The 576,716-nt window shown below is 43.3% G+C and overlaps 1 long non-coding RNA gene across 1 annotated transcript; it reads right to left on the reverse strand.

Annotated features, from left to right (window-relative positions):
• Positions 1-184,707: 184,707 nt before the first annotated feature.
• On the reverse strand, positions 184,708-420,302 carry LOC309797384. The gene is made up of 3 exons (XR_016039666.1): positions 420,267-420,302; positions 212,117-212,244; positions 184,708-184,803 (listed from the first exon to the last, which is right to left on the reverse strand). It is a non-coding gene; the product is annotated as an uncharacterized lncRNA (long non-coding RNA).
• Between the last annotated feature and the right edge of the window lie 156,414 nt (positions 420,303-576,716).

Raw genomic sequence — 576,716 nt, forward strand, 5'->3', positions numbered from 1 at the left:
CCTTTGAATTTTTTGGTCGATATGTGACCCCAGGATTTGTTTTCAGGGCAGGGGTCATTTACAGGCCTGCAATGATTTTGAATATCAACTGACCATTAGCGCTGGGATTAAAGCTGCTGTTGTGTGAAACGGCCACAAGGTGGCAGCAGTTCTCCCTTACCAAATCTGATTACTAGGGCAACAGAGCCTCAATGGAAGTGGTGTTCTAGATTGGAATTTAGAATGGCATGTGCCAAGAGAAAGCCCCTCAAGTTTGTCTCACTACTTCTTGTTCGTGTTTTTAATTTAATTTTTTATTTTTTATTACAGCAAGTTTGATTACAATGTTTGGCTTGTTGTAGGTGTGGAAGATGTGGTTCTTTTACACATATACAGATGTCTGTTCTTCCTGGGATCCTTTTCCCATGTACGTTATGACAGAATGTTGAGTAGTCCTCTCTTGGTATTCCGTAGGTCTTTGGTGATTATATATGTCACCTGTGTTTGTATATGTCTGTTAACCCCGATATGGTAATGAAACCAATCCTCACACCTTTCCACTGGTGAACCATAAGTTTGTTGAATGAATCTGTGATTGCCCTTCTCCGTGGAAATATCTGCCCTGGTATCCATTTTTAGGTAACACCTATAAGTGATATGATATGATATGTGTCTTTCACTTTCTGACTTACTACAAGTCACGTGATTACTTCTAGACTCATCTACGGTGCTGCAAATGGCATTGTGTCCTTTGTTTCCTTGGCTTCTATTCTGCCTTAGCGAGGCCCATTTTCAACAATGTGATTCCCTGAGGGTTGTGGATTAGCTGACCTGGGCAGCCTTACCCTGCCGGCCCGCCCTCCCCAGGTGTGCCTCGTTGAGGTCAATATAAACAGCGTTCCAGACAGCAATAGCCCCTGAAGCTGTGCCTGACTCCATATTCTCTGCCCCGTCAGCAGTCTCGGGGCTGTGCTGGTGGGAGGGAGTGATGGGCCACAGCTTTGTGGGTGGCCCGGTGTGAGTGGGGCTCTGCTGGCCTTTCTGCAGGAGTTGCCAGGCTGCCGCCTGTAAAGAAGAGGATGTGTCACCCATACCTTCCGCTGGAATTTCTCTCCGGACAGAGGTGAGGAAGGAAAAAAGCAGTGGGGGCCGGGACAGGAGGGGTATCTCAGGCAGGGCAATGGAAAGCTTCCGGAAGAGCGCCCGGGGCCAGGACCACCCTGGCTGGCCTGCAGGCACCAAGTTGGCCTGCGTGCTGTCGCTGGTGTGGCTCCACGGCCCTTCCTCTAGGCTTTCAAGCCCTTGTACATATTCAGGTGTTTTACCTGGGAAGGGTGGGAACAGTTCAGCAGCAGCTGGCCTGGGGCTCAGCTCACGTTTACTCACAGATGCCTCGGCACGGTCCCCCAGCTTTGCAATGAGGACGCTCCTTGCGTGGGGGGTGGGTTGCTGGCTGTATGGGAGATGGTTCCCCACCTCTGACCAATTTCAGAATTGTTTACCGCTGGAGCAAGTGCCCTGATAGGGTTTTCCTCTGTATAACTCGTGGGTTCAGGTTTTTTTTTTTCTTTTATGGTTCAAGTTAGATTTTATTCCTCTTTTATGTATTTATAGATATAAGCATGGAAATAATTCATTCCTATAAATACATCTGTGTGACGGGAAGAACTTTTTTCTGTTTTATTTTTAAATTTTATTTTTTAAAATTTTGAAATTTAATTCTATTTATGTTTTATACAGCAGGTTATTATTAGTTATGTATTTTATGCCTATACATGTATACAGGTCAATCCCAATCTCCCAACTCATCCCACCACCACCACCCCATGGCTTCCCACACTTGGTGTCCATACGTTTGTTCTCTACCTCTGTGTCTCTATTTCTTCCCTGCAAACCAGTTCATCTGTACCATTTTTTAGGTTCCACATATATGCATTAATATACAATATTTGTTTTCCTCTTTCTGACTTGCTTCATTCTGTATGACAGTCTCTAGATCCATCGATGTCTCTACAAATGACCCAGTTGCATTCGTTTTTATGGCCGAGTAATATTCCATTTTATATATGTACCACATCTTTATCCATTCATCTGTCTGTGGGCATTTAGGTTGCTTCCATTACCTGGCTATTGTAAATAGTGCTGCAATGAACATTGTGGTGGATGTGCCTTTTTGATTTCTGGTTTTCTCTGGGTATATGCCCAGAAGTGGGATTGCTGGATCAGATGGTAATTCTATTTCTAGTTTTTTTAAGGAAACTCCATACTGTTCTCCATAGTGACTGTATCAATTTACATTCCCACCAATAGTGGAAGAGGGCTCCTTTTGTCCACACCCTCCCCAGAATTTGTTGTTTGTAGATTTTCTGATGATGCCGATTCTAACAGGTGTGAGGTGATACCTCATTGGAGTTTTGATTTGCATTTCTCTAATAATTAGTGCTGTTGAGCAGCTTTTCATGTGCGTCTTGGCCATCTCTGTGTCTTCTTTGAAGAAACGTCTCTTTAGATCTTCTGCCCATTTTTGTATTGGGTTGTTTGTTTTTTTTTAATATTAAGCTGCATGAGCTGTTTATATATATTGGAGATTAAACCTCTGTCCATTGATTCGTTTGCAACGATTTTCGCCCATTCTGAGGGATGCCTTTTTCCATTCCCGTTTTTTTAACAGAAAAGGAAAGAAAGGAAAAGAAGCAGAACACTAATGTGCGTAAAATATGCCTTTTGAAACGGTCGTTTTGAAATATGGACGTCCTTTGAATTTTTTGGTCGATATGTGACCCCAGGATTTGTTTTCAGGGCAGGTGTCATTTACAGGCCTGCAATGATTTTGAATATCAACTGACCATTAGCGCTGGGATTAAAGCTGCTGTTGTGTGAAACGGCCACAAGGTGGCAGCAGTTCTCCCTTACCAAATCTGATTACTAGGGCAACAGAGCCTCAATGGAAGTGGTGTTCTAGATTGGAATTTAGAATGGCATGTGCCAGGAGAAAGCCCCTCAAGTTTGTCTCACTACTTCTTGTTCGTGTTTTTAATTTAATTTTTTATTTTTTATTACAGCAAGTTTGATTACAATGTTTGGCTTGTTGTAGGTGTGGAAGATGTGGTTCTTTTACACATATACAGATGTCTGTTCTTCCTGGGATCCTTTTCCCATGTACGTTATGACAGAATGTTGAGTAGTCCTCTCTTGGTATTCCGTAGGTCTTTGGTGATTATATATGTCACCTGTGTTTGTATATGTCTGTTAACCCCGATATGGTAATGAAACCAATCCTCACACCTTTCCACTGGTGAACCATAAGTTTGTTGAATGAATCTGTGATTGCCCTTCTCCGTGGAAATATCTGCCCTGGTATCCATTTTTAGGTAACACCTATAAGTGATATGATATGATAGGTGTCTTTCACTTTCTGACTTACTACAAGTCACGTGATTACTTCTAGACTCATCTACGGTGCTGCAGATGGCATTGTGTCCTTTGTTTCCTTGGCTTCTATTCTGCCTTAGCGAGGCCCATTTTCAACAATGTGATTCCCTGAGGGTTGTGGATTAGCTGACCTGGGCAGCCTTACCCTGCGGGCCCGCCCTCCCCAGGTGTGCCTCGTTGAGGTCAATATAAACAGCGTTCCAGGCAGCAATAGCCCCTGAAGCTGTGCCTGACTCCATATTCTCTGCCCCGTCAGCAGTCTCGGGGCTGTGCTGGTGGGAGGGAGTGATGGGCCACAGCTTTGTGGGTGGCCCGGTGTGAGTGGGGCTCTGCTGGCCTTTCTGCAGGAGTTGCCAGGCTGCCGCCTGTAAAGAAGAGGATGTGTCACCCATACCTTCCGCTGGAATTTCTCTCCGGACAGAGGTGAGGAAGGAAAAAAGCAGTGGGGGCCGGGACAGGAGGGGTATCTCAGGCAGGGCAATGGAAAGCTTCCGGAAGAGCGCCCGGGGCCAGGACCACCCTGGCTGGCCTGCAGGCACCAAGTTGGCCTGCGTGCTGTCGCGGGTGTGGCTCCACGGCCCTTCCTCTAGGCTTTCAAGCCCTTGTACATATTCAGGTGTTTTACCTGGGAAGGGTGGGAACAGTTCAGCAGCAGCTGGCCTGGGGCTCAGCTCACGTTTACTCACAGATGCCTCGGCACGGTCCCCCAGCTTTGCAATGAGGACGCTCCTTGCGTGGGGGGTGGGTTGCTGGCTGTATGGGAGATGGTTCCCCACCTCTGACCAATTTCAGAATTGTTTACCGCTGGAGCAAGTGCCCTGATAGGGTTTTCCTCTGTATAACTCGTGGGTTCAGGTTTTTTTTTTTCTTTTATGGTTCAAGTTAGATTTTATTCCTCTTTTATGTATTTATAGATATAAGCATGGAAATAATTCATTCCTATAAATACATCTGTGTGACGGGAAGAACTTTTTTCTGTTTTATTTTTAAATTTTATTTTTTAAAATTTTGAAATTTAATTCTATTTATGTTTTATACAGCAGGTTATTATTAGTTATGTATTTTATGCCTATACATGTATACAGGTCAATCCCAATCTCCCAACTCATCCCACCACCACCACCCCATGGCTTCCCACACTTGGTGTCCATACGTTTGTTCTCTACCTCTGTGTCTCTATTTCTTCCCTGCAAACCAGTTCATCTGTACCATTTTTTAGGTTCCACATATATGCATTAATATACAATATTTGTTTTCCTCTTTCTGACTTGCTTCATTCTGTATGACAGTCTCTAGATCCATCGATGTCTCTACAAATGACCCAGTTGCATTCGTTTTTATGGCCGAGTAATATTCCATTTTATATATGTACCACATCTTTATCCATTCATCTGTCTGTGGGCATTTAGGTTGCTTCCATTACCTGGCTATTGTAAATAGTGCTGCAATGAACATTGTGGTGGATGTGCCTTTTTGATTTCTGGTTTTCTCTGGGTATATGCCCAGAAGTGGGATTGCTGGATCAGATGGTAATTCTATTTCTAGTTTTTTTAAGGAAACTCCATACTGTTCTCCATAGTGACTGTATCAATTTACATTCCCACCAATAGTGGAAGAGGGCTCCTTTTGTCCACACCCTCCCCAGAATTTGTTGTTTGTAGATTTTCTGATGATGCCGATTCTAACAGGTGTGAGGTGATACCTCACTGGAGTTTTGATTTGCATTTCTCTAATAATTAGTGCTGTTGAGCAGCTTTTCATGTGCGTCTTGGCCATCTCTGTGTCTTCTTTGAAGAAACGTCTCTTTAGATCTTCTGCCCATTTTTGTATTGGGTTGTTTGTTTTTTTTTAATATTAAGCTGCATGAGCTGTTTATATATATTGGAGATTAAACCTCTGTCCATTGATTCGTTTGCAACGATTTTCGCCCATTCTGAGGGATGCCTTTTTCCATTCCCGTTTTTTTAACAGAAAAGGAAAGAAAGGAAAAGAAGCAGAACACTAATGTGCGTAAAATATGCCTTTTGAAACGGTCGTTTTGAAATATGGACGTCCTTTGAATTTTTTGGTCGATATGTGACCCCAGGATTTGTTTTCAGGGCAGGGGTCATTTACAGGCCTGCAATGATTTTGAATATCAACTGACCATTAGCGCTGGGATTAAAGCTGCTGTTGTGTGAAACGGCCACAAGGTGGCAGCAGTTCTCCCTTACCAAATCTGATTACTAGGGCAACAGAGCCTCAATGGAAGTGGTGTTCTAGATTGGAATTTAGAATGGCATGTGCCAGGAGAAAGCCCCTCAAGTTTGTCTCACTACTTCTTGTTCGTGTTTTTAATTTAATTTTTTATTTTTTATTACAGCAAGTTTGATTACAATGTTTGGCTTGTTGTAGGTGTGGAAGATGTGGTTCTTTTACACATATACAGATGTCTGTTCTTCCTGGGATCCTTTTCCCATGTACGTTATGACAGAATGTTGAGTAGTCCTCTCTTGGTATTCCGTAGGTCTTTGGTGATTATATATGTCACCTGTGTTTGTATATGTCTGTTAACCCCGATATGGTAATGAAACCAATCCTCACACCTTTCCACTGGTGAACCATAAGTTTGTTGAATGAATCTGTGATTGCCCTTCTCCATGGAAATATCTGCCCTGGTATCCATTTTTAGGTAACACCTATAAGTGATATGATATGATAGGTGTCTTTCACTTTCTGACTTACTACAAGTCACGTGATTACTTCTAGACTCATCTACGGTGCTGCAGATGGCATTGTGTCCTTTGTTTCCTTGGCTTCTATTCTGCCTTAGCGAGGCCCATTTTCAACAATGTGATTCCCTGAGGGTTGTGGATTAGCTGACCTGGGCAGCCTTACCCTGCCGGCCCGCCCTCCCCAGGTGTGCCTCGTTGAGGTCAATATAAACAGTGTTCCAGGCAGCAATAGCCCCTGAAGCTGTGCCTGACTCCATATTCTCTGCCCCGTCAGCAGTCTCGGGGCTGTGCTGGTGGGAGGGAGTGATGGGCCACAGCTTTGTGGGTGGCCCGGTGTGAGTGGGGCTCTGCTGGCCTTTCTGCAGGAGTTGCCAGGCTGCCGCCTGTAAAGAAGAGGATGTGTCACACATACCTTCCGCTGGAATTTCTCTCCGGACAGAGGTGAGGAAGGAAAAAGCAGTGGGGGCCGGGACAGGAGGGGTATCTCAGGCAGGGCAGTGGAAAGCTTCCGGAAGAGCGCCCGGGGCCAGGACCACCCTGGCTGGCCTGCAGGCACCAAGTTGGCCTGCGTGCTGTCGCTGGTGTGGCTCCACGGCCCTTCCTCTAGGCTTTCAAGCCCTTGTACATATTCAGGTGTTTTACCTGGGAAGGGTGGGAACAGTTCAGCAGCAGCTGGCCTGGGGCTCAGCTCACGTTTACTCACAGATGCCTCGGCACGGTCCCCCAGCTTTGCAATGAGGACGCTCCTTGCGTGGGGGGTGGGTTGCTGGCTGTATGGGAGATGGTTCCCCACCTCTGACCAATTTCAGAATTGTTTACCGCTGGAGCAAGTGCCCTGATAGGGTTTTCCTCTGTATAACTCGTGGGTTCAGGTTTTTTTTTTCTTTTATGGTTCAAGTTAGATTTTATTCCTCTTTTATGTATTTATAGATATAAGCATGGAAATAATTCATTCCTATAAATACATCTGTGTGACGGGAAGAACTTTTTTCTGTTTTATTTTTAAATTTTATTTTTTAAAATTTTGAAATTTAATTCTATTTATGTTTTATACAGCAGGTTATTATTAGTTATGTATTTTATGCCTATACATGTATACAGGTCAATCCCAATCTCCCAACTCATCCCACCACCACCACCCCATGGCTTCCCACACTTGGTGTCCATACGTTTGTTCTCTACCTCTGTGTCTCTATTTCTTCCCTGCAAACCAGTTCATCTGTACCATTTTTTAGGTTCCACATATATGCATTAATATACAATATTTGTTTTCCTCTTTCTGACTTGCTTCATTCTGTATGACAGTCTCTAGATCCATCGATGTCTCTACAAATGACCCAGTTGCATTCGTTTTTATGGCCGAGTAATATTCCATTTTATATATGTACCACATCTTTATCCATTCATCTGTCTGTGGGCATTTAGGTTGCTTCCATTACCTGGCTATTGTAAATAGTGCTGCAATGAACATTGTGGTGGATGTGCCTTTTTGATTTATGGTTTTCTCTGGGTATATGCCCAGAAGTGGGATTGCTGGATCAGATGGTAATTCTATTTCTAGTTTTTTTAAGGAAACTCCATACTGTTCTCCATAGTGACTGTATCAATTCACATTCCCACCAATAGTGGAAGAGGGCTCCTTTTGTCCACACCCTCCCCAGAATTTGTTGTTTGTAGATTTTCTGATGATGCCGATTCTAACAGGTGTGAGGTGATACCTCATTGGAGTTTTGATTTGCATTTCTCTAATAATTAGTGCTGTTGAGCAGCTTTTCATGTGCGTCTTGGCCATCTCTGTGTCTTCTTTGAAGAAACGTCTCTTTAGATCTTCTGCCCAGTTTTGTATTGGGTTGTTTGTTTTTTTTTAATATTAAGCTGCATGAGCTGTTTATATATATTGGAGATTAAACGTCTGTCCATTGATTCGTTTGCAACGATTTTCGCCCATTCTGAGGGATGCCTTTTTCCATTCCCGTTTTTTTAACAGAAAAGGAAAGAAAGGAAAAGAAGCAGAACACTAATGTGCGTAAAATATGCCTTTTGAAACGGTCGTTTTGAAATATGGACGTCCTTTGAATTTTTTGGTCGATATGTGACCCCAGGATTTGTTTTCAGGGCAGGTGTCATTTACAGGCCTGCAATGATTTTGAATATCAACTGACCATTAGCGCTGGGATTAAAGCTGCTGTTGTGTGAAACGGCCACAAGGTGGCAGCAGTTCTCCCTTACCAAATCTGATTACTAGGGCAACAGAGCCTCAATGGAAGTGGTGTTCTAGATTGGAACTTAGAATGGCATGTGCCAGGAGAAAGCCCCTCAAGTTTGTCTCACTACTTCTTGTTCGTGTTTTTAATTTAATTTTTTATTTTTTATTACAGCAAGTTTGATTACAATGTTTGGCTTGTTGTAGGTGTGGAAGATGTGGTTCTTTTACACATATACAGATGTCTGTTCTTCCTGGGATCCTTTTCCCATGTACGTTATGACAGAATGTTGAGTAGTCCTCTCTTGGTATTCCGTAGGTCTTTGGTGATTATATATGTCACCTGTGTTTGTATATGTCTGTTAACCCCGATATGGTAATGAAACCAATCCTCACACCTTTCCACTGGTGAACCATAAGTTTGTTGAATGAATCTGTGATTGCCCTTCTCCGTGGAAATATCTGCCCTGGTATCCATTTTTAGGTAACACCTATAAGTGATATGATATGATAGGTGTCTTTCACTTTCTGACTTACTACAAGTCACGTGATTACTTCTAGACTCATCTACGGTGCTGCAGATGGCATTGTGTCCTTTGTTTCCTTGGCTTCTATTCTGCCTTAGCGAGGCCCATTTTCAACAATGTGATTCCCTGAGGGTTGTGGATTAGCTGACCTGGGCAGCCTTACCCTGCCGGCCCGCCCTCCCCAGGTGTGCCTCGTTGAGGTCAATATAAACAGCGTTCCAGGCAGCAATAGCCCCTGAAGCTGTGCCTGACTCCATATTCTCTGCCCCGTCAGCAGTCTCGGGGCTGTGCTGGTGGGAGGGAGTGATGGGCCACAGCTTTGTGGGTGGCCCGGTGTGAGTGGGGCTCTGCTGGCCTTTCTGCAGGAGTTGCCAGGCTGCCGCCTGTAAAGAAGAGGATGTGTCACCCATACCTTCCGCTGGAATTTCTCTCCGGACAGAGGTGAGGAAGGAAAAAAGCAGTGGGGGCCGGGACAGGAGGGGTATCTCAGGCAGGGCAATGGAAAGCTTCCGGAAGAGCGCCCGGGGCCAGGACCACCCTGGCTGGCCTGCAGGCACCAAGTTGGCCTGCGTGCTGTCGCTGGTGTGGCTCCACGGCCCTTCCTCTAGGCTTTCAAGCCCTTGTACATATTCAGGTGTTTTACCTGGGAAGGGTGGGAACAGTTCAGCAGCAGCTGGCCTGGGGCTCAGCTCACGTTTACTCACAGATGCCTCAGCACGGTCCCCCAGCTTTGCAATGAGGACGCTCCTTGCGTGGGGGTGGGTTGCTGGCTGTATGGGAGATGGTTCCCCACCTCTGACCAATTTCAGAATTGTTTACCGCTGGAGCAAGTGCCCTGATAGGGTTTTCCTCTGTATAACTCGTGGGTTCAGGTTTTTTTTTTTCTTTTATGGTTCAAGTTAGATTTTATTCCTCTTTTATGTATTTATAGATATAAGCATGGAAATAATTCATTCCTATAAATACATCTGTGTGACGGGAAGAACTTTTTTCTGTTTTATTTTTAAATTTTATTTTTTAAAATTTTGAAATTTAATTCTATTTATGTTTTATACAGCAGGTTATTATTAGTTATGTATTTTATGCCTATACATGTATACAGGTCAATCCCAATCTCCCAACTCATCCCACCACCACCACCCCATGGCTTCCCACACTTGGTGTCCATACGTTTGTTCTCTACCTCTGTGTCTCTATTTCTTCCCTGCAAACCAGTTCATCTGTACCATTTTTTAGGTTCCACATATATGCATTAATATACAATATTTGTTTTCCTCTTTCTGACTTGCTTCATTCTGTATGACAGTCTCTAGATCCATCGATGTCTCTACAAATGACCCAGTTGCATTCGTTTTTATGGCCGAGTAATATTCCATTTTATATATGTACCACATCTTTATCCATTCATCTGTCTGTGGGCATTTAGGTTGCTTCCATTACCTGGCTATTGTAAATAGTGCTGCAATGAACATTGTGGTGGATGTGCCTTTTTGATTTCTGGTTTTCTCTGGGTATATGCCCAGAAGTGGGATTGCTGGATCAGATGGTAATTCTATTTCTAGTTTTTTTAAGGAAACTCCATACTGTTCTCCATAGTGACTGTATCAATTCACATTCCCACCAATAGTGGAAGAGGGCTCCTTTTGTCCACACCCTCCCCAGAATTTGTTGTTTGTAGATTTTCTGATGATGCCGATTCTAACAGGTGTGAGGTGATACCTCATTGGAGTTTTGATTTGCATTTCTCTAATAATTAGTGCTGTTGAGCAGCTTTTCATGTGCGTCTTGGCCATCTCTGTGTCTTCTTTGAAGAAACGTCTCTTTAGATCTTCTGCCCAGTTTTGTATTGGGTTGTTTGTTTTTTTTTAATATTAAGCTGCATGAGCTGTTTATATATATTGGAGATTAAACGTCTGTCCATTGATTCGTTTGCAACGATTTTCGCCCATTCTGAGGGATGCCTTTTTCCATTCCCGTTTTTTTAACAGAAAAGGAAAGAAAGGAAAAGAAGCAGAACACTAATGTGCGTAAAATATGCCTTTTGAAACGGTCGTTTTGAAATATGGACGTCCTTTGAATTTTTTGGTCGATATGTGACCCCAGGATTTGTTTTCAGGGCAGGTGTCATTTACAGGCCTGCAATGATTTTGAATATCAACTGACCATTAGCGCTGGGATTAAAGCTGCTGTTGTGTGAAACGGCCACAAGGTGGCAGCAGTTCTCCCTTACCAAATCTGATTACTAGGGCAACAGAGCCTCAATGGAAGTGGTGTTCTAGATTGGAACTTAGAATGGCATGTGCCAGGAGAAAGCCCCTCAAGTTTGTCTCACTACTTCTTGTTCGTGTTTTTAATTTAATTTTTTATTTTTTATTACAGCAAGTTTGATTACAATGTTTGGCTTGTTGTAGGTGTGGAAGATGTGGTTCTTTTACACATATACAGATGTCTGTTCTTCCTGGGATCCTTTTCCCATGTACGTTATGACAGAATGTTGAGTAGTCCTCTCTTGGTATTCCGTAGGTCTTTGGTGATTATATATGTCACCTGTGTTTGTATATGTCTGTTAACCCCGATATGGTAATGAAACCAATCCTCACACCTTTCCACTGGTGAACCATAAGTTTGTTGAATGAATCTGTGATTGCCCTTCTCCGTGGAAATATCTGCCCTGGTATCCATTTTTAGGTAACACCTATAAGTGATATGATATGATAGGTGTCTTTCACTTTCTGACTTACTACAAGTCACGTGATTACTTCTAGACTCATCTACGGTGCTGCAGATGGCATTGTGTCCTTTGTTTCCTTGGCTTCTATTCTGCCTTAGCGAGGCCCATTTTCAACAATGTGATTCCCTGAGGGTTGTGGATTAGCTGACCTGGGCAGCCTTACCCTGCCGGCCCGCCCTCCCCAGGTGTGCCTCGTTGAGGTCAATATAAACAGCGTTCCAGGCAGCAATAGCCCCTGAAGCTGTGCCTGACTCCATATTCTCTGCCCCGTCAGCAGTCTCGGGGCTGTGCTGGTGGGAGGGAGTGATGGGCCACAGCTTTGTGGGTGGCCCGGTGTGAGTGGGGCTCTGCTGGCCTTTCTGCAGGAGTTGCCAGGCTGCCGCCTGTAAAGAAGAGGATGTGTCACCCATACCTTCCGCTGGAATTTCTCTCCGGACAGAGGTGAGGAAGGAAAAAAGCAGTGGGGGCCGGGACAGGAGGGGTATCTCAGGCAGGGCAATGGAAAGCTTCCGGAAGAGCGCCCGGGGCCAGGACCACCCTGGCTGGCCTGCAGGCACCAAGTTGGCCTGCGTGCTGTCGCTGGTGTGGCTCCACGGCCCTTCCTCTAGGCTTTCAAGCCCTTGTACATATTCAGGTGTTTTACCTGGGAAGGGTGGGAACAGTTCAGCAGCAGCTGGCCTGGGGCTCAGCTCACGTTTACTCACAGATGCCTCAGCACGGTCCCCCAGCTTTGCAATGAGGACGCTCCTTGCGTGGGGGTGGGTTGCTGGCTGTATGGGAGATGGTTCCCCACCTCTGACCAATTTCAGAATTGTTTACCGCTGGAGCAAGTGCCCTGATAGGGTTTTCCTCTGTATAACTCGTGGGTTCAGGTTTTTTTTTTTCTTTTATGGTTCAAGTTAGATTTTATTCCTCTTTTATGTATTTATAGATATAAGCATGGAAATAATTCATTCCTATAAATACATCTGTGTGACGGGAAGAACTTTTTTCTGTTTTATTTTTAAATTTTATTTTTTAAAATTTTGAAATTTAATTCTATTTATGTTTTATACAGCAGGTTATTATTAGTTATGTATTTTATGCCTATACATGTATACAGGTCAATCCCAATCTCCCAACTCATCCCACCACCACCACCCCATGGCTTCCCACACTTGGTGTCCATACGTTTGTTCTCTACCTCTGTGTCTCTATTTCTTCCCTGCAAACCAGTTCATCTGTACCATTTTTTAGGTTCCACATATATGCATTAATATACAATATTTGTTTTCCTCTTTCTGACTTGCTTCATTCTGTATGACAGTCTCTAGATCCATCGATGTCTCTACAAATGACCCAGTTGCATTCGTTTTTATGGCCGAGTAATATTCCATTTTATATATGTACCACATCTTTATCCATTCATCTGTCTGTGGGCATTTAGGTTGCTTCCATTACCTGGCTATTGTAAATAGTACTGCAATGAACATTGTGGTGGATGTGCCTTTTTGATTTCTGGTTTTCTCTGGGTATATGCCCAGAAGTGGGATTGCTGGATCAGATGGTAATTCTATTTCTAGTTTTTTTAAGGAAACTCCATACTGTTCTCCATAGTGACTGTATCAATTCACATTCCCACCAATAGTGGAAGAGGGCTCCTTTTGTCCACACCCTCCCCAGAATTTGTTGTTTGTAGATTTTCTGATGATGCCGATTCTAACAGGTGTGAGGTGATACCTCATTGGAGTTTTGATTTGCATTTCTCTAATAATTAGTGCTGTTGAGCAGCTTTTCATGTGCGTCTTGGCCATCTCTGTGTCTTCTTTGAAGAAACGTCTCTTTAGATCTTCTGCCCATTTTTGTATTGGGTTGTTTGTTTTTTTTTAATATTAAGCTGCATGAGCTGTTTATATATATTGGAGATTAAACCTCTGTCCATTGATTCGTTTGCAACGATTTTCGCCCATTCTGAGGGATGCCTTTTTCCATTCCCGTTTTTTTAACAGAAAAGGAAAGAAAGGAAAAGAAGCAGAACACTAATGTGCGTAAAATATGCCTTTTGAAACGGTCGTTTTGAAATATGGACGTCCTTTGAATTTTTTGGTCGATATGTGACCCCAGGATTTGTTTTCAGGGCAGGTGTCATTTACAGGCCTGCAATGATTTTGAATATCAACTGACCATTAGCGCTGGGATTAAAGCTGCTGTTGTGTGAAACGGCCACAAGGTGGCAGCAGTTCTCCCTTACCAAATCTGATTACTAGGGCAACAGAGCCTCAATGGAAGTGGTGTTCTAGATTGGAACTTAGAATGGCATGTGCCAGGAGAAAGCCCCTCAAGTTTGTCTCACTACTTCTTGTTCGTGTTTTTAATTTAATTTTTTATTTTTTATTACAGCAAGTTTGATTACAATGTTTGGCTTGTTGTAGGTGTGGAAGATGTGGTTCTTTTACACATATACAGATGTCTGTTCTTCCTGGGATCCTTTTCCCATGTACGTTATGACAGAATGTTGAGTAGTCCTCTCTTGGTATTCCGTAGGTCTTTGGTGATTATATATGTCACCTGTGTTTGTATATGTCTGTTAACCCCGATATGGTAATGAAACCAATCCTCACACCTTTCCACTGGTGAACCATAAGTTTGTTGAATGAATCTCTGATTGCCCTTCTCCGTGGAAATATCTGCCCTGGTATCCATTTTTAGGTAACACCTATAAGTGATATGATATGATAGGTGTCTTTCACTTTCTGACTTACTACAAGTCACGTGATTACTTCTAGACTCATCTACGGTGCTGCAGATGGCATTGTGTCCTTTGTTTCCTTGGCTTCTATTCTGCCTTAGCGAGGCCCATTTTCAACAATGTGATTCCCTGAGGGTTGTGGATTAGCTGACCTGGGCAGCCTTATCCTGCCGGCCCGCCCTCCCCAGGTGTGCCTCGTTGAGGTCAATATAAACAGCGTTCCAGGCAGCAATAGCCCCTGAAGCTGTGCCTGACTCCATATTCTCTGCCCCGTCAGCAGTCTCGGGGCTGTGCTGGTGGGAGGGAGTGATGGGCCACAGCTTTGTGGGTGGCCCGGTGTGAGTGGGGCTCTGCTGGCCTTTCTGCAGGAGTTGCCAGGCTGCCGCCTGTAAAGAAGAGGATGTGTCACCCATACCTTCCGCTGGAATTTCTCTCCGGACAGAGGTGAGGAAGGAAAAAGCAGTGGGGGCCGGGACAGGAGGGGTATCTCAGGCAGGGCAGTGGAAAGCTTCCGGAAGAGCGCCCGGGGCCAGGACCACCCTGGCTGGCCTGCAGGCACCAAGTTGGCCTGCGTGCTGTCGCTGGTGTGGCTCCACGGCCCTTCCTCTAGGCTTTCAAGCCCTTGTACATATTCAGGTGTTTTACCTGGGAAGGGTGGGAACAGTTCAGCAGCAGCTGGCCTGGGGCTCAGCTCACGTTTACTCACAGATGCCTCGGCACGGTCCCCCAGCTTTGCAATGAGGACGCTCCTTGCGTGGGGGGTGGGTTGCTGGCTGTATGGGAGATGGTTCCCCACCTCTGACCAATTTCAGAATTGTTTACCGCTGGAGCAAGTGCCCTGATAGGGTTTTCCTCTGTATAACTCGTGGGTTCAGGTTTTTTTTTTCTTTTATGGTTCAAGTTAGATTTTATTCCTCTTTTATGTATTTATAGATATAAGCATGGAAATAATTCATTCCTATAAATACATCTGTGTGACGGGAAGAACTTCTTTCTGTTTTATTTTTAAATTTTATTTTTTAAAAATTTGAAATTTAATTCTATTTATGTTTTATACAGCAGGTTATTATTAGTTATGTATTTTATGCCTATACATGTATACAGGTCAATCCCAATCTCCCAACTCATCCCACCACCACCACCCCATGGCTTCCCACACTTGGTGTCCATACGTTTGTTCTCTACCTCTGTGTCTCTATTTCTTCCCTGCAAACCAGTTCATCTGTACCATTTTTTAGGTTCCACATATATGCATTAATATACAATATTTGTTTTCCTCTTTCTGACTTGCTTCATTCTGTATGACAGTCTCTAGATCCATCGATGTCTCTACAAATGACCCAGTTGCATTCGTTTTTATGGCCGAGTAATATTCCATTTTATATATGTACCACATCTTTATCCATTCATCTGTCTGTGGGCATTTAGGTTGCTTCCATTACCTGGCTATTGTAAATAGTACTGCAATGAACATTGTGGTGGATGTGCCTTTTTGATTTCTGGTTTTCTCTGGGTATATGCCCAGAAGTGGGATTGCTGGATCAGATGGTAATTCTATTTCTAGTTTTTTTAAGGAAACTCCATACTGTTCTCCATAGTGACTGTATCAATTCACATTCCCACCAATAGTGGAAGAGGGCTCCTTTTGTCCACACCCTCCCCAGAATTTGTTGTTTGTAGATTTTCTGATGATGCCGATTCTAACAGGTGTGAGGTGATACCTCATTGGAGTTTTGATTTGCATTTCTCTAATAATTAGTGCTGTTGAGCAGCTTTTCATGTGCGTCTTGGCCATCTCTGTGTCTTCTTTGAAGAAACGTCTCTTTAGATCTTCTGCCCATGTTTGTATTGGGTTGTTTGTTTTTTTTTAATATTAAGCTGCATGAGCTGTTTATATATATTGGAGATTAAACCTCTGTCCATTGATTCGTTTGCAACGATTTTCGCCCATTCTGAGGGATGCCTTTTTCCATTCCCGTTTTTTTAACAGAAAAGGAAAGAAAGGAAAAGAAGCAGAACACTAATGTGCGTAAAATATGCCTTTTGAAACGGTCGTTTTGAAATATGGACGTCCTTTGAATTTTTTGGTCGATATGTGACCCCAGGATTTGTTTTCAGGGCAGGTGTCATTTACAGGCCTGCAATGATTTTGAATATCAACTGACCATTAGCGCTGGGATTAAAGCTGCTGTTGTGTGAAACGGCCACAAGGTGGCAGCAGTTCTCCCTTACCAAATCTGATTACTAGGGCAACAGAGCCTCAATGGAAGTGGTGTTCTAGATTGGAACTTAGAATGGCATGTGCCAGGAGAAAGCCCCTCAAGTTTGTCTCACTACTTCTTGTTCGTGTTTTTAATTTAATTTTTTATTTTTTATTACAGCAAGTTTGATTACAATGTTTGGCTTGTTGTAGGTGTGGAAGATGTGGTTCTTTTACACATATACAGATGTCTGTTCTTCCTGGGATCCTTTTCCCATGTACGTTATGACAGAATGTTGAGTAGTCCTCTCTTGGTATTCCGTAGGTCTTTGGTGATTATATATGTCACCTGTGTTTGTATATGTCTGTTAACCCCGATATGGTAATGAAACCAATCCTCACACCTTTCCACTGGTGAACCATAAGTTTGTTGAATGAATCTGTGATTGCCCTTCTCCGTGGAAATATCTGCCCTGGTATCCATTTTTAGGTAACACCTATAAGTGATATGATATGATATGTGTCTTTCACTTTCTGACTTACTACAAGTCACGTGATTACTTCTAGACTCATCTACGGTGCTGCAGATGGCATTGTGTCCTTTGTTTCCTTGGCTTCTATTCTGCCTTAGCGAGGCCCATTTTCAAGAATGTGATTCCCTGAGGGTTGTGGATTAGCTGACCTGGGCAGCCTTACCCTGCCGGCCCGCCCTCCCCAGGTGTGCCTCGTTGAGGTCAATATAAACAGCGTTCCAGGCAGCAATAGCCCCTGAAGCTGTGCCTGACTCCATATTCTCTGCCCCGTCAGCAGTCTCGGGGCTGTGCTGGTGGGAGGGAGTGATGGGCCACAGCTTTGTGGGTGGCCCGGTGTGAGTGGGGCTCTGCTGGCCTTTCTGCAGGAGTTGCCAGGCTGCCGCCTGTAAAGAAGAGGATGTGTCACCCATACCTTCCGCTGGAATTTCTCTCCGGACAGAGGTGAGGAAGGAAAAAAGCAGTGGGGGCCGGGACAGGAGGGGTATCTCAGGCAGGGCAGTGGAAAGCTTCCGGAAGAGCGCCCGGGGCCAGGACCACCCTGGCTGGCCTGCAGGCACCAAGTTGGCCTGCGTGCTGTCGCGGGTGTGGCTCCACGGCCCTTCCTCTAGGCTTTCAAGCCCTTGTACATATTCAGGTGTTTTACCTGGGAAGGGTGGGAACAGTTCAGCAGCAGCTGGCCTGGGGCTCAGCTCACGTTTACTCACAGATGCCTCGGCACGGTCCCCCAGCTTTGCAATGAGGACGCTCCTTGCGTGGGGGGTGGGTTGCTGGCTGTATGGGAGATGGTTCCCCACCTCTGACCAATTTCAGAATTGTTTACCGCTGGAGCAAGTGCCCTGATAGGGTTTTCCTCTGTATAACTCGTGGGTTCAGGTTTTTTTTTTTCTTTTATGGTTCAAGTTAGATTTTATTCCTCTTTTATGTATTTATAGATATAAGCATGGAAATAATTCATTCCTATAAATACATCTGTGTGACGGGAAGAACTTTTTTCTGTTTTATTTTTAAATTTTATTTTTTAAAATTTTGAAATTTAATTCTATTTATGTTTTATACAGCAGGTTATTATTAGTTATGTATTTTATGCCTATACATGTATACAGGTCAATCCCAATCTCCCAACTCATCCCACCACCACCACCCCATGGCTTCCCACACTTGGTGTCCATACGTTTGTTCTCTACCTCTGTGTCTCTATTTCTTCCCTGCAAACCAGTTCATCTGTACCATTTTTTAGGTTCCACATATATGCATTAATATACAATATTTGTTTTCCTCTTTCTGACTTGCTTCATTCTGTATGACAGTCTCTAGATCCATCGATGTCTCTACAAATGACCCAGTTGCATTCGTTTTTATGGCCGAGTAATATTCCATTTTATATATGTACCACATCTTTATCCATTCATCTGTCTGTGGGCATTTAGGTTGCTTCCATTACCTGGCTATTGTAAATAGTACTGCAATGAACATTGTGGTGGATGTGCTTTTTTGATTTCTGGTTTTCTCTGGGTATATGCCCAGAAGTGGGATTGCTGGATCAGATGGTAATTCTATTTCTAGTTTTTTTAAGGAAACTCCATACTGTTCTCCATAGTGACTGTATCAATTCACATTCCCACCAATAGTGGAAGAGGGCTCCTTTTGTCCACACCCTCCCCAGAATTTGTTGTTTGTAGATTTTCTGATGATGCCGATTCTAACAGGTGTGAGGTGATACCTCATTGGAGTTTTGATTTGCATTTCTCTAATAATTAGTGCTGTTGAGCAGCTTTTCATGTGCGTCTTGGCCATCTCTGTGTCTTCTTTGAAGAAACGTCTCTTTAGATCTTCTGCCCATTTTTGTATTGGGTTGTTTGTTTTTTTTTAATATTAAGCTGCATGAGCTGTTTATATATATTGGAGATTAAACGTCTGTCCATTGATTCGTTTGCAACGATTTTCGCCCATTCTGAGGGATGCCTTTTTCCATTCCCGTTTTTTTAACAGAAAAGGAAAGAAAGGAAAAGAAGCAGAACACTAATGTGCGTAAAATATGCCTTTTGAAACGGTCGTTTTGAAATATGGACGTCCTTTGAATTTTTTGGTCGATATGTGACCCCAGGATTTGTTTTCAGGGCAGGTGTCATTTACAGGCCTGCAATGATTTTGAATATCAACTGACCATTAGCGCTGGGATTAAAGCTGCTGTTGTGTGAAACGGCCCCAAGGTGGCAGCAGTTCTCCCTTACCAAATCTGATTACTAGGGCAACAGAGCCTCAATGGAAGTGGTGTTCTAGATTGGAATTTAGAATGGCATGTGCCAGGAGAAAGCCCCTCACGTTTGTCTCACTACTTCTTGTTCGTGTTTTTAATTTAATTTTTTATTTTTTATTACAGCAAGTTTGATTACAATGTTTGGCTTGTTGTAGGTGTGGAAGATGTGGTTCTTTTACACATATACAGATGTCTGTTCTTCCTGGGATCCTTTTCCCATGTACGTTATGACAGAATGTTGAGTAGTCCTCTCTTGGTATTCCGTAGGTCTTTGGTGATTATATATGTCACCTGTGTTTGTATATGTCTGTTAAACCCGATATGGTAATGAAACCAATCCTCACACCTTTCCACTGGTGAACCATAAGTTTGTTGAATGAATCTGTGATTGCCCTTCTCCGTGGAAATATCTGCCCTGGTATCCATTTTTAGGTAACACCTATAAGTGATATGATATGATAGGTGTCTTTCACTTTCTGACTTACTACAAGTCACGTGATTACTTCTAGACTCATCTACGGTGCTGCAGATGGCATTGTGTCCTTTGTTTCCTTGGCTTCTATTCTGCCTTAGCGAGGCCCATTTTCAACAATGTGATTCCCTGAGGGTTGTGGATTAGCTGACCTGGGCAGCCTTACCCTGCCGGCCCGCCCTCCCCAGGTGTGCCTCGTTGAGGTCAATATAAACAGCGTTCCAGGCAGCAATAGCCCCTGAAGCTGTGCCTGACTCCATATTCTCTGCCCCGTCAGCAGTCTCGGGGCTGTGCTGGTGGGAGGGAGTGATGGGCCACAGCTTTGTGGGTGGCCCGGTGTGAGTGGGGCTCTGCTGGCCTTTCTGCAGGAGTTGCCAGGCTGCCGCCTGTAAAGAAGAGGATGTGTCACCCATACCTTCCGCTGGAATTTCTCTCCGGACAGAGGTGAGGAAGGAAAAAAGCAGTGGGGGCCGGGACAGGAGGGGTATCTCAGGCAGGGCAGTGGAAAGCTTCCGGAAGAGCGCCCGGGGCCAGGACCACCCTGGCTGGCCTGCAGGCACCAAGTTGGCCTGCGTGCTGTCGCGGGTGTGGCTCCACGGCCCTTCCTCTAGGCTTTCAAGCCCTTGTACATATTCAGGTGTTTTACCTGGGAAGGGTGGGAACAGTTCAGCAGCAGCTGGCCTGGGGCTCAGCTCACGTTTACTCACAGATGCCTCGGCACGGTCCCCCAGCTTTGCAATGAGGACGCTCCTTGCGTGGGGAGTGGGTTGCTGGCTGTATGGGAGATGGTTCCCCACCTCTGACCAATTTCAGAATTGTTTACCGCTGGAGCAAGTGCCCTGATAGGGTTTTCCTCTGTATAACTCGTGGGTTCAGGTTTTTTTTTTTCTTTTATGGTTCAAGTTAGATTTTATTCCTCTTTTATGTATTTATAGATATAAGCATGGAAATAATTCATTCCTATAAATACATCTGTGTGACGGGAAGAACTTTTTTCTGTTTTATTTTTAAATTTTATTTTTTAAAATTTTGAAATTTAATTCTATTTATGTTTTATACAGCAGGTTATTATTAGTTATGTATTTTATGCCTATACATGTATACAGGTCAATCCCAATCTCCCAACTCATCCCACCACCACCACCCCATGGCTTCCCACACTTGGTGTCCATACGTTTGTTCTCTACCTCTGTGTCTCTATTTCTTCCCTGCAAACCAGTTCATCTGTACCATTTTTTAGGTTCCACATATATGCATTAATATACAATATTTGTTTTCCTCTTTCTGACTTGCTTCATTCTGTATGACAGTCTCTAGATCCATCGATGTCTCTACAAATGACCCAGTTGCATTCGTTTTTATGGCCGAGTAATATTCCATTTTATATATGTACCACATCTTTATCCATTCATCTGTCTGTGGGCATTTAGGTTGCTTCCATTACCTGGCTATTGTAAATAGTGCTGCAATGAACATTGTGGTGGATGTGCCTTTTTGATTTATGGTTTTCTCTGGGTATATGCCCAGAAGTGGGATTGCTGGATCAGATGGTAATTCTATTTCTAGTTTTTTTAAGGAAACTCCATACTGTTCTCCATAGTGACTGTATCAATTCACATTCCCACCAATAGTGGAAGAGGGCTCCTTTTGTCCACACCCTCCCCAGAATTTGTTGTTTGTAGATTTTCTGATGATGCCGATTCTAACAGGTGTGAGGTGATACCTCATTGGAGTTTTGATTTGCATTTCTCTAATAATTAGTGCTGTTGAGCAGCTTTTCATGTGCGTCTTGGCCATCTCTGTGTCTTCTTTGAAGAAACGTCTCTTTAGATCTTCTGCCCAGTTTTGTATTGGGTTGTTTGTTTTTTTTTAATATTAAGCTGCATGAGCTGTTTATATATATTGGAGATTAAACCTCTGTCCATTGATTCGTTTGCAACGATTTTCGCCCATTCTGAGGGATGCCTTTTTCCATTCCCGTTTTTTTAACAGAAAAGGAAAGAAAGGAAAAGAAGCAGAACACTAATGTGCGTAAAATATGCCTTTTGAAACGGTCGTTTTGAAATATGGACGTCCTTTGAATTTTTTGGTCGATATGTGACCCCAGGATTTGTTTTCAGGGCAGGTGTCATTTACAGGCCTGCAATGATTTTGAATATCAACTGACCATTAGCGCTGGGATTAAAGCTGCTGTTGTGTGAAACGGCCACAAGGTGGCAGCAGTTCTCCCTTACCAAATCTGGTTACTAGGGCAAGAGAGCCTCAGTGGAAGTGGTGTTCTAGATTGGAGTTTAGAATGGCATGTGCCAGGAGAAAGCCCCTCAAGTTTGTCTCACTACTTCTTGTTCGTGTTTTTAATTTAATTTTTTATTTTTTATTACAGCAAGTTTGATTACAATGTTTGGCTTGTTGTAGGTGTGGAAGATGTGGTTCTTTTACACATATACAGATGTCTGTTCTTCCTGGGATCCTTTTCCCATGTACGTTATGACAGAATGTTGAGTAGTCCTCTCTTGGTATTCCGTAGGTCTTTGGTGATTATATATGTCACCTGTGTTTGTATATGTCTGTTAACCCCGATATGGTAATGAAACCAATCCTCACACCTTTCCACTGGTGAACCATAAGTTTGTTGAATGAATCTGTGATTGCCCTTCTCCGTGGAAATATCTGCCCTGGTATCCATTTTTAGGTAACACCTATAAGTGATATGATATGATAGGTGTCTTTCACTTTCTGACTTACTACAAGTCACGTGATTACTTCTAGACTCATCTACGGTGCTGCAAATGGCATTGTGTCCTTTGTTTCCTTGGCTTCTATTCTGCCTTAGCGAGGCCCATTTTCAACAATGTGATTCCCTGAGGGTTGTGGATTAGCTGACCTGGGCAGCCTTACCCTGCCGGCCCGCCCTCCCCAGGTGTGCCTCGTTGAGGTCAATATAAACAGCGTTCCAGGCAGCAATAGCCCCTGAAGCTGTGCCTGACTCCATATTCTCTGCCCCGTCAGCAGTCTCGGGGCTGTGCTGGTGGGAGGGAGTGATGGGCCACAGCTTTGTGGGTGGCCCGGTGTGAGTGGGGCTCTGCTGGCCTTTCTGCAGGAGTTGCCAGGCTGCCGCCTGTAAAGAAGAGGATGTGTCACCCATACCTTCCGCTGGAATTTCTCTCCGGACAGAGGTGAGGAAGGAAAAAAGCAGTGGGGGCCGGGACAGGAGGGGTATCTCAGGCAGGGCAATGGAAAGCTTCCGGAAGAGCGCCCGGGGCCAGGACCACCCTGGCTGGCCTGCAGGCACCAAGTTGGCCTGCGTGCTGTCGCGGGTGTGGCTCCACGGCCCTTCCTCTAGGCTTTCAAGCCCTTGTACATATTCAGGTGTTTTACCTGGGAAGGGTGGGAACAGTTCAGCAGCAGCTGGCCTGGGGCTCAGCTCACGTTTACTCACAGATGCCTCGGCACGGTCCCCCAGCTTTGCAATGAGGGCGGTCCTTGCGTGGGGGGTGGGTTGCTGGCTGTATGGGAGATGGTTCCCCACTTCTGACCAATTTCAGAATTGTTTACCGCTGGAGCAAGTGCCCTGATAGGGTTTTCCTCTGTATAACTCGTGGGTTCAGGTTTTTTTTTTCTTTTATGGTTCAAGTTAGATTTTATTCCTCTTTTATGTATTTATAGATATAAGCATGGAAATAATTCATTCCTATAAATACATCTGTGTGACGGGAAGAACTTTTTTCTTTTTTATTTTTAAATTTTATTTTTTAAAATTTTGAAATTTAATTCTATTTATGTTTTATACAGCAGGTTATTATTAGTTATGTATTTTATGCCTATACATGTATACAGGTCAATCCCAATCTCCCAACTCATCCCACCACCACCACCCCATGGCTTCCCACACTTGGTGTCCATACGTTTGTTCTCTACCTCTGTGTCTCTATTTCTTCCCTGCAAACCAGTTCATCTGTACCATTTTTTAGGTTCCACATATATGCATTAATATACAATATTTGTTTTCCTCTTTCTGACTTGCTTCATTCTGTATGACAGTCTCTAGATCCATCGATGTCTCTACAAATGACCCAGTTGCATTCGTTTTTATGGCCGAGTAATATTCCATTTTATATATGTACCACATCTTTATCCATTCATCTGTCTGTGGGCATTTAGGTTGCTTCCATTACCTGGCTATTGTAAATAGTGCTGCAATGAACATTGTGGTGGATGTGCCTTTTTGATTTATGGTTTTCTCTGGGTATATGCCCAGAAGTGGGATTGCTGGATCAGATGGTAATTCTATTTCTAGTTTTTTTAAGGAAACTCCATACTGTTCTCCATAGTGACTGTATCAATTCACATTCCCACCAATAGTGGAAGAGGGCTCCTTTTGTCCACACCCTCCCCAGAATTTGTTGTTTGTAGATTTTCTGATGATGCCGATTCTAACAGGTGTGAGGTGATACCTCATTGGAGTTTTGATTTGCATTTCTCTAATAATTAGTGCTGTTGAGCAGCTTTTCATGTGCGTCTTGGCCATCTCTGTGTCTTCTTTGAAGAAACGTCTCTTTAGATCTTCTGCCCATTTTTGTATTGGGTTGTTTGTTTTTTTTTAATATTAAGCTGCATGAGCTGTTTATATATATTGGAGATTAAACCTCTGTCCATTGATTCGTTTGCAACGATTTTCGCCCATTCTGAGGGATGCCTTTTTCCATTCCCGTTTTTTTAACAGAAAAGGAAAGAAAGGAAAAGAAGCAGAACACTAATGTGCGTAAAATATGCCTTTTGAAACGGTCGTTTTGAAATATGGACGTCCTTTGAATTTTTTGGTCGATATGTGACCCCAGGATTTGTTTTCAGGGCAGGTGTCATTTACAGGCCTGCAATGATTTTGAATATCAACTGACCATTAGCGCTGGGATTAAAGCTGCTGTTGTGTGAAACGGCCACAAGGTGGCAGCAGTTCTCCCTTACCAAATCTGATTACTAGGGCAACAGAGCCTCAATGGAAGTGGTGTTCTAGATTGGAATTTAGAATGGCATGTGCCAGGAGAAAGCCCCTCACGTTTGTCTCACTACTTCTTGTTCGTGTTTTTAATTTAATTTTTTATTTTTTATTACAGCAAGTTTGATTACAATGTTTGGCTTGTTGTAGGTGTGGAAGATGTGGTTCTTTTACACATATACAGATGTCTGTTCTTCCTGGGATCCTTTTCCCATGTACGTTATGACAGAATGTTGAGTAGTCCTCTCTTGGTATTCCGTAGGTCTTTGGTGATTATATATGTCACCTGTGTTTGTATATGTCTGTTAACCCCGATATGGTAATGAAACCAATCCTCACACCTTTCCACTGGTGAACCATAAGTTTGTTGAATGAATCTGTGATTGCCCTTCTCCGTGGAAATATCTGCCCTGGTATCCATTTTTAGGTAACACCTATAAGTGATATGATATGATAGGTGTCTTTCACTTTCTGACTTACTACAAGTCACGTGATTACTTCTAGACTCATCTACGGTGCTGCAAATGGCATTGTGTCCTTTGTTTCCTTGGCTTCTATTCTGCCTTAGCGAGGCCCATTTTCAACAATGTGATTCCCTGAGGGTTGTGGATTAGCTGACCTGGGCAGCCTTACCCTGCCGGCCCGCCCTCCCCAGGTGTGCCTCGTTGAGGTCAATATAAACAGCGTTCCAGGCAGCAATAGCCCCTGAAGCTGTGCCTGACTCCATATTCTCTGCCCCGTCAGCAGTCTCGGGGCTGTGCTGGTGGGAGGGAGTGATGGGCCACAGCTTTGTGGGTGGCCCGGTGTGAGTGGGGCTCTGCTGGCCTTTCTGCAGGAGTTGCCAGGCTGCCGCCTGTAAAGAAGAGGATGTGTCACACATACCTTCCGCTGGAATTTCTCTCCGGACAGAGGTGAGGAAGGAAAAAAGCAGTGGGGGCCGGGACAGGAGGGGTATCTCAGGCAGGGCAATGGAAAGCTTCCGGAAGAGCGCCCGGGGCCAGGACCACCCTGGCTGGCCTGCAGGCACCAAGTTGGCCTGCGTGCTGTCGCGGGTGTGGCTCCACGGCCCTTCCTCTAGGCTTTCAAGCCCTTGTACATATTCAGGTGTTTTACCTGGGAAGGGTGGGAACAGTTCAGCAGCAGCTGGCCTGGGGCTCAGCTCACGTTTACTCACAGATGCCTCGGCACGGTCCCCCAGCTTTGCAATGAGGACGCTCCTTGCGTGGGGGGTGGGTTGCTGGCTGTATGGGAGATGGTTCCCCACCTCTGACCAATTTCAGAATTGTTTACCGCTGGAGCAAGTGCCCTGATAGGGTTTTCCTCTGTATAACTCGTGGGTTCAGGTTTTTTTTTTTCTTTTATGGTTCAAGTTAGATTTTATTCCTCTTTTATGTATTTATAGATATAAGCATGGAAATAATTCATTCCTATAAATACATCTGTGTGACGGGAAGAACTTCTTTCTGTTTTATTTTTAAATTTTATTTTTTAAAAATTTGAAATTTAATTCTATTTATGTTTTATACAGCAGGTTATTATTAGTTATGTATTTTATGCCTATACATGTATACAGGTCAATCCCAATCTCCCAACTCATCCCACCACCACCACCCCATGGCTTCCCACACTTGGTGTCCATACGTTTGTTCTCTACCTCTGTGTCTCTATTTCTTCCCTGCAAACCAGTTCATCTGTACCATTTTTTAGGTTCCACATATATGCATTAATATACAATATTTGTTTTCCTCTTTCTGACTTGCTTCATTCTGTATGACAGTCTCTAGATCCATCGATGTCTCTACAAATGACCCAGTTGCATTCGTTTTTATGGCCGAGTAATATTCCATTTTATATATGTACCACATCTTTATCCATTCATCTGTCTGTGGGCATTTAGGTTGCTTCCATTACCTGGCTATTGTAAATAGTGCTGCAATGAACATTGTGGTGGATGTGCCTTTTTGATTTATGGTTTTCTCTGGGTATATGCCCAGAAGTGGGATTGCTGGATCAGATGGTAATTCTATTTCTAGTTTTTTTAAGGAAACTCCATACTGTTCTCCATAGTGACTGTATCAATTCACATTCCCACCAATAGTGGAAGAGGGCTCCTTTTGTCCACACCCTCCCCAGAATTTGTTGTTTGTAGATTTTCTGATGATGCCGATTCTAACAGGTGTGAGGTGATACCTCATTGGAGTTTTGATTTGCATTTCTCTAATAATTAGTGCTGTTGAGCAGCTTTTCATGTGCGTCTTGGCCATCTCTGTGTCTTCTTTGAAGAAACGTCTCTTTAGATCTTCTGCCCATTTTTGTATTGGGTTGTTTGTTTTTTTTTAATATTAAGCTGCATGAGCTGTTTATATATATTGGAGATTAAACCTCTGTCCATTGATTCGTTTGCAACGATTTTCGCCCATTCTGAGGGATGCCTTTTTCCATTCCCGTTTTTTTAACAGAAAAGGAAAGAAAGGAAAAGAAGCAGAACACTAATGTGCGTAAAATATGCCTTTTGAAACGGTCGTTTTGAAATATGGACGTCCTTTGAATTTTTTGGTCGATATGTGACCCCAGGATTTGTTTTCAGGGCAGGTGTCATTTACAGGCCTGCAATGATTTTGAATATCAACTGACCATTAGCGCTGGGATTAAAGCTGCTGTTGTGTGAAACGGCCCGAAGGTGGCAGCAGTTCTCCCTTACCAAATCTGATTACTAGGGCAACAGAGCCTCAATGGAAGTGGTGTTCTAGATTGGAACTTAGAATGGCATGTGCCAGGAGAAAGCCCCTCAAGTTTGTCTCACTACTTCTTGTTCGTGTTTTTAATTTAATTTTTTATTTTTTATTACAGCAAGTTTGATTACAATGTTTGGCTTGTTGTAGGTGTGGAAGATGTGGTTCTTTTACACATATACAGATGTCTGTTCTTCCTGGGATCCTTTTCCCATGTACGTTATGACAGAATGTTGAGTAGTCCTCTCTTGGTATTCCGTAGGTCTTTGGTGATTATATATGTCACCTGTGTTTGTATATGTCTGTTAACCCCGATATGGTAATGAAACCAATCCTCACACCTTTCCACTGGTGAACCATAAGTTTGTTGAATGAATCTGTGATTGCCCTTCTCCGTGGAAATATCTGCCCTGGTATCCATTTTTAGGTAACACCTATAAGTGATATGATATGATAGGTGTCTTTCACTTTCTGACTTACTACAAGTCACGTGATTACTTCTAGACTCATCTACGGTGCTGCAAATGGCATTGTGTCCTTTGTTTCCTTGGCTTCTATTCTGCCTTAGCGAGGCCCATTTTCAACAATGTGATTCCCTGAGGGTTGTGGATTAGCTGACCTGGGCAGCCTTATCCTGCCGGCCCGCCCTCCCCAGGTGTGCCTCGTTGAGGTCAATATAAACAGCGTTCCAGGCAGCAATAGCCCCTGAAGCTGTGCCTGACTCCATATTCTCTGCCCCGTCAGCAGTCTCGGGGCTGTGCTGGTGGGAGGGAGTGATGGGCCACAGCTTTGTGGGTGGCCCGGTGTGAGTGGGGCTCTGCTGGCCTTTCTGCAGGAGTTGCCAGGCTGCCGCCTGTAAAGAAGAGGATGTGTCACACATACCTTCCGCTGGAATTTCTCTCCGGACAGAGGTGAGGAAGGAAAAAGCAGTGGGGGCCGGGACAGGAGGGGTATCTCAGGCAGGGCAGTGGAAAGCTTCCGGAAGAGCGCCCGGGGCCAGGACCACCCTGGCTGGCCTGCAGGCACCAAGTTGGCCTGCGTGCTGTCGCTGGTGTGGCTCCACGGCCCTTCCTCTAGGCTTTCAAGCCCTTGTACATATTCAGGTGTTTTACCTGGGAAGGGTGGGAACAGTTCAGCAGCAGCTGGCCTGGGGCTCAGCTCACATTTACTCACAGATGCCTCGGCACGGTCCCCCAGCTTTGCAATGAGGACGCTCCTTGCGTGGGGGGTGGGTTGCTGGCTGTATGGGAGATGGTTCCCCACCTCTGACCAATTTCAGAATTGTTTACCGCTGGAGCAAGTGCCCTGATAGGGTTTTCCTCTGTATAACTCGTGGGTTCAGGTTTTTTTTTTCTTTTATGGTTCAAGTTAGATTTTATTCCTCTTTTATGTATTTATAGATATAAGCATGGAAATAATTCATTCCTATAAATACATCTGTGTGACGGGAAGAACTTCTTTCTGTTTTATTTTTAAATTTTATTTTTTAAAAATTTGAAATTTAATTCTATTTATGTTTTATACAGCAGGTTATTATTAGTTATGTATTTTATGCCTATACATGTATACAGGTCAATCCCAATCTCCCAACTCATCCCACCACCACCACCCCATGGCTTCCCACACTTGGTGTCCATACGTTTGTTCTCTACCTCTGTGTCTCTATTTCTTCCCTGCAAACCAGTTCATCTGTACCATTTTTTAGGTTCCACATATATGCATTAATATACAATATTTGTTTTCCTCTTTCTGACTTGCTTCATTCTGTATGACAGTCTCTAGATCCATCGATGTCTCTACAAATGACCCAGTTGCATTCGTTTTTATGGCCGAGTAATATTCCATTTTATATATGTACCACATCTTTATCCATTCATCTGTCTGTGGGCATTTAGGTTGCTTCCATTACCTGGCTATTGTAAATAGTACTGCAATGAACATTGTGGTGGATGTGCCTTTTTGATTTCTGGTTTTCTCTGGGTATATGCCCAGAAGTGGGATTGCTGGATCAGATGGTAATTCTATTTCTAGTTTTTTTAAGGAAACTCCATACTGTTCTCCATAGTGACTGTATCAATTTACATTCCCACCAATAGTGGAAGAGGGCTCCTTTTGTCCACACCCTCCCCAGAATTTGTTGTTTGTAGATTTTCTGATGATGCCGATTCTAACAGGTGTGAGGTGATACCTCACTGGAGTTTTGATTTGCATTTCTCTAATAATTAGTGCTGTTGAGCAGCTTTTCATGTGCGTCTTGGCCATCTCTGTGTCTTCTTTGAAGAAACGTCTCTTTAGATCTTCTGCCCATTTTTGTATTGGGTTGTTTGTTTTTTTTAAATATTAAGCTGCATGAGCTGTTTATATATATTGGAGATTAAACCTCTGTCCATTGATTCGTTTGCAACGATTTTCGCCCATTCTGAGGGATGCCTTTTTCCATTCCCGTTTTTTTAACAGAAAAGGAAAGAAAGGAAAAGAAGCAGAACACTAATGTGCGTAAAATATGCCTTTTGAAACGGTCGTTTTGAAATATGGACGTCCTTTGAATTTTTTGGTCGATATGTGACCCCAGGATTTGTTTTCAGGGCAGGTGTCATTTACAGGCCTGCAATGATTTTGAATATCAACTGACCATTAGCGCTGGGATTAAAGCTGCTGTTGTGTGAAACGGCCACAAGGTGGCAGCAGTTCTCCCTTACCAAATCTGATTACTAGGGCAAGAGAGCCTCAATGGAAGTGGTGTTCTAGATTGGAACTTAGAATGGCATGTGCCAGGAGAAAGCCCCTCAAGTTTGTCTCACTACTTCTTGTTCGTGTTTTTAATTTAATTTTTTATTTTTTATTACAGCAAGTTTGATTACAATGTTTGGCTTGTTGTAGGTGTGGAAGATGTGGTTCTTTTACACATATACAGATGTCTGTTCTTCCTGGGATCCTTTTCCCATGTACGTTATGACAGAATGTTGAGTAGTCCTCTCTTGGTATTCCGTAGGTCTTTGGTGATTATATATGTCACCTGTGTTTGTATATGTCTGTTAACCCCGATATCGTAATGAAACCAATCCTCACACCTTTCCACTGGTGAACCATAAGTTTGTTGAATGAATCTCTGATTGCCCTTCTCCGTGGAAATATCTGCCCTGGTATCCATTTTTAGGTAACACCTATAAGTGATATGATATGATAGGTGTCTTTCACTTTCTGACTTACTACAAGTCACGTGATTACTTCTAGACTCATCTACGGTGCTGCAGATGGCATTGTGTCCTTTGTTTCCTTGGCTTCTATTCTGCCTTAGCGAGGCCCATTTTCAACAATGTGATTCCCTGAGGGTTGTGGATTAGCTGACCTGGGCAGCCTTACCCTGCCGGCCCGCCCTCCCCAGGTGTGCCTCGTTGAGGTCAATATAAACAGCGTTCCAGGCAGCAATAGCCCCTGAAGCTGTGCCTGACTCCATATTCTCTGCCCCGTCAGCAGTCTCGGGGCTGTGCTGGTGGGAGGGAGTGATGGGCCACAGCTTTGTGGGTGGCCCGGTGTGAGTGGGGCTCTGCTGGCCTTTCTGCAGGAGTTGCCAGGCTGCCGCCTGTAAAGAAGAGGATGTGTCACCCATACCTTCCGCTGGAATTTCTCTCCGGACAGAGGTGAGGAAGGAAAAAAGCAGTGGGGGCCGGGACAGGAGGGGTATCTCAGGCAGGGCAATGGAAAGCTTCCGGAAGAGCGCCCGGGGCCAGGACCACCCTGGCTGGCCTGCAGGCACCAAGTTGGCCTGCGTGCTGTCGCGGGTGTGGCTCCACGGCCCTTCCTCTAGGCTTTCAAGCCCTTGTACATATTCAGGTGTTTTACCTGGGAAGGGTGGGAACAGTTCAGCAGCAGCTGGCCTGGGGCTCAGCTCACGTTTACTCACAGATGCCTCGGCACGGTCCCCCAGCTTTGCAATGAGGACGCTCCTTGCGTGGGGGGTGGGTTGCTGGCTGTATGGGAGATGGTTCCCCACCTCTGACCAATTTCAGAATTGTTTACCGCTGGAGCAAGTGCCCTGATAGGGTTTTCCTCTGTATAACTCGTGGGTTCAGGTTTTTTTTTTTCTTTTATGGTTCAAGTTAGATTTTATTCCTCTTTTATGTATTTATAGATATAAGCATGGAAATAATTCATTCCTATAAATACATCTGTGTGACGGGAAGAACTTTTTTCTGTTTTATTTTTAAATTTTATTTTTTAAAATTTTGAAATTTAATTCTATTTATGTTTTATACAGCAGGTTATTATTAGTTATGTATTTTATGCCTATACATGTATACAGGTCAATCCCAATCTCCCAACTCATCCCACCACCACCACCCCATGGCTTCCCACACTTGGTGTCCATACGTTTGTTCTCTACCTCTGTGTCTCTATTTCTTCCCTGCAAACCAGTTCATCTGTACCATTTTTTAGGTTCCACATATATGCATTAATATACAATATTTGTTTTCCTCTTTCTGACTTGCTTCATTCTGTATGACAGTCTCTAGATCCATCGATGTCTCTACAAATGACCCAGTTGCATTCGTTTTTATGGCCGAGTAATATTCCATTTTATATATGTACCACATCTTTATCCATTCATCTGTCTGTGGGCATTTAGGTTGCTTCCATTACCTGGCTATTGTAAATAGTGCTGCAATGAACATTGTGGTGGATGTGCCTTTTTGATTTATGGTTTTCTCTGGGTATATGCCCAGAAGTGGGATTGCTGGATCAGATGGTAATTCTATTTCTAGTTTTTTTAAGGAAACTCCATACTGTTCTCCATAGTGACTGTATCAATTCACATTCCCACCAATAGTGGAAGAGGGCTCCTTTTGTCCACACCCTCCCCAGAATTTGTTGTTTGTAGATTTTCTGATGATGCCGATTCTAACAGGTGTGAGGTGATACCTCATTGGAGTTTTGATTTGCATTTCTCTAATAATTAGTGCTGTTGAGCAGCTTTTCATGTGCGTCTTGGCCATCTCTGTGTCTTCTTTGAAGAAACGTCTCTTTAGATCTTCTGCCCATTTTTGTATTGGGTTGTTTGTTTTTTTTTAATATTAAGCTGCATGAGCTGTTTATATATATTGGAGATTAAACCTCTGTCCATTGATTCGTTTGCAACGATTTTCGCCCATTCTGAGGGATGCCTTTTTCCATTCCCGTTTTTTTAACAGAAAAGGAAAGAAAGGAAAAGAAGCAGAACACTAATGTGCGTAAAATATGCCTTTTGAAACGGTCGTTTTGAAATATGGACGTCCTTTGAATTTTTTGGTCGATATGTGACCCCAGGATTTGTTTTCAGGGCAGGTGTCATTTACAGGCCTGCAATGATTTTGAATATCAACTGACCATTAGCGCTGGGATTAAAGCTGCTGTTGTGTGAAACGGCCCGAAGGTGGCAGCAGTTCTCCCTTACCAAATCTGATTACTAGGGCAACAGAGCCTCAATGGAAGTGGTGTTCTAGATTGGAACTTAGAATGGCATGTGCCAGGAGAAAGCCCCTCAAGTTTGTCTCACTACTTCTTGTTCGTGTTTTTAATTTAATTTTTTATTTTTTATTACAGCAAGTTTGATTACAATGTTTGGCTTGTTGTAGGTGTGGAAGATGTGGTTCTTTTACACATATACAGATGTCTGTTCTTCCTGGGATCCTTTTCCCATGTACGTTATGACAGAATGTTGAGTAGTCCTCTCTTGGTATTCCGTAGGTCTTTGGTGATTATATATGTCACCTGTGTTTGTATATGTCTGTTAACCCCGATATGGTAATGAAACCAATCCTCACACCTTTCCACTGGTGAACCATAAGTTTGTTGAATGAATCTGTGATTGCCCTTCTCCGTGGAAATATCTGCCCTGGTATCCATTTTTAGGTAACACCTATAAGTGATATGATATGATAGGTGTCTTTCACTTTCTGACTTACTACAAGTCACGTGATTACTTCTAGACTCATCTACGGTGCTGCAAATGGCATTGTGTCCTTTGTTTCCTTGGCTTCTATTCTGCCTTAGCGAGGCCCATTTTCAACAATGTGATTCCCTGAGGGTTGTGGATTAGCTGACCTGGGCAGCCTTATCCTGCCGGCCCGCCCTCCCCAGGTGTGCCTCGTTGAGGTCAATATAAACAGCGTTCCAGGCAGCAATAGCCCCTGAAGCTGTGCCTGACTCCATATTCTCTGCCCCGTCAGCAGTCTCGGGGCTGTGCTGGTGGGAGGGAGTGATGGGCCACAGCTTTGTGGGTGGCCCGGTGTGAGTGGGGCTCTGCTGGCCTTTCTGCAGGAGTTGCCAGGCTGCCGCCTGTAAAGAAGAGGATGTGTCACACATACCTTCCGCTGGAATTTCTCTCCGGACAGAGGTGAGGAAGGAAAAAGCAGTGGGGGCCGGGACAGGAGGGGTATCTCAGGCAGGGCAGTGGAAAGCTTCCGGAAGAGCGCCCGGGGCCAGGACCACCCTGGCTGGCCTGCAGGCACCAAGTTGGCCTGCGTGCTGTCGCTGGTGTGGCTCCACGGCCCTTCCTCTAGGCTTTCAAGCCCTTGTACATATTCAGGTGTTTTACCTGGGAAGGGTGGGAACAGTTCAGCAGCAGCTGGCCTGGGGCTCAGCTCACGTTTACTCACAGATGCCTCGGCACGGTCCCCCAGCTTTGCAATGAGGACGCTCCTTGCGTGGGGGGTGGGTTGCTGGCTGTATGGGAGATGGTTCCCCACCTCTGACCAATTTCAGAATTGTTTACCGCTGGAGCAAGTGCCCTGATAGGGTTTTCCTCTGTATAACTCGTGGGTTCAGGTTTTTTTTTTCTTTTATGGTTCAAGTTAGATTTTATTCCTCTTTTATGTATTTATAGATATAAGCATGGAAATAATTCATTCCTATAAATACATCTGTGTGACGGGAAGAACTTTTTTCTGTTTTATTTTTAAATTTTATTTTTTAAAATTTTGAAATTTAATTCTATTTATGTTTTATACAGCAGGTTATTATTAGTTATGTATTTTATGCCTATACATGTATACAGGTCAATCCCAATCTCCCAACTCATCCCACCACCACCACCCCATGGCTTCCCACACTTGGTGTCCATACGTTTGTTCTCTACCTCTGTGTCTCTATTTCTTCCCTGCAAACCAGTTCATCTGTACCATTTTTTAGGTTCCACATATATGCATTAATATACAATATTTGTTTTCCTCTTTCTGACTTGCTTCATTCTGTATGACAGTCTCTAGATCCATCGATGTCTCTACAAATGACCCAGTTGCATTCGTTTTTATGGCCGAGTAATATTCCATTTTATATATGTACCACATCTTTATCCATTCATCTGTCTGTGGGCATTTAGGTTGCTTCCATTACCTGGCTATTGTAAATAGTGCTGCAATGAACATTGTGGTGGATGTGCCTTTTTGATTTCTGGTTTTCTCTGGGTATATGCCCAGAAGTGGGATTGCTGGATCAGATGGTAATTCTATTTCTAGTTTTTTTAAGGAAACTCCATACTGTTCTCCATAGTGACTGTATCAATTCACATTCCCACCAATAGTGGAAGAGGGCTCCTTTTGTCCACACCCTCCCCAGAATTTGTTGTTTGTAGATTTTCTGATGATGCCGATTCTAACAGGTGTGAGGTGATACCTCATTGGAGTTTTGATTTGCATTTCTCTAATAATTAGTGCTGTTGAGCAGCTTTTCATGTGCGTCTTGGCCATCTCTGTGTCTTCTTTGAAGAAACGTCTCTTTAGATCTTCTGCCCATTTTTGTATTGGGTTGTTTGTTTTTTTTTAATATTAAGCTGCATGAGCTGTTTATATATATTGGAGATTAAACCTCTGTCCATTGATTCGTTTGCAACGATTTTCGCCCATTCTGAGGGATGCCTTTTTCCATTCCCGTTTTTTTAACAGAAAAGGAAAGAAAGGAAAAGAAGCAGAACACTAATGTGCGTAAAATATGCCTTTTGAAACGGTCGTTTTGAAATATGGACGTCCTTTGAATTTTTTGGTCGATATGTGACCCCAGGATTTGTTTTCAGGGCAGGTGTCATTTACAGGCCTGCAATGATTTTGAATATCAACTGACCATTAGCGCTGGGATTAAAGCTGCTGTTGTGTGAAACGGCCCGAAGGTGGCAGCAGTTCTCCCTTACCAAATCTGATTACTAGGGCAACAGAGCCTCAATGGAAGTGGTGTTCTAGATTGGAACTTAGAATGGCATGTGCCAGGAGAAAGCCCCTCAAGTTTGTCTCACTACTTCTTGTTCGTGTTTTTAATTTAATTTTTTATTTTTTATTACAGCAAGTTTGATTACAATGTTTGGCTTGTTGTAGGTGTGGAAGATGTGGTTCTTTTACACATATACAGATGTCTGTTCTTCCTGGGATCCTTTTCCCATGTACGTTATGACAGAATGTTGAGTAGTCCTCTCTTGGTATTCCGTAGGTCTTTGGTGATTATATATGTCACCTGTGTTTGTATATGTCTGTTAACCCCGATATGGTAATGAAACCAATCCTCACACCTTTCCACTGGTGAACCATAAGTTTGTTGAATGAATCTGTGATTGCCCTTCTCCGTGGAAATATCTGCCCTGGTATCCATTTTTAGGTAACACCTATAAGTGATATGATATGATAGGTGTCTTTCACTTTCTGACTTACTACAAGTCACGTGATTACTTCTAGACTCATCTACGGTGCTGCAAATGGCATTGTGTCCTTTGTTTCCTTGGCTTCTATTCTGCCTTAGCGAGGCCCATTTTCAACAATGTGATTCCCTGAGGGTTGTGGATTAGCTGACCTGGGCAGCCTTATCCTGCCGGCCCGCCCTCCCCAGGTGTGCCTCGTTGAGGTCAATATAAACAGCGTTCCAGGCAGCAATAGCCCCTGAAGCTGTGCCTGACTCCATATTCTCTGCCCCGTCAGCAGTCTCGGGGCTGTGCTGGTGGGAGGGAGTGATGGGCCACAGCTTTGTGGGTGGCCCGGTGTGAGTGGGGCTCTGCTGGCCTTTCTGCAGGAGTTGCCAGGCTGCCGCCTGTAAAGAAGAGGATGTGTCACACATACCTTCCGCTGGAATTTCTCTCCGGACAGAGGTGAGGAAGGAAAAAGCAGTGGGGGCCGGGACAGGAGGGGTATCTCAGGCAGGGCAGTGGAAAGCTTCCGGAAGAGCGCCCGGGGCCAGGACCACCCTGGCTGGCCTGCAGGCACCAAGTTGGCCTGCGTGCTGTCGCTGGTGTGGCTCCACGGCCCTTCCTCTAGGCTTTCAAGCCCTTGTACATATTCAGGTGTTTTACCTGGGAAGGGTGGGAACAGTTCAGCAGCAGCTGGCCTGGGGCTCAGCTCACGTTTACTCACAGATGCCTCGGCACGGTCCCCCAGCTTTGCAATGAGGACGCTCCTTGCGTGGGGGGTGGGTTGCTGGCTGTATGGGAGATGGTTCCCCACCTCTGACCAATTTCAGAATTGTTTACCGCTGGAGCAAGTGCCCTGATAGGGTTTTCCTCTGTATAACTCGTGGGTTCAGGTTTTTTTTTTCTTTTATGGTTCAAGTTAGATTTTATTCCTCTTTTATGTATTTATAGATATAAGCATGGAAATAATTCATTCCTATAAATACATCTGTGTGACGGGAAGAACTTCTTTCTGTTTTATTTTTAAATTTTATTTTTTAAAAATTTGAAATTTAATTCTATTTATGTTTTATACAGCAGGTTATTATTAGTTATGTATTTTATGCCTATACATGTATACAGGTCAATCCCAATCTCCCAACTCATCCCACCACCACCACCCCATGGCTTCCCACACTTGGTGTCCATACGTTTGTTCTCTACCTCTGTGTCTCTATTTCTTCCCTGCAAACCAGTTCATCTGTACCATTTTTTAGGTTCCACATATATGCATTAATATACAATATTTGTTTTCCTCTTTCTGACTTGCTTCATTCTGTATGACAGTCTCTAGATCCATCGATGTCTCTACAAATGACCCAGTTGCATTCGTTTTTATGGCCGAGTAATATTCCATTTTATATATGTACCACATCTTTATCCATTCATCTGTCTGTGGGCATTTAGGTTGCTTCCATTACCTGGCTATTGTAAATAGTACTGCAATGAACATTGTGGTGGATGTGCCTTTTTGATTTCTGGTTTTCTCTGGGTATATGCCCAGAAGTGGGATTGCTGGATCAGATGGTAATTCTATTTCTAGTTTTTTTAAGGAAACTCCATACTGTTCTCCATAGTGACTGTATCAATTTACATTCCCACCAATAGTGGAAGAGGGCTCCTTTTGTCCACACCCTCCCCAGAATTTGTTGTTTGTAGATTTTCTGATGATGCCGATTCTAACAGGTGTGAGGTGATACCTCACTGGAGTTTTGATTTGCATTTCTCTAATAATTAGTGCTGTTGAGCAGCTTTTCATGTGCGTCTTGGCCATCTCTGTGTCTTCTTTGAAGAAACGTCTCTTTAGATCTTCTGCCCATTTTTGTATTGGGTTGTTTGTTTTTTTTAAATATTAAGCTGCATGAGCTGTTTATATATATTGGAGATTAAACCTCTGTCCATTGATTCGTTTGCAACGATTTTCGCCCATTCTGAGGGATGCCTTTTTCCATTCCCGTTTTTTTAACAGAAAAGGAAAGAAAGGAAAAGAAGCAGAACACTAATGTGCGTAAAATATGCCTTTTGAAACGGTCGTTTTGAAATATGGACGTCCTTTGAATTTTTTGGTCGATATGTGACCCCAGGATTTGTTTTCAGGGCAGGTGTCATTTACAGGCCTGCAATGATTTTGAATATCAACTGACCATTAGCGCTGGGATTAAAGCTGCTGTTGTGTGAAACGGCCACAAGGTGGCAGCAGTTCTCCCTTACCAAATCTGATTACTAGGGCAAGAGAGCCTCAATGGAAGTGGTGTTCTAGATTGGAACTTAGAATGGCATGTGCCAGGAGAAAGCCCCTCAAGTTTGTCTCACTACTTCTTGTTCGTGTTTTTAATTTAATTTTTTATTTTTTATTACAGCAAGTTTGATTACAATGTTTGGCTTGTTGTAGGTGTGGAAGATGTGGTTCTTTTACACATATACAGATGTCTGTTCTTCCTGGGATCCTTTTCCCATGTACGTTATGACAGAATGTTGAGTAGTCCTCTCTTGGTATTCCGTAGGTCTTTGGTGATTATATATGTCACCTGTGTTTGTATATGTCTGTTAACCCCGATATGGTAATGAAACCAATCCTCACACCTTTCCACTGGTGAACCATAAGTTTGTTGAATGAATCTCTGATTGCCCTTCTCCGTGGAAATATCTGCCCTGGTATCCATTTTTAGGTAACACCTATAAGTGATATGATATGATAGGTGTCTTTCACTTTCTGACTTACTACAAGTCACGTGATTACTTCTAGACTCATCTACGGTGCTGCAGATGGCATTGTGTCCTTTGTTTCCTTGGCTTCTATTCTGCCTTAGCGAGGCCCATTTTCAACAATGTGATTCCCTGAGGGTTGTGGATTAGCTGACCTGGGCAGCCTTATCCTGCCGGCCCGCCCTCCCCAGGTGTGCCTCGTTGAGGTCAATATAAACAGCGTTCCAGGCAGCAATAGCCCCTGAAGCTGTGCCTGACTCCATATTCTCTGCCCCGTCAGCAGTCTCGGGGCTGTGCTGGTGGGAGGGAGTGATGGGCCACAGCTTTGTGGGTGGCCCGGTGTGAGTGGGGCTCTGCTGGCCTTTCTGCAGGAGTTGCCAGGCTGCCGCCTGTAAAGAAGAGGATGTGTCACACATACCTTCCGCTGGAATTTCTCTCCGGACAGAGGTGAGGAAGGAAAAAGCAGTGGGGGCCGGGACAGGAGGGGTATCTCAGGCAGGGCAGTGGAAAGCTTCCGGAAGAGCGCCCGGGGCCAGGACCACCCTGGCTGGCCTGCAGGCACCAAGTTGGCCTGCGTGCTGTCGCTGGTGTGGCTCCACGGCCCTTCCTCTAGGCTTTCAAGCCCTTGTACATATTCAGGTGTTTTACCTGGGAAGGGTGGGAACAGTTCAGCAGCAGCTGGCCTGGGGCTCAGCTCACGTTTACTCACAGATGCCTCGGCACGGTCCCCCAGCTTTGCAATGAGGACGCTCCTTGCGTGGGGGGTGGGTTGCTGGCTGTATGGGAGATGGTTCCCCACCTCTGACCAATTTCAGAATTGTTTACCGCTGGAGCAAGTGCCCTGATAGGGTTTTCCTCTGTATAACTCGTGGGTTCAGGTTTTTTTTTTCTTTTATGGTTCAAGTTAGATTTTATTCCTCTTTTATGTATTTATAGATATAAGCATGGAAATAATTCATTCCTATAAATACATCTGTGTGACGGGAAGAACTTCTTTCTGTTTTATTTTTAAATTTTATTTTTTAAAAATTTGAAATTTAATTCTATTTATGTTTTATACAGCAGGTTATTATTAGTTATGTATTTTATGCCTATACATGTATACAGGTCAATCCCAATCTCCCAACTCATCCCACCACCACCACCCCATGGCTTCCCACACTTGGTGTCCATACGTTTGTTCTCTACCTCTGTGTCTCTATTTCTTCCCTGCAAACCAGTTCATCTGTACCATTTTTTAGGTTCCACATATATGCATTAATATACAATATTTGTTTTCCTCTTTCTGACTTGCTTCATTCTGTATGACAGTCTCTAGATCCATCGATGTCTCTACAAATGACCCAGTTGCATTCGTTTTTATGGCCGAGTAATATTCCATTTTATATATGTACCACATCTTTATCCATTCATCTGTCTGTGGGCATTTAGGTTGCTTCCATTACCTGGCTATTGTAAATAGTACTGCAATGAACATTGTGGTGGATGTGCCTTTTTGATTTCTGGTTTTCTCTGGGTATATGCCCAGAAGTGGGATTGCTGGATCAGATGGTAATTCTATTTCTAGTTTTTTTAAGGAAACTCCATACTGTTCTCCATAGTGACTGTATCAATTCACATTCCCACCAATAGTGGAAGAGGGCTCCTTTTGTCCACACCCTCCCCAGAATTTGTTGTTTGTAGATTTTCTGATGATGCCGATTCTAACAGGTGTGAGGTGATACCTCACTGGAGTTTTGATTTGCATTTCTCTAATAATTAGTGCTGTTGAGCAGCTTTTCATGTGCGTCTTGGCCATCTCTGTGTCTTCTTTGAAGAAACGTCTCTTTAGATCTTCTGCCCATTTTTGTATTGGGTTGTTTGTTTTTTTTAAATATTAAGCTGCATGAGCTGTTTATATATATTGGAGATTAAACCTCTGTCCATTGATTCGTTTGCAACGATTTTCGCCCATTCTGAGGGATGCCTTTTTCCATTCCCGTTTTTTTAACAGAAAAGGAAAGAAAGGAAAAGAAGCAGAACACTAATGTGCGTAAAATATGCCTTTTGAAACGGTCGTTTTGAAATATGGACGTCCTTTGAATTTTTTGGTCGATATGTGACCCCAGGATTTGTTTTCAGGGCAGGTGTCATTTACAGGCCTGCAATGATTTTGAATATCAACTGACCATTAGCGCTGGGATTAAAGCTGCTGTTGTGTGAAACGGCCACAAGGTGGCAGCAGTTCTCCCTTACCAAATCTGATTACTAGGGCAAGAGAGCCTCAATGGAAGTGGTGTTCTAGATTGGAACTTAGAATGGCATGTGCCAGGAGAAAGCCCCTCAAGTTTGTCTCACTACTTCTTGTTCGTGTTTTTAATTTAATTTTTTATTTTTTATTACAGCAAGTTTGATTACAATGTTTGGCTTGTTGTAGGTGTGGAAGATGTGGTTCTTTTACACATATACAGATGTCTGTTCTTCCTGGGATCCTTTTCCCATGTACGTTATGACAGAATGTTGAGTAGTCCTCTCTTGGTATTCCGTAGGTCTTTGGTGATTATATATGTCACCTGTGTTTGTATATGTCTGTTAACCCCGATATCGTAATGAAACCAATCCTCACACCTTTCCACTGGTGAACCATAAGTTTGTTGAATGAATCTCTGATTGCCCTTCTCCGTGGAAATATCTGCCCTGGTATCCATTTTTAGGTAACACCTATAAGTGATATGATATGATAGGTGTCTTTCACTTTCTGACTTACTACAAGTCACGTGATTACTTCTAGACTCATCTACGGTGCTGCAGATGGCATTGTGTCCTTTGTTTCCTTGGCTTCTATTCTGCCTTAGCGAGGTCCATTTTCAACAATGTGATTCCCTGAGGGTTGTGGATTAGCTGACCTGGGCAGCCTTACCCTGCCGGCCCGCCCTCCCCAGGTGTGCCTCGTTGAGGTCAATATAAACAGCGTTCCAGGCAGCAATAGCCCCTGAAGCTGTGCCTGACTCCATATTCTCTGCCCCGTCAGCAGTCTCGGGGCTGTGCTGGTGGGAGGGAGTGATGGGCCACAGCTTTGTGGGTGGCCCGGTGTGAGTGGGGCTCTGCTGGCCTTTCTGCAGGAGTTGCCAGGCTGCCGCCTGTAAAGAAGAGGATGTGTCACCCATACCTTCCGCTGGAATTTCTCTCCGGACAGAGGTGAGGAAGGAAAAAGGCAGTGGGGGCCGGGACAGGAGGGGTATCTCAGGCAGGGCAATGGAAAGCTTCCGGAAGAGCGCCCGGGGCCAGGACCACCCTGGCTGGCCTGCAGGCACCAAGTTGGCCTGCGTGCTGTCGCGGGTGTGGCTCCACGGCCCTTCCTCTAGGCTTTCAAGCCCTTGTACATATTCAGGTGTTTTACCTGGGAAGGGTGGGAACAGTTCAGCAGCAGCTGGCCTGGGGCTCAGCTCACGTTTACTCACAGATGCCTCGGCACGGTCCCCCAGCTTTGCAATGAGGACGCTCCTTGCGTGGGGGGTGGGTTGCTGGCTGTATGGGAGATGGTTCCCCACCTCTGACCAATTTCAGAATTGTTTACCGCTGGAGCAAGTGCCCTGATAGGGTTTTCCTCTGTATAACTCGTGGGTTCAGGTTTTTTTTTTCTTTTATGGTTCAAGTTAGATTTTATTCCTCTTTTATGTATTTATAGATATAAGCATGGAAATAATTCATTCCTATAAATACATCTGTGTGACGGGAAGAACTTTTTTCTGTTTTATTTTTAAATTTTATTTTTTAAAATTTTGAAATTTAATTCTATTTATGTTTTATACAGCAGGTTATTATTAGTTATGTATTTTATGCCTATACATGTATACAGGTCAATCCCAATCTCCCAACTCATCCCACCACCACCACCCCATGGCTTCCCACACTTGGTGTCCATACGTTTGTTCTCTACCTCTGTGTCTCTATTTCTTCCCTGCAAACCAGTTCATCTGTACCATTTTTTAGGTTCCACATATATGCATTAATATACAATATTTGTTTTCCTCTTTCTGACTTGCTTCATTCTGTATGACAGTCTCTAGATCCATCGATGTCTCTACAAATGACCCAGTTGCATTCGTTTTTATGGCCGAGTAATATTCCATTTTATATATGTACCACATCTTTATCCATTCATCTGTCTGTGGGCATTTAGGTTGCTTCCATTACCTGGCTATTGTAAATAGTGCTGCAATGAACATTGTGGTGGATGTGCCTTTTTGATTTATGGTTTTCTCTGGGTATATGCCCAGAAGTGGGATTGCTGGATCAGATGGTAATTCTATTTCTAGTTTTTTTAAGGAAACTCCATACTGTTCTCCATAGTGACTGTATCAATTCACATTCCCACCAATAGTGGAAGAGGGCTCCTTTTGTCCACACCCTCCCCAGAATTTGTTGTTTGTAGATTTTCTGATGATGCCGATTCTAACAGGTGTGAGGTGATACCTCATTGGAGTTTTGATTTGCATTTCTCTAATAATTAGTGCTGTTGAGCAGCTTTTCATGTGCGTCTTGGCCATCTCTGTGTCTTCTTTGAAGAAACGTCTCTTTAGATCTTCTGCCCAGTTTTGTATTGGGTTGTTTGTTTTTTTTTAATATTAAGCTGCATGAGCTGTTTATATATATTGGAGATTAAACCTCTGTCCATTGATTCGTTTGCAACGATTTTCGCCCATTCTGAGGGATGCCTTTTTCCATTCCCGTTTTTTTAACAGAAAAGGAAAGAAAGGAAAAGAAGCAGAACACTAATGTGCGTAAAATATGCCTTTTGAAACGGTCGTTTTGAAATATGGACGTCCTTTGAATTTTTTGGTCGATATGTGACCCCAGGATTTGTTTTCAGGGCAGGTGTCATTTACAGGCCTGCAATGATTTTGAATATCAACTGACCATTAGCGCTGGGATTAAAGCTGCTGTTGTGTGAAACGGCCCCAAGGTGGCAGCAGTTCTCCCTTACCAAATCTGATTACTAGGGCAAGAGAGCCTCAATGGAAGTGGTGTTCTAGATTGGAACTTAGAATGGCATGTGCCAGGAGAAAGCCCCTCAAGTTTGTCTCACTACTTCTTGTTCGTGTTTTTAATTTAATTTTTTATTTTTTATTACAGCAAGTTTGATTACAATGTTTGGCTTGTTGTAGGTGTGGAAGATGTGGTTCTTTTACACATATACAGATGTCTGTTCTTCCTGGGATCCTTTTCCCATGTACGTTATGACAGAATGTTGAGTAGTCCTCTCTTGGTATTCCGTAGGTCTTTGGTGATTATATATGTCACCTGTGTTTGTATATGTCTGTTAACCCCGATATCGTAATGAAACCAATCCTCACACCTTTCCACTGGTGAACCATAAGTTTGTTGAATGAATCTCTGATTGCCCTTCTCCGTGGAAATATCTGCCCTGGTATCCATTTTTAGGTAACACCTATAAGTGATATGATATGATAGGTGTCTTTCACTTTCTGACTTACTACAAGTCACGTGATTACTTCTAGACTCATCTACGGTGCTGCAGATGGCATTGTGTCCTTTGTTTCCTTGGCTTCTATTCTGCCTTAGCGAGGCCCATTTTCAACAATGTGATTCCCTGAGGGTTGTGGATTAGCTGACCTGGGCAGCCTTACCCTGCCGGCCCGCCCTCCCCAGGTGTGCCTCGTTGAGGTCAATATAAACAGCGTTCCAGGCAGCAATAGCCCCTGAAGCTGTGCCTGACTCCATATTCTCTGCCCCGTCAGCAGTCTCGGGGCTGTGCTGGTGGGAGGGAGTGATGGGCCACAGCTTTGTGGGTGGCCCGGTGTGAGTGGGGCTCTGCTGGCCTTTCTGCAGGAGTTGCCAGGCTGCCGCCTGTAAAGAAGAGGATGTGTCACCCATACCTTCCGCTGGAATTTATCTCCGGACAGAGGTGAGGAAGGAAAAAAGCAGTGGGGGCCGGGACAGGAGGGGTATCTCAGGCAGGGCAATGGAAAGCTTCCGGAAGAGCGCCCGGGGCCAGGACCACCCTGGCTGGCCTGCAGGCACCAAGTTGGCCTGCGTGCTGTCGCGGGTGTGGCTCCACGGCCCTTCCTCTAGGCTTTCAAGCCCTTGTACATATTCAGGTGTTTTACCTGGGAAGGGTGGGAACAGTTCAGCAGCAGCTGGCCTGGGGCTCAGCTCACGTTTACTCACAGATGCCTCGGCACGGTCCCCCAGCTTTGCAATGAGGACGCTCCTTGCGTGGGGGGTGGGTTGCTGGCTGTATGGGAGATGGTTCCCCACCTCTGACCAATTTCAGAATTGTTTACCGCTGGAGCAAGTGCCCTGATAGGGTTTTCCTCTGTATAACTCGTGGGTTCAGGTTTTTTTTTTTCTTTTATGGTTCAAGTTAGATTTTATTCCTCTTTTATGTATTTATAGATATAAGCATGGAAATAATTCATTCCTATAAATACATCTGTGTGACGGGAAGAACTTTTTTCTGTTTTATTTTTAAATTTTATTTTTTAAAATTTTGAAATTTAATTCTATTTATGTTTTATACAGCAGGTTATTATTAGTTATGTATTTTATGCCTATACATGTATACAGGTCAATCCCAATCTCCCAACTCATCCCACCACCACCACCCCATGGCTTCCCACACTTGGTGTCCATACGTTTGTTCTCTACCTCTGTGTCTCTATTTCTTCCCTGCAAACCAGTTCATCTGTACCATTTTTTAGGTTCCACATATATGCATTAATATACAATATTTGTTTTCCTCTTTCTGACTTGCTTCATTCTGTATGACAGTCTCTAGATCCATCGATGTCTCTACAAATGACCCAGTTGCATTCGTTTTTATGGCCGAGTAATATTCCATTTTATATATGTACCACATCTTTATCCATTCATCTGTCTGTGGGCATTTAGGTTGCTTCCATTACCTGGCTATTGTAAATAGTGCTGCAATGAACATTGTGGTGGATGTGCCTTTTTGATTTATGGTTTTCTCTGGGTATATGCCCAGAAGTGGGATTGCTGGATCAGATGGTAATTCTATTTCTAGTTTTTTTAAGGAAACTCCATACTGTTCTCCATAGTGACTGTATCAATTCACATTCCCACCAATAGTGGAAGAGGGCTCCTTTTGTCCACACCCTCCCCAGAATTTGTTGTTTGTAGATTTTCTGATGATGCCGATTCTAACAGGTGTGAGGTGATACCTCATTGGAGTTTTGATTTGCATTTCTCTAATAATTAGTGCTGTTGAGCAGCTTTTCATGTGCGTCTTGGCCATCTCTGTGTCTTCTTTGAAGAAACGTCTCTTTAGATCTTCTGCCCAGTTTTGTATTGGGTTGTTTGTTTTTTTTTAATATTAAGCTGCATGAGCTGTTTATATATATTGGAGATTAAACCTCTGTCCATTGATTCGTTTGCAACGATTTTCGCCCATTCTGAGGGATGCCTTTTTCCATTCCCGTTTTTTTAACAGAAAAGGAAAGAAAGGAAAAGAAGCAGAACACTAATGTGCGTAAAATATGCCTTTTGAAACGGTCGTTTTGAAATATGGACGTCCTTTGAATTTTTTGGTCGATATGTGACCCCAGGATTTGTTTTCAGGGCAGGTGTCATTTACAGGCCTGCAATGATTTTGAATATCAACTGACCATTAGTGCTGGGATTAAAGCTGCTGTTGTGTGAAACGGCCCCAAGGTGGCAGCAGTTCTCCCTTACCAAATCTGATTACTAGGGCAAGAGAGCCTCAATGGAAGTGGTGTTCTAGATTGGAACTTAGAATGGCATGTGCCAGGAGAAAGCCCCTCAAGTTTGTCTCACTACTTCTTGTTCGTGTTTTTAATTTAATTTTTTATTTTTTATTACAGCAAGTTTGATTACAATGTTTGGCTTGTTGTAGGTGTGGAAGATGTGGTTCTTTTACACATATACAGATGTCTGTTCTTCCTGGGATCCTTTTCCCATGTACGTTATGACAGAATGTTGAGTAGTCCTCTCTTGGTATTCCGTAGGTCTTTGGTGATTATATATGTCACCTGTGTTTGTATATGTCTGTTAACCCCGATATCTTAATGAAACCAATCCTCACACCTTTCCACTGGTGAACCATAAGTTTGTTGAATGAATCTGTGATTGCCCTTCTCCGTGGAAATATCTGCCCTGGTATCCATTTTTAGGTAACACCTATAAGTGATATGATATGATAGGTGTCTTTCACTTTCTGACTTACTACAAGTCACGTGATTACTTCTAGACTCATCTATGGTGCTGCAAATGGCATTGTGTCCTTTGTTTCCTTGGCTTCTATTCTGCCTTAGCGAGGCCCATTTTCAACAATGTGATTCCCTGAGGGTTGTGGATTAGCTGACCTGGGCAGCCTTATCCTGCCGGCCCGCCCTCCCCAGGTGTGCCTCGTTGAGGTCAATATAAACAGCGTTCCAGGCAGCAATAGCCCCTGAAGCTGTGCCTGACTCCATATTCTCTGCCCCGTCAGCAGTCTCGGGGCTGTGCTGGTGGGAGGGAGTGATGGGCCACAGCTTTGTGGGTGGCCCGGTGTGAGTGGGGCTCTGCTGGCCTTTCTGCAGGAGTTGCCAGGCTGCCGCCTGTAAAGAAGAGGATGTGTCACACATACCTTCCGCTGGAATTTCTCTCCGGACAGAGGTGAGGAAGAAAAAAGCAGTGGGGGCCGGGACAGGAGGGGTATCTCAGGCAGGGCAGTGGAAAGCTTCCGGAAGAGCGCCCGGGGCCAGGACCACCCTGGCTGGCCTGCAGGCACCAAGTTGGCCTGCGTGCTGTCGCTGGTGTGGCTCCACGGCCCTTCCTCTAGGCTTTCAAGCCCTTGTACATATTCAGGTGTTTTACCTGGGAAGGGTGGGAACAGTTCAGCAGCAGCTGGCCTGGGGCTCAGCTCACGTTTACTCACAGATGCCTCGGCACGGTCCCCCAGCTTTGCAATGAGGACGCTCCTTGCGTGGGGGGTGGGTTGCTGGCTGTATGGGAGATGGTTCCCCACCTCTGACCAATTTCAGAATTGTTTACCGCTGGAGCAAGTGCCCTGATAGGGTTTTCCTCTGTATAACTCGTGGGTTCAGGTTTTTTTTTTCTTTTATGGTTCAAGTTAGATTTTATTCCTCTTTTATGTATTTATAGATATAAGCATGGAAATAATTCATTCCTATAAATACATCTGTGTGACGGGAAGAACTTCTTTCTGTTTTATTTTTAAATTTTATTTTTTAAAAATTTGAAATTTAATTCTATTTATGTTTTATACAGCAGGTTATTATTAGTTATGTATTTTATGCCTATACATGTATACAGGTCAATCCCAATCTCCCAACTCATCCCACCACCACCACCCCATGGCTTCCCACACTTGGTGTCCATACGTTTGTTCTCTACCTCTGTGTCTCTATTTCTTCCCTGCAAACCAGTTCATCTGTACCATTTTTTAGGTTCCACATATATGCATTAATATACAATATTTGTTTTCCTCTTTCTGACTTGCTTCATTCTGTATGACAGTCTCTAGATCCATCGATGTCTCTACTAATGACCCAGTTGCATTCGTTTTTATGGCCGAGTAATATTCCATTTTATATATGTACCACATCTTTATCCATTCATCTGTCTGTGGGCATTTAGGTTGCTTCCATTACCTGGCTATTGTAAATAGTACTGCAATGAACATTGTGGTGGATGTGCCTTTTTGATTTCTGGTTTTCTCTGGGTATATGCCCAGAAGTGGGATTGCTGGATCAGATGGTAATTCTATTTCTAGTTTTTTTAAGGAAACTCCATACTGTTCTCCATAGTGACTGTATCAATTTACATTCCCACCAATAGTGGAAGAGGGCTCCTTTTGTCCACACCCTCCCCAGAATTTGTTGTTTGTAGATTTTCTGATGATGCCGATTCTAACAGGTGTGAGGTGATACCTCACTGGAGTTTTGATTTGCATTTCTCTAATAATTAGTGCTGTTGAGCAGCTTTTCATGTGCGTCTTGGCCATCTCTGTGTCTCCTTTGAAAAAACGTCTCTTTAGATCTTCTGCCCAGTTTTGTATTGGGTTGTTTGTTTTTTTTTAATATTAAGCTGCATGAGCTGTTTATATATATTGGAGATTAAACCTCTGTCCATTGATTCGTTTGCAACGATTTTCGCCCATTCTGAGGGATGCCTTTTTCCATTCCCGTTTTTTTAACAGAAAAGGAAAGAAAGGAAAAGAAGCAGAACACTAATGTGCGTAAAATATGCCTTTTGAAATGGTCGTTTTGAAATATGGACGTCCTTTGAATTTTTTGGTCGATATGTGACCCCAGGATTTGTTTTCAGGGCAGGTGTCATTTACAGGCCTGCAATGATTTTGAATATCAACTGACCATTAGCGCTGGGATTAAAGCTGCTGTTGTGTGAAACGGCCACAAGGTGGCAGCAGTTCTCCCTTACCAAATCTGATTACTAGGGCAACAGAGCCTCAATGGAAGTGGTGTTCTAGATTGGAATTTAGAATGGCATGTGCCAGGAGAAAGCCCCTCAAGTTTGTCTCACTACTTCTTGTTCGTGTTTTTAATTTAATTTTTTATTTTTTATTACAGCAAGTTTGATTACAATGTTTGGCTTGTTGTAGGTGTGGAAGATGTGGTTCTTTTACACATATACAGATGTCTGTTCTTCCTGGGATCCTTTTCCCATGTACGTTATGACAGAATGTTGAGTAGTCCTCTCTTGGTATTCCGTAGGTCTTTGGTGATTATATATGTCACCTGTGTTTGTATATGTCTGTTAACCCCGATATGGTAATGAAACCAATCCTCACACCTTTCCACTGGTGAACCATAAGTTTGTTGAATGAATCTGTGATTGCCCTTCTCCGTGGAAATATCTGCCCTGGTATCCATTTTTAGGTAACACCTATAAGTGATATGATATGATAGGTGTCTTTCACTTTCTGACTTACTACAAGTCACGTGATTACTTCTAGACTCATCTACGGTGCTGCAAATGGCATTGTGTCCTTTGTTTCCTTGGCTTCTATTCTGCCTTAGCGAGGCCCATTTTCAACAATGTGATTCCCTGAGGGTTGTGGATTAGCTGACCTGGGCAGCCTTACCCTGCCGGCCCGCCCTCCCCAGGTGTGCCTCGTTGAGGTCAATATAAACAGCGTTCCAGGCAGCAATAGCCCCTGAAGCTGTGCCTGACTCCATATTCTCTGCCCCGTCAGCAGTCTCGGGGCTGTGCTGGTGGGAGGGAGTGATGGGCCACAGCTTTGTGGGTGGCCCGGTGTGAGTGGGGCTCTGCTGGCCTTTCTGCAGGAGTTGCCAGGCTGCCGCCTGTAAAGAAGAGGATGTGTCACCCATACCTTCCGCTGGAATTTCTCTCCGGACAGAGGTGAGGAAGGAAAAAAGCAGTGGGGGCCGGGACAGGAGGGGTATCTCAGGCAGGGCAATGGAAAGCTTCCGGAAGAGCGCCCGGGGCCAGGACCACCCTGGCTGGCCTGCAGGCACCAAGTTGGCCTGCGTGCTGTCGCGGGTGTGGCTCCACGGCCCTTCCTCTAGGCTTTCAAGCCCTTGTACATATTCAGGTGTTTTACCTGGGAAGGGTGGGAACAGTTCAGCAGCAGCTGGCCTGGGGCTCAGCTCACGTTTACTCACAGATGCCTCGGCACGGTCCCCCAGCTTTGCAATGAGGACGCTCCTTGCGTGGGGGGTGGGTTGCTGGCTGTATGGGAGATGGTTCCCCACCTCTGACCAATTTCAGAATTGTTTACCGCTGGAGCAAGTGCCCTGATAGGGTTTTCCTCTGTATAACTCGTGGGTTCAGGTTTTTTTTTTTCTTTTATGGTTCAAGTTAGATTTTATTCCTCTTTTATGTATTTATAGATATAAGCATGGAAATAATTCATTCCTATAAATACATCTGTGTGACGGGAAGAACTTTTTTCTGTTTTATTTTTAAATTTTATTTTTTAAAATTTTGAAATTTAATTCTATTTATGTTTTATACAGCAGGTTATTATTAGTTATGTATTTTATGCCTATACATGTATACAGGTCAATCCCAATCTCCCAACTCATCCCACCACCACCACCCCATGGCTTCCCACACTTGGTGTCCATACGTTTGTTCTCTACCTCTGTGTCTCTATTTCTTCCCTGCAAACCAGTTCATCTGTACCATTTTTTAGGTTCCACATATATGCATTAATATACAATATTTGTTTTCCTCTTTCTGACTTGCTTCATTCTGTATGACAGTCTCTAGATCCATCGATGTCTCTACAAATGACCCAGTTGCATTCGTTTTTATGGCCGAGTAATATTCCATTTTATATATGTACCACATCTTTATCCATTCATCTGTCTGTGGGCATTTAGGTTGCTTCCATTACCTGGCTATTGTAAATAGTGCTGCAATGAACATTGTGGTGGATGTGCCTTTTTGATTTATGGTTTTCTCTGGGTATATGCCCAGAAGTGGGATTGCTGGATCAGATGGTAATTCTATTTCTAGTTTTTTTAAGGAAACTCCATACTGTTCTCCATAGTGACTGTATCAATTCACATTCCCACCAATAGTGGAAGAGGGCTCCTTTTGTCCACACCCTCCCCAGAATTTGTTGTTTGTAGATTTTCTGATGATGCCGATTCTAACAGGTGTGAGGTGATACCTCATTGGAGTTTTGATTTGCATTTCTCTAATAATTAGTGCTGTTGAGCAGCTTTTCATGTGCGTCTTGGCCATCTCTGTGTCTTCTTTGAAGAAACGTCTCTTTAGATCTTCTGCCCATTTTTGTATTGGGTTGTTTGTTTTTTTTTAATATTAAGCTGCATGAGCTGTTTATATATATTGGAGATTAAACCTCTGTCCATTGATTCGTTTGCAACGATTTTCGCCCATTCTGAGGGATGCCTTTTTCCATTCCCGTTTTTTTAACAGAAAAGGAAAGAAAGGAAAAGAAGCAGAACACTAATGTGCGTAAAATATGCCTTTTGAAACGGTCGTTTTGAAATATGGACGTCCTTTGAATTTTTTGGTCGATATGTGACCCCAGGATTTGTTTTCAGGGCAGGTGTCATTTACAGGCCTGCAATGATTTTGAATATCAACTGACCATTAGCGCTGGGATTAAAGCTGCTGTTGTGTGAAACGGCCCCAAGGTGGCAGCAGTTCTCCCTTACCAAATCTGATTACTAGGGCAACAGAGCCTCAATGGAAGTGGTGTTCTAGATTGGAACTTAGAATGGCATGTGCCAGGAGAAAGCCCCTCAAGTTTGTCTCACTACTTCTTGTTCGTGTTTTTAATTTAATTTTTTATTTTTTATTACAGCAAGTTTGATTACAATGTTTGGCTTGTTGTAGGTGTGGAAGATGTGGTTCTTTTACACATATACAGATGTCTGTTCTTCCTGGGATCCTTTTCCCATGTACGTTATGACAGAATGTTGAGTAGTCCTCTCTTGGTATTCCGTAGGTCTTTGGTGATTATATATGTCACCTGTGTTTGTATATGTCTGTTAACCCCGATATCGTAATGAAACCAATCCTCACACCTTTCCACTGGTGAACCATAAGTTTGTTGAATGAATCTCTGATTGCCCTTCTCCGTGGAAATATCTGCCCTGGTATCCATTTTTAGGTAACACCTATAAGTGATATGATATGATATGTGTCTTTCACTTTCTGACTTACTACAAGTCACGTGATTACTTCTAGACTCATCTACGGTGCTGCAGATGGCATTGTGTCCTTTGTTTCCTTGGCTTCTATTCTGCCTTAGCGAGGCCCATTTTCAACAATGTGATTCCCTGAGGGTTGTGGATTAGCTGACCTGGGCAGCCTTACCCTGCCGGCCCGCCCTCCCCAGGTGTGCCTCGTTGAGGTCAATATAAACAGCGTTCCAGGCAGCAATAGCCCCTGAAGCTGTGCCTGACTCCATATTCTCTGCCCCGTCAGCAGTCTCGGGGCTGTGCTGGTGGGAGGGAGTGATGGGCCACAGCTTTGTGGGTGGCCCGGTGTGAGTGGGGCTCTGCTGGCCTTTCTGCAGGAGTTGCCAGGCTGCCGCCTGTAAAGAAGAGGATGTGTCACCCATACCTTCCGCTGGAATTTATCTCCGGACAGAGGTGAGGAAGGAAAAAAGCAGTGGGGGCCGGGACAGGAGGGGTATCTCAGGCAGGGCAATGGAAAGCTTCCGGAAGAGCGCCCGGGGCCAGGACCACCCTGGCTGGCCTGCAGGCACCAAGTTGGCCTGCGTGCTGTCGCGGGTGTGGCTCCACGGCCCTTCCTCTAGGCTTTCAAGCCCTTGTACATATTCAGGTGTTTTACCTGGGAAGGGTGGGAACAGTTCAGCAGCAGCTGGCCTGGGGCTCAGCTCACGTTTACTCACAGATGCCTCGGCACGGTCCCCCAGCTTTGCAATGAGGACGCTCCTTGCGTGGGGGGTGGGTTGCTGGCTGTATGGGAGATGGTTCCCCACCTCTGACCAATTTCAGAATTGTTTACCGCTGGAGCAAGTGCCCTGATAGGGTTTTCCTCTGTATAACTCGTGGGTTCAGGTTTTTTTTTTTCTTTTATGGTTCAAGTTAGATTTTATTCCTCTTTTATGTATTTATAGATATAAGCATGGAAATAATTCATTCCTATAAATACATCTGTGTGACGGGAAGAACTTTTTTCTGTTTTATTTTTAAATTTTATTTTTTAAAATTTTGAAATTTAATTCTATTTATGTTTTATACAGCAGGTTATTATTAGTTATGTATTTTATGCCTATACATGTATACAGGTCAATCCCAATCTCCCAACTCATCCCACCACCACCACCCCATGGCTTCCCACACTTGGTGTCCATACGTTTGTTCTCTACCTCTGTGTCTCTATTTCTTCCCTGCAAACCAGTTCATCTGTACCATTTTTTAGGTTCCACATATATGCATTAATATACAATATTTGTTTTCCTCTTTCTGACTTGCTTCATTCTGTATGACAGTCTCTAGATCCATCGATGTCTCTACAAATGACCCAGTTGCATTCGTTTTTATGGCCGAGTAATATTCCATTTTATATATGTACCACATCTTTATCCATTCATCTGTCTGTGGGCATTTAGGTTGCTTCCATTACCTGGCTATTGTAAATAGTGCTGCAATGAACATTGTGGTGGATGTGCCTTTTTGATTTATGGTTTTCTCTGGGTATATGCCCAGAAGTGGGATTGCTGGATCAGATGGTAATTCTATTTCTAGTTTTTTTAAGGAAACTCCATACTGTTCTCCATAGTGACTGTATCAATTCACATTCCCACCAATAGTGGAAGAGGGCTCCTTTTGTCCACACCCTCCCCAGAATTTGTTGTTTGTAGATTTTCTGATGATGCCGATTCTAACAGGTGTGAGGTGATACCTCATTGGAGTTTTGATTTGCATTTCTCTAATAATTAGTGCTGTTGAGCAGCTTTTCATGTGCGTCTTGGCCATCTCTGTGTCTTCTTTGAAGAAACGTCTCTTTAGATCTTCTGCCCAGTTTTGTATTGGGTTGTTTGTTTTTTTTTAATATTAAGCTGCATGAGCTGTTTATATATATTGGAGATTAAACCTCTGTCCATTGATTCGTTTGCAACGATTTTCGCCCATTCTGAGGGATGCCTTTTTCCATTCCCGTTTTTTTAACAGAAAAGGAAAGAAAGGAAAAGAAGCAGAACACTAATGTGCGTAAAATATGCCTTTTGAAACGGTCGTTTTGAAATATGGACGTCCTTTGAATTTTTTGGTCGATATGTGACCCCAGGATTTGTTTTCAGGGCAGGTGTCATTTACAGGCCTGCAATGATTTTGAATATCAACTGACCATTAGTGCTGGGATTAAAGCTGCTGTTGTGTGAAACGGCCCCAAGGTGGCAGCAGTTCTCCCTTACCAAATCTGATTACTAGGGCAAGAGAGCCTCAATGGAAGTGGTGTTCTAGATTGGAACTTAGAATGGCATGTGCCAGGAGAAAGCCCCTCAAGTTTGTCTCACTACTTCTTGTTCGTGTTTTTAATTTAATTTTTTATTTTTTATTACAGCAAGTTTGATTACAATGTTTGGCTTGTTGTAGGTGTGGAAGATGTGGTTCTTTTACACATATACAGATGTCTGTTCTTCCTGGGATCCTTTTCCCATGTACGTTATGACAGAATGTTGAGTAGTCCTCTCTTGGTATTCCGTAGGTCTTTGGTGATTATATATGTCACCTGTGTTTGTATATGTCTGTTAACCCCGATATCGTAATGAAACCAATCCTCACACCTTTCCACTGGTGAACCATAAGTTTGTTGAATGAATCTGTGATTGCCCTTCTCCGTGGAAATATCTGCCCTGGTATCCATTTTTAGGTAACACCTATAAGTGATATGATATGATAGGTGTCTTTCACTTTCTGACTTACTACAAGTCACGTGATTACTTCTAGACTCATCTACGGTGCTGCAGATGGCATTGTGTCCTTTGTTTCCTTGGCTTCTATTCTGCCTTAGCGAGGCCCATTTTCAACAATGTGATTCCCTGAGGGTTGTGGATTAGCTGACCTGGGCAGCCTTATCCTGCCGGCCCGCCCTCCCCAGGTGTGCCTCGTTGAGGTCAATATAAACAGCGTTCCAGGCAGCAATAGCCCCTGAAGCTGTGCCTGACTCCATATTCTCTGCCCCGTCAGCAGTCTCGGGGCTGTGCTGGTGGGAGGGAGTGATGGGCCACAGCTTTGTGGGTGGCCCGGTGTGAGTGGGGCTCTGCTGGCCTTTCTGCAGGAGTTGCCAGGCTGCCGCCTGTAAAGAAGAGGATGTGTCACACATACCTTCCGCTGGAATTTCTCTCCGGACAGAGGTGAGGAAGAAAAAAGCAGTGGGGGCCGGGACAGGAGGGGTATCTCAGGCAGGGCAGTGGAAAGCTTCCGGAAGAGCGCCCGGGGCCAGGACCACCCTGGCTGGCCTGCAGGCACCAAGTTGGCCTGCGTGCTGTCGCTGGTGTGGCTCCACGGCCCTTCCTCTAGGCTTTCAAGCCCTTGTACATATTCAGGTGTTTTACCTGGGAAGGGTGGGAACAGTTCAGCAGCAGCTGGCCTGGGGCTCAGCTCACGTTTACTCACAGATGCCTCGGCACGGTCCCCCAGCTTTGCAATGAGGACGCTCCTTGCGTGGGGGGTGGGTTGCTGGCTGTATGGGAGATGGTTCCCCACCTCTGACCAATTTCAGAATTGTTTACCGCTGGAGCAAGTGCCCTGATAGGGTTTTCCTCTGTATAACTCGTGGGTTCAGGTTTTTTTTTTCTTTTATGGTTCAAGTTAGATTGTATTCCTCTTTTATGTATTTATAGATATAAGCATGGAAATAATTCATTCCTATAAATACATCTGTGTGACGGGAAGAACTTCTTTCTGTTTTATTTTTAAATTTTATTTTTTAAAAATTTGAAATTTAATTCTATTTATGTTTTATACAGCAGGTTATTATTAGTTATGTATTTTATGCCTATACATGTATACAGGTCAATCCCAATCTCCCAACTCATCCCACCACCACCACCCCATGGCTTCCCACACTTGGTGTCCATACGTTTGTTCTCTACCTCTGTGTCTCTATTTCTTCCCTGCAAACCAGTTCATCTGTACCATTTTTTAGGTTCCACATATATGCATTAATATACAATATTTGTTTTCCTCTTTCTGACTTGCTTCATTCTGTATGACAGTCTCTAGATCCATCGATGTCTCTACAAATGACCCAGTTGCATTCGTTTTTATGGCCGAGTAATATTCCATTTTATATATGTACCACATCTTTATCCATTCATCTGTCTGTGGGCATTTAGGTTGCTTCCATTACCTGGCTATTGTAAATAGTACTGCAATGAACATTGTGGTGGATGTGCCTTTTTGATTTCTGGTTTTCTCTGGGTATATGCCCAGAAGTGGGATTGCTGGATCAGATGGTAATTCTATTTCTAGTTTTTTTAAGGAAACTCCATACTGTTCTCCATAGTGACTGTATCAATTTACATTCCCACCAATAGTGGAAGAGGGCTCCTTTTGTCCACACCCTCCCCAGAATTTGTTGTTTGTAGATTTTCTGATGATGCCGATTCTAACAGGTGTGAGGTGATACCTCACTGGAGTTTTGATTTGCATTTCTCTAATAATTAGTGCTGTTGAGCAGCTTTTCATGTGCGTCTTGGCCATCTCTGTGTCTCCTTTGAAAAAACGTCTCTTTAGATCTTCTGCCCAGTTTTGTATTGGGTTGTTTGTTTTTTTTTAATATTAAGCTGCATGAGCTGTTTATATATATTGGAGATTAAACCTCTGTCCATTGATTCGTTTGCAACGATTTTCGCCCATTCTGAGGGATGCCTTTTTCCATTCCCGTTTTTTTAACAGAAAAGGAAAGAAAGGAAAAGAAGCAGAACACTAATGTGCGTAAAATATGCCTTTTGAAACGGTCGTTTTGAAATATGGACGTCCTTTGAATTTTTTGGTCGATATGTGACCCCAGGATTTGTTTTCAGGGCAGGTGTCATTTACAGGCCTGCAATGATTTTGAATATCAACTGACCATTAGCGCTGGGATTAAAGCTGCTGTTGTGTGAAACGGCCACAAGGTGGCAGCAGTTCTCCCTTACCAAATCTGATTACTAGGGCAACAGAGCCTCAATGGAAGTGGTGTTCTAGATTGGAATTTAGAATGGCATGTGCCAGGAGAAAGCCCCTCAAGTTTGTCTCACTACTTCTTGTTCGTGTTTTTAATTTAATTTTTTATTTTTTATTACAGCAAGTTTGATTACAATGTTTGGCTTGTTGTAGGTGTGGAAGATGTGGTTCTTTTACACATATACAGATGTCTGTTCTTCCTGGGATCCTTTTCCCATGTACGTTATGACAGAATGTTGAGTAGTCCTCTCTTGGTATTCCGTAGGTCTTTGGTGATTATATATGTCACCTGTGTTTGTATATGTCTGTTAACCCCGATATGGTAATGAAACCAATCCTCACACCTTTCCACTGGTGAACCATAAGTTTGTTGAATGAATCTGTGATTGCCCTTCTCCGTGGAAATATCTGCCCTGGTATCCATTTTTAGGTAACACCTATAAGTGATATGATATGATAGGTGTCTTTCACTTTCTGACTTACTACAAGTCACGTGATTACTTCTAGACTCATCTACGGTGCTGCAAATGGCATTGTGTCCTTTGTTTCCTTGGCTTCTATTCTGCCTTAGCGAGGCCCATTTTCAACAATGTGATTCCCTGAGGGTTGTGGATTAGCTGACCTGGGCAGCCTTACCCTGCCGGCCCGCCCTCCCCAGGTGTGCCTCGTTGAGGTCAATATAAACAGCGTTCCAGGCAGCAATAGCCCCTGAAGCTGTGCCTGACTCCATATTCTCTGCCCCGTCAGCAGTCTCGGGGCTGTGCTGGTGGGAGGGAGTGATGGGCCACAGCTTTGTGGGTGGCCCGGTGTGAGTGGGGCTCTGCTGGCCTTTCTGCAGGAGTTGCCAGGCTGCCGCCTGTAAAGAAGAGGATGTGTCACCCATACCTTCCGCTGGAATTTCTCTCCGGACAGAGGTGAGGAAGGAAAAAAGCAGTGGGGGCCGGGACAGGAGGGGTATCTCAGGCAGGGCAATGGAAAGCTTCCGGAAGAGCGCCCGGGGCCAGGACCACCCTGGCTGGCCTGCAGGCACCAAGTTGGCCTGCGTGCTGTCGCGGGTGTGGCTCCACGGCCCTTCCTCTAGGCTTTCAAGCCCTTGTACATATTCAGGTGTTTTACCTGGGAAGGGTGGGAACAGTTCAGCAGCAGCTGGCCTGGGGCTCAGCTCACGTTTACTCACAGATGCCTCGGCACGGTCCCCCAGCTTTGCAATGAGGACGCTCCTTGCGTGGGGGGTGGGTTGCTGGCTGTATGGGAGATGGTTCCCCACCTCTGACCAATTTCAGAATTGTTTACCGCTGGAGCAAGTGCCCTGATAGGGTTTTCCTCTGTATAACTCGTGGGTTCAGGTTTTTTTTTTTCTTTTATGGTTCAAGTTAGATTTTATTCCTCTTTTATGTATTTATAGATATAAGCATGGAAATAATTCATTCCTATAAATACATCTGTGTGACGGGAAGAACTTTTTTCTGTTTTATTTTTAAATTTTATTTTTTAAAATTTTGAAATTTAATTCTATTTATGTTTTATACAGCAGGTTATTATTAGTTATGTATTTTATGCCTATACATGTATACAGGTCAATCCCAATCTCCCAACTCATCCCACCACCACCACCCCATGGCTTCCCACACTTGGTGTCCATACGTTTGTTCTCTACCTCTGTGTCTCTATTTCTTCCCTGCAAACCAGTTCATCTGTACCATTTTTTAGGTTCCACATATATGCATTAATATACAATATTTGTTTTCCTCTTTCTGACTTGCTTCATTCTGTATGACAGTCTCTAGATCCATCGATGTCTCTACAAATGACCCAGTTGCATTCGTTTTTATGGCCGAGTAATATTCCATTTTATATATGTACCACATCTTTATCCATTCATCTGTCTGTGGGCATTTAGGTTGCTTCCATTACCTGGCTATTGTAAATAGTGCTGCAATGAACATTGTGGTGGATGTGCCTTTTTGATTTATGGTTTTCTCTGGGTATATGCCCAGAAGTGGGATTGCTGGATCAGATGGTAATTCTATTTCTAGTTTTTTTAAGGAAACTCCATACTGTTCTCCATAGTGACTGTATCAATTCACATTCCCACCAATAGTGGAAGAGGGCTCCTTTTGTCCACACCCTCCCCAGAATTTGTTGTTTGTAGATTTTCTGATGATGCCGATTCTAACAGGTGTGAGGTGATACCTCATTGGAGTTTTGATTTGCATTTCTCTAATAATTAGTGCTGTTGAGCAGCTTTTCATGTGCGTCTTGGCCATCTCTGTGTCTTCTTTGAAGAAACGTCTCTTTAGATCTTCTGCCCAGTTTTGTATTGGGTTGTTTGTTTTTTTTTAATATTAAGCTGCATGAGCTGTTTATATATATTGGAGATTAAACCTCTGTCCATTGATTCGTTTGCAACGATTTTCGCCCATTCTGAGGGATGCCTTTTTCCATTCCCGTTTTTTTAACAGAAAAGGAAAGAAAGGAAAAGAAGCAGAACACTAATGTGCGTAAAATATGCCTTTTGAAACGGTCGTTTTGAAATATGGACGTCCTTTGAATTTTTTGGTCGATATGTGACCCCAGGATTTGTTTTCAGGGCAGGTGTCATTTACAGGCCTGCAATGATTTTGAATATCAACTGACCATTAGCGCTGGGATTAAAGCTGCTGTTGTGTGAAACGGCCACAAGGTGGCAGCAGTTCTCCCTTACCAAATCTGATTACTAGGGCAACAGAGCCTCAATGGAAGTGGTGTTCTAGATTGGAATTTAGAATGGCATGTGCCAGGAGAAAGCCCCTCAAGTTTGTCTCACTACTTCTTGTTCGTGTTTTTAATTTAATTTTTTATTTTTTATTACAGCAAGTTTGATTACAATGTTTGGCTTGTTGTAGGTGTGGAAGATGTGGTTCTTTTACACATATACAGATGTCTGTTCTTCCTGGGATCCTTTTCCCATGTACGTTATGACAGAATGTTGAGTAGTCCTCTCTTGGTATTCCGTAGGTCTTTGGTGATTATATATGTCACCTGTGTTTGTATATGTCTGTTAACCCCGATATGGTAATGAAACCAATCCTCACACCTTTCCACTGGTGAACCATAAGTTTGTTGAATGAATCTGTGATTGCCCTTCTCCGTGGAAATATCTGCCCTGGTATCCATTTTTAGGTAACACCTATAAGTGATATGATATGATATGTGTCTTTCACTTTCTGACTTACTACAAGTCACGTGATTACTTCTAGACTCATCTACGGTGCTGCAAATGGCATTGTGTCCTTTGTTTCCTTGGCTTCTATTCTGCCTTAGCGAGGCCCATTTTCAACAATGTGATTCCCTGAGGGTTGTGGATTAGCTGACCTGTGCAGCCTTACCCTGCCGGCCCGCCTTCCCCAGGTGTGCCTCGCTGAGGTCAATATAAACAGCGTTCCAGGCAGCAATAGCCCCTGAAGCTGTGCCTGACTCCATATTCTCTGCCCCGTCAGCAGTCTCGGGGCTGTGCTGGTGGGAGGGAGTGATGGGCCACAGCTTTGTGGGTGGCCCGGTGTGAGTGGGGCTCTGCTGGCCTTTCTGCAGGAGTTGCCAGGCTGCCGCCTGTAAAGAAGAGGATGTGTCACCCATACCTTCCGCTGGAATTTATCTCCGGACAGAGGTGAGGAAGGAAAAAAGCAGTGGGGGCCGGGACAGGAGGGGTATCTCAGGCAGGGCAGTGGAAAGCTTCCGGAAGAGCGCCCGGGGCCAGGACCACCCTGGCTGGCCTGCAGGCACCAAGTTGGCCTGCGTGCTGTCGCGGGTGTGGCTCCACGGCCCTTCCTCTAGGCTTTCAAGCCCTTGTACATATTCAGGTGTTTTACCTGGGAAGGGTGGGAACAGTTCAGCAGCAGCTGGCCTGGGGCTCAGCTCACGTTTACTCACAGATGCCTCGGCACGGTCCCCCAGCTTTGCAATGAGGACGCTCCTTGCGTGGGGGGTGGGTTGCTGGCTGTATGGGAGATGGTTCCCCACCTCTGACCAATTTCAGAATTGTTTACCGCTGGAGCAAGTGCCCTGATAGGGTTTTCCTCTGTATAACTCGTGGGTTCAGGTTTTTTTTTTTTTCTTTTATGGTTCAAGTTAGATTTTATTCCTCTTTTATGTATTTATAGATATAAGCATGGAAATAATTCATTCCTATAAATACATCTGTGTGACGGGAAGAACTTTTTTCTGTTTTATTTTTAAATTTTATTTTTTAAAATTTTGAAATTTAATTCTATTTATGTTTTATACAGCAGGTTATTATTAGTTATGTATTTTATGCCTATACATGTATACAGGTCAATCCCAATCTCCCAACTCATCCCACCACCACCACCCCATGGCTTCCCACACTTGGTGTCCATACGTTTGTTCTCTACCTCTGTGTCTCTATTTCTTCCCTGCAAACCAGTTCATCTGTACCATTTTTTAGGTTCCACATATATGCATTAATATACAATATTTGTTTTCCTCTTTCTGACTTGCTTCATTCTGTATGACAGTCTCTAGATCCATCGATGTCTCTACAAATGACCCAGTTGCATTCGTTTTTATGGCCGAGTAATATTCCATTTTATATATGTACCACATCTTTATCCATTCATCTGTCTGTGGGCATTTAGGTTGCTTCCATTACCTGGCTATTGTAAATAGTGCTGCAATGAACATTGTGGTGGATGTGCCTTTTTGATTTATGGTTTTCTCTGGGTATATGCCCAGAAGTGGGATTGCTGGATCAGATGGTAATTCTATTTCTAGTTTTTTTAAGGAAACTCCATACTGTTCTCCATAGTGACTGTATCAATTCACATTCCCACCAATAGTGGAAGAGGGCTCCTTTTGTCCACACCCTCCCCAGAATTTGTTGTTTGTAGATTTTCTGATGATGCCGATTCTAACAGGTGTGAGGTGATACCTCATTGGAGTTTTGATTTGCATTTCTCTAATAATTAGTGCTGTTGAGCAGCTTTTCATGTGCGTCTTGGCCATCTCTGTGTCTTCTTTGAAGAAACGTCTCTTTAGATCTTCTGCCCAGTTTTGTATTGGGTTGTTTGTTTTTTTTTAATATTAAGCTGCATGAGCTGTTTATATATATTGGAGATTAAACCTCTGTCCATTGATTCGTTTGCAACGATTTTCGCCCATTCTGAGGGATGCCTTTTTCCATTCCCGTTTTTTTAACAGAAAAGGAAAGAAAGGAAAAGAAGCAGAACACTAATGTGCATAAAATATGCCTTTTGAAACGGTCGTTTTGAAATATGGACGTCCTTTGAATTTTTTGGTCGATATGTGACCCCAGGATTTGTTTTCAGGGCAGGTGTCATTTACAGGCCTGCAATGATTTTGAATATCAACTGACCATTAGCGCTGGGATTAAAGCTGCTGTTGTGTGAAACGGCCCCAAGGTGGCAGCAGTTCTCCCTTACCAAATCTGATTACTAGGGCAACAGAGCCTCAATGGAAGTGGTGTTCTAGATTGGAACTTAGAATGGCATGTGCCAGGAGAAAGCCCCTCAAGTTTGTCTCACTACTTCTTGTTCGTGTTTTTAATTTAATTTTTTATTTTTTATTACAGCAAGTTTGATTACAATGTTTGGCTTGTTGTAGGTGTGGAAGATGTGGTTCTTTGACACATATACAGATGTCTGTTCTTCCTGGGATCCTTTTCCCATGTACGTTATGACAGAATGTTGAGTAGTCCTCTCTTGGTATTCCGTAGGTCTTTGGTGATTATATATGTCACCTGTGTTTGTATATGTCTGTTAACCCCGATATGGTAATGAAACCAATCCTCACACCTTTCCACTGGTGAACCATAAGTTTGTTGAATGAATCTGTGATTGCCCTTCTCCGTGGAAATATCTGCCCTGGTATCCATTTTTAGGTAACACCTATAAGTGATATGATATGATATGTGTCTTTCACTTTCTGACTTACTACAAGTCACGTGATTACTTCTAGACTCATCTACGGTGCTGCAAATGGCATTGTGTCCTTTGTTTCCTTGGCTTCTATTCTGCCTTAGCGAGGCCCATTTTCAACAATGTGATTCCCTGAGGGTTGTGGATTAGCTGACCTGGGCAGCCTTACCCTGCCGGCCCGCCCTCCCCAGGTGTGCCTCGTTGAGGTCAATATAAACAGCGTTCCAGGCAGCAATAGCCCCTGAAGCTGTGCCTGACTCCATATTCTCTGCCCCGTCAGCAGTCTCGGGGCTGTGCTGGTGGGAGGGTGGGAGGGTCCACGGCTTTATTGGTGGCCCGGTGTGAGTGGGGCTCTGCTGGACTTTCTGCAGGAGTTGCCAGGCTGCCACCTGTAAAGAAGAGGATGTGTCACCCATAACTTCCACTGGAATTTCTCTCCGGGCTGAGGTGAGGAAGGAAAAAAAGGAGTGGGGGCCGGGACAGGAGGGGTATCTCACGCAGGGAAATGGAAAGCTTCCAGAAGAGCGCCCGGAGACAGGACCTTCCTGGCTGGCCTACAGGCACCAAGTGGGCCTGCGTGCTGTCGCTGGTGTGGCTCCACGGCCCTTCCTCTAGGCTTTCAAGCCCTTGTACATATTCAGGTGTTTTACCTGGGAAGGGTGGGAACAGTTCAGCAGCAGCTGACCTGGGGCTCAGCTCACGTTTACTCACAGACGCCTCGGTACGTTTCCCCAGCTTTGCAATGAGGATGCTCCTCGCATGGGGTGGGGGGGCTGCTGGATGTATGGGAGATGATTCCCCACATCTGACCAATTTCAGAATTGTTTACCGCTGGAGCTATTGCCTTGATAGGGTTTTCCTGTGTATAACTGTTGGGTTCAGGGATTTTTTTTTCTTTTTTGGTTCAAGTTAGATTTTATTCCTCTTTTATGTATTTATAGATATAAGCATGGAAATAATTCATTCCTATAAATACATCTGTGTGAATGGAAGAACTTTTTTCTGTTTTATTTCTAAATGTTATTTTTAAAAATTTTGAAATTTAATTTAATTTATTTTTTTATACAGCAGGTTATTATTCGTTATCTATTTTATGCATATACATGTATACAGGTCAATCCCAATCTCCCAACTCATCCAACCACCACCAGCCCATTGCTTCCCCCACTTGGTGTCCATACGTTTGTTCTCTACCTCTGTGTCTCTATTTCTGCCCTGCAAACCAGTTCATCTGTACCATTTTTCTAGGTTCCACATATAGGCATTAATATACAATATTTGTTTTTCTCTTTCTGAATTACTTCACTCTGTATGACAGTCTCTAGATCCATCGACTTCTCTACAAATGACCCAGTTTCATTCCTTTTTATGGCTGAGTAATATTCCATTTTATATATGTACCACATCTTTATCCATTCGTCTGTCTGTGGGCATTTAGGTGGCTTCCATTACCTGGCTATTGTAAATAGTGCTGCAATGAACATTGTGGTGAATGTGTCTTTTTGATTTATGGTTTTCTCTGGGTATATGCCCAGAAGTGGGATTGCTGGATCCTATGGTAATTCTCTTTTTAGTTTTTTAAAGGAACCTCCATACTGTTCTCCATAGTGACTGTATCAATTTACATTCCCACCAGTAGTGGAAGAGGGTTCCTTTTGTCCACACCCTCCCCAGAATTTGTGGTTTGTAGATTTTCTGATGATGCCGATTCTAACAGGTGTGAGGTCATACCTCATTGTAGTTTTGATTTGCATTTCTCTAATAATTAGTGATGTTGAGCAGCTTTTCATGTGCGTCTTGGCCATCTCTGTGTCTTCTTTGAAGAAATGCCTATTTAGATCTTCTGCCCATTTTTGTATTGGGTTGTTTGTTTTATTAATATTAAGCTGCATGTGCTGTTTATATATATTGGAGATTAAACCTTTGTCCATGGATTCGTTTGCGAACGTTTTCGGCCATTCTGAGGGTTGCCTTTTTCCTTTCCCGTTTTTTTAACAAAGAAAGAAAGAAAGCAAAAGAAGCAGAACACTAATGTGCGTAAAATATGCCTCTTGAAACTGTCGTTTTGAAATATGGACGTCTTTTGAATTTTTTGGTCGATATATGACCCCAGGATTTGTTTTCAGGGCAGGTGTCATTTACAGGCCTGCAATGATTTTGAATATCAACTGACCTTTAGCGCTGGGATTAAAGCTGCTATTGTGTGAAACGGCCACAAGGTGGCAGCAGTTCTCCCTTACCAAATCTGGTTACTAGGGCAGCAGAGCCTCAATGGAAGTCGCGTTCTAGATTGTAATTTAGAATGGAATGTGCCAGGAGAAAGCCCCTCAGGTTTGCCTCACTACTTCTTGTTCGTGTTTTTAATTTATTTATTTTTATTTTTTATTACAGCAAGTTTGATTACAACGTTTGGCTTGTTGTACGTGTGCAAGATGTGTTTCTTTTACACACACATATATATATATATATATGTCTCTTTTTCCTGGGATCCTTTTCCCATGTACGTTATGACAGAATGTTGAGTAGTCTTCTCTTGGTATTCCATAGGTCTTTGGTGATTATATATTTCAGCTGCGTTTGTGTATGTCTGTTAACCCCAATATCGTAATGTATCGAATCCTCACACCTTTCCATTGGTGAACCATAAGTTTGTTTAATGAATCTGTGATTGCCCTTCTCCGTGGAAATATCTGCCCTGGTATCCATTTTTAGGTAACACCTATAAGTGATATCATACGATATGTGTCTTTCACTTTCTGACTTACTACAAGTCACGTGATTACCTCTAGACTCATCTACGGTGCTGCAAATTGCATTGCGTCCTTTTTTTCCTTGGCTAATATTCTGTCTTAGCGAGGTCCATTTTCTGCAATGAGATTCTCTGAGGGCTGAGGATTAGCTGACCTGGGCAGCCTGACCCTGCCGGCAAGCCCTCCCCAGGTGTGCCTGGGTTGAGGTCAATAGAAAGAGCACTCCAGGCAGCAATAGCCCCTGCAGCTGTGCCTGACTCCATATTCTCTGCCCCGTCAGCAGTCTCGGGGCTGTGCTGGTGGGAGGGTGGGAGGGTCCACGGCTTTATTGGTGGCCCGGTGTGAGTGGGGCTCTGCTGGACTTTCTGCAGGAGTTGCCAGGCTGCCACCTGTAAAGAAGAGGATGTGTCACCCATAACTTCCACTGGAATTTCTCTCCGGGCTGAGGTGAGGAAGGAAAAAAAGGAGTGGGGGCCGGGACAGGAGGGGTATCTCACGCAGGGAAATGGAAAGCTTCCAGAAGAGCGCCCGGAGACAGGACCTTCCTGGCTGGCCTGCAGGCACCAAGTGGGCCTGCGTGCTGTCGCTGGTGTGGCTCCACGGCCCTTCCTCTAGGCTTTCAAGCCCTTGTACATATTCAGGTGTTTTACCTGGGAAGGGTGGGAACAGTTCAGCAGCAGCTGACCTGGGGCTCAGCTCACGTTTACTCACAGACGCCTCGGTACGTTTCCCCAGCTTTGCAATGAGGATGCTCCTCGCATGGGGTGGGGGGGCTGCTGGATGTATGGGAGATGATTCCCCACCTCTGACCAATTTCAGAATTGTTTACCGCTGGAGCTATTGCCTTGATAGGGTTTTCCTCTGTATAACTGTTGGGTTCAGGGATTTTTTTTTCTTTTTTGGTTCAAGTTAGATTTTATTCCTCTTTTATGTATTTATAGATATAAGCATGGAAATAATTCATTCCTATAAATACATCTGTGTGAATGGAAGAACTTTTTTCTGTTTTATTTCTAAATGTTATTTTTAAAAATTTTGAAATTTAATTTAATTTATTGTTTTATACAGCAGGTTATTATTCGTTATCTATTTTATGCATATACATGTATACAGGTCAATCCCAATCTCCCAACTCATCCAACCACCACCAGCCCATTGCTTCCCCCACTTGGTGTCCATACGTTTGTTCTCTACCTCTGTGTCTCTATTTCTGCCCTGCAAACCAGTTCATCTGTACCATTTTTCTAGGTTCCACATATAGGCATTAATATACAATATTTGTTTTTCTCTTTCTGAATTACTTCACTCTGTATGACAGTCTCTAGATCCATCGACTTCTCTACAAATGACCCAGTTTCATTCCTTTTTATGGCTGAGTAATATTCCATTTTATATATGTACCACATCTTTATCCATTCATGTGTCTGTGGGCATTTAGGTGGCTTCCATTACCTGGCTATTGTAAATAGTGCTGCAATGAACATTGTGGTGAATGTGTCTTTTTGATTTATGGTTTTCTCTGGGTATATGCCCAGAAGTGGGATTGCTGGATCCTATGGTAATTCTCTTTTTAGTTTTTTAAAGGAACCTCCATACTGTTCTCCATAGTGACTGTATCAATTTACATTCCCACCAGTAGTGGAAGAGGGTTCCTTTTGTCCACACCCTCCCCAGAATTTGTGGTTTGTAGATTTTCTGATGATGCCGATTCTAACAGGTGTGAGGTCATACCTCATTGTAGTTTTGATTTGCATTTCTCTAATAATTAGTGATGTTGAGCAGCTTTTCATGTGCGTCTTGGCCATCTCTGTGTCTTCTTTGAAGAAATGCCTATTTAGATCTTCTGCCCATTTTTGTATTGGGTTGTTTGTTTTATTAATATTAAGCTGCATGTGCTGTTTATATATATTGGAGATTAAACCTTTGTCCATGGATTCGTTTGCGAACGTTTTCGGCCATTCTGAGGGTTGCCTTTTTCCTTTCCCGTTTTTTTAACAAAGAAAGAAAGAAAGCAAAAGAAGCAGAACACTAATGTGCGTAAAATATGCCTCTTGAAACTGTCGTTTTGAAATATGGACGTCTTTTGAATTTTTTGGTCGATATATGACCCCAGGATTTGTTTTCAGGGCAGGTGTCACTTACAGGCCTGCAATGATTTTGAATATCAACTGACCTTTAGCGCTGGGATTAAAGCTGCTATTGTGTGAAACGGCCACAAGGTGGCAGCAGTTCTCCCTTACCAAATCTGGTTACTAGGGCAGCAGAGCCTCAATGGAAGTCGCGTTCTAGATTGTAATTTAGAATGGAATGTGCCAGGAGAAAGCCCCTCAGGTTTGCCTCACTACTTCTTGTTCGTGTTTTTAATTTATTTATTTTTATTTTTTATTACAGCAAGTTTGATTACAACGTTTGGCTTGTTGTACGTGTGCAAGATGTGTTTCTTTTACACACATATATATATATATATATATGTCTCTTTTTCCTGGGATCCTTTTCCCATGTACGTTATGACAGAATGTTGAGTAGTCTTCTCTTGGTATTCCATAGGTCTTTGGTGATTATATATTTCAGCTGCGTTTGTGTATGTCTGTTAACCCCAATATCGTAATGTATCGAATCCTCACACCTTTCCATTGGTGAACCATAAGTTTGTTTAATGAATCTGTGATTGCCCTTCTCCGTGGAAATATCTGCCCTGGTATCCATTTTTAGGTAACACCTATAAGTGATATCATACGATATGTGTCTTTCACTTTCTGACTTACTACAAGTCACGTGATTACCTCTAGACTCATCTACGGTGCTGCAAATTGCATTGCGTCCTTTTTTTCCTTGGCTAATATTCTGTCTTAGCGAGGTCCATTTTCTGCAATGAGATTCTCTGAGGGCTGAGGATTAGCTGACCTGGGCAGCCTGACCCTGCCGGCAAGCCCTCCCCAGGTGTGCCTGGGTTGAGGTCAATAGAAAGAGCACTCCAGGCAGCAATAGCCCCTGCAGCTGTGCCTGACTCCATATTCTCTGCCCCGTCAGCAGTCTCGGGGCTGTGCTGGTGGGAGGGTGGGAGGGTCCACGGCTTTATTGGTGGCCCGGTGTGAGTGGGGCTCTGCTGGACTTTCTGCAGTAGTTGCCAGGCTGCCACCTGTAAAGAAGAGGATGTGTCACCCATAACTTCCACTGGAATTTCTCTCCGGGCTGAGGTGAGGAAGGAAAAAAAGGAGTGGGGGCCGGGACAGGAGGGGTATCTCACGCAGGGAAATGGAAAGCTTCCAGAAGAGCGCCCGGAGACAGGACCTTCCTGGCTGGCCTGCAGGCACCAAGTGGGCCTGCGTGCTGTCGCTGGTGTGGCTCCACGGCCCTTCCTCTAGGCTTTCAAGCCCTTGTACATATTCAGGTGTTTTACCTGGGAAGGGTGGGAACAGTTCAGCAGCAGCTGACCTGGGGCTCAGCTCACGTTTACTCACAGACGCCTCGGTACGTTTCCCCAGCTTTGCAATGAGGATGCTCCTCGCATGGGGTGGGGGGGCTGCTGGATGTATGGGAGATGATTCCCCACCTCTGACCAATTTCAGAATTGTTTACCGCTGGAGCTATTGCCTTGATAGGGTTTTCCTCTGTATAACTGTTGGGTTCAGGGATTTTTTTTTCTTTTTTGGTTCAAGTTAGATTTTATTCCTCTTTTATGTATTTATAGATATAAGCATGGAAATAATTCATTCCTATAAATACATCTGTGTGAATGGAAGAACTTTTTTCTGTTTTATTTCTAAATGTTATTTTTAAAAATTTTGAAATTTAATTTAATTTATTTTTTTATACAGCAGGTTATTATTCGTTATCTATTTTATGCATATACATGTATACAGGTCAATCCCAATCTCCCAACTCATCCAACCACCACCAGCCCATTGCTTCCCCCACTTGGTGTCCATACGTTTGTTCTCTACCTCTGTGTCTCTATTTCTGCCCTGCAAACCAGTTCATCTGTACCATTTTTCTAGGTTCCACATATAGGCATTAATATACAATATTTGTTTTTCTCTTTCTGAATTACTTCACTCTGTATGACAGTCTCTAGATCCATCGACTTCTCTACAAATGACCCAGTTTCATTCCTTTTTATGGCTGAGTAATATTCCATTTTATATATGTACCACATCTTTATCCATTCATGTGTCTGTGGGCATTTAGGTGGCTTCCATTACCTGGCTATTGTAAATAGTGCTGCAATGAACATTGTGGTGAATGTGTCTTTTTGATTTATGGTTTTCTCTGGGTATATGCCCAGAAGTGGGATTGCTGGATCCTATGGTAATTCTCTTTTTAGTTTTTTAAAGGAACCTCCATACTGTTCTCCATAGTGACTGTATCAATTTACATTCCCACCAGTAGTGGAAGAGGGTTCCTTTTGTCCACACCCTCCCCAGAATTTGTGGTTTGTAGATTTTCTGATGATGCCGATTCTAACAGGTGTGAGGTCATACCTCATTGTAGTTTTGATTTGCATTTCTCTAATAATTAGTGATGTTGAGCAGCTTTTCATGTGCGTCTTGGCCATCTCTGTGTCTTCTTTGAAGAAATGCCTATTTAGATCTTCTGCCCATTTTTGTATTGGGTTGTTTGTTTTATTAATATTAAGCTGCATGTGCTGTTTATATATATTGGAGATTAAACCTTTGTCCATGGATTCGTTTGCGAACGTTTTCGGCCATTCTGAGGGTTGCCTTTTTCCTTTCCCGTTTTTTTAACAAAGAAAGAAAGAAAGCAAAAGAAGCAGAACACTAATGTGCGTAAAATATGCCTCTTGAAACTGTCGTTTTGAAATATGGACGTCTTTTGAATTTTTTGGTCGATATATGACCCCAGGATTTGTTTTCAGGGCAGGTGTCATTTACAGGCCTGCAATGATTTTGAATATCAACTGACCATTAGCGCTGGGATTAAAGCTGCTATTGTGTGAAACGGCCACAAGGTGGCAGCAGTTCTCCCTTACCAAATCTGGTTACTAGGGCAGCAGAGCCTCAATGGAAGTCGCGTTCTAGATTGTAATTTAGAATGGAATGTGCCAGGAGAAAGCCCCTCAGGTTTGCCTCACTACTTCTTGTTCGTGTTTTTAATTTATTTATTTTTATTTTTTATTACAGCAAGTTTGATTACAACATTTGGCTTGTTGTACGTGTGCAAGATGTGTTTCTTTTACACATATATATATATATGTCTCTTCTTCCTGGGATCCTTTTCCCATGTACGTTATGACAGAATGTTGAGTAGTCTTCTCTTGGTATTCCATAGGTCTTTGGTGATTATATATTTCAGCTGCGTTTGTGTATGTCTGTTAACCCCAATATCGTAATGTATCGAATCCTCACACCTTTCCATTGGTGAACCATAAGTTTGTTTAATGAATCTGTGATTGCCCTTCTCCGTGGAAATATCTGCCCTGGTATCCATTTTTAGGTAACACCTATAAGTGATATCATACGATATGTGTCTTTCACTTTCTGACTTACTACAAGTCACGTGATTACCTCTAGACTCATCTACGGTGCTGCAAATTGCATTGCGTCCTTTTTTTCCTTGGCTAATATTCTGTCTTAGCGAGGTCCATTTTCTGCAATGAGATTCTCTGAGGGCTGAGGATTAGCTGACCTGGGCAGCCTGACCCTGCCGGCAAGCCCTCCCCAGGTGTGCCTGGGTTGAGGTCAATAGAAAGAGCACTCCAGGCAGCAATAGCCCCTGCAGCTGTGCCTGACTCCATATTCTCTGCCCCGTCAGCAGTCTCGGGGCTGTGCTGGTGGGAGGGTGGGAGGGTCCACGGCTTTATTGGTGGCCCGGTGTGAGTGGGGCTCTGCTGGACTTTCTGCAGGAGTTGCCAGGCTGCCACCTGTAAAGAAGAGGATGTGTCACCCATAACTTCCACTGGAATTTCTCTCCGGGCTGAGGTGAGGAAGGAAAAAAAGGAGTGGGGGCCGGGACAGGAGGGGTATCTCACGCAGGGAAATGGAAAGCTTCCAGAAGAGCGCCCGGAGACAGGACCTTCCTGGCTGGCCTGCAGGCACCAAGTGGGCCTGCGTGCTGTCGCTGGTGTGGCTCCACGGCCCTTCCTCTAGGCTTTCAAGCCCTTGTACATATTCAGGTGTTTTACCTGGGAAGGGTGGGAACAGTTCAGCAGCAGCTGACCTGGGGCTCAGCTCACGTTTACTCACAGACGCCTCGGTACGTTTCCCCAGCTTTGCAATGAGGATGCTCCTCGCATGGGGTGGGGGGGCTGCTGGATGTATGGGAGATGATTCCCCACCTCTGACCAATTTCAGAATTGTTTACCGCTGGAGCTATTGCCTTGATAGGGTTTTCCTGTGTATAACTGTTGGGTTCAGGGATTTTTTTTTCTTTTTTGGTTCAAGTTAGATTTTATTCCTCTTTTATGTATTTATAGATATAAGCATGGAAATAATTCATTCCTATAAATACATCTGTGTGAATGGAAGAACTTTTTTCTGTTTTATTTCTAAATGTTATTTTTAAAAATTTTGAAATTTAATTTAATTTATTTTTTTATACAGCAGGTTATTATTCGTTATCTATTTTATGCATATACATGTATACAGGTCAATCCCAATCTCCCAACTCATCCAACCACCACCAGCCCATTGCTTCCCCCACTTGGTGTCCATACGTTTGTTCTCTACCTCTGTGTCTCTATTTCTGCCCTGCAAACCAGTTCATCTGTACCATTTTTCTAGGTTCCACATATAGGCATTAATATACAATATTTGTTTTTCTCTTTCTGAATTACTTCACTCTGTATGACAGTCTCTAGATCCATCGACTTCTCTACAAATGACCCAGTTTCATTCCTTTTTATGGCTGAGTAATATTCCATTTTATATATGTACCACATCTTTATCCATTCATGTGTCTGTGGGCATTTAGGTGGCTTCCATTACCTGGCTATTGTAAATAGTGCTGCAATGAACATTGTGGTGAATGTGTCTTTTTGATTTATGGTTTTCTCTGGGTATATGCCCAGAAGTGGGATTGCTGGATCCTATGGTAATTCTCTTTTTAGTTTTTTAAAGGAACCTCCATACTGTTCTCCATAGTGACTGTATCAATTTACATTCCCACCAGTAGTGGAAGAGGGTTCCTTTTGTCCACACCCTCCCCAGAATTTGTGGTTTGTAGATTTTCTGATGATGCCGATTCTAACAGGTGTGAGGTCATACCTCATTGTAGTTTTGATTTGCATTTCTCTAATAATTAGTGATGTTGAGCAGCTTTTCATGTGCGTCTTGGCCATCTCTGTGTCTTCTTTGAAGAAATGCCTATTTAGATCTTCTGCCCATTTTTGTATTGGGTTGTTTGTTTTATTAATATTAAGCTGCATGTGCTGTTTATATATATTGGAGATTAAACCTTTGTCCATGGATTCGTTTGCGAACGTTTTCGGCCATTCTGAGGGTTGCCTTTTTCCTTTCCCGTTTTTTTAACAAAGAAAGAAAGAAAGCAAAAGAAGCAGAACACTAATGTGCGTAAAATATGCCTCTTGAAACTGTCGTTTTGAAATATGGACGTCTTTTGAATTTTTTGGTCGATATATGACCCCAGGATTTGTTTTCAGGGCAGGTGTCATTTACAGGCCTGCAATGATTTTGAATATCAACTGACCTTTAGCGCTGGGATTAAAGCTGCTATTGTGTGAAACGGCCACAAGGTGGCAGCAGTTCTCCCTTACCAAATCTGGTTACTAGGGCAGCAGAGCCTCAATGGAAGTCGCGTTCTAGATTGTAATTTAGAATGGAATGTGCCAGGAGAAAGCCCCTCAGGTTTGCCTCACTACTTCTTGTTCGTGTTTTTAATTTATTTATTTTTATTTTTTATTACAGCAAGTTTGATTACAACATTTGGCTTGTTGTACGTGTGCAAGATGTGTTTCTTTTACACATATATATATATATGTCTCTTCTTCCTGGGATCCTTTTCCCATGTACGTTATGACAGAATGTTGAGTAGTCTTCTCTTGGTATTCCATAGGTCTTTGGTGATTATATATTTCAGCTGCGTTTGTGTATGTCTGTTAACCCCAATATCGTAATGTATCGAATCCTCACACCTTTCCATTGGTGAACCATAAGTTTGTTTAATGAATCTGTGATTGCCCTTCTCCGTGGAAATATCTGCCCTGGTATCCATTTTTAGGTAACACCTATAAGTGATATCATACGATATGTGTCTTTCACTTTCTGACTTACTACAAGTCACGTGATTACCTCTAGACTCATCTACGGTGCTGCAAATTGCATTGCGTCCTTTTTTTCCTTGGCTAATATTCTGTCTTAGCGAGGTCCATTTTCTGCAATGAGATTCTCTGAGGGCTGAGGATTAGCTGACCTGGGCAGCCTGACCCTGCCGGCAAGCCCTCCCCAGGTGTGCCTGGGTTGAGGTCAATAGAAAGAGCACTCCAGGCAGCAATAGCCCCTGCAGCTGTGCCTGACTCCATATTCTCTGCCCCGTCAGCAGTCTCGGGGCTGTGCTGGTGGGAGGGTGGGAGGGTCCACGGCTTTATTGGTGGCCCGGTGTGAGTGGGGCTCTGCTGGACTTTCTGCAGGAGTTGCCAGGCTGCCACCTGTAAAGAAGAGGATGTGTCACCCATAACTTCCACTGGAATTTCTCTCCGGGCTGAGGTGAGGAAGGAAAAAAAGGAGTGGGGGCCGGGACAGGAGGGGTATCTCACGCAGGGAAATGGAAAGCTTCCAGAAGAGCGCCCGGAGACAGGACCTTCCTGGCTGGCCTGCAGGCACCAAGTGGGCCTGCGTGCTGTCGCTGGTGTGGCTCCACGGCCCTTCCTCTAGGCTTTCAAGCCCTTGTACATATTCAGGTGTTTTACCTGGGAAGGGTGGGAACAGTTCAGCAGCAGCTGACCTGGGGCTCAGCTCACGTTTACTCACAGACGCCTCGGTACGTTTCCCCAGCTTTGCAATGAGGATGCTCCTCGCATGGGGTGGGGGGGCTGCTGGATGTATGGGAGATGATTCCCCACCTCTGACCAATTTCAGAATTGTTTACCGCTGGAGCTATTGCCTTGATAGGGTTTTCCTGTGTATAACTGTTGGGTTCAGGGATTTTTTTTTCTTTTTTGGTTCAAGTTAGATTTTATTCCTCTTTTATGTATTTATAGATATAAGCATGGAAATAATTCATTCCTATAAATACATCTGTGTGAATGGAAGAACTTTTTTCTGTTTTATTTCTAAATGTTATTTTTAAAAATTTTGAAATTTAATTTAATTTATTTTTTTATACAGCAGGTTATTATTCGTTATCTATTTTATGCATATACATGTATACAGGTCAATCCCAATCTCCCAACTCATCCAACCACCACCAGCCCATTGCTTCCCCCACTTGGTGTCCATACGTTTGTTCTCTACCTCTGTGTCTCTATTTCTGCCCTGCAAACCAGTTCATCTGTACCATTTTTCTAGGTTCCACATATAGGCATTAATATACAATATTTGTTTTTCTCTTTCTGAATTACTTCACTCTGTATGACAGTCTCTAGATCCATCGACTTCTCTACAAATGACCCAGTTTCATTCCTTTTTATGGCTGAGTAATATTCCATTTTATATATGTACCACATCTTTATCCATTCATGTGTCTGTGGGCATTTAGGTGGCTTCCATTACCTGGCTATTGTAAATAGTGCTGCAATGAACATTGTGGTGAATGTGTCTTTTTGATTTATGGTTTTCTCTGGGTATATGCCCAGAAGTGGGATTGCTGGATCCTATGGTAATTCTCTTTTTAGTTTTTTAAAGGAACCTCCATACTGTTCTCCATAGTGACTGTATCAATTTACATTCCCACCAGTAGTGGAAGAGGGTTCCTTTTGTCCACACCCTCCCCAGAATTTGTGGTTTGTAGATTTTCTGATGATGCCGATTCTAACAGGTGTGAGGTCATACCTCATTGTAGTTTTGATTTGCATTTCTCTAATAATTAGTGATGTTGAGCAGCTTTTCATGTGCGTCTTGGCCATCTCTGTGTCTTCTTTGAAGAAATGCCTATTTAGATCTTCTGCCCATTTTTGTATTGGGTTGTTTGTTTTATTAATATTAAGCTGCATGTGCTGTTTATATATATTGGAGATTAAACCTTTGTCCATGGATTCGTTTGCGAACGTTTTCGGCCATTCTGAGGGTTGCCTTTTTCCTTTCCCGTTTTTTTAACAAAGAAAGAAAGAAAGCAAAAGAAGCAGAACACTAATGTGCGTAAAATATGCCTCTTGAAACTGTCGTTTTGAAATATGGACGTCTTTTGAATTTTTTGGTCGATATATGACCCCAGGATTTGTTTTCAGGGCAGGTGTCATTTACAGGCCTGCAATGATTTTGAATATCAACTGACCTTTAGCGCTGGGATTAAAGCTGCTATTGTGTGAAACGGCCACAAGGTGGCAGCAGTTCTCCCTTACCAAATCTGGTTACTAGGGCAGCAGAGCCTCAATGGAAGTCGCGTTCTAGATTGTAATTTAGAATGGAATGTGCCAGGAGAAAGCCCCTCAGGTTTGCCTCACTACTTCTTGTTCGTGTTTTTAATTTATTTATTTTTATTTTTTATTACAGCAAGTTTGATTACAACGTTTGGCTTGTTGTACGTGTGCAAGATGTGTTTCTTTTACACATATATATATATATATATATGTCTCTTCTTCCTGGGATCCTTTTCCCATGTACGTTATGACAGAATGTTGAGTAGTCTTCTCTTGGTATTCCATAGGTCTTTGGTGATTATATATTTCAGCTGCGTTTGTGTATGTCTGTTAACCCCAATATCGTAATGTATCGAATCCTCACACCTTTCCATTGGTGAACCATAAGTTTGTTTAATGAATCTGTGATTGCCCTTCTCCGTGGAAATATCTGCCCTGGTATCCATTTTTAGGTAACACCTATAAGTGATATCATACGATATGTGTCTTTCACTTTCTGACTTACTACAAGTCACGTGATTACCTCTAGACTCATCTACGGTGCTGCAAATTGCATTGCGTCCTTTTTTTCCTTGGCTAATATTCTGTCTTAGCGAGGTCCATTTTCTGCAATGAGATTCTCTGAGGGCTGAGGATTAGCTGACCTGGGCAGCCTGACCCTGCCGGCAAGCCCTCCCCAGGTGTGCCTGGGTTGAGGTCAATAGAAAGAGCACTCCAGGCAGCAATAGCCCCTGCAGCTGTGCCTGACTCCATATTCTCTGCCCCGTCAGCAGTCTCGGGGCTGTGCTGGTGGGAGGGTGGGAGGGTCCACGGCTTTATTGGTGGCCCGGTGTGAGTGGGGCTCTGCTGGACTTTCTGCAGGAGTTGCCAGGCTGCCACCTGTAAAGAAGAGGATGTGTCACCCATAACTTCCACTGGAATTTCTCTCCGGGCTGAGGTGAGGAAGGAAAAAAAGGAGTGGGGGCCGGGACAGGAGGGGTATCTCACGCAGGGAAATGGAAAGCTTCCAGAAGAGCGCCCGGAGACAGGACCTTCCTGGCTGGCCTGCAGGCACCAAGTGGGCCTGCGTGCTGTCGCTGGTGTGGCTCCACGGCCCTTCCTCTAGGCTTTCAAGCCCTTGTACATATTCAGGTGTTTTACCTGGGAAGGGTGGGAACAGTTCAGCAGCAGCTGACCTGGGGCTCAGCTCACGTTTACTCACAGATGCCTCGGTACGTTTCCCCAGCTTTGCAATGAGGATGCTCCTCGCATGGGGTGGGGGGGCTGCTGGATGTATGGGAGATGATTCCCCACCTCTGACCAATTTCAGAATTGTTTACCGCTGGAGCTATTGCCTTGATAGGGTTTTCCTGTGTATAACTGTTGGGTTCAGGGATTTTTTTTTCTTTTTTGGTTCAAGTTAGATTTTATTCCTCTTTTATGTATTTATAGATATAAGCATGGAAATAATTCATTCCTATAAATACATCTGTGTGAATGGAAGAACTTTTTTCTGTTTTATTTCTAAATGTTATTTTTAAAAATTTTGAAATTTAATTTAATTTATTTTTTTATACAGCAGGTTATTATTCGTTATCTATTTTATGCATATACATGTATACAGGTCAATCCCAATCTCCCAACTCATCCAACCACCACCAGCCCATTGCTTCCCCCACTTGGTGTCCATACGTTTGTTCTCTACCTCTGTGTCTCTATTTCTGCCCTGCAAACCAGTTCATCTGTACCATTTTTCTAGGTTCCACATATAGGCATTAATATACAATATTTGTTTTTCTCTTTCTGAATTACTTCACTCTGTATGACAGTCTCTAGATCCATCGACTTCTCTACAAATGACCCAGTTTCATTCCTTTTTATGGCTGAGTAATATTCCATTTTATATATGTACCACATCTTTATCCATTCATGTGTCTGTGGGCATTTAGGTGGCTTCCATTACCTGGCTATTGTAAATAGTGCTGCAATGAACATTGTGGTGAATGTGTCTTTTTGATTTATGGTTTTCTCTGGGTATATGCCCAGAAGTGGGATTGCTGGATCCTATGGTAATTCTCTTTTTAGTTTTTTAAAGGAACCTCCATACTGTTCTCCATAGTGACTGTATCAATTTACATTCCCACCAGTAGTGGAAGAGGGTTCCTTTTGTCCACACCCTCCCCAGAATTTGTGGTTTGTAGATTTTCTGATGATGCCGATTCTAACAGGTGTGAGGTCATACCTCATTGTAGTTTTGATTTGCATTTCTCTAATAATTAGTGATGTTGAGCAGCTTTTCATGTGCGTCTTGGCCATCTCTGTGTCTTCTTTGAAGAAATGCCTATTTAGATCTTCTGCCCATTTTTGTATTGGGTTGTTTGTTTTATTAATATTAAGCTGCATGTGCTGTTTATATATATTGGAGATTAAACCTTTGTCCATGGATTCGTTTGCGAACGTTTTCGGCCATTCTGAGGGTTGCCTTTTTCCTTTCCCGTTTTTTTAACAAAGAAAGAAAGAAAGCAAAAGAAGCAGAACACTAATGTGCGTAAAATATGCCTCTTGAAACTGTCGTTTTGAAATATGGACGTCTTTTGAATTTTTTGGTCGATATATGACCCCAGGATTTGTTTTCAGGGCAGGTGTCATTTACAGGCCTGCAATGATTTTGAATATCAACTGACCTTTAGCGCTGGGATTAAAGCTGCTATTGTGTGAAACGGCCACAAGGTGGCAGCAGTTCTCCCTTACCAAATCTGGTTACTAGGGCAGCAGAGCCTCAATGGAAGTCGCGTTCTAGATTGTAATTTAGAATGGAATGTGCCAGGAGAAAGCCCCTCAGGTTTGCCTCACTACTTCTTGTTCGTGTTTTTAATTTATTTATTTTTATTTTTTATTACAGCAAGTTTGAATACAACGTTTGGCTTGTTGTACGTGTGCAAGATGTGTTTCTTTTACACATATATATATATATATATATATGTCTCTTCTTCCTGGGATCCTTTTCCCATGTACGTTATGACAGAATGTTGAGTAGTCTTCTCTTGGTATTCCATAGGTCTTTGGTGATTATATATTTCAGCTGCGTTTGTGTATGTCTGTTAACCCCAATATCGTAATGTATCGAATCCTCACACCTTTCCATTGGTGAACCATAAGTTTGTTTAATGAATCTGTGATTGCCCTTCTCCGTGGAAATATCTGCCCTGGTATCCATTTTTAGGTAACACCTATAAGTGATATCATACGATATGTGTCTTTCACTTTCTGACTTACTACAAGTCACGTGATTACCTCTAGACTCATCTACGGTGCTGCAAATGGCATTGCGTCCTTTTTTTCCTTGGCTAATATTCTGTCTTAGCGAGGTCCATTTTCTGCAATGAGATTCTCTGAGGGCTGAGGATTAGCTGACCTGGGCAGCCTGACCCTGCCGGCAAGCCCTCCCCAGGTGTGCCTGGGTTGAGGTCAATAGAAAGAGCACTCCAGGCAGCAATAGCCCCTGCAGCTGTGCCTGACTCCATATTCTCTGCCCCGTCAGCAGTCTCGGGGCTGTGCTGGTGGGAGGGTGGGAGGGTCCACGGCTTTGTTGGTGGCCCGGTGTGAGTGGGGCTCTGCTGGACTTTCTGCAGGAGTTGCCAGGCTGCCACCTGTAAAGAAGAGGATGTGTCACCCATAACTTCCACTGGAATTTCTCTCCGGGCTGAGGTGAGGAAGGAAAAAAATGGAGTGTGGGCCGGAACAGGAGGGATGTCACAGGCAGGGAAATGGAAAGCTTCCAGAAGAGCGCCCGGAACCAGGAACGTCCTGGCTGGCCTGCAGGCACCAAGTGGGCCTGCGTGCTGTCGCTGATGTGGCTCCACGGCCCTTCCTCTAGGCTTTCAAGCCCTTGTACATATTCAGGTGTTTTACCTGGCAAGGGTGGGAACAGTTCAGCAGCAGCTGGCCTGGGGCTCAGCTCACGTTTACTCACAGACGCCTCGGTACGTTTCCCCAGCTTTGCAATGAGGACGCTCCTCGCATGGGGTGGGGGGGCTGCTGGATGTATGGGAGATGATTCCCCACTTCTGACCAATTTCAGAATTGTTTACCGCTGGAGCTATTGCCTTGATAGGGTTTTCCTCTGTATAACTGTTGGGTTCAGGGATTTTTTTTCTTTTTTGGTTCAAGTTAGATTTTATTCCTCTTTTATGTATTTATAGATATAAGCATGGAAATATTTCATTCCTATAAATACATCTGTGTGAATGGAAGAACTTTTTTCTGTTTTATTTCTAAATTTTATTTTTAAAAATTTTGAAATTTAATTTTATTTATTTTTTAATACAGCAGGTTATTATTCGTTATCTATTTTATGCATATACAGGTATACAGGTCAATCCCAGTCTCCCAACTCATCCCACCACCACCACCCCATTGCATCCCCCACTTGGTGTCCATACGTTTGTTCTCTACCTCTGTGTCTCTATTTCTGCCCTGCAAACCAGTTCATCTGTACCATTTTTCTAGGTTCCACATATAGGCATTAATTTACAATATTTGTTTTTCTCTTTCTGAATTACTTCACTCTGTATGACAGTCTCTAGATCCATCGACTTCTCTACAAATGACCCAGTTTCATTCCTTTTTATGGCTGAGTAATATTCCATTTTATATATGTACCACATCTTTATCCATTCGTCTGTCTGTGGGCATTTAGGTGGCTTCCATTACCTGGCTATTGTAAATAGTGCTGCAATGAACATTGTGGTGAATGTGTCTTTTTGATTTATGGTTTTCTCTGGGTATATGCCCAGAAGTGGGATTGCTGGATCCTATGGTAATTCTCTTTTTAGTTTTTTAAAGGAACCTCCATACTGTTCTCCATAGTGACTGTATCAATCTACATTCCCACCAGTAGTGGAAGAGGGTTCCTTTTGTCCACACCCTCCCCAGAATTTGTGGTTTGTAGATTTTCTGATGATGCCGATTCTAACAGGTGTGAGGTCATACCTCATTGTAGTTTTGATTTGCATTTCTCTAATAATTAGTGATGTTGAGCAGCTTTTCATGTGCGTCTTGGCCATCTCTGTGTCTTCTTTGAAGAAATGCCTATTTAGATCTTCTGCCCATTTTTGTATTGGGTTGTTTGTTTTATTAATATTAAGCTGCATGTGCTGTTTATATATATTGGAGATTAAACCTTTGTCCATGGATTCGTTTGCGAACGTTTTCGGCCATTCTGAGGGTTGCCTTTTTCCTTTCCCGTTTTTTTAACAAAGAAAGAAAGAAAGCAAAAGAAGCAGAACACTAATGTGCGTAAAATATGCCTCTTGAAACTGTCGTTTTGAAATATGGACGTCTTTTGAATTTTTTGGTCGATATATGACCCCAGGATTTGTTTTCAGGGCAGGTGTCATTTACAGGCCTGCAATGATTTTGAATATCAACTGACCATTAGCGCTGGGATTAAAGCTGCTATTGTGTGAAACGGCCACAAGGTGGCAGCAGTTCTCCCTTACCAAATCTGGTTACTAGGGCAGCAGAGCCTCAATGGAAGTGGTGTTCTAGATTGTAATTTAGAATGGAATGTGCCAGGAGAAAGCCCCTCAGGTTTGCCTCACTACTTCTTGTTCGTGTTTTTAATTTATTTATTTTTATTTTTTATTACAGCAAGTTTGATTACAACGTTTGGCTTGTTGTACGTGTGCAAGATGTGTTTCTTTTACTCATATATATATGTCTCTTCTTCCTGGGATCCTTTTCCCATGTACGTTATGACAGAATGTTGAGTAGTCTTCTCTTGGTATTCCATAGGTCTTTGGTGATTATATATTTCAGCTGCGTTTGCATATGTCTGTTAACCCCAATATCGTAATGTATAGAATCCTCACACCTTTCCATTGGTGAACCATAAGTTTGTTTAATGAATCTGTGATTGCCCTTCTCCGTGGAAATATCTGCCCTGGTATCCATTTTTAGGTAACACCTATAAGTGATATCATACGATATGTGTCTTTCACTTTCTGACTTACTACAAGTCACGTGATTACCTCTAGACTCATCTACGGTGCTGCAAATGGCATTGCGTCCTTTTTTTCCTTGGCTAATATTCTGTCTTAGCGAGGTCCATTTTCTGCAATGAGATTCCCTGAGGGCTGAGGATTAGCTGACCTGGGCAGCCTGACCGTGCCGGCAAGCCCTCCCCAGGTGTGCCTGGGTTGAGGTCAATAGAAAGAGCACTCCAGGCAGCAATAGCCCCTGCAGCTGTGCCTGACTCCATATTCTCTGCCCCGTCAGCAGTCTCGGGGCTGTGCTGGTGGGAGGGTGGGAGGGTCCACGGCTTTATTGGTGGCCCGGTGTGAGTGGGGCTCTGCTGGACTTTCTGCAGGAGTTGCCAGGCTGCCACCTGTAAAGAAGAGGATGTGTCACCCATAACTTCCACTGGAATTTCTCTCCGGGCTGAGGTGAGGAAGGAAAAAAAGGAGTGGGGGCCGGGACAGGAGGGGTATCTCACGCAGGGAAATGGAAAGCTTCCAGAAGAGCGCCCGGAGACAGGACCTTCCTGGCTGGCCTGCAGGCACCAAGTGGGCCTGCGTGCTGTTGCTGGTGTGGCTCCACGGCCCTTCCTCTAGGCTTTCAAGCCCTTGTACATATTCAGGTGTTTTACCTGGGAAGGGTGGGAACAGTTCAGCAGCAGCTGGCCTGGGGCTCAGCTCACGTTTACTCACAGACGCCTCGGTACGTTTCCCCAGCTTTGCAATGAGGACGCTCCTCGCATGGGATGGGGGGCTGCTGGATGTATGGGAGATGATTCCCCACCTCTGACCAATTTCAGAATTGTTTACTGCTGGAGCTATTGCCTTGATAGTGTTTTCCTCTGTATAACTGTTGTGTTCAGCGATTTTTTTTTCTTTTTTGGTTCAAGTTAGATATTATTCCTCTTTTATGTATTTATAGATATAAGCAAGGAAATAATTCATTCCTATAAATACATCTGTGTGAATGGAAGAACTTTTTTCTGTTTTATTTCTAAATGTTATTTTTAAAAATTTTGAGATTTAATTTTATTTATTTTTAATACAGCAGGTTATTATTCGTTATCTATTTTATGCATATACATGTATACAGGTCAATCCCAATCTCCCAACTCATCCAACCACCACCAGCCCATTGCTTCCCCCACTTGGTGTCCATACGTTTGTTCTCTACCTCTGTGTCTCTATTTCTGCCCTGCAAACCAGTTCATCTGTACCATTTTTCTAGGTTCCACATATAGGCATTAATATACAATATTTGTTTTTCTCTTTCTGAATTACTTCACTCTGTATGACAGTCTCTAGATCCATCGACTTCTCTACAAATGACCCAGTTTCATTCCTTTTTATGGCTGAGTAATATTCCATTTTATATATGTACCACATCTTTATCCATTCATGTGTCTGTGGGCATTTAGGTGGCTTCCATTACCTGGCTATTGTAAATAGTGCTGCAATGAACATTGTGGTGAATGTGTCTTTTTGATTTATGGTTTTCTCTGGGTATATGCCCAGAAGTGGGATTGCTGGATCCTATGGTAATTCTCATTTTAGTTTTTTAAAGGAACCTCCATACTGTTCTCCATAGTGACTGTATCAATTTACATTCCCACCAATAATGGAAGAGGGTTCCTTTTGTCCACACCCTCCCCAGAATTTGTGGTTTGTAGATTTTCTGATGATGCCGATTCTAACAGGTGTGAGGTCATACCTCATTGTAGTTTTGATTTGCATTTCTCTAATAATTAGTGATGTTGAGCAGCTTTTCATGTGCGTCTTGGCCATCTCTGTGTCTTCTTTGAAGAAATGCCTATTTAGGTCTTCTGCCCATTTTTTGTATTGGGTTGTTTGTTTTATTAATATTAAGCTGCATGTGCTGTTTATATATATTGGAGATTAAACTTTTGTCCATGGATTCGTTTGCGAACGTTTTCGGCCATTCTGAGGGTTGCCTTTTTCCATTCCCGTATTTTTAACAAAGAAAGAAAGAAAGCAAAAGAAGCAGAACACTAATGTGCGTAAAATATGCCTCTTGAAACTGTCGTTTTGAAATATGGACGTCTTTTGAATTTTTTGGTCGATATATGACCCCAGGATTTGTTTTCAGGGCAGGTGTCATTTACAGGCCTGCAATGATTTTGAATATCAACTGACCTTTAGCGCTGGGATTAAAGCTGCTATTGTGTGAAACGGCCACAAGGTGGCAGCAGTTCTCCCTTACCAAATCTGGTTACTAGGGCAGCAGAGCCTCAATGGAAGTCGCGTTCTAGATTGTAATTTAGAATGGAATGTGCCAGGAGAAAGCCCCTCAGGTTTGCCTCACTACTTCTTGTTCGTGTTTTTAATTTATTTATTTTTATTTTTTATTACAGCAAGTTTGATTACAACATTTGGCTTGTTGTACGTGTGCAAGATGTGTTTCTTTTACACATATATATATATATGTCTCTTCTTCCTGGGATCCTTTTCCCATGTATGTTATGACAGAATGTTGAGTAGTCTTCTCTTGGTATTCCATAGGTCTTTGGTGATTATATATTTCAGCTGCGTTTGTGTATGTCTGTTAACCCCAATATCGTAATGTATCGAATCCTCACACCTTTCCATTGGTGAACCATAAGTTTGTTTAATGAATCTGTGATTGCCCTTCTCCGTGGAAATATCTGCCCTGGTATCCATTTTTAGGTAACACCTATAAGTGATATCATACGATATGTGTCTTTCACTTTCTGACTTACTACAAGTCACGTGATTACCTCTAGACTCATCTACGGTGCTGCAAATGGCATTGCGTCCTTTTTTTCCTTGGCTAATATTCTGTCTTAGCGAGGTCCATTTTCTGCAATGAGATTCTCTGAGGGCTGAGGATTAGCTGACCTGGGCAGCCTGACCGTGCCGGCAAGCCCTCCCCAGGTGTGCCTGGGTTGAGGTCAATAGAAAGAGCACTCCAGGCAGCAATAGCCCCTGCAGCTGTGCCTGACTCCATATTCTCTGCCCCGTCAGCAGTCTCGGGGCTGTGCTGGTGGGAGGGTGGGAGGGTCCAAGGCTTTATTGGTGGCCCGGTGTGAGTGGGGCTCTGCTGGACTTTCTGCAGGAGTTGCCAGGCTGCCACCTGTAAAGAAGAGGATGTGTCACCCATAACTTCCACTGGAATTTCTCTCCGGGCTGAGGTGAGGAAGGAAAAAAAGGAGTGGGGGCCGGGACAGGAGGGGTATCTCACGCAGGGAAATGGAAAGCTTCCAGAAGAGCGCCCGGAGACAGGACCTTCCTGGCTGGCCTGCAGGCACCAAGTGGGCCTGTGTGCTGTTGCTGGTGTGGCTCCACGGCCCTTCCTCTAGGCTTTCAAGCCCTTGTACATATTCAGGTGATTTACCTGGGAAGGGTGGGAACAGTTCAGCATCAGCTGGCCTGGGGCTCAGCTCACGTTTACTCACAGACGCCTCGGTACGTTTCCCAAGCTTTGCAATGAGGACGCTCCTCGCATGGGATGGGGGGGCTGCTGGATGTATGGGAGATGATTCCCCACCTCTGACCAATTTCAGAATTGTTTACTGCTGGAGCTATTGCCTTGATAGTGTTTTCCTCTGTATAACTGTTGGGTTCAGGGATTTTTCTTTCTTTTTTGGTTCAAGTTAGATTTTATTCCTCTTTTATGTATTTATAGATATAAGCATGGAAATAATTCATTCCTATAAATACATCTGTGTGAATGGAAGAACTTTTTTCTGTTTTATTTCTAAATGTTATTTTTAAAAATTTTGAAATTTAATTTAATTTATTTTTTTATACAGCAGGTTATTATTCGTTATCTATTTTATGCATATACATGTATACAGGTCAATCCCAATCTCCCAACTCATCCAACCACCACCAGCCCATTGCTTCCCCCACTTGGTGTCCATACGTTTGTTCTCTACCTCTGTGTCTCTATTTCTGCCCTGCAAACCAGTTCATCTGTACCATTTTTCTAGGTTCCACATATAGGCATTAATATACAATATTTGTTTTTCTCTTTCTGAATTACTTCACTCTGTATGACAGTCTCTAGATCCATCGACTTCTCTACAAATGACCCAGTTTCATTCCTTTTTATGGCTGAGTAATATTCCATTTTATATATGTACCACATCTTTATCCATTCATGTGTCTGTGGGCATTTAGGTGGCTTCCATTACCTGGCTATTGTAAATAGTGCTGCAATGAACATTGTGGTGAATGTGTCTTTTTGATTTATGGTTTTCTCTGGGTATATGCCCAGAAGTGGGATTGCTGGATCCTATGGTAATTCTCTTTTTAGTTTTTTAAAGGAACCTCCATACTGTTCTCCATAGTGACTGTATCAATCTACATTCCCACCAGTAGTGGAAGAGGGTTCCTTTTGTCCACACCCTCCCCAGAATTTGTGGTTTGTAGATTTTCTGATGATGCCGATTCTAACAGGTGTGAGGTCATACCTCATTGTAGTTTTGATTTGCATTTCTCTAATAATTAGTGATGTTGAGCAGCTTTTCATGTGCGTCTTGGCCATCTCTGTGTCTTCTTTGAAGAAATGCCTATTTAGATCTTCTGCCCATTTTTGTATTGGGTTGTTTGTTTTATTAATATTAAGCTGCATGTGCTGTTTATATATATTGGAGATTAAACCTTTGTCCATGGATTCGTTTGCGAACGTTTTCGGCCATTCTGAGGGTTGCCTTTTTCCTTTCCCGTTTTTTTAACAAAGAAAGAAAGAAAGCAAAAGAAGCAGAACACTAATGTGCGTAAAATATGCCTCTTGAAACTGTCGTTTTGAAATATGGACGTCTTTTGAATTTTTTGGTCGATATATGACCCCAGGATTTGTTTTCAGGGCAGGTGTCATTTACAGGCCTGCAATGATTTTGAATATCAACTGACCTTTAGCGCTGGGATTAAAGCTGCTATTGTGTGAAACGGCCACAAGGTGGCAGCAGTTCTCCCTTACCAAATCTGGTTACTAGGGCAGCAGAGCCTCAATGGAAGTCGCGTTCTAGATTGTAATTTAGAATGGCATGTGCCAGGAGAAAGCCCCTCAGGTTTGCCTCACTACTTCTTGTTCGTGTTTTTAATTTATTTATTTTTATTTTTTATTACAGCAAGTTTGATTACAACGTTTGGCTTGTTGTACGTGTGCAAGATGTGTTTCTTTTACACATATATATATGTCTCTTCTTCCTGGGATCCTTTTCCCATGTACGTTATGACAGAATGTTGAGTAGTCTTCTCTTGGTATTCCATAGGTCTTTGGTGATTATATATTTCAGCTGCGTTTGCATATGTCTGTTAACCCCAATATCGTAATGTATCGAATCCTCACACCTTTCCATTGGTGAACCATAAGTTTGTTTAATGAATCTGTGATTGCCCTTCTCCGTGGAAATATCTGCCCTGGTATCCATTTTTAGGTAACACCTATAAGTGATATCATACGATATGTGTCTTTCACTTTCTGACTTACTACAAGTCACGTGATTACCTCTAGACTCATCTACGGTGCTGCAAATGGCATTGCGTCCTTTTTTTCCTTGGCTAATATTCTGTCTTAGCGAGGTCCATTTTCTGCAATGAGATTCCCTGAGGGCTGAGGATTAGCTGACCTGGGCAGCCTGACCCTGCCGGCAAGCCCTCCCCAGGTGTGCCTGGGTTGAGGTCAATAGAAAGAGCACTCCAGGCAGCAATAGCCCCTGCAGCTGTGCCTGACTCCATATTCTCTGCCCCGTCAGCAGTCTCGGGGCTGTGCTGGTGGGAGGGTGGGAGGGTCCACGGCTTTATTGGTGGCCCGGTGTGAGTGGGGCTCTGCTGGACTTTCTGCAGGAGTTGCCACCTGTAAAGAAGAGGATGTGTCACCCATAACTTCCACTGGAATTTCTCTCCGGGCTGAGGTGAGGAAGGAAAAAAAGGAGTGGGGGCCGGGACAGGAGGGGTATCTCACGCAGGGAAATGGAAAGCTTCCAGAAGAGCGCCCGGAGCCAGGACCATCCTGGCTGGCCTGCAGGCACCAAGTGGGCCTGCGTGCTGTCGCTGGTGTGGCTCCACGGTCCTTCCTCTAGGCTTTCAAGCCCTTGTACATATTCAGGTGTTTTACCTGGCAAGGGTGGGAACAGTTCAGCAGCAGCTGGCCTGGGGCTCAGCTCACGTTTACTCACAGACGCCTCGGTACGTTTCCCCAGCTTTGCAATGAGGACGCTCCTCGCATGGGGTGGGGGGGCTGCTGGATGTATGGGAGATGATTCCCCACCTCTGACCAATTTCAGAATTGTTTACCGCTGGAGCTATTGCCTTGATAGGGTTTTCCTGTGTATAACTGTTGGGTTCAGGGATTTTTCTTTCTTTTTTGGTTCAAGTTAGATTTTATTCCTCTTTTATGTATTTATAGATATAAGCATGGAAATAATTCATTCCTATAAATACATCTGTGTGAATGGAAGAACTTTTTTCTGTTTTATTTCTAAATGTTATTTTTAAAAATTTTGAAATTTAATTTAATTTATTTTTTTATACAGCAGGTTATTATTCGTTATCTATTTTATGCATATACATGTATACAGGTCAATCCCAATCTCCCAACTCATCCAACCACCACCAGCCCATTGCTTCCCCCACTTGGTGTCCATACGTTTGTTCTCTACCTCTGTGTCTCTATTTCTGCCCTGCAAACCAGTTCATCTGTACCATTTTTCTAGGTTCCACATATAGGCATTAATATACAATATTTGTTTTTCTCTTTCTGAATTACTTCACTCTGTATGACAGTCTCTAGATCCATCGACTTCTCTACAAATGACCCAGTTTCATTCCTTTTTATGGCTGAGTAATATTCCATTTTATATATGTACCACATCTTTATCCATTCGTCTGTCTGTGGGCATTTAGGTGGCTTCCATTACCTGGCTATTGTAAATAGTGCTGCAATGAACATTGTGGTGAATGTGTCTTTTTGATTTATGGTTTTCTCTGGGTATATGCCCAGAAGTGGGATTGCTGGATCCTATGGTAATTCTCTTTTTAGTTTTTTAAAGGAACCTCCATACTGTTCTCCATAGTGACTGTATCAATTTACATTCCCACCAGTAGTGGAAGAGGGTTCCTTTTGTCCACACCCTCCCCAGAATTTGTGGTTTGTAGATTTTCTGATGATGCCGATTCTAACAGGTGTGAGGTCATACCTCATTGTAGTTTTGATTTGCATTTGTCTAATAATTAGTGATGTTGAGCAGCTTTTCATGTGCGTCTTGGCCATCTCTGTGTCTTCTTTGAAGAAATGCCTATTTAGGTCTTCTGCCCATTTTTTGTATTGGGTTGTTTGTTTTATTAATATTAAGCTGCATGTGCTGTTTATATATATTGGAGATTAAACTTTTGTCCATGGATTCGTTTGCGAACGTTTTCGGCCATTCTGAGGGTTGCCTTTTTCCATTCCCATATTTTTAACAAAGAAAGAAAGAAAGCAAAAGAAGCAGAACACTAATGTGCGTAAAATATGCCTCTTGAAACTGTCGTTTTGAAATATGGACGTCTTTTGAATTTTTTGGTCGATATATGACCCCAGGATTTGTTTTCAGGGCAGGTGTCATTTACAGGCCTGCAATGATTTTGAATATCAACTGACCTTTAGCGCTGGGATTAAAGCTGCTATTGTGTGAAACGGCCACAAGGTGGCAGCAGTTCTCCCTTACCAAATCTGGTTACTAGGGCAGCAGAGCCTCAATGGAAGTCGCGTTCTAGATTGTAATTTAGAATGGAATGTGCCAGGAGAAAGCCCCTCAGGTTTGCCTCACTACTTCTTGTTCGTGTTTTTAATTTATTTATTTTTATTTTTATTACAGCAAGTTTGATTACAACGTTTGGCTTGTTGTACGTGTGCAAGATGTGTTTCTTTTACACATATATATATATATATATATATGTCTCTTCTTCCTGGGATCCTTTTCCCATGTACGTTATGACAGAATGTTGAGTAGTCTTCTCTTGGTATTCCATAGGTCTTTGGTGATTATATATTTCAGCTGCGTTTGTGTATGTCTGTTAACCCCAATATCGTAATGTATCGAATCCTCACACCTTTCCATTGGTGAACCATAAGTTTGTTTAATGAATCTGTGATTGCCCTTCTCCGTGGAAATATCTGCCCTGGTATCCATTTTTAGGTAACACCTATAAGTGATATCATACGATATGTGTCTTTCACTTTCTGACTTACTACAAGTCACGTGATTACCTCTAGACTCATCTACGGTGCTGCAAATGGCATTGCGTCCTTTTTTTCCTTGGCTAATATTCTGTCTTAGCGAGGTCCATTTTCTGCAATGAGATTCTCTGAGGGCTGAGGATTAGCTGACCTGGGCAGCCTGACCCTGCCGGCAAGCCCTCCCCAGGTGTGCCTGGGTTGAGGTCAATAGAAAGAGCACTCCAGGCAGCAATAGCCCCTGCAGCTGTGCCTGACTCCATATTCTCTGCCCCGTCAGCAGTCTCGGGGCTGTGCTGGTGGGAGGGTGGGAGGGTCCACGGCTTTGTTGGTGGCCCGGTGTGAGTGGGGCTCTGCTGGACTTTCTGCAGGAGTTGCCAGGCTGCCACCTGTAAAGAAGAGGATGTGTCACCCATAACTTCCACTGGAATTTCTCTCCGGGCTGAGGTGAGGAAGGAAAAAAATGGAGTGTGGGCCGGAACAGGAGGGGTGTCACAGGCAGGGAAATGGAAAGCTTCCAGAAGAGCGCCCGGAACCAGGAACGTCCTGGCTGGCCTGCAGGCACCAAGTGGGCCTGCGTGCTGTCGCTGATGTGGCTCCACGGCCCTTCCTCTAGGCTTTCAAGCCCTTGTACATATTCAGGTGTTTTACCTGGCAAGGGTGGGAACAGTTCAGCAGCAGCTGGCCTGGGGCTCAGCTCACATTTACTCACAGACGCCTCGGTACGTTTCCCCAGCTTTGCAATGAGGACGCTCCTCGCATGGGGTGGGGGGGCTGCTGGATGTATGGGAGATGATTCCCCACTTCTGACCAATTTCAGAATTGTTTACCGCTGGAGCTATTGCCTTGATAGGGTTTTCCTCTGTATAACTGTTGGGTTCAGGGATTTTTTTTCTTTTTTGGTTCAAGTTAGATTTTATTCCTCTTTTATGTATTTATAGATATAAGCATGGAAATATTTCATTCCTATAAATACATCTGTGTGAATGGAAGAACTTTTTTCTGTTTTATTTCTAAATTTTATTTTTAAAAATTTTGAAATTTAATTTTATTTATTTTTTAATACAGCAGGTTATTATTCGTTATCTATTTTATGCATATACAGGTATACAGGTCAATCCCAGTCTCCCAACTCATCCCACCACCACCACCCCATTGCATCCCCCACTTGGTGTCCATACGTTTGTTCTCTACCAATGTGTCTCTATTTCTGCCCTGCAAACCAGTTCATCTGTACCATTTTTCTAGGTTCCACATATAGGCATTAATTTACAATATTTGTTTTTCTCTTTCTGAATTACTTCACTCTGTATGACAGTCTCTAGATCCATCGACTTCTCTACAAATGACCCAGTTTCATTCCTTTTTATGGCTGAGTAATATTCCATTTTATATATGTACCACATCTTTATCCATTCGTCTGTCTGTGGGCATTTAGGTGGCTTCCATTACCTGGCTATTGTAAATAGTGCTGCAATGAACATTGTGGTGAATGTGTCTTTTTGATTTATGGTTTTCTCTGGGTATATGCCCAGAAGTGGGATTGCTGGATCCTATGGTAATTCTCTTTTTAGTTTTTTAAAGGAACCTCCATACTGTTCTCCATAGTGACTGTATCAATCTACATTCCCACCAGTAGTGGAAGAGGGTTCCTTTTGTCCACACCCTCCCCAGAATTTGTGGTTTGTAGATTTTCTGATGATGCCGATTCTAACAGGTGTGAGGTCATACCTCATTGTAGTTTTGATTTGCATTTCTCTAATAATTAGTGATGTTGAGCAGCTTTTCATGTGCGTCTTGGCCATCTCTGTGTCTTCTTTGAAGAAATGCCTATTTAGATCTTCTGCCCATTTTTGTATTGGGTTGTTTGTTTTATTAATATTAAGCTGCATGTGCTGTTTATATATATTGGAGATTAAACCTTTGTCCATGGATTCGTTTGCGAACGTTTTCGGCCATTCTGAGGGTTGCCTTTTTCCTTTCCCGTTTTTTTAACAAAGAAAGAAAGAAAGCAAAAGAAGCAGAACACTAATGTGCGTAAAATATGCCTCTTGAAACTGTCGTTTTGAAATATGGACGTCTTTTGAATTTTTTGGTCGATATATGACCCCAGGATTTGTTTTCAGGGCAGGTGTCATTTACAGGCCTGCAATGATTTTGAATATCAACTGACCATTAGCGCTGGGATTAAAGCTGCTATTGTGTGAAACGGCCACAAGGTGGCAGCAGTTCTCCCTTACCAAATCTGGTTACTAGGGCAGCAGAGCCTCAATGGAAGTCGCGTTCTAGATTGTAATTTAGAATGGAATGTGCCAGGAGAAAGCCCCTCAGGTTTGCCTCACTACTTCTTGTTCGTGTTTTTAATTTATTTATTTTTATTTTTTATTACAGCAAGTTTGATTACAACGTTTGGCTTGTTGTACGTGTGCAAGATGTGTTTCTTTTACTCATATATATATGTCTCTTCTTCCTGGGATCCTTTTCCCATGTACGTTATGACAGAATGTTGAGTAGTCTTCTCTTGGTATTCCATAGGTCTTTGGTGATTATATATTTCAGCTGCGTTTGCATATGTCTGTTAACCCCAATATCGTAATGTATCGAATCCTCACACCTTTCCATTGGTGAACCATAAGTTTGTTTAATGAATCTGTGATTGCCCTTCTCCGTGGAAATATCTGCCCTGGTATCCATTTTTAGGTAACACCTATAAGTGATATCATACGATATGTGTCTTTCACTTTCTGACTTACTACAAGTCACGTGATTACCTCTAGACTCATCTACGGTGCTGCAAATGGCATTGCGTCCTTTTTTTCCTTGGCTAATATTCTGTCTTAGCGAGGTCCATTTTCTGCAATGAGATTCCCTGAGGGCTGAGGATTAGCTGACCTGGGCAGCCTGACCGTGCCGGCAAGCCCTCCCCAGGTGTGCCTGGGTTGAGGTCAATAGAAAGAGCACTCCAGGCAGCAATAGCCCCTGCAGCTGTGCCTGACTCCATATTCTCTGCCCCGTCAGCAGTCTCGGGGCTGTGCTGGTGGGAGGGTGGGAGGGTCCACGGCTTTATTGGTGGCCCGGTGTGAGTGGGGCTCTGCTGGACTTTCTGCAGGAGTTGCCAGGCTGCCACCTGTAAAGAAGAGGATGTGTCACCCATAACTTCCACTGGAATTTCTCTCCGGGCTGAGGTGAGGAAGGAAAAAAAGGAGTGGGGGCCGGGACAGGAGGGGTATCTCACGCAGGGAAATGGAAAGCTTCCAGAAGAGCGCCCGGAGACAGGACCTTCCTGGCTGGCCTGCAGGCACCAAGTGGGCCTGCGTGCTGTTGCTGGTGTGGCTCCACGGCCCTTCCTCTAGGCTTTCAAGCCCTTGTACATATTCAGGTGTTTTACCTGGGAAGGGTGGGAACAGTTCAGCAGCAGCTGGCCTGGGGCTCAGCTCACGTTTACTCACAGACGCCTCGGTACGTTTCCCCAGCTTTGCAATGAGGACGCTCCTCGCATGGGATGGGGGGGCTGCTGGATGTATGGGAGATGATTCCCCACCTCTGACCAATTTCAGAATTGTTTACTGCTGGAGCTATTGCCTTGATAGTGTTTTCCTCTGTATAACTGTTGTGTTCAGCGATTTTTTTTTCTTTTTTGGTTCAAGTTAGATATTATTCCTCTTTTATGTATTTATAGATATAAGCAAGGAAATAATTCATTCCTATAAATACATCTGTGTGAATGGAAGAACTTTTTTCTGTTTTATTTCTAAATGTTATTTTTAAAAATTTTGAGATTTAATTTTATTTATTTTTAATACAGCAGGTTATTATTCGTTATCTATTTTATGCATATACATGTATACAGGTCAATCCCAATCTCCCAACTCATCCAACCACCACCAGCCCATTGCTTCCCCCACTTGGTGTCCATACGTTTGTTCTCTACCTCTGTGTCTCTATTTCTGCCCTGCAAACCAGTTCATCTGTACCATTTTTCTAGGTTCCACATATAGGCATTAATATACAATATTTGTTTTTCTCTTTCTGAATTACTTCACTCTGTATGACAGTCTCTAGATCCATCGACTTCTCTACAAATGACCCAGTTTCATTCCTTTTTATGGCTGAGTAATATTCCATTTTATATATGTACCACATCTTTATCCATTCATGTGTCTGTGGGCATTTAGGTGGCTTCCATTACCTGGCTATTGTAAATAGTGCTGCAATGAACATTGTGGTGAATGTGTCTTTTTGATTTATGGTTTTCTCTGGGTATATGCCCAGAAGTGGGATTGCTGGATCCTATGGTAATTCTCATTTTAGTTTTTTAAAGGAACCTCCATACTGTTCTCCATAGTGACTGTATCAATTTACATTCCCACCAATAGTGGAAGAGGGTTCCTTTTGTCCACACCCTCCCCAGAATTTGTGGTTTGTAGATTTTCTGATGATGCCGATTCTAACAGGTGTGAGGTCATACCTCATTGTAGTTTTGATTTGCATTTCTCTAATAATTAGTGATGTTGAGCAGCTTTTCATGTGCGTCTTGGCCATCTCTGTGTCTTCTTTGAAGAAATGCCTATTTAGGTCTTCTGCCCATTTTTTGTATTGGGTTGTTTGTTTTATTAATATTAAGCTGCATGTGCTGTTTATATATATTGGAGATTAAACTTTTGTCCATGGATTCGTTTGCGAACGTTTTCGGCCATTCTGAGGGTTGCCTTTTTCCATTCCCGTATTTTTAACAAAGAAAGAAAGAAAGCAAAAGAAGCAGAACACTAATGTGCGTAAAATATGCCTCTTGAAACTGTCGTTTTGAAATATGGACGTCTTTTGAATTTTTTGGTCGATATATGACCCCAGGATTTGTTTTCAGGGCAGGTGTCATTTACAGGCCTGCAATGATTTTGAATATCAACTGACCTTTAGCGCTGGGATTAAAGCTGCTATTGTGTGAAACGGCCACAAGGTGGCAGCAGTTCTCCCTTACCAAATCTGGTTACTAGGGCAGCAGAGCCTCAATGGAAGTCGCGTTCTAGATTGTAATTTAGAATGGAATGTGCCAGGAGAAAGCCCCTCAGGTTTGCCTCACTACTTCTTGTTCGTGTTTTTAATTTATTTATTTTTATTTTTTATTACAGCAAGTTTGATTACAACGTTTGGCTTGTTGTACGTGTGCAAGATGTGTTTCTTTTACACATATATATATATATGTCTCTTCTTCCTGGGATCCTTTTCCCATGTATGTTATGACAGAATGTTGAGTAGTCTTCACTTGGTATTCCATAGGTCTTTGGTGATTATATATTTCAGCTGCGTTTGTGTATGTCTGTTAACCCCAATATCGTAATGTATCGAATCCTCACACCTTTCCATTGGTGAACCATAAGTTTGTTTAATGAATCTGTGATTGCCCTTCTCCGTGGAAATATCTGCCCTGGTATCCATTTTTAGGTAACACCTATAAGTGATATCATACGATATGTGTCTTTCACTTTCTGACTTACTACAAGTCACGTGATTACCTCTAGACTCATCTACGGTGCTGCAAATGGCATTGCGTCCTTTTTTTCCTTGGCTAATATTCTGTCTTAGCGAGGTCCATTTTCTGCAATGAGATTCTCTGAGGGCTGAGGATTAGCTGACCTGGGCAGCCTGACCGTGCCGGCAAGCCCTCCCCAGGTGTGCCTGGGTTGAGGTCAATAGAAAGAGCACTCCAGGCAGCAATAGCCCCTGCAGCTGTGCCTGACTCCATATTCTCTGCCCCGTCAGCAGTCTCGGGGCTGTGCTGGTGGGAGGGTGGGAGGGTCCAAGGCTTTATTGGTGGCCCGGTGTGAGTGGGGCTCTGCTGGACTTTCTGCAGGAGTTGCCAGGCTGCCACCTGTAAAGAAGAGGATGTGTCACCCATAACTTCCACTGGAATTTCTCTCCGGGCTGAGGTGAGGAAGGAAAAAAAGGAGTGGGGGCCGGGACAGGAGGGGTATCTCACGCAGGGAAATGGAAAGCTTCCAGAAGAGCGCCCGGAGACAGGACCTTCCTGGCTGGCCTGCAGGCACCAAGTGGGCCTGTGTGCTGTTGCTGGTGTGGCTCCACGGCCCTTCCTCTAGGCTTTCAAGCCCTTGTACATATTCAGGTGATTTACCTGGGAAGGGTGGGAACAGTTCAGCAGCAGCTGGCCTGGGGCTCAGCTCACGTTTACTCACAGACGCCTCGGTACGTTTCCCCAGCTTTGCAATGAGGACGCTCCTCGCATGGGATGGGGGGGCTGCTGGATGTATGGGAGATGATTCCCCACCTCTGACCAATTTCAGAATTGTTTACTGCTGGAGCTATTGCCTTGATAGTGTTTTCCTCTGTATAACTGTTGGGTTCAGGGATTTTTTTTTTCTTTTTTGGTTCAAGTTAGATATTATTCCTCTTTTATGTATTTATAGATATAAGCAAGGAAATAATTCATTCCTATAAATACATCTGTGTGAATGGAAGAACTTTTTTCTGTTTTATTTCTAAATGTTATTTTTAAAAATTTTGAGATTTAATTTTATTTATTTTTTAATACAGCAGGTTATTATTCGTTATCTATTTTATGCATATACATGTATACAGGTCAATCCCAATCTCCCAACTCATCCAACCACCACCAGCCCATTGCTTCCCCCACTTGGTGTCCATACGTTTGTTCTCTACCTCTGTGTCTCTATTTCTGCCCTGCAAACCAGTTCATCTGTACCATTTTTCTAGGTTCCACATATAGGCATTAATATACAATATTTGTTTTTCTCTTTCTGAATTACTTCACTCTGTATGACAGTCTCTAGATCCATCGACTTCTCTACAAATGACCCAGTTTCATTCCTTTTTATGGCTGAGTAATATTCCATTTTATATATGTACCACATCTTTATCCATTCATGTGTCTGTGGGCATTTAGGTGGCTTCCATTACCTGGCTATTGTAAATAGTGCTGCAATGAACATTGTGGTGAATGTGTCTTTTTGATTTATGGTTTTCTCTGGGTATATGCCCAGAAGTGGGATTGCTGGATCCTATGGTAATTCTCTTTTTAGTTTTTTAAAGGAACCTCCATACTGTTCTCCATAGTGACTGTATCAATCTACATTCCCACCAGTAGTGGAAGAGGGTTCCTTTTGTCCACACCCTCCCCAGAATTTGTGGTTTGTAGATTTTCTGATGATGCCGATTCTAACAGGTGTGAGGTCATACCTCATTGTAGTTTTGATTTGCATTTCTCTAATAATTAGTGATGTTGAGCAGCTTTTCATGTGCGTCTTGGCCATCTCTGTGTCTTCTTTGAAGAAATGCCTATTTAGATCTTCTGCCCATTTTTGTATTGGGTTGTTTGTTTTATTAATATTAAGCTGCATGTGCTGTTTATATATATTGGAGATTAAACCTTTGTCCATGGATTCGTTTGCGAACGTTTTCGGCCATTCTGAGGGTTGCCTTTTTCCTTTCCCGTTTTTTTAACAAAGAAAGAAAGAAAGCAAAAGAAGCAGAACACTAATGTGCGTAAAATATGCCTCTTGAAACTGTCGTTTTGAAATATGGACGTCTTTTGAATTTTTTGGTCGATATATGACCCCAGGATTTGTTTTCAGGGCAGGTGTCATTTACAGGCCTGCAATGATTTTGAATATCAACTGACCATTAGCGCTGGGATTAAAGCTGCTATTGTGTGAAACGGCCACAAGGTGGCAGCAGTTCTCCCTTACCAAATCTGGTTACTAGGGCAGCAGAGCCTCAATGGAAGTCGCGTTCTAGATTGTAATTTAGAATGGAATGTGCCAGGAGAAAGCCCCTCAGGTTTGCCTCACTACTTCTTGTTCGTGTTTTTAATTTATTTATTTTTATTTTTTATTACAGCAAGTTTGATTACAACGTTTGGCTTGTTGTACGTGTGCAAGATGTGTTTCTTTTACACATATATATATGTCTCTTCTTCCTGGGATCCTTTTCCCATGTACGTTATGACAGAATGTTGAGTAGTCTTCTCTTGGTATTCCATAGGTCTTTGGTGATTATATATTTCAGCTGCGTTTGCATATGTCTGTTAACCCCAATATCGTAATGTATCGAATCCTCACACCTTTCCATTGGTGAACCATAAGTTTGTTTAATGAATCTGTGATTGCCCTTCTCCGTGGAAATATCTGCCCTGGTATCCATTTTTAGGTAACACCTATAAGTGATATCATACGATATGTGTCTTTCACTTTCTGACTTACTACAAGTCACGTGATTACCTCTAGACTCATCTACGGTGCTGCAAATGGCATTGCGTCCTTTTTTTCCTTGGCTAATATTCTGTCTTAGCGAGGTCCATTTTCTGCAATGAGATTCCCTGAGGGCTGAGGATTAGCTGACCTGGGCAGCCTGACCCTGCCGGCAAGCCCTCCCCAGGTGTGCCTGGGTTGAGGTCAATAGAAAGAGCACTCCAGGCAGCAATAGCCCCTGCAGCTGTGCCTGACTCCATATTCTCTGCCCCGTCAGCAGTCTCGGGGCTGTGCTGGTGGGAGGGTGGGAGGGTCCACGGCTTTATTGGTGGCCCGGTGTGAGTGGGGCTCTGCTGGACTTTCTGCAGGAGTTGCCACCTGTAAAGAAGAGGATGTGTCACCCATAACTTCCACTGGAATTTCTCTCCGGGCTGAGGTGAGGAAGGAAAAAAAGGAGTGGGGGCCGGGACAGGAGGGGTATCTCACGCAGGGAAATGGAAAGCTTCCAGAAGAGCGCCCGGAGCCAGGACCATCCTGGCTGGCCTGCAGGCACCAAGTGGGCCTGCGTGCTGTCGCTGGTGTGGCTCCACGGTCCTTCCTCTAGGCTTTCAAGCCCTTGTACATATTCAGGTGTTTTACCTGGGAAGGGTGGGAACAGTTCAGCAGCAGCTGGCCTGGGGCTCAGCTCACGTTTACTCACAGACGCCTCGGTACGTTTCCCCAGCTTTGCAATGAGGACGCTCCTCGCATGGGGTGGGGGGGCTGCTGGATGTATGGGAGATGATTCCCCACCTCTGACCAATTTCAGAATTGTTTACCGCTGGAGCTATTGCCTTGATAGGGTTTTCCTCTGTATAACTGTTGGGTTCAGGGATTTTTCTTTCTTTTTTGGTTCAAGTTAGATTTTATTCCTCTTTTATGTATTTATAGATATAAGCATGGAAATAATTCATTCCTATAAATACATCTGTGTGAATGGAAGAACTTTTTTCTGTTTTATTTCTAAATGTTATTTTTAAAAATTTTGAAATTTAATTTAATTTATTTTTTTATACAGCAGGTTATTATTCGTTATCTATTTTATGCATATACATGTATACAGGTCAATCCCAATCTCCCAACTCATCCAACCACCACCAGCCCATTGCTTCCCCCACTTGGTGTCCATACGTTTGTTCTCTACCTCTGTGTCTCTATTTCTGCCCTGCAAACCAGTTCATCTGTACCATTTTTCTAGGTTCCACATATAGGCATTAATATACAATATTTGTTTTTCTCTTTCTGAATTACTTCACTCTGTATGACAGTCTCTAGATCCATCGACTTCTCTACAAATGACCCAGTTTCATTCCTTTTTATGGCTGAGTAATATTCCATTTTATATATGTACCACATCTTTATCCATTCATGTGTCTGTGGGCATTTAGGTGGCTTCCATTACCTGGCTATTGTAAATAGTGCTGCAATGAACATTGTGGTGAATGTGTCTTTTTGATTTATGGTTTTCTCTGGGTATATGCCCAGAAGTGGGATTGCTGGATCCTATGGTAATTCTCTTTTTAGTTTTTTAAAGGAACCTCCATACTGTTCTCCATAGTGACTGTATCAATCTACATTCCCACCAGTAGTGGAAGAGGGTTCCTTTTGTCCACACCCTCCCCAGAATTTGTGGTTTGTAGATTTTCTGATGATGCCGATTCTAACAGGTGTGAGGTCATACCTCATTGTAGTTTTGATTTGCATTTCTCTAATAATTAGTGATGTTGAGCAGCTTTTCATGTGCGTCTTGGCCATCTCTGTGTCTTCTTTGAAGAAATGCCTATTTAGATCTTCTGCCCATTTTTGTATTGGGTTGTTTGTTTTATTAATATTAAGCTGCATGTGCTGTTTATATATATTGGAGATTAAACCTTTGTCCATGGATTCGTTTGCGAACGTTTTCGGCCATTCTGAGGGTTGCCTTTTTCCTTTCCCGTTTTTTTAACAAAGAAAGAAAGAAAGCAAAAGAAGCAGAACACTAATGTGCGTAAAATATGCCTCTTGAAACTGTCGTTTTGAAATATGGACGTCTTTTGAATTTTTTGGTCGATATATGACCCCAGGATTTGTTTTCAGGGCAGGTGTCATTTACAGGCCTGCAATGATTTTGAATATCAACTGACCATTAGCGCTGGGATTAAAGCTGCTATTGTGTGAAACGGCCACAAGGTGGCAGCAGTTCTCCCTTACCAAATCTGGTTACTAGGGCAGCAGAGCCTCAATGGAAGTCGCGTTCTAGATTGTAATTTAGAATGGAATGTGCCAGGAGAAAGCCCCTCAGGTTTGCCTCACTACTTCTTGTTCGTGTTTTTAATTTATTTATTTTTATTTTTTATTACAGCAAGTTTGATTACAACGTTTGGCTTGTTGTACGTGTGCAAGATGTGTTTCTTTTACACATATATATATGTCTCTTCTTCCTGGGATCCTTTTCCCATGTACGTTATGACAGAATGTTGAGTAGTCTTCTCTTGGTATTCCATAGGTCTTTGGTGATTATATATTTCAGCTGCGTTTGCATATGTCTGTTAACCCCAATATCGTAATGTATCGAATCCTCACACCTTTCCATTGGTGAACCATAAGTTTGTTTAATGAATCTGTGATTGCCCTTCTCCGTGGAAATATCTGCCCTGGTATCCATTTTTAGGTAACACCTATAAGTGATATCATACGATATGTGTCTTTCACTTTCTGACTTACTACAAGTCACGTGATTACCTCTAGACTCATCTACGGTGCTGCAAATGGCATTGCGTCCTTTTTTTCCTTGGCTAATATTCTGTCTTAGCGAGGTCCATTTTCTGCAATGAGATTCCCTGAGGGCTGAGGATTAGCTGACCTGGGCAGCCTGACCCTGCCGGCAAGCCCTCCCCAGGTGTGCCTGGGTTGAGGTCAATAGAAAGAGCACTCCAGGCAGCAATAGCCCCTGCAGCTGTGCCTGACTTCATATTCTCTGCCCCGTCAGCAGTCTCGGGGCTGTGCTGGTGGGAGGGTGGGTGGGTCCACAGCTTTATTGGTGGCCCGGTGTGAGTGGGGCTCTGCTGGACTTTCTGCAGGAGTTGCCAGGCTGCCACCTGTAAAGAAGAGGATGTGTCACCCATAACTTCCACTGGAATTTCTCTCCGGGCTGAGGTGAGGAAGGAAAAAAAGGAGTGGGGGCCGGGACAGGAGGGGTATCTCACGCAGGGAAATGGAAAGCTTCCAGAAGAGCGCCCGGAGCCAGGACCATCCTGGCTGGCCTGCAGGCACCAAGTGGCCTGCGTGCTGTCGCTGGTGTGGCTCCACGGTCCTTCCTCTAGGCTTTCAAGCCCTTGTACATATTCAGGTGTTTTACCTGGGAAGGGTGGGAACAGTTCAGCAGCAGCTGGCCTGGGGCTCAGCTCACGTTTACTCACAGACGCCTCGGTACGTTTCCCCAGCTTTGCAATGAGGACGCTCCTCGCATGGGGTGGGGGGGCTGCTGGATGTATGGGAGATGATTCCCCACCTCTGACCAATTTCAGAATTGTTTACCGCTGGAGCTATTGCCTTGATAGGGTTTTCCTCTGTATAACTGTTGGGTTCAGGGATTTTTTTTTCTTTTTTGGTTCAAGTTAGATTTTATACCTGTTTTATGTATTTATAGATATAAGCATGGAAATAATTCATTCGTATAAATACATCTGTGTGAATGGAAGAACTTTTTTCTGTTTTATTTCTAAATTTTATTTTTAAAAATTTTGAAATTTAATTTTATTTATTTTTTAAAACAGCAGGTTATTATTCGTTATCTATTTTATGCATATACATGTATACAGGTCAATCCCAATCTCCCAACTCATCCAACCACCACCACCCCATTGCATCCCCCACTTGGTGTCCATACGTTTGTTCTCTACCTCTGTGTCTCTATTTCTGCCCTGCAAACCAGTTCATCTGTACCATTTTTCTAGGTTCAACATATAGGCATTGATTTACAATATTTGTTTTTCTCTTTCTGAATTACTTCACTCTGTATGACAGTCTCTAGATCCATTGACTTCTCTACAAATGACCCAGTTTCATTCCTTTTTATGGCTGAGTAATATTCCATTTTATATATGTACCACATCTTTATCCATTCGTCTGTCTGTGGGTATTTATGTGTCTTCCATTACCTGGCTATTGTAAATAGTGCTGCAATGAACATTGTGGTGAATGTGTCTTTTTGATTTATGGTTTTCTCTGGGTATATGCCCAGAAGTGGGATTGCTGGATCCTATGGTAATTCTCATTTTAGTTTTTTAAAGGAACCTCCATACTGTTCTCCATCGTGACTGTATCAATTTACATTCCCACCAATAGTGGAAGAGGGTTCCTTTTGTCCACACCCTCCCCAGAATTTGTGGTTTGTAGATTTTCTGATGATGCCGATTCTAACAGGTGTGAGGTCATACCTCATTGTAGTTTTGATTTGCATTTCTCTAATAATTAGTGATGTTGAGCAGCTTTTCATGTGCGTCTTGGCCATCTCTGTGTCTTCTTTGAAGAAATGCCTATTTAGGTCTTCTGCCCATTTTTGTATTGGGTTGTTTGTTTTATTAATATTAAGCTGCATGTGCTGTTTATATACATTGGAGATTAAACCTTTGTCCATGGATTCGTTTGCAATCGTTTTCGCTCATTCTGAGGGTTGCCTTTTTCCATTCCCGTTTTTTTAACAAAGAAAGAAAGAAAGCAAAAGAAGCAGAACACTAATGTGCGTAAAATATGCCTCTTGAAACTGTCGTTTTGAAATATGGACGTCTTTTGAATTTTTTGGTCGATATATGACCCCAGGATTTGTTTTCAGGGCAGGTGTCATTTACAGGCCTGCAATGATTTTGAATATCAACTGACCATTAGCGCTGGGATTAAAGCTGCTGTTGTGTGAAACGGCCACAAGGTGGCAGCAGTTCACCCTCACCAAATCTGGTTACTAGGGCAAGAAAGCCTCAGTGGAAGTCGTGTTCTAGATTGGAATTTAGAATGGAATGTGCCAGGAGAAAGCCCCTCAAGTTTGTCTCACTACTTCTTGTTTGAGTTTTTAATTTAATTTTTTTATTTTTTTATTACAGCAAGTTTGATTACAATGTTTGGCTTGTTGTAGGTGTGGAAGATGTGGTTCTTTTACACATATACAGATGTCTGTTCTTCCTGGGATCCTTTTCCCATGAACGTTATGACAGAATGTTGAGTAGTCTTCTCTTGGTATTCCATAGGTCTTTGGTGATTATATATTTCAGCTGCGTTTGTATATGTCTGTTAACCCCAATATCGTAATGTATCGAATCCTCACACCTTTACGTTGGTGAACCATAAGTTTGTTTAATGAATCTGTGATTGCCCTTCTCCGTGGAAATATCTGCCCTGGTATCCATTTTTAGGTAACACCTATAAATGATATGATATGATATGTGTCTTTCACTTTCTAACTTACTACAAGTCACGTGATTACTTCTAGACTCATCTACGGTGCTGCAAATGGTATTGTGTCCTTTTTTTCCTTGGCTTCTATTCTGCCTTAGCGAGGTCCATTTTCAACAATGTGATTCCCTGAGGGTTGTGGATTAGCTAACCTGGGCAGCCTTACCCTGCCGGCCCGCCCTCCCCAGGTGTGCCTCGTTGAGGTCAATATAAACAGCACTCCAGGCAGCAATAGCCCATGAAGCTGTGCCTGACTCCACATTCTCTGCACCATCAGCAGTCTCGGGGCTGTGCTGTTGGGAGGGAGTGAGGGGCCACAGCTTTGTGGGTGGCCCGCTGTGAGTGGGGCTCTGCTGGCCTTTCTGCAGGAGTAGCCAGTCTGCCACCTGTAAAGAAGAGGATGTGTCACCCATACATTCCGCTGGAATTTCTCTCCGGACAAAGGTGAGGAAGGAAAAAAGCAGTGGGGGCCGGGACAGGAGGGGTATCTCAGGCAGGGCAGTGGAAAGCTTCCGGAAGAGCGCCCGAGGGCAGGACCAACCTGGCTGGCCTGCAGGCACCAAGTTGGCCTGCGTGCTGTCGCTGGTGTGGCTCGACGGCCCTTCCTCTAGGCTTTCAAGCCCTTGTACATATTCAGGTGTTTTACCTGGGAAGGGTGGGAACAGTTCAGCAGCAGCTGGCCTGGGGCTCAGCTCACGTTTACTCACAGATGCCTCGGCACGGTCCCCCAGCTTTGCAATGAGGACACTCCTTGCGTGGGGGGTGGGTTGCTGGCTGTATGGGAGATGGTTCCCCACCTCTGACCAATTTCAGAATTGTTTAGTGCTGGAGCAAGTGCCCTGATAGGGTTTTCCTCTGTATAACTTGTGGGTTCAGGTTTTTTTTTTCTTTAATGTTTCAAGTCAGATTTTATTCCTCTTTTATGTATTTACAGATATAAGCATGGAAATAATTCATTCCTATAAATACATCTGTGAGACGGGAAGAACATTTTTCTGCTTTATTTTTAAATTTTATTTTTTAAAATTTTGAAATTTAATTTTATTTATTTTTTTATTCAGCACGTTATTATTAGTTATGTATTTTATGCATATACATGTATACAGGTCAATCCCAATCTCCCAAATCATCCCACCACCACCACCCCATGGCTTCCCACACTTGGTGTCCATACGTTTGTTCTCTACCTCTGTGTGTCTATTTCTTCCCTGCAAACCAGTTCATCTGTACCATTATTTAGGCTCCACATATATGCATTAATATACAATATTTGTTTTCTTCTTTCTGACTTACATCATTCTGTATGACAGTCTCTCGATCCATCGATGTCTCTACAAATGACCCAGTTTCATTCCTTATTATGGCAGAGTAATATTCCATTTTATATATGTACCACATCTTTATCCATTCATCTGTCTGTGGGCATTTAGGTGGCTCCCATTACCTGGCTATTGTAAATAGTGCTGCAACGAACATTGTGGTGAATGTGCCTTTTTGATTTACTGTTTTCTCTGGGTATATGCCCAGAAGTGGGATAGCTGGATCAGATGGTAATTCTATTTCTAGTTTTTTTAAGGAAACTCCATACTGTTCTCCATAGTGACTGTATCAATTTACATTCCCACCAGTAGTGGAAGGGGGCTCCTTTTGTCCACACCCTCCCCAGAATTGGTTGTTTGTAGATTTTCTGATGATGCCGATTCTAACAGGTGTGAGGTGATACCTCATTGTAGTTTTGATTTGCATTTCTCTAATAATTAGTGCTGTTGAGCAGCTTTTCATGTGCGTCTTGGCCATCTCTGTGTCTTCTTTGAAGAAACGTCTCTTTAGATCTTCTGCCCATTTTTGTATTGGGTTGTTTGTTTTTTTAATATTAAGCTGCATGAGCTGTTTATGTATATTGGAGATTAAACCTCTGTCCATTGATTCGTTTGCAACGATTTTCGCGCATTCTGAGGGATGCTTTTCCATTCCCGTTTTTTTTAACAAAAAAGGAAAGAAAGGAAAAGAAGCAGAACACTAATGTGCGTAAAATATGCCTTTTGAAACGGTCGTTTTGAAATATGGACGTCCTTTGAATTTTTTGGTCGATATGTGACCCCAGGATTTGTTTTCAGGGCAGGTGTCATTTACAGGCCTGCAATGATTTTGAATATCAACTGACCATTAGCGCTGGGATTAAAGCTGCTGTTGTGTGAAACGGCCACAAGGTGGCAGCAGTTCACCCTCACCAAATCTGGTTACTAGGGCAAGAGAGCCTCAGTGGAAGTGGTGTTCTAGATTGGAATTTAGAATGGCATGTGCCAGGAGAAAGCCCCTCAAGTTTGTCTCACTACTTCTTGTTCGAGTTTTTAATTTATTTTTTTTATTTTTTTATTACAGCAAGTTTGATTACAATGTTTGGCTTGTTGTAGGTGTGGAAGATGTGGTTCTTTTACACATATACAGATGTCTGTTCTTCCTGGGATCCTTTTCCCATGAACGTTATGACAGAATGTTGAGTAGTCCTCTCTTGGTATTCTGTAGGTCTTTGGTGATTATATATGTCACCTGTGTTTGTATATGTCTGTTAACCCCGATATCGTAATGAAACGAATCCTCACACCTTTCCATTGGTGAACCATAAGTTTGTTTAATGAATCTGTGATTGCCCTTCTCCGTGGAAATATCTGCCCTGGTATCCATTTTTAGGTAACACCTATAAGTGATATGATATGATATGTGTCTTTCACTTTCTAACTTACTACAAGTCACGTGATTACTTCTAGACTCATCTACGGTGCTGCAAATGGCATTGTGTCCATTTTTTCCTTGGCTTCTATTGTGCCTTAGCGAGGTCCATTTTCAACAATGTGATTCCCTGAGGGTTGTGGATTAGCTGACCTGGGCAGCCTTACCCTGCCGGCCCACCCTCCCCATGTGTGCCTGTTTGAGGTCTATATAAACAGCGCTCCAGGCAGCAATAGCCCCTGAAGCTGTGCCTGACTCCATATTCTCTGCCCCGTCAGCAGTCTCGGGGCTGTGCTGGTGGGAGGGAGTGAGGGGCCACAGCTTTGTTGGTGGCCCGCTGTGAGTGGGGCTCTGCTGGCCTTTCTGCAGGAGTTGCCAGGCTGCCACCTGTAAAGAAGAGGATGTGTCACCCATACCTTCCGCTGGAATTTCTCTCCGGACAGAGGTGAGGAAGGAAAAAAGCAGTGGTTGCCGGGACAGGAGGGGTATCTCAGGCAGGGCAGTGGAAAGGTTCCGGAAGAGCGCCCGGGGCCAGGACCACCCTGGCTGGCCTGCAGGCACCAAGTTGCCCTGCGTGCTGTCGCTGGTGTGGCTCGATGGCCCTTCCTCTAGGCTTTCAAGCCCTTGTACATATTCAGGTGTTTTACCTGGGAAGGGTGGGAACAGTTCAGCAGCAGCTGGCCTGGGGCTCAGCTCACGTTTACTCACAGATGCCTCGGCACGGTCCCCCAGCTTTGCAATGAGGATGCTCCTTGCGTGGGGGGTGGGTTGCTGGCTGTATGGGAGATGGTTCCCCACCTCTGACCAATTTCAGAATTGTTTACCGCTGGAGCAAGTGCCCTGATAGGCTTTTCCTCTGTATAACTCGTGGGTTCAGGTTTTTTTTTCTTTAATGTTTCAAGTCAGATTTTATTCCTCTTTTATGTATTTATAGATATAAGCATGGAAATAATTCATTCCTATAAATACATCTGTGTGATGGGAAGAACTTTTTTCTGTTTTATTTTTAAATTTTATTTTTTAAAATTTTGAAATTTAATTTTATTTATTTTTTTATACAGCACGTTATTATTAGTTATGTATTTTATGCATATACATGTATACAGGTCAATCCCAATCTCCCAACTCATCCCACCACCACCACCCCATGGCTTCCCACACTTGGTGTCCATACGTTTGTTCTCTACCTCTGTGTCTCTATTTCTTCCCTGCAAACCAGTTCATCTGTACCGTTATTTAGGCTCCACATATATGCATTAATATACAATATTTCTTTTCATCTTTCTGACTTACTTAATTCTGTATGACAGTCTCTCGATCCATCGATGTCTCTACAAGTGACCCAGTTTCATTCCTTTTTATGGCCGAGTAATATTCCAATTTATATATGTACCACATCTTTATCCATTCATCTGTCTGTGGGCATTTAGGTGGCTTCCATTACCTGGCTATTGTAAATAGTGCTGCAACGAACATTGTGGTGAATGTGCCTTTTTGATTTACGGTTTTCTCTGGGTATATGCCCAGAAGTGGGATAGCTGGATCAGATGGTAATTCTATTTCTAGTTTTTTTAAGGAAACTCCATACTGTTCTCCATAGTGACTGTATCAATTTACATTCCCACCAATAGTGGAAGAGGGCTCCTTTTGTCCACACGCTCCCCAGAATTGGTTGTTTGTAGATTTTCTGATGATGCCGATTCTAACAGGTGTGAGGTGATACCTCATTGTAGTTTTGATTTGCATTTCTCTAATAATTAGTGCTGTTGAGCAGCTTTTCATGTGCGTCTTGGCCATCTCTGTGTCTTCTTTGAAGAAACGTCTCTTTAGATCTTCTGCCCATTTTTGTATTGGGTTGTTTGTTTTTTTAATATTAAGCTGCATGAGCTGTTTATGTATATTGGAGATTAAACCTCTGTCCATTGATTCGTTTGCAACGATTTTCGCGCATTCTGAGGGATGCTTTTCCATTCCCGTTTTTTTTAACAAAAAAGGAAAGAAAGGAAAAGAAGCAGAACACTAATGTGCGTAAAATATGCCTTTTGAAACGGTCGTTTTGAAATATGGACGTCCTTTGAATTTTTTGGTCGATATGTGACCCCAGGATTTGTTTTCAGGGCAGGTGTCATTTACAGGCCTGCAATGATTTTGAACATCAACTGACCATTAGCGCTGCGATTAAATCTGCTGTTGTGTGAAACGGCCACAAGGTGGCAGCAGTTCACCCTCACCAAATCTGGTTACTAGGGCAAGAGAGCCTCAGTGGAAGTGGTGTTCTAGATTGGAATTTAGAATGGAATGTGCCAGGAGAAAGCCCCTCAAGTTTGTCTCACTACTTCTTGTTCGAGTTTTTAATTTATTTTTTTTATTTTTTTATTACAGCAAGTTTGATTACAATGTTTGGCTTGTTGTAGGTGTGGAAGATGTGGTTCTTTTACACATATACAGATGTCTGTTCTTCCTGGGATCCTTTTCCCATGAACGTTATGACAGAATGTTGAGTAGTCCTCTCTTGGTATTCTGTAGGTCTTTGGTGATTATATATGTCACCTGTGTTTGTATATGTCTGTTAACCCCGATATCGTAATGAAACGAATCCTCACACCTTTCAATTGGTGAACCATAAGTTTGTTTAATGAATCTGTGATTGCCCTTCTCCGTGGAAATATCTGCCCTGGTATCCATTTTTAGGTAACACCTATAAGTGATATGATATGATATGTGTCTTTCACTTTCTAACTTACTACAAGTCACGTGATTACTTCTAGACTCATCTACGGTGCTGCAAATGGCATTGTGTCCATTTTTTCCTTGGCTTCTATTCTGCCTTAGCGAGGTCCATTTTCAACAATGTGATTCCCTGAGGGTTGTGGATTAGCTGACCTGGGCAGCCTTACCCTGCCGGCCCGCCCTCCCCATGTGTGCCTGTTTGAGGTCTATATAAACAGCGCTCCAGGCAGCAATAGCCCCTGAAGCTGTGCCTGACTCCATATTCTCTGCCCCGTCAGCAGTCTCGGGGCTGTGCTGGTGGGAGGGAGTGAGGGGCCACAGCTTTGTTGGTGGCCCGCTGTGAGTGGGGCTCTGCTGGCCTTTCTGCAGGAGTTGCCAGGGTGCCACCTGTAAAGAAGAGGATGTGTCACCCATACCTTCCGCTGGAATTTCTCTCCGGACAGAGGTGAGGAAGGAAAAAAGCAGTGGTTGCCGGGACAGGAGGGGTATCTCAGGCAGGGCAGTGGAAAGGTTCCGGAAGAGCGCCCGGGGCCAGGACCACCCTGGCTGGCCTGCAGGCACCAAGTTGCCCTGCGTGCTGTCGCCGGTGTGGCTCGATGGCCCTTCCTCTAGGCTTTCAAGCCCTTGTACATATTCAGGTGTTTTACCTGGGAAGGGTGGGAACAGTTCAGCAGCAGCTGGCCTGGGGCTCAGCTCACGTTTACTCACAGATGCCTCGGCACGGTCCCCCAGCTTTGCAATGAGGATGCTCCTTGCGTGGGGGGTGGGTTTCTGGCTGTATGGGAGATGGTTCCCCACCTCTGACCAATTTCAGAATTGTTTACCGCTGGAGCAAGTGCCCTGATAGGCTTTTCCTCTGTATAACTCATGGGTTCAGGTTTTTTTTTCTTTAATGTTTCAAGTCAGATTTTATTCCTCTTTTATGTATTTATAGATATAAGCATGGAAATAATTCATTCCTATAAATACATCTGTGTGATGGGAAGAACTTTTTTCTGTTTTATTTTTAAATTTTATTGTTTAAAATTTTGAAATTTAATTTTATTTATTTTTTTATACAGCACGTTATTATTAGTTATGTATTTTATGCATATACATGTATACAGGTCAATCCCAATCTCCCAACTCATCCCACCACCACCACCCCATGGCTTCCCACACTTGGTGTCCATACGTTTGTTCTCTACCTCTGTGTCTCTATTTCTTCCCTGCAAACCAGTTCATCTGTACCGTTATTTAGGCTCCACATATATGCATTAATATACAATATTTCTTTTCATCTTTCTGACTTACTTAATTCTGTATGACAGTCTCTCGATCCATCGATGTCTCTACAAGTGACCCAGTTTCATTCCTTTTTATGGCCGAGTAATATTCCAATTTATATATGTACCACATCTTTATCCATTCATCTGTCTGTGGGCATTTAGGTGGCTTCCATTACCTGGCTATTGTAAATAGTGCTGCAACGAACATTGTGGTGAATGTGCCTTTTTGATTTACGGTTTTCTCTGGGTATATGCCCAGAAGTGGGATAGCTGGATCAGATGGTAATTCTATTTCTAGTTTTTTTAAGGAAACTCCATACTGTTCTCCATAGTGACTGTATCAATTTACATTCCCACCAATAGTGGAAGAGGGCTCCTTTTGTCCACACCCTCCACAGAATTGGTTGTTTGTAGATTTTCTGATGAGGCCGATTCTAACAGGTGTGAGGTGATACCTCATTGTAGTTTTGATTTGCATTTCTCTAATAATTAGTGCTGTTGAGCAGCTTTTCATGTGCGTCTTGGCCATCTCTGTGTCTTCTTTGAAGAAACGTCTCTTTAGATCTTCTGCCCATTTTTGTATTGGGTTGTTTGTTTTTTTAATATTAAGCTGCATGAGCTGTTTATGTATATTGGAGATTAAACCTCTGTCCATTGATTCGTTTGCAACGATTTTCGCCCATTCTGAGGGATGCCTTTTTCCATTCCCGTTTTTTTTAACAAAAAAGGAAAGAAAGGAAAAGAAGCAGAACACTAATATGCGTAAAATATGCCTTTTGAAAAGGTCGTTTTGAAATAAGAACGTCCTTTGAATTTTTTGGTCGATATGTGACCCCAGGATTTGTTTTCAGGGCAGGTGTCATTTACAGGCCTGCAAGGATTTTGAATATCAACTGACCATTAGCACTGGGATTAAAGCTGCTGTTGTGTGAAACGGCCACAAGGTGGCAGCTGTTCACCCTTACCAAATCTGGTTGCTAGGGCAAGAGAGCCTCAGTGGAAGTGGTGTTCTAGATTGGAATTTAGAATGGAATGTGCCAGGAGAAAGCCCCTCATGTTTGTCTCACTACTTCTTGTTCGAGTTTTTAATTTAATTTTTTTTATTTTTTTATTACAGCAAGTTTGATTACAATGTTTGGCTTGTTGTAGGTGTGGAAGATGTGGTTATTTTACACATATACAGATGTCTGTTCTTCCTGGGATCCTTTTCCCATGAACGTTATGACAGAATGTTGAGTAGTCCTCTCTTGGTATTCTGTAGGTCTTTGGTGATTATATATGTCACCTGTGTTTGTATATGTCTGTTAACCCCGATATCGTAATGAAACCAATGCTCACACCTTTCCATTGGTGAAGCATAAGTTTGTTTAATGAATCTGTGATTGCCCTTCTCCGTGGAAATATCTGCCCTGTTATCCATTTTTAGGTAACACCTATAAGTGATATGATATGATATGTGTCTTTCACTTTCTAACTTACTACAAGTCACGTGATTACTTCTAGACTCATCTACGGTGCTGCAAATGGCATTGTGTCCATTTTTTCCTTGGCTTCTATTCTGCCTTAGCGAGGTCCATTTTCAACAATGTGATTCCCTGAGGGTTGTGTATTAGCTGACCTGGGCAGCCTTACCTGCCAGCCCGCCCTCCCCAGGTGTGCCTCGTTGAGGTCAATATAAACAGCGCTCCAGGCAGCAATAGCCCCTGAAGCTGTGCCTGACTCCATATTCTCTGCCCCGTCAGCAGTATCGGGGCTGTGCTGGTGGGAGGGAGTGAGGGGCCACAGCTTTGTGGGTGGCCCGCAGTGAGTGGGGCTCTGCTGGCCTTTCTGCAGGAGTTGCCAGGCTGCCACCTGTAAAGAAGAGGATGTGTCACCCATACCTTCCGCTGGAATTTCTCTCCGGACAGAGGTGAGGAAGGAAAAAAGCAGTGGGGGCCGGGACAGGAGGGGTATCTCAGGCAGGGCAGTGGAAAGCTTCCGGAAGAGCGCCTGGGGCCAGGACCACCCTGGCTGGCCTGCAGGCACCAAGTTGGCCTGCGTGCTGTCGCTGGTGTGGCTCGTCGGCCCTTCCTCTAGGCTTTCAAGCCCTTGTACATATTCAGGTGTTTTACCTGGGAAGAGTGGGAACAGTTCAGCAGCAGCTGGCCTGGGGCTCAGCTCACGTTTACTCACAGATGCCTCGGCACGGTCCCCCAGCTTTGCAATGAGGACGCTCCTTGCGTGGGGGGTGGGTTGCTGGCTGTATGGGAGATGGTTCCCCACCTCTGACCAATTTCAGAATTGTTTACCACTGGAGCAATTGCCCTGATAGGGTTTTCCTCTGTATAACTTGTGGGTTCAGGTTTTTTTTTTTCTTTAATGTTTCAAGTCAGATTTTATTCCTCTTTTATGTATTTATAGATATAAGCATGGAAATAATTCATTCCTATAAATACATCTGTGTGACGGGAAGAAATTTTTCTGTTTTATTTTTAAATTTTATTTCTTAAAATTTTGAAATTTAATTTTATTTATTTTTTTTATACAGCACGTTATTATTAGTTATGTATTTTATGCATATACATGTATACAGGTCAATCCCAATCTCCCAACTCATCCCACCACCACCACCCCATGGCTTCCCACACTTGGTGTCCATATGTTTGTTCTCTACCTCTGTGTCTCTATTTCTTCCCTGCAAACCAGTTCATCTGTACCATTATTTAGGCTCCACATATATGCATTAATATACAATATTTGTTTTCTTCTTTTTGACTTACTTCATTCTGTATGACAGTCTCTCGATCCATCGATGTCTCTACAAATGACCCAGTTTCATTCCTTTTTATGGCAGAGTAATATTCCATTTTATATGTGTACCACATCTTTATCCATTCATCTGTCTGTGGGCATTTAGGTGGCTTCCATTTCCTGGCTATTGTAAATAGTGCTGCAACGAACATTGTGGTGAATGCGCCTTTTTGATTTACGGTTTTCTCTGGGTATATGCCCAGAAGTGGGATAGCTGGATCAGATGGTAATTCTATTTCTAGTTTTTTTAAGGAAACTCCATACTGTTCTCCATAGTGACTGTATCAATTTACATTCCCACCAATAGTGGAAGAGGGCTCCTTTTGTCCACACCCTCCCCAGAATTGGTTGTTTGTAGATTTTCTGATGATGCCGATTCTAACAGGTGTGAGGTGATACCTCATTGTAGTTTTGATTTGCATTTCTCTAATAATTAGTGCTGTTGAGCAGCTCTTCATGTGCGTCTTGGCCATCTCTGTGTCTTCTTTGAAGAAACGTCTCTTTAGATCTTCTGCCCATTTTTGTATTGGGTTGTTTGTTTATTTAATATTAAGCTGCATGAGCTGTTTATGTATATTGGAGATTAAACCTCTGTCCATTGATTCGTTTGCAACGATTTTCGCGCATTCTGAGGGATGCCTTTTTCCATTCCCTTTTTTTTAACAAAAAAGGAAAGAAAGGAAAAGAAGCAGAACACTAATGTGCGTAAAATATGCCTTTTGAAACGGTCGTTTTGAAATATGGACGTCCTTTGAATTTTTTGGTCGATATGTGACCCCAGGATTTGTTTTCAGGGCAGGTGTCATTTACAGGCCTGCAATGATTTTGAATATCAACTGACCATTAGCGCTGGGATTAAAGCTGCTGTTGTGTGAAACGGCCACAAGGTGGCAGCAGTTCACCCTCACCAAATCTGGTTACTAGGGCAAGAGAGCCTCAGTGGAAGTGGTGTTCTAGATTGGAATTTAGAATGGAATGTGCCAGGAGAAAGCCCCTCAAGTTTGTCTCACTACTTCTTGTTCGAGTTTTTAATTTAATTTTTTTATTTTTTTTATTACAGCAAGTTTGATTACAATGTTTGGCTTGTTGTAGGTGTGGAAGATGTGGTTCTTTTACAGATATACAGATGTCTGTTCTTCCTGGGATCCTTTTCCCATGAACGTTATGACAGAATGTTGAGTAGTCCTCTCTTGGTATTCTGTAGGTCTTTGGTGATTATATATGTCACCTGTGTTTGTATATGTCTGTTAACCCCGATATCGTAATGAAACGAATCCTCACACCTTTCCATTGGTGAACCATAAGTTTGTTTAATGAATCTGTGATTGCCCTTTTCCGTGGAAATATCTGCCCTGGTATCCATTTTTCGGTAACACCTATAAGTGATATGATATGATATGTGTCTTTCACTTTCTAACTTACTACAAGTCACGTGATTACTTCTAGACTCATCTACGGTGCTGCAAATGGCATTGTGTCCATTTTTTCCTTGGCTTCTATTCTGCCTTAGCGAGGTCCATTTTCAACAATGTGATTCCCTGAGGCTTGTGGATTAGCTGACCTGGGCAGCCTTACCCTGCCGGCCCGCCCTCCCCAGGTGTGCCTCGTTGAGGTCAATATAAACAGCGCTCCAGGCAGCAATAGCCCCTGAAGCTGTGCCTGACTCCATATTCTCTGCCCCGTCAGCAGTCTCGGGGCTGTGCTGGTGGGAGGGAGTGAGGGGCCACAGCTTTGTTGGTGGCCCGCTGTGAGTGGGGCTCTGATGGCCTTTCTGCAGGAGTTGCCAGGCTGCCACCTGTAAAGAAGAGCATGTGTCACCCATACCTTCCGCTGGAATTTCTCTCCGGACAGAGGTGAGGAAGGAAAAAAGCAGTGGTGGCCGGGACAGGAGGGGTATCTCAGGCAGGGCAGTGGAAAGGTTCCGGAAGAGCGCCCGGGGCCAGGACCACCCTGGCTGGCCTGCAGGCACCAAGTTGGCCTGCGTGCTGTCGCTGGTGTGGCTCGATGGCCCTTCCTCTAGGCTTTCAAGCCCTTGTACATATTCAGGTGTTTTACCTGGGAAGGGTGGGAACAGTTCAGCAGCAGCTGGCCTGAGGCTCAGCTCACGTTTACTCACAGATGCCTCGGCACGGTCCCCCAGCTTTGCAATGAGGATGCTCCTTGCGTGGGGGGTGGGTTGCTGGCTGTATGGGAGATGGTTCCCCACCTCTGACCAATTTCAGAATTGTTTACCGCTGGAGCAAGTGCCCTGATAGGGTTTTCCTCTGTATAACTCGTGGGTTCAGGTTTTTTTTTCTTTAATGTTTCAAGTCAGATTTTATTCCTCTTTTATGTATTTATAGATATAAGCATGGAAATAATTCATTCCTATAAATACATCTGTGTGATGGGAAGAACTTTTTTCTGTTTTATTTTTAAATTTTATTTTTTAAAATTTTGAAATTTAATTTTATTTATTTTTTTATACAGCACGTTATTATTAGTTATGTATTTTATGCATATACATGTATACAGGTCAATCCCAATCTCCCAACTCATCCCACCACCACCACCCCATGGCTTCCCACACTTGGTGTCCATACGTTTGTTCTCTACCTCTGTGTCTCTATTTCTTCCCTGCAAACCAGTTCATCTGTACCGTTAATTAGGCTCCACATATATGCATTAATATACAATATTTCTTTTCCTCTTTCTGACTTACTTCATTCTGTATGACAGTCTCTCGATCCATCGATGTCTCTACAAATGACCCAGTTTCATTCCTTTTTATGGCCGAGTAATATTCCATTTTATATATGTACCACCTCTTTATCCATTCATCTGTCTGTGGGCATTTAGGTGGCTTCCATTACCTGGCTATTGTAAATAGTGCTGCAACGAACATTGTGGTGAATGTGCCTTTTTGATTTACGGTTTTCTCTGGGTATATGTCCAGAAGTGGGATAGCTGGATCAGATGGTAATTCTATTTCTAGTTTTTTTAAGGAAACTCCATACTGTTCTCCATAGTGACTGTATCAATTTACATTCCCACCAATAGTGGAAGAGGGCTCCTTTTGTCCACACCCTCCCCAGAATTGGTTGTTTGTAGATTTTCTGATGATGCCGATTCTAACAGGTGTGAGGTGATACCTCATTGTAGTTTTGATTTGCAGTTCTCTAATAATTAGTGCTGTTGAGCAGCTTTTCATGTGCGTCTTGGCCATCTCTGTGTCTTCTTTGAAGAAACGTCTCTTTAGATCTTCTGCCCATTTTTGTATTGGGTTGTTTGTTTATTTAATATTAAGCTGCATGAGCTGTTTATGTATATTGGAGATTAAACCTCTGTCCATTGATTCGTTTGCAACGATTTTCGCGCATTCTGAGGGATGCCTTTTTCCATTCCCGGTTTTTTTAACAAAAAAGGAAAGAAAGGAAAAGAAGCAGAACACTAATGTGCGTAAAATATGCCTTTTGAAACGGTCGTTTTGAAATATGGACGTCCTTTGAATTTTTTGGTCGATATGTGACCCCAGGATTTGTTTTCAGGGCAGGTGTCATTTACAGGCCTGCAATGATTTTGAATATCAACTGACCATTAGCGCTGGGATTAAAGCTGCTGTTGTGTGAAACGGCCACAAGGTGGCAGCAGTTCACCCTCACCAAATCTGGTTACTAGGGCAAGAAAGCCTCAGTGGAAGTGGTGTTCTAGATTGGAATTTAGAATGGAATGTGCCAGGAGAAAGCCCCTCAAGTTTGTCTCACTACTTCTTGTTCGAGTTTTTAATTTAATTTTTTTATTTTTTTATTACAGCAAGTTTGATTACAATGTTTGGCTTGTTGTAGGTGTGGAAGATGTGGTTCTTTTACACATATACAGATGTCTGTTCTTCCTGGGATCCTTTTCCCATGAACGTTATGACAGAATGTTGAGTAGTCCTCTCTTGGTATTCTGTAGGTCTTTGGTGATTATATATGTCACCTGTGTTTGTATATGTCTGTTAACCCCGATATCGTAATGAAACCAATCCTCACACGTTTCCATTGGTGAACCATAAGTTTGTTTAATGAATCTGTGATTGCCCTTCTCCGTGGAAATATCTGCCCTGGTATCTATTTTTAGGTAACACCTATAAGTGATATGATATGATATGTGTCTTTCACTTTCTAACTTACTACAAGTCACGTGATTACTTCTAGACTCATCTACGGTGCTGCAAATGGCATAGTGTCCATTTTTTCCTTGGCTTCTATTCTGCCTTAGGGAGGTCCATTTTCAACAATGTGATTCCCTGAGGGTTGTGGATTAGCTGACCTGGGCAGCCTTACCCTGCCAGCCCGCCCTCCCCAGGTGTGCCTCGTTGAGGTCAATATAAACAGCGCTCCAGGCAGCAATAGCCCCTGAAGCTGTGCCTGACTCCATATTCTCTGCCCCATCAGCAGTCTCGGGGCTGTGCTGGTGGGAGGGAGTGAGGGGCCACAGCTTTGTTGGTGGCCCGCTGTGAGATGGGCTCTGCTGGCCTTTCTGCAGGAGTTGCCAGGCTGCCACCTGTAAAGAAGAGGATGTGTCACCCATACCTTCCGCTGGAATTTCTCTCCGGACAGAGGTGAGGAAGGAAAAAAGCAGTGGGGGCCGGGACAGGAGGGGTATCTCAGGCAGGGCAGTGGAAAGCTTCCGGAAGAGCGCCCGGAGCCAGGACCACCCTGGCTGGCCTGCAGGCACCAAGTTGTCCTGCGTGCTGTCGCTGGTGTGGCTCGACGGCCCTTCCTCTAGGCTTTCAAGCCCTTGTACATATTCAGGTGTTTTACCTGGGAAGGGTGGGAACAGTTCAGCAGCAGCTGGCCTGGGGCTCAGCTCACGTTTACTCACAGATGCCTCGGCACGGTCCCCCAGCTTTGCAATGAGGACGCTCCTTGCGTGGGGGGTGGGTTGCTGGCTGTATGGGAGATGGTTCCCCACCTCTGACCAATTTCAGAATTGTTTACTGCTGGAGCAAGTGCCCTGATAGGGTTTTCCTCTGTATAACTCGTGGGTTCAGGTTTTTTTTTCTTTAATGTTTCAAGTCAGATTTTATTCCTCTTTTATGTATTTATAGATATAAGCATGGAAATAATTCATTCCTATAAATACATCTGTGTGACGGGAAGAACTTTTTTCTGTTTTATTTTTAAATTTTATTTTTTAAAATTTTGAAATTTAATTCTATTTATGTTTTATACAGCAGGTTATTATTAGTTATGTATTTTATGCCTATACATGTATACAGGTCAATCCCAATCTCCCAACTCATCCCACCACCACCACCCCATGGCTTCCCACACTTGGTGTCCATACGTTTGTTCTCTACCTCTGTGTCTCTATTTGTTCCCTGCAAACCAGTTCATCTGTACCATTTTTTAGGTTCCACATATATGCATTAATATACAATATTTGTTTTCCTCTTTCTGACTTGCTTCATTCTGTATGACAGTCTCTAGATCCATCGATGTCTCTACAAATGACCCAGTTGCATTCGTTTTTATGGCCGAGTAATATTCCATTTTATATATGTACCACATCTTTATCCATTCATCTGTCTGTGGGCATTTAGGTTGCTTCCATTACCTGGCTATTGTAAATAGTACTGCAATGAACATTGTGGTGGATGTGCCTTTTTGATTTCTGGTTTTCTCTGGGTATATGCCCAGCAGTGGGATTGCTGGATCAGATGGTAATTCTATTTCTAGTTTTTTTATGGAAACTCCATACTGTTCTCCATAGTGACTGTATCAATTTACATTCCCACCAATAGTGGAAGAGGGCTCCTTTTGTCCACACCCTCCCCAGAATTTGTTGTTTGTAGATTTTCTGATGATGCCGATTCTAACAGGTGTGAGGTGATACCTCATTGGAGTTTTGATTTGCATTTCTCTAATAATTAGTGCTGTTGAGCAGCTTTTCATGTGCGTCTTGGCCATCTCTGTGTCTTCTTTGAAGAAACGTCTCTTTAGATCTTCTGCCCAGTTTTGTATTGGGTTGTTTTTTTTTTTTAATATTAAGCTGCATGAGCTGTTTATATATATTGGAGATTAAACCTCTGTCCATTGATTCGTTTGCAACGATTTTCGCCCATTCTGAGGGATGCCTTTTTCCATTCCCGTTTTTTTAACAGAAAAGGAAAGAAAGGAAAAGAAGCAGAACACTAATGTGCGTAAAATATGCCTTTTGAAACGGTCGTTTTGAAATATGGACGTCCTTTGAATTTTTTGGTCGATATGTGACCCCAGGATTTGTTTTCAGGGCAGGTGTCATTTACAGGCCTGCAATGATTTTGAATATCAACTGACCATTAGCGCTGGGATTAAAGCTGCTGTTGTGTGAAACGGCCACAAGGTGGCAGCAGTTCTCCCTTACCAAATCTGATTACTAGGGCAACAGAGCCTCAATGGAAGTGGTGTTCTAGATTGGAACTTAGAATGGCATGTGCCAGGAGAAAGCCCCTCAAGTTTGTCTCACTACTTCTTGTTCGTGTTTTTAATTTAATTTTTTATTTTTTATTACAGCAAGTTTGATTACAATGTTTGGCTTGTTGTAGGTGTGGAAGATGTGGTTCTTTTACACATATACAGATGTCTGTTCTTCCTGGGATCCTTTTCCCATGTACGTTATGACAGAATGTTGAGTAGTCCTCTCTTGGTATTCCGTAGGTCTTTGGTGATTATATATGTCACCTGTGTTTGTATATGTCTGTTAACCCCGATATCGTAATGAAACCAATCCTCACACCTTTCCACTGGTGAACCATAAGTTTGTTGAATGAATCTGTGATTGCCCTTCTCCGTGGAAATATCTGCCCTGGTATCCATTTTTAGGTAACACCTATAAGTGATATGATATGATATGTGTCTTTCACTTTCTGACTTACTACAAGTCACGTGATTACTTCTAGACTCATCTACGGTGCTGCAGATGGCATTGTGTCCTTTGTTTCCTTGGCTTCTATTCTGCCTTAGCGAGGCCCATTTTCAACAATGTGATTCCCTGAGGGTTGTGGATTAGCTGACCTGGGCAGCCTTACCCTGCCGGCCCGCCCTCCCCAGGTGTGCCTCGTTGAGGTCAATATAAACAGCGCTCCAGGCAGCAATAGCCCCTGAAGCTGTGCCTGACTCCATATTCTCTGCCCCGTCAGCAGTCTCGGGGCTGTGCTGGTGGGAGGGAGTGATGGGCCACAGCTTTGTGGGTGGCCCGGTGTGAGTGGGGCTCTGCTGGCCTTTCTGCAGGAGTTGCCAGGCTGCCGCCTGTAAAGAAGAGGATGTGTCACCCATACCTTCCGCTGGAATTTCTCTCCGGACAGAGGTGAGGAAGGAAAAAAGCAGTGGGGGCCGGGACAGGAGGGGTATCTCAGGCAGGGCAATGGAAAGCTTCCGGAAGAGCGCCCGGGGCCAGGACCACCCTGGCTGGCCTGCAGGCACCAAGTTGGCCTGCGTGCTGTCGCGGGTGTGGCTCCACGGCCCTTCCTCTAGGCTTTCAAGCCCTTGTACATATTCAGGTGTTTTACCTGGGAAGGGTGGGAACAGTTCAGCAGCAGCTGGCCTGGGGCTCAGCTCACGTTTACTCACAGATGCCTCGGCACGGTCCCCCAGCTTTGCAATGAGGACGCTCCTTGCGTGGGGGGTGGGTTGCTGGCTGTATGGGAGATGGTTCCCCACCTCTGACCAATTTCAGAATTGTTTACCGCTGGAGCAAGTGCCCTGATAGGGTTTTCCTCTGTATAACTCGTGGGTTCAGGTTTTTTTTTTTCTTTTATGGTTCAAGTTAGATTTTATTCCTCTTTTATGTATTTATAGATATAAGCATGGAAATAATTCATTCCTATAAATACATCTGTGTGACGGGAAGAACTTTTTTCTGTTTTATTTTTAAATTTTATTTTTTAAAATTTTGAAATTTAATTCTATTTATGTTTTATACAGCAGGTTATTATTAGTTATGTATTTTATGCCTATACATGTATACAGGTCAATCCCAATCTCCCAACTCATCCCACCACCACCACCCCATGGCTTCCCACACTTGGTGTCCATACGTTTGTTCTCTACCTCTGTGTCTCTATTTCTTCCCTGCAAACCAGTTCATCTGTACCATTTTTTAGGTTCCACATATATGCATTAATATACAATATTTGTTTTCCTCTTTCTGACTTGCTTCATTCTGTATGACAGTCTCTAGATCCATCGATGTCTCTACAAATGACCCAGTTGCATTCGTTTTTATGGCCGAGTAATATTCCATTTTATATATGTACCACATCTTTATCCATTCATCTGTCTGTGGGCATTTAGGTTGCTTCCATTACCTGGCTATTGTAAATAGTGCTGCAATGAACATTGTGGTGGATGTGCCTTTTTGATTTCTGGTTTTCTCTGGGTATATGCCCAGAAGTGGGATTGCTGGATCAGATGGTAATTCTATTTCTAGTTTTTTTAAGGAAACTCCATACTGTTCTCCATAGTGACTGTATCAATTTACATTCCCACCAATAGTGGAAGAGGGCTCCTTTTGTCCACACCCTCCCCAGAATTTGTTGTTTGTAGATTTTCTGATGATGCCGATTCTAACAGGTGTGAGGTGATACCTCACTGGAGTTTTGATTTGCATTTCTCTAATAATTAGTGCTGTTGAGCAGCTTTTCATGTGCGTCTTGGCCATCTCTGTGTCTTCTTTGAAGAAACGTCTCTTTAGATCTTCTGCCCATTTTTGTATTGGGTTGTTTGTTTTTTTTTAATATTAAGCTGCATGAGCTGTTTATATATATTGGAGATTAAACCTCTGTCCATTGATTCGTTTGCAACGATTTTCGCCCATTCTGAGGGATGCCTTTTTCCATTCCCGTTTTTTTAACAGAAAAGGAAAGAAAGGAAAAGAAGCAGAACACTAATGTGCGTAAAATATGCCTTTTGAAACGGTCGTTTTGAAATATGGACGTCCTTTGAATTTTTTGGTCGATATGTGACCCCAGGATTTGTTTTCAGGGCAGGTGTCATTTACAGGCCTGCAATGATTTTGAATATCAACTGACCATTAGCGCTGGGATTAAAGCTGCTGTTGTGTGAAACGGCCACAAGGTGGCAGCAGTTCTCCCTTACCAAATCTGATTACTAGGGCAACAGAGCCTCAATGGAAGTGGTGTTCTAGATTGGAATTTAGAATGGCATGTGCCAGGAGAAAGCCCCTCAAGTTTGTCTCACTACTTCTTGTTCGTGTTTTTAATTTAATTTTTTATTTTTTATTACAGCAAGTTTGATTACAATGTTTGGCTTGTTGTAGGTGTGGAAGATGTGGTTCTTTTACACATATACAGATGTCTGTTCTTCCTGGGATCCTTTTCCCATGTACGTTATGACAGAATGTTGAGTAGTCCTCTCTTGGTATTCCGTAGGTCTTTGGTGATTATATATGTCACCTGTGTTTGTATATGTCTGTTAACCCCGATATCGTAATGAAACCAATCCTCACACCTTTCCACTGGTGAACCATAAGTTTGTTGAATGAATCTGTGATTGCCCTTCTCCGTGGAAATATCTGCCCTGGTATCCATTTTTAGGTAACACCTATAAGTGATATGATATGATAGGTGTCTTTCACTTTCTGACTTACTACAAGTCACGTGATTACTTCTAGACTCATCTACGGTGCTGCAGATGGCATTGTGTCCTTTGTTTCCTTGGCTTCTATTCTGCCTTAGCGAGGCCCATTTTCAACAATGTGATTCCCTGAGGGTTGTGGATTAGCTGACCTGGGCAGCCTTACCCTGCCGGCCCGCCCTCCCCAGGTGTGCCTCGTTGAGGTCAATATAAACAGCGTTCCAGGCAGCAATAGCCCCTGAAGCTGTGCCTGACTCCATATTCTCTGCCCCGTCAGCAGTCTCGGGGCTGTGCTGGTGGGAGGGAGTGATGGGCCACAGCTTTGTGGGTGGCCCGGTGTGAGTGGGGCTCTGCTGGCCTTTCTGCAGGAGTTGCCAGGCTGCCGCCTGTAAAGAAGAGGATGTGTCACCCATACCTTCCGCTGGAATTTCTCTCCGGACAGAGGTGAGGAAGGAAAAAAGCAGTGGGGGCCGGGACAGGAGGGGTATCTCAGGCAGGGCAATGGAAAGCTTCCGGAAGAGCGCCCGGGGCCAGGACCACCCTGGCTGGCCTGCAGGCACCAAGTTGGCCTGCGTGCTGTCGCTGGTGTGGCTCCACGGCCCTTCCTCTAGGCTTTCAAGCCCTTGTACATATTCAGGTGTTTTACCTGGGAAGGGTGGGAACAGTTCAGCAGCAGCTGGCCTGGGGCTCAGCTCACGTTTACTCACAGATGCCTCGGCACGGTCCCCCAGCTTTGCAATGAGGACGCTCCTTGCGTGGGGGGTGGGTTGCTGGCTGTATGGGAGATGGTTCCCCACCTCTGACCAATTTCAGAATTGTTTACCGCTGGAGCAAGTGCCCTGATAGGGTTTTCCTCTGTATAACTCGTGGGTTCAGGTTTTTTTTTTCTTTTATGGTTCAAGTTAGATTTTATTCCTCTTTTATGTATTTATAGATATAAGCATGGAAATAATTCATTCCTATAAATACATCTGTGTGACGGGAAGAACTTTTTTCTGTTTTATTTTTAAATTTTATTTTTTAAAATTTTGAAATTTAATTCTATTTATGTTTTATACAGCAGGTTATTATTAGTTATGTATTTTATGCCTATACATGTATACAGGTCAATCCCAATCTCCCAACTCATCCCACCACCACCACCCCATGGCTTCCCACACTTGGTGTCCATACGTTTGTTCTCTACCTCTGTGTCTCTATTTCTTCCCTGCAAACCAGTTCATCTGTACCATTTTTTAGGTTCCACATATATGCATTAATATACAATATTTGTTTTCCTCTTTCTGACTTGCTTCATTCTGTATGACAGTCTCTAGATCCATCGATGTCTCTACAAATGACCCAGTTGCATTCGTTTTTATGGCCGAGTAATATTCCATTTTATATATGTACCACATCTTTATCCATTCATCTGTCTGTGGGCATTTAGGTTGCTTCCATTACCTGGCTATTGTAAATAGTGCTGCAATGAACATTGTGGTGGATGTGCCTTTTTGATTTCTGGTTTTCTCTGGGTATATGCCCAGAAGTGGGATTGCTGGATCAGATGGTAATTCTATTTCTAGTTTTTTTAAGGAAACTCCATACTGTTCTCCATAGTGACTGTATCAATTTACATTCCCACCAATAGTGGAAGAGGGCTCCTTTTGTCCACACCCTCCCCAGAATTTGTTGTTTGTAGATTTTCTGATGATGCCGATTCTAACAGGTGTGAGGTGATACCTCACTGGAGTTTTGATTTGCATTTCTCTAATAATTAGTGCTGTTGAGCAGCTTTTCATGTGCGTCTTGGCCATCTCTGTGTCTTCTTTGAAGAAACGTCTCTTTAGATCTTCTGCCCATTTTTGTATTGGGTTGTTTGTTTTTTTTTAATATTAAGCTGCATGAGCTGTTTATATATATTGGAGATTAAACCTCTGTCCATTGATTCGTTTGCAACGATTTTCGCCCATTCTGAGGGATGCCTTTTTCCATTCCCGTTTTTTTAACAGAAAAGGAAAGAAAGGAGAAGAAGCAGAACACTAATGTGCGTAAAATATGCCTTTTGAAACGGTCGTTTTGAAATATGGACGTCCTTTGAATTTTTTGGTCGATATGTGACCCCAGGATTTGTTTTCAGGGCAGGGGTCATTTACAGGCCTGCAATGATTTTGAATATCAACTGACCATTAGCGCTGGGATTAAAGCTGCTGTTGTGTGAAACGGCCACAAGGTGGCAGCAGTTCTCCCTTACCAAATCTGATTACTAGGGCAACAGAGCCTCAATGGAAGTGGTGTTCTAGATTGGAATTTAGAATGGCATGTGCCAGGAGAAAGCCCCTCAAGTTTGTCTCACTACTTCTTGTTCGTGTTTTTAATTTAATTTTTTATTTTTTATTACAGCAAGTTTGATTACAATGTTTGGCTTGTTGTAGGTGTGGAAGATGTGGTTCTTTTACACATATACAGATGTCTGTTCTTCCTGGGATCCTTTTCCCATGTACGTTATGACAGAATGTTGAGTAGTCCTCTCTTGGTATTCCGTAGGTCTTTGGTGATTATATATGTCACCTGTGTTTGTATATGTCTGTTAACCCCGATATCGTAATGAAACCAATCCTCACACCTTTCCACTGGTGAACCATAAGTTTGTTGAATGAATCTGTGATTGCCCTTCTCCGTGGAAATATCTGCCCTGGTATCCATTTTTAGGTAACACCTATAAGTGATATGATATGATAGGTGTCTTTCACTTTCTGACTTACTACAAGTCACGTGATTACTTCTAGACTCATCTACGGTGCTGCAGATGGCATTGTGTCCTTTGTTTCCTTGGCTTCTATTCTGCCTTAGCGAGGCCCATTTTCAACAATGTGATTCCCTGAGGGTTGTGGATTAGCTGACCTGGGCAGCCTTACCCTGCCGGCCCGCCCTCCCCAGGTGTGCCTCGTTGAGGTCAATATAAACAGCGTTCCAGGCAGCAATAGCCCCTGAAGCTGTGCCTGACTCCATATTCTCTGCCCCGTCAGCAGTCTCGGGGCTGTGCTGGTGGGAGGGAGTGATGGGCCACAGCTTTGTGGGTGGCCCGGTGTGAGTGGGGCTCTGCTGGCCTTTCTGCAGGAGTTGCCAGGCTGCCGCCTGTAAAGAAGAGGATGTGTCACCCATACCTTCCGCTGGAATTTCTCTCCGGACAGAGGTGAGGAAGGAAAAAAGCAGTGGGGGCCGGGACAGGAGGGGTATCTCAGGCAGGGCAATGGAAAGCTTCCGGAAGAGCGCCCGGGGCCAGGACCACCCTGGCTGGCCTGCAGGCACCAAGTTGGCCTGCGTGCTGTCGCTGGTGTGGCTCCACGGCCCTTCCTCTAGGCTTTCAAGCCCTTGTACATATTCAGGTGTTTTACCTGGGAAGGGTGGGAACAGTTCAGCAGCAGCTGGCCTGGGGCTCAGCTCACGTTTACTCACAGATGCCTCGGCACGGTCCCCCAGCTTTGCAATGAGGACGCTCCTTGCGTGGGGGGTGGGTTGCTGGCTGTATGGGAGATGGTTCCCCACCTCTGACCAATTTCAGAATTGTTTACCGCTGGAGCAAGTGCCCTGATAGGGTTTTCCTCTGTATAACTCGTGGGTTCAGGTTTTTTTTTTTCTTTTATGGTTCAAGTTAGATTTTATTCCTCTTTTATGTATTTATAGATATAAGCATGGAAATAATTCATTCCTATAAATACATCTGTGTGACGGGAAGAACTTTTTTCTGTTTTATTTTTAAATTTTATTTTTTAAAATTTTGAAATTTAATTCTATTTATGTTTTATACAGCAGGTTATTATTAGTTATGTATTTTATGCCTATACATGTATACAGGTCAATCCCAATCTCCCAACTCATCCCACCACCACCACCCCATGGCTTCCCACACTTGGTGTCCATACGTTTGTTCTCTACCTCTGTGTCTCTATTTCTTCCCTGCAAACCAGTTCATCTGTACCATTTTTTAGGTTCCACATATATGCATTAATATACAATATTTGTTTTCCTCTTTCTGACTTGCTTCATTCTGTATGACAGTCTCTAGATCCATCGATGTCTCTACAAATGACCCAGTTGCATTCGTTTTTATGGCCGAGTAATATTCCATTTTATATATGTACCACATCTTTATCCATTCATCTGTCTGTGGGCATTTAGGTTGCTTCCATTACCTGGCTATTGTAAATAGTGCTGCAATGAACATTGTGGTGGATGTGCCTTTTTGATTTCTGGTTTTCTCTGGGTATATGCCCAGAAGTGGGATTGCTGGATCAGATGGTAATTCTATTTCTAGTTTTTTTAAGGAAACTCCATACTGTTCTCCATAGTGACTGTATCAATTTACATTCCCACCAATAGTGGAAGAGGGCTCCTTTTGTCCACACCCTCCCCAGAATTGGTTGTTTGTAGATTTTCTGATGATGCCGATTCTAACAGGTGTGAGGTGATACCTCACTGGAGTTTTGATTTGCATTTCTCTAATAATTAGTGCTGTTGAGCAGCTTTTCATGTGCGTCTTGGCCATCTCTGTGTCTTCTTTGAAGAAACGTCTCTTTAGATCTTCTGCCCATTTTTGTATTGGGTTGTTTGTTTTTTTTTAATATTAAGCTGCATGAGCTGTTTATATATATTGGAGATTAAACCTCTGTCCATTGATTCGTTTGCAACGATTTTCGCCCATTCTGAGGGATGCCTTTTTCCATTCCCGTTTTTTTAACAGAAAAGGAAAGAAAGGAAAAGAAGCAGAACACTAATGTGCGTAAAATATGCCTTTTGAAACGGTCGTTTTGAAATATGGACGTCCTTTGAATTTTTTGGTCGATATGTGACCCCAGGATTTGTTTTCAGGGCAGGTGTCATTTACAGGCCTGCAATGATTTTGAATATCAACTGACCATTAGCGCTGGGATTAAAGCTGCTGTTGTGTGAAACGGCCACAAGGTGGCAGCAGTTCTCCCTTACCAAATCTGATTACTAGGGCAACAGAGCCTCAATGGAAGTGGTGTTCTAGATTGGAATTTAGAATGGCATGTGCCAGGAGAAAGCCCCTCAAGTTTGTCTCACTACTTCTTGTTCGTGTTTTTAATTTAATTTTTTATTTTTTATTACAGCAAGTTTGATTACAATGTTTGGCTTGTTGTAGGTGTGGAAGATGTGGTTCTTTTACACATATACAGATGTCTGTTCTTCCTGGGATCCTTTTCCCATGTACGTTATGACAGAATGTTGAGTAGTCCTCTCTTGGTATTCCGTAGGTCTTTGGTGATTATATATGTCACCTGTGTTTGTATATGTCTGTTAACCCCGATATCGTAATGAAACCAATCCTCACACCTTTCCACTGGTGAACCATAAGTTTGTTGAATGAATCTGTGATTGCCCTTCTCCGTGGAAATATCTGCCCTGGTATCCATTTTTAGGTAACACCTATAAGTGATATGATATGATAGGTGTCTTTCACTTTCTGACTTACTACAAGTCACGTGATTACTTCTAGACTCATCTACGGTGCTGCAGATGGCATTGTGTCCTTTGTTTCCTTGGCTTCTATTCTGCCTTAGCGAGGCCCATTTTCAACAATGTGATTCCCTGAGGGTTGTGGATTAGCTGACCTGGGCAGCCTTACCCTGCCGGCCCGCCCTCCCCAGGTGTGCCTCGTTGAGGTCAATATAAACAGCGTTCCAGGCAGCAATAGCCCCTGAAGCTGTGCCTGACTCCATATTCTCTGCCCCGTCAGCAGTCTCGGGGCTGTGCTGGTGGGATGGAGTGATGGGCCACAGCTTTGTGGGTGGCCCGGTGTGAGTGGGGCTCTGCTGGCCTTTCTGCAGGAGTTGCCAGGCTGCCGCCTGTAAAGAAGAGGATGTGTCACCCATACCTTCCGCTGGAATTTCTCTCCGGACAGAGGTGAGGAAGGAAAAAAGCAGTGGGGGCCGGGACAGGAGGGGTATCTCAGGCAGGGCAATGGAAAGCTTCCGGAAGAGCGCCCGGGGCCAGGACCACCCTGGCTGGCCTGCAGGCACCAAGTTGGCCTGCGTGCTGTCGCTGGTGTGGCTCCACGGCCCTTCCTCTAGGCTTTCAAGCCCTTGTACATATTCAGGTGTTTTACCTGGGAAGGGTGGGAACAGTTCAGCAGCAGCTGGCCTGGGGCTCAGCTCACGTTTACTCACAGATGCCTCGGCACGGTCCCCCAGCTTTGCAATGAGGACGCTCCTTGCGTGGGGGGTGGGTTGCTGGCTGTATGGGAGATGGTTCCCCACCTCTGACCAATTTCAGAATTGTTTACCGCTGGAGCAAGTGCCCTGATAGGGTTTTCCTCTGTATAACTCGTGGGTTCAGGTTTTTTTTTTTCTTTTATGGTTCAAGTTAGATTTTATTCCTCTTTTATGTATTTATAGATATAAGCATGGAAATAATTCATTCCTATAAATACATCTGTGTGACGGGAAGAACTTTTTTCTGTTTTATTTTTAAATTTTATTTTTTAAAATTTTGAAATTTAATTCTATTTATGTTTTATACAGCAGGTTATTATTAGTTATGTATTTTATGCCTATACATGTATACAGGTCAATCCCAATCTCCCAACTCATCCCACCACCACCACCCCATGGCTTCCCACACTTGGTGTCCATACGTTTGTTCTCTACCTCTGTGTCTCTATTTCTTCCCTGCAAACCAGTTCATCTGTACCATTTTTTAGGTTCCACATATATGCATTAATATACAATATTTGTTTTCCTCTTTCTGACTTGCTTCATTCTGTATGACAGTCTCTAGATCCATCGATGTCTCTACAAATGACCCAGTTGCATTCGTTTTTATGGCCGAGTAATATTCCATTTTATATATGTACCACATCTTTATCCATTCATCTGTCTGTGGGCATTTAGGTTGCTTCCATTACCTGGCTATTGTAAATAGTACTGCAATGAACATTGTGGTGGATGTGCCTTTTTGATTTCTGGTTTTCTCTGGGTATATGCCCAGAAGTGGGATTGCTGGATCAGATGGTAATTCTATTTCTAGTTTTTTTAAGGAAACTCCATACTGTTCTCCATAGTGACTGTATCAATTCACATTCCCACCAATAGTGGAAGAGGGCTCCTTTTGTCCACACCCTCCCCAGAATTGGTTGTTTGTAGATTTTCTGATGATGCCGATTCTAACAGGTGTGAGGTGATACCTCACTGGAGTTTTGATTTGCATTTCTCTAATAATTAGTGCTGTTGAGCAGCTTTTCATGTGCGTCTTGGCCATCTCTGTGTCTTCTTTGAAGAAACGTCTCTTTAGATCTTCTGCCCATTTTTGTATTGGGTTGTTTGTTTTTTTTTAATATTAAGCTGCATGAGCTGTTTATATATATTGGAGATTAAACGTCTGTCCATTGATTCGTTTGCAACGATTTTCGCCCATTCTGAGGGATGCCTTTTTCCATTCCCGTTTTTTTAACAGAAAAGGAAAGAAAGGAAAAGAAGCAGAACACTAATGTGCGTAAAATATGCCTTTTGAAACGGTCGTTTTGAAATATGGACGTCCTTTGAATTTTTTGGTCGATATGTGACCCCAGGATTTGTTTTCAGGGCAGGTGTCATTTACAGGCCTGCAATGATTTTGAATATCAACTGACCATTAGCGCTGGGATTAAAGCTGCTGTTGTGTGAAACGGCCACAAGGTGGCAGCAGTTCTCCCTTACCAAATCTGATTACTAGGGCAACAGAGCCTCAATGGAAGTGGTGTTCTAGATTGGAATTTAGAATGGCATGTGCCAGGAGAAAGCCCCTCAAGTTTGTCTCACTACTTCTTGTTCGTGTTTTTAATTTAATTTTTTATTTTTTATTACAGCAAGTTTGATTACAATGTTTGGCTTGTTGTAGGTGTGGAAGATGTGGTTCTTTTACACATATACAGATGTCTGTTCTTCCTGGGATCCTTTTCCCATGTACGTTATGACAGAATGTTGAGTAGTCCTCTCTTGGTATTCCGTAGGTCTTTGGTGATTATATATGTCACCTGTGTTTGTATATGTCTGTTAACCCCGATATGGTAATGAAACCAATCCTCACACCTTTCCACTGGTGAACCATAAGTTTGTTGAATGAATCTGTGATTGCCCTTCTCCGTGGAAATATCTGCCCTGGTATCCATTTTTAGGTAACACCTATAAGTGATATGATATGATAGGTGTCTTTCACTTTCTGACTTACTACAAGTCACGTGATTACTTCTAGACTCATCTACGGTGCTGCAGATGGCATTGTGTCCTTTGTTTCCTTGGCTTCTATTCTGCCTTAGCGAGGCCCATTTTCAACAATGTGATTCCCTGAGGGTTGTGGATTAGCTGACCTGGGCAGCCTTACCCTGCCGGCCCGCCCTCCCCAGGTGTGCCTCGTTGAGGTCAATATAAACAGCGTTCCAGGCAGCAATAGCCCCTGAAGCTGTGCCTGACTCCATATTCTCTGCCCCGTCAGCAGTCTCGGGGCTGTGCTGGTGGGAGGGAGTGATGGGCCACAGCTTTGTGGGTGGCCCGGTGTGAGTGGGGCTCTGCTGGCCTTTCTGCAGGAGTTGCCAGGCTGCCGCCTGTAAAGAAGAGGATGTGTCACCCATACCTTCCGCTGGAATTTCTCTCCGGACAGAGGTGAGGAAGGAAAAAAGCAGTGGGGGCCGGGACAGGAGGGGTATCTCAGGCAGGGCAATGGAAAGCTTCCGGAAGAGCGCCCGGGGCCAGGACCACCCTGGCTGGCCTGCAGGCACCAAGTTGGCCTGCGTGCTGTCGCGGGTGTGGCTCCACGGCCCTTCCTCTAGGCTTTCAAGCCCTTGTACATATTCAGGTGTTTTACCTGGGAAGGGTGGGAACAGTTCAGCAGCAGCTGGCCTGGGGCTCAGCTCACGTTTACTCACAGATGCCTCGGCACGGTCCCCCAGCTTTGCAATGAGGACGCTCCTTGCGTGGGGGGTGGGTTGCTGGCTGTATGGGAGATGGTTCCCCACCTCTGACCAATTTCAGAATTGTTTACCGCTGGAGCAAGTGCCCTGATAGGGTTTTCCTCTGTATAACTCGTGGGTTCAGGTTTTTTTTTTTCTTTTATGGTTCAAGTTAGATTTTATTCCTCTTTTATGTATTTATAGATATAAGCATGGAAATAATTCATTCCTATAAATACATCTGTGTGACGGGAAGAACTTTTTTCTGTTTTATTTTTAAATTTTATTTTTTAAAATTTTGAAATTTAATTCTATTTATGTTTTATACAGCAGGTTATTATTAGTTATGTATTTTATGCCTATACATGTATACAGGTCAATCCCAATCTCCCAACTCATCCCACCACCACCACCCCATGGCTTCCCACACTTGGTGTCCATACGTTTGTTCTCTACCTCTGTGTCTCTATTTCTTCCCTGCAAACCAGTTCATCTGTACCATTTTTTAGGTTCCACATATATGCATTAATATACAATATTTGTTTTCCTCTTTCTGACTTGCTTCATTCTGTATGACAGTCTCTAGATCCATCGATGTCTCTACAAATGACCCAGTTGCATTCGTTTTTATGGCCGAGTAATATTCCATTTTATATATGTACCACATCTTTATCCATTCATCTGTCTGTGGGCATTTAGGTTGCTTCCATTACCTGGCTATTGTAAATAGTGCTGCAATGAACATTGTGGTGGATGTGCCTTTTTGATTTATGGTTTTCTCTGGGTATATGCCCAGAAGTGGGATTGCTGGATCAGATGGTAATTCTATTTCTAGTTTTTTTAAGGAAACTCCATACTGTTCTCCATAGTGACTGTATCAAGTTACATTCCCACCAATAGTGGAAGAGGGCTCCTTTTGTCCACACCCTCCCCAGAATTTGTTGTTTGTAGATTTTCTGATGATGCCGATTCTAACAGGTGTGAGGTGATACCTCATTGGAGTTTTGATTTGCATTTCTCTAATAATTAGTGCTGTTGAGCAGCTTTTCATGTGCGTCTTGGCCATCTCTGTGTCTTCTTTGAAGAAACGTCTCTTTAGATCTTCTGCCCATTTTTGTATTGGGTTGTTTGTTTTTTTTTAATATTAAGCTGCATGAGCTGTTTATATATATTGGAGATTAAACGTCTGTCCATTGATTCGTTTGCAACGATTTTCGCCCATTCTGAGGGATGCCTTTTTCCATTCCCGTTTTTTTAACAGAAAAGGAAAGAAAGGAAAAGAAGCAGAACACTAATGTGCGTAAAATATGCCTTTTGAAACGGTCGTTTTGAAATATGGACGTCCTTTGAATTTTTTGGTCGATATGTGACCCCAGGATTTGTTTTCAGGGCAGGTGTCATTTACAGGCCTGCAATGATTTTGAATATCAACTGACCATTAGCGCTGGGATTAAAGCTGCTGTTGTGTGAAACGGCCACAAGGTGGCAGCAGTTCTCCCTTACCAAATCTGATTACTAGGGCAACAGAGCCTCAATGGAAGTGGTGTTCTAGATTGGAATTTAGAATGGCATGTGCCAGGAGAAAGCCCCTCAAGTTTGTCTCACTACTTCTTGTTCGTGTTTTTAATTTAATTTTTTATTTTTTATTACAGCAAGTTTGATTACAATGTTTGGCTTGTTGTAGGTGTGGAAGATGTGGTTCTTTTACACATATACAGATGTCTGTTCTTCCTGGGATCCTTTTCCCATGTACGTTATGACAGAATGTTGAGTAGTCCTCTCTTGGTATTCCGTAGGTCTTTGGTGATTATATATGTCACCTGTGTTTGTATATGTCTGTTAACCCCGATATCGTAATGAAACCAATCCTCACACCTTTCCACTGGTGAACCATAAGTTTGTTGAATGAATCTGTGATTGCCCTTCTCCGTGGAAATATCTGCCCTGGTATCCATTTTTAGGTAACACCTATAAGTGATATGATATGATATGTGTCTTTCACTTTCTGACTTACTACAAGTCACGTGATTACTTCTAGACTCATCTACGGTGCTGCAGATGGCATTGTGTCCTTTGTTTCCTTGGCTTCTATTCTGCCTTAGCGAGGCCCATTTTCAACAATGTGATTCCCTGAGGGTTGTGGATTAGCTGACCTGGGCAGCCTTACCCTGCCGGCCCGCCCTCCCCAGGTGTGCCTCGTTGAGGTCAATATAAACAGCGTTCCAGGCAGCAATAGCCCCTGAAGCTGTGCCTGACTCCATATTCTCTGCCCCGTCAGCAGTCTCGGGGCTGTGCTGGTGGGAGGGAGTGATGGGCCACAGCTTTGTGGGTGGCCCGGTGTGAGTGGGGCTCTGCTGGCCTTTCTGCAGGAGTTGCCAGGCTGCCGCCTGTAAAGAAGAGGATGTGTCACCCATACCTTCCGCTGGAATTTCTCTCCGGACAGAGGTGAGGAAGGAAAAAAGCAGTGGGGGCCGGGACAGGAGGGGTATCTCAGGCAGGGCAGTGGAAAGTTTCCGGAAGAGCGCCCGGGGCCAGGACCACCCTGGCTGGCCTGCAGGCACCAAGTTGGCCTGCGTGCTGTCGCGGGTGTGGCTCCACGGCCCTTCCTCTAGGCTTTCAAGCCCTTGTACATATTCAGGTGTTTTACCTGGGAAGGGTGGGAACAGTTCAGCAGCAGCTGGCCTGGGGCTCAGCTCACGTTTACTCACAGATGCCTCGGCACGGTCCCCCAGCTTTGCAATGAGGACGCTCCTTGCGTGGGGGGTGGGTTGCTGGCTGTATGGGAGATGGTTCCCCACCTCTGACCAATTTCAGAATTGTTTACCGCTGGAGCAAGTGCCCTGATAGGGTTTTCCTCTGTATAACTCGTGGGTTCAGGTTTTTTTTTTCTTTTATGGTTCAAGTTAGATTTTATTCCTCTTTTATGTATTTATAGATATAAGCATGGAAATAATTCATTCCTATAAATACATCTGTGTGACGGGAAGAACTTTTTTCTGTTTTATTTTTAAATTTTATTTTTTAAAATTTTGAAATTTAATTCTATTTATGTTTTATACAGCAGGTTATTATTAGTTATGTATTTTATGCCTATACATGTATACAGGTCAATCCCAATCTCCCAACTCATCCCACCACCACCACCCCATGGCTTCCCACACTTGGTGTCCATACGTTTGTTCTCTACCTCTGTGTCTCTATTTCTTCCCTGCAAACCAGTTCATCTGTACCATTTTTTAGGTTCCACATATATGCATTAATATACAATATTTGTTTTCCTCTTTCTGACTTGCTTCATTCTGTATGACAGTCTCTAGATCCATCGATGTCTCTACAAATGACCCAGTTGCATTCGTTTTTATGGCCGAGTAATATTCCATTTTATATATGTACCACATCTTTATCCATTCATCTGTCTGTGGGCATTTAGGTTGCTTCCATTACCTGGCTATTGTAAATAGTGCTGCAATGAACATTGTGGTGGATGTGCCTTTTTGATTTCTGGTTTTCTCTGGGTATATGCCCAGAAGTGGGATTGCTGGATCAGATGGTAATTCTATTTCTAGTTTTTTTAAGGAAACTCCATACTGTTCTCCATAGTGACTGTATCAAGTTACATTCCCACCAATAGTGGAAGAGGGCTCCTTTTGTCCACACCCTCCCCAGAATTTGTTGTTTGTAGATTTTCTGATGATGCCGATTCTAACAGGTGTGAGGTGATACCTCATTGGAGTTTTGATTTGCATTTCTCTAATAATTAGTGCTGTTGAGCAGCTTTTCATGTGCGTCTTGGCCATCTCTGTGTCTTCTTTGAAGAAACGTCTCTTTAGATCTTCTGCCCATTTTTGTATTGGGTTGTTTGTTTTTTTTTAATATTAAGCTGCATGAGCTGTTTATATATATTGGAGATTAAACCTCTGTCCATTGATTCGTTTGCAACGATTTTCGCCCATTCTGAGGGATGCCTTTTTCCATTCCCGTTTTTTTAACAGAAAAGGAAAGAAAGGAAAAGAAGCAGAACACTAATGTGCGTAAAATATGCCTTTTGAAACGGTCGTTTTGAAATATGGACGTCCTTTGAATTTTTTGGTCGATATGTGACCCCAGGATTTGTTTTCAGGGCAGGTGTCATTTACAGGCCTGCAATGATTTTGAATATCAACTGACCATTAGCGCTGGGATTAAAGCTGCTGTTGTGTGAAACGGCCACAAGGTGGCAGCAGTTCTCCCTTACCAAATCTGATTACTAGGGCAACAGAGCCTCAATGGAAGTGGTGTTCTAGATTGGAACTTAGAATGGCATGTGCCAGGAGAAAGCCCCTCAAGTTTGTCTCACTACTTCTTGTTCGTGTTTTTAATTTAATTTTTTATTTTTTATTACAGCAAGTTTGATTACAATGTTTGGCTTGTTGTAGGTGTGGAAGATGTGGTTCTTTTACACATATACAGATGTCTGTTCTTCCTGGGATCCTTTTCCCATGTACGTTATGACAGAATGTTGAGTAGTCCTCTCTTGGTATTCCGTAGGTCTTTGGTGATTATATATGTCACCTGTGTTTGTATATGTCTGTTAACCCCGATATCGTAATGAAACCAATCCTCACACCTATCCACTGGTGAACCATAAGTTTGTTGAATGAATCTGTGATTGCCCTTCTCCGTGGAAATATCTGCCCTGGTATCCATTTTTAGGTAACACCTATAAGTGATATGATATGATATGTGTCTTTCACTTTCTGACTTACTACAAGTCACGTGATTACTTCTAGACTCATCTACGGTGCTGCAGATGGCATTGTGTCCTTTGTTTCCTTGGCTTCTATTCTGCCTTAGCGAGGCCCATTTTCAACAATGTGATTCCCTGAGGGTTGTGGATTAGCTGACCTGGGCAGCCTTACCCTGCCGGCCCGCCCTCCCCAGGTGTGCCTCGTTGAGGTCAATATAAACAGCGTTCCAGGCAGCAATAGCCCCTGAAGCTGTGCCTGACTCCATATTCTCTGCCCCGTCAGCAGTCTCGGGGCTGTGCTGGTGGGAGGGAGTGATGGGCCACAGCTTTGTGGGTGGCCCGGTGTGAGTGGGGCTCTGCTGGCCTTTCTGCAGGAGTTGCCAGGCTGCCGCCTGTAAAGAAGAGGATGTGTCACCCATACCTTCCGCTGGAATTTCTCTCCGGACAGAGGTGAGGAAGGAAAAAAGCAGTGGGGGCCGGGACAGGAGGGGTATCTCAGGCAGGGCAATGGAAAGTTTCCGGAAGAGCGCCCGGGGCCAGGACCACCCTGGCTGGCCTGCAGGCACCAAGTTGGCCTGCGTGCTGTCGCTGGTGTGGCTCCACGGCCCTTCCTCTAGGCTTTCAAGCCCTTGTACATATTCAGGTGTTTTACCTGGGAAGGGTGGGAACAGTTCAGCAGCAGCTGGCCTGGGGCTCAGCTCACGTTTACTCACAGATGCCTCGGCACGGTCCCCCAGCTTTGCAATGAGGACGCTCCTTGCGTGGGGGGTGGGTTGCTGGCTGTATGGGAGATGGTTCCCCACCTCTGACCAATTTCAGAATTGTTTACCGCTGGAGCAAGTGCCCTGATAGGGTTTTCCTCTGTATAACTCGTGGGTTCAGGTTTTTTTTTTTCTTTTATGGTTCAAGTTAGATTTTATTCCTCTTTTATGTATTTATAGATATAAGCATGGAAATAATTCATTCCTATAAATACATCTGTGTGACGGGAAGAACTTTTTTCTGTTTTATTTTTAAATTTTATTTTTTAAAATTTTGAAATTTAATTCTATTTATGTTTTATACAGCAGGTTATTATTAGTTATGTATTTTATGCCTATACATGTATACAGGTCAATCCCAATCTCCCAACTCATCCCACCACCACCACCCCATGGCTTCCCACACTTGGTGTCCATACGTTTGTTCTCTACCTCTGTGTCTCTATTTCTTCCCTGCAAACCAGTTCATCTGTACCATTTTTTAGGTTCCACATATATGCATTAATATACAATATTTGTTTTCCTCTTTCTGACTTGCTTCATTCTGTATGACAGTCTCTAGATCCATCGATGTCTCTACAAATGACCCAGTTGCATTCGTTTTTATGGCCGAGTAATATTCCATTTTATATATGTACCACATCTTTATCCATTCATCTGTCTGTGGGCATTTAGGTTGCTTCCATTACCTGGCTATTGTAAATAGTACTGCAATGAACATTGTGGTGGATGTGCCTTTTTGATTTCTGGTTTTCTCTGGGTATATGCCCAGAAGTGGGATTGCTGGATCAGATGGTAATTCTATTTCTAGTTTTTTTAAGGAAACTCCATACTGTTCTCCATAGTGACTGTATCAAGTTACATTCCCACCAATAGTGGAAGAGGGCTCCTTTTGTCCACACCCTCCCCAGAATTTGTTGTTTGTAGATTTTCTGATGATGCCGATTCTAACAGGTGTGAGGTGATACCTCATTGGAGTTTTGATTTGCATTTCTCTAATAATTAGTGCTGTTGAGCAGCTTTTCATGTGCGTCTTGGCCATCTCTGTGTCTTCTTTGAAGAAACGTCTCTTTAGATCTTCTGCCCATTTTTGTATTGGGTTGTTTGTTTTTTTTAAATATTAAGCTGCATGAGCTGTTTATATATATTGGAGATTAAACGTCTGTCCATTGATTCGTTTGCAACGATTTTCGCCCATTCTGAGGGATGCCTTTTTCCATTCCCGTTTTTTTAACAGAAAAGGAAAGAAAGGAAAAGAAGCAGAACACTAATGTGCGTAAAATATGCCTTTTGAAACGGTCGTTTTGAAATATGGACGTCCTTTGAATTTTTTGGTCGATATGTGACCCCAGGATTTGTTTTCAGGGCAGGTGTCATTTACAGGCCTGCAATGATTTTGAATATCAACTGACCATTAGCGCTGGGATTAAAGCTGCTGTTGTGTGAAACGGCCACAAGGTGGCAGCAGTTCTCCCTTACCAAATCTGATTACTAGGGCAACAGAGCCTCAATGGAAGTGGTGTTCTAGATTGGAACTTAGAATGGCATGTGCCAGGAGAAAGCCCCTCAAGTTTGTCTCACTACTTCTTGTTCGTGTTTTTAATTTAATTTTTTATTTTTTATTACAGCAAGTTTGATTACAATGTTTGGCTTGTTGTAGGTGTGGAAGATGTGGTTCTTTTACACATATACAGATGTCTGTTCTTCCTGGGATCCTTTTCCCATGTACGTTATGACAGAATGTTGAGTAGTCCTCTCTTGGTATTCCGTAGGTCTTTGGTGATTATATATGTCACCTGTGTTTGTATATGTCTGTTAACCCCGATATCGTAATGAAACCAATCCTCACACCTTTCCACTGGTGAACCATAAGTTTGTTGAATGAATCTGTGATTGCCCTTCTCCGTGGAAATATCTGCCCTGGTATCCATTTTTAGGTAACACCTATAAGTGATATGATATGATAGGTGTCTTTCACTTTCTGACTTACTACAAGTCACGTGATTACTTCTAGACTCATCTACGGTGCTGCAGATGGCATTGTGTCCTTTGTTTCCTTGGCTTCTATTCTGCCTTAGCGAGGCCCATTTTCAACAATGTGATTCCCTGAGGGTTGTGGATTAGCTGACCTGGGCAGCCTTACCCTGCCGGCCCGCCCTCCCCAGGTGTGCCTCGTTGAGGTCAATATAAACAGCGTTCCAGGCAGCAATAGCCCCTGAAGCTGTGCCTGACTCCATATTCTCTGCCCCGTCAGCAGTCTCGGGGCTGTGCTGGTGGGAGGGAGTGATGGGCCACAGCTTTGTGGGTGGCCCGGTGTGAGTGGGGCTCTGCTGGCCTTTCTGCAGGAGTTGCCAGGCTGCCGCCTGTAAAGAAGAGGATGTGTCACCCATACCTTCCGCTGGAATTTCTCTCCGGACAGAGGTGAGGAAGGAAAAAAGCAGTGGGGGCCGGGACAGGAGGGGTATCTCAGGCAGGGCAATGGAAAGCTTCCGGAAGAGCGCCCGGGGCCAGGACCACCCTGGCTGGCCTGCAGGCACCAAGTTGGCCTGCGTGCTGTCGCGGGTGTGGCTCCACGGCCCTTCCTCTAGGCTTTCAAGCCCTTGTACATATTCAGGTGTTTTACCTGGGAAGGGTGGGAACAGTTCAGCAGCAGCTGGCCTGGGGCTCAGCTCACGTTTACTCACAGATGCCTCGGCACGGTCCCCCAGCTTTGCAATGAGGACGCTCCTTGCGTGGGGGGTGGGTTGCTGGCTGTATGGGAGATGGTTCCCCACCTCTGACCAATTTCAGAATTGTTTACCGCTGGAGCAAGTGCCCTGATAGGGTTTTCCTCTGTATAACTCGTGGGTTCAGGTTTTTTTTTTTCTTTTATGGTTCAAGTTAGATTTTATTCCTCTTTTATGTATTTATAGATATAAGCATGGAAATAATTCATTCCTATAAATACATCTGTGTGACGGGAAGAACTTTTTTCTGTTTTATTTTTAAATTTTATTTTTTAAAATTTTGAAATTTAATTCTATTTATGTTTTATACAGCAGGTTATTATTAGTTATGTATTTTATGCCTATACATGTATACAGGTCAATCCCAATCTCCCAACTCATCCCACCACCACCACCCCATGGCTTCCCACACTTGGTGTCCATACGTTTGTTCTCTACCTCTGTGTCTCTATTTCTTCCCTGCAAACCAGTTCATCTGTACCATTTTTTAGGTTCCACATATATGCATTAATATACAATATTTGTTTTCCTCTTTCTGACTTGCTTCATTCTGTATGACAGTCTCTAGATCCATCGATGTCTCTACAAATGACCCAGTTGCATTCGTTTTTATGGCCGAGTAATATTCCATTTTATATATGTACCACATCTTTATCCATTCATCTGTCTGTGGGCATTTAGGTTGCTTCCATTACCTGGCTATTGTAAATAGTACTGCAATGAACATTGTGGTGGATGTGCCTTTTTGATTTCTGGTTTTCTCTGGGTATATGCCCAGAAGTGGGATTGCTGGATCAGATGGTAATTCTATTTCTAGTTTTTTTAAGGAAACTCCATACTGTTCTCCATAGTGACTGTATCAATTTACATTCCCACAATTGTGGAAGAGGGCTCCTTTTGTCCAAACCCTCCCCAGAATTTGTTGTTTGTAGATTTTCTGATGATGCCGATTCTAACAGGTGTGAGGTGATACCTCACTGGAGTTTTGATTTGCATTTCTCTAATAATTAGTGCTGTTGAGCAGCTTTTCATGTGCGTCTTGGCCATCTCTGTGTCTTCTTTGAAGAAACGTCTCTTTAGATCTTCTGCCCATTTTTGTATTGGGTTGTTTGTTTTTTTTTAATATTAAGCTGCATGAGCTGTTTATATATATTGGAGATTAAACCTCTGTCCATTGATTCGTTTGCAACGATTTTCGCCCATTCTGAGGGATGCCTTTTTCCATTCCCGTTTTTTTAACAGAAAAGGAAAGAAAGGAAAAGAAGCAGAACACTAATGTGCGTAAAATATGCCTTTTGAAACGGTCGTTTTGAAATATGGACGTCCTTTGAATTTTTTGGTCGATATGTGACCCCAGGATTTGTTTTCAGGGCAGGTGTCATTTACAGGCCTGCAATGATTTTGAATATCAACTGACCATTAGCGCTGGGATTAAAGCTGCTGTTGTGTGAAACGGCCACAAGGTGGCAGCAGTTCTCCCTTACCAAATCTGATTACTAGGGCAACAGAGCCTCAATGGAAGTGGTGTTCTAGATTGGAATTTAGAATGGCATGTGCCAGGAGAAAGCCCCTCAAGTTTGTCTCACTACTTCTTGTTCGTGTTTTTAATTTAATTTTTTATTTTTTATTACAGCAAGTTTGATTACAATGTTTGGCTTGTTGTAGGTGTGGAAGATGTGGTTCTTTTACACATATACAGATGTCTGTTCTTCCTGGGATCCTTTTCCCATGTACGTTATGACAGAATGTTGAGTAGTCCTCTCTTGGTATTCCGTAGGTCTTTGGTGATTATATATGTCACCTGTGTTTGTATATGTCTGTTAACCCCGATATTGTAATGAAACCAATCCTCACACCTTTCCACTGGTGAACCATAAGTTTGTTGAATGAATCTGTGATTGCCCTTCTCCGTGGAAATATCTGCCCTGGTATCCATTTTTAGGTAACACCTATAAGTGATATGATATGATATGTGTCTTTCACTTTCTGACTTACTACAAGTCACGTGATTACTTCTAGACTCATCTACGGTGCTGCAAATGGCATTGTGTCCTTTGTTTCCTTGGCTTCTATTCTGCCTTAGCGAGGCCCATTTTCAACAATGTGATTCCCTGAGGGTTGTGGATTAGCTGACCTGGGCAGCCTTACCCTGCCGGCCCGCCCTCCCCAGGTGTGCCTCGTTGAGGTCAATATAAACAGCGTTCCAGGCAGCAATAGCCCCTGAAGCTGTGCCTGACTCCATATTCTCTGCCCCGTCAGCAGTCTCGGGGCTGTGCTGGTGGGAGGGAGTGATGGGCCACAGCTTTGTGGGTGGCCCGGTGTGAGTGGGGCTCTGCTGGCCTTTCTGCAGGAGTTGCCAGGCTGCCGCCTGTAAAGAAGAGGATGTGTCACCCATACCTTCCGCTGGAATTTCTCTCCGGACAGAGGTGAGGAAGGAAAAAAGCAGTGGGGGCCGGGACAGGAGGGGTATCTCAGGCAGGGCAATGGAAAGCTTCCGGAAGAGCGCCCGGGGCCAGGACCACCCTGGCTGGCCTGCAGGCACCAAGTTGGCCTGCGTGCTGTCGCGGGTGTGGCTCCACGGCCCTTCCTCTAGGCTTTCAAGCCCTTGTACATATTCAGGTGTTTTACCTGGGAAGGGTGGGAACAGTTCAGCAGCAGCTGGCCTGGGGCTCAGCTCACGTTTACTCACAGATGCCTCGGCACGGTCCCCCAGCTTTGCAATGAGGACGCTCCTTGCGTGGGGGGTGGGTTGCTGGCTGTATGGGAGATGGTTCCCCACCTCTGACCAATTTCAGAATTGTTTACCGCTGGAGCAAGTGCCCTGATAGGGTTTTCCTCTGTATAACTCGTGGGTTCAGGTTTTTTTTTTTCTTTTATGGTTCAAGTTAGATTTTATTCCTCTTTTATGTATTTATAGATATAAGCATGGAAATAATTCATTCCTATAAATACATCTGTGTGACGGGAAGAACTTTTTTCTGTTTTATTTTTAAATTTTATTTTTTAAAATTTTGAAATTTAATTCTATTTATGTTTTATACAGCAGGTTATTATTAGTTATGTATTTTATGCCTATACATGTATACAGGTCAATCCCAATCTCCCAACTCATCCCACCACCACCACCCCATGGCTTCCCACACTTGGTGTCCATACGTTTGTTCTCTACCTCTGTGTCTCTATTTCTTCCCTGCAAACCAGTTCATCTGTACCATTTTTTAGGTTCCACATATATGCATTAATATACAATATTTGTTTTCCTCTTTCTGACTTGCTTCATTCTGTATGACAGTCTCTAGATCCATCGATGTCTCTACAAATGACCCAGTTGCATTCGTTTTTATGGCCGAGTAATATTCCATTTTATATATGTACCACATCTTTATCCATTCATCTGTCTGTGGGCATTTAGGTTGCTTCCATTACCTGGCTATTGTAAATAGTACTGCAATGAACATTGTGGTGGATGTGCCTTTTTGATTTCTGGTTTTCTCTGGGTATATGCCCAGAAGTGGGATTGCTGGATCAGATGGTAATTCTATTTCTAGTTTTTTTAAGGAAACTCCATACTGTTCTCCATAGTGACTGTATCAATTTACATTCCCACCAATAGTGGAAGAGGGCTCCTTTTGTCCACACCCTCCCCAGAATTTGTTGTTTGTAGATTTTCTGATGATGCCGATTCTAACAGGTGTGAGGTGATACCTCACTGGAGTTTTGATTTGCATTTCTCTAATAATTAGTGCTGTTGAGCAGCTTTTCATGTGCGTCTTGGCCATCTCTGTGTCTTCTTTGAAGAAACGTCTCTTTAGATCTTCTGCCCAGTTTTGTATTGGGTTGTTTGTTTTTTTTTAATATTAAGCTGCATGAGCTGTTTATATATATTGGAGATTAAACCTCTGTCCATTGATTCGTTTGCAACGATTTTCGCCCATTCTGAGGGATGCCTTTTTCCATTCCCGTTTTTTTAACAGAAAAGGAAAGAAAGGAAAAGAAGCAGAACACTAATGTGCGTAAAATATGCCTTTTGAAACGGTCGTTTTGAAATATGGACGTCCTTTGAATTTTTTGGTCGATATGTGACCCCAGGATTTGTTTTCAGGGCAGGTGTCATTTACAGGCCTGCAATGATTTTGAATATCAACTGACCATTAGCGCTGGGATTAAAGCTGCTGTTGTGTGAAACGGCCACAAGGTGGCAGCAGTTCTCCCTTACCAAATCTGATTACTAGGGCAACAGAGCCTCAATGGAAGTGGTGTTCTAGATTGGAACTTAGAATGGCATGTGCCAGGAGAAAGCCCCTCAAGTTTGTCTCACTACTTCTTGTTCGTGTTTTTAATTTAATTTTTTATTTTTTATTACAGCAAGTTTGATTACAATGTTTGGCTTGTTGTAGGTGTGGAAGATGTGGTTCTTTTACACATATACAGATGTCTGTTCTTCCTGGGATCCTTTTCCCATGTACGTTATGACAGAATGTTGAGTAGTCCTCTCTTGGTATTCCGTAGGTCTTTGGTGATTATATATGTCACCTGTGTTTGTATATGTCTGTTAACCCCGATATCGTAATGAAACCAATCCTCACACCTTTCCACTGGTGAACCATAAGTTTGTTGAATGAATCTGTGATTGCCCTTCTCCGTGGAAATATCTGCCCTGGTATCCATTTTTAGGTAACACCTATAAGTGATATGATATGATAGGTGTCTTTCACTTTCTGACTTACTACAAGTCACGTGATTACTTCTAGACTCATCTACGGTGCTGCAGATGGCATTGTGTCCTTTGTTTCCTTGGCTTCTATTCTGCCTTAGCGAGGCCCATTTTCAACAATGTGATTCCCTGAGGGTTGTGGATTAGCTGACCTGGGCAGCCTTACCCTGCCGGCCCGCCCTCCCCAGGTGTGCCTCGTTGAGGTCAATATAAACAGCGTTCCAGGCAGCAATAGCCCCTGAAGCTGTGCCTGACTCCATATTCTCTGCCCCGTCAGCAGTCTCGGGGCTGTGCTGGTGGGAGGGAGTGATGGGCCACAGCTTTGTGGGTGGCCCGGTGTGAGTGGGGCTCTGCTGGCCTTTCTGCAGGAGTTGCCAGGCTGCCGCCTGTAAAGAAGAGGATGTGTCACCCATACCTTCCGCTGGAATTTCTCTCCGGACAGAGGTGAGGAAGGAAAAAAGCAGTGGGGGCCGGGACAGGAGGGGTATCTCAGGCAGGGCAATGGAAAGCTTCCGGAAGAGCGCCCGGGGCCAGGACCACCCTGGCTGGCCTGCAGGCACCAAGTTGGCCTGCGTGCTGTCGCTGGTGTGGCTCCACGGCCCTTCCTCTAGGCTTTCAAGCCCTTGTACATATTCAGGTGTTTTACCTGGGAAGGGTGGGAACAGTTCAGCAGCAGCTGGCCTGGGGCTCAGCTCACGTTTACTCACAGATGCCTCGGCACGGTCCCCCAGCTTTGCAATGAGGACGCTCCTTGCGTGGGGGGTGGGTTGCTGGCTGTATGGGAGATGGTTCCCCACCTCTGACCAATTTCAGAATTGTTTACCGCTGGAGCAAGTGCCCTGATAGGGTTTTCCTCTGTATAACTCGTGGGTTCAGGTTTTTTTTTTCTTTTATGGTTCAAGTTAGATTTTATTCCTCTTTTATGTATTTATAGATATAAGCATGGAAATAATTCATTCCTATAAATACATCTGTGTGACGGGAAGAACTTTTTTCTGTTTTATTTTTAAATTTTATTTTTAAAAATTTTGAAATTTAATTCTATTTATGTTTTATACAGCAGGTTATTATTAGTTATGTATTTTATGCCTATACATGTATACAGGTCAATCCCAATCTCCCAACTCATCCCACCACCACCACCCCATGGCTTCCCACACTTGGTGTCCATACGTTTGTTCTCTACCTCTGTGTCTCTATTTCTTCCCTGCAAACCAGTTCATCTGTACCATTTTTTAGGTTCCACATATATGCATTAATATACAATATTTGTTTTCCTCTTTCTGACTTGCTTCATTCTGTATGACAGTCTCTAGATCCATCGATGTCTCTACAAATGACCCAGTTGCATTCGTTTTTATGGCCGAGTAATATTCCATTTTATATATGTACCACATCTTTATCCATTCATCTGTCTGTGGGCATTTAGGTTGCTTCCATTACCTGGCTATTGTAAATAGTGCTGCAATGAACATTGTGGTGGATGTGCCTTTTTGATTTCTGGTTTTCTCTGGGTATATGCCCAGAAGTGGGATTGCTGGATCAGATGGTAATTCTATTTCTAGTTTTTTTAAGGAAACTCCATACTGTTCTCCATAGTGACTGTATCAATTTACATTCCCACCAATAGTGGAAGAGGGCTCCTTTTGTCCACACCCTCCCCAGAATTTGTTGTTTGTAGATTTTCTGATGATGCCGATTCTAACAGGTGTGAGGTGATACCTCACTGGAGTTTTGATTTGCATTTCTCTAATAATTAGTGCTGTTGAGCAGCTTTTCATGTGCGTCTTGGCCATCTCTGTGTCTTCTTTGAAGAAACGTCTCTTTAGATCTTCTGCCCATTTTTGTATTGGGTTGTTTGTTTTTTTTTAATATTAAGCTGCATGAGCTGTTTATATATATTGGAGATTAAACGTCTGTCCATTGATTCGTTTGCAACGATTTTCGCCCATTCTGAGGGATGCCTTTTTCCATTCCCGTTTTTTTAACAGAAAAGGAAAGAAAGGAAAAGAAGCAGAACACTAATGTGCGTAAAATATGCCTTTTGAAACGGTCGTTTTGAAATATGGACGTCCTTTGAATTTTTTGGTCGATATGTGACCCCAGGATTTGTTTTCAGGGCAGGTGTCATTTACAGGCCTGCAATGATTTTGAATATCAACTGACCATTAGCGCTGGGATTAAAGCTGCTGTTGTGTGAAACGGCCCCAAGGTGGCAGCAGTTCTCCCTTACCAAATCTGATTACTAGGGCAACAGAGCCTCAATGGAAGTGGTGTTCTAGATTGGAACTTAGAATGGCATGTGCCAGGAGAAAGCCCCTCAAGTTTGTCTCACTACTTCTTGTTCGTGTTTTTAATTTAATTTTTTATTTTTTATTACAGCAAGTTTGATTACAATGTTTGGCTTGTTGTAGGTGTGGAAGATGTGGTTCTTTTACACATATACAGATGTCTGTTCTTCCTGGGATCCTTTTCCCATGTACGTTATGACAGAATGTTGAGTAGTCCTCTCTTGGTATTCCGTAGGTCTTTGGTGATTATATATGTCACCTGTGTTTGTATATGTCTGTTAACCCCGATATGGTAATGAAACCAATCCTCACACCTTTCCACTGGTGAACCATAAGTTTGTTGAATGAATCTCTGATTGCCCTTCTCCGTGGAAATATCTGCCCTGGTATCCATTTTTAGGTAACACCTATAAGTGATATGATATGATATGTGTCTTTCACTTTCTGACTTACTACAAGTCACGTGATTACTTCTAGACTCATCTACGGTGCTGCAGATGGCATTGTGTCCTTTGTTTCCTTGGCTTCTATTCTGCCTTAGCGAGGCCCATTTTCAACAATGTGATTCCCTGAGGGTTGTGGATTAGCTGACCTGGGCAGCCTTACCCTGCCGGCCCGCCCTCCCCAGGTGTGCCTCGTTGAGGTCAATATAAACAGCGTTCCAGGCAGCAATAGCCCCTGAAGCTGTGCCTGACTCCATATTCTCTGCCCCGTCAGCAGTCTCGGGGCTGTGCTGGTGGGAGGGAGTGATGGGCCACAGCTTTGTGGGTGGCCCGGTGTGAGTGGGGCTCTGCTGGCCTTTCTGCAGGAGTTGCCAGGCTGCCGCCTGTAAAGAAGAGGATGTGTCACCCATACCTTCCGCTGGAATTTCTCTCCGGACAGAGGTGAGGAAGGAAAAAAGCAGTGGGGGCCGGGACAGGAGGGGTATCTCAGGCAGGGCAATGGAAAGCTTCCGGAAGAGCGCCCGGGGCCAGGACCACCCTGGCTGGCCTGCAGGCACCAAGTTGGCCTGCGTGCTGTCGCGGGTGTGGCTCCACGGCCCTTCCTCTAGGCTTTCAAGCCCTTGTACATATTCAGGTGTTTTACCTGGGAAGGGTGGGAACAGTTCAGCAGCAGCTGGCCTGGGGCTCAGCTCACGTTTACTCACAGATGCCTCGGCACGGTCCCCCAGCTTTGCAATGAGGACGCTCCTTGCGTGGGGGGTGGGTTGCTGGCTGTATGGGAGATGGTTCCCCACCTCTGACCAATTTCAGAATTGTTTACCGCTGGAGCAAGTGCCCTGATAGGGTTTTCCTCTGTATAACTCGTGGGTTCAGGTTTTTTTTTTTCTTTTATGGTTCAAGTTAGATTTTATTCCTCTTTTATGTATTTATAGATATAAGCATGGAAATAATTCATTCCTATAAATACATCTGTGTGACGGGAAGAACTTTTTTCTGTTTTATTTTTAAATTTTATTTTTTAAAATTTTGAAATTTAATTCTATTTATGTTTTATACAGCAGGTTATTATTAGTTATGTATTTTATGCCTATACATGTATACAGGTCAATCCCAATCTCCCAACTCATCCCACCACCACCACCCCATGGCTTCCCACACTTGGTGTCCATACGTTTGTTCTCTACCTCTGTGTCTCTATTTCTTCCCTGCAAACCAGTTCATCTGTACCATTTTTTAGGTTCCACATATATGCATTAATATACAATATTTGTTTTCCTCTTTCTGACTTGCTTCATTCTGTATGACAGTCTCTAGATCCATCGATGTCTCTACAAATGACCCAGTTGCATTCGTTTTTATGGCCGAGTAATATTCCATTTTATATATGTACCACATCTTTATCCATTCATCTGTCTGTGGGCATTTAGGTTGCTTCCATTACCTGGCTATTGTAAATAGTGCTGCAATGAACATTGTGGTGGATGTGCCTTTTTGATTTCTGGTTTTCTCTGGGTATATGCCCAGAAGTGGGATTGCTGGATCAGATGGTAATTCTATTTCTAGTTTTTTTAAGGAAACTCCATACTGTTCTCCATAGTGACTGTATCAATTTACATTCCCACCAATAGTGGAAGAGGGCTCCTTTTGTCCACACCCTCCCCAGAATTTGTTGTTTGTAGATTTTCTGATGATGCCGATTCTAACAGGTGTGAGGTGATACCTCACTGGAGTTTTGATTTGCATTTCTCTAATAATTAGTGCTGTTGAGCAGCTTTTCATGTGCGTCTTGGCCATCTCTGTGTCTTCTTTGAAGAAACGTCTCTTTAGATCTTCTGCCCATTTTTGTATTGGGTTGTTTGTTTTTTTTTAATATTAAGCTGCATGAGCTGTTTATATATATTGGAGATTAAACCTCTGTCCATTGATTCGTTTGCAACGATTTTCGCCCATTCTGAGGGATGCCTTTTTCCATTCCCGTTTTTTTAACAGAAAAGGAAAGAAAGGAGAAGAAGCAGAACACTAATGTGCGTAAAATATGCCTTTTGAAACGGTCGTTTTGAAATATGGACGTCCTTTGAATTTTTTGGTCGATATGTGACCCCAGGATTTGTTTTCAGGGCAGGGGTCATTTACAGGCCTGCAATGATTTTGAATATCAACTGACCATTAGCGCTGGGATTAAAGCTGCTGTTGTGTGAAACGGCCACAAGGTGGCAGCAGTTCTCCCTTACCAAATCTGATTACTAGGGCAACAGAGCCTCAATGGAAGTGGTGTTCTAGATTGGAATTTAGAATGGCATGTGCCAGGAGAAAGCCCCTCAAGTTTGTCTCACTACTTCTTGTTCGTGTTTTTAATTTAATTTTTTATTTTTTATTACAGCAAGTTTGATTACAATGTTTGGCTTGTTGTAGGTGTGGAAGATGTGGTTCTTTTACACATATACAGATGTCTGTTCTTCCTGGGATCCTTTTCCCATGTACGTTATGACAGAATGTTGAGTAGTCCTCTCTTGGTATTCCGTAGGTCTTTGGTGATTATATATGTCACCTGTGTTTGTATATGTCTGTTAACCCCGATATGGTAATGAAACCAATCCTCACACCTTTCCACTGGTGAACCATAAGTTTGTTGAATGAATCTCTGATTGCCCTTCTCCGTGGAAATATCTGCCCTGGTATCCATTTTTAGGTAACACCTATAAGTGATATGATATGATATGTGTCTTTCACTTTCTGACTTACTACAAGTCACGTGATTACTTCTAGACTCATCTACGGTGCTGCAGATGGCATTGTGTCCTTTGTTTCCTTGGCTTCTATTCTGCCTTAGCGAGGCCCATTTTCAACAATGTGATTCCCTGAGGGTTGTGGATTAGCTGACCTGGGCAGCCTTACCCTGCCGGCCCGCCCTCCCCAGGTGTGCCTCGTTGAGGTCAATATAAACAGCGTTCCAGGCAGCAATAGCCCCTGAAGCTGTGCCTGACTCCATATTCTCTGCCCCGTCAGCAGTCTCGGGGCTGTGCTGGTGGGAGGGAGTGATGGGCCACAGCTTTGTGGGTGGCCCGGTGTGAGTGGGGCTCTGCTGGCCTTTCTGCAGGAGTTGCCAGGCTGCCGCCTGTAAAGAAGAGGATGTGTCACCCATACCTTCCGCTGGAATTTCTCTCCGGACAGAGGTGAGGAAGGAAAAAAGCAGTGGGGGCCGGGACAGGAGGGGTATCTCAGGCAGGGCAATGGAAAGCTTCCGGAAGAGCGCCCGGGGCCAGGACCACCCTGGCTGGCCTGCAGGCACCAAGTTGGCCTGCGTGCTGTCGCGGGTGTGGCTCCACGGCCCTTCCTCTAGGCTTTCAAGCCCTTGTACATATTCAGGTGTTTTACCTGGGAAGGGTGGGAACAGTTCAGCAGCAGCTGGCCTGGGGCTCAGCTCACGTTTACTCACAGATGCCTCGGCACGGTCCCCCAGCTTTGCAATGAGGACGCTCCTTGCGTGGGGGGTGGGTTGCTGGCTGTATGGGAGATGGTTCCCCACCTCTGACCAATTTCAGAATTGTTTACCGCTGGAGCAAGTGCCCTGATAGGGTTTTCCTCTGTATAACTCGTGGGTTCAGGTTTTTTTTTTTCTTTTATGGTTCAAGTTAGATTTTATTCCTCTTTTATGTATTTATAGATATAAGCATGGAAATAATTCATTCCTATAAATACATCTGTGTGACGGGAAGAACTTTTTTCTGTTTTATTTTTAAATTTTATTTTTTAAAATTTTGAAATTTAATTCTATTTATGTTTTATACAGCAGGTTATTATTAGTTACGTATTTTATGCCTATACATGTATACAGGTCAATCCCAATCTCCCAACTCATCCCACCACCACCACCCCATGGCTTCCCACACTTGGTGTCCATACGTTTGTTCTCTACCTCTGTGTCTCTATTTCTTCCCTGCAAACCAGTTCATCTGTACCATTTTTTAGGTTCCACATATATGCATTAATATACAATATTTGTTTTCCTCTTTCTGACTTGCTTCATTCTGTATGACAGTCTCTAGATCCATCGATGTCTCTACAAATGACCCAGTTGCATTCGTTTTTATGGCCGAGTAATATTCCATTTTATATATGTACCACATCTTTATCCATTCATCTGTCTGTGGGCATTTAGGTTGCTTCCATTACCTGGCTATTGTAAATAGTGCTGCAATGAACATTGTGGTGGATGTGCCTTTTTGATTTCTGGTTTTCTCTGGGTATATGCCCAGAAGTGGGATTGCTGGATCAGATGGTAATTCTATTTCTAGTTTTTTTAAGGAAACTCCATACTGTTCTCCATAGTGACTGTATCAATTTACATTCCCACCAATAGTGGAAGAGGGCTCCTTTTGTCCACACCCTCCCCAGAATTTGTTGTTTGTAGATTTTCTGATGATGCCGATTCTAACAGGTGTGAGGTGATACCTCACTGGAGTTTTGATTTGCATTTCTCTAATAATTAGTGCTGTTGAGCAGCTTTTCATGTGCGTCTTGGCCATCTCTGTGTCTTCTTTGAAGAAACGTCTCTTTAGATCTTCTGCCCATTTTTGTATTGGGTTGTTTGTTTTTTTTTAATATTAAGCTGCATGAGCTGTTTATATATATTGGAGATTAAACCTCTGTCCATTGATTCGTTTGCAACGATTTTCGCCCATTCTGAGGGATGCCTTTTTCCATTCCCGTTTTTTTAACAGAAAAGGAAAGAAAGGAGAAGAAGCAGAACACTAATGTGCGTAAAATATGCCTTTTGAAACGGTCGTTTTGAAATATGGACGTCCTTTGAATTTTTTGGTCGATATGTGACCCCAGGATTTGTTTTCAGGGCAGGGGTCATTTACAGGCCTGCAATGATTTTGAATATCAACTGACCATTAGCGCTGGGATTAAAGCTGCTGTTGTGTGAAACGGCCACAAGGTGGCAGCAGTTCTCCCTTACCAAATCTGATTACTAGGGCAACAGAGCCTCAATGGAAGTGGTGTTCTAGATTGGAATTTAGAATGGCATGTGCCAGGAGAAAGCCCCTCAAGTTTGTCTCACTACTTCTTGTTCGTGTTTTTAATTTAATTTTTTATTTTTTATTACAGCAAGTTTGATTACAATGTTTGGCTTGTTGTAGGTGTGGAAGATGTGGTTCTTTTACACATATACAGATGTCTGTTCTTCCTGGGATCCTTTTCCCATGTACGTTATGACAGAATGTTGAGTAGTCCTCTCTTGGTATTCCGTAGGTCTTTGGTGATTATATATGTCACCTGTGTTTGTATATGTCTGTTAACCCCGATATGGTAATGAAACCAATCCTCACACCTTTCCACTGGTGAACCATAAGTTTGTTGAATGAATCTCTGATTGCCCTTCTCCGTGGAAATATCTGCCCTGGTATCCATTTTTAGGTAACACCTATAAGTGATATGATATGATATGTGTCTTTCACTTTCTGACTTACTACAAGTCACGTGATTACTTCTAGACTCATCTACGGTGCTGCAGATGGCATTGTGTCCTTTGTTTCCTTGGCTTCTATTCTGCCTTAGCGAGGCCCATTTTCAACAATGTGATTCCCTGAGGGTTGTGGATTAGCTGACCTGGGCAGCCTTACCCTGCCGGCCCGCCCTCCCCAGGTGTGCCTCGTTGAGGTCAATATAAACAGCGTTCCAGGCAGCAATAGCCCCTGAAGCTGTGCCTGACTCCATATTCTCTGCCCCGTCAGCAGTCTCGGGGCTGTGCTGGTGGGAGGGAGTGATGGGCCACAGCTTTGTGGGTGGCCCGGTGTGAGTGGGGCTCTGCTGGCCTTTCTGCAGGAGTTGCCAGGCTGCCGCCTGTAAAGAAGAGGATGTGTCACCCATACCTTCCGCTGGAATTTCTCTCCGGACAGAGGTGAGGAAGGAAAAAAGCAGTGGGGGCCGGGACAGGAGGGGTATCTCAGGCAGGGCAATGGAAAGCTTCCGGAAGAGCGCCCGGGGCCAGGACCACCCTGGCTGGCCTGCAGGCACCAAGTTGGCCTGCGTGCTGTCGCTGGTGTGGCTCCACGGCCCTTCCTCTAGGCTTTCAAGCCCTTGTACATATTCAGGTGTTTTACCTGGGAAGGGTGGGAACAGTTCAGCAGCAGCTGGCCTGGGGCTCAGCTCACGTTTACTCACAGATGCCTCGGCACGGTCCCCCAGCTTTGCAATGAGGACGCTCCTTGCGTGGGGGGTGGGTTGCTGGCTGTATGGGAGATGGTTCCCCACCTCTGACCAATTTCAGAATTGTTTACCGCTGGAGCAAGTGCCCTGATAGGGTTTTCCTCTGTATAACTCGTGGGTTCAGGTTTTTTTTTTTCTTTTATGGTTCAAGTTAGATTTTATTCCTCTTTTATGTATTTATAGATATAAGCATGGAAATAATTCATTCCTATAAATACATCTGTGTGACGGGAAGAACTTTTTTCTGTTTTATTTTTAAATTTTATTTTTTAAAATTTTGAAATTTAATTCTATTTATGTTTTATACAGCAGGTTATTATTAGTTACGTATTTTATGCCTATACATGTATACAGGTCAATCCCAATCTCCCAACTCATCCCACCACCACCACCCCATGGCTTCCCACACTTGGTGTCCATACGTTTGTTCTCTACCTCTGTGTCTCTATTTCTTCCCTGCAAACCAGTTCATCTGTACCATTTTTTAGGTTCCACATATATGCATTAATATACAATATTTGTTTTCCTCTTTCTGACTTGCTTCATTCTGTATGACAGTCTCTAGATCCATCGATGTCTCTACAAATGACCCAGTTGCATTCGTTTTTATGGCCGAGTAATATTCCATTTTATATATGTACCACATCTTTATCCATTCATCTGTCTGTGGGCATTTAGGTTGCTTCCATTACCTGGCTATTGTAAATAGTGCTGCAATGAACATTGTGGTGGATGTGCCTTTTTGATTTCTGGTTTTCTCTGGGTATATGCCCAGAAGTGGGATTGCTGGATCAGATGGTAATTCTATTTCTAGTTTTTTTAAGGAAACTCCATACTGTTCTCCATAGTGACTGTATCAATTTACATTCCCACCAATAGTGGAAGAGGGCTCCTTTTGTCCACACCCTCCCCAGAATTTGTTGTTTGTAGATTTTCTGATGATGCCGATTCTAACAGGTGTGAGGTGATACCTCACTGGAGTTTTGATTTGCATTTCTCTAATAATTAGTGCTGTTGAGCAGCTTTTCATGTGCGTCTTGGCCATCTCTGTGTCTTCTTTGAAGAAACGTCTCTTTAGATCTTCTGCCCATTTTTGTATTGGGTTGTTTGTTTTTTTTTAATATTAAGCTGCATGAGCTGTTTATATATATTGGAGATTAAACCTCTGTCCATTGATTCGTTTGCAACGATTTTCGCCCATTCTGAGGGATGCCTTTTTCCATTCCCGTTTTTTTAACAGAAAAGGAAAGAAAGGAAAAGAAGCAGAACACTAATGTGCGTAAAATATGCCTTTTGAAACGGTCGTTTTGAAATATGGACGTCCTTTGAATTTTTTGGTCGATATGTGACCCCAGGATTTGTTTTCAGGGCAGGGGTCATTTACAGGCCTGCAATGATTTTGAATATCAACTGACCATTAGCGCTGGGATTAAAGCTGCTGTTGTGTGAAACGGCCCCAAGGTGGCAGCAGTTCTCCCTTACCAAATCTGATTACTAGGGCAACAGAGCCTCAATGGAAGTGGTGTTCTAGATTGGAATTTAGAATGGCATGTGCCAGGAGAAAGCCCCTCAAGTTTGTCTCACTACTTCTTGTTCGTGTTTTTAATTTAATTTTTTATTTTTTATTACAGCAAGTTTGATTACAATGTTTGGCTTGTTGTAGGTGTGGAAGATGTGGTTCTTTTACACATATACAGATGTCTGTTCTTCCTGGGATCCTTTTCCCATGTACGTTATGACAGAATGTTGAGTAGTCCTCTCTTGGTATTCCGTAGGTCTTTGGTGATTATATATGTCACCTGTGTTTGTATATGTCTGTTAACCCCGATATGGTAATGAAACCAATCCTCACACCTTTCCACTGGTGAACCATAAGTTTGTTGAATGAATCTCTGATTGCCCTTCTCCGTGGAAATATCTGCCCTGGTATCCATTTTTAGGTAACACCTATAAGTGATATGATATGATATGTGTCTTTCACTTTCTGACTTACTACAAGTCACGTGATTACTTCTAGACTCATCTACGGTGCTGCAAATGGCATTGTGTCCTTTGTTTCCTTGGCTTCTATTCTGCCTTAGCGAGGCCCATTTTCAACAATGTGATTCCCTGAGGGTTGTGGATTAGCTGACCTGGGCAGCCTTACCCTGCCGGCCCGCCCTCCCCAGGTGTGCCTCGTTGAGGTCAATATAAACAGCGTTCCAGGCAGCAATAGCCCCTGAAGCTGTGCCTGACTCCATATTCTCTGCCCCGTCAGCAGTCTCGGGGCTGTGCTGGTGGGAGGGAGTGATGGGCCACAGCTTTGTGGGTGGCCCGGTGTGAGTGGGGCTCTGCTGGCCTTTCTGCAGGAGTTGCCAGGCTGCCGCCTGTAAAGAAGAGGATGTGTCACCCATACCTTCCGCTGGAATTTCTCTCCGGACAGAGGTGAGGAAGGAAAAAAGCAGTGGGGGCCGGGACAGGAGGGGTATCTCAGGCAGGGCAATGGAAAGCTTCCGGAAGAGCGCCCGGGGCCAGGACCACCCTGGCTGGCCTGCAGGCACCAAGTTGGCCTGCGTGCTGTCGCTGGTGTGGCTCCACGGCCCTTCCTCTAGGCTTTCAAGCCCTTGTACATATTCAGGTGTTTTACCTGGGAAGGGTGGGAACAGTTCAGCAGCAGCTGGCCTGGGGCTCAGCTCACGTTTACTCACAGATGCCTCGGCACGGTCCCCCAGCTTTGCAATGAGGACGCTCCTTGCGTGGGGGGTGGGTTGCTGGCTGTATGGGAGATGGTTCCCCACCTCTGACCAATTTCAGAATTGTTTACCGCTGGAGCAAGTGCCCTGATAGGGTTTTCCTCTGTATAACTCGTGGGTTCAGGTTTTTTTTTTCTTTTATGGTTCAAGTTAGATTTTATTCCTCTTTTATGTATTTATAGATATAAGCATGGAAATAATTCATTCCTATAAATACATCTGTGTGACGGGAAGAACTTTTTTCTGTTTTATTTTTAAATTTTATTTTTTAAAATTTTGAAATTTAATTCTATTTATGTTTTATACAGCAGGTTATTATTAGTTATGTATTTTATGCCTATACATGTATACAGGTCAATCCCAATCTCCCAACTCATCCCACCACCACCACCCCATGGCTTCCCACACTTGGTGTCCATACGTTTGTTCTCTACCTCTGTGTCTCTATTTCTTCCCTGCAAACCAGTTCATCTGTACCATTTTTTAGGTTCCACATATATGCATTAATATACAATATTTGTTTTCCTCTTTCTGACTTGCTTCATTCTGTATGACAGTCTCTAGATCCATCGATGTCTCTACAAATGACCCAGTTGCATTCGTTTTTATGGCCGAGTAATATTCCATTTTATATATGTACCACATCTTTATCCATTCATCTGTCTGTGGGCATTTAGGTTGCTTCCATTACCTGGCTATTGTAAATAGTGCTGCAATGAACATTGTGGTGGATGTGCCTTTTTGATTTCTGGTTTTCTCTGGGTATATGCCCAGAAGTGGGATTGCTGGATCAGATGGTAATTCTATTTCTAGTTTTTTTAAGGAAACTCCATACTGTTCTCCATAGTGACTGTATCAATTTACATTCCCACCAATAGTGGAAGAGGGCTCCTTTTGTCCACACCCTCCCCAGAATTTGTTGTTTGTAGATTTTCTGATGATGCCGATTCTAACAGGTGTGAGGTGATACCTCACTGGAGTTTTGATTTGCATTTCTCTAATAATTAGTGCTGTTGAGCAGCTTTTCATGTGCGTCTTGGCCATCTCTGTGTCTTCTTTGAAGAAACGTCTCTTTAGATCTTCTGCCCATTTTTGTATTGGGTTGTTTGTTTTTTTTTAATATTAAGCTGCATGAGCTGTTTATATATATTGGAGATTAAACCTCTGTCCATTGATTCGTTTGCAACGATTTTCGCCCATTCTGAGGGATGCCTTTTTCCATTCCCGTTTTTTTAACAGAAAAGGAAAGAAAGGAGAAGAAGCAGAACACTAATGTGCGTAAAATATGCCTTTTGAAACGGTCGTTTTGAAATATGGACGTCCTTTGAATTTTTTGGTCGATATGTGACCCCAGGATTTGTTTTCAGGGCAGGGGTCATTTACAGGCCTGCAATGATTTTGAATATCAACTGACCATTAGCGCTGGGATTAAAGCTGCTGTTGTGTGAAACGGCCACAAGGTGGCAGCAGTTCTCCCTTACCAAATCTGATTACTAGGGCAACAGAGCCTCAATGGAAGTGGTGTTCTAGATTGGAATTTAGAATGGCATGTGCCAGGAGAAAGCCCCTCAAGTTTGTCTCACTACTTCTTGTTCGTGTTTTTAATTTAATTTTTTATTTTTTATTACAGCAAGTTTGATTACAATGTTTGGCTTGTTGTAGGTGTGGAAGATGTGGTTCTTTTACACATATACAGATGTCTGTTCTTCCTGGGATCCTTTTCCCATGTACGTTATGACAGAATGTTGAGTAGTCCTCTCTTGGTATTCCGTAGGTCTTTGGTGATTATATATGTCACCTGTGTTTGTATATGTCTGTTAACCCCGATATGGTAATGAAACCAATCCTCACACCTTTCCACTGGTGAACCATAAGTTTGTTGAATGAATCTCTGATTGCCCTTCTCCGTGGAAATATCTGCCCTGGTATCCATTTTTAGGTAACACCTATAAGTGATATGATATGATATGTGTCTTTCACTTTCTGACTTACTACAAGTCACGTGATTACTTCTAGACTCATCTACGGTGCTGCAGATGGCATTGTGTCCTTTGTTTCCTTGGCTTCTCTTCTGCCTTAGCGAGGCCCATTTTCAACAATGTGATTCCCTGAGGGTTGTGGATTAGCTGACCTGGGCAGCCTTACCCTGCCGGCCCGCCCTCCCCAGGTGTGCCTCGTTGAGGTCAATATAAACAGCGTTCCAGGCAGCAATAGCCCCTGAAGCTGTGCCTGACTCCATATTCTCTGCCCCGTCAGCAGTCTCGGGGCTGTGCTGGTGGGAGGGAGTGATGGGCCACAGCTTTGTGGGTGGCCCGGTGTGAGTGGGGCTCTGCTGGCCTTTCTGCAGGAGTTGCCAGGCTGCCGCCTGTAAAGAAGAGGATGTGTCACCCATACCTTCCGCTGGAATTTCTCTCCGGACAGAGGTGAGGAAGGAAAAAAGCAGTGGGGGCCGGGACAGGAGGGGTATCTCAGGCAGGGCAATGGAAAGCTTCCGGAAGAGCGCCCGGGGCCAGGACCACCCTGGCTGGCCTGCAGGCACCAAGTTGGCCTGCGTGCTGTCGCTGGTGTGGCTCCACGGCCCTTCCTCTAGGCTTTCAAGCCCTTGTACATATTCAGGTGTTTTACCTGGGAAGGGTGGGAACAGTTCAGCAGCAGCTGGCCTGGGGCTCAGCTCACGTTTACTCACAGATGCCTCGGCACGGTCCCCCAGCTTTGCAATGAGGACGCTCCTTGCGTGGGGGGTGGGTTGCTGGCTGTATGGGAGATGGTTCCCCACCTCTGACCAATTTCAGAATTGTTTACCGCTGGAGCAAGTGCCCTGATAGGGTTTTCCTCTGTATAACTCGTGGGTTCAGGTTTTTTTTTTTCTTTTATGGTTCAAGTTAGATTTTATTCCTCTTTTATGTATTTATAGATATAAGCATGGAAATAATTCATTCCTATAAATACATCTGTGTGACGGGAAGAACTTTTTTCTGTTTTATTTTTAAATTTTATTTTTTAAAATTTTGAAATTTAATTCTATTTATGTTTTATACAGCAGGTTATTATTAGTTATGTATTTTATGCCTATACATGTATACAGGTCAATCCCAATCTCCCAACTCATCCCACCACCACCACCCCATGGCTTCCCACACTTGGTGTCCATACGTTTGTTCTCTACCTCTGTGTCTCTATTTCTTCCCTGCAAACCAGTTCATCTGTACCATTTTTTAGGTTCCACATATATGCATTAATATACAATATTTGTTTTCCTCTTTCTGACTTGCTTCATTCTGTATGACAGTCTCTAGATCCATCGATGTCTCTACAAATGACCCAGTTGCATTCGTTTTTATGGCCGAGTAATATTCCATTTTATATATGTACCACATCTTTATCCATTCATCTGTCTGTGGGCATTTAGGTTGCTTCCATTACCTGGCTATTGTAAATAGTGCTGCAATGAACATTGTGGTGGATGTGCCTTTTTGATTTCTGGTTTTCTCTGGGTATATGCCCAGAAGTGGGATTGCTGGATCAGATGGTAATTCTATTTCTAGTTTTTTTAAGGAAACTCCATACTGTTCTCCATAGTGACTGTATCAATTTACATTCCCACCAATAGTGGAAGAGGGCTCCTTTTGTCCACACCCTCCCCAGAATTTGTTGTTTGTAGATTTTCTGATGATGCCGATTCTAACAGGTGTGAGGTGATACCTCACTGGAGTTTTGATTTGCATTTCTCTAATAATTAGTGCTGTTGAGCAGCTTTTCATGTGCGTCTTGGCCATCTCTGTGTCTTCTTTGAAGAAACGTCTCTTTAGATCTTCTGCCCATTTTTGTATTGGGTTGTTTGTTTTTTTTTAATATTAAGCTGCATGAGCTGTTTATATATATTGGAGATTAAACCTCTGTCCATTGATTCGTTTGCAACGATTTTCGCCCATTCTGAGGGATGCCTTTTTCCATTCCCGTTTTTTTAACAGAAAAGGAAAGAAAGGAAAAGAAGCAGAACACTAATGTGCGTAAAATATGCCTTTTGAAACGGTCGTTTTGAAATATGGACGTCCTTTGAATTTTTTGGTCGATATGTGACCCCAGGATTTGTTTTCAGGGCAGGGGTCATTTACAGGCCTGCAATGATTTTGAATATCAACTGACCATTAGCGCTGGGATTAAAGCTGCTGTTGTGTGAAACGGCCCCAAGGTGGCAGCAGTTCTCCCTTACCAAATCTGATTACTAGGGCAACAGAGCCTCAATGGAAGTGGTGTTCTAGATTGGAATTTAGAATGGCATGTGCCAGGAGAAAGCCCCTCAAGTTTGTCTCACTACTTCTTGTTCGTGTTTTTAATTTAATTTTTTATTTTTTATTACAGCAAGTTTGATTACAATGTTTGGCTTGTTGTAGGTGTGGAAGATGTGGTTCTTTTACACATATACAGATGTCTGTTCTTCCTGGGATCCTTTTCCCATGTACGTTATGACAGAATGTTGAGTAGTCCTCTCTTGGTATTCCGTAGGTCTTTGGTGATTATATATGTCACCTGTGTTTGTATATGTCTGTTAACCCCGATATGGTAATGAAACCAATCCTCACACCTTTCCACTGGTGAACCATAAGTTTGTTGAATGAATCTGTGATTGCCCTTCTCCGTGGAAATATCTGCCCTGGTATCCATTTTTAGGTAACACCTATAAGTGATATGATATGATATGTGTCTTTCACTTTCTGACTTACTACAAGTCACGTGATTACTTCTAGACTCATCTACGGTGCTGCAAATGGCATTGTGTCCTTTGTTTCCTTGGCTTCTATTCTGCCTTAGCGAGGCCCATTTTCAACAATGTGATTCCCTGAGGGTTGTGGATTAGCTGACCTGGGCAGCCTTACCCTGCCGGCCCGCCCTCCCCAGGTGTGCCTCGTTGAGGTCAATATAAACAGCGTTCCAGGCAGCAATAGCCCCTGAAGCTGTGCCTGACTCCATATTCTCTGCCCCGTCAGCAGTCTCGGGGCTGTGCTGGTGGGAGGGAGTGATGGGCCACAGCTTTGTGGGTGGCCCGGTGTGAGTGGGGCTCTGCTGGCCTTTCTGCAGGAGTTGCCAGGCTGCCGCCTGTAAAGAAGAGGATGTGTCACCCATACCTTCCGCTGGAATTTCTCTCCGGACAGAGGTGAGGAAGGAAAAAAGCAGTGGGGGCCGGGACAGGAGGGGTATCTCAGGCAGGGCAATGGAAAGCTTCCGGAAGAGCGCCCGGGGCCAGGACCACCCTGGCTGGCCTGCAGGCACCAAGTTGGCCTGCGTGCTGTCGCTGGTGTGGCTCCACGGCCCTTCCTCTAGGCTTTCAAGCCCTTGTACATATTCAGGTGTTTTACCTGGGAAGGGTGGGAACAGTTCAGCAGCAGCTGGCCTGGGGCTCAGCTCACGTTTACTCACAGATGCCTCGGCACGGTCCCCCAGCTTTGCAATGAGGACGCTCCTTGCGTGGGGGGTGGGTTGCTGGCTGTATGGGAGATGGTTCCCCACCTCTGACCAATTTCAGAATTGTTTACCGCTGGAGCAAGTGCCCTGATAGGGTTTTCCTCTGTATAACTCGTGGGTTCAGGTTTTTTTTTTTCTTTTATGGTTCAAGTTAGATTTTATTCCTCTTTTATGTATTTATAGATATAAGCATGGAAATAATTCATTCCTATAAATACATCTGTGTGACGGGAAGAACTTTTTTCTGTTTTATTTTTAAATTTTATTTTTTAAAATTTTGAAATTTAATTCTATTTATGTTTTATACAGCAGGTTATTATTAGTTATGTATTTTATGCCTATACATGTATACAGGTCAATCCCAATCTCCCAACTCATCCCACCACCACCACCCCATGGCTTCCCACACTTGGTGTCCATACGTTTGTTCTCTACCTCTGTGTCTCTATTTCTTCCCTGCAAACCAGTTCATCTGTACCATTTTTTAGGTTCCACATATATGCATTAATATACAATATTTGTTTTCCTCTTTCTGACTTGCTTCATTCTGTATGACAGTCTCTAGATCCATCGATGTCTCTACAAATGACCCAGTTGCATTCGTTTTTATGGCCGAGTAATATTCCATTTTATATATGTACCACATCTTTATCCATTCATCTGTCTGTGGGCATTTAGGTTGCTTCCATTACCTGGCTATTGTAAATAGTGCTGCAATGAACATTGTGGTGGATGTGCCTTTTTGATTTCTGGTTTTCTCTGGGTATATGCCCAGAAGTGGGATTGCTGGATCAGATGGTAATTCTATTTCTAGTTTTTTTAAGGAAACTCCATACTGTTCTCCATAGTGACTGTATCAATTTACATTCCCACCAATAGTGGAAGAGGGCTCCTTTTGTCCACACCCTCCCCAGAATTTGTTGTTTGTAGATTTTCTGATGATGCCGATTCTAACAGGTGTGAGGTGATACCTCACTGGAGTTTTGATTTGCATTTCTCTAATAATTAGTGCTGTTGAGCAGCTTTTCATGTGCGTCTTGGCCATCTCTGTGTCTTCTTTGAAGAAACGTCTCTTTAGATCTTCTGCCCAGTTTTGTATTGGGTTGTTTGTTTTTTTTTAATATTAAGCTGCATGAGCTGTTTATATATATTGGAGATTAAACCTCTGTCCATTGATTCGTTTGCAACGATTTTCGCCCATTCTGAGGGATGCCTTTTTCCATTCCCGTTTTTTTAACAGAAAAGGAAAGAAAGGAAAAGAAGCAGAACACTAATGTGCGTAAAATATGCCTTTTGAAACGGTCGTTTTGAAATATGGACGTCCTTTGAATTTTTTGGTCGATATGTGACCCCAGGATTTGTTTTCAGGGCAGGGGTCATTTACAGGCCTGCAATGATTTTGAATATCAACTGACCATTAGCGCTGGGATTAAAGCTGCTGTTGTGTGAAACGGCCACAAGGTGGCAGCAGTTCTCCCTTACCAAATCTGATTACTAGGGCAACAGAGCCTCAATGGAAGTGGTGTTCTAGATTGGAACTTAGAATGGCATGTGCCAGGAGAAAGCCCCTCAAGTTTGTCTCACTACTTCTTGTTCGTGTTTTTAATTTAATTTTTTATTTTTTATTACAGCAAGTTTGATTACAATGTTTGGCTTGTTGTAGGTGTGGAAGATGTGGTTCTTTTACACATATACAGATGTCTGTTCTTCCTGGGATCCTTTTCCCATGTACGTTATGACAGAATGTTGAGTAGTCCTCTCTTGGTATTCCGTAGGTCTTTGGTGATTATATATGTCACCTGTGTTTGTATATGTCTGTTAACCCCGATATGGTAATGAAACCAATCCTCACACCTTTCCACTGGTGAACCATAAGTTTGTTGAATGAATCTGTGATTGCCCTTCTCCGTGGAAATATCTGCCCTGGTATCCATTTTTAGGTAACACCTATAAGTGATATGATATGATAGGTGTCTTTCACTTTCTGACTTACTACAAGTCACGTGATTACTTCTAGACTCATCTACGGTGCTGCAGATGGCATTGTGTCCTTTGTTTCCTTGGCTTCTATTCTGCCTTAGCGAGGCCCATTTTCAACAATGTGATTCCCTGAGGGTTGTGGATTAGCTGACCTGGACAGCCTTACCCTGCCGGCCCGCCCTCCCCAGGTGTGCCTCGTTGAGGTCAATATAAACAGCGTTCCAGGCAGCAATAGCCCCTGAAGCTGTGCCTGACTCCATATTCTCTGCCCCGTCAGCAGTCTCGGGGCTGTGCTGGTGGGAGGGAGTGATGGGCCACAGCTTTGTGGGTGGCCCGGTGTGAGTGGGGCTCTGCTGGCCTTTCTGCAGGAGTTGCCAGGCTGCCGCCTGTAAAGAAGAGGATGTGTCACCCATACCTTCCGCTGGAATTTCTCTCCGGACAGAGGTGAGGAAGGAAAAAAGCAGTGGGGGCCGGGACAGGAGGGGTATCTCAGGCAGGGCAATGGAAAGCTTCCGGAAGAGCGCCCGGGGCCAGGACCACCCTGGCTGGCCTGCAGGCACCAAGTTGGCCTGCGTGCTGTCGCTGGTGTGGCTCCACGGCCCTTCCTCTAGGCTTTCAAGCCCTTGTACATATTCAGGTGTTTTACCTGGGAAGGGTGGGAACAGTTCAGCAGCAGCTGGCCTGGGGCTCAGCTCACGTTTACTCACAGATGCCTCGGCACGGTCCCCCAGCTTTGCAATGAGGACGCTCCTTGCGTGGGGGGTGGGTTGCTGGCTGTATGGGAGATGGTTCCCCACCTCTGACCAATTTCAGAATTGTTTACCGCTGGAGCAAGTGCCCTGATAGGGTTTTCCTCTGTATAACTCGTGGGTTCAGGTTTTTTTTTTTCTTTTATGGTTCAAGTTAGATTTTATTCCTCTTTTATGTATTTATAGATATAAGCATGGAAATAATTCATTCCTATAAATACATCTGTGTGACGGGAAGAACTTTTTTCTGTTTTATTTTTAAATTTTATTTTTTAAAATTTTGAAATTTAATTCTATTTATGTTTTATACAGCAGGTTATTATTAGTTATGTATTTTATGCCTATACATGTATACAGGTCAATCCCAATCTCCCAACTCATCCCACCACCACCACCCCATGGCTTCCCACACTTGGTGTCCATACGTTTGTTCTCTACCTCTGTGTCTCTATTTCTTCCCTGCAAACCAGTTCATCTGTACCATTTTTTAGGTTCCACATATATGCATTAATATACAATATTTGTTTTCCTCTTTCTGACTTGCTTCATTCTGTATGACAGTCTCTAGATCCATCGATGTCTCTACAAATGACCCAGTTGCATTCGTTTTTATGGCCGAGTAATATTCCATTTTATATATGTACCACATCTTTATCCATTCATCTGTCTGTGGGCATTTAGGTTGCTTCCATTACCTGGCTATTGTAAATAGTACTGCAATGAACATTGTGGTGGATGTGCCTTTTTGATTTCTGGTTTTCTCTGGGTATATGCCCAGAAGTGGGATTGCTGGATCAGATGGTAATTCTATTTCTAGTTTTTTTAAGGAAACTCCATACTGTTCTCCATAGTGACTGTATCAATTCACATTCCCACCAATAGTGGAAGAGGGCTCCTTTTGTCCACACCCTCCCCAGAATTTGTTGTTTGTAGATTTTCTGATGATGCCGATTCTAACAGGTGTGAGGTGATACCTCACTGGAGTTTTGATTTGCATTTCTCTAATAATTAGTGCTGTTGAGCAGCTTTTCATGTGCGTCTTGGCCATCTCTGTGTCTTCTTTGAAGAAACGTCTCTTTAGATCTTCTGCCCAGTTTTGTATTGGGTTGTTTGTTTTTTTTTAATATTAAGCTGCATGAGCTGTTTATATATATTGGAGATTAAACCTCTGTCCATTGATTCGTTTGCAACGATTTTCGCCCATTCTGAGGGATGCCTTTTTCCATTCCCGTTTTTTTAACAGAAAAGGAAAGAAAGGAAAAGAAGCAGAACACTAATGTGCATAAAATATGCCTTTTGAAACGGTCGTTTTGAAATATGGACGTCCTTTGAATTTTTTGGTCGATATGTGACCCCAGGATTTGTTTTCAGGGCAGGGGTCATTTACAGGCCTGCAATGATTTTGAATATCAACTGACCATTAGCGCTGGGATTAAAGCTGCTGTTGTGTGAAACGGCCACAAGGTGGCAGCAGTTCTCCCTTACCAAATCTGATTACTAGGGCAACAGAGCCTCAATGGAAGTGGTGTTCTAGATTGGAATTTAGAATGGCATGTGCCAAGAGAAAGCCCCTCAAGTTTGTCTCACTACTTCTTGTTCGTGTTTTTAATTTAATTTTTTATTTTTTATTACAGCAAGTTTGATTACAATGTTTGGCTTGTTGTAGGTGTGGAAGATGTGGTTCTTTTACAGATATACAGATGTCTGTTCTTCCTGGGATCCTTTTCCCATGAACGTTATGACAGAATGTTGAGTAGTCCTCTCTTGGTATTCTGTAGGTCTTTGGTGATTATATATGTCACCTGTGTTTGTATATGTCTGTTAACCCCGATATGGTAATGAAACCAATCCTCACACCTTTCCACTGGTGAACCATAAGTTTGTTGAATGAATCTGTGATTGCCCTTCTCCGTGGAAATATCTGCCCTGGTATCCATTTTTAGGTAACACCTATAAGTGATATGATATGATATGTGTCTTTCACTTTCTGACTTACTACAAGTCACGTGATTACTTCTAGACTCATCTACGGTGCTGCAAATGGCATTGTGTCCTTTGTTTCCTTGGCTTCTATTCTGCCTTAGCGAGGCCCATTTTCAACAATGTGATTCCCTGAGGGTTGTGGATTAGCTGACCTGGGCAGCCTTACCCTGCCGGCCCGCCCTCCCCAGGTGTGCCTCGTTGAGGTCAATATAAACAGCGTTCCAGGCAGCAATAGCCCCTGAAGCTGTGCCTGACTCCATATTCTCTGCCCCGTCAGCAGTCTCGGGGCTGTGCTGGTGGGAGGGAGTGATGGGCCACAGCTTTGTGGGTGGCCCGGTGTGAGTGGGGCTCTGCTGGCCTTTCTGCAGGAGTTGCCAGGCTGCCGCCTGTAAAGAAGAGGATGTGTCACCCATACCTTCCGCTGGAATTTCTCTCCGGACAGAGGTGAGGAAGGAAAAAAGCAGTGGGGGCCGGGACAGGAGGGGTATCTCAGGCAGGGCAATGGAAAGCTTCCGGAAGAGCGCCCGGGGCCAGGACCACCCTGGCTGGCCTGCAGGCACCAAGTTGGCCTGCGTGCTGTCGCTGGTGTGGCTCCACGGCCCTTCCTCTAGGCTTTCAAGCCCTTGTACATATTCAGGTGTTTTACCTGGGAAGGGTGGGAACAGTTCAGCAGCAGCTGGCCTGGGGCTCAGCTCACGTTTACTCACAGATGCCTCGGCACGGTCCCCCAGCTTTGCAATGAGGACGCTCCTTGCGTGGGGGGTGGGTTGCTGGCTGTATGGGAGATGGTTCCCCACCTCTGACCAATTTCAGAATTGTTTACCGCTGGAGCAAGTGCCCTGATAGGGTTTTCCTCTGTATAACTCGTGGGTTCAGGTTTTTTTTTTTCTTTTATGGTTCAAGTTAGATTTTATTCCTCTTTTATGTATTTATAGATATAAGCATGGAAATAATTCATTCCTATAAATACATCTGTGTGACGGGAAGAACTTTTTTCTGTTTTATTTTTAAATTTTATTTTTTAAAATTTTGAAATTTAATTCTATTTATGTTTTATACAGCAGGTTATTATTAGTTATGTATTTTATGCCTATACATGTATACAGGTCAATCCCAATCTCCCAACTCATCCCACCACCACCACCCCATGGCTTCCCACACTTGGTGTCCATACGTTTGTTCTCTACCTCTGTGTCTCTATTTCTTCCCTGCAAACCAGTTCATCTGTACCATTTTTTAGGTTCCACATATATGCATTAATATACAATATTTGTTTTCCTCTTTCTGACTTGCTTCATTCTGTATGACAGTCTCTAGATCCATCGATGTCTCTACAAATGACCCAGTTGCATTCGTTTTTATGGCCGAGTAATATTCCATTTTATATATGTACCACATCTTTATCCATTCATCTGTCTGTGGGCATTTAGGTTGCTTCCATTACCTGGCTATTGTAAATAGTGCTGCAATGAACATTGTGGTGGATGTGCCTTTTTGATTTCTGGTTTTCTCTGGGTATATGCCCAGAAGTGGGATTGCTGGATCAGATGGTAATTCTATTTCTAGTTTTTTTAAGGAAACTCCATACTGTTCTCCATAGTGACTGTATCAATTTACATTCCCACCAATAGTGGAAGAGGGCTCCTTTTGTCCACACCCTCCCCAGAATTTGTTGTTTGTAGATTTTCTGATGATGCCGATTCTAACAGGTGTGAGGTGATACCTCATTGGAGTTTTGATTTGCATTTCTCTAATAATTAGTGCTGTTGAGCAGCTTTTCATGTGCGTCTTGGCCATCTCTGTGTCTTCTTTGAAGAAACGTCTCTTTAGATCTTCTGCCCATTTTTGTATTGGGTTGTTTGTTTTTTTTTAATATTAAGCTGCATGAGCTGTTTATATATATTGGAGATTAAACCTCTGTCCATTGATTCGTTTGCAACGATTTTCGCCCATTCTGAGGGATGCCTTTTTCCATTCCCGTTTTTTTAACAGAAAAGGAAAGAAAGGAAAAGAAGCAGAACACTAATGTGCGTAAAATATGCCTTTTGAAACGGTCGTTTTGAAATATGGACGTCCTTTGAATTTTTTGGTCGATATGTGACCCCAGGATTTGTTTTCAGGGCAGGTGTCATTTACAGGCCTGCAATGATTTTGAATATCAACTGACCATTAGCGCTGGGATTAAAGCTGCTGTTGTGTGAAACGGCCACAAGGTGGCAGCAGTTCTCCCTTACCAAATCTGATTACTAGGGCAACAGAGCCTCAATGGAAGTGGTGTTCTAGATTGGAATTTAGAATGGCATGTGCCAGGAGAAAGCCCCTCAAGTTTGTCTCACTACTTCTTGTTCGTGTTTTTAATTTAATTTTTTATTTTTTATTACAGCAAGTTTGATTACAATGTTTGGCTTGTTGTAGGTGTGGAAGATGTGGTTCTTTTACACATATACAGATGTCTGTTCTTCCTGGGATCCTTTTCCCATGTACGTTATGACAGAATGTTGAGTAGTCCTCTCTTGGTATTCCGTAGGTCTTTGGTGATTATATATGTCACCTGTGTTTGTATATGTCTGTTAACCCCGATATGGTAATGAAACCAATCCTCACACCTTTCCACTGGTGAACCATAAGTTTGTTGAATGAATCTGTGATTGCCCTTCTCCGTGGAAATATCTGCCCTGGTATCCATTTTTAGGTAACACCTATAAGTGATATGATATGATAGGTGTCTTTCACTTTCTGACTTACTACAAGTCACGTGATTACTTCTAGACTCATCTACGGTGCTGCAGATGGCATTGTGTCCTTTGTTTCCTTGGCTTCTATTCTGCCTTAGCGAGGCCCATTTTCAACAATGTGATTCCCTGAGGGTTGTGGATTAGCTGACCTGGGCAGCCTTACCCTGCCGGCCCGCCCTCCCCAGGTGTGCCTCGTTGAGGTCAATATAAACAGCGTTCCAGGCAGCAATAGCCCCTGAAGCTGTGCCTGACTCCATATTCTCTGCCCCGTCAGCAGTCTCGGGGCTGTGCTGGTGGGAGGGAGTGATGGGCCACAGCTTTGTGGGTGGCCCGGTGTGAGTGGGGCTCTGCTGGCCTTTCTGCAGGAGTTGCCAGGCTGCCGCCTGTAAAGAAGAGGATGTGTCACCCATACCTTCCGCTGGAATTTCTCTCCGGACAGAGGTGAGGAAGGAAAAAAGCAGTGGGGGCCGGGACAGGAGGGGTATCTCAGGCAGGGCAATGGAAAGCTTCCGGAAGAGCGCCCGGGGCCAGGACCACCCTGGCTGGCCTGCAGGCACCAAGTTGGCCTGCGTGCTGTCGCTGGTGTGGCTCCACGGCCCTTCCTCTAGGCTTTCAAGCCCTTGTACATATTCAGGTGTTTTACCTGGGAAGGGTGGGAACAGTTCAGCAGCAGCTGGCCTGGGGCTCAGCTCACGTTTACTCACAGATGCCTCGGCACGGTCCCCCAGCTTTGCAATGAGGACGCTCCTTGCGTGGGGGGTGGGTTGCTGGCTGTATGGGAGATGGTTCCCCACCTCTGACCAATTTCAGAATTGTTTACCGCTGGAGCAAGTGCCCTGATAGGGTTTTCCTCTGTATAACTCGTGGGTTCAGGTTTTTTTTTTTCTTTTATGGTTCAAGTTAGATTTTATTCCTCTTTTATGTATTTATAGATATAAGCATGGAAATAATTCATTCCTATAAATACATCTGTGTGACGGGAAGAACTTTTTTCTGTTTTATTTTTAAATTTTATTTTTTAAAATTTTGAAATTTAATTCTATTTATGTTTTATACAGCAGGTTATTATTAGTTATGTATTTTATGCCTATACATGTATACAGGTCAATCCCAATCTCCCAACTCATCCCACCACCACCACCCCATGGCTTCCCACACTTGGTGTCCATACGTTTGTTCTCTACCTCTGTGTCTCTATTTCTTCCCTGCAAACCAGTTCATCTGTACCATTTTTTAGGTTCCACATATATGCATTAATATACAATATTTGTTTTCCTCTTTCTGACTTGCTTCATTCTGTATGACAGTCTCTAGATCCATCGATGTCTCTACAAATGACCCAGTTGCATTCGTTTTTATGGCCGAGTAATATTCCATTTTATATATGTACCACATCTTTATCCATTCATCTGTCTGTGGGCATTTAGGTTGCTTCCATTACCTGGCTATTGTAAATAGTGCTGCAATGAACATTGTGGTGGATGTGCCTTTTTGATTTCTGGTTTTCTCTGGGTATATGCCCAGAAGTGGGATTGCTGGATCAGATGGTAATTCTATTTCTAGTTTTTTTAAGGAAACTCCATACTGTTCTCCATAGTGACTGTATCAATTTACATTCCCACCAATAGTGGAAGAGGGCTCCTTTTGTCCACACCCTCCCCAGAATTTGTTGTTTGTAGATTTTCTGATGATGCCGATTCTAACAGGTGTGAGGTGATACCTCACTGGAGTTTTGATTTGCATTTCTCTAATAATTAGTGCTGTTGAGCAGCTTTTCATGTGCGTCTTGGCCATCTCTGTGTCTTCTTTGAAGAAACGTCTCTTTAGATCTTCTGCCCATTTTTGTATTGGGTTGTTTGTTTTTTTTTAATATTAAGCTGCATGAGCTGTTTATATATATTGGAGATTAAACCTCTGTCCATTGATTCGTTTGCAACGATTTTCGCCCATTCTGAGGGATGCCTTTTTCCATTCCCGTTTTTTTAACAGAAAAGGAAAGAAAGGAGAAGAAGCAGAACACTAATGTGCGTAAAATATGCCTTTTGAAACGGTCGTTTTGAAATATGGACGTCCTTTGAATTTTTTGGTCGATATGTGACCCCAGGATTTGTTTTCAGGGCAGGGGTCATTTACAGGCCTGCAATGATTTTGAATATCAACTGACCATTAGCGCTGGGATTAAAGCTGCTGTTGTGTGAAACGGCCACAAGGTGGCAGCAGTTCTCCCTTACCAAATCTGATTACTAGGGCAACAGAGCCTCAATGGAAGTGGTGTTCTAGATTGGAATTTAGAATGGCATGTGCCAGGAGAAAGCCCCTCAAGTTTGTCTCACTACTTCTTGTTCGTGTTTTTAATTTAATTTTTTATTTTTTATTACAGCAAGTTTGATTACAATGTTTGGCTTGTTGTAGGTGTGGAAGATGTGGTTCTTTTACACATATACAGATGTCTGTTCTTCCTGGGATCCTTTTCCCATGTACGTTATGACAGAATGTTGAGTAGTCCTCTCTTGGTATTCCGTAGGTCTTTGGTGATTATATATGTCACCTGTGTTTGTATATGTCTGTTAACCCCGATATGGTAATGAAACCAATCCTCACACCTTTCCACTGGTGAACCATAAGTTTGTTGAATGAATCTGTGATTGCCCTTCTCCGTGGAAATATCTGCCCTGGTATCCATTTTTAGGTAACACCTATAAGTGATATGATATGATAGGTGTCTTTCACTTTCTGACTTACTACAAGTCACGTGATTACTTCTAGACTCATCTACGGTGCTGCAGATGGCATTGTGTCCTTTGTTTCCTTGGCTTCTATTCTGCCTTAGCGAGGCCCATTTTCAACAATGTGATTCCCTGAGGGTTGTGGATTAGCTGACCTGGGCAGCCTTACCCTGCCGGCCCGCCCTCCCCAGGTGTGCCTCGTTGAGGTCAATATAAACAGTGTTCCAGGCAGCAATAGCCCCTGAAGCTGTGCCTGACTCCATATTCTCTGCCCCGTCAGCAGTCTCGAGGCTGTGCTGGTGGGAGGGAGTGATGGGCCACAGCTTTGTGGGTGGCCCGGTGTGAGTGGGGCTCTGCTGGCCTTTCTGCAGGAGTTGCCAGGCTGCCGCCTGTAAAGAAGAGGATGTGTCACACATACCTTCCGCTGGAATTTCTCTCCGGACAGAGGTGAGGAAGGAAAAAGCAGTGGGGGCCGGGACAGGAGGGGTATCTCAGGCAGGGCAGTGGAAAGCTTCCGGAAGAGCGCCCGGGGCCAGGACCACCCTGGCTGGCCTGCAGGCACCAAGTTGGCCTGCGTGCTGTCGCTGGTGTGGCTCCACGGCCCTTCCTCTAGGCTTTCAAGCCCTTGTACATATTCAGGTGTTTTACCTGGGAAGGGTGGGAACAGTTCAGCAGCAGCTGGCCTGGGGCTCAGCTCACGTTTACTCACAGATGCCTCGGCACGGTCCCCCAGCTTTGCAATGAGGACGCTCCTTGCGTGGGGGGTGGGTTGCTGGCTGTATGGGAGATGGTTCCCCACCTCTGACCAATTTCAGAATTGTTTACCGCTGGAGCAAGTGCCCTGATAGGGTTTTCCTCTGTATAACTCGTGGGTTCAGGTTTTTTTTTTCTTTTATGGTTCAAGTTAGATTTTATTCCTCTTTTATGTATTTATAGATATAAGCATGGAAATAATTCATTCCTATAAATACATCTGTGTGACGGGAAGAACTTTTTTCTGTTTTATTTTTAAATTTTATTTTTTAAAATTTTGAAATTTAATTCTATTTATGTTTTATACAGCAGGTTATTATTAGTTATGTATTTTATGCCTATACATGTATACAGGTCAATCCCAATCTCCCAACTCATCCCACCACCACCACCCCATGGCTTCCCACACTTGGTGTCCATACGTTTGTTCTCTACCTCTGTGTCTCTATTTCTTCCCTGCAAACCAGTTCATCTGTACCATTTTTTAGGTTCCACATATATGCATTAATATACAATATTTGTTTTCCTCTTTCTGACTTGCTTCATTCTGTATGACAGTCTCTAGATCCATCGATGTCTCTACAAATGACCCAGTTGCATTCGTTTTTATGGCCGAGTAATATTCCATTTTATATATGTACCACATCTTTATCCATTCATCTGTCTGTGGGCATTTAGGTTGCTTCCATTACCTGGCTATTGTAAATAGTGCTGCAATGAACATTGTGGTGGATGTGCCTTTTTGATTTATGGTTTTCTCTGGGTATATGCCCAGAAGTGGGATTGCTGGATCAGATGGTAATTCTATTTCTAGTTTTTTTAAGGAAACTCCATACTGTTCTCCATAGTGACTGTATCAATTCACATTCCCACCAATAGTGGAAGAGGGCTCCTTTTGTCCACACCCTCCCCAGAATTTGTTGTTTGTAGATTTTCTGATGATGCCGATTCTAACAGGTGTGAGGTGATACCTCATTGGAGTTTTGATTTGCATTTCTCTAATAATTAGTGCTGTTGAGCGGCTTTTCATGTGCGTCTTGGCCATCTCTGTGTCTTCTTTGAAGAAACGTCTCTTTAGATCTTCTGCCCAGTTTTGTATTGGGTTGTTTGTTTTTTTTTAATATTAAGCTGCATGAGCTGTTTATATATATTGGAGATTAAACCTCTGTCCATTGATTCGTTTGCAACGATTTTCGCCCATTCTGAGGGATGCCTTTTTCCATTCCCGTTTTTTTAACAGAAAAGGAAAGAAAGGAAAAGAAGCAGAACACTAATGTGCGTAAAATATGCCTTTTGAAACGGTCGTTTTGAAATATGGACGTCCTTTGAATTTTTTGGTCGATATGTGACCCCAGGATTTGTTTTCAGGGCAGGTGTCATTTACAGGCCTGCAATGATTTTGAATATCAACTGACCATTAGCGCTGGGATTAAAGCTGCTGTTGTGTGAAACGGCCACAAGGTGGCAGCAGTTCTCCCTTACCAAATCTGATTACTAGGGCAACAGAGCCTCAATGGAAGTGGTGTTCTAGATTGGAACTTAGAATGGCATGTGCCAGGAGAAAGCCCCTCAAGTTTGTCTCACTACTTCTTGTTCGTGTTTTTAATTTAATTTTTTATTTTTTATTACAGCAAGTTTGATTACAATGTTTGGCTTGTTGTAGGTGTGGAAGATGTGGTTCTTTTACACATATACAGATGTCTGTTCTTCCTGGGATCCTTTTCCCATGTACGTTATGACAGAATGTTGAGTAGTCCTCTCTTGGTATTCCGTAGGTCTTTGGTGATTATATATGTCACCTGTGTTTGTATATGTCTGTTAACCCCGATATGGTAATGAAACCAATCCTCACACCTTTCCACTGGTGAACCATAAGTTTGTTGAATGAATCTGTGATTGCCCTTCTCCGTGGAAATATCTGCCCTGGTATCCATTTTTAGGTAACACCTATAAGTGATATGATATGATAGGTGTCTTTCACTTTCTGACTTACTACAAGTCACGTGATTACTTCTAGACTCATCTACGGTGCTGCAGATGGCATTGTGTCCTTTGTTTCCTTGGCTTCTATTCTGCCTTAGCGAGGCCCATTTTCAACAATGTGATTCCCTGAGGGTTGTGGATTAGCTGACCTGGGCAGCCTTACCCTGCCGGCCCGCCCTCCCCAGGTGTGCCTCGTTGAGGTCAATATAAACAGCGTTCCAGGCAGCAATAGCCCCTGAAGCTGTGCCTGACTCCATATTCTCTGCCCCGTCAGCAGTCTCGGGGCTGTGCTGGTGGGAGGGAGTGATGGGCCACAGCTTTGTGGGTGGCCCGGTGTGAGTGGGGCTCTGCTGGCCTTTCTGCAGGAGTTGCCAGGCTGCCGCCTGTAAAGAAGAGGATGTGTCACCCATACCTTCCGCTGGAATTTCTCTCCGGACAGAGGTGAGGAAGGAAAAAAGCAGTGGGGGCCGGGACAGGAGGGGTATCTCAGGCAGGGCAATGGAAAGATTCCGGAAGAGCGCCCGGGGCCAGGACCACCCTGGCTGGCCTGCAGGCACCAAGTTGGCCTGCGTGCTGTCGCTGGTGTGGCTCCACGGCCCTTCCTCTAGGCTTTCAAGCCCTTGTACATATTCAGGTGTTTTACCTGGGAAGGGTGGGAACAGTTCAGCAGCAGCTGGCCTGGGGCTCAGCTCACGTTTACTCACAGATGCCTCAGCACGGTCCCCCAGCTTTGCAATGAGGACGCTCCTTGCGTGGGGGTGGGTTGCTGGCTGTATGGGAGATGGTTCCCCACCTCTGACCAATTTCAGAATTGTTTACCGCTGGAGCAAGTGCCCTGATAGGGTTTTCCTCTGTATAACTCGTGGGTTCAGGTTTTTTTTTTTCTTTTATGGTTCAAGTTAGATTTTATTCCTCTTTTATGTATTTATAGATATAAGCATGGAAATAATTCATTCCTATAAATACATCTGTGTGACGGGAAGAACTTTTTTCTGTTTTATTTTTAAATTTTATTTTTTAAAATTTTGAAATTTAATTCTATTTATGTTTTATACAGCAGGTTATTATTAGTTATGTATTTTATGCCTATACATGTATACAGGTCAATCCCAATCTCCCAACTCATCCCACCACCACCACCCCATGGCTTCCCACACTTGGTGTCCATACGTTTGTTCTCTACCTCTGTGTCTCTATTTCTTCCCTGCAAACCAGTTCATCTGTACCATTTTTTAGGTTCCACATATATGCATTAATATACAATATTTGTTTTCCTCTTTCTGACTTGCTTCATTCTGTATGACAGTCTCTAGATCCATCGATGTCTCTACAAATGACCCAGTTGCATTCGTTTTTATGGCCGAGTAATATTCCATTTTATATATGTACCACATCTTTATCCATTCATCTGTCTGTGGGCATTTAGGTTGCTTCCATTACCTGGCTATTGTAAATAGTGCTGCAATGAACATTGTGGTGGATGTGCCTTTTTGATTTATGGTTTTCTCTGGGTATATGCCCAGAAGTGGGATTGCTGGATCAGATGGTAATTCTATTTCTAGTTTTTTTAAGGAAACTCCATACTGTTCTCCATAGTGACTGTATCAATTCACATTCCCACCAATAGTGGAAGAGGGCTCCTTTTGTCCACACCCTCCCCAGAATTTGTTGTTTGTAGATTTTCTGATGATGCCGATTCTAACAGGTGTGAGGTGATACCTCATTGGAGTTTTGATTTGCATTTCTCTAATAATTAGTGCTGTTGAGCAGCTTTTCATGTGCGTCTTGGCCATCTCTGTGTCTTCTTTGAAGAAACGTCTCTTTAGATCTTCTGCCCAGTTTTGTATTGGGTTGTTTGTTTTTTTTTAATATTAAGCTGCATGAGCTGTTTATATATATTGGAGATTAAACGTCTGTCCATTGATTCGTTTGCAACGATTTTCGCCCATTCTGAGGGATGCCTTTTTCCATTCCCGTTTTTTTAACAGAAAAGGAAAGAAAGGAAAAGAAGCAGAACACTAATGTGCATAAAATATGCCTTTTGAAACGGTCGTTTTGAAATATGGACGTCCTTTGAATTTTTTGGTCGATATGTGACCCCAGGATTTGTTTTCAGGGCAGGTGTCATTTACAGGCCTGCAATGATTTTGAATATCAACTGACCATTAGCGCTGGGATTAAAGCTGCTGTTGTGTGAAACGGCCACAAGGTGGCAGCAGTTCTCCCTTACCAAATCTGATTACTAGGGCAACAGAGCCTCAATGGAAGTGGTGTTCTAGATTGGAACTTAGAATGGCATGTGCCAGGAGAAAGCCCCTCAAGTTTGTCTCACTACTTCTTGTTCGTGTTTTTAATTTAATTTTTTATTTTTTATTACAGCAAGTTTGATTACAATGTTTGGCTTGTTGTAGGTGTGGAAGATGTGGTTCTTTTACACATATACAGATGTCTGTTCTTCCTGGGATCCTTTTCCCATGTACGTTATGACAGAATGTTGAGTAGTCCTCTCTTGGTATTCCGTAGGTCTTTGGTGATTATATATGTCACCTGTGTTTGTATATGTCTGTTAACCCCGATATGGTAATGAAACCAATCCTCACACCTTTCCACTGGTGAACCATAAGTTTGTTGAATGAATCTGTGATTGCCCTTCTCCGTGGAAATATCTGCCCTGGTATCCATTTTTAGGTAACACCTATAAGTGATATGATATGATAGGTGTCTTTCACTTTCTGACTTACTACAAGTCACGTGATTACTTCTAGACTCATCTACGGTGCTGCAGATGGCATTGTGTCCTTTGTTTCCTTGGCTTCTATTCTGCCTTAGCGAGGCCCATTTTCAACAATGTGATTCCCTGAGGGTTGTGGATTAGCTGACCTGGGCAGCCTTACCCTGCCGGCCCGCCCTCCCCAGGTGTGCCTCGTTGAGGTCAATATAAACAGCGTTCCAGGCAGCAATAGCCCCTGAAGCTGTGCCTGACTCCATATTCTCTGCCCCGTCAGCAGTCTCGGGGCTGTGCTGGTGGGAGGGAGTGATGGGCCACAGCTTTGTGGGTGGCCCGGTGTGAGTGGGGCTCTGCTGGCCTTTCTGCAGGAGTTGCCAGGCTGCCGCCTGTAAAGAAGAGGATGTGTCACCCATACCTTCCGCTGGAATTTCTCTCCGGACAGAGGTGAGGAAGGAAAAAAGCAGTGGGGGCCGGGACAGGAGGGGTATCTCAGGCAGGGCAATGGAAAGCTTCCGGAAGAGCGCCCGGGGCCAGGACCACCCTGGCTGGCCTGCAGGCACCAAGTTGGCCTGCGTGCTGTCGCTGGTGTGGCTCCACGGCCCTTCCTCTAGGCTTTCAAGCCCTTGTACATATTCAGGTGTTTTACCTGGGAAGGGTGGGAACAGTTCAGCAGCAGCTGGCCTGGGGCTCAGCTCACGTTTACTCACAGATGCCTCAGCACGGTCCCCCAGCTTTGCAATGAGGACGCTCCTTGCGTGGGGGTGGGTTGCTGGCTGTATGGGAGATGGTTCCCCACCTCTGACCAATTTCAGAATTGTTTACCGCTGGAGCAAGTGCCCTGATAGGGTTTTCCTCTGTATAACTCGTGGGTTCAGGTTTTTTTTTTTCTTTTATGGTTCAAGTTAGATTTTATTCCTCTTTTATGTATTTATAGATATAAGCATGGAAATAATTCATTCCTATAAATACATCTGTGTGACGGGAAGAACTTTTTTCTGTTTTATTTTTAAATTTTATTTTTAAAAATTTTGAAATTTAATTCTATTTATGTTTTATACAGCAGGTTATTATTAGTTATGTATTTTATGCCTATACATGTATACAGGTCAATCCCAATCTCCCAACTCATCCCACCACCACCACCCCATGGCTTCCCACACTTGGTGTCCATACGTTTGTTCTCTACCTCTGTGTCTCTATTTCTTCCCTGCAAACCAGTTCATCTGTACCATTTTTTAGGTTCCACATATATGCATTAATATACAATATTTGTTTTCCTCTTTCTGACTTGCTTCATTCTGTATGACAGTCTCTAGATCCATCGATGTCTCTACAAATGACCCAGTTGCATTCGTTTTTATGGCCGAGTAATATTCCATTTTATATATGTACCACATCTTTATCCATTCATCTGTCTGTGGGCATTTAGGTTGCTTCCATTACCTGGCTATTGTAAATAGTACTGCAATGAACATTGTGGTGGATGTGCCTTTTTGATTTCTGGTTTTCTCTGGGTATATGCCCAGAAGTGGGATTGCTGGATCAGATGGTAATTCTATTTCTAGTTTTTTTAAGGAAACTCCATACTGTTCTCCATAGTGACTGTATCAATTTACATTCCCACCAATAGTGGAAGAGGGCTCCTTTTGTCCACACCCTCCCCAGAATTTGTTGTTTGTAGATTTTCTGATGATGCCGATTCTAACAGGTGTGAGGTGATACCTCATTGGAGTTTTGATTTGCATTTCTCTAATAATTAGTGCTGTTGAGCAGCTTTTCATGTGCGTCTTGGCCATCTCTGTGTCTTCTTTGAAGAAACGTCTCTTTAGATCTTCTGCCCATTTTTGTATTGGGTTGTTTGTTTTTTTTTAATATTAAGCTGCATGAGCTGTTTATATATATTGGAGATTAAACCTCTGTCCATTGATTCGTTTGCAATGATTTTCGCCCATTCTGAGGGATGCCTTTTTCCATTCCCGTTTTTTTAACAGAAAAGGAAAGAAAGGAAAAGAAGCAGAACACTAATGTGCGTAAAATATGCCTTTTGAAACGGTCGTTTTGAAATATGGACGTCCTTTGAATTTTTTGGTCGATATGTGACCCCAGGATTTGTTTTCAGGGCAGGTGTCATTTACAGGCCTGCAATGATTTTGAATATCAACTGACCATTAGCGCTGGGATTAAAGCTGCTGTTGTGTGAAACGGCCACAAGGTGGCAGCAGTTCTCCCTTACCAAATCTGATTACTAGGGCAACAGAGCCTCAATGGAAGTGGTGTTCTAGATTGGAATTTAGAATGGCATGTGCCAGGAGAAAGCCCCTCAAGTTTGTCTCACTACTTCTTGTTCGTGTTTTTAATTTAATTTTTTATTTTTTATTACAGCAAGTTTGATTACAATGTTTGGCTTGTTGTAGGTGTGGAAGATGTGGTTCTTTTACACATATACAGATGTCTGTTCTTCCTGGGATCCTTTTCCCATGTACGTTATGACAGAATGTTGAGTAGTCCTCTCTTGGTATTCCGTAGGTCTTTGGTGATTATATATGTCACCTGTGTTTGTATATGTCTGTTAACCCCGATATGGTAATGAAACCAATCCTCACACCTTTCCACTGGTGAACCATAAGTTTGTTGAATGAATCTGTGATTGCCCTTCTCCGTGGAAATATCTGCCCTGGTATCCATTTTTAGGTAACACCTATAAGTGATATGATATGATAGGTGTCTTTCACTTTCTGACTTACTACAAGTCACGTGATTACTTCTAGACTCATCTACGGTGCTGCAAATGGCATTGTGTCCTTTGTTTCCTTGGCTTCTATTCTGCCTTAGCGAGGCCCATTTTCAACAATGTGATTCCCTGAGGGTTGTGGATTAGCTGACCTGGGCAGCCTTATCCTGCCGGCCCGCCCTCCCCAGGTGTGCCTCGTTGAGGTCAATATAAACAGCGCTCCAGGCAGCAATAGCCCCTGAAGCTGTGCCTGACTCCATATTCTCTGCCCCGTCAGCAGTCTCGGGGCTGTGCTGGTGGGAGGGAGTGATGGGCCACAGCTTTGTGGGTGGCCCGGTGTGAGTGGGGCTCTGCTGGCCTTTCTGCAGGAGTTGCCAGGCTGCCGCCTGTAAAGAAGAGGATGTGTCACCCATACCTTCCGCTGGAATTTCTCTCCGGACAGAGGTGAGGAAGGAAAAAGCAGTGGGGGCCGGGACAGGAGGGGTATCTCAGGCAGGGCAGTGGAAAGCTTCCGGAAGAGCGCCCGGGGCCAGGACCACCCTGGCTGGCCTGCAGGCACCAAGTTGGCCTGCGTGCTGTCGCTGGTGTGGCTCCACGGCCCTTCCTCTAGGCTTTCAAGCCCTTGTACATATTCAGGTGTTTTACCTGGGAAGGGTGGGAACAGTTCAGCAGCAGCTGGCCTGGGGCTCAGCTCACGTTTACTCACAGATGCCTCGGCACGGTCCCCCAGCTTTGCAATGAGGACGCTCCTTGCGTGGGGGGTGGGTTGCTGGCTGTATGGGAGATGGTTCCCCACCTCTGACCAATTTCAGAATTGTTTACCGCTGGAGCAAGTGCCCTGATAGGGTTTTCCTCTGTATAACTCGTGGGTTCAGGTTTTTTTTTTCTTTTATGGTTCAAGTTAGATTTTATTCCTCTTTTATGTATTTATAGATATAAGCATGGAAATAATTCATTCCTATAAATACATCTGTGTGACGGGAAGAACTTCTTTCTGTTTTATTTTTAAATTTTATTTTTTAAAAATTTGAAATTTAATTCTATTTATGTTTTATACAGCAGGTTATTATTAGTTATGTATTTTATGCCTATACATGTATACAGGTCAATCCCAATCTCCCAACTCATCCCACCACCACCACCCCATGGCTTCCCACACTTGGTGTCCATACGTTTGTTCTCTACCTCTGTGTCTCTATTTCTTCCCTGCAAACCAGTTCATCTGTACCATTTTTTAGGTTCCACATATATGCATTAATATACAATATTTGTTTTCCTCTTTCTGACTTGCTTCATTCTGTATGACAGTCTCTAGATCCATCGATGTCTCTACAAATGACCCAGTTGCATTCGTTTTTATGGCCGAGTAATATTCCATTTTATATATGTACCACATCTTTATCCATTCATCTGTCTGTGGGCATTTAGGTTGCTTCCATTACCTGGCTATTGTAAATAGTACTGCAATGAACATTGTGGTGGATGTGCCTTTTTGATTTATGGTTTTCTCTGGGTATATGCCCAGAAGTGGGATTGCTGGATCAGATGGTAATTCTATTTCTAGTTTTTTTAAGGAAACTCCATACTGTTCTCCATAGTGACTGTATCAATTCACATTCCCACCAATAGTGGAAGAGGGCTCCTTTTGTCCACACCCTCCCCAGAATTTGTTGTTTGTAGATTTTCTGATGATGCCGATTCTAACAGGTGTGAGGTGATACCTCATTGGAGTTTTGATTTGCATTTCTCTAATAATTAGTGCTGTTGAGCAGCTTTTCATGTGCGTCTTGGCCATCTCTGTGTCTTCTTTGAAGAAACGTCTCTTTAGATCTTCTGCCCATTTTTGTATTGGGTTGTTTGTTTTTTTTTAATATTAAGCTGCATGAGCTGTTTATATATATTGGAGATTAAACCTCTGTCCATTGATTCGTTTGCAACGATTTTCGCCCATTCTGAGGGATGCCTTTTTCCATTCCCGTTTTTTTAACAGAAAAGGAAAGAAAGGAAAAGAAGCAGAACACTAATGTGCGTAAAATATGCCTTTTGAAACGGTCGTTTTGAAATATGGACGTCCTTTGAATTTTTTGGTCGATATGTGACCCCAGGATTTGTTTTCAGGGCAGGTGTCATTTACAGGCCTGCAATGATTTTGAATATCAACTGACCATTAGCGCTGGGATTAAAGCTGCTGTTGTGTGAAACGGCCACAAGGTGGCAGCAGTTCTCCCTTACCAAATCTGATTACTAGGGCAACAGAGCCTCAATGGAAGTGGTGTTCTAGATTGGAATTTAGAATGGCATGTGCCAGGAGAAAGCCCCTCAAGTTTGTCTCACTACTTCTTGTTCGTGTTTTTAATTTAATTTTTTATTTTTTATTACAGCAAGTTTGATTACAATGTTTGGCTTGTTGTAGGTGTGGAAGATGTGGTTCTTTTACACATATACAGATGTCTGTTCTTCCTGGGATCCTTTTCCCATGTACGTTATGACAGAATGTTGAGTAGTCCTCTCTTGGTATTCCGTAGGTCTTTGGTGATTATATATGTCACCTGTGTTTGTATGTCTGTTAACCCCGATATGGTAATGAAACCAATCCTCACACCTTTCCACTGGTGAACCATAAGTTTGTTGAATGAATCTCTGATTGCCCTTCTCCGTGGAAATATCTGCCCTGGTATCCATTTTTAGGTAACACCTATAAGTGATATGATATGATAGGTGTCTTTCACTTTCTGACTTACTACAAGTCACGTGATTACTTCTAGACTCATCTACGGTGCTGCAGATGGCATTGTGTCCTTTGTTTCCTTGGCTTCTATTCTGCCTTAGCGAGGCCCATTTTCAACAATGTGATTCCCTGAGGGTTGTGGATTAGCTGACCTGGGCAGCCTTATCCTGCCGGCCCGCCCTCCCCAGGTGTGCCTCGTTGAGGTCAATATAAACAGCGTTCCAGGCAGCAATAGCCCCTGAAGCTGTGCCTGACTCCATATTCTCTGCCCCGTCAGCAGTCTCGGGGCTGTGCTGGTGGGAGGGAGTGATGGGCCACAGCTTTGTGGGTGGCCCGGTGTGAGTGGGGCTCTGCTGGCCTTTCTGCAGGAGTTGCCAGGCTGCCGCCTGTAAAGAAGAGGATGTGTCACCCATACCTTCCGCTGGAATTTCTCTCCGGACAGAGGTGAGGAAGGAAAAAGCAGTGGGGGCCGGGACAGGAGGGGTATCTCAGGCAGGGCAGTGGAAAGCTTCCGGAAGAGCGCCCGGGGCCAGGACCACCCTGGCTGGCCTGCAGGCACCAAGTTGGCCTGCGTGCTGTCGCTGGTGTGGCTCCACGGCCCTTCCTCTAGGCTTTCAAGCCCTTGTACATATTCAGGTGTTTTACCTGGGAAGGGTGGGAACAGTTCAGCAGCAGCTGGCCTGGGGCTCAGCTCACGTTTACTCACAGATGCCTCGGCACGGTCCCCCAGCTTTGCAATGAGGACGCTCCTTGCGTGGGGGGTGGGTTGCTGGCTGTATGGGAGATGGTTCCCCACCTCTGACCAATTTCAGAATTGTTTACTGCTGGAGCAAGTGCCCTGATAGGGTTTTCCTCTGTATAACTCGTGGGTTCAGGTTTTTTTTTTCTTTTATGGTTCAAGTTAGATTTTATTCCTCTTTTATGTATTTATAGATATAAGCATGGAAATAATTCATTCTTATAAATACATCTGTGTGACGGGAAGAACTTCTTTCTGTTTTATTTTTAAATTTTATTTTTTAAAAATTTGAAATTTAATTCTATTTATGTTTTATACAGCAGGTTATTATTAGTTATGTATTTTATGCCTATACATGTATACAGGTCAATCCCAATCTCCCAACTCATCCCACCACCACCACCCCATGGCTTCCCACACTTGGTGTCCATACGTTTGTTCTCTACCTCTGTGTCTCTATTTCTTCCCTGCAAACCAGTTCATCTGTACCATTTTTTAGGTTCCACATATATGCATTAATATACAATATTTGTTTTCCTCTTTCTGACTTGCTTCATTCTGTATGACAGTCTCTAGATCCATCGATGTCTCTACAAATGACCCGGTTGCATTCGTTTTTATGGCCGAGTAATATTCCATTTTATATATGTACCACATCTTTATCCATTCATCTGTCTGTGGGCATTTAGGTTGCTTCCATTACCTGGCTATTGTAAATAGTACTGCAATGAACATTGTGGTGGATGTGCCTTTTTGATTTATGGTTTTCTCTGGGTATATGCCCAGAAGTGGGATTGCTGGATCAGATGGTAATTCTATTTCTAGTTTTTTTAAGGAAACTCCATACTGTTCTCCATAGTGACTGTATCAATTCACATTCCCACCAATAGTGGAAGAGGGCTCCTTTTGTCCACACCCTCCCCAGAATTTGTTGTTTGTAGATTTTCTGATGATGCCGATTCTAACAGGTGTGAGGTGATACCTCATTGGAGTTTTGATTTGCATTTCTCTAATAATTAGTGCTGTTGAGCAGCTTTTCATGTGTGTCTTGGCCATCTCTGTGTCTTCTTTGAAGAAACGTCTCTTTAGATCTTCTGCCCATTTTTGTATTGGGTTGTTTGTTTTTTTTTAATATTAAGCTGCATGAGCTGTTTATATATATTGGAGATTAAACCTCTGTCCATTGATTCGTTTGCAACGATTTTCGCCCATTCTGAGGGATGCCTTTTTCCATTCCCGTTTTTTTAACAGAAAAGGAAAGAAAGGAAAAGAAGCAGAACACTAATGTGCGTAAAATATGCCTTTTGAAACGGTCGTTTTGAAATATGGACGTCCTTTGAATTTTTTGGTCGATATGTGACCCCAGGATTTGTTTTCAGGGCAGGTGTCATTTACAGGCCTGCAATGATTTTGAATATCAACTGACCATTAGCGCTGGGATTAAAGCTGCTGTTGTGTGAAACGGCCACAAGGTGGCAGCAGTTCTCCCTTACCAAATCTGATTACTAGGGCAACAGAGCCTCAATGGAAGTGGTGTTCTAGATTGGAACTTAGAATGGCATGTGCCAGGAGAAAGCCCCTCAAGTTTGTCTCACTACTTCTTGTTCGTGTTTTTAATTTAATTTTTTATTTTTTATTACAGCAAGTTTGATTACAATGTTTGGCTTGTTGTAGGTGTGGAAGATGTGGTTCTTTTACACATATACAGATGTCTGTTCTTCCTGGGATCCTTTTCCCATGTACGTTATGACAGAATGTTGAGTAGTCCTCTCTTGGTATTCCGTAGGTCTTTGGTGATTATATATGTCACCTGTGTTTGTATATGTCTGTTAACCCCGATATGGTAATGAAACCAATCCTCACACCTTTCCACTGGTGAACCATAAGTTTGTTGAATGAATCTGTGATTGCCCTTCTCCGTGGAAATATCTGCCCTGGTATCCATTTTTAGGTAACACCTATAAGTGATATGATATGATATGTGTCTTTCACTTTCTGACTTACTACAAGTCACGTGATTACTTCTAGACTCATCTACGGTGCTGCAGATGGCATTGTGTCCTTTGTTTCCTTGGCTTCTATTCTGCCTTAGCGAGGCCCATTTTCAAGAATGTGATTCCCTGAGGGTTGTGGATTAGCTGACCTGGGCAGCCTTACCCTGCCGGCCCGCCCTCCCCAGGTGTGCCTCGTTGAGGTCAATATAAACAGCGCTCCAGGCAGCAATAGCCCCTGAAGCTGTGCCTGACTCCATATTCTCTGCCCCGTCAGCAGTCTCGGGGCTGTGCTGGTGGGAGGGAGTGATGGGCCACAGCTTTGTGGGTGGCCCGGTGTGAGTGGGGCTCTGCTGGCCTTTCTGCAGGAGTTGCCAGGCTGCCGCCTGTAAAGAAGAGGATGTGTCACCCATACCTTCCGCTGGAATTTCTCTCCGGACAGAGGTGAGGAAGGAAAAAAGCAGTGGGGGCCGGGACAGGAGGGGTATCTCAGGCAGGGCAGTGGAAAGCTTCCGGAAGAGCGCCCGGGGCCAGGACCACCCTGGCTGGCCTGCAGGCACCAAGTTGGCCTGCGTGCTGTCGCGGGTGTGGCTCCACGGCCCTTCCTCTAGGCTTTCAAGCCCTTGTACATATTCAGGTGTTTTACCTGGGAAGGGTGGGAACAGTTCAGCAGCAGCTGGCCTGGGGCTCAGCTCACGTTTACTCACAGATGCCTCGGCACGGTCCCCCAGCTTTGCAATGAGGACGCTCCTTGCGTGGGGGGTGGGTTGCTGGCTGTATGGGAGATGGTTCCCCACCTCTGACCAATTTCAGAATTGTTTACCGCTGGAGCAAGTGCCCTGATAGGGTTTTCCTCTGTATAACTCGTGGGTTCAGGTTTTTTTTTTTCTTTTATGGTTCAAGTTAGATTTTATTCCTCTTTTATGTATTTATAGATATAAGCATGGAAATAATTCATTCCTATAAATACATCTGTGTGACGGGAAGAACTTTTTTCTGTTTTATTTTTAAATTTTATTTTTTAAAATTTTGAAATTTAATTCTATTTATGTTTTATACAGCAGGTTATTATTAGTTATGTATTTTATGCCTATACATGTATACAGGTCAATCCCAATCTCCCAACTCATCCCACCACCACCACCCCATGGCTTCCCACACTTGGTGTCCATACGTTTGTTCTCTACCTCTGTGTCTCTATTTCTTCCCTGCAAACCAGTTCATCTGTACCATTTTTTAGGTTCCACATATATGCATTAATATACAATATTTGTTTTCCTCTTTCTGACTTGCTTCATTCTGTATGACAGTCTCTAGATCCATCGATGTCTCTACAAATGACCCAGTTGCATTCGTTTTTATGGCCGAGTAATATTCCATTTTATATATGTACCACATCTTTATCCATTCATCTGTCTGTGGGCATTTAGGTTGCTTCCATTACCTGGCTATTGTAAATAGTACTGCAATGAACATTGTGGTGGATGTGCTTTTTTGATTTCTGGTTTTCTCTGGGTATATGCCCAGAAGTGGGATTGCTGGATCAGATGGTAATTCTATTTCTAGTTTTTTTAAGGAAACTCCATACTGTTCTCCATAGTGACTGTATCAATTCACATTCCCACCAATAGTGGAAGAGGGCTCCTTTTGTCCACACCCTCCCCAGAATTTGTTGTTTGTAGATTTTCTGATGATGCCGATTCTAACAGGTGTGAGGTGATACCTCATTGGAGTTTTGATTTGCATTTCTCTAATAATTAGTGCTGTTGAGCAGCTTTTCATGTGCGTCTTGGCCATCTCTGTGTCTTCTTTGAAGAAACGTCTCTTTAGATCTTCTGCCCATTTTTGTATTGGGTTGTTTGTTTTTTTTTAATATTAAGCTGCATGAGCTGTTTATATATATTGGAGATTAAACGTCTGTCCATTGATTCGTTTGCAACGATTTTCGCCCATTCTGAGGGATGCCTTTTTCCATTCCCGTTTTTTTAACAGAAAAGGAAAGAAAGGAAAAGAAGCAGAACACTAATGTGCGTAAAATATGCCTTTTGAAACGGTCGTTTTGAAATATGGACGTCCTTTGAATTTTTTGGTCGATATGTGACCCCAGGATTTGTTTTCAGGGCAGGTGTCATTTACAGGCCTGCAATGATTTTGAATATCAACTGACCATTAGCGCTGGGATTAAAGCTGCTGTTGTGTGAAACGGCCACAAGGTGGCAGCAGTTCTCCCTTACCAAATCTGATTACTAGGGCAACAGAGCCTCAATGGAAGTGGTGTTCTAGATTGGAATTTAGAATGGCATGTGCCAGGAGAAAGCCCCTCAAGTTTGTCTCACTACTTCTTGTTCGTGTTTTTAATTTAATTTTTTATTTTTTATTACAGCAAGTTTGATTACAATGTTTGGCTTGTTGTAGGTGTGGAAGATGTGGTTCTTTTACACATATACAGATGTCTGTTCTTCCTGGGATCCTTTTCCCATGTACGTTATGACAGAATGTTGAGTAGTCCTCTCTTGGTATTCCGTAGGTCTTTGGTGATTATATATGTCACCTGTGTTTGTATATGTCTGTTAACCCCGATATGGTAATGAAACCAATCCTCACACCTTTCCACTGGTGAACCATAAGTTTGTTGAATGAATCTGTGATTGCCCTTCTCCGTGGAAATATCTGCCCTGGTATCCATTTTTAGGTAACACCTATAAGTGATATGATATGATAGGTGTCTTTCACTTTCTGACTTACTACAAGTCACGTGATTACTTCTAGACTCATCTACGGTGCTGCAGATGGCATTGTGTCCTTTGTTTCCTTGGCTTCTATTCTGCCTTAGCGAGGCCCATTTTCAACAATGTGATTCCCTGAGGGTTGTGGATTAGCTGACCTGGGCAGCCTTACCCTGCCGGCCCGCCCTCCCCAGGTGTGCCTCGTTGAGGTCAATATAAACAGCGTTCCAGGCAGCAATAGCCCCTGAAGCTGTGCCTGACTCCATATTCTCTGCCCCGTCAGCAGTCTCGGGGCTGTGCTGGTGGGAGGGAGTGATGGGCCACAGCTTTGTGGGTGGCCCGGTGTGAGTGGGGCTCTGCTGGCCTTTCTGCAGGAGTTGCCAGGCTGCCGCCTGTAAAGAAGAGGATGTGTCACCCATACCTTCCGCTGGAATTTCTCTCCGGACAGAGGTGAGGAAGGAAAAAAGCAGTGGGGGCCGGGACAGGAGGGGTATCTCAGGCAGGGCAGTGGAAAGCTTCCGGAAGAGCGCCCGGGGCCAGGACCACCCTGGCTGGCCTGCAGGCACCAAGTTGGCCTGCGTGCTGTCGCGGGTGTGGCTCCACGGCCCTTCCTCTAGGCTTTCAAGCCCTTGTACATATTCAGGTGTTTTACCTGGGAAGGGTGGGAACAGTTCAGCAGCAGCTGGCCTGGGGCTCAGCTCACGTTTACTCACAGATGCCTCGGCACGGTCCCCCAGCTTTGCAATGAGGACGCTCCTTGCGTGGGGGGTGGGTTGCTGGCTGTATGGGAGATGGTTCCCCACCTCTGACCAATTTCAGAATTGTTTACCGCTGGAGCAAGTGCCCTGATAGGGTTTTCCTCTGTATAACTCGTGGGTTCAGGTTTTTTTTTTTCTTTTATGGTTCAAGTTAGATTTTATTCCTCTTTTATGTATTTATAGATATAAGCATGGAAATAATTCATTCCTATAAATACATCTGTGTGACGGGAAGAACTTTTTTCTGTTTTATTTTTAAATTTTATTTTTTAAAATTTTGAAATTTAATTCTATTTATGTTTTATACAGCAGGTTATTATTAGTTATGTATTTTATGCCTATACATGTATACAGGTCAATCCCAATCTCCCAACTCATCCCACCACCACCACCCCATGGCTTCCCACACTTGGTGTCCATACGTTTGTTCTCTACCTCTGTGTCTCTATTTCTTCCCTGCAAACCAGTTCATCTGTACCATTTTTTAGGTTCCACATATATGCATTAATATACAATATTTGTTTTCCTCTTTCTGACTTGCTTCATTCTGTATGACAGTCTCTAGATCCATCGATGTCTCTACAAATGACCCAGTTGCATTCGTTTTTATGGCCGAGTAATATTCCATTTTATATATGTACCACATCTTTATCCATTCATCTGTCTGTGGGCATTTAGGTTGCTTCCATTACCTGGCTATTGTAAATAGTACTGCAATGAACATTGTGGTGGATGTGCTTTTTTGATTTCTGGTTTTCTCTGGGTATATGCCCAGAAGTGGGATTGCTGGATCAGATGGTAATTCTATTTCTAGTTTTTTTAAGGAAACTCCATACTGTTCTCCATAGTGACTGTATCAATTCACATTCCCACCAATAGTGGAAGAGGGCTCCTTTTGTCCACACCCTCCCCAGAATTTGTTGTTTGTAGATTTTCTGATGATGCCGATTCTAACAGGTGTGAGGTGATACCTCATTGGAGTTTTGATTTGCATTTCTCTAATAATTAGTGCTGTTGAGCAGCTTTTCATGTGCGTCTTGGCCATCTCTGTGTCTTCTTTGAAGAAACGTCTCTTTAGATCTTCTGCCCAGTTTTGTATTGGGTTGTTTGTTTTTTTTTAATATTAAGCTGCATGAGCTGTTTATATATATTGGAGATTAAACCTCTGTCCATTGATTCGTTTGCAACGATTTTCGCCCATTCTGAGGGATGCCTTTTTCCATTCCCGTTTTTTTAACAGAAAAGGAAAGAAAGGAAAAGAAGCAGAACACTAATGTGCGTAAAATATGCCTTTTGAAACGGTCGTTTTGAAATATGGACGTCCTTTGAATTTTTTGGTCGATATGTGACCCCAGGATTTGTTTTCAGGGCAGGTGTCATTTACAGGCCTGCAATGATTTTGAATATCAACTGACCATTAGCGCTGGGATTAAAGCTGCTGTTGTGTGAAACGGCCACAAGGTGGCAGCAGTTCTCCCTTACCAAATCTGGTTACTAGGGCAAGAGAGCCTCAGTGGAAGTGGTGTTCTAGATTGGAGTTTAGAATGGCATGTGCCAGGAGAAAGCCCCTCAAGTTTGTCTCACTACTTCTTGTTCGTGTTTTTAATTTAATTTTTTATTTTTTATTACAGCAAGTTTGATTACAATGTTTGGCTTGTTGTAGGTGTGGAAGATGTGGTTCTTTTACACATATACAGATGTCTGTTCTTCCTGGGATCCTTTTCCCATGTACGTTATGACAGAATGTTGAGTAGTCCTCTCTTGGTATTCCGTAGGTCTTTGGTGATTATATATGTCACCTGTGTTTGTATATGTCTGTTAACCCCGATATGGTAATGAAACCAATCCTCACACCTTTCCACTGGTGAACCATAAGTTTGTTGAATGAATCTGTGATTGCCCTTCTCCGTGGAAATATCTGCCCTGGTATCCATTTTTAGGTAACACCTATAAGTGATATGATATGATAGGTGTCTTTCACTTTCTGACTTACTACAAGTCACGTGATTACTTCTAGACTCATCTACGGTGCTGCAAATGGCATTGTGTCCTTTGTTTCCTTGGCTTCTATTCTGCCTTAGCGAGGCCCATTTTCAACAATGTGATTCCCTGAGGGTTGTGGATTAGCTGACCTGGGCAGCCTTACCCTGCCGGCCCGCCCTCCCCAGGTGTGCCTCGTTGAGGTCAATATAAACAGCGTTCCAGGCAGCAATAGCCCCTGAAGCTGTGCCTGACTCCATATTCTCTGCCCCGTCAGCAGTCTCGGGGCTGTGCTGGTGGGAGGGAGTGATGGGCCACAGCTTTGTGGGTGGCCCGGTGTGAGTGGGGCTCTGCTGGCCTTTCTGCAGGAGTTGCCAGGCTGCCGCCTGTAAAGAAGAGGATGTGTCACACATACCTTCCGCTGGAATTTCTCTCCGGACAGAGGTGAGGAAGGAAAAAAGCAGTGGGGGCCGGGACAGGAGGGGTATCTCAGGCAGGGCAATGGAAAGCTTCCGGAAGAGCGCCCGGGGCCAGGACCACCCTGGCTGGCCTGCAGGCACCAAGTTGGCCTGCGTGCTGTCGCGGGTGTGGCTCCACGGCCCTTCCTCTAGGCTTTCAAGCCCTTGTACATATTCAGGTGTTTTACCTGGGAAGGGTGGGAACAGTTCAGCAGCAGCTGGCCTGGGGCTCAGCTCACGTTTACTCACAGATGCCTCGGCACGGTCCCCCAGCTTTGCAATGAGGGCGGTCCTTGCGTGGGGGGTGGGTTGCTGGCTGTATGGGAGATGGTTCCCCACTTCTGACCAATTTCAGAATTGTTTACCGCTGGAGCAAGTGCCCTGATAGGGTTTTCCTCTGTATAACTCGTGGGTTCAGGTTTTTTTTTTCTTTTATGGTTCAAGTTAGATTTTATTCCTCTTTTATGTATTTATAGATATAAGCATGGAAATAATTCATTCCTATAAATACATCTGTGTGACGGGAAGAACTTTTTTCTTTTTTATTTTTAAATTTTATTTTTTAAAATTTTGAAATTTAATTCTATTTATGTTTTATACAGCAGGTTATTATTAGTTATGTATTTTATGCCTATACATGTATACAGGTCAATCCCAATCTCCCAACTCATCCCACCACCACCACCCCATGGCTTCCCACACTTGGTGTCCATACGTTTGTTCTCTACCTCTGTGTCTCTATTTCTTCCCTGCAAACCAGTTCATCTGTACCATTTTTTAGGTTCCACATATATGCATTAATATACAATATTTGTTTTCCTCTTTCTGACTTGCTTCATTCTGTATGACAGTCTCTAGATCCATCGATGTCTCTACAAATGACCCAGTTGCATTCGTTTTTATGGCCGAGTAATATTCCATTTTATATATGTACCACATCTTTATCCATTCATCTGTCTGTGGGCATTTAGGTTGCTTCCATTACCTGGCTATTGTAAATAGTGCTGCAATGAACATTGTGGTGGATGTGCCTTTTTGATTTATGGTTTTCTCTGGGTATATGCCCAGAAGTGGGATTGCTGGATCAGATGGTAATTCTATTTCTAGTTTTTTTAAGGAAACTCCATACTGTTCTCCATAGTGACTGTATCAATTCACATTCCCACCAATAGTGGAAGAGGGCTCCTTTTGTCCACACCCTCCCCAGAATTTGTTGTTTGTAGATTTTCTGATGATGCCGATTCTAACAGGTGTGAGGTGATACCTCATTGGAGTTTTGATTTGCATTTCTCTAATAATTAGTGCTGTTGAGCAGCTTTTCATGTGCGTCTTGGCCATCTCTGTGTCTTCTTTGAAGAAACGTCTCTTTAGATCTTCTGCCCAGTTTTGTATTGGGTTGTTTGTTTTTTTTTAATATTAAGCTGCATGAGCTGTTTATATATATTGGAGATTAAACCTCTGTCCATTGATTCGTTTGCAACGATTTTCGCCCATTCTGAGGGATGCCTTTTTCCATTCCCGTTTTTTTAACAGAAAAGGAAAGAAAGGAAAAGAAGCAGAACACTAATGTGCGTAAAATATGCCTTTTGAAACGGTCGTTTTGAAATATGGACGTCCTTTGAATTTTTTGGTCGATATGTGACCCCAGGATTTGTTTTCAGGGCAGGTGTCATTTACAGGCCTGCAATGATTTTGAATATCAACTGACCATTAGCGCTGGGATTAAAGCTGCTGTTGTGTGAAACGGCCACAAGGTGGCAGCAGTTCTCCCTTACCAAATCTGATTACTAGGGCAACAGAGCCTCAATGGAAGTGGTGTTCTAGATTGGAATTTAGAATGGCATGTGCCAGGAGAAAGCCCCTCACGTTTGTCTCACTACTTCTTGTTCGTGTTTTTAATTTAATTTTTTATTTTTTATTACAGCAAGTTTGATTACAATGTTTGGCTTGTTGTAGGTGTGGAAGATGTGGTTCTTTTACACATATACAGATGTCTGTTCTTCCTGGGATCCTTTTCCCATGTACGTTATGACAGAATGTTGAGTAGTCCTCTCTTGGTATTCCGTAGGTCTTTGGTGATTATATATGTCACCTGTGTTTGTATATGTCTGTTAACCCCGATATGGTAATGAAACCAATCCTCACACCTTTCCACTGGTGAACCATAAGTTTGTTGAATGAATCTGTGATTGCCCTTCTCCGTGGAAATATCTGCCCTGGTATCCATTTTTAGGTAACACCTATAAGTGATATGATATGATAGGTGTCTTTCACTTTCTGACTTACTACAAGTCACGTGATTACTTCTAGACTCATCTACGGTGCTGCAAATGGCATTGTGTCCTTTGTTTCCTTGGCTTCTATTCTGCCTTAGCGAGGCCCATTTTCAACAATGTGATTCCCTGAGGGTTGTGGATTAGCTGACCTGGGCAGCCTTACCCTGCCGGCCCGCCCTCCCCAGGTGTGCCTCGTTGAGGTCAATATAAACAGCGTTCCAGGCAGCAATAGCCCCTGAAGCTGTGCCTGACTCCATATTCTCTGCCCCGTCAGCAGTCTCGGGGCTGTGCTGGTGGGAGGGAGTGATGGGCCACAGCTTTGTGGGTGGCCCGGTGTGAGTGGGGCTCTGCTGGCCTTTCTGCAGGAGTTGCCAGGCTGCCGCCTGTAAAGAAGAGGATGTGTCACACATACCTTCCGCTGGAATTTCTCTCCGGACAGAGGTGAGGAAGGAAAAAAGCAGTGGGGGCCGGGACAGGAGGGGTATCTCAGGCAGGGCAATGGAAAGCTTCCGGAAGAGCGCCCGGGGCCAGGACCACCCTGGCTGGCCTGCAGGCACCAAGTTGGCCTGCGTGCTGTCGCGGGTGTGGCTCCACGGCCCTTCCTCTAGGCTTTCAAGCCCTTGTACATATTCAGGTGTTTTACCTGGGAAGGGTGGGAACAGTTCAGCAGCAGCTGGCCTGGGGCTCAGCTCACGTTTACTCACAGATGCCTCGGCACGGTCCCCCAGCTTTGCAATGAGGACGCTCCTTGCGTGGGGGGTGGGTTGCTGGCTGTATGGGAGATGGTTCCCCACCTCTGACCAATTTCAGAATTGTTTACCGCTGGAGCAAGTGCCCTGATAGGGTTTTCCTCTGTATAACTCGTGGGTTCAGGTTTTTTTTTTTCTTTTATGGTTCAAGTTAGATTTTATTCCTCTTTTATGTATTTATAGATATAAGCATGGAAATAATTCATTCCTATAAATACATCTGTGTGACGGGAAGAACTTCTTTCTGTTTTATTTTTAAATTTTATTTTTTAAAAATTTGAAATTTAATTCTATTTATGTTTTATACAGCAGGTTATTATTAGTTATGTATTTTATGCCTATACATGTATACAGGTCAATCCCAATCTCCCAACTCATCCCACCACCACCACCCCATGGCTTCCCACACTTGGTGTCCATACGTTTGTTCTCTACCTCTGTGTCTCTATTTCTTCCCTGCAAACCAGTTCATCTGTACCATTTTTTAGGTTCCACATATATGCATTAATATACAATATTTGTTTTCCTCTTTCTGACTTGCTTCATTCTGTATGACAGTCTCTAGATCCATCGATGTCTCTACAAATGACCCAGTTGCATTCGTTTTTATGGCCGAGTAATATTCCATTTTATATATGTACCACATCTTTATCCATTCATCTGTCTGTGGGCATTTAGGTTGCTTCCATTACCTGGCTATTGTAAATAGTGCTGCAATGAACATTGTGGTGGATGTGCCTTTTTGATTTCTGGTTTTCTCTGGGTATATGCCCAGAAGTGGGATTGCTGGATCAGATGGTAATTCTATTTCTAGTTTTTTTAAGGAAACTCCATACTGTTCTCCATAGTGACTGTATCAATTCACATTCCCACCAATAGTGGAAGAGGGCTCCTTTTGTCCACACCCTCCCCAGAATTTGTTGTTTGTAGATTTTCTGATGATGCCGATTCTAACAGGTGTGAGGTGATACCTCATTGGAGTTTTGATTTGCATTTCTCTAATAATTAGTGCTGTTGAGCAGCTTTTCATGTGCGTCTTGGCCATCTCTGTGTCTTCTTTGAAGAAACGTCTCTTTAGATCTTCTGCCCAGTTTTGTATTGGGTTGTTTGTTTTTTTTTAATATTAAGCTGCATGAGCTGTTTATATATATTGGAGATTAAACCTCTGTCCATTGATTCGTTTGCAACGATTTTCGCCCATTCTGAGGGATGCCTTTTTCCATTCCCGTTTTTTTAACAGAAAAGGAAAGAAAGGAAAAGAAGCAGAACACTAATGTGCGTAAAATATGCCTTTTGAAACGGTCGTTTTGAAATATGGACGTCCTTTGAATTTTTTGGTCGATATGTGACCCCAGGATTTGTTTTCAGGGCAGGTGTCATTTACAGGCCTGCAATGATTTTGAATATCAACTGACCATTAGCGCTGGGATTAAAGCTGCTGTTGTGTGAAACGGCCACAAGGTGGCAGCAGTTCTCCCTTACCAAATCTGATTACTAGGGCAACAGAGCCTCAATGGAAGTGGTGTTCTAGATTGGAACTTAGAATGGCATGTGCCAGGAGAAAGCCCCTCAAGTTTGTCTCACTACTTCTTGTTCGTGTTTTTAATTTAATTTTTTATTTTTTATTACAGCAAGTTTGATTACAATGTTTGGCTTGTTGTAGGTGTGGAAGATGTGGTTCTTTTACACATATACAGATGTCTGTTCTTCCTGGGATCCTTTTCCCATGTACGTTATGACAGAATGTTGAGTAGTCCTCTCTTGGTATTCCGTAGGTCTTTGGTGATTATATATGTCACCTGTGTTTGTATATGTCTGTTAACCCCGATATGGTAATGAAACCAATCCTCACACCTTTCCACTGGTGAACCATAAGTTTGTTGAATGAATCTGTGATTGCCCTTCTCCGTGGAAATATCTGCCCTGGTATCCATTTTTAGGTAACACCTATAAGTGATATGATATGATAGGTGTCTTTCACTTTCTGACTTACTACAAGTCACGTGATTACTTCTAGACTCATCTACGGTGCTGCAAATGGCATTGTGTCCTTTGTTTCCTTGGCTTCTATTCTGCCTTAGCGAGGCCCATTTTCAACAATGTGATTCCCTGAGGGTTGTGGATTAGCTGACCTGGGCAGCCTTATCCTGCCGGCCCGCCCTCCCCAGGTGTGCCTCGTTGAGGTCAATATAAACAGCGTTCCAGGCAGCAATAGCCCCTGAAGCTGTGCCTGACTCCATATTCTCTGCCCCGTCAGCAGTCTCGGGGCTGTGCTGGTGGGAGGGAGTGATGGGCCACAGCTTTGTGGGTGGCCCGGTGTGAGTGGGGCTCTGCTGGCCTTTCTGCAGGAGTTGCCAGGCTGCCGCCTGTAAAGAAGAGGATGTGTCACACATACCTTCCGCTGGAATTTCTCTCCGGACAGAGGTGAGGAAGGAAAAAGCAGTGGGGGCCGGGACAGGAGGGGTATCTCAGGCAGGGCAGTGGAAAGCTTCCGGAAGAGCGCCCGGGGCCAGGACCACCCTGGCTGGCCTGCAGGCACCAAGTTGGCCTGCGTGCTGTCGCTGGTGTGGCTCCACGGCCCTTCCTCTAGGCTTTCAAGCCCTTGTACATATTCAGGTGTTTTACCTGGGAAGGGTGGGAACAGTTCAGCAGCAGCTGGCCTGGGGCTCAGCTCACGTTTACTCACAGATGCCTCGGCACGGTCCCCCAGCTTTGCAATGAGGACGCTCCTTGCGTGGGGGGTGGGTTGCTGGCTGTATGGGAGATGGTTCCCCACCTCTGACCAATTTCAGAATTGTTTACCGCTGGAGCAAGTGCCCTGATAGGGTTTTCCTCTGTATAACTCGTGGGTTCAGGTTTTTTTTTTCTTTTATGGTTCAAGTTAGATTTTATTCCTCTTTTATGTATTTATAGATATAAGCATGGAAATAATTCATTCCTATAAATACATCTGTGTGACGGGAAGAACTTCTTTCTGTTTTATTTTTAAATTTTATTTTTTAAAAATTTGAAATTTAATTCTATTTATGTTTTATACAGCAGGTTATTATTAGTTATGTATTTTATGCCTATACATGTATACAGGTCAATCCCAATCTCCCAACTCATCCCACCACCACCACCCCATGGCTTCCCACACTTGGTGTCCATACGTTTGTTCTCTACCTCTGTGTCTCTATTTCTTCCCTGCAAACCAGTTCATCTGTACCATTTTTTAGGTTCCACATATATGCATTAATATACAATATTTGTTTTCCTCTTTCTGACTTGCTTCATTCTGTATGACAGTCTCTAGATCCATCGATGTCTCTACAAATGACCCAGTTGCATTCGTTTTTATGGCCGAGTAATATTCCATTTTATATATGTACCACATCTTTATCCATTCATCTGTCTGTGGGCATTTAGGTTGCTTCCATTACCTGGCTATTGTAAATAGTACTGCAATGAACATTGTGGTGGATGTGCCTTTTTGATTTCTGGTTTTCTCTGGGTATATGCCCAGAAGTGGGATTGCTGGATCAGATGGTAATTCTATTTCTAGTTTTTTTAAGGAAACTCCATACTGTTCTCCATAGTGACTGTATCAATTTACATTCCCACCAATAGTGGAAGAGGGCTCCTTTTGTCCACACCCTCCCCAGAATTTGTTGTTTGTAGATTTTCTGATGATGCCGATTCTAACAGGTGTGAGGTGATACCTCACTGGAGTTTTGATTTGCATTTCTCTAATAATTAGTGCTGTTGAGCAGCTTTTCATGTGCGTCTTGGCCATCTCTGTGTCTTCTTTGAAGAAACGTCTCTTTAGATCTTCTGCCCATTTTTGTATTGGGTTGTTTGTTTTTTTTAAATATTAAGCTGCATGAGCTGTTTATATATATTGGAGATTAAACCTCTGTCCATTGATTCGTTTGCAACGATTTTCGCCCATTCTGAGGGATGCCTTTTTCCATTCCCGTTTTTTTAACAGAAAAGGAAAGAAAGGAAAAGAAGCAGAACACTAATGTGCGTAAAATATGCCTTTTGAAACGGTCGTTTTGAAATATGGACGTCCTTTGAATTTTTTGGTCGATATGTGACCCCAGGATTTGTTTTCAGGGCAGGTGTCATTTACAGGCCTGCAATGATTTTGAATATCAACTGACCATTAGCGCTGGGATTAAAGCTGCTGTTGTGTGAAACGGCCACAAGGTGGCAGCAGTTCTCCCTTACCAAATCTGATTACTAGGGCAAGAGAGCCTCAATGGAAGTGGTGTTCTAGATTGGAACTTAGAATGGCATGTGCCAGGAGAAAGCCCCTCAAGTTTGTCTCACTACTTCTTGTTCGTGTTTTTAATTTAATTTTTTATTTTTTATTACAGCAAGTTTGATTACAATGTTTGGCTTGTTGTAGGTGTGGAAGATGTGGTTCTTTTACACATATACAGATGTCTGTTCTTCCTGGGATCCTTTTCCCATGTACGTTATGACAGAATGTTGAGTAGTCCTCTCTTGGTATTCCGTAGGTCTTTGGTGATTATATATGTCACCTGTGTTTGTATATGTCTGTTAACCCCGATATCGTAATGAAACCAATCCTCACACCTTTCCACTGGTGAACCATAAGTTTGTTGAATGAATCTCTGATTGCCCTTCTCCGTGGAAATATCTGCCCTGGTATCCATTTTTAGGTAACACCTATAAGTGATATGATATGATAGGTGTCTTTCACTTTCTGACTTACTACAAGTCACGTGATTACTTCTAGACTCATCTACGGTGCTGCAGATGGCATTGTGTCCTTTGTTTCCTTGGCTTCTATTCTGCCTTAGCGAGGTCCATTTTCAACAATGTGATTCCCTGAGGGTTGTGGATTAGCTGACCTGGGCAGCCTTACCCTGCCGGCCCGCCCTCCCCAGGTGTGCCTCGTTGAGGTCAATATAAACAGCGTTCCAGGCAGCAATAGCCCCTGAAGCTGTGCCTGACTCCATATTCTCTGCCCCGTCAGCAGTCTCGGGGCTGTGCTGGTGGGAGGGAGTGATGGGCCACAGCTTTGTGGGTGGCCCGGTGTGAGTGGGGCTCTGCTGGCCTTTCTGCAGGAGTTGCCAGGCTGCCGCCTGTAAAGAAGAGGATGTGTCACACATACCTTCCGCTGGAATTTCTCTCCGGACAGAGGTGAGGAAGGAAAAAAGCAGTGGGGGCCGGGACAGGAGGGGTATCTCAGGCAGGGCAATGGAAAGCTTCCGGAAGAGCGCCCGGGGCCAGGACCACCCTGGCTGGCCTGCAGGCACCAAGTTGGCCTGCGTGCTGTCGCGGGTGTGGCTCCACGGCCCTTCCTCTAGGCTTTCAAGCCCTTGTACATATTCAGGTGTTTTACCTGGGAAGGGTGGGAACAGTTCAGCAGCAGCTGGCCTGGGGCTCAGCTCACGTTTACTCACAGATGCCTCGGCACGGTCCCCCAGCTTTGCAATGAGGACGCTCCTTGCGTGGGGGGTGGGTTGCTGGCTGTATGGGAGATGGTTCCCCACCTCTGACCAATTTCAGAATTGTTTACCGCTGGAGCAAGTGCCCTGATAGGGTTTTCCTCTGTATAACTCGTGGGTTCAGGTTTTTTTTTTTCTTTTATGGTTCAAGTTAGATTTTATTCCTCTTTTATGTATTTATAGATATAAGCATGGAAATAATTCATTCCTATAAATACATCTGTGTGACGGGAAGAACTTCTTTCTGTTTTATTTTTAAATTTTATTTTTTAAAAATTTGAAATTTAATTCTATTTATGTTTTATACAGCAGGTTATTATTAGTTATGTATTTTATGCCTATACATGTATACAGGTCAATCCCAATCTCCCAACTCATCCCACCACCACCACCCCATGGCTTCCCACACTTGGTGTCCATACGTTTGTTCTCTACCTCTGTGTCTCTATTTCTTCCCTGCAAACCAGTTCATCTGTACCATTTTTTAGGTTCCACATATATGCATTAATATACAATATTTGTTTTCCTCTTTCTGACTTGCTTCATTCTGTATGACAGTCTCTAGATCCATCGATGTCTCTACAAATGACCCAGTTGCATTCGTTTTTATGGCCGAGTAATATTCCATTTTATATATGTACCACATCTTTATCCATTCATCTGTCTGTGGGCATTTAGGTTGCTTCCATTACCTGGCTATTGTAAATAGTACTGCAATGAACATTGTGGTGGATGTGCCTTTTTGATTTCTGGTTTTCTCTGGGTATATGCCCAGAAGTGGGATTGCTGGATCAGATGGTAATTCTATTTCTAGTTTTTTTAAGGAAACTCCATACTGTTCTCCATAGTGACTGTATCAATTCACATTCCCACCAATAGTGGAAGAGGGCTCCTTTTGTCCACACCCTCCCCAGAATTTGTTGTTTGTAGATTTTCTGATGATGCCGATTCTAACAGGTGTGAGGTGATACCTCACTGGAGTTTTGATTTGCATTTCTCTAATAATTAGTGCTGTTGAGCAGCTTTTCATGTGCGTCTTGGCCATCTCTGTGTCTTCTTTGAAGAAACGTCTCTTTAGATCTTCTGCCCAGTTTTGTATTGGGTTGTTTGTTTTTTTTTAATATTAAGCTGCATGAGCTGTTTATATATATTGGAGATTAAACCTCTGTCCATTGATTCGTTTGCAACGATTTTCGCCCATTCTGAGGGATGCCTTTTTCCATTCCCGTTTTTTTAACAGAAAAGGAAAGAAAGGAAAAGAAGCAGAACACTAATGTGCATAAAATATGCCTTTTGAAACGGTCGTTTTGAAATATGGACGTCCTTTGAATTTTTTGGTCGATATGTGACCCCAGGATTTGTTTTCAGGGCAGGGGTCATTTACAGGCCTGCAATGATTTTGAATATCAACTGACCATTAGCGCTGGGATTAAAGCTGCTGTTGTGTGAAACGGCCACAAGGTGGCAGCAGTTCTCCCTTACCAAATCTGATTACTAGGGCAACAGAGCCTCAATGGAAGTGGTGTTCTAGATTGGAATTTAGAATGGCATGTGCCAAGAGAAAGCCCCTCAAGTTTGTCTCACTACTTCTTGTTCGTGTTTTTAATTTAATTTTTTATTTTTTATTACAGCAAGTTTGATTACAATGTTTGGCTTGTTGTAGGTGTGGAAGATGTGGTTCTTTTACAGATATACAGATGTCTGTTCTTCCTGGGATCCTTTTCCCATGAACGTTATGACAGAATGTTGAGTAGTCCTCTCTTGGTATTCTGTAGGTCTTTGGTGATTATATATGTCACCTGTGTTTGTATATGTCTGTTAACCCCGATATGGTAATGAAACCAATCCTCACACCTTTCCACTGGTGAACCATAAGTTTGTTGAATGAATCTGTGATTGCCCTTCTCCGTGGAAATATCTGCCCTGGTATCCATTTTTAGGTAACACCTATAAGTGATATGATATGATATGTGTCTTTCACTTTCTGACTTACTACAAGTCACGTGATTACTTCTAGACTCATCTACGGTGCTGCAAATGGCATTGTGTCCTTTGTTTCCTTGGCTTCTATTCTGCCTTAGCGAGGCCCATTTTCAACAATGTGATTCCCTGAGGGTTGTGGATTAGCTGACCTGGGCAGCCTTACCCTGCCGGCCCGCCCTCCCCAGGTGTGCCTCGTTGAGGTCAATATAAACAGCGTTCCAGGCAGCAATAGCCCCTGAAGCTGTGCCTGACTCCATATTCTCTGCCCCGTCAGCAGTCTCGGGGCTGTGCTGGTGGGAGGGAGTGATGGGCCACAGCTTTGTGGGTGGCCCGGTGTGAGTGGGGCTCTGCTGGCCTTTCTGCAGGAGTTGCCAGGCTGCCGCCTGTAAAGAAGAGGATGTGTCACCCATACCTTCCGCTGGAATTTCTCTCCGGACAGAGGTGAGGAAGGAAAAAAGCAGTGGGGGCCGGGACAGGAGGGGTATCTCAGGCAGGGCAATGGAAAGCTTCCGGAAGAGCGCCCGGGGCCAGGACCACCCTGGCTGGCCTGCAGGCACCAAGTTGGCCTGCGTGCTGTCGCTGGTGTGGCTCCACGGCCCTTCCTCTAGGCTTTCAAGCCCTTGTACATATTCAGGTGTTTTACCTGGGAAGGGTGGGAACAGTTCAGCAGCAGCTGGCCTGGGGCTCAGCTCACGTTTACTCACAGATGCCTCGGCACGGTCCCCCAGCTTTGCAATGAGGACGCTCCTTGCGTGGGGGGTGGGTTGCTGGCTGTATGGGAGATGGTTCCCCACCTCTGACCAATTTCAGAATTGTTTACCGCTGGAGCAAGTGCCCTGATAGGGTTTTCCTCTGTATAACTCGTGGGTTCAGGTTTTTTTTTTTCTTTTATGGTTCAAGTTAGATTTTATTCCTCTTTTATGTATTTATAGATATAAGCATGGAAATAATTCATTCCTATAAATACATCTGTGTGACGGGAAGAACTTTTTTCTGTTTTATTTTTAAATTTTATTTTTTAAAATTTTGAAATTTAATTCTATTTATGTTTTATACAGCAGGTTATTATTAGTTATGTATTTTATGCCTATACATGTATACAGGTCAATCCCAATCTCCCAACTCATCCCACCACCACCACCCCATGGCTTCCCACACTTGGTGTCCATACGTTTGTTCTCTACCTCTGTGTCTCTATTTCTTCCCTGCAAACCAGTTCATCTGTACCATTTTTTAGGTTCCACATATATGCATTAATATACAATATTTGTTTTCCTCTTTCTGACTTGCTTCATTCTGTATGACAGTCTCTAGATCCATCGATGTCTCTACAAATGACCCAGTTGCATTCGTTTTTATGGCCGAGTAATATTCCATTTTATATATGTACCACATCTTTATCCATTCATCTGTCTGTGGGCATTTAGGTTGCTTCCATTACCTGGCTATTGTAAATAGTGCTGCAATGAACATTGTGGTGGATGTGCCTTTTTGATTTCTGGTTTTCTCTGGGTATATGCCCAGAAGTGGGATTGCTGGATCAGATGGTAATTCTATTTCTAGTTTTTTTAAGGAAACTCCATACTGTTCTCCATAGTGACTGTATCAATTTACATTCCCACCAATAGTGGAAGAGGGCTCCTTTTGTCCACACCCTCCCCAGAATTTGTTGTTTGTAGATTTTCTGATGATGCCGATTCTAACAGGTGTGAGGTGATACCTCATTGGAGTTTTGATTTGCATTTCTCTAATAATTAGTGCTGTTGAGCAGCTTTTCATGTGCGTCTTGGCCATCTCTGTGTCTTCTTTGAAGAAACGTCTCTTTAGATCTTCTGCCCATTTTTGTATTGGGTTGTTTGTTTTTTTTTAATATTAAGCTGCATGAGCTGTTTATATATATTGGAGATTAAACCTCTGTCCATTGATTCGTTTGCAACGATTTTCGCCCATTCTGAGGGATGCCTTTTTCCATTCCCGTTTTTTTAACAGAAAAGGAAAGAAAGGAAAAGAAGCAGAACACTAATGTGCGTAAAATATGCCTTTTGAAACGGTCGTTTTGAAATATGGACGTCCTTTGAATTTTTTGGTCGATATGTGACCCCAGGATTTGTTTTCAGGGCAGGTGTCATTTACAGGCCTGCAATGATTTTGAATATCAACTGACCATTAGCGCTGGGATTAAAGCTGCTGTTGTGTGAAACGGCCACAAGGTGGCAGCAGTTCTCCCTTACCAAATCTGATTACTAGGGCAACAGAGCCTCAATGGAAGTGGTGTTCTAGATTGGAATTTAGAATGGCATGTGCCAGGAGAAAGCCCCTCAAGTTTGTCTCACTACTTCTTGTTCGTGTTTTTAATTTAATTTTTTATTTTTTATTACAGCAAGTTTGATTACAATGTTTGGCTTGTTGTAGGTGTGGAAGATGTGGTTCTTTTACACATATACAGATGTCTGTTCTTCCTGGGATCCTTTTCCCATGTACGTTATGACAGAATGTTGAGTAGTCCTCTCTTGGTATTCCGTAGGTCTTTGGTGATTATATATGTCACCTGTGTTTGTATATGTCTGTTAACCCCGATATGGTAATGAAACCAATCCTCACACCTTTCCACTGGTGAACCATAAGTTTGTTGAATGAATCTGTGATTGCCCTTCTCCGTGGAAATATCTGCCCTGGTATCCATTTTTAGGTAACACCTATAAGTGATATGATATGATAGGTGTCTTTCACTTTCTGACTTACTACAAGTCACGTGATTACTTCTAGACTCATCTACGGTGCTGCAGATGGCATTGTGTCCTTTGTTTCCTTGGCTTCTATTCTGCCTTAGCGAGGCCCATTTTCAACAATGTGATTCCCTGAGGGTTGTGGATTAGCTGACCTGGGCAGCCTTACCCTGCCGGCCCGCCCTCCCCAGGTGTGCCTCGTTGAGGTCAATATAAACAGCGTTCCAGGCAGCAATAGCCCCTGAAGCTGTGCCTGACTCCATATTCTCTGCCCCGTCAGCAGTCTCGGGGCTGTGCTGGTGGGAGGGAGTGATGGGCCACAGCTTTGTGGGTGGCCCGGTGTGAGTGGGGCTCTGCTGGCCTTTCTGCAGGAGTTGCCAGGCTGCCGCCTGTAAAGAAGAGGATGTGTCACCCATACCTTCCGCTGGAATTTCTCTCCGGACAGAGGTGAGGAAGGAAAAAAGCAGTGGGGGCCGGGACAGGAGGGGTATCTCAGGCAGGGCAATGGAAAGCTTCCGGAAGAGCGCCCGGGGCCAGGACCACCCTGGCTGGCCTGCAGGCACCAAGTTGGCCTGCGTGCTGTCGCTGGTGTGGCTCCACGGCCCTTCCTCTAGGCTTTCAAGCCCTTGTACATATTCAGGTGTTTTACCTGGGAAGGGTGGGAACAGTTCAGCAGCAGCTGGCCTGGGGCTCAGCTCACGTTTACTCACAGATGCCTCGGCACGGTCCCCCAGCTTTGCAATGAGGACGCTCCTTGCGTGGGGGGTGGGTTGCTGGCTGTATGGGAGATGGTTCCCCACCTCTGACCAATTTCAGAATTGTTTACCGCTGGAGCAAGTGCCCTGATAGGGTTTTCCTCTGTATAACTCGTGGGTTCAGGTTTTTTTTTTTCTTTTATGGTTCAAGTTAGATTTTATTCCTCTTTTATGTATTTATAGATATAAGCATGGAAATAATTCATTCCTATAAATACATCTGTGTGACGGGAAGAACTTTTTTCTGTTTTATTTTTAAATTTTATTTTTTAAAATTTTGAAATTTAATTCTATTTATGTTTTATACAGCAGGTTATTATTAGTTATGTATTTTATGCCTATACATGTATACAGGTCAATCCCAATCTCCCAACTCATCCCACCACCACCACCCCATGGCTTCCCACACTTGGTGTCCATACGTTTGTTCTCTACCTCTGTGTCTCTATTTCTTCCCTGCAAACCAGTTCATCTGTACCATTTTTTAGGTTCCACATATATGCATTAATATACAATATTTGTTTTCCTCTTTCTGACTTGCTTCATTCTGTATGACAGTCTCTAGATCCATCGATGTCTCTACAAATGACCCAGTTGCATTCGTTTTTATGGCCGAGTAATATTCCATTTTATATATGTACCACATCTTTATCCATTCATCTGTCTGTGGGCATTTAGGTTGCTTCCATTACCTGGCTATTGTAAATAGTGCTGCAATGAACATTGTGGTGGATGTGCCTTTTTGATTTATGGTTTTCTCTGGGTATATGCCCAGAAGTGGGATTGCTGGATCAGATGGTAATTCTATTTCTAGTTTTTTTAAGGAAACTCCATACTGTTCTCCATAGTGACTGTATCAATTCACATTCCCACCAATAGTGGAAGAGGGCTCCTTTTGTCCACACCCTCCCCAGAATTTGTTGTTTGTAGATTTTCTGATGATGCCGATTCTAACAGGTGTGAGGTGATACCTCATTGGAGTTTTGATTTGCATTTCTCTAATAATTAGTGCTGTTGAGCGGCTTTTCATGTGCGTCTTGGCCATCTCTGTGTCTTCTTTGAAGAAACGTCTCTTTAGATCTTCTGCCCAGTTTTGTATTGGGTTGTTTGTTTTTTTTTAATATTAAGCTGCATGAGCTGTTTATATATATTGGAGATTAAACCTCTGTCCATTGATTCGTTTGCAACGATTTTCGCCCATTCTGAGGGATGCCTTTTTCCATTCCCGTTTTTTTAACAGAAAAGGAAAGAAAGGAAAAGAAGCAGAACACTAATGTGCGTAAAATATGCCTTTTGAAACGGTCGTTTTGAAATATGGACGTCCTTTGAATTTTTTGGTCGATATGTGACCCCAGGATTTGTTTTCAGGGCAGGTGTCATTTACAGGCCTGCAATGATTTTGAATATCAACTGACCATTAGCGCTGGGATTAAAGCTGCTGTTGTGTGAAACGGCCACAAGGTGGCAGCAGTTCTCCCTTACCAAATCTGATTACTAGGGCAACAGAGCCTCAATGGAAGTGGTGTTCTAGATTGGAACTTAGAATGGCATGTGCCAGGAGAAAGCCCCTCAAGTTTGTCTCACTACTTCTTGTTCGTGTTTTTAATTTAATTTTTTATTTTTTATTACAGCAAGTTTGATTACAATGTTTGGCTTGTTGTAGGTGTGGAAGATGTGGTTCTTTTACACATATACAGATGTCTGTTCTTCCTGGGATCCTTTTCCCATGTACGTTATGACAGAATGTTGAGTAGTCCTCTCTTGGTATTCCGTAGGTCTTTGGTGATTATATATGTCACCTGTGTTTGTATATGTCTGTTAACCCCGATATGGTAATGAAACCAATCCTCACACCTTTCCACTGGTGAACCATAAGTTTGTTGAATGAATCTGTGATTGCCCTTCTCCGTGGAAATATCTGCCCTGGTATCCATTTTTAGGTAACACCTATAAGTGATATGATATGATAGGTGTCTTTCACTTTCTGACTTACTACAAGTCACGTGATTACTTCTAGACTCATCTACGGTGCTGCAGATGGCATTGTGTCCTTTGTTTCCTTGGCTTCTATTCTGCCTTAGCGAGGCCCATTTTCAACAATGTGATTCCCTGAGGGTTGTGGATTAGCTGACCTGGGCAGCCTTACCCTGCCGGCCCGCCCTCCCCAGGTGTGCCTCGTTGAGGTCAATATAAACAGCGTTCCAGGCAGCAATAGCCCCTGAAGCTGTGCCTGACTCCATATTCTCTGCCCCGTCAGCAGTCTCGGGGCTGTGCTGGTGGGAGGGAGTGATGGGCCACAGCTTTGTGGGTGGCCCGGTGTGAGTGGGGCTCTGCTGGCCTTTCTGCAGGAGTTGCCAGGCTGCCGCCTGTAAAGAAGAGGATGTGTCACCCATACCTTCCGCTGGAATTTCTCTCCGGACAGAGGTGAGGAAGGAAAAAAGCAGTGGGGGCCGGGACAGGAGGGGTATCTCAGGCAGGGCAATGGAAAGATTCCGGAAGAGCGCCCGGGGCCAGGACCACCCTGGCTGGCCTGCAGGCACCAAGTTGGCCTGCGTGCTGTCGCTGGTGTGGCTCCACGGCCCTTCCTCTAGGCTTTCAAGCCCTTGTACATATTCAGGTGTTTTACCTGGGAAGGGTGGGAACAGTTCAGCAGCAGCTGGCCTGGGGCTCAGCTCACGTTTACTCACAGATGCCTCAGCACGGTCCCCCAGCTTTGCAATGAGGACGCTCCTTGCGTGGGGGTGGGTTGCTGGCTGTATGGGAGATGGTTCCCCACCTCTGACCAATTTCAGAATTGTTTACCGCTGGAGCAAGTGCCCTGATAGGGTTTTCCTCTGTATAACTCGTGGGTTCAGGTTTTTTTTTTTCTTTTATGGTTCAAGTTAGATTTTATTCCTCTTTTATGTATTTATAGATATAAGCATGGAAATAATTCATTCCTATAAATACATCTGTGTGACGGGAAGAACTTTTTTCTGTTTTATTTTTAAATTTTATTTTTTAAAATTTTGAAATTTAATTCTATTTATGTTTTATACAGCAGGTTATTATTAGTTATGTATTTTATGCCTATACATGTATACAGGTCAATCCCAATCTCCCAACTCATCCCACCACCACCACCCCATGGCTTCCCACACTTGGTGTCCATACGTTTGTTCTCTACCTCTGTGTCTCTATTTCTTCCCTGCAAACCAGTTCATCTGTACCATTTTTTAGGTTCCACATATATGCATTAATATACAATATTTGTTTTCCTCTTTCTGACTTGCTTCATTCTGTATGACAGTCTCTAGATCCATCGATGTCTCTACAAATGACCCAGTTGCATTCGTTTTTATGGCCGAGTAATATTCCATTTTATATATGTACCACATCTTTATCCATTCATCTGTCTGTGGGCATTTAGGTTGCTTCCATTACCTGGCTATTGTAAATAGTGCTGCAATGAACATTGTGGTGGATGTGCCTTTTTGATTTATGGTTTTCTCTGGGTATATGCCCAGAAGTGGGATTGCTGGATCAGATGGTAATTCTATTTCTAGTTTTTTTAAGGAAACTCCATACTGTTCTCCATAGTGACTGTATCAATTCACATTCCCACCAATAGTGGAAGAGGGCTCCTTTTGTCCACACCCTCCCCAGAATTTGTTGTTTGTAGATTTTCTGATGATGCCGATTCTAACAGGTGTGAGGTGATACCTCATTGGAGTTTTGATTTGCATTTCTCTAATAATTAGTGCTGTTGAGCAGCTTTTCATGTGCGTCTTGGCCATCTCTGTGTCTTCTTTGAAGAAACGTCTCTTTAGATCTTCTGCCCAGTTTTGTATTGGGTTGTTTGTTTTTTTTTAATATTAAGCTGCATGAGCTGTTTATATATATTGGAGATTAAACGTCTGTCCATTGATTCGTTTGCAACGATTTTCGCCCATTCTGAGGGATGCCTTTTTCCATTCCCGTTTTTTTAACAGAAAAGGAAAGAAAGGAAAAGAAGCAGAACACTAATGTGCATAAAATATGCCTTTTGAAACGGTCGTTTTGAAATATGGACGTCCTTTGAATTTTTTGGTCGATATGTGACCCCAGGATTTGTTTTCAGGGCAGGTGTCATTTACAGGCCTGCAATGATTTTGAATATCAACTGACCATTAGCGCTGGGATTAAAGCTGCTGTTGTGTGAAACGGCCACAAGGTGGCAGCAGTTCTCCCTTACCAAATCTGATTACTAGGGCAACAGAGCCTCAATGGAAGTGGTGTTCTAGATTGGAACTTAGAATGGCATGTGCCAGGAGAAAGCCCCTCAAGTTTGTCTCACTACTTCTTGTTCGTGTTTTTAATTTAATTTTTTATTTTTTATTACAGCAAGTTTGATTACAATGTTTGGCTTGTTGTAGGTGTGGAAGATGTGGTTCTTTTACACATATACAGATGTCTGTTCTTCCTGGGATCCTTTTCCCATGTACGTTATGACAGAATGTTGAGTAGTCCTCTCTTGGTATTCCGTAGGTCTTTGGTGATTATATATGTCACCTGTGTTTGTATATGTCTGTTAACCCCGATATGGTAATGAAACCAATCCTCACACCTTTCCACTGGTGAACCATAAGTTTGTTGAATGAATCTGTGATTGCCCTTCTCCGTGGAAATATCTGCCCTGGTATCCATTTTTAGGTAACACCTATAAGTGATATGATATGATAGGTGTCTTTCACTTTCTGACTTACTACAAGTCACGTGATTACTTCTAGACTCATCTACGGTGCTGCAGATGGCATTGTGTCCTTTGTTTCCTTGGCTTCTATTCTGCCTTAGCGAGGCCCATTTTCAACAATGTGATTCCCTGAGGGTTGTGGATTAGCTGACCTGGGCAGCCTTACCCTGCCGGCCCGCCCTCCCCAGGTGTGCCTCGTTGAGGTCAATATAAACAGCGTTCCAGGCAGCAATAGCCCCTGAAGCTGTGCCTGACTCCATATTCTCTGCCCCGTCAGCAGTCTCGGGGCTGTGCTGGTGGGAGGGAGTGATGGGCCACAGCTTTGTGGGTGGCCCGGTGTGAGTGGGGCTCTGCTGGCCTTTCTGCAGGAGTTGCCAGGCTGCCGCCTGTAAAGAAGAGGATGTGTCACCCATACCTTCCGCTGGAATTTCTCTCCGGACAGAGGTGAGGAAGGAAAAAAGCAGTGGGGGCCGGGACAGGAGGGGTATCTCAGGCAGGGCAATGGAAAGCTTCCGGAAGAGCGCCCGGGGCCAGGACCACCCTGGCTGGCCTGCAGGCACCAAGTTGGCCTGCGTGCTGTCGCTGGTGTGGCTCCACGGCCCTTCCTCTAGGCTTTCAAGCCCTTGTACATATTCAGGTGTTTTACCTGGGAAGGGTGGGAACAGTTCAGCAGCAGCTGGCCTGGGGCTCAGCTCACGTTTACTCACAGATGCCTCAGCACGGTCCCCCAGCTTTGCAATGAGGACGCTCCTTGCGTGGGGGTGGGTTGCTGGCTGTATGGGAGATGGTTCCCCACCTCTGACCAATTTCAGAATTGTTTACCGCTGGAGCAAGTGCCCTGATAGGGTTTTCCTCTGTATAACTCGTGGGTTCAGGTTTTTTTTTTTCTTTTATGGTTCAAGTTAGATTTTATTCCTCTTTTATGTATTTATAGATATAAGCATGGAAATAATTCATTCCTATAAATACATCTGTGTGACGGGAAGAACTTTTTTCTGTTTTATTTTTAAATTTTATTTTTAAAAATTTTGAAATTTAATTCTATTTATGTTTTATACAGCAGGTTATTATTAGTTATGTATTTTATGCCTATACATGTATACAGGTCAATCCCAATCTCCCAACTCATCCCACCACCACCACCCCATGGCTTCCCACACTTGGTGTCCATACGTTTGTTCTCTACCTCTGTGTCTCTATTTCTTCCCTGCAAACCAGTTCATCTGTACCATTTTTTAGGTTCCACATATATGCATTAATATACAATATTTGTTTTCCTCTTTCTGACTTGCTTCATTCTGTATGACAGTCTCTAGATCCATCGATGTCTCTACAAATGACCCAGTTGCATTCGTTTTTATGGCCGAGTAATATTCCATTTTATATATGTACCACATCTTTATCCATTCATCTGTCTGTGGGCATTTAGGTTGCTTCCATTACCTGGCTATTGTAAATAGTACTGCAATGAACATTGTGGTGGATGTGCCTTTTTGATTTCTGGTTTTCTCTGGGTATATGCCCAGAAGTGGGATTGCTGGATCAGATGGTAATTCTATTTCTAGTTTTTTTAAGGAAACTCCATACTGTTCTCCATAGTGACTGTATCAATTTACATTCCCACCAATAGTGGAAGAGGGCTCCTTTTGTCCACACCCTCCCCAGAATTTGTTGTTTGTAGATTTTCTGATGATGCCGATTCTAACAGGTGTGAGGTGATACCTCATTGGAGTTTTGATTTGCATTTCTCTAATAATTAGTGCTGTTGAGCAGCTTTTCATGTGCGTCTTGGCCATCTCTGTGTCTTCTTTGAAGAAACGTCTCTTTAGATCTTCTGCCCATTTTTGTATTGGGTTGTTTGTTTTTTTTTAATATTAAGCTGCATGAGCTGTTTATATATATTGGAGATTAAACCTCTGTCCATTGATTCGTTTGCAATGATTTTCGCCCATTCTGAGGGATGCCTTTTTCCATTCCCGTTTTTTTAACAGAAAAGGAAAGAAAGGAAAAGAAGCAGAACACTAATGTGCGTAAAATATGCCTTTTGAAACGGTCGTTTTGAAATATGGACGTCCTTTGAATTTTTTGGTCGATATGTGACCCCAGGATTTGTTTTCAGGGCAGGTGTCATTTACAGGCCTGCAATGATTTTGAATATCAACTGACCATTAGCGCTGGGATTAAAGCTGCTGTTGTGTGAAACGGCCACAAGGTGGCAGCAGTTCTCCCTTACCAAATCTGATTACTAGGGCAACAGAGCCTCAATGGAAGTGGTGTTCTAGATTGGAATTTAGAATGGCATGTGCCAGGAGAAAGCCCCTCAAGTTTGTCTCACTACTTCTTGTTCGTGTTTTTAATTTAATTTTTTATTTTTTATTACAGCAAGTTTGATTACAATGTTTGGCTTGTTGTAGGTGTGGAAGATGTGGTTCTTTTACACATATACAGATGTCTGTTCTTCCTGGGATCCTTTTCCCATGTACGTTATGACAGAATGTTGAGTAGTCCTCTCTTGGTATTCCGTAGGTCTTTGGTGATTATATATGTCACCTGTGTTTGTATATGTCTGTTAACCCCGATATGGTAATGAAACCAATCCTCACACCTTTCCACTGGTGAACCATAAGTTTGTTGAATGAATCTGTGATTGCCCTTCTCCGTGGAAATATCTGCCCTGGTATCCATTTTTAGGTAACACCTATAAGTGATATGATATGATAGGTGTCTTTCACTTTCTGACTTACTACAAGTCACGTGATTACTTCTAGACTCATCTACGGTGCTGCAAATGGCATTGTGTCCTTTGTTTCCTTGGCTTCTATTCTGCCTTAGCGAGGCCCATTTTCAACAATGTGATTCCCTGAGGGTTGTGGATTAGCTGACCTGGGCAGCCTTATCCTGCCGGCCCGCCCTCCCCAGGTGTGCCTCGTTGAGGTCAATATAAACAGCGCTCCAGGCAGCAATAGCCCCTGAAGCTGTGCCTGACTCCATATTCTCTGCCCCGTCAGCAGTCTCGGGGCTGTGCTGGTGGGAGGGAGTGATGGGCCACAGCTTTGTGGGTGGCCCGGTGTGAGTGGGGCTCTGCTGGCCTTTCTGCAGGAGTTGCCAGGCTGCCGCCTGTAAAGAAGAGGATGTGTCACCCATACCTTCCGCTGGAATTTCTCTCCGGACAGAGGTGAGGAAGGAAAAAGCAGTGGGGGCCGGGACAGGAGGGGTATCTCAGGCAGGGCAGTGGAAAGCTTCCGGAAGAGCGCCCGGGGCCAGGACCACCCTGGCTGGCCTGCAGGCACCAAGTTGGCCTGCGTGCTGTCGCTGGTGTGGCTCCACGGCCCTTCCTCTAGGCTTTCAAGCCCTTGTACATATTCAGGTGTTTTACCTGGGAAGGGTGGGAACAGTTCAGCAGCAGCTGGCCTGGGGCTCAGCTCACGTTTACTCACAGATGCCTCGGCACGGTCCCCCAGCTTTGCAATGAGGACGCTCCTTGCGTGGGGGGTGGGTTGCTGGCTGTATGGGAGATGGTTCCCCACCTCTGACCAATTTCAGAATTGTTTACCGCTGGAGCAAGTGCCCTGATAGGGTTTTCCTCTGTATAACTCGTGGGTTCAGGTTTTTTTTTTCTTTTATGGTTCAAGTTAGATTTTATTCCTCTTTTATGTATTTATAGATATAAGCATGGAAATAATTCATTCCTATAAATACATCTGTGTGACGGGAAGAACTTCTTTCTGTTTTATTTTTAAATTTTATTTTTTAAAAATTTGAAATTTAATTCTATTTATGTTTTATACAGCAGGTTATTATTAGTTATGTATTTTATGCCTATACATGTATACAGGTCAATCCCAATCTCCCAACTCATCCCACCACCACCACCCCATGGCTTCCCACACTTGGTGTCCATACGTTTGTTCTCTACCTCTGTGTCTCTATTTCTTCCCTGCAAACCAGTTCATCTGTACCATTTTTTAGGTTCCACATATATGCATTAATATACAATATTTGTTTTCCTCTTTCTGACTTGCTTCATTCTGTATGACAGTCTCTAGATCCATCGATGTCTCTACAAATGACCCAGTTGCATTCGTTTTTATGGCCGAGTAATATTCCATTTTATATATGTACCACATCTTTATCCATTCATCTGTCTGTGGGCATTTAGGTTGCTTCCATTACCTGGCTATTGTAAATAGTACTGCAATGAACATTGTGGTGGATGTGCCTTTTTGATTTATGGTTTTCTCTGGGTATATGCCCAGAAGTGGGATTGCTGGATCAGATGGTAATTCTATTTCTAGTTTTTTTAAGGAAACTCCATACTGTTCTCCATAGTGACTGTATCAATTCACATTCCCACCAATAGTGGAAGAGGGCTCCTTTTGTCCACACCCTCCCCAGAATTTGTTGTTTGTAGATTTTCTGATGATGCCGATTCTAACAGGTGTGAGGTGATACCTCATTGGAGTTTTGATTTGCATTTCTCTAATAATTAGTGCTGTTGAGCAGCTTTTCATGTGCGTCTTGGCCATCTCTGTGTCTTCTTTGAAGAAACGTCTCTTTAGATCTTCTGCCCATTTTTGTATTGGGTTGTTTGTTTTTTTTTAATATTAAGCTGCATGAGCTGTTTATATATATTGGAGATTAAACCTCTGTCCATTGATTCGTTTGCAACGATTTTCGCCCATTCTGAGGGATGCCTTTTTCCATTCCCGTTTTTTTAACAGAAAAGGAAAGAAAGGAAAAGAAGCAGAACACTAATGTGCGTAAAATATGCCTTTTGAAACGGTCGTTTTGAAATATGGACGTCCTTTGAATTTTTTGGTCGATATGTGACCCCAGGATTTGTTTTCAGGGCAGGTGTCATTTACAGGCCTGCAATGATTTTGAATATCAACTGACCATTAGCGCTGGGATTAAAGCTGCTGTTGTGTGAAACGGCCACAAGGTGGCAGCAGTTCTCCCTTACCAAATCTGATTACTAGGGCAACAGAGCCTCAATGGAAGTGGTGTTCTAGATTGGAATTTAGAATGGCATGTGCCAGGAGAAAGCCCCTCAAGTTTGTCTCACTACTTCTTGTTCGTGTTTTTAATTTAATTTTTTATTTTTTATTACAGCAAGTTTGATTACAATGTTTGGCTTGTTGTAGGTGTGGAAGATGTGGTTCTTTTACACATATACAGATGTCTGTTCTTCCTGGGATCCTTTTCCCATGTACGTTATGACAGAATGTTGAGTAGTCCTCTCTTGGTATTCCGTAGGTCTTTGGTGATTATATATGTCACCTGTGTTTGTATGTCTGTTAACCCCGATATGGTAATGAAACCAATCCTCACACCTTTCCACTGGTGAACCATAAGTTTGTTGAATGAATCTCTGATTGCCCTTCTCCGTGGAAATATCTGCCCTGGTATCCATTTTTAGGTAACACCTATAAGTGATATGATATGATAGGTGTCTTTCACTTTCTGACTTACTACAAGTCACGTGATTACTTCTAGACTCATCTACGGTGCTGCAGATGGCATTGTGTCCTTTGTTTCCTTGGCTTCTATTCTGCCTTAGCGAGGCCCATTTTCAACAATGTGATTCCCTGAGGGTTGTGGATTAGCTGACCTGGGCAGCCTTATCCTGCCGGCCCGCCCTCCCCAGGTGTGCCTCGTTGAGGTCAATATAAACAGCGTTCCAGGCAGCAATAGCCCCTGAAGCTGTGCCTGACTCCATATTCTCTGCCCCGTCAGCAGTCTCGGGGCTGTGCTGGTGGGAGGGAGTGATGGGCCACAGCTTTGTGGGTGGCCCGGTGTGAGTGGGGCTCTGCTGGCCTTTCTGCAGGAGTTGCCAGGCTGCCGCCTGTAAAGAAGAGGATGTGTCACCCATACCTTCCGCTGGAATTTCTCTCCGGACAGAGGTGAGGAAGGAAAAAGCAGTGGGGGCCGGGACAGGAGGGGTATCTCAGGCAGGGCAGTGGAAAGCTTCCGGAAGAGCGCCCGGGGCCAGGACCACCCTGGCTGGCCTGCAGGCACCAAGTTGGCCTGCGTGCTGTCGCTGGTGTGGCTCCACGGCCCTTCCTCTAGGCTTTCAAGCCCTTGTACATATTCAGGTGTTTTACCTGGGAAGGGTGGGAACAGTTCAGCAGCAGCTGGCCTGGGGCTCAGCTCACGTTTACTCACAGATGCCTCGGCACGGTCCCCCAGCTTTGCAATGAGGACGCTCCTTGCGTGGGGGGTGGGTTGCTGGCTGTATGGGAGATGGTTCCCCACCTCTGACCAATTTCAGAATTGTTTACTGCTGGAGCAAGTGCCCTGATAGGGTTTTCCTCTGTATAACTCGTGGGTTCAGGTTTTTTTTTTCTTTTATGGTTCAAGTTAGATTTTATTCCTCTTTTATGTATTTATAGATATAAGCATGGAAATAATTCATTCTTATAAATACATCTGTGTGACGGGAAGAACTTCTTTCTGTTTTATTTTTAAATTTTATTTTTTAAAAATTTGAAATTTAATTCTATTTATGTTTTATACAGCAGGTTATTATTAGTTATGTATTTTATGCCTATACATGTATACAGGTCAATCCCAATCTCCCAACTCATCCCACCACCACCACCCCATGGCTTCCCACACTTGGTGTCCATACGTTTGTTCTCTACCTCTGTGTCTCTATTTCTTCCCTGCAAACCAGTTCATCTGTACCATTTTTTAGGTTCCACATATATGCATTAATATACAATATTTGTTTTCCTCTTTCTGACTTGCTTCATTCTGTATGACAGTCTCTAGATCCATCGATGTCTCTACAAATGACCCGGTTGCATTCGTTTTTATGGCCGAGTAATATTCCATTTTATATATGTACCACATCTTTATCCATTCATCTGTCTGTGGGCATTTAGGTTGCTTCCATTACCTGGCTATTGTAAATAGTACTGCAATGAACATTGTGGTGGATGTGCCTTTTTGATTTATGGTTTTCTCTGGGTATATGCCCAGAAGTGGGATTGCTGGATCAGATGGTAATTCTATTTCTAGTTTTTTTAAGGAAACTCCATACTGTTCTCCATAGTGACTGTATCAATTCACATTCCCACCAATAGTGGAAGAGGGCTCCTTTTGTCCACACCCTCCCCAGAATTTGTTGTTTGTAGATTTTCTGATGATGCCGATTCTAACAGGTGTGAGGTGATACCTCATTGGAGTTTTGATTTGCATTTCTCTAATAATTAGTGCTGTTGAGCAGCTTTTCATGTGTGTCTTGGCCATCTCTGTGTCTTCTTTGAAGAAACGTCTCTTTAGATCTTCTGCCCATTTTTGTATTGGGTTGTTTGTTTTTTTTTAATATTAAGCTGCATGAGCTGTTTATATATATTGGAGATTAAACCTCTGTCCATTGATTCGTTTGCAACGATTTTCGCCCATTCTGAGGGATGCCTTTTTCCATTCCCGTTTTTTTAACAGAAAAGGAAAGAAAGGAAAAGAAGCAGAACACTAATGTGCGTAAAATATGCCTTTTGAAACGGTCGTTTTGAAATATGGACGTCCTTTGAATTTTTTGGTCGATATGTGACCCCAGGATTTGTTTTCAGGGCAGGTGTCATTTACAGGCCTGCAATGATTTTGAATATCAACTGACCATTAGCGCTGGGATTAAAGCTGCTGTTGTGTGAAACGGCCACAAGGTGGCAGCAGTTCTCCCTTACCAAATCTGATTACTAGGGCAACAGAGCCTCAATGGAAGTGGTGTTCTAGATTGGAACTTAGAATGGCATGTGCCAGGAGAAAGCCCCTCAAGTTTGTCTCACTACTTCTTGTTCGTGTTTTTAATTTAATTTTTTATTTTTTATTACAGCAAGTTTGATTACAATGTTTGGCTTGTTGTAGGTGTGGAAGATGTGGTTCTTTTACACATATACAGATGTCTGTTCTTCCTGGGATCCTTTTCCCATGTACGTTATGACAGAATGTTGAGTAGTCCTCTCTTGGTATTCCGTAGGTCTTTGGTGATTATATATGTCACCTGTGTTTGTATATGTCTGTTAACCCCGATATGGTAATGAAACCAATCCTCACACCTTTCCACTGGTGAACCATAAGTTTGTTGAATGAATCTGTGATTGCCCTTCTCCGTGGAAATATCTGCCCTGGTATCCATTTTTAGGTAACACCTATAAGTGATATGATATGATATGTGTCTTTCACTTTCTGACTTACTACAAGTCACGTGATTACTTCTAGACTCATCTACGGTGCTGCAGATGGCATTGTGTCCTTTGTTTCCTTGGCTTCTATTCTGCCTTAGCGAGGCCCATTTTCAAGAATGTGATTCCCTGAGGGTTGTGGATTAGCTGACCTGGGCAGCCTTACCCTGCCGGCCCGCCCTCCCCAGGTGTGCCTCGTTGAGGTCAATATAAACAGCGCTCCAGGCAGCAATAGCCCCTGAAGCTGTGCCTGACTCCATATTCTCTGCCCCGTCAGCAGTCTCGGGGCTGTGCTGGTGGGAGGGAGTGATGGGCCACAGCTTTGTGGGTGGCCCGGTGTGAGTGGGGCTCTGCTGGCCTTTCTGCAGGAGTTGCCAGGCTGCCGCCTGTAAAGAAGAGGATGTGTCACCCATACCTTCCGCTGGAATTTCTCTCCGGACAGAGGTGAGGAAGGAAAAAAGCAGTGGGGGCCGGGACAGGAGGGGTATCTCAGGCAGGGCAGTGGAAAGCTTCCGGAAGAGCGCCCGGGGCCAGGACCACCCTGGCTGGCCTGCAGGCACCAAGTTGGCCTGCGTGCTGTCGCGGGTGTGGCTCCACGGCCCTTCCTCTAGGCTTTCAAGCCCTTGTACATATTCAGGTGTTTTACCTGGGAAGGGTGGGAACAGTTCAGCAGCAGCTGGCCTGGGGCTCAGCTCACGTTTACTCACAGATGCCTCGGCACGGTCCCCCAGCTTTGCAATGAGGACGCTCCTTGCGTGGGGGGTGGGTTGCTGGCTGTATGGGAGATGGTTCCCCACCTCTGACCAATTTCAGAATTGTTTACCGCTGGAGCAAGTGCCCTGATAGGGTTTTCCTCTGTATAACTCGTGGGTTCAGGTTTTTTTTTTTCTTTTATGGTTCAAGTTAGATTTTATTCCTCTTTTATGTATTTATAGATATAAGCATGGAAATAATTCATTCCTATAAATACATCTGTGTGACGGGAAGAACTTTTTTCTGTTTTATTTTTAAATTTTATTTTTTAAAATTTTGAAATTTAATTCTATTTATGTTTTATACAGCAGGTTATTATTAGTTATGTATTTTATGCCTATACATGTATACAGGTCAATCCCAATCTCCCAACTCATCCCACCACCACCACCCCATGGCTTCCCACACTTGGTGTCCATACGTTTGTTCTCTACCTCTGTGTCTCTATTTCTTCCCTGCAAACCAGTTCATCTGTACCATTTTTTAGGTTCCACATATATGCATTAATATACAATATTTGTTTTCCTCTTTCTGACTTGCTTCATTCTGTATGACAGTCTCTAGATCCATCGATGTCTCTACAAATGACCCAGTTGCATTCGTTTTTATGGCCGAGTAATATTCCATTTTATATATGTACCACATCTTTATCCATTCATCTGTCTGTGGGCATTTAGGTTGCTTCCATTACCTGGCTATTGTAAATAGTACTGCAATGAACATTGTGGTGGATGTGCTTTTTTGATTTCTGGTTTTCTCTGGGTATATGCCCAGAAGTGGGATTGCTGGATCAGATGGTAATTCTATTTCTAGTTTTTTTAAGGAAACTCCATACTGTTCTCCATAGTGACTGTATCAATTCACATTCCCACCAATAGTGGAAGAGGGCTCCTTTTGTCCACACCCTCCCCAGAATTTGTTGTTTGTAGATTTTCTGATGATGCCGATTCTAACAGGTGTGAGGTGATACCTCATTGGAGTTTTGATTTGCATTTCTCTAATAATTAGTGCTGTTGAGCAGCTTTTCATGTGCGTCTTGGCCATCTCTGTGTCTTCTTTGAAGAAACGTCTCTTTAGATCTTCTGCCCATTTTTGTATTGGGTTGTTTGTTTTTTTTTAATATTAAGCTGCATGAGCTGTTTATATATATTGGAGATTAAACGTCTGTCCATTGATTCGTTTGCAACGATTTTCGCCCATTCTGAGGGATGCCTTTTTCCATTCCCGTTTTTTTAACAGAAAAGGAAAGAAAGGAAAAGAAGCAGAACACTAATGTGCGTAAAATATGCCTTTTGAAACGGTCGTTTTGAAATATGGACGTCCTTTGAATTTTTTGGTCGATATGTGACCCCAGGATTTGTTTTCAGGGCAGGTGTCATTTACAGGCCTGCAATGATTTTGAATATCAACTGACCATTAGCGCTGGGATTAAAGCTGCTGTTGTGTGAAACGGCCACAAGGTGGCAGCAGTTCTCCCTTACCAAATCTGATTACTAGGGCAACAGAGCCTCAATGGAAGTGGTGTTCTAGATTGGAATTTAGAATGGCATGTGCCAGGAGAAAGCCCCTCAAGTTTGTCTCACTACTTCTTGTTCGTGTTTTTAATTTAATTTTTTATTTTTTATTACAGCAAGTTTGATTACAATGTTTGGCTTGTTGTAGGTGTGGAAGATGTGGTTCTTTTACACATATACAGATGTCTGTTCTTCCTGGGATCCTTTTCCCATGTACGTTATGACAGAATGTTGAGTAGTCCTCTCTTGGTATTCCGTAGGTCTTTGGTGATTATATATGTCACCTGTGTTTGTATATGTCTGTTAACCCCGATATGGTAATGAAACCAATCCTCACACCTTTCCACTGGTGAACCATAAGTTTGTTGAATGAATCTGTGATTGCCCTTCTCCGTGGAAATATCTGCCCTGGTATCCATTTTTAGGTAACACCTATAAGTGATATGATATGATAGGTGTCTTTCACTTTCTGACTTACTACAAGTCACGTGATTACTTCTAGACTCATCTACGGTGCTGCAGATGGCATTGTGTCCTTTGTTTCCTTGGCTTCTATTCTGCCTTAGCGAGGCCCATTTTCAACAATGTGATTCCCTGAGGGTTGTGGATTAGCTGACCTGGGCAGCCTTACCCTGCCGGCCCGCCCTCCCCAGGTGTGCCTCGTTGAGGTCAATATAAACAGCGTTCCAGGCAGCAATAGCCCCTGAAGCTGTGCCTGACTCCATATTCTCTGCCCCGTCAGCAGTCTCGGGGCTGTGCTGGTGGGAGGGAGTGATGGGCCACAGCTTTGTGGGTGGCCCGGTGTGAGTGGGGCTCTGCTGGCCTTTCTGCAGGAGTTGCCAGGCTGCCGCCTGTAAAGAAGAGGATGTGTCACCCATACCTTCCGCTGGAATTTCTCTCCGGACAGAGGTGAGGAAGGAAAAAAGCAGTGGGGGCCGGGACAGGAGGGGTATCTCAGGCAGGGCAGTGGAAAGCTTCCGGAAGAGCGCCCGGGGCCAGGACCACCCTGGCTGGCCTGCAGGCACCAAGTTGGCCTGCGTGCTGTCGCGGGTGTGGCTCCACGGCCCTTCCTCTAGGCTTTCAAGCCCTTGTACATATTCAGGTGTTTTACCTGGGAAGGGTGGGAACAGTTCAGCAGCAGCTGGCCTGGGGCTCAGCTCACGTTTACTCACAGATGCCTCGGCACGGTCCCCCAGCTTTGCAATGAGGACGCTCCTTGCGTGGGGGGTGGGTTGCTGGCTGTATGGGAGATGGTTCCCCACCTCTGACCAATTTCAGAATTGTTTACCGCTGGAGCAAGTGCCCTGATAGGGTTTTCCTCTGTATAACTCGTGGGTTCAGGTTTTTTTTTTTCTTTTATGGTTCAAGTTAGATTTTATTCCTCTTTTATGTATTTATAGATATAAGCATGGAAATAATTCATTCCTATAAATACATCTGTGTGACGGGAAGAACTTTTTTCTGTTTTATTTTTAAATTTTATTTTTTAAAATTTTGAAATTTAATTCTATTTATGTTTTATACAGCAGGTTATTATTAGTTATGTATTTTATGCCTATACATGTATACAGGTCAATCCCAATCTCCCAACTCATCCCACCACCACCACCCCATGGCTTCCCACACTTGGTGTCCATACGTTTGTTCTCTACCTCTGTGTCTCTATTTCTTCCCTGCAAACCAGTTCATCTGTACCATTTTTTAGGTTCCACATATATGCATTAATATACAATATTTGTTTTCCTCTTTCTGACTTGCTTCATTCTGTATGACAGTCTCTAGATCCATCGATGTCTCTACAAATGACCCAGTTGCATTCGTTTTTATGGCCGAGTAATATTCCATTTTATATATGTACCACATCTTTATCCATTCATCTGTCTGTGGGCATTTAGGTTGCTTCCATTACCTGGCTATTGTAAATAGTACTGCAATGAACATTGTGGTGGATGTGCTTTTTTGATTTCTGGTTTTCTCTGGGTATATGCCCAGAAGTGGGATTGCTGGATCAGATGGTAATTCTATTTCTAGTTTTTTTAAGGAAACTCCATACTGTTCTCCATAGTGACTGTATCAATTCACATTCCCACCAATAGTGGAAGAGGGCTCCTTTTGTCCACACCCTCCCCAGAATTTGTTGTTTGTAGATTTTCTGATGATGCCGATTCTAACAGGTGTGAGGTGATACCTCATTGGAGTTTTGATTTGCATTTCTCTAATAATTAGTGCTGTTGAGCAGCTTTTCATGTGCGTCTTGGCCATCTCTGTGTCTTCTTTGAAGAAACGTCTCTTTAGATCTTCTGCCCAGTTTTGTATTGGGTTGTTTGTTTTTTTTTAATATTAAGCTGCATGAGCTGTTTATATATATTGGAGATTAAACCTCTGTCCATTGATTCGTTTGCAACGATTTTCGCCCATTCTGAGGGATGCCTTTTTCCATTCCCGTTTTTTTAACAGAAAAGGAAAGAAAGGAAAAGAAGCAGAACACTAATGTGCGTAAAATATGCCTTTTGAAACGGTCGTTTTGAAATATGGACGTCCTTTGAATTTTTTGGTCGATATGTGACCCCAGGATTTGTTTTCAGGGCAGGTGTCATTTACAGGCCTGCAATGATTTTGAATATCAACTGACCATTAGCGCTGGGATTAAAGCTGCTGTTGTGTGAAACGGCCACAAGGTGGCAGCAGTTCTCCCTTACCAAATCTGGTTACTAGGGCAAGAGAGCCTCAGTGGAAGTGGTGTTCTAGATTGGAGTTTAGAATGGCATGTGCCAGGAGAAAGCCCCTCAAGTTTGTCTCACTACTTCTTGTTCGTGTTTTTAATTTAATTTTTTATTTTTTATTACAGCAAGTTTGATTACAATGTTTGGCTTGTTGTAGGTGTGGAAGATGTGGTTCTTTTACACATATACAGATGTCTGTTCTTCCTGGGATCCTTTTCCCATGTACGTTATGACAGAATGTTGAGTAGTCCTCTCTTGGTATTCCGTAGGTCTTTGGTGATTATATATGTCACCTGTGTTTGTATATGTCTGTTAACCCCGATATGGTAATGAAACCAATCCTCACACCTTTCCACTGGTGAACCATAAGTTTGTTGAATGAATCTGTGATTGCCCTTCTCCGTGGAAATATCTGCCCTGGTATCCATTTTTAGGTAACACCTATAAGTGATATGATATGATAGGTGTCTTTCACTTTCTGACTTACTACAAGTCACGTGATTACTTCTAGACTCATCTACGGTGCTGCAAATGGCATTGTGTCCTTTGTTTCCTTGGCTTCTATTCTGCCTTAGCGAGGCCCATTTTCAACAATGTGATTCCCTGAGGGTTGTGGATTAGCTGACCTGGGCAGCCTTACCCTGCCGGCCCGCCCTCCCCAGGTGTGCCTCGTTGAGGTCAATATAAACAGCGTTCCAGGCAGCAATAGCCCCTGAAGCTGTGCCTGACTCCATATTCTCTGCCCCGTCAGCAGTCTCGGGGCTGTGCTGGTGGGAGGGAGTGATGGGCCACAGCTTTGTGGGTGGCCCGGTGTGAGTGGGGCTCTGCTGGCCTTTCTGCAGGAGTTGCCAGGCTGCCGCCTGTAAAGAAGAGGATGTGTCACACATACCTTCCGCTGGAATTTCTCTCCGGACAGAGGTGAGGAAGGAAAAAAGCAGTGGGGGCCGGGACAGGAGGGGTATCTCAGGCAGGGCAATGGAAAGCTTCCGGAAGAGCGCCCGGGGCCAGGACCACCCTGGCTGGCCTGCAGGCACCAAGTTGGCCTGCGTGCTGTCGCGGGTGTGGCTCCACGGCCCTTCCTCTAGGCTTTCAAGCCCTTGTACATATTCAGGTGTTTTACCTGGGAAGGGTGGGAACAGTTCAGCAGCAGCTGGCCTGGGGCTCAGCTCACGTTTACTCACAGATGCCTCGGCACGGTCCCCCAGCTTTGCAATGAGGGCGGTCCTTGCGTGGGGGGTGGGTTGCTGGCTGTATGGGAGATGGTTCCCCACTTCTGACCAATTTCAGAATTGTTTACCGCTGGAGCAAGTGCCCTGATAGGGTTTTCCTCTGTATAACTCGTGGGTTCAGGTTTTTTTTTTCTTTTATGGTTCAAGTTAGATTTTATTCCTCTTTTATGTATTTATAGATATAAGCATGGAAATAATTCATTCCTATAAATACATCTGTGTGACGGGAAGAACTTTTTTCTTTTTTATTTTTAAATTTTATTTTTTAAAATTTTGAAATTTAATTCTATTTATGTTTTATACAGCAGGTTATTATTAGTTATGTATTTTATGCCTATACATGTATACAGGTCAATCCCAATCTCCCAACTCATCCCACCACCACCACCCCATGGCTTCCCACACTTGGTGTCCATACGTTTGTTCTCTACCTCTGTGTCTCTATTTCTTCCCTGCAAACCAGTTCATCTGTACCATTTTTTAGGTTCCACATATATGCATTAATATACAATATTTGTTTTCCTCTTTCTGACTTGCTTCATTCTGTATGACAGTCTCTAGATCCATCGATGTCTCTACAAATGACCCAGTTGCATTCGTTTTTATGGCCGAGTAATATTCCATTTTATATATGTACCACATCTTTATCCATTCATCTGTCTGTGGGCATTTAGGTTGCTTCCATTACCTGGCTATTGTAAATAGTGCTGCAATGAACATTGTGGTGGATGTGCCTTTTTGATTTATGGTTTTCTCTGGGTATATGCCCAGAAGTGGGATTGCTGGATCAGATGGTAATTCTATTTCTAGTTTTTTTAAGGAAACTCCATACTGTTCTCCATAGTGACTGTATCAATTCACATTCCCACCAATAGTGGAAGAGGGCTCCTTTTGTCCACACCCTCCCCAGAATTTGTTGTTTGTAGATTTTCTGATGATGCCGATTCTAACAGGTGTGAGGTGATACCTCATTGGAGTTTTGATTTGCATTTCTCTAATAATTAGTGCTGTTGAGCAGCTTTTCATGTGCGTCTTGGCCATCTCTGTGTCTTCTTTGAAGAAACGTCTCTTTAGATCTTCTGCCCAGTTTTGTATTGGGTTGTTTGTTTTTTTTTAATATTAAGCTGCATGAGCTGTTTATATATATTGGAGATTAAACCTCTGTCCATTGATTCGTTTGCAACGATTTTCGCCCATTCTGAGGGATGCCTTTTTCCATTCCCGTTTTTTTAACAGAAAAGGAAAGAAAGGAAAAGAAGCAGAACACTAATGTGCGTAAAATATGCCTTTTGAAACGGTCGTTTTGAAATATGGACGTCCTTTGAATTTTTTGGTCGATATGTGACCCCAGGATTTGTTTTCAGGGCAGGTGTCATTTACAGGCCTGCAATGATTTTGAATATCAACTGACCATTAGCGCTGGGATTAAAGCTGCTGTTGTGTGAAACGGCCACAAGGTGGCAGCAGTTCTCCCTTACCAAATCTGATTACTAGGGCAACAGAGCCTCAATGGAAGTGGTGTTCTAGATTGGAATTTAGAATGGCATGTGCCAGGAGAAAGCCCCTCACGTTTGTCTCACTACTTCTTGTTCGTGTTTTTAATTTAATTTTTTATTTTTTATTACAGCAAGTTTGATTACAATGTTTGGCTTGTTGTAGGTGTGGAAGATGTGGTTCTTTTACACATATACAGATGTCTGTTCTTCCTGGGATCCTTTTCCCATGTACGTTATGACAGAATGTTGAGTAGTCCTCTCTTGGTATTCCGTAGGTCTTTGGTGATTATATATGTCACCTGTGTTTGTATATGTCTGTTAACCCCGATATGGTAATGAAACCAATCCTCACACCTTTCCACTGGTGAACCATAAGTTTGTTGAATGAATCTGTGATTGCCCTTCTCCGTGGAAATATCTGCCCTGGTATCCATTTTTAGGTAACACCTATAAGTGATATGATATGATAGGTGTCTTTCACTTTCTGACTTACTACAAGTCACGTGATTACTTCTAGACTCATCTACGGTGCTGCAAATGGCATTGTGTCCTTTGTTTCCTTGGCTTCTATTCTGCCTTAGCGAGGCCCATTTTCAACAATGTGATTCCCTGAGGGTTGTGGATTAGCTGACCTGGGCAGCCTTACCCTGCCGGCCCGCCCTCCCCAGGTGTGCCTCGTTGAGGTCAATATAAACAGCGTTCCAGGCAGCAATAGCCCCTGAAGCTGTGCCTGACTCCATATTCTCTGCCCCGTCAGCAGTCTCGGGGCTGTGCTGGTGGGAGGGAGTGATGGGCCACAGCTTTGTGGGTGGCCCGGTGTGAGTGGGGCTCTGCTGGCCTTTCTGCAGGAGTTGCCAGGCTGCCGCCTGTAAAGAAGAGGATGTGTCACACATACCTTCCGCTGGAATTTCTCTCCGGACAGAGGTGAGGAAGGAAAAAAGCAGTGGGGGCCGGGACAGGAGGGGTATCTCAGGCAGGGCAATGGAAAGCTTCCGGAAGAGCGCCCGGGGCCAGGACCACCCTGGCTGGCCTGCAGGCACCAAGTTGGCCTGCGTGCTGTCGCGGGTGTGGCTCCACGGCCCTTCCTCTAGGCTTTCAAGCCCTTGTACATATTCAGGTGTTTTACCTGGGAAGGGTGGGAACAGTTCAGCAGCAGCTGGCCTGGGGCTCAGCTCACGTTTACTCACAGATGCCTCGGCACGGTCCCCCAGCTTTGCAATGAGGACGCTCCTTGCGTGGGGGGTGGGTTGCTGGCTGTATGGGAGATGGTTCCCCACCTCTGACCAATTTCAGAATTGTTTACCGCTGGAGCAAGTGCCCTGATAGGGTTTTCCTCTGTATAACTCGTGGGTTCAGGTTTTTTTTTTTCTTTTATGGTTCAAGTTAGATTTTATTCCTCTTTTATGTATTTATAGATATAAGCATGGAAATAATTCATTCCTATAAATACATCTGTGTGACGGGAAGAACTTCTTTCTGTTTTATTTTTAAATTTTATTTTTTAAAAATTTGAAATTTAATTCTATTTATGTTTTATACAGCAGGTTATTATTAGTTATGTATTTTATGCCTATACATGTATACAGGTCAATCCCAATCTCCCAACTCATCCCACCACCACCACCCCATGGCTTCCCACACTTGGTGTCCATACGTTTGTTCTCTACCTCTGTGTCTCTATTTCTTCCCTGCAAACCAGTTCATCTGTACCATTTTTTAGGTTCCACATATATGCATTAATATACAATATTTGTTTTCCTCTTTCTGACTTGCTTCATTCTGTATGACAGTCTCTAGATCCATCGATGTCTCTACAAATGACCCAGTTGCATTCGTTTTTATGGCCGAGTAATATTCCATTTTATATATGTACCACATCTTTATCCATTCATCTGTCTGTGGGCATTTAGGTTGCTTCCATTACCTGGCTATTGTAAATAGTGCTGCAATGAACATTGTGGTGGATGTGCCTTTTTGATTTCTGGTTTTCTCTGGGTATATGCCCAGAAGTGGGATTGCTGGATCAGATGGTAATTCTATTTCTAGTTTTTTTAAGGAAACTCCATACTGTTCTCCATAGTGACTGTATCAATTCACATTCCCACCAATAGTGGAAGAGGGCTCCTTTTGTCCACACCCTCCCCAGAATTTGTTGTTTGTAGATTTTCTGATGATGCCGATTCTAACAGGTGTGAGGTGATACCTCATTGGAGTTTTGATTTGCATTTCTCTAATAATTAGTGCTGTTGAGCAGCTTTTCATGTGCGTCTTGGCCATCTCTGTGTCTTCTTTGAAGAAACGTCTCTTTAGATCTTCTGCCCAGTTTTGTATTGGGTTGTTTGTTTTTTTTTAATATTAAGCTGCATGAGCTGTTTATATATATTGGAGATTAAACCTCTGTCCATTGATTCGTTTGCAACGATTTTCGCCCATTCTGAGGGATGCCTTTTTCCATTCCCGTTTTTTTAACAGAAAAGGAAAGAAAGGAAAAGAAGCAGAACACTAATGTGCGTAAAATATGCCTTTTGAAACGGTCGTTTTGAAATATGGACGTCCTTTGAATTTTTTGGTCGATATGTGACCCCAGGATTTGTTTTCAGGGCAGGTGTCATTTACAGGCCTGCAATGATTTTGAATATCAACTGACCATTAGCGCTGGGATTAAAGCTGCTGTTGTGTGAAACGGCCACAAGGTGGCAGCAGTTCTCCCTTACCAAATCTGATTACTAGGGCAACAGAGCCTCAATGGAAGTGGTGTTCTAGATTGGAACTTAGAATGGCATGTGCCAGGAGAAAGCCCCTCAAGTTTGTCTCACTACTTCTTGTTCGTGTTTTTAATTTAATTTTTTATTTTTTATTACAGCAAGTTTGATTACAATGTTTGGCTTGTTGTAGGTGTGGAAGATGTGGTTCTTTTACACATATACAGATGTCTGTTCTTCCTGGGATCCTTTTCCCATGTACGTTATGACAGAATGTTGAGTAGTCCTCTCTTGGTATTCCGTAGGTCTTTGGTGATTATATATGTCACCTGTGTTTGTATATGTCTGTTAACCCCGATATGGTAATGAAACCAATCCTCACACCTTTCCACTGGTGAACCATAAGTTTGTTGAATGAATCTGTGATTGCCCTTCTCCGTGGAAATATCTGCCCTGGTATCCATTTTTAGGTAACACCTATAAGTGATATGATATGATAGGTGTCTTTCACTTTCTGACTTACTACAAGTCACGTGATTACTTCTAGACTCATCTACGGTGCTGCAAATGGCATTGTGTCCTTTGTTTCCTTGGCTTCTATTCTGCCTTAGCGAGGCCCATTTTCAACAATGTGATTCCCTGAGGGTTGTGGATTAGCTGACCTGGGCAGCCTTATCCTGCCGGCCCGCCCTCCCCAGGTGTGCCTCGTTGAGGTCAATATAAACAGCGTTCCAGGCAGCAATAGCCCCTGAAGCTGTGCCTGACTCCATATTCTCTGCCCCGTCAGCAGTCTCGGGGCTGTGCTGGTGGGAGGGAGTGATGGGCCACAGCTTTGTGGGTGGCCCGGTGTGAGTGGGGCTCTGCTGGCCTTTCTGCAGGAGTTGCCAGGCTGCCGCCTGTAAAGAAGAGGATGTGTCACACATACCTTCCGCTGGAATTTCTCTCCGGACAGAGGTGAGGAAGGAAAAAGCAGTGGGGGCCGGGACAGGAGGGGTATCTCAGGCAGGGCAGTGGAAAGCTTCCGGAAGAGCGCCCGGGGCCAGGACCACCCTGGCTGGCCTGCAGGCACCAAGTTGGCCTGCGTGCTGTCGCTGGTGTGGCTCCACGGCCCTTCCTCTAGGCTTTCAAGCCCTTGTACATATTCAGGTGTTTTACCTGGGAAGGGTGGGAACAGTTCAGCAGCAGCTGGCCTGGGGCTCAGCTCACGTTTACTCACAGATGCCTCGGCACGGTCCCCCAGCTTTGCAATGAGGACGCTCCTTGCGTGGGGGGTGGGTTGCTGGCTGTATGGGAGATGGTTCCCCACCTCTGACCAATTTCAGAATTGTTTACCGCTGGAGCAAGTGCCCTGATAGGGTTTTCCTCTGTATAACTCGTGGGTTCAGGTTTTTTTTTTCTTTTATGGTTCAAGTTAGATTTTATTCCTCTTTTATGTATTTATAGATATAAGCATGGAAATAATTCATTCCTATAAATACATCTGTGTGACGGGAAGAACTTCTTTCTGTTTTATTTTTAAATTTTATTTTTTAAAAATTTGAAATTTAATTCTATTTATGTTTTATACAGCAGGTTATTATTAGTTATGTATTTTATGCCTATACATGTATACAGGTCAATCCCAATCTCCCAACTCATCCCACCACCACCACCCCATGGCTTCCCACACTTGGTGTCCATACGTTTGTTCTCTACCTCTGTGTCTCTATTTCTTCCCTGCAAACCAGTTCATCTGTACCATTTTTTAGGTTCCACATATATGCATTAATATACAATATTTGTTTTCCTCTTTCTGACTTGCTTCATTCTGTATGACAGTCTCTAGATCCATCGATGTCTCTACAAATGACCCAGTTGCATTCGTTTTTATGGCCGAGTAATATTCCATTTTATATATGTACCACATCTTTATCCATTCATCTGTCTGTGGGCATTTAGGTTGCTTCCATTACCTGGCTATTGTAAATAGTACTGCAATGAACATTGTGGTGGATGTGCCTTTTTGATTTCTGGTTTTCTCTGGGTATATGCCCAGAAGTGGGATTGCTGGATCAGATGGTAATTCTATTTCTAGTTTTTTTAAGGAAACTCCATACTGTTCTCCATAGTGACTGTATCAATTTACATTCCCACCAATAGTGGAAGAGGGCTCCTTTTGTCCACACCCTCCCCAGAATTTGTTGTTTGTAGATTTTCTGATGATGCCGATTCTAACAGGTGTGAGGTGATACCTCACTGGAGTTTTGATTTGCATTTCTCTAATAATTAGTGCTGTTGAGCAGCTTTTCATGTGCGTCTTGGCCATCTCTGTGTCTTCTTTGAAGAAACGTCTCTTTAGATCTTCTGCCCATTTTTGTATTGGGTTGTTTGTTTTTTTTAAATATTAAGCTGCATGAGCTGTTTATATATATTGGAGATTAAACCTCTGTCCATTGATTCGTTTGCAACGATTTTCGCCCATTCTGAGGGATGCCTTTTTCCATTCCCGTTTTTTTAACAGAAAAGGAAAGAAAGGAAAAGAAGCAGAACACTAATGTGCGTAAAATATGCCTTTTGAAACGGTCGTTTTGAAATATGGACGTCCTTTGAATTTTTTGGTCGATATGTGACCCCAGGATTTGTTTTCAGGGCAGGTGTCATTTACAGGCCTGCAATGATTTTGAATATCAACTGACCATTAGCGCTGGGATTAAAGCTGCTGTTGTGTGAAACGGCCACAAGGTGGCAGCAGTTCTCCCTTACCAAATCTGATTACTAGGGCAAGAGAGCCTCAATGGAAGTGGTGTTCTAGATTGGAACTTAGAATGGCATGTGCCAGGAGAAAGCCCCTCAAGTTTGTCTCACTACTTCTTGTTCGTGTTTTTAATTTAATTTTTTATTTTTTATTACAGCAAGTTTGATTACAATGTTTGGCTTGTTGTAGGTGTGGAAGATGTGGTTCTTTTACACATATACAGATGTCTGTTCTTCCTGGGATCCTTTTCCCATGTACGTTATGACAGAATGTTGAGTAGTCCTCTCTTGGTATTCCGTAGGTCTTTGGTGATTATATATGTCACCTGTGTTTGTATATGTCTGTTAACCCCGATATCGTAATGAAACCAATCCTCACACCTTTCCACTGGTGAACCATAAGTTTGTTGAATGAATCTCTGATTGCCCTTCTCCGTGGAAATATCTGCCCTGGTATCCATTTTTAGGTAACACCTATAAGTGATATGATATGATAGGTGTCTTTCACTTTCTGACTTACTACAAGTCACGTGATTACTTCTAGACTCATCTACGGTGCTGCAGATGGCATTGTGTCCTTTGTTTCCTTGGCTTCTATTCTGCCTTAGCGAGGTCCATTTTCAACAATGTGATTCCCTGAGGGTTGTGGATTAGCTGACCTGGGCAGCCTTACCCTGCCGGCCCGCCCTCCCCAGGTGTGCCTCGTTGAGGTCAATATAAACAGCGTTCCAGGCAGCAATAGCCCCTGAAGCTGTGCCTGACTCCATATTCTCTGCCCCGTCAGCAGTCTCGGGGCTGTGCTGGTGGGAGGGAGTGATGGGCCACAGCTTTGTGGGTGGCCCGGTGTGAGTGGGGCTCTGCTGGCCTTTCTGCAGGAGTTGCCAGGCTGCCGCCTGTAAAGAAGAGGATGTGTCACACATACCTTCCGCTGGAATTTCTCTCCGGACAGAGGTGAGGAAGGAAAAAAGCAGTGGGGGCCGGGACAGGAGGGGTATCTCAGGCAGGGCAATGGAAAGCTTCCGGAAGAGCGCCCGGGGCCAGGACCACCCTGGCTGGCCTGCAGGCACCAAGTTGGCCTGCGTGCTGTCGCGGGTGTGGCTCCACGGCCCTTCCTCTAGGCTTTCAAGCCCTTGTACATATTCAGGTGTTTTACCTGGGAAGGGTGGGAACAGTTCAGCAGCAGCTGGCCTGGGGCTCAGCTCACGTTTACTCACAGATGCCTCGGCACGGTCCCCCAGCTTTGCAATGAGGACGCTCCTTGCGTGGGGGGTGGGTTGCTGGCTGTATGGGAGATGGTTCCCCACCTCTGACCAATTTCAGAATTGTTTACCGCTGGAGCAAGTGCCCTGATAGGGTTTTCCTCTGTATAACTCGTGGGTTCAGGTTTTTTTTTTTCTTTTATGGTTCAAGTTAGATTTTATTCCTCTTTTATGTATTTATAGATATAAGCATGGAAATAATTCATTCCTATAAATACATCTGTGTGACGGGAAGAACTTCTTTCTGTTTTATTTTTAAATTTTATTTTTTAAAAATTTGAAATTTAATTCTATTTATGTTTTATACAGCAGGTTATTATTAGTTATGTATTTTATGCCTATACATGTATACAGGTCAATCCCAATCTCCCAACTCATCCCACCACCACCACCCCATGGCTTCCCACACTTGGTGTCCATACGTTTGTTCTCTACCTCTGTGTCTCTATTTCTTCCCTGCAAACCAGTTCATCTGTACCATTTTTTAGGTTCCACATATATGCATTAATATACAATATTTGTTTTCCTCTTTCTGACTTGCTTCATTCTGTATGACAGTCTCTAGATCCATCGATGTCTCTACAAATGACCCAGTTGCATTCGTTTTTATGGCCGAGTAATATTCCATTTTATATATGTACCACATCTTTATCCATTCATCTGTCTGTGGGCATTTAGGTTGCTTCCATTACCTGGCTATTGTAAATAGTGCTGCAATGAACATTGTGGTGGATGTGCCTTTTTGATTTATGGTTTTCTCTGGGTATATGCCCAGAAGTGGGATTGCTGGATCAGATGGTAATTCTATTTCTAGTTTTTTTAAGGAAACTCCATACTGTTCTCCATAGTGACTGTATCAATTCACATTCCCACCAATAGTGGAAGAGGGCTCCTTTTGTCCACACCCTCCCCAGAATTTGTTGTTTGTAGATTTTCTGATGATGCCGATTCTAACAGGTGTGAGGTGATACCTCATTGGAGTTTTGATTTGCATTTCTCTAATAATTAGTGCTGTTGAGCAGCTTTTCATGTGCGTCTTGGCCATCTCTGTGTCTTCTTTGAAGAAACGTCTCTTTAGATCTTCTGCCCAGTTTTGTATTGGGTTGTTTGTTTTTTTTTAATATTAAGCTGCATGAGCTGTTTATATATATTGGAGATTAAACCTCTGTCCATTGATTCGTTTGCAACGATTTTCGCCCATTCTGAGGGATGCCTTTTTCCATTCCCGTTTTTTTAACAGAAAAGGAAAGAAAGGAAAAGAAGCAGAACACTAATGTGCGTAAAATATGCCTTTTGAAACGGTCGTTTTGAAATATGGACGTCCTTTGAATTTTTTGGTCGATATGTGACCCCAGGATTTGTTTTCAGGGCAGGTGTCATTTACAGGCCTGCAATGATTTTGAATATCAACTGACCATTAGCGCTGGGATTAAAGCTGCTGTTGTGTGAAACGGCCCCAAGGTGGCAGCAGTTCTCCCTTACCAAATCTGATTACTAGGGCAACAGAGCCTCAATGGAAGTGGTGTTCTAGATTGGAACTTAGAATGGCATGTGCCAGGAGAAAGCCCCTCAAGTTTGTCTCACTACTTCTTGTTCGTGTTTTTAATTTAATTTTTTATTTTTTATTACAGCAAGTTTGATTACAATGTTTGGCTTGTTGTAGGTGTGGAAGATGTGGTTCTTTTACACATATACAGATGTCTGTTCTTCCTGGGATCCTTTTCCCATGTACGTTATGACAGAATGTTGAGTAGTCCTCTCTTGGTATTCCGTAGGTCTTTGGTGATTATATATGTCACCTGTGTTTGTATATGTCTGTTAACCCCGATATCGTAATGAAACCAATCCTCACACCTTTCCACTGGTGAACCATAAGTTTGTTGAATGAATCTCTGATTGCCCTTCTCCGTGGAAATATCTGCCCTGGTATCCATTTTTAGGTAACACCTATAAGTGATATGATATGATAGGTGTCTTTCACTTTCTGACTTACTACAAGTCACGTGATTACTTCTAGACTCATCTACGGTGCTGCAGATGGCATTGTGTCCTTTGTTTCCTTGGCTTCTATTCTGCCTTAGCGAGGCCCATTTTCAACAATGTGATTCCCTGAGGGTTGTGGATTAGCTGACCTGGGCAGCCTTACCCTGCCGGCCCGCCCTCCCCAGGTGTGCCTCGTTGAGGTCAATATAAACAGCGTTCCAGGCAGCAATAGCCCCTGAAGCTGTGCCTGACTCCATATTCTCTGCCCCGTCAGCAGTCTCGGGGCTGTGCTGGTGGGAGGGAGTGATGGGCCACAGCTTTGTGGGTGGCCCGGTGTGAGTGGGGCTCTGCTGGCCTTTCTGCAGGAGTTGCCAGGCTGCCGCCTGTAAAGAAGAGGATGTGTCACCCATACCTTCCGCTGGAATTTCTCTCCGGACAGAGGTGAGGAAGGAAAAAAGCAGTGGGGGCCGGGACAGGAGGGGTATCTCAGGCAGGGCAATGGAAAGCTTCCGGAAGAGCGCCCGGGGCCAGGACCACCCTGGCTGGCCTGCAGGCACCAAGTTGGCCTGCGTGCTGTCGCGGGTGTGGCTCCACGGCCCTTCCTCTAGGCTTTCAAGCCCTTGTACATATTCAGGTGTTTTACCTGGGAAGGGTGGGAACAGTTCAGCAGCAGCTGGCCTGGGGCTCAGCTCACGTTTACTCACAGATGCCTCGGCACGGTCCCCCAGCTTTGCAATGAGGACGCTCCTTGCGTGGGGGGTGGGTTGCTGGCTGTATGGGAGATGGTTCCCCACCTCTGACCAATTTCAGAATTGTTTACCGCTGGAGCAAGTGCCCTGATAGGGTTTTCCTCTGTATAACTCGTGGGTTCAGGTTTTTTTTTTTCTTTTATGGTTCAAGTTAGATTTTATTCCTCTTTTATGTATTTATAGATATAAGCATGGAAATAATTCATTCCTATAAATACATCTGTGTGACGGGAAGAACTTTTTTCTGTTTTATTTTTAAATTTTATTTTTTAAAATTTTGAAATTTAATTCTATTTATGTTTTATACAGCAGGTTATTATTAGTTATGTATTTTATGCCTATACATGTATACAGGTCAATCCCAATCTCCCAACTCATCCCACCACCACCACCCCATGGCTTCCCACACTTGGTGTCCATACGTTTGTTCTCTACCTCTGTGTCTCTATTTCTTCCCTGCAAACCAGTTCATCTGTACCATTTTTTAGGTTCCACATATATGCATTAATATACAATATTTGTTTTCCTCTTTCTGACTTGCTTCATTCTGTATGACAGTCTCTAGATCCATCGATGTCTCTACAAATGACCCAGTTGCATTCGTTTTTATGGCCGAGTAATATTCCATTTTATATATGTACCACATCTTTATCCATTCATCTGTCTGTGGGCATTTAGGTTGCTTCCATTACCTGGCTATTGTAAATAGTGCTGCAATGAACATTGTGGTGGATGTGCCTTTTTGATTTATGGTTTTCTCTGGGTATATGCCCAGAAGTGGGATTGCTGGATCAGATGGTAATTCTATTTCTAGTTTTTTTAAGGAAACTCCATACTGTTCTCCATAGTGACTGTATCAATTCACATTCCCACCAATAGTGGAAGAGGGCTCCTTTTGTCCACACCCTCCCCAGAATTTGTTGTTTGTAGATTTTCTGATGATGCCGATTCTAACAGGTGTGAGGTGATACCTCATTGGAGTTTTGATTTGCATTTCTCTAATAATTAGTGCTGTTGAGCAGCTTTTCATGTGCGTCTTGGCCATCTCTGTGTCTTCTTTGAAGAAACGTCTCTTTAGATCTTCTGCCCAGTTTTGTATTGGGTTGTTTGTTTTTTTTTAATATTAAGCTGCATGAGCTGTTTATATATATTGGAGATTAAACCTCTGTCCATTGATTCGTTTGCAACGATTTTCGCCCATTCTGAGGGATGCCTTTTTCCATTCCCGTTTTTTTAACAGAAAAGGAAAGAAAGGAAAAGAAGCAGAACACTAATGTGCGTAAAATATGCCTTTTGAAACGGTCGTTTTGAAATATGGACGTCCTTTGAATTTTTTGGTCGATATGTGACCCCAGGATTTGTTTTCAGGGCAGGTGTCATTTACAGGCCTGCAATGATTTTGAATATCAACTGACCATTAGCGCTGGGATTAAAGCTGCTGTTGTGTGAAACGGCCCCAAGGTGGCAGCAGTTCTCCCTTACCAAATCTGATTACTAGGGCAAGAGAGCCTCAATGGAAGTGGTGTTCTAGATTGGAACTTAGAATGGCATGTGCCAGGAGAAAGCCCCTCAAGTTTGTCTCACTACTTCTTGTTCGTGTTTTTAATTTAATTTTTTATTTTTTATTACAGCAAGTTTGATTACAATGTTTGGCTTGTTGTAGGTGTGGAAGATGTGGTTCTTTTACACATATACAGATGTCTGTTCTTCCTGGGATCCTTTTCCCATGTACGTTATGACAGAATGTTGAGTAGTCCTCTCTTGGTATTCCGTAGGTCTTTGGTGATTATATATGTCACCTGTGTTTGTATATGTCTGTTAACCCCGATATGGTAATGAAACCAATCCTCACACCTTTCCACTGGTGAACCATAAGTTTGTTGAATGAATCTGTGATTGCCCTTCTCCGTGGAAATATCTGCCCTGGTATCCATTTTTAGGTAACACCTATAAGTGATATGATATGATAGGTGTCTTTCACTTTCTGACTTACTACAAGTCACGTGATTACTTCTAGACTCATCTACGGTGCTGCAAATGGCATTGTGTCCTTTGTTTCCTTGGCTTCTATTCTGCCTTAGCGAGGCCCATTTTCAACAATGTGATTCCCTGAGGGTTGTGGATTAGCTGACCTGTGCAGCCTTACCCTGCCGGCCCGCCCTCCCCAGGTGTGCCTCGCTGAGGTCAATATAAACAGCGTTCCAGGCAGCAATAGCCCCTGAAGCTGTGCCTGACTCCATATTCTCTGCCCCGTCAGCAGTCTCGGGGCTGTGCTGGTGGGAGGGAGTGATGGGCCACAGCTTTGTGGGTGGCCCGGTGTGAGTGGGGCTCTGCTGGCCTTTCTGCAGGAGTTGCCAGGCTGCCGCCTGTAAAGAAGAGGATGTGTCACCCATACCTTCCGCTGGAATTTATCTCCGGACAGAGGTGAGGAAGGAAAAAAGCAGTGGGGGCCGGGACAGGAGGGGTATCTCAGGCAGGGCAGTGGAAAGCTTCCGGAAGAGCGCCCGGGGCCAGGACCACCCTGGCTGGCCTGCAGGCACCAAGTTGGCCTGCGTGCTGTCGCGGGTGTGGCTCCACGGCCCTTCCTCTAGGCTTTCAAGCCCTTGTACATATTCAGGTGTTTTACCTGGGAAGGGTGGGAACAGTTCAGCAGCAGCTGGCCTGGGGCTCAGCTCACGTTTACTCACAGATGCCTCGGCACGGTCCCCCAGCTTTGCAATGAGGACGCTCCTTGCGTGGGGGGTGGGTTGCTGGCTGTATGGGAGATGGTTCCCCACCTCTGACCAATTTCAGAATTGTTTACCGCTGGAGCAAGTGCCCTGATAGGGTTTTCCTCTGTATAACTCGTGGGTTCAGGTTTTTTTTTTTTCTTTTATGGTTCAAGTTAGATTTTATTCCTCTTTTATGTATTTATAGATATAAGCATGGAAATAATTCATTCCTATAAATACATCTGTGTGACGGGAAGAACTTTTTTCTGTTTTATTTTTAAATTTTATTTTTTAAAATTTTGAAATTTAATTCTATTTATGTTTTATACAGCAGGTTATTATTAGTTATGTATTTTATGCCTATACATGTATACAGGTCAATCCCAATCTCCCAACTCATCCCACCACCACCACCCCATGGCTTCCCACACTTGGTGTCCATACGTTTGTTCTCTACCTCTGTGTCTCTATTTCTTCCCTGCAAACCAGTTCATCTGTACCATTTTTTAGGTTCCACATATATGCATTAATATACAATATTTGTTTTCCTCTTTCTGACTTGCTTCATTCTGTATGACAGTCTCTAGATCCATCGATGTCTCTACAAATGACCCAGTTGCATTCGTTTTTATGGCCGAGTAATATTCCATTTTATATATGTACCACATCTTTATCCATTCATCTGTCTGTGGGCATTTAGGTTGCTTCCATTACCTGGCTATTGTAAATAGTGCTGCAATGAACATTGTGGTGGATGTGCCTTTTTGATTTATGGTTTTCTCTGGGTATATGCCCAGAAGTGGGATTGCTGGATCAGATGGTAATTCTATTTCTAGTTTTTTTAAGGAAACTCCATACTGTTCTCCATAGTGACTGTATCAATTCACATTCCCACCAATAGTGGAAGAGGGCTCCTTTTGTCCACACCCTCCCCAGAATTTGTTGTTTGTAGATTTTCTGATGATGCCGATTCTAACAGGTGTGAGGTGATACCTCATTGGAGTTTTGATTTGCATTTCTCTAATAATTAGTGCTGTTGAGCAGCTTTTTATGTGCGTCTTGGCCATCTCTGTGTCTTCTTTGAAGAAACGTCTCTTTAGATCTTCTGCCCAGTTTTGTATTGGGTTGTTTGTTTTTTTTTAATATTAAGCTGCATGAGCTGTTTATATATATTGGAGATTAAACCTCTGTCCATTGATTCGTTTGCAACGATTTTCGCCCATTCTGAGGGATGCCTTTTTCCATTCCCGTTTTTTTAACAGAAAAGGAAAGAAAGGAAAAGAAGCAGAACACTAATGTGCATAAAATATGCCTTTTGAAACGGTCGTTTTGAAATATGGACGTCCTTTGAATTTTTTGGTCGATATGTGACCCCAGGATTTGTTTTCAGGGCAGGTGTCATTTACAGGCCTGCAATGATTTTGAATATCAACTGACCATTAGCGCTGGGATTAAAGCTGCTGTTGTGTGAAACGGCCCCAAGGTGGCAGCAGTTCTCCCTTACCAAATCTGATTACTAGGGCAACAGAGCCTCAATGGAAGTGGTGTTCTAGATTGGAACTTAGAATGGCATGTGCCAGGAGAAAGCCCCTCAAGTTTGTCTCACTACTTCTTGTTCGTGTTTTTAATTTAATTTTTTATTTTTTATTACAGCAAGTTTGATTACAATGTTTGGCTTGTTGTAGGTGTGGAAGATGTGGTTCTTTGACACATATACAGATGTCTGTTCTTCCTGGGATCCTTTTCCCATGTACGTTATGACAGAATGTTGAGTAGTCCTCTCTTGGTATTCCGTAGGTCTTTGGTGATTATATATGTCACCTGTGTTTGTATATGTCTGTTAACCCCGATATGGTAATGAAACCAATCCTCACACCTTTCCACTGGTGAACCATAAGTTTGTTGAATGAATCTGTGATTGCCCTTCTCCGTGGAAATATCTGCCCTGGTATCCATTTTTAGGTAACACCTATAAGTGATATGATATGATATGTGTCTTTCACTTTCTGACTTACTACAAGTCACGTGATTACTTCTAGACTCATCTACGGTGCTGCAAATGGCATTGTGTCCTTTGTTTCCTTGGCTTCTATTCTGCCTTAGCGAGGCCCATTTTCAACAATGTGATTCCCTGAGGGTTGTGGATTAGCTGACCTGGGCAGCCTTACCCTGCCGGCCCGCCCTCCCCAGGTGTGCCTCGTTGAGGTCAATATAAACAGCGTTCCAGGCAGCAATAGCCCCTGAAGCTGTGCCTGACTCCATATTCTCTGCCCCGTCAGCAGTCTCGGGGCTGTGCTGGTGGGAGGGTGGGAGGGTCCACGGCTTTATTGGTGGCCCGGTGTGAGTGGGGCTCTGCTGGACTTTCTGCAGGAGTTGCCAGGCTGCCACCTGTAAAGAAGAGGATGTGTCACCCATAACTTCCACTGGAATTTCTCTCCGGGCTGAGGTGAGGAAGGAAAAAAAGGAGTGGGGGCCGGGACAGGAGGGGTATCTCACGCAGGGAAATGGAAAGCTTCCAGAAGAGCGCCCGGAGACAGGACCTTCCTGACTGGCCTGCAGGCACCAAGTGGGCCTGCGTGCTGTCGCTGGTGTGGCTCCACGGCCCTTCCTCTAGGCTTTCAAGCCCTTGTACATATTCAGGTGTTTTACCTGGGAAGGGTGGGAACAGTTCAGCAGCAGCTGACCTGGGGCTCAGCTCACGTTTACTCACAGACGCCTCGGTACGTTTCCCCAGCTTTGCAATGAGGATGCTCCTCGCATGGGGTGGGGGGGCTGCTGGATGTATGGGAGATGATTCCCCACCTCTGACCAATTTCAGAATTGTTTACCGCTGGAGCTATTGCCTTGATAGGGTTTTCCTGTGTATAACTGTTGGGTTCAGGGATTTTTTTTTCTTTTTTGGTTCAAGTTAGATTTTATTCCTCTTTTATGTATTTATAGATATAAGCATGGAAATAATTCATTCCTATAAATACATCTGTGTGAATGGAAGAACTTTTTTCTGTTTTATTTCTAAATGTTATTTTTAAAAATTTTGAAATTTAATTTAATTTATTTTTTTATACAGCAGGTTATTATTCGTTATCTATTTTATGCATATACATGTATACAGGTCAATCCCAATCTCCCAACTCATCCAACCACCACCAGCCCATTGCTTCCCCCACTTGGTGTCCATACGTTTGTTCTCTACCTCTGTGTCTCTATTTCTGCCCTGCAAACCAGTTCATCTGTACCATTTTTCTAGGTTCCACATATAGGCATTAATATACAATATTTGTTTTTCTCTTTCTGAATTACTTCACTCTGTATGACAGTCTCTAGATCCATCGACTTCTCTACAAATGACCCAGTTTCATTCCTTTTTATGGCTGAGTAATATTCCATTTTATATATGTACCACATCTTTATCCATTCGTCTGTCTGTGGGCATTTAGGTGGCTTCCATTACCTGGCTATTGTAAATAGTGCTGCAATGAACATTGTGGTGAATGTGTCTTTTTGATTTATGGTTTTCTCTGGGTATATGCCCAGAAGTGGGATTGCTGGATCCTATGGTAATTCTCTTTTTAGTTTTTTAAAGGAACCTCCATACTGTTCTCCATAGTGACTGTATCAATTTACATTCCCACCAGTAGTGGAAGAGGGTTCCTTTTGTCCACACCCTCCCCAGAATTTGTGGTTTGTAGATTTTCTGATGATGCCGATTCTAACAGGTGTGAGGTCATACCTCATTGTAGTTTTGATTTGCATTTGTCTAATAATTAGTGATGTTGAGCAGCTTTTCATGTGCGTCTTGGCCATCTCTGTGTCTTCTTTGAAGAAATGCCTATTTAGGTCTTCTGCCCATTTTTTGTATTGGGTTGTTTGTTTTATTAATATTAAGCTGCATGTGCTGTTTATATATATTGGAGATTAAACTTTAGTCCATGGATTCGTTTGCGAACGTTTTCGGCCATTCTGAGGGTTGCCTTTTTCCATTCCCGTATTTTTAACAAAGAAAGAAAGAAAGCAAAAGAAGCAGAACACTAATGTGCGTAAAATATGCCTCTTGAAACTGTCGTTTTGAAATATGGACGTCTTTTGAATTTTTTGGTCGATATATGACCCCAGGATTTGTTTTCAGGGCAGGTGTCATTTACAGGCCTGCAATGATTTTGAATATCAACTGACCTTTAGCGCTGGGATTAAAGCTGCTATTGTGTGAAACGGCCACAAGGTGGCAGCAGTTCTCCCTTACCAAATCTGGTTACTAGGGCAGCAGAGCCTCAATGGAAGTCGCGTTCTAGATTGTAATTTAGAATGGAATGTGCCAGGAGAAAGCCCCTCAGGTTTGCCTCACTACTTCTTGTTCGTGTTTTTAATTTATTTATTTTTATTTTTTATTACAGCAAGTTTGATTACAACGTTTGGCTTGTTGTACGTGTGCAAGATGTGTTTCTTTTACACATATATATATATATATATGTCTCTTCTTCCTGGGATCCTTTTCCCATGTACGTTATGACAGAATGTTGAGTAGTCTTCTCTTGATATTCCATAGGTCTTTGGTGATTATATATTTCAGCTGCGTTTGTGTATGTCTGTTAACCCCAATATCGTAATGTATCGAATCCTCACACCTTTCCATTGGTGAACCATAAGTTTGTTTAATGAATCTGTGATTGCCCTTCTCCGTGGAAATATCTGCCCTGGTATCCATTTTTAGGTAACACCTATAAGTGATATCATACGATATGTGTCTTTCACTTTCTGACTTACTACAAGTCACGTGATTACCTCTAGACTCATCTACGGTGCTGCAAATTGCATTGCGTCCTTTTTTTCCTTGGCTAATATTCTGTCTTAGCGAGGTCCATTTTCTGCAATGAGATTCTCTGAGGGCTGAGGATTAGCTGACCTGGGCAGCCTGACCCTGCCGGCAAGCCCTCCCCAGGTGTGCCTGGGTTGAGGTCAATAGAAAGAGCACTCCAGGCAGCAATAGCCCCTGCAGCTGTGCCTGACTCCATATTCTCTGCCCCGTCAGCAGTCTCGGGGCTGTGCTGGTGGGAGGGTGGGAGGGTCCACGGCTTTATTGGTGGCCCGGTGTGAGTGGGGCTCTGCTGGACTTTCTGCAGGAGTTGCCAGGCTGCCACCTGTAAAGAAGAGGATGTGTCACCCATAACTTCCACTGGAATTTCTCTCCGGGCTGAGGTGAGGAAGGAAAAAAAGGAGTGGGGGCCGGGACAGGAGGGGTATCTCACGCAGGGAAATGGAAAGCTTCCAGAAGAGCGCCCGGAGACAGGACCTTCCTGGCTGGCCTGCAGGCACCAAGTGGGCCTGCGTGCTGTCGCTGGTGTGGCTCCACGGCCCTTCCTCTAGGCTTTCAAGCCCTTGTACATATTCAGGTGTTTTACCTGGGAAGGGTGGGAACAGTTCAGCAGCAGCTGACCTGGGGCTCAGCTCACGTTTACTCACAGACGCCTCGGTACGTTTCCCCAGCTTTGCAATGAGGATGCTCCTCGCATGGGGTGGGGGGGCTGCTGGATGTATGGGAGATGATTCCCCACCTCTGACCAATTTCAGAATTGTTTACCGCTGGAGCTATTGCCTTGATAGGGTTTTCCTGTGTATAACTGTTGGGTTCAGGGATTTTTTTTTCTTTTTTGGTTCAAGTTAGATTTTATTCCTCTTTTATGTATTTATAGATATAAGCATGGAAATAATTCATTCCTATAAATACATCTGTGTGAATGGAAGAACTTTTTTCTGTTTTATTTCTAAATGTTATTTTTAAAAATTTTGAAATTTAATTTAATTTATTTTTTTATACAGCAGGTTATTATTCGTTATCTATTTTATGCATATACATGTATACAGGTCAATCCCAATCTCCCAACTCATCCAACCACCACCAGCCCATTGCTTCCCCCACTTGGTGTCCATACGTTTGTTCTCTACCTCTGTGTCTCTATTTCTGCCCTGCAAACCAGTTCATCTGTACCATTTTTCTAGGTTCCACATATAGGCATTAATATACAATATTTGTTTTTCTCTTTCTGAATTACTTCACTCTGTATGACAGTCTCTAGATCCATCGACTTCTCTACAAATGACCCAGTTTCATTCCTTTTTATGGCTGAGTAATATTCCATTTTATATATGTACCACATCTTTATCCATTCGTGTGTCTGTGGGCATTTAGGTGGCTTCCATTACCTGGCTATTGTAAATAGTGCTGCAATGAACATTGTGGTGAATGTGTCTTTTTGATTTATGGTTTTCTCTGGGTATATGCCCAGAAGTGGGATTGCTGGATCCTATGGTAATTCTCTTTTTAGTTTTTTAAAGGAACCTCCATACTGTTCTCCATAGTGACTGTATCAATTTACATTCCCACCAGTAGTGGAAGAGGGTTCCTTTTGTCCACACCCTCCCCAGAATTTGTGGTTTGTAGATTTTCTGATGATGCCGATTCTAACAGGTGTGAGGTCATACCTCATTGTAGTTTTGATTTGCATTTCTCTAATAATTAGTGATGTTGAGCAGCTTTTCATGTGCGTCTTGGCCATCTCTGTGTCTTCTTTGAAGAAATGCCTATTTAGATCTTCTGCCCATTTTTGTATTGGGTTGTTTGTTTTATTAATATTAAGCTGCATGTGCTGTTTATATATATTGGAGATTAAACCTTTGTCCATGGATTCGTTTCCGAACGTTTTCGGCCATTCTGAGGGTTGCCTTTTTCCTTTCCCGTTTTTTTAACAAAGAAAGAAAGAAAGCAAAAGAAGCAGAACACTAATGTGCGTAAAATATGCCTCTTGAAACTGTCGTTTTGAAATATGGACGTCTTTTGAATTTTTTGGTCGATATATGACCCCAGGATTTGTTTTCAGGGCAGGTGTCATTTACAGGCCTGCAATGATTTTGAATATCAACTGACCTTTAGCGCTGGGATTAAAGCTGCTATTGTGTGAAACGGCCACAAGGTGGCAGCAGTTCTCCCTTACCAAATCTGGTTACTAGGGCAGCAGAGCCTCAATGGAAGTCGCGTTCTAGATTGTAATTTAGAATGGAATGTGCCAGGAGAAAGCCCCTCAGGTTTGCCTCACTACTTCTTGTTCGTGTTTTTAATTTATTTATTTTTATTTTTTATTACAGCAAGTTTGATTACAACGTTTGGCTTGTTGTACGTGTGCAAGATGTGTTTCTTTTACACACACATATATATATATATATATGTCTCTTTTTCCTGGGATCCTTTTCCCATGTACGTTATGACAGAATGTTGAGTAGTCTTCTCTTGGTATTCCATAGGTCTTTGGTGATTATATATTTCAGCTGCGTTTGTGTATGTCTGTTAACCCCAATATCGTAATGTATCGAATCCTCACACCTTTCCATTGGTGAACCATAAGTTTGTTTAATGAATCTGTGATTGCCCTTCTCCGTGGAAATATCTGCCCTGGTATCCATTTTTAGGTAACACCTATAAGTGATATCATACGATATGTGTCTTTCACTTTCTGACTTACTACAAGTCACGTGATTACCTCTAGACTCATCTACGGTGCTGCAAATTGCATTGCGTCCTTTTTTTCCTTGGCTAATATTCTGTCTTAGCGAGGTCCATTTTCTGCAATGAGATTCTCTGAGGGCTGAGGATTAGCTGACCTGGGCAGCCTGACCCTGCCGGCAAGCCCTCCCCAGGTGTGCCTGGGTTGAGGTCAATAGAAAGAGCACTCCAGGCAGCAATAGCCCCTGCAGCTGTGCCTGACTCCATATTCTCTGCCCCGTCAGCAGTCTCGGGGCTGTGCTGGTGGGAGGGTGGGAGGGTCCACGGCTTTATTGGTGGCCCGGTGTGAGTGGGGCTCTGCTGGACTTTCTGCAGGAGTTGCCAGGCTGCCACCTGTAAAGAAGAGGATGTGTCACCCATAACTTCCACTGGAATTTCTCTCCGGGCTGAGGTGAGGAAGGAAAAAAAGGAGTGGGGGCCGGGACAGGAGGGGTATCTCACGCAGGGAAATGGAAAGCTTCCAGAAGAGCGCCCGGAGACAGGACCTTCCTGGCTGGCCTGCAGGCACCAAGTGGGCCTGCGTGCTGTCGCTGGTGTGGCTCCACGGCCCTTCCTCTAGGCTTTCAAGCCCTTGTACATATTCAGGTGTTTTACCTGGGAAGGGTGGGAACAGTTCAGCAGCAGCTGACCTGGGGCTCAGCTCACGTTTACTCACAGACGCCTCGGTACGTTTCCCCAGCTTTGCAATGAGGATGCTCCTCGCATGGGGTGGGGGGGCTGCTGGATGTATGGGAGATGATTCCCCACCTCTGACCAATTTCAGAATTGTTTACCGCTGGAGCTATTGCCTTGATAGGGTTTTCCTGTGTATAACTGTTGGGTTCAGGGATTTTTTTTTCTTTTTTGGTTCAAGTTAGATTTTATTCCTCTTTTATGTATTTATAGATATAAGCATGGAAATAATTCATTCCTATAAATACATCTGTGTGAATGGAAGAACTTTTTTCTGTTTTATTTCTAAATGTTATTTTTAAAAATTTTGAAATTTAATTTAATTTATTTTTTTATACAGCAGGTTATTATTCGTTATCTATTTTATGCATATACATGTATACAGGTCAATCCCAATCTCCCAACTCATCCAACCACCACCAGCCCATTGCTTCCCCCACTTGGTGTCCATACGTTTGTTCTCTACCTCTGTGTCTCTATTTCTGCCCTGCAAACCAGTTCATCTGTACCATTTTTCTAGGTTCCACATATAGGCATTAATATACAATATTTGTTTTTCTCTTTCTGAATTACTTCACTCTGTATGACAGTCTCTAGATCCATCGACTTCTCTACAAATGACCCAGTTTCATTCCTTTTTATGGCTGAGTAATATTCCATTTTATATATGTACCACATCTTTATCCATTCATGTGTCTGTGGGCATTTAGGTGGCTTCCATTACCTGGCTATTGTAAATAGTGCTGCAATGAACATTGTGGTGAATGTGTCTTTTTGATTTATGGTTTTCTCTGGGTATATGCCCAGAAGTGGGATTGCTGGATCCTATGGTAATTCTCTTTTTAGTTTTTTAAAGGAACCTCCATACTGTTCTCCATAGTGACTGTATCAATTTACATTCCCACCAGTAGTGGAAGAGGGTTCCTTTTGTCCACACCCTCCCCAGAATTTGTGGTTTGTAGATTTTCTGATGATGCCGATTCTAACAGGTGTGAGGTCATACCTCATTGTAGTTTTGATTTGCATTTCTCTAATAATTAGTGATGTTGAGCAGCTTTTCATGTGCGTCTTGGCCATCTCTGTGTCTTCTTTGAAGAAATGCCTATTTAGATCTTCTGCCCATTTTTGTATTGGGTTGTTTGTTTTATTAATATTAAGCTGCATGTGCTGTTTATATATATTGGAGATTAAACCTTTGTCCATGGATTCGTTTGCGAACGTTTTCGGCCATTCTGAGGGTTGCCTTTTTCCTTTCCCGTTTTTTTAACAAAGAAAGAAAGAAAGCAAAAGAAGCAGAACACTAATGTGCGTAAAATATGCCTCTTGAAACTGTCGTTTTGAAATATGGACGTCTTTTGAATTTTTTGGTCGATATATGACCCCAGGATTTGTTTTCAGGGCAGGTGTCATTTACAGGCCTGCAATGATTTTGAATATCAACTGACCTTTAGCGCTGGGATTAAAGCTGCTATTGTGTGAAACGGCCACAAGGTGGCAGCAGTTCTCCCTTACCAAATCTGGTTACTAGGGCAGCAGAGCCTCAATGGAAGTCGCGTTCTAGATTGTAATTTAGAATGGAATGTGCCAGGAGAAAGCCCCTCAGGTTTGCCTCACTACTTCTTGTTCGTGTTTTTAATTTATTTATTTTTATTTTTTATTACAGCAAGTTTGATTACAACGTTTGGCTTGTTGTACGTGTGCAAGATGTGTTTCTTTTACACATATATATATATATATATATGTCTCTTCTTCCTGGGATCCTTTTCCCATGTACGTTATGACAGAATGTTGAGTAGTCTTCTCTTGGTATTCCATAGGTCTTTGGTGATTATATATTTCAGCTGCGTTTGTGTATGTCTGTTAACCCCAATATCGTAATGTATCGAATCCTCACACCTTTCCATTGGTGAACCATAAGTTTGTTTAATGAATCTGTGATTGCCCTTCTCCGTGGAAATATCTGCCCTGGTATCCATTTTTAGGTAACACCTATAAGTGATATCATACGATATGTGTCTTTCACTTTCTGACTTACTACAAGTCACGTGATTACCTCTAGACTCATCTACGGTGCTGCAAATTGCATTGCGTCCTTTTTTTCCTTGGCTAATATTCTGTCTTAGCGAGGTCCATTTTCTGCAATGAGATTCTCTGAGGGCTGAGGATTAGCTGACCTGGGCAGCCTGACCCTGCCGGCAAGCCCTCCCCAGGTGTGCCTGGGTTGAGGTCAATAGAAAGAGCACTCCAGGCAGCAATAGCCCCTGCAGCTGTGCCTGACTCCATATTCTCTGCCCCGTCAGCAGTCTCGGGGCTGTGCTGGTGGGAGGGTGGGAGGGTCCACGGCTTTATTGGTGGCCCGGTGTGAGTGGGGCTCTGCTGGACTTTCTGCAGGAGTTGCCAGGCTGCCACCTGTAAAGAAGAGGATGTGTCACCCATAACTTCCACTGGAATTTCTCTCCGGGCTGAGGTGAGGAAGGAAAAAAAGGAGTGGGGGCCGGGACAGGAGGGGTATCTCACGCAGGGAAATGGAAAGCTTCCAGAAGAGCGCCCGGAGACAGGACCTTCCTGGCTGGCCTGCAGGCACCAAGTGGGCCTGCGTGCTGTCGCTGGTGTGGCTCCACGGCCCTTCCTCTAGGCTTTCAAGCCCTTGTACATATTCAGGTGTTTTACCTGGGAAGGGTGGGAACAGTTCAGCAGCAGCTGACCTGGGGCTCAGCTCACGTTTACTCACAGACGCCTCGGTACGTTTCCCCAGCTTTGCAATGAGGATGCTCCTCGCATGGGGTGGGGGGGCTGCTGGATGTATGGGAGATGATTCCCCACCTCTGACCAATTTCAGAATTGTTTACCGCTGGAGCTATTGCCTTGATAGGGTTTTCCTGTGTATAACTGTTGGGTTCAGGGATTTTTTTTTCTTTTTTGGTTCAAGTTAGATTTTATTCCTCTTTTATGTATTTATAGATATAAGCATGGAAATAATTCATTCCTATAAATACATCTGTGTGAATGGAAGAACTTTTTTCTGTTTTATTTCTAAATGTTATTTTTAAAAATTTTGAAATTTAATTTAATTTATTTTTTTATACAGCAGGTTATTATTCGTTATCTATTTTATGCATATACATGTATACAGGTCAATCCCAATCTCCCAACTCATCCAACCACCACCAGCCCATTGCTTCCCCCACTTGGTGTCCATACGTTTGTTCTCTACCTCTGTGTCTCTATTTCTGCCCTGCAAACCAGTTCATCTGTACCATTTTTCTAGGTTCCACATATAGGCATTAATATACAATATTTGTTTTTCTCTTTCTGAATTACTTCACTCTGTATGACAGTCTCTAGATCCATCGACTTCTCTACAAATGACCCAGTTTCATTCCTTTTTATGGCTGAGTAATATTCCATTTTATATATGTACCACATCTTTATCCATTCATGTGTCTGTGGGCATTTAGGTGGCTTCCATTACCTGGCTATTGTAAATAGTGCTGCAATGAACATTGTGGTGAATGTGTCTTTTTGATTTATGGTTTTCTCTGGGTATATGCCCAGAAGTGGGATTGCTGGATCCTATGGTAATTCTCTTTTTAGTTTTTTAAAGGAACCTCCATACTGTTCTCCATAGTGACTGTATCAATTTACATTCCCACCAGTAGTGGAAGAGGGTTCCTTTTGTCCACACCCTCCCCAGAATTTGTGGTTTGTAGATTTTCTGATGATGCCGATTCTAACAGGTGTGAGGTCATACCTCATTGTAGTTTTGATTTGCATTTCTCTAATAATTAGTGATGTTGAGCAGCTTTTCATGTGCGTCTTGGCCATCTCTGTGTCTTCTTTGAAGAAATGCCTATTTAGATCTTCTGCCCATTTTTGTATTGGGTTGTTTGTTTTATTAATATTAAGCTGCATGTGCTGTTTATATATATTGGAGATTAAACCTTTGTCCATGGATTCGTTTGCGAACGTTTTCGGCCATTCTGAGGGTTGCCTTTTTCCTTTCCCGTTTTTTTAACAAAGAAAGAAAGAAAGCAAAAGAAGCAGAACACTAATGTGCGTAAAATATGCCTCTTGAAACTGTCGTTTTGAAATATGGACGTCTTTTGAATTTTTTGGTCGATATATGACCCCAGGATTTGTTTTCAGGGCAGGTGTCATTTACAGGCCTGCAATGATTTTGAATATCAACTGACCTTTAGCGCTGGGATTAAAGCTGCTATTGTGTGAAACGGCCACAAGGTGGCAGCAGTTCTCCCTTACCAAATCTGGTTACTAGGGCAGCAGAGCCTCAATGGAAGTCGCGTTCTAGATTGTAATTTAGAATGGAATGTGCCAGGAGAAAGCCCCTCAGGTTTGCCTCACTACTTCTTGTTCGTGTTTTTAATTTATTTATTTTTATTTTTTATTACAGCAAGTTTGATTACAACGTTTGGCTTGTTGTACGTGTGCAAGATGTGTTTCTTTTACACATATATATATATATATATATGTCTCTTCTTCCTGGGATCCTTTTCCCATGTACGTTATGACAGAATGTTGAGTAGTCTTCTCTTGGTATTCCATAGGTCTTTGGTGATTATATATTTCAGCTGCGTTTGTGTATGTCTGTTAACCCCAATATCGTAATGTATCGAATCCTCACACCTTTCCATTGGTGAACCATAAGTTTGTTTAATGAATCTGTGATTGCCCTTCTCCGTGGAAATATCTGCCCTGGTATCCATTTTTAGGTAACACCTATAAGTGATATCATACGATATGTGTCTTTCACTTTCTGACTTACTACAAGTCACGTGATTACCTCTAGACTCATCTACGGTGCTGCAAATTGCATTGCGTCCTTTTTTTCCTTGGCTAATATTCTGTCTTAGCGAGGTCCATTTTCTGCAATGAGATTCTCTGAGGGCTGAGGATTAGCTGACCTGGGCAGCCTGACCCTGCCGGCAAGCCCTCCCCAGGTGTGCCTGGGTTGAGGTCAATAGAAAGAGCACTCCAGGCAGCAATAGCCCCTGCAGCTGTGCCTGACTCCATATTCTCTGCCCCGTCAGCAGTCTCGGGGCTGTGCTGGTGGGAGGGTGGGAGGGTCCACGGCTTTATTGGTGGCCCGGTGTGAGTGGGGCTCTGCTGGACTTTCTGCAGGAGTTGCCAGGCTGCCACCTGTAAAGAAGAGGATGTGTCACCCATAACTTCCACTGGAATTTCTCTCCGGGCTGAGGTGAGGAAGGAAAAAAAGGAGTGGGGGCCGGGACAGGAGGGGTATCTCACGCAGGGAAATGGAAAGCTTCCAGAAGAGCGCCCGGAGACAGGACCTTCCTGGCTGGCCTGCAGGCACCAAGTGGGCCTGCGTGCTGTCGCTGGTGTGGCTCCACGGCCCTTCCTCTAGGCTTTCAAGCCCTTGTACATATTCAGGTGTTTTACCTGGGAAGGGTGGGAACAGTTCAGCAGCAGCTGACCTGGGGCTCAGCTCACGTTTACTCACAGACGCCTCGGTACGTTTCCCCAGCTTTGCAATGAGGATGCTCCTCGCATGGGGTGGGGGGGCTGCTGGATGTATGGGAGATGATTCCCCACCTCTGACCAATTTCAGAATTGTTTACCGCTGGAGCTATTGCCTTGATAGGGTTTTCCTGTGTATAACTGTTGGGTTCAGGGATTTTTTTTTCTTTTTTGGTTCAAGTTAGATTTTATTCCTCTTTTATGTATTTATAGATATAAGCATGGAAATAATTCATTCCTATAAATACATCTGTGTGAATGGAAGAACTTTTTTCTGTTTTATTTCTAAATGTTATTTTTAAAAATTTTGAAATTTAATTTAATTTATTTTTTTATACAGCAGGTTATTATTCGTTATCTATTTTATGCATATACATGTATACAGGTCAATCCCAATCTCCCAACTCATCCAACCACCACCAGCCCATTGCTTCCCCCACTTGGTGTCCATACGTTTGTTCTCTACCTCTGTGTCTCTATTTCTGCCCTGCAAACCAGTTCATCTGTACCATTTTTCTAGGTTCCACATATAGGCATTAATATACAATATTTGTTTTTCTCTTTCTGAATTACTTCACTCTGTATGACAGTCTCTAGATCCATCGACTTCTCTACAAATGACCCAGTTTCATTCCTTTTTATGGCTGAGTAATATTCCATTTTATATATGTACCACATCTTTATCCATTCATGTGTCTGTGGGCATTTAGGTGGCTTCCATTACCTGGCTATTGTAAATAGTGCTGCAATGAACATTGTGGTGAATGTGTCTTTTTGATTTATGGTTTTCTCTGGGTATATGCCCAGAAGTGGGATTGCTGGATCCTATGGTAATTCTCTTTTTAGTTTTTTAAAGGAACCTCCATACTGTTCTCCATAGTGACTGTATCAATTTACATTCCCACCAGTAGTGGAAGAGGGTTCCTTTTGTCCACACCCTCCCCAGAATTTGTGGTTTGTAGATTTTCTGATGATGCCGATTCTAACAGGTGTGAGGTCATACCTCATTGTAGTTTTGATTTGCATTTCTCTAATAATTAGTGATGTTGAGCAGCTTTTCATGTGCGTCTTGGCCATCTCTGTGTCTTCTTTGAAGAAATGCCTATTTAGATCTTCTGCCCATTTTTGTATTGGGTTGTTTGTTTTATTAATATTAAGCTGCATGTGCTGTTTATATATATTGGAGATTAAACCTTTGTCCATGGATTCGTTTGCGAACGTTTTCGGCCATTCTGAGGGTTGCCTTTTTCCTTTCCCGTTTTTTTAACAAAGAAAGAAAGAAAGCAAAAGAAGCAGAACACTAATGTGCGTAAAATATGCCTCTTGAAACTGTCGTTTTGAAATATGGACGTCTTTTGAATTTTTTGGTCGATATATGACCCCAGGATTTGTTTTCAGGGCAGGTGTCATTTACAGGCCTGCAATGATTTTGAATATCAACTGACCTTTAGCGCTGGGATTAAAGCTGCTATTGTGTGAAACGGCCACAAGGTGGCAGCAGTTCTCCCTTACCAAATCTGGTTACTAGGGCAGCAGAGCCTCAATGGAAGTCGCGTTCTAGATTGTAATTTAGAATGGAATGTGCCAGGAGAAAGCCCCTCAGGTTTGCCTCACTACTTCTTGTTCGTGTTTTTAATTTATTTATTTTTATTTTTTATTACAGCAAGTTTGATTACAACGTTTGGCTTGTTGTACGTGTGCAAGATGTGTTTCTTTTACACATATATATATATATATATATATGTCTCTTCTTCCTGGGATCCTTTTCCCATGTACGTTATGACAGAATGTTGAGTAGTCTTCTCTTGGTATTCCATAGGTCTTTGGTGATTATATATTTCAGCTGCGTTTGTGTATGTCTGTTAACCCCAATATCGTAATGTATCGAATCCTCACACCTTTCCATTGGTGAACCATAAGTTTGTTTAATGAATCTGTGATTGCCCTTCTCCGTGGAAATATCTGCCCTGGTATCCATTTTTAGGTAACACCTATAAGTGATATCATACGATATGTGTCTTTCACTTTCTGACTTACTACAAGTCACGTGATTACCTCTAGACTCATCTACGGTGCTGCAAATTGCATTGCGTCCTTTTTTTCCTTGGCTAATATTCTGTCTTAGCGAGGTCCATTTTCTGCAATGAGATTCTCTGAGGGCTGAGGATTAGCTGACCTGGGCAGCCTGACCCTGCCGGCAAGCCCTCCCCAGGTGTGCCTGGGTTGAGGTCAATAGAAAGAGCACTCCAGGCAGCAATAGCCCCTGCAGCTGTGCCTGACTCCATATTCTCTGCCCCGTCAGCAGTCTCGGGGCTGTGCTGGTGGGAGGGTGGGAGGGTCCACGGCTTTATTGGTGGCCCGGTGTGAGTGGGGCTCTGCTGGACTTTCTGCAGGAGTTGCCAGGCTGCCACCTGTAAAGAAGAGGATGTGTCACCCATAACTTCCACTGGAATTTCTCTCCGGGCTGAGGTGAGGAAGGAAAAAAAGGAGTGGGGGCCGGGACAGGAGGGGTATCTCACGCAGGGAAATGGAAAGCTTCCAGAAGAGCGCCCGGAGACAGGACCTTCCTGGCTGGCCTGCAGGCACCAAGTGGGCCTGCGTGCTGTCGCTGGTGTGGCTCCACGGCCCTTCCTCTAGGCTTTCAAGCCCTTGTACATATTCAGGTGTTTTACCTGGGAAGGGTGGGAACAGTTCAGCAGCAGCTGACCTGGGGCTCAGCTCACGTTTACTCACAGATGCCTCGGTACGTTTCCCCAGCTTTGCAATGAGGATGCTCCTCGCATGGGGTGGGGGGGCTGCTGGATGTATGGGAGATGATTCCCCACCTCTGACCAATTTCAGAATTGTTTACCGCTGGAGCTATTGCCTTGATAGGGTTTTCCTGTGTATAACTGTTGGGTTCAGGGATTTTTTTTTCTTTTTTGGTTCAAGTTAGATTTTATTCCTCTTTTATGTATTTATAGATATAAGCATGGAAATAATTCATTCCTATAAATACATCTGTGTGAATGGAAGAACTTTTTTCTGTTTTATTTCTAAATGTTATTTTTAAAAATTTTGAAATTTAATTTAATTTATTTTTTTATACAGCAGGTTATTATTCGTTATCTATTTTATGCATATACATGTATACAGGTCAATCCCAATCTCCCAACTCATCCAACCACCACCAGCCCATTGCTTCCCCCACTTGGTGTCCATACGTTTGTTCTCTACCTCTGTGTCTCTATTTCTGCCCTGCAAACCAGTTCATCTGTACCATTTTTCTAGGTTCCACATATAGGCATTAATATACAATATTTGTTTTTCTCTTTCTGAATTACTTCACTCTGTATGACAGTCTCTAGATCCATCGACTTCTCTACAAATGACCCAGTTTCATTCCTTTTTATGGCTGAGTAATATTCCATTTTATATATGTACCACATCTTTATCCATTCATGTGTCTGTGGGCATTTAGGTGGCTTCCATTACCTGGCTATTGTAAATAGTGCTGCAATGAACATTGTGGTGAATGTGTCTTTTTGATTTATGGTTTTCTCTGGGTATATGCCCAGAAGTGGGATTGCTGGATCCTATGGTAATTCTCTTTTTAGTTTTTTAAAGGAACCTCCATACTGTTCTCCATAGTGACTGTATCAATTTACATTCCCACCAGTAGTGGAAGAGGGTTCCTTTTGTCCACACCCTCCCCAGAATTTGTGGTTTGTAGATTTTCTGATGATGCCGATTCTAACAGGTGTGAGGTCATACCTCATTGTAGTTTTGATTTGCATTTCTCTAATAATTAGTGATGTTGAGCAGCTTTTCATGTGCGTCTTGGCCATCTCTGTGTCTTCTTTGAAGAAATGCCTATTTAGATCTTCTGCCCATTTTTGTATTGGGTTGTTTGTTTTATTAATATTAAGCTGCATGTGCTGTTTATATATATTGGAGATTAAACCTTTGTCCATGGATTCGTTTGCGAACGTTTTCGGCCATTCTGAGGGTTGCCTTTTTCCTTTCCCGTTTTTTTAACAAAGAAAGAAAGAAAGCAAAAGAAGCAGAACACTAATGTGCATAAAATATGCCTCTTGAAACTGTCGTTTTGAAATATGGACGTCTTTTGAATTTTTTGGTCGATATATGACCCCAGGATTTGTTTTCAGGGCAGGTGTCATTTACAGGCCTGCAATGATTTTGAATATCAACTGACCTTTAGCGCTGGGATTAAAGCTGCTATTGTGTGAAACGGCCACAAGGTGGCAGCAGTTCTCCCTTACCAAATCTGGTTACTAGGGCAGCAGAGCCTCAATGGAAGTCGCGTTCTAGATTGTAATTTAGAATGGAATGTGCCAGGAGAAAGCCCCTCAGGTTTGCCTCACTACTTCTTGTTCGTGTTTTTAATTTATTTATTTTTATTTTTTATTACAGCAAGTTTGAATACAACGTTTGGCTTGTTGTACGTGTGCAAGATGTGTTTCTTTTACACACATATATATATATATATATATGTCTCTTCTTCCTGGGATCCTTTTCCCATGTACGTTATGACAGAATGTTGAGTAGTCTTCTCTTGGTATTCCATAGGTCTTTGGTGATTATATATTTCAGCTGCGTTTGCATATGTCTGTTAACCCCAATATCGTAATGTATCGAATCCTCACACCTTTCCATTGGTGAACCATAAGTTTGTTTAATGAATCTGTGATTGCCCTTCTCCGTGGAAATATCTGCCCTGGTATCCATTTTTAGGTAACACCTATAAGTGATATCATACGATATGTGTCTTTCACTTTCTGACTTACTACAAGTCACGTGATTACCTCTAGACTCATCTACGGTGCTGCAAATGGCATTGCGTCCTTTTTTTCCTTGGCTAATATTCTGTCTTAGCGAGGTCCATTTTCTGCAATGAGATTCCCTGAGGGCTGAGGATTAGCTGACCTGGGCAGCCTGACCGTGCCGGCAAGCCCTCCCCAGGTGTGCCTGGGTTGAGGTCAATAGAAAGAGCACTCCAGGCAGCAATAGCCCCTGCAGCTGTGCCTGACTCCATATTCTCTGCCCCGTCAGCAGTCTCGGGGCTGTGCTGGTGGGAGGGTGGGAGGGTCCAAGGCTTTATTGGTGGCCCGGTGTGAGTGGGGCTCTGCTGGACTTTCTGCAGGAGTTGCCAGGCTGCCACCTGTAAAGAAGAGGATGTGTCACCCATAACTTCCACTGGAATTTCTCTCCGGGCTGAGGTGAGGAAGGAAAAAAAGGAGTGGGGGCCGGGACAGGAGGGGTATCTCACGCAGGGAAATGGAAAGCTTCCAGAAGAGCGCCCGGAGACAGGACCTTCCTGGCTGGCCTGCAGGCACCAAGTGGGCCTGTGTGCTGTTGCTGGTGTGGCTCCACGGCCCTTCCTCTAGGCTTTCAAGCCCTTGTACATATTCAGGTGATTTACCTGGGAAGGGTGGGAACAGTTCAGCATCAGCTGGCCTGGGGCTCAGCTCACGTTTACTCACAGACGCCTCGGTACGTTTCCCAAGCTTTGCAATGAGGACGCTCCTCGCATGGGATGGGGGGGCTGCTGGATGTATGGGAGATGATTCCCCACCTCTGACCAATTTCAGAATTGTTTACTGCTGGAGCTATTGCCTTGATAGTGTTTTCCTCTGTATAACTGTTGGGTTCAGGGATTTTTTTTTTCTTTTTTGGTTCAAGTTAGATATTATTCCTCTTTTATGTATTTATAGATATAAGCAAGGAAATAATTCATTCCTATAAATACATCTGTGTGAATGGAAGAACTTTTTTCTGTTTTATTTCTAAATGTTATTTTTAAAAATTTTGAGATTTAATTTTATTTATTTTTTAATACAGCAGGTTATTATTCGTTATCTATTTTATGCATATACATGTATACAGGTCAATCCCAATCTCCCAACTCATCCAACCACCACCAGCCCATTGCTTCCCCCACTTGGTGTCCATACGTTTGTTCTCTACCTCTGTGTCTCTATTTCTGCCCTGCAAACCAGTTCATCTGTACCATTTTTCTAGGTTCCACATATAGGCATTAATATACAATATTTGTTTTTCTCTTTCTGAATTACTTCACTCTGTATGACAGTCTCTAGATCCATCGACTTCTCTACAAATGACCCAGTTTCATTCCTTTTTATGGCTGAGTAATATTCCATTTTATATATGTACCACATCTTTATCCATTCATGTGTCTGTGGGCATTTAGGTGGCTTCCATTACCTGGCTATTGTAAATAGTGCTGCAATGAACATTGTGGTGAATGTGTCTTTTTGATTTATGGTTTTCTCTGGGTATATGCCCAGAAGTGGGATTGCTGGATCCTATGGTAATTCTCTTTTTAGTTTTTTAAAGGAACCTCCATACTGTTCTCCATAGTGACTGTATCAATCTACATTCCCACCAGTAGTGGAAGAGGGTTCCTTTTGTCCACACCCTCCCCAGAATTTGTGGTTTGTAGATTTTCTGATGATGCCGATTCTAACAGGTGTGAGGTCATACCTCATTGTAGTTTTGATTTGCATTTCTCTAATAATTAGTGATGTTGAGCAGCTTTTCATGTGCGTCTTGGCCATCTCTGTGTCTTCTTTGAAGAAATGCCTATTTAGATCTTCTGCCCATTTTTGTATTGGGTTGTTTGTTTTATTAATATTAAGCTGCATGTGCTGTTTATATATATTGGAGATTAAACCTTTGTCCATGGATTCGTTTGCGAACGTTTTCGGCCATTCTGAGGGTTGCCTTTTTCCTTTCCCGTTTTTTTAACAAAGAAAGAAAGAAAGCAAAAGAAGCAGAACACTAATGTGCGTAAAATATGCCTCTTGAAACTGTCGTTTTGAAATATGGACGTCTTTTGAATTTTTTGGTCGATATATGACCCCAGGATTTGTTTTCAGGGCAGGTGTCATTTACAGGCCTGCAATGATTTTGAATATCAACTGACCATTAGCGCTGGGATTAAAGCTGCTATTGTGTGAAACGGCCACAAGGTGGCAGCAGTTCTCCCTTACCAAATCTGGTTACTAGGGCAGCAGAGCCTCAATGGAAGTCGCGTTCTAGATTGTAATTTAGAATGGAATGTGCCAGGAGAAAGCCCCTCAGGTTTGCCTCACTACTTCTTGTTCGTGTTTTTAATTTATTTATTTTTATTTTTTATTACAGCAAGTTTGATTACAACGTTTGGCTTGTTGTACGTGTGCAAGATGTGTTTCTTTTACACATATATATATGTCTCTTCTTCCTGGGATCCTTTTCCCATGTACGTTATGACAGAATGTTGAGTAGTCTTCTCTTGGTATTCCATAGGTCTTTGGTGATTATATATTTCAGCTGCGTTTGCATATGTCTGTTAACCCCAATATCGTAATGTATCGAATCCTCACACCTTTCCATTGGTGAACCATAAGTTTGTTTAATGAATCTGTGATTGCCCTTCTCCGTGGAAATATCTGCCCTGGTATCCATTTTTAGGTAACACCTATAAGTGATATCATACGATATGTGTCTTTCACTTTCTGACTTACTACAAGTCACGTGATTACCTCTAGACTCATCTACGGTGCTGCAAATGGCATTGCGTCCTTTTTTTCCTTGGCTAATATTCTGTCTTAGCGAGGTCCATTTTCTGCAATGAGATTCCCTGAGGGCTGAGGATTAGCTGACCTGGGCAGCCTGACCCTGCCGGCAAGCCCTCCCCAGGTGTGCCTGGGTTGAGGTCAATAGAAAGAGCACTCCAGGCAGCAATAGCCCCTGCAGCTGTGCCTGACTCCATATTCTCTGCCCCGTCAGCAGTCTCGGGGCTGTGCTGGTGGGAGGGTGGGAGGGTCCACGGCTTTATTGGTGGCCCGGTGTGAGTGGGGCTCTGCTGGACTTTCTGCAGGAGTTGCCACCTGTAAAGAAGAGGATGTGTCACCCATAACTTCCACTGGAATTTCTCTCCGGGCTGAGGTGAGGAAGGAAAAAAAGGAGTGGGGGCCGGGACAGGAGGGGTATCTCACGCAGGGAAATGGAAAGCTTCCAGAAGAGCGCCCGGAGCCAGGACCATCCTGGCTGGCCTGCAGGCACCAAGTGGGCCTGCGTGCTGTCGCTGGTGTGGCTCCACGGTCCTTCCTCTAGGCTTTCAAGCCCTTGTACATATTCAGGTGTTTTACCTGGCAAGGGTGGGAACAGTTCAGCAGCAGCTGGCCTGGGGCTCAGCTCACGTTTACTCACAGACGCCTCGGTACGTTTCCCCAGCTTTGCAATGAGGACGCTCCTCGCATGGGGTGGGGGGGCTGCTGGATGTATGGGAGATGATTCCCCACCTCTGACCAATTTCAGAATTGTTTACCGCTGGAGCTATTGCCTTGATAGGGTTTTCCTCTGTATAACTGTTGGGTTCAGGGATTTTTCTTTCTTTTTTGGTTCAAGTTAGATTTTATTCCTCTTTTATGTATTTATAGATATAAGCATGGAAATAATTCATTCCTATAAATACATCTGTGTGAATGGAAGAACTTTTTTCTGTTTTATTTCTAAATGTTATTTTTAAAAATTTTGAAATTTAATTTAATTTATTTTTTTATACAGCAGGTTATTATTCGTTATCTATTTTATGCATATACATGTATACAGGTCAATCCCAATCTCCCAACTCATCCAACCACCACCAGCCCATTGCTTCCCCCACTTGGTGTCCATACGTTTGTTCTCTACCTCTGTGTCTCTATTTCTGCCCTGCAAACCAGTTCATCTGTACCATTTTTCTAGGTTCCACATATAGGCATTAATATACAATATTTGTTTTTCTCTTTCTGAATTACTTCACTCTGTATGACAGTCTCTAGATCCATCGACTTCTCTACAAATGACCCAGTTTCATTCCTTTTTATGGCTGAGTAATATTCCATTTTATATATGTACCACATCTTTATCCATTCATGTGTCTGTGGGCATTTAGGTGGCTTCCATTACCTGGCTATTGTAAATAGTGCTGCAATGAACATTGTGGTGAATGTGTCTTTTTGATTTATGGTTTTCTCTGGGTATATGCCCAGAAGTGGGATTGCTGGATCCTATGGTAATTCTCATTTTAGTTTTTTAAAGGAACCTCCATACTGTTCTCCATAGTGACTGTATCAATCTACATTCCCACCAGTAGTGGAAGAGGGTTCCTTTTGTCCACACCCTCCCCAGAATTTGTGGTTTGTAGATTTTCTGATGATGCCGATTCTAACAGGTGTGAGGTCATACCTCATTGTAGTTTTGATTTGCATTTCTCTAATAATTAGTGATGTTGAGCAGCTTTTCATGTGCGTCTTGGCCATCTCTGTGTCTTCTTTGAAGAAATGCCTATTTAGATCTTCTGCCCATTTTTGTATTGGGTTGTTTGTTTTATTAATATTAAGCTGCATGTGCTGTTTATATATATTGGAGATTAAACCTTTGTCCATGGATTCGTTTGCGAACGTTTTCGGCCATTCTGAGGGTTGCCTTTTTCCTTTCCCGTTTTTTTAACAAAGAAAGAAAGAAAGCAAAAGAAGCAGAACACTAATGTGCGAAAAATATGCCTCTTGAAACTGTCGTTTTGAAATATGGACGTCTTTTGAATTTTTTGGTCGATATATGACCCCAGGATTTGTTTTCAGGGCAGGTGTCATTTACAGGCCTGCAATGATTTTGAATATCAACTGACCATTAGCGCTGGGATTAAAGCTGCTATTGTGTGAAACGGCCACAAGGTGGCAGCAGTTCTCCCTTACCAAATCTGGTTACTAGGGCAGCAGAGCCTCAATGGAAGTCGCGTTCTAGATTGTAATTTAGAATGGCATGTGCCAGGAGAAAGCCCCTCAGGTTTGCCTCACTACTTCTTGTTCGTGTTTTTAATTTATTTATTTTTATTTTTTATTACAGCAAGTTTGATTACAACGTTTGGCTTGTTGTACGTGTGCAAGATGTGTTTCTTTTACACATATATATATGTCTCTTCTTCCTGGGATCCTTTTCCCATGTACGTTATGACAGAATGTTGAGTAGTCTTCTCTTGGTATTCCATAGGTCTTTGGTGATTATATATTTCAGCTGCGTTTGCATATGTCTGTTAACCCCAATATCGTAATGTATCGAATCCTCACACCTTTCCATTGGTGAACCATAAGTTTGTTTAATGAATCTGTGATTGCCCTTCTCCGTGGAAATATCTGCCCTGGTATCCATTTTTAGGTAACACCTATAAGTGATATCATACGATATGTGTCTTTCACTTTCTGACTTACTACAAGTCACGTGATTACCTCTAGACTCATCTACGGTGCTGCAAATGGCATTGCGTCCTTTTTTTCCTTGGCTAATATTCTGTCTTAGCGAGGTCCATTTTCTGCAATGAGATTCCCTGAGGGCTGAGGATTAGCTGACCTGGGCAGCCTGACCCTGCCGGCAAGCCCTCCCCAGGTGTGCCTGGGTTGAGGTCAATAGAAAGAGCACTCCAGGCAGCAATAGCCCCTGCAGCTGTGCCTGACTCCATATTCTCTGCCCCGTCAGCAGTCTCGGGGCTGTGCTGGTGGGAGGGTGGGAGGGTCCACGGCTTTATTGGTGGCCCGGTGTGAGTGGGGCTCTGCTGGACTTTCTGCAGGAGTTGCCACCTGTAAAGAAGAGGATGTGTCACCCATAACTTCCACTGGAATTTCTCTCCGGGCTGAGGTGAGGAAGGAAAAAAAGGAGTGGGGGCCGGGACAGGAGGGGTATCTCACGCAGGGAAATGGAAAGCTTCCAGAAGAGCGCCCGGAGCCAGGACCATCCTGGCTGGCCTGCAGGCACCAAGTGGGACTGCGTGCTGTCGCTGGTGTGGCTCCACGGTCCTTCCTCTAGGCTTTCAAGCCCTTGTACATATTCAGGTGTTTTACCTGGCAAGGGTGGGAACAGTTCAGCAGCAGCTGGCCTGGGGCTCAGCTCACGTTTACTCACAGACGCCTCGGTACGTTTCCCCAGCTTTGCAATGAGGACGCTCCTCGCATGGGGTGGGGGGGCTGCTGGATGTATGGGAGATGATTCCCCACCTCTGACCAATTTCAGAATTGTTTACCGCTGGAGCTATTGCCTTGATAGGGTTTTCCTCTGTATAACTGTTGGGTTCAGGGATTTTTCTTTCTTTTTTGGTTCAAGTTAGATTTTATTCCTCTTTTATGTATTTATAGATATAAGCATGGAAATAATTCATTCCTATAAATACATCTGTGTGAATGGAAGAACTTTTTTCTGTTTTATTTCTAAATGTTATTTTTAAAAATTTTGAAATTTAATTTAATTTATTTTTTTATACAGCAGGTTATTATTCGTTATCTATTTTATGCATATACATGTATACAGGTCAATCCCAATCTCCCAACTCATCCAACCACCACCAGCCCATTGCTTCCCCCACTTGGTGTCCATACGTTTGTTCTCTACCTCTGTGTCTCTATTTCTGCCCTGCAAACCAGTTCATCTGTACCATTTTTCTAGGTTCCACATATAGGCATTAATATACAATATTTGTTTTTCTCTTTCTGAATTACTTCACTCTGTATGACAGTCTCTAGATCCATCGACTTCTCTACAAATGACCCAGTTTCATTCCTTTTTATGGCTGAGTAATATTCCATTTTATATATGTACCACATCTTTATCCATTCATGTGTCTGTGGGCATTTAGGTGGCTTCCATTACCTGGCTATTGTAAATAGTGCTGCAATGAACATTGTGGTGAATGTGTCTTTTTGATTTATGGTTTTCTCTGGGTATATGCCCAGAAGTGGGATTGCTGGATCCTATGGTAATTCTCATTTTAGTTTTTTAAAGGAACCTCCATACTGTTCTCCATAGTGACTGTATCAATCTACATTCCCACCAGTAGTGGAAGAGGGTTCCTTTTGTCCACACCCTCCCCAGAATTTGTGGTTTGTAGATTTTCTGATGATGCCGATTCTAACAGGTGTGAGGTCATACCTCATTGTAGTTTTGATTTGCATTTCTCTAATAATTAGTGATGTTGAGCAGCTTTTCATGTGCGTCTTGGCCATCTCTGTGTCTTCTTTGAAGAAATGCCTATTTAGATCTTCTGCCCATTTTTGTATTGGGTTGTTTGTTTTATTAATATTAAGCTGCATGTGCTGTTTATATATATTGGAGATTAAACCTTTGTCCATGGATTCGTTTGCGAACGTTTTCGGCCATTCTGAGGGTTGCCTTTTTCCTTTCCCGTTTTTTTAACAAAGAAAGAAAGAAAGCAAAAGAAGCAGAACACTAATGTGCGAAAAATATGCCTCTTGAAACTGTCGTTTTGAAATATGGACGTCTTTTGAATTTTTTGGTCGATATATGACCCCAGGATTTGTTTTCAGGGCAGGTGTCATTTACAGGCCTGCAATGATTTTGAATATCAACTGACCATTAGCGCTGGGATTAAAGCTGCTATTGTGTGAAACGGCCACAAGGTGGCAGCAGTTCTCCCTTACCAAATCTGGTTACTAGGGCAGCAGAGCCTCAATGGAAGTCGCGTTCTAGATTGTAATTTAGAATGGCATGTGCCAGGAGAAAGCCCCTCAGGTTTGCCTCACTACTTCTTGTTCGTGTTTTTAATTTATTTATTTTTATTTTTTATTACAGCAAGTTTGATTACAACGTTTGGCTTGTTGTACGTGTGCAAGATGTGTTTCTTTTACACATATATATATGTCTCTTCTTCCTGGGATCCTTTTCCCATGTACGTTATGACAGAATGTTGAGTAGTCTTCTCTTGGTATTCCATAGGTCTTTGGTGATTATATATTTCAGCTGCGTTTGCATATGTCTGTTAACCCCAATATCGTAATGTATCGAATCCTCACACCTTTCCATTGGTGAACCATAAGTTTGTTTAATGAATCTGTGATTGCCCTTCTCCGTGGAAATATCTGCCCTGGTATCCATTTTTAGGTAACACCTATAAGTGATATCATACGATATGTGTCTTTCACTTTCTGACTTACTACAAGTCACGTGATTACCTCTAGACTCATCTACGGTGCTGCAAATGGCATTGCGTCCTTTTTTTCCTTGGCTAATATTCTGTCTTAGCGAGGTCCATTTTCTGCAATGAGATTCCCTGAGGGCTGAGGATTAGCTGACCTGGGCAGCCTGACCCTGCCGGCAAGCCCTCCCCAGGTGTGCCTGGGTTGAGGTCAATAGAAAGAGCACTCCAGGCAGCAATAGCCCCTGCAGCTGTGCCTGACTCCATATTCTCTGCCCCGTCAGCAGTCTCGGGGCTGTGCTGGTGGGAGGGTGGGAGGGTCCACGGCTTTATTGGTGGCCCGGTGTGAGTGGGGCTCTGCTGGACTTTCTGCAGGAGTTGCCACCTGTAAAGAAGAGGATGTGTCACCCATAACTTCCACTGGAATTTCTCTCCGGGCTGAGGTGAGGAAGGAAAAAAAGGAGTGGGGGCCGGGACAGGAGGGGTATCTCACGCAGGGAAATGGAAAGCTTCCAGAAGAGCGCCCGGAGCCAGGACCATCCTGGCTGGCCTGCAGGCACCAAGTGGGCCTGCGTGCTGTCGCTGGTGTGGCTCCACGGTCCTTCCTCTAGGCTTTCAAGCCCTTGTACATATTCAGGTGTTTTACCTGGCAAGGGTGGGAACAGTTCAGCAGCAGCTGGCCTGGGGCTCAGCTCACGTTTACTCACAGACGCCTCGGTACGTTTCCCCAGCTTTGCAATGAGGACGCTCCTCGCATGGGGTGGGGGGGCTGCTGGATGTATGGGAGATGATTCCCCACCTCTGACCAATTTCAGAATTGTTTACCGCTGGAGCTATTGCCTTGATAGGGTTTTCCTCTGTATAACTGTTGGGTTCAGGGATTTTTCTTTCTTTTTTGGTTCAAGTTAGATTTTATTCCTCTTTTATGTATTTATAGATATAAGCATGGAAATAATTCATTCCTATAAATACATCTGTGTGAATGGAAGAACTTTTTTCTGTTTTATTTCTAAATGTTATTTTTAAAAATTTTGAAATTTAATTTAATTTATTTTTTTATACAGCAGGTTATTATTCGTTATCTATTTTATGCATATACATGTATACAGGTCAATCCCAATCTCCCAACTCATCCAACCACCACCAGCCCATTGCTTCCCCCACTTGGTGTCCATACGTTTGTTCTCTACCTCTGTGTCTCTATTTCTGCCCTGCAAACCAGTTCATCTGTACCATTTTTCTAGGTTCCACATATAGGCATTAATATACAATATTTGTTTTTCTCTTTCTGAATTACTTCACTCTGTATGACAGTCTCTAGATCCATCGACTTCTCTACAAATGACCCAGTTTCATTCCTTTTTATGGCTGAGTAATATTCCATTTTATATATGTACCACATCTTTATCCATTCATGTGTCTGTGGGCATTTAGGTGGCTTCCATTACCTGGCTATTGTAAATAGTGCTGCAATGAACATTGTGGTGAATGTGTCTTTTTGATTTATGGTTTTCTCTGGGTATATGCCCAGAAGTGGGATTGCTGGATCCTATGGTAATTCTCTTTTTAGTTTTTTAAAGGAACCTCCATACTGTTCTCCATAGTGACTGTATCAATTTACATTCCCACCAGTAGTGGAAGAGGGTTCCTTTTGTCCACACCCTCCCCAGAATTTGTGGTTTGTAGATTTTCTGATGATGCCGATTCTAACAGGTGTGAGGTCATACCTCATTGTAGTTTTGATTTGCATTTGTCTAATAATTAGTGATGTTGAGCAGCTTTTCATGTGCGTCTTGGCCATCTCTGTGTCTTCTTTAAAGAAATGCCTATTTAGGTCTTCTGCCCATTTTTTGTATTGGGTTGTTTGTTTTATTAATATTAAGCTGCATGTGCTGTTTATATATATTGGAGATTAAACTTTTGTCCATGGATTCGTTTGCGAACGTTTTCGGCCATTCTGAGGGTTGCCTTTTTCCATTCCCATATTTTTAACAAAGAAAGAAAGAAAGCAAAAGAAGCAGAACACTAATGTGCGTAAAATATGCCTCTTGAAACTGTCGTTTTGAAATATGGACGTCTTTTGAATTTTTTGGTCGATATATGACCCCAGGATTTGTTTTCAGGGCAGGTGTCATTTACAGGCCTGCAATGATTTTGAATATCAACTGACCTTTAGCGCTGGGATTAAAGCTGCTATTGTGTGAAACGGCCACAAGGTGGCAGCAGTTCTCCCTTACCAAATCTGGTTACTAGGGCAGCAGAGCCTCAATGGAAGTCGCGTTCTAGATTGTAATTTAGAATGGAATGTGCCAGGAGAAAGCCCCTCAGGTTTGCCTCACTACTTCTTGTTCGTGTTTTTAATTTATTTATTTTTATTTTTTATTACAGCAAGTTTGATTACAACGTTTGGCTTGTTGTACGTGTGCAAGATGTGTTTCTTTTACACATATATATATATATATGTGTCTCTTCTTCCTGGGATCCTTTTCCCATGTACGTTATGACAGAATGTTGAGTAGTCTTCTCTTGGTATTCCATAGGTCTTTGATGATTATATATTTCAGCTGCGTTTGTGTATGTCTGTTAACCCCAATATCGTAATGTATCGAATCCTCACACCTTTCCATTGGTGAACCATAAGTTTGTTTAATGAATCTGTGATTGCCCTTCTCCGTGGAAATATCTGCCCTGGTATCCATTTTTAGGTAACACCTATAAGTGATATCATACGATATGTGTCTTTCACTTTCTGACTTACTACAAGTCACGTGATTACCTCTAGACTCATCTACGGTGCTGCAAATTGCATTGCGTCCTTTTTTTCCTTGGCTAATATTCTGTCTTAGCGAGGTCCATTTTCTGCAATGAGATTCTCTGAGGGCTGAGGATTAGCTGACCTGGGCAGCCTGACCGTGCCGGCAAGCCCTCCCCAGGTGTGCCTGGGTTGAGGTCAATAGAAAGAGCACTCCAGGCAGCAATAGCCCCTGCAGCTGTGCCTGACTCCATATTCTCTGCCCCGTCAGCAGTCTCGGGGCTGTGCTGGTGGGAGGGTGGGAGGGTCCACGGCTTTGTTGGTGGCCCGGTGTGAGTGGGGCTCTGCTGGACTTTCTGCAGGAGTTGCCAGGCTGCCACCTGTAAAGAAGAGGATGTGTCACCCATAACTTCCACTGGAATTTCTCTCCGGGCTGAGGTGAGGAAGGAAAAAAATGGAGTGTGGGCCGGAACAGGAGGGGTGTCACAGGCAGGGAAATGGAAAGCTTCCAGAAGAGCGCCCGGAACCAGGAACGTCCTGGCTGGCCTGCAGGCACCAAGTGGGCCTGCGTGCTGTCGCTGATGTGGCTCCACGGCCCTTCCTCTAGGCTTTCAAGCCCTTGTACATATTCAGGTGTTTTACCTGGCAAGGGTGGGAACAGTTCAGCAGCAGCTGGCCTGGGGCTCAGCTCACATTTACTCACAGACGCCTCGGTACGTTTCCCCAGCTTTGCAATGAGGACGCTCCTCGCATGGGGTGGGGGTCTGCTGGATGTATGGGAGATGATTCCCCACTTCTGACCAATTTCAGAATTGTTTACCGCTGGAGCTATTGCCTTGATAGGGTTTTCCTCTGTATAACTGTTGGGTTCAGGGATTTTTTTTCTTTTTTGGTTCAAGTTAGATTTTATTCCTCTTTTATGTATTTATAGATATAAGCATGGAAATATTTCATTCCTATAAATACATCTGTGTGAATGGAAGAACTTTTTTCTGTTTTATTTCTAAATTTTATTTTTAAAAATTTTGAAATTTAATTTTATTTATTTTTTAATACAGCAGGTTATTATTCGTTATCTATTTTATGCATATACAGGTATACAGGTCAATCCCAGTCTCCCAACTCATCCCACCACCACCACCCCATTGCATCCCCCACTTGGTGTCCATACGTTTGTTCTCTACCACTGTGTCTCTATTTCTGCCCTGCAAACCAGTTCATCTGTACCATTTTTCTAGGTTCCACATATAGGCATTAATTTACAATATTTGTTTTTCTCTTTCTGAATTACTTCACTCTGTATGACAGTCTCTAGATCCATCGACTTCTCTACAAATGACCCAGTTTCATTCCTTTTTATGGCTGAGTAATATTCCATTTTATATATGTACCACATCTTTATCCATTCGTCTGTCTGTGGGCATTTAGGTGGCTTCCATTACCTGGCTATTGTAAATAGTGCTGCAATGAACATTGTGGTGAATGTGTCTTTTTGATTTATGGTTTTCTCTGGGTATATGCCCAGAAGTGGGATTGCTGGATCCTATGGTAATTCTCTTTTTAGTTTTTTAAAGGAACCTCCATACTGTTCTCCATAGTGACTGTATCAATCTACATTCCCACCAGTAGTGGAAGAGGGTTCCTTTTGTCCACACCCTCCCCAGAATTTGTGGTTTGTAGATTTTCTGATGATGCCGATTCTAACAGGTGTGAGGTCATACCTCATTGTAGTTTTGATTTGCATTTCTCTAATAATTAGTGATGTTGAGCAGCTTTTCATGTGCGTCTTGGCCATCTCTGTGTCTTCTTTGAAGAAATGCCTATTTAGATCTTCTGCCCATTTTTGTATTGGGTTGTTTGTTTTATTAATATTAAGCTGCATGTGCTGTTTATATATATTGGAGATTAAACCTTTGTCCATGGATTCGTTTGCGAACGTTTTCGGCCATTCTGAGGGTTGCCTTTTTCCTTTCCCGTTTTTTTAACAAAGAAAGAAAGAAAGCAAAAGAAGCAGAACACTAATGTGCGAAAAATATGCCTCTTGAAACTGTCGTTTTGAAATATGGACGTCTTTTGAATTTTTTGGTCGATATATGACCCCAGGATTTGTTTTCAGGGCAGGTGTCATTTACAGGCCTGCAATGATTTTGAATATCAACTGACCATTAGCGCTGGGATTAAAGCTGCTATTGTGTGAAACGGCCACAAGGTGGCAGCAGTTCTCCCTTACCAAATCTGGTTACTAGGGCAGCAGAGCCTCAATGGAAGTGGTGTTCTAGATTGTAATTTAGAATGGAATGTGCCAGGAGAAAGCCCCTCAGGTTTGCCTCACTACTTCTTGTTCGTGTTTTTAATTTATTTATTTTTATTTTTTATTACAGCAAGTTTGATTACAACGTTTGGCTTGTTGTACGTGTGCAAGATGTGTTTCTTTTACTCATATATATATGTCTCTTCTTCCTGGGATCCTTTTCCCATGTACGTTATGACAGAATGTTGAGTAGTCTTCTCTTGGTATTCCATAGGTCTTTGGTGATTATATATTTCAGCTGCGTTTGCATATGTCTGTTAACCCCAATATCGTAATGTATCGAATCCTCACACCTTTCCATTGGTGAACCATAAGTTTGTTTAATGAATCTGTGATTGCCCTTCTCCGTGGAAATATCTGCCCTGGTATCCATTTTTAGGTAACACCTATAAGTGATATCATACGATATGTGTCTTTCACTTTCTGACTTACTACAAGTCACGTGATTACCTCTAGACTCATCTACGGTGCTGCAAATGGCATTGCGTCCTTTTTTTCCTTGGCTAATATTCTGTCTTAGCGAGGTCCATTTTCTGCAATGAGATTCCCTGAGGGCTGAGGATTAGCTGACCTGGGCAGCCTGACCGTGCCGGCAAGCCCTCCCCAGGTGTGCCTGGGTTGAGGTCAATAGAAAGAGCACTCCAGGCAGCAATAGCCCCTGCAGCTGTGCCTGACTCCATATTCTCTGCCCCGTCAGCAGTCTCGGGGCTGTGCTGGTGGGAGGGTGGGAGGGTCCACGGCTTTGTTGGTGGCCCGGTGTGAGTGGGGCTCTGCTGGACTTTCTGCAGGAGTTGCCAGGCTGCCACCTGTAAAGAAGAGGATGTGTCACCCATAACTTCCACTGGAATTTCTCTCCGGGCTGAGGTGAGGAAGGAAAAAAATGGAGTGTGGGCCGGAACAGGAGGGGTGTCACAGGCAGGGAAATGGAAAGCTTCCAGAAGAGCGCCCGGAACCAGGAACGTCCTGGCTGGCCTGCAGGCACCAAGTGGGCCTGCGTGCTGTCGCTGATGTGGCTCCACGGCCCTTCCTCTAGGCTTTCAAGCCCTTGTACATATTCAGGTGTTTTACCTGGCAAGGGTGGGAACAGTTCAGCAGCAGCTGGCCTGGGGCTCAGCTCACGTTTACTCACAGACGCCTCGGTACGTTTCCCCAGCTTTGCAATGAGGACGCTCCTCGCATGGGGTGGGGGGGCTGCTGGATGTATGGGAGATGATTCCCCACTTCTGACCAATTTCAGAATTGTTTACCGCTGGAGCTATTGCCTTGATAGGGTTTTCCTCTGTATAACTGTTGGGTTCAGGGATTTTTTTTCTTTTTTGGTTCAAGTTAGATTTTATTCCTCTTTTATGTATTTATAGATATAAGCATGGAAATATTTCATTCCTATAAATACATCTGTGTGAATGGAAGAACTTTTTTCTGTTTTATTTCTAAATTTTATTTTTAAAAATTTTGAAATTTAATTTTATTTATTTTTTAATACAGCAGGTTATTATTCGTTATCTATTTTATGCATATACAGGTATACAGGTCAATCCCAGTCTCCCAACTCATCCCACCACCACCACCCCATTGCATCCCCCACTTGGTGTCCATACGTTTGTTCTCTACCACTGTGTCTCTATTTCTGCCCTGCAAACCAGTTCATCTGTACCATTTTTCTAGGTTCCACATATAGGCATTAATTTACAATATTTGTTTTTCTCTTTCTGAATTACTTCACTCTGTATGACAGTCTCTAGATCCATCGACTTCTCTACAAATGACCCAGTTTCATTCCTTTTTATGGCTGAGTAATATTCCATTTTATATATGTACCACATCTTTATCCATTCGTCTGTCTGTGGGCATTTAGGTGGCTTCCATTACCTGGCTATTGTAAATAGTGCTGCAATGAACATTGTGGTGAATGTGTCTTTTTGATTTATGGTTTTCTCTGGGTATATGCCCAGAAGTGGGATTGCTGGATCCTATGGTAATTCTCTTTTTAGTTTTTTAAAGGAACCTCCATACTGTTCTCCATAGTGACTGTATCAATCTACATTCCCACCAGTAGTGGAAGAGGGTTCCTTTTGTCCACACCCTCCCCAGAATTTGTGGTTTGTAGATTTTCTGATGATGCCGATTCTAACAGGTGTGAGGTCATACCTCATTGTAGTTTTGATTTGCATTTCTCTAATAATTAGTGATGTTGAGCAGCTTTTCATGTGCGTCTTGGCCATCTCTGTGTCTTCTTTGAAGAAATGCCTATTTAGATCTTCTGCCCATTTTTGTATTGGGTTGTTTGTTTTATTAATATTAAGCTGCATGTGCTGTTTATATATATTGGAGATTAAACCTTTGTCCATGGATTCGTTTGCGAACGTTTTCGGCCATTCTGAGGGTTGCCTTTTTCCTTTCCCGTTTTTTTAACAAAGAAAGAAAGAAAGCAAAAGAAGCAGAACACTAATGTGCGTAAAATATGCCTCTTGAAACTGTCGTTTTGAAATATGGACGTCTTTTGAATTTTTTGGTCGATATATGACCCCAGGATTTGTTTTCAGGGCAGGTGTCATTTACAGGCCTGCAATGATTTTGAATATCAACTGACCATTAGCGCTGGGATTAAAGCTGCTATTGTGTGAAACGGCCACAAGGTGGCAGCAGTTCTCCCTTACCAAATCTGGTTACTAGGGCAGCAGAGCCTCAATGGAAGTCGCGTTCTAGATTGTAATTTAGAATGGAATGTGCCAGGAGAAAGCCCCTCAGGTTTGCCTCACTACTTCTTGTTCGTGTTTTTAATTTATTTATTTTTATTTTTTATTACAGCAAGTTTGATTACAACGTTTGGCTTGTTGTACGTGTGCAAGATGTGTTTCTTTTACTCATATATATATGTCTCTTCTTCCTGGGATCCTTTTCCCATGTACGTTATGACAGAATGTTGAGTAGTCTTCTCTTGGTATTCCATAGGTCTTTGGTGATTATATATTTCAGCTGCGTTTGCATATGTCTGTTAACCCCAATATCGTAATGTATCGAATCCTCACACCTTTCCATTGGTGAACCATAAGTTTGTTTAATGAATCTGTGATTGCCCTTCTCCGTGGAAATATCTGCCCTGGTATCCATTTTTAGGTAACACCTATAAGTGATATCATACGATATGTGTCTTTCACTTTCTGACTTACTACAAGTCACGTGATTACCTCTAGACTCATCTACGGTGCTGCAAATGGCATTGCGTCCTTTTTTTCCTTGGCTAATATTCTGTCTTAGCGAGGTCCATTTTCTGCAATGAGATTCCCTGAGGGCTGAGGATTAGCTGACCTGGGCAGCCTGACCGTGCCGGCAAGCCCTCCCCAGGTGTGCCTGGGTTGAGGTCAATAGAAAGAGCACTCCAGGCAGCAATAGCCCCTGCAGCTGTACCTGACTCCATATTCTCTGCCCCGTCAGCAGTCTCGGGGCTGTGCTGGTGGGAGGGTGGGAGGGTCCACGGCTTTATTGGTGGCCCGGTGTGAGTGGGGCTCTGCTGGACTTTCTGCAGGAGTTGCCAGGCTGCCACCTGTAAAGAAGAGGATGTGTCACCCATAACTTCCACTGGAATTTCTCTCCGGGCTGAGGTGAGGAAGGAAAAAAAGGAGTGGGGGCCGGGACAGGAGGGGTATCTCACGCAGGGAAATGGAAAGCTTCCAGAAGAGCGCCCGGAGACAGGACCTTCCTGGCTGGCCTGCAGGCACCAAGTGGGCCTGCGTGCTGTTGCTGGTGTGGCTCCACGGCCCTTCCTCTAGGCTTTCAAGCCCTTGTACATATTCAGGTGTTTTACCTGGGAAGGGTGGGAACAGTTCAGCAGCAGCTGGCCTGGGGCTCAGCTCACGTTTACTCACAGACGCCTCGGTACGTTTCCCCAGCTTTGCAATGAGGACGCTCCTCGCATGGGATGGGGGGGCTGCTGGATGTATGGGAGATGATTCCCCACCTCTGACCAATTTCAGAATTGTTTACTGCTGGAGCTATTGCCTTGATAGTGTTTTCCTCTGTATAACTGTTGTGTTCAGCGATTTTTTTTTCTTTTTTGGTTCAAGTTAGATATTATTCCTCTTTTATGTATTTATAGATATAAGCAAGGAAATAATTCATTCCTATAAATACATCTGTGTGAATGGAAGAACTTTTTTCTGTTTTATTTCTAAATGTTATTTTTAAAAATTTTGAGATTTAATTTTATTTATTTTTAATACAGCAGGTTATTATTCGTTATCTATTTTATGCATATACATGTATACAGGTCAATCCCAATCTCCCAACTCATCCAACCACCACCAGCCCATTGCTTCCCCCACTTGGTGTCCATACGTTTGTTCTCTACCTCTGTGTCTCTATTTCTGCCCTGCAAACCAGTTCATCTGTACCATTTTTCTAGGTTCCACATATAGGCATTAATATACAATATTTGTTTTTCTCTTTCTGAATTACTTCACTCTGTATGACAGTCTCTAGATCCATCGACTTCTCTACAAATGACCCAGTTTCATTCCTTTTTATGGCTGAGTAATATTCCATTTTATATATGTACCACATCTTTATCCATTCATGTGTCTGTGGGCATTTAGGTGGCTTCCATTACCTGGCTATTGTAAATAGTGCTGCAATGAACATTGTGGTGAATGTGTCTTTTTGATTTATGGTTTTCTCTGGGTATATGCCCAGAAGTGGGATTGCTGGATCCTATGGTAATTCTCATTTTAGTTTTTTAAAGGAACCTCCATACTGTTCTCCATCGTGACTGTATCAATTTACATTCCCACCAATAGTGGAAGAGGGTTCCTTTTGTCCACACCCTCCCCAGAATTTGTGGTTTGTAGATTTTCTGATGATGCCGATTCTAACAGGTGTGAGGTCATACCTCATTGTAGTTTTGATTTGCATTTCTCTAATAATTAGTGATGTTGAGCAGCTTTTCATGTGCGTCTTGGCCATCTCTGTGTCTTCTTTGAAGAAATGCCTATTTAGGTCTTCTGCCCATTTTTTGTATTGGGTTGTTTGTTTTATTAATATTAAGCTGCATGTGCTGTTTATATATATTGGAGATTAAACTTTTGTCCATGGATTCGTTTGCGAACGTTTTCGGCCATTCTGAGGGTTGCCTTTTTCCATTCCCGTATTTTTAACAAAGAAAGAAAGAAAGCAAAAGAAGCAGAACACTAATGTGCGTAAAATATGCCTCTTGAAACTGTCGTTTTGAAATATGGACGTCTTTTGAATTTTTTGGTCGATATATGACCCCAGGATTTGTTTTCAGGGCAGGTGTCATTTACAGGCCTGCAATGATTTTGAATATCAACTGACCTTTAGCGCTGGGATTAAAGCTGCTATTGTGTGAAACGGCCACAAGGTGGCAGCAGTTCTCCCTTACCAAATCTGGTTACTAGGGCAGCAGAGCCTCAATGGAAGTCGCGTTCTAGATTGTAATTTAGAATGGAATGTGCCAGGAGAAAGCCCCTCAGGTTTGCCTCACTACTTCTTGTTCGTGTTTTTAATTTATTTATTTTTATTTTTTATTACAGCAAGTTTGATTACAACGTTTGGCTTGTTGTACGTGTGCAAGATGTGTTTCTTTTACACATATATATATATATGTCTCTTCTTCCTGGGATCCTTTTCCCATGTATGTTATGACAGAATGTTGAGTAGTCTTCTCTTGGTATTCCATAGGTCTTTGGTGATTATATATTTCAGCTGCGTTTGTGTATGTCTGTTAACCCCAATATCGTAATGTATCGAATCCTCACACCTTTCCATTGGTGAACCATAAGTTTGTTTAATGAATCTGTGATTGCCCTTCTCCGTGGAAATATCTGCCCTGGTATCCATTTTTAGGTAACACCTATAAGTGATATCATACGATATGTGTCTTTCACTTTCTGACTTACTACAAGTCACGTGATTACCTCTAGACTCATCTACGGTGCTGCAAATGGCATTGCGTCCTTTTTTTCCTTGGCTAATATTCTGTCTTAGCGAGGTCCATTTTCTGCAATGAGATTCTCTGAGGGCTGAGGATTAGCTGACCTGGGCAGCCTGACCCTGCCGGCAAGCCCTCCCCAGGTGTGCCTGGGTTGAGGTCAATAGAAAGAGCACTCCAGGCAGCAATAGCCCCTGCAGCTGTGCCTGACTCCATATTCTCTGCCCCGTCAGCAGTCTCGGGGCTGTGCTGGTGGGAGGGTGGGAGGGTCCAAGGCTTTATTGGTGGCCCGGTGTGAGTGGGGCTCTGCTGGACTTTCTGCAGGAGTTGCCAGGCTGCCACCTGTAAAGAAGAGGATGTGTCACCCATAACTTCCACTGGAATTTCTCTCCGGGCTGAGGTGAGGAAGGAAAAAAAGGAGTGGGGGCCGGGACAGGAGGGGTATCTCACGCAGGGAAATGGAAAGCTTCCAGAAGAGCGCCCGGAGACAGGACCTTCCTGGCTGGCCTGCAGGCACCAAGTGGGCCTGTGTGCTGTTGCTGGTGTGGCTCCACGGCCCTTCCTCTAGGCTTTCAAGCCCTTGTACATATTCAGGTGATTTACCTGGGAAGGGTGGGAACAGTTCAGCAGCAGCTGGCCTGGGGCTCAGCTCACGTTTACTCACAGACGCCTCGGTACGTTTCCCCAGCTTTGCAATGAGGACGCTCCTCGCATGGGATGGGGGGGCTGCTGGATGTATGGGAGATGATTCCCCACCTCTGACCAATTTCAGAATTGTTTACTGCTGGAGCTATTGCCTTGATAGTGTTTTCCTCTGTATAACTGTTGGGTTCAGGGATTTTTTTTTTCTTTTTTGGTTCAAGTTAGATATTATTCCTCTTTTATGTATTTATAGATATAAGCAAGGAAATAATTCATTCCTATAAATACATCTGTGTGAATGGAAGAACTTTTTTCTGTTTTATTTCTAAATGTTATTTTTAAAAATTTTGAGATTTAATTTTATTTATTTTTTAATACAGCAGGTTATTATTCGTTATCTATTTTATGCATATACATGTATACAGGTCAATCCCAATCTCCCAACTCATCCAACCACCACCAGCCCATTGCTTCCCCCACTTGGTGTCCATACGTTTGTTCTCTACCTCTGTGTCTCTATTTCTGCCCTGCAAACCAGTTCATCTGTACCATTTTTCTAGGTTCCACATATAGGCATTAATATACAATATTTGTTTTTCTCTTTCTGAATTACTTCACTCTGTATGACAGTCTCTAGATCCATCGACTTCTCTACAAATGACCCAGTTTCATTCCTTTTTATGGCTGAGTAATATTCCATTTTATATATGTACCACATCTTTATCCATTCATGTGTCTGTGGGCATTTAGGTGGCTTCCATTACCTGGCTATTGTAAATAGTGCTGCAATGAACATTGTGGTGAATGTGTCTTTTTGATTTATGGTTTTCTCTGGGTATATGCCCAGAAGTGGGATTGCTGGATCCTATGGTAATTCTCATTTTAGTTTTTTAAAGGAACCTCCATACTGTTCTCCATAGTGACTGTATCAATCTACATTCCCACCAGTAGTGGAAAAGGGTTCCTTTTGTCCACACCCTCCCCAGAATTTGTGGTTTGTAGATTTTCTGATGATGCCGATTCTAACAGGTGTGAGGTCATACCTCATTGTAGTTTTGATTTGCATTTCTCTAATAATTAGTGATGTTGAGCAGCTTTTCATGTGCGTCTTGGCCATCTCTGTGTCTTCTTTGAAGAAATGCCTATTTAGATCTTCTGCCCATTTTTGTATTGGGTTGTTTGTTTTATTAATATTAAGCTGCATGTGCTGTTTATATATATTGGAGATTAAACCTTTGTCCATGGATTCGTTTGCGAACGTTTTCGGCCATTCTGAGGGTTGCCTTTTTCCTTTCCCGTTTTTTTAACAAAGAAAGAAAGAAAGCAAAAGAAGCAGAACACTAATGTGCGTAAAATATGCCTCTTGAAACTGTCGTTTTGAAATATGGACGTCTTTTGAATTTTTTGGTCGATATATGACCCCAGGATTTGTTTTCAGGGCAGGTGTCATTTACAGGCCTGCAATGATTTTGAATATCAACTGACCATTAGCGCTGGGATTAAAGCTGCTATTGTGTGAAACGGCCACAAGGTGGCAGCAGTTCTCCCTTACCAAATCTGGTTACTAGGGCAGCAGAGCCTCAATGGAAGTCGCGTTCTAGATTGTAATTTAGAATGGAATGTGCCAGGAGAAAGCCCCTCAGGTTTGCCTCACTACTTCTTGTTCGTGTTTTTAATTTATTTATTTTTATTTTTTATTACAGCAAGTTTGATTACAACGTTTGGCTTGTTGTACGTGTGCAAGATGTGTTTCTTTTTTTTTTTTTTTTTTTTTTTTTTTTTTTTTTTTTGCGGTATGCGGGCCTCTCACTGTTGTGGCCTCTCCCGTTGCGGAGCACAGGCTCCGGATGCGCAGGCCCAGCGGCCTTGGCTCACGGGCCCAGCCGCTCCGCGGCATATGGGATCCTCCCAGACCGGGGCACGAACCCGTATCCCCTGCATCGGCAGGCGGACTCTCAACCACTGCGCCACCAGGGAGGCCCAAGATGTGTTTCTTTTACACATATATATATGTCTCTTCTTCCTGGGATCCTTTTCCCATGTACGTTATGACAGAATGTTGAGTAGTCTTCTCTTGGTATTCCATAGGTCTTTGGTGATTATATATTTCAGCTGCGTTTGCATATGTCTGTTAACCCCAATATCGTAATGTATCGAATCCTCACACCTTTCCATTGGTGAACCATAAGTTTGTTTAATGAATCTGTGATTGCCCTTCTCCGTGGAAATATCTGCCCTGGTATCCATTTTTAGGTAACACCTATAAGTGATATCATACGATATGTGTCTTTCACTTTCTGACTTACTACAAGTCACGTGATTACCTCTAGACTCATCTACGGTGCTGCAAATGGCATTGCGTCCTTTTTTTCCTTGGCTAATATTCTGTCTTAGCGAGGTCCATTTTCTGCAATGAGATTCCCTGAGGGCTGAGGATTAGCTGACCTGGGCAGCCTGACCCTGCCGGCAAGCCCTCCCCAGGTGTGCCTGGGTTGAGGTCAATAGAAAGAGCACTCCAGGCAGCAATAGCCCCTGCAGCTGTGCCTGACTTCATATTCTCTGCCCCGTCAGCAGTCTCGGGGCTGTGCTGGTGGGAGGGTGGGAGGGTCCACAGCTTTATTGGTGGCCCGGTGTGAGTGGGGCTCTGCTGGACTTTCTGCAGGAGTTGCCAGGCTGCCACCTGTAAAGAAGAGGATGTGTCACCCATAACTTCCACTGGAATTTCTCTCCGGGCTGAGGTGAGGAAGGAAAAAAAGGAGTGGGGGCCGGGACAGGAGGGGTATCTCACGCAGGGAAATGGAAAGCTTCCAGAAGAGCGCCCGGAGCCAGGACCATCCTGGCTGGCCTGCAGGCACCAAGTGGCCTGCGTGCTGTCGCTGTTGTGGCTCCACGGTCCTTCCTCTAGGCTTTCAAGCCCTTGTACATATTCAGGTGTTTTACCTGGGAAGGGTGGGAACAGTTCAGCAGCAGCTGGCCTGGGGCTCAGCTCACGTTTACTCACAGACGCCTCGGTACGTTTCCCCAGCTTTGCAATGAGGACGCTCCTCGCATGGGGTGGGGGGGCTGCTGGATGTATGGGAGATGATTCCCCACCTCTGACCAATTTCAGAATTGTTTACCGCTGGAGCTATTGCCTTGATAGGGTTTTCCTCTGTATAACTGTTGGGTTCAGGGATTTTTTTTTCTTTTTTGGTTCAAGTTAGATTTTATACCTCTTTTATGTATTTATAGATATAAGCATGGAAATAATTCATTCGTATAAATACATCTGTGTGAATGGAAGAACTTTTTTCTGTTTTATTTCTAAATTTTATTTTTAAAAATTTTGAAATTTAATTTTATTTATTTTTTAAAACAGCAGGTTATTATTCGTTATCTATTTTATGCATATACATGTATACAGGTCAATCCCAATCTCCCAACTCATCCAACCACCACCACCCCATTGCATCCCCCACTTGGTGTCCATACGTTTGTTCTCTACCTCTGTGTCTCTATTTCTGCCCTGCAAACCAGTTCATCTGTACCATTTTTCTAGGTTCCACATATAGGCATTGATTTACAATATTTGTTTTTCTCTTTCTGAATTACTTCACTCTGTATGACAGTCTCTAGATCCATTGACTTCTCTACAAATGACCCAGTTTCATTCCTTTTTATGGCTGAGTAATATTCCATTTTATATATGTACCACATCTTTATCCATTCGTCTGTCTGTGGGTATTTATGTGGCTTCCATTACCTGGCTATTGTAAATAGTGCTGCAATGAACATTGTGGTGAATGTGTCTTTTTGATTTATGGTTTTCTCTGGGTATATGCCCAGAAGTGGGATTGCTGGATCCTATGGTAATTCTCATTTTAGTTTTTTAAAGGAACCTCCATACTGTTCTCCATCGTGACTGTATCAATTTACATTCCCACCAATAGTGGAAGAGGGTTCCTTTTGTCCACACCCTCCCCAGAATTTGTGGTTTGTAGATTTTCTGATGATGCCGATTCTAACAGGTGTGAGGTCATACCTCATTGTAGTTTTGATTTGCATTTCTCTAATAATTAGTGATGTTGAGCAGCTTTTCATGTGCGTCTTGGCCATCTCTGTGTCTTCTTTGAAGAAATGCCTATTTAGGTCTTCTGCCCATTTTTGTATTGGGTTGTTTGTTTTATTAATATTAAGCTGCATGTGCTGTTTATATACATTGGAGATTAAACCTTTGTCCATGGATTCGTTTGCAATCGTTTTCGCTCATTCTGAGGGTTGCCTTTTTCCATTCCCGATTTTTTAACAAAGAAAGAAAGAAAGCAAAAGAAGCAGAACACTAATGTGCGTAAAATATGCCTCTTGAAACTGTCGTTTTGAAATATGGACGTCTTTTGAATTTTTTGGTCGATATATGACCCCAGGATTTGTTTTCAGGGCAGGTGTCATTTACAGGCCTGCAATGATTTTGAATATCAACTGACCATTAGCGCTGGGATTAAAGCTGCTGTTGTGTGAAACGGCCACAAGGTGGCAGCAGTTCACCCTCACCAAATCTGGTTACTAGGGCAAGAAAGCCTCAGTGGAAGTGGTGTTCTAGATTGGAATTTAGAATGGAATGTGCCAGGAGAAAGCCCCTCAAGTTTGTCTCACTACTTCTTGTTTGAGTTTTTAATTTAATTTTTTTATTTTTTTATTACAGCAAGTTTGATTACAATGTTTGGCTTGTTGTAGGTGTGGAAGATGTGGTTCTTTTACACATATACAGATGTCTGTTCTTCCTGGGATCCTTTTCCCATGAACGTTATGACAGAATGTTGAGTAGTCTTCTCTTGGTATTCCATAGGTCTTTGGTGATTATATATTTCAGCTGCGTTTGTATATGTCTGTTAACCCCAATATCGTAATGTATCGAATCCTCACACCTTTCCGTTGGTGAACCATAAGTTTGTTTAATGAATCTGTGATTGCCCTTCTCCGTGGAAATATCTGCCCTGGTATCCATTTTTAGGTAACACCTATAAATGATATGATATGATATGTGTCTTTCACTTTCTAACTTACTACAAGTCACGTGATTACTTCTAGACTCATCTACGGTGCTGCAAATGGTATTGTGTCCTTTTTTTCCTTGGCTTCTATTCTGCCTTAGCGAGGTCCATTTTCAACAATGTGATTCCCTGAGGGTTGTGGATTAGCTAACCTGGGCAGCCTTACCCTGCCGGCCCGCCCTCCCCAGGTGTGCCTCGTTGAGGTCAATATAAACAGCGCTCCAGGCAGCAATAGCCCATGAAGCTGTGCCTGACTCCACATTCTCTGCACCGTCAGCAGTCTCGGGGCTGTGCTGTTGGGAGGGAGTGAGGGGCCACAGCTTTGTGGGTGGCCCGCTGTGAGTGGGGCTCTGCTGGCCTTTCTGCAGGAGTAGCCAGTCTGCCACCTGTAAAGAAGAGGATGTGTCACCCATACATTCCGCTGGAATTTCTCTCCGGACAAAGGTGAGGAAGGAAAAAAGCAGTGGTTGCCGGGACAGGAGGGGTATCTCAGGCAGGGCAGTGGAAAGCTTCCGGAAGAGCGCCCGAGGGCAGGACCAACCTGGCTGGCCTGCAGGCACCAAGTTGGCCTGCGTGCTGTCGCTGGTGTGGCTCGACGGCCCTTCCTCTAGGCTTTCAAGCCCTTGTACATATTCAGGTGTTTTACCTGGGAAGGGTGGGAACAGTTCAGCAGCAGCTGGCCTGGGGCTCAGCTCACGTTTACTCACAGATGCCTCGGCACGGTCCCCCAGCTTTGCAATGAGGACACTCCTTGCGTGGGGGGTGGGTTGCTGGCTGTATGGGAGATGGTTCCCCACCTCTGACCAATTTCAGAATTGTTTAGTGCTGGAGCAAGTGCCCTGATAGGGTTTTCCTCTGTATAACTTGTGGGTTCAGGTTTTTTTTTTCTTTAATGTTTCAAGTCAGATTTTATTCCTCTTTTATGTATTTACAGATATAAGCATGGAAATAATTCATTCCTATAAATACATCTGTGAGACGGGAAGAACATTTTTCTGCTTTATTTTTAAATTTTATTTTTTAAAATTTTGAAATTTAATTTTATTTATTTTTTTATTCAGCACGTTATTATTAGTTATGTATTTTATGCATATACATGTATACAGGTCAATCCCAATCTCCCAAATCATCCCACCACCACCACCCCATGGCTTCCCACACTTGGTGTCCATACGTTTGTTCTCTACCTCTGTGTGTCTATTTCTTCCCTGCAAACCAGTTCATCTGTACCATTATTTAGGCTCCACATATATGCATTAATATACAATATTTGTTTTCTTCTTTCTGACTTACATCATTCTGTATGACAGTCTCTCGATCCATCGATGTCTCTACAAATGACCCAGTTTCATTCCTTATTATGGCAGAGTAATATTCCATTTTATATATGTACCACATCTTTATCCATTCATCTGTCTGTGGGCATTTAGGTGGCTCCCATTACCTGGCTATTGTAAATAGTGCTGCAACGAACATTGTGGTGAATGTGCCTTTTTGATTTACGGTTTTCTCTGGGTATATGCCCAGAAGTGGGATAGCTGGATCAGATGGTAATTCTATTTCTAGTTTTTTTAAGGAAACTCCATACTGTTCTCCATAGTGACTGTATCAATTTACATTCCCACCAGTAGTGGAAGGGGGCTCCTTTTGTCCACACCCTCCCCAGAATTGGTTGTTTGTAGATTTTCTGATGATGCCGATTCTAACAGGTGTGAGGTGATACCTCATTGTAGTTTTGATTTGCATTTCTCTAATAATTAGTGCTGTTGAGCAGCTTTTCATGTGCGTCTTGGCCATCTCTGTGTCTTCTTTGAAGAAACGTCTCTTTAGATCTTCTGCCCATTTTTGTATTGGGTTGTTTGTTTTTTTAATATTAAGCTGCATGAGCTGTTTATGTATATTGGAGATTAAACCTCTGTCCATTGATTCGTTTGCAACGATTTTCGCGCATTCTGAGGGATGCTTTTCCATTCCCGTTTTTTTTAACAAAAAAGGAAAGAAAGGAAAAGAAGCAGAACACTAATGTGCGTAAAATATGCCTTTTGAAACGGTCGTTTTGAAATATGGACGTCCTTTGAATTTTTTGGTCGATATGTGACCCCAGGATTTGTTTTCAGGGCAGGTGTCATTTACAGGCCTGCAATGATTTTGAATATCAACTGACCATTAGCGCTGGGATTAAAGCTGCTGTTGTGTGAAACGGCCACAAGGTGGCAGCAGTTCACCCTCACCAAATCTGGTTACTAGGGCAAGAGAGCCTCAGTGGAAGTGGTGTTCTAGATTGGAATTTAGAATGGAATGTGCCAGGAGAAAGCCCCTCAAGTTTGTCTCACTACTTCTTGTTCGAGTTTTTAATTTATTTTTTTTATTTTTTTATTACAGCAAGTTTGATTACAATGTTTGGCTTGTTGTAGGTGTGGAAGATGTGGTTCTTTTACACATATACAGATGTCTGTTCTTCCTGGGATCCTTTTCCCATGAACGTTATGACAGAATGTTGAGTAGTCCTCTCTTGGTATTCTGTAGGTCTTTGGTGATTATATATGTCACCTGTGTTTGTATATGTCTGTTAACCCCGATATCGTAATGAAACGAATCCTCACACCTTTCCATTGGTGAACCATAAGTTTGTTTAATGAATCTGTGATTGCCCTTCTCCGTGGAAATATCTGCCCTGGTATCCATTTTTAGGTAACACCTATAAGTGATATGATATGATATGTGTCTTTCACTTTCTAACTTACTACAAGTCACGTGATTACTTCTAGACTCATCTACGGTGCTGCAAATGGCATTGTGTCCATTTTTTCCTTGGCTTCTATTCTGCCTTAGCGAGGTCCATTTTCAACAATGTGATTCCCTGAGGGTTGTGGATTAGCTGACCTGGGCAGCCTTACCCTGCCGGCCCACCCTCCCCATGTGTGCCTGTTTGAGGTCTATATAAACAGCGCTCCAGGCAGCAATAGCCCCTGAAGCTGTGCCTGACTCCATATTCTCTGCCCCGTCAGCAGTCTCGGGGCTGTGCTGGTGGGAGGGAGTGAGGGGCCACAGCTTTGTTGGTGGCCCGCTGTGAGTGGGGCTCTGCTGGCCTTTCTGCAGGAGTTGCCAGGCTGCCACCTGTAAAGAAGAGGATGTGTCACCCATACCTTCCGCTGGAATTTCTCTCCGGACAGAGGTGAGGAAGGAAAAAAGCAGTGGTTGCCGGGACAGGAGGGGTATCTCAGGCAGGGCAGTGGAAAGGTTCCGGAAGAGCGCCCGGGGCCAGGACCACCCTGGCTGGCCTGCAGGCACCAAGTTGCCCTGCGTGCTGTCGCTGGTGTGGCTCGATGGCCCTTCCTCTAGGCTTTCAAGCCCTTGTACATATTCAGGTGTTTTACCTGGGAAGGGTGGGAACAGTTCAGCAGCAGCTGGCCTGGGGCTCAGCTCACGTTTACTCACAGATGCCTCGGCACGGTCCCCCAGCTTTGCAATGAGGATGCTCCTTGCGTGGGGGGTGGGTTGCTGGCTGTATGGGAGATGGTTCCCCACCTCTGACCAATTTCAGAATTGTTTACCGCTGGAGCAAGTGCCCTGATAGGCTTTTCCTCTGTATAACTCGTGGGTTCAGGTTTTTTTTTCTTTAATGTTTCAAGTCAGATTTTATTCCTCTTTTATGTATTTATAGATATAAGCATGGAAATAATTCATTCCTATAAATACATCTGTGTGATGGGAAGAACTTTTTTCTGTTTTATTTTTAAATTTTATTTTTTAAAATTTTGAAATTTAATTTTATTTATTTTTTTATACAGCACGTTATTATTAGTTATGTATTTTATGCATATACATGTATACAGGTCAATCCCAATCTCCCAACTCATCCCACCACCACCACCCCATGGCTTCCCACACTTGGTGTCCATACGTTTGTTCTCTACCTCTGTGTCTCTATTTCTTCCCTGCAAACCAGTTCATCTGTACCGTTATTTAGGCTCCACATATATGCATTAATATACAATATTTCTTTTCATCTTTCTGACTTACTTAATTCTGTATGACAGTCTCTCGATCCATCGATGTCTCTACAAGTGACCCAGTTTCATTCCTTTTTATGGCCGAGTAATATTCCAATTTATATATGTACCACATCTTTATCCATTCATCTGTCTGTGGGCATTTAGGTGGCTTCCATTACCTGGCTATTGTAAATAGTGCTGCAACGAACATTGTGGTGAATGTGCCTTTTTGATTTACGGTTTTCTCTGGGTATATGCCCAGAAGTGGGATAGCTGGATCAGATGGTAATTCTATTTCTAGTTTTTTTAAGGAAACTCCATACTGTTCTCCATAGTGACTGTATCAATTTACATTCCCACCAATAGTGGAAGAGGGCTCCTTTTGTCCACACGCTCCCCAGAATTGGTTGTTTGTAGATTTTCTGATGATGCCGATTCTAACAGGTGTGAGGTGATACCTCATTGTAGTTTTGATTTGCATTTCTCTAATAATTAGTGCTGTTGAGCAGCTTTTCATGTGCGTCTTGGCCATCTCTGTGTCTTCTTTGAAGAAACGTCTCTTTAGATCTTCTGCCCATTTTTGTATTGGGTTGTTTGTTTTTTTAATATTAAGCTGCATGAGCTGTTTATGTATATTGGAGATTAAACCTCTGTCCATTGATTCGTTTGCAACGATTTTCGCGCATTCTGAGGGATGCTTTTCCATTCCCGTTTTTTTTAACAAAAAAGGAAAGAAAGGAAAAGAAGCAGAACACTAATGTGCGTAAAATATGCCTTTTGAAACGGTCGTTTTGAAATATGGACGTCCTTTGAATTTTTTGGTCGATATGTGACCCCAGGATTTGTTTTCAGGGCAGGTGTCATTTACAGGCCTGCAATGATTTTGAATATCAACTGACCATTAGCGCTGGGATTAAAGCTGCTGTTGTGTGAAACGGCCACAAGGTGGCAGCAGTTCACCCTCACCAAATCTGGTTACTAGGGCAAGAGAGCCTCAGTGGAAGTGGTGTTCTAGATTGGAATTTAGAATGGAATGTGCCAGGAGAAAGCCCCTCAAGTTTGTCTCACTACTTCTTGTTCGAGTTTTTAATTTATTTTTTTTATTTTTTTATTACAGCAAGTTTGATTACAATGTTTGGCTTGTTGTAGGTGTGGAAGATGTGGTTCTTTTACACATATACAGATGTCTGTTCTTCCTGGGATCCTTTTCCCATGAACGTTATGACAGAATGTTGAGTAGTCCTCTCTTGGTATTCTGTAGGTCTTTGGTGATTATATATGTCACCTGTGTTTGTATATGTCTGTTAACCCCGATATCGTAATGAAACGAATCCTCACACCTTTCCATTGGTGAACCATAAGTTTGTTTAATGAATCTGTGATTGCCCTTCTCCGTGGAAATATCTGCCCTGGTATCCATTTTTAGGTAACACCTATAAGTGATATGATATGATATGTGTCTTTCACTTTCTAACTTACTACAAGTCACGTGATTACTTCTAGACTCATCTACGGTGCTGCAAATGGCATTGTGTCCATTTTTTCCTTGGCTTCTATTCTGCCTTAGCGAGGTCCATTTTCAACAATGTGATTCCCTGAGGGTTGTGGATTAGCTGACCTGGGCAGCCTTACCCTGCCGGCCCACCCTCCCCATGTGTGCCTGTTTGAGGTCTATATAAACAGCGCTCCAGGCAGCAATAGCCCCTGAAGCTGTGCCTGACTCCATATTCTCTGCCCCGTCAGCAGTCTCGGGGCTGTGCTGGTGGGAGGGAGTGAGGGGCCACAGCTTTGTTGGTGGCCCGCTGTGAGTGGGGCTCTGCTGGCCTTTCTGCAGGAGTTGCCAGGCTGCCACCTGTAAAGAAGAGGATGTGTCACCCATACCTTCCGCTGGAATTTCTCTCCGGACAGAGGTGAGGAAGGAAAAAAGCAGTGGTTGCCGGGACAGGAGGGGTATCTCAGGCAGGGCAGTGGAAAGGTTCCGGAAGAGCGCCCGGGGCCAGGACCACCCTGGCTGGCCTGCAGGCACCAAGTTGCCCTGCGTGCTGTCGCTGGTGTGGCTCGATGGCCCTTCCTCTAGGCTTTCAAGCCCTTGTACATATTCAGGTGTTTTACCTGGGAAGGGTGGGAACAGTTCAGCAGCAGCTGGCCTGGGGCTCAGCTCACGTTTACTCACAGATGCCTCGGCACGGTCCCCCAGCTTTGCAATGAGGATGCTCCTTGCGTGGGGGGTGGGTTTCTGGCTGTATGGGAGATGGTTCCCCACCTCTGACCAATTTCAGAATTGTTTACCGCTGGAGCAAGTGCCCTGATAGGCTTTTCCTCTGTATAACTCGTGGGTTCAGGTTTTTTTTTCTTTAATGTTTCAAGTCAGATTTTATTCCTCTTTTATGTATTTATAGATATAAGCATGGAAATAATTCATTCCTATAAATACATCTGTGTGATGGGAAGAACTTTTTTCTGTTTTATTTTTAAATTTTATTTTTTAAAATTTTGAAATTTAATTTTATTTATTTTTTTATACAGCACGTTATTATTAGTTATGTATTTTATGCATATACATGTATACAGGTCAATCCCAATCTCCCAACTCATCCCACCACCACCACCCCATGGCTTCCCACACTTGGTGTCCATACGTTTGTTCTCTACCTCTGTGTCTCTATTTCTTCCCTGCAAACCAGTTCATCTGTACCGTTATTTAGGCTCCACATATATGCATTAATATACAATATTTCTTTTCATCTTTCTGACTTACTTAATTCTGTATGACAGTCTCTCGATCCATCGATGTCTCTACAAGTGACCCAGTTTCATTCCTTTTTATGGCCGAGTAATATTCCAATTTATATATGTACCACATCTTTATCCATTCATCTGTCTGTGGGCATTTAGGTGGCTTCCATTACCTGGCTATTGTAAATAGTGCTGCAACGAACATTGTGGTGAATGTGCCTTTTTGATTTACGGTTTTCTCTGGGTATATGCCCAGAAGTGGGATAGCTGGATCAGATGGTAATTCTATTTCTAGTTTTTTTAAGGAAACTCCATACTGTTCTCCATAGTGACTGTATCAATTTACATTCCCACCAATAGTGGAAGAGGGCTCCTTTTGTCCACACGCTCCCCAGAATTGGTTGTTTGTAGATTTTCTGATGATGCCGATTCTAACAGGTGTGAGGTGATACCTCATTGTAGTTTTGATTTGCATTTCTCTAATAATTAGTGCTGTTGAGCAGCTTTTCATGTGCGTCTTGGCCATCTCTGTGTCTTCTTTGAAGAAACGTCTCTTTAGATCTTCTGCCCATTTTTGTATTGGGTTGTTTGTTTTTTTAATATTAAGCTGCATGAGCTGTTTATGTATATTGGAGATTAAACCTCTGTCCATTGATTCGTTTGCAACGATTTTCGCGCATTCTGAGGGATGCTTTTCCATTCCCGTTTTTTTTAACAAAAAAGGAAAGAAAGGAAAAGAAGCAGAACACTAATGTGCGTAAAATATGCCTTTTGAAACGGTCGTTTTGAAATATGGACGTCCTTTGAATTTTTTGGTCGATATGTGACCCCAGGATTTGTTTTCAGGGCAGGTGTCATTTACAGGCCTGCAATGATTTTGAACATCAACTGACCATTAGCGCTGCGATTAAAGCTGCTGTTGTGTGAAACGGCCACAAGGTGGCAGCAGTTCACCCTCACCAAATCTGGTTACTAGGGCAAGAGAGCCTCAGTGGAAGTGGTGTTCTAGATTGGAATTTAGAATGGAATGTGCCAGGAGAAAGCCCCTCAAGTTTGTCTCACTACTTCTTGTTCGAGTTTTTAATTTATTTTTTTTATTTTTTTATTACAGCAAGTTTGATTACAATGTTTGGCTTGTTGTAGGTGTGGAAGATGTGGTTCTTTTACACATATACAGATGTCTGTTCTTCCTGGGATCCTTTTCCCATGAACGTTATGACAGAATGTTGAGTAGTCCTCTCTTGGTATTCTGTAGGTCTTTGGTGATTATATATGTCACCTGTGTTTGTATATGTCTGTTAACCCCGATATCGTAATGAAACGAATCCTCACACCTTTCCATTGGTGAACCATAAGTTTGTTTAATGAATCTGTGATTGCCCTTCTCCGTGGAAATATCTGCCCTGGTATCCATTTTTAGGTAACACCTATAAGTGATATGATATGATATGTGTCTTTCACTTTCTAACTTACTACAAGTCACGTGATTACTTCTAGACTCATCTACGGTGCTGCAAATGGCATTGTGTCCATTTTTTCCTTGGCTTCTATTCTGCCTTAGCGAGGTCCATTTTCAACAATGTGATTCCCTGAGGGTTGTGGATTAGCTGACCTGGGCAGCCTTACCCTGCCGGCCCGCCCTCCCCATGTGTGCCTGTTTGAGGTCTATATAAACAGCGCTCCAGGCAGCAATAGCCCCTGAAGCTGTGCCTGACTCCATATTCTCTGCCCCGTCAGCAGTCTCGGGGCTGTGCTGGTGGGAGGGAGTGAGGGGCCACAGCTTTGTTGGTGGCCCGCTGTGAGTGGGGCTCTGCTGGCCTTTCTGCAGGAGTTGCCAGGCTGCCACCTGTAAAGAAGAGGATGTGTCACCCATACCTTCCGCTGGAATTTCTCTCTGGACAGAGGTGAGGAAGGAAAAAAGCAGTGGTTGCCGGGACAGGAGGGGTATCTCAGGCAGGGCAGTGGAAAGGTTCCGGAAGAGCGCCCGGGGCCAGGACCACCCTGGCTGGCCTGCAGGCACCAAGTTGCCCTGCGTGCTGTCGCTGGTGTGGCTCGATGGCCCTTCCTCTAGGCTTTCAAGCCCTTGTACATATTCAGGTGTTTTACCTGGGAAGGGTGGGAACAGTTCAGCAGCAGCTGGCCTGGGGCTCAGCTCACGTTTACTCACAGATGCCTCGGCACGGTCCCCCAGCTTTGCAATGAGGATGCTCCTTGCGTGGGGGGTGGGTTTCTGGCTGTATGGGAGATGGTTCCCCACCTCTGACCAATTTCAGAATTGTTTACCGCTGGAGCAAGTGCCCTGATAGGCTTTTCCTCTGTATAACTCATGGGTTCAGGTTTTTTTTTCTTTAATGTTTCAAGTCAGATTTTATTCCTCTTTTATGTATTTATAGATATAAGCATGGAAATAATTCATTCCTATAAATACATCTGTGTGATGGGAAGAACTTTTTTCTGTTTTATTTTTAAATTTTATTTTTTAAAATTTTGAAATTTAATTTTATTTATTTTTTTATACAGCACGTTATTATTAGTTATGTATTTTATGCATATACATGTATACAGGTCAATCCCAATCTCCCAACTCATCCCACCACCACCACCCCATGGCTTCCCACACTTGGTGTCCATACGTTTGTTCTCTACCTCTGTGTCTCTATTTCTTCCCTGCAAACCAGTTCATCTGTACCGTTATTTAGGCTCCACATATATGCATTAATATACAATATTTCTTTTCATCTTTCTGACTTACTTAATTCTGTATGACAGTCTCTCGATCCATCGATGTCTCTACAAGTGACCCAGTTTCATTCCTTTTTATGGCCGAGTAATATTCCAATTTATATATGTACCACATCTTTATCCATTCATCTGTCTGTGGGCATTTAGGTGGCTTCCATTACCTGGCTATTGTAAATAGTGCTGCAACGAACATTGTGGTGAATGTGCCTTTTTGATTTACGGTTTTCTCTGGGTATATGCCCAGAAGTGGGATAGCTGGATCAGATGGTAATTCTATTTCTAGTTTTTTTAAGGAAACTCCATACTGTTCTCCATAGTGACTGTATCAATTTACATTCCCACCAATAGTGGAAGAGGGCTCCTTTTGTCCACACCCTCCCCAGAATTGGTTGTTTGTAGATTTTCTGATGAGGCCGATTCTAACAGGTGTGAGGTGATACCTCATTGTAGTTTTGATTTGCATTTCTCTAATAATTAGTGCTGTTGAGCAGCTTTTCATGTGCGTCTTGGCCATCTCTGTGTCTTCTTTGAAGAAACGTCTCTTTAGATCTTCTGCCCATTTTTGTATTGGGTTGTTTGTTTTTTTAATATTAAGCTGCATGAGCTGTTTATGTATATTGGAGATTAAACCTCTGTCCATTGATTCGTTTGCAACGATTTTCGCCCATTCTGAGGGATGCCTTTTTCCATTCCCGTTTTTTTTAACAAAAAAGGAAAGAAAGGAAAAGAAGCAGAACACTAATATGCGTAAAATATGCCTTTTGAAAAGGTCGTTTTGAAATAAGAACGTCCTTTGAATTTTTTGGTCGATATGTGACCCCAGGATTTGTTTTCAGGGCAGGTGTCATTTACAGGCCTGCAAGGATTTTGAATATCAACTGACCATTAGCACTGGGATTAAAGCTGCTGTTGTGTGAAACGGCCACAAGGTGGCAGCTGTTCACCCTTACCAAATCTGGTTGCTAGGGCAAGAGAGCCTCAGTGGAAGTGGTGTTCTAGATTGGAATTTAGAATGGAATGTGCCAGGAGAAAGCCCCTCATGTTTGTCTCACTACTTCTTGTTCGAGTTTTTAATTTAATTTTTTTTATTTTTTTATTACAGCAAGTTTGATTACAATGTTTGGCTTGTTGTAGGTGTGGAAGATGTGGTTATTTTACACATATACAGATGTCTGTTCTTCCTGGGATCCTTTTCCCATGAACGTTATGACAGAATGTTGAGTAGTCCTCTCTTGGTATTCTGTAGGTCTTTGGTGATTATATATGTCACCTGTGTTTGTATATGTCTGTTAACCCCGATATCGTAATGAAACCAATGCTCACACCTTTCCATTGGTGAAGCATAAGTTTGTTTAATGAATCTGTGATTGCCCTTCTCCGTGGAAATATCTGCCCTGTTATCCATTTTTAGGTAACACCTATAAGTGATATGATATGATATGTGTCTTTCACTTTCTAACTTACTACAAGTCACGTGATTACTTCTAGACTCATCTACGGTGCTGCAAATGGCATAGTGTCCATTTTTTCCTTGGCTTCTATTCTGCCTTAGCGAGGTCCATTTTCAACAATGTGATTCCCTGAGGGTTGTGTATTAGCTGACCTGGGCAGCCTTACCTGCCAGCCCGCCCTCCCCAGGTGTGCCTCGTTGAGGTCAATATAAACAGCGCTCCAGGCAGCAATAGCCCCTGAAGCTGTGCCTGACTCCATATTCTCTGCCCCGTCAGCAGTATCGGGGCTGTGCTTGTGGGAGGGAGTGAGGGGCCACAGCTTTGTGGGTGGCCCGCTGTGAGTGGGGCTCTGCTGGCCTTTCTGCAGGAGTTGCCAGGCTGCCACCTGTAAAGAAGAGGATGTGTCACCCATACCTTCCGCTGGAATTTCTCTCCGGACAGAGGTGAGGAAGGAAAAAAGCAGTGGGGGCCGGGACAGGAGGGGTATCTCAGGCAGGGCAGTGGAAAGCTTCCGGAAGAGCGCCTGGGGCCAGGACCACCCTGGCTGGCCTGCAGGCACCAAGTTGGCCTGCGTGCTGTCGCTGGTGTGGCTCGTCGGCCCTTCCTCTAGGCTTTCAAGCCCTTGTACATATTCAGGTGTTTTACCTGGGAAGAGTGGGAACAGTTCAGCAGCAGCTGGCCTGGGGCTCAGCTCACGTTTACTCACAGATGCCTCGGCACGGTCCCCCAGCTTTGCAATGAGGACGCTCCTTGCGTGGGGGGTGGGTTGCTGGCTGTATGGGAGATGGTTCCCCACCTCTGACCAATTTCAGAATTGTTTACCACTGGAGCAATTGCCCTGATAGGGTTTTCCTCTGTATAACTTGTGGGTTCAGGTTTTTTTTTTTCTTTAATGTTTCAAGTCAGATTTTATTCCTCTTTTATGTATTTATAGATATAAGCATGGAAATAATTCATTCCTATAAATACATCTGTGTGACGGGAAGAAATTTTTCTGTTTTATTTTTAAATTTTATTTCTTAAAATTTTGAAATTTAATTTTATTTATTTTTTTTATACAGCACGTTATTATTAGTTATGTATTTTATGCATATACATGTATACAGGTCAATCCCAATCTCCCAACTCATCCCACCACCACCACCCCATGGCTTCCCACACTTGGTGTCCATATGTTTGTTCTCTACCTCTGTGTCTCTATTTCTTCCCTGCAAACCAGTTCATCTGTACCATTATTTAGGCTCCACATATATGCATTAATATACAATATTTGTTTTCTTCTTTTTGACTTACTTCATTCTGTATGACAGTCTCTCGATCCATCGATGTCTCTACAAATGACCCAGTTTCATTCCTTTTTATGGCAGAGTAATATTCCATTTTATATGTGTACCACATCTTTATCCATTCATCTGTCTGTGGGCATTTAGGTGGCTTCCATTTCCTGGCTATTGTAAATAGTGCTGCAACGAACATTGTGGTGAATGCGCCTTTTTGATTTACGGTTTTCTCTGGGTATATGCCCAGAAGTGGGATAGCTGGATCAGATGGTAATTCTATTTCTAGTTTTTTTAAGGAAACTCCATACTGTTCTCCATAGTGACTGTATCAATTTACATTCCCACCAATAGTGGAAGAGGGCTCCTTTTGTCCACACCCTCCCCAGAATTGGTTGTTTGTAGATTTTCTGATGATGCCGATTCTAACAGGTGTGAGGTGATACCTCATTGTAGTTTTGATTTGCATTTCTCTAATAATTAGTGCTGTTGAGCAGCTCTTCATGTGCGTCTTGGCCATCTCTGTGTCTTCTTTGAAGAAACGTCTCTTTAGATCTTCTGCCCATTTTTGTATTGGGTTGTTTGTTTTTTTAATATTAAGCTGCATGAGCTGTTTATGTATATTGGAGATTAAACCTCTGTCCATTGATTCGTTTGCAACGATTTTCGCGCATTCTGAGGGATGCCTTTTTCCATTCCCTTTTTTTTTAACAAAAAAGGAAAGAAAGGAAAAGAAGCAGAACACTAATGTGCGTAAAATATGCCTTTTGAAACGGTCGTTTTGAAATATGGACGTCCTTTGAATTTTTTGGTCGATATGTGACCCCAGGATTTGTTTTCAGGGCAGGTGTCATTTACAGGCCTGCAATGATTTTGAATATCAACTGACCATTAGCGCTGGGATTAAAGCTGCTGTTGTGTGAAACGGCCACAAGGTGGCAGCAGTTCACCCTCACCAAATCTGGTTATTAGGGCAAGAGAGCCTCAGTGGAAGTGGTGTTCTAGATTGGAATTTAGAATGGAATGTGCCAGGAGAAAGCCCCTCAAGTTTGTCTCACTACTTCTTGTTCGAGTTTTTAATTTATATTTTTTATTTTTTTATTACAGCAAGTTTGATTACAATGTTTGGCTTGTTGTAGGTGTGGAAGATGTGGTTCTTTTACACATATACAGATGTCTGTTCTTCCTGGGATCCTTTTCCCCTGAACGTTATGACAGAATGTTGAGTAGTCCTCTCTTGGTATTCTGTAGGTCTTTGGTGATTATATATGTCACCTGTGTTTGTATATGTCTGTTAACCCCGATATCGTAATGAAACGAATCCTCACACCTTTCCATTGGTGAACCATAAGTTTGTTTAATGAATCTGTGATTGCCCTTCTCCGTGGAAATATCTGCCCTGGTATCCATTTTTAGGTAACACCTATAAGTGATATGATATGATATGTGTCTTTCACTTTCTAACTTACTACAAGTCACGTGATTACTTCTAGACTCATCTACGGTGCTGCAAATGGCATTGTGTCCATTTTTTCCTTGGCTTCTATTCTGCCTTAGCGAGGTCCATTTTCAACAATGTGATTCCCTGAGGGTTGTGGATTAGCTGACCTGGGCAGCCTTACCCTGCCGGCCCGCCCTCCCCAGGTGTGCCTCGTTGAGGTCAATATAAACAGCGCTCCAGGCAGCAATAGCCCCTGAAGCTGTGCCTGACTCCATATCCTCTGCCCCGTCAGCAGTCTCGGGGCTGTGCTGGTGGGAGGGAGTGAGGGGCCACAGCTTTGTGGGTGGCCCGGTGTGAGTGGGGTTCTGCTGGCCTTTCTGCAGGAGTTGCCAGGCTGCCACCTGTAAAGAAGAGGATGTGTCACCCATACCTTCCGCTGGAATTTCTCTCCGGACAGAGGTGAGGAAGGAAAAAAGCAGTGGGGGCCGGGACAGGAGGGGTATCTCAGGCAGGGCAGTGGAAAGCTTCCGGAAGAGCGCCCGGGGCCAGGACCACCCTGGCTGGCCTGCAGGCACCAAGTTGGCCTGCGTGCTGTCGCTGGTGTGGCTCGATGGCCCTTCCTCTAGGCTTTCAAGCCTTTGTACATATTCAGGTGTTTTACCTGGGAAGGGTGGGAACAGTTCAGCAGCAGCTGGCCTGGGGCTCAGCTCACGTTTACTCACAGATGCCTCGGCACGGTCCCCCAGCTTTGCAATGAGGATGCTCCTTGCGTGGGGGGTGGGTTGCTGGCTGTATGGGAGATGGTTCCCCACCTCTGACCAATTTCAGAATTGTTTACCGCTGGAGCAAGTGCCCTGATAGGGTTTTCCTCTGTATAACTCGTGGGTTCAGGTTTTTTTTTCTTTAATGTTTCAAGTCAGATTTTATTCCTCTTTTATGTATTTATAGATATAAGCATGGAAATAATTCATTCCTATAAATACATCTGTGTGATGGGAAGAACTTTTTTCTGTTTTATTTTTAAATTTTATTTTTTTAAATTTTGAAATTTAATTTTATTTATTTTTTTATACAGCACGTTATTATTAGTTATGTATTTTATGCATATACATGTATACAGGTCAATCCCAATCTCCCAACTCATCCCACCACCACCACCCCATGGCTTCCCACACTTGGTGTCCATACGTTTGTTCTCTACCTCTGTGTCTCTATTTCTTCCCTGCAAACCAGTTCATCTGTACCGTTATTTAGGCTCCACATATATGCAATTATATACCATATTTCTTTTCATCTTTCTGACTTACTTCATTCTGTATGACAGTCTCTCGATCCATCGATGTCTCTACAAATGACCCAGTTTCATTCCTTTTTATGGCCGAGTAATATTCCATTTTATATATGTACCACATCTTTATCCATTCATCTGTCTGTGGGCATTTAGGTGGCTTCCATTACCTGGCTATTGTAAATAGTGCTGCAACGAACATTGTGGTGAATGTGCCTTTTTGATTTACGGTTTTCTCTGGGTATATGTCCAGAAGTGGGATAGCTGGATCAGATGGTAATTCTATTTCTAGTTTTTTTAAGGAAACTCCATACTGTTCTCCATAGTGACTGTATCAATTTACATTCCCACCAATAGTGGAAGAGGGCTCCTTTTGTCCACACCCTCCCCAGAATTGGTTGTTTGTAGATTTTCTGATGATGCCGATTCTAACAGGTGTGAGGTGATACCTCATTGTAGTTTTGATTTGCAGTTCTCTAATAATTAGTGCTGTTGAGCAGCTTTTCATGTGCGTCTTGGCCATCTCTGTGTCTTCTTTGAAGAAACGTCTCTTTAGATCTTCTGCCCATTTTTGTATTGGGTTGTTTGTTTTTTTAATATTAAGCTGCATGAGCTGTTTATGTATATTGGAGATTAAACCTCTGTCCATTGATTCGTTTGCAACGATTTTCGCGCATTCTGAGGGATGCCTTTTTCCATTCCCGGTTTTTTTAACAAAAAAGGAAAGAAAGGAAAAGAAGCAGAACACTAATGTGCGTAAAATATGCCTTTTGAAACGGTCGTTTTGAAATATGGACGTCCTTTGAATTTTTTGGTCGATATGTGACCCCAGTATTTGTTTTCAGGCCAGGGGTCATTTACAGGCCTGCAATGATTTTGAATATCAACTGACCATTAGCGCTGGGATTAAAGCTGCTGTTGTGTGAAACGGCCACAAGGTGGCAGCAGTTCACCCTCACCAAATCTGGTTACTAGGGCAAGAGAGCCTCAGTGGAAGTGGTGTTCTAGATTGGAATTTAGAATGGAATGTGCCAGGAGAAAGCCCCTCAAGTTTGTCTCACTACTTCTTGTTCGAGTTTTTAATTTAATTTTTTTATTTTTTTTATTACAGCAAGTTTGATTACAATGTTTGGCTTGTTGTAGGTGTGGAAGATGTGGTTCTTTTACACATATACAGATGTCTGTTCTTCCTGGGATCCTTTTCCCATGAACGTTATGACAGAATGTTGAGTAGTCCTCTCTTGGTATTCTGTAGGTCTTTGGTGATTATATATGTCACCTGTGTTTGTATATGTCTGTTAACCCCGATATCGTAATGAAACGAATCCTCACACCTTTCCATTGGTGAACCATAAGTTTGTTTAATGAATCTGTGATTGCCCTTTTCCGTGGAAATATCTGCCCTGGTATCCATTTTTCGGTAACACCTATAAGTGATATGATATGATATGTGTCTTTCACTTTCTAACTTACTACAAGTCACGTGATTACTTCTAGACTCATCTACGGTGCTGCAAATGGCATTGTGTCCATTTTTTCCTTGGCTTCTATTCTGCCTTAGCGAGGTCCATTTTCAACAATGTGATTCCCTGAGGCTTGTGGATTAGCTGACCTGGGCAGCCTTACCCTGCCGGCCCGCCCTCCCCAGGTGTGCCTCGTTGAGGTCAATATAAACAGCGCTCCAGGCAGCAATAGCCCCTGAAGCTGTGCCTGACTCCATATTCTCTGCCCCGTCAGCAGTCTCGGGGCTGTGCTGGTGGGAGGGAGTGAGGGGCCACAGCTTTGTTGGTGGCCCGCTGTGAGTGGGGCTCTGATGGCCTTTCTGCAGGAGTTGCCAGGCTGCCACCTGTAAAGAAGAGCATGTGTCACCCATACCTTCCGCTGGAATTTCTCTCCGGACAGAGGTGAGGAAGGAAAAAAGCAGTGGTGGCCGGGACAGGAGGGGTATCTCAGGCAGGGCAGTGGAAAGGTTCCGGAAGAGCGCCCGGGGCCAGGACCACCCTGGCTGGCCTGCAGGCACCAAGTTGGCCTGCGTGCTGTCGCTGGTGTGGCTCGATGGCCCTTCCTCTAGGCTTTCAAGCCCTTGTACATATTCAGGTGTTTTACCTGGGAAGGGTGGGAACAGTTCAGCAGCAGCTGGCCTGAGGCTCAGCTCACGTTTACTCACAGATGCCTCGGCACGGTCCCCCAGCTTTGCAATGAGGATGCTCCTTGCGTGGGGGGTGGGTTGCTGGCTGTATGGGAGATGGTTCCCCACCTCTGACCAATTTCAGAATTGTTTACCGCTGGAGCAAGTGCCCTGATAGGCTTTTCCTCTGTATAACTCGTGGGTTCAGGTTTTTTTTTCTTTAATGTTTCAAGTCAGATTTTATTCCTCTTTTATGTATTTATAGATATAAGCATGGAAATAATTCATTCCTATAAATACATCTGTGTGATGGGAAGAACTTTTTTCTGTTTTATTTTTAAATTTTATTTTTTAAAATTTTGAAATTTAATTTTATTTATTTTTTTATACAGCACGTTATTATTAGTTATGTATTTTATGCATATACATGTATACAGGTCAATCCCAATCTCCCAACTCATCCCACCACCACCACCCCATGGCTTCCCACACTTGGTGTCCATACGTTTGTTCTCTACCTCTGTGTCTCTATTTCTTCCCTGCAAACCAGTTCATCTGTACCGTTAATTAGGCTCCACATATATGCATTAATATACAATATTTCTTTTCCTCTTTCTGACTTACTTCATTCTGTATGACAGTCTCTCGATCCATCGATGTCTCTACAAATGACCCAGTTTCATTCCTTTTTATGGCCGAGTAATATTCCATTTTATATATGTACCACCTCTTTATCCATTCATCTGTCTGTGGGCATTTAGGTGGCTTCCATTACCTGGCTATTGTAAATAGTGCTGCAACGAACATTGTGGTGAATGTGCCTTTTTGATTTACGGTTTTCTCTGGGTATATGTCCAGAAGTGGGATAGCTGGATCAGATGGTAATTCTATTTCTAGTTTTTTTAAGGAAACTCCATACTGTTCTCCATAGTGACTGTATCAATTTACATTCCCACCAATAGTGGAAGAGGGCTCCTTTTGTCCACACCCTCCCCAGAATTGGTTGTTTGTAGATTTTCTGATGATGCCGATTCTAACAGGTGTGAGGTGATACCTCATTGTAGTTTTGATTTGCAGTTCTCTAATAATTAGTGCTGTTGAGCAGCTTTTCATGTGCGTCTTGGCCATCTCTGTGTCTTCTTTGAAGAAACGTCTCTTTAGATCTTCTGCCCATTTTTGTATTGGGTTGTTTGTTTTTTTAATATTAAGCTGCATGAGCTGTTTATGTATATTGGAGATTAAACCTCTGTCCATTGATTCGTTTGCAACGATTTTCGCGCATTCTGAGGGATGCCTTTTTCCATTCCCGGTTTTTTTAACAAAAAAGGAAAGAAAGGAAAAGAAGCAGCACACTAATGTGCGTAAAATATGCCTTTTGAAACGGTCGTTTTGAAATAAGAACGTCCTTTGAATTTTTTGGTCGATATGTGACCCCAGGATTTGTTTTCAGGGCAGGTGTCATTTACAGGCCTGCAAGGATTTTGAATATCAACTGACCATTAGCACTGGGATTAAAGCTGCTGTTGTGTGAAACGGCCAAAAGGTGGCAGCAGTTCACCCTCACCAAATCTGGTTACTAGGGCAAGAGAGCCTCAGTGGAAGTGGTGTTCTAGATTGGAATTTAGAATGGAATGTGCCAGGAGAAAGCCCCTCAAGTTTGTCTCACTACTTCTTGTTCGAGTTTTTAATTTATTTTTTTTATTTTTTTATTACAGCAAGTTTGATTACAATGTTTGGCTTGTTGTAGGTGTGGAAGATGTGGTTCTTTTACACATATACAGATGTCTGTTCTTCCTGGGATCCTTTTCCCATGAACGTTATGACAGAATGTTGAGTAGTCCTCTCTTGGTATTCTGTAGGTCTTTGGTGATTATATATGTCACCTGTGTTTGTATATGTCTGTTAACCCCGATATCGTAATGAAACGAATCCTCACACCTTTCCATTGGTGAACCATAAGTTTGTTTAATGAATCTGTGATTGCCCTTCTCCGTGGAAATATCTGCCCTGGTATCCATTTTTAGGTAACACCTATAAGTGATATGATATGATATGTGTCTTTCACTTTCTAACTTACTACAAGTCACGTGATTACTTCTAGACTCATCTACGGTGCTGCAAATGGCATTGTGTCCATTTTTTCCTTGGCTTCTATTCTGCCTTAGCGAGGTCCATTTTCAACAATGTGATTCCCTGAGGGTTGTGGATTAGCTGACCTGGGCAGCCTTACCCTGCCGGCCCGCCCTCCCCATGTGTGCCTGTTTGAGGTCTATATAAACAGCGCTCCAGGCAGCAATAGCCCCTGAAGCTGTGCCTGACTCCATATTCTCTGCCCCGTCAGCAGTCTCGGGGCTGTGCTGGTGGGAGGGAGTGAGGGGCCACAGCTTTGTTGGTGGCCCGCTGTGAGTGGGGCTCTGCTGGCCTTTCTGCAGGAGTTGCCAGGCTGCCACCTGTAAAGAAGAGGATGTGTCACCCATACCTTCCGCTGGAATTTCTCTCCGGACAGAGGTGAGGAAGGAAAAAAGCAGTGGTTGCCGGGACAGGAGGGGTATCTCAGGCAGGGCAGTGGAAAGGTTCCGGAAGAGCGCCCGGGGCCAGGACCACCCTGGCTGGCCTGCAGGCACCAAGTTGCCCTGCGTGCTGTCGCTGGTGTGGCTCGATGGCCCTTCCTCTAGGCTTTCAAGCCCTTGTACATATTCAGGTGTTTTACCTGGGAAGGGTGGGAACAGTTCAGCAGCAGCTGGCCTGGGGCTCAGCTCACGTTTACTCACAGATGCCTCGGCATGGTCCCCCAGCTTTGCAATGAGGATGCTCCTTGCGTGGGGGGTGGGTTTCTGGCTGTATGGGAGATGGTTCCCCACCTCTGACCAATTTCAGAATTGTTTACCGCTGGAGCAAGTGCCCTGATAGGCTTTTCCTCTGTATAACTCGTGGGTTCAGGTTTTTTTTTCTTTAATGTTTCAAGTCAGATTTTATTCCTCTTTTATGTATTTATAGATATAAGCATGGAAATAATTCATTCCTATAAATACATCTGTGTGATGGGAAGAACTTTTTTCTGTTTTATTTTTAAATTTTATTTTTTAAAATTTTGAAATTTAATTTTATTTATTTTTTTATACAGCACGTTATTATTAGTTATGTATTTTATGCATATACATGTATACAGGTCAATCCCAATCTCCCAACTCATCCCACCACCACCACCCCATGGCTTCCCACACTTGGTGTCCATACGTTTGTTCTCTACCTCTGTGTCTCTATTTCTTCCCTGCAAACCAGTTCATCTGTACCGTTATTTAGGCTCCACATATATGCATTAATATACAATATTTCTTTTCATCTTTCTGACTTACTTAATTCTGTATGACAGTCTCTCGATCCATCGATGTCTCTACAAGTGACCCAGTTTCATTCCTTTTTATGGCCGAGTAATATTCCAATTTATATATGTACCACATCTTTATCCATTCATCTGTCTGTGGGCATTTAGGTGGCTTCCATTACCTGGCTATTGTAAATAGTGCTGCAACGAACATTGTGGTGAATGTGCCTTTTTGATTTACGGTTTTCTCTGGGTATATGCCCAGAAGTGGGATAGCTGGATCAGATGGTAATTCTATTTCTAGTTTTTTTAAGGAAACTCCATACTGTTCTCCATAGTGACTGTATCAATTTACATTCCCACCAATAGTGGAAGAGGGCTCCTTTTGTCCACACCCTCCCCAGAATTGGTTGTTTGTAGATTTTCTGATGAGGCCGATTCTAACAGGTGTGAGGTGATACCTCATTGTAGTTTTGATTTGCATTTCTCTAATAATTAGTGCTGTTGAGCAGCTTTTCATGTGCGTCTTGGCCATCTCTGTGTCTTCTTTGAAGAAACGTCTCTTTAGATCTTCTGCCCATTTTTGTATTGGGTTGTTTGTTTTTTTAATATTAAGCTGCATGAGCTGTTTATGTATATTGGAGATTAAACCTCTGTCCATTGATTCGTTTGCAACGATTTTCGCCCATTCTGAGGGATGCCTTTTTCCATTCCCGTTTTTTTTAACAAAAAAGGAAAGAAAGGAAAAGAAGCAGAACACTAATATGCGTAAAATATGCCTTTTGAAAAGGTCGTTTTGAAATAAGAACGTCCTTTGAATTTTTTGGTCGATATGTGACCCCAGGATTTGTTTTCAGGGCAGGTGTCATTTACAGGCCTGCAAGGATTTTGAATATCAACTGACCATTAGCACTGGGATTAAAGCTGCTGTTGTGTGAAACGGCCACAAGGTGGCAGCTGTTCACCCTTACCAAATCTGGTTGCTAGGGCAAGAGAGCCTCAGTGGAAGTGGTGTTCTAGATTGGAATTTAGAATGGAATGTGCCAGGAGAAAGCCCCTCATGTTTGTCTCACTACTTCTTGTTCGAGTTTTTAATTTAATTTTTTTTATTTTTTTATTACAGCAAGTTTGATTACAATGTTTGGCTTGTTGTAGGTGTGGAAGATGTGGTTATTTTACACATATACAGATGTCTGTTCTTCCTGGGATCCTTTTCCCATGAACGTTATGACAGAATGTTGAGTAGTCCTCTCTTGGTATTCTGTAGGTCTTTGGTGATTATATATGTCACCTGTGTTTGTATATGTCTGTTAACCCTGATATCGTAATGAAACCAATGCTCACACCTTTCCATTGGTGAAGCATAAGTTTGTTTAATGAATCTGTGATTGCCCTTCTCCGTGGAAATATCTGCCCTGTTATCCATTTTTAGGTAACACCTATAAGTGATATGATATGATATGTGTCTTTCACTTTCTAACTTACTACAAGTCACGTGATTACTTCTAGACTCATCTACGGTGCTGCAAATGGCATTGTGTCCATTTTTTCCTTGGCTTCTATTCTGCCTTAGCGAGGTCCATTTTCAACAATGTGATTCCCTGAGGGTTGTGTATTAGCTGACCTGGGCAGCCTTACCTGCCAGCCCGCCCTCCCCAGGTGTGCCTCGTTGAGGTCAATATAAACAGCGCTCCAGGCAGCAATAGCCCCTGAAGCTGTGCCTGACTCCATATTCTCTGCCCCGTCAGCAGTATCGGGGCTGTGCTGGTGGGAGGGAGTGAGGGGCCACAGCTTTGTGGGTGGCCCGCTGTGAGTGGGGCTCTGCTGGCCTTTCTGCAGGAGTTGCCAGGCTGCCACCTGTAAAGAAGAGGATGTGTCACCCATACCTTCCGCTGGAATTTCTCTCCGGACAGAGGTGAGGAAGGAAAAAAGCAGTGGGGGCCGGGACAGGAGGGGTATCTCAGGCAGGGCAGTGGAAAGCTTCCGGAAGAGCGCCTGGGGCCAGGACCACCCTGGCTGGCCTGCAGGCACCAAGTTGGCCTGCGTGCTGTCGCTGGTGTGGCTCGTTGGCCCTTCCTCTAGGCTTTCAAGCCCTTGTACATATTCAGGTGTTTTACCTGGGAAGAGTGGGAACAGTTCAGCAGCAGCTGGCCTGGGGCTCAGCTCACGTTTACTCACAGATGCCTCGGCACGGTCCCCCAGCTTTGCAATGAGGACGCTCCTTGCGTGGGGGGTGGGTTGCTGGCTGTATGGGAGATGGTTCCCCACCTCTGACCAATTTCAGAATTGTTTACCACTGGAGCAATTGCCCTGATAGGGTTTTCCTCTGTATAACTTGTGGGTTCAGGTTTTTTTTTTTCTTTAATGTTTCAAGTCAGATTTTATTCCTCTTTTATGTATTTATAGATATAAGCATGGAAATAATTCATTCCTATAAATACATCTGTGTGACGGGAAGAAATTTTTCTGTTTTATTTTTAAATTTTATTTCTTAAAATTTTGAAATTTAATTTTATTTATTTTTTTTATACAGCACGTTATTATTAGTTATGTATTTTATGCATATACATGTATACAGGTCAATCCCAATCTCCCAACTCATCCCACCACCACCACCCCATGGCTTCCCACACTTGGTGTCCATATGTTTGTTCTCTACCTCTGTGTCTCTATTTCTTCCCTGCAAACCAGTTCATCTGTACCATTATTTAGGCTCCACATATATGCATTAATATACAATATTTGTTTTCTTCTTTTTGACTTACTTCATTCTGTATGACAGTCTCTCGATCCATCGATGTCTCTACAAATGACCCAGTTTCATTCCTTTTTATGGCAGAGTAATATTCCATTTTATATGTGTACCACATCTTTATCCATTCATCTGTCTGTGGGCATTTAGGTGGCTTCCATTTCCTGGCTATTGTAAATAGTGCTGCAACGAACATTGTGGTGAATGCGCCTTTATGATTTACGGTTTTCTCTGGGTATATGCCCAGAAGTGGGATAGCTGGATCAGATGGTAATTCTATTTCTAGTTTTTTTAAGGAAACTCCATACTGTTCTCCATAGTGACTGTATCAATTTACATTCCCACCAATAGTGGAAGAGGGCTCCTTTTGTCCACACCCTCCCCAGAATTGGTTGTTTGTAGATTTTCTGATGATGCCGATTCTAACAGGTGTGAGGTGATACCTCATTGTAGTTTTGATTTGCATTTCTCTAATAATTAGTGCTGTTGAGCAGCTCTTCATGTGCGTCTTGGCCATCTCTGTGTCTTCTTTGAAGAAACGTCTCTTTAGATCTTCTGCCCATTTTTGTATTGGGTTTTTTGTTTATTTAATATTAAGCTGCATGAGCTGTTTATGTATATTGGAGATTAAACCTCTGTCCATTGATTCGTTTGCAACGATTTTCGCGCATTCTGAGGGATGCCTTTTTCCATTCCCTTTTTTTTTAACAAAAAAGGAAAGAAAGGAAAAGAAGCAGAACACTAATGTGCGTAAAATATGCCTTTTGAAACGGTCGTTTTGAAATATGGACGTCCTTTGAATTTTTTGGTCGATATGTGACCCCAGGATTTGTTTTCAGGGCAGGTGTCATTTACAGGCCTGCAATGATTTTGAATATCAACTGACCATTAGCGCTGGGATTAAAGCTGCTGTTGTGTGAAACGGCCACAAGGTGGCAGCAGTTCACCCTCACCAAATCTGGTTATTAGGGCAAGAGAGCCTCAGTGGAAGTGGTGTTCTAGATTGGAATTTAGAATGGAATGTGCCAGGAGAAAGCCCCTCAAGTTTGTCTCACTACTTCTTGTTCGAGTTTTTAATTTATATTTTTTATTTTTTTATTACAGCAAGTTTGATTACAATGTTTGGCTTGTTGTAGGTGTGGAAGATGTGGTTCTTTTACACATATACAGATGTCTGTTCTTCCTGGGATCCTTTTCCCCTGAACGTTATGACAGAATGTTGAGTAGTCCTCTCTTGGTATTCTGTAGGTCTTTGGTGATTATATATGTCACCTGTGTTTGTATATGTCTGTTAACCCCGATATCGTAATGAAACGAATCCTCACACCTTTCCATTGGTGAACCATAAGTTTGTTTAATGAATCTGTGATTGCCCTTCTCCGTGGAAATATCTGCCCTGGTATCCATTTTTAGGTAACACCTATAAGTGATATGATATGATATGTGTCTTTCACTTTCTAACTTACTACAAGTCACGTGATTACTTCTAGACTCATCTACGGTGCTGCAAATGGCATTGTGTCAATTTTTTCCTTGGCTTCTATTCTGCCTTAGCGAGGTCCATTTTCAACAATGTGATTCCCTGAGGGTTGTGGATTAGCTGACCTGGGCAGCCTTACCCTGCCGGCCCGCCCTCCCCAGGTGTGCCTCGTTGAGGTCAATATAAACAGCGCTCCAGGCAGCAATAGCCCCTGAAGCTGTGCCTGACTCCATATCCTCTGCCCCGTCAGCAGTCTCGGGGCTGTGCTGGTGGGAGGGAGTGAGGGGCCACAGCTTTGTGGGTGGCCCGGTGTGAGTGGGGTTCTGCTGGCCTTTCTGCAGGAGTTGCCAGGCTGCCACCTGTAAAGAAGAGGATGTGTCACCCATACCTTCCGCTGGAATTTCTCTCCGGACAGAGGTGAGGAAGGAAAAAAGCAGTGGGGGCCGGGACAGGAGGGGTATCTCAGGCAGGGCAGTGGAAAGCTTCCGGAAGAGCGCCCGGGGCCAGGACCACCCTGGCTGGCCTGCAGGCACCAAGTTGGCCTGCGTGCTGTCGCTGGTGTGGCTCGATGGCCCTTCCTCTAGGCTTTCAAGCCTTTGTACATATTCAGGTGTTTTACCTGGGAAGGGTGGGAACAGTTCAGCAGCAGCTGGCCTGGGGCTCAGCTCACGTTTACTCACAGATGCCTCGGCACGGTCCCCCAGCTTTGCAATGAGGATGCTCCTTGCGTGGGGGGTGGGTTGCTGGCTGTATGGGAGATGGTTCCCCACCTCTGACCAATTTCAGAATTGTTTACCGCTGGAGCAAGTGCCCTGATAGGGTTTTCCTCTGTATAACTCGTGGGTTCAGGTTTTTTTTTCTTTAATGTTTCAAGTCAGATTTTATTCCTCTTTTATGTATTTATAGATATAAGCATGGAAATAATTCATTCCTATAAATACATCTGTGTGATGGGAAGAACTTTTTTCTGTTTTATTTTTAAATTTTATTTTTTTAAATTTTGAAATTTAATTTTATTTATTTTTTTATACAGCACGTTATTATTAGTTATGTATTTTATGCATATACATGTATACAGGTCAATCCCAATCTCCCAACTCATCCCACCACCACCACCCCATGGCTTCCCACACTTGGTGTCCATACGTTTGTTCTCTACCTCTGTGTCTCTATTTCTTCCCTGCAAACCAGTTCATCTGTACCGTTATTTAGGCTCCACATATATGCAATTATATACCATATTTCTTTTCATCTTTCTGACTTACTTCATTCTGTATGACAGTCTCTCGATCCATCGATGTCTCTACAAATGACCCAGTTTCATTCCTTTTTATGGCCGAGTAATATTCCATTTTATATATGTACCACATCTTTATCCATTCATCTGTCTGTGGGCATTTAGGTGGCTTCCATTACCTGGCTATTGTAAATAGTGCTGCAACGAACATTGTGGTGAATGTGCCTTTTTGATTTACGGTTTTCTCTGGGTATATGCCCAGAAGTGGGATAGCTGGATCAGATGGTAATTCTATTTCTAGTTTTTTTAAGGAAACTCCATACTGTTCTCCATAGTGACTGTATCAATTTACATTCCCACCAATAGTGGAAGAGGGCTCCTTTTGTCCACACCCTCCCCAGAATTGGTTGTTTGTAGATTTTCTGATGATGCCGATTCTAACAGGTGTGAGGTGATACCTCATTGTAGTTTTGATTTGCAGTTCTCTAATAATTAGTGCTGTTGAGCAGCTTTTCATGTGCGTCTTGGCCATCTCTGTGTCTTCTTTGAAGAAACGTCTCTTTAGATCTTCTGCCCATTTTTGTATTGGGTTGTTTGTTTTTTTAATATTAAGCTGCATGAGCTGTTTATGTATATTGGAGATTAAACCTCTGTCCATTGATTCGTTTGCAACGATTTTCGCGCATTCTGAGGGATGCCTTTTTCCATTCCCGGTTTTTTTAACAAAAAAGGAAAGAAAGGAAAAGAAGCAGAACACTAATGTGCGTAAAATATGCCTTTTGAAACGGTCGTTTTGAAATATGGACGTCCTTTGAATTTTTTGGTCGATATGTGACCCCAGGATTTGTTTTCAGGGCAGGGGTCATTTACAGGCCTGCAATGATTTTGAATATCAACTGACCATTAGTGCTGGGATTAAAGCTGCTGTTGTGTGAAACGGCCACAAGGTGGCAGCAGTTCACCCTCACCAAATCTGGTTACTAGGGCAAGAGAGCCTCAGTGGAAGTGGTGTTCTAGATTGGAATTTAGAATGGAATGTGCCAGGAGAAAGCCCCTCAAGTTTGTCTCACTACTTCTTGTTCGAGTTTTTAATTTAATTTTTTTTATTTTTTTTATTACAGCAAGTTTGATTACAATGTTTGGCTTGTTGTAGGTGTGGAAGATGTGGTTCTTTTACAGATATACAGATGTCTGTTCTTCCTGGGATCCTTTTCCCATGAACGTTATGACAGAATGTTGAGTAGTCCTCTCTTGGTATTCTGTAGGTCTTTGGTGATTATATATGTCACCTGTGTTTGTATATGTCTGTTAACCCCGATATCGTAATGAAACGAATCCTCACACCTTTCCATTGGTGAACCATAAGTTTGTTTAATGAATCTGTGATTGCCCTTTTCCGTGGAAATATCTGCCCTGGTATCCATTTTTCGGTAACACCTATAAGTGATATGATATGATATGTGTCTTTCACTTTCTAACTTACTACAAGTCACGTGATTACTTCTAGACTCATCTACGGTGCTGCAAATGGCATTGTGTCCATTTTTTCCTTGGCTTCTATTCTGCCTTAGCGAGGTCCATTTTCAACAATGTGATTCCCTGAGGCTTGTGGATTAGCTGACCTGGGCAGCCTTACCCTGCCGGCCCGCCCTCCCCAGGTGTGCCTCGTTGAGGTCAATATAAACAGCGCTCCAGGCAGCAATAGCCCCTGAAGCTGTGCCTGACTCCATATTCTCTGCCCCGTCAGCAGTCTCGGGGCTGTGCTGGTGGGAGGGAGTGAGGGGCCACAGCTTTGTTGGTGGCCCGCTGTGAGTGGGGCTCTGATGGCCTTTCTGCAGGAGTTGCCAGGCTGCCACCTGTAAAGAAGAGCATGTGTCACCCATACCTTCCGCTGGAATTTCTCTCCGGACAGAGGTGAGGAAGGAAAAAAGCAGTGGTGGCCGGGACAGGAGGGGTATCTCAGGCAGGGCAGTGGAAAGGTTCCGGAAGAGCGCCCGGGGCCAGGACCACCCTGGCTGGCCTGCAGGCACCAAGTTGGCATGCGTGCTGTCGCTGGTGTGGCTCGATGGCCCTTCCTCTAGGCTTTCAAGCCCTTGTACATATTCAGGTGTTTTACCTGGGAAGGGTGGGAACAGTTCAGCAGCAGCTGGCCTGGGGCTCAGCTCACGTTTACTCACAGATGCCTCGGCACGGTCCCCCAGCTTTGCAATGAGGATGCTCCTTGCGTGGGGGGTGGGTTGCTGGCTGTATGGGAGATGGTTCCCCACCTCTGACCAATTTCAGAATTGTTTACCGCTGGAGCAAGTGCCCTGATAGGCTTTTCCTCTGTATAACTCGTGGGTTCAGGTTTTTTTTTCTTTAATGTTTCAAGTCAGATTTTATTCCTCTTTTATGTATTTATAGATATAAGCATGGAAATAATTCATTCCTATAAATACATCTGTGTGATGGGAAGAACTTTTTTCTGTTTTATTTTTAAATTTTATTTTTTAAAATTTTGAAATTTAATTTTATTTATTTTTTTATACAGCACGTTATTATTAGTTATGTATTTTATGCATATACATGTATACAGGTCAATCCCAATCTCCCAACTCATCCCACCACCACCACCCCATGGCTTCCCACACTTGGTGTCCATACGTTTGTTCTCTACCTCTGTGTCTCTATTTCTTCCCTGCAAACCAGTTCATCTGTACCGTTAATTAGGCTCCACATATATGCATTAATATACAATATTTCTTTTCCTCTTTCTGACTTACTTCATTCTGTATGACAGTCTCTCGATCCATCGATGTCTCTACAAATGACCCAGTTTCATTCCTTTTTATGGCCGAGTAATATTCCATTTTATATATGTACCACATCTTTATCCATTCATCTGTCTGTGGGCATTTAGGTGGCTTCCATTACCTGGCTATTGTAAATAGTGCTGCAACGAACATTGTGGTGAATGTGCCTTTTTGATTTACGGTTTTCTCTGGGTATATGCCCAGAAGTGGGATAGCTGGATCAGATGGTAATTCTATTTCTAGTTTTTTTAAGGAAACTCCATACTGTTCTCCATAGTGACTGTATCAATTTACATTCCCACCAATAGTGGAAGAGGGCTCCTTTTGTCCACACCCTCCCCAGAATTGGTTGTTTGTAGATTTTCTGATGATGCCGATTCTAACAGGTGTGAGGTGATACCTCATTGTAGTTTTGATTTGCAGTTCTCTAATAATTAGTGCTGTTGAGCAGCTTTTCATGTGCGTCTTGGCCATCTCTGTGTCTTCTTTGAAGAAACGTCTCTTTAGATCTTCTGCCCATTTTTGTATTGGGTTGTTTGTTTTTTTAATATTAAGCTGCATGAGCTGTTTATGTATATTGGAGATTAAACCTCTGTCCATTGATTCGTTTGCAACGATTTTCGCGCATTCTGAGGGATGCCTTTTTCCATTCCCGGTTTTTTTAACAAAAAAGGAAAGAAAGGAAAAGAAGCAGCACACTAATGTGCGTAAAATATGCCTTTTGAAACGGTCGTTTTGAAATAAGAACGTCTTTTGAATTTTTTGGTCGATATGTGACCCCAGGATTTGTTTTCAGGGCAGGTGTCATTTACAGGCCTGCAAGGATTTTGAATATCAACTGACCATTAGCACTGGGATTAAAGCTGCTGTTGTGTGAAACGGCCACAAGGTGGCAGCTGTTCACCCTTACCAAATCTGGTTGCTAGGGCAAGAGAGCCTCAGTGGAAGTGGTGTTCTAGATTGGAATTTAGAATGGAATGTGCCAGGAGAAAGCCCCTCATGTTTGTCTCACTACTTCTTGTTCGAGTTTTTAATTTAATTTTTTTTATTTTTTTATTACAGCAAGTTTGATTACAATGTTTGGCTTGTTGTAGGTGTGGAAGATGTGGTTATTTTACACATATACAGATGTCTGTTCTTCCTGGGATCCTTTTCCCATGAACGTTATGACAGAATGTTGAGTAGTCCTCTCTTGGTATTCTGTAGGTCTTTGGTGATTATATATGTCACCTGTGTTTGTATATGTCTGTTAACCCCGATATCGTAATGAAACCAATGCTCACACCTTTCCATTGGTGAACCATAAGTTTGTTTAATGAATCTGTGATTGCCCTTCTCCGTGGAAATATCTGCCCTGTTATCCATTTTTAGGTAACACCTATAAGTGATATGATATGATATGTGTCTTTCACTTTCTAACTTACTACAAGTCACGTGATTACTTCTAGACTCATCTACGGTGCTGCAAATGGCATTGTGTCCATTTTTTCCTTGTCTTCTATTCTGCCTTAGCGAGGTCCATTTTCAACAATGTGATTCCCTGAGGGTTGTGTATTAGCTGACCAGGGCAGCCTTACCTGCCAGCCCGCCCTCCCCAGGTGTGCCTCGTTGAGGTCAATATAAACAGCGCTCCAGGCAGCAATAGCCCCTGAAGCTGTGCCTGACTCCATATTCTCTGCCCCGTCAGCAGTCTCGGGGCTGTGCTGGTGGGAGGGAGTGAGGGGCCACAGCTTTGTTGGTGGCCCGCTGTGAGTGGGGCTCTGCTGGCCTTTCTGCAGGAGTTGCCAGGCTGCCACCTGTAAAGAAGAGGATGTGTCACCCATACCTTCCGCTGGAATTTCTCTCCGGACAGAGGTGAGGAAGGAAAAAAGCAGTGGGGGCCGGGACAGGAGGGGTATCTCAGGCAGGGCAGTGGAAAGCTTCCGGAAGAGCGCCTGGGGCCAGGACCACCCTGGCTGGCCTGCAGGCACCAAGTTGGCCTGCGTGCTGTCGCTGGTGTGGCTCGTTGGCCCTTCCTCTAGGCTTTCAAGCCCTTGTACATATTCAGGTGTTTTACCTGGGAAGAGTGGGAACAGTTCAGCAGCAGCTGGCCTGGGGCTCAGCTCACGTTTACTCACAGATGCCTCGGCACGGTCCCCCAGCTTTGCAATGAGGACGCTCCTTGCGTGGGGGGTGGGTTGCTGGCTGTATGGGAGATGGTTCCCCACCTCTGACCAATTTCAGAATTGTTTACCACTGGAGCAATTGCCCTGATAGGGTTTTCCTCTGTATAACTTGTGGGTTCAGGTTTTTTTTTTTCTTTAATGTTTCAAGTCAGATTTTATTCCTCTTTTATGTATTTATAGATATAAGCATGGAAATAATTCATTCCTATAAATACATCTGTGTGACGGGAAGAAATTTTTCTGTTTTATTTTTAAATTTTATTTCTTAAAATTTTGAAATTTAATTTTATTTATTTTTTTTATACAGCACGTTATTATTAGTTATGTATTTTATGCATATACATGTATACAGGTCAATCCCAATCTCCCAACTCATCCCACCACCACCACCCCATGGCTTCCCACACTTGGTGTCCATATGTTTGTTCTCTACCTCTGTGTCTCTATTTCTTCCCTGCAAACCAGTTCATCTGTACCATTATTTAGGCTCCACATATATGCATTAATATACAATATTTGTTTTCTTCTTTTTGACTTACTTCATTCTGTATGACAGTCTCTCGATCCATCGATGTCTCTACAAATGACCCAGTTTCATTCCTTTTTATGGCAGAGTAATATTCCATTTTATATGTGTACCACATCTTTATCCATTCATCTGTCTGTGGGCATTTAGGTGGCTTCCATTTCCTGGCTATTGTAAATAGTGCTGCAACGAACATTGTGGTGAATGCGCCTTTATGATTTACGGTTTTCTCTGGGTATATGCCCAGAAGTGGGATAGCTGGATCAGATGGTAATTCTATTTCTAGTTTTTTTAAGGAAACTCCATACTGTTCTCCATAGTGACTGTATCAATTTACATTCCCACCAATAGTGGAAGAGGGCTCCTTTTGTCCACACCCTCCCCAGAATTGGTTGTTTGTAGATTTTCTGATGATGCCGATTCTAACAGGTGTGAGGTGATACCTCATTGTAGTTTTGATTTGCATTTCTCTAATAATTAGTGCTGTTGAGCAGCTCTTCATGTGCGTCTTGGCCATCTCTGTGTCTTCTTTGAAGAAACGTCTCTTTAGATCTTCTGCCCATTTTTGTATTGGGTTTTTTGTTTATTTAATATTAAGCTGCATGAGCTGTTTATGTATATTGGAGATTAAACCTCTGTCCATTGATTCGTTTGCAACGATTTTCGCGCATTCTGAGGGATGCCTTTTTCCATTCCCGGTTTTTTTAACAAAAAAGGAAAGAAAGGAAAAGAAGCAGAACACTAATGTGCGTAAAATATGCCTTTTGAAACGGTCGTTTTGAAATATGGACGTCCTTTGAATTTTTTGGTCGATATGTGACCCCAGGATTTGTTTTCAGGGCAGGGGTCATTTACAGGCCTGCAATGATTTTGAATATCAACTGACCATTAGTGCTGGGATTAAAGCTGCTGTTGTGTGAAACGGCCACAAGGTGGCAGCAGTTCACCCTCACCAAATCTGGTTACTAGGGCAAGAGAGCCTCAGTGGAAGTGGTGTTCTAGATTGGAATTTAGAATGGAATGTGCCAGGAGAAAGCCCCTCAAGTTTGTCTCACTACTTCTTGTTCGAGTTTTTAATTTAATTTTTTTTATTTTTTTTATTACAGCAAGTTTGATTACAATGTTTGGCTTGTTGTAGGTGTGGAAGATGTGGTTCTTTTACAGATATACAGATGTCTGTTCTTCCTGGGATCCTTTTCCCATGAACGTTATGACAGAATGTTGAGTAGTCCTCTCTTGGTATTCTGTAGGTCTTTGGTGATTATATATGTCACCTGTGTTTGTATATGTCTGTTAACCCCGATATCGTAATGAAACGAATCCTCACACCTTTCCATTGGTGAACCATAAGTTTGTTTAATGAATCTGTGATTGCCCTTTTCCGTGGAAATATCTGCCCTGGTATCCATTTTTCGGTAACACCTATAAGTGATATGATATGATATGTGTCTTTCACTTTCTAACTTACTACAAGTCACGTGATTACTTCTAGACTCATCTACGGTGCTGCAAATGGCATTGTGTCCATTTTTTCCTTGGCTTCTATTCTGCCTTAGCGAGGTCCATTTTCAACAATGTGATTCCCTGAGGGTTGTGGATTAGCTGACCTGGGCAGCCTTACCCTGCCGGCCCGCCCTCCCCAGGTGTGCCTCGTTGAGGTCAATATAAACAGCGCTCCAGGCAGCAATAGCCCCTGAAGCTGTGCCTGACTCCATATTCTCTGCCCCGTCAGCAGTCTCGGGGCTGTGCTGGTGGGAGGGAGTGAGGGGCCACAGCTTTGTTGGTGGCCCGCTGTGAGATGGGCTCTGCTGGCCTTTCTGCAGGAGTTGCCAGGCTGCCACCTGTAAAGAAGAGGATGTGTCACCCATACCTTCCGCTGGAATTTCTCTCCGGACAGAGGTGAGGAAGGAAAAAAGCAGTGGGGGCCGGGACAGGAGGGGTATCTCAGGCAGGGCAGTGGAAAGCTTCCGGAAGAGCGCCCGGAGCCAGGACCACCCTGGCTGGCCTGCAGGCACCAAGTTGTCCTGCGTGCTGTCGCTGGTGTGGCTCGACGGCCCTTCCTCTAGGCTTTCAAGCCCTTGTACATATTCAGGTGTTTTACCTGGGAAGGGTGGGAACAGTTCAGCAGCAGCTGGCCTGGGGCTCAGCTCACGTTTACTCACAGATGCCTCGGCACGGTCCCCCAGCTTTGCAATGAGGACGCTCCTTGCGTGGGGGGTGGGTTGCTGGCTGTATGGGAGATGGTTCCCCACCTCTGACCAATTTCAGAATTGTTTACTGCTGGAGCAAGTGCCCTGATAGGGTTTTCCTCTGTATAACTCGTGGGTTCAGGTTTTTTTTTCTTTAATGTTTCAAGTCAGATTTTATTCCTCTTTTATGTATTTATAGATATAAGCATGGAAATAATTCATTCCTATAAATACATCTGTGTGACGGGAAGAACTTTTTTCTGTTTTATTTTTAAATTTTATTTTTTAAAATTTTGAAATTTAAATTTATTTATTTTTTTATACAGCACGTTATTATTAGTTATGTATTTTATGCATATACATGTATACAGGTCAATCCCAATCTCCCAACTCATCCCACCACCTCCACCCCATGGCTTCCCACACTTGGTGTCCATACGTTTGTTCTCTACCTCTGTGTCTCTATTTCTTCCCTGCAAACCAGTTCATCTGTACCATTTTTTAGGCTCCACATATATGCATTAATATACAATATTTGTTTCCCTCTTTCTGACTTATTTCATTCTGTATGACAGTCTCTCGATCCATCGATGTCTCTACAAATGACCCAGTTTCATTCCTTTTTATGGCCGAGTAATATTCCATTTCATATATGTACCACATCTTTATCCATTCATCTGTCTGTGGGAATTTAGTTGGCTTCCATTACCTGGCTATTGTAAATAGTGCTGCAATGAATATTGTGGTGAATGTGCCTTTTTGATTTACAGTTTTCTCTGGGTATATGCCCAGAAGTGGGATTGCTGGATCAGATTGTAATTCTATTTCTAGATTTTTTAAGGAAACTCCATACTGTTCTCCATAGTGACTATATCAATTTACATTCCCACAAATAGTGGAAGAGGGCTCCTTTTGTCCACACCCTCCCCAGAATTGGTTGTTTGTAGATTTTCTGATGATGCCGATTCTATCAGGTGTGAGGTGATACCTCATTGTAGTTTTGATTTGCATTTCTCTAATAATTAGTGCTGTTGAGCAGCTTTTCATGTACGTCTTGGCCATCTCTGTGTCTTCTTTGAAGAAACGTCTCTTTAGATCTTCTGCCCGTTTTTGTATTGGGTTGTTTGTTTTTTTAATATTAAGCTGCATGAGCTGTTTATGTATATTGGAGATTAAACCTCTGTCCATTGATTCGTTTGCAACGATTTTCGCCCATTCTGAGGGATGCCTTTTTCCATTCCCGTTTTTTTTTAACAAAAAAGGAAAGAAAGGAAAAGAAGCAGCACACTAATGTGCGTAAGATATGCCTTTTGAAACGGTCGCTTTGAAATATGGACGTCCTTTGAATTTTTTGGTCGATAGGTGACCCCAGGATTTGTTTTCAGGGCAGGTGTCATTTACAGGCCTGCAATGATTTTGAATATCAACTGACCATTAGTGCTGGGATTAAAGCTGGTGTTGTGTGAAACGGCCACAAGGTGGCAGCAGTTCTCCCTTACCAAATCTGGTTACTAGGGCAAGAGAGCCTCAGTGGAAGTGGTGTTCTAGATTGGAATTTAGAATGGAATGTGCCAGGAGAAAGCCCCTCTAGTTAGTCTCACTACTTCTTGTTCGAGTTTTTAATTTAATTTTTTTATTTTTTTATTACAGCAAGTTTGATTACAATGTTTGGCTTGTTGTAGGTGTGGAAGATGTGGTTCTTTTACACATATACAGATGTCTGTTCTTCCTGGGATCCTTTTCCCCTGAACGTTATGACAGAATGTTGAGTAGTCCTCTCTTGGTATTCTGTAGGTCTTTGGTGATTATATATGTCACCTGTGTTTGTATATGTCTGTTAACCCCGATATCGTAATGAAACCAATCCTCACACCTTTCCATTGGTGAACCATAAGTTTGTTTAATGAATCTGTGATTGCCCTTCTCCGTGGAAATATCTGCCCTGGTATCCATTTTTAGGTAACACCTATAAGTGATATGATATGATATGTGTCTTTCACATTCTGACTTACTACATGTCACGTGATTACTTGTAGACTCAACTACGGTGCTGCAAATGGCATTGTGTCCTTTTTTTCCTTGCCTTCTATTCTGCCTTAGTGAGGTCCATTTTCAACAATGTGATTCCCTGAGGGATGTGGATTAGCTGACCTGGGCAGCCTTACCCGGCCGGCCCGCCCTCCCCAGGTGTGCCTCGTTGAGGTCAATATAAACAGCGCTGCAGGCAGCAATAGCCCATGAAGCTGTGCCTGACTCCACATTCTCTGCCCCGTCAGCAGTCTCGGGGCTGCGCTGGTGGGAGGGAGTGAGGGGCCACAGCTTTGTGGGTGGCCCGGTGTGAGTGGGGTTCTGCTGGCCTTTCTGCAGGAGTTGCCAGGCTGCCACCTGTAAAGAAGAGGATGTGTCACCCATACCTTCCGCTGGAATTTCTCTCCGGACAGAGGTGAGGAAGGAAAAAAGCAGTGGGGGCCGGGACAGGAGGGGTATCTCAGGCAGGGCAGTGGAAAGCTTCCGGAAGAGCGCCCGGGGCCAGGACCACCCTGGCTGGCCTGCAGGCACCAAGTTGGCCTGCGTGCTGTCGCTGGTGTGGCTCGATGGCCCTTCCTCTAGGCTTTCAAGCCTTTGTACATATTCAGGTGTTTTACCTGGGAAGGGTGGGAACAGTTCAGCAGCAGCTGGCCTGGGGCTCAGCTCACGTTTACTCACAGATGCCTCGGCACGGTCCCCCAGCTTTGCAATGAGGGCGCTCCTTGCGTGGGGGGTGGGTTGCTGGCTGTATGGGAGATGGTTCCCCACCTCTGACCAATTTCAGAATTGTTTACCGCTGGAGCAAGTGCCCTGATAGGGTTTTCCTCTGTATAACTCGTGGGTTCAGGTTTTTTTTTCTTTAATGTTTCAAGTCAGATTTTATTCCTCTTTTATGTATTTATAGATATAAGCATGGAAATAATTCATTCCTATAAATACATCAGTGTGATGGGAAGAACTTTTTTCTGTTTTATTTTTAAATTTTATTTTTTTAAATTTTGAAATTTAATTTTATTTATTTTTTTATACAGCACGTTATTATTAGTTATGTATTTTATGCATATACATGTATACAGGTCAATCCCAATCTCCCAACTCATCCCACCACCACCACCCCATGGCTTCCCACACTTGGTGTCCATACGTTTGTTCTCTCCCTCTGTGTCTCTATTTCTTCCCTGCAAACCAGTTCATCTGTACCGTTATTTAGGCTCCACATATATGCAATTATATACCATATTTCTTTTCATCTTTCTGACTTACTTCATTCTGTATGACAGTCTCTCGATCCATCGATGTCTCTACAAATGACCCAGTTTCATTCCTTTTTATGGCCGAGTAATATTCCATTTTATATATGTACCACCTCTTTATCCATTCATCTGTCTGTGGGCATTTAGGTGGCTTCCATTACCTGGCTATTGTAAATAGTGCTGCAACGAACATTGTGGTGAATGTGCCTTTTTGATTTACGGTTTTCTCTGGGTATATGTCCAGAAGTGGGATAGCTGGATCAGATGGTAATTCTATTTCTAGTTTTTTTAAGGAAACTCCATACTGTTCTCCATAGTGACTGTATCAATTTACATTCCCACCAATAGTGGAAGAGGGCTCCTTTTGTCCACACCCTCCCCAGAATTGGTTGTTTGTAGATTTTCTGATGATGCCGATTCTAACAGGTGTGAGGTGATACCTCATTGTAGTTTTGATTTGCAGTTCTCTAATAATTAGTGCTGTTGAGCAGCTTTTCATGTGCGTCTTGGCCATCTCTGTGTCTTCTTTGAAGAAACGTCTCTTTAGATCTTCTGCCCATTTTTGTATTGGGTTGTTTGTTTTTTTAATATTAAGCTGCATGAGCTGTTTATGTATATTGGAGATTAAACCTCTGTCCATTGATTCGTTTGCAACGATTTTCGCGCATTCTGAGGGATGCCTTTTTCCATTCCCGGTTTTTTTAACAAAAAAGGAAAGAAAGGAAAAGAAGCAGAACACTAATGTGCGTAAAATATGCCTTTTGAAACGGTCGTTTTGAAATATGGACGTCCTTTGAATTTTTTGGTCGATATGTGACCCCAGGATTTGTTTTCAGGGCAGGGGTCATTTACAGGCCTGCAATGATTTTGAATATCAACTGACCATTAGCGCTGGGATTAAAGCTGCTGTTGTGTGAAACGGCCACAAGGTGGCAGCAGTTCACCCTCACCAAATCTGGTTACTAGGGCAAGAGAGCCTCAGTGGAAGTGGTGTTCTAGATTGGAATTTAGAATGGAATGTGCCAGGAGAAAGCCCCTCAAGTTTGTCTCACTACTTCTTGTTCGAGTTTTTAATTTAATTTTTTTATTTTTTTTATTACAGCAAGTTTGATTACAATGTTTGGCTTGTTGTAGGTGTGGAAGATGTGGTTCTTTTACACATATACAGATGTCTGTTCTTCCTGGGATCCTTTTCCCATGAACGTTATGACAGAATGTTGAGTAGTCCTCTCTTGGTATTCTGTAGGTCTTTGGTGATTATATATGTCACCTGTGTTTGTATATGTCTGTTAACCCCGATATCGTAATGAAACGAATCCTCACACCTTTCCATTGGTGAACCATAAGTTTGTTTAATGAATCTGTGATTGCCCTTTTCCGTGGAAATATCTGCCCTGGTATCCATTTTTCGGTAACACCTATAAGTGATATGATATGATATGTGTCTTTCACTTTCTAACTTACTACAAGTCACGTGATTACTTCTAGACTCATCTACGGTGCTGCAAATGGCATTGTGTCCATTTTTTCCTTGGCTTCTATTCTGCCTTAGCGAGGTCCATTTTCAACAATGTGATTCCCTGAGGCTTGTGGATTAGCTGACCTGGGCAGCCTTACCCTGCCGGCCCGCCCTCCCCAGGTGTGCCTCGTTGAGGTCAATATAAACAGCGCTCCAGGCAGCAATAGCCCCTGAAGCTGTGCCTGACTCCATATTCTCTGCCCCGTCAGCAGTCTCGGGGCTGTGCTGGTGGGAGGGAGTGAGGGGCCACAGCTTTGTTGGTGGCCCGCTGTGAGTGGGGCTCTGATGGCCTTTCTGCAGGAGTTGCCAGGCTGCCACCTGTAAAGAAGAGCATGTGTCACCCATACCTTCCGCTGGAATTTCTCTCCGGACAGAGGTGAGGAAGGAAAAAAGCAGTGGTGGCCGGGACAGGAGGGGTATCTCAGGCAGGGCAGTGGAAAGGTTCCGGAAGAGCGCCCGGGGCCAGGACCACCCTGGCTGGCCTGCAGGCACCAAGTTGGCCTGCGTGCTGTCGCTGGTGTGGCTCGATGGCCCTTCCTCTAGGCTTTCAAGCCCTTGTACATATTCAGGTGTTTTACCTGGGAAGGGTGGGAACAGTTCAGCAGCAGCTGGCCTGAGGCTCAGCTCACGTTTACTCACAGATACCTCGGCACGGTCCCCCAGCTTTGCAATGAGGATGCTCCTTGCGTGGGGGGTGGGTTGCTGGCTGTATGGGAGATGGTTCCCCACCTCTGACCAATTTCAGAATTGTTTACCGCTGGAGCAAGTGCCCTGATAGGGTTTTCCTCTGTATAACTCGTGGGTTCAGGTTTTTTTTTCTTTAATGTTTCAAGTCAGATTTTATTCCTCTTTTATGTATTTATAGATATAAGCATGGAAATAATTCATTCCTATAAATACATCTGTGTGATGGGAAGAACTTTTTTCTGTTTTATTTTTAAATTTTATTTTTTTAAATTTTGAAATTTAATTTTATTTATTTTTTTATACAGCACGTTATTATTAGTTATGTATTTTATGCATATACATGTATACAGGTCAATCCCAATCTCCCAACTCATCCCACCACCACCACCCCATGGCTTCCCACACTTGGTGTCCATACGTTTGTTCTCTACCTCTGTGTCTCTATTTCTTCCCTGCAAACCAGTTCATCTGTACCGTTATTTAGGCTCCACATATATGCAATTATATACCATATTTCTTTTCATCTTTCTGACTTACTTCATTCTGTATGACAGTCTCTCGATCCATCGATGTCTCTACAAATGACCCAGTTTCATTCCTTTTTATGGCCGAGTAATATTCCATTTTATATATGTACCACCTCTTTATCCATTCATCTGTCTGTGGGCATTTAGGTGGCTTCCATTACCTGGCTATTGTAAATAGTGCTGCAACGAACATTGTGGTGAATGTGCCTTTTTGATTTACGGTTTTCTCTGGGTATATGTCCAGAAGTGGGATAGCTGGATCAGATGGTAATTCTATTTCTAGTTTTTTTAAGGAAACTCCATACTGTTCTCCATAGTGACTGTATCAATTTACATTCCCACCAATAGTGGAAGAGGGCTCCTTTTGTCCACACCCTCCCCAGAATTGGTTGTTTGTAGATTTTCTGATGATGCCGATTCTAACAGGTGTGAGGTGATACCTCATTGTAGTTTTGATTTGCAGTTCTCTAATAATTAGTGCTGTTGAGCAGCTTTTCATGTGCGTCTTGGCCATCTCTGTGTCTTCTTTGAAGAGACGTCTCTTTAGATCTTCTGCCCATTTTTGTATTGGGTTGTTTGTTTTTTTAATATTAAGCTGCATGAGCTGTTTATGTATATTGGAGATTAAACCTCTGTCCATTGATTCGTTTGCAACGATTTTCGCGCATTCTGAGGGATGCCTTTTTCCATTCCCGGTTTTTTTAACAAAAAAGGAAAGAAAGGAAAAGAAGCAGAACACTAATGTGCGTAAAATATGCCTTTTGAAACGGTCCTTTTGAAATATGGACGTCCTTTGAATTTTTTGGTCGATATGTGACCCCAGGATTTGTTTTCAGGGCAGGGGTCATTTACAGGCCTGCAATGATTTTGAATATCAACTGACCATTAGCGCTGGGATTAAAGCTGCTGTTGTGTGAAACGGCCACAAGGTGGCAGCAGTTCACCCTCACCAAATCTGGTTACTAGGGCAAGAGAGCCTCAGTGGAAGTGGTGTTCTAGATTGGAATTTAGAATGGAATGTGCCAGGAGAAAGCCCCTCAAGTTTGTCTCACTACTTCTTGTTCGAGTTTTTAATTTAATTTTTTTATTTTTTTTATTACAGCAAGTTTGATTACAATGTTTGGCTTGTTGTAGGTGTGGAAGATGTGGTTCTTTTACACATATACAGATGTCTGTTCTTCCTGGGATCCTTTTCCCATGAACGTTATGACAGAATGTTGAGTAGTCCTCTCTTGGTATTCTGTAGGTCTTTGGTGATTATATATGTCACCTGTGTTTGTATATGTCTGTTAACCCCGATATCGTAATGAAACGAATCCTCACACCTTTCCATTGGTGAACCATAAGTTTGTTTAATGAATCTGTGATTGCCCTTTTCCGTGGAAATATCTGCCCTGGTATCCATTTTTCGGTAACACCTATAAGTGATATGATATGATATGTGTCTTTCACTTTCTAACTTACTACAAGTCACGTGATTACTTCTAGACTCATCTACGGTGCTGCAAATGGCATTGTGTCCATTTTTTCCTTGGCTTCTATTCTGCCTTAGCGAGGTCCATTTTCAACAATGTGATTCCCTGAGGCTTGTGGATTAGCTGACCTGGGCAGCCTTACCCTGCCGGCCCGCCCTCCCCAGGTGTGCCTCGTTGAGGTCAATATAAACAGCGTTCCAGGCAGCAATAGCCCCTGAAGCTGTGCCTGACTCCATATTCTCTGCCCCGTCAGCAGTCTCGGGGCTGTGCTGGTGGGAGGGAGTGAGGGGCCACAGCTTTGTTGGTGGCCCGCTGTGAGTGGGGCTCTGATGGCCTTTCTGCAGGAGTTGCCAGGCTGCCACCTGTAAAGAAGAGCATGTGTCACCCATACCTTCCGCTGGAATTTCTCTCCGGACAGAGGTGAGGAAGGAAAAAAGCAGTGGTGGCCGGGACAGGAGGGGTATCTCAGGCAGGGCAGTGGAAAGGTTCCGGAAGAGCGCCCGGGGCCAGGACCACCCTGGCTGGCCTGCAGGCACCAAGTTGGCCTGCGTGCTGTCGCTGGTGTGGCTCGATGGCCCTTCCTCTAGGCTTTCAAGCCCTTGTACATATTCAGGTGTTTTACCTGGGAAGGGTGGGAACAGTTCAGCAGCAGCTGGCCTGGGGCTCAGCTCACGTTTACTCACAGATGCCTCGGCACGGTCCCCCAGCTTTGCAATGAGGATGCTCCTTGCGTGGGGGGTGGGTTGCTGGCTGTATGGGAGATGGTTCCCCACCTCTGACCAATTTCAGAATTGTTTACCGCTGGAGCAAGTGCCCTGATAGGCTTTTCCTCTGTATAACTCGTGGGTTCAGGTTTTTTTTTCTTTAATGTTTCAAGTCAGATTTTATTCCTCTTTTATGTATTTATAGATATAAGCATGGAAATAATTCATTCCTATAAATACATCTGTGTGATGGGAAGAACTTTTTTCTGTTTTATTTTTAAATTTTATTTTTTAAAATTTTGAAATTTAATTTTATTTATTTTTTTATACAGCACGTTATTATTAGTTATGTATTTTATGCATATACATGTATACAGGTCAATCCCAATCTCCCAACTCATCCCACCACCACCACCCCATGGCTTCCCACACTTGGTGTCCATACGTTTGTTCTCTACCTCTGTGTCTCTATTTCTTCCCTGCAAACCAGTTCATCTGTACCGTTAATTAGGCTCCACATATATGCATTAATATACAATATTTCTTTTCCTCTTTCTGACTTACTTCATTCTGTATGACAGTCTCTCGATCCATCGATGTCTCTACAAATGACCCAGTTTCATTCCTTTTTATGGCCGAGTAATATTCCATTTTATATATGTACCACCTCTTTATCCACTCATCTGTCTGTGGGCATTTAGGTGGCTTCCATTACGTGGCTATTGTAAATAATGCTGCAATGAATATTGTGGTGAATGTGCCTTTTTGATTTACGGTTTTCTCTGGGTATATGCCCAGAAGTGGGATAGCTGGATCAGATGGTAATTCTATTTCTAGTTTTTTTAAGGAAACTCATACTGTTCTCCATAGTGACTGTATCAATTTACATTCCCACCAATAGTGGAAGAGGGCTCCTTTTGTCCACACCCTCCCCAGAATTGGTTGTTTGTATATTTTCTGATGATGCCGATTCTAACAGGTGTGAGGTGATAACTCATTGTAGTTTTGATTTGCATTTCTCTAATAATTAGTGCTGTTGAGCAGCTTTTCATGTGCGTCTTGGCCATCTCTGTGTCTTCTTTGAAGAAACGTCTCTTTAGATCTTCTGCCCATTTTTGTATTGGGTTGTTTGTTTTTTTAATATTAAGCTGCATGAGCTGTTTATGTATATTGGAGATTAAACCTCTGTCCATTGATTCGTTTGCAACGATTTTCGCCCATTCTGAGGGATGCCTTTTTCCATTCCCGGTTTTTTTAACAAAAAAGGAAAGAAAGGAAAAGAAGCAGCACACTAATGTGCGTAAAATATGCCTTTTGAAACGGTCATTTTGAAATATGGACGTCCTTTGAATTTTTTGGTCGATTTGTGACCCCAGGATTTGTTTTCAGGGCAGGTGTCATTTACAGGCCTGCAATGATTTTGAATATCAACTGACCATTAGCGCTGGGATTAAAGCTGCTGTTGTGTGAAACGGCCACAAGGTCGCAGCAGTTCACCCTTACCAAATCTGGTTACTAGGGCAAGAGAGCCTCAGTGGAAGTGGTGTTCCAGATTGGAATTTAGAATGGAATGTGCCAGGAGAAAGCCCCTCAAGTTTGTCTCACTACTTCTTGTTCGAGTTTTTAATTTATTTTTTTAATTTTTTTATTACAGGAAGTTTGATTACAATGTTTGGCTTGTTGTAGGTGTGGAAGATGTGGTTCTTTTACACATATACAGATGTCTGTTCTTCCTGGGATCCTTTTCCCATGAACGTTATGACAGAATGTTGAGTAGTCCTCTCTTGGTATTCTGTAGGTCTTTGGTGATTATATATGTCACCTGTGTTTGTATATGTCTGTTAACCCCGATATCGTAATGAAACGAATCCTCACACCTTTCCATTGGTGAACCATAAGTTTGTTTAATGAATCTGTGATTGCCCTTCTCCGTGGAAATATCTGCCCTGGTATCCATTTTTAGGTAACACCTATAAGTGATATGATATGTGTCTTTCACTTTCTAACTTACTACAAGTCACGTGATTACTTCTAGACTCATCTACGGTGCTGCAAATGGCATTGTGTCCATTTTTTCCTTGGCTTCTATTCTGCCTTAGCGAGGTCCATTTTCAACAATGTGATTCCCTGAGGGTTGTGGATTAGCTGACCTGGGCAGCCTTACCCTGCCGGCCCGCCCTCCCCATGTGTGCCTGTTTGAGGTCTATATAAACAGCGCTCCAGGCAGCAATAGCCCCTGAAGCTGTGCCTGACTCCATATTCTCTGTCCCGTCAGCAGTCTCGGGGCTGTGCTGGTGGGAGGGAGTGAGGGGCCACAGCTTTGTTGGTGGCCCGCTGTGAGTGGGGCTCTGCTGGCCTTTCTGCAGGAGTTGCCAGGCTGCCACCTGTAAAGAAGAGGATGTGTCACCCATACCTTCCGCTGGAATTTCTCTCCGGACAGAGGTGAGGAAGGAAAAAAGCAGTGGTTGCCGGGACAGGAGGGGTATCTCAGGCAGGGCAGTGGAAAGGTTCCGGAAGAGCGCCCGGGGCCAGGACCACCCTGGCTGGCCTGCAGGCACCAAGTTGCCCTGCGTGCTGTCGCTGGTGTGGCTCGATGGCCCTTCCTCTAGGCTTTCAAGCCCTTGTACATATTCAGGTGTTTTACCTGGGAAGGGTGGGAACAGTTCAGCAGCAGCTGGCCTGGGGCTCAGCTCACGTTTACTCACAGATGCCTCGGCACGGTCCCTCAGCTTTGCAATGAGGATGCTCCTTGCGTGGGGGGTGGGTTTCTGGCTGTATGGGAGATGGTTCCCCACCTCTGACCAATTTCAGAATTGTTTACCGCTGGAGCAAGTGCCCTGATAGGCTTTTCCTCTGTATAACTCGTGGGTTCAGGTTTTTTTTTCTTTAATGTTTCAAGTCAGATTTTATTCCTCTTTTATGTATTTATAGATATAAGCATGGAAATAATTCATTCCTATAAATACATCTGTGTGATGGGAAGAACTTTTTTCTGTTTTATTTTTAAATTTTATTTTTTAAAATTTTGAAATTTAATTTTATTTATTTTTTTATACAGCACGTTATTATTAGTTATGTATTTTATGCATATACATGTATACAGGTCAATCCCAATCTCCCAACTCATCCCACCACCACCACCCCATGGCTTCCCACACTTGGTGTCCATACGTTTGTTCTCTACCTCTGTGTCTCTATTTCTTCCCTGCAAACCAGTTCATCTGTACCGTTATTTAGGCTCCACATATATGCATTAATATACAATATTTCTTTTCATCTTTCTGACTTACTTAATTCTGTATGACAGTCTCTCGATCCATCGATGTCTCTACAAGTGACCCAGTTTCATTCCTTTTTATGGCCGAGTAATATTCCAATTTATATATGTACCACATCTTTATCCATTCATCTGTCTGTGGGCATTTAGGTGGCTTCCATTACCTGGCTATTGTAAATAGTGCTGCAACGAACATTGTGGTGAATGTGCCTTTTTGATTTACGGTTTTCTCTGGGTATATGCCCAGAAGTGGGATAGCTGGATCAGATGGTAATTCTATTTCTAGTTTTTTTAAGGAAACTCCATACTGTTCTCCATAGTGACTGTATCAATTTACATTCCCACCAATAGTGGAAGAGGGCTCCTTTTGTCCACACGCTCCCCAGAATTGGTTGTTTGTAGATTTTCTGATGATGCCGATTCTAACAGGTGTGAGGTGATACCTCATTGTAGTTTTGATTTGCATTTCTCTAATAATTAGTGCTGTTGAGCAGCTTTTCATGTGTGTCTTGGCCATCTCTGTGTCTTCTTTGAAGAAACGTCTCTTTAGATCTTCTGCCCATTTTTGTATTGGGTTGTTTGTTTTTTTAATATTAAGCTGCATGAGCTGTTTATGTATATTGGAGATTAAACCTCTGTCCATTGATTCGTTTGCAACGATTTTCGCCCATTCTGAGGGATGCTTTTCCATTCCCGTTTTTTTTAACAAAAAAGGAAAGAAAGGAAAAGAAGCAGAACACTAATGTGCGTAAAATATGCCTTTTGAAACGGTCGTTTTGAAATATGGACGTCCTTTGAAATTTTTGGTCGATATGTGACCCCAGGATTTGTTTTCAGGGCAGGTGTCATTTACAGGCCTGCAATGATTTTGAACATCAACTGACCATTAGCGCTGCGATTAAAGCTGCTGTTGTGTGAAACGGCCACAAGGTGGCAGCAGTTCACCCTCACCAAATCTGGTTACTAGGGCAAGAGAGCCTCAGTGGAAGTGGTGTTCTAGATTGGAATTTAGAATGGAATGTGCCAGGAGAAAGCCCCTCAAGTTTGTCTCACTACTTCTTGTTCGAGTTTTTAATTTATTTTTTTAATTTTTTTATTACAGGAAGTTTGATTACAATGTTTGGCTTGTTGTAGGTGTGGAAGATGTGGTTCTTTTACACATATACAGATGTCTGTTCTTCCTGGGATCCTTTTCCCATGAACGTTATGACAGAATGTTGAGTAGTCCTCTCTTGGTATTCTGTAGGTCTTTGGTGATTATATATGTCACCTGTGTTTGTATATGTCTGTTAACCCCGATATCGTAATGAAACGAATCCTCACACCTTTCCATTGGTGAACCATAAGTTTGTTTAATGAATCTGTGATTGCCCTTCTCCGTGGAAATATCTGCCCTGGTATCCATTTTTAGGTAACACCTATAAGTGATATGATATGATATGTGTCTTTCACTTTCTAACTTACTACAAGTCACGTGATTACTTCTAGACTCATCTACGGTGCTGCAAATGGCATTGTGTCCATTTTTTCCTTGGCTTCTATTCTGCCTTAGCGAGGTCCATTTTCAACAATGTGATTCCCTGAGGGTTGTGGATTAGCTGACCTGGGCAGCCTTACCCTGCCGGCCCGCCCTCCCCATGTGTGCCTGTTTGAGGTCTATATAAACAGCGCTCCAGGCAGCAATAGCCCCTGAAGCTGTGCCTGACTCCATATTCTCTGTCCCGTCAGCAGTCTCGGGGCTGTGCTGGTGGGAGGGAGTGAGGGGCCACAGCTTTGTTGGTGGCCCGCTGTGAGTGGGGCTCTGCTGGCCTTTCTGCAGGAGTTGCCAGGCTGCCACCTCTAAAGAAGAGGATGTGTCACCCATACCTTCCGCTGGAATTTCTCTCCGGACAGAGGTGAGGAAGGAAAAAAGCAGTGGTTGCCGGGACAGGAGGGGTATCTCAGGCAGGGCAGTGGAAAGGTTCCGGAAGAGCGCCCGGGGCCAGGACCACCCTGGCTGGCCTGCAGGCACCAAGTTGCCCTGCGTGCTGTCGCTGGTGTGGCTCGATGGCCCTTCCTCTAGGCTTTCAAGCCCTTGTACATATTCAGGTGTTTTACCTGGGAAGGGTGGGAACAGTTCAGCAGCAGCTGGCCTGGGGCTCAGCTCACGTTTACTCACAGATGCCTCGGCACGGTCCCTCAGCTTTGCAATGAGGATGCTCCTTGCGTGGGGGGTGGGTTTCTGGCTGTATGGGAGATGGTTCCCCACCTCTGACCAATTTCAGAATTGTTTACCGCTGGAGCAAGTGCCCTGATAGGCTTTTCCTCTGTATAACTCGTGGGTTCAGGTTTTTTTTTCTTTAATGTTTCAAGTCAGATTTTATTCCTCTTTTATGTATTTATAGATATAAGCATGGAAATAATTCATTCCTATAAATACATCTGTGTGATGGGAAGAACTTTTTTCTGTTTTATTTTTAAATTTTATTTTTTAAAATTTTGAAATTTAATTTTATTTATTTTTTTATACAGCACGTTATTATTAGTTATGTATTTTATGCATATACATGTATACAGGTCAATCCCAATCTCCCAACTCATCCCACCACCACCACCCCATGGCTTCCCACACTTGGTGTCCATACGTTTGTTCTCTACCTCTGTGTCTCTATTTCTTCCCTGCAAACCAGTTCATCTGTACCGTTATTTAGGCTCCACATATATGCATTAATATACAATATTTCTTTTCATCTTTCTGACTTACTTAATTCTGTATGACAGTCTCTCGATCCATCGATGTCTCTACAAGTGACCCAGTTTCATTCCTTTTTATGGCCGAGTAATATTCCAATTTATATATGTACCACATCTTTATCCATTCATCTGTCTGTGGGCATTTAGGTGGCTTCCATTACCTGGCTATTGTAAATAGTGCTGCAACGAACATTGTGGTGAATGTGCCTTTTTGATTTACGGTTTTCTCTGGGTATATGCCCAGAAGTGGGATAGCTGGATCAGATGGTAATTCTATTTCTAGATTTTTTAAGGAAACTCCATACTGTTCTCCATAGTGACTGTATCAATTTACATTCCCACCAATAGTGGAAGAGGGCTCCTTTTGTCCACACGCTCCCCAGAATTGGTTGTTTGTAGATTTTCTGATGATGCCGATTCTAACAGGTGTGAGGTGATACCTCATTGTAGTTTTGATTTGCATTTCTATAATAATTAGTGCTGTTGAGCAGCTTTTCATGTGCGTCTTGGCCATCTCTGTGTCTTCTTTGAAGAAACGTCTCTTTAGATCTTCTGCCCATTTTTGTATTGGGTTGTTTGTTTTTTTAATATTAAGCTGCATGAGCTGTTTATGTATATTGGAGATTAAACCTCTGTCCATTGATTCGTTTGCAACGATTTTCGCCCATTCTGAGGGATGCTTTTCCATTCCCGTTTTTTTTAACAAAAAAGGAAAGAAAGGAAAAGAAGCAGAACACTAATGTGCGTAAAATATGCCTTTTGAAACGGTCGTTTTGAAATATGGACGTCCTTTGAATTTTTTGGTCGATATGTGACCCCAGGATTTGTTTTCAGGGCAGGTGTCATTTACAGGCCTGCAATGATTTTGAACATCAACTGACCATTAGCGCTGCGATTAAAGCTGCTGTTGTGTGAAACGGCCACAAGGTGGCAGCAGTTCACCCTCACCAAATCTGGTTACTAGGGCAAGAGAGCCTCAGTGGAAGTGGTGTTCTAGATTGGAATTTAGAATGGAATGTGCCAGGAGAAAGCCCCTCAAGTTTGTCTCACTACTTCTTGTTCGAGTTTTTAATTTATTTTTTTTATTTTTTTATTACAGCAAGTTTGATTACAATGTTTGGCTTGTTGTAGGTGTGGAAGATGTGGTTCTTTTACACATATACAGATGTCTGTTCTTCCTGGGATCCTTTTCCCATGAACGTTATGACAGAATGTTGAGTAGTCCTCTCTTGGTATTCTGTAGGTCTTTGGTGATTATATATGTCACCTGTGTTTGTATATGTCTGTTAACCCCGATATCGTAATGAAACGAATCCTCACACCTTTCCATTGGTGAACCATAAGTTTGTTTAATGAATCTGTGATTGCCCTTCTCCGTGGAAATATCTGCCCTGGTATCCATTTTTAGGTAACACCTATAAGTGATATGATATGATATGTGTCTTTCACTTTCTAACTTACTACAAGTCACGTGATTATTTCTAGACTCATCTACGGTGCTGCAAATGGCATTGTGTCCATTTTTTCCTTGGCTTCTATTCTGCCTTAGCGAGGTCCATTTTCAACAATGTGATTCCCTGAGGGTTGTGGATTAGCTGACCTGGGCAGCCTTACCCTGCCGGCCCGCCCTCCCCATGTGTGCCTGTTTGAGGTCTATATAAACAGCGCTCCAGGCAGCAATAGCCCCTGAAGCTGAGCCTGACTCCATATTCTCTGCCCCGTCAGCAGTCTCGGGGCTGTGCTGGTGGGAGGGAGTGAGGGGCCACAGCTTTGTTGGTGGCCCGCTGTGAGTGGGGCTCTGCTGGCCTTTCTGCAGGAGTTGCCAGGCTGCCACCTGTAAAGAATAGGATGTGTCACCCATACCTTCCGCTGGAATTTCTCTCCGGACAGAGGTGAGGAAGGAAAAAAGCAGTGGTTGCCGGGACAGGAGGGGTATCTCAGGCAGGGCAGTGGAAAGGTTCCGGAAGAGCGCCCGGGGCCAGGACCACCCTGGCTGGCCTGCAGGCACCAAGTTGCCCTGCGTGCTGTCGCTGGTGTGGCTCGATGGCCCTTCCTCTAGGCTTTCAAGCCCTTGTACATATTCAGGTGTTTTACCTGGGAAGGGTGGGAACAGTTCAGCAGCAGCTGGCCTGGGGCTCAGCTCACGTTTACTCACAGATGCCTCGGCACGGTCCCCCAGCTTTGCAATGAGGATGCTCCTTGCGTGGGGGGTGGGTTTCTGGCTGTATGGGAGATGGTTCCCCACCTCTGACCAATTTCAGAATTGTTTACCGCTGGAGCAAGTGCCCTGATAGGCTTTTCCTCTGTATAACTCATGGGTTCAGGTTTTTTTTTCTTTAATGTTTCAAGTCAGATTTTATTCCTCTTTTATGTATTTATAGATATAAGCATGGAAATAATTCATTCCTATAAATACATCTGTGTGATGGGAAGAACTTTTTTCTGTTTTATTTTTAAATTTTATTTTTTAAAATTTTGAAATTTAATTTTATTTATTTTTTTATACAGCACGTTATTATTAGTTATGTATTTTATACATATACATGTATACAGGTCAATCCCAATCTCCCAACTCATCCCACCACCACCACCCCATGGCTTCCCACACTTGGTGTCCATACGTTTGTTCTCTACCTCTGTGTCTCTATTTCTTCCCTGCAAACCAGTTCATCTGTACCGTTATTTAGGCTCCACATATATGCATTAATATACAATATTTCTTTTCATCTTTCTGACTTACTTAATTCTGTATGACAGTCTCTCGATCCATCGATGTCTCTACAAGTGACCCAGTTTCATTCCTTTTTATGGCCGAGTAATATTCCAATTTATATATGTACCACATCTTTATCCATTCATCTGTCTGTGGGCATTTAGGTGGCTTCCATTACCTGGCTATTGTAAATAGTGCTGCAACGAACATTGTGGTGAATGTGCCTTTTTGATTTACGGTTTTCTCTGGGTATATGCCCAGAAGTGGGATAGCTGGATCAGATGGTAATTCTATTTCTAGTTTTTTTAAGGAAACTCCATACTGTTCTCCATAGTGACTGTATCAATTTACATTCCCACCAATAGTGGAAGAGGGCTCCTTTTGTCCACACCCTCCCCAGAATTGGTTGTTTGTAGATTTTCTGATGAGGCCGATTCTAACAGGTGTGAGGTGATACCTCATTGTAGTTTTGATTTGCATTTCTCTAATAATTAGTGCTGTTGAGCAGCTTTTCATGTGCGTCTTGGCCATCTCTGTGTCTTCTTTGAAGAAACGTCTCTTTAGATCTTCTGCCCATTTTTGTATTGGGTTGTTTGTTTTTTTAATATTAAGCTGCATGAGCTGTTTATGTATATTGGAGATTAAACCTCTGCCCATTGATTCGTTTGCAACGATTTTCGCCCATTCTGAGGGATGCCTTTTTCCATTCCCGTTTTTTTTAACAAAAAAGGAAAGAAAGGAAAAGAAGCAGAACACTAATATGCGTAAAATATGCCTTTTGAAACGGTCGTTTTGAAATAAGAACGTCCTTTGAATTTTTTGGTCGATATGTGACCCCAGGATTTGTTTTCAGGGCAGGGGTCATTTACAGGCCTGCAAGGATTTTGAATATCAACTGACCATTAGCACTGGGATTAAAGCTGCTGTTGTGTGAAACGGCCACAAGGTGGCAGCTGTTCACCCTTACCAAATCTGGTTGCTAGGGCAAGAGAGCCTCAGTGGAAGTGGTGTTCTAGATTGGAATTTAGAATGGAATGTGCCAGGAGAAAGCCCCTCATGTTTGTCTCACTACTTCTTGTTCGAGTTTTTAATTTAATTTTTTTTATTTTTTTATTACAGCAAGTTTGATTACAATGTTTGGCTTGTTGTAGGTGTGGAAGATGTGGTTCTTTTACACATATACAGATGTCTGTTCTTCCTGGGATCCTTTTCCCATGAACGTTATGACAGAATGTTGAGTAGTCCTCTCTTGGTATTCTGTAGGTCTTTGGTGATTATATATGTCACCTGTGTTTGTATATGTCTGTTAACCCCGATATCGTAATGAAACCAATGCTCACACCTTTCCATTGGTGAAGCATAAGTTTGTTTAATGAATCTGTGATTGCCCTTCTCCGTGGAAATATCTGCCCTGTTATCCATTTTTAGGTAACACCTATAAGTGATATGATATGATATGTGTCTTTCACTTTCTGACTTACTACAAGTCACGTGATTACTTCTAGACTCATCTACGGTGCTGCAAATGGCATTGTGTCCATTTTTTCCTTGGCTTCTATTCTGCCTTAGCGAGGTCCATTTTCAACAATGTGATTCCCTGAGGCTTGTGGATTAGCTGACCTGGGCAGCCTTACCCTGCCGGCCCGCCCTCCCCATGTGTGCCTGTTTGAGGTCTATATAAACAGCGCTCCAGGCAGCAATAGCCCCTGAAGCTGTGCCTGACTCCATATTCTCTGTCCCGTCAGCAGTCTCGGGGCTGTGCTGGTGGGAGGGAGTGAGGGGCCACAGCTTTGTTGGTGGCCCGCTGTGAGTGGGGCTCTGCTGGCCTTTCTGCAGGAGTTGCCAGGCTGCCACCTGTAAAGAAGAGGATGTGTCACCCATACCTTCCGCTGGAATTTCTCTCCGGACAGAGGTGAGGAAGGAAAAAAGCAGTGGTTGCCGGGACAGGAGGGGTATCTCAGGCAGGGCAGTGGAAAGCTTCCGGAAGAGCGCCTGGGGCCAGGACCACCCTGGCTGGCCTGCAGGCACCAAGTTGGCCTGCGTGCTGTCGCTGTTGTGGCTCGATGGCCCTTCCTCTAGGCTTTCAAGCCCTTGTACATATTCAGGTGTTTTACCTGGGAAGAGTGGGAACAGTTCAGCAGCAGCTGGCCTGGGGCTCAGCTCACGTTTACTCACAGATGCCTCGGCACTGTCCCCCAGCTTTGCAATGAGGACGCTCCTTGCGTGGGGGGTGGGTTGCTGGCTGTATGGGAGATGGTTCCCCACCTCTGACCAATTTCAGAATTGTTTACCACTGGAGCAATTGCCCTGATAGGGTTTTCCTCTGTATAACTTGTGGGTTCAGGTTTTTTTTTTTCTTTAATGTTTCAAGTCAGATTTTATTCCTCTTTTATGTATTTATAGATATAAGCATGGAAATAATTCATTCCTATAAATACATCTGTGTGACGGGAAGAAATTTTTCTGTTTTATTTTTAAATTTTATTTCTTAAAATTTTGAAATTTAATTTTATTTATTTTTTTTATAAAGCACGTTATTATTAGTTATGTATTTTATGCATATACATGTATACAGGTCAATCCCAATCTCCCAACTCATCCCACCACCACCACCCCATGGCTTCCCACACTTGGTGTCCATATGTTTGTTCTCTACTTCTGTGTCTCTATTTCTTCCCTGCAAACCAGTTCATCTGTACCATTATTTAGGCTCCACATATATGCATTAATATACAATATTTGTTTTCTTCTTTTTGACTTACTTCATTCTGTATGACAGTCTCTCGATCCATCGATGTCTCTACAAATGACCCAGTTTCATTCCTTTTTATGGCCGAGTAATATTCCATTTTATATATGTACCACATCTTTATCCATTCATCTGTCTGTGGGCATTTAGGTGGCTTCCATTACCTGGCTATTGTAAATAGTGCTGCAACGAACATTGTGGTGAATGTGCCTTTTTGATTTACGGTTTTCTCTGGGTATATGTCCAGAAGTGGGATAGCTGGATCAGATGGTAATTCTATTTCTAGTTTTTTTAAGGAAACTCCATACTGTTCTCCATAGTGACTGTATCAATTTACATTCCCACCAATAGTGGAAGAGGGCTCCTTTTGTCCACACCCTCCCCAGAATTGGTTGTTTGTAGATTTTCTGATGATGCCGATTCTAACAGGTGTGAGGTGATACCTCATTGTAGTTTTGATTTGCAGTTCTCTAATAATTAGTGCTGTTGAGCAGCTTTTCATGTGCGTCTTGGCCATCTCTGTGTCTTCTTTGAAGAAACGTCTCTTTAGATCTTCTGCCTATTTTTGTATTGGGTTGTTTGTTTTTTTAATATTAAGCTGCATGAGCTGTTTATGTATATTGGAGATTAAACCTCTGTCCATTGATTCGTTTGCAACGATTTTCGCGCATTCTGAGGGATGCCTTTTTCCATTCCCGGTTTTTTTAACAAAAAAGGAAAGAAAGGAAAAGAAGCAGAACACTAATGTGCGTAAAATATGCCTTTTGAAACGGTCGTTTTGAAATATGGACGTCCTTTGAATTTTTTGGTCGATATGTGACCCCAGGATTTGTTTTCAGGGCAGGGGTCATTTACAGGCCTGCAATGATTTTGAATATCAACTGACCATTAGCGCTGGGATTAAAGCTGCTGTTGTGTGAAACGGCCACAAGGTGGCAGCAGTTCACCCTCACCAAATCTGGTTACTAGGGCAAGAGAGCCTCAGTGGAAGTGGTGTTCTAGATTGGAATTTAGAATGGAATGTGCCAGGAGAAAGCCCCTCAAGTTTGTCTCACTACTTCTTGTTCGAGTTTTTAATTTAATTTTTTTATTTTTTTTATTACAGCAAGTTTGATTACAATGTTTGGCTTGTTGTAGGTGTGGAAGATGTGGTTCTTTTACACATATACAGATGTCTGTTCTTCCTGGGATCCTTTTCCCATGAACGTTATGACAGAATGTTGAGTAGTCCTCTCTTGGTATTCTGTAGGTCTTTGGTGATTATATATGTCACCTGTGTTTGTATATGTCTGTTAACCCCGATATCGTAATGAAACGAATCCTCACACCTTTCCATTGGTGAACCATAAGTTTGTTTAATGAATCTGTGATTGCCCTTTTCCGTGGAAATATCTGCCCTGGTATCCATTTTTCGGTAACACCTATAAGTGATATGATATGATATGTGTCTTTCACTTTCTAACTTACTACAAGTCACGTGATTACTTCTAGACTCATCTACGGTGCTGCAAATGGCATTGTGTCCATTTTTTCCTTGGCTTCTATTCTGCCTTAGCGAGGTCCATTTTCAACAATGTGATTCCCTGAGGCTTGTGGATTAGCTGACCTGGGCAGCCTTACCCTGCCGGCCCGCCCTCCCCAGGTGTGCCTCGTTGAGGTCAATATAAACAGCGCTCCAGGCAGCAATAGCCCCTGAAGCTGTGCCTGACTCCATATTCTCTGCCCCGTCAGCAGTCTCGGGGCTGTGCTGGTGGGAGGGAGTGAGGGGCCACAGCTTTGTTGGTGGCCCGCTGTGCGTGGGGCTCTGCTGGCCTTTCTGCAGGAGTTGCCAGGCTGCCACCTGTAAAGAAGAGGATGTGTCACCCATACCTTCCGCTGGAATTTCTCTCCGGACAGAGGTGAGGAAGGAAAAAAGCAGTGGTGGCCGGGACAGAAGGGGTATCTCAGGCAGGGCAGTGGAAAGGTTCCGGAAGAGCGCCCGGGGCCAGGACCACCCTGGCTGGCCTGCAGGCACCAAGTTGGCCTGCGTGCTGTCGCTGGTGTGGCTCGATGGCCCTTCCTCTAGGCTTTCAAGCCCTTGTACATATTCAGGTGTTTTACCTGGGAAGGGTGGGAACAGTTCAGCAGCAGCTGGCCTGAGGCTCAGCTCACGTTTACTCACAGATGCCTCGGCACGGTCCCCCAGCTTTGCAATGAGGATGCTCCTTGCGTGGGGGGTGGGTTGCTGGCTGTATGGGAGATGGTTCCCCACCTCTGACCAATTTCAGAATTGTTTACCGCTGGAGCAAGTGCCCTGATAGGGTTTTCCTCTGTATAACTCGTGGGTTCAGGTTTTTTTTTCTTTAATGTTTCAAGTCAGATTTTATTCCTCTTTTATGTATTTATAGATATAAGCATGGAAATAATTCATTCCTATAAATACATCTGTGTGATGGGAAGAACTTTTTTCTGTTTTATTTTTAAATTTTATTTTTAAAAATTTTGAAATTTAATTTTATTTATTTTTTTATACAGCACGTTATTATTAGTTATGTATTTTATGCATATACATGTATACAGGTCAATCCCAATCTCCCAACTCATCCCACCACCACCACCCCATGGCTTCCCACACTTGGTGTCCATACGTTTGTTCTCTACCTCTGTGTCTCTATTTCTTCCCTGCAAACCAGTTCATCTGTACCGTTAATTAGGCTCCACATATATGCATTAATATACAATATTTCTTTTCCTCTTTCTGACTTACTTCATTCTGTATGACAGTCTCTCGATCCATCGATGTCTCTACAAATGACCCAGTTTCATTCCTTTTTATGGCCGAGTAATATTCCATTTTATATATGTACCACATCTTTATCCATTCATCTGTCTGTGGGCATTTAGGTGGCTTCCATTACCTGGCTATTGTAAATAGTGCTGCAACGAACATTGTGGTGAATGTGCCTTTTTGATTTACGGTTTTCTCTGGGTATATGTCCAGAAGTGGGATAGCTGGATCAGATGGTAATTCTATTTCTAGTTTTTTTAAGGAAACTCCATACTGTTCTCCATAGTGACTGTATCAATTTACATTCCCACCAATAGTGGAAGAGGGCTCCTTTTGTCCACACCCTCCCCAGAATTGGTTGTTTGTAGATTTTCTGATGATGCCGATTCTAACAGGTGTGAGGTGATACCTCATTGTAGTTTTGATTTGCAGTTCTCTAATAATTAGTGCTGTTGAGCAGCTTTTCATGTGCGTCTTGGCCATCTCTGTGTCTTCTTTGAAGAAACGTCTCTTTAGATCTTCTGCCCATTTTTGTATTGGGTTGTTTGTTTTTTTAATATTAAGCTGCATGAGCTGTTTATGTGTATTGGAGATTAAACCTCTGTCCATTGATTCGTTTGCAACGATTTTCGCGCATTCTGAGGGATGCTTTTCCATTCCCGTTTTTTTTAACAAAAAAGGAAAGAAAGGAAAAGAAGCAGAACACTAATGTGCGTAAAATATGCCTTTTGAAACGGTCGTTTTGAAATATGGACGTCCTTTGAATTTTTTGGTCGATATGTGACCCCAGGATTTGTTTTCAGGGCAGGGGTCATTTACAGGCCTGCAATGATTTTGAATATCAACTGACCATTAGCGCTGGGATTAAAGCTGCTTTTGTGTGAAACGGCCACAAGGTGGCAGCAGTTCACCCTCACCAAATCTGGTTACTAGGGCAAGAGAGCCTCAGTGGAAGTGGTGTTCTAGATTGGAATTTAGAATGGAATGTGCCAGGAGAAAGCCCCTCAAGTTTGTCTCACTACTTCTTGTTCGAGTTTTTAATTTAATTTTTTTATTTTTTTTATTACAGCAAGTTTGATTACAATGTTTGGCTTGTTGTAGGTGTGGAAGATGTGGTTCTTTTACACATATACAGATGTCTGTTCTTCCTGGGATCCTTTTCCCATGAACGTTATGACAGAATGTTGAGTAGTCCTCTCTTGGTATTCTGTAGGTCTTTGGTGATTATATATGTCACCTGTGTTTGTATATGTCTGTTAACCCCGATATCGTAATGAAACCAATCCTCACACGTTTCCATTGGTGAACCATAAGTTTGTTTAATGAATCTGTGATTGCCCTTCTCCGTGGAAATATCTGCCCTGGTATCTATTTTTAGGTAACACCTATAAGTGATATGATATGATATGTGTCTTTCACTTTCTAACTTACTACAAGTCACGTGATTACTTCTAGACTCATCTACGGTGCTGCAAATGGCATAGTGTCCATTTTTTCCTTGGCTTCTATTCTGCCTTAGGGAGGTCCATTTTCAACAATGTGATTCCCTGAGGGTTGTGGATTAGCTGACCTGGGCAGCCTTACCCTGCCGGCCCGCCCTCCCCAGGTGTGCCTCGTTGAGGTCAATATAAACAGCGCTCCAGGCAGCAATAGCCCCTGAAGCTGTGCCTGACTCCATATTCTCTGCCCCATCAGCAGTCTCGGGGCTGTGCTGGTGGGAGGGAGTGAGGGGCCACAGCTTTGTTGGTGGCCCGCTGTGAGATGGGCTCTGCTGGCCTTTCTGCAGGAGTTGCCAGGCTGCCACCTGTAAAGAAGAGGATGTGTCACCCATACCTTCCGCTGGAATTTCTCTCCGGACAGAGGTGAGGAAGGAAAAAAGCAGTGGGGGCCGGGACAGGAGGGGTATCTCAGGCAGGGCAGTGGAAAGCTTCCGGAAGAGCGCGCGGAGCCAGGACCACCCTGGCTGGCCTGCAGGCACCAAGTTGTCCTGCGTGCTGTCGCTGGTGTGGCTCGACGGCCCTTCCTCTAGGCTTTCAAGCCCTTGTACATATTCAGGTGTTTTACCTGGGAAGGGTGGGAACAGTTCAGCAGCAGCTGGCCTGGGGCTCAGCTCACGTTTACTCACAGATGCCTCGGCACGGTCCCCCAGCTTTGCAATGAGGACGCTCCTTGCGTGGGGGGTGGGTTGCTGGCTGTATGGGAGATGGTTCCCCACCTCTGACCAATTTCAGAATTGTTTACCGCTGGAGCAAGTGCCCTGATAGGCTTTTCCTCTGTATAACTCGTGGGTTCAGGTTTTTTTTTCTTTAATGTTTCAAGTCAGATTTTATTCCTCTTTTATGTATTTATAGATATAAGCATGGAAATAATTCATTCCTATAAATACATCTGTGTGATGGGAAGAACTTTTTTCTGTTTTATTTTTAAATTTTATTTTTTAAAATTTTGAAATTTAATTTTATTTATTTTTTATACAGCACGTTATTATTAGTTATGTATTTTATGCATATACATGTATACAGGTCAATCCCAATCTCCCAACTCATCCCACCACCACCACCCCATGGCTTCCCACACTTGGTGTCCATACGTTTGTTCTCTACCTCTGTGTCTCTATTTCTTCCCTGCAAACCAGTTCATCTGTACCGTTAATTAGGCTCCACATATATGCATTAATATACAATATTTCTTTTCCTCTTTCTGACTTACTTCATTCTGTATGACAGTCTCTCGATCCATCGATGTCTCTACAAATGACCCAGTTTCATTCCTTTTTATGGCCGAGTAATATTCCATTTTATATATGTACCACATCTTTATCCATTCATCTGTCTGTGGGCATTTAGGTGGCTTCCATTACCTGGCTATTGTAAATAGTGCTGCAACGAACATTGTGGTGAATGTGCCTTTTTGATTTACGGTTTTCTCTGGGTATATGCCCAGAAGTGGGATAGCTGGATCAGATGGTAATTCTATTTCTAGTTTTTTTAAGGAAACTCCATACTGTTCTCCATAGTGACTGTATCAATTTACATTCCCACCAATAGTGGAAGAGGGCTCCTTTTGTCCACACCCTCCCCAGAATTGGTTGTTTGTAGATTTTCTGATGATGCCGATTCTAACAGGTGTGAGGTGATACCTCATTGTAGTTTTGATTTGCAGTTCTCTAATAATTAGTGCTGTTGAGCAGCTTTTCATGTGCGTCTTGGCCATCTCTGTGTCTTCTTTGAAGAAACGTCTCTTTAGATCTTCTGCCCATTTTTGTATTGGGTTGTTTGTTTTTTTAATATTAAGCTGCATGAGCTGTTTATGTATATTGGAGATTAAACCTCTGTCCATTGATTCGTTTGTAACGATTTTCGCGCATTCTGAGGGATGCCTTTTTCCCTTCCCGGTTTTTTTAACAAAAAAGGAAAGAAAGGAAAAGAAGCAGAACACTAATGTGCGTAAAATATGCCTTTTGAAACGGTCGTTTTGAAATATGGACGTCCTTTGAATTTTTTGGTCGATATGTGACCCCAGGATTTGTTTTCAGGGCAGGTGTCATTTACAGGCCTGCAATGATTTTGAATATCAACTGACCATTAGCGCTGGGATTAAAGCTGCTGTTGTGTGAAACGGCCACAAGGTGGCAGCAGTTCACCCTCACCAAATCTGGTTACTAGGGCAAGAAAGCCTCAGTGGAAGTGGTGTTCTAGATTGGAATTTAGAATGGAATGTGCCAGGAGAAAGCCCCTCAAGTTTGTCTCACTACTTCTTGTTCGAGTTTTTAATTTAATTTTTTTTATTTTTTTATTACAGCAAGTTTGATTACAATGTTTGGCTTGTTGTAGGTGTGGAAGATGTGGTTCTTTTACACATATACAGATGTCTGTTCTTCCTGGGATCCTTTTCCCATGAACGTTATGACAGAATGTTGAGTAGTCCTCTCTTGGTATTCTGTAGGTCTTTGGTGATTATATATGTCACCTGTGTTTGTATATGTCTGTTAACCCCGATATTGTAATGAAACCAATCCTCACACGTTTCCATTGGTGAACCATAAGTTTGTTTAATGAATCTGTGATTGCCCTTCTCCGTGGAAATATCTGCCCTGGTATCTATTTTTAGGTAACACCTATAAGTGATATGATATGATATGTGTCTTTCACTTTCTAACTTACTACAAGTCACGTGATTACTTCTAGACTCATCTACGGTGCTGCAAATGGCATAGTGTCCATTTTTTCCTTGGCTTCTATTCTGCCTTAGGGAGGTCCATTTTCAACAATGTGATTCCCTGAGGGTTGTGGATTAGCTGACCTGGGCAGCCTTACCCTGCCGGCCCGCCCTCCCCAGGTGTGCCTCGTTGAGGTCAATATAAACAGCGCTCCAGGCAGCAATAGCCCCTGAAGCTGTGCCTGACTCCATATTCTCTGCCCCATCAGCAGTCTCGGGGCTGTGCTGGTGGGAGGGAGTGAGGGGCCACAGCTTTGTTGGTGGCCCGCTGTGAGATGGGCTCTGCTGGCCTTTCTGCAGGAGTTGCCAGGCTGCCACCTGTAAAGAAGAGGATGTGTCACCCATACCTTCCGCTGGAATTTCTCTCCGGACAGAGGTGAGGAAGGAAAAAAGCAGTGGGGGCCGGGACAGGAGGGGTATCTCAGGCAGGGCAGTGGAAAGCTTCCGGAAGAGCGCGCGGAGCCAGGACCACCCTGGCTGGCCTGCAGGCACCAAGTTGTCCTGCGTGCTGTCGCTGGTGTGGCTCGACGGCCCTTCCTCTAGGCTTTCAAGCCCTTGTACATATTCAGGTGTTTTACCTGGGAAGGGTGGGAACAGTTCAGCAGCAGCTGGCCTGGGGCTCAGCTCACGTTTACTCACAGATGCCTCGGCACGGTCCCCCAGCTTTGCAATGAGGACGCTCCTTGCGTGGGGGGTGGGTTGCTGGCTGTATGGGAGATGGTTCCCCACCTCTGACCAATTTCAGAATTGTTTACCGCTGGAGCAAGTGCCCTGATAGGCTATTCCTCTGTATAACTCGTGGGTTCAGGTTTTTTTTTCTTTAATGTTTCAAGTCAGATTTTATTCCTCTTTTATGTATTTATAGATATAAGCATGGAAATAATTCATTCCTATAAATACATCTGTGTGATGGGAAGAACTTTTTTCTGTTTTATTTTTAAATTTTATTTTTTAAAATTTTGAAATTTAAATTTATTTATTTTTTTATACAGCACGTTATTATTAGTTATGTATTTTATGCATATACATGTATACAGGTCAATCCCAATCTCCCAACTCATCCCACCACCTCCACCCCATGGCTTCCCACACTTGGTGTCCATACGTTTGTTCTCTACCTCTGTGTCTCTATTTCTTCCCTGCAAACCAGTTCATCTGTACCATTTTTTAGGCTCCACATATATGCATTAATATACAATATTTGTTTCCCTCTTTCTGACTTATTTCATTCTGTATGACAGTCTCTCGATCCATCGATGTCTCTACAAATGACCCAGTTTCATTCCTTTTTATGGCCGAGTAATATTCCATTTCATATATGTACCACATCTTTATCCATTCATCTGTCTGTGGGAATTTAGTTGGCTTCCATTACCTGGCTATTGTAAATAGTGCTGCAATGAATATTGTGGTGAATGTGCCTTTTTGATTTACAGTTTTCTCTGGGTATATGCCCAGAAGTGGGATTGCTGGATCAGATGGTAATTCTATTTCTAGATTTTTTAAGGAAACTCCATACTGTTCTCCATAGTGACTATATCAATTTACATTCCCACAAATAGTGGAAGAGGGCTCCTTTTGTCCACACCCTCCCCAGAATTGGTTGTTTGTAGATTTTCTGATGATGCCGATTCTATCAGGTGTGAGGTGATACCTCATTGGAGTTTTGATTTGCATTTCTCTAATAATTAGTGCTGTTGAGCAGCTTATCATGTGCGTCTTGGCCATCTCTGTGTCTTCTTTGAAGAAACGCCTCTTTAGATCTTCTGCCCATTTTTGTATTGGGTTGTTTGTTTTTTTAATATTAAGCTGCATGGGCTGTTTATGTATATTGGAGATTAAACCTCTGTCCATTGATTCGTTTGCAACGATTTTTGCCCATTCTGAGGGATGCCTTTTTTCATTCCCGTTTTTTTTTAACAAAAAAGGAAAGAAAGGAAAAGAAGCAGCACACTAATGTGCGTAAAATATGCCTTTTGAAACGGTCGTTTTGAAATATGGACGTCCTTTGAATTTTTTGGTCGATATGTGACCCCAGGATTTGTTTTCAGGGCAGGTGTCATTTACAGGCCTGCAATGATTTTGAATATCAACTGACCATTAGCGCTGGGATTAAAGCTGCTGTTGTGTGAAAGGCCACAAGGTGGCAGCAGTTCAACCTTACCAAATCTGGTTACTAGGGCAAGAGAGCCTCAGTGGAAGTGGTGTTCTAGATTGGAATTTAGAATGGAATGTGCCAGGAGAAAGCCCCTCAAGTTTGTCTCACTACTTCTTGTTCGAGTTTTTAATTTAATTTTTTAATTTTTTTATTACAGCAAGTTTGATTACAATGTTTGGCTTGTTGTAGGTGTGGAAGATGTGGTTCTTTTACACATATACAGATGTCTGTTCTTCCTGGGATCCTTTTCCCATGAACGTTATGACAGAATGTTGAGTAGTCCTCTCTTGGTATTCTGTAGGTCTTTGGTGATTATATATGTCACCTGTGTTGGTATATGTCTGTTAACCCCGATATCGTAATGAAACCAATCCTCACACCTTTCCATTGGTGAACCATAAGTTTGTTTAATGAATCTGTGATTGCCCTTCTCCGTGGAAATATCTGCCCTGGTATCCATTTTTAGGTAACACCTATAAGTGATATGATATGATATGTGTCTTTCACTTTCTGACTTACTACATGTCACGTGATTACTTGAAGAATCAACTACGGTGCTGCAAATGGCATTGTGTCCTTTTTTTCCTTGCCTTCTATTCTGCCTTAGTGAGGTCCATTTTCAACAATGTGATTCCCTGAGGGTTGTGGATTAGCTGACCTGGGCAGCTTTACCCTGCCGGCCCGCCCTCCCCAGGTGTGCCTCGTTGAGGTCAATATAAACAGCGCTGCAGGCAGCAATAGCCCCTGAAGCTGTGCCTGACTCCACATTCTCTGCCCCGTCAGCAGTCTCGGGGCTGTGCTGGTGGGAGGGAGTGAGGGGCCACAGCTTTGTGGGTGGCCCGCTGTGAGTGGGGCTCTGCTGGTCTTTCTGCAGGAGTTGCCAGGCTGCCACCTGTAAAGAAGAGGATGTGTCACCCATACCTTCCGCTGGAATTTCTCTCCGGACAGAGGTGAGGAAGGAAAAAAGCAGTGGTTGCCGGGACAGGAGGGATATCTCAGGCAGGGCAGTGGAAAGCTTCTGGTAGAGCGCCCGGGGCCAGGACCAACCTGGCTGGCCTGCAGGCACCAAGTTGGCCTGCGTGCTGTCGCTGGTGTGGCTCGACAGCCCTTCCTCTAGGCTTTCAAGCCCTTGTACATATTCAGGTGTTTTACCTGGGAAGGGTGGGAACAGTTCAGCAGCATCTGGCCTGAGGCTCAGCTCACGTTTACTCACAGATGCCTCGGCACGGTCCCCCAGCTTTGCAATGAGGACGCTCCTTGCGTGGGGGGTGGGTTGCTGGCTGTATGGGAGATGGTTCCCCACCTCTGACCAATTTCAGAATTGTTTACCGCTGGAGCAAGTGCCCTCATAGGGTTTTCCTCTGTATAACTCGTGGGTTCAGTTTTTTTTTTCTTTAATATTTCAAGTCAGAATTTATTCCTCTTTTATGTATTTATAGATATAAGCATGGAAATAATTCATTCCTATAAATACATCTGTGTGACGGGAAGAACTTTATTCTGTTTTATTTTTAAATTTTATTTTTTAAAATTTTGAAATTTAATTTTATTTATTTTTTTATACAGCACGTTATTATTAGTTATGTATTTTATGCATATACATGTGTACAGGTCAATCCCCATCTCCCAACTCATCCCACCACCACGAACCCATCGCTTCCCACACTTGGTGTCCATACGTTTGTTCTCTACCTCTGTGTCTCTATTTCTTCCCTGCAAACCAGTTCATCTGTACCACTATTTAGGCTCCACTTATATGCATTAATATACAATATTGGTTTCCCTCTTTCTGACTTACTTCATTCTGTATGACAGTCTCTCGATCCATCGATGTCTCTACAAATGACCCAGTTTCATTCCTTTTTATGGCCGAGTAATATTCCATTTTATATATGTACCACCTCTTTATCCACTCATCTGTCTGTGGGCATTTAGGTGGCTTCCATTACGTGGCTATTGTAAATAATGCTGCAATGAATATTGTGGTGAATGTGCCTTTTTGATTTACGGTTTTCTCTGGGTATATGCCCAGAAGTGGGATAGCTGGATCAGATGGTAATTCTATTTCTAGTTTTTTTAAGGAAACTCATACTGTTCTCCATAGTGACTGTATCAATTTACATTCCCACCAATAGTGGAAGAGGGCTCCTTTTGTCCACACCCTCCCCAGAATTGGTTGTTTGTAGATTTTCTGATGATGCCGATTCTAACAGGTGTGAGGTGATACCTCATTGTAGTTTTGATTTGCATTTCTCTAATAATTAGTGCTGTTGAGCAGCTTTTCATGTGCGTCTTGGCCATCTCTGTGTCTTCTTTGAAGAAACGTCTCTTTAGATCTTCTGCCCATTTTTGTATTGGGTTGTTTGTTTTTTTAATATTAAGCTGCATGAGCTGTTTATGTATATTGGAGATTAAACCTCTGTCCATTGATTCGTTTGCAACGATTTTCGCCCATTCTGAGGGATGCCTTTTTCCATTCCCGTTTTTTTTAACAAAAAAGGAAAGAAAGGAAAAGAAGCAGCACACTAATGTGCGTAAAATATGCCTTTTGAAACGGTCGTTTTGAAATATGGACGTCCTTTGAATTTTTTGGTCGATATGTGACCCCAGGATTTGTTTTCAGGGCAGGTGTCATTTACAGGCCTGCAATGATTTTGAATATCAACTGACCATTAGCGCTGGGATTAAAGCTGCTGTTGTGTGAAACGGCCACAAGGTGGCAGCAGTTCACCCTTACCAAATCTGGTTACTAGGGCAAGAGAGCCTCAGTGGAAGTGGTGTTCTAGATTGGAATTTAGAATGGAATGTGCCAGGAGAAAGCCCCTCAAGTTTGTCTCACTACTTCTTGTTCGAGTTTTTAATTTATTTTTTTAATTTTTTTATTACAGGAAGTTTGATTACAATGTTTGGCTTGTTGTAGGTGTGGAAGATGTGGTTCTTTTACACATATACAGATGTCTGTTCTTCCTGGGATCCTTTTCCCATGAACGTTATGACAGAATGTTGAGTAGTCCTCTCTTGGTATTCTGTAGGTCTTTGGTGATTATATATGTCACCTGTGTTTGTATATGTCTGTTAACCCCGATATCGTAATGAAACGAATCCTCACACCTTTCCATTGGTGAACCATAAGTTTGTTTAATGAATCTGTGATTGCCCTTCTCCGTGGAAATATCTGCCCTGGTATCCATTTTTAGGTAACACCTATATGTGATATGATATGATATGTGTCTTTCACTTTCTAACTTACTACAAGTCACGTGATTACTTCTAGACTCATCTACGGTGCTGCAAATGGCATAGTGTCCATTTTTTCCTTGGCTTCTATTCTGCCTTAGGGAGGTCCATTTTCAACAATGTGATTCCCTGAGGGTTGTGGATTAGCTGACCTGGGCAGCCTTACCCTGCCGGCCCGCCCTCCCCAGGTGTGCCTCGTTGAGGTCAATATAAACAGCGCTCCAGGCAGCAATAGCCCCTGAAGCTGTGCCTGACTCCATATTCTCTGCCCCGTCAGCAGTCTCGGGGCTGTGCTGGTGGGAGGGAGTGTGGGGCCACAGCTTTGTTGGTGGCCCGCTGTGAGTGGGGCTCTGCTGGCCTTTCTGCAGGAGTTGCCAGGCTGCCACCTGTAAAGAAGAGGATGTGTCACCCATACCTTCCGCTGGAATTTCTCTCCGGACAGAGGTGAGGAAGGAAAAAAGCAGTGGGGGCCGGGACAGGAGGGGTATCTCAGGCAGGGCAGTGGAAAGCTTCCGGTAGAGCGCCCGGGGCCAGGACCAACCTGGCTGGCCTGCAGGCACCAAGTTGGCCTGCGTGCTGTCGCTGGTGTGGCTCGACGGCCCTTCCTCTAGGCTTTCAAGCCCTTGTACATATTCAGGTGTTTTACCTGGGAAGGGTGGGAACAGTTCAGCAGCAGCTGGCCTGGGGCTCAGCTCACGTTTACTCACAGATGCCTCGGCACGGTCCCCCAGCTTTGCAATGAGGACGCTCCTTGCGTGGGTTGTGGGTTGTTGGCTGTATGGGAGATGGTTCCCCACCTCTGACCAATTTCAGAATTGTTTACCGCTGGAGCAAGTGCCCTGATAGGGTTTTCCTCTGTATAACTCGTGGGTTCAGGTTTTTTTTTCTTTAATGTTTCAAGTCAGATTTTATTCCTCTTTTATGTATTTATAGATATAAGCATGGAAATAATTCATTCCTATAAATACATCTGTGTGACGGGAAGAACTTTTTTCTGTTTTATTTTTAAATTTTATTTTTTAAAATTTTGAAATTTAATTTTATTTATTTTTTTATACAGCACGTTATTATTAGTTATGTATTTTAAGCATATACATGTATACAGGTCAATCCCAATCTCCCAACTCATCCCACCACCACCACCCCATGGCTTCCCACACTTGGTGTCCATACGTTTGTTCTCTACCTCTGTGTCTCTATTTCTTCCCTGCAAACCAGTTCATCTGTACCATTATTTAGGCTCCACTTATATGCATTAATATACAATATTTGTTTCCCTCTTTCTGACTTACTTTATTCTGTATGACAGTCTCTCGATCCATCGATGTCTCTACAAATGACCCAGTTTCATTCCTTTTTATGGCCGAGTAATATTCCATTTTGTATATGTACCACATCTTTATCCACTCATCTGTCTGAGGGCATTTAGGTGGATTCCATTACGTGGCTATTGTAAATAGTGCTGCAATGAATATTGTGGTGAATGTGCCTTTTTTATTTACGGTTTTCTCTGGGTATATGCCCAGAAGTGGGATAGATGGATCAGATGGTAATTCTATTTCTAGTGTTTTTAAGGAAACTCCATACTGTTCTCCATAGTGACTGTATCAATTTACATTCCCACCAATAGTGGAAGAGGGCTCCTTTTGTCCACACCCTCCCCAGAATTGGTTGTTTGTAGATTTTCTGATGGTTTCGATTCTAACAGGTGTGAGGTGATACCTCATTGTAGTTTTGATTTGCATTTCTCTAGTAATTAGTGCTGTTGAGCAGCTTTTCATGTGCGTCTTGGCCATCTCTGTGTCTTCTTTGAAGAAACGTCTCTTTAGAACTGCTGCCCATTTTTGTATTGGGTTGTTTGTTTTTTTAATATTAAGCTGCATGAGCTGTTTATGTATATTGGAGATTAAACCTCTGTCCATTGATTCGTTTGCAACGATTTTCGCCCATTCTGAGGGATGCCTTTTTCCATTCCCGTTTTTTTTAACAAAAAACGAAAGAAAGGAAAAGAAGCAGCACACTAATGTGCGTAAAATATGCCTTTTGAAACGGTCGTTTTGAAATATGGACGTCCTTTGAATTTTTTGGTCGATATGTGACCCCAGGATTTGTTTTCAGGGCAGGTGTCATTTACAGGCCTGCAATGATTTTGAATATCAACTGACCATTAGCGCTGGGATTAAAGCTGCTGTTGTGTGAAAGGCCACAAGGTGGCAGCAGTTCAACCTTACCAAATCTGGTTACTAGGGCAAGAGAGCCTCAGTGGAAGTGGTGTTCTAGATTGGAATTTAGAATGGAATGTGCCAGGAGAAAGCCCCTCAAGTTTGTCTCACTACTTCTTGTTCGAGTTTTTAATTTAATTTTTTAATTTTTTTATTACAGCAAGTTTGATTACAATGTTTGGCTTGTTGTAGGTGTGGAAGATGTGGTTCTTTTACACATATACAGATGTCTGTTCTTCCTGGGATCCTTTTCCCATGAACGTTATGACAGAATGTTGAGTAGTCCTCTCTTGGTATTCTGTAGGTCTTTGGTGATTATATATGTCACCTGTGTTGGTATATGTCTGTTAACCCCGATATCGTAATGAAACCAATCCTCACACCTTTCCATTGGTGAACCATAAGTTTGTTTAATGAATCTGTGATTGCCCTTCTCCGTGGAAATATCTGCCCTGGTATCCATTTTTAGGTAACACCTATAAGTGATATGATATGATATGTGTCTTTCACTTTCTGACTTACTACATGTCACGTGATTACTTGAAGAATCAACTACGGTGCTGCAAATGGCATTGTGTCCTTTTTTTCCTTGGCTTCTATTCTGCCTTAGTGAGGTCCATTTTCAACAATGTGATTCCCTGAGGGTTGTGGATTAGCTGACCTGGGCAGCTTTACCCTGCCGGCCCGCCCTCCCCAGGTGTGCCTCGTTGAGGTCAATATAAACAGCGCTGCAGGCAGCAATAGCCCATGAAGCTGTGCCTGACTCCACATTCTCTGCCCCGTCAGCAGTCTCGGGGCTGTGCTGGTGGGAGGGAGTGAGGGGCCACAGCTTTGTGGGTGGCCCGCTGTGAGTGGGGCTCTGCTGGTCTTTCTGCAGGAGTTGCCAGGCTGCCACCTGTAAAGAAGAGGATGTGTCACCCATACCTTCCGCTGGAATTTCTCTCCGGACAGAGGTGAGGAAGGAAAAAAGCAGTGGGTGCCGGGACAGGAGGGATATCTCAGGCAGGGCAGTGGAAAGCTTCTGGTAGAGCGCCCGGGGCCAGGACCAACCTGGCTGGCCTGCAGGCACCAAGTTGGCCTGCGTGCTGTCGCTGGTGTGGCTCGACAGCCCTTCCTCTAGGCTTTCAAGCCCTTGTACATATTCAGGTGTTTTACCTGGGAAGGGTGGGAACAGTTCAGCAGCATCTGGCCTGAGGCTCAGCTCACGTTTACTCACAGATGCCTCGGCACGGTCCCCCAGCTTTGCAATGAGGACGCTCCTTGCGTGGGGGGTGGGTTGCTGGCTGTATGGGAGATGGTTCCCCACCTCTGACCAATTTCAGAATTGTTTACCGCTGGAGCAAGTGCCCTCATAGGGTTTTCCTCTGTATAACTCGTGGGTTCAGTTTTTTTTTTCTTTAATATTTCAAGTCAGAATTTATTCCTCTTTTATGTATTTATAGATATAAGCATGGAAATAATTCATTCCTATAAATACATCTGTGTGACGGGAAGAACTTTATTCTGTTTTATTTTTAAATTTTATTTTTTAAAATTTTGAAATTTAATTTTATTTATTTTTTTATACAGCACGTTATTATTAGTTATGTATTTTATGCATATACATGTATACAGGTCAATCCCCATCTCCCAACTCATCCCACCACCACGAACCCATCGCTTCCCACACTTGGTGTCCATACGTTTGTTCTCTACCTCTGTGTCTCTATTTCTTCCCTGCAAACCAGTTCATCTGTACCACTATTTAGGCTCCACTTATATGCATTAATATACAATATTGGTTTCCCTCTTTCTGACTTACTTCATTCTGTATGACAGTCTCTCGATCCATCGATGTCTCTACAAATGACCCAGTTTCATTCCTTTTTATGGCCGAGTAATATTCCATTTTATATATGTACCACCTCTTTATCCACTCATCTGTCTGTGGGCATTTAGGTGGCTTCCATTACGTGGCTATTGTAAATAATGCTGCAATGAATATTGTGGTGAATGTGCCTTTTTCATTTACGGTTTTCTCTGGGTATATGCCCAGAAGTGGGATAGCTGGATCAGATGGTAATTCTATTTCTAGTTTTTTTAAGGAAACTCATACTGTTCTCCAGAGTGACTGTATCAATTTACATTCCCACCAATAGTGGAAGAGGGCTCCTTTTGTCCACACCCTCCCCAGAATTGGTTGTTTGTAGATTTTCTGATGATGCCGATTCTAACAGGTGTGAGGTGATACCTCATTGTAGTTTTGATTTGCATTTCTCTAATAATTAGTGCTGTTGAGCAGCTTTTCATGTGCGTCTTGGCCATCTCTGTGTCTTCTTTGAAGAAACGTCTCTTTAGATCTTCTGCCCATTTTTGTATTGGGTTGTTTGTTTTTTTAATATTAAGCTGCATGAGCTGTTTATGTATATTGGAGATTAAACCTCTGTCCATTGATTCGTTTGCAACGATTTTCGCCCATTCTGAGGGATGCCTTTTTCCATTCCCGTTTTTTTTAACAAAAAAGGAAAGAAAGGAAAAGAAGCAGCACACTAATGTGCGTAAAATATGCCTTTTGAAACGGTCATTTTGAAATATGGACGTCCTTTGAATTTTTTGGTCGATATGTGACCCCAGGATTTGTTTTCAGGGCAGGTGTCATTTACAGGCCTGCAATGATTTTGAATATCAACTGACCATTAGCGCTGGGATTAAAGCTGCTGTTGTGTGAAACGGCCACAAGGTGGCAGCAGTTCACCCTTACCAAATCTGGTTACTAGGGCAAGAGAGCCTCAGTGGAAGTGGTGTTCTAGATTGGAATTTAGAATGGAATGTGCCAGGAGAAAGCCCCTCAAGTTTGTCTCACTACTTCTTGTTCGAGTTTTTAATTTATTTTTTTAATTTTTTTATTACAGCAAGTTTGATTACAATGTTTGGCTTGTTGTAGGTGTGGAAGATGTGGTTCTTTTACACATATACAGATGTCTGTTCTTCCTGGGATCCTTTTCCCATGAACGTTATGACAGAATGTTGAGTAGTCCTCTCTTGGTATTCTGTAGGTCTTTGGTGATTATATATGTCACCTGTGTTTGTATATGTCTGTTAACCCCGATATCGTAATGAAACGAATCCTCACACCTTTCCATTGGTGAACCATAAGTTTGTTTAATGAATCTGTGATTGCCCTTCTCCGTGGAAATATCTGCCCTGGTATCCATTTTTAGGTAACACCTATATGTGATATGATATGATATGTGTCTTTCACTTTCTAACTTACTACAAGTCACGTGATTACTTCTAGACTCATCTACGGTGCTGCAAATGGCATAGTGTCCATTTTTTCCTTGGCTTCTATTCTGCCTTAGGGAGGTCCATTTTCAACAATGTGATTCCCTGAGGGTTGTGGATTAGCTGACCTGGGCAGCCTTACCCTGCTGGCCCGCCCTCCCCAGGTGTGCCTCGTTGAGGTCAATATAAACAGCGCTCCAGGCAGCAATAGCCCCTGAAGCTGTGCCTGACTCCATATTCTCTGCCCCGTCAGCAGTCTCGGGGCTGTGCTGGTGGGAGGGAGTGTGGGGCCACAGCTTTGTTGGTGGCCCGCTGTGAGTGGGGCTCTGCTGGCCTTTCTGCAGGAGTTGCCAGGCTGCCACCTGTAAAGAAGAGGATGTGTCACCCATACCTTCCGCTGGAATTTCTCTCCGGACAGAGGTGAGGAAGGAAAAAAGCAGTGGGGGCCGGGACAGGAGGGGTATCTCAGGCAGGGCAGTGGAAAGCTTCCGGTAGAGCGCCCGGGGCCAGGACCAACCTGGCTGGCCTGCAGGCACCAAGTTGGCCTGCGTGCTGTCGCTGGTGTGGCTCGACGGCCCTTCCTCTAGGCTTTCAAGCCCTTGTACATATTCAGGTGTTTTACCTGGGAAGGGTGGGAACAGTTCAGCAGCAGCTGGCCTGGGGCTCAGCTCACGTTTACTCACAGATGCCTCGGCACGGTCCCCCAGCTTTGCAATGAGGACGCTCCTTGCGTGGGGTGTGGGTTGTTGGCTGTATGGGAGATGGTTCCCCACCTCTGACCAATTTCAGAATTGTTTACCGCTGGAGCAAGTGCCCTGATAGGGTTTTCCTCTGTATAACTCGTGGGTTCAGGTTTTTTTTTCTTTAATGTTTCAAGTCAGATTTTATTCCTCTTTTATGTATTTATAGATATAAGCATGGAAATAATTCATTCCTATAAATACATCTGTGTGACGGGAAGAACTTTTTTCTGTTTTATTTTTAAATTTTATTTTTTAAAATTTTGAAATTTAATTTTATTTATTTTTTTATACAGCACGTTATTATTAGTTATGTATTTTAAGCATATACATGTATACAGGTCAATCCCAATCTCCCAACTCATCCCACCACCACCACCCCATGGCTTCCCACACTTGGTGTCCATACGTTTGTTCTCTACCTCTGTGTCTCTATTTCTTCCCTGCAAACCAGTTCATCTGTACCATTATTTAGGCTCCACTTATATGCATTAATATACAATATTTGTTTCCCTCTTTCTGACTTACTTTATTCTGTATGACAGTCTCTCGATCCATCGATGTCTCTACAAATGACCCAGTTTCATTCCTTTTTATGGCCGAGTAATATTCCATTTTGTATATGTACCACATCTTTATCCACTCATCTGTCTGAGGGCATTTAGGTGGATTCCATTACGTGGCTATTGTAAATAGTGCTGCAATGAATATTGTGGTGAATGTGCCTTTTTGATTTACGGTTTTCTCTGGGTATATGCCCAGAAGTGGGATAGATGGATCAGATGGTAATTCTATTTCTAGTGTTTTTAAGGAAACTCCATACTGTTCTCCATAGTGACTGTATCAATTTACATTCCCACCAATAGTGGAAGAGGGCTCCTTTTGTCCACACCCTCCCCAGAATTGGTTGTTTGTAGATTTTCTGATGGTTTCGATTCTAACAGGTGTGAGGTGATACCTCATTGTAGTTTTGATTTGCATTTCTCTAGTAATTAGTGCTGTTGAGCAGCTTTTCATGTGCGTCTTGGCCATCTCTGTGTCTTCTTTGAAGAAACGTCTCTTTAGAACTGCTGCCCATTTTTGTATTGGGTTGTTTGTTTTTTTAATATTAAGCTGCATGAGCTGTTTATGTATATTGGAGATTAAACCTCTGTCCATTGATTCGTTTGCAACGATTTTCGCCCATTCTGAGGGATGCCTTTTTCCATTCCCGTTTTTGTTAACAAAAAACGAAAGAAAGGAAAAGAAGCAGCACACTAATGTGCGTAAAATATGCCTTTTGAAACGGTCGTTTTGAAATATGGACGTCCTTTGAATTTTTTGGTCGATATGTGACCCCAGGATTTGTTTTCAGGGCAGGTGTCATTTACAGGCCTGCAATGATTTTGAATATCAACTGACCATTAGCGCTGGGATTAAAGCTGCTGTTGTGTGAAACGGCCACAAGGTGGCAGCAGTTCACCCTTACCAAATCTGGTTACTAGGGCAAGAGAGCCTCAGTGGAAGTGGTGTTCTAGATTGGAATTTAGAATGGAATGTGCCAGGAGAAAGCCCCTCAAGTTTGTCTCACTACTTCTTGTTCGAGTTTTTAATTTATTTTTTTAATTTTTTTATTACAGCAAGTTTGATTACAATGTTTGGCTTGTTGTAGGTGTGGAAGATGTGGTTCTTTTACACATATACAGATGTCTGTTCTTCCTGGGATCCTTTTCCCATGAACGTTATGACAGAATGTTGAGTAGTCCTCTCTTGGTATTCTGTAGGTCTTTGGTGATTATATATGTCACCTGTGTTTGTATATGTCTGTTAACCCCGATATCGTAATGAAACGAATCCTCACACCTTTCCATTGGTGAACCATAAGTTTGTTTAATGAATCTGTGATTGCCCTTCTCCGTGGAAATATCTGCCCTGGTATCCATTTTTAGGTAACACCTATATGTGATATGATATGATATGTGTCTTTCACTTTCTAACTTACTACAAGTCACGTGATTACTTCTAGACTCATCTACGGTGCTGCAAATGGCATAGTGTCCATTTTTTCCTTGGCTTCTATTCTGCCTTAGGGAGGTCCATTTTCAACAATGTGATTCCCTGAGGGTTGTGGATTAGCTGACCTGGGCAGCCTTACCCTGCCGGCCCGCCCTCCCCAGGTGTGCCTCGTTGAGGTCAATATAAACAGCGCTCCAGGCAGCAATAGCCCCTGAAGCTGTGCCTGACTCCATATTCTCTGCCCCGTCAGCAGTCTCGGGGCTGTGCTGGTGGGAGGGAGTGTGGGGCCACAGCTTTGTTGGTGGCCCGCTGTGAGTGGGGCTCTGCTGGCCTTTCTGCAGGAGTTGCCAGGCTGCCACCTGTAAAGAAGAGGATGTGTCACCCATACCTTCCGCTGGAATTTCTCTCCGGACAGAGGTGAGGAAGGAAAAAAGCAGTGGGGGCCGGGACAGGAGGGGTATCTCAGGCAGGGCAGTGGAAAGCTTCCGGTAGAGCGCCCGGGGCCAGGACCAACCTGGCTGGCCTGCAGGCACCAAGTTGGCCTGCGTGCTGTCGCTGGTGTGGCTCGACGGCCCTTCCTCTAGGCTTTCAAGCCCTTGTACATATTCAGGTGTTTTACCTGGGAAGGGTGGGAACAGTTCAGCAGCAGCTGGCCTGGGGCTCAGCTCACGTTTACTCACAGATGCCTCGGCACGGTCCCCCAGCTTTGCAATGAGGACGCTCCTTGCGTGGGTTGTGGGTTGTTGGCTGTATGGGAGATGGTTCCCCACCTCTGACCAATTTCAGAATTGTTTACCGCTGGAGCAAGTGCCCTGATAGGGTTTTCCTCTGTATAACTCGTGGGTTCAGGTTTTTTTTTCTTTAATGTTTCAAGTCAGATTTTATTCCTCTTTTATGTATTTATAGATATAAGCATGGAAATAATTCATTCCTATAAATACATCTGTGTGACGGGAAGAACTTTTTTCTGTTTTATTTTTAAATTTTATTTTTTAAAATTTTGAAATTTAATTTTATTTATTTTTTTATACAGCACGTTATTATTAGTTATGTATTTTAAGCATATACATGTATACAGGTCAATCCCAATCTCCCAACTCATCCCACCACCACCACCCCATGGCTTCCCACACTTGGTGTCCATACGTTTGTTCTCTACCTCTGTGTCTCTATTTCTTCCCTGCAAACCAGTTCATCTGTACCATTATTTAGGCTCCACTTATATGCATTAATATACAATATTTGTTTCCCTCTTTCTGACTTACTTTATTCTGTATGACAGTCTCTCGATCCATCGATGTCTCTACAAATGACCCAGTTTCATTCCTTTTTATGGCCGAGTAATATTCCATTTTGTATATGTACCACATCTTTATCCACTCATCTGTCTGAGGGCATTTAGGTGGATTCCATTACGTGGCTATTGTAAATAGTGCTGCAATGAATATTGTGGTGAATGTGCCTTTTTTATTTACGGTTTTCTCTGGGTATATGCCCAGAAGTGGGATAGATGGATCAGATGGTAATTCTATTTCTAGTGTTTTTAAGGAAACTCCATACTGTTCTCCATAGTGACTGTATCAATTTACATTCCCACCAATAGTGGAAGAGGGCTCCTTTTGTCCACACCCTCCCCAGAATTGGTTGTTTGTAGATTTTCTGATGGTTTCGATTCTAACAGGTGTGAGGTGATACCTCATTGTAGTTTTGATTTGCATTTCTCTAGTAATTAGTGCTGTTGAGCAGCTTTTCATGTGCGTCTTGGCCATCTCTGTGTCTTCTTTGAAGAAACGTCTCTTTAGAACTTCTGCCCATTTTTGTATTGGGTTGTTTGTTTTTTTAATATTAAGCTGCATGAGCTGTTTATGTATATTGGAGATTAAACCTCTGTCCATTGATTCGTTTGCAACGATTTTCGCCCATTCTGAGGGATGCCTTTTTCCATTCCCGTTTTTTTTAACAAAAAACGAAAGAAAGGAAAAGAAGCAGCACACTAATGTGCGTAAAATATGCCTTTTGAAACGGTCGTTTTGAAATATGGACGTCCTTTGAATTTTTTGGTCGATATGTGACCCCAGGATTTGTTTTCAGGGCAGGTGTCATTTACAGGCCTGCAATGATTTTGAATATCAACTGACCATTAGCGCTGGGATTAAAGCTGCTGTTGTGTGAAAGGCCACAAGGTGGCAGCAGTTCAACCTTACCAAATCTGGTTACTAGGGCAAGAGAGCCTCAGTGGAAGTGGTGTTCTAGATTGGAATTTAGAATGGAATGTGCCAGGAGAAAGCCCCTCAAGTTTGTCTCACTACTTCTTGTTCGAGTTTTTAATTTAATTTTTTTATTTTTTTATTACAGCAAGTTTGATTACAATGTTTGGCTTGTTGTAGGTGTGGAAGATGTGGTTCTTTTACACATATACAGATGTCTGTTCTTCCTGGGATCCTTTTCCCATGAACGTTATGACAGAATGTTGAGTAGTCCTCTCTTGGTATTCTGTAGGTCTTTGGTGATTATATATGTCACCTGTGTTGGTATATGTCTGTTAACCCCGATATCGTAATGAAACCAATCCTCACACCTTTCCATTGGTGAACCATAAGTTTGTTTAATGAATCTGTGATTGCCCTTCTCCGTGGAAATATCTGCCCTGGTATCCATTTTTAGGTAACACCTATAAGTGATATGATATGATATGTGTCTTTCACTTTCTGACTTACTACATGTCACGTGATTACTTGAAGAATCAACTACGGTGCTGCAAATGGCATTGTGTCCTTTTTTTCCTTGGCTTCTATTCTGCCTTAGTGAGGTCCATTTTCAACAATGTGATTCCCTGAGGGTTGTGGATTAGCTGACCTGGGCAGCTTTACCCTGCCGGCCCGCCCTCCCCAGGTGTGCCTCGTTGAGGTCAATATAAACAGCGCTGCAGGCAGCAATAGCCCATGAAGCTGTGCCTGACTCCACATTCTCTGCCCCGTCAGCAGTCTCGGGGCTGTGCTGGTGGGAGGGAGTGAGGGGCCACAGCTTTGTGGGTGGCCCGCTGTGAGTGGGGCTCTGCTGGTCTTTCTGCAGGAGTTGCCAGGCTGCCACCTGTAAAGAAGAGGATGTGTCACCCATACCTTCCGCTGGAATTTCTCTCCGGACAGAGGTGAGGAAGGAAAAAAGCAGTGGGTGCCGGGACAGGAGGGATATCTCAGGCAGGGCAGTGGAAAGCTTCTGGTAGAGCGCCCGGGGCCAGGACCAACCTGGCTGGCCTGCAGGCACCAAGTTGGCCTGCGTGCTGTCGCTGGTGTGGCTCGACAGCCCTTCCTCTAGGCTTTCAAGCCCTTGTACATATTCAGGTGTTTTACCTGGGAAGGGTGGGAACAGTTCAGCAGCATCTGGCCTGAGGCTCAGCTCACGTTTACTCACAGATGCCTCGGCACGGTCCCCCAGCTTTGCAATGAGGACGCTCCTTGCGTGGGGGGTGGGTTGCTGGCTGTATGGGAGATGGTTCCCCACCTCTGACCAATTTCAGAATTGTTTACCGCTGGAGCAAGTGCCCTCATAGGGTTTTCCTCTGTATAACTCGTGGGTTCAGTTTTTTTTTTCTTTAATATTTCAAGTCAGAATTTATTCCTCTTTTATGTATTTATAGATATAAGCATGGAAATAATTCATTCCTATAAATACATCTGTGTGACGGGAAGAACTTTATTCTGTTTTATTTTTAAATTTTATTTTTTAAAATTTTGAAATTTAATTTTATTTATTTTTTTATACAGCACGTTATTATTAGTTATGTATTTTATGCATATACATGTATACAGGTCAATCCCCATCTCCCAACTCATCCCACCACCACGAACCCATCGCTTCCCACACTTGGTGTCCATACGTTTGTTCTCTACCTCTGTGTCTCTATTTCTTCCCTGCAAACCAGTTCATCTGTACCACTATTTAGGCTCCACTTATATGCATTAATATACAATATTGGTTTCCCTCTTTCTGACTTACTTCATTCTGTATGACAGTCTCTCGATCCATCGATGTCTCTACAAATGACCCAGTTTCATTCCTTTTTATGGCCGAGTAATATTCCATTTTATATATGTACCACCTCTTTATCCACTCATCTGTCTGTGGGCATTTAGGTGGCTTCCATTACGTGGCTATTGTAAATAATGCTGCAATGAATATTGTGGTGAATGTGCCTTTTTCATTTACGGTTTTCTCTGGGTATATGCCCAGAAGTGGGATAGCTGGATCAGATGGTAATTCTATTTCTAGTTTTTTTAAGGAAACTCATACTGTTCTCCAGAGTGACTGTATCAATTTACATTCCCACCAATAGTGGAAGAGGGCTCCTTTTGTCCACACCCTCCCCAGAATTGGTTGTTTGTAGATTTTCTGATGATGCCGATTCTAACAGGTGTGAGGTGATACCTCATTGTAGTTTTGATTTGCATTTCTCTAATAATTAGTGCTGTTGAGCAGCTTTTCATGTGCGTCTTGGCCATCTCTGTGTCTTCTTTGAAGAAACGTCTCTTTAGATCTTCTGCCCATTTTTGTATTGGGTTGTTTGTTTTTTTAATATTAAGCTGCATGAGCTGTTTATGTATATTGGAGATTAAACCTCTGTCCATTGATTCGTTTGCAACGATTTTCGCCCATTCTGAGGGATGCCTTTTTCCATTCCCGTTTTTTTTAACAAAAAAGGAAAGAAAGGAAAAGAAGCAGCACACTAATGTGCGTAAAATATGCCTTTTGAAACGGTCATTTTGAAATATGGACGTCCTTTGAAATTTTTGGTCGATATGTGACCCCAGGATTTGTTTTCAGGGCAGGTGTCATTTACAGGCCTGCAATGATTTTGAATATCAACTGACCATTAGCGCTGGGATTAAAGCTGCTGTTGTGTGAAACGGCCACAAGGTGGCAGCAGTTCACCCTTACCAAATCTGGTTACTAGGGCAAGAGAGCCTCAGTGGAAGTGGTGTTCTAGATTGGAATTTAGAATGGAATGTGCCAGGAGAAAGCCCCTCAAGTTTGTCTCACTACTTCTTGTTCGAGTTTTTAATTTATTTTTTTAATTTTTTTATTACAGCAAGTTTGATTACAATGTTTGGCTTGTTGTAGGTGTGGAAGATGTGGTTCTTTTACACATATACAGATGTCTGTTCTTCCTGGGATCCTTTTCCCATGAACGTTATGACAGAATGTTGAGTAGTCCTCTCTTGGTATTCTGTAGGTCTTTGGTGATTATATATGTCACCTGTGTTTGTATATGTCTGTTAACCCCGATATCGTAATGAAACGAATCCTCACACCTTTCCATTGGTGAACCATAAGTTTGTTTAATGAATCTGTGATTGCCCTTCTCCGTGGAAATATCTGCCCTGGTATCCATTTTTAGGTAACACCTATATGTGATATGATATGATATGTGTCTTTCACTTTCTAACTTACTACAAGTCACGTGATTACTTCTAGACTCATCTACGGTGCTGCAAATGGCATAGTGTCCATTTTTTCCTTGGCTTCTATTCTGCCTTAGGGAGGTCCATTTTCAACAATGTGATTCCCTGAGGGTTGTGGATTAGCTGACCTGGGCAGCCTTACCCTGCTGGCCCGCCCTCCCCAGGTGTGCCTCGTTGAGGTCAATATAAACAGCGCTCCAGGCAGCAATAGCCCCTGAAGCTGTGCCTGACTCCATATTCTCTGCCCCGTCAGCAGTCTCGGGGCTGTGCTGGTGGGAGGGAGTGTGGGGCCACAGCTTTGTTGGTGGCCCGCTGTGAGTGGGGCTCTGCTGGCCTTTCTGCAGGAGTTGCCAGGCTGCCACCTGTAAAGAAGAGGATGTGTCACCCATACCTTCCGCTGGAATTTCTCTCCGGACAGAGGTGAGGAAGGAAAAAAGCAGTGGGGGCCGGGACAGGAGGGGTATCTCAGGCAGGGCAGTGGAAAGCTTCCGGTAGAGCGCCCGGGGCCAGGACCAACCTGGCTGGCCTGCAGGCACCAAGTTGGCCTGCGTGCTGTCGCTGGTGTGGCTCGACGGCCCTTCCTCTAGGCTTTCAAGCCCTTGTACATATTCAGGTGTTTTACCTGGGAAGGGTGGGAACAGTTCAGCAGCAGCTGGCCTGGGGCTCAGCTCACGTTTACTCACAGATGCCTCGGCACGGTCCCCCAGCTTTGCAATGAGGACGCTCCTTGCGTGGGGTGTGGGTTGTTGGCTGTATGGGAGATGGTTCCCCACCTCTGACCAATTTCAGAATTGTTTACCGCTGGAGCAAGTGCCCTGATAGGGTTTTCCTCTGTATAACTCGTGGGTTCAGGTTTTTTTTTCTTTAATGTTTCAAGTCAGATTTTATTCCTCTTTTATGTATTTATAGATATAAGCATGGAAATAATTCATTCCTATAAATACATCTGTGTGACGGGAAGAACTTTTTTCTGTTTTATTTTTAAATTTTATTTTTTAAAATTTTGAAATTTAATTTTATTTATTTTTTTATACAGCACGTTATTATTAGTTATGTATTTTAAGCATATACATGTATACAGGTCAATCCCAATCTCCCAACTCATCCCACCACCACCACCCCATGGCTTCCCACACTTGGTGTCCATACGTTTGTTCTCTACCTCTGTGTCTCTATTTCTTCCCTGCAAACCAGTTCATCTGTACCATTATTTAGGCTCCACTTATATGCATTAATATACAATATTTGTTTCCCTCTTTCTGACTTACTTTATTCTGTATGACAGTCTCTCGATCCATCGATGTCTCTACAAATGACCCAGTTTCATTCCTTTTTATGGCCGAGTAATATTCCATTTTGTATATGTACCACATCTTTATCCACTCATCTGTCTGAGGGCATTTAGGTGGATTCCATTACGTGGCTATTGTAAATAGTGCTGCAATGAATATTGTGGTGAATGTGCCTTTTTGATTTACGGTTTTCTCTGGGTATATGCCCAGAAGTGGGATAGATGGATCAGATGGTAATTCTATTTCTAGTGTTTTTAAGGAAACTCCATACTGTTCTCCATAGTGACTGTATCAATTTACATTCCCACCAATAGTGGAAGAGGGCTCCTTTTGTCCACACCCTCCCCAGAATTGGTTGTTTGTAGATTTTCTGATGGTTTCGATTCTAACAGGTGTGAGGTGATACCTCATTGTAGTTTTGATTTGCATTTCTCTAGTAATTAGTGCTGTTGAGCAGCTTTTCATGTGCGTCTTGGCCATCTCTGTGTCTTCTTTGAAGAAACGTCTCTTTAGAACTGCTGCCCATTTTTGTATTGGGTTGTTTGTTTTTTTAATATTAAGCTGCATGAGCTGTTTATGTATATTGGAGATTAAACCTCTGTCCATTGATTCGTTTGCAACGATTTTCGCCCATTCTGAGGGATGCCTTTTTCCATTCCCGTTTTTGTTAACAAAAAACGAAAGAAAGGAAAAGAAGCAGCACACTAATGTGCGTAAAATATGCCTTTTGAAACGGTCGTTTTGAAATATGGACGTCCTTTGAATTTTTTGGTCGATATGTGACCCCAGGATTTGTTTTCAGGGCAGGTGTCATTTACAGGCCTGCAATGATTTTGAATATCAACTGACCATTAGCGCTGGGATTAAAGCTGCTGTTGTGTGAAACGGCCACAAGGTGGCAGCAGTTCACCCTTACCAAATCTGGTTACTAGGGCAAGAGAGCCTCAGTGGAAGTGGTGTTCTAGATTGGAATTTAGAATGAATGTGCCAGGAGAAAGCCCCTCAAGTTTGTCTCACTACTTCTTTTTCGAGTTTTTAATTTAATTTTTTTATTTTTTTTATTACAGCAAGTTTGATTACAATGTTTGGCTTGTTGTAGGTGTGGAAGATGTGGTTCTTTTACACATATACAGATGTCTGTTCTTCCTGGGATCCTTTTCCCATGAACGTTATGACAGAATGTTGAGTAGTCCTCTCTTGGTATTCTGTAGGTCTTTGGTGATTATATATGTCACCTGTGTTTGTATATGTCTGTTAACCCCGATATCGTAATGAAACCAATCCTCACACCTTTCCATTGGTGAACCATAAGTTTGTTTAATGAATCTGTGATTGCCCTTCTCCGTGGAAATATCTGCCCTGGTATCCATTTTTAGGTAACACCTATAAGTGATATGATATGATATGTGTCTTTCACTTTCTAACTTACTACAAGTCACGTGATTACTTCTAGACTCATCTACGGTGCTGCAAATGGCATTGTGTCCATTTTTTCCTTGGCTTCTATTCTGCCTTAGCGAGGTCCATTTTCAACAATGTGATTCCCTGAGGGTTGTGGATTAGCTGACCTGGGCAGCCTTACCCTGCCGGCCCGCCCTCCCCAGGTGTGCCTCGTTGAGGTCAATATAAACAGCGCTGCAGGCAGCAATAGCCCCTGAAGCTGTGCCTGACTCCATATTCTCTGCCCCGTCAGTAGTCTCGGGGCTCTGCTGGTGGGAGTGAGTGAGGGGCCACAGCTTTGTTGTTGGCCCGCTGTGAGTGGGGCTCTGCTGGCCTTTCTGCAGGAGTTGCCAGGCTGCCACCTGTAAAGAAGAGGATGTGTCACCTATACCTTCCGCTGGAATTTCTCTCCGGACAGAGGTGAGGAATGAAAAAAGCAGTGGGGGCCGGGACAGGAGGGGTATCTCAGGCAGGGCAGTGGAAAGCTTCCAGAAGAGCGCCCGGGGCCAGGACCACCCTGGCTGGCCTGCAGGCACCAAGTTGGCCTGCGTGCTGTCGCTGGTGTGGCTCGACGGCCCTTCCTCTAGGCTTTCAAGCCCTTGTACATATTCAGGTGTTTTACCTGGGAAGGGTGGGAACAGTTCAGCAGCATCTGGCCTGGGGCTCAGCTCACGTTTACTCACAGATGCCTCGGCACGGTCCCCCAGCTTTGCAATGAGGACGCTCCTTGCGTGGGGGGTGGGTTGCTGGCTGTATGGGAGATGGTTCCCCACCTCTGACCAATTTCAGAATTGTTTACTGCTGGAGCAAGTGCCCTGATAGGGTTTTCCTCTGTATAACTCGTGGGTTCAGGTTTTTTTTTTTCTTTAATGTTTCAAGTCAGATTTTATTCCTCTTTTATGTATTTATAGATATAAGCATGGAAATAATTCATTCCTATAAATACATCTGTGTGACGGGAAGAACTTTTTTCTGTTTTATTTTTAAATTTTATTTTTTAAAATTTTGAAATTTAATTTGATTTATTTTTTTATACAGCACGTTATTATTAGTTATGTATTTTATGCATATACATGTATACAGGTCAATCCCAATCTCCCAACTCATCCCACCACCACCACCCCATGGCTTCCCACACTTGGTGTCCATACGTTTGTTCTCTACCTCTGTGTCTCTATTTCTTCCCTGCAAACCAGTTCATCTGTACCATTTTTTAGGCTCCACATATATGCATTAATATACAATATTTGTTTTCCTCTTTCTGACTTACTTCATTCTGTATGACAGTCTCTCGATCCATCGATGTCTCTACAAATGACCCAGTTTCATTCCTTTTTATGGCCGAGTAATATTCCATTTTATATGTGTACCACATCTTTATCCATTCATCTGTCTGTGGGCATTTAGGTGGCTTCCATTACCTGGCTATTGTAAATAGTGCTGCAATGAATATTGTGGTGAATGTGCCTTTTTGATTTACGGTTTTCTCTGGGTATATGCCCAGAAGTGGGATAGCTGGATCAGATGGTAATTCTATTTCTAGTGTTTTTAAGGAAACACCATACTGTTCTCCATAGTGACTATATCAATTTACATTCCCACCAATAGTGGAAGAGGGCTCCTTTTGTCCACACCCTCCCCAGAATTGGTTGTTTGTAGATTTTCTGATGATGCCGATTCTAACAGGTGTGAGGTGATACCTCATTGTAGTTTTGATTTGCATTTCTCTAATAATTAGTGCTGTTGAGCAGCTTTTCATGTGCGTCTTGGCCATCTCTGTGTCTTCTTTGAAGAAACGTCTCTTTAGATCTTCTGCCCATTTTTGTATTGGGTTGTTTGTTTTTTTAATATTAAGCTGCATGAGCTGTTTATGTATATTGGAGATTAAACCTCTGTCCATTGATTCGTTTGCAACGATTTTCGCCCATTCTGAGGGATGCCTTTTTCCATTCCCGTGTTTTTTAACAAAAAAGGAAAGAAAGGAAAAGAAGCAGCACACTAATGTGCGTAAAATATGCCTTTTGAAACGGTCGTTTTGAAATATGGACGTCCTTTGAATTTTTTGGTCGATAGGTGACCCCAGGATTTGTTTTCAGGGCAGGTGTCATTTACAGGCCTGCAATGATTTTGAATATCAACTGACCATTAGCGCTGGGATTAAAGCTGCTGTTGTGTGAAACGGCCACAAGGTGGCAGCAGTTCACCCTTACCAAATCTGGTTACTAGGGCAAGAGAGCCTCAGTGGAAGTGGTGTTCTAGATTGGAATTTAGAATGGAATGTGCCAGGAGAAAGCCCCTCAAGTTTGTCTCACTACTTCTTGTTCGAGTTTTTAATTTAATTTTTTTATTTTTTTTATTACAGCAAGTTTGATTACAATGTTTGGCTTGTTGTAGGTGTGGAAGATGTGGTTCTTTTACACATATACAGATGTCTGTTCTTCCTGGGATCCTTTTCCCATGAACGTTATGACAGAATGTTGAGTAGTCCTCTCTTGGTATTCTGTAGGTCTTTGGTGATTATATATGTCACCTGTGTTTGTATATGTCTGTTAACCCCGATATCGTAATGAAACCAATCCTCACACCTTTCCATTGGTGAACCATAAGTTTGTTTAATGAATCTGTGATTGCCCTTCTCCGTGGAAATATCTGCCCTGGTATCCATTTTTAGGTAACACCTATAAGTGATATGATATGATATGTGTCTTTCACTTTCTAACTTACTACAAGTCACGTGATTACTTCTAGACTCATCTACGGTGCTGCAAATGGCATAGTGTACATTTTTTCCTTGGCTTCTATTCTGCCTTAGCGAGGTCCATTTTCAACCATGTGATTCCCTGAGGGTTGTGGATTAGCTGACCTGGGCAGCCTTACCCTGCCGGCCCGCCCTCCCCAGGTGTGCCTCGTTGAGGTCAATATAAACAGCGCTGCAGGCAGCAATAGCCCCTGAAGCTGTGCCTGACTCCATATTCTCTGCCCCGTCAGCAGTCTCGGGGCTCTGCTGGTGGGAGTGAGTGAGGGGCCACAGCTTTGTTGTTGGCCCGCTGTGAGTGGGGCTCTGCTGGCCTTTCTGCAGGAGTTGCCAGGCTGCCACCTGTAAAGAAGAGGATGTGTCACCTATACCTTCCGCTGGAATTTCTCTCCGGACAGAGATGAGGAATGAAAAAAGCAGTGGGGGCCGGGACAGGAGGGGTATCTCAGGCAGGGCAGTGGAAAGCTTCCAGAAGAGCGCCCGGGGCCAGGACCACCCTGGCTGGCCTGCAGGCACCAAGTTGGCCTGCGTGCTGTCGCTGGTGTGGCTCGACGGCCCTTCCTCTAGGCTTTCAAGCCCTTGTACATATTCAGGTGTTTTACCTGGGAAGGGTGGGAACAGTTCAGCAGCATCTGGCCTGGGGCTCAGCTCACGTTTACTCACAGATGCCTCGGCACGGTCCCCCAGCTTTGCAATGAGGACGCTCCTTGCGTGGGGGGTGGGTTGCTGGCTGTATGGGAGATGGTTCCCCACCTCTGACCAATTTCAGAATTGTTTACTGCTGGAGCAAGTGCCCTGATAGGGTTTTCCTCTGTATAACTCGTGGGTTCAGGTTTTTTTTTTTTCTTTAATGTTTCAAGTCAGATTTTATTCCTCTTTTATGTATTTATAGATATAAGCATGGAAATAATTCATTCCTATAAATACATCTGTGTGACGGGAAGAACTTTTTTCTGTTTTATTTTTAAATTTTATTTTTTAAAATTTTGAAATTTAATTTGATTTATTTTTTTATACAGCACGTTATTATTAGTTATGTATTTTATGCATATACATGTATACAGGTCAATCCCAATCTCCCAACTCATCCCACCACCACCACCCCATGGCTTCCCACACTTGGTGTCCATACGTTTGTTCTCTACCTCTGTGTCTCTATTTCTTCCCTGCAAACCAGTTCATCTGTACCATTTTTTAGGCTCCACATATATGCATTAATATACAATATTTGTTTTCCTCTTTCTGACTTACTTCATTCTGTATGACAGTCTCTCGATCCATCGATGTCTCTACAAATGACCCAGTTTCATTCCTTTTTATGGCCGAGTAATATTCCATTTTATATGTGTACCACATCTTTATCCATTCATCTGTCTGTGGGCATTTAGGTGGCTTCCATTACCTGGCTATTGTAAATAGTGCTGCAATGAATATTGTGGTGAATGTGCCTTTTTGATTTACGGATTTCTCTGGGTATATGCCCAGAAGTGGGATAGCTGGATCAGATGGTAATTCTATTTCTAGTGTTTTTAAGGAAACACCATACTGTTCTCCATAGTGACTATATCAATTTACATTCCCACCAATAGTGGAAGAGGGCTCCTTTTGTCCACACCCTCCCCAGAATTGGTTGTTTGTAGATTTTCTGATGATGCCGATTCTAACAGGTGTGAGGTGATACCTCATTGTAGTTTTGATTTGCATTTCTCTAATAATTAGTGCTGTTGAGCAGCTTTTCATGTGCGTCTTGGCCATCTCTGTGTCTTCTTTGAAGAAACGTCTCTTTAGATCTTCTGCCCATTTTTGTATTGGGTTGTTTGTTTTTTTAATATTAAGCTGCATGAGCTGTTTATGTATATTGGAGATTAAACCTCTGTCCATTGATTCGTTTGCAACGATTTTCGCCCATTCTGAGGGATGCCTTTTTCCATTCCCGTGTTTTTTAACAAAAAAGGAAAGAAAGGAAAAGAAGCAGCACACTAATGTGCGTAAAATATGCCTTTTGAAACGGTCGTTTTGAAATATGGACGTCCTTTGAATTTTTTGGTCGATAGGTGACCCCAGGATTTGTTTTCAGGGCAGGTGTCATTTACAGGCCTGCAATGATTTTGAATATCAACTGACCATTAGCGCTGGGATTAAAGCTGCTGTTGTGTGAAACGGCCACAAGGTGGCAGCAGTTCACCCTTACCAAATCTGGTTACTAGGGCAAGAGAGCCTCAGTGGAAGTGGTGTTCTAGATTGGAATTTAGAATGGAATGTGCCAGGAGAAAGCCCCTCAAGTTTGTCTCACTACTTCTTGTTCGAGTTTTTAATTTAATTTTTTTATTTTTTTTATTACAGCAAGTTTGATTACAATGTTTGGCTTGTTGTAGGTGTGGAAGATGTGGTTCTTTTACACATATACAGATGTCTGTTCTTCCTGGGATCCTTTTCCCATGAACGTTATGACAGAATGTTGAGTAGTCCTCTCTTGGTATTCTGTAGGTCTTTGGTGATTATATATGTCACCTGTGTTTGTATATGTCTGTTAACCCCGATATCGTAATGAAACCAATCCTCACACCTTTCCATTGGTGAACCATAAGTTTGTTTAATGAATCTGTGATTGCCCTTCTCCGTGGAAATATCTGCCCTGGTATCCATTTTTAGGTAACACCTATAAGTGATATGATATGATATGTGTCTTTCACTTTCTAACTTACTACAAGTCACGTGATTACTTCTAGACTCATCTACGGTGCTGCAAATGGCATTGTGTCCATTTTTTCCTTGGCTTCTATTCTGCCTTAGCGAGGTCCATTTTCAACAATGTGATTCCCTGAGGGTTGTGGATTAGCTGACCTGGGCAGCCTTACCCTGCCGGCCCGCCCTCCCCAGGTGTGCCTCGTTGAGGTCAATATAAACAGCGCTGCAGGCAGCAATAGCCCCTGAAGCTGTGCCTGACTCCATATTCTCTGCCCCGTCAGTAGTCTCGGGGCTCTGCTGGTGGGAGTGAGTGAGGGGCCACAGCTTTGTTGTTGGCCCGCTGTGAGTGGGGCTCTGCTGGCCTTTCTGCAGGAGTTGCCAGGCTGCCACCTGTAAAGAAGAGGATGTGTCACCTATACCTTCCGCTGGAATTTCTCTCCGGACAGAGGTGAGGAATGAAAAAAGCAGTGGGGGCCGGGACAGGAGGGGTATCTCAGGCAGGGCAGTGGAAAGCTTCCAGAAGAGCGCCCGGGGCCAGGACCACCCTGGCTGGCCTGCAGGCACCAAGTTGGCCTGCGTGCTGTCGCTGGTGTGGCTCGACGGCCCTTCCTCTAGGCTTTCAAGCCCTTGTACATATTCAGGTGTTTTACCTGGGAAGGGTGGGAACAGTTCAGCAGCATCTGGCCTGGGGCTCAGCTCACGTTTACTCACAGATGCCTCGGCACGGTCCCCCAGCTTTGCAATGAGGACGCTCCTTGCGTGGGGGGTGGGTTGCTGGCTGTATGGGAGATGGTTCCCCACCTCTGACCAATTTCAGAATTGTTTACTGCTGGAGCAAGTGCCCTGATAGGGTTTTCCTCTGTATAACTCGTGGGTTCAGGTTTTTTTTTTTTCTTTAATGTTTCAAGTCAGATTTTATTCCTCTTTTATGTATTTATAGATATAAGCATGGAAATAATTCATTCCTATAAATACATCTGTGTGACGGGAAGAACTTTTTTCTGTTTTATTTTTAAATTTTATTTTTTAAAATTTTGAAATTTAATTTGATTTATTTTTTTATACAGCACGTTATTATTAGTTATGTATTTTATGCATATACATGTATACAGGTCAATCCCAATCTCCCAACTCATCCCACCACCACCACCCCATGGCTTCCCACACTTGGTGTCCATACGTTTGTTCTCTACCTCTGTGTCTCTATTTCTTCCCTGCAAACCAGTTCATCTGTACCATTTTTTAGGCTCCACATATATGCATTAATATACAATATTTGTTTTCCTCTTTCTGACTTACTTCATTCTGTATGACAGTCTCTCGATCCATCGATGTCTCTACAAATGACCCAGTTTCATTCCTTTTTATGGCCGAGTAATATTCCATTTTATATGTGTACCACATCTTTATCCATTCATCTGTCTGTGGGCATTTAGGTGGCTTCCATTACCTGGCTATTGTAAATAGTGCTGCAATGAATATTGTGGTGAATGTGCCTTTTTGATTTACGGATTTCTCTGGGTATATGCCCAGAAGTGGGATAGCTGGATCAGATGGTAATTCTATTTCTAGTGTTTTTAAGGAAACACCATACTGTTCTCCATAGTGACTATATCAATTTACATTCCCACCAATAGTGGAAGAGGGCTCCTTTTGTCCACACCCTCCCCAGAATTGGTTGTTTGTAGATTTTCTGATGATGCCGATTCTAACAGGTGTGAGGTGATACCTCATTGTAGTTTTGATTTGCATTTCTCTAATAATTAGTGCTGTTGAGCAGCTTTTCATGTGCGTCTTGGCCATCTCTGTGTCTTCTTTGAAGAAACGTCTCTTTAGATCTTCTGCCCATTTTTGTATTGGGTTGTTTGTTTTTTTAATATTAAGCTGCATGAGCTGTTTATGTATATTGGAGATTAAACCTCTGTCCATTGATTCGTTTGCAACGATTTTCGCCCATTCTGAGGGATGCCTTTTTCCATTCCCGTGTTTTTTAACAAAAAAGGAAAGAAAGGAAAAGAAGCAGCACACTAATGTGCGTAAAATATGCCTTTTGAAACGGTCGTTTTGAAATATGGACGTCCTTTGAATTTTTTGGTCGATAGGTGACCCCAGGATTTGTTTTCAGGGCAGGTGTCATTTACAGGCCTGCAATGATTTTGAATATCAACTGACCATTAGCGCTGGGATTAAAGCTGCTGTTGTGTGAAACGGCCACAAGGTGGCAGCAGTTCACCCTTACCAAATCTGGTTACTAGGGCAAGAGAGCCTCAGTGGAAGTGGTGTTCTAGATTGGAATTTAGAATGGAATGTGCCAGGAGAAAGCCCCTCAAGTTTGTCTCACTACTTCTTGTTCGAGTTTTTAATTTAATTTTTTTATTTTTTTTATTACAGCAAGTTTGATTACAATGTTTGGCTTGTTGTAGGTGTGGAAGATGTGGTTCTTTTACACATATACAGATGTCTGTTCTTCCTGGGATCCTTTTCCCATGAACGTTATGACAGAATGTTGAGTAGTCCTCTCTTGGTATTCTGTAGGTCTTTGGTGATTATATATGTCACCTGTGTTTGTATATGTCTGTTAACCCCGATATCGTAATGAAACCAATCCTCACACCTTTCCATTGGTGAACCATAAGTTTGTTTAATGAATCTGTGATTGCCCTTCTCCGTGGAAATATCTGCCCTGGTATCCATTTTTAGGTAACACCTATAAGTGATATGATATGATATGTGTCTTTCACTTTCTAACTTACTACAAGTCACGTGATTACTTCTAGACTCATCTACGGTGCTGCAAATGGCATAGTGTCCATTTTTTCCTTGGCTTCTATTCTGCCTTAGCGAGGTCCATTTTCAACCATGTGATTCCCTGAGGGTTGTGGATTAGCTGACCTGGGCAGCCTTACCCTGCCGGCCCGCCCTCCCCAGGTGTGCCTCGTTGAGGTCAATATAAACAGCGCTGCAGGCAGCAATAGCCCCTGAAGCTGTGCCTGACTCCATATTCTCTGCCCCGTCAGTAGTCTCGGGGCTCTGCTGGTGGGAGTGAGTGAGGGGCCACAGCTTTGTTGTTGGCCCGCTGTGAGTGGGGCTCTGCTGGCCTTTCTGCAGGAGTTGCCAGGCTGCCACCTGTAAAGAAGAGGATGTGTCACCTATACCTTCCGCTGGAATTTCTCTCCGGACAGAGGTGAGGAATGAAAAAAGCAGTGGGGGCCGGGACAGGAGGGGTATCTCAGGCAGGGCAGTGGAAAGCTTCCAGAAGAGCGCCCGGGGCCAGGACCACCCTGGCTGGCCTGCAGGCACCAAGTTGGCCTGCGTGCTGTCGCTGGTGTGGCTCGACGGCCCTTCCTCTAGGCTTTCAAGCCCTTGTACATATTCAGGTGTTTTACCTGGGAAGGGTGGGAACAGTTCAGCAGCATCTGGCCTGGGGCTCAGCTCACGTTTACTCACAGATGCCTCGGCACGGTCCCCCAGCTTTGCAATGAGGACGCTCCTTGCGTGGGGGGTGGGTTGCTGGCTGTATGGGAGATGGTTCCCCACCTCTGACCAATTTCAGAATTGTTTACTGCTGGAGCAAGTGCCCTGATAGGGTTTTCCTCTGTATAACTCGTGGGTTCAGGTTTTTTTTTTTCTTTAATGTTTCAAGTCAGATTTTATTCCTCTTTTATGTATTTATAGATATAAGCATGGAAATAATTCATTCCTATAAATACATCTGTGTGACGGGAAGAACTTTTTTCTGTTTTATTTTTAAATTTTATTTTTTAAAATTTTGAAATTTAATTTGATTTATTTTTTTATACAGCACGTTATTATTAGTTATGTATTTTATGCATATACATGTATACAGGTCAATCCCAATCTCCCAACTCATCCCACCACCACCACCCCATGGCTTCCCACACTTGGTGTCCATACGTTTGTTCTCTACCTCTGTGTCTCTATTTCTTCCCTGCAAACCAGTTCATCTGTACCATTTTTTAGGCTCCACATATATGCATTAATATACAATATTTGTTTTCCTCTTTCTGACTTACTTCATTCTGTATGACAGTCTCTCGATCCATCGATGTCTCTACAAATGACCCAGTTTCATTCCTTTTTATGGCCGAGTAATATTCCATTTTATATGTGTACCACATCTTTATCCATTCATCTGTCTGTGGGCATTTAGGTGGCTTCCATTACCTGGCTATTGTAAATAGTGCTGCAATGAATATTGTGGTGAATGTGCCTTTTTGATTTACGGTTTTCTCTGGGTATATGCCCAGAAGTGGGATAGCTGGATCAGATGGTAATTCTATTTCTAGTGTTTTTAAGGAAACACCATACTGTTCTCCATAGTGACTATATCAATTTACATTCCCACCAATAGTGGAAGAGGGCTCCTTTTGTCCACACCCTCCCCAGAATTGGTTGTTTGTAGATTTTCTGATGATGCCGATTCTAACAGGTGTGAGGTGATACCTCATTGTAGTTTTGATTTGCATTTCTCTAATAATTAGTGCTGTTGAGCAGCTTTTCATGTGCGTCTTGGCCATCTCTGTGTCTTCTTTGAAGAAACGTCTCTTTAGATCTTCTGCCCATTTTTGTATTGGGTTGTTTGTTTTTTTAATATTAAGCTGCATGAGCTGTTTATGTATATTGGAGATTAAACCTCTGTCCATTGATTCGTTTGCAACGATTTTCGCCCATTCTGAGGGATGCCTTTTTCCATTCCCGTGTTTTTTAACAAAAAAGGAAAGAAAGGAAAAGAAGCAGCACACTAATGTGCGTAAAATATGCCTTTTGAAACGGTCGTTTTGAAATATGGACGTCCTTTGAATTTTTTGGTCGATAGGTGACCCCAGGATTTGTTTTCAGGGCAGGTGTCATTTACAGGCCTGCAATGATTTTGAATATCAACTGACCATTAGCGCTGGGATTAAAGCTGCTGTTGTGTGAAACGGCCACAAGGTGGCAGCAGTTCACCCTTACCAAATCTGGTTACTAGGGCAAGAGAGCCTCAGTGGAAGTGGTGTTCTAGATTGGAATTTAGAATGGAATGTGCCAGGAGAAAGCCCCTCAAGTTTGTCTCACTACTTCTTGTTCGAGTTTTTAATTTAATTTTTTTATTTTTTTATTACAGGAAGTTTGATTACAATGTTTGGCTTGTTGTAGGTGTGGAAGATGTGGTTCTTTTACACATATACAGATGTCTGTTCTTCCTGGGATCCTTTTCCCATGAACGTTATGACAGAATGTTGAGTAGTCCTCTCTTGGTATTCTGTAGGTCTTTGGTGATTATATATGTCACCTGTGTTTGTATATGTCTGTTAACCCCGATATCGTAATGAAACGAATCCTCACACCTTTCCATTGGTGAACCATAAGTTTGTTTAATGAATCTGTGATTGCCCTTCTCCGTGGAAATATCTGCCCTGGTATCCATTTTTAGGTAACACCTATAAGTGATATGATATGATATGTGTCTTTCACTTTCTAACTTACTAAAAGTCACGTGATTACTTCTAGACTCATCTACGGTGCTGCAAATGGCATAGTGTCCATTTTTTCCTTGGCTTCTATTCTGCCTTAGGGAGGTCCATTTTCAACAATGTGATTCCCTGAGCGTTGTGGATTAGCTGACCTGGGCAGCCTTACCCTGCTGGCCCGCCCTCCCCAGGTGTGCCTCGTTGAGGTCAATATAAACAGCGCTCCAGGCAGCAATAGCCCCTGAAGCTGTGCCTGACTCCATATTCTCTGCCCCGTCAGCAGTCTCGGGGCTGTGCTGGTGGGAGGGAGTGTGGGGCCACAGCTTTGTTGGTGGCCCGCTGTGAGTGGGGCTCTGCTGGCCTTTCTGCAGGAGTTGCCAGGCTGCCACCTGTAAAGAAGAGGATGTGTCACCCATACCTTCCGCTGGAATTTCTCTCCGGACAGAGGTGAGGAAGGAAAAAAGCAGTGGGGGCCGGGACAGGAGGGGTATCTCAGGCAGGGCAGTGGAAAGCTTCCGGTAGAGCGCCCGGGGCCAGGACCAACCTGGCTGGCCTGCAGGCACCAAGTTGGCCTGCGTGCTGTCGCTGGTGTGGCTCGACGGCCCTTCCTCTAGGCTTTCAAGCCCTTGTACATATTCAGGTGTTTTACCTGGGAAGGGTGGGAACAGTTCAGCAGCAGCTGGCCTGGGGCTCAGCTCACGTTTACTCACAGATGCCTCGGCACGGTCCCCCAGCTTTGCAATGAGGACGCTCCTTGCGTGGGGTGTGGGTTGTTGGCTGTATGGGAGATGGTTCCCCACCTCTGACCAATTTCAGAATTGTTTACCGCTGGAGCAAGTGCCCTGATAGGGTTTTCCTCTGTATAACTCGTGGGTTCAGGTTTTTTTTTCTTTAATGTTTCAAGTCAGATTTTATTCCTCTTTTATGTATTTATAGATATAAGCATGGAAATAATTCATTCCTATAAATACATCTGTGTGACGGGAAGAACTTTTTTCTGTTTTATTTTTAAATTTTATTTTTTAAAATTTTGAAATTTAATTTTATTTATTTTTTTATACAGCACGTTATTATTAGTTATGTATTTTAAGCATATACATGTATACAGGTCAATCCCAATCTCCCAACTCATCCCACCACCACCACCCCATGGCTTCCCACACTTGGTGTCCATACGTTTGTTCTCTACCTCTGTGTCTCTATTTCTTCCCTGCAAACCAGTTCATCTGTACCATTATTTAGGCTCCACTTATATGCATTAATATACAATATTTGTTTCCCTCTTTCTGACTTACTTTATTCTGTATGACAGTCTCTCGATCCATCGATGTCTCTACAAATGACCCAGTTTCATTCCTTTTTATGGCCGAGTAATATTCCATTTTGTATATGTACCACATCTTTATCCACTCATCTGTCTGAGGGCATTTAGGTGGATTCCATTACGTGGCTATTGTAAATAGTGCTGCAATGAATATTGTGGTGAATGTGCCTTTTTGATTTACGGTTTTCTCTGGGTATATGCCCAGAAGTGGGATAGATGGATCAGATGGTAATTCTATTTCTAGTGTTTTTAAGGAAACTCCATACTGTTCTCCATAGTGACTGTATCAATTTACATTCCCACCAATAGTGGAAGAGGGCTCCTTTTGTCCACACCCTCCCCAGAATTGGTTGTTTGTAGATTTTCTGATGGTTTCGATTCTAACAGGTGTGAGGTGATACCTCATTGTAGTTTTGATTTGCATTTCTCTAGTAATTAGTGCTGTTGAGCAGCTTTTCATGTGCGTCTTGGCCATCTCTGTGTCTTCTTTGAAGAAACGTCTCTTTAGAACTTCTGCCCATTTTTGTATTGGGTTGTTTGTTTTTTTAATATTAAGCTGCATGAGCTGTTTATGTATATTGGAGATTAAACCTCTGTCCATTGATTCGTTTGCAACGATTTTCGCCCATTCTGAGGGATGCCTTTTTCCATTCCCGTTTTTTTTAACAAAAAACGAAAGAAAGGAAAAGAAGCAGCACACTAATGTGCGTAAAATATGCCTTTTGAAACGGTCGTTTTGAAATATGGACGTCCTTTGAATTTTTTGGTCGATATGTGACCCCAGGATTTGTTTTCAGGGCAGGTGTCATTTACAGGCCTGCAATGATTTTGAATATCAACTGACCATTAGCGCTGGGATTAAAGCTGCTGTTGTGTGAAACGGCCACAAGGTGGCAGCAGTTCACCCTTACCAAATCTGGTTACTAGGGCAAGAGAGCCTCAGTGGAAGTGGTGTTCTAGATTGGAATTTAGAATGGAATGTGCCAGGAGAAAGCCCCTCAAGTTTGTCTCACTACTTCTTGTTCGAGTTTTTAATTTAATTTTTTTATTTTTTTTATTACAGCAAGTTTGATTACAATGTTTGGCTTGTTGTAGGTGTGGAAGATGTGGTTCTTTTACACATATACAGATGTCTGTTCTTCCTGGGATCCTTTTCCCATGAACGTTATGACAGAATGTTGAGTAGTCCTCTCTTGGTATTCTGTAGGTCTTTGGTGATTATATATGTCACCTGTGTTTGTATATGTCTGTTAACCCCGATATCGTAATGAAACCAATCCTCACACCTTTCCATTGGTGAACCATAAGTTTGTTTAATGAATCTGTGATTGCCCTTCTCCGTGGAAATATCTGCCCTGGTATCCATTTTTAGGTAACACCTATAAGTGATATGATATGATATGTGTCTTTCACTTTCTAACTTACTACAAGTCACGTGATTACTTCTAGACTCATCTACGGTGCTGCAAATGGCATTGTGTCCATTTTTTCCTTGGCTTCTATTCTGCCTTAGCGAGGTCCATTTTCAACAATGTGATTCCCTGAGGGTTGTGGATTAGCTGACCTGGGCAGCCTTACCCTGCCGGCCCGCCCTCCCCAGGTGTGCCTCGTTGAGGTCAATATAAACAGCGCTGCAGGCAGCAATAGCCCCTGAAGCTGTGCCTGACTCCATATTCTCTGCCCCGTCAGTAGTCTCGGGGCTCTGCTGGTGGGAGTGAGTGAGGGGCCACAGCTTTGTTGTTGGCCCGCTGTGAGTGGGGCTCTGCTGGCCTTTCTGCAGGAGTTGCCAGGCTGCCACCTGTAAAGAAGAGGATGTGTCACCTATACCTTCCGCTGGAATTTCTCTCCGGACAGAGGTGAGGAATGAAAAAAGCAGTGGGGGCCGGGACACGAGGGGTATCTCAGGCAGGGCAGTGGAAAGCTTCCAGAAGAGCGCCCGGGGCCAGGACCACCCTGGCTGGCCTGCAGGCACCAAGTTGGCCTGCGTGCTGTCGCTGGTGTGGCTCGACGGCCCTTCCTCTAGGCTTTCAAGCCCTTGTACATATTCAGGTGTTTTACCTGGGAAGGGTGGGAACAGTTCAGCAGCATCTGGCCTGGGGCTCAGCTCACGTTTACTCACAGATGCCTCGGCACGGTCCCCCAGCTTTGCAATGAGGATGCTCCTTGCGTGGGGGGTGGGTTGCTGGCTGTATGGGAGATGGTTCCCCACCTCTGACCAATTTCAGAATTGTTTACTGCTGGAGCAAGTGCCCTGATAGGGTTTTCCTCTGTATAACTCGTGGGTTCAGGTTTTTTTTTTTTCTTTAATGTTTCAAGTCAGATTTTATTCCTCTTTTATGTATTTATAGATATAAGCATGGAAATAATTCATTCCTATAAATACATCTGTGTGACGGGAAGAACTTTTTTCTGTTTTATTTTTAAATTTTATTTTTTAAAATTTTGAAATTTAATTTGATTTATTTTTTTATACAGCACGTTATTATTAGTTATGTATTTTATGCATATACATGTATACAGGTCAATCCCAATCTCCCAACTCATCCCACCACCACCACCCCATGGCTTCCCACACTTGGTGTCCATACGTTTGTTCTCTACCTCTGTGTCTCTATTTCTTCCCTGCAAACCAGTTCATCTGTACCATTTTTTAGGCTCCACATATATGCATTAATATACAATATTTGTTTTCCTCTTTCTGACTTACTTCATTCTGTATGACAGTCTCTCGATCCATCGATGTCTCTACAAATGACCCAGTTTCATTCCTTTTTATGGCCGAGTAATATTCCATTTTATATGTGTACCACATCTTTATCCATTCATCTGTCTGTGGGCATTTAGGTGGCTTCCATTACCTGGCTATTGTAAATAGTGCTGCAATGAATATTGTGGTGAATGTGCCTTTTTGATTTACGGTTTTCTCTGGGTATATGCCCAGAAGTGGGATAGCTGGATCAGATGGTAATTCTATTTCTAGTGTTTTTAAGGAAACACCATACTGTTCTCCATAGTGACTATATCAATTTACATTCCCACCAATAGTGGAAGAGGGCTCCTTTTGTCCACACCCTCCCCAGAATTGGTTGTTTGTAGATTTTCTGATGGTTTCGATTCTAACAGGTGTGAGGTGATACCTCATTGTAGTTTTGATTTGCATTTCTCTAGTAATTAGTGCTGTTGAGCAGCTTTTCATGTGCGTCTTGGCCATCTCTGTGTCTTCTTTGAAGAAACGTCTCTTTAGAACTTCTGCCCATTTTTGTATTGGGTTGTTTGTTTTTTTAATATTAAGCTGCATGAGCTGTTTATGTATATTGGAGATTAAACCTCTGTCCATTGATTCGTTTGCAACGATTTTCGCCCATTCTGAGGGATGCCTTTTTCCATTCCCGTTTTTTTTAACAAAAAACGAAAGAAAGGAAAAGAAGCAGCACACTAATGTGCGTAAAATATGCCTTTTGAAACGGTCGTTTTGAAATATGGACGTCCTTTGAATTTTTTGGTCGATAGGTGACCCCAGGATTTGTTTTCAGGGCAGGTGTCATTTACAGGCCTGCAATGATTTTGAATATCAAGTGACCATTAGCGCTGGGATTAAAGCTGCTGTTGTGTGAAACGGCCACAAGGTGGCAGCAGTTCACCCTTACCAAATCTGGTTACTAGGGCAAGAGAGCCTCAGTGGAAGTGGTGTTCTAGATTGGAATTTAGAATGGAATGTGCCAGGAGAAAGCCCCTCAAGTTTGTCTCACTACTTCTTGTTCGAGTTTTTAATTTAATTTTTTTATTTTTTTTATTACAGCAAGTTTGATTACAATGTTTGGCTTGTTGTAGGTGTGGAAGATGTGGTTCTTTTACACATATACAGATGTCTGTTCTTCCTGGGATCCTTTTCCCATGAACGTTATGACAGAATGTTGAGTAGTCCTCTCTTGGTATTCTGTAGGTCTTTGGTGATTATATATGTCACCTGTGTTTGTATATGTCTGTTAACCCCGATATCGTAATGAAACCAATCCTCACACCTTTCCATTGGTGAACCATAAGTTTGTTTAATGAATCTGTGATTGCCCTTCTCCGTGGAAATATCTGCCCTGGTATCCATTTTTAGGTAACACCTATAAGTGATATGATATGATATGTGCCTTTCACTTTCTAACTTACTACAAGTCACGTGATTACTTCTAGACTCATCTACGGTGCTGCAAATGGCATTGTGTCCATTTTTTCCTTGTCTTCTATTCTGCCTTAGCGAGGTCCATTTTCAACAATGTGATTCCCTGAGGGTTGTGGATTAGCTGACCTGGGCAGCCTTACCCTGCCGGCCCGCCCTCCCCAGGTGTGCCTCGTTGAGGTCAATATAAACAGCGCTGCAGGCAGCAATAGCCCCTGAAGCTGTGCCTGACTCCATATTCTCTGCCCCGTCAGTAGTCTCGGGGCTCTGCTGGTGGGAGTGAGTGAGGGGCCACAGCTTTGTTGTTGGCCCGCTGTGAGTGGGGCTCTGCTGGCCTTTCTGCAGGAGTTGCCAGGCTGCCACCTGTAAAGAAGAGGATGTGTCACCTATACCTTCCGCTGGAATTTCTCTCCGGACAGAGGTGAGGAAGGAAAAAAGCAGTGGGGGCCGGGACAGGAGGGGTATCTCAGGCAGGGCAGTGGAAAGCTTCCAAAAGAGCGCCCGGGGCCAGGACCACCCTGGCTGGCCTGCAGGCACCAAGTTGGCCTGCGTGCTGTCGCTGGTGTGGCTCGACGGCCCTTCCTCTAGGCTTTCAAGCCCTTGTACATATTCAGGTGTTTTACCTGGGAAGGGTGGGAACAGTTCAGCAGCATCTGGCCTGGGGCTCAGCTCACGTTTACTCACAGATGCCTCGGCACGGTCCCCCAGCTTTGCAATGAGGATGCTCCTTGCGTGGGGGGTGGGTTGCTGGCTGTATGGGAGATGGTTCCCCACCTCTGACCAATTTCAGAATTGTTTACTGCTGGAGCAAGTGCCCTGATAGGGTTTTCCTCTGTATAACTCGTGGGTTCAGGTTTTTTTTTTTCTTTAATGTTTCAAGTCAGATTTTATTCCTCTTTTATGTATTTATAGATATAAGCATGGAAATAATTCATTCCTATAAATACATCTGTGTGACGGGAAGAACTTTTTTCTGTTTTATTTTTAAATTTTATTTTTTAAAATTTTGAAATTTAATTTGATTTATTTTTTTATACAGCACGTTATTATTAGTTATGTATTTTATGCATATACATGTATACAGGTCAATCCCAATCTCCCAACTCATCCCACCACCACCACCCCATGGCTTCCCACACTTGGTGTCCATACGTTTGTTCTCTACCTCTGTGTCTCTATTTCTTCCCTGCAAACCAGTTCATCTGTACCATTTTTTAGGCTCCACATATATGCATTAATATACAATATTTGTTTTCCTCTTTCTGACTTACTTCATTCTGTATGACAGTCTCTCGATCCATCGATGTCTCTACAAATGACCCAGTTTCATTCCTTTTTATGGCCGAGTAATATTCCATTTTATATATGTACCACATCTTTATCCATTCATCTGTCTGTGGGCATTTAGGTGGCTTCCATTACCTGGCTATTGTAAATAGTGCTGCAATGAATATTGTGGTGAATGTGCCTTTTTGATTTACGGTTTTCTCTGGGTATATGCCCAGAAGTGGGATAGCTGGATCAGATGGTAATTCTATTTCTAGTGTTTTTAAGGAAACACCATACTGTTCTCCATAGTGACTATATCAATTTACATTCCCACCAATAGTGGAAGAGGGCTCCTTTTGTCCACACCCTCCCCAGAATTGGTTGTTTGTAGATTTTCTGATGATGCCGATTCTAACAGGTGTGAGGTGATACCTCATTGTAGTTTTGATTTGCATTTCTCTAATAATTAGTGCTGTTGAGCAGCTTTTCATGTGCGTCTTGGCCATCTCTGTGTCTTCTTTGAAGAAACGTCTCTTTAGATCTTCTGCCCATTTTTGTATTGGGTTGTTTGTTTTTTTAATATTAAGCTGCATGAGCTGTTTATGTATATTGGAGATTAAACCTCTGTCCATTGATTCGTTTGCAACGATTTTCGCCCATTCTGAGGGATGCCTTTTTCCATTCCCGTGTTTTTTAACAAAAAAGGAAAGAAAGGAAAAGAAGCAGCACACTAATGTGCGTAAAATATGCCTTTTGAAACGGTCGTTTTGAAATATGGACGTCCTTTGAATTTTTTGGTCGATAGGTGACCCCAGGATTTGTTTTCAGGGCAGGTGTCATTTACAGGCCTGCAATGATTTTGAATATCAACTGACCATTAGCGCTGGGATTAAAGCTGCTGTTGTGTGAAACGGCCACAAGGTGGCAGCAGTTCACCCTTACCAAATCTGGTTACTAGGGCAAGAGAGCCTCAGTGGAAGTGGTGTTCTAGATTGGAATTTAGAATGGAATGTGCCAGGAGAAAGCCCCTCAAGTTTGTCTCACTACTTCTTGTTCGAGTTTTTAATTTAATTTTTTTATTTTTTTATTACAGCAAGTTTGATTACAATGTTTGGCTTGTTGTAGGTGTGGAAGATGTGGTTCTTTTACACATATACAGATGTCTGTTCTTCCTGGGATCCTTTTCCCATGAACGTTATGACAGAATGTTGAGTAGTCCTCTCTTGGTATTCTGTAGGTCTTTGGTGATTATATATGTCACCTGTGTTTGTATATGTCTGTTAACCCCGATATCGTAATGAAACCAATGCTCACACCTTTCCATTGGTGAACCATAAGTTTGTTTAATGAATCTGTGATTGCCCTTCTCCGTGGAAATATCTGCCCTGGTATCCATTTTTAGGTAACACCTATAAGTGATATGATATGATATGTGCCTTTCACTTTCTAACTTACTACAAGTCACGTGATTACTTCTAGACTCATCTACGGTGCTGCAAATGGCATTGTGTCCATTTTTTCCTTGTCTTCTATTCTGCCTTAGCGAGGTCCATTTTCAACAATGTGATTCCCTGAGGGTTGTGGATTAGCTGACCTGGGCAGCCTTACCCTGCCGGCCCGCCCTCCCCAGGTGTGCCTCGTTGAGGTCAATATAAACAGCGCTCCAGGCAGCAATAGCCCCTGAAGCTGTGCCTGACTCCATATTCTCTGCCCCGTCAGCAGTCTCGGGGCTGTGCTGGTGGGAGGGAGTGAGGGGCCACAGCTTTGTTGGTGGCCCGCTCTGAGTGGGACTCTGCTGGCCTTTCTGCAGGAGTTGCCAGGCTGCCACCTGTAAAGAAGAGGATGTGTCACCCATACCTTCCACTGGAATTTCTCTCCGGACAGAGGTGAGGAAGGAAAAAAGCAGTGGGGGCCGGGACAGGAGGGGTATCTCAGGCAGGGCAGTGGAAAGCTTCCAGAAGAGCGCCCGGGGCCAGGACCACCCTGGCTGGCCTGCAGGCACCAAGTTGGCCTGCGTGCTGTCGCTGGTGTGGCTCGACGGCCCTTCCTCTAGGCTTTCAAGCCCTTGTACATATTCAGGTGTTTTACCTGGGAAGGGTGGGAACAGTTCAGCAGCATCTGGCCTGGGGCTCAGCTCACGTTTACTCACAGATGCCTCGGCACGGTCCCCCAGCTTTGCAATGAGGACGCTCCTTGCGTGGGGGGTGGGTTGCTGGCTGTATGGGAGATGGTTCCCCACCTCTGACCAATTTCAGAATTGTTTACTGCTGGAGCAAGTGCCCTGATAGGGTTTTCCTCTGTATAACTCGTGGGTTCAGGTTTTTTTTTTCTTTAATGTTTCAAGTCAGATTTTATTCCTCTTTTATGTATTTATAGATATAAGCATGGAAATAATTCATTCCTATAAATACATCTGTGTGACGGGAAGAAATTTTTTCTGTTTTATTTTTAAATTTTATTTTTTAAAATTTTGAAATTTAATTTGATTTATTTTTTTATACAGCACGTTATTATTAGTTATGTATTTTATGCATATACATGTATACAGGTCAATCCCAATCTCCCAACTCATCCCACCACCACCACCCCATGGCTTCCCACACTTGGTGTCCATACGTTTGTTCTCTACCTCTGTGTCTCTATTTCTTCCCTGCAAACCAGTTCATCTGTACCGTTATTTAGGCTCCACATATATGCATTAATATACAATATTTGTTTTCCTCTTTCTGACTTACTTCATTCTGTATGACAGTCTCTCGATCCATCGATGTCTCTACAAATGACCCAGTTTCATTCCTTTTTATGGCCGAGTAATATTCCATTTTATATGTGTACCACATCTTTATCCATTCATCTGTCTGTGGGCATTTAGGTGGCTTCCATTACCTGGCTATTGTAAATAGTGCTGCAATGAATATTGTGGTGAATGTGCCTTTTTGATTTACGGTTTTCTCTGGGTATATGCCCAGAAGTGGGATAGCTGGATCAGATGGTAATTCTATTTCTAGTTTTTTTAAGGAAACTCATACTGTTCTCCATAGTGACTGTATCAATTTACATTCCCACCAATAGTGGAAGAGGGCTCCTTTTGTCCACACCCTCCCCAGAATTGGTTGTTTGTAGATTTTCTGATGATGCCGATTCTAACAGGTGTGAGGTGATACCTCATTGTAGTTTTGATTTGCATTTCTCTAATAATTAGTGCTGTTGAGCAGCTTTTCATGTGCGTCTTGGCCATCTCTGTGTCTTCTTTGAAGAAACGTCTCTTTAGATCTTCTGCCCATTTTTGTATTGGGTTGTTTGTTTTTTTAATATTAAGCTGCATGAGCTGTTTATGTATATTGGAGATTAAACCTCTGTCCATTGATTCGTTTGCAACGATTTTCGCCCATTCTGAGGGATGCCTTTTTCCATTCCCGTTTTTTTTAACAAAAAAGGAAAGAAAGGAAAAGAAGCAGCACACTAATGTGCGTAAAATATGCCTTTTGAAACGGTCGTTTTGAAATATGGACGTCCTTTGAATTTTTTGGTCGATATGTGACCCCAGGATTTGTTTTCAGGGCAGGTGTCATTTACAGGCCTGCAATGATTTTGAATATCAACTGACCATTAGCGCTGGGATTAAAGCTGCTGTTGTGTGAAACGGCCACAAGGTGGCAGCAGTTCACCCTTACCAAATCTGGCTACTAGGGCAAGAGAGCCTCAGTGGAAGTGGTGTTCTAGATTGGAATTTAGAATGGAATGTGCCAGGAGAAAGCCCCTCAAGTTTGTCTCACTACTTCTTGTTCGAGTTTTTAATTTAATTTTTTTATTTTTTTATTACAGCAAGTTTGATTACAATGTTTGGCTTGTTGTAGGTGTGGAAGATGTGGTTCTTTTACACATATACAGATGTCTGTTCTTCCTGGGATCCTTTTCCCATGAACGTTATGACAGAATGTTGAGTAGTCCTCTCTTGGTATTCTGTAGGTCTTTGGTGATTATATATGTCACCTGTGTTTGTATATGTCTGTTAACCCCGATATCGTAATGAAACCAATGCTCACACCTTTCCATTGGTGAACCATAAGTTTGTTTAATGAATCTGTGATTGCCCTTCTCCGTGGAAATATCTGCCCTGGTATCCATTTTTAGGTAACACCTATAAGTGATATGATATGATATGTGCCTTTCACTTTCTAACTTACTACAAGTCACGTGATTACTTCTAGACTCATCTACGGTGCTGCAAATGGCATTGTGTCCATTTTTTCCTTGGCTTCTATTCTGCCTTAGCGAGGTCCATTTTCAACAATGTGATTCCCTGAGGGTTGTGGATTAGCTGACCTGGGCAGCCTTACCCTGCCGGCCCGCCCTCCCCAGGTGTGCCTCGTTGAGGTCAATATAAACAGCGCTCCAGGCAGCAATAGCCCCTGAAGCTGTGCCTGACTCCATATTCTCTGCCCCGTCAGCAGTCTCGGGGCTGTGCTGGTGGGAGGGAGTGAGGGGCCACAGCTTTGTTGGTGGCCCGCTCTGAGTGGGACTCTGCTGGCCTTTCTGCAGGAGTTGCCAGGCTGCCACCTGTAAAGAAGAGGATGTGTCACCCATACCTTCCGCTGGAATTTCTCTCCGGACAGAGGTGAGGAAGGAAAAAAGCAGTGGGGGCCGGGACAGGAGGGGTATCTCAGGCAGGGCAGTGGAAAGCTTCCAGAAGAGCGCCCGGGGCCAGGTCCACCCTGGCTGGCCTGCAGGCACCAAGTTGGCCTGCGTGCTGTCGCTGGTGTGGCTCGACGGCCCTTCCTCTAGGCTTTCAAGCCCTTGTACATATTCAGGTGTTTTACCTGGGAAGGGTGGGAACAGTTCAGCAGCATCTGGCCTGGGGCTCAGCTCACGTTTACTCACAGATGCCTCGGCACGGTCCCCCAGCTTTGCAATGAGGACGCTCCTTGCGTGGGGGGTGGGTTGCTGGCTGTATGGGAGATGGTTCCCCACCTCTGACCAATTTCAGAATTGTTTACTGCTGGAGCAAGTGCCCTGATAGGGTTTTCCTCTGTATAACTCGTGGGTTCAGGTTTTTTTTTCTTTAATGTTTCAAGTCAGATTTTATCCCTCTTTTATGTATTTATAGATATAAGCATGGAAATAATTCATTCCTATAAATACATCTGTGTGACGGGAAGAAATTTTTTCTGTTTTATTTTTAAATTTTATTTTTTAAAATTTTGAAATTTAATTTGATTTATTTTTTTATACAGCACGTTATTATTAGTTATGTATTTTATGCATATACATGTATACAGGTCAATCCCAATCTCCCAACTCATCCCACCACCACCACCCCATGGCTTCCCACACTTGGTGTCCATACGTTTGTTCTCTACCTCTGTGTCTCTATTTCTTCCCTGCAAACCAGTTCATCTGTACCATTTTTTAGGCTCCACATATATGCATTAATATACAATATTTGTTTTCCTCTTTCTGACTTACTTCATTCTGTATGACAGTCTCTCGATCCATCGATGTCTCTACAAATGACCCAGTTTCATTCCTTTTTATGGCCGAGTAATATTCCATTTTATATGTGTACCACATCTTTATCCATTCATCTGTCTGTGGGCATTTAGGTGGCTTCCATTACCTGGCTATTGTAAATAGTGCTGCAATGAATATTGTGGTGAATGTGCCTTTTTGATTTACGGTTTTCTCTGGGTATATGCCCAGAAGTGGGATAGCTGGATCAGATGGTAATTCTATTTCTAGTTTTTTTAAGGAAACTCATACTGTTCTCCATAGTGACTGTATCAATTTACATTCCCACCAATAGTGGAAGAGGGCTCCTTTTGTCCACACCCTCCCCAGAATTGGTTGTTTGTAGATTTTCTGATGATGCCGATTCTAACAGGTGTGAGGTGATACCTCATTGTAGTTTTGATTTGCATTTCTCTAATAATTAGTGCTGTTGAGCAGCTTTTCATGTGCGTCTTGGCCATCTCTGTGTCTTCTTTGAAGAAACGTCTCTTTAGATCTTCTGCCCATTTTTGTATTGGGTTGTTTGTTTTTTTAATATTAAGCTGCATGAGCTGTTTATGTATATTGGAGATTAAACCTCTGTCCATTGATTCGTTTGCAACGATTTTCGCCCATTCTGAGGGATGCCTTTTTCCATTCCCGTTTTTTTTAACAAAAAAGGAAAGAAAGGAAAAGAAACAGCACACTAATGTGCGTAAAATATGCCTTTTGAAACGGTCGTTTTGAAATATGGACGTCCTTTGAATTTTTTGGTCGATATGTGACACCAGGATTTGTTTTCAGGGCAGGTGTCATTTACAGGCCTGCAATGATTTTGAATATCAACTGACCATTAGCGCTGGGATTAAAGCTGCTGTTGTGTGAAACGGCCACAAGGTGGCAGCAGTTCACCCTTACCAAATCTGGCTACTAGGGCAAGAGAGCCTCAGTGGAAGTGGTGTTCTAGATTGGAATTTAGAATGGAATGTGCCAGGAGAAAGCCCCTCAAGTTTGTCTCACTACTTCTTGTTCGAGTTTTTAATTTAATTTTTTTATTTTTTTATTACAGCAAGTTTGATTACAATGTTTGGCTTGTTGTAGGTGTGGAAGATGTGGTTCTTTTACACATATACAGATGTCTGTTCTTCCTGGGATCCTTTTCCCATGAACGTTATGACAGAATGTTGAGTAGTCCTCTCTTGGTATTCTGTAGGTCTTTGGTGATTATATATGTCACCTGTGTTTGTATATGTCTGTTAACCCCGATATCGTAATGAAACCAATGCTCACACCTTTCCATTGGTGAACCATAAGTTTGTTTAATGAATCTGTGATTGCCCTTCTCCGTGGAAATATCTGCCCTGGTATCCATTTTTAGGTAACACCTATAAGTGATATGATATGATATGTGCCTTTCACTTTCTAACTTACTACAAGTCACGTGATTACTTCTAGACTCATCTACGGTGCTGCAAATGGCATTGTGTCCATTTTTTCCTTGGCTTCTATTCTGCCTTAGCGAGGTCCATTTTCAACAATGTGATTCCCTGAGGGTTGTGGATTAGCTGACCTGGGCAGCCTTACCCTGCCGGCCCGCCCTCCCCAGGTGTGCCTCGTTGAGGTCAATATAAACAGCGCTCCAGGCAGCAATAGCCCCTGAAGCTGTGCCTGACTCCATATTCTCTGCCCCGTCAGCAGTCTCGGGGCTGTGCTGGTGGGAGGGAGTGAGGGGCCACAGCTTTGTTGGTGGCCCGCTCTGAGTGGGACTCTGCTGGCCTTTCTGCAGGAGTTGCCAGGCTGCCACCTGTAAAGAAGAGGATGTGTCACCCATACCTTCCGCTGGAATTTCTCTCCGGACAGAGGTGAGGAAGGAAAAAAGCAGTGGGGGCCGGGACAGGAGGGGTATCTCAGGCAGGGCAGTGGAAAGCTTCCAGAAGAGCGCCCGGGGCCAGGTCCACCCTGGCTGGCCTGCAGGCACCAAGTTGGCCTGCGTGCTGTCGCTGGTGTGGCTCGACGGCCCTTCCTCTAGGCTTTCAAGCCCTTGTACATATTCAGGTGTTTTACCTGGGAAGGGTGGGAACAGTTCAGCAGCATCTGGCCTGGGGCTCAGCTCACGTTTACTCACAGATGCCTCGGCACGGTCCCCCAGCTTTGCAATGAGGACGCTCCTTGCGTGGGGGGTGGGTTGCTGGCTGTATGGGAGATGGTTCCCCACCTCTGACCAATTTCAGAATTGTTTACTGCTGGAGCAAGTGCCCTGATAGGGTTTTCCTCTGTATAACTCGTGGGTTCAGGTTTTTTTTTTCTTTAATGTTTCAAGTCAGATTTTATTCCTCTTTTATGTATTTATAGATATAAGCATGGAAATAATTCATTCCTATAAATACATCTGTGTGACGGGAAGAAATTTTTTCTGTTTTATTTTTAAATTTTATTTTTTAAAATTTTGAAATTTAATTTGATTTATTTTTTTATACAGCACGTTATTATTAGTTATGTATTTTATGCATATACATGTATACAGGTCAATCCCAATCTCCCAACTCATCCCACCACCACCACCCCATGGCTTCCCACACTTGGTGTCCATACGTTTGTTCTCTACCTCTGTGTCTCTATTTCTTCCCTGCAAACCAGTTCATCTGTACCATTTTTTAGGCTCCACATATATGCATTAATATACAATATTTGTTTTCCTCTTTCTGACTTACTTCATTCTGTATGACAGTCTCTCGATCCATCGATGTCTCTACAAATGACCCAGTTTCATTCCTTTTTATGGCCGAGTAATATTCCATTTTATATGTGTACCACATCTTTATCCATTCATCTGTCTGTGGGCATTTAGGTGGCTTCCATTACCTGGCTATTGTAAATAGTGCTGCAATGAATATTGTGGTGAATGTGCCTTTTTGATTTACGGTTTTCTCTGGGTATATGCCCAGAAGTGGGATAGCTGGATCAGATGGTAATTCTATTTCTAGTTTTTTTAAGGAAACTCATACTGTTCTCCATAGTGACTGTATCAATTTACATTCCCACCAATAGTGGAAGAGGGCTCCTTTTGTCCACACCCTCCCCAGAATTGGTTGTTTGTAGATTTTCTGATGATGCCGATTCTAACAGGTGTGAGGTGATACCTCATTGTAGTTTTGATTTGCATTTCTCTAATAATTAGTGCTGTTGAGCAGCTTTTCATGTGCGTCTTGGCCATCTCTGTGTCTTCTTTGAAGAAACGTCTCTTTAGATCTTCTGCCCATTTTTGTATTGGGTTGTTTGTTTTTTTAATATTAAGCTGCATGAGCTGTTTATGTATATTGGAGATTAAAGCTCTGTCCATTGATTCGTTTGCAACGATTTTCGCCCATTCTGAGGGATGCCTTTTTCCATTCCCGTTTTTTTTAACAAAAAAGGAAAGAAAGGAAAAGAAGCAGCACACTAATGTGCGTAAAATATGCCTTTTGAAACGGTCGTTTTGAAATATGGACGTCCTTTGAATTTTTTGGTCGATATGTGACCCCAGGATTTGTTTTCAGGGCAGGTGTCATTTACAGGCCTGCAATGATTTTGAATATCAACTGACCATTAGCGCTGGGATTAAAGCTGCTGTTGTGTGAAACGGCCACAAGGTGGCAGCAGTTCACCCTTACCAAATCTGGCTACTAGGGCAAGAGAGCCTCAGTGGAAGTGGTGTTCTAGATTGGAATTTAGAATGGAATGTGCCAGGAGAAAGCCCCTCAAGTTTGTCTCACTACTTCTTGTTCGAGTTTTTAATTTAATTTTTTTATTTTTTTATTACAGCAAGTTTGATTACAATGTTTGGCTTGTTGTAGGTGTGGAAGATGTGGTTCTTTTACACATATACAGATGTCTGTTCTTCCTGGGATCCTTTTCCCATGAACGTTATGACAGAATGTTGAGTAGTCCTCTCTTGGTATTCTGTAGGTCTTTGGTGATTATATATGTCACCTGTGTTTGTATATGTCTGTTAACCCCGATATCGTAATGAAACCAATGCTCACACCTTTCCATTGGTGAACCATAAGTTTGTTTAATGAATCTGTGATTGCCCTTCTCCGTGGAAATATCTGCCCTGGTATCCATTTTTAGGTAACACCTATAAGTGATATGATATGATATGTGCCTTTCACTTTCTAACTTACTACAAGTCACGTGATTACTTCTAGACTCATCTACGGTGCTGCAAATGGCATTGTGTCCATTTTTTCCTTGTCTTCTATTCTGCCTTAGCGAGGTCCATTTTCAACAATGTGATTCCCTGAGGGTTGTGGATTAGCTGACCTGGGCAGCCTTACCCTGCCGGCCCGCCCTCCCCAGGTGTGCCTCGTTGAGGTCAATATAAACAGCGCTCCAGGCAGCAATAGCCCCTGAAGCTGTGCCTGACTCCATATTCTCTGCCCCGTCAGCAGTCTCGGGGCTGTGCTGGTGGGAGGGAGTGAGGGGCCACAGCTTTGTTGGTGGCCCGCTCTGAGTGGGACTCTGCTGGCCTTTCTGCAGGACTTGCCAGGCTGCCACCTGTAAAGAAGAGGATGTGTCACCCATACCTTCCGCTGGAATTTCTCTCCGGACAGAGGTGAGGAAGGAAAAAAGCAGTGGGGGCCGGGACAGGAGGGGTATCTCAGGCAGGGCAGTGGAAAGCTTCCAGAAGAGCGCCCGGGGCCAGGTCCACCCTGGCTGGCCTGCAGGCACCAAGTTGGCCTGCGTGCTGTCGCTGGTGTGGCTCGACGGCCCTTCCTCTAGGCTTTCAAGCCCTTGTACATATTCAGGTGTTTTACCTGGGAAGGGTGGGAACAGTTCAGCAGCATCTGGCCTGGGGCTCAGCTCACGTTTACTCACAGATGCCTCGGCACGGTCCCCCAGCTTTGCAATGAGGACGCTCCTTGCGTGGGGGGTGGGTTGCTGGCTGTATGGGAGATGGTTCCCCACCTCTGACCAATTTCAGAATTGTTTACTGCTGGAGCAAGTGCCCTGATAGGGTTTTCCTCTGTATAACTCGTGGGTTCAGGTTTTTTTTTTCTTTAATGTTTCAAGTCAGATTTTATTCCTCTTTTATGTATTTATAGATATAAGCATGGAAATAATTCATTCCTATAAATACATCTGTGTGACGGGAAGAAATTTTTTCTGTTTTATTTTTAAATTTTATTTTTTAAAATTTTGAAATTTAATTTGATTTATTTTTTTATACAGCACGTTATTATTAGTTATGTATTTTATGCATATACATGTATACAGGTCAATCCCAATCTCCCAACTCATCCCACCACCACCACCCCATGGCTTCCCACACTTGGTGTCCATACGTTTGTTCTCTACCTCTGTGTCTCTATTTCTTCCCTGCAAACCAGTTCATCTGTACCATTTTTTAGGCTCCACATATATGCATTAATATACAATATTTGTTTTCCTCTTTCTGACTTACTTCATTCTGTATGACAGTCTCTCGATCCATCGATGTCTCTACAAATGACCCAGTTTCATTCCTTTTTATGGCCGAGTAATATTCCATTTTATATGTGTACCACATCTTTATCCATTCATCTGTCTGTGGGCATTTAGGTGGCTTCCATTACCTGGCTATTGTAAATAGTGCTGCAATGAATATTGTGGTGAATGTGCCTTTTTGATTTACGGTTTTCTCTGGGTATATGCCCAGAAGTGGGATAGCTGGATCAGATGGTAATTCTATTTCTAGTTTTTTTAAGGAAACTCATACTGTTCTCCATAGTGACTGTATCAATTTACATTCCCACCAATAGTGGAAGAGGGCTCCTTTTGTCCACACCCTCCCCAGAATTGGTTGTTTGTAGATTTTCTGATGATGCCGATTCTAACAGGTGTGAGGTGATACCTCATTGTAGTTTTGATTTGCATTTCTCTAATAATTAGTGCTGTTGAGCAGCTTTTCATGTGCGTCTTGGCCATCTCTGTGTCTTCTTTGAAGAAACGTCTCTTTAGATCTTCTGCCCATTTTTGTATTGGGTTGTTTGTTTTTTTAATATTAAGCTGCATGAGCTGTTTATGTATATTGGAGATTAAACCTCTGTCCATTGATTCGTTTGCAACGATTTTCGCCCATTCTGAGGGATGCCTTTTTCCATTCCCGTTTTTTTTAACAAAAAAGGAAAGAAAGGAAAAGAAGCAGCACACTAATGTGCGTAAAATATGCCTTTTGAAACGGTCGTTTTGAAATATGGACGTCCTTTGAATTTTTTGGTCGATATGTGACCCCAGGATTTGTTTTCAGGGCAGGTGTCATTTACAGGCCTGCAATGATTTTGAATATCAACTGACCATTAGCGCTGGGATTAAAGCTGCTGTTGTGTGAAACGGCCACAAGGTGGCAGCAGTTCACCCTTACCAAATCTGGCTACTAGGGCAAGAGAGCCTCAGTGGAAGTGGTGTTCTAGATTGGAATTTAGAATGGAATGTGCCAGGAGAAAGCCCCTCAAGTTTGTCTCACTACTTCTTGTTCGAGTTTTTAATTTAATTTTTTTATTTTTTTATTACAGCAAGTTTGATTACAATGTTTGGCTTGTTGTAGGTGTGGAAGATGTGGTTATTTTACACATATACAGATGTCTGTTCTTCCTGGGATCCTTTTCCCATGAACGTTATGACAGAATGTTGAGTAGTCCTCTCTTGGTATTCTGTAGGTCTTTGGTGATTATATATGTCACCTGTGTTTGTATATGTCTGTTAACCCCGATATCGTAATGAAACGAATCCTCACACCTTTCCATTGGTGAACCATAAGTTTGTTTAATGAATCTGTGATTGCCCTTCTCCGTGGAAATATCTGCCCTGGTATCCATTTTTAGGTAACACCTATAAGTGATATGATATGATATGTGTCTTTCACTTTCTAACTTACTACAAGTCACGTGATTACTTCTAGACTCATCTACGGTGCTGCAAATGGCATAGTGTCCATTTTTTCCTTGGCTTCTATTCTGCCTTAGGGAGGTCCATTTTCAACAATGTGATTCCCTGAGCGTTGTGGATTAGCTGACCTGGGCAGCCTTACCCTGCTGGCCCGCCCTCCCCAGGTGTGCCTCGTTGAGGTCAATATAAAGAGCGCTCCAGGCAGCAATAGCCCCTGAAGCTGTGCCTGACTCCATATTCTCTGCCCCGTCAGCAGTCTCGGGGCTGTGCTGGTGGGAGGAGTGAGGGGCCAGAGCTTTGTTGGTGGCCCGCTGTGAGTGGGGCTCTGATGGCCTTTCTGCAGGAGTTGCCAGGCTGCCACCTGTAAAGAAGAGGATGTGTCACCCATACCTTCTGCTGGAATTTCTCTCCGGACAGAGGTGAGGAAGGAAAAAAGCAGTGGGGGCCGGGACAGGAGGGGTATCTCAGGCAGGGCAGTGGAAAGCTTCCGGTAGAGCGCCCGGGGCCAGGACCAACCTGGCTGGCCTGCAGGCACCAAGTTGGCCTGCGTGCTGTCGCTGGTGTGGCTCGACGGCCCTTCCTCTAGGCTTTCAAGCCCTTGTACATATTCAGGTGTTTTACCTGGGAAGGGTGGGAACAGTTCAGCAGCAGCTGGCCTGGGGCTCAGCTCACGTTTACTCACAGATGCCTCGGCACGGTCCCCCAGCTTTGCAATGAGGACGCTCCTTGCGTGGGGGGTGGGTTGCTGGCTGTATGGGAGATGGTTCCCCACCTCTGACCAATTTCAGAATTGTTTACCGCTGGAGCAAGTGCCCTGATAGGGTTTTCCTCTGTATAACTCGTGGGTTCAGGTTTTTTTTTCTTTAATGTTTCAAGTCAGATTTTATTCCTCTTTTATGTATTTATAGATATAAGCATGGAAATAATTCATTCCTATAAATACATCTGTGTGACGGGAAGAACTTTTTTCTGTTTTATTTTTAAATTTTATTTTTTAAAATTTTGAAATTTAATTTTATTTATTTTTTTATACAGCACGTTATTATTAGTTATGTATTTTAAGCATATACATGTATACAGGTCAATCCCAATCTCCCAACTCATCCCACCACCACCACCCCATGGCTTCCCACACTTGGTGTCCATACGTTTGTTCTCTACCTCTGTGTCTCTATTTCTTCCCTGCAAACCAGTTCATCTGTACCATTATTTAGGCTCCACTTATATGCATTAATATACAATATTTGTTTCCCTCTTTCTGACTTACTTTATTCTGTATGACAGTCTCTCGATCCATCGATGTCTCTACAAATGACCCAGTTTCATTCCTTTTTATGGCCGAGTAATATTCCATTTTGTATATGTACCACATCTTTATCCACTCATCTGTCTGAGGGCATTTAGGTGGATTCCATTACGTGGCTATTGTAAATAGTGCTGCAATGAATATTGTGGTGAATGTGCCTTTTTGATTTACGGTTTTCTCTGGGTATATGCCCAGAAGTGGGATAGATGGATCAGATGGTAATTCTATTTCTAGTGTTTTTAAGGAAACTCCATACTGTTCTCCATAGTGACTATATCAATTTACATTCCCACCAATAGTGGAAGAGGGCTCCTTTTGTCCACACCCTCCCCAGAATTGGTTGTTTGTAGATTTTCTGATGGTGCCGATTCTAACAGGTGTGAGGTGATACCTCATTGTAGTTTTGATTTGCCTTTCTCTAGTAATTAGTGCTGTTGAGCAGCTTTTCATGTGCGTCTTGGCCATCTCTGTGTCTTCTTTGAAGAAACGTCTCTTTAGAACTTCTGCCCATTTTTGTATTGGGTTGTTTGTTTTTTTAATATTAAGCTGCATGAGCTGTTTATGTATATTGGAGATTAAACCTCTGTCCATTGATTCGTTTGCAACGATTTTCGCCCATTCTGAGGGATGCCTTTTTCCATTCCCGTTTTTTTTAACAAAAAAGGAAAGAAAGGAAATGAAGCAGCACACTAATGTGCGTAAAATATGCCTTTTGAAACGGTCGTTTTGAAATATGGACGTCCTTTGAATTTTTTGGTCGATATGTGACCCCAGGATTTGTTTTCAGAGCAGGTGTCATTTACAGGCCTGCAATGATTTTGAATATCAACTGACCATTAGCGCTGGGATTAAAGCTGCTGTTGTGTGAAACGGCCACAAGGTGGCAGCAGTTCACCCTTACCAAATCTGGTTACTAGGGCAAGAGAGCCTCAGTGGAAGTGGTGTTCTAGATTGGAATTTAGAATGGAATGTGCCAGGAGAAAGCCCCTCAAGTTTGTCTCACTACTTCTTCTTCGAGTTTTTAATTTAATTTTTTTATTTTTTTATTACAGCAAGTTTGATTACAATGTTTGGCTTGTTGTAGGTGTGGAAGATGTGGTTCTTTTACACATATACAGATGTCTGTTCTTCCTGGGATCCTTTTCCCATGAACGTTATGACAGAATGTTGAGTAGTCCTCTCTTGGTATTCTGTAGGTCTTTGGTGATTATATATGTCACCTGTGTTTGTATATGTCTGTTAACCCCGATATCGTAATGAAACCAATGCTCACACCTTTCCATTGGTGAACCATAAGTTTGTTTAATGAATCTGTGATTGCCCTTCTCCGTGGAAATATCTGCCCTGGTATCCATTTTTAGGTAACACCTATAAGTGATATGATATGATATGTGTCTTTCACTTTCTAACTTACTACAAGTCACGTGATTACTTGTAGACTCATCTACGGTGCTGCAAATGGCATTGTGTCCATTTTTTCCTTGGCTTCTATTCTGCCTTAGCGAGGTCCATTTTCAACAATGTGATTCCCTGAGGGTTGTGGATTAGCTGACCTGGGCAGCCTTACCCTGCCGGCCCGCCCTCCCCAGGTGTGCCTCGTTGAGGTCAATATAAACAGCGCTCCAGGCAGCAATAGCCCCTGAAGCTGTGCCTGACTCCATATTCTCTGCCCCGTCAGCAGTCTCAGGGCTGTGCTGGTGGGAGGGAGTGAGGGGCCACAGCTTTGTTGGTGGCCCGCTCTGAGTGGGACTCTGCTGGCCTTTCTGCAGGACTTGCCAGGCTGCCACCTGTAAAGAAGAGGATGTGTCACCCATACCTTCCGCTGGAATTTCTCTCCGGACACAGGTGAGGAAGGAAAAAAGCAGTGGGGGCCGGGACAGGAGGGGTATCTCAGGCAGGGCAGTGGAAAGCTTCCAGAAGAGCGCCCGGGGCCAGGACCACCCTGGCTGGCCTGCAGGCACCAAGTTGGCCTGCGTGCTGTCGCTGGTGTGGCTCGACGGCCCTTCCTCTAGGCTTTCAAGCCCTTGTACATATTCAGGTGTTTTACCTGGGAAGGGTGGGAACAGTTCAGCAGCATCTGGCCTGGGGCTCAGCTCACGTTTACTCACAGATGCCTCGGCACGGTCCCCCAGCTTTGCAATGAGGACGCTCCTTGCGTGGGGGGTGGGTTGCTGGCTGTATGGGAGATGGTTCCCCACCTCTGACCAATTTCAGAATTGTTTACTGCTGGAGCAAGTGCCCTGATAGGGTTTTCCTCTGTATAACTCGTGGGTTCAGGTTTTTTTTTTCTTTAATGTTTCAAGTCAGATTTTATTCCTCTTTTATGTATTTATAGATATAAGCATGGAAATAATTCATTCCTATAAATACATCTGTGTGACGGGAAGAACTTTTTTCTGTTTTATTTTTAAATTTTATTTTTTAAAATTTTGAAATTTAATTTGATTTATTTTTTTATACAGCACGTTATTATTAGTTATGTATTTTATGCATATACATGTATACAGGTCAATCCCAATCTCCCAACTCATCCCACCACCACCACCCCATGGCTTCCCACACTTGGTGTCCATACGTTTGTTCTCTACCTCTGTGTCTCTATTTCTTCCCTGCAAACCAGTTCATCTGTACCATTTTTTAGGCTCCACATATATGCATTAATATACAATATTTGTTTTCCTCTTTCTGACTTACTTCATTCTGTATGACAGTCTCTCGATCCATCGATGTCTCTACAAATGACCCAGTTTCATTCCTTTTTATGGCCGAGTAATATTCCATTTTATATGTGTACCACATCTTTATCCATTCATCTGTCTGTGGGCATTTAGGTGGCTTCCATTACCTGGCTATTGTAAATAGTGCTGCAATGAATATTGTGGTGAATGTGCCTTTTTGATTTACGGTTTTCTCTGGGTATATGCCCAGAAGTGGGATAGCTGGATCAGATGGTAATTCTATTTCTAGTTTTTTTAAGGAAACTCATACTGTTCTCCATAGTGACTGTATCAATTTACATTCCCACCAATAGTGGAAGAGGGCTCCTTTTGTCCACACCCTCCCCAGAATTGGTTGTTTGTAGATTTTCTGATGATGCCGATTCTAACAGGTGTGAGGTGATACCTCATTGTAGTTTTGATTTGCATTTCTCTAATAATTAGTGCTGTTGAGCAGCTTTTCATGTGCGTCTTGGCCATCTCTGTGTCTTCTTTGAAGAAACGTCTCTTTAGATCTTCTGCCCATTTTTGTATTGGGTTGTTTGTTTTTTTAATATTAAGCTGCATGAGCTGTTTATGTATATTGGAGATTAAACCTCTGTCCATTGATTCGTTTGCAACGATTTTCGCCCATTCTGAGGGATGCCTTTTTCCATTCCCGTTTTTTTTAACAAAGAAGGAAAGAAAGGAAAAGAAGCAGCACACTAATGTGCGTAAAATATGCCTTTTGAAACGGTCGTTTTGAAATATGGACGTCCTTTGAATTTTTTGGTCGATATGTGACCCCAGGATTTGTTTTCAGGGCAGGTGTCATTTACAGGCCTGCAATGATTTTGAATATCAACTGACCATTAGCGCTGGGATTAAAGCTGCTGTTGTGTGAAACGGCCACAAGGTGGCAGCAGTTCACCCTTACCAAATCTGGCTACTAGGGCAAGAGAGCCTCAGTGGAAGTGGTGTTCTAGATTGGAATTTAGAATGGAATGTGCCAGGAGAAAGCCCCTCAAGTTTGTCTCACTACTTCTTGTTCGAGTTTTTAATTTAATTTTTTTATTTTTTTATTACAGCAAGTTTGATTACAATGTTTGGCTTGTTGTAGGTGTGGAAGATGTGGTTCTTTTACACATATACAGATGTCTGTTCTTCCTGGGATCCTTTTCCCATGAACGTTATGACAGAATGTTGAGTAGTCCTCTCTTGGTATTCTGTAGGTCTTTGGTGATTATATATGTCACCTGTGTTTGTATATGTCTGTTAACCCCGATATCGTAATGAAACCAATGCTCACACCTTTCCATTGGTGAACCATAAGTTTGTTTAATGAATCTGTGATTGCCCTTCTCCGTGGAAATATCTGCCCTGGTATCCATTTTTAGGTAACACCTATAAGTGATATGATATGATATGTGCCTTTCACTTTCTAACTTACTACAAGTCACGTGATTACTTCTAGACTCATCTACGGTGCTGCAAATGGCATTGTGTCCATTTTTTCCTTGGCTTCTATTCTGCCTTAGCGAGGTCCATTTTCAACAATGTGATTCCCTGAGGGTTGTGGATTAGCTGACCTGGGCAGCCTTACCCTGCCGGCCCGCCCTCCCCAGGTGTGCCTCGTTGAGGTCAATATAAACAGCGCTCCAGGCAGCAATAGCCCCTGAAGCTGTGGCTGACTCCATATTCTCTGCCCCGTCAGCAGTCTCGGGGCTGTGCTGGTGGGAGGGAGTGAGGGGCCATAGCTTTGTTGGTGGCCCGCTCTGAGTGGGACTCTGCTGGCCTTTCTGCAGGAGTTGCCAGGCTGCCACCTGTAAAGAAGAGGATGTGTCACCCATACCTTCCGCTGGAATTTCTCTCCGGACAGAGGTGAGGAAGGAAAAAAGCAGTGGGGGCCGGGACAGGAGGGGTATCTCAGGCAGGGCAGTGGAAAGCTTCCAGAAGAGCGCCCGGGGCCAGGTCCACCCTGGCTGGCCTGCAGGCACCAAGTTGGCCTGCGTGCTGTCGCTGGTGTGGCTCGACGGCCCTTCCTCTAGGCTTTCAAGCCCTTGTACATATTCAGGTGTTTTACCTGGGAAGGGTGGGAACAGTTCAGCAGCATCTGGCCTGGGGCTCAGCTCACGTTTACTCACAGATGCCTCGGCACGGTCCCCCAGCTTTGCAATGAGGACGCTCCTTGCGTGGGGGGTGGGTTGCTGGCTGTATGGGAGATGGTTCCCCACCTCTGACCAATTTCAGAATTGTTTACTGCTGGAGCAAGTGCCCTGATAGGGTTTTCCTCTGTATAACTCGTGGGTTCAGGTTTTTTTTTTCTTTAATGTTTCAAGTCAGATTTTATTCCTCTTTTATGTATTTATAGATATAAGCATGGAAATAATTCATTCCTATAAATACATCTGTGTGACGGGAAGAAATTTTTTCTGTTTTATTTTTAAATTTTATTTTTTAAAATTTTGAAATTTAATTTGATTTATTTTTTTATACAGCACGTTATTATTAGTTATGTATTTTATGCATATACATGTATACAGGTCAATCCCAATCTCCCAACTCATCCCACCACCACCACCCCATGGCTTCCCACACTTGGTGTCCATACGTTTGTTCTCTACCTCTGTGTCTCTATTTCTTCCCTGCAAACCAGTTCATCTGTACCATTTTTTAGGCTCCACATATATGCATTAATATACAATATTTGTTTTCCTCTTTCTGACTTACTTCATTCTGTATGACAGTCTCTCGATCCATCGATGTCTCTACAAATGACCCAGTTTCATTCCTTTTTATGGCCGAGTAATATTCCATTTTATATGTGTACCACATCTTTATCCATTCATCTGTCTGTGGGCATTTAGGTGGCTTCCATTACCTGGCTATTGTAAATAGTGCTGCAATGAATATTGTGGTGAATGTGCCTTTTTGATTTACGGTTTTCTCTGGGTATATGCCCAGAAGTGGGATAGCTGGATCAGATGGTAATTCTATTTCTAGTTTTTTTAAGGAAACTCATACTGTTCTCCATAGTGACTGTATCAATTTACATTCCCACCAATAGTGGAAGAGGGCTCCTTTTGTCCACACCCTCCCCAGAATTGGTTGTTTGTAGATTTTCTGATGATGCCGATTCTAACAGGTGTGAGGTGATACCTCATTGTAGTTTTGATTTGCATTTCTCTAATAATTAGTGCTGTTGAGCAGCTTTTCATGTGCGTCTTGGCCATCTCTGTGTCTTCTTTGAAGAAACGTCTCTTTAGATCTTCTGCCCATTTTTGTATTGGGTTGTTTGTTTTTTTAATATTAAGCTGCATGAGCTGTTTATGTATATTGGAGATTAAACCTCTGTCCATTGATTCGTTTGCAACGATTTTCGCCCATTCTGAGGGATGCCTTTTTCCATTCCCGTTTTTTTTAACAAAAAAGGAAAGAAAGGAAAAGAAGCAGCACACTAATGTGCGTAAAATATGCCTTTTGAAACGGTCGTTTTGAAATATGGACGTCCTTTGAATTTTTTGGTCGATATGTGACCCCAGGATTTGTTTTCAGGGCAGGTGTCATTTACAGGCCTGCAATGATTTTGAATATCAACTGACCATTAGCGCTGGGATTAAAGCTGCTGTTGTGTGAAACGGCCACAAGGTGGCAGCAGTTCACCCTTACCAAATCTGGCTACTAGGGCAAGAGAGCCTCAGTGGAAGTGGTGTTCTAGATTGGAATTTAGAATGGAATGTGCCAGGAGAAAGCCCCTCAAGTTTGTCTCACTACTTCTTGTTCGAGTTTTTAATTTAATTTTTTTATTTTTTTATTACAGCAAGTTTGATTACAATGTTTGGCTTGTTGTAGGTGTGGAAGATGTGGTTATTTTACACATATACAGATGTCTGTTCTTCCTGGGATCCTTTTCCCATGAACGTTATGACAGAATGTTGAGTAGTCCTCTCTTGGTATTCTGTAGGTCTTTGGTGATTATATATGTCACCTGTGTTTGTATATGTCTGTTAACCCCGATATCGTAATGAAACGAATCCTCACACCTTTCCATTGGTGAACCATAAGTTTGTTTAATGAATCTGTGATTGCCCTTCTCCGTGGAAATATCTGCCCTGGTATCCATTTTTAGGTAACACCTATAAGTGATATGATATGATATGTGTCTTTCACTTTCTAACTTACTACAAGTCACGTGATTACTTCTAGACTCATCTACGGTGCTGCAAATGGCATAGTGTCCATTTTTTCCTTGGCTTCTATTCTGCCTTAGGGAGGTCCATTTTCAACAATGTGATTCCCTGAGCGTTGTGGATTAGCTGACCTGGGCAGCCTTACCCTGCTGGCCCGCCCTCCCCAGGTGTGCCTCGTTGAGGTCAATATAAAGAGCGCTCCAGGCAGCAATAGCCCCTGAAGCTGTGCCTGACTCCATATTCTCTGCCCCGTCAGCAGTCTCGGGGCTGTGCTGGTGGGAGGAGTGAGGGGCCAGAGCTTTGTTGGTGGCCCGCTGTGAGTGGGGCTCTGATGGCCTTTCTGCAGGAGTTGCCAGGCTGCCACCTGTAAAGAAGAGGATGTGTCACCCATACCTTCTGCTGGAATTTCTCTCCGGACAGAGGTGAGGAAGGAAAAAAGCAGTGGGGGCCGGGACAGGAGGGGTATCTCAGGCAGGGCAGTGGAAAGCTTCCGGTAGAGCGCCCGGGGCCAGGACCAACCTGGCTGGCCTGCAGGCACCAAGTTGGCCTGCGTGCTGTCGCTGGTGTGGCTCGACGGCCCTTCCTCTAGGCTTTCAAGCCCTTGTACATATTCAGGTGTTTTACCTGGGAAGGGTGGGAACAGTTCAGCAGCAGCTGGCCTGGGGCTCAGCTCACGTTTACTCACAGATGCCTCGGCACGGTCCCCCAGCTTTGCAATGAGGACGCTCCTTGCGTGGGGGGTGGGTTGCTGGCTGTATGGGAGATGGTTCCCCACCTCTGACCAATTTCAGAATTGTTTACCGCTGGAGCAAGTGCCCTGATAGGGTTTTCCTCTGTATAACTCGTGGGTTCAGGTTTTTTTTTCTTTAATGTTTCAAGTCAGATTTTATTCCTCTTTTATGTATTTATAGATATAAGCATGGAAATAATTCATTCCTATAAATACATCTGTGTGACGGGAAGAACTTTTTTCTGTTTTATTTTTAAATTTTATTTTTTAAAATTTTGAAATTTAATTTTATTTATTTTTTTATACAGCACGTTATTATTAGTTATGTATTTTAAGCATATACATGTATACAGGTCAATCCCAATCTCCCAACTCATCCCACCACCACCACCCCATGGCTTCCCACACTTGGTGTCCATACGTTTGTTCTCTACCTCTGTGTCTCTATTTCTTCCCTGCAAACCAGTTCATCTGTACCATTATTTAGGCTCCACTTATATGCATTAATATACAATATTTGTTTCCCTCTTTCTGACTTACTTTATTCTGTATGACAGTCTCTCGATCCATCGATGTCTCTACAAATGACCCAGTTTCATTCCTTTTTATGGCCGAGTAATATTCCATTTTGTATATGTACCACATCTTTATCCACTCATCTGTCTGAGGGCATTTAGGTGGATTCCATTACGTGGCTATTGTAAATAGTGCTGCAATGAATATTGTGGTGAATGTGCCTTTTTGATTTACGGTTTTCTCTGGGTATATGCCCAGAAGTGGGATAGATGGATCAGATGGTAATTCTATTTCTAGTGTTTTTAAGGAAACTCCATACTGTTCTCCATAGTGACTATATCAATTTACATTCCCACCAATAGTGGAAGAGGGCTCCTTTTGTCCACACCCTCCCCAGAATTGGTTGTTTGTAGATTTTCTGATGGTGCCGATTCTAACAGGTGTGAGGTGATACCTCATTGTAGTTTTGATTTGCCTTTCTCTAGTAATTAGTGCTGTTGAGCAGCTTTTCATGTGCGTCTTGGCCATCTCTGTGTCTTCTTTGAAGAAACGTCTCTTTAGAACTTCTGCCCATTTTTGTATTGGGTTGTTTGTTTTTTTAATATTAAGCTGCATGAGCTGTTTATGTATATTGGAGATTAAACCTCTGTCCATTGATTCGTTTGCAACGATTTTCGCCCATTCTGAGGGATGCCTTTTTCCATTCCCGTTTTTTTTAACAAAAAAGGAAAGAAAGGAAATGAAGCAGCACACTAATGTGCGTAAAATATGCCTTTTGAAACGGTCGTTTTGAAATATGGACGTCCTTTGAATTTTTTGGTCGATATGTGACCCCAGGATTTGTTTTCAGAGCAGGTGTCATTTACAGGCCTGCAATGATTTTGAATATCAACTGACCATTAGCGCTGGGATTAAAGCTGCTGTTGTGTGAAACGGCCACAAGGTGGCAGCAGTTCACCCTTACCAAATCTGGTTACTAGGGCAAGAGAGCCTCAGTGGAAGTGGTGTTCTAGATTGGAATTTAGAATGGAATGTGCCAGGAGAAAGCCCCTCAAGTTTGTCTCACTACTTCTTCTTCGAGTTTTTAATTTAATTTTTTTATTTTTTTATTACAGCAAGTTTGATTACAATGTTTGGCTTGTTGTAGGTGTGGAAGATGTGGTTCTTTTACACATATACAGATGTCTGTTCTTCCTGGGATCCTTTTCCCATGAACGTTATGACAGAATGTTGAGTAGTCCTCTCTTGGTATTCTGTAGGTCTTTGGTGATTATATATGTCACCTGTGTTTGTATATGTCTGTTAACCCCGATATCGTAATGAAACCAATGCTCACACCTTTCCATTGGTGAACCATAAGTTTGTTTAATGAATCTGTGATTGCCCTTCTCCGTGGAAATATCTGCCCTGGTATCCATTTTTAGGTAACACCTATAAGTGATATGATATGATATGTGTCTTTCACTTTCTAACTTACTACAAGTCACGTGATTACTTGTAGACTCATCTACGGTGCTGCAAATGGCATTGTGTCCATTTTTTCCTTGGCTTCTATTCTGCCTTAGCGAGGTCCATTTTCAACAATGTGATTCCCTGAGGGTTGTGGATTAGCTGACCTGGGCAGCCTTACCCTGCCGGCCCGCCCTCCCCAGGTGTGCCTCGTTGAGGTCAATATAAACAGCGCTCCAGGCAGCAATAGCCCCTGAAGCTGTGCCTGACTCCATATTCTCTGCCCCGTCAGCAGTCTCAGGGCTGTGCTGGTGGGAGGGAGTGAGGGGCCACAGCTTTGTTGGTGGCCCGGTGTGAGTGGGGCTCTGATGGCCTTTCTGCAGGAGTTGCCAGGCTGCCACCTGTAAAGAAGAGGATGTGTCACCCATACCTTCCGCTGGAATTTCTCTCCGGACACAGGTGAGGAAGGAAAAAAGCAGTGGGGGCCGGGACAGGAGGGGTATCTCAGGCAGGGCAGTGGAAAGCTTCCAGAAGAGCGCCCGGGGCCAGGACCACCCTGGCTGGCCTGCAGGCACCAAGTTGGCCTGCGTGCTGTCGCTGGTGTGGCTCGACGGCCCTTCCTCTAGGCTTTCAAGCCCTTGTACATATTCAGGTGTTTTACCTGGGAAGGGTGGGAACAGTTCAGCAGCATCTGGCCTGGGGCTCAGCTCACGTTTACTCACAGATGCCTCGGCACGGTCCCCCAGCTTTGCAATGAGGACGCTCCTTGCGTGGGGGGTGGGTTGCTGGCTGTATGGGAGATGGTTCCCCACCTCTGACCAATTTCAGAATTGTTTACTGCTGGAGCAAGTGCCCTGATAGGGTTTTCCTCTGTATAACTCGTGGGTTCAGGTTTTTTTTTTCTTTAATGTTTCAAGTCAGATTTTATTCCTCTTTTATGTATTTATAGATATAAGCATGGAAATAATTCATTCCTATAAATACATCTGTGTGACGGGAAGAACTTTTTTCTGTTTTATTTTTAAATTTTATTTTTTAAAATTTTGAAATTTAATTTGATTTATTTTTTTATACAGCACGTTATTATTAGTTATGTATTTTATGCATATACATGTATACAGGTCAATCCCAATCTCCCAACTCATCCCACCACCACCACCCCATGGCTTCCCACACTTGGTGTCCATACGTTTGTTCTCTACCTCTGTGTCTCTATTTCTTCCCTGCAAACCAGTTCATCTGTACCATTTTTTAGGCTCCACATATATGCATTAATATACAATATTTGTTTTCCTCTTTCTGACTTACTTCATTCTGTATGACAGTCTCTCGATCCATCGATGTCTCTACAAATGACCCAGTTTCATTCCTTTTTATGGCCGAGTAATATTCCATTTTATATGTGTACCACATCTTTATCCATTCATCTGTCTGTGGGCATTTAGGTGGCTTCCATTACCTGGCTATTGTAAATAGTGCTGCAATGAATATTGTGGTGAATGTGCCTTTTTGATTTACGGTTTTCTCTGGGTATATGCCCAGAAGTGGGATAGCTGGATCAGATGGTAATTCTATTTCTAGTTTTTTTAAGGAAACTCATACTGTTCTCCATAGTGACTGTATCAATTTACATTCCCACCAATAGTGGAAGAGGGCTCCTTTTGTCCACACCCTCCCCAGAATTGGTTGTTTGTAGATTTTCTGATGATGCCGATTCTAACAGGTGTGAGGTGATACCTCATTGTAGTTTTGATTTGCATTTCTCTAATAATTAGTGCTGTTGAGCAGCTTTTCATGTGCGTCTTGGCCATCTCTGTGTCTTCTTTGAAGAAACGTCTCTTTAGATCTTCTGCCCATTTTTGTATTGGGTTGTTTGTTTTTTTAATATTAAGCTGCATGAGCTGTTTATGTATATTGGAGATTAAACCTCTGTCCATTGATTCGTTTGCAACGATTTTCGCCCATTCTGAGGGATGCCTTTTTCCATTCCCGTTTTTTTTAACAAAGAAGGAAAGAAAGGAAAAGAAGCAGCACACTAATGTGCGTAAAATATGCCTTTTGAAACGGTCGTTTTGAAATATGGACGTCCTTTGAATTTTTTGGTCGATATGTGACCCCAGGATTTGTTTTCAGGGCAGGTGTCATTTACAGGCCTGCAATGATTTTGAATATCAACTGACCATTAGCGCTGGGATTAAAGCTGCTGTTGTGTGAAACGGCCACAAGGTGGCAGCAGTTCACCCTTACCAAATCTGGCTACTAGGGCAAGAGAGCCTCAGTGGAAGTGGTGTTCTAGATTGGAATTTAGAATGGAATGTGCCAGGAGAAAGCCCCTCAAGTTTGTCTCACTACTTCTTGTTCGAGTTTTTAATTTAATTTTTTTATTTTTTTATTACAGCAAGTTTGATTACAATGTTTGGCTTGTTGTAGGTGTGGAAGATGTGGTTCTTTTACACATATACAGATGTCTGTTCTTCCTGGGATCCTTTTCCCATGAACGTTATGACAGAATGTTGAGTAGTCCTCTCTTGGTATTCTGTAGGTCTTTGGTGATTATATATGTCACCTGTGTTTGTATATGTCTGTTAACCCCGATATCGTAATGAAACCAATGCTCACACCTTTCCATTGGTGAACCATAAGTTTGTTTAATGAATCTGTGATTGCCCTTCTCCGTGGAAATATCTGCCCTGGTATCCATTTTTAGGTAACACCTATAAGTGATATGATATGATATGTGCCTTTCACTTTCTAACTTACTACAAGTCACGTGATTACTTCTAGACTCATCTACGGTGCTGCAAATGGCATTGTGTCCATTTTTTCCTTGGCTTCTATTCTGCCTTAGCGAGGTCCATTTTCAACAATGTGATTCCCTGAGGGTTGTGGATTAGCTGACCTGGGCAGCCTTACCCTGCCGGCCCGCCCTCCCCAGGTGTGCCTCGTTGAGGTCAATATAAACAGCGCTCCAGGCAGCAATAGCCCCTGAAGCTGTGCCTGACTCCATATTCTCTGCCCCGTCAGCAGTCTCGGGGCTGTGCTGGTGGGAGGGAGTGAGGGGCCACAGCTTTGTTGGTGGCCCGCTCTGAGTGGGACTCTGCTGGCCTTTCTGCAGGAGTTGCCAGGCTGCCACCTGTAAAGAAGAGGATGTGTCACCCATACCTTCCGCTGGAATTTCTCTCCGGACAGAGGTGAGGAAGGAAAAAAGCAGTGGGGGCCGGGACAGGAGGGGTATCTCAGGCAGGGCAGTGGAAAGCTTCCAGAAGAGCGCCCGGGGCCAGGTCCACCCTGGCTGGCCTGCAGGCACCAAGTTGGCCTGCGTGCTGTCGCTGGTGTGGCTCGACGGCCCTTCCTCTAGGCTTTCAAGCCCTTGTACATATTCAGGTGTTTTACCTGGGAAGGGTGGGAACAGTTCAGCAGCATCTGGCCTGGGGCTCAGCTCACGTTTACTCACAGATGCCTCGGCACGGTCCCCCAGCTTTGCAATGAGGACGCTCCTTGCGTGGGGGGTGGGTTGCTGGCTGTATGGGAGATGGTTCCCCACCTCTGACCAATTTCAGAATTGTTTACTGCTGGAGCAAGTGCCCTGATAGGGTTTTCCTCTGTATAACTCGTGGGTTCAGGTTTTTTTTTTCTTTAATGTTTCAAGTCAGATTTTATTCCTCTTTTATGTATTTATAGATATAAGCATGGAAATAATTCATTCCTATAAATACATCTGTGTGACGGGAAGAAATTTTTTCTGTTTTATTTTTAAATTTTATTTTTTAAAATTTTGAAATTTAATTTGATTTATTTTTTTATACAGCACGTTATTATTAGTTATGTATTTTATGCATATACATGTATACAGGTCAATCCCAATCTCCCAACTCATCCCACCACCACCACCCCATGGCTTCCCACACTTGGTGTCCATACGTTTGTTCTCTACCTCTGTGTCTCTATTTCTTCCCTGCAAACCAGTTCATCTGTACCATTTTTTAGGCTCCACATATATGCATTAATATACAATATTTGTTTTCCTCTTTCTGACTTACTTCATTCTGTATGACAGTCTCTCGATCCATCGATGTCTCTACAAATGACCCAGTTTCATTCCTTTTTATGGCCGAGTAATATTCCATTTTATATGTGTACCACATCTTTATCCATTCATCTGTCTGTGGGCATTTAGGTGGCTTCCATTACCTGGCTATTGTAAATAGTGCTGCAATGAATATTGTGGTGAATGTGCCTTTTTGATTTACGGTTTTCTCTGGGTATATGCCCAGAAGTGGGATAGCTGGATCAGATGGTAATTCTATTTCTAGTTTTTTTAAGGAAACTCATACTGTTCTCCATAGTGACTGTATCAATTTACATTCCCACCAATAGTGGAAGAGGGCTCCTTTTGTCCACACCCTCCCCAGAATTGGTTGTTTGTAGATTTTCTGATGATGCCGATTCTAACAGGTGTGAGGTGATACCTCATTGTAGTTTTGATTTGCATTTCTCTAATAATTAGTGCTGTTGAGCAGCTTTTCATGTGCGTCTTGGCCATCTCTGTGTCTTCTTTGAAGAAACGTCTCTTTAGATCTTCTGCCCATTTTTGTATTGGGTTGTTTGTTTTTTTAATATTAAGCTGCATGAGCTGTTTATGTATATTGGAGATTAAACCTCTGTCCATTGATTCGTTTGCAACGATTTTCGCCCATTCTGAGGGATGCCTTTTTCCATTCCCGTTTTTTTTAACAAAAAAGGAAAGAAAGGAAAAGAAGCAGCACACTAATGTGCGTAAAATATGCCTTTTGAAACGGTCGTTTTGAAATATGGACGTCCTTTGAATTTTTTGGTCGATATGTGACCCCAGGATTTGTTTTCAGGGCAGGTGTCATTTACAGGCCTGCAATGATTTTGAATATCAACTGACCATTAGCGCTGGGATTAAAGCTGCTGTTGTGTGAAACGGCCACAAGGTGGCAGCAGTTCACCCTTACCAAATCTGGCTACTAGGGCAAGAGAGCCTCAGTGGAAGTGGTGTTCTAGATTGGAATTTAGAATGGAATGTGCCAGGAGAAAGCCCCTCAAGTTTGTCTCACTACTTCTTGTTCGAGTTTTTAATTTAATTTTTTTATTTTTTTATTACAGCAAGTTTGATTACAATGTTTGGCTTGTTGTAGGTGTGGAAGATGTGGTTATTTTACACATATACAGATGTCTGTTCTTCCTGGGATCCTTTTCCCATGAACGTTATGACAGAATGTTGAGTAGTCCTCTCTTGGTATTCTGTAGGTCTTTGGTGATTATATATGTCACCTGTGTTTGTATATGTCTGTTAACCCCGATATCGTAATGAAACGAATCCTCACACCTTTCCATTGGTGAACCATAAGTTTGTTTAATGAATCTGTGATTGCCCTTCTCCGTGGAAATATCTGCCCTGGTATCCATTTTTAGGTAACACCTATAAGTGATATGATATGATATGTGTCTTTCACTTTCTAACTTACTACAAGTCACGTGATTACTTCTAGACTCATCTACGGTGCTGCAAATGGCATAGTGTCCATTTTTTCCTTGGCTTCTATTCTGCCTTAGGGAGGTCCATTTTCAACAATGTGATTCCCTGAGCGTTGTGGATTAGCTGACCTGGGCAGCCTTACCCTGCTGGCCCGCCCTCCCCAGGTGTGCCTCGTTGAGGTCAATATAAAGAGCGCTCCAGGCAGCAATAGCCCCTGAAGCTGTGCCTGACTCCATATTCTCTGCCCCGTCAGCAGTCTCGGGGCTGTGCTGGTGGGAGGAGTGAGGGGCCAGAGCTTTGTTGGTGGCCCGCTGTGAGTGGGGCTCTGATGGCCTTTCTGCAGGAGTTGCCAGGCTGCCACCTGTAAAGAAGAGGATGTGTCACCCATACCTTCTGCTGGAATTTCTCTCCGGACAGAGGTGAGGAAGGAAAAAAGCAGTGGGGGCCGGGACAGGAGGGGTATCTCAGGCAGGGCAGTGGAAAGCTTCCGGTAGAGCGCCCGGGGCCAGGACCAACCTGGCTGGCCTGCAGGCACCAAGTTGGCCTGCGTGCTGTCGCTGGTGTGGCTCGACGGCCCTTCCTCTAGGCTTTCAAGCCCTTGTACATATTCAGGTGTTTTACCTGGGAAGGGTGGGAACAGTTCAGCAGCAGCTGGCCTGGGGCTCAGCTCACGTTTACTCACAGATGCCTCGGCACGGTCCCCCAGCTTTGCAATGAGGACGCTCCTTGCGTGGGGGGTGGGTTGCTGGCTGTATGGGAGATGGTTCCCCACCTCTGACCAATTTCAGAATTGTTTACCGCTGGAGCAAGTGCCCTGATAGGGTTTTCCTCTGTATAACTCGTGGGTTCAGGTTTTTTTTTCTTTAATGTTTCAAGTCAGATTTTATTCCTCTTTTATGTATTTATAGATATAAGCATGGAAATAATTCATTCCTATAAATACATCTGTGTGACGGGAAGAACTTTTTTCTGTTTTATTTTTAAATTTTATTTTTTAAAATTTTGAAATTTAATTTTATTTATTTTTTTATACAGCACGTTATTATTAGTTATGTATTTTAAGCATATACATGTATACAGGTCAATCCCAATCTCCCAACTCATCCCACCACCACCACCCCATGGCTTCCCACACTTGGTGTCCATACGTTTGTTCTCTACCTCTGTGTCTCTATTTCTTCCCTGCAAACCAGTTCATCTGTACCATTATTTAGGCTCCACTTATATGCATTAATATACAATATTTGTTTCCCTCTTTCTGACTTACTTTATTCTGTATGACAGTCTCTCGATCCATCGATGTCTCTACAAATGACCCAGTTTCATTCCTTTTTATGGCCGAGTAATATTCCATTTTGTATATGTACCACATCTTTATCCACTCATCTGTCTGAGGGCATTTAGGTGGATTCCATTACGTGGCTATTGTAAATAGTGCTGCAATGAATATTGTGGTGAATGTGCCTTTTTGATTTACGGTTTTCTCTGGGTATATGCCCAGAAGTGGGATAGATGGATCAGATGGTAATTCTATTTCTAGTGTTTTTAAGGAAACTCCATACTGTTCTCCATAGTGACTATATCAATTTACATTCCCACCAATAGTGGAAGAGGGCTCCTTTTGTCCACACCCTCCCCAGAATTGGTTGTTTGTAGATTTTCTGATGGTGCCGATTCTAACAGGTGTGAGGTGATACCTCATTGTAGTTTTGATTTGCCTTTCTCTAGTAATTAGTGCTGTTGAGCAGCTTTTCATGTGCGTCTTGGCCATCTCTGTGTCTTCTTTGAAGAAACGTCTCTTTAGAACTTCTGCCCATTTTTGTATTGGGTTGTTTGTTTTTTTAATATTAAGCTGCATGAGCTGTTTATGTATATTGGAGATTAAACCTCTGTCCATTGATTCGTTTGCAACGATTTTCGCCCATTCTGAGGGATGCCTTTTTCCATTCCCGTTTTTTTTAACAAAAAAGGAAAGAAAGGAAATGAAGCAGCACACTAATGTGCGTAAAATATGCCTTTTGAAACGGTCGTTTTGAAATATGGACGTCCTTTGAATTTTTTGGTCGATATGTGACCCCAGGATTTGTTTTCAGAGCAGGTGTCATTTACAGGCCTGCAATGATTTTGAATATCAACTGACCATTAGCGCTGGGATTAAAGCTGCTGTTGTGTGAAACGGCCACAAGGTGGCAGCAGTTCACCCTTACCAAATCTGGTTACTAGGGCAAGAGAGCCTCAGTGGAAGTGGTGTTCTAGATTGGAATTTAGAATGGAATGTGCCAGGAGAAAGCCCCTCAAGTTTGTCTCACTACTTCTTCTTCGAGTTTTTAATTTAATTTTTTTATTTTTTTATTACAGCAAGTTTGATTACAATGTTTGGCTTGTTGTAGGTGTGGAAGATGTGGTTCTTTTACACATATACAGATGTCTGTTCTTCCTGGGATCCTTTTCCCATGAACGTTATGACAGAATGTTGAGTAGTCCTCTCTTGGTATTCTGTAGGTCTTTGGTGATTATATATGTCACCTGTGTTTGTATATGTCTGTTAACCCCGATATCGTAATGAAACCAATGCTCACACCTTTCCATTGGTGAACCATAAGTTTGTTTAATGAATCTGTGATTGCCCTTCTCCGTGGAAATATCTGCCCTGGTATCCATTTTTAGGTAACACCTATAAGTGATATGATATGATATGTGTCTTTCACTTTCTAACTTACTACAAGTCACGTGATTACTTGTAGACTCATCTACGGTGCTGCAAATGGCATTGTGTCCATTTTTTCCTTGGCTTCTATTCTGCCTTAGCGAGGTCCATTTTCAACAATGTGATTCCCTGAGGGTTGTGGATTAGCTGACCTGGGCAGCCTTACCCTGCCGGCCCGCCCTCCCCAGGTGTGCCTCGTTGAGGTCAATATAAACAGCGCTCCAGGCAGCAATAGCCCCTGAAGCTGTGCCTGACTCCATATTCTCTGCCCCGTCAGCAGTCTCAGGGCTGTGCTGGTGGGAGGGAGTGAGGGGCCACAGCTTTGTTGGTGGCCCGGTGTGAGTGGGGCTCTGATGGCCTTTCTGCAGGAGTTGCCAGGCTGCCACCTGTAAAGAAGAGGATGTGTCACCCATACCTTCCGCTGGAATTTCTCTCCGGACACAGGTGAGGAAGGAAAAAAGCAGTGGGGGCCGGGACAGGAGGGGTATCTCAGGCAGGGCAGTGGAAAGCTTCCAGAAGAGCGCCCGGGGCCAGGACCACCCTGGCTGGCCTGCAGGCACCAAGTTGGCCTGCGTGCTGTCGCTGGTGTGGCTCGACGGCCCTTCCTCTAGGCTTTCAAGCCCTTGTACATATTCAGGTGTTTTACCTGGGAAGGGTGGGAACAGTTCAGCAGCATCTGGCCTGGGGCTCAGCTCACGTTTACTCACAGATGCCTCGGCACGGTCCCCCAGCTTTGCAATGAGGACGCTCCTTGCGTGGGGGGTGGGTTGCTGGCTGTATGGGAGATGGTTCCCCACCTCTGACCAATTTCAGAATTGTTTACTGCTGGAGCAAGTGCCCTGATAGGGTTTTCCTCTGTATAACTCGTGGGTTCAGGTTTTTTTTTTCTTTAATGTTTCAAGTCAGATTTTATTCCTCTTTTATGTATTTATAGATATAAGCATGGAAATAATTCATTCCTATAAATACATCTGTGTGACGGGAAGAACTTTTTTCTGTTTTATTTTTAAATTTTATTTTTTAAAATTTTGAAATTTAATTTGATTTATTTTTTTATACAGCACGTTATTATTAGTTATGTATTTTATGCATATACATGTATACAGGTCAATCCCAATCTCCCAACTCATCCCACCACCACCACCCCATGGCTTCCCACACTTGGTGTCCATACGTTTGTTCTCTACCTCTGTGTCTCTATTTCTTCCCTGCAAACCAGTTCATCTGTACCATTTTTTAGGCTCCACATATATGCATTAATATACAATATTTGTTTTCCTCTTTCTGACTTACTTCATTCTGTATGACAGTCTCTCGATCCATCGATGTCTCTACAAATGACCCAGTTTCATTCCTTTTTATGGCCGAGTAATATTCCATTTTATATGTGTACCACATCTTTATCCATTCATCTGTCTGTGGGCATTTAGGTGGCTTCCATTACCTGGCTATTGTAAATAGTGCTGCAATGAATATTGTGGTGAATGTGCCTTTTTGATTTACGGTTTTCTCTGGGTATATGCCCAGAAGTGGGATAGCTGGATCAGATGGTAATTCTATTTCTAGTGTTTTTAAGGAAACTCCATACTGTTCTCCATAGTGACTATATCAATTTACATTCCCACCAATAGTGGAAGAGGGCTCCTTTTGTCCACACCCTCCCCAGAATTGGTTGTTTGTAGATTTTCTGATGATGCCGATTCTAACAGGTGTGAGGTGATACCTCATTGTAGTTTTGATTTGCATTTCTCTAATAATTAGTGCTGTTGAGCAGCTTTTCATGTGCGTCTTGGCCATCTCTGTGTCTTCTTTGAAGAAACGTCTCTTTAGATCTTCTGCCCATTTTTGTATTGGGTTGTTTGTTTTTTTAATATTAAGCTGCATGAGCTGTTTATGTATATTGGAGATTAAACCTCTGTCCATTGATTCGTTTGCAACGATTTTCGCCCATTCTGAGGGATGCCTTTTTCCATTCCCGTTTTTTTTAACAAAAAAGGAAAGAAAGGAAAAGAAGCAGAACACTAATGTGCGTAAAATATGCCTTTTGAAACGGTCGTTTTGAAATATGGACGTCCTTTGAATTTTTTGGTCGATAGGTGACCCCAGGATTTGTTTTCAGGGCAGGTGTCATTTACAGGCCTGCAATGATTTTGAATATCAACTGACCATTAGCGCTGGGATTAAAGCTGCTGTTGTGTGAAACGGCCACAAGGTGGCAGCAGTTCACCCTTACCAAGTCTGGTTACTAGGGCAAGAGAGACTCATTGGAAGTGGTGTTCTAGATTGGAATTTAGAATGGAATGTGCCAGGAGAAAGCCCCTCAAGTTTGTCTCACTACTTCTTGTTCGAGTTTTTAATTTAATTTTTTTATTTTTTTATTACAGCAAGTTTGATTACAATGTTTGGCTTGTTGTAGGTGTGGAAGATGTGGTTCTTTTACACATATACAGATGCCTGTTCTTCCTGGGATCCTTTTCCCATGAACGTTATTACAGAATGCTGAGTAGTCCTCTCTTGCTATTCTGTAGGTCTTTGGTGATTATATATGTCACCTGTGTTTGTATATGTCTGTTAACCCCGATATCGTAATGAAACCAATGCTCACACCTTTCCATTGGTGAACCATAAGTTTGTTTAATGAATCTGTGATTGCCCTTCTCCGTGGAAATATCTGCCCTGGTATCCATTTTTAGGTAACACCTATAAGTGATATGATATGATATGTGTCTTTCACTTTCTGACTTACTACATGTCACGTGATTATTTGTAGACTCAACTACGGTGCTGCAAATGGCATTGTGTCCTTTTTTTCCTTGGCTTCTCTTCTGCCTTAGCGAGGTCCATTTTCAACAATGTGACTCCCTGAGGGTTGTGGATTAGCTGACCTGGGCAGCCTTACCCTGCCGGCCCGCCCTCCCCAGGTGTGCCTCATTGAGGTCAATATAAACAGCGCTCCAGGCAGCAATAGCCCATGAAGCTGTGCCTGAATCCACATTCTCTGCCCCGTCAGCAGTCTCGGGGCTGTGCTGGTGGGAGGGAGTGAGGGGCCACAGCTTTGTGGGTGGCCCGCTGTGAGTGGGGCTCTGCTGGTCTTTCTGCAGGAGTTGCCAGGCTGCCACCTGTAAAGAAGAGGATGTGTCACCCATACCTTCCGCTGGAATTTCTCTCCGGACAGAGGTGAGGAAGGAAAAAAGCAGTGGGGGCCGGGACAGGAGGGGTATCTCAGGCAGGAGAGTGGAAAGCTTCCGGTAGAGCGCCCGGGGCCAGGACCAACCTGGCTGGCCTGCAGGCACCAAGTTGGCCTGCGTGCTGTCGCTGGTGTGGCTCGACGGCCCTTCCTCTAGGCTTTCAAGCCCTTGTACATATTCAGGTGTTTTACCTGGGAAGGGTGGGAACAGTTCAGCAGCAGCTGGCCTGGGGCTCAGCTCACGTTTACTCACAGATGCCTCGGCACGGTCCCCCAGCTTTGCAATGAGGACGCTCCTTGTGTGGGGGGTGTGTTGCTGGCTGTATGGGAGATGGTTCCCCACCTCTGACCAATTTCAGAATTGTTTACCGCTGGAGCAAGTGCCCTGATAGGGTTTTCCTCTGTATAACTCGTGGGTTCAGGTTTTTTTTTCTTTAATGTTTCAAGTCAGATTTTATTCCTCTTTTATGTATTTATAGATATAAGCATGGAAATAATTCATTCCTATAAATACATCTGTGTGACGGGAAGAACTTTTTTCTGTTTTATTTTTAAATTTTATTTTTTAAAATTTTGAAATTTAATTTTATTTATTTTTTTATACAGCACGTTATTATTAGTTATGTATTTTATGCATATACATGTATACAGGTCAATCCCAATCTCCCAACTCATCCCACCACCACCACCGCATGGCTTCCCACACTTGGTGTCCATACGTTTGTTCTCTACCTCTGTGTCTCTATTTCTTCCCTGCAAACCAGTTCATCTGTACCATTATTTAGGCTCCACTTATATGCATTAATATACAATATTTGTTTCCCTCTTTCTGACTTACTTCATTCTGTATGACAGTCTCTCGATCCATCGATGTCTCTACAAATGACCCAGTTTCATTCCTTTTTATGGCCGAGTAATATTCCATTTTATATATGTACCACCTCTTTATCCACTCATCTCTCTGTGGGCATTTAGGTGGATTCCATTACGTGGCTATTTTAAATAGTGCTGCAATGAATATTGTGGTGAATGTGCCTTTTTGATTTACGGTTTTCTCTGGGTATATGCCCAGAAGTGGGATAGCTGGATCAGATGGTAATTCTATTTCTAGTTTTTTTAAGGAAACTCCATACTGTTCTCCATAGTGACTGTATCAATTTACATTCCCACCAATAGTGGAAGAGGGCTCCTTTTGTCCACACCCTCCCCAGAATTGGTTGTTTGTAGATTTTCTGATGATGCCGATTCTAACAGGTGTGAGGTGATACCTCATTGTAGTTTGATTTGCATTTCTCTAATAATTAGTGCTGTTGAGCAGCTTTTCATGTGCGTCTTGGCCATCTCTGTGTCTTCTTTGAAGAAACGTCTCTTTAGATCTTCTGCCCATTTTTGTATTGGGTTGTTTGTTTTTTTAATATTAAGCTGCATGAGCTGTTTATGTATATTGGAGATCAAACCTCTGTCCATTGATTCGTTTGCAACGATTTTCGCCCATTCTGAGGGATGCCTTTTTCCATTCCCGTTTTTTTTAACAAAAAAGGAAAGAAAGGAAAAGAAGCAGCACACTAATGTGCGTAAAATATGCCTTTTGAAACGGTCGTTTTGAAATATGGACGTCCTTTGAATTTTTTGGTCGATATGTGACCCCAGGATTTGTTTTCAGGGCAGGTGTCATTTACAGGCCTGCAATGATTTTGAATATCAACTGACCTTTAGCGCTGGGATTAAAGCTGCTGTTGTGTGAAACGGCCACAAGGTGGCAGCAGTTCACCCTTACCAAATCTGGTTACTAGGGCAAGAGAGCCTCAGTGGAAGTGGTGTTCTAGATTGGAATTTAGAATGGAATGTGCCAGGAGAAAGCCCCTCAAGTTTGTCTCACTACTTCTTGTTCGAGTTTTTAATTTAATTTTTTTAATTTTTTTATTACAGCAAGTTTGATTACAATGTTTGGCTTGTTGTAGGTGTGGAAGATGTGGTTCTTTTACACATATACAGATGTCTGTTCTTCCTGGGATCCTTTTCCCATGAACGTTATGACAGAATGTTGAGTAGTCCTCTCTTGGTATTCTGTAGGTCTTTGGTGATTATATATGTCACCTGTGTTTGTATATGTCTGTTAACCCCGATATCGTAATGAAACCAATGCTCACACCTTTCCATTGGTGAACCATAAGTTTGTTTAATGAATCTGTGATTGCCCTTTTCCGTGGAAATATCTGCCCTGGTATCCATTTTTAGGTAACACCTATAAGTGATATGATATGATATGTGCCTTTCACTTTCTAACTTACTACAAGTCACGTGATTACTTGTAGACTCATCTACGGTGCTGCAAATGGCATTGTGTCCATTTTTTCCTTGGCTTCTATTCTGCCTTAGCGAGGTCCATTTTCAACAATGTGATTCCCTGAGGGTTGTGGATTAGCTGACCTGGGCAGCCTTACCCTGCCGGCCCGCCCTCCCCAGGTGTGCCTCGTTGAGGTCAATATAAACAGCGCTCCAGGCAGCAATAGCCCCTGAAGCTGTGCCTGACTCCATATTCTCTGCCCCGTCAGCAGTCTCGGGGCTGTGCTGGTGGGAGGGAGTGAGGGGCCACAGCTTTGTGGGTGGCCCGCTGTGAGTGGGGCTCTGCTGGACTTTCTGCAGGAGTTGCCAGGCTGCCACCTGTAAAGAAGAGGATGTGTCACCCATACCTTCCACTGGAATTTCTCTCCAGACAGAGGTGAGGAAGGAAAAAAGCAGTGGGGGCCGGGACAGGAGGGGTATCTCAGGCAGGAGAGTGGAAAGCTTCCAGTAGAGCGCCCGGGGCCAGGACCAACCTGGCTGGCCTGCAGGCACCAAGTTGGCCTGCGTGCTGTCGCTGGTGTGGCTCGACGGCCCTTCCTCTAGGCTTTCAAGCCCTTGTACATATTCAGGTGTTTTACCTGGGAAGGGTGGGAACAGTTCAGCAGCAGCTGGCCTGGGGCTCAGCTCACGTTTACTCACAGATGCCTCGGCACGGTCCCCCAGCTTTGCAATGAGGACGCTCCTTGCGTGGGGGGTGGGTTGCTGGCTGTATGGGAGATGGTTCCCCACCTCTGACCAATTTCAGAATTGTTTACCGCTGGAGCAAGTGCCCTGATAGGGTTTTCCTCTGTATAACTCGTGGGTTCAGGTTTTTTTTTCTTTAATGTTTCAAGTCAGATTTTATTCCTCTTTTATGTATTTATAGATATAAGCATGGAAATAATTAATTCCTATAAATACATCTGTGTGACGGGAAGAACTTTTTTCTGTTTTATTTTTAAATTTTATTTTTTTAAATTTTGAAATTTAATTTTATTTATTTTTTTATACAGCACGTTATTATTAGTTATGTATTTTATGCATATACATGTATACAGGTCAATCCCATACTCCCAAATCATCCCACCACCACCACCCCATGGCTTCCCACACTTGTTGTCCATACGTTTGTTCCCTACCTCTGTGTCTCTATTTCTTCCCTGCAAACCAGTTCATCTGTACCATTTTTAGGCTCCACATATATGCATTAATATACAATATTTGTTTTCCTCTTTCTGACTTACTTCATTCTGTATGACAGTCTCTCGATCCATCGATGTCTCTACAAATGACCCTGTTTCATTCCTTTTTATGGCCGAGTGATATTCCATTTCATATATGTATCACATCTTTATCCATTCATCTGTCTGTGGGCATTTTGGTTGCTTCCATTACCTGGCTATTGTAAATAGTGCTGCAACGAACATTGTGGTGAATATGCCTTTTTCAAATACGGTTTTCTCTGGGTATATGACCAGAAGTGGGATTGCTGATTCAGTTGGTAATTCTATTTCTAGTTTTTTTAAGGAAACTCCATACTGTTCTCCATAGTGACTGTATCAATTTACATTCCCACCAATAGTGGAAGAGGGCTCCTTTTGTCCACACCCTCCCCAGAATTGGTTGTTTGCAGATTTTCTGATGATGCCGATTCTAACAGGTGTGAGGTGATACCTCATTGTAGTTTTGATTTGCATTTCTCTAATAATTAGTGCTGTTGAGCAGCTTTTCATGTGCGTCTTGGCCATCTCTGTGTCTCCTTTGAAGAAACGTCTCTTTAGATCTTCTGCCCATTTTTTGGGGGATGTTTGTTTTTTTAATATTAAGCTGCATGAGTTGTTTATATATATTGGAGATTAAACCTCTGTCCATTGATTCATCTGCAACGATTTTCGCCCATTCTGAGGGATGCCTTTTTCCATTCCCGTGTTTTTTAACAAAAAAGGAAAGAAAGGAAAAGAAGCAGAACACTAATGTGCGTAAAATATGCCTTTTGAAACGGTCGTTTTGAAATATGGACATCCTTTGAATTTTTTGGTGGATATGTGACACCAGGATTTGTTTTCAGGGCAGGTGTCATTTACAGGCCTGCAATGATTTTGAATATCAACTGACCATTAGCGTTGGGATTAAAGCTGCTGTTGTGTGAAACGGCCACAAGGTGGCAGCAGTTCACCCTTACCAAATCTGGTTACTAGGGCAAGAGAGCCTCAGTGGAAGTGGTGTTCTAGATTGGAGTTTAGAATGTAATGTGCCAGGAGAAAGCCCCTCACGTTTGTCTCACTACATCTTGTTCGTGTTTTTAATTTAATTTTTTATTTTTTATTACAGCAAGTTTGATTACAATGTTTGGCTTGTTGTAGGTGTGGAAGATGTGGTTCTTTTACACATATACAGATGACTGTTCTTCCTGGGATCCTTTTCCCATGTACGTTATGACAGAATGTTGAGTAGTCCTCTCTTGGTATTCTGTAGGTCTTTGGTGATTATATATGTCACCTGTGTTTATATGTCTGTTAACCCCGATATCGTAATGAAACCAATCTTCACACCTTTCCATTGGTGAACCATAAGTTTGTTTAATGAATCTGTGATTGCCCTTCTCCTTGGAAATATCTGCCCTGGTATCCAGTTTTAGGTAACACCTATAAGTGATATGATATGTGTCTTTCACTTTCTGACTTACTACAAGTCACGTGATTACTTCTAGACTTATCTACGGTGCTGCAAATGGCATTGTGTCCTTTTTTCCCTTGGCTTCTCTTCTGCCTTAGCGGGGTCCATTTTCAACAATGTGATTCACTGAGGGTTGTGGATTAGCTGACCTGGGCAGCCTTACCCTGCCGGCCCGCCCTCCCCAGGTGTGCCTCGTTGAGGTCAATATAAACAGAGCTCCAGGCAGCAATAGCCCCTGAAGCTGTGCCTGACTCCATATTCTCTGCCCCGTCAGCAGTCTCGGGGCTGTGCTGGTGGGAGGGATTGAGGGGCCACAGCTTTGTGGGTGGCCCAGTGTGAGTGGGGTTCTGCTGGCCTTTCTGCAGGAGTTCCAGGCTGCCGCTTGTAAAGAAGAGGTTGTGTCACCCACACCTTCCGCTGGCATTTCTCTCCGGACAGAGGTGAGGAAGGAAAAAAGCAGTGGGGGCCGGGACAGGAGGGGTATCTCAGGCAGGGCAATGGAAAGCTTCTGGAAGAGCACCCGGGTCCAGGACCACCCTGGCTGGCCTGCAGGCACCAATTTGGCCTGCGTGCTGTTGCTGGTGTGGCTCCACGGTCCTTCCTCTAGGCTTTCAAGCCCTCGTACATATTCAGGTGTTTTACCTGGAAAGGGTGGGAACAGTTCAGCAGCAGCTGGCCTGGGGCTCAGCTCACGTTTACTCACAGATGCCTCGGCACAGTCCCCCAGCTTTGCAATGAGGACGCTCCTTGCGTGGGGGGTGGCTTGCTGGCTGTATGGGAGATGGTTCCCCACCTGTGACCAATTTCAGAATTGTTTACCGCTGGAGCAAGTGCGCTGATAGGGTTTTCCTCTGTATAACTCGTGGGTTCACTTTTTTTTTCTTTTATGGTTCAAGTTAGATATTATTCCTCTTTTACGTATTTATAAATATAAGCATGGAAATAATTCATTCCTATAAAAACATCTGTGTGATGGGAAGAATTTTTTCTGTTTTATTTTCAAATTTTATTTTTTAAAATTTTGAAATTTAATTTTATTTATGTTTTTATACAGCAGGTTATTATTAGTTATGTATTTTATGCATATACATGTATACAGGTCAATCCCAATCTCCCAACTCATCCCACCACCACCACCCCATGGCTTCCCACACTTGGTGTCCATACGTTTGTTCTCTACCTCTGTGTCTCTATTTCTTCCCTGCAAACCAGTTCATCTGTACCATTTTTTTAGGTTCCACATATATGCATTAATATACAATATTTGTTTTCCGCTTTCTGACTTACTTCATTCTGTATGACAGTCTCTCGATCCATCGATGTCTCTACAAATGACCCAGTTTCATTCCTTTTTATGGCCGAGTAATATTCCATTTTATATATGTACCACATCTTTATCCATTCATCTGTCTGTGGGCATTTAGGTTGCTTCCATTACCTGGCTATTGTAAATAGTGCTGCAATGAACATTGTGGTGAATGTGCCTTTTTGATTTACGGTTTTCTTTGGGTATATGCCCAGAAGTGGGATTGCTGGATCAGATGGTAATTCTATTTCTAGTTTTTTTAAGGAAACTCCATACTGTTCTCCATAGTGACTGTATCAATTTACATTCCCACCAATAGTGGAAGAGGGCTCCTTTTGTCCAAACCCTCCCCAGAATTTGTTGTTTGTAGATTTTCTGATGATGCCGTTTCTAACAGGTGTGAGGTGATACCTCATTGTAGTTTTGATTTGCATTTCTCTAATAATTAGTGCTGTTGAGCAGCTTTTCATGTGCGTCTTGGCCATCTCTGTGTCTTCTTTGAAGAAACGTCTCTTTAGATCTTCTGCCCATTTTTGTATTGGGTTGTTTGTTTTTTAATATTAAGCTGCATGAGTTGTTTATATATATTGGAGATTAAACCTCTGTCCATTGATTCGTCTGCAACGATTTTCGCCCATTCTGAGGGATGCCTTTTTCCATTCCCGTGTTTTTTAACAAAAAAGGAAAGAAAGGAAAAGAAGCAGAACACTAATGTGCGTAAAATATGCCTTTTGAAACAGTCGTTTTGAAATATGGACGTCCTTTGAATTTTTTGGTCGATATGTGACCCCAGGATTTGTTTTCAGGGCAGGTGTCATTTACAGGCCTGCAATGATTTTGAATATCAACTGACCATTAGCGCTGGGATTAAAGCTGCTGTTGTGTGAAACGGCCACAAGGTGGCAGCAGTTCACCCTTACCAAATCTGGCTACTAGGGCAAGAGAGCCTCAGTGGAAGTGGTGTTCTAGATTGGAATTTAGAATGGAATGTGCCAGGAGAAAGCCCCTCAAGTTTGTCTCACTACTTCTTGTTCGAGTTTTTAATTTAATTTTTTTATTTTTTTATTACAGCAAGTTTGATTACAATGTTTGGCTTGTTGTAGGTGTGGAAGATGTGGTTCTTTTACACATATACAGATGTCTGTTCTTCCTGGGATCCTTTTCCCATGAACGTTATGACAGAATGTTGAGTAGTCCTCTCTTGGTATTCTGTAGGTCTTTGGTGATTATATATGTCACCTGTGTTTGTATATGTCTGTTAACCCCGATATCGTAATGAAACCAATGCTCACACCTTTCCATTGGTGAACCATAAGTTTGTTTAATGAATCTGTGATTGCCCTTCTCCGTGGAAATATCTGCCCTGGTATCCATTTTTAGGTAACACCTATAAGTGATATGATATGATATGTGCCTTTCACTTTCTAACTTACTACAAGTCACGTGATTACTTCTAGACTCATCTACGGTGCTGCAAATGGCATTGTGTCCATTTTTTCCTTGGCTTCTATTCTGCCTTAGCGAGGTCCATTTTCAACAATGTGATTCCCTGAGGGTTGTGGATTAGCTGACCTGGGCAGCCTTACCCTGCCGGCCCGCCCTCCCCAGGTGTGCCTCGTTGAGGTCAATATAAACAGCGCTCCAGGCAGCAATAGCCCCTGAAGCTGTGCCTGACTCCATATTCTCTGCCCCGTCAGCAGTCTCGGGGCTGTGCTGGTGGGAGGGAGTGAGGGGCCACAGCTTTGTTGGTGGCCCGCTCTGAGTGGGACTCTGCTGGCCTTTCTGCAGGAGTTGCCAGGCTGCCACCTGTAAAGAAGAGGATGTGTCACCCATACCTTCCGCTGGAATTTCTCTCCGGACAGAGGTGAGGAAGGAAAAAAGCAGTGGGGGCCGGGACAGGAGGGGTATCTCAGGCAGGGCAGTGGAAAGCTTCCAGAAGAGCGCCCGGGGCCAGGTCCACCCTGGCTGGCCTGCAGGCACCAAGTTGGCCTGCGTGCTGTCGCTGGTGTGGCTCGACGGCCCTTCCTCTAGGCTTTCAAGCCCTTGTACATATTCAGGTGTTTTACCTGGGAAGGGTGGGAACAGTTCAGCAGCATCTGGCCTGGGGCTCAGCTCACGTTTACTCACAGATGCCTCGGCACGGTCCCCCAGCTTTGCAATGAGGACGCTCCTTGCGTGGGGGGTGGGTTGCTGGCTGTATGGGAGATGGTTCCCCACCTCTGACCAATTTCAGAATTGTTTACTGCTGGAGCAAGTGCCCTGATAGGGTTTTCCTCTGTATAACTCGTGGGTTCAGGTTTTTTTTTTCTTTAATGTTTCAAGTCAGATTTTATTCCTCTTTTATGTATTTATAGATATAAGCATGGAAATAATTCATTCCTATAAATACATCTGTGTGACGGGAAGAAATTTTTTCTGTTTTATTTTTAAATTTTATTTTTTAAAATTTTGAAATTTAATTTGATTTATTTTTTTATACAGCACGTTATTATTAGTTATGTATTTTATGCATATACATGTATACAGGTCAATCCCAATCTCCCAACTCATCCCACCACCACCACCCCATGGCTTCCCACACTTGGTGTCCATACGTTTGTTCTCTACCTCTGTGTCTCTATTTCTTCCCTGCAAACCAGTTCATCTGTACCATTTTTTAGGCTCCACATATATGCATTAATATACAATATTTGTTTTCCTCTTTCTGACTTACTTCATTCTGTATGACAGTCTCTCGATCCATCGATGTCTCTACAAATGACCCAGTTTCATTCCTTTTTATGGCCGAGTAATATTCCATTTTATATGTGTACCACATCTTTATCCATTCATCTGTCTGTGGGCATTTAGGTGGCTTCCATTACCTGGCTATTGTAAATAGTGCTGCAATGAATATTGTGGTGAATGTGCCTTTTTGATTTACGGTTTTCTCTGGGTATATGCCCAGAAGTGGGATAGCTGGATCAGATGGTAATTCTATTTCTAGTTTTTTTAAGGAAACTCATACTGTTCTCCATAGTGACTGTATCAATTTACATTCCCACCAATAGTGGAAGAGGGCTCCTTTTGTCCACACCCTCCCCAGAATTGGTTGTTTGTAGATTTTCTGATGATGCCGATTCTAACAGGTGTGAGGTGATACCTCATTGTAGTTTTGATTTGCATTTCTCTAATAATTAGTGCTGTTGAGCAGCTTTTCATGTGCGTCTTGGCCATCTCTGTGTCTTCTTTGAAGAAACGTCTCTTTAGATCTTCTGCCCATTTTTGTATTGGGTTGTTTGTTTTTTTAATATTAAGCTGCATGAGCTGTTTATGTATATTGGAGATTAAACCTCTGTCCATTGATTCGTTTGCAACGATTTTCGCCCATTCTGAGGGATGCCTTTTTCCATTCCCGTTTTTTTTAACAAAAAAGGAAAGAAAGGAAAAGAAGCAGCACACTAATGTGCGTAAAATATGCCTTTTGAAACGGTCGTTTTGAAATATGGACGTCCTTTGAATTTTTTGGTCGATATGTGACCCCAGGATTTGTTTTCAGGGCAGGTGTCATTTACAGGCCTGCAATGATTTTGAATATCAACTGACCATTAGCGCTGGGATTAAAGCTGCTGTTGTGTGAAACGGCCACAAGGTGGCAGCAGTTCACCCTTACCAAATCTGGCTACTAGGGCAAGAGAGCCTCAGTGGAAGTGGTGTTCTAGATTGGAATTTAGAATGGAATGTGCCAGGAGAAAGCCCCTCAAGTTTGTCTCACTACTTCTTGTTCGAGTTTTTAATTTAATTTTTTTATTTTTTTATTACAGCAAGTTTGATTACAATGTTTGGCTTGTTGTAGGTGTGGAAGATGTGGTTATTTTACACATATACAGATGTCTGTTCTTCCTGGGATCCTTTTCCCATGAACGTTATGACAGAATGTTGAGTAGTCCTCTCTTGGTATTCTGTAGGTCTTTGGTGATTATATATGTCACCTGTGTTTGTATATGTCTGTTAACCCCGATATCGTAATGAAACGAATCCTCACACCTTTCCATTGGTGAACCATAAGTTTGTTTAATGAATCTGTGATTGCCCTTCTCCGTGGAAATATCTGCCCTGGTATCCATTTTTAGGTAACACCTATAAGTGATATGATATGATATGTGTCTTTCACTTTCTAACTTACTACAAGTCACGTGATTACTTCTAGACTCATCTACGGTGCTGCAAATGGCATAGTGTCCATTTTTTCCTTGGCTTCTATTCTGCCTTAGGGAGGTCCATTTTCAACAATGTGATTCCCTGAGCGTTGTGGATTAGCTGACCTGGGCAGCCTTACCCTGCTGGCCCGCCCTCCCCAGGTGTGCCTCGTTGAGGTCAATATAAAGAGCGCTCCAGGCAGCAATAGCCCCTGAAGCTGTGCCTGACTCCATATTCTCTGCCCCGTCAGCAGTCTCGGGGCTGTGCTGGTGGGAGGAGTGAGGGGCCAGAGCTTTGTTGGTGGCCCGCTGTGAGTGGGGCTCTGATGGCCTTTCTGCAGGAGTTGCCAGGCTGCCACCTGTAAAGAAGAGGATGTGTCACCCATACCTTCTGCTGGAATTTCTCTCCGGACAGAGGTGAGGAAGGAAAAAAGCAGTGGGGGCCGGGACAGGAGGGGTATCTCAGGCAGGGCAGTGGAAAGCTTCCGGTAGAGCGCCCGGGGCCAGGACCAACCTGGCTGGCCTGCAGGCACCAAGTTGGCCTGCGTGCTGTCGCTGGTGTGGCTCGACGGCCCTTCCTCTAGGCTTTCAAGCCCTTGTACATATTCAGGTGTTTTACCTGGGAAGGGTGGGAACAGTTCAGCAGCAGCTGGCCTGGGGCTCAGCTCACGTTTACTCACAGATGCCTCGGCACGGTCCCCCAGCTTTGCAATGAGGACGCTCCTTGCGTGGGGGGTGGGTTGCTGGCTGTATGGGAGATGGTTCCCCACCTCTGACCAATTTCAGAATTGTTTACCGCTGGAGCAAGTGCCCTGATAGGGTTTTCCTCTGTATAACTCGTGGGTTCAGGTTTTTTTTTCTTTAATGTTTCAAGTCAGATTTTATTCCTCTTTTATGTATTTATAGATATAAGCATGGAAATAATTCATTCCTATAAATACATCTGTGTGACGGGAAGAACTTTTTTCTGTTTTATTTTTAAATTTTATTTTTTAAAATTTTGAAATTTAATTTTATTTATTTTTTTATACAGCACGTTATTACTAGTTATGTATTTTAAGCATATACATGTATACAGGTCAATCCCAATCTCCCAACTCATCCCACCACCACCACCCCATGGCTTCCCACACTTGGTGTCCATACGTTTGTTCTCTACCTCTGTGTCTCTATTTCTTCCCTGCAAACCAGTTCATCTGTACCATTATTTAGGCTCCACTTATATGCATTAATATACAATATTTGTTTCCCTCTTTCTGACTTACTTTATTCTGTATGACAGTCTCTCGATCCATCGATGTCTCTACAAATGACCCAGTTTCATTCCTTTTTATGGCCGAGTAATATTCCATTTTATATGTGTACCACATCTTTATCCATTCATCTGTCTGTGGGCATTTAGGTGGCTTCCATTACCTGGCTATTGTAAATAGTGCTGCAATGAATATTGTGGTGAATGTGCCTTTTTGATTTACGGTTTTCTCTGGGTATATGCCCAGAAGTGGGATAGCTGGATCAGATGGTAATTCTATTTCTAGTTTTTTTAAGGAAACTCATACTGTTCTCCATAGTGACTGTATCAATTTACATTCCCACCAATAGTGGAAGAGGGCTCCTTTTGTCCACACCCTCCCCAGAATTGGTTGTTTGTAGATTTTCTGATGATGCCGATTCTAACAGGTGTGAGGTGATACCTCATTGTAGTTTTGATTTGCATTTCTCTAATAATTAGTGCTGTTGAGCAGCTTTTCATGTGCGTCTTGGCCATCTCTGTGTCTTCTTTGAAGAAACGTCTCTTTAGATCTTCTGCCCATTTTTGTATTGGGTTGTTTGTTTTTTTAATATTAAGCTGCATGAGCTGTTTATGTATATTGGAGATTAAACCTCTGTCCATTGATTCGTTTGCAACGATTTTCGCCCATTCTGAGGGATGCCTTTTTCCATTCCCGTTTTTTTTAACAAAAAAGGAAAGAAAGGAAAAGAAGCAGCACACTAATGTGCGTAAAATATGCCTTTTGAAACGGTCGTTTTGAAATATGGACGTCCTTTGAATTTTTTGGTCGATATGTGACCCCAGGATTTGTTTTCAGGGCAGGTGTCATTTACAGGCCTGCAATGATTTTGAATATCAACTGACCATTAGCGCTGGGATTAAAGCTGCTGTTGTGTGAAACGGCCACAAGGTGGCAGCAGTTCACCCTTACCAAATCTGGCTACTAGGGCAACAGAGCCTCAGTGGAAGTGGTGTTCTAGATTGGAATTTAGAATGGAATGTGCCAGGAGAAAGCCCCTCAAGTTTGTCTCACTACTTCTTGTTCGAGTTTTTAATTTAATTTTTTTATTTTTTTATTACAGCAAGTTTGATTACAATGTTTGGCTTGTTGTAGGTGTGGAAGATGTGGTTCTTTTACACATATACAGATGTCTGTTCTTCCTGGGATCCTTTTCCCATGAACGTTATGACAGAATGTTGAGTAGTCCTCTCTTGGTATTCTGTAGGTCTTTGGTGATTATATATGTCACCTGTGTTTGTATATGTCTGTTAACCCCGATATCGTAATGAAACCAATGCTCACACCTTTCCATTGGTGAACCATAAGTTTGTTTAATGAATCTGTGATTGCCCTTCTCCGTGGAAATATCTGCCCTGGTATCCATTTTTAGGTAACACCTATAAGTGATATGATATGATATGTGCCTTTCACTTTCTAACTTACTACAAGTCACGTGATTACTTCTAGACTCATCTACGGTGCTGCAAATGGCATTGTGTCCATTTTTTCCTTGGCTTCTATTCTGCCTTAGCGAGGTCCATTTTCAACAATGTGATTCCCTGAGGGTTGTGGATTAGCTGACCTGGGCAGCCTTACCCTGCCGGCCCGCCCTCCCCAGGTGTGCCTCGTTGAGGTCAATATAAACAGCGCTCCAGGCAGCAATAGCCCCTGAAGCTGTGCCTGACTCCATATTCTCTGCCCCGTCAGCAGTCTCGGGGCTGTGCTGGTGGGAGGGAGTGAGGGGCCACAGCTTTGTTGGTGGCCCGCTCTGAGTGGGACTCTGCTGGCCTTTCTGCAGGAGTTGCCAGGCTGCCACCTGTAAAGAAGAGGATGTGTCACCCATACCTTCCGCTGGAATTTCTCTCCGGACAGAGGTGAGGAAGGAAAAAAGCAGTGGGGGCCGGGACAGGAGGGGTATCTCAGGCAGGGCAGTGGAAAGCTTCCAGAAGAGCGCCCGGGGCCAGGTCCACCCTGGCTGGCCTGCAGGCACCAAGTTGGCCTGCGTGCTGTCGCTGGTGTGGCTCGACGGCCCTTCCTCTAGGCTTTCAAGCCCTTGTACATATTCAGGTGTTTTACCTGGGAAGGGTGGGAACAGTTCAGCAGCATCTGGCCTGGGGCTCAGCTCACGTTTACTCACAGATGCCTCGGCACGGTCCCCCAGCTTTGCAATGAGGACGCTCCTTGCGTGGGGGGTGGATTGCTGGCTGTATGGGAGATGGTTCCCCACCTCTGACCAATTTCAGAATTGTTTACTGCTGGAGCAAGTGCCCTGATAGGGTTTTCCTCTGTATAACTCGTGGGTTCAGGTTTTTTTTTTCTTTAATGTTTCAAGTCAGATTTTATCCCTCTTTTATGTATTTATAGATATAAGCATGGAAATAATTCATTCCTATAAATACATCTGTGTGACGGGAAGAAATTTTTTCTGTTTTATTTTTAAATTTTATTTTTTAAAATTTTGAAATTTAATTTGATTTATTTTTTTATACAGCACGTTATTATTAGTTATGTATTTTATGCATATACATGTATACAGGTCAATCCCAATCTCCCAACTCATCCCACCACCACCACCCCATGGCTTCCCACACTTGGTGTCCATACGTTTGTTCTCTACCTCTGTGTCTCTATTTCTTCCCTGCAAACCAGTTCATCTGTACCATTTTTTAGGCTCCACATATATGCATTAATATACAATATTTGTTTTCCTCTTTCTGACTTACTTCATTCTGTATGACAGTCTCTCGATCCATCGATGTCTCTACAAATGACCCAGTTTCATTCCTTTTTATGGCCGAGTAATATTCCATTTTATATGTGTACCACATCTTTATCCATTCATCTGTCTGTGGGCATTTAGGTGGCTTCCATTACCTGGCTATTGTAAATAGTGCTGCAATGAATATTGTGGTGAATGTGCCTTTTTGATTTACGGTTTTCTCTGGGTATATGCCCAGAAGTGGGATAGCTGGATCAGATGGTAATTCTATTTCTAGTTTTTTTAAGGAAACTCATACTGTTCTCCATAGTGACTGTATCAATTTACATTCCCACCAATAGTGGAAGAGGGCTCCTTTTGTCCACACCCTCCCCAGAATTGGTTGTTTGTAGATTTTCTGATGATGCCGATTCTAACAGGTGTGAGGTGATACCTCATTGTAGTTTTGATTTGCATTTCTCTAATAATTAGTGCTGTTGAGCAGCTTTTCATGTGCGTCTTGGCCATCTCTGTGTCTTCTTTGAAGAAACGTCTCTTTAGATCTTCTGCCCATTTTTGTATTGGGTTGTTTGTTTTTTTAATATTAAGCTGCATGAGCTGTTTATGTATATTGGAGATTAAACCTCTGTCCATTGATTCGTTTGCAACGATTTTCGCCCATTCTGAGGGATGCCTTTTTCCATTCCCGTTTTTTTTAACAAAAAAGGAAAGAAAGGAAAAGAAACAGCACACTAATGTGCGTAAAATATGCCTTTTGAAACGGTCGTTTTGAAATATGGACGTCCTTTGAATTTTTTGGTCGATATGTGACCCCAGGATTTGTTTTCAGGGCAGGTGTCATTTACAGGCCTGCAATGATTTTGAATATCAACTGACCATTAGCGCTGGGATTAAAGCTGCTGTTGTGTGAAACGGCCACAAGGTGGCAGCAGTTCACCCTTACCAAATCTGGCTACTAGGGCAAGAGAGCCTCAGTGGAAGTGGTGTTCTAGATTGGAATTTAGAATGGAATGTGCCAGGAGAAAGCCCCTCAAGTTTGTCTCACTACTTCTTGTTCGAGTTTTTAATTTAATTTTTTTATTTTTTTATTACAGCAAGTTTGATTACAATGTTTGGCTTGTTGTAGGTGTGGAAGATGTGGTTCTTTTACACATATACAGATGTCTGTTCTTCCTGGGATCCTTTTCCCATGAACGTTATGACAGAATGTTGAGTAGTCCTCTCTTGGTATTCTGTAGGTCTTTGGTGATTATATATGTCACCTGTGTTTGTATATGTCTGTTAACCCCGATATCGTAATGAAACGAATCCTCACACCTTTCCATTGGTGAACCATAAGTTTGTTTAATGAATCTGTGATTGCCCTTTTCCGTGGAAATATCTGCCCTGGTATCCATTTTTCGGTAACACCTATAAGTGATATGATATGATATGTGTCTTTCACTTTCTAACTTACTACAAGTCACGTGATTACTTCTAGACTCATCTACGGTGCTGCAAATGGCATTGTGTCCATTTTTTCCTTGGCTTCTATTCTGCCTTAGCGAGGTCCATTTTCAACAATGTGATTCCCTGAGGCTTGTGGATTAGCTGACCTGGGCAGCCTTACCCTGCCGGCCCGCCCTCCCCAGGTGTGCCTCGTTGAGGTCAATATAAACAGCGCTCCAGGCAGCAATAGCCCCTGAAGCTGTGCCTGACTCCATATTCTCTGCCCCGTCAGCAGTCTCGGGGCTGTGCTGGTGGGAGGGAGTGAGGGGCCACAGCTTTGTTGGTGGCCCGCTGTGAGTGGGGCTCTGATGGCCTTTCTGCAGGAGTTGCCAGGCTGCCACCTGTAAAGAAGAGCATGTGTCACCCATACCTTCCGCTGGAATTTCTCTCCGGACAGAGGTGAGGAAGGAAAAAAGCAGTGGTGGCCGGGACAGGAGGGGTATCTCAGGCAGGGCAGTGGAAAGGTTCCGGAAGAGCGCCCGGGGCCAGGACCACCCTGGCTGGCCTGCAGGCACCAAGTTGGCCTGCGTGCTGTCGCTGGTGTGGCTCGATGGCCCTTCCTCTAGGCTTTCAAGCCCTTGTACATATTCAGGTGTTTTACCTGGGAAGGGTGGGAACAGTTCAGCAGCAGCTGGCCTGGGGCTCAGCTCACGTTTACTCACAGATGCCTCGGCACGGTCCCCCAGCTTTGCAATGAGGATGCTCCTTGCGTGGGGGGTGGGTTGCTGGCTGTATGGGAGATGGTTCCCCACCTCTGACCAATTTCAGAATTGTTTACCGCTGGAGCAAGTGCCCTGATAGGCTTTTCCTCTGTATAACTCGTGGGTTCAGGTTTTTTTTTCTTTAATGTTTCAAGTCAGATTTTATTCCTCTTTTATGTATTTATAGATATAAGCATGGAAATAATTCATTCCTATAAATACATCTGTGTGATGGGAAGAACTTTTTTCTGTTTTATTTTTAAATTTTATTTTTTAAAATTTTGAAATTTAATTTTATTTATTTTTTTATACAGCACGTTATTATTAGTTATGTATTTTATGCATATACATGTATACAGGTCAATCCCAATCTCCCAACTCATCCCACCACCACCACCCCATGGCTTCCCACACTTGGTGTCCATACGTTTGTTCTCTACCTCTGTGTCTCTATTTCTTCCCTGCAAACCAGTTCATCTGTACCGTTAATTAGGCTCCACATATATGCATTAATATACAATATTTCTTTTCCTCTTTCTGACTTACTTCATTCTGTATGACAGTCTCTCGATCCATCGATGTCTCTACAAATGACCCAGTTTCATTCCTTTTTATGGCCGAGTAATATTCCATTTTATATATGTACCACCTCTTTATCCACTCATCTGTCTGTGGGCATTTAGGTGGCTTCCATTACGTGGCTATTGTAAATAATGCTGCAATGAATATTGTGGTGAATGTGCCTTTTTGATTTACGGTTTTCTCTGGGTATATGCCCAGAAGTGGGATAGCTGGATCAGATGGTAATTCTATTTCTAGTTTTTTTAAGGAAACTCATACTGTTCTCCATAGTGACTGTATCAATTTACATTCCCACCAATAGTGGAAGAGGGCTCCTTTTGTCCACACCCTCCCCAGAATTGGTTGTTTGTATATTTTCTGATGATGCCGATTCTAACAGGTGTGAGGTGATAACTCATTGTAGTTTTGATTTGCATTTCTCTAATAATTAGTGCTGTTGAGCAGCTTTTCATGTGCGTCTTGGCCATCTCTGTGTCTTCTTTGAAGAAACGTCTCTTTAGATCTTCTGCCCATTTTTGTATTGGGTTGTTTGTTTTTTTAATATTAAGCTGCATGAGCTGTTTATGTATATTGGAGATTAAACCTCTGTCCATTGATTCGTTTGCAACGATTTTCGCCCATTCTGAGGGATGCCTTTTTCCATTCCCGGTTTTTTTAACAAAAAAGGAAAGAAAGGAAAAGAAGCAGCACACTAATGTGCGTAAAATATGCCTTTTGAAACGGTCATTTTGAAATATGGACGTCCTTTGAATTTTTTGGTCGATTTGTGACCCCAGGATTTGTTTTCAGGGCAGGTGTCATTTACAGGCCTGCAATGATTTTGAATATCAACTGACCATTAGCGCTGGGATTAAAGCTGCTGTTGTGTGAAACGGCCACAAGGTCGCAGCAGTTCACCCTTACCAAATCTGGTTACTAGGGCAAGAGAGCCTCAGTGGAAGTGGTGTTCCAGATTGGAATTTAGAATGGAATGTGCCAGGAGAAAGCCCCTCAAGTTTGTCTCACTACTTCTTGTTCGAGTTTTTAATTTATTTTTTTAATTTTTTTATTACAGGAAGTTTGATTACAATGTTTGGCTTGTTGTAGGTGTGGAAGATGTGGTTCTTTTACACATATACAGATGTCTGTTCTTCCTGGGATCCTTTTCCCATGAACGTTATGACAGAATGTTGAGTAGTCCTCTCTTGGTATTCTGTAGGTCTTTGGTGATTATATATGTCACCTGTGTTTGTATATGTCTGTTAACCCCGATATCGTAATGAAACGAATCCTCACACCTTTCCATTGGTGAACCATAAGTTTGTTTAATGAATCTGTGATTGCCCTTCTCCGTGGAAATATCTGCCCTGGTATCCATTTTTAGGTAACACCTATAAGTGATATGATATGTGTCTTTCACTTTCTAACTTACTACAAGTCACGTGATTACTTCTAGACTCATCTACGGTGCTGCAAATGGCATTGTGTCCATTTTTTCCTTGGCTTCTATTCTGCCTTAGCGAGGTCCATTTTCAACAATGTGATTCCCTGAGGGTTGTGGATTAGCTGACCTGGGCAGCCTTACCCTGCCGGCCCGCCCTCCCCATGTGTGCCTGTTTGAGGTCTATATAAACAGCGCTCCAGGCAGCAATAGCCCCTGAAGCTGTGCCTGACTCCATATTCTCTGTCCCGTCAGCAGTCTCGGGGCTGTGCTGGTGGGAGGGAGTGAGGGGCCACAGCTTTGTTGGTGGCCCGCTGTGAGTGGGGCTCTGCTGGCCTTTCTGCAGGAGTTGCCAGGCTGCCACCTGTAAAGAAGAGGATGTGTCACCCATACCTTCCGCTGGAATTTCTCTCCGGACAGAGGTGAGGAAGGAAAAAAGCAGTGGTTGCCGGGACAGGAGGGGTATCTCAGGCAGGGCAGTGGAAAGGTTCCGGAAGAGCGCCCGGGGCCAGGACCACCCTGGCTGGCCTGCAGGCACCAAGTTGGCCTGCGTGCTGTCGCTGGTGTGGCTCGATGGCCCTTCCTCTAGGCTTTCAAGCCCTTGTACATATTCAGGTGTTTTACCTGGGAAGGGTGGGAACAGTTCAGCAGCAGCTGGCCTGGGGCTCAGCTCACGTTTACTCACAGATGCCTCGGCACGGTCCCTCAGCTTTGCAATGAGGATGCTCCTTGCGTGGGGGGTGGGTTTCTGGCTGTATGGGAGATGGTTCCCCACCTCTGACCAATTTCAGAATTGTTTACCGCTGGAGCAAGTGCCCTGATAGGCTTTTCCTCTGTATAACTCGTGGGTTCAGGTTTTTTTTTCTTTAATGTTTCAAGTCAGATTTTATTCCTCTTTTATGTATTTATAGATATAAGCATGGAAATAATTCATTCCTATAAATACATCTGTGTGATGGGAAGAACTTTTTTCTGTTTTATTTTTAAATTTTATTTTTTAAAATTTTGAAATTTAATTTTATTTATTTTTTTATACAGCACGTTATTATTAGTTATGTATTTTATGCATATACATGTATACAGGTCAATCCCAATCTCCCAACTCATCCCACCACCACCACCCCATGGCTTCCCACACTTGGTGTCCATACGTTTGTTCTCTACCTCTGTGTCTCTATTTCTTCCCTGCAAACCAGTTCATCTGTACCGTTATTTAGGCTCCACATATATGCATTAATATACAATATTTCTTTTCATCTTTCTGACTTACTTCATTCTGTATGACAGTCTCTCGATCCATCGATGTCTCTACAAGTGACCCAGTTTCATTCCTTTTTATGGCCGAGTAATATTCCAATTTATATATGTACCACATCTTTATCCATTCATCTGTCTGTGGGCATTTAGGTGGCTTCCATTACCTGGCTATTGTAAATAGTGCTGCAACGAACATTGTGGTGAATGTGCCTTTTTGATTTACGGTTTTCTCTGGGTATATGCCCAGAAGTGGGATAGCTGGATCAGATGGTAATTCTATTTCTAGTTTTTTTAAGGAAACTCCATACTGTTCTCCATAGTGACTGTATCAATTTACATTCCCACCAATAGTGGAAGAGGGCTCCTTTTGTCCACACGCTCCCCAGAATTGGTTGTTTGTAGATTTTCTGATGATGCCGATTCTAACAGGTGTGAGGTGATACCTCATTGTAGTTTTGATTTGCATTTCTCTAATAATTAGTGCTGTTGAGCAGCTTTTCATGTGTGTCTTGGCCATCTCTGTGTCTTCTTTGAAGAAACGTCTCTTTAGATCTTCTGCCCATTTTTGTATTGGGTTGTTTGTTTTTTTAATATTAAGCTGCATGAGCTGTTTATGTATATTGGAGATTAAACCTCTGTCCATTGATTCGTTTGCAACGATTTTCGCCCATTCTGAGGGATGCTTTTCCATTCCCGTTTTTTTTAACAAAAAAGGAAAGAAAGGAAAAGAAGCAGAACACTAATGTGCGTAAAATATGCCTTTTGAAACGGTCGTTTTGAAATATGGACGTCCTTTGAAATTTTTGGTCGATATGTGACCCCAGGATTTGTTTTCAGGGCAGGTGTCATTTACAGGCCTGCAATGATTTTGAACATCAACTGACCATTAGCGCTGCGATTAAAGCTGCTGTTGTGTGAAACGGCCACAAGGTGGCAGCAGTTCACCCTCACCAAATCTGGTTACTAGGGCAAGAGAGCCTCAGTGGAAGTGGTGTTCTAGATTGGAATTTAGAATGGAATGTGCCAGGAGAAAGCCCCTCAAGTTTGTCTCACTACTTCTTGTTCGAGTTTTTAATTTATTTTTTTAATTTTTTTATTACAGGAAGTTTGATTACAATGTTTGGCTTGTTGTAGGTGTGGAAGATGTGGTTCTTTTACACATATACAGATGTCTGTTCTTCCTGGGATCCTTTTCCCATGAACGTTATGACAGAATGTTGAGTAGTCCTCTCTTGGTATTCTGTAGGTCTTTGGTGATTATATATGTCACCTGTGTTTGTATATGTCTGTTAACCCCGATATCGTAATGAAACGAATCCTCACACCTTTCCATTGGTGAACCATAAGTTTGTTTAATGAATCTGTGATTGCCCTTCTCCGTGGAAATATCTGCCCTGGTATCCATTTTTAGGTAACACCTATAAGTGATATGATATGATATGTGTCTTTCACTTTCTAACTTACTACAAGTCACGTGATTACTTCTAGACTCATCTACGGTGCTGCAAATGGCATTGTGTCCATTTTTTCCTTGGCTTCTATTCTGCCTTAGCGAGGTCCATTTTCAACAATGTGATTCCCTGAGGGTTGTGGATTAGCTGACCTGGGCAGCCTTACCCTGCCGGCCCGCCCTCCCCATGTGTGCCTGTTTGAGGTCTATATAAACAGCGCTCCAGGCAGCAATAGCCCCTGAAGCTGTGCCTGACTCCATATTCTCTGTCCCGTCAGCAGTCTCGGGGCTGTGCTGGTGGGAGGGAGTGAGGGGCCACAGCTTTGTTGGTGGCCCGCTGTGAGTGGGGCTCTGCTGGCCTTTCTGCAGGAGTTGCCAGGCTGCCACCTCTAAAGAAGAGGATGTGTCACCCATACCTTCCGCTGGAATTTCTCTCCGGACAGAGGTGAGGAAGGAAAAAAGCAGTGGTTGCCGGGACAGGAGGGGTATCTCAGGCAGGGCAGTGGAAAGGTTCCGGAAGAGCGCCCGGGGCCAGGACCACCCTGGCTGGCCTGCAGGCACCAAGTTGCCCTGCGTGCTGTCGCTGGTGTGGCTCGATGGCCCTTCCTCTAGGCTTTCAAGCCCTTGTACATATTCAGGTGTTTTACCTGGGAAGGGTGGGAACAGTTCAGCAGCAGCTGGCCTGGGGCTCAGCTCACGTTTACTCACAGATGCCTCGGCACGGTCCCTCAGCTTTGCAATGAGGATGCTCCTTGCGTGGGGGGTGGGTTTCTGGCTGTATGGGAGATGGTTCCCCACCTCTGACCAATTTCAGAATTGTTTACCGCTGGAGCAAGTGCCCTGATAGGCTTTTCCTCTGTATAACTCGTGGGTTCAGGTTTTTTTTTCTTTAATGTTTCAAGTCAGATTTTATTCCTCTTTTATGTATTTATAGATATAAGCATGGAAATAATTCATTCCTATAAATACATCTGTGTGATGGGAAGAACTTTTTTCTGTTTTATTTTTAAATTTTATTTTTTAAAATTTTGAAATTTAATTTTATTTATTTTTTTATACAGCACGTTATTATTAGTTATGTATTTTATGCATATACATGTATACAGGTCAATCCCAATCTCCCAACTCATCCCACCACCACCACCCCATGGCTTCCCACACTTGGTGTCCATACGTTTGTTCTCTACCTCTGTGTCTCTATTTCTTCCCTGCAAACCAGTTCATCTGTACCGTTATTTAGGCTCCACATATATGCATTAATATACAATATTTCTTTTCATCTTTCTGACTTACTTAATTCTGTATGACAGTCTCTCGATCCATCGATGTCTCTACAAGTGACCCAGTTTCATTCCTTTTTATGGCCGAGTAATATTCCAATTTATATATGTACCACATCTTTATCCATTCATCTGTCTGTGGGCATTTAGGTGGCTTCCATTACCTGGCTATTGTAAATAGTGCTGCAACGAACATTGTGGTGAATGTGCCTTTTTGATTTACGGTTTTCTCTGGGTATATGCCCAGAAGTGGGATAGCTGGATCAGATGGTAATTCTATTTCTAGATTTTTTAAGGAAACTCCATACTGTTCTCCATAGTGACTGTATCAATTTACATTCCCACCAATAGTGGAAGAGGGCTCCTTTTGTCCACACGCTCCCCAGAATTGGTTGTTTGTAGATTTTCTGATGATGCCGATTCTAACAGGTGTGAGGTGATACCTCATTGTAGTTTTGATTTGCATTTCTATAATAATTAGTGCTGTTGAGCAGCTTTTCATGTGCGTCTTGGCCATCTCTGTGTCTTCTTTGAAGAAACGTCTCTTTAGATCTTCTGCCCATTTTTGTATTGGGTTGTTTGTTTTTTTAATATTAAGCTGCATGAGCTGTTTATGTATATTGGAGATTAAACCTCTGTCCATTGATTCGTTTGCAACGATTTTCGCCCATTCTGAGGGATGCTTTTCCATTCCCGTTTTTTTTAACAAAAAAGGAAAGAAAGGAAAAGAAGCAGAACACTAATGTGCGTAAAATATGCCTTTTGAAACGGTCGTTTTGAAATATGGACGTCCTTTGAATTTTTTGGTCGATATGTGACCCCAGGATTTGTTTTCAGGGCAGGTGTCATTTACAGGCCTGCAATGATTTTGAACATCAACTGACCATTAGCGCTGCGATTAAAGCTGCTGTTGTGTGAAACGGCCACAAGGTGGCAGCAGTTCACCCTCACCAAATCTGGTTACTAGGGCAAGAGAGCCTCAGTGGAAGTGGTGTTCTAGATTGGAATTTAGAATGGAATGTGCCAGGAGAAAGCCCCTCAAGTTTGTCTCACTACTTCTTGTTCGAGTTTTTAATTTATTTTTTTTATTTTTTTATTACAGCAAGTTTGATTACAATGTTTGGCTTGTTGTAGGTGTGGAAGATGTGGTTCTTTTACACATATACAGATGTCTGTTCTTCCTGGGATCCTTTTCCCATGAACGTTATGACAGAATGTTGAGTAGTCCTCTCTTGGTATTCTGTAGGTCTTTGGTGATTATATATGTCACCTGTGTTTGTATATGTCTGTTAACCCCGATATCGTAATGAAACGAATCCTCACACCTTTCCATTGGTGAACCATAAGTTTGTTTAATGAATCTGTGATTGCCCTTCTCCGTGGAAATATCTGCCCTGGTATCCATTTTTAGGTAACACCTATAAGTGATATGATATGATATGTGTCTTTCACTTTCGAACTTACTACAAGTCACGTGATTATTTCTAGACTCATCTACGGTGCTGCAAATGGCATTGTGTCCATTTTTTCCTTGGCTTCTATTCTGCCTTAGCGAGGTCCATTTTCAACAATGTGATTCCCTGAGGGTTGTGGATTAGCTGACCTGGGCAGCCTTACCCTGCCGGCCCGCCCTCCCCATGTGTGCCTGTTTGAGGTCTATATAAACAGCGCTCCAGGCAGCAATAGCCCCTGAAGCTGAGCCTGACTCCATATTCTCTGCCCCGTCAGCAGTCTCGGGGCTGTGCTGGTGGGAGGGAGTGAGGGGCCACAGCTTTGTTGGTGGCCCGCTGTGAGTGGGGCTCTGCTGGCCTTTCTGCAGGAGTTGCCAGGCTGCCACCTGTAAAGAATAGGATGTGTCACCCATACCTTCCGCTGGAATTTCTCTCCGGACAGAGGTGAGGAAGGAAAAAAGCAGTGGTTGCCGGGACAGGAGGGGTATCTCAGGCAGGGCAGTGGAAAGGTTCCGGAAGAGCGCCCGGGGCCAGGACCACCCTGGCTGGCCTGCAGGCACCAAGTTGCCCTGCGTGCTGTCGCTGGTGTGGCTCGATGGCCCTTCCTCTAGGCTTTCAAGCCCTTGTACATATTCAGGTGTTTTACCTGGGAAGGGTGGGAACAGTTCAGCAGCAGCTGGCCTGGGGCTCAGCTCACGTTTACTCACAGATGCCTCGGCACGGTCCCCCAGCTTTGCAATGAGGATGCTCCTTGCGTGGGGGGTGGGTTTCTGGCTGTATGGGAGATGGTTCCCCACCTCTGACCAATTTCAGAATTGTTTACCGCTGGAGCAAGTGCCCTGATAGGCTTTTCCTCTGTATAACTCATGGGTTCAGGTTTTTTTTTCTTTAATGTTTCAAGTCAGATTTTATTCCTCTTTTATGTATTTATAGATATAAGCATGGAAATAATTCATTCCTATAAATACATCTGTGTGATGGGAAGAACTTTTTTCTGTTTTATTTTTAAATTTTATTTTTTAAAATTTTGAAATTTAATTTTATTTATTTTTTTATACAGCACGTTATTATTAGTTATGTATTTTATACATATACATGTATACAGGTCAATCCCAATCTCCCAACTCATCCCACCACCACCACCCCATGGCTTCCCACACTTGGTGTCCATACGTTTGTTCTCTACCTCTGTGTCTCTATTTCTTCCCTGCAAACCAGTTCATCTGTACCGTTATTTAGGCTCCACATATATGCATTAATATACAATATTTCTTTTCATCTTTCTGACTTACTTAATTCTGTATGACAGTCTCTCGATCCATCGATGTCTCTACAAGTGACCCAGTTTCATTCCTTTTTATGGCCGAGTAATATTCCAATTTATATATGTACCACATCTTTATCCATTCATCTGTCTGTGGGCATTTAGGTGGCTTCCATTACCTGGCTATTGTAAATAGTGCTGCAACGAACATTGTGGTGAATGTGCCTTTTTGATTTACGGTTTTCTCTGGGTATATGCCCAGAAGTGGGATAGCTGGATCAGATGGTAATTCTATTTCTAGTTTTTTTAAGGAAACTCCATACTGTTCTCCATAGTGACTGTATCAATTTACATTCCCACCAATAGTGGAAGAGGGCTCCTTTTGTCCACACCCTCCCCAGAATTGGTTGTTTGTAGATTTTCTGATGAGGCCGATTCTAACAGGTGTGAGGTGATACCTCATTGTAGTTTTGATTTGCATTTCTCTAATAATTAGTGCTGTTGAGCAGCTTTTCATGTGCGTCTTGGCCATCTCTGTGTCTTCTTTGAAGAAACGTCTCTTTAGATCTTCTGCCCATTTTTGTATTGGGTTGTTTGTTTTTTTAATATTAAGCTGCATGAGCTGTTTATGTATATTGGAGATTAAACCTCTGCCCATTGATTCGTTTGCAACGATTTTCGCCCATTCTGAGGGATGCCTTTTTCCATTCCCGTTTTTTTTAACAAAAAAGGAAAGAAAGGAAAAGAAGCAGAACACTAATATGCGTAAAATATGCCTTTTGAAACGGTCGTTTTGAAATAAGAACGTCCTTTGAATTTTTTGGTCGATATGTGACCCCAGGATTTGTTTTCAGGGCAGGGGTCATTTACAGGCCTGCAAGGATTTTGAATATCAACTGACCATTAGCACTGGGATTAAAGCTGCTGTTGTGTGAAACGGCCACAAGGTGGCAGCTGTTCACCCTTACCAAATCTGGTTGCTAGGGCAAGAGAGCCTCAGTGGAAGTGGTGTTCTAGATTGGAATTTAGAATGGAATGTGCCAGGAGAAAGCCCCTCATGTTTGTCTCACTACTTCTTGTTCGAGTTTTTAATTTAATTTTTTTTATTTTTTTATTACAGCAAGTTTGATTACAATGTTTGGCTTGTTGTAGGTGTGGAAGATGTGGTTCTTTTACACATATACAGATGTCTGTTCTTCCTGGGATCCTTTTCCCATGAACGTTATGACAGAATGTTGAGTAGTCCTCTCTTGGTATTCTGTAGGTCTTTGGTGATTATATATGTCACCTGTGTTTGTATATGTCTGTTAACCCCGATATCGTAATGAAACCAATGCTCACACCTTTCCATTGGTGAAGCATAAGTTTGTTTAATGAATCTGTGATTGCCCTTCTCCGTGGAAATATCTGCCCTGTTATCCATTTTTAGGTAACACCTATAAGTGATATGATATGATATGTGTCTTTCACTTTCTGACTTACTACAAGTCACGTGATTACTTCTAGACTCATCTACGGTGCTGCAAATGGCATTGTGTCCATTTTTTCCTTGGCTTCTATTCTGCCTTAGCGAGGTCCATTTTCAACAATGTGATTCCCTGAGGCTTGTGGATTAGCTGACCTGGGCAGCCTTACCCTGCCGGCCCGCCCTCCCCATGTGTGCCTGTTTGAGGTCTATATAAACAGCGCTCCAGGCAGCAATAGCCCCTGAAGCTGTGCCTGACTCCATATTCTCTGTCCCGTCAGCAGTCTCGGGGCTGTGCTGGTGGGAGGGAGTGAGGGGCCACAGCTTTGTTGGTGGCCCGCTGTGAGTGGGGCTCTGCTGGCCTTTCTGCAGGAGTTGCCAGGCTGCCACCTGTAAAGAAGAGGATGTGTCACCCATACCTTCCGCTGGAATTTCTCTCCGGACAGAGGTGAGGAAGGAAAAAAGCAGTGGTTGCCGGGACAGGAGGGGTATCTCAGGCAGGGCAGTGGAAAGCTTCCGGAAGAGCGCCTGGGGCCAGGACCACCCTGGCTGGCCTGCAGGCACCAAGTTGGCCTGCGTGCTGTCGCTGTTGTGGCTCGATGGCCCTTCCTCTAGGCTTTCAAGCCCTTGTACATATTCAGGTGTTTTACCTGGGAAGAGTGGGAACAGTTCAGCAGCAGCTGGCCTGGGGCTCAGCTCACGTTTACTCACAGATGCCTCGGCACTGTCCCCCAGCTTTGCAATGAGGACGCTCCTTGCGTGGGGGGTGGGTTGCTGGCTGTATGGGAGATGGTTCCCCACCTCTGACCAATTTCAGAATTGTTTACCACTGGAGCAATTGCCCTGATAGGGTTTTCCTCTGTATAACTTGTGGGTTCAGGTTTTTTTTTTTCTTTAATGTTTCAAGTCAGATTTTATTCCTCTTTTATGTATTTATAGATATAAGCATGGAAATAATTCATTCCTATAAATACATCTGTGTGACGGGAAGAAATTTTTCTGTTTTATTTTTAAATTTTATTTCTTAAAATTTTGAAATTTAATTTTATTTATTTTTTTTATAAAGCACGTTATTATTAGTTATGTATTTTATGCATATACATGTATACAGGTCAATCCCAATCTCCCAACTCATCCCACCACCACCACCCCATGGCTTCCCACACTTGGTGTCCATATGTTTGTTCTCTACTTCTGTGTCTCTATTTCTTCCCTGCAAACCAGTTCATCTGTACCATTATTTAGGCTCCACATATATGCATTAATATACAATATTTGTTTTCTTCTTTTTGACTTACTTCATTCTGTATGACAGTCTCTCGATCCATCGATGTCTCTACAAATGACCCAGTTTCATTCCTTTTTATGGCCGAGTAATATTCCATTTTATATATGTACCACATCTTTATCCATTCATCTGTCTGTGGGCATTTAGGTGGCTTCCATTACCTGGCTATTGTAAATAGTGCTGCAACGAACATTGTGGTGAATGTGCCTTTTTGATTTACGGTTTTCTCTGGGTATATGTCCAGAAGTGGGATAGCTGGATCAGATGGTAATTCTATTTCTAGTTTTTTTAAGGAAACTCCATACTGTTCTCCATAGTGACTGTATCAATTTACATTCCCACCAATAGTGGAAGAGGGCTCCTTTTGTCCACACCCTCCCCAGAATTGGTTGTTTGTAGATTTTCTGATGATGCCGATTCTAACAGGTGTGAGGTGATACCTCATTGTAGTTTTGATTTGCAGTTCTCTAATAATTAGTGCTGTTGAGCAGCTTTTCATGTGCGTCTTGGCCATCTCTGTGTCTTCTTTGAAGAAACGTCTCTTTAGATCTTCTGCCTATTTTTGTATTGGGTTGTTTGTTTTTTTAATATTAAGCTGCATGAGCTGTTTATGTATATTGGAGATTAAACCTCTGTCCATTGATTCGTTTGCAACGATTTTCGCGCATTCTGAGGGATGCCTTTTTCCATTCCCGGTTTTTTTAACAAAAAAGGAAAGAAAGGAAAAGAAGCAGAACACTAATGTGCGTAAAATATGCCTTTTGAAACGGTCGTTTTGAAATATGGACGTCCTTTGAATTTTTTGGTCGATATGTGACCCCAGGATTTGTTTTCAGGGCAGGGGTCATTTACAGGCCTGCAATGATTTTGAATATCAACTGACCATTAGCGCTGGGATTAAAGCTGCTGTTGTGTGAAACGGCCACAAGGTGGCAGCAGTTCACCCTCACCAAATCTGGTTACTAGGGCAAGAGAGCCTCAGTGGAAGTGGTGTTCTAGATTGGAATTTAGAATGGAATGTGCCAGGAGAAAGCCCCTCAAGTTTGTCTCACTACTTCTTGTTCGAGTTTTTAATTTAATTTTTTTATTTTTTTTATTACAGCAAGTTTGATTACAATGTTTGGCTTGTTGTAGGTGTGGAAGATGTGGTTCTTTTACACATATACAGATGTCTGTTCTTCCTGGGATCCTTTTCCCATGAACGTTATGACAGAATGTTGAGTAGTCCTCTCTTGGTATTCTGTAGGTCTTTGGTGATTATATATGTCACCTGTGTTTGTATATGTCTGTTAACCCCGATATCGTAATGAAACGAATCCTCACACCTTTCCATTGGTGAACCATAAGTTTGTTTAATGAATCTGTGATTGCCCTTTTCCGTGGAAATATCTGCCCTGGTATCCATTTTTCGGTAACACCTATAAGTGATATGATATGATATGTGTCTTTCACTTTCTAACTTACTACAAGTCACGTGATTACTTCTAGACTCATCTACGGTGCTGCAAATGGCATTGTGTCCATTTTTTCCTTGGCTTCTATTCTGCCTTAGCGAGGTCCATTTTCAACAATGTGATTCCCTGAGGCTTGTGGATTAGCTGACCTGGGCAGCCTTACCCTGCCGGCCCGCCCTCCCCAGGTGTGCCTCGTTGAGGTCAATATAAACAGCGCTCCAGGCAGCAATAGCCCCTGAAGCTGTGCCTGACTCCATATTCTCTGCCCCGTCAGCAGTCTCGGGGCTGTGCTGGTGGGAGGGAGTGAGGGGCCACAGCTTTGTTGGTGGCCCGCTGTGCGTGGGGCTCTGCTGGCCTTTCTGCAGGAGTTGCCAGGCTGCCACCTGTAAAGAAGAGGATGTGTCACCCATACCTTCCGCTGGAATTTCTCTCCGGACAGAGGTGAGGAAGGAAAAAAGCAGTGGTGGCCGGGACAGAAGGGGTATCTCAGGCAGGGCAGTGGAAAGGTTCCGGAAGAGCGCCCGGGGCCAGGACCACCCTGGCTGGCCTGCAGGCACCAAGTTGGCCTGCGTGCTGTCGCTGGTGTGGCTCGATGGCCCTTCCTCTAGGCTTTCAAGCCCTTGTACATATTCAGGTGTTTTACCTGGGAAGGGTGGGAACAGTTCAGCAGCAGCTGGCCTGAGGCTCAGCTCACGTTTACTCACAGATGCCTCGGCACGGTCCCCCAGCTTTGCAATGAGGATGCTCCTTGCGTGGGGGGTGGGTTGCTGGCTGTATGGGAGATGGTTCCCCACCTCTGACCAATTTCAGAATTGTTTACCGCTGGAGCAAGTGCCCTGATAGGGTTTTCCTCTGTATAACTCGTGGGTTCAGGTTTTTTTTTCTTTAATGTTTCAAGTCAGATTTTATTCCTCTTTTATGTATTTATAGATATAAGCATGGAAATAATTCATTCCTATAAATACATCTGTGTGATGGGAAGAACTTTTTTCTGTTTTATTTTTAAATTTTATTTTTAAAAATTTTGAAATTTAATTTTATTTATTTTTTTATACAGCACGTTATTATTAGTTATGTATTTTATGCATATACATGTATACAGGTCAATCCCAATCTCCCAACTCATCCCACCACCACCACCCCATGGCTTCCCACACTTGGTGTCCATACGTTTGTTCTCTACCTCTGTGTCTCTATTTCTTCCCTGCAAACCAGTTCATCTGTACCGTTAATTAGGCTCCACATATATGCATTAATATACAATATTTCTTTTCCTCTTTCTGACTTACTTCATTCTGTATGACAGTCTCTCGATCCATCGATGTCTCTACAAATGACCCAGTTTCATTCCTTTTTATGGCCGAGTAATATTCCATTTTATATATGTACCACATCTTTATCCATTCATCTGTCTGTGGGCATTTAGGTGGCTTCCATTACCTGGCTATTGTAAATAGTGCTGCAACGAACATTGTGGTGAATGTGCCTTTTTGATTTACGGTTTTCTCTGGGTATATGTCCAGAAGTGGGATAGCTGGATCAGATGGTAATTCTATTTCTAGTTTTTTTAAGGAAACTCCATACTGTTCTCCATAGTGACTGTATCAATTTACATTCCCACCAATAGTGGAAGAGGGCTCCTTTTGTCCACACCCTCCCCAGAATTGGTTGTTTGTAGATTTTCTGATGATGCCGATTCTAACAGGTGTGAGGTGATACCTCATTGTAGTTTTGATTTGCAGTTCTCTAATAATTAGTGCTGTTGAGCAGCTTTTCATGTGCGTCTTGGCCATCTCTGTGTCTTCTTTGAAGAAACGTCTCTTTAGATCTTCTGCCCATTTTTGTATTGGGTTGTTTGTTTTTTTAATATTAAGCTGCATGAGCTGTTTATGTATATTGGAGATTAAACCTCTGTCCATTGATTCGTTTGCAACGATTTTCGCGCATTCTGAGGGATGCTTTTCCATTCCCGTTTTTTTTAACAAAAAAGGAAAGAAAGGAAAAGAAGCAGAACACTAATGTGCGTAAAATATGCCTTTTGAAACGGTCGTTTTGAAATATGGACGTCCTTTGAATTTTTTGGTCGATATGTGACCCCAGGATTTGTTTTCAGGGCAGGGGTCATTTACAGGCCTGCAATGATTTTGAATATCAACTGACCATTAGCGCTGGGATTAAAGCTGCTTTTGTGTGAAACGGCCACAAGGTGGCAGCAGTTCACCCTCACCAAATCTGGTTACTAGGGCAAGAGAGCCTCAGTGGAAGTGGTGTTCTAGATTGGAATTTAGAATGGAATGTGCCAGGAGAAAGCCCCTCAAGTTTGTCTCACTACTTCTTGTTCGAGTTTTTAATTTAATTTTTTTATTTTTTTTATTACAGCAAGTTTGATTACAATGTTTGGCTTGTTGTAGGTGTGGAAGATGTGGTTCTTTTACACATATACAGATGTCTGTTCTTCCTGGGATCCTTTTCCCATGAACGTTATGACAGAATGTTGAGTAGTCCTCTCTTGGTATTCTGTAGGTCTTTGGTGATTATATATGTCACCTGTGTTTGTATATGTCTGTTAACCCCGATATCGTAATGAAACCAATCCTCACACGTTTCCATTGGTGAACCATAAGTTTGTTTAATGAATCTGTGATTGCCCTTCTCCGTGGAAATATCTGCCCTGGTATCTATTTTTAGGTAACACCTATAAGTGATATGATATGATATGTGTCTTTCACTTTCTAACTTACTACAAGTCACGTGATTACTTCTAGACTCATCTACGGTGCTGCAAATGGCATAGTGTCCATTTTTTCCTTGGCTTCTATTCTGCCTTAGGGAGGTCCATTTTCAACAATGTGATTCCCTGAGGGTTGTGGATTAGCTGACCTGGGCAGCCTTACCCTGCCGGCCCGCCCTCCCCAGGTGTGCCTCGTTGAGGTCAATATAAACAGCGCTCCAGGCAGCAATAGCCCCTGAAGCTGTGCCTGACTCCATATTCTCTGCCCCATCAGCAGTCTCGGGGCTGTGCTGGTGGGAGGGAGTGAGGGGCCACAGCTTTGTTGGTGGCCCGCTGTGAGATGGGCTCTGCTGGCCTTTCTGCAGGAGTTGCCAGGCTGCCACCTGTAAAGAAGAGGATGTGTCACCCATACCTTCCGCTGGAATTTCTCTCCGGACAGAGGTGAGGAAGGAAAAAAGCAGTGGGGGCCGGGACAGGAGGGGTATCTCAGGCAGGGCAGTGGAAAGCTTCCGGAAGAGCGCGCGGAGCCAGGACCACCCTGGCTGGCCTGCAGGCACCAAGTTGTCCTGCGTGCTGTCGCTGGTGTGGCTCGACGGCCCTTCCTCTAGGCTTTCAAGCCCTTGTACATATTCAGGTGTTTTACCTGGGAAGGGTGGGAACAGTTCAGCAGCAGCTGGCCTGGGGCTCAGCTCACGTTTACTCACAGATGCCTCGGCACGGTCCCCCAGCTTTGCAATGAGGACGCTCCTTGCGTGGGGGGTGGGTTGCTGGCTGTATGGGAGATGGTTCCCCACCTCTGACCAATTTCAGAATTGTTTACCGCTGGAGCAAGTGCCCTGATAGGCTTTTCCTCTGTATAACTCGTGGGTTCAGGTTTTTTTTTCTTTAATGTTTCAAGTCAGATTTTATTCCTCTTTTATGTATTTATAGATATAAGCATGGAAATAATTCATTCCTATAAATACATCTGTGTGATGGGAAGAACTTTTTTCTGTTTTATTTTTAAATTTTATTTTTTAAAATTTTGAAATTTAATTTTATTTATTTTTTATACAGCACGTTATTATTAGTTATGTATTTTATGCATATACATGTATACAGGTCAATCCCAATCTCCCAACTCATCCCACCACCACCACCCCATGGCTTCCCACACTTGGTGTCCATACGTTTGTTCTCTACCTCTGTGTCTCTATTTCTTCCCTGCAAACCAGTTCATCTGTACCGTTAATTAGGCTCCACATATATGCATTAATATACAATATTTCTTTTCCTCTTTCTGACTTACTTCATTCTGTATGACAGTCTCTCGATCCATCGATGTCTCTACAAATGACCCAGTTTCATTCCTTTTTATGGCCGAGTAATATTCCATTTTATATATGTACCACATCTTTATCCATTCATCTGTCTGTGGGCATTTAGGTGGCTTCCATTACCTGGCTATTGTAAATAGTGCTGCAACGAACATTGTGGTGAATGTGCCTTTTTGATTTACGGTTTTCTCTGGGTATATGCCCAGAAGTGGGATAGCTGGATCAGATGGTAATTCTATTTCTAGTTTTTTTAAGGAAACTCCATACTGTTCTCCATAGTGACTGTATCAATTTACATTCCCACCAATAGTGGAAGAGGGCTCCTTTTGTCCACACCCTCCCCAGAATTGGTTGTTTGTAGATTTTCTGATGATGCCGATTCTAACAGGTGTGAGGTGATACCTCATTGTAGTTTTGATTTGCAGTTCTCTAATAATTAGTGCTGTTGAGCAGCTTTTCATGTGCGTCTTGGCCATCTCTGTGTCTTCTTTGAAGAAACGTCTCTTTAGATCTTCTGCCCATTTTTGTATTGGGTTGTTTGTTTTTTTAATATTAAGCTGCATGAGCTGTTTATGTATATTGGAGATTAAACCTCTGTCCATTGATTCGTTTGTAACGATTTTCGCGCATTCTGAGGGATGCCTTTTTCCCTTCCCGGTTTTTTTAACAAAAAAGGAAAGAAAGGAAAAGAAGCAGAACACTAATGTGCGTAAAATATGCCTTTTGAAACGGTCGTTTTGAAATATGGACGTCCTTTGAATTTTTTGGTCGATATGTGACCCCAGGATTTGTTTTCAGGGCAGGTGTCATTTACAGGCCTGCAATGATTTTGAATATCAACTGACCATTAGCGCTGGGATTAAAGCTGCTGTTGTGTGAAACGGCCACAAGGTGGCAGCAGTTCACCCTCACCAAATCTGGTTACTAGGGCAAGAAAGCCTCAGTGGAAGTGGTGTTCTAGATTGGAATTTAGAATGGAATGTGCCAGGAGAAAGCCCCTCAAGTTTGTCTCACTACTTCTTGTTCGAGTTTTTAATTTAATTTTTTTTATTTTTTTATTACAGCAAGTTTGATTACAATGTTTGGCTTGTTGTAGGTGTGGAAGATGTGGTTCTTTTACACATATACAGATGTCTGTTCTTCCTGGGATCCTTTTCCCATGAACGTTATGACAGAATGTTGAGTAGTCCTCTCTTGGTATTCTGTAGGTCTTTGGTGATTATATATGTCACCTGTGTTTGTATATGTCTGTTAACCCCGATATTGTAATGAAACCAATCCTCACACGTTTCCATTGGTGAACCATAAGTTTGTTTAATGAATCTGTGATTGCCCTTCTCCGTGGAAATATCTGCCCTGGTATCTATTTTTAGGTAACACCTATAAGTGATATGATATGATATGTGTCTTTCACTTTCTAACTTACTACAAGTCACGTGATTACTTCTAGACTCATCTACGGTGCTGCAAATGGCATAGTGTCCATTTTTTCCTTGGCTTCTATTCTGCCTTAGGGAGGTCCATTTTCAACAATGTGATTCCCTGAGGGTTGTGGATTAGCTGACCTGGGCAGCCTTACCCTGCCGGCCCGCCCTCCCCAGGTGTGCCTCGTTGAGGTCAATATAAACAGCGCTCCAGGCAGCAATAGCCCCTGAAGCTGTGCCTGACTCCATATTCTCTGCCCCATCAGCAGTCTCGGGGCTGTGCTGGTGGGAGGGAGTGAGGGGCCACAGCTTTGTTGGTGGCCCGCTGTGAGATGGGCTCTGCTGGCCTTTCTGCAGGAGTTGCCAGGCTGCCACCTGTAAAGAAGAGGATGTGTCACCCATACCTTCCGCTGGAATTTCTCTCCGGACAGAGGTGAGGAAGGAAAAAAGCAGTGGGGGCCGGGACAGGAGGGGTATCTCAGGCAGGGCAGTGGAAAGCTTCCGGAAGAGCGCGCGGAGCCAGGACCACCCTGGCTGGCCTGCAGGCACCAAGTTGTCCTGCGTGCTGTCGCTGGTGTGGCTCGACGGCCCTTCCTCTAGGCTTTCAAGCCCTTGTACATATTCAGGTGTTTTACCTGGGAAGGGTGGGAACAGTTCAGCAGCAGCTGGCCTGGGGCTCAGCTCACGTTTACTCACAGATGCCTCGGCACGGTCCCCCAGCTTTGCAATGAGGACGCTCCTTGCGTGGGGGGTGGGTTGCTGGCTGTATGGGAGATGGTTCCCCACCTCTGACCAATTTCAGAATTGTTTACCGCTGGAGCAAGTGCCCTGATAGGCTATTCCTCTGTATAACTCGTGGGTTCAGGTTTTTTTTTCTTTAATGTTTCAAGTCAGATTTTATTCCTCTTTTATGTATTTATAGATATAAGCATGGAAATAATTCATTCCTATAAATACATCTGTGTGATGGGAAGAACTTTTTTCTGTTTTATTTTTAAATTTTATTTTTTAAAATTTTGAAATTTAAATTTATTTATTTTTTTATACAGCACGTTATTATTAGTTATGTATTTTATGCATGTACATGTATACAGGTCAATCCCAATCTCCCAACTCATCCCACCACCTCCACCCCATGGCTTCCCACACTTGGTGTCCATACGTTTGTTCTCTACCTCTGTGTCTCTATTTCTTCCCTGCAAACCAGTTCATCTGTACCATTTTTTAGGCTCCACATATATGCATTAATATACAATATTTGTTTCCCTCTTTCTGACTTATTTCATTCTGTATGACAGTCTCTCGATCCATCGATGTCTCTACAAATGACCCAGTTTCATTCCTTTTTATGGCCGAGTAATATTCCATTTCATATATGTACCACATCTTTATCCATTCATCTGTCTGTGGGAATTTAGTTGGCTTCCATTACCTGGCTATTGTAAATAGTGCTGCAATGAATATTGTGGTGAATGTGCCTTTTTGATTTACAGTTTTCTCTGGGTATATGCCCAGAAGTGGGATTGCTGGATCAGATGGTAATTCTATTTCTAGATTTTTTAAGGAAACTCCATACTGTTCTCCATAGTGACTATATCAATTTACATTCCCACAAATAGTGGAAGAGGGCTCCTTTTGTCCACACCCTCCCCAGAATTGGTTGTTTGTAGATTTTCTGATGATGCCGATTCTATCAGGTGTGAGGTGATACCTCATTGGAGTTTTGATTTGCATTTCTCTAATAATTAGTGCTGTTGAGCAGCTTATCATGTGCGTCTTGGCCATCTCTGTGTCTTCTTTGAAGAAACGCCTCTTTAGATCTTCTGCCCATTTTTGTATTGGGTTGTTTGTTTTTTTAATATTAAGCTGCATGGGCTGTTTATGTATATTGGAGATTAAACCTCTGTCCATTGATTCGTTTGCAACGATTTTTGCCCATTCTGAGGGATGCCTTTTTTCATTCCCGTTTTTTTTTAACAAAAAAGGAAAGAAAGGAAAAGAAGCAGCACACTAATGTGCGTAAAATATGCCTTTTGAAACGGTCGTTTTGAAATATGGACGTCCTTTGAATTTTTTGGTCGATATGTGACCCCAGGATTTGTTTTCAGGGCAGGTGTCATTTACAGGCCTGCAATGATTTTGAATATCAACTGACCATTAGCGCTGGGATTAAAGCTGCTGTTGTGTGAAAGGCCACAAGGTGGCAGCAGTTCAACCTTACCAAATCTGGTTACTAGGGCAAGAGAGCCTCAGTGGAAGTGGTGTTCTAGATTGGAATTTAGAATGGAATGTGCCAGGAGAAAGCCCCTCAAGTTTGTCTCACTACTTCTTGTTCGAGTTTTTAATTTAATTTTTTAATTTTTTTATTACAGCAAGTTTGATTACAATGTTTGGCTTGTTGTAGGTGTGGAAGATGTGGTTCTTTTACACATATACAGATGTCTGTTCTTCCTGGGATCCTTTTCCCATGAACGTTATGACAGAATGTTGAGTAGTCCTCTCTTGGTATTCTGTAGGTCTTTGGTGATTATATATGTCACCTGTGTTGGTATATGTCTGTTAACCCCGATATCGTAATGAAACCAATCCTCACACCTTTCCATTGGTGAACCATAAGTTTGTTTAATGAATCTGTGATTGCCCTTCTCCGTGGAAATATCTGCCCTGGTATCCATTTTTAGGTAACACCTATAAGTGATATGATATGATATGTGTCTTTCACTTTCTGACTTACTACATGTCACGTGATTACTTGAAGAATCAACTACGGTGCTGCAAATGGCATTGTGTCCTTTTTTTCCTTGCCTTCTATTCTGCCTTAGTGAGGTCCATTTTCAACAATGTGATTCCCTGAGGGTTGTGGATTAGCTGACCTGGGCAGCTTTACCCTGCCGGCCCGCCCTCCCCAGGTGTGCCTCGTTGAGGTCAATATAAACAGCGCTGCAGGCAGCAATAGCCCCTGAAGCTGTGCCTGACTCCACATTCTCTGCCCCGTCAGCAGTCTCGGGGCTGTGCTGGTGGGAGGGAGTGAGGGGCCACAGCTTTGTGGGTGGCCCGCTGTGAGTGGGGCTCTGCTGGTCTTTCTGCAGGAGTTGCCAGGCTGCCACCTGTAAAGAAGAGGATGTGTCACCCATACCTTCCGCTGGAATTTCTCTCCGGACAGAGGTGAGGAAGGAAAAAAGCAGTGGTTGCCGGGACAGGAGGGATATCTCAGGCAGGGCAGTGGAAAGCTTCTGGTAGAGCGCCCGGGGCCAGGACCAACCTGGCTGGCCTGCAGGCACCAAGTTGGCCTGCGTGCTGTCGCTGGTGTGGCTCGACAGCCCTTCCTCTAGGCTTTCAAGCCCTTGTACATATTCAGGTGTTTTACCTGGGAAGGGTGGGAACAGTTCAGCAGCATCTGGCCTGAGGCTCAGCTCACGTTTACTCACAGATGCCTCGGCACGGTCCCCCAGCTTTGCAATGAGGACGCTCCTTGCGTGGGGGGTGGGTTGCTGGCTGTATGGGAGATGGTTCCCCACCTCTGACCAATTTCAGAATTGTTTACCGCTGGAGCAAGTGCCCTCATAGGGTTTTCCTCTGTATAACTCGTGGGTTCAGTTTTTTTTTTCTTTAATATTTCAAGTCAGAATTTATTCCTCTTTTATGTATTTATAGATATAAGCATGGAAATAATTCATTCCTATAAATACATCTGTGTGACGGGAAGAACTTTATTCTGTTTTATTTTTAAATTTTATTTTTTAAAATTTTGAAATTTAATTTGATTTATTTTTTTATACAGCACGTTATTATTAGTTATGTATTTTATGCATATACATGTGTACAGGTCAATCCCCATCTCCCAACTCATCCCACCACCACGAACCCATCGCTTCCCACACTTGGTGTCCATACGTTTGTTCTCTACCTCTGTGTCTCTATTTCTTCCCTGCAAACCAGTTCATCTGTACCACTATTTAGGCTCCACTTATATGCATTAATATACAATATTGGTTTCCCTCTTTCTGACTTACTTCATTCTGTGTGACAGTCTCTCGATCCATCGATGTCTCTACAAATGACCCAGTTTCATTCCTTTTTATGGCCGAGTAATATTCCATTTTATATATGTACCACCTCTTTATCCACTCATCTGTCTGTGGGCATTTAGGTGGCTTCCATTACGTGGCTATTGTAAATAATGCTGCAATGAATATTGTGGTGAATGTGCCTTTTTGATTTACGGTTTTCTCTGGGTATATGCCCAGAAGTGGGATAGCTGGATCAGATGGTAATTCTATTTCTAGTTTTTTTAAGGAAACTCATACTGTTCTCCATAGTGACTGTATCAATTTACATTCCCACCAATAGTGGAAGAGGGCTCCTTTTGTCCACACCCTCCCCAGAATTGGTTGTTTGTAGATTTTCTGATGATGCCGATTCTAACAGGTGTGAGGTGATACCTCATTGTAGTTTTGATTTGCATTTCTCTAATAATTAGTGCTGTTGAGCAGCTTTTCATGTGCGTCTTGGCCATCTCTGTGTCTTCTTTGAAGAAACGTCTCTTTAGATCTTCTGCCCATTTTTGTATTGGGTTGTTTGTTTTTTTAATATTAAGCTGCATGAGCTGTTTATGTATATTGGAGATTAAACCTCTGTCCATTGATTCGTTTGCAACGATTTTCGCCCATTCTGAGGGATGCCTTTTTCCATTCCCGTTTTTTTTAACAAAAAAGGAAAGAAAGGAAAAGAAGCAGCACACTAATGTGCGTAAAATATGCCTTTTGAAACGGTCGTTTTGAAATATGGACGTCCTTTGAATTTTTTGGTCGATATGTGACCCCAGGATTTGTTTTCAGGGCAGGTGTCATTTACAGGCCTGCAATGATTTTGAATATCAACTGACCATTAGCGCTGGGATTAAAGCTGCTGTTGTGTGAAACGGCCACAAGGTGGCAGCAGTTCACCCTTACCAAATCTGGTTACTAGGGCAAGAGAGCCTCAGTGGAAGTGGTGTTCTAGATTGGAATTTAGAATGGAATGTGCCAGGAGAAAGCCCCTCAAGTTTGTCTCACTACTTCTTGTTCGAGTTTTTAATTTATTTTTTTAATTTTTTTATTACAGGAAGTTTGATTACAATGTTTGGCTTGTTGTAGGTGTGGAAGATGTGGTTCTTTTACACATATACAGATGTCTGTTCTTCCTGGGATCCTTTTCCCATGAACGTTATGACAGAATGTTGAGTAGTCCTCTCTTGGTATTCTGTAGGTCTTTGGTGATTATATATGTCACCTGTGTTTGTATATGTCTGTTAACCCCGATATCGTAATGAAACGAATCCTCACACCTTTCCATTGGTGAACCATAAGTTTGTTTAATGAATCTGTGATTGCCCTTCTCCGTGGAAATATCTGCCCTGGTATCCATTTTTAGGTAACACCTATATGTGATATGATATGATATGTGTCTTTCACTTTCTAACTTACTACAAGTCACGTGATTACTTCTAGACTCATCTACGGTGCTGCAAATGGCATAGTGTCCATTTTTTCCTTGGCTTCTATTCTGCCTTAGGGAGGTCCATTTTCAACAATGTGATTCCCTGAGGGTTGTGGATTAGCTGACCTGGGCAGCCTTACCCTGCCGGCCCGCCCTCCCCAGGTGTGCCTCGTTGAGGTCAATATAAACAGCGCTCCAGGCAGCAATAGCCCCTGAAGCTGTGCCTGACTCCATATTCTCTGCCCCGTCAGCAGTCTCGGGGCTGTGCTGGTGGGAGGGAGTGTGGGGCCACAGCTTTGTTGGTGGCCCGCTGTGAGTGGGGCTCTGCTGGCCTTTCTGCAGGAGTTGCCAGGCTGCCACCTGTAAAGAAGAGGATGTGTCACCCATACCTTCCGCTGGAATTTCTCTCCGGACAGAGGTGAGGAAGGAAAAAAGCAGTGGGGGCCGGGACAGGAGGGGTATCTCAGGCAGGGCAGTGGAAAGCTTCCGGTAGAGCGCCCGGGGCCAGGACCAACCTGGCTGGCCTGCAGGCACCAAGTTGGCCTGCGTGCTGTCGCTGGTGTGGCTCGACGGCCCTTCCTCTAGGCTTTCAAGCCCTTGTACATATTCAGGTGTTTTACCTGGGAAGGGTGGGAACAGTTCAGCAGCAGCTGGCCTGGGGCTCAGCTCACGTTTACTCACAGATGCCTCGGCACGGTCCCCCAGCTTTGCAATGAGGACGCTCCTTGCGTGGGTTGTGGGTTGTTGGCTGTATGGGAGATGGTTCCCCACCTCTGACCAATTTCAGAATTGTTTACCGCTGGAGCAAGTGCCCTGATAGGGTTTTCCTCTGTATAACTCGTGGGTTCAGGTTTTTTTTTCTTTAATGTTTCAAGTCAGATTTTATTCCTCTTTTATGTATTTATAGATATAAGCATGGAAATAATTCATTCCTATAAATACATCTGTGTGACGGGAAGAACTTTTTTCTGTTTTATTTTTAAATTTTATTTTTTAAAATTTTGAAATTTAATTTTATTTATTTTTTTATACAGCACGTTATTATTAGTTATGTATTTTAAGCATATACATGTATACAGGTCAATCCCAATCTCCCAACTCATCCCACCACCACCACCCCATGGCTTCCCACACTTGGTGTCCATACGTTTGTTCTCTACCTCTGTGTCTCTATTTCTTCCCTGCAAACCAGTTCATCTGTACCATTATTTAGGCTCCACTTATATGCATTAATATACAATATTTGTTTCCCTCTTTCTGACTTACTTTATTCTGTATGACAGTCTCTCGATCCATCGATGTCTCTACAAATGACCCAGTTTCATTCCTTTTTATGGCCGAGTAATATTCCATTTTGTATATGTACCACATCTTTATCCACTCATCTGTCTGAGGGCATTTAGGTGGATTCCATTACGTGGCTATTGTAAATAGTGCTGCAATGAATATTGTGGTGAATGTGCCTTTTTTATTTACGGTTTTCTCTGGGTATATGCCCAGAAGTGGGATAGATGGATCAGATGGTAATTCTATTTCTAGTGTTTTTAAGGAAACTCCATACTGTTCTCCATAGTGACTGTATCAATTTACATTCCCACCAATAGTGGAAGAGGGCTCCTTTTGTCCACACCCTCCCCAGAATTGGTTGTTTGTAGATTTTCTGATGGTTTCGATTCTAACAGGTGTGAGGTGATACCTCATTGTAGTTTTGATTTGCATTTCTCTAGTAATTAGTGCTGTTGAGCAGCTTTTCATGTGCGTCTTGGCCATCTCTGTGTCTTCTTTGAAGAAACGTCTCTTTAGAACTGCTGCCCATTTTTGTATTGGGTTGTTTGTTTTTTTAATATTAAGCTGCATGAGCTGTTTATGTATATTGGAGATTAAACCTCTGTCCATTGATTCGTTTGCAACGATTTTCGCCCATTCTGAGGGATGCCTTTTTCCATTCCCGTTTTTTTTAACAAAAAACGAAAGAAAGGAAAAGAAGCAGCACACTAATGTGCGTAAAATATGCCTTTTGAAACGGTCGTTTTGAAATATGGACGTCCTTTGAATTTTTTGGTCGATATGTGACCCCAGGATTTGTTTTCAGGGCAGGTGTCATTTACAGGCCTGCAATGATTTTGAATATCAACTGACCATTAGCGCTGGGATTAAAGCTGCTGTTGTGTGAAAGGCCACAAGGTGGCAGCAGTTCAACCTTACCAAATCTGGTTACTAGGGCAAGAGAGCCTCAGTGGAAGTGGTGTTCTAGATTGGAATTTAGAATGGAATGTGCCAGGAGAAAGCCCCTCAAGTTTGTCTCACTACTTCTTGTTCGAGTTTTTAATTTAATTTTTTTATTTTTTTATTACAGCAAGTTTGATTACAATGTTTGGCTTGTTGTAGGTGTGGAAGATGTGGTTCTTTTACACATATACAGATGTCTGTTCTTCCTGGGATCCTTTTCCCATGAACGTTATGACAGAATGTTGAGTAGTCCTCTCTTGGTATTCTGTAGGTCTTTGGTGATTATATATGTCACCTGTGTTGGTATATGTCTGTTAACCCCGATATCGTAATGAAACCAATCCTCACACCTTTCCATTGGTGAACCATAAGTTTGTTTAATGAATCTGTGATTGCCCTTCTCCGTGGAAATATCTGCCCTGGTATCCATTTTTAGGTAACACCTATAAGTGATATGATATGATATGTGTCTTTCACTTTCTGACTTACTACATGTCACGTGATTACTTGAAGAATCAACTACGGTGCTGCAAATGGCATTGTGTCCTTTTTTTCCTTGGCTTCTATTCTGCCTTAGTGAGGTCCATTTTCAACAATGTGATTCCCTGAGGGTTGTGGATTAGCTGACCTGGGCAGCTTTACCCTGCCGGCCCGCCCTCCCCAGGTGTGCCTCGTTGAGGTCAATATAAACAGCGCTGCAGGCAGCAATAGCCCATGAAGCTGTGCCTGACTCCACATTCTCTGCCCCGTCAGCAGTCTCGGGGCTGTGCTGGTGGGAGGGAGTGAGGGGCCACAGCTTTGTGGGTGGCCCGCTGTGAGTGGGGCTCTGCTGGTCTTTCTGCAGGAGTTGCCAGGCTGCCACCTGTAAAGAAGAGGATGTGTCACCCATACCTTCCGCTGGAATTTCTCTCCGGACAGAGGTGAGGAAGGAAAAAAGCAGTGGGTGCCGGGACAGGAGGGATATCTCAGGCAGGGCAGTGGAAAGCTTCTGGTAGAGCGCCCGGGGCCAGGACCAACCTGGCTGGCCTGCAGGCACCAAGTTGGCCTGCGTGCTGTCGCTGGTGTGGCTCGACAGCCCTTCCTCTAGGCTTTCAAGCCCTTGTACATATTCAGGTGTTTTACCTGGGAAGGGTGGGAACAGTTCAGCAGCATCTGGCCTGAGGCTCAGCTCACGTTTACTCACAGATGCCTCGGCACGGTCCCCCAGCTTTGCAATGAGGACGCTCCTTGCGTGGGGGGTGGGTTGCTGGCTGTATGGGAGATGGTTCCCCACCTCTGACCAATTTCAGAATTGTTTACCGCTGGAGCAAGTGCCCTCATAGGGTTTTCCTCTGTATAACTCGTGGGTTCAGTTTTTTTTTTCTTTAATATTTCAAGTCAGAATTTATTCCTCTTTTATGTATTTATAGATATAAGCATGGAAATAATTCATTCCTATAAATACATCTGTGTGACGGGAAGAACTTTATTCTGTTTTATTTTTAAATTTTATTTTTTAAAATTTTGAAATTTAATTTTATTTATTTTTTTATACAGCACGTTATTATTAGTTATGTATTTTATGCATATACATGTATACAGGTCAATCCCCATCTCCCAACTCATCCCACCACCACGAACCCATCGCTTCCCACACTTGGTGTCCATACGTTTGTTCTCTACCTCTGTGTCTCTATTTCTTCCCTGCAAACCAGTTCATCTGTACCACTATTTAGGCTCCACTTATATGCATTAATATACAATATTGGTTTCCCTCTTTCTGACTTACTTCATTCTGTATGACAGTCTCTCGATCCATCGATGTCTCTACAAATGACCCAGTTTCATTCCTTTTTATGGCCGAGTAATATTCCATTTTATATATGTACCACCTCTTTATCCACTCATCTGTCTGTGGGCATTTAGGTGGCTTCCATTACGTGGCTATTGTAAATAATGCTGCAATGAATATTGTGGTGAATGTGCCTTTTTCATTTACGGTTTTCTCTGGGTATATGCCCAGAAGTGGGATAGCTGGATCAGATGGTAATTCTATTTCTAGTTTTTTTAAGGAAACTCATACTGTTCTCCAGAGTGACTGTATCAATTTACATTCCCACCAATAGTGGAAGAGGGCTCCTTTTGTCCACACCCTCCCCAGAATTGGTTGTTTGTAGATTTTCTGATGATGCCGATTCTAACAGGTGTGAGGTGATACCTCATTGTAGTTTTGATTTGCATTTCTCTAATAATTAGTGCTGTTGAGCAGCTTTTCATGTGCGTCTTGGCCATCTCTGTGTCTTCTTTGAAGAAACGTCTCTTTAGATCTTCTGCCCATTTTTGTATTGGGTTGTTTGTTTTTTTAATATTAAGCTGCATGAGCTGTTTATGTATATTGGAGATTAAACCTCTGTCCATTGATTCGTTTGCAACGATTTTCGCCCATTCTGAGGGATGCCTTTTTCCATTCCCGTTTTTTTTAACAAAAAAGGAAAGAAAGGAAAAGAAGCAGCACACTAATGTGCGTAAAATATGCCTTTTGAAACGGTCATTTTGAAATATGGACGTCCTTTGAATTTTTTGGTCGATATGTGACCCCAGGATTTGTTTTCAGGGCAGGTGTCATTTACAGGCCTGCAATGATTTTGAATATCAACTGACCATTAGCGCTGGGATTAAAGCTGCTGTTGTGTGAAACGGCCACAAGGTGGCAGCAGTTCACCCTTACCAAATCTGGTTACTAGGGCAAGAGAGCCTCAGTGGAAGTGGTGTTCTAGATTGGAATTTAGAATGGAATGTGCCAGGAGAAAGCCCCTCAAGTTTGTCTCACTACTTCTTGTTCGAGTTTTTAATTTATTTTTTTAATTTTTTTATTACAGCAAGTTTGATTACAATGTTTGGCTTGTTGTAGGTGTGGAAGATGTGGTTCTTTTACACATATACAGATGTCTGTTCTTCCTGGGATCCTTTTCCCATGAACGTTATGACAGAATGTTGAGTAGTCCTCTCTTGGTATTCTGTAGGTCTTTGGTGATTATATATGTCACCTGTGTTTGTATATGTCTGTTAACCCCGATATCGTAATGAAACGAATCCTCACACCTTTCCATTGGTGAACCATAAGTTTGTTTAATGAATCTGTGATTGCCCTTCTCCGTGGAAATATCTGCCCTGGTATCCATTTTTAGGTAACACCTATATGTGATATGATATGATATGTGTCTTTCACTTTCTAACTTACTACAAGTCACGTGATTACTTCTAGACTCATCTACGGTGCTGCAAATGGCATAGTGTCCATTTTTTCCTTGGCTTCTATTCTGCCTTAGGGAGGTCCATTTTCAACAATGTGATTCCCTGAGGGTTGTGGATTAGCTGACCTGGGCAGCCTTACCCTGCCGGCCCGCCCTCCCCAGGTGTGCCTCGTTGAGGTCAATATAAACAGCGCTCCAGGCAGCAATAGCCCCTGAAGCTGTGCCTGACTCCATATTCTCTGCCCCGTCAGCAGTCTCGGGGCTGTGCTGGTGGGAGGGAGTGTGGGGCCACAGCTTTGTTGGTGGCCCGCTGTGAGTGGGGCTCTGCTGGCCTTTCTGCAGGAGTTGCCAGGCTGCCACCTGTAAAGAAGAGGATGTGTCACCCATACCTTCCGCTGGAATTTCTCTCCGGACAGAGGTGAGGAAGGAAAAAAGCAGTGGGGGCCGGGACAGGAGGGGTATCTCAGGCAGGGCAGTGGAAAGCTTCCGGTAGAGCGCCCGGGGCCAGGACCAACCTGGCTGGCCTGCAGGCACCAAGTTGGCCTGCGTGCTGTCGCTGGTGTGGCTCGACGGCCCTTCCTCTAGGCTTTCAAGCCCTTGTACATATTCAGGTGTTTTACCTGGGAAGGGTGGGAACAGTTCAGCAGCAGCTGGCCTGGGGCTCAGCTCACGTTTACTCACAGATGCCTCGGCACGGTCCCCCAGCTTTGCAATGAGGACGCTCCTTGCGTGGGTTGTGGGTTGTTGGCTGTATGGGAGATGGTTCCCCACCTCTGACCAATTTCAGAATTGTTTACCGCTGGAGCAAGTGCCCTGATAGGGTTTTCCTCTGTATAACTCGTGGGTTCAGGTTTTTTTTTCTTTAATGTTTCAAGTCAGATTTTATTCCTCTTTTATGTATTTATAGATATAAGCATGGAAATAATTCATTCCTATAAATACATCTGTGTGACGGGAAGAACTTTTTTCTGTTTTATTTTTAAATTTTATTTTTTAAAATTTTGAAATTTAATTTTATTTATTTTTTTATACAGCACGTTATTATTAGTTATGTATTTTAAGCATATACATGTATACAGGTCAATCCCAATCTCCCAACTCATCCCACCACCACCACCCCATGGCTTCCCACACTTGGTGTCCATACGTTTGTTCTCTACCTCTGTGTCTCTATTTCTTCCCTGCAAACCAGTTCATCTGTACCATTATTTAGGCTCCACTTATATGCATTAATATACAATATTTGTTTCCCTCTTTCTGACTTACTTTATTCTGTATGACAGTCTCTCGATCCATCGATGTCTCTACAAATGACCCAGTTTCATTCCTTTTTATGGCCGAGTAATATTCCATTTTGTATATGTACCACATCTTTATCCACTCATCTGTCTGAGGGCATTTAGGTGGATTCCATTACGTGGCTATTGTAAATAGTGCTGCAATGAATATTGTGGTGAATGTGCCTTTTTTATTTACGGTTTTCTCTGGGTATATGCCCAGAAGTGGGATAGATGGATCAGATGGTAATTCTATTTCTAGTGTTTTTAAGGAAACTCCATACTGTTCTCCATAGTGACTGTATCAATTTACATTCCCACCAATAGTGGAAGAGGGCTCCTTTTGTCCACACCCTCCCCAGAATTGGTTGTTTGTAGATTTTCTGATGGTTTCGATTCTAACAGGTGTGAGGTGATACCTCATTGTAGTTTTGATTTGCATTTCTCTAGTAATTAGTGCTGTTGAGCAGCTTTTCATGTGCGTCTTGGCCATCTCTGTGTCTTCTTTGAACAAACGTCTCTTTAGAACTGCTGCCCATTTTTGTATTGGGTTGTTTGTTTTTTTAATATTAAGCTGCATGAGCTGTTTATGTATATTGGAGATTAAACCTCTGTCCATTGATTCGTTTGCAACGATTTTCGCCCATTCTGAGGGATGCCTTTTTCCATTCCCGTTTTTTTTAACAAAAAACGAAAGAAAGGAAAAGAAGCAGCACACTAATGTGCGTAAAATATGCCTTTTGAAACGGTCGTTTTGAAATATGGACGTCCTTTGAATTTTTTGGTCGATATGTGACCCCAGGATTTGTTTTCAGGGCAGGTGTCATTTACAGGCCTGCAATGATTTTGAATATCAACTGACCATTAGCGCTGGGATTAAAGCTGCTGTTGTGTGAAAGGCCACAAGGTGGCAGCAGTTCAACCTTACCAAATCTGGTTACTAGGGCAAGAGAGCCTCAGTGGAAGTGGTGTTCTAGATTGGAATTTAGAATGGAATGTGCCAGGAGAAAGCCCCTCAAGTTTGTCTCACTACTTCTTGTTCGAGTTTTTAATTTAATTTTTTTATTTTTTTATTACAGCAAGTTTGATTACAATGTTTGGCTTGTTGTAGGTGTGGAAGATGTGGTTCTTTTACACATATACAGATGTCTGTTCTTCCTGGGATCCTTTTCCCATGAACGTTATGACAGAATGTTGAGTAGTCCTCTCTTGGTATTCTGTAGGTCTTTGGTGATTATATATGTCACCTGTGTTGGTATATGTCTGTTAACCCCGATATCGTAATGAAACCAATCCTCACACCTTTCCATTGGTGAACCATAAGTTTGTTTAATGAATCTGTGATTGCCCTTCTCCGTGGAAATATCTGCCCTGGTATCCATTTTTAGGTAACACCTATAAGTGATATGATATGATATGTGTCTTTCACTTTCTGACTTACTACATGTCACGTGATTACTTGAAGAATCAACTACGGTGCTGCAAATGGCATTGTGTCCTTTTTTTCCTTGGCTTCTATTCTGCCTTAGTGAGGTCCATTTTCAACAATGTGATTCCCTGAGGGTTGTGGATTAGCTGACCTGGGCAGCTTTACCCTGCCGGCCCGCCCTCCCCAGGTGTGCCTCGTTGAGGTCAATATAAACAGCGCTGCAGGCAGCAATAGCCCATGAAGCTGTGCCTGACTCCACATTCTCTGCCCCGTCAGCAGTCTCGGGGCTGTGCTGGTGGGAGGGAGTGAGGGGCCACAGCTTTGTGGGTGGCCCGCTGTGAGTGGGGCTCTGCTGGTCTTTCTGCAGGAGTTGCCAGGCTGCCACCTGTAAAGAAGAGGATGTGTCACCCATACCTTCCGCTGGAATTTCTCTCCGGACAGAGGTGAGGAAGGAAAAAAGCAGTGGGTGCCGGGACAGGAGGGATATCTCAGGCAGGGCAGTGGAAAGCTTCTGGTAGAGCGCCCGGGGCCAGGACCAACCTGGCTGGCCTGCAGGCACCAAGTTGGCCTGCGTGCTGTCGCTGGTGTGGCTCGACAGCCCTTCCTCTAGGCTTTCAAGCCCTTGTACATATTCAGGTGTTTTACCTGGGAAGGGTGGGAACAGTTCAGCAGCATCTGGCCTGAGGCTCAGCTCACGTTTACTCACAGATGCCTCGGCACGGTCCCCCAGCTTTGCAATGAGGACGCTCCTTGCGTGGGGGGTGGGTTGCTGGCTGTATGGGAGATGGTTCCCCACCTCTGACCAATTTCAGAATTGTTTACCGCTGGAGCAAGTGCCCTCATAGGGTTTTCCTCTGTATAACTCGTGGGTTCAGTTTTTTTTTTCTTTAATATTTCAAGTCAGAATTTATTCCTCTTTTATGTATTTATAGATATAAGCATGGAAATAATTCATTCCTATAAATACATCTGTGTGACGGGAAGAACTTTATTCTGTTTTATTTTTAAATTTTATTTTTTAAAATTTTGAAATTTAATTTTATTTATTTTTTTATACAGCACGTTATTATTAGTTATGTATTTTATGCATATACATGTATACAGGTCAATCCCCATCTCCCAACTCATCCCACCACCACGAACCCATCGCTTCCCACACTTGGTGTCCATACGTTTGTTCTCTACCTCTGTGTCTCTATTTCTTCCCTGCAAACCAGTTCATCTGTACCACTATTTAGGCTCCACTTATATGCATTAATATACAATATTGGTTTCCCTCTTTCTGACTTACTTCATTCTGTATGACAGTCTCTCGATCCATCGATGTCTCTACAAATGACCCAGTTTCATTCCTTTTTATGGCCGAGTAATATTCCATTTTATATATGTACCACCTCTTTATCCACTCATCTGTCTGTGGGCATTTAGGTGGCTTCCATTACGTGGCTATTGTAAATAATGCTGCAATGAATATTGTGGTGAATGTGCCTTTTTCATTTACGGTTTTCTCTGGGTATATGCCCAGAAGTGGGATAGCTGGATCAGATGGTAATTCTATTTCTAGTTTTTTTAAGGAAACTCATACTGTTCTCCAGAGTGACTGTATCAATTTACATTCCCACCAATAGTGGAAGAGGGCTCCTTTTGTCCACACCCTCCCCAGAATTGGTTGTTTGTAGATTTTCTGATGATGCCGATTCTAACAGGTGTGAGGTGATACCTCATTGTAGTTTTGATTTGCATTTCTCTAATAATTAGTGCTGTTGAGCAGCTTTTCATGTGCGTCTTGGCCATCTCTGTGTCTTCTTTGAAGAAACGTCTCTTTAGATCTTCTGCCCATTTTTGTATTGGGTTGTTTGTTTTTTTAATATTAAGCTGCATGAGCTGTTTATGTATATTGGAGATTAAACCTCTGTCCATTGATTCGTTTGCAACGATTTTCGCCCATTCTGAGGGATGCCTTTTTCCATTCCCGTTTTTTTTAACAAAAAAGGAAAGAAAGGAAAAGAAGCAGCACACTAATGTGCGTAAAATATGCCTTTTGAAACGGTCATTTTGAAATATGGACGTCCTTTGAATTTTTTGGTCGATATGTGACCCCAGGATTTGTTTTCAGGGCAGGTGTCATTTACAGGCCTGCAATGATTTTGAATATCAACTGACCATTAGCGCTGGGATTAAAGCTGCTGTTGTGTGAAACGGCCACAAGGTGGCAGCAGTTCACCCTTACCAAATCTGGTTACTAGGGCAAGAGAGCCTCAGTGGAAGTGGTGTTCTAGATTGGAATTTAGAATGGAATGTGCCAGGAGAAAGCCCCTCAAGTTTGTCTCACTACTTCTTGTTCGAGTTTTTAATTTATTTTTTTAATTTTTTTATTACAGCAAGTTTGATTACAATGTTTGGCTTGTTGTAGGTGTGGAAGATGTGGTTCTTTTACACATATACAGATGTCTGTTCTTCCTGGGATCCTTTTCCCATGAACGTTATGACAGAATGTTGAGTAGTCCTCTCTTGGTATTCTGTAGGTCTTTGGTGATTATATATGTCACCTGTGTTTGTATATGTCTGTTAACCCCGATATCGTAATGAAACGAATCCTCACACCTTTCCATTGGTGAACCATAAGTTTGTTTAATGAATCTGTGATTGCCCTTCTCCGTGGAAATATCTGCCCTGGTATCCATTTTTAGGTAACACCTATATGTGATATGATATGATATGTGTCTTTCACTTTCTAACTTACTACAAGTCACGTGATTACTTCTAGACTCATCTACGGTGCTGCAAATGGCATAGTGTCCATTTTTTCCTTGGCTTCTATTCTGCCTTAGGGAGGTCCATTTTCAACAATGTGATTCCCTGAGGGTTGTGGATTAGCTGACCTGGGCAGCCTTACCCTGCTGGCCCGCCCTCCCCAGGTGTGCCTCGTTGAGGTCAATATAAACAGCGCTCCAGGCAGCAATAGCCCCTGAAGCTGTGCCTGACTCCATATTCTCTGCCCCGTCAGCAGTCTCGGGGCTGTGCTGGTGGGAGGGAGTGTGGGGCCACAGCTTTGTTGGTGGCCCGCTGTGAGTGGGGCTCTGCTGGCCTTTCTGCAGGAGTTGCCAGGCTGCCACCTGTAAAGAAGAGGATGTGTCACCCATACCTTCCGCTGGAATTTCTCTCCGGACAGAGGTGAGGAAGGAAAAAAGCAGTGGGGGCCGGGACAGGAGGGGTATCTCAGGCAGGGCAGTGGAAAGCTTCCGGTAGAGCGCCCGGGGCCAGGACCAACCTGGCTGGCCTGCAGGCACCAAGTTGGCCTGCGTGCTGTCGCTGGTGTGGCTCGACGGCCCTTCCTCTAGGCTTTCAAGCCCTTGTACATATTCAGGTGTTTTACCTGGGAAGGGTGGGAACAGTTCAGCAGCAGCTGGCCTGGGGCTCAGCTCACGTTTACTCACAGATGCCTCGGCACGGTCCCCCAGCTTTGCAATGAGGACGCTCCTTGCGTGGGGTGTGGGTTGTTGGCTGTATGGGAGATGGTTCCCCACCTCTGACCAATTTCAGAATTGTTTACCGCTGGAGCAAGTGCCCTGATAGGGTTTTCCTCTGTATAACTCGTGGGTTCAGGTTTTTTTTTCTTTAATGTTTCAAGTCAGATTTTATTCCTCTTTTATGTATTTATAGATATAAGCATGGAAATAATTCATTCCTATAAATACATCTGTGTGACGGGAAGAACTTTTTTCTGTTTTATTTTTAAATTTTATTTTTTAAAATTTTGAAATTTAATTTTATTTATTTTTTTATACAGCACGTTATTATTAGTTATGTATTTTAAGCATATACATGTATACAGGTCAATCCCAATCTCCCAACTCATCCCACCACCACCACCCCATGGCTTCCCACACTTGGTGTCCATACGTTTGTTCTCTACCTCTGTGTCTCTATTTCTTCCCTGCAAACCAGTTCATCTGTACCATTATTTAGGCTCCACTTATATGCATTAATATACAATATTTGTTTCCCTCTTTCTGACTTACTTTATTCTGTATGACAGTCTCTCGATCCATCGATGTCTCTACAAATGACCCAGTTTCATTCCTTTTTATGGCCGAGTAATATTCCATTTTGTATATGTACCACATCTTTATCCACTCATCTGTCTGAGGGCATTTAGGTGGATTCCATTACGTGGCTATTGTAAATAGTGCTGCAATGAATATTGTGGTGAATGTGCCTTTTTGATTTACGGTTTTCTCTGGGTATATGCCCAGAAGTGGGATAGATGGATCAGATGGTAATTCTATTTCTAGTGTTTTTAAGGAAACTCCATACTGTTCTCCATAGTGACTGTATCAATTTACATTCCCACCAATAGTGGAAGAGGGCTCCTTTTGTCCACACCCTCCCCAGAATTGGTTGTTTGTAGATTTTCTGATGGTTTCGATTCTAACAGGTGTGAGGTGATACCTCATTGTAGTTTTGATTTGCATTTCTCTAGTAATTAGTGCTGTTGAGCAGCTTTTCATGTGCGTCTTGGCCATCTCTGTGTCTTCTTTGAAGAAACGTCTCTTTAGAACTGCTGCCCATTTTTGTATTGGGTTGTTTGTTTTTTTAATATTAAGCTGCATGAGCTGTTTATGTATATTGGAGATTAAACCTCTGTCCATTGATTCGTTTGCAACGATTTTCGCCCATTCTGAGGGATGCCTTTTTCCATTCCCGTTTTTTTTAACAAAAAACGAAAGAAAGGAAAAGAAGCAGCACACTAATGTGCGTAAAATATGCCTTTTGAAACGGTCGTTTTGAAATATGGACGTCCTTTGAATTTTTTGGTCGATATGTGACCCCAGGATTTGTTTTCAGGGCAGGTGTCATTTACAGGCCTGCAATGATTTTGAATATCAACTGACCATTAGCGCTGGGATTAAAGCTGCTGTTGTGTGAAACGGCCACAAGGTGGCAGCAGTTCACCCTTACCAAATCTGGTTACTAGGGCAAGAGAGCCTCAGTGGAAGTGGTGTTCTAGATTGGAATTTAGAATGGAATGTGCCAGGAGAAAGCCCCTCAAGTTTGTCTCACTACTTCTTGTTCGAGTTTTTAATTTATTTTTTTAATTTTTTTATTACAGCAAGTTTGATTACAATGTTTGGCTTGTTGTAGGTGTGGAAGATGTGGTTCTTTTACACATATACAGATGTCTGTTCTTCCTGGGATCCTTTTCCCATGAACGTTATGACAGAATGTTGAGTAGTCCTCTCTTGGTATTCTGTAGGTCTTTGGTGATTATATATGTCACCTGTGTTTGTATATGTCTGTTAACCCCGATATCGTAATGAAACGAATCCTCACACCTTTCCATTGGTGAACCATAAGTTTGTTTAATGAATCTGTGATTGCCCTTCTCCGTGGAAATATCTGCCCTGGTATCCATTTTTAGGTAACACCTATATGTGATATGATATGATATGTGTCTTTCACTTTCTAACTTACTACAAGTCACGTGATTACTTCTAGACTCATCTACGGTGCTGCAAATGGCATAGTGTCCATTTTTTCCTTGGCTTCTATTCTGCCTTAGGGAGGTCCATTTTCAACAATGTGATTCCCTGAGGGTTGTGGATTAGCTGACCTGGGCAGCCTTACCCTGCCGGCCCGCCCTCCCCAGGTGTGCCTCGTTGAGGTCAATATAAACAGCGCTCCAGGCAGCAATAGCCCCTGAAGCTGTGCCTGACTCCATATTCTCTGCCCCGTCAGCAGTCTCGGGGCTGTGCTGGTGGGAGGGAGTGTGGGGCCACAGCTTTGTTGGTGGCCCGCTGTGAGTGGGGCTCTGCTGGCCTTTCTGCAGGAGTTGCCAGGCTGCCACCTGTAAAGAAGAGGATGTGTCACCCATACCTTCCGCTGGAATTTCTCTCCGGACAGAGGTGAGGAAGGAAAAAAGCAGTGGGGGCCGGGACAGGAGGGGTATCTCAGGCAGGGCAGTGGAAAGCTTCCGGTAGAGCGCCCGGGGCCAGGACCAACCTGGCTGGCCTGCAGGCACCAAGTTGGCCTGCGTGCTGTCGCTGGTGTGGCTCGACGGCCCTTCCTCTAGGCTTTCAAGCCCTTGTACATATTCAGGTGTTTTACCTGGGAAGGGTGGGAACAGTTCAGCAGCAGCTGGCCTGGGGCTCAGCTCACGTTTACTCACAGATGCCTCGGCACGGTCCCCCAGCTTTGCAATGAGGACGCTCCTTGCGTGGGTTGTGGGTTGTTGGCTGTATGGGAGATGGTTCCCCACCTCTGACCAATTTCAGAATTGTTTACCGCTGGAGCAAGTGCCCTGATAGGGTTTTCCTCTGTATAACTCGTGGGTTCAGGTTTTTTTTTCTTTAATGTTTCAAGTCAGATTTTATTCCTCTTTTATGTATTTATAGATATAAGCATGGAAATAATTCATTCCTATAAATACATCTGTGTGACGGGAAGAACTTTTTTCTGTTTTATTTTTAAATTTTATTTTTTAAAATTTTGAAATTTAATTTTATTTATTTTTTTATACAGCACGTTATTATTAGTTATGTATTTTAAGCATATACATGTATACAGGTCAATCCCAATCTCCCAACTCATCCCACCACCACCACCCCATGGCTTCCCACACTTGGTGTCCATACGTTTGTTCTCTACCTCTGTGTCTCTATTTCTTCCCTGCAAACCAGTTCATCTGTACCATTATTTAGGCTCCACTTATATGCATTAATATACAATATTTGTTTCCCTCTTTCTGACTTACTTTATTCTGTATGACAGTCTCTCGATCCATCGATGTCTCTACAAATGACCCAGTTTCATTCCTTTTTATGGCCGAGTAATATTCCATTTTGTATATGTACCACATCTTTATCCACTCATCTGTCTGAGGGCATTTAGGTGGATTCCATTACGTGGCTATTGTAAATAGTGCTGCAATGAATATTGTGGTGAATGTGCCTTTTTTATTTACGGTTTTCTCTGGGTATATGCCCAGAAGTGGGATAGATGGATCAGATGGTAATTCTATTTCTAGTGTTTTTAAGGAAACTCCATACTGTTCTCCATAGTGACTGTATCAATTTACATTCCCACCAATAGTGGAAGAGGGCTCCTTTTGTCCACACCCTCCCCAGAATTGGTTGTTTGTAGATTTTCTGATGGTTTCGATTCTAACAGGTGTGAGGTGATACCTCATTGTAGTTTTGATTTGCATTTCTCTAGTAATTAGTGCTGTTGAGCAGCTTTTCATGTGCGTCTTGGCCATCTCTGTGTCTTCTTTGAAGAAACGTCTCTTTAGAACTTCTGCCCATTTTTGTATTGGGTTGTTTGTTTTTTTAATATTAAGCTGCATGAGCTGTTTATGTATATTGGAGATTAAACCTCTGTCCATTGATTCGTTTGCAACGATTTTCGCCCATTCTGAGGGATGCCTTTTTCCATTCCCGTTTTTTTTAACAAAAAACGAAAGAAAGGAAAAGAAGCAGCACACTAATGTGCGTAAAATATGCCTTTTGAAACGGTCGTTTTGAAATATGGACGTCCTTTGAATTTTTTGGTCGATATGTGACCCCAGGATTTGTTTTCAGGGCAGGTGTCATTTACAGGCCTGCAATGATTTTGAATATCAACTGACCATTAGCGCTGGGATTAAAGCTGCTGTTGTGTGAAAGGCCACAAGGTGGCAGCAGTTCAACCTTACCAAATCTGGTTACTAGGGCAAGAGAGCCTCAGTGGAAGTGGTGTTCTAGATTGGAATTTAGAATGGAATGTGCCAGGAGAAAGCCCCTCAAGTTTGTCTCACTACTTCTTGTTCGAGTTTTTAATTTAATTTTTTTATTTTTTTATTACAGCAAGTTTGATTACAATGTTTGGCTTGTTGTAGGTGTGGAAGATGTGGTTCTTTTACACATATACAGATGTCTGTTCTTCCTGGGATCCTTTTCCCATGAACGTTATGACAGAATGTTGAGTAGTCCTCTCTTGGTATTCTGTAGGTCTTTGGTGATTATATATGTCACCTGTGTTGGTATATGTCTGTTAACCCCGATATCGTAATGAAACCAATCCTCACACCTTTCCATTGGTGAACCATAAGTTTGTTTAATGAATCTGTGATTGCCCTTCTCCGTGGAAATATCTGCCCTGGTATCCATTTTTAGGTAACACCTATAAGTGATATGATATGATATGTGTCTTTCACTTTCTGACTTACTACATGTCACGTGATTACTTGAAGAATCAACTACGGTGCTGCAAATGGCATTGTGTCCTTTTTTTCCTTGGCTTCTATTCTGCCTTAGTGAGGTCCATTTTCAACAATGTGATTCCCTGAGGGTTGTGGATTAGCTGACCTGGGCAGCTTTACCCTGCCGGCCCGCCCTCCCCAGGTGTGCCTCGTTGAGGTCAATATAAACAGCGCTGCAGGCAGCAATAGCCCATGAAGCTGTGCCTGACTCCACATTCTCTGCCCCGTCAGCAGTCTCGGGGCTGTGCTGGTGGGAGGGAGTGAGGGGCCACAGCTTTGTGGGTGGCCCGCTGTGAGTGGGGCTCTGCTGGTCTTTCTGCAGGAGTTGCCAGGCTGCCACCTGTAAAGAAGAGGATGTGTCACCCATACCTTCCGCTGGAATTTCTCTCCGGACAGAGGTGAGGAAGGAAAAAAGCAGTGGGTGCCGGGACAGGAGGGATATCTCAGGCAGGGCAGTGGAAAGCTTCTGGTAGAGCGCCCGGGGCCAGGACCAACCTGGCTGGCCTGCAGGCACCAAGTTGGCCTGCGTGCTGTCGCTGGTGTGGCTCGACAGCCCTTCCTCTAGGCTTTCAAGCCCTTGTACATATTCAGGTGTTTTACCTGGGAAGGGTGGGAACAGTTCAGCAGCATCTGGCCTGAGGCTCAGCTCACGTTTACTCACAGATGCCTCGGCACGGTCCCCCAGCTTTGCAATGAGGACGCTCCTTGCGTGGGGGGTGGGTTGCTGGCTGTATGGGAGATGGTTCCCCACCTCTGACCAATTTCAGAATTGTTTACCGCTGGAGCAAGTGCCCTCATAGGGTTTTCCTCTGTATAACTCGTGGGTTCAGTTTTTTTTTTCTTTAATATTTCAAGTCAGAATTTATTCCTCTTTTATGTATTTATAGATATAAGCATGGAAATAATTCATTCCTATAAATACATCTGTGTGACGGGAAGAACTTTATTCTGTTTTATTTTTAAATTTTATTTTTTAAAATTTTGAAATTTAATTTTATTTATTTTTTTATACAGCACGTTATTATTAGTTATGTATTTTATGCATATACATGTATACAGGTCAATCCCCATCTCCCAACTCATCCCACCACCACGAACCCATCGCTTCCCACACTTGGTGTCCATACGTTTGTTCTCTACCTCTGTGTCTCTATTTCTTCCCTGCAAACCAGTTCATCTGTACCACTATTTAGGCTCCACTTATATGCATTAATATACAATATTGGTTTCCCTCTTTCTGACTTACTTCATTCTGTATGACAGTCTCTCGATCCATCGATGTCTCTACAAATGACCCAGTTTCATTCCTTTTTATGGCCGAGTAATATTCCATTTTATATATGTACCACCTCTTTATCCACTCATCTGTCTGTGGGCATTTAGGTGGCTTCCATTACGTGGCTATTGTAAATAATGCTGCAATGAATATTGTGGTGAATGTGCCTTTTTCATTTACGGTTTTCTCTGGGTATATGCCCAGAAGTGGGATAGCTGGATCAGATGGTAATTCTATTTCTAGTTTTTTTAAGGAAACTCATACTGTTCTCCAGAGTGACTGTATCAATTTACATTCCCACCAATAGTGGAAGAGGGCTCCTTTTGTCCACACCCTCCCCAGAATTGGTTGTTTGTAGATTTTCTGATGATGCCGATTCTAACAGGTGTGAGGTGATACCTCATTGTAGTTTTGATTTGCATTTCTCTAATAATTAGTGCTGTTGAGCAGCTTTTCATGTGCGTCTTGGCCATCTCTGTGTCTTCTTTGAAGAAACGTCTCTTTAGATCTTCTGCCCATTTTTGTATTGGGTTGTTTGTTTTTTTAATATTAAGCTGCATGAGCTGTTTATGTATATTGGAGATTAAACCTCTGTCCATTGATTCGTTTGCAACGATTTTCGCCCATTCTGAGGGATGCCTTTTTCCATTCCCGTTTTTTTTAACAAAAAAGGAAAGAAAGGAAAAGAAGCAGCACACTAATGTGCGTAAAATATGCCTTTTGAAACGGTCATTTTGAAATATGGACGTCCTTTGAATTTTTTGGTCGATATGTGACCCCAGGATTTGTTTTCAGGGCAGGTGTCATTTACAGGCCTGCAATGATTTTGAATATCAACTGACCATTAGCGCTGGGATTAAAGCTGCTGTTGTGTGAAACGGCCACAAGGTGGCAGCAGTTCACCCTTACCAAATCTGGTTACTAGGGCAAGAGAGCCTCAGTGGAAGTGGTGTTCTAGATTGGAATTTAGAATGGAATGTGCCAGGAGAAAGCCCCTCAAGTTTGTCTCACTACTTCTTGTTCGAGTTTTTAATTTATTTTTTTAATTTTTTTATTACAGCAAGTTTGATTACAATGTTTGGCTTGTTGTAGGTGTGGAAGATGTGGTTCTTTTACACATATACAGATGTCTGTTCTTCCTGGGATCCTTTTCCCATGAACGTTATGACAGAATGTTGAGTAGTCCTCTCTTGGTATTCTGTAGGTCTTTGGTGATTATATATGTCACCTGTGTTTGTATATGTCTGTTAACCCCGATATCGTAATGAAACGAATCCTCACACCTTTCCATTGGTGAACCATAAGTTTGTTTAATGAATCTGTGATTGCCCTTCTCCGTGGAAATATCTGCCCTGGTATCCATTTTTAGGTAACACCTATATGTGATATGATATGATATGTGTCTTTCACTTTCTAACTTACTACAAGTCACGTGATTACTTCTAGACTCATCTACGGTGCTGCAAATGGCATAGTGTCCATTTTTTCCTTGGCTTCTATTCTGCCTTAGGGAGGTCCATTTTCAACAATGTGATTCCCTGAGGGTTGTGGATTAGCTGACCTGGGCAGCCTTACCCTGCTGGCCCGCCCTCCCCAGGTGTGCCTCGTTGAGGTCAATATAAACAGCGCTCCAGGCAGCAATAGCCCCTGAAGCTGTGCCTGACTCCATATTCTCTGCCCCGTCAGCAGTCTCGGGGCTGTGCTGGTGGGAGGGAGTGTGGGGCCACAGCTTTGTTGGTGGCCCGCTGTGAGTGGGGCTCTGCTGGCCTTTCTGCAGGAGTTGCCAGGCTGCCACCTGTAAAGAAGAGGATGTGTCACCCATACCTTCCGCTGGAATTTCTCTCCGGACAGAGGTGAGGAAGGAAAAAAGCAGTGGGGGCCGGGACAGGAGGGGTATCTCAGGCAGGGCAGTGGAAAGCTTCCGGTAGAGCGCCCGGGGCCAGGACCAACCTGGCTGGCCTGCAGGCACCAAGTTGGCCTGCGTGCTGTCGCTGGTGTGGCTCGACGGCCCTTCCTCTAGGCTTTCAAGCCCTTGTACATATTCAGGTGTTTTACCTGGGAAGGGTGGGAACAGTTCAGCAGCAGCTGGCCTGGGGCTCAGCTCACGTTTACTCACAGATGCCTCGGCACGGTCCCCCAGCTTTGCAATGAGGACGCTCCTTGCGTGGGGTGTGGGTTGTTGGCTGTATGGGAGATGGTTCCCCACCTCTGACCAATTTCAGAATTGTTTACCGCTGGAGCAAGTGCCCTGATAGGGTTTTCCTCTGTATAACTCGTGGGTTCAGGTTTTTTTTTCTTTAATGTTTCAAGTCAGATTTTATTCCTCTTTTATGTATTTATAGATATAAGCATGGAAATAATTCATTCCTATAAATACATCTGTGTGACGGGAAGAACTTTTTTCTGTTTTATTTTTAAATTTTATTTTTTAAAATTTTGAAATTTAATTTTATTTATTTTTTTATACAGCACGTTATTATTAGTTATGTATTTTAAGCATATACATGTATACAGGTCAATCCCAATCTCCCAACTCATCCCACCACCACCACCCCATGGCTTCCCACACTTGGTGTCCATACGTTTGTTCTCTACCTCTGTGTCTCTATTTCTTCCCTGCAAACCAGTTCATCTGTACCATTATTTAGGCTCCACTTATATGCATTAATATACAATATTTGTTTCCCTCTTTCTGACTTACTTTATTCTGTATGACAGTCTCTCGATCCATCGATGTCTCTACAAATGACCCAGTTTCATTCCTTTTTATGGCCGAGTAATATTCCATTTTGTATATGTACCACATCTTTATCCACTCATCTGTCTGAGGGCATTTAGGTGGATTCCATTACGTGGCTATTGTAAATAGTGCTGCAATGAATATTGTGGTGAATGTGCCTTTTTGATTTACGGTTTTCTCTGGGTATATGCCCAGAAGTGGGATAGATGGATCAGATGGTAATTCTATTTCTAGTGTTTTTAAGGAAACTCCATACTGTTCTCCATAGTGACTGTATCAATTTACATTCCCACCAATAGTGGAAGAGGGCTCCTTTTGTCCACACCCTCCCCAGAATTGGTTGTTTGTAGATTTTCTGATGGTTTCGATTCTAACAGGTGTGAGGTGATACCTCATTGTAGTTTTGATTTGCATTTCTCTAGTAATTAGTGCTGTTGAGCAGCTTTTCATGTGCGTCTTGGCCATCTCTGTGTCTTCTTTGAAGAAACGTCTCTTTAGAACTGCTGCCCATTTTTGTATTGGGTTGTTTGTTTTTTTAATATTAAGCTGCATGAGCTGTTTATGTATATTGGAGATTAAACCTCTGTCCATTGATTCGTTTGCAACGATTTTCGCCCATTCTGAGGGATGCCTTTTTCCATTCCCGTTTTTGTTAACAAAAAACGAAAGAAAGGAAAAGAAGCAGCACACTAATGTGCGTAAAATATGCCTTTTGAAACGGTCGTTTTGAAATATGGACGTCCTTTGAATTTTTTGGTCGATATGTGACCCCAGGATTTGTTTTCAGGGCAGGTGTCATTTACAGGCCTGCAATGATTTTGAATATCAACTGACCATTAGCGCTGGGATTAAAGCTGCTGTTGTGTGAAACGGCCACAAGGTGGCAGCAGTTCACCCTTACCAAATCTGGTTACTAGGGCAAGAGAGCCTCAGTGGAAGTGGTGTTCTAGATTGGAATTTAGAATGGAATGTGCCAGGAGAAAGCCCCTCAAGTTTGTCTCACTACTTCTTGTTCGAGTTTTTAATTTAATTTTTTTATTTTTTTTATTACAGCAAGTTTGATTACAATGTTTGGCTTGTTGTAGGTGTGGAAGATGTGGTTCTTTTACACATATACAGATGTCTGTTCTTCCTGGGATCCTTTTCCCATGAACGTTATGACAGAATGTTGAGTAGTCCTCTCTTGGTATTCTGTAGGTCTTTGGTGATTATATATGTCACCTGTGTTTGTATATGTCTGTTAACCCCGATATCGTAATGAAACCAATCCTCACACCTTTCCATTGGTGAACCATAAGTTTGTTTAATGAATCTGTGATTGCCCTTCTCCGTGGAAATATCTGCCCTGGTATCCATTTTTAGGTAACACCTATAAGTGATATGATATGATATGTGTCTTTCACTTTCTAACTTACTACAAGTCACGTGATTACTTCTAGACTCATCTACGGTGCTGCAAATGGCATTGTGTCCATTTTTTCCTTGGCTTCTATTCTGCCTTAGCGAGGTCCATTTTCAACAATGTGATTCCCTGAGGGTTGTGGATTAGCTGACCTGGGCAGCCTTACCCTGCCGGCCCGCCCTCCCCAGGTGTGCCTCGTTGAGGTCAATATAAACAGCGCTGCAGGCAGCAATAGCCCCTGAAGCTGTGCCTGACTCCATATTCTCTGCCCCGTCAGTAGTCTCGGGGCTCTGCTGGTGGGAGTGAGTGAGGGGCCACAGCTTTGTTGTTGGCCCGCTGTGAGTGGGGCTCTGCTGGCCTTTCTGCAGGAGTTGCCAGGCTGCCACCTGTAAAGAAGAGGATGTGTCACCTATACCTTCCGCTGGAATTTCTCTCCGGACAGAGGTGAGGAATGAAAAAAGCAGTGGGGGCCGGGACAGGAGGGGTATCTCAGGCAGGGCAGTGGAAAGCTTCCAGAAGAGCGCCCGGGGCCAGGACCACCCTGGCTGGCCTGCAGGCACCAAGTTGGCCTGCGTGCTGTCGCTGGTGTGGCTCGACGGCCCTTCCTCTAGGCTTTCAAGCCCTTGTACATATTCAGGTGTTTTACCTGGGAAGGGTGGGAACAGTTCAGCAGCATCTGGCCTGGGGCTCAGCTCACGTTTACTCACAGATGCCTCGGCACGGTCCCCCAGCTTTGCAATGAGGACGCTCCTTGCGTGGGGGGTGGGTTGCTGGCTGTATGGGAGATGGTTCCCCACCTCTGACCAATTTCAGAATTGTTTACTGCTGGAGCAAGTGCCCTGATAGGGTTTTCCTCTGTATAACTCGTGGGTTCAGGTTTTTTTTTTTCTTTAATGTTTCAAGTCAGATTTTATTCCTCTTTTATGTATTTATAGATATAAGCATGGAAATAATTCATTCCTATAAATACATCTGTGTGACGGGAAGAACTTTTTTCTGTTTTATTTTTAAATTTTATTTTTTAAAATTTTGAAATTTAATTTGATTTATTTTTTTATACAGCACGTTATTATTAGTTATGTATTTTATGCATATACATGTATACAGGTCAATCCCAATCTCCCAACTCATCCCACCACCACCACCCCATGGCTTCCCACACTTGGTGTCCATACGTTTGTTCTCTACCTCTGTGTCTCTATTTCTTCCCTGCAAACCAGTTCATCTGTACCATTTTTTAGGCTCCACATATATGCATTAATATACAATATTTGTTTTCCTCTTTCTGACTTACTTCATTCTGTATGACAGTCTCTCGATCCATCGATGTCTCTACAAATGACCCAGTTTCATTCCTTTTTATGGCCGAGTAATATTCCATTTTATATGTGTACCACATCTTTATCCATTCATCTGTCTGTGGGCATTTAGGTGGCTTCCATTACCTGGCTATTGTAAATAGTGCTGCAATGAATATTGTGGTGAATGTGCCTTTTTGATTTACGGTTTTCTCTGGGTATATGCCCAGAAGTGGGATAGCTGGATCAGATGGTAATTCTATTTCTAGTGTTTTTAAGGAAACACCATACTGTTCTCCATAGTGACTATATCAATTTACATTCCCACCAATAGTGGAAGAGGGCTCCTTTTGTCCACACCCTCCCCAGAATTGGTTGTTTGTAGATTTTCTGATGATGCCGATTCTAACAGGTGTGAGGTGATACCTCATTGTAGTTTTGATTTGCATTTCTCTAATAATTAGTGCTGTTGAGCAGCTTTTCATGTGCGTCTTGGCCATCTCTGTGTCTTCTTTGAAGAAACGTCTCTTTAGATCTTCTGCCCATTTTTGTATTGGGTTGTTTGTTTTTTTAATATTAAGCTGCATGAGCTGTTTATGTATATTGGAGATTAAACCTCTGTCCATTGATTCGTTTGCAACGATTTTCGCCCATTCTGAGGGATGCCTTTTTCCATTCCCGTGTTTTTTAACAAAAAAGGAAAGAAAGGAAAAGAAGCAGCACACTAATGTGCGTAAAATATGCCTTTTGAAACGGTCGTTTTGAAATATGGACGTCCTTTGAATTTTTTGGTCGATAGGTGACCCCAGGATTTGTTTTCAGGGCAGGTGTCATTTACAGGCCTGCAATGATTTTGAATATCAACTGACCATTAGCGCTGGGATTAAAGCTGCTGTTGTGTGAAACGGCCACAAGGTGGCAGCAGTTCACCCTTACCAAATCTGGTTACTAGGGCAAGAGAGCCTCAGTGGAAGTGGTGTTCTAGATTGGAATTTAGAATGGAATGTGCCAGGAGAAAGCCCCTCAAGTTTGTCTCACTACTTCTTGTTCGAGTTTTTAATTTAATTTTTTTATTTTTTTTATTACAGCAAGTTTGATTACAATGTTTGGCTTGTTGTAGGTGTGGAAGATGTGGTTCTTTTACACATATACAGATGTCTGTTCTTCCTGGGATCCTTTTCCCATGAACGTTATGACAGAATGTTGAGTAGTCCTCTCTTGGTATTCTGTAGGTCTTTGGTGATTATATATGTCACCTGTGTTTGTATATGTCTGTTAACCCCGATATCGTAATGAAACCAATCCTCACACCTTTCCATTGGTGAACCATAAGTTTGTTTAATGAATCTGTGATTGCCCTTCTCCGTGGAAATATCTGCCCTGGTATCCATTTTTAGGTAACACCTATAAGTGATATGATATGATATGTGTCTTTCACTTTCTAACTTACTACAAGTCACGTGATTACTTCTAGACTCATCTACGGTGCTGCAAATGGCATAGTGTCCATTTTTTCCTTGGCTTCTATTCTGCCTTAGCGAGGTCCATTTTCAACCATGTGATTCCCTGAGGGTTGTGGATTAGCTGACCTGGGCAGCCTTACCCTGCCGGCCCGCCCTCCCCAGGTGTGCCTCGTTGAGGTCAATATAAACAGCGCTGCAGGCAGCAATAGCCCCTGAAGCTGTGCCTGACTCCATATTCTCTGCCCCGTCAGCAGTCTCGGGGCTCTGCTGGTGGGAGTGAGTGAGGGGCCACAGCTTTGTTGTTGGCCCGCTGTGAGTGGGGCTCTGCTGGCCTTTCTGCAGGAGTTGCCAGGCTGCCACCTGTAAAGAAGAGGATGTGTCACCTATACCTTCCGCTGGAATTTCTCTCCGGACAGAGATGAGGAATGAAAAAAGCAGTGGGGGCCGGGACAGGAGGGGTATCTCAGGCAGGGCAGTGGAAAGCTTCCAGAAGAGCGCCCGGGGCCAGGACCACCCTGGCTGGCCTGCAGGCACCAAGTTGGCCTGCGTGCTGTCGCTGGTGTGGCTCGACGGCCCTTCCTCTAGGCTTTCAAGCCCTTGTACATATTCAGGTGTTTTACCTGGGAAGGGTGGGAACAGTTCAGCAGCATCTGGCCTGGGGCTCAGCTCACGTTTACTCACAGATGCCTCGGCACGGTCCCCCAGCTTTGCAATGAGGACGCTCCTTGCGTGGGGGGTGGGTTGCTGGCTGTATGGGAGATGGTTCCCCACCTCTGACCAATTTCAGAATTGTTTACTGCTGGAGCAAGTGCCCTGATAGGGTTTTCCTCTGTATAACTCGTGGGTTCAGGTTTTTTTTTTTCTTTAATGTTTCAAGTCAGATTTTATTCCTCTTTTATGTATTTATAGATATAAGCATGGAAATAATTCATTCCTATAAATACATCTGTGTGACGGGAAGAACTTTTTTCTGTTTTATTTTTAAATTTTATTTTTTAAAATTTTGAAATTTAATTTGATTTATTTTTTTATACAGCACGTTATTATTAGTTATGTATTTTATGCATATACATGTATACAGGTCAATCCCAATCTCCCAACTCATCCCACCACCACCACCCCATGGCTTCCCACACTTGGTGTCCATACGTTTGTTCTCTACCTCTGTGTCTCTATTTCTTCCCTGCAAACCAGTTCATCTGTACCATTTTTTAGGCTCCACATATATGCATTAATATACAATATTTGTTTTCCTCTTTCTGACTTACTTCATTCTGTATGACAGTCTCTCGATCCATCGATGTCTCTACAAATGACCCAGTTTCATTCCTTTTTATGGCCGAGTAATATTCCATTTTATATGTGTACCACATCTTTATCCATTCATCTGTCTGTGGGCATTTAGGTGGCTTCCATTACCTGGCTATTGTAAATAGTGCTGCAATGAATATTGTGGTGAATGTGCCTTTTTGATTTACGGTTTTCTCTGGGTATATGCCCAGAAGTGGGATAGCTGGATCAGATGGTAATTCTATTTCTAGTGTTTTTAAGGAAACACCATACTGTTCTCCATAGTGACTATATCAATTTACATTCCCACCAATAGTGGAAGAGGGCTCCTTTTGTCCACACCCTCCCCAGAATTGGTTGTTTGTAGATTTTCTGATGATGCCGATTCTAACAGGTGTGAGGTGATACCTCATTGTAGTTTTGATTTGCATTTCTCTAATAATTAGTGCTGTTGAGCAGCTTTTCATGTGCGTCTTGGCCATCTCTGTGTCTTCTTTGAAGAAACGTCTCTTTAGATCTTCTGCCCATTTTTGTATTGGGTTGTTTGTTTTTTTAATATTAAGCTGCATGAGCTGTTTATGTATATTGGAGATTAAACCTCTGTCCATTGATTCGTTTGCAACGATTTTCGCCCATTCTGAGGGATGCCTTTTTCCATTCCCGTGTTTTTTAACAAAAAAGGAAAGAAAGGAAAAGAAGCAGCACACTAATGTGCGTAAAATATGCCTTTTGAAACGGTCGTTTTGAAATATGGACGTCCTTTGAATTTTTTGGTCGATAGGTGACCCCAGGATTTGTTTTCAGGGCAGGTGTCATTTACAGGCCTGCAATGATTTTGAATATCAACTGACCATTAGCGCTGGGATTAAAGCTGCTGTTGTGTGAAACGGCCACAAGGTGGCAGCAGTTCACCCTTACCAAATCTGGTTACTAGGGCAAGAGAGCCTCAGTGGAAGTGGTGTTCTAGATTGGAATTTAGAATGGAATGTGCCAGGAGAAAGCCCCTCAAGTTTGTCTCACTACTTCTTGTTCGAGTTTTTAATTTAATTTTTTTATTTTTTTTATTACAGCAAGTTTGATTACAATGTTTGGCTTGTTGTAGGTGTGGAAGATGTGGTTCTTTTACACATATACAGATGTCTGTTCTTCCTGGGATCCTTTTCCCATGAACGTTATGACAGAATGTTGAGTAGTCCTCTCTTGGTATTCTGTAGGTCTTTGGTGATTATATATGTCACCTGTGTTTGTATATGTCTGTTAACCCCGATATCGTAATGAAACCAATCCTCACACCTTTCCATTGGTGAACCATAAGTTTGTTTAATGAATCTGTGATTGCCCTTCTCCGTGGAAATATCTGCCCTGGTATCCATTTTTAGGTAACACCTATAAGTGATATGATATGATATGTGTCTTTCACTTTCTAACTTACTACAAGTCACGTGATTACTTCTAGACTCATCTACGGTGCTGCAAATGGCATTGTGTCCATTTTTTCCTTGGCTTCTATTCTGCCTTAGCGAGGTCCATTTTCAACAATGTGATTCCCTGAGGGTTGTGGATTAGCTGACCTGGGCAGCCTTACCCTGCCGGCCCGCCCTCCCCAGGTGTGCCTCGTTGAGGTCAATATAAACAGCGCTGCAGGCAGCAATAGCCCCTGAAGCTGTGCCTGACTCCATATTCTCTGCCCCGTCAGTAGTCTCGGGGCTCTGCTGGTGGGAGTGAGTGAGGGGCCACAGCTTTGTTGTTGGCCCGCTGTGAGTGGGGCTCTGCTGGCCTTTCTGCAGGAGTTGCCAGGCTGCCACCTGTAAAGAAGAGGATGTGTCACCTATACCTTCCGCTGGAATTTCTCTCCGGACAGAGGTGAGGAATGAAAAAAGCAGTGGGGGCCGGGACAGGAGGGGTATCTCAGGCAGGGCAGTGGAAAGCTTCCAGAAGAGCGCCCGGGGCCAGGACCACCCTGGCTGGCCTGCAGGCACCAAGTTGGCCTGCGTGCTGTCGCTGGTGTGGCTCGACGGCCCTTCCTCTAGGCTTTCAAGCCCTTGTACATATTCAGGTGTTTTACCTGGGAAGGGTGGGAACAGTTCAGCAGCATCTGGCCTGGGGCTCAGCTCACGTTTACTCACAGATGCCTCGGCACGGTCCCCCAGCTTTGCAATGAGGACGCTCCTTGCGTGGGGGGTGGGTTGCTGGCTGTATGGGAGATGGTTCCCCACCTCTGACCAATTTCAGAATTGTTTACTGCTGGAGCAAGTGCCCTGATAGGGTTTTCCTCTGTATAACTCGTGGGTTCAGGTTTTTTTTTTTTCTTTAATGTTTCAAGTCAGATTTTATTCCTCTTTTATGTATTTATAGATATAAGCATGGAAATAATTCATTCCTATAAATACATCTGTGTGACGGGAAGAACTTTTTTCTGTTTTATTTTTAAATTTTATTTTTTAAAATTTTGAAATTTAATTTGATTTATTTTTTTATACAGCACGTTATTATTAGTTATGTATTTTATGCATATACATGTATACAGGTCAATCCCAATCTCCCAACTCATCCCACCACCACCACCCCATGGCTTCCCACACTTGGTGTCCATACGTTTGTTCTCTACCTCTGTGTCTCTATTTCTTCCCTGCAAACCAGTTCATCTGTACCATTTTTTAGGCTCCACATATATGCATTAATATACAATATTTGTTTTCCTCTTTCTGACTTACTTCATTCTGTATGACAGTCTCTCGATCCATCGATGTCTCTACAAATGACCCAGTTTCATTCCTTTTTATGGCCGAGTAATATTCCATTTTATATGTGTACCACATCTTTATCCATTCATCTGTCTGTGGGCATTTAGGTGGCTTCCATTACCTGGCTATTGTAAATAGTGCTGCAATGAATATTGTGGTGAATGTGCCTTTTTGATTTACGGATTTCTCTGGGTATATGCCCAGAAGTGGGATAGCTGGATCAGATGGTAATTCTATTTCTAGTGTTTTTAAGGAAACACCATACTGTTCTCCATAGTGACTATATCAATTTACATTCCCACCAATAGTGGAAGAGGGCTCCTTTTGTCCACACCCTCCCCAGAATTGGTTGTTTGTAGATTTTCTGATGATGCCGATTCTAACAGGTGTGAGGTGATACCTCATTGTAGTTTTGATTTGCATTTCTCTAATAATTAGTGCTGTTGAGCAGCTTTTCATGTGCGTCTTGGCCATCTCTGTGTCTTCTTTGAAGAAACGTCTCTTTAGATCTTCTGCCCATTTTTGTATTGGGTTGTTTGTTTTTTTAATATTAAGCTGCATGAGCTGTTTATGTATATTGGAGATTAAACCTCTGTCCATTGATTCGTTTGCAACGATTTTCGCCCATTCTGAGGGATGCCTTTTTCCATTCCCGTGTTTTTTAACAAAAAAGGAAAGAAAGGAAAAGAAGCAGCACACTAATGTGCGTAAAATATGCCTTTTGAAACGGTCGTTTTGAAATATGGACGTCCTTTGAATTTTTTGGTCGATAGGTGACCCCAGGATTTGTTTTCAGGGCAGGTGTCATTTACAGGCCTGCAATGATTTTGAATATCAACTGACCATTAGCGCTGGGATTAAAGCTGCTGTTGTGTGAAACGGCCACAAGGTGGCAGCAGTTCACCCTTACCAAATCTGGTTACTAGGGCAAGAGAGCCTCAGTGGAAGTGGTGTTCTAGATTGGAATTTAGAATGGAATGTGCCAGGAGAAAGCCCCTCAAGTTTGTCTCACTACTTCTTGTTCGAGTTTTTAATTTAATTTTTTTATTTTTTTTATTACAGCAAGTTTGATTACAATGTTTGGCTTGTTGTAGGTGTGGAAGATGTGGTTCTTTTACACATATACAGATGTCTGTTCTTCCTGGGATCCTTTTCCCATGAACGTTATGACAGAATGTTGAGTAGTCCTCTCTTGGTATTCTGTAGGTCTTTGGTGATTATATATGTCACCTGTGTTTGTATATGTCTGTTAACCCCGATATCGTAATGAAACCAATCCTCACACCTTTCCATTGGTGAACCATAAGTTTGTTTAATGAATCTGTGATTGCCCTTCTCCGTGGAAATATCTGCCCTGGTATCCATTTTTAGGTAACACCTATAAGTGATATGATATGATATGTGTCTTTCACTTTCTAACTTACTACAAGTCACGTGATTACTTCTAGACTCATCTACGGTGCTGCAAATGGCATAGTGTCCATTTTTTCCTTGGCTTCTATTCTGCCTTAGCGAGGTCCATTTTCAACCATGTGATTCCCTGAGGGTTGTGGATTAGCTGACCTGGGCAGCCTTACCCTGCCGGCCCGCCCTCCCCAGGTGTGCCTCGTTGAGGTCAATATAAACAGCGCTGCAGGCAGCAATAGCCCCTGAAGCTGTGCCTGACTCCATATTCTCTGCCCCGTCAGTAGTCTCGGGGCTCTGCTGGTGGGAGTGAGTGAGGGGCCACAGCTTTGTTGTTGGCCCGCTGTGAGTGGGGCTCTGCTGGCCTTTCTGCAGGAGTTGCCAGGCTGCCACCTGTAAAGAAGAGGATGTGTCACCTATACCTTCCGCTGGAATTTCTCTCCGGACAGAGGTGAGGAATGAAAAAAGCAGTGGGGGCCGGGACAGGAGGGGTATCTCAGGCAGGGCAGTGGAAAGCTTCCAGAAGAGCGCCCGGGGCCAGGACCACCCTGGCTGGCCTGCAGGCACCAAGTTGGCCTGCGTGCTGTCGCTGGTGTGGCTCGACGGCCCTTCCTCTAGGCTTTCAAGCCCTTGTACATATTCAGGTGTTTTACCTGGGAAGGGTGGGAACAGTTCAGCAGCATCTGGCCTGGGGCTCAGCTCACGTTTACTCACAGATGCCTCGGCACGGTCCCCCAGCTTTGCAATGAGGACGCTCCTTGCGTGGGGGGTGGGTTGCTGGCTGTATGGGAGATGGTTCCCCACCTCTGACCAATTTCAGAATTGTTTACTGCTGGAGCAAGTGCCCTGATAGGGTTTTCCTCTGTATAACTCGTGGGTTCAGGTTTTTTTTTTCTTTAATGTTTCAAGTCAGATTTTATTCCTCTTTTATGTATTTATAGATATAAGCATGGAAATAATTCATTCCTATAAATACATCTGTGTGACGGGAAGAACTTTTTTCTGTTTTATTTTTAAATTTTATTTTTTAAAATTTTGAAATTTAATTTGATTTATTTTTTTATACAGTACGTTATTATTAGTTATGTATTTTATGCATATACATGTATACAGGTCAATCCCAATCTCCCAACTCATCCCACCACCACCACCCCATGGCTTCCCACACTTGGTGTCCATACGTTTGTTCTCTACCTCTGTGTCTCTATTTCTTCCCTGCAAACCAGTTCATCTGTACCATTTTTTAGGCTCCACATATATGCATTAATATACAATATTTGTTTTCCTCTTTCTGACTTACTTCATTCTGTATGACAGTCTCTCGATCCATCGATGTCTCTACAAATGACCCAGTTTCATTCCTTTTTATGGCCGAGTAATATTCCATTTTATATGTGTACCACATCTTTATCCATTCATCTGTCTGTGGGCATTTAGGTGGCTTCCATTACCTGGCTATTGTAAATAGTGCTGCAATGAATATTGTGGTGAATGTGCCTTTTTGATTTACGGTTTTCTCTGGGTATATGCCCAGAAGTGGGATAGCTGGATCAGATGGTAATTCTATTTCTAGTGTTTTTAAGGAAACACCATACTGTTCTCCATAGTGACTATATCAATTTACATTCCCACCAATAGTGGAAGAGGGCTCCTTTTGTCCACACCCTCCCCAGAATTGGTTGTTTGTAGATTTTCTGATGATGCCGATTCTAACAGGTGTGAGGTGATACCTCATTGTAGTTTTGATTTGCATTTCTCTAATAATTAGTGCTGTTGAGCAGCTTTTCATGTGCGTCTTGGCCATCTCTGTGTCTTCTTTGAAGAAACGTCTCTTTAGATCTTCTGCCCATTTTTGTATTGGGTTGTTTGTTTTTTTAATATTAAGCTGCATGAGCTGTTTATGTATATTGGAGATTAAACCTCTGTCCATTGATTCGTTTGCAACGATTTTCGCCCATTCTGAGGGATGCCTTTTTCCATTCCCGTGTTTTTTAACAAAAAAGGAAAGAAAGGAAAAGAAGCAGCACACTAATGTGCGTAAAATATGCCTTTTGAAACGGTCGTTTTGAAATATGGACGTCCTTTGAATTTTTTGGTCGATAGGTGACCCCAGGATTTGTTTTCAGGGCAGGTGTCATTTACAGGCCTGCAATGATTTTGAATATCAACTGACCATTAGCGCTGGGATTAAAGCTGCTGTTGTGTGAAACGGCCACAAGGTGGCAGCAGTTCACCCTTACCAAATCTGGTTACTAGGGCAAGAGAGCCTCAGTGGAAGTGGTGTTCTAGATTGGAATTTAGAATGGAATGTGCCAGGAGAAAGCCCCTCAAGTTTGTCTCACTACTTCTTGTTCGAGTTTTTAATTTAATTTTTTTATTTTTTTATTACAGGAAGTTTGATTACAATGTTTGGCTTGTTGTAGGTGTGGAAGATGTGGTTCTTTTACACATATACAGATGTCTGTTCTTCCTGGGATCCTTTTCCCATGAACGTTATGACAGAATGTTGAGTAGTCCTCTCTTGGTATTCTGTAGGTCTTTGGTGATTATATATGTCACCTGTGTTTGTATATGTCTGTTAACCCCGATATCGTAATGAAACCAATCCTCACACCTTTCCACTGGTGAACCATAAGTTTGTTGAATGAATCTCTGATTGCCCTTCTCCGTGGAAATATCTGCCCTGGTATCCATTTTTAGGTAACACCTATAAGTGATATGATATGATAGGTGTCTTTCACTTTCTGACTTACTACAAGTCACGTGATTACTTCTAGACTCATCTACGGTGCTGCAAATGGCATAGTGTCCATTTTTTCCTTGGCTTCTATTCTGCCTTAGGGAGGTCCATTTTCAACAATGTGATTCCCTGAGCGTTGTGGATTAGCTGACCTGGGCAGCCTTACCCTGCTGGCCCGCCCTCCCCAGGTGTGCCTCGTTGAGGTCAATATAAACAGCGCTCCAGGCAGCAATAGCCCCTGAAGCTGTGCCTGACTCCATATTCTCTGCCCCGTCAGCAGTCTCGGGGCTGTGCTGGTGGGAGGGAGTGTGGGGCCACAGCTTTGTTGGTGGCCCGCTGTGAGTGGGGCTCTGCTGGCCTTTCTGCAGGAGTTGCCAGGCTGCCACCTGTAAAGAAGAGGATGTGTCACCCATACCTTCCGCTGGAATTTCTCTCCGGACAGAGGTGAGGAAGGAAAAAAGCAGTGGGGGCCGGGACAGGAGGGGTATCTCAGGCAGGGCAGTGGAAAGCTTCCGGTAGAGCGCCCGGGGCCAGGACCAACCTGGCTGGCCTGCAGGCACCAAGTTGGCCTGCGTGCTGTCGCTGGTGTGGCTCGACGGCCCTTCCTCTAGGCTTTCAAGCCCTTGTACATATTCAGGTGTTTTACCTGGGAAGGGTGGGAACAGTTCAGCAGCAGCTGGCCTGGGGCTCAGCTCACGTTTACTCACAGATGCCTCGGCACGGTCCCCCAGCTTTGCAATGAGGACGCTCCTTGCGTGGGGTGTGGGTTGTTGGCTGTATGGGAGATGGTTCCCCACCTCTGACCAATTTCAGAATTGTTTACCGCTGGAGCAAGTGCCCTGATAGGGTTTTCCTCTGTATAACTCGTGGGTTCAGGTTTTTTTTTCTTTAATGTTTCAAGTCAGATTTTATTCCTCTTTTATGTATTTATAGATATAAGCATGGAAATAATTCATTCCTATAAATACATCTGTGTGACGGGAAGAACTTTTTTCTGTTTTATTTTTAAATTTTATTTTTTAAAATTTTGAAATTTAATTTTATTTATTTTTTTATACAGCACGTTATTATTAGTTATGTATTTTAAGCATATACATGTATACAGGTCAATCCCAATCTCCCAACTCATCCCACCACCACCACCCCATGGCTTCCCACACTTGGTGTCCATACGTTTGTTCTCTACCTCTGTGTCTCTATTTCTTCCCTGCAAACCAGTTCATCTGTACCATTATTTAGGCTCCACTTATATGCATTAATATACAATATTTGTTTCCCTCTTTCTGACTTACTTTATTCTGTATGACAGTCTCTCGATCCATCGATGTCTCTACAAATGACCCAGTTTCATTCCTTTTTATGGCCGAGTAATATTCCATTTTGTATATGTACCACATCTTTATCCACTCATCTGTCTGAGGGCATTTAGGTGGATTCCATTACGTGGCTATTGTAAATAGTGCTGCAATGAATATTGTGGTGAATGTGCCTTTTTGATTTACGGTTTTCTCTGGGTATATGCCCAGAAGTGGGATAGATGGATCAGATGGTAATTCTATTTCTAGTGTTTTTAAGGAAACTCCATACTGTTCTCCATAGTGACTGTATCAATTTACATTCCCACCAATAGTGGAAGAGGGCTCCTTTTGTCCACACCCTCCCCAGAATTGGTTGTTTGTAGATTTTCTGATGGTTTCGATTCTAACAGGTGTGAGGTGATACCTCATTGTAGTTTTGATTTGCATTTCTCTAGTAATTAGTGCTGTTGAGCAGCTTTTCATGTGCGTCTTGGCCATCTCTGTGTCTTCTTTGAAGAAACGTCTCTTTAGAACTTCTGCCCATTTTTGTATTGGGTTGTTTGTTTTTTTAATATTAAGCTGCATGAGCTGTTTATGTATATTGGAGATTAAACCTCTGTCCATTGATTCGTTTGCAACGATTTTCGCCCATTCTGAGGGATGCCTTTTTCCATTCCCGTTTTTTTTAACAAAAAACGAAAGAAAGGAAAAGAAGCAGCACACTAATGTGCGTAAAATATGCCTTTTGAAACGGTCGTTTTGAAATATGGACGTCCTTTGAATTTTTTGGTCGATATGTGACCCCAGGATTTGTTTTCAGGGCAGGTGTCATTTACAGGCCTGCAATGATTTTGAATATCAACTGACCATTAGCGCTGGGATTAAAGCTGCTGTTGTGTGAAACGGCCACAAGGTGGCAGCAGTTCACCCTTACCAAATCTGGTTACTAGGGCAAGAGAGCCTCAGTGGAAGTGGTGTTCTAGATTGGAATTTAGAATGGAATGTGCCAGGAGAAAGCCCCTCAAGTTTGTCTCACTACTTCTTGTTCGAGTTTTTAATTTAATTTTTTTATTTTTTTTATTACAGCAAGTTTGATTACAATGTTTGGCTTGTTGTAGGTGTGGAAGATGTGGTTCTTTTACACATATACAGATGTCTGTTCTTCCTGGGATCCTTTTCCCATGAACGTTATGACAGAATGTTGAGTAGTCCTCTCTTGGTATTCTGTAGGTCTTTGGTGATTATATATGTCACCTGTGTTTGTATATGTCTGTTAACCCCGATATCGTAATGAAACCAATCCTCACACCTTTCCATTGGTGAACCATAAGTTTGTTTAATGAATCTGTGATTGCCCTTCTCCGTGGAAATATCTGCCCTGGTATCCATTTTTAGGTAACACCTATAAGTGATATGATATGATATGTGTCTTTCACTTTCTAACTTACTACAAGTCACGTGATTACTTCTAGACTCATCTACGGTGCTGCAAATGGCATTGTGTCCATTTTTTCCTTGGCTTCTATTCTGCCTTAGCGAGGTCCATTTTCAACAATGTGATTCCCTGAGGGTTGTGGATTAGCTGACCTGGGCAGCCTTACCCTGCCGGCCCGCCCTCCCCAGGTGTGCCTCGTTGAGGTCAATATAAACAGCGCTGCAGGCAGCAATAGCCCCTGAAGCTGTGCCTGACTCCATATTCTCTGCCCCGTCAGTAGTCTCGGGGCTCTGCTGGTGGGAGTGAGTGAGGGGCCACAGCTTTGTTGTTGGCCCGCTGTGAGTGGGGCTCTGCTGGCCTTTCTGCAGGAGTTGCCAGGCTGCCACCTGTAAAGAAGAGGATGTGTCACCTATACCTTCCGCTGGAATTTCTCTCCGGACAGAGGTGAGGAATGAAAAAAGCAGTGGGGGCCGGGACACGAGGGGTATCTCAGGCAGGGCAGTGGAAAGCTTCCAGAAGAGCGCCCGGGGCCAGGACCACCCTGGCTGGCCTGCAGGCACCAAGTTGGCCTGCGTGCTGTCGCTGGTGTGGCTCGACGGCCCTTCCTCTAGGCTTTCAAGCCCTTGTACATATTCAGGTGTTTTACCTGGGAAGGGTGGGAACAGTTCAGCAGCATCTGGCCTGGGGCTCAGCTCACGTTTACTCACAGATGCCTCGGCACGGTCCCCCAGCTTTGCAATGAGGATGCTCCTTGCGTGGGGGGTGGGTTGCTGGCTGTATGGGAGATGGTTCCCCACCTCTGACCAATTTCAGAATTGTTTACTGCTGGAGCAAGTGCCCTGATAGGGTTTTCCTCTGTATAACTCGTGGGTTCAGGTTTTTTTTTTTTCTTTAATGTTTCAAGTCAGATTTTATTCCTCTTTTATGTATTTATAGATATAAGCATGGAAATAATTCATTCCTATAAATACATCTGTGTGACGGGAAGAACTTTTTTCTGTTTTATTTTTAAATTTTATTTTTTAAAATTTTGAAATTTAATTTGATTTATTTTTTTATACAGCACGTTATTATTAGTTATGTATTTTATGCATATACATGTATACAGGTCAATCCCAATCTCCCAACTCATCCCACCACCACCACCCCATGGCTTCCCACACTTGGTGTCCATACGTTTGTTCTCTACCTCTGTGTCTCTATTTCTTCCCTGCAAACCAGTTCATCTGTACCATTTTTTAGGCTCCACATATATGCATTAATATACAATATTTGTTTTCCTCTTTCTGACTTACTTCATTCTGTATGACAGTCTCTCGATCCATCGATGTCTCTACAAATGACCCAGTTTCATTCCTTTTTATGGCCGAGTAATATTCCATTTTATATGTGTACCACATCTTTATCCATTCATCTGTCTGTGGGCATTTAGGTGGCTTCCATTACCTGGCTATTGTAAATAGTGCTGCAATGAATATTGTGGTGAATGTGCCTTTTTGATTTACGGTTTTCTCTGGGTATATGCCCAGAAGTGGGATAGCTGGATCAGATGGTAATTCTATTTCTAGTGTTTTTAAGGAAACACCATACTGTTCTCCATAGTGACTATATCAATTTACATTCCCACCAATAGTGGAAGAGGGCTCCTTTTGTCCACACCCTCCCCAGAATTGGTTGTTTGTAGATTTTCTGATGGTTTCGATTCTAACAGGTGTGAGGTGATACCTCATTGTAGTTTTGATTTGCATTTCTCTAGTAATTAGTGCTGTTGAGCAGCTTTTCATGTGCGTCTTGGCCATCTCTGTGTCTTCTTTGAAGAAACGTCTCTTTAGAACTTCTGCCCATTTTTGTATTGGGTTGTTTGTTTTTTTAATATTAAGCTGCATGAGCTGTTTATGTATATTGGAGATTAAACCTCTGTCCATTGATTCGTTTGCAACGATTTTCGCCCATTCTGAGGGATGCCTTTTTCCATTCCCGTTTTTTTTAACAAAAAACGAAAGAAAGGAAAAGAAGCAGCACACTAATGTGCGTAAAATATGCCTTTTGAAACGGTCGTTTTGAAATATGGACGTCCTTTGAATTTTTTGGTCGATAGGTGACCCCAGGATTTGTTTTCAGGGCAGGTGTCATTTACAGGCCTGCAATGATTTTGAATATCAACTGACCATTAGCGCTGGGATTAAAGCTGCTGTTGTGTGAAACGGCCACAAGGTGGCAGCAGTTCACCCTTACCAAATCTGGTTACTAGGGCAAGAGAGCCTCAGTGGAAGTGGTGTTCTAGATTGGAATTTAGAATGGAATGTGCCAGGAGAAAGCCCCTCAAGTTTGTCTCACTACTTCTTGTTCGAGTTTTTAATTTAATTTTTTTATTTTTTTTATTACAGCAAGTTTGATTACAATGTTTGGCTTGTTGTAGGTGTGGAAGATGTGGTTCTTTTACACATATACAGATGTCTGTTCTTCCTGGGATCCTTTTCCCATGAACGTTATGACAGAATGTTGAGTAGTCCTCTCTTGGTATTCTGTAGGTCTTTGGTGATTATATATGTCACCTGTGTTTGTATATGTCTGTTAACCCCGATATCGTAATGAAACCAATCCTCACACCTTTCCATTGGTGAACCATAAGTTTGTTTAATGAATCTGTGATTGCCCTTCTCCGTGGAAATATCTGCCCTGGTATCCATTTTTAGGTAACACCTATAAGTGATATGATATGATATGTGCCTTTCACTTTCTAACTTACTACAAGTCACGTGATTACTTCTAGACTCATCTACGGTGCTGCAAATGGCATTGTGTCCATTTTTTCCTTGTCTTCTATTCTGCCTTAGCGAGGTCCATTTTCAACAATGTGATTCCCTGAGGGTTGTGGATTAGCTGACCTGGGCAGCCTTACCCTGCCGGCCCGCCCTCCCCAGGTGTGCCTCGTTGAGGTCAATATAAACAGCGCTGCAGGCAGCAATAGCCCCTGAAGCTGTGCCTGACTCCATATTCTCTGCCCCGTCAGTAGTCTCGGGGCTCTGCTGGTGGGAGTGAGTGAGGGGCCACAGCTTTGTTGTTGGCCCGCTGTGAGTGGGGCTCTGCTGGCCTTTCTGCAGGAGTTGCCAGGCTGCCACCTGTAAAGAAGAGGATGTGTCACCTATACCTTCCGCTGGAATTTCTCTCCGGACAGAGGTGAGGAAGGAAAAAAGCAGTGGGGGCCGGGACAGGAGGGGTATCTCAGGCAGGGCAGTGGAAAGCTTCCAAAAGAGCGCCCGGGGCCAGGACCACCCTGGCTGGCCTGCAGGCACCAAGTTGGCCTGCGTGCTGTCGCTGGTGTGGCTCGACGGCCCTTCCTCTAGGCTTTCAAGCCCTTGTACATATTCAGGTGTTTTACCTGGGAAGGGTGGGAACAGTTCAGCAGCATCTGGCCTGGGGCTCAGCTCACGTTTACTCACAGATGCCTCGGCACGGTCCCCCAGCTTTGCAATGAGGATGCTCCTTGCGTGGGGGGTGGGTTGCTGGCTGTATGGGAGATGGTTCCCCACCTCTGACCAATTTCAGAATTGTTTACTGCTGGAGCAAGTGCCCTGATAGGGTTTTCCTCTGTATAACTCGTGGGTTCAGGTTTTTTTTTTTCTTTAATGTTTCAAGTCAGATTTTATTCCTCTTTTATGTATTTATAGATATAAGCATGGAAATAATTCATTCCTATAAATACATCTGTGTGACGGGAAGAACTTTTTTCTGTTTTATTTTTAAATTTTATTTTTTAAAATTTTGAAATTTAATTTGATTTATTTTTTTATACAGCACGTTATTATTAGTTATGTATTTTATGCATATACATGTATACAGGTCAATCCCAATCTCCCAACTCATCCCACCACCACCACCCCATGGCTTCCCACACTTGGTGTCCATACGTTTGTTCTCTACCTCTGTGTCTCTATTTCTTCCCTGCAAACCAGTTCATCTGTACCATTTTTTAGGCTCCACATATATGCATTAATATACAATATTTGTTTTCCTCTTTCTGACTTACTTCATTCTGTATGACAGTCTCTCGATCCATCGATGTCTCTACAAATGACCCAGTTTCATTCCTTTTTATGGCCGAGTAATATTCCATTTTATATGTGTACCACATCTTTATCCATTCATCTGTCTGTGGGCATTTAGGTGGCTTCCATTACCTGGCTATTGTAAATAGTGCTGCAATGAATATTGTGGTGAATGTGCCTTTTTGATTTACGGTTTTCTCTGGGTATATGCCCAGAAGTGGGATAGCTGGATCAGATGGTAATTCTATTTCTAGTTTTTTTAAGGAAACTCATACTGTTCTCCATAGTGACTGTATCAATTTACATTCCCACCAATAGTGGAAGAGGGCTCCTTTTGTCCACACCCTCCCCAGAATTGGTTGTTTGTAGATTTTCTGATGATGCCGATTCTAACAGGTGTGAGGTGATACCTCATTGTAGTTTTGATTTGCATTTCTCTAATAATTAGTGCTGTTGAGCAGCTTTTCATGTGCGTCTTGGCCATCTCTGTGTCTTCTTTGAAGAAACGTCTCTTTAGATCTTCTGCCCATTTTTGTATTGGGTTGTTTGTTTTTTTAATATTAAGCTGCATGAGCTGTTTATGTATATTGGAGATTAAACCTCTGTCCATTGATTCGTTTGCAACGATTTTCGCCCATTCTGAGGGATGCCTTTTTCCATTCCCGTTTTTTTTAACAAAAAAGGAAAGAAAGGAAAAGAAGCAGCACACTAATGTGCGTAAAATATGCCTTTTGAAACGGTCGTTTTGAAATATGGACGTCCTTTGAATTTTTTGGTCGATATGTGACCCCAGGATTTGTTTTCAGGGCAGGTGTCATTTACAGGCCTGCAATGATTTTGAATATCAACTGACCATTAGCGCTGGGATTAAAGCTGCTGTTGTGTGAAACGGCCACAAGGTGGCAGCAGTTCACCCTTACCAAATCTGGCTACTAGGGCAAGAGAGCCTCAGTGGAAGTGGTGTTCTAGATTGGAATTTAGAATGGAATGTGCCAGGAGAAAGCCCCTCAAGTTTGTCTCACTACTTCTTGTTCGAGTTTTTAATTTAATTTTTTTATTTTTTTATTACAGCAAGTTTGATTACAATGTTTGGCTTGTTGTAGGTGTGGAAGATGTGGTTCTTTTACACATATACAGATGTCTGTTCTTCCTGGGATCCTTTTCCCATGAACGTTATGACAGAATGTTGAGTAGTCCTCTCTTGGTATTCTGTAGGTCTTTGGTGATTATATATGTCACCTGTGTTTGTATATGTCTGTTAACCCCGATATCGTAATGAAACCAATGCTCACACCTTTCCATTGGTGAACCATAAGTTTGTTTAATGAATCTGTGATTGCCCTTCTCCGTGGAAATATCTGCCCTGGTATCCATTTTTAGGTAACACCTATAAGTGATATGATATGATATGTGCCTTTCACTTTCTAACTTACTACAAGTCACGTGATTACTTCTAGACTCATCTACGGTGCTGCAAATGGCATTGTGTCCATTTTTTCCTTGGCTTCTATTCTGCCTTAGCGAGGTCCATTTTCAACAATGTGATTCCCTGAGGGTTGTGGATTAGCTGACCTGGGCAGCCTTACCCTGCCGGCCCGCCCTCCCCAGGTGTGCCTCGTTGAGGTCAATATAAACAGCGCTCCAGGCAGCAATAGCCCCTGAAGCTGTGCCTGACTCCATATTCTCTGCCCCGTCAGCAGTCTCGGGGCTGTGCTGGTGGGAGGGAGTGAGGGGCCACAGCTTTGTTGGTGGCCCGCTCTGAGTGGGACTCTGCTGGCCTTTCTGCAGGAGTTGCCAGGCTGCCACCTGTAAAGAAGAGGATGTGTCACCCATACCTTCCGCTGGAATTTCTCTCCGGACAGAGGTGAGGAAGGAAAAAAGCAGTGGGGGCCGGGACAGGAGGGGTATCTCAGGCAGGGCAGTGGAAAGCTTCCAGAAGAGCGCCCGGGGCCAGGTCCACCCTGGCTGGCCTGCAGGCACCAAGTTGGCCTGCGTGCTGTCGCTGGTGTGGCTCGACGGCCCTTCCTCTAGGCTTTCAAGCCCTTGTACATATTCAGGTGTTTTACCTGGGAAGGGTGGGAACAGTTCAGCAGCATCTGGCCTGGGGCTCAGCTCACGTTTACTCACAGATGCCTCGGCACGGTCCCCCAGCTTTGCAATGAGGACGCTCCTTGCGTGGGGGGTGGGTTGCTGGCTGTATGGGAGATGGTTCCCCACCTCTGACCAATTTCAGAATTGTTTACTGCTGGAGCAAGTGCCCTGATAGGGTTTTCCTCTGTATAACTCGTGGGTTCAGGTTTTTTTTTCTTTAATGTTTCAAGTCAGATTTTATCCCTCTTTTATGTATTTATAGATATAAGCATGGAAATAATTCATTCCTATAAATACATCTGTGTGACGGGAAGAAATTTTTTCTGTTTTATTTTTAAATTTTATTTTTTAAAATTTTGAAATTTAATTTGATTTATTTTTTTATACAGCACGTTATTATTAGTTATGTATTTTATGCATATACATGTATACAGGTCAATCCCAATCTCCCAACTCATCCCACCACCACCACCCCATGGCTTCCCACACTTGGTGTCCATACGTTTGTTCTCTACCTCTGTGTCTCTATTTCTTCCCTGCAAACCAGTTCATCTGTACCATTTTTTAGGCTCCACATATATGCATTAATATACAATATTTGTTTTCCTCTTTCTGACTTACTTCATTCTGTATGACAGTCTCTCGATCCATCGATGTCTCTACAAATGACCCAGTTTCATTCCTTTTTATGGCCGAGTAATATTCCATTTTATATGTGTACCACATCTTTATCCATTCATCTGTCTGTGGGCATTTAGGTGGCTTCCATTACCTGGCTATTGTAAATAGTGCTGCAATGAATATTGTGGTGAATGTGCCTTTTTGATTTACGGTTTTCTCTGGGTATATGCCCAGAAGTGGGATAGCTGGATCAGATGGTAATTCTATTTCTAGTTTTTTTAAGGAAACTCATACTGTTCTCCATAGTGACTGTATCAATTTACATTCCCACCAATAGTGGAAGAGGGCTCCTTTTGTCCACACCCTCCCCAGAATTGGTTGTTTGTAGATTTTCTGATGATGCCGATTCTAACAGGTGTGAGGTGATACCTCATTGTAGTTTTGATTTGCATTTCTCTAATAATTAGTGCTGTTGAGCAGCTTTTCATGTGCGTCTTGGCCATCTCTGTGTCTTCTTTGAAGAAACGTCTCTTTAGATCTTCTGCCCATTTTTGTATTGGGTTGTTTGTTTTTTTAATATTAAGCTGCATGAGCTGTTTATGTATATTGGAGATTAAACCTCTGTCCATTGATTCGTTTGCAACGATTTTCGCCCATTCTGAGGGATGCCTTTTTCCATTCCCGTTTTTTTTAACAAAAAAGGAAAGAAAGGAAAAGAAACAGCACACTAATGTGCGTAAAATATGCCTTTTGAAACGGTCGTTTTGAAATATGGACGTCCTTTGAATTTTTTGGTCGATATGTGACACCAGGATTTGTTTTCAGGGCAGGTGTCATTTACAGGCCTGCAATGATTTTGAATATCAACTGACCATTAGCGCTGGGATTAAAGCTGCTGTTGTGTGAAACGGCCACAAGGTGGCAGCAGTTCACCCTTACCAAATCTGGCTACTAGGGCAAGAGAGCCTCAGTGGAAGTGGTGTTCTAGATTGGAATTTAGAATGGAATGTGCCAGGAGAAAGCCCCTCAAGTTTGTCTCACTACTTCTTGTTCGAGTTTTTAATTTAATTTTTTTATTTTTTTATTACAGCAAGTTTGATTACAATGTTTGGCTTGTTGTAGGTGTGGAAGATGTGGTTCTTTTACACATATACAGATGTCTGTTCTTCCTGGGATCCTTTTCCCATGAACGTTATGACAGAATGTTGAGTAGTCCTCTCTTGGTATTCTGTAGGTCTTTGGTGATTATATATGTCACCTGTGTTTGTATATGTCTGTTAACCCCGATATCGTAATGAAACCAATGCTCACACCTTTCCATTGGTGAACCATAAGTTTGTTTAATGAATCTGTGATTGCCCTTCTCCGTGGAAATATCTGCCCTGGTATCCATTTTTAGGTAACACCTATAAGTGATATGATATGATATGTGCCTTTCACTTTCTAACTTACTACAAGTCACGTGATTACTTCTAGACTCATCTACGGTGCTGCAAATGGCATTGTGTCCATTTTTTCCTTGGCTTCTATTCTGCCTTAGCGAGGTCCATTTTCAACAATGTGATTCCCTGAGGGTTGTGGATTAGCTGACCTGGGCAGCCTTACCCTGCCGGCCCGCCCTCCCCAGGTGTGCCTCGTTGAGGTCAATATAAACAGCGCTCCAGGCAGCAATAGCCCCTGAAGCTGTGCCTGACTCCATATTCTCTGCCCCGTCAGCAGTCTCGGGGCTGTGCTGGTGGGAGGGAGTGAGGGGCCACAGCTTTGTTGGTGGCCCGCTCTGAGTGGGACTCTGCTGGCCTTTCTGCAGGAGTTGCCAGGCTGCCACCTGTAAAGAAGAGGATGTGTCACCCATACCTTCCGCTGGAATTTCTCTCCGGACAGAGGTGAGGAAGGAAAAAAGCAGTGGGGGCCGGGACAGGAGGGGTATCTCAGGCAGGGCAGTGGAAAGCTTCCAGAAGAGCGCCCGGGGCCAGGTCCACCCTGGCTGGCCTGCAGGCACCAAGTTGGCCTGCGTGCTGTCGCTGGTGTGGCTCGACGGCCCTTCCTCTAGGCTTTCAAGCCCTTGTACATATTCAGGTGTTTTACCTGGGAAGGGTGGGAACAGTTCAGCAGCATCTGGCCTGGGGCTCAGCTCACGTTTACTCACAGATGCCTCGGCACGGTCCCCCAGCTTTGCAATGAGGACGCTCCTTGCGTGGGGGGTGGGTTGCTGGCTGTATGGGAGATGGTTCCCCACCTCTGACCAATTTCAGAATTGTTTACTGCTGGAGCAAGTGCCCTGATAGGGTTTTCCTCTGTATAACTCGTGGGTTCAGGTTTTTTTTTTCTTTAATGTTTCAAGTCAGATTTTATTCCTCTTTTATGTATTTATAGATATAAGCATGGAAATAATTCATTCCTATAAATACATCTGTGTGACGGGAAGAAATTTTTTCTGTTTTATTTTTAAATTTTATTTTTTAAAATTTTGAAATTTAATTTGATTTATTTTTTTATACAGCACGTTATTATTAGTTATGTATTTTATGCATATACATGTATACAGGTCAATCCCAATCTCCCAACTCATCCCACCACCACCACCCCATGGCTTCCCACACTTGGTGTCCATACGTTTGTTCTCTACCTCTGTGTCTCTATTTCTTCCCTGCAAACCAGTTCATCTGTACCATTTTTTAGGCTCCACATATATGCATTAATATACAATATTTGTTTTCCTCTTTCTGACTTACTTCATTCTGTATGACAGTCTCTCGATCCATCGATGTCTCTACAAATGACCCAGTTTCATTCCTTTTTATGGCCGAGTAATATTCCATTTTATATGTGTACCACATCTTTATCCATTCATCTGTCTGTGGGCATTTAGGTGGCTTCCATTACCTGGCTATTGTAAATAGTGCTGCAATGAATATTGTGGTGAATGTGCCTTTTTGATTTACGGTTTTCTCTGGGTATATGCCCAGAAGTGGGATAGCTGGATCAGATGGTAATTCTATTTCTAGTTTTTTTAAGGAAACTCATACTGTTCTCCATAGTGACTGTATCAATTTACATTCCCACCAATAGTGGAAGAGGGCTCCTTTTGTCCACACCCTCCCCAGAATTGGTTGTTTGTAGATTTTCTGATGATGCCGATTCTAACAGGTGTGAGGTGATACCTCATTGTAGTTTTGATTTGCATTTCTCTAATAATTAGTGCTGTTGAGCAGCTTTTCATGTGCGTCTTGGCCATCTCTGTGTCTTCTTTGAAGAAACGTCTCTTTAGATCTTCTGCCCATTTTTGTATTGGGTTGTTTGTTTTTTTAATATTAAGCTGCATGAGCTGTTTATGTATATTGGAGATTAAAGCTCTGTCCATTGATTCGTTTGCAACGATTTTCGCCCATTCTGAGGGATGCCTTTTTCCATTCCCGTTTTTTTTAACAAAAAAGGAAAGAAAGGAAAAGAAGCAGCACACTAATGTGCGTAAAATATGCCTTTTGAAACGGTCGTTTTGAAATATGGACGTCCTTTGAATTTTTTGGTCGATATGTGACCCCAGGATTTGTTTTCAGGGCAGGTGTCATTTACAGGCCTGCAATGATTTTGAATATCAACTGACCATTAGCGCTGGGATTAAAGCTGCTGTTGTGTGAAACGGCCACAAGGTGGCAGCAGTTCACCCTTACCAAATCTGGCTACTAGGGCAAGAGAGCCTCAGTGGAAGTGGTGTTCTAGATTGGAATTTAGAATGGAATGTGCCAGGAGAAAGCCCCTCAAGTTTGTCTCACTACTTCTTGTTCGAGTTTTTAATTTAATTTTTTTATTTTTTTATTACAGCAAGTTTGATTACAATGTTTGGCTTGTTGTAGGTGTGGAAGATGTGGTTCTTTTACACATATACAGATGTCTGTTCTTCCTGGGATCCTTTTCCCATGAACGTTATGACAGAATGTTGAGTAGTCCTCTCTTGGTATTCTGTAGGTCTTTGGTGATTATATATGTCACCTGTGTTTGTATATGTCTGTTAACCCCGATATCGTAATGAAACCAATGCTCACACCTTTCCATTGGTGAACCATAAGTTTGTTTAATGAATCTGTGATTGCCCTTCTCCGTGGAAATATCTGCCCTGGTATCCATTTTTAGGTAACACCTATAAGTGATATGATATGATATGTGCCTTTCACTTTCTAACTTACTACAAGTCACGTGATTACTTCTAGACTCATCTACGGTGCTGCAAATGGCATTGTGTCCATTTTTTCCTTGTCTTCTATTCTGCCTTAGCGAGGTCCATTTTCAACAATGTGATTCCCTGAGGGTTGTGGATTAGCTGACCTGGGCAGCCTTACCCTGCCGGCCCGCCCTCCCCAGGTGTGCCTCGTTGAGGTCAATATAAACAGCGCTCCAGGCAGCAATAGCCCCTGAAGCTGTGCCTGACTCCATATTCTCTGCCCCGTCAGCAGTCTCGGGGCTGTGCTGGTGGGAGGGAGTGAGGGGCCACAGCTTTGTTGGTGGCCCGCTCTGAGTGGGACTCTGCTGGCCTTTCTGCAGGACTTGCCAGGCTGCCACCTGTAAAGAAGAGGATGTGTCACCCATACCTTCCGCTGGAATTTCTCTCCGGACAGAGGTGAGGAAGGAAAAAAGCAGTGGGGGCCGGGACAGGAGGGGTATCTCAGGCAGGGCAGTGGAAAGCTTCCAGAAGAGCGCCCGGGGCCAGGTCCACCCTGGCTGGCCTGCAGGCACCAAGTTGGCCTGCGTGCTGTCGCTGGTGTGGCTCGACGGCCCTTCCTCTAGGCTTTCAAGCCCTTGTACATATTCAGGTGTTTTACCTGGGAAGGGTGGGAACAGTTCAGCAGCATCTGGCCTGGGGCTCAGCTCACGTTTACTCACAGATGCCTCGGCACGGTCCCCCAGCTTTGCAATGAGGACGCTCCTTGCGTGGGGGGTGGGTTGCTGGCTGTATGGGAGATGGTTCCCCACCTCTGACCAATTTCAGAATTGTTTACTGCTGGAGCAAGTGCCCTGATAGGGTTTTCCTCTGTATAACTCGTGGGTTCAGGTTTTTTTTTTCTTTAATGTTTCAAGTCAGATTTTATTCCTCTTTTATGTATTTATAGATATAAGCATGGAAATAATTCATTCCTATAAATACATCTGTGTGACGGGAAGAAATTTTTTCTGTTTTATTTTTAAATTTTATTTTTTAAAATTTTGAAATTTAATTTGATTTATTTTTTTATACAGCACGTTATTATTAGTTATGTATTTTATGCATATACATGTATACAGGTCAATCCCAATCTCCCAACTCATCCCACCACCACCACCCCATGGCTTCCCACACTTGGTGTCCATACGTTTGTTCTCTACCTCTGTGTCTCTATTTCTTCCCTGCAAACCAGTTCATCTGTACCATTTTTTAGGCTCCACATATATGCATTAATATACAATATTTGTTTTCCTCTTTCTGACTTACTTCATTCTGTATGACAGTCTCTCGATCCATCGATGTCTCTACAAATGACCCAGTTTCATTCCTTTTTATGGCCGAGTAATATTCCATTTTATATGTGTACCACATCTTTATCCATTCATCTGTCTGTGGGCATTTAGGTGGCTTCCATTACCTGGCTATTGTAAATAGTGCTGCAATGAATATTGTGGTGAATGTGCCTTTTTGATTTACGGTTTTCTCTGGGTATATGCCCAGAAGTGGGATAGCTGGATCAGATGGTAATTCTATTTCTAGTTTTTTTAAGGAAACTCATACTGTTCTCCATAGTGACTGTATCAATTTACATTCCCACCAATAGTGGAAGAGGGCTCCTTTTGTCCACACCCTCCCCAGAATTGGTTGTTTGTAGATTTTCTGATGATGCCGATTCTAACAGGTGTGAGGTGATACCTCATTGTAGTTTTGATTTGCATTTCTCTAATAATTAGTGCTGTTGAGCAGCTTTTCATGTGCGTCTTGGCCATCTCTGTGTCTTCTTTGAAGAAACGTCTCTTTAGATCTTCTGCCCATTTTTGTATTGGGTTGTTTGTTTTTTTAATATTAAGCTGCATGAGCTGTTTATGTATATTGGAGATTAAACCTCTGTCCATTGATTCGTTTGCAACGATTTTCGCCCATTCTGAGGGATGCCTTTTTCCATTCCCGTTTTTTTTAACAAAAAAGGAAAGAAAGGAAAAGAAGCAGCACACTAATGTGCGTAAAATATGCCTTTTGAAACGGTCGTTTTGAAATATGGACGTCCTTTGAATTTTTTGGTCGATATGTGACCCCAGGATTTGTTTTCAGGGCAGGTGTCATTTACAGGCCTGCAATGATTTTGAATATCAACTGACCATTAGCGCTGGGATTAAAGCTGCTGTTGTGTGAAACGGCCACAAGGTGGCAGCAGTTCACCCTTACCAAATCTGGCTACTAGGGCAAGAGAGCCTCAGTGGAAGTGGTGTTCTAGATTGGAATTTAGAATGGAATGTGCCAGGAGAAAGCCCCTCAAGTTTGTCTCACTACTTCTTGTTCGAGTTTTTAATTTAATTTTTTTATTTTTTTATTACAGCAAGTTTGATTACAATGTTTGGCTTGTTGTAGGTGTGGAAGATGTGGTTATTTTACACATATACAGATGTCTGTTCTTCCTGGGATCCTTTTCCCATGAACGTTATGACAGAATGTTGAGTAGTCCTCTCTTGGTATTCTGTAGGTCTTTGGTGATTATATATGTCACCTGTGTTTGTATATGTCTGTTAACCCCGATATCGTAATGAAACGAATCCTCACACCTTTCCATTGGTGAACCATAAGTTTGTTTAATGAATCTGTGATTGCCCTTCTCCGTGGAAATATCTGCCCTGGTATCCATTTTTAGGTAACACCTATAAGTGATATGATATGATATGTGTCTTTCACTTTCTAACTTACTACAAGTCACGTGATTACTTCTAGACTCATCTACGGTGCTGCAAATGGCATAGTGTCCATTTTTTCCTTGGCTTCTATTCTGCCTTAGGGAGGTCCATTTTCAACAATGTGATTCCCTGAGCGTTGTGGATTAGCTGACCTGGGCAGCCTTACCCTGCTGGCCCGCCCTCCCCAGGTGTGCCTCGTTGAGGTCAATATAAAGAGCGCTCCAGGCAGCAATAGCCCCTGAAGCTGTGCCTGACTCCATATTCTCTGCCCCGTCAGCAGTCTCGGGGCTGTGCTGGTGGGAGGAGTGAGGGGCCAGAGCTTTGTTGGTGGCCCGCTGTGAGTGGGGCTCTGATGGCCTTTCTGCAGGAGTTGCCAGGCTGCCACCTGTAAAGAAGAGGATGTGTCACCCATACCTTCTGCTGGAATTTCTCTCCGGACAGAGGTGAGGAAGGAAAAAAGCAGTGGGGGCCGGGACAGGAGGGGTATCTCAGGCAGGGCAGTGGAAAGCTTCCGGTAGAGCGCCCGGGGCCAGGACCAACCTGGCTGGCCTGCAGGCACCAAGTTGGCCTGCGTGCTGTCGCTGGTGTGGCTCGACGGCCCTTCCTCTAGGCTTTCAAGCCCTTGTACATATTCAGGTGTTTTACCTGGGAAGGGTGGGAACAGTTCAGCAGCAGCTGGCCTGGGGCTCAGCTCACGTTTACTCACAGATGCCTCGGCACGGTCCCCCAGCTTTGCAATGAGGACGCTCCTTGCGTGGGGGGTGGGTTGCTGGCTGTATGGGAGATGGTTCCCCACCTCTGACCAATTTCAGAATTGTTTACCGCTGGAGCAAGTGCCCTGATAGGGTTTTCCTCTGTATAACTCGTGGGTTCAGGTTTTTTTTTCTTTAATGTTTCAAGTCAGATTTTATTCCTCTTTTATGTATTTATAGATATAAGCATGGAAATAATTCATTCCTATAAATACATCTGTGTGACGGGAAGAACTTTTTTCTGTTTTATTTTTAAATTTTATTTTTTAAAATTTTGAAATTTAATTTTATTTATTTTTTTATACAGCACGTTATTATTAGTTATGTATTTTAAGCATATACATGTATACAGGTCAATCCCAATCTCCCAACTCATCCCACCACCACCACCCCATGGCTTCCCACACTTGGTGTCCATACGTTTGTTCTCTACCTCTGTGTCTCTATTTCTTCCCTGCAAACCAGTTCATCTGTACCATTATTTAGGCTCCACTTATATGCATTAATATACAATATTTGTTTCCCTCTTTCTGACTTACTTTATTCTGTATGACAGTCTCTCGATCCATCGATGTCTCTACAAATGACCCAGTTTCATTCCTTTTTATGGCCGAGTAATATTCCATTTTGTATATGTACCACATCTTTATCCACTCATCTGTCTGAGGGCATTTAGGTGGATTCCATTACGTGGCTATTGTAAATAGTGCTGCAATGAATATTGTGGTGAATGTGCCTTTTTGATTTACGGTTTTCTCTGGGTATATGCCCAGAAGTGGGATAGATGGATCAGATGGTAATTCTATTTCTAGTGTTTTTAAGGAAACTCCATACTGTTCTCCATAGTGACTATATCAATTTACATTCCCACCAATAGTGGAAGAGGGCTCCTTTTGTCCACACCCTCCCCAGAATTGGTTGTTTGTAGATTTTCTGATGGTGCCGATTCTAACAGGTGTGAGGTGATACCTCATTGTAGTTTTGATTTGCCTTTCTCTAGTAATTAGTGCTGTTGAGCAGCTTTTCATGTGCGTCTTGGCCATCTCTGTGTCTTCTTTGAAGAAACGTCTCTTTAGAACTTCTGCCCATTTTTGTATTGGGTTGTTTGTTTTTTTAATATTAAGCTGCATGAGCTGTTTATGTATATTGGAGATTAAACCTCTGTCCATTGATTCGTTTGCAACGATTTTCGCCCATTCTGAGGGATGCCTTTTTCCATTCCCGTTTTTTTTAACAAAAAAGGAAAGAAAGGAAATGAAGCAGCACACTAATGTGCGTAAAATATGCCTTTTGAAACGGTCGTTTTGAAATATGGACGTCCTTTGAATTTTTTGGTCGATATGTGACCCCAGGATTTGTTTTCAGAGCAGGTGTCATTTACAGGCCTGCAATGATTTTGAATATCAACTGACCATTAGCGCTGGGATTAAAGCTGCTGTTGTGTGAAACGGCCACAAGGTGGCAGCAGTTCACCCTTACCAAATCTGGTTACTAGGGCAAGAGAGCCTCAGTGGAAGTGGTGTTCTAGATTGGAATTTAGAATGGAATGTGCCAGGAGAAAGCCCCTCAAGTTTGTCTCACTACTTCTTCTTCGAGTTTTTAATTTAATTTTTTTATTTTTTTATTACAGCAAGTTTGATTACAATGTTTGGCTTGTTGTAGGTGTGGAAGATGTGGTTCTTTTACACATATACAGATGTCTGTTCTTCCTGGGATCCTTTTCCCATGAACGTTATGACAGAATGTTGAGTAGTCCTCTCTTGGTATTCTGTAGGTCTTTGGTGATTATATATGTCACCTGTGTTTGTATATGTCTGTTAACCCCGATATCGTAATGAAACCAATGCTCACACCTTTCCATTGGTGAACCATAAGTTTGTTTAATGAATCTGTGATTGCCCTTCTCCGTGGAAATATCTGCCCTGGTATCCATTTTTAGGTAACACCTATAAGTGATATGATATGATATGTGTCTTTCACTTTCTAACTTACTACAAGTCACGTGATTACTTGTAGACTCATCTACGGTGCTGCAAATGGCATTGTGTCCATTTTTTCCTTGGCTTCTATTCTGCCTTAGCGAGGTCCATTTTCAACAATGTGATTCCCTGAGGGTTGTGGATTAGCTGACCTGGGCAGCCTTACCCTGCCGGCCCGCCCTCCCCAGGTGTGCCTCGTTGAGGTCAATATAAACAGCGCTCCAGGCAGCAATAGCCCCTGAAGCTGTGCCTGACTCCATATTCTCTGCCCCGTCAGCAGTCTCAGGGCTGTGCTGGTGGGAGGGAGTGAGGGGCCACAGCTTTGTTGGTGGCCCGCTCTGAGTGGGACTCTGCTGGCCTTTCTGCAGGACTTGCCAGGCTGCCACCTGTAAAGAAGAGGATGTGTCACCCATACCTTCCGCTGGAATTTCTCTCCGGACACAGGTGAGGAAGGAAAAAAGCAGTGGGGGCCGGGACAGGAGGGGTATCTCAGGCAGGGCAGTGGAAAGCTTCCAGAAGAGCGCCCGGGGCCAGGACCACCCTGGCTGGCCTGCAGGCACCAAGTTGGCCTGCGTGCTGTCGCTGGTGTGGCTCGACGGCCCTTCCTCTAGGCTTTCAAGCCCTTGTACATATTCAGGTGTTTTACCTGGGAAGGGTGGGAACAGTTCAGCAGCATCTGGCCTGGGGCTCAGCTCACGTTTACTCACAGATGCCTCGGCACGGTCCCCCAGCTTTGCAATGAGGACGCTCCTTGCGTGGGGGGTGGGTTGCTGGCTGTATGGGAGATGGTTCCCCACCTCTGACCAATTTCAGAATTGTTTACTGCTGGAGCAAGTGCCCTGATAGGGTTTTCCTCTGTATAACTCGTGGGTTCAGGTTTTTTTTTTCTTTAATGTTTCAAGTCAGATTTTATTCCTCTTTTATGTATTTATAGATATAAGCATGGAAATAATTCATTCCTATAAATACATCTGTGTGACGGGAAGAACTTTTTTCTGTTTTATTTTTAAATTTTATTTTTTAAAATTTTGAAATTTAATTTGATTTATTTTTTTATACAGCACGTTATTATTAGTTATGTATTTTATGCATATACATGTATACAGGTCAATCCCAATCTCCCAACTCATCCCACCACCACCACCCCATGGCTTCCCACACTTGGTGTCCATACGTTTGTTCTCTACCTCTGTGTCTCTATTTCTTCCCTGCAAACCAGTTCATCTGTACCATTTTTTAGGCTCCACATATATGCATTAATATACAATATTTGTTTTCCTCTTTCTGACTTACTTCATTCTGTATGACAGTCTCTCGATCCATCGATGTCTCTACAAATGACCCAGTTTCATTCCTTTTTATGGCCGAGTAATATTCCATTTTATATGTGTACCACATCTTTATCCATTCATCTGTCTGTGGGCATTTAGGTGGCTTCCATTACCTGGCTATTGTAAATAGTGCTGCAATGAATATTGTGGTGAATGTGCCTTTTTGATTTACGGTTTTCTCTGGGTATATGCCCAGAAGTGGGATAGCTGGATCAGATGGTAATTCTATTTCTAGTTTTTTTAAGGAAACTCATACTGTTCTCCATAGTGACTGTATCAATTTACATTCCCACCAATAGTGGAAGAGGGCTCCTTTTGTCCACACCCTCCCCAGAATTGGTTGTTTGTAGATTTTCTGATGATGCCGATTCTAACAGGTGTGAGGTGATACCTCATTGTAGTTTTGATTTGCATTTCTCTAATAATTAGTGCTGTTGAGCAGCTTTTCATGTGCGTCTTGGCCATCTCTGTGTCTTCTTTGAAGAAACGTCTCTTTAGATCTTCTGCCCATTTTTGTATTGGGTTGTTTGTTTTTTTAATATTAAGCTGCATGAGCTGTTTATGTATATTGGAGATTAAACCTCTGTCCATTGATTCGTTTGCAACGATTTTCGCCCATTCTGAGGGATGCCTTTTTCCATTCCCGTTTTTTTTAACAAAGAAGGAAAGAAAGGAAAAGAAGCAGCACACTAATGTGCGTAAAATATGCCTTTTGAAACGGTCGTTTTGAAATATGGACGTCCTTTGAATTTTTTGGTCGATATGTGACCCCAGGATTTGTTTTCAGGGCAGGTGTCATTTACAGGCCTGCAATGATTTTGAATATCAACTGACCATTAGCGCTGGGATTAAAGCTGCTGTTGTGTGAAACGGCCACAAGGTGGCAGCAGTTCACCCTTACCAAATCTGGCTACTAGGGCAAGAGAGCCTCAGTGGAAGTGGTGTTCTAGATTGGAATTTAGAATGGAATGTGCCAGGAGAAAGCCCCTCAAGTTTGTCTCACTACTTCTTGTTCGAGTTTTTAATTTAATTTTTTTATTTTTTTATTACAGCAAGTTTGATTACAATGTTTGGCTTGTTGTAGGTGTGGAAGATGTGGTTCTTTTACACATATACAGATGTCTGTTCTTCCTGGGATCCTTTTCCCATGAACGTTATGACAGAATGTTGAGTAGTCCTCTCTTGGTATTCTGTAGGTCTTTGGTGATTATATATGTCACCTGTGTTTGTATATGTCTGTTAACCCCGATATCGTAATGAAACCAATGCTCACACCTTTCCATTGGTGAACCATAAGTTTGTTTAATGAATCTGTGATTGCCCTTCTCCGTGGAAATATCTGCCCTGGTATCCATTTTTAGGTAACACCTATAAGTGATATGATATGATATGTGCCTTTCACTTTCTAACTTACTACAAGTCACGTGATTACTTCTAGACTCATCTACGGTGCTGCAAATGGCATTGTGTCCATTTTTTCCTTGGCTTCTATTCTGCCTTAGCGAGGTCCATTTTCAACAATGTGATTCCCTGAGGGTTGTGGATTAGCTGACCTGGGCAGCCTTACCCTGCCGGCCCGCCCTCCCCAGGTGTGCCTCGTTGAGGTCAATATAAACAGCGCTCCAGGCAGCAATAGCCCCTGAAGCTGTGGCTGACTCCATATTCTCTGCCCCGTCAGCAGTCTCGGGGCTGTGCTGGTGGGAGGGAGTGAGGGGCCATAGCTTTGTTGGTGGCCCGCTCTGAGTGGGACTCTGCTGGCCTTTCTGCAGGAGTTGCCAGGCTGCCACCTGTAAAGAAGAGGATGTGTCACCCATACCTTCCGCTGGAATTTCTCTCCGGACAGAGGTGAGGAAGGAAAAAAGCAGTGGGGGCCGGGACAGGAGGGGTATCTCAGGCAGGGCAGTGGAAAGCTTCCAGAAGAGCGCCCGGGGCCAGGTCCACCCTGGCTGGCCTGCAGGCACCAAGTTGGCCTGCGTGCTGTCGCTGGTGTGGCTCGACGGCCCTTCCTCTAGGCTTTCAAGCCCTTGTACATATTCAGGTGTTTTACCTGGGAAGGGTGGGAACAGTTCAGCAGCATCTGGCCTGGGGCTCAGCTCACGTTTACTCACAGATGCCTCGGCACGGTCCCCCAGCTTTGCAATGAGGACGCTCCTTGCGTGGGGGGTGGGTTGCTGGCTGTATGGGAGATGGTTCCCCACCTCTGACCAATTTCAGAATTGTTTACTGCTGGAGCAAGTGCCCTGATAGGGTTTTCCTCTGTATAACTCGTGGGTTCAGGTTTTTTTTTTCTTTAATGTTTCAAGTCAGATTTTATTCCTCTTTTATGTATTTATAGATATAAGCATGGAAATAATTCATTCCTATAAATACATCTGTGTGACGGGAAGAAATTTTTTCTGTTTTATTTTTAAATTTTATTTTTTAAAATTTTGAAATTTAATTTGATTTATTTTTTTATACAGCACGTTATTATTAGTTATGTATTTTATGCATATACATGTATACAGGTCAATCCCAATCTCCCAACTCATCCCACCACCACCACCCCATGGCTTCCCACACTTGGTGTCCATACGTTTGTTCTCTACCTCTGTGTCTCTATTTCTTCCCTGCAAACCAGTTCATCTGTACCATTTTTTAGGCTCCACATATATGCATTAATATACAATATTTGTTTTCCTCTTTCTGACTTACTTCATTCTGTATGACAGTCTCTCGATCCATCGATGTCTCTACAAATGACCCAGTTTCATTCCTTTTTATGGCCGAGTAATATTCCATTTTATATGTGTACCACATCTTTATCCATTCATCTGTCTGTGGGCATTTAGGTGGCTTCCATTACCTGGCTATTGTAAATAGTGCTGCAATGAATATTGTGGTGAATGTGCCTTTTTGATTTACGGTTTTCTCTGGGTATATGCCCAGAAGTGGGATAGCTGGATCAGATGGTAATTCTATTTCTAGTTTTTTTAAGGAAACTCATACTGTTCTCCATAGTGACTGTATCAATTTACATTCCCACCAATAGTGGAAGAGGGCTCCTTTTGTCCACACCCTCCCCAGAATTGGTTGTTTGTAGATTTTCTGATGATGCCGATTCTAACAGGTGTGAGGTGATACCTCATTGTAGTTTTGATTTGCATTTCTCTAATAATTAGTGCTGTTGAGCAGCTTTTCATGTGCGTCTTGGCCATCTCTGTGTCTTCTTTGAAGAAACGTCTCTTTAGATCTTCTGCCCATTTTTGTATTGGGTTGTTTGTTTTTTTAATATTAAGCTGCATGAGCTGTTTATGTATATTGGAGATTAAACCTCTGTCCATTGATTCGTTTGCAACGATTTTCGCCCATTCTGAGGGATGCCTTTTTCCATTCCCGTTTTTTTTAACAAAAAAGGAAAGAAAGGAAAAGAAGCAGCACACTAATGTGCGTAAAATATGCCTTTTGAAACGGTCGTTTTGAAATATGGACGTCCTTTGAATTTTTTGGTCGATATGTGACCCCAGGATTTGTTTTCAGGGCAGGTGTCATTTACAGGCCTGCAATGATTTTGAATATCAACTGACCATTAGCGCTGGGATTAAAGCTGCTGTTGTGTGAAACGGCCACAAGGTGGCAGCAGTTCACCCTTACCAAATCTGGCTACTAGGGCAAGAGAGCCTCAGTGGAAGTGGTGTTCTAGATTGGAATTTAGAATGGAATGTGCCAGGAGAAAGCCCCTCAAGTTTGTCTCACTACTTCTTGTTCGAGTTTTTAATTTAATTTTTTTATTTTTTTATTACAGCAAGTTTGATTACAATGTTTGGCTTGTTGTAGGTGTGGAAGATGTGGTTATTTTACACATATACAGATGTCTGTTCTTCCTGGGATCCTTTTCCCATGAACGTTATGACAGAATGTTGAGTAGTCCTCTCTTGGTATTCTGTAGGTCTTTGGTGATTATATATGTCACCTGTGTTTGTATATGTCTGTTAACCCCGATATCGTAATGAAACGAATCCTCACACCTTTCCATTGGTGAACCATAAGTTTGTTTAATGAATCTGTGATTGCCCTTCTCCGTGGAAATATCTGCCCTGGTATCCATTTTTAGGTAACACCTATAAGTGATATGATATGATATGTGTCTTTCACTTTCTAACTTACTACAAGTCACGTGATTACTTCTAGACTCATCTACGGTGCTGCAAATGGCATAGTGTCCATTTTTTCCTTGGCTTCTATTCTGCCTTAGGGAGGTCCATTTTCAACAATGTGATTCCCTGAGCGTTGTGGATTAGCTGACCTGGGCAGCCTTACCCTGCTGGCCCGCCCTCCCCAGGTGTGCCTCGTTGAGGTCAATATAAAGAGCGCTCCAGGCAGCAATAGCCCCTGAAGCTGTGCCTGACTCCATATTCTCTGCCCCGTCAGCAGTCTCGGGGCTGTGCTGGTGGGAGGAGTGAGGGGCCAGAGCTTTGTTGGTGGCCCGCTGTGAGTGGGGCTCTGATGGCCTTTCTGCAGGAGTTGCCAGGCTGCCACCTGTAAAGAAGAGGATGTGTCACCCATACCTTCTGCTGGAATTTCTCTCCGGACAGAGGTGAGGAAGGAAAAAAGCAGTGGGGGCCGGGACAGGAGGGGTATCTCAGGCAGGGCAGTGGAAAGCTTCCGGTAGAGCGCCCGGGGCCAGGACCAACCTGGCTGGCCTGCAGGCACCAAGTTGGCCTGCGTGCTGTCGCTGGTGTGGCTCGACGGCCCTTCCTCTAGGCTTTCAAGCCCTTGTACATATTCAGGTGTTTTACCTGGGAAGGGTGGGAACAGTTCAGCAGCAGCTGGCCTGGGGCTCAGCTCACGTTTACTCACAGATGCCTCGGCACGGTCCCCCAGCTTTGCAATGAGGACGCTCCTTGCGTGGGGGGTGGGTTGCTGGCTGTATGGGAGATGGTTCCCCACCTCTGACCAATTTCAGAATTGTTTACCGCTGGAGCAAGTGCCCTGATAGGGTTTTCCTCTGTATAACTCGTGGGTTCAGGTTTTTTTTTCTTTAATGTTTCAAGTCAGATTTTATTCCTCTTTTATGTATTTATAGATATAAGCATGGAAATAATTCATTCCTATAAATACATCTGTGTGACGGGAAGAACTTTTTTCTGTTTTATTTTTAAATTTTATTTTTTAAAATTTTGAAATTTAATTTTATTTATTTTTTTATACAGCACGTTATTATTAGTTATGTATTTTAAGCATATACATGTATACAGGTCAATCCCAATCTCCCAACTCATCCCACCACCACCACCCCATGGCTTCCCACACTTGGTGTCCATACGTTTGTTCTCTACCTCTGTGTCTCTATTTCTTCCCTGCAAACCAGTTCATCTGTACCATTATTTAGGCTCCACTTATATGCATTAATATACAATATTTGTTTCCCTCTTTCTGACTTACTTTATTCTGTATGACAGTCTCTCGATCCATCGATGTCTCTACAAATGACCCAGTTTCATTCCTTTTTATGGCCGAGTAATATTCCATTTTGTATATGTACCACATCTTTATCCACTCATCTGTCTGAGGGCATTTAGGTGGATTCCATTACGTGGCTATTGTAAATAGTGCTGCAATGAATATTGTGGTGAATGTGCCTTTTTGATTTACGGTTTTCTCTGGGTATATGCCCAGAAGTGGGATAGATGGATCAGATGGTAATTCTATTTCTAGTGTTTTTAAGGAAACTCCATACTGTTCTCCATAGTGACTATATCAATTTACATTCCCACCAATAGTGGAAGAGGGCTCCTTTTGTCCACACCCTCCCCAGAATTGGTTGTTTGTAGATTTTCTGATGGTGCCGATTCTAACAGGTGTGAGGTGATACCTCATTGTAGTTTTGATTTGCCTTTCTCTAGTAATTAGTGCTGTTGAGCAGCTTTTCATGTGCGTCTTGGCCATCTCTGTGTCTTCTTTGAAGAAACGTCTCTTTAGAACTTCTGCCCATTTTTGTATTGGGTTGTTTGTTTTTTTAATATTAAGCTGCATGAGCTGTTTATGTATATTGGAGATTAAACCTCTGTCCATTGATTCGTTTGCAACGATTTTCGCCCATTCTGAGGGATGCCTTTTTCCATTCCCGTTTTTTTTAACAAAAAAGGAAAGAAAGGAAATGAAGCAGCACACTAATGTGCGTAAAATATGCCTTTTGAAACGGTCGTTTTGAAATATGGACGTCCTTTGAATTTTTTGGTCGATATGTGACCCCAGGATTTGTTTTCAGAGCAGGTGTCATTTACAGGCCTGCAATGATTTTGAATATCAACTGACCATTAGCGCTGGGATTAAAGCTGCTGTTGTGTGAAACGGCCACAAGGTGGCAGCAGTTCACCCTTACCAAATCTGGTTACTAGGGCAAGAGAGCCTCAGTGGAAGTGGTGTTCTAGATTGGAATTTAGAATGGAATGTGCCAGGAGAAAGCCCCTCAAGTTTGTCTCACTACTTCTTCTTCGAGTTTTTAATTTAATTTTTTTATTTTTTTATTACAGCAAGTTTGATTACAATGTTTGGCTTGTTGTAGGTGTGGAAGATGTGGTTCTTTTACACATATACAGATGTCTGTTCTTCCTGGGATCCTTTTCCCATGAACGTTATGACAGAATGTTGAGTAGTCCTCTCTTGGTATTCTGTAGGTCTTTGGTGATTATATATGTCACCTGTGTTTGTATATGTCTGTTAACCCCGATATCGTAATGAAACCAATGCTCACACCTTTCCATTGGTGAACCATAAGTTTGTTTAATGAATCTGTGATTGCCCTTCTCCGTGGAAATATCTGCCCTGGTATCCATTTTTAGGTAACACCTATAAGTGATATGATATGATATGTGTCTTTCACTTTCTAACTTACTACAAGTCACGTGATTACTTGTAGACTCATCTACGGTGCTGCAAATGGCATTGTGTCCATTTTTTCCTTGGCTTCTATTCTGCCTTAGCGAGGTCCATTTTCAACAATGTGATTCCCTGAGGGTTGTGGATTAGCTGACCTGGGCAGCCTTACCCTGCCGGCCCGCCCTCCCCAGGTGTGCCTCGTTGAGGTCAATATAAACAGCGCTCCAGGCAGCAATAGCCCCTGAAGCTGTGCCTGACTCCATATTCTCTGCCCCGTCAGCAGTCTCAGGGCTGTGCTGGTGGGAGGGAGTGAGGGGCCACAGCTTTGTTGGTGGCCCGGTGTGAGTGGGGCTCTGATGGCCTTTCTGCAGGAGTTGCCAGGCTGCCACCTGTAAAGAAGAGGATGTGTCACCCATACCTTCCGCTGGAATTTCTCTCCGGACACAGGTGAGGAAGGAAAAAAGCAGTGGGGGCCGGGACAGGAGGGGTATCTCAGGCAGGGCAGTGGAAAGCTTCCAGAAGAGCGCCCGGGGCCAGGACCACCCTGGCTGGCCTGCAGGCACCAAGTTGGCCTGCGTGCTGTCGCTGGTGTGGCTCGACGGCCCTTCCTCTAGGCTTTCAAGCCCTTGTACATATTCAGGTGTTTTACCTGGGAAGGGTGGGAACAGTTCAGCAGCATCTGGCCTGGGGCTCAGCTCACGTTTACTCACAGATGCCTCGGCACGGTCCCCCAGCTTTGCAATGAGGACGCTCCTTGCGTGGGGGGTGGGTTGCTGGCTGTATGGGAGATGGTTCCCCACCTCTGACCAATTTCAGAATTGTTTACTGCTGGAGCAAGTGCCCTGATAGGGTTTTCCTCTGTATAACTCGTGGGTTCAGGTTTTTTTTTTCTTTAATGTTTCAAGTCAGATTTTATTCCTCTTTTATGTATTTATAGATATAAGCATGGAAATAATTCATTCCTATAAATACATCTGTGTGACGGGAAGAACTTTTTTCTGTTTTATTTTTAAATTTTATTTTTTAAAATTTTGAAATTTAATTTGATTTATTTTTTTATACAGCACGTTATTATTAGTTATGTATTTTATGCATATACATGTATACAGGTCAATCCCAATCTCCCAACTCATCCCACCACCACCACCCCATGGCTTCCCACACTTGGTGTCCATACGTTTGTTCTCTACCTCTGTGTCTCTATTTCTTCCCTGCAAACCAGTTCATCTGTACCATTTTTTAGGCTCCACATATATGCATTAATATACAATATTTGTTTTCCTCTTTCTGACTTACTTCATTCTGTATGACAGTCTCTCGATCCATCGATGTCTCTACAAATGACCCAGTTTCATTCCTTTTTATGGCCGAGTAATATTCCATTTTATATGTGTACCACATCTTTATCCATTCATCTGTCTGTGGGCATTTAGGTGGCTTCCATTACCTGGCTATTGTAAATAGTGCTGCAATGAATATTGTGGTGAATGTGCCTTTTTGATTTACGGTTTTCTCTGGGTATATGCCCAGAAGTGGGATAGCTGGATCAGATGGTAATTCTATTTCTAGTTTTTTTAAGGAAACTCATACTGTTCTCCATAGTGACTGTATCAATTTACATTCCCACCAATAGTGGAAGAGGGCTCCTTTTGTCCACACCCTCCCCAGAATTGGTTGTTTGTAGATTTTCTGATGATGCCGATTCTAACAGGTGTGAGGTGATACCTCATTGTAGTTTTGATTTGCATTTCTCTAATAATTAGTGCTGTTGAGCAGCTTTTCATGTGCGTCTTGGCCATCTCTGTGTCTTCTTTGAAGAAACGTCTCTTTAGATCTTCTGCCCATTTTTGTATTGGGTTGTTTGTTTTTTTAATATTAAGCTGCATGAGCTGTTTATGTATATTGGAGATTAAACCTCTGTCCATTGATTCGTTTGCAACGATTTTCGCCCATTCTGAGGGATGCCTTTTTCCATTCCCGTTTTTTTTAACAAAGAAGGAAAGAAAGGAAAAGAAGCAGCACACTAATGTGCGTAAAATATGCCTTTTGAAACGGTCGTTTTGAAATATGGACGTCCTTTGAATTTTTTGGTCGATATGTGACCCCAGGATTTGTTTTCAGGGCAGGTGTCATTTACAGGCCTGCAATGATTTTGAATATCAACTGACCATTAGCGCTGGGATTAAAGCTGCTGTTGTGTGAAACGGCCACAAGGTGGCAGCAGTTCACCCTTACCAAATCTGGCTACTAGGGCAAGAGAGCCTCAGTGGAAGTGGTGTTCTAGATTGGAATTTAGAATGGAATGTGCCAGGAGAAAGCCCCTCAAGTTTGTCTCACTACTTCTTGTTCGAGTTTTTAATTTAATTTTTTTATTTTTTTATTACAGCAAGTTTGATTACAATGTTTGGCTTGTTGTAGGTGTGGAAGATGTGGTTCTTTTACACATATACAGATGTCTGTTCTTCCTGGGATCCTTTTCCCATGAACGTTATGACAGAATGTTGAGTAGTCCTCTCTTGGTATTCTGTAGGTCTTTGGTGATTATATATGTCACCTGTGTTTGTATATGTCTGTTAACCCCGATATCGTAATGAAACCAATGCTCACACCTTTCCATTGGTGAACCATAAGTTTGTTTAATGAATCTGTGATTGCCCTTCTCCGTGGAAATATCTGCCCTGGTATCCATTTTTAGGTAACACCTATAAGTGATATGATATGATATGTGCCTTTCACTTTCTAACTTACTACAAGTCACGTGATTACTTCTAGACTCATCTACGGTGCTGCAAATGGCATTGTGTCCATTTTTTCCTTGGCTTCTATTCTGCCTTAGCGAGGTCCATTTTCAACAATGTGATTCCCTGAGGGTTGTGGATTAGCTGACCTGGGCAGCCTTACCCTGCCGGCCCGCCCTCCCCAGGTGTGCCTCGTTGAGGTCAATATAAACAGCGCTCCAGGCAGCAATAGCCCCTGAAGCTGTGCCTGACTCCATATTCTCTGCCCCGTCAGCAGTCTCGGGGCTGTGCTGGTGGGAGGGAGTGAGGGGCCACAGCTTTGTTGGTGGCCCGCTCTGAGTGGGACTCTGCTGGCCTTTCTGCAGGAGTTGCCAGGCTGCCACCTGTAAAGAAGAGGATGTGTCACCCATACCTTCCGCTGGAATTTCTCTCCGGACAGAGGTGAGGAAGGAAAAAAGCAGTGGGGGCCGGGACAGGAGGGGTATCTCAGGCAGGGCAGTGGAAAGCTTCCAGAAGAGCGCCCGGGGCCAGGTCCACCCTGGCTGGCCTGCAGGCACCAAGTTGGCCTGCGTGCTGTCGCTGGTGTGGCTCGACGGCCCTTCCTCTAGGCTTTCAAGCCCTTGTACATATTCAGGTGTTTTACCTGGGAAGGGTGGGAACAGTTCAGCAGCATCTGGCCTGGGGCTCAGCTCACGTTTACTCACAGATGCCTCGGCACGGTCCCCCAGCTTTGCAATGAGGACGCTCCTTGCGTGGGGGGTGGGTTGCTGGCTGTATGGGAGATGGTTCCCCACCTCTGACCAATTTCAGAATTGTTTACTGCTGGAGCAAGTGCCCTGATAGGGTTTTCCTCTGTATAACTCGTGGGTTCAGGTTTTTTTTTTCTTTAATGTTTCAAGTCAGATTTTATTCCTCTTTTATGTATTTATAGATATAAGCATGGAAATAATTCATTCCTATAAATACATCTGTGTGACGGGAAGAAATTTTTTCTGTTTTATTTTTAAATTTTATTTTTTAAAATTTTGAAATTTAATTTGATTTATTTTTTTATACAGCACGTTATTATTAGTTATGTATTTTATGCATATACATGTATACAGGTCAATCCCAATCTCCCAACTCATCCCACCACCACCACCCCATGGCTTCCCACACTTGGTGTCCATACGTTTGTTCTCTACCTCTGTGTCTCTATTTCTTCCCTGCAAACCAGTTCATCTGTACCATTTTTTAGGCTCCACATATATGCATTAATATACAATATTTGTTTTCCTCTTTCTGACTTACTTCATTCTGTATGACAGTCTCTCGATCCATCGATGTCTCTACAAATGACCCAGTTTCATTCCTTTTTATGGCCGAGTAATATTCCATTTTATATGTGTACCACATCTTTATCCATTCATCTGTCTGTGGGCATTTAGGTGGCTTCCATTACCTGGCTATTGTAAATAGTGCTGCAATGAATATTGTGGTGAATGTGCCTTTTTGATTTACGGTTTTCTCTGGGTATATGCCCAGAAGTGGGATAGCTGGATCAGATGGTAATTCTATTTCTAGTTTTTTTAAGGAAACTCATACTGTTCTCCATAGTGACTGTATCAATTTACATTCCCACCAATAGTGGAAGAGGGCTCCTTTTGTCCACACCCTCCCCAGAATTGGTTGTTTGTAGATTTTCTGATGATGCCGATTCTAACAGGTGTGAGGTGATACCTCATTGTAGTTTTGATTTGCATTTCTCTAATAATTAGTGCTGTTGAGCAGCTTTTCATGTGCGTCTTGGCCATCTCTGTGTCTTCTTTGAAGAAACGTCTCTTTAGATCTTCTGCCCATTTTTGTATTGGGTTGTTTGTTTTTTTAATATTAAGCTGCATGAGCTGTTTATGTATATTGGAGATTAAACCTCTGTCCATTGATTCGTTTGCAACGATTTTCGCCCATTCTGAGGGATGCCTTTTTCCATTCCCGTTTTTTTTAACAAAAAAGGAAAGAAAGGAAAAGAAGCAGCACACTAATGTGCGTAAAATATGCCTTTTGAAACGGTCGTTTTGAAATATGGACGTCCTTTGAATTTTTTGGTCGATATGTGACCCCAGGATTTGTTTTCAGGGCAGGTGTCATTTACAGGCCTGCAATGATTTTGAATATCAACTGACCATTAGCGCTGGGATTAAAGCTGCTGTTGTGTGAAACGGCCACAAGGTGGCAGCAGTTCACCCTTACCAAATCTGGCTACTAGGGCAAGAGAGCCTCAGTGGAAGTGGTGTTCTAGATTGGAATTTAGAATGGAATGTGCCAGGAGAAAGCCCCTCAAGTTTGTCTCACTACTTCTTGTTCGAGTTTTTAATTTAATTTTTTTATTTTTTTATTACAGCAAGTTTGATTACAATGTTTGGCTTGTTGTAGGTGTGGAAGATGTGGTTATTTTACACATATACAGATGTCTGTTCTTCCTGGGATCCTTTTCCCATGAACGTTATGACAGAATGTTGAGTAGTCCTCTCTTGGTATTCTGTAGGTCTTTGGTGATTATATATGTCACCTGTGTTTGTATATGTCTGTTAACCCCGATATCGTAATGAAACGAATCCTCACACCTTTCCATTGGTGAACCATAAGTTTGTTTAATGAATCTGTGATTGCCCTTCTCCGTGGAAATATCTGCCCTGGTATCCATTTTTAGGTAACACCTATAAGTGATATGATATGATATGTGTCTTTCACTTTCTAACTTACTACAAGTCACGTGATTACTTCTAGACTCATCTACGGTGCTGCAAATGGCATAGTGTCCATTTTTTCCTTGGCTTCTATTCTGCCTTAGGGAGGTCCATTTTCAACAATGTGATTCCCTGAGCGTTGTGGATTAGCTGACCTGGGCAGCCTTACCCTGCTGGCCCGCCCTCCCCAGGTGTGCCTCGTTGAGGTCAATATAAAGAGCGCTCCAGGCAGCAATAGCCCCTGAAGCTGTGCCTGACTCCATATTCTCTGCCCCGTCAGCAGTCTCGGGGCTGTGCTGGTGGGAGGAGTGAGGGGCCAGAGCTTTGTTGGTGGCCCGCTGTGAGTGGGGCTCTGATGGCCTTTCTGCAGGAGTTGCCAGGCTGCCACCTGTAAAGAAGAGGATGTGTCACCCATACCTTCTGCTGGAATTTCTCTCCGGACAGAGGTGAGGAAGGAAAAAAGCAGTGGGGGCCGGGACAGGAGGGGTATCTCAGGCAGGGCAGTGGAAAGCTTCCGGTAGAGCGCCCGGGGCCAGGACCAACCTGGCTGGCCTGCAGGCACCAAGTTGGCCTGCGTGCTGTCGCTGGTGTGGCTCGACGGCCCTTCCTCTAGGCTTTCAAGCCCTTGTACATATTCAGGTGTTTTACCTGGGAAGGGTGGGAACAGTTCAGCAGCAGCTGGCCTGGGGCTCAGCTCACGTTTACTCACAGATGCCTCGGCACGGTCCCCCAGCTTTGCAATGAGGACGCTCCTTGCGTGGGGGGTGGGTTGCTGGCTGTATGGGAGATGGTTCCCCACCTCTGACCAATTTCAGAATTGTTTACCGCTGGAGCAAGTGCCCTGATAGGGTTTTCCTCTGTATAACTCGTGGGTTCAGGTTTTTTTTTCTTTAATGTTTCAAGTCAGATTTTATTCCTCTTTTATGTATTTATAGATATAAGCATGGAAATAATTCATTCCTATAAATACATCTGTGTGACGGGAAGAACTTTTTTCTGTTTTATTTTTAAATTTTATTTTTTAAAATTTTGAAATTTAATTTTATTTATTTTTTTATACAGCACGTTATTATTAGTTATGTATTTTAAGCATATACATGTATACAGGTCAATCCCAATCTCCCAACTCATCCCACCACCACCACCCCATGGCTTCCCACACTTGGTGTCCATACGTTTGTTCTCTACCTCTGTGTCTCTATTTCTTCCCTGCAAACCAGTTCATCTGTACCATTATTTAGGCTCCACTTATATGCATTAATATACAATATTTGTTTCCCTCTTTCTGACTTACTTTATTCTGTATGACAGTCTCTCGATCCATCGATGTCTCTACAAATGACCCAGTTTCATTCCTTTTTATGGCCGAGTAATATTCCATTTTGTATATGTACCACATCTTTATCCACTCATCTGTCTGAGGGCATTTAGGTGGATTCCATTACGTGGCTATTGTAAATAGTGCTGCAATGAATATTGTGGTGAATGTGCCTTTTTGATTTACGGTTTTCTCTGGGTATATGCCCAGAAGTGGGATAGATGGATCAGATGGTAATTCTATTTCTAGTGTTTTTAAGGAAACTCCATACTGTTCTCCATAGTGACTATATCAATTTACATTCCCACCAATAGTGGAAGAGGGCTCCTTTTGTCCACACCCTCCCCAGAATTGGTTGTTTGTAGATTTTCTGATGGTGCCGATTCTAACAGGTGTGAGGTGATACCTCATTGTAGTTTTGATTTGCCTTTCTCTAGTAATTAGTGCTGTTGAGCAGCTTTTCATGTGCGTCTTGGCCATCTCTGTGTCTTCTTTGAAGAAACGTCTCTTTAGAACTTCTGCCCATTTTTGTATTGGGTTGTTTGTTTTTTTAATATTAAGCTGCATGAGCTGTTTATGTATATTGGAGATTAAACCTCTGTCCATTGATTCGTTTGCAACGATTTTCGCCCATTCTGAGGGATGCCTTTTTCCATTCCCGTTTTTTTTAACAAAAAAGGAAAGAAAGGAAATGAAGCAGCACACTAATGTGCGTAAAATATGCCTTTTGAAACGGTCGTTTTGAAATATGGACGTCCTTTGAATTTTTTGGTCGATATGTGACCCCAGGATTTGTTTTCAGAGCAGGTGTCATTTACAGGCCTGCAATGATTTTGAATATCAACTGACCATTAGCGCTGGGATTAAAGCTGCTGTTGTGTGAAACGGCCACAAGGTGGCAGCAGTTCACCCTTACCAAATCTGGTTACTAGGGCAAGAGAGCCTCAGTGGAAGTGGTGTTCTAGATTGGAATTTAGAATGGAATGTGCCAGGAGAAAGCCCCTCAAGTTTGTCTCACTACTTCTTCTTCGAGTTTTTAATTTAATTTTTTTATTTTTTTATTACAGCAAGTTTGATTACAATGTTTGGCTTGTTGTAGGTGTGGAAGATGTGGTTCTTTTACACATATACAGATGTCTGTTCTTCCTGGGATCCTTTTCCCATGAACGTTATGACAGAATGTTGAGTAGTCCTCTCTTGGTATTCTGTAGGTCTTTGGTGATTATATATGTCACCTGTGTTTGTATATGTCTGTTAACCCCGATATCGTAATGAAACCAATGCTCACACCTTTCCATTGGTGAACCATAAGTTTGTTTAATGAATCTGTGATTGCCCTTCTCCGTGGAAATATCTGCCCTGGTATCCATTTTTAGGTAACACCTATAAGTGATATGATATGATATGTGTCTTTCACTTTCTAACTTACTACAAGTCACGTGATTACTTGTAGACTCATCTACGGTGCTGCAAATGGCATTGTGTCCATTTTTTCCTTGGCTTCTATTCTGCCTTAGCGAGGTCCATTTTCAACAATGTGATTCCCTGAGGGTTGTGGATTAGCTGACCTGGGCAGCCTTACCCTGCCGGCCCGCCCTCCCCAGGTGTGCCTCGTTGAGGTCAATATAAACAGCGCTCCAGGCAGCAATAGCCCCTGAAGCTGTGCCTGACTCCATATTCTCTGCCCCGTCAGCAGTCTCAGGGCTGTGCTGGTGGGAGGGAGGGAGGGGCCACAGCTTTGTTGGTGGCCCGGTGTGAGTGGGGCTCTGATGGCCTTTCTGCAGGAGTTGCCAGGCTGCCACCTGTAAAGAAGAGGATGTGTCACCCATACCTTCCGCTGGAATTTCTCTCCGGACACAGGTGAGGAAGGAAAAAAGCAGTGGGGGCCGGGACAGGAGGGGTATCTCAGGCAGGGCAGTGGAAAGCTTCCAGAAGAGCGCCCGGGGCCAGGACCACCCTGGCTGGCCTGCAGGCACCAAGTTGGCCTGCGTGCTGTCGCTGGTGTGGCTCGACGGCCCTTCCTCTAGGCTTTCAAGCCCTTGTACATATTCAGGTGTTTTACCTGGGAAGGGTGGGAACAGTTCAGCAGCATCTGGCCTGGGGCTCAGCTCACGTTTACTCACAGATGCCTCGGCACGGTCCCCCAGCTTTGCAATGAGGACGCTCCTTGCGTGGGGGGTGGGTTGCTGGCTGTATGGGAGATGGTTCCCCACCTCTGACCAATTTCAGAATTGTTTACTGCTGGAGCAAGTGCCCTGATAGGGTTTTCCTCTGTATAACTCGTGGGTTCAGGTTTTTTTTTTCTTTAATGTTTCAAGTCAGATTTTATTCCTCTTTTATGTATTTATAGATATAAGCATGGAAATAATTCATTCCTATAAATACATCTGTGTGACGGGAAGAACTTTTTTCTGTTTTATTTTTAAATTTTATTTTTTAAAATTTTGAAATTTAATTTGATTTATTTTTTTATACAGCACGTTATTATTAGTTATGTATTTTATGCATATACATGTATACAGGTCAATCCCAATCTCCCAACTCATCCCACCACCACCACCCCATGGCTTCCCACACTTGGTGTCCATACGTTTGTTCTCTACCTCTGTGTCTCTATTTCTTCCCTGCAAACCAGTTCATCTGTACCATTTTTTAGGCTCCACATATATGCATTAATATACAATATTTGTTTTCCTCTTTCTGACTTACTTCATTCTGTATGACAGTCTCTCGATCCATCGATGTCTCTACAAATGACCCAGTTTCATTCCTTTTTATGGCCGAGTAATATTCCATTTTATATGTGTACCACATCTTTATCCATTCATCTGTCTGTGGGCATTTAGGTGGCTTCCATTACCTGGCTATTGTAAATAGTGCTGCAATGAATATTGTGGTGAATGTGCCTTTTTGATTTACGGTTTTCTCTGGGTATATGCCCAGAAGTGGGATAGCTGGATCAGATGGTAATTCTATTTCTAGTGTTTTTAAGGAAACTCCATACTGTTCTCCATAGTGACTATATCAATTTACATTCCCACCAATAGTGGAAGAGGGCTCCTTTTGTCCACACCCTCCCCAGAATTGGTTGTTTGTAGATTTTCTGATGATGCCGATTCTAACAGGTGTGAGGTGATACCTCATTGTAGTTTTGATTTGCATTTCTCTAATAATTAGTGCTGTTGAGCAGCTTTTCATGTGCGTCTTGGCCATCTCTGTGTCTTCTTTGAAGAAACGTCTCTTTAGATCTTCTGCCCATTTTTGTATTGGGTTGTTTGTTTTTTTAATATTAAGCTGCATGAGCTGTTTATGTATATTGGAGATTAAACCTCTGTCCATTGATTCGTTTGCAACGATTTTCGCCCATTCTGAGGGATGCCTTTTTCCATTCCCGTTTTTTTTAACAAAAAAGGAAAGAAAGGAAAAGAAGCAGAACACTAATGTGCGTAAAATATGCCTTTTGAAACGGTCGTTTTGAAATATGGACGTCCTTTGAATTTTTTGGTCGATAGGTGACCCCAGGATTTGTTTTCAGGGCAGGTGTCATTTACAGGCCTGCAATGATTTTGAATATCAACTGACCATTAGCGCTGGGATTAAAGCTGCTGTTGTGTGAAACGGCCACAAGGTGGCAGCAGTTCACCCTTACCAAGTCTGGTTACTAGGGCAAGAGAGACTCATTGGAAGTGGTGTTCTAGATTGGAATTTAGAATGGAATGTGCCAGGAGAAAGCCCCTCAAGTTTGTCTCACTACTTCTTGTTCGAGTTTTTAATTTAATTTTTTTATTTTTTTATTACAGCAAGTTTGATTACAATGTTTGGCTTGTTGTAGGTGTGGAAGATGTGGTTCTTTTACACATATACAGATGCCTGTTCTTCCTGGGATCCTTTTCCCATGAACGTTATTACAGAATGCTGAGTAGTCCTCTCTTGCTATTCTGTAGGTCTTTGGTGATTATATATGTCACCTGTGTTTGTATATGTCTGTTAACCCCGATATCGTAATGAAACCAATGCTCACACCTTTCCATTGGTGAACCATAAGTTTGTTTAATGAATCTGTGATTGCCCTTCTCCGTGGAAATATCTGCCCTGGTATCCATTTTTAGGTAACACCTATAAGTGATATGATATGATATGTGTCTTTCACTTTCTGACTTACTACATGTCACGTGATTATTTGTAGACTCAACTACGGTGCTGCAAATGGCATTGTGTCCTTTTTTTCCTTGGCTTCTCTTCTGCCTTAGCGAGGTCCATTTTCAACAATGTGACTCCCTGAGGGTTGTGGATTAGCTGACCTGGGCAGCCTTACCCTGCCGGCCCGCCCTCCCCAGGTGTGCCTCATTGAGGTCAATATAAACAGCGCTCCAGGCAGCAATAGCCCATGAAGCTGTGCCTGAATCCACATTCTCTGCCCCGTCAGCAGTCTCGGGGCTGTGCTGGTGGGAGGGAGTGAGGGGCCACAGCTTTGTGGGTGGCCCGCTGTGAGTGGGGCTCTGCTGGTCTTTCTGCAGGAGTTGCCAGGCTGCCACCTGTAAAGAAGAGGATGTGTCACCCATACCTTCCGCTGGAATTTCTCTCCGGACAGAGGTGAGGAAGGAAAAAAGCAGTGGGGGCCGGGACAGGAGGGGTATCTCAGGCAGGAGAGTGGAAAGCTTCCGGTAGAGCGCCCGGGGCCAGGACCAACCTGGCTGGCCTGCAGGCACCAAGTTGGCCTGCGTGCTGTCGCTGGTGTGGCTCGACGGCCCTTCCTCTAGGCTTTCAAGCCCTTGTACATATTCAGGTGTTTTACCTGGGAAGGGTGGGAACAGTTCAGCAGCAGCTGGCCTGGGGCTCAGCTCACGTTTACTCACAGATGCCTCGGCACGGTCCCCCAGCTTTGCAATGAGGACGCTCCTTGTGTGGGGGGTGTGTTGCTGGCTGTATGGGAGATGGTTCCCCACCTCTGACCAATTTCAGAATTGTTTACCGCTGGAGCAAGTGCCCTGATAGGGTTTTCCTCTGTATAACTCGTGGGTTCAGGTTTTTTTTTCTTTAATGTTTCAAGTCAGATTTTATTCCTCTTTTATGTATTTATAGATATAAGCATGGAAATAATTCATTCCTATAAATACATCTGTGTGACGGGAAGAACTTTTTTCTGTTTTATTTTTAAATTTTATTTTTTAAAATTTTGAAATTTAATTTTATTTATTTTTTTATACAGCACGTTATTATTAGTTATGTATTTTATGCATATACATGTATACAGGTCAATCCCAATCTCCCAACTCATCCCACCACCACCACCGCATGGCTTCCCACACTTGGTGTCCATACGTTTGTTCTCTACCTCTGTGTCTCTATTTCTTCCCTGCAAACCAGTTCATCTGTACCATTATTTAGGCTCCACTTATATGCATTAATATACAATATTTGTTTCCCTCTTTCTGACTTACTTCATTCTGTATGACAGTCTCTCGATCCATCGATGTCTCTACAAATGACCCAGTTTCATTCCTTTTTATGGCCGAGTAATATTCCATTTTATATATGTACCACCTCTTTATCCACTCATCTCTCTGTGGGCATTTAGGTGGATTCCATTACGTGGCTATTTTAAATAGTGCTGCAATGAATATTGTGGTGAATGTGCCTTTTTGATTTACGGTTTTCTCTGGGTATATGCCCAGAAGTGGGATAGCTGGATCAGATGGTAATTCTATTTCTAGTTTTTTTAAGGAAACTCCATACTGTTCTCCATAGTGACTGTATCAATTTACATTCCCACCAATAGTGGAAGAGGGCTCCTTTTGTCCACACCCTCCCCAGAATTGGTTGTTTGTAGATTTTCTGATGATGCCGATTCTAACAGGTGTGAGGTGATACCTCATTGTAGTTTGATTTGCATTTCTCTAATAATTAGTGCTGTTGAGCAGCTTTTCATGTGCGTCTTGGCCATCTCTGTGTCTTCTTTGAAGAAACGTCTCTTTAGATCTTCTGCCCATTTTTGTATTGGGTTGTTTGTTTTTTTAATATTAAGCTGCATGAGCTGTTTATGTATATTGGAGATCAAACCTCTGTCCATTGATTCGTTTGCAACGATTTTCGCCCATTCTGAGGGATGCCTTTTTCCATTCCCGTTTTTTTTAACAAAAAAGGAAAGAAAGGAAAAGAAGCAGCACACTAATGTGCGTAAAATATGCCTTTTGAAACGGTCGTTTTGAAATATGGACGTCCTTTGAATTTTTTGGTCGATATGTGACCCCAGGATTTGTTTTCAGGGCAGGTGTCATTTACAGGCCTGCAATGATTTTGAATATCAACTGACCTTTAGCGCTGGGATTAAAGCTGCTGTTGTGTGAAACGGCCACAAGGTGGCAGCAGTTCACCCTTACCAAATCTGGTTACTAGGGCAAGAGAGCCTCAGTGGAAGTGGTGTTCTAGATTGGAATTTAGAATGGAATGTGCCAGGAGAAAGCCCCTCAAGTTTGTCTCACTACTTCTTGTTCGAGTTTTTAATTTAATTTTTTTAATTTTTTTATTACAGCAAGTTTGATTACAATGTTTGGCTTGTTGTAGGTGTGGAAGATGTGGTTCTTTTACACATATACAGATGTCTGTTCTTCCTGGGATCCTTTTCCCATGAACGTTATGACAGAATGTTGAGTAGTCCTCTCTTGGTATTCTGTAGGTCTTTGGTGATTATATATGTCACCTGTGTTTGTATATGTCTGTTAACCCCGATATCGTAATGAAACCAATGCTCACACCTTTCCATTGGTGAACCATAAGTTTGTTTAATGAATCTGTGATTGCCCTTTTCCGTGGAAATATCTGCCCTGGTATCCATTTTTAGGTAACACCTATAAGTGATATGATATGATATGTGCCTTTCACTTTCTAACTTACTACAAGTCACGTGATTACTTGTAGACTCATCTACGGTGCTGCAAATGGCATTGTGTCCATTTTTTCCTTGGCTTCTATTCTGCCTTAGCGAGGTCCATTTTCAACAATGTGATTCCCTGAGGGTTGTGGATTAGCTGACCTGGGCAGCCTTACCCTGCCGGCCCGCCCTCCCCAGGTGTGCCTCGTTGAGGTCAATATAAACAGCGCTCCAGGCAGCAATAGCCCCTGAAGCTGTGCCTGACTCCATATTCTCTGCCCCGTCAGCAGTCTCGGGGCTGTGCTGGTGGGAGGGAGTGAGGGGCCACAGCTTTGTGGGTGGCCCGCTGTGAGTGGGGCTCTGCTGGACTTTCTGCAGGAGTTGCCAGGCTGCCACCTGTAAAGAAGAGGATGTGTCACCCATACCTTCCACTGGAATTTCTCTCCAGACAGAGGTGAGGAAGGAAAAAAGCAGTGGGGGCCGGGACAGGAGGGGTATCTCAGGCAGGAGAGTGGAAAGCTTCCAGTAGAGCGCCCGGGGCCAGGACCAACCTGGCTGGCCTGCAGGCACCAAGTTGGCCTGCGTGCTGTCGCTGGTGTGGCTCGACGGCCCTTCCTCTAGGCTTTCAAGCCCTTGTACATATTCAGGTGTTTTACCTGGGAAGGGTGGGAACAGTTCAGCAGCAGCTGGCCTGGGGCTCAGCTCACGTTTACTCACAGATGCCTCGGCACGGTCCCCCAGCTTTGCAATGAGGACGCTCCTTGCGTGGGGGGTGGGTTGCTGGCTGTATGGGAGATGGTTCCCCACCTCTGACCAATTTCAGAATTGTTTACCGCTGGAGCAAGTGCCCTGATAGGGTTTTCCTCTGTATAACTCGTGGGTTCAGGTTTTTTTTTCTTTAATGTTTCAAGTCAGATTTTATTCCTCTTTTATGTATTTATAGATATAAGCATGGAAATAATTAATTCCTATAAATACATCTGTGTGACGGGAAGAACTTTTTTCTGTTTTATTTTTAAATTTTATTTTTTTAAATTTTGAAATTTAATTTTATTTATTTTTTTATACAGCACGTTATTATTAGTTATGTATTTTATGCATATACATGTATACAGGTCAATCCCATACTCCCAAATCATCCCACCACCACCACCCCATGGCTTCCCACACTTGTTGTCCATACGTTTGTTCCCTACCTCTGTGTCTCTATTTCTTCCCTGCAAACCAGTTCATCTGTACCATTTTTAGGCTCCACATATATGCATTAATATACAATATTTGTTTTCCTCTTTCTGACTTACTTCATTCTGTATGACAGTCTCTCGATCCATCGATGTCTCTACAAATGACCCTGTTTCATTCCTTTTTATGGCCGAGTGATATTCCATTTCATATATGTATCACATCTTTATCCATTCATCTGTCTGTGGGCATTTTGGTTGCTTCCATTACCTGGCTATTGTAAATAGTGCTGCAACGAACATTGTGGTGAATATGCCTTTTTCAAATACGGTTTTCTCTGGGTATATGACCAGAAGTGGGATTGCTGATTCAGTTGGTAATTCTATTTCTAGTTTTTTTAAGGAAACTCCATACTGTTCTCCATAGTGACTGTATCAATTTACATTCCCACCAATAGTGGAAGAGGGCTCCTTTTGTCCACACCCTCCCCAGAATTGGTTGTTTGCAGATTTTCTGATGATGCCGATTCTAACAGGTGTGAGGTGATACCTCATTGTAGTTTTGATTTGCATTTCTCTAATAATTAGTGCTGTTGAGCAGCTTTTCATGTGCGTCTTGGCCATCTCTGTGTCTCCTTTGAAGAAACGTCTCTTTAGATCTTCTGCCCATTTTTTGGGGGATGTTTGTTTTTTTAATATTAAGCTGCATGAGTTGTTTATATATATTGGAGATTAAACCTCTGTCCATTGATTCGTCTGCAACGATTTTCGCCCATTCTGAGGGATGCCTTTTTCCATTCCCGTGTTTTTTAACAAAAAAGGAAAGAAAGGAAAAGAAGCAGAACACTAATGTGCGTAAAATATGCCTTTTGAAACGGTCGTTTTGAAATATGGACATCCTTTGAATTTTTTGGTGGATATGTGACACCAGGATTTGTTTTCAGGGCAGGTGTCATTTACAGGCCTGCAATGATTTTGAATATCAACTGACCATTAGCGTTGGGATTAAAGCTGCTGTTGTGTGAAACGGCCACAAGGTGGCAGCAGTTCACCCTTACCAAATCTGGTTACTAGGGCAAGAGAGCCTCAGTGGAAGTGGTGTTCTAGATTGGAGTTTAGAATGTAATGTGCCAGGAGAAAGCCCCTCACGTTTGTCTCACTACATCTTGTTCGTGTTTTTAATTTAATTTTTTATTTTTTATTACAGCAAGTTTGATTACAATGTTTGGCTTGTTGTAGGTGTGGAAGATGTGGTTCTTTTACACATATACAGATGACTGTTCTTCCTGGGATCCTTTTCCCATGTACGTTATGACAGAATGTTGAGTAGTCCTCTCTTGGTATTCTGTAGGTCTTTGGTGATTATATATGTCACCTGTGTTTATATGTCTGTTAACCCCGATATCGTAATGAAACCAATCTTCACACCTTTCCATTGGTGAACCATAAGTTTGTTTAATGAATCTGTGATTGCCCTTCTCCTTGGAAATATCTGCCCTGGTATCCAGTTTTAGGTAACACCTATAAGTGATATGATATGTGTCTTTCACTTTCTGACTTACTACAAGTCACGTGATTACTTCTAGACTTATCTACGGTGCTGCAAATGGCATTGTGTCCTTTTTTCCCTTGGCTTCTCTTCTGCCTTAGCGGGGTCCATTTTCAACAATGTGATTCACTGAGGGTTGTGGATTAGCTGACCTGGGCAGCCTTACCCTGCCGGCCCGCCCTCCCCAGGTGTGCCTCGTTGAGGTCAATATAAACAGAGCTCCAGGCAGCAATAGCCCCTGAAGCTGTGCCTGACTCCATATTCTCTGCCCCGTCAGCAGTCTCGGGGCTGTGCTGGTGGGAGGGATTGAGGGGCCACAGCTTTGTGGGTGGCCCAGTGTGAGTGGGGTTCTGCTGGCCTTTCTGCAGGAGTTCCAGGCTGCCGCTTGTAAAGAAGAGGTTGTGTCACCCACACCTTCCGCTGGCATTTCTCTCCGGACAGAGGTGAGGAAGGAAAAAAGCAGTGGGGGCCGGGACAGGAGGGGTATCTCAGGCAGGGCAATGGAAAGCTTCTGGAAGAGCACCCGGGTCCAGGACCACCCTGGCTGGCCTGCAGGCACCAATTTGGCCTGCGTGCTGTTGCTGGTGTGGCTCCACGGTCCTTCCTCTAGGCTTTCAAGCCCTCGTACATATTCAGGTGTTTTACCTGGAAAGGGTGGGAACAGTTCAGCAGCAGCTGGCCTGGGGCTCAGCTCACGTTTACTCACAGATGCCTCGGCACAGTCCCCCAGCTTTGCAATGAGGACGCTCCTTGCGTGGGGGGTGGCTTGCTGGCTGTATGGGAGATGGTTCCCCACCTGTGACCAATTTCAGAATTGTTTACCGCTGGAGCAAGTGCGCTGATAGGGTTTTCCTCTGTATAACTCGTGGGTTCACTTTTTTTTTCTTTTATGGTTCAAGTTAGATATTATTCCTCTTTTACGTATTTATAAATATAAGCATGGAAATAATTCATTCCTATAAAAACATCTGTGTGATGGGAAGAATTTTTTCTGTTTTATTTTCAAATTTTATTTTTTAAAATTTTGAAATTTAATTTTATTTATGTTTTTATACAGCAGGTTATTATTAGTTATGTATTTTATGCATATACATGTATACAGGTCAATCCCAATCTCCCAACTCATCCCACCACCACCACCCCATGGCTTCCCACACTTGGTGTCCATACGTTTGTTCTCTACCTCTGTGTCTCTATTTCTTCCCTGCAAACCAGTTCATCTGTACCATTTTTTTAGGTTCCACATATATGCATTAATATACAATATTTGTTTTCCGCTTTCTGACTTACTTCATTCTGTATGACAGTCTCTCGATCCATCGATGTCTCTACAAATGACCCAGTTTCATTCCTTTTTATGGCCGAGTAATATTCCATTTTATATATGTACCACATCTTTATCCATTCATCTGTCTGTGGGCATTTAGGTTGCTTCCATTACCTGGCTATTGTAAATAGTGCTGCAATGAACATTGTGGTGAATGTGCCTTTTTGATTTACGGTTTTCTTTGGGTATATGCCCAGAAGTGGGATTGCTGGATCAGATGGTAATTCTATTTCTAGTTTTTTTAAGGAAACTCCATACTGTTCTCCATAGTGACTGTATCAATTTACATTCCCACCAATAGTGGAAGAGGGCTCCTTTTGTCCAAACCCTCCCCAGAATTTGTTGTTTGTAGATTTTCTGATGATGCCGTTTCTAACAGGTGTGAGGTGATACCTCATTGTAGTTTTGATTTGCATTTCTCTAATAATTAGTGCTGTTGAGCAGCTTTTCATGTGCGTCTTGGCCATCTCTGTGTCTTCTTTGAAGAAACGTCTCTTTAGATCTTCTGCCCATTTTTGTATTGGGTTGTTTGTTTTTTAATATTAAGCTGCATGAGTTGTTTATATATATTGGAGATTAAACCTCTGTCCATTGATTCGTCTGCAACGATTTTCGCCCATTCTGAGGGATGCCTTTTTCCATTCCCGTGTTTTTTAACAAAAAAGGAAAGAAAGGAAAAGAAGCAGAACACTAATGTGCGTAAAATATGCCTTTTGAAACAGTCGTTTTGAAATATGGACGTCCTTTGAATTTTTTGGTCGATATGTGACCCCAGGATTTGTTTTCAGGGCAGGTGTCATTTACAGGCCTGCAATGATTTTGAATATCAACTGACCATTAGCGCTGGGATTAAAGCTGCTGTTGTGTGAAACGGCCACAAGGTGGCAGCAGTTCACCCTTACCAAATCTGGCTACTAGGGCAAGAGAGCCTCAGTGGAAGTGGTGTTCTAGATTGGAATTTAGAATGGAATGTGCCAGGAGAAAGCCCCTCAAGTTTGTCTCACTACTTCTTGTTCGAGTTTTTAATTTAATTTTTTTATTTTTTTATTACAGCAAGTTTGATTACAATGTTTGGCTTGTTGTAGGTGTGGAAGATGTGGTTCTTTTACACATATACAGATGTCTGTTCTTCCTGGGATCCTTTTCCCATGAACGTTATGACAGAATGTTGAGTAGTCCTCTCTTGGTATTCTGTAGGTCTTTGGTGATTATATATGTCACCTGTGTTTGTATATGTCTGTTAACCCCGATATCGTAATGAAACCAATGCTCACACCTTTCCATTGGTGAACCATAAGTTTGTTTAATGAATCTGTGATTGCCCTTCTCCGTGGAAATATCTGCCCTGGTATCCATTTTTAGGTAACACCTATAAGTGATATGATATGATATGTGCCTTTCACTTTCTAACTTACTACAAGTCACGTGATTACTTCTAGACTCATCTACGGTGCTGCAAATGGCATTGTGTCCATTTTTTCCTTGGCTTCTATTCTGCCTTAGCGAGGTCCATTTTCAACAATGTGATTCCCTGAGGGTTGTGGATTAGCTGACCTGGGCAGCCTTACCCTGCCGGCCCGCCCTCCCCAGGTGTGCCTCGTTGAGGTCAATATAAACAGCGCTCCAGGCAGCAATAGCCCCTGAAGCTGTGCCTGACTCCATATTCTCTGCCCCGTCAGCAGTCTCGGGGCTGTGCTGGTGGGAGGGAGTGAGGGGCCACAGCTTTGTTGGTGGCCCGCTCTGAGTGGGACTCTGCTGGCCTTTCTGCAGGAGTTGCCAGGCTGCCACCTGTAAAGAAGAGGATGTGTCACCCATACCTTCCGCTGGAATTTCTCTCCGGACAGAGGTGAGGAAGGAAAAAAGCAGTGGGGGCCGGGACAGGAGGGGTATCTCAGGCAGGGCAGTGGAAAGCTTCCAGAAGAGCGCCCGGGGCCAGGTCCACCCTGGCTGGCCTGCAGGCACCAAGTTGGCCTGCGTGCTGTCGCTGGTGTGGCTCGACGGCCCTTCCTCTAGGCTTTCAAGCCCTTGTACATATTCAGGTGTTTTACCTGGGAAGGGTGGGAACAGTTCAGCAGCATCTGGCCTGGGGCTCAGCTCACGTTTACTCACAGATGCCTCGGCACGGTCCCCCAGCTTTGCAATGAGGACGCTCCTTGCGTGGGGGGTGGGTTGCTGGCTGTATGGGAGATGGTTCCCCACCTCTGACCAATTTCAGAATTGTTTACTGCTGGAGCAAGTGCCCTGATAGGGTTTTCCTCTGTATAACTCGTGGGTTCAGGTTTTTTTTTTCTTTAATGTTTCAAGTCAGATTTTATTCCTCTTTTATGTATTTATAGATATAAGCATGGAAATAATTCATTCCTATAAATACATCTGTGTGACGGGAAGAAATTTTTTCTGTTTTATTTTTAAATTTTATTTTTTAAAATTTTGAAATTTAATTTGATTTATTTTTTTATACAGCACGTTATTATTAGTTATGTATTTTATGCATATACATGTATACAGGTCAATCCCAATCTCCCAACTCATCCCACCACCACCACCCCATGGCTTCCCACACTTGGTGTCCATACGTTTGTTCTCTACCTCTGTGTCTCTATTTCTTCCCTGCAAACCAGTTCATCTGTACCATTTTTTAGGCTCCACATATATGCATTAATATACAATATTTGTTTTCCTCTTTCTGACTTACTTCATTCTGTATGACAGTCTCTCGATCCATCGATGTCTCTACAAATGACCCAGTTTCATTCCTTTTTATGGCCGAGTAATATTCCATTTTATATGTGTACCACATCTTTATCCATTCATCTGTCTGTGGGCATTTAGGTGGCTTCCATTACCTGGCTATTGTAAATAGTGCTGCAATGAATATTGTGGTGAATGTGCCTTTTTGATTTACGGTTTTCTCTGGGTATATGCCCAGAAGTGGGATAGCTGGATCAGATGGTAATTCTATTTCTAGTTTTTTTAAGGAAACTCATACTGTTCTCCATAGTGACTGTATCAATTTACATTCCCACCAATAGTGGAAGAGGGCTCCTTTTGTCCACACCCTCCCCAGAATTGGTTGTTTGTAGATTTTCTGATGATGCCGATTCTAACAGGTGTGAGGTGATACCTCATTGTAGTTTTGATTTGCATTTCTCTAATAATTAGTGCTGTTGAGCAGCTTTTCATGTGCGTCTTGGCCATCTCTGTGTCTTCTTTGAAGAAACGTCTCTTTAGATCTTCTGCCCATTTTTGTATTGGGTTGTTTGTTTTTTTAATATTAAGCTGCATGAGCTGTTTATGTATATTGGAGATTAAACCTCTGTCCATTGATTCGTTTGCAACGATTTTCGCCCATTCTGAGGGATGCCTTTTTCCATTCCCGTTTTTTTTAACAAAAAAGGAAAGAAAGGAAAAGAAGCAGCACACTAATGTGCGTAAAATATGCCTTTTGAAACGGTCGTTTTGAAATATGGACGTCCTTTGAATTTTTTGGTCGATATGTGACCCCAGGATTTGTTTTCAGGGCAGGTGTCATTTACAGGCCTGCAATGATTTTGAATATCAACTGACCATTAGCGCTGGGATTAAAGCTGCTGTTGTGTGAAACGGCCACAAGGTGGCAGCAGTTCACCCTTACCAAATCTGGCTACTAGGGCAAGAGAGCCTCAGTGGAAGTGGTGTTCTAGATTGGAATTTAGAATGGAATGTGCCAGGAGAAAGCCCCTCAAGTTTGTCTCACTACTTCTTGTTCGAGTTTTTAATTTAATTTTTTTATTTTTTTATTACAGCAAGTTTGATTACAATGTTTGGCTTGTTGTAGGTGTGGAAGATGTGGTTCTTTTACACATATACAGATGTCTGTTCTTCCTGGGATCCTTTTCCCATGAACGTTATGACAGAATGTTGAGTAGTCCTCTCTTGGTATTCTGTAGGTCTTTGGTGATTATATATGTCACCTGTGTTTGTATATGTCTGTTAACCCCGATATCGTAATGAAACGAATCCTCACACCTTTCCATTGGTGAACCATAAGTTTGTTTAATGAATCTGTGATTGCCCTTCTCCGTGGAAATATCTGCCCTGGTATCCATTTTTAGGTAACACCTATAAGTGATATGATATGATATGTGTCTTTCACTTTCTAACTTACTACAAGTCACGTGATTACTTCTAGACTCATCTACGGTGCTGCAAATGGCATAGTGTCCATTTTTTCCTTGGCTTCTATTCTGCCTTAGGGAGGTCCATTTTCAACAATGTGATTCCCTGAGCGTTGTGGATTAGCTGACCTGGGCAGCCTTACCCTGCTGGCCCGCCCTCCCCAGGTGTGCCTCGTTGAGGTCAATATAAAGAGCGCTCCAGGCAGCAATAGCCCCTGAAGCTGTGCCTGACTCCATATTCTCTGCCCCGTCAGCAGTCTCGGGGCTGTGCTGGTGGGAGGAGTGAGGGGCCAGAGCTTTGTTGGTGGCCCGCTGTGAGTGGGGCTCTGATGGCCTTTCTGCAGGAGTTGCCAGGCTGCCACCTGTAAAGAAGAGGATGTGTCACCCATACCTTCTGCTGGAATTTCTCTCCGGACAGAGGTGAGGAAGGAAAAAAGCAGTGGGGGCCGGGACAGGAGGGGTATCTCAGGCAGGGCAGTGGAAAGCTTCCGGTAGAGCGCCCGGGGCCAGGACCAACCTGGCTGGCCTGCAGGCACCAAGTTGGCCTGCGTGCTGTCGCTGGTGTGGCTCGACGGCCCTTCCTCTAGGCTTTCAAGCCCTTGTACATATTCAGGTGTTTTACCTGGGAAGGGTGGGAACAGTTCAGCAGCAGCTGGCCTGGGGCTCAGCTCACGTTTACTCACAGATGCCTCGGCACGGTCCCCCAGCTTTGCAATGAGGACGCTCCTTGCGTGGGGGGTGGGTTGCTGGCTGTATGGGAGATGGTTCCCCACCTCTGACCAATTTCAGAATTGTTTACCGCTGGAGCAAGTGCCCTGATAGGGTTTTCCTCTGTATAACTCGTGGGTTCAGGTTTTTTTTTCTTTAATGTTTCAAGTCAGATTTTATTCCTCTTTTATGTATTTATAGATATAAGCATGGAAATAATTCATTCCTATAAATACATCTGTGTGACGGGAAGAACTTTTTTCTGTTTTATTTTTAAATTTTATTTTTTAAAATTTTGAAATTTAATTTTATTTATTTTTTTATACAGCACGTTATTACTAGTTATGTATTTTAAGCATATACATGTATACAGGTCAATCCCAATCTCCCAACTCATCCCACCACCACCACCCCATGGCTTCCCACACTTGGTGTCCATACGTTTGTTCTCTACCTCTGTGTCTCTATTTCTTCCCTGCAAACCAGTTCATCTGTACCATTATTTAGGCTCCACTTATATGCATTAATATACAATATTTGTTTCCCTCTTTCTGACTTACTTTATTCTGTATGACAGTCTCTCGATCCATCGATGTCTCTACAAATGACCCAGTTTCATTCCTTTTTATGGCCGAGTAATATTCCATTTTATATGTGTACCACATCTTTATCCATTCATCTGTCTGTGGGCATTTAGGTGGCTTCCATTACCTGGCTATTGTAAATAGTGCTGCAATGAATATTGTGGTGAATGTGCCTTTTTGATTTACGGTTTTCTCTGGGTATATGCCCAGAAGTGGGATAGCTGGATCAGATGGTAATTCTATTTCTAGTTTTTTTAAGGAAACTCATACTGTTCTCCATAGTGACTGTATCAATTTACATTCCCACCAATAGTGGAAGAGGGCTCCTTTTGTCCACACCCTCCCCAGAATTGGTTGTTTGTAGATTTTCTGATGATGCCGATTCTAACAGGTGTGAGGTGATACCTCATTGTAGTTTTGATTTGCATTTCTCTAATAATTAGTGCTGTTGAGCAGCTTTTCATGTGCGTCTTGGCCATCTCTGTGTCTTCTTTGAAGAAACGTCTCTTTAGATCTTCTGCCCATTTTTGTATTGGGTTGTTTGTTTTTTTAATATTAAGCTGCATGAGCTGTTTATGTATATTGGAGATTAAACCTCTGTCCATTGATTCGTTTGCAACGATTTTCGCCCATTCTGAGGGATGCCTTTTTCCATTCCCGTTTTTTTTAACAAAAAAGGAAAGAAAGGAAAAGAAGCAGCACACTAATGTGCGTAAAATATGCCTTTTGAAACGGTCGTTTTGAAATATGGACGTCCTTTGAATTTTTTGGTCGATATGTGACCCCAGGATTTGTTTTCAGGGCAGGTGTCATTTACAGGCCTGCAATGATTTTGAATATCAACTGACCATTAGCGCTGGGATTAAAGCTGCTGTTGTGTGAAACGGCCACAAGGTGGCAGCAGTTCACCCTTACCAAATCTGGCTACTAGGGCAACAGAGCCTCAGTGGAAGTGGTGTTCTAGATTGGAATTTAGAATGGAATGTGCCAGGAGAAAGCCCCTCAAGTTTGTCTCACTACTTCTTGTTCGAGTTTTTAATTTAATTTTTTTATTTTTTTATTACAGCAAGTTTGATTACAATGTTTGGCTTGTTGTAGGTGTGGAAGATGTGGTTCTTTTACACATATACAGATGTCTGTTCTTCCTGGGATCCTTTTCCCATGAACGTTATGACAGAATGTTGAGTAGTCCTCTCTTGGTATTCTGTAGGTCTTTGGTGATTATATATGTCACCTGTGTTTGTATATGTCTGTTAACCCCGATATCGTAATGAAACCAATGCTCACACCTTTCCATTGGTGAACCATAAGTTTGTTTAATGAATCTGTGATTGCCCTTCTCCGTGGAAATATCTGCCCTGGTATCCATTTTTAGGTAACACCTATAAGTGATATGATATGATATGTGCCTTTCACTTTCTAACTTACTACAAGTCACGTGATTACTTCTAGACTCATCTACGGTGCTGCAAATGGCATTGTGTCCATTTTTTCCTTGGCTTCTATTCTGCCTTAGCGAGGTCCATTTTCAACAATGTGATTCCCTGAGGGTTGTGGATTAGCTGACCTGGGCAGCCTTACCCTGCCGGCCCGCCCTCCCCAGGTGTGCCTCGTTGAGGTCAATATAAACAGCGCTCCAGGCAGCAATAGCCCCTGAAGCTGTGCCTGACTCCATATTCTCTGCCCCGTCAGCAGTCTCGGGGCTGTGCTGGTGGGAGGGAGTGAGGGGCCACAGCTTTGTTGGTGGCCCGCTCTGAGTGGGACTCTGCTGGCCTTTCTGCAGGAGTTGCCAGGCTGCCACCTGTAAAGAAGAGGATGTGTCACCCATACCTTCCGCTGGAATTTCTCTCCGGACAGAGGTGAGGAAGGAAAAAAGCAGTGGGGGCCGGGACAGGAGGGGTATCTCAGGCAGGGCAGTGGAAAGCTTCCAGAAGAGCGCCCGGGGCCAGGTCCACCCTGGCTGGCCTGCAGGCACCAAGTTGGCCTGCGTGCTGTCGCTGGTGTGGCTCGACGGCCCTTCCTCTAGGCTTTCAAGCCCTTGTACATATTCAGGTGTTTTACCTGGGAAGGGTGGGAACAGTTCAGCAGCATCTGGCCTGGGGCTCAGCTCACGTTTACTCACAGATGCCTCGGCACGGTCCCCCAGCTTTGCAATGAGGACGCTCCTTGCGTGGGGGGTGGATTGCTGGCTGTATGGGAGATGGTTCCCCACCTCTGACCAATTTCAGAATTGTTTACTGCTGGAGCAAGTGCCCTGATAGGGTTTTCCTCTGTATAACTCGTGGGTTCAGGTTTTTTTTTTCTTTAATGTTTCAAGTCAGATTTTATCCCTCTTTTATGTATTTATAGATATAAGCATGGAAATAATTCATTCCTATAAATACATCTGTGTGACGGGAAGAAATTTTTTCTGTTTTATTTTTAAATTTTATTTTTTAAAATTTTGAAATTTAATTTGATTTATTTTTTTATACAGCACGTTATTATTAGTTATGTATTTTATGCATATACATGTATACAGGTCAATCCCAATCTCCCAACTCATCCCACCACCACCACCCCATGGCTTCCCACACTTGGTGTCCATACGTTTGTTCTCTACCTCTGTGTCTCTATTTCTTCCCTGCAAACCAGTTCATCTGTACCATTTTTTAGGCTCCACATATATGCATTAATATACAATATTTGTTTTCCTCTTTCTGACTTACTTCATTCTGTATGACAGTCTCTCGATCCATCGATGTCTCTACAAATGACCCAGTTTCATTCCTTTTTATGGCCGAGTAATATTCCATTTTATATGTGTACCACATCTTTATCCATTCATCTGTCTGTGGGCATTTAGGTGGCTTCCATTACCTGGCTATTGTAAATAGTGCTGCAATGAATATTGTGGTGAATGTGCCTTTTTGATTTACGGTTTTCTCTGGGTATATGCCCAGAAGTGGGATAGCTGGATCAGATGGTAATTCTATTTCTAGTTTTTTTAAGGAAACTCATACTGTTCTCCATAGTGACTGTATCAATTTACATTCCCACCAATAGTGGAAGAGGGCTCCTTTTGTCCACACCCTCCCCAGAATTGGTTGTTTGTAGATTTTCTGATGATGCCGATTCTAACAGGTGTGAGGTGATACCTCATTGTAGTTTTGATTTGCATTTCTCTAATAATTAGTGCTGTTGAGCAGCTTTTCATGTGCGTCTTGGCCATCTCTGTGTCTTCTTTGAAGAAACGTCTCTTTAGATCTTCTGCCCATTTTTGTATTGGGTTGTTTGTTTTTTTAATATTAAGCTGCATGAGCTGTTTATGTATATTGGAGATTAAACCTCTGTCCATTGATTCGTTTGCAACGATTTTCGCCCATTCTGAGGGATGCCTTTTTCCATTCCCGTTTTTTTTAACAAAAAAGGAAAGAAAGGAAAAGAAACAGCACACTAATGTGCGTAAAATATGCCTTTTGAAACGGTCGTTTTGAAATATGGACGTCCTTTGAATTTTTTGGTCGATATGTGACCCCAGGATTTGTTTTCAGGGCAGGTGTCATTTACAGGCCTGCAATGATTTTGAATATCAACTGACCATTAGCGCTGGGATTAAAGCTGCTGTTGTGTGAAACGGCCACAAGGTGGCAGCAGTTCACCCTTACCAAATCTGGCTACTAGGGCAAGAGAGCCTCAGTGGAAGTGGTGTTCTAGATTGGAATTTAGAATGGAATGTGCCAGGAGAAAGCCCCTCAAGTTTGTCTCACTACTTCTTGTTCGAGTTTTTAATTTAATTTTTTTATTTTTTTATTACAGCAAGTTTGATTACAATGTTTGGCTTGTTGTAGGTGTGGAAGATGTGGTTCTTTTACACATATACAGATGTCTGTTCTTCCTGGGATCCTTTTCCCATGAACGTTATGACAGAATGTTGAGTAGTCCTCTCTTGGTATTCTGTAGGTCTTTGGTGATTATATATGTCACCTGTGTTTGTATATGTCTGTTAACCCCGATATCGTAATGAAACCAATGCTCACACCTTTCCATTGGTGAACCATAAGTTTGTTTAATGAATCTGTGATTGCCCTTCTCCGTGGAAATATCTGCCCTGGTATCCATTTTTAGGTAACACCTATAAGTGATATGATATGATATGTGCCTTTCACTTTCTAACTTACTACAAGTCACGTGATTACTTCTAGACTCATCTACGGTGCTGCAAATGGCATTGTGTCCATTTTTTCCTTGGCTTCTATTCTGCCTTAGCGAGGTCCATTTTCAACAATGTGATTCCCTGAGGGTTGTGGATTAGCTGACCTGGGCAGCCTTACCCTGCCGGCCCGCCCTCCCCAGGTGTGCCTCGTTGAGGTCAATATAAACAGCGCTCCAGGCAGCAATAGCCCCTGAAGCTGTGCCTGACTCCATATTCTCTGCCCCGTCAGCAGTCTCGGGGCTGTGCTGGTGGGAGGGAGTGAGGGGCCACAGCTTTGTTGGTGGCCCGCTCTGAGTGGGACTCTGCTGGCCTTTCTGCAGGAGTTGCCAGGCTGCCACCTGTAAAGAAGAGGATGTGTCACCCATACCTTCCGCTGGAATTTCTCTCCGGACAGAGGTGAGGAAGGAAAAAAGCAGTGGGGGCCGGGACAGGAGGGGTATCTCAGGCAGGGCAGTGGAAAGCTTCCAGAAGAGCGCCCGGGGCCAGGTCCACCCTGGCTGGCCTGCAGGCACCAAGTTGGCCTGCGTGCTGTCGCTGGTGTGGCTCGACGGCCCTTCCTCTAGGCTTTCAAGCCCTTGTACATATTCAGGTGTTTTACCTGGGAAGGGTGGGAACAGTTCAGCAGCATCTGGCCTGGGGCTCAGCTCACGTTTACTCACAGATGCCTCGGCACGGTCCCCCAGCTTTGCAATGAGGACGCTCCTTGCGTGGGGGGTGGGTTGCTGGCTGTATGGGAGATGGTTCCCCACCTCTGACCAATTTCAGAATTGTTTACTGCTGGAGCAAGTGCCCTGATAGGGTTTTCCTCTGTATAACTCGTGGGTTCAGGTTTTTTTTTTCTTTAATGTTTCAAGTCAGATTTTATTCCTCTTTTATGTATTTATAGATATAAGCATGGAAATAATTCATTCCTATAAATACATCTGTGTGACGGGAAGAAATTTTTTCTGTTTTATTTTTAAATTTTATTTTTTAAAATTTTGAAATTTAATTTGATTTATTTTTTTATACAGCACGTTATTATTAGTTATGTATTTTATGCATATACATGTATACAGGTCAATCCCAATCTCCCAACTCATCCCACCACCACCACCCCATGGCTTCCCACACTTGGTGTCCATACGTTTGTTCTCTACCTCTGTGTCTCTATTTCTTCCCTGCAAACCAGTTCATCTGTACCATTTTTTAGGCTCCACATATATGCATTAATATACAATATTTGTTTTCCTCTTTCTGACTTACTTCATTCTGTATGACAGTCTCTCGATCCATCGATGTCTCTACAAATGACCCAGTTTCATTCCTTTTTATGGCCGAGTAATATTCCATTTTATATGTGTACCACATCTTTATCCATTCATCTGTCTGTGGGCATTTAGGTGGCTTCCATTACCTGGCTATTGTAAATAGTGCTGCAATGAATATTGTGGTGAATGTGCCTTTTTGATTTACGGTTTTCTCTGGGTATATGCCCAGAAGTGGGATAGCTGGATCAGATGGTAATTCTATTTCTAGTTTTTTTAAGGAAACTCATACTGTTCTCCATAGTGACTGTATCAATTTACATTCCCACCAATAGTGGAAGAGGGCTCCTTTTGTCCACACCCTCCCCAGAATTGGTTGTTTGTAGATTTTCTGATGATGCCGATTCTAACAGGTGTGAGGTGATACCTCATTGTAGTTTTGATTTGCATTTCTCTAATAATTAGTGCTGTTGAGCAGCTTTTCATGTGCGTCTTGGCCATCTCTGTGTCTTCTTTGAAGAAACGTCTCTTTAGATCTTCTGCCCATTTTTGTATTGGGTTGTTTGTTTTTTTAATATTAAGCTGCATGAGCTGTTTATGTATATTGGAGATTAAAGCTCTGTCCATTGATTCGTTTGCAACGATTTTCGCCCATTCTGAGGGATGCCTTTTTCCATTCCCGTTTTTTTTAACAAAAAAGGAAAGAAAGGAAAAGAAGCAGCACACTAATGTGCGTAAAATATGCCTTTTGAAACGGTCGTTTTGAAATATGGACGTCCTTTGAATTTTTTGGTCGATATGTGACCCCAGGATTTGTTTTCAGGGCAGGTGTCATTTACAGGCCTGCAATGATTTTGAATATCAACTGACCATTAGCGCTGGGATTAAAGCTGCTGTTGTGTGAAACGGCCACAAGGTGGCAGCAGTTCACCCTTACCAAATCTGGCTACTAGGGCAAGAGAGCCTCAGTGGAAGTGGTGTTCTAGATTGGAATTTAGAATGGAATGTGCCAGGAGAAAGCCCCTCAAGTTTGTCTCACTACTTCTTGTTCGAGTTTTTAATTTAATTTTTTTATTTTTTTATTACAGCAAGTTTGATTACAATGTTTGGCTTGTTGTAGGTGTGGAAGATGTGGTTCTTTTACACATATACAGATGTCTGTTCTTCCTGGGATCCTTTTCCCATGAACGTTATGACAGAATGTTGAGTAGTCCTCTCTTGGTATTCTGTAGGTCTTTGGTGATTATATATGTCACCTGTGTTTGTATATGTCTGTTAACCCCGATATCGTAATGAAACCAATGCTCACACCTTTCCATTGGTGAACCATAAGTTTGTTTAATGAATCTGTGATTGCCCTTCTCCGTGGAAATATCTGCCCTGGTATCCATTTTTAGGTAACACCTATAAGTGATATGATATGATATGTGCCTTTCACTTTCTAACTTACTACAAGTCACGTGATTACTTCTAGACTCATCTACGGTGCTGCAAATGGCATTGTGTCCATTTTTTCCTTGGCTTCTATTCTGCCTTAGCGAGGTCCATTTTCAACAATGTGATTCCCTGAGGGTTGTGGATTAGCTGACCTGGGCAGCCTTACCCTGCCGGCCCGCCCTCCCCAGGTGTGCCTCGTTGAGGTCAATATAAACAGCGCTCCAGGCAGCAATAGCCCCTGAAGCTGTGCCTGACTCCATATTCTCTGCCCCGTCAGCAGTCTCGGGGCTGTGCTGGTGGGAGGGAGTGAGGGGCCACAGCTTTGTTGGTGGCCCGCTCTGAGTGGGACTCTGCTGGCCTTTCTGCAGGAGTTGCCAGGCTGCCACCTGTAAAGAAGAGGATGTGTCACCCATACCTTCCGCTGGAATTTCTCTCCGGACAGAGGTGAGGAAGGAAAAAAGCAGTGGGGGCCGGGACAGGAGGGGTATCTCAGGCAGGGCAGTGGAAAGCTTCCAGAAGAGCGCCCGGGGCCAGGTCCACCCTGGCTGGCCTGCAGGCACCAAGTTGGCCTGCGTGCTGTCGCTGGTGTGGCTCGACGGCCCTTCCTCTAGGCTTTCAAGCCCTTGTACATATTCAGGTGTTTTACCTGGGAAGGGTGGGAACAGTTCAGCAGCATCTGGCCTGGGGCTCAGCTCACGTTTACTCACAGATGCCTCGGCACGGTCCCCCAGCTTTGCAATGAGGACGCTCCTTGCGTGGGGGGTGGGTTGCTGGCTGTATGGGAGATGGTTCCCCACCTCTGACCAATTTCAGAATTGTTTACTGCTGGAGCAAGTGCCCTGATAGGGTTTTCCTCTGTATAACTCGTGGGTTCAGGTTTTTTTTTTCTTTAATGTTTCAAGTCAGATTTTATTCCTCTTTTATGTATTTATAGATATAAGCATGGAAATAATTCATTCCTATAAATACATCTGTGTGACGGGAAGAAATTTTTTCTGTTTTATTTTTAAATTTTATTTTTTAAAATTTTGAAATTTAATTTGATTTATTTTTTTATACAGCACGTTATTATTAGTTATGTATTTTATGCATATACATGTATACAGGTCAATCCCAATCTCCCAACTCATCCCACCACCACCACCCCATGGCTTCCCACACTTGGTGTCCATACGTTTGTTCTCTACCTCTGTGTCTCTATTTCTTCCCTGCAAACCAGTTCATCTGTACCATTTTTTAGGCTCCACATATATGCATTAATATACAATATTTGTTTTCCTCTTTCTGACTTACTTCATTCTGTATGACAGTCTCTCGATCCATCGATGTCTCTACAAATGACCCAGTTTCATTCCTTTTTATGGCCGAGTAATATTCCATTTTATATGTGTACCACATCTTTATCCATTCATCTGTCTGTGGGCATTTAGGTGGCTTCCATTACCTGGCTATTGTAAATAGTGCTGCAATGAATATTGTGGTGAATGTGCCTTTTTGATTTACGGTTTTCTCTGGGTATATGCCCAGAAGTGGGATAGCTGGATCAGATGGTAATTCTATTTCTAGTTTTTTTAAGGAAACTCATACTGTTCTCCATAGTGACTGTATCAATTTACATTCCCACCAATAGTGGAAGAGGGCTCCTTTTGTCCACACCCTCCCCAGAATTGGTTGTTTGTAGATTTTCTGATGATGCCGATTCTAACAGGTGTGAGGTGATACCTCATTGTAGTTTTGATTTGCATTTCTCTAATAATTAGTGCTGTTGAGCAGCTTTTCATGTGCGTCTTGGCCATCTCTGTGTCTTCTTTGAAGAAACGTCTCTTTAGATCTTCTGCCCATTTTTGTATTGGGTTGTTTGTTTTTTTAATATTAAGCTGCATGAGCTGTTTATGTATATTGGAGATTAAACCTCTGTCCATTGATTCGTTTGCAACGATTTTCGCCCATTCTGAGGGATGCCTTTTTCCATTCCCGTTTTTTTTAACAAAAAAGGAAAGAAAGGAAAAGAAGCAGCACACTAATGTGCGTAAAATATGCCTTTTGAAACGGTCGTTTTGAAATATGGACGTCCTTTGAATTTTTTGGTCGATATGTGACCCCAGGATTTGTTTTCAGGGCAGGTGTCATTTACAGGCCTGCAATGATTTTGAATATCAACTGACCATTAGCGCTGGGATTAAAGCTGCTGTTGTGTGAAACGGCCACAAGGTGGCAGCAGTTCACCCTTACCAAATCTGGCTACTAGGGCAAGAGAGCCTCAGTGGAAGTGGTGTTCTAGATTGGAATTTAGAATGGAATGTGCCAGGAGAAAGCCCCTCAAGTTTGTCTCACTACTTCTTGTTCGAGTTTTTAATTTAATTTTTTTATTTTTTTATTACAGCAAGTTTGATTACAATGTTTGGCTTGTTGTAGGTGTGGAAGATGTGGTTATTTTACACATATACAGATGTCTGTTCTTCCTGGGATCCTTTTCCCATGAACGTTATGACAGAATGTTGAGTAGTCCTCTCTTGGTATTCTGTAGGTCTTTGGTGATTATATATGTCACCTGTGTTTGTATATGTCTGTTAACCCCGATATCGTAATGAAACGAATCCTCACACCTTTCCATTGGTGAACCATAAGTTTGTTTAATGAATCTGTGATTGCCCTTCTCCGTGGAAATATCTGCCCTGGTATCCATTTTTAGGTAACACCTATAAGTGATATGATATGATATGTGTCTTTCACTTTCTAACTTACTACAAGTCACGTGATTACTTCTAGACTCATCTACGGTGCTGCAAATGGCATAGTGTCCATTTTTTCCTTGGCTTCTATTCTGCCTTAGGGAGGTCCATTTTCAACAATGTGATTCCCTGAGCGTTGTGGATTAGCTGACCTGGGCAGCCTTACCCTGCTGGCCCGCCCTCCCCAGGTGTGCCTCGTTGAGGTCAATATAAAGAGCGCTCCAGGCAGCAATAGCCCCTGAAGCTGTGCCTGACTCCATATTCTCTGCCCCGTCAGCAGTCTCGGGGCTGTGCTGGTGGGAGGAGTGAGGGGCCAGAGCTTTGTTGGTGGCCCGCTGTGAGTGGGGCTCTGATGGCCTTTCTGCAGGAGTTGCCAGGCTGCCACCTGTAAAGAAGAGGATGTGTCACCCATACCTTCTGCTGGAATTTCTCTCCGGACAGAGGTGAGGAAGGAAAAAAGCAGTGGGGGCCGGGACAGGAGGGGTATCTCAGGCAGGGCAGTGGAAAGCTTCCGGTAGAGCGCCCGGGGCCAGGACCAACCTGGCTGGCCTGCAGGCACCAAGTTGGCCTGCGTGCTGTCGCTGGTGTGGCTCGACGGCCCTTCCTCTAGGCTTTCAAGCCCTTGTATATATTCAGGTGTTTTACCTGGGAAGGGTGGGAACAGTTCAGCAGCAGCTGGCCTGGGGCTCAGCTCACGTTTACTCACAGATGCCTCGGCACGGTCCCCCAGCTTTGCAATGAGGACGCTCCTTGCGTGGGGGGTGGGTTGCTGGCTGTATGGGAGATGGTTCCCCACCTCTGACCAATTTCAGAATTGTTTACCGCTGGAGCAAGTGCCCTGATAGGGTTTTCCTCTGTATAACTCGTGGGTTCAGGTTTTTTTTTCTTTAATGTTTCAAGTCAGATTTTATTCCTCTTTTATGTATTTATAGATATAAGCATGGAAATAATTCATTCCTATAAATACATCTGTGTGACGGGAAGAACTTTTTTCTGTTTTATTTTTAAATTTTATTTTTTAAAATTTTGAAATTTAATTTTATTTATTTTTTTATACAGCACGTTATTATTAGTTATGTATTTTAAGCATATACATGTATACAGGTCAATCCCAATCTCCCAACTCATCCCACCACCACCACCCCATGGCTTCCCACACTTGGTGTCCATACGTTTGTTCTCTACCTCTGTGTCTCTATTTCTTCCCTGCAAACCAGTTCATCTGTACCATTATTTAGGCTCCACTTATATGCATTAATATACAATATTTGTTTCCCTCTTTCTGACTTACTTTATTCTGTATGACAGTCTCTCGATCCATCGATGTCTCTACAAATGACCCAGTTTCATTCCTTTTTATGGCCGAGTAATATTCCATTTTGTATATGTACCACATCTTTATCCACTCATCTGTCTGAGGGCATTTAGGTGGATTCCATTACGTGGCTATTGTAAATAGTGCTGCAATGAATATTGTGGTGAATGTGCCTTTTTGATTTACGGTTTTCTCTGGGTATATGCCCAGAAGTGGGATAGATGGATCAGATGGTAATTCTATTTCTAGTGTTTTTAAGGAAATTCCATACTGTTCTCCATAGTGACTATATCAATTTACATTCCCACCAATAGTGGAAGAGGGCTCCTTTTGTCCACACCCTCCCCAGAATTGGTTGTTTGTAGATTTTCTGATGGTGCCGATTCTAACAGGTGTGAGGTGATACCTCATTGTAGTTTTGATTTGCCTTTCTCTAGTAATTAGTGCTGTTGAGCAGCTTTTCATGTGCGTCTTGGCCATCTCTGTGTCTTCTTTGAAGAAACGTCTCTTTAGAACTTCTGCCCATTTTTGTATTGGGTTGTTTGTTTTTTTAATATTAAGCTGCATGAGCTGTTTATGTATATTGGAGATTAAACCTCTGTCCATTGATTCGTTTGCAACGATTTTCGCCCATTCTGAGGGATGCCTTTTTCCATTCCCGTTTTTTTTAACAAAAAAGGAAAGAAAGGAAATGAAGCAGCACACTAATGTGCGTAAAATATGCCTTTTGAAACGGTCGTTTTGAAATATGGACGTCCTTTGAATTTTTTGGTCGATATGTGACCCCAGGATTTGTTTTCGGAGCAGGTGTCATTTACAGGCCTGCAATGATTTTGAATATCAACTGACCATTAGCGCTGGGATTAAAGCTGCTGTTGTGTGAAACGGCCACAAGGTGGCAGCAGTTCACCCTTACCAAATCTGGTTACTAGGGCAAGAGAGCCTCAGTGGAAGTGGTGTTCTAGATTGGAATTTAGAATGGAATGTGCCAGGAGAAAGCCCCTCAAGTTTGTCTCACTACTTCTTCTTCGAGTTTTTAATTTAATTTTTTTATTTTTTTATTACAGCAAGTTTGATTACAATGTTTGGCTTGTTGTAGGTGTGGAAGATGTGGTTCTTTTACACATATACAGATGTCTGTTCTTCCTGGGATCCTTTTCCCATGAACGTTATGACAGAATGTTGAGTAGTCCTCTCTTGGTATTCTGTAGGTCTTTGGTGATTATATATGTCACCTGTGTTTGTATATGTCTGTTAACCCCGATATCGTAATGAAACCAATGCTCACACCTTTCCATTGGTGAACCATAAGTTTGTTTAATGAATCTGTGATTGCCCTTCTCCGTGGAAATATCTGCCCTGGTATCCATTTTTAGGTAACACCTATAAGTGATATGATATGATATGTGTCTTTCACTTTCTAACTTACTACAAGTCACGTGATTACTTGTAGACTCATCTACGGTGCTGCAAATGGCATTGTGTCCATTTTTTCCTTGGCTTCTATTCTGCCTTAGCGAGGTCCATTTTCAACAATGTGATTCCCTGAGGGTTGTGGATTAGCTGACCTGGGCAGCCTTACCCTGCCGGCCCGCCCTCCCCAGGTGTGCCTCGTTGAGGTCAATATAAACAGCGCTCCAGGCAGCAATAGCCCCTGAAGCTGTGCCTGACTCCATATTCTCTGCCCCGTCAGCAGTCTCAGGGCTGTGCTGGTGGGAGGGAGTGAGGGGCCACAGCTTTGTTGGTGGCCCGCTCTGAGTGGGACTCTGCTGGCCTTTCTGCAGGACTTGCCAGGCTGCCACCTGTAAAGAAGAGGATGTGTCACCCATACCTTCCGCTGGAATTTCTCTCCGGACAGAGGTGAGGAAGGAAAAAAGCAGTGGGGGCCGGGACAGGAGGGGTATCTCAGGCAGGGCAGTGGAAAGCTTCCAGAAGAGCGCCCGGGGCCAGGACCACCCTGGCTGGCCTGCAGGCACCAAGTTGGCCTGCGTGCTGTCGCTGGTGTGGCTCGACGGCCCTTCCTCTAGGCTTTCAAGCCCTTGTACATATTCAGGTGTTTTACCTGGGAAGGGTGGGAACAGTTCAGCAGCATCTGGCCTGGGGCTCAGCTCACGTTTACTCACAGATGCCTCGGCACGGTCCCCCAGCTTTGCAATGAGGACGCTCCTTGCGTGGGGGGTGGGTTGCTGGCTGTATGGGAGATGGTTCCCCACCTCTGACCAATTTCAGAATTGTTTACTGCTGGAGCAAGTGCCCTGATAGGGTTTTCCTCTGTATAACTCGTGGGTTCAGGTTTTTTTTTTCTTTAATGTTTCAAGTCAGATTTTATTCCTCTTTTATGTATTTATAGATATAAGCATGGAAATAATTCATTCCTATAAATACATCTGTGTGACGGGAAGAACTTTTTTCTGTTTTATTTTTAAATTTTATTTTTTAAAATTTTGAAATTTAATTTGATTTATTTTTTTATACAGCACGTTATTATTAGTTATGTATTTTATGCATATACATGTATACAGGTCAATCCCAATCTCCCAACTCATCCCACCACCACCACCCCATGGCTTCCCACACTTGGTGTCCATACGTTTGTTCTCTACCTCTGTGTCTCTATTTCTTCCCTGCAAACCAGTTCATCTGTACCATTTTTTAGGCTCCACATATATGCATTAATATACAATATTTGTTTTCCTCTTTCTGACTTACTTCATTCTGTATGACAGTCTCTCGATCCATCGATGTCTCTACAAATGACCCAGTTTCATTCCTTTTTATGGCCGAGTAATATTCCATTTTATATGTGTACCACATCTTTATCCATTCATCTGTCTGTGGGCATTTAGGTGGCTTCCATTACCTGGCTATTGTAAATAGTGCTGCAATGAATATTGTGGTGAATGTGCCTTTTTGATTTACGGTTTTCTCTGGGTATATGCCCAGAAGTGGGATAGCTGGATCAGATGGTAATTCTATTTCTAGTGTTTTTAAGGAAACTCCATACTGTTCTCCATAGTGACTATATCAATTTACATTCCCACCAATAGTGGAAGAGGGCTCCTTTTGTCCACACCCTCCCCAGAATTGGTTGTTTGTAGATTTTCTGATGATGCCGATTCTAACAGGTGTGAGGTGATACCTCATTGTAGTTTTGATTTGCATTTCTCTAATAATTAGTGCTGTTGAGCAGCTTTTCATGTGCGTCTTGGCCATCTCTGTGTCTTCTTTGAAGAAACGTCTCTTTAGATCTTCTGCCCATTTTTGTATTGGGTTGTTTGTTTTTTTAATATTAAGCTGCATGAGCTGTTTATGTATATTGGAGATGAAACCTCTGTCCATTGATTCGTTTGCAACGATTTTCGCCCATTCTGAGGGATGCCTTTTTCCATTCCCGTTTTTTTTAACAAAAAAGGAAAGAAAGGAAAAGAAGCAGAACACTAATGTGCGTAAAATATGCCTTTTGAAACGGTCGTTTTGAAATATGGACGTCCTTTGAATTTTTTGGTCGATAGGTGACCCCAGGATTTGTTTTCAGGGCAGGTGTCATTTACAGGCCTGCAATGATTTTGAATATCAACTGACCATTAGCGCTGGGATTAAAGCTGCTGTTGTGTGAAACGGCCACAAGGTGGCAGCAGTTCACCCTTACCAAGTCTGGTTACTAGGGCAAGAGAGACTCATTGGAAGTGGTGTTCTAGATTGGAATTTAGAATGGAATGTGCCAGGAGAAAGCCCCTCAAGTTTGTCTCACTACTTCTTGTTCGAGTTTTTAATTTAATTTTTTTATTTTTTTATTACAGCAAGTTTGATTACAATGTTTGGCTTGTTGTAGGTGTGGAAGATGTGGTTCTTTTACACATATACAGATGCCTGTTCTTCCTGGGATCCTTTTCCCATGAACGTTATTACAGAATGCTGAGTAGTCCTCTCTTGCTATTCTGTAGGTCTTTGGTGATTATATATGTCACCTGTGTTTGTATATGTCTGTTAACCCCGATATCGTAATGAAACCAATGCTCACACCTTTCCATTGGTGAACCATAAGTTTGTTTAATGAATCTGTGATTGCCCTTCTCCGTGGAAATATCTGCCCTGGTATCCATTTTTAGGTAACACCTATAAGTGATATGATATGATATGTGTCTTTCACTTTCTGACTTACTACATGTCACGTGATTATTTGTAGACTCAACTACGGTGCTGCAAATGGCATTGTGTCCTTTTTTTCCTTGGCTTCTCTTCTGCCTTAGCGAGGTCCATTTTCAACAATGTGACTCCCTGAGGGTTGTGGATTAGCTGACCTGGGCAGCCTTACCCTGCCGGCCCGCCCTCCCCAGGTGTGCCTCATTGAGGTCAATATAAACAGCGCTCCAGGCAGCAATAGCCCATGAAGCTGTGCCTGAATCCACATTCTCTGCCCCGTCAGCAGTCTCGGGGCTGTGCTGGTGGGAGGGAGTGAGGGGCCACAGCTTTGTGGGTGGCCCGCTGTGAGTGGGGCTCTGCTGGTCTTTCTGCAGGAGTTGCCAGGCTGCCACCTGTAAAGAAGAGGATGTGTCACCCATACCTTCCGCTGGAATTTCTCTCCGGACAGAGGTGAGGAAGGAAAAAAGCAGTGGGGGCCGGGACAGGAGGGGTATCTCAGGCAGGAGAGTGGAAAGCTTCCGGTAGAGCGCCCGGGGCCAGGACCAACCTGGCTGGCCTGCAGGCACCAAGTTGGCCTGCGTGCTGTCGCTGGTGTGGCTCGACGGCCCTTCCTCTAGGCTTTCAAGCCCTTGTACATATTCAGGTGTTTTACCTGGGAAGGGTGGGAACAGTTCAGCAGCAGCTGGCCTGGGGCTCAGCTCACGTTTACTCACAGATGCCTCGGCACGGTCCCCCAGCTTTGCAATGAGGACGCTCCTTGTGTGGGGGGTGTGTTGCTGGCTGTATGGGAGATGGTTCCCCACCTCTGACCAATTTCAGAATTGTTTACCGCTGGAGCAAGTGCCCTGATAGGGTTTTCCTCTGTATAACTCGTGGGTTCAGGTTTTTTTTTCTTTAATGTTTCAAGTCAGATTTTATTCCTCTTTTATGTATTTATAGATATAAGCATGGAAATAATTCATTCCTATAAATACATCTGTGTGACGGGAAGAACTTTTTTCTGTTTTATTTTTAAATTTTATTTTTTAAAATTTTGAAATTTAATTTTATTTATTTTTTTATACAGCACGTTATTATTAGTTATGTATTTTATGCATATACATGTATACAGGTCAATCCCAATCTCCCAACTCATCCCACCACCACCACCGCATGGCTTCCCACACTTGGTGTCCATACGTTTGTTCTCTACCTCTGTGTCTCTATTTCTTCCCTGCAAACCAGTTCATCTGTACCATTATTTAGGCTCCACTTATATGCATTAATATACAATATTTGTTTCCCTCTTTCTGACTTACTTCATTCTGTATGACAGTCTCTCGATCCATCGATGTCTCTACAAATGACCCAGTTTCATTCCTTTTTATGGCCGAGTAATATTCCATTTTATATATGTACCACCTCTTTATCCACTCATCTCTCTGTGGGCATTTAGGTGGATTCCATTACGTGGCTATTTTAAATAGTGCTGCAATGAATATTGTGGTGAATGTGCCTTTTTGATTTACGGTTTTCTCTGGGTATATGCCCAGAAGTGGGATAGCTGGATCAGATGGTAATTCTATTTCTAGTTTTTTTAAGGAAACTCCATACTGTTCTCCATAGTGACTGTATCAATTTACATTCCCACCAATAGTGGAAGAGGGCTCCTTTTGTCCACACCCTCCCCAGAATTGGTTGTTTGTAGATTTTCTGATGATGCCGATTCTAACAGGTGTGAGGTGATACCTCATTGTAGTTTGATTTGCATTTCTCTAATAATTAGTGCTGTTGAGCAGCTTTTCATGTGCGTCTTGGCCATCTCTGTGTCTTCTTTGAAGAAACGTCTCTTTAGATCTTCTGCCCATTTTTGTATTGGGTTGTTTGTTTTTTTAATATTAAGCTGCATGAGCTGTTTATGTATATTGGAGATCAAACCTCTGTCCATTGATTCGTTTGCAACGATTTTCGCCCATTCTGAGGGATGCCTTTTTCCATTCCCGTTTTTTTTAACAAAAAAGGAAAGAAAGGAAAAGAAGCAGCACACTAATGTGCGTAAAATATGCCTTTTGAAATGGTCGTTTTGAAATATGGACGTCCTTTGAATTTTTTGGTCGATATGTGACCCCAGGATTTGTTTTCAGGGCAGGTGTCATTTACAGGCCTGCAATGATTTTGAATATCAACTGACCTTTAGCGCTGGGATTAAAGCTGCTGTTGTGTGAAACGGCCACAAGGTGGCAGCAGTTCACCCTTACCAAATCTGGTTACTAGGGCAAGAGAGCCTCAGTGGAAGTGGTGTTCTAGATTGGAATTTAGAATGGAATGTGCCAGGAGAAAGCCCCTCAAGTTTGTCTCACTACTTCTTGTTCGAGTTTTTAATTTAATTTTTTTAATTTTTTTATTACAGCAAGTTTGATTACAATGTTTGGCTTGTTGTAGGTGTGGAAGATGTGGTTCTTTTACACATATACAGATGTCTGTTCTTCCTGGGATCCTTTTCCCATGAACGTTATGACAGAATGTTGAGTAGTCCTCTCTTGGTATTCTGTAGGTCTTTGGTGATTATATATGTCACCTGTGTTTGTATATGTCTGTTAACCCCGATATCGTAATGAAACCAATGCTCACACCTTTCCATTGGTGAACCATAAGTTTGTTTAATGAATCTGTGATTGCCCTTTTCCGTGGAAATATCTGCCCTGGTATCCATTTTTAGGTAACACCTATAAGTGATATGATATGATATGTGCCTTTCACTTTCTAACTTACTACAAGTCACGTGATTACTTGTAGACTCATCTACGGTGCTGCAAATGGCATTGTGTCCATTTTTTCCTTGGCTTCTATTCTGCCTTAGCGAGGTCCATTTTCAACAATGTGATTCCCTGAGGGTTGTGGATTAGCTGACCTGGGCAGCCTTACCCTGCCGGCCCGCCCTCCCCAGGTGTGCCTCGTTGAGGTCAATATAAACAGCGCTCCAGGCAGCAATAGCCCCTGAAGCTGTGCCTGACTCCATATTCTCTGCCCCGTCAGCAGTCTCGGGGCTGTGCTGGTGGGAGGGAGTGAGGGGCCACAGCTTTGTGGGTGGCCCGCTGTGAGTGGGGCTCTGCTGGACTTTCTGCAGGAGTTGCCAGGCTGCCACCTGTAAAGAAGAGGATGTGTCACCCATACCTTCCACTGGAATTTCTCTCCAGACAGAGGTGAGGAAGGAAAAAAGCAGTGGGGGCCGGGACAGGAGGGGTATCTCAGGCAGGGCAGTGGAAAGCTTCCAGTAGAGCGCCCGGGGCCAGGACCAACCTGGCTGGCCTGCAGGCACCAAGTTGGCCTGCGTGCTGTCGCTGGTGTGGCTCGACGGCCCTTCCTCTAGGCTTTCAAGCCCTTGTACATATTCAGGTGTTTTACCTGGGAAGGGTGGGAACAGTTCAGCAGCAGCTGGCCTGGGGCTCAGCTCACGTTTACTCACAGATGCCTCGGCACGGTCCCCCAGCTTTGCAATGAGGACGCTCCTTGCGTGGGGGGTGGGTTGCTGGCTGTATGGGAGATGGTTCCCCACCTCTGACCAATTTCAGAATTGTTTACCGCTGGAGCAAGTGCCCTGATAGGGTTTTCCTCTGTATAACTCGTGGGTTCAGGTTTTTTTTTCTTTAATGTTTCAAGTCAGATTTTATTCCTCTTTTATGTATTTATAGATATAAGCATGGAAATAATTAATTCCTATAAATACATCTGTGTGACGGGAAGAACTTTTTTCTGTTTTATTTTTAAATTTTATTTTTTTAAATTTTGAAATTTAATTTTATTTATTTTTTTATACAGCACGTTATTATTAGTTATGTATTTTATGCATATACATGTATACAGGTCAATCCCATACTCCCAAATCATCCCACCACCACCACCCCATGGCTTCCCACACTTGTTGTCCATACGTTTGTTCCCTACCTCTGTGTCTCTATTTCTTCCCTGCAAACCAGTTCATCTGTACCATTTTTAGGCTCCACATATATGCATTAATATACAATATTTGTTTTCCTCTTTCTGACTTACTTCATTCTGTATGACAGTCTCTCGATCCATCGATGTCTCTACAAATGACCCTGTTTCATTCCTTTTTATGGCCGAGTGATATTCCATTTCATATATGTATCACATCTTTATCCATTCATCTGTCTGTGGGCATTTTGGTTGCTTCCATTACCTGGCTATTGTAAATAGTGCTGCAACGAACATTGTGGTGAATATGCCTTTTTCAAATACGGTTTTCTCTGGGTATATGACCAGAAGTGGGATTGCTGATTCAGTTGGTAATTCTATTTCTAGTTTTTTTAAGGAAACTCCATACTGTTCTCCATAGTGACTGTATCAATTTACATTCCCACCAATAGTGGAAGAGGGCTCCTTTTGTCCACACCCTCCCCAGAATTGGTTGTTTGCAGATTTTCTGATGATGCCGATTCTAACAGGTGTGAGGTGATACCTCATTGTAGTTTTGATTTGCATTTCTCTAATAATTAGTGCTGTTGAGCAGCTTTTCATGTGCGTCTTGGCCATCTCTGTGTCTCCTTTGAAGAAACGTCTCTTTAGATCTTCTGCCCATTTTTTGGGGGATGTTTGTTTTTTTAATATTAAGCTGCATGAGTTGTTTATATATATTGGAGATTAAACCTCTGTCCATTGATTCGTCTGCAACGATTTTCGCCCATTCTGAGGGATGCCTTTTTCCATTCCCGTGTTTTTTAACAAAAAAGGAAAGAAAGGAAAAGAAGCAGAACACTAATGTGCGTAAAATATGCCTTTTGAAACGGTCGTTTTGAAATATGGACATCCTTTGAATTTTTTGGTGGATATGTGACACCAGGATTTGTTTTCAGGGCAGGTGTCATTTACAGGCCTGCAATGATTTTGAATATCAACTGACCATTAGCGTTGGGATTAAAGCTGCTGTTGTGTGAAACGGCCACAAGGTGGCAGCAGTTCACCCTTACCAAATCTGGTTACTAGGGCAAGAGAGCCTCAGTGGAAGTGGTGTTCTAGATTGGAGTTTAGAATGTAATGTGCCAGGAGAAAGCCCCTCACGTTTGTCTCACTACATCTTGTTCGTGTTTTTAATTTAATTTTTTATTTTTTATTACAGCAAGTTTGATTACAATGTTTGGCTTGTTGTAGGTGTGGAAGATGTGGTTCTTTTACACATATACAGATGACTGTTCTTCCTGGGATCCTTTTCCCATGTACGTTATGACAGAATGTTGAGTAGTCCTCTCTTGGTATTCTGTAGGTCTTTGGTGATTATATATGTCACCTGTGTTTATATGTCTGTTAACCCCGATATCGTAATGAAACCAATCTTCACACCTTTCCATTGGTGAACCATAAGTTTGTTTAATGAATCTGTGATTGCCCTTCTCCTTGGAAATATCTGCCCTGGTATCCAGTTTTAGGTAACACCTATAAGTGATATGATATGTGTCTTTCACTTTCTGACTTACTACAAGTCACGTGATTACTTCTAGACTTATCTACGGTGCTGCAAATGGCATTGTGTCCTTTTTTCCCTTGGCTTCTCTTCTGCCTTAGCGGGGTCCATTTTCAACAATGTGATTCACTGAGGGTTGTGGATTAGCTGACCTGGGCAGCCTTACCCTGCCGGCCCGCCCTCCCCAGGTGTGCCTCGTTGAGGTCAATATAAACAGAGCTCCAGGCAGCAATAGCCCCTGAAGCTGTGCCTGACTCCATATTCTCTGCCCCGTCAGCAGTCTCGGGGCTGTGCTGGTGGGAGGGATTGAGGGGCCACAGCTTTGTGGGTGGCCCAGTGTGAGTGGGGTTCTGCTGGCCTTTCTGCAGGAGTTCCAGGCTGCCGCTTGTAAAGAAGAGGTTGTGTCACCCACACCTTCCGCTGGCATTTCTCTCCGGACAGAGGTGAGGAAGGAAAAAAGCAGTGGGGGCCGGGACAGGAGGGGTATCTCAGGCAGGGCAATGGAAAGCTTCTGGAAGAGCACCCGGGTCCAGGACCACCCTGGCTGGCCTGCAGGCACCAATTTGGCCTGCGTGCTGTTGCTGGTGTGGCTCCACGGTCCTTCCTCTAGGCTTTCAAGCCCTCGTACATATTCAGGTGTTTTACCTGGAAAGGGTGGGAACAGTTCAGCAGCAGCTGGCCTGGGGCTCAGCTCACGTTTACTCACAGATGCCTCGGCACAGTCCCCCAGCTTTGCAATGAGGACGCTCCTTGCGTGGGGGGTGGCTTGCTGGCTGTATGGGAGATGGTTCCCCACCTGTGACCAATTTCAGAATTGTTTACCGCTGGAGCAAGTGCGCTGATAGGGTTTTCCTCTGTATAACTCGTGGGTTCACTTTTTTTTTCTTTTATGGTTCAAGTTAGATATTATTCCTCTTTTACGTATTTATAAATATAAGCATGGAAATAATTCATTCCTATAAAAACATCTGTGTGATGGGAAGAATTTTTTCTGTTTTATTTTCAAATTTTATTTTTTAAAATTTTGAAATTTAATTTTATTTATGTTTTTATACAGCAGGTTATTATTAGTTATGTATTTTATGCATATACATGTATACAGGTCAATCCCAATCTCCCAACTCATCCCACCACCACCACCCCATGGCTTCCCACACTTGGTGTCCATACGTTTGTTCTCTACCTCTGTGTCTCTATTTCTTCCCTGCAAACCAGTTCATCTGTACCATTTTTTTAGGTTCCACATATATGCATTAATATACAATATTTGTTTTCCGCTTTCTGACTTACTTCATTCTGTATGACAGTCTCTCGATCCATCGATGTCTCTACAAATGACCCAGTTTCATTCCTTTTTATGGCCGAGTAATATTCCATTTTATATATGTACCACATCTTTATCCATTCATCTGTCTGTGGGCATTTAGGTTGCTTCCATTACCTGGCTATTGTAAATAGTGCTGCAATGAACATTGTGGTGAATGTGCCTTTTTGATTTACGGTTTTCTTTGGGTATATGCCCAGAAGTGGGATTGCTGGATCAGATGGTAATTCTATTTCTAGTTTTTTTAAGGAAACTCCATACTGTTCTCCATAGTGACTGTATCAATTTACATTCCCACCAATAGTGGAAGAGGGCTCCTTTTGTCCAAACCCTCCCCAGAATTTGTTGTTTGTAGATTTTCTGATGATGCCGTTTCTAACAGGTGTGAGGTGATACCTCATTGTAGTTTTGATTTGCATTTCTCTAATAATTAGTGCTGTTGAGCAGCTTTTCATGTGCGTCTTGGCCATCTCTGTGTCTTCTTTGAAGAAACGTCTCTTTAGATCTTCTGCCCATTTTTGTATTGGGTTGTTTGTTTTTTAATATTAAGCTGCATGAGTTGTTTATATATATTGGAGATTAAACCTCTGTCCATTGATTCGTCTGCAACGATTTTCGCCCATTCTGAGGGATGCCTTTTTCCATTCCCGTGTTTTTTAACAAAAAAGGAAAGAAAGGAAAAGAAGCAGAACACTAATGTGCGTAAAATATGCCTTTTGAAACAGTCGTTTTGAAATATGGACGTCCTTTGAATTTTTTGGTCGATATGTGACCCCAGGATTTGTTTTCAGGGCAGGTGTCATTTACAGGCCTGCAATGATTTTGAATATCAACTGACCATTAGCGCTGGGATTAAAGCTGCTGTTGTGTGAAACGGCCACAAGGTGGCAGCAGTTCACCCTTACCAAATCTGGCTACTAGGGCAAGAGAGCCTCAGTGGAAGTGGTGTTCTAGATTGGAATTTAGAATGGAATGTGCCAGGAGAAAGCCCCTCAAGTTTGTCTCACTACTTCTTGTTCGAGTTTTTAATTTAATTTTTTTATTTTTTTATTACAGCAAGTTTGATTACAATGTTTGGCTTGTTGTAGGTGTGGAAGATGTGGTTCTTTTACACATATACAGATGTCTGTTCTTCCTGGGATCCTTTTCCCATGAACGTTATGACAGAATGTTGAGTAGTCCTCTCTTGGTATTCTGTAGGTCTTTGGTGATTATATATGTCACCTGTGTTTGTATATGTCTGTTAACCCCGATATCGTAATGAAACCAATGCTCACACCTTTCCATTGGTGAACCATAAGTTTGTTTAATGAATCTGTGATTGCCCTTCTCCGTGGAAATATCTGCCCTGGTATCCATTTTTAGGTAACACCTATAAGTGATATGATATGATATGTGCCTTTCACTTTCTAACTTACTACAAGTCACGTGATTACTTCTAGACTCATCTACGGTGCTGCAAATGGCATTGTGTCCATTTTTTCCTTGGCTTCTATTCTGCCTTAGCGAGGTCCATTTTCAACAATGTGATTCCCTGAGGGTTGTGGATTAGCTGACCTGGGCAGCCTTACCCTGCCGGCCCGCCCTCCCCAGGTGTGCCTCGTTGAGGTCAATATAAACAGCGCTCCAGGCAGCAATAGCCCCTGAAGCTGTGCCTGACTCCATATTCTCTGCCCCGTCAGCAGTCTCGGGGCTGTGCTGGTGGGAGGGAGTGAGGGGCCACAGCTTTGTTGGTGGCCCGCTCTGAGTGGGACTCTGCTGGCCTTTCTGCAGGAGTTGCCAGGCTGCCACCTGTAAAGAAGAGGATGTGTCACCCATACCTTCCGCTGGAATTTCTCTCCGGACAGAGGTGAGGAAGGAAAAAAGCAGTGGGGGCCGGGACAGGAGGGGTATCTCAGGCAGGGCAGTGGAAAGCTTCCAGAAGAGCGCCCGGGGCCAGGTCCACCCTGGCTGGCCTGCAGGCACCAAGTTGGCCTGCGTGCTGTCGCTGGTGTGGCTCGACGGCCCTTCCTCTAGGCTTTCAAGCCCTTGTACATATTCAGGTGTTTTACCTGGGAAGGGTGGGAACAGTTCAGCAGCATCTGGCCTGGGGCTCAGCTCACGTTTACTCACAGATGCCTCGGCACGGTCCCCCAGCTTTGCAATGAGGACGCTCCTTGCGTGGGGGGTGGGTTGCTGGCTGTATGGGAGATGGTTCCCCACCTCTGACCAATTTCAGAATTGTTTACTGCTGGAGCAAGTGCCCTGATAGGGTTTTCCTCTGTATAACTCGTGGGTTCAGGTTTTTTTTTTCTTTAATGTTTCAAGTCAGATTTTATTCCTCTTTTATGTATTTATAGATATAAGCATGGAAATAATTCATTCCTATAAATACATCTGTGTGACGGGAAGAAATTTTTTCTGTTTTATTTTTAAATTTTATTTTTTAAAATTTTGAAATTTAATTTGATTTATTTTTTTATACAGCACGTTATTATTAGTTATGTATTTTATGCATATACATGTATACAGGTCAATCCCAATCTCCCAACTCATCCCACCACCACCACCCCATGGCTTCCCACACTTGGTGTCCATACGTTTGTTCTCTACCTCTGTGTCTCTATTTCTTCCCTGCAAACCAGTTCATCTGTACCATTTTTTAGGCTCCACATATATGCATTAATATACAATATTTGTTTTCCTCTTTCTGACTTACTTCATTCTGTATGACAGTCTCTCGATCCATCGATGTCTCTACAAATGACCCAGTTTCATTCCTTTTTATGGCCGAGTAATATTCCATTTTATATGTGTACCACATCTTTATCCATTCATCTGTCTGTGGGCATTTAGGTGGCTTCCATTACCTGGCTATTGTAAATAGTGCTGCAATGAATATTGTGGTGAATGTGCCTTTTTGATTTACGGTTTTCTCTGGGTATATGCCCAGAAGTGGGATAGCTGGATCAGATGGTAATTCTATTTCTAGTTTTTTTAAGGAAACTCATACTGTTCTCCATAGTGACTGTATCAATTTACATTCCCACCAATAGTGGAAGAGGGCTCCTTTTGTCCACACCCTCCCCAGAATTGGTTGTTTGTAGATTTTCTGATGATGCCGATTCTAACAGGTGTGAGGTGATACCTCATTGTAGTTTTGATTTGCATTTCTCTAATAATTAGTGCTGTTGAGCAGCTTTTCATGTGCGTCTTGGCCATCTCTGTGTCTTCTTTGAAGAAACGTCTCTTTAGATCTTCTGCCCATTTTTGTATTGGGTTGTTTGTTTTTTTAATATTAAGCTGCATGAGCTGTTTATGTATATTGGAGATTAAACCTCTGTCCATTGATTCGTTTGCAACGATTTTCGCCCATTCTGAGGGATGCCTTTTTCCATTCCCGTTTTTTTTAACAAAAAAGGAAAGAAAGGAAAAGAAGCAGCACACTAATGTGCGTAAAATATGCCTTTTGAAACGGTCGTTTTGAAATATGGACGTCCTTTGAATTTTTTGGTCGATATGTGACCCCAGGATTTGTTTTCAGGGCAGGTGTCATTTACAGGCCTGCAATGATTTTGAATATCAACTGACCATTAGCGCTGGGATTAAAGCTGCTGTTGTGTGAAACGGCCACAAGGTGGCAGCAGTTCACCCTTACCAAATCTGGCTACTAGGGCAAGAGAGCCTCAGTGGAAGTGGTGTTCTAGATTGGAATTTAGAATGGAATGTGCCAGGAGAAAGCCCCTCAAGTTTGTCTCACTACTTCTTGTTCGAGTTTTTAATTTAATTTTTTTATTTTTTTATTACAGCAAGTTTGATTACAATGTTTGGCTTGTTGTAGGTGTGGAAGATGTGGTTATTTTACACATATACAGATGTCTGTTCTTCCTGGGATCCTTTTCCCATGAACGTTATGACAGAATGTTGAGTAGTCCTCTCTTGGTATTCTGTAGGTCTTTGGTGATTATATATGTCACCTGTGTTTGTATATGTCTGTTAACCCCGATATCGTAATGAAACGAATCCTCACACCTTTCCATTGGTGAACCATAAGTTTGTTTAATGAATCTGTGATTGCCCTTCTCCGTGGAAATATCTGCCCTGGTATCCATTTTTAGGTAACACCTATAAGTGATATGATATGATATGTGTCTTTCACTTTCTAACTTACTACAAGTCACGTGATTACTTCTAGACTCATCTACGGTGCTGCAAATGGCATAGTGTCCATTTTTTCCTTGGCTTCTATTCTGCCTTAGGGAGGTCCATTTTCAACAATGTGATTCCCTGAGCGTTGTGGATTAGCTGACCTGGGCAGCCTTACCCTGCTGGCCCGCCCTCCCCAGGTGTGCCTCGTTGAGGTCAATATAAAGAGCGCTCCAGGCAGCAATAGCCCCTGAAGCTGTGCCTGACTCCATATTCTCTGCCCCGTCAGCAGTCTCGGGGCTGTGCTGGTGGGAGGAGTGAGGGGCCAGAGCTTTGTTGGTGGCCCGCTGTGAGTGGGGCTCTGATGGCCTTTCTGCAGGAGTTGCCAGGCTGCCACCTGTAAAGAAGAGGATGTGTCACCCATACCTTCTGCTGGAATTTCTCTCCGGACAGAGGTGAGGAAGGAAAAAAGCAGTGGGGGCCGGGACAGGAGGGGTATCTCAGGCAGGGCAGTGGAAAGCTTCCGGTAGAGCGCCCGGGGCCAGGACCAACCTGGCTGGCCTGCAGGCACCAAGTTGGCCTGCGTGCTGTCGCTGGTGTGGCTCGACGGCCCTTCCTCTAGGCTTTCAAGCCCTTGTACATATTCAGGTGTTTTACCTGGGAAGGGTGGGAACAGTTCAGCAGCAGCTGGCCTGGGGCTCAGCTCACGTTTACTCACAGATGCCTCGGCACGGTCCCCCAGCTTTGCAATGAGGACGCTCCTTGCGTGGGGGGTGGGTTGCTGGCTGTATGGGAGATGGTTCCCCACCTCTGACCAATTTCAGAATTGTTTACCGCTGGAGCAAGTGCCCTGATAGGGTTTTCCTCTGTATAACTCGTGGGTTCAGGTTTTTTTTTCTTTAATGTTTCAAGTCAGATTTTATTCCTCTTTTATGTATTTATAGATATAAGCATGGAAATAATTCATTCCTATAAATACATCTGTGTGACGGGAAGAACTTTTTTCTGTTTTATTTTTAAATTTTATTTTTTAAAATTTTGAAATTTAATTTTATTTATTTTTTTATACAGCACGTTATTATTAGTTATGTATTTTAAGCATATACATGTATACAGGTCAATCCCAATCTCCCAACTCATCCCACCACCACCACCCCATGGCTTCCCACACTTGGTGTCCATACGTTTGTTCTCTACCTCTGTGTCTCTATTTCTTCCCTGCAAACCAGTTCATCTGTACCATTATTTAGGCTCCACTTATATGCATTAATATACAATATTTGTTTCCCTCTTTCTGACTTACTTTATTCTGTATGACAGTCTCTCGATCCATCGATGTCTCTACAAATGACCCAGTTTCATTCCTTTTTATGGCCGAGTAATATTCCATTTTGTATATGTACCACATCTTTATCCACTCATCTGTCTGAGGGCATTTAGGTGGATTCCATTACGTGGCTATTGTAAATAGTGCTGCAATGAATATTGTGGTGAATGTGCCTTTTTGATTTACGGTTTTCTCTGGGTATATGCCCAGAAGTGGGATAGATGGATCAGATGGTAATTCTATTTCTAGTGTTTTTAAGGAAACTCCATACTGTTCTCCATAGTGACTATATCAATTTACATTCCCACCAATAGTGGAAGAGGGCTCCTTTTGTCCACACCCTCCCCAGAATTGGTTGTTTGTAGATTTTCTGATGGTGCCGATTCTAACAGGTGTGAGGTGATACCTCATTGTAGTTTTGATTTGCCTTTCTCTAGTAATTAGTGCTGTTGAGCAGCTTTTCATGTGCGTCTTGGCCATCTCTGTGTCTTCTTTGAAGAAACGTCTCTTTAGAACTTCTGCCCATTTTTGTATTGGGTTGTTTGTTTTTTTAATATTAAGCTGCATGAGCTGTTTATGTATATTGGAGATTAAACCTCTGTCCATTGATTCGTTTGCAACGATTTTCGCCCATTCTGAGGGATGCCTTTTTCCATTCCCGTTTTTTTTAACAAAAAAGGAAAGAAAGGAAATGAAGCAGCACACTAATGTGCGTAAAATATGCCTTTTGAAACGGTCGTTTTGAAATATGGACGTCCTTTGAATTTTTTGGTCGATATGTGACCCCAGGATTTGTTTTCAGAGCAGGTGTCATTTACAGGCCTGCAATGATTTTGAATATCAACTGACCATTAGCGCTGGGATTAAAGCTGCTGTTGTGTGAAACGGCCACAAGGTGGCAGCAGTTCACCCTTACCAAATCTGGTTACTAGGGCAAGAGAGCCTCAGTGGAAGTGGTGTTCTAGATTGGAATTTAGAATGGAATGTGCCAGGAGAAAGCCCCTCAAGTTTGTCTCACTACTTCTTCTTCGAGTTTTTAATTTAATTTTTTTATTTTTTTATTACAGCAAGTTTGATTACAATGTTTGGCTTGTTGTAGGTGTGGAAGATGTGGTTCTTTTACACATATACAGATGTCTGTTCTTCCTGGGATCCTTTTCCCATGAACGTTATGACAGAATGTTGAGTAGTCCTCTCTTGGTATTCTGTAGGTCTTTGGTTATTATATATGTCACCTGTGTTTGTATATGTCTGTTAACCCCGATATCGTAATGAAACCAATGCTCACACCTTTCCATTGGTGAACCATAAGTTTGTTTAATGAATCTGTGATTGCCCTTCTCCGTGGAAATATCTGCCCTGGTATCCATTTTTAGGTAACACCTATAAGTGATATGATATGATATGTGTCTTTCACTTTCTAACTTACTACAAGTCACGTGATTACTTGTAGACTCATCTACGGTGCTGCAAATGGCATTGTGTCCATTTTTTCCTTGGCTTCTATTCTGCCTTAGCGAGGTCCATTTTCAACAATGTGATTCCCTGAGGGTTGTGGATTAGCTGACCTGGGCAGCCTTACCCTGCCGGCCCGCCCTCCCCAGGTGTGCCTCGTTGAGGTCAATATAAACAGCGCTCCAGGCAGCAATAGCCCCTGAAGCTGTGCCTGACTCCATATTCTCTGCCCCGTCAGCAGTCTCAGGGCTGTGCTGGTGGGAGGGAGTGAGGGGCCACAGCTTTGTTGGTGGCCCGCTCTGAGTGGGACTCTGCTGGCCTTTCTGCAGGAGTTGCCAGGCTGCCACCTGTAAAGAAGAGGATGTGTCACCCATACCTTCCGCTGGAATTTCTCTCCGGACACAGGTGAGGAAGGAAAAAAGCAGTGGGGGCCGGGACAGGAGGGGTATCTCAGGCAGGGCAGTGGAAAGCTTCCAGAAGAGCGCCCGGGGCCAGGACCACCCTGGCTGGCCTGCAGGCACCAAGTTGGCCTGCGTGCTGTCGCTGGTGTGGCTCGACGGCCCTTCCTCTAGGCTTTCAAGCCCTTGTACATATTCAGGTGTTTTACCTGGGAAGGGTGGGAACAGTTCAGCAGCATCTGGCCTGGGGCTCAGCTCACGTTTACTCACAGATGCCTCGGCACGGTCCCCCAGCTTTGCAATGAGGACGCTCCTTGCGTGGGGGGTGGGTTGCTGGCTGTATGGGAGATGGTTCCCCACCTCTGACCAATTTCAGAATTGTTTACTGCTGGAGCAAGTGCCCTGATAGGGTTTTCCTCTGTATAACTCGTGGGTTCAGGTTTTTTTTTTCTTTAATGTTTCAAGTCAGATTTTATTCCTCTTTTATGTATTTATAGATATAAGCATGGAAATAATTCATTCCTATAAATACATCTGTGTGACGGGAAGAACTTTTTTCTGTTTTATTTTTAAATTTTATTTTTTAAAATTTTGAAATTTAATTTGATTTATTTTTTTATACAGCACGTTATTATTAGTTATGTATTTTATGCATATACATGTATACAGGTCAATCCCAATCTCCCAACTCATCCCACCACCACCACCCCATGGCTTCCCACACTTGGTGTCCATACGTTTGTTCTCTACCTCTGTGTCTCTATTTCTTCCCTGCAAACCAGTTCATCTGTACCATTTTTTAGGCTCCACATATATGCATTAATATACAATATTTGTTTTCCTCTTTCTGACTTACTTCATTCTGTATGACAGTCTCTCGATCCATCGATGTCTCTACAAATGACCCAGTTTCATTCCTTTTTATGGCCGAGTAATATTCCATTTTATATGTGTACCACATCTTTATCCATTCATCTGTCTGTGGGCATTTAGGTGGCTTCCATTACCTGGCTATTGTAAATAGTGCTGCAATGAATATTGTGGTGAATGTGCCTTTTTGATTTACGGTTTTCTCTGGGTATATGCCCAGAAGTGGGATAGCTGGATCAGATGGTAATTCTATTTCTAGTGTTTTTAAGGAAACTCCATACTGTTCTCCATAGTGACTATATCAATTTACATTCCCACCAATAGTGGAAGAGGGCTCCTTTTGTCCACACCCTCCCCAGAATTGGTTGTTTGTAGATTTTCTGATGATGCCGATTCTAACAGGTGTGAGGTGATACCTCATTGTAGTTTTGATTTGCATTTCTCTAATAATTAGTGCTGTTGAGCAGCTTTTCATGTGCGTCTTGGCCATCTCTGTGTCTTCTTTGAAGAAACGTCTCTTTAGATCTTCTGCCCATTTTTGTATTGGGTTGTTTGTTTTTTTAATATTAAGCTGCATGAGCTGTTTATGTATATTGGAGATTAAACCTCTGTCCATTGATTCGTTTGCAACGATTTTCGCCCATTCTGAGGGATGCCTTTTTCCATTCCCGTTTTTTTTAACAAAAAAGGAAAGAAAGGAAAAGAAGCAGAACACTAATGTGCGTAAAATATGCCTTTTGAAACGGTCGTTTTGAAATATGGACGTCCTTTGAATTTTTTGGTCGATAGGTGACCCCAGGATTTGTTTTCAGGGCAGGTGTCATTTACAGGCCTGCAATGATTTTGAATATCAACTGACCATTAGCGCTGGGATTAAAGCTGCTGTTGTGTGAAACGGCCACAAGGTGGCAGCAGTTCACCCTTACCAAGTCTGGTTACTAGGGCAAGAGAGACTCATTGGAAGTGGTGTTCTAGATTGGAATTTAGAATGGAATGTGCCAGGAGAAAGCCCCTCAAGTTTGTCTCACTACTTCTTGTTCGAGTTTTTAATTTAATTTTTTTATTTTTTTATTACAGCAAGTTTGATTACAATGTTTGGCTTGTTGTAGGTGTGGAAGATGTGGTTCTTTTACACATATACAGATGCCTGTTCTTCCTGGGATCCTTTTCCCATGAACGTTATTACAGAATGCTGAGTAGTCCTCTCTTGCTATTCTGTAGGTCTTTGGTGATTATATATGTCACCTGTGTTTGTATATGTCTGTTAACCCCGATATCGTAATGAAACCAATGCTCACACCTTTCCATTGGTGAACCATAAGTTTGTTTAATGAATCTGTGATTGCCCTTCTCCGTGGAAATATCTGCCCTGGTATCCATTTTTAGGTAACACCTATAAGTGATATGATATGATATGTGTCTTTCACTTTCTGACTTACTACATGTCACGTGATTATTTGTAGACTCAACTACGGTGCTGCAAATGGCATTGTGTCCTTTTTTTCCTTGGCTTCTCTTCTGCCTTAGCGAGGTCCATTTTCAACAATGTGATTCCCTGAGGGTTGTGGATTAGCTGACCTGGGCAGCCTTACCCTGCCGGCCCGCCCTCCCCAGGTGTGCCTCATTGAGGTCAATATAAACAGCGCTCCAGGCAGCAATAGCCCATGAAGCTGTGCCTGAATCCACATTCTCTGCCCCGTCAGCAGTCTCGGGGCTGTGCTGGTGGGAGGGAGTGAGGGGCCACAGCTTTGTGGGTGGCCCGCTGTGAGTGGGGCTCTGCTGGTCTTTCTGCAGGAGTTGCCAGGCTGCCACCTGTAAAGAAGAGGATGTGTCACCCATACCTTCCGCTGGAATTTCTCTCCGGACAGAGGTGAGGAAGGAAAAAAGCAGTGGGGGCCGGGACAGGAGGGGTATCTCAGGCAGGAGAGTGGAAAGCTTCCGGTAGAGCGCCCGGGGCCAGGACCAACCTGGCTGGCCTGCAGGCACCAAGTTGGCCTGCGTGCTGTCGCTGGTGTGGCTCGACGGCCCTTCCTCTAGGCTTTCAAGCCCTTGTACATATTCAGGTGTTTTACCTGGGAAGGGTGGGAACAGTTCAGCAGCAGCTGGCCTGGGGCTCAGCTCACGTTTACTCACAGATGCCTCGGCACGGTCCCCCAGCTTTGCAATGAGGACGCTCCTTGTGTGGGGGGTGTGTTGCTGGCTGTATGGGAGATGGTTCCCCACCTCTGACCAATTTCAGAATTGTTTACCGCTGGAGCAAGTGCCCTGATAGGGTTTTCCTCTGTATAACTCGTGGGTTCAGGTTTTTTTTTCTTTAATGTTTCAAGTCAGATTTTATTCCTCTTTTATGTATTTATAGATATAAGCATGGAAATAATTCATTCCTATAAATACATCTGTGTGACGGGAAGAACTTTTTTCTGTTTTATTTTTAAATTTTATTTTTTAAAATTTTGAAATTTAATTTTATTTATTTTTTTATACAGCACGTTATTATTAGTTATGTATTTTATGCATATACATGTATACAGGTCAATCCCAATCTCCCAACTCATCCCACCACCACCACCGCATGGCTTCCCACACTTGGTGTCCATACGTTTGTTCTCTACCTCTGTGTCTCTATTTCTTCCCTGCAAACCAGTTCATCTGTACCATTATTTAGGCTCCACTTATATGCATTAATATACAATATTTGTTTCCCTCTTTCTGACTTACTTCATTCTGTATGACAGTCTCTCGATCCATCGATGTCTCTACAAATGACCCAGTTTCATTCCTTTTTATGGCCGAGTAATATTCCATTTTATATATGTACCACCTCTTTATCCACTCATCTGTCTGTGGGCATTTAGGTGGATTCCATTACGTGGCTATTTTAAATAGTGCTGCAATGAATATTGTGGTGAATGTGCCTTTTTGATTTACGGTTTTCTCTGGGTATATGCCCAGAAGTGGGATAGCTGGATCAGATGGTAATTCTATTTCTAGTTTTTTTAAGGAAACTCCATACTGTTCTCCATAGTGACTGTATCAATTTACATTCCCACCAATAGTGGAAGAGGGCTCCTTTTGTCCACACCCTCCCCAGAATTGGTTGTTTGTAGATTTTCTGATGATGCCGATTCTAACAGGTGTGAGGTGATACCTCATTGTAGTTTGATTTGCATTTCTCTAATAATTAGTGCTGTTGAGCAGCTTTTCATGTGCGTCTTGGCCATCTCTGTGTCTTCTTTGAAGAAACGTCTCTTTAGATCTTCTGCCCATTTTTGTATTGGGTTGTTTGTTTTTTTAATATTAAGCTGCATGAGCTGTTTATGTATATTGGAGATCAAACCTCTGTCCATTGATTCGTTTGCAACGATTTTCGCCCATTCTGAGGGATGCCTTTTTCCATTCCCGTTTTTTTTAACAAAAAAGGAAAGAAAGGAAAAGAAGCAGCACACTAATGTGCGTAAAATATGCCTTTTGAAACGGTCGTTTTGAAATATGGACGTCCTTTGAATTTTTTGGTCGATATGTGACCCCAGGATTTGTTTTCAGGGCAGGTGTCATTTACAGGCCTGCAATGATTTTGAATATCAACTGACCTTTAGCGCTGGGATTAAAGCTGCTGTTGTGTGAAACGGCCACAAGGTGGCAGCAGTTCACCCTTACCAAATCTGGTTACTAGGGCAAGAGAGCCTCAGTGGAAGTGGTGTTCTAGATTGGAATTTAGAATGGAATGTGCCAGGAGAAAGCCCCTCAAGTTTGTCTCACTACTTCTTGTTCGAGTTTTTAATTTAATTTTTTTAATTTTTTTATTACAGCAAGTTTGATTACAATGTTTGGCTTGTTGTAGGTGTGGAAGATGTGGTTCTTTTACACATATACAGATGTCTGTTCTTCCTGGGATCCTTTTCCCATGAACGTTATGACAGAATGTTGAGTAGTCCTCTCTTGGTATTCTGTAGGTCTTTGGTGATTATATATGTCACCTGTGTTTGTATATGTCTGTTAACCCCGATATCGTAATGAAACCAATGCTCACACCTTTCCATTGGTGAACCATAAGTTTGTTTAATGAATCTGTGATTGCCCTTCTCCGTGGAAATATCTGCCCTGGTATCCATTTTTAGGTAACACCTATAAGTGATATGATATGATATGTGCCTTTCACTTTCTAACTTACTACAAGTCACGTGATTACTTGTAGACTCATCTACGGTGCTGCAAATGGCATTGTGTCCATTTTTTCCTTGGCTTCTATTCTGCCTTAGCGAGGTCCATTTTCAACAATGTGATTCCCTGAGGGTTGTGGATTAGCTGACCTGGGCAGCCTTACCCTGCCGGCCCGCCCTCCCCAGGTGTGCCTCGTTGAGGTCAATATAAACAGCGCTCCAGGCAGCAATAGCCCCTGAAGCTGTGCCTGACTCCATATTCTCTGCCCCGTCAGCAGTCTCGGGGCTGTGCTGGTGGGAGGGAGTGAGGGGCCACAGCTTTGTGGGTGGCCCGCTGTGAGTGGGGCTCTGCTGGACTTTCTGCAGGAGTTGCCAGGCTGCCACCTGTAAAGAAGAGGATGTGTCACCCATACCTTCCACTGGAATTTCTCTCCAGACAGAGGTGAGGAAGGAAAAAAGCAGTGGGGGCCGGGACAGGAGGGGTATCTCAGGCAGGGCAGTGGAAAGCTTCCAGTAGAGCGCCCGGGGCCAGGACCAACCTGGCTGGCCTGCAGGCACCAAGTTGGCCTGCGTGCTGTCGCTGGTGTGGCTCGACGGCCCTTCCTCTAGGCTTTCAAGCCCTTGTACATATTCAGGTGTTTTACCTGGGAAGGGTGGGAACAGTTCAGCAGCAGCTGGCCTGGGGCTCAGCTCACGTTTACTCACAGATGCCTCGGCACGGTCCCCCAGCTTTGCAATGAGGACGCTCCTTGCGTGGGGGGTGGGTTGCTGGCTGTATGGGAGATGGTTCCCCACCTCTGACCAATTTCAGAATTGTTTACCGCTGGAGCAAGTGCCCTGATAGGGTTTTCCTCTGTATAACTCGTGGGTTCAGGTTTTTTTTTCTTTAATGTTTCAAGTCAGATTTTATTCCTCTTTTATGTATTTATAGATATAAGCATGGAAATAATTAATTCCTATAAATACATCTGTGTGACGGGAAGAACTTTTTTCTGTTTTATTTTTAAATTTTATTTTTTTAAATTTTGAAATTTAATTTTATTTATTTTTTTATACAGCACGTTATTATTAGTTATGTATTTTATGCATATACATGTATACAGGTCAATCCCATACTCCCAAATCATCCCACCACCACCACCCCATGGCTTCCCACACTTGTTGTCCATACGTTTGTTCCCTACCTCTGTGTCTCTATTTCTTCCCTGCAAACCAGTTCATCTGTACCATTTTTAGGCTCCACATATATGCATTAATATACAATATTTGTTTTCCTCTTTCTGACTTACTTCATTCTGTATGACAGTCTCTCGATCCATCGATGTCTCTACAAATGACCCTGTTTCATTCCTTTTTATGGCCGAGTGATATTCCATTTCATATATGTATCACATCTTTATCCATTCATCTGTCTGTGGGCATTTTGGTTGCTTCCATTACCTGGCTATTGTAAATAGTGCTGCAACGAACATTGTGGTGAATATGCCTTTTTCAAATACGGTTTTCTCTGGGTATATGACCAGAAGTGGGATTGCTGATTCAGTTGGTAATTCTATTTCTAGTTTTTTTAAGGAAACTCCATACTGTTCTCCATAGTGACTGTATCAATTTACATTCCCACCAATAGTGGAAGAGGGCTCCTTTTGTCCACACCCTCCCCAGAATTGGTTGTTTGCAGATTTTCTGATGATGCCGATTCTAACAGGTGTGAGGTGATACCTCATTGTAGTTTTGATTTGCATTTCTCTAATAATTAGTGCTGTTGAGCAGCTTTTCATGTGCGTCTTGGCCATCTCTGTGTCTCCTTTGAAGAAACGTCTCTTTAGATCTTCTGCCCATTTTTTGGGGGATGTTTGTTTTTTTAATATTAAGCTGCATGAGTTGTTTATA

This window comes from Mesoplodon mirus (genome assembly GCF_964341445.2).
Source record: "Mesoplodon mirus genome assembly, contig: HAP1_SCAFFOLD_456, whole genome shotgun sequence".
Taxonomy (NCBI): Eukaryota; Metazoa; Chordata; class Mammalia; order Artiodactyla; family Ziphiidae; genus Mesoplodon; species Mesoplodon mirus.